The 559,643-nt window shown below is 39.4% G+C and overlaps 15 protein-coding genes, 1 long non-coding RNA gene, 1 other non-coding gene and 5 pseudogenes across 38 annotated transcripts in view; 11 read left to right on the forward strand and 11 right to left on the reverse strand.

Annotated features, from left to right (window-relative positions):
• The first annotated feature begins 12,678 nt into the window (after nucleotides 1-12,678).
• Has3 (hyaluronan synthase 3) lies at nucleotides 12,679-21,815 on the forward strand. Of its 2 annotated transcripts, none has more exons than XM_027933310.2 (4): nucleotides 12,679-12,754; nucleotides 16,362-16,997; nucleotides 19,985-20,086; nucleotides 20,884-21,815. In XM_027933310.2, exons 2-4 carry the CDS (start codon nucleotides 16,362-16,364, stop codon nucleotides 21,805-21,807), a joined length of 1,662 nt encoding a protein of 553 aa, XP_027789111.2. In that variant the 5' UTR covers nucleotides 12,679-12,754; the 3' UTR covers nucleotides 21,808-21,815. The 2 variants fall into 2 exon arrangements, with proteins under 2 accessions (XP_027789111.2, XP_027789112.2); XM_027933311.2 differs by lacking the exon at nucleotides 12,679-12,754 and adding an exon at nucleotides 14,036-14,094.
• Nucleotides 21,816-24,116: 2,301 nt separating this feature from the next.
• LOC114090927 (U4/U6.U5 tri-snRNP-associated protein 1 pseudogene) lies at nucleotides 24,117-25,018 on the reverse strand (annotated as a pseudogene).
• On the reverse strand, nucleotides 25,018-26,137 carry LOC139701334 (U4/U6.U5 tri-snRNP-associated protein 1-like; annotated as a pseudogene).
• Nucleotides 26,138-28,415: 2,278 nt separating this feature from the next.
• On the reverse strand, nucleotides 28,416-30,057 carry Derpc (DERPC proline and glycine rich nuclear protein). Its single transcript, XM_071605123.1, has one exon. The coding sequence runs from the start codon at nucleotides 30,055-30,057 to the stop codon at nucleotides 28,435-28,437; it is 1,623 nt and encodes a 540-aa protein (XP_071461224.1). The 3' UTR covers nucleotides 28,416-28,434.
• Chtf8 (chromosome transmission fidelity factor 8) lies at nucleotides 30,054-40,589 on the reverse strand. 2 transcript variants are annotated; one of them, XM_071605124.1, is made up of 5 exons: nucleotides 40,506-40,586; nucleotides 33,170-33,279; nucleotides 31,060-31,117; nucleotides 30,685-30,802; nucleotides 30,054-30,278 (listed from the first exon to the last, which is right to left on the reverse strand). In XM_071605124.1, exons 3-5 carry the CDS (start codon nucleotides 31,080-31,082, stop codon nucleotides 30,054-30,056), a joined length of 366 nt encoding a protein of 121 aa, XP_071461225.1. In that variant the 5' UTR covers nucleotides 31,083-31,117; nucleotides 33,170-33,279; nucleotides 40,506-40,586. The 2 variants fall into 2 exon arrangements, with proteins under 2 accessions (XP_071461225.1, XP_027789116.1); XM_027933315.3 differs by lacking the exon at nucleotides 33,170-33,279 and having other exon boundaries at nucleotides 40,506-40,589.
• Nucleotides 40,590-40,632: 43 nt separating this feature from the next.
• Nucleotides 40,633-68,732, forward strand: Utp4 (UTP4 small subunit processome component). Of its 3 annotated transcripts, XM_027933306.2 has the most exons (17): nucleotides 40,633-40,709; nucleotides 41,465-41,625; nucleotides 45,349-45,540; nucleotides 46,534-46,618; nucleotides 48,284-48,373; nucleotides 51,524-51,735; nucleotides 53,620-53,791; nucleotides 53,896-53,987; nucleotides 55,631-55,727; nucleotides 56,763-56,827; nucleotides 58,338-58,460; nucleotides 58,915-59,071; nucleotides 60,215-60,321; nucleotides 62,606-62,701; nucleotides 65,536-65,721; nucleotides 67,762-67,872; nucleotides 68,525-68,732. In XM_027933306.2, the coding sequence occupies exons 2-17, from the start codon at nucleotides 41,467-41,469 to the stop codon at nucleotides 68,639-68,641; spliced, it is 2,061 nt and encodes a 686-aa protein (XP_027789107.1). In that variant the 5' UTR covers nucleotides 40,633-40,709; nucleotides 41,465-41,466; the 3' UTR covers nucleotides 68,642-68,732. The 3 variants fall into 3 exon arrangements, with proteins under 3 accessions (XP_027789107.1, XP_027789110.1, XP_027789108.1); XM_027933309.2 differs by lacking the exon at nucleotides 65,536-65,721; XM_027933307.2 differs by lacking the exon at nucleotides 48,284-48,373.
• A 10,827-nt stretch (nucleotides 68,733-79,559) lies between these two features.
• On the forward strand, nucleotides 79,560-171,108 carry Sntb2 (syntrophin beta 2). Its single transcript, XM_027932930.3, has 7 exons — nucleotides 79,560-80,156; nucleotides 128,664-128,877; nucleotides 139,117-139,327; nucleotides 148,376-148,518; nucleotides 152,357-152,553; nucleotides 160,144-160,328; nucleotides 162,714-171,108. The coding sequence occupies exons 1-7, from the start codon at nucleotides 79,577-79,579 to the stop codon at nucleotides 162,804-162,806; spliced, it is 1,623 nt and encodes a 540-aa protein (XP_027788731.2). The 5' UTR covers nucleotides 79,560-79,576; the 3' UTR covers nucleotides 162,807-171,108.
• On the forward strand, nucleotides 92,465-92,571 carry LOC114090991 (U6 spliceosomal RNA). Its single transcript, XR_003582450.1, has one exon. It is a non-coding gene; the product is annotated as a U6 spliceosomal RNA (small nuclear RNA).
• A 3,435-nt stretch (nucleotides 171,109-174,543) lies between the features above and the next one.
• Vps4a (vacuolar protein sorting 4 homolog A) lies at nucleotides 174,544-186,527 on the forward strand. Of its 3 annotated transcripts, XM_027933085.2 has the most exons (12): nucleotides 174,544-174,730; nucleotides 178,185-178,296; nucleotides 178,395-178,542; nucleotides 179,855-179,916; nucleotides 180,023-180,142; nucleotides 180,726-180,882; nucleotides 181,439-181,587; nucleotides 181,985-182,066; nucleotides 182,324-182,543; nucleotides 184,951-185,091; nucleotides 185,767-185,890; nucleotides 186,314-186,527. In XM_027933085.2, exons 1-11 carry the CDS (start codon nucleotides 174,710-174,712, stop codon nucleotides 185,866-185,868), a joined length of 1,314 nt encoding a protein of 437 aa, XP_027788886.1. In that variant the 5' UTR covers nucleotides 174,544-174,709; the 3' UTR covers nucleotides 185,869-185,890; nucleotides 186,314-186,527. The 3 variants fall into 3 exon arrangements, with proteins under 3 accessions (XP_027788886.1, XP_027788885.1, XP_027788887.1); XM_027933084.2 differs by having other exon boundaries at nucleotides 185,767-186,527; XM_027933086.2 differs by having other exon boundaries at nucleotides 179,858-179,916; nucleotides 185,767-186,527.
• A 1,906-nt stretch (nucleotides 186,528-188,433) lies between these two features.
• Nucleotides 188,434-198,254, reverse strand: Cog8 (component of oligomeric golgi complex 8). 4 transcript variants are annotated; one of them, XM_034636115.2, is made up of 6 exons: nucleotides 197,840-198,254; nucleotides 196,233-196,440; nucleotides 194,467-195,294; nucleotides 193,009-193,177; nucleotides 191,662-191,838; nucleotides 188,434-189,694 (listed from the first exon to the last, which is right to left on the reverse strand). In XM_034636115.2, exons 1-6 carry the CDS (start codon nucleotides 198,232-198,234, stop codon nucleotides 189,537-189,539), a joined length of 1,935 nt encoding a protein of 644 aa, XP_034492006.1. In that variant the 5' UTR covers nucleotides 198,235-198,254; the 3' UTR covers nucleotides 188,434-189,536. The 4 variants fall into 4 exon arrangements, with proteins under 4 accessions (XP_034492006.1, XP_071460737.1, XP_034492005.1 ...); XM_027932931.3 differs by lacking the exon at nucleotides 188,434-189,694 and having other exon boundaries at nucleotides 191,438-191,838; XM_071604636.1 differs by lacking the exons at nucleotides 191,662-191,838; nucleotides 193,009-193,177.
• A 164-nt stretch (nucleotides 198,255-198,418) lies between these two features.
• On the forward strand, nucleotides 198,419-200,693 carry Nip7 (nucleolar pre-rRNA processing protein NIP7). The gene is made up of 5 exons (XM_027932935.3): nucleotides 198,419-198,553; nucleotides 198,671-198,757; nucleotides 198,853-198,991; nucleotides 199,974-200,114; nucleotides 200,331-200,693. The coding sequence occupies exons 1-5, from the start codon at nucleotides 198,498-198,500 to the stop codon at nucleotides 200,448-200,450; spliced, it is 543 nt and encodes a 180-aa protein (XP_027788736.1). The 5' UTR covers nucleotides 198,419-198,497; the 3' UTR covers nucleotides 200,451-200,693.
• A 1,014-nt stretch (nucleotides 200,694-201,707) lies between these two features.
• On the reverse strand, nucleotides 201,708-209,721 carry Tmed6 (transmembrane p24 trafficking protein 6). Its single transcript, XM_027932934.3, has 4 exons — nucleotides 209,130-209,721; nucleotides 207,030-207,156; nucleotides 205,508-205,656; nucleotides 201,708-202,176 (listed from the first exon to the last, which is right to left on the reverse strand). The coding sequence occupies exons 1-4, from the start codon at nucleotides 209,340-209,342 to the stop codon at nucleotides 201,943-201,945; spliced, it is 723 nt and encodes a 240-aa protein (XP_027788735.1). The 5' UTR covers nucleotides 209,343-209,721; the 3' UTR covers nucleotides 201,708-201,942.
• A 1,986-nt stretch (nucleotides 209,722-211,707) lies between these two features.
• Terf2 (telomeric repeat binding factor 2) lies at nucleotides 211,708-238,803 on the reverse strand. 2 transcript variants are annotated; one of them, XM_027933082.2, is made up of 10 exons: nucleotides 238,401-238,803; nucleotides 238,219-238,314; nucleotides 237,436-237,566; nucleotides 225,610-225,696; nucleotides 224,559-224,705; nucleotides 222,432-222,538; nucleotides 220,068-220,460; nucleotides 215,247-215,332; nucleotides 213,573-213,613; nucleotides 211,708-212,842 (listed from the first exon to the last, which is right to left on the reverse strand). In XM_027933082.2, exons 1-10 carry the CDS (start codon nucleotides 238,777-238,779, stop codon nucleotides 212,684-212,686), a joined length of 1,626 nt encoding a protein of 541 aa, XP_027788883.1. In that variant the 5' UTR covers nucleotides 238,780-238,803; the 3' UTR covers nucleotides 211,708-212,683. The 2 variants fall into 2 exon arrangements, with proteins under 2 accessions (XP_027788883.1, XP_027788882.1); XM_027933081.2 differs by having other exon boundaries at nucleotides 213,573-213,616; nucleotides 238,401-238,802.
• LOC139702721 (uncharacterized) lies at nucleotides 238,802-276,276 on the forward strand. The gene is made up of 4 exons (XR_011705299.1): nucleotides 238,802-238,986; nucleotides 248,112-248,168; nucleotides 272,840-272,897; nucleotides 276,180-276,276. It is a non-coding gene; the product is annotated as an uncharacterized lncRNA (long non-coding RNA).
• A 7,791-nt stretch (nucleotides 276,277-284,067) lies between these two features.
• Cyb5b (cytochrome b5 type B) lies at nucleotides 284,068-318,367 on the forward strand. The gene is made up of 5 exons (XM_027933080.2): nucleotides 284,068-284,345; nucleotides 301,630-301,758; nucleotides 302,738-302,767; nucleotides 310,746-310,774; nucleotides 314,764-318,367. The coding sequence occupies exons 1-5, from the start codon at nucleotides 284,184-284,186 to the stop codon at nucleotides 314,852-314,854; spliced, it is 441 nt and encodes a 146-aa protein (XP_027788881.1). The 5' UTR covers nucleotides 284,068-284,183; the 3' UTR covers nucleotides 314,855-318,367.
• Nucleotides 318,368-345,865: 27,498 nt separating this feature from the next.
• On the forward strand, nucleotides 345,866-501,919 carry Nfat5 (nuclear factor of activated T cells 5). 9 transcript variants are annotated; one of them, XM_071604761.1, is made up of 17 exons: nucleotides 345,866-345,986; nucleotides 348,328-348,447; nucleotides 372,303-372,417; nucleotides 391,866-392,047; nucleotides 442,918-443,043; nucleotides 456,927-457,485; nucleotides 462,498-462,690; nucleotides 465,626-465,816; nucleotides 468,192-468,364; nucleotides 471,723-471,857; nucleotides 471,976-472,028; nucleotides 479,212-479,344; nucleotides 484,237-484,317; nucleotides 488,823-488,971; nucleotides 489,658-492,154; nucleotides 493,038-493,281; nucleotides 494,070-501,919. In XM_071604761.1, exons 5-16 carry the CDS (start codon nucleotides 442,986-442,988, stop codon nucleotides 493,271-493,273), a joined length of 4,458 nt encoding a protein of 1,485 aa, XP_071460862.1. In that variant the 5' UTR covers nucleotides 345,866-345,986; nucleotides 348,328-348,447; nucleotides 372,303-372,417; nucleotides 391,866-392,047; nucleotides 442,918-442,985; the 3' UTR covers nucleotides 493,274-493,281; nucleotides 494,070-501,919. The 9 variants fall into 9 exon arrangements, with proteins under 9 accessions (XP_071460862.1, XP_071460861.1, XP_071460864.1 ...); XM_071604760.1 differs by lacking the exon at nucleotides 372,303-372,417; XM_071604763.1 differs by lacking the exons at nucleotides 348,328-348,447; nucleotides 372,303-372,417.
• On the reverse strand, nucleotides 368,447-368,963 carry LOC114090853 (cytochrome c, somatic pseudogene; annotated as a pseudogene).
• LOC114090854 (ADP-ribosylation factor-like protein 2-binding protein pseudogene) lies at nucleotides 369,866-370,273 on the forward strand (annotated as a pseudogene).
• On the reverse strand, nucleotides 426,535-427,259 carry LOC114090785 (large ribosomal subunit protein uL30 pseudogene; annotated as a pseudogene).
• A 5,510-nt stretch (nucleotides 501,920-507,429) lies between the features above and the next one.
• Nqo1 (NAD(P)H quinone dehydrogenase 1) lies at nucleotides 507,430-526,835 on the reverse strand. 3 transcript variants are annotated; one of them, XM_027933163.3, is made up of 6 exons: nucleotides 526,769-526,835; nucleotides 513,880-514,047; nucleotides 513,637-513,767; nucleotides 511,272-511,385; nucleotides 510,453-510,554; nucleotides 507,430-509,435 (listed from the first exon to the last, which is right to left on the reverse strand). In XM_027933163.3, the coding sequence occupies exons 1-6, from the start codon at nucleotides 526,794-526,796 to the stop codon at nucleotides 509,130-509,132; spliced, it is 849 nt and encodes a 282-aa protein (XP_027788964.2). In that variant the 5' UTR covers nucleotides 526,797-526,835; the 3' UTR covers nucleotides 507,430-509,129. The 3 variants fall into 3 exon arrangements, with proteins under 3 accessions (XP_027788964.2, XP_071460681.1, XP_071460680.1); XM_071604580.1 differs by lacking the exon at nucleotides 526,769-526,835 and adding an exon at nucleotides 522,192-522,308 and having other exon boundaries at nucleotides 513,880-514,044; XM_071604579.1 differs by lacking the exon at nucleotides 526,769-526,835 and adding an exon at nucleotides 522,192-522,308.
• Nucleotides 526,836-534,516: 7,681 nt separating this feature from the next.
• On the reverse strand, nucleotides 534,517-545,288 carry Nob1 (NIN1 (RPN12) binding protein 1 homolog). Its single transcript, XM_027933141.2, has 9 exons — nucleotides 545,204-545,288; nucleotides 544,946-545,078; nucleotides 543,201-543,331; nucleotides 541,609-541,680; nucleotides 541,291-541,416; nucleotides 541,015-541,194; nucleotides 540,072-540,169; nucleotides 537,906-538,050; nucleotides 534,517-535,239 (listed from the first exon to the last, which is right to left on the reverse strand). Exons 1-9 carry the CDS (start codon nucleotides 545,264-545,266, stop codon nucleotides 534,970-534,972), a joined length of 1,218 nt encoding a protein of 405 aa, XP_027788942.1. The 5' UTR covers nucleotides 545,267-545,288; the 3' UTR covers nucleotides 534,517-534,969.
• A 4,741-nt stretch (nucleotides 545,289-550,029) lies between these two features.
• Wwp2 (WW domain containing E3 ubiquitin protein ligase 2) overlaps nucleotides 550,030-559,643 on the forward strand; it is a 131,209-nt gene continuing 121,595 nt past the window's right edge. Inside the window, exon 1 of one of the 2 annotated variants that reach the window (XM_071604906.1) lies at nucleotides 550,030-550,112. The gene's annotated coding sequence lies outside the window, so the exon portion shown is untranslated. The remainder of the gene's footprint in view (nucleotides 550,113-559,643) is intronic. The other variant, XM_071604905.1, reaches the window with a different exon arrangement.

The following is a 559,643-nucleotide window of genomic DNA, read 5'->3' on the forward strand; positions in this document are numbered from 1 at the left end:
AGGTGAGGAGAGCAGAAGGGGCAAGGAGGTAAGGAAGGTGATGACTCTGAGCAAGGGGACAGGTGCAGAACTTTTCTACCTGAAGTCCCTTCAGCTTGTTTTTGGAAAGTGCTTTCAAGCCAAGGTTATAATTGCTATAAAAAAAAAAAATAGAAACTACAAGGCTGGGGCTGGGGCTGTAGCTCAGCAGTAGAGCGCTTGCCTAGCATGCGTGAGGCACTGGATTCGATCCTCAGCGCCACATAAAAATAAACAAATAAAAAAAGGCATTCTGTCTATCTACAACTACAAAAAAAATTTTTTAAATAGAAAATACATATTACTACACATAGCCACTCTTTTCTTCCCTTCAATCAAAAGCAGCCAGCCCCATCCCTCCTCACCCCTCTACAGCCCCAGCTTGGCTTCAGTTGCTCTGTGTTGTCCCAGTTCCTCTTCTTTGGCAGCAAAAAGAAAGAGGAAAGCAAGTGTGTGGATCTACTCTTGGTCCACCCACCCGTCCCGTTCTCTGTCTGAGTGGGTGACTGTATGAAGCATCACCTGCCACCTGCCTGTGACTCTCTAGCAGTTTGCCGCAGTGAAGGATGGCTGCCACCTGGGAGAGTTGATCAATTCATAGGAATAAGTTGGGAATGATCCATCTGACCTGTACAAAACCAGGTAGGCTTCTGCAGTTTGGATTTTTACAGAAATCCAAACTCTCAGCTGGGGAGAATAAGAAACAGCAGCTGAGTGCCAGGGTGGGTTGTGAAAGCTGGCCATTCTTCCCTGACCATGGTCTCCTTCCCAAATCTGTAACTCTAGCTCCCTCCCGCCAACAAAAACCTTAACCTCCAAGAGCTTCTCCAACAGCAGGTCTGCAGCCTCAGTCCTGCTGCAGTCACATGCAGCTGCTGCCTGAAATACAGAGCACCACTGGCTTCATGCGCCACTCTGCTTGGAATTGAATCTCCACTTGGGGGTTGGGAATTTGGGGTTCTTACAGTAATCGCTGCTGCCTCTTTGCTGGTCAGCTCAGGGCTGTACTGCGCACATGTGCTGGCAAGGGAAGAGGGAATGCAGACCCTCATACAGGCCCTGGGAGGGGCTTTGCTCACTTGGTATTGGAAAGATCATCCCTGTCTCTCCCACAGTTCTTCATAGTGACTTAGTAGGTTTGTGCTGCCTGAGGCCTCAGCTTTTGTGCTCCTTCTCCTGGTGAACCTCCATGGCCCCTCTTGAATACAAAGTAGCAATATCAGTTAGTCTGTGTTTCCTTTAGTTTGGAAATTCATTTCCTATCCAGAGCTTATCTGATGCTCACAACCATCTTGTTGAACAGAGAAGCAAATTATTGTTTTCCCCTTTTGGTGGGATTTGGCACCAAGTTGCCTGAGTCTTAGCCAGGCAAGGTAATGCATGCCTGTAATTCCAGTAACTCGGGAGGTTGATGCAGGAGGATCTCAAGTTCAAGACCAGCCTCAGCAACTTAAGTTGCTTAAGGTGAGACCTTAAGCAACTTAAGCAGACCCTGCCGCAAAATAAAAAATAAAAACATCTGAGAATGTAGCTCAATGGCAAAGCATCCCTGGGTTCATTTCATAGTATCAAAAAAAAAAAAAAGAAAGAAATTCCCTCAATTTCATCTCCACTCTTACCCCAGGATTATCACTAACAGACTGGTGGCATGATCCCTGCAGATCTTTATTAGTTACCATATTTTGCCATTATAAATAATGACATTTATATGTATATGTGTAAATATATGTATATATATTTTAGTCATCTATCTTGGAAATACTCCTCAGTACTTACAGATCCCTTCTTTTGCAGTGGTGGCATGTCTTCCATTGTTTGGGTGAACTGCAACTTGGTTAATTATTTGTCTATGGATGGTCAGTTGTTTCTAATTTCCAATGATTCTTGAACATAATTTTGCATAGGTAAGTGTTTCAATGCAATAAGGCCCAGGAGGTTGGAAAGCTGGATCAAACAGGCCTGAACATTTTAAATATTAGTACCAAAACATCCCCCAAAATGTCTGTGCTGATCTACATTCCCCCCCCCCTCCGCCAGCCTCAGCTGACATTGCTTTAATACCCACAAAATGCACTGGGGATGTAGCTCAGTGATAGAGTGTGTGCCTAGCATGTGTTAGGCCCTGGGTTCAAACCCTAGTTGGGTAACACACACACACACACACACACACACACTGAAATGTGAGCTCAGTCTCCAAAACAAAGTACTGACACATTCTCCAAATAATTCAGAATCAGGAAATTTCCAGAAACTGGAGTGTTCTGTGTACCCAAACCACCAACATGGGCACACTAGCATGTTTTACAAGTACATTTATCAGCAGCAGTCTGTCCCAGCTTTGGCTTACAAGTACGCACCCAGGGAGAAATCCTAAAACTCCATAGGTCTATTAAAAAGGGCTTTTTACCAGAACTAATACTCTGTTGTGAGTGTGTAGGATATGCCTTTTGGTGGGGTTTGGAGTGTTCCAGCAGAGTGACCATATTTCCTAAATTTTCAAGGACATAAGGTCTGATGGCCCCTCAGAGTATTGTATTTATCTTTTAAACCCCAGGAAGAACAGTGGTTGTGGCTCCTCATCCTTGTATGTAGTAATCCTGATTGTAGTTACCCCTGTAGAGAACTTAGTATGCACTTCAGTGCACTCAACACATATTAGCCCTCTTAATCCTCATGGATGGGCCTTCAAGATGGGTATTATGGTTTCACAGATGGGAAAACTGAGGCACGCAAAGATCTAATTACTTGTCCTGGATTACATAGCTAGTAAGAAGTAGCCGAACTAGTACTTGGACCCAAGCAGTCTGACTCCAAAAGCTGTGCTTTTAACCACTGGGCTTTGCTACTACCCAATAGATACTCTGTTTCCAAATTGCAAACATCTGTTCTTAGTGGAAGTGAGAATAAAGAAAGCAGTAATCTGCTTGTTTACATGGACCACCTATGTCAAGGTATGTTAACCCCCAATTCTCTCAAAATAGTGTTCTTAGGGGCTGGGGTTATAGCTCAGTGGTAGAGTGCTTGCCTCGCACATGTGAAGCACTGGGTTCAATCCTCAGCACCACATAAAAATAAATAAAAATATTGTGTCCATCTTTAAAAAAATCTTTAAAAAAAATAGTGTTCTTACATCAGACACTGAGTCAAATACATATTGTGTTTGACCTTATAGTTTGCCCAGAAACCAGGTTTATTAAAGTCCTTTCTGAAGGTCGTTGTTTTAGCCCTTTCATCTTTAGTTCTCAGATTTTATTTTCAGAATTACAATGAATTATTTTTCTTTACTTTTTATTTTTCTCCTTTTTTTTTTTTTCTTTTGGTGCTAAGCATCCAACCCAGGGTCTTGCACGTGCTAGGCAAGTCCTCCACCACAGAGCTAAATTCACAGCCTCACAATGCATCATTTTTAACTGTTATCCACTGAAATAGGTTCAAATCATATATACATTAATATCTCCCTTCTCTTACAATTTCTTTAGAGCAAAAAAAATATGCTAGATGAATGACCCTCCTTTTGGAGAAGGGAAAAGTAAGATCCAAAAAGGTGAGGCATGAGTTCAGCCGAGTAGAGAAACTTCTTCCTTCATTCTCTAGATCATGATATGAATCACTCTGCTGGATCCTGAGCTACTGTGGGGGCTGGTGGGAGTTATTTCAGAAGAGGGAAGTTTGCAGGGCAGCCATGAAGCATAGGAGTACTTCTCCATGGAAGACTAGGAAAGCAGCTGGGCCTCTAAGAGGTTTGTTAAATGATGTAAGATTTCATCTTCACTGTCTGCCATAAGAGCTGGAGCCAGCTTGGAACAGTGCAGCACAGGTAGCACCCAGTGCTAAGGAGAACAAAGCCACCTACTCTGTACTTCCGTAGTCTCTAGAACAAACCCCCCACCCAACCTTTATTTGACCACATACCACTTTCAAAACTTCAAAACGCATGGCTACTGTATGAATCCTAGAGCAAAGCCAGACTGAAAGTAGGCTTCTTCACTAGGAGAGGGAATGGCGATTTTTTCAGGAGCTGGGTGGGGTGAACCCACAGAAGGGTACTATTCAGAGATTTCAAAAAACGAGGCTCTAGCATCAGTCATATAGGTCACAGGAAAGTCTTCTCAGGGATTCTTTTTTATTTATTTATTTTTTAGTTCTCAGCAGACACAACATCTTTGTTTGTATGTGGTGCTGAGGATCGAACCCGGGCCGCACGCATGCCAGGCAAGCACGCTACCGCTTGAGCCACATCCCCAGCCCTTCTCAGGGATTCTGTTCCCCAGAATAAAGCTGCTCAGGTCCCCTATGAGCCTCTAGAGACTTTCCCCATTTTGGGTGGTGGAATGATCACCACAGTATAGAAGTTTACGATTTAGATGACAAAAGCTAATCCAAGGTGTTTTGGCAACTGTCCTCCCCTTGCCAAGGGCTGGCAGGGACACACACACACACACTCACACACTCACACCCACTGGTTCTCCTAGAAGACAGTAGGCACACCTTTGCCAGTGAAAAGGTTGTTGAGCTGGGGACTGGCCTTGCCCATCTGGTCCTGCTCTCCTCTGTGTTTCTCTCTGGCTTTCATTCCTAATTTCCAGTTCAAATCCACATCCTTTCTCTTTTTACTTTCTTTCTTCTGGCTTGATAGCTCATTTGTTCAGCGTTAAATTATTTTTTTGTGGTGGATGGGCGGTATGGGGCATTGAACCCAGGGATACTCAACCACTGAGCCACATCCCAAGCCCTATTTTGTATTTTATTTAGAGACAGGGTCTCATTGAGTTGCTTAGCACCTCGCTTTTGCTGAGGCTGGCTTTGAACTGGCAATCCTCCTGTCTCAGCCTCCCAAACTGCTGAGATTACAGGCATGTGTCACTGAGCTTGGCTACAGTATGAACTTTTTTTTTTTTTTAATTATAGTTAGACACAATATTTTAATTTATTTTTATGTGGTGCTGAGGATAGAACCCAGCACCCTGCACGGGCTAGGTGAGTGCTCCACCACTGAGCTACAACCCCAGCCTCCAGTGTTAAATTCTTAAAGTCAGTTAATTCAAACAGGTGCCTACATTAGGAGCAGCAGTGCCAGAGAAAAATAGGTAAAAACTCTTCTTCCACGCTCTAGGTCTCACCACCTGACTAGCTGGCTCTCTGCTGGCCTGTCTGTGCCAGAAATATACTTGCAAATCTCAGATAAGGAAAACCCTGGGGATGTGTTCTTAACACTGGATGCATAATAGAATTGCCTGGGGAAATGTAAAATATTCAAGCCTGGGGCCCACCCCCAGCAATTCCAAGCAAATTGATATGAGAGGGGTTCTAGGCATTTGGTGGTTTGTGTGGTTTTTGTTTTTTGTTTTAATATTTACTTTTTAGTTGTAGTTGAACACAATATCTTTTTATTTATTTATATGTGGTGCTAAGGATTGAACCCAATGCCTCGCACATGCTAGGTGAACGCTCTACTGCTGAGCTACAACCCCACCTGCATTTGATGTTTTTTAAAAAGCTTCCCAGGTTTTAAAAGTCTAATGCCACCATTAGCTAGACTGAGAATCACTGCATTGGCTTATGTGTGTTATCCTAGCTCCCCCAAATCTGCTAAAAATAGAACACATGTTGGGGTGAGGGTCCTCTCTGCACTTGGGTAACTGAGTGTGCATATGTGTACTTGTCATCATAGTGAATTATGTGCTTGTGTGGGTGTGGAAAGGCACGTGGGTACTTGCATGGGGTAGGTTTACAACACACATAAGCCAATGGAGTCTGTCCCTATCCTTAGTTCTTCTTTGATGTTTATATGGGTCTGGGGCTTTAGTTCAGAAGTAGGACCACTTTCCTAGCATGTTCCATGCCCAGGTCTAGTCCTAGCACTGAAAAAAAAAAATGCTTTTAAAGACAGTCCAGCTTAGTGATGAATGATGTCTTTAATCAAGAAAGAAAACAGAGCTGTGTACTGTGGCACAAGCCTGTAATCCCTGCAATTTGGGAGACAGAAGCAGAAGAATTGCAAGTTCAAAGCTAGCCTCAGCAACTTAGTGAGGCCTTCAGCAACTCAGCAAGAACCTGCCTCTAAATAAAATATTAAAAAGGGCTGGGGATGTGGCTCAGTGGTTAAGTACCCCTGGGGTTCAAACCCTGGTACCAGAAAAACATTTGCTTTAAAATTAAAAGTTCTGAAGGTCTGGGGATATAGCTCAGTTGTTAAGTTGTTTATTTAGTTTTTTTGTGGTGCTGGGTATCAAACCTAGTACCTCATGCATGCTAGGCAAAAGCTCTACCACTGAGCCACAATCCCAGCCCCCCTCCTTTTTAAGTTGTAGATGGACACAATACCTTTATTTTGTTTGTTTAGTTTTTTTGTGTGGTGCTGGGGATCCAATACAGTGCCTCAGTTGTTAAGTTGTTAATTGTTCCTTGGTTCAATCCTTGGAACCAAAAAAGAAAAAAGAAGAAGACAGAAAGCAAAAGTACCAGCACATTTAAGAACTGTGGTTGGGGTGCAGCATGGTGGTGCATACCCAGCAGCTTGGGAGGCTGAGGCAGGAGGATTACAAGCTCAAAGCCAGCTTCAGCAATTTAGCAAGACCCTAATCAATTTATCGAGATCTTGTCTCAAAATAAAAAATAAAAAGGGCTGGGGATATGGCTCCGTGGTTGAGCACCACTGGGTTCAATCCCCGGTACCAAAAACCAAACAAACAAAAACTGTGGTTGATATGAGCTGGTGTGGTGGTACGGGCCTATAATCCCATCAACTTGGGTTGCTCAGACAGGAGGATCAAAAGTTCAAAGCCAGTCTCAGCAATGTATTAAGGCCCTAAACAACTTAGTAAGACTTTACCTCAAAATAAAAAATAAAAAGGGCTGGGGATATAACTCAGTGTTAAAGTGCAACTGGGTTCAATTTCTAATACCAAAAAATTTATGACTGATGTCTTTTATAACAGGAGGCAAATGAAATTGGAACATTAGTTTAAGAGATTTGTTCCTCTTCTACTGATCTGGAAACTTGGGCTGTAGATTAGAATTGTGTTCCTCCAAGGTCTGGGGGAAATGTGTGTGCACTTGGGTAACTGAGTGTGCATATGTGTACTTGTCATCATAGTGAATTATGTGCTTGTGTGGGTGTGGAAAGGCATGTGGGTACTTGCATGGGGTAGGTTTACAACACCCAGAGGAAAGAGGTTCTTTGGGACTTCCTTGGGCTGGAGGCCACTACCTCTGACATCATCATTCTTGGAAATACTTTCTTTAGGGAAATTATCCTTTTAGAGTATTCATCAATCCTCTATTTAACATGCCCCTTCTCCCTTACCAAGGATCATGGTGGTCCTGAATGAGGAGGGCAGTGGGGGGCTGCAGGCAGCAGGGGTATGCCAGCCAAGCCATGTGCCTTTTTATAATCCATCCAAAGGTGCTGAAGGAGCTGGCAGAGCTCTGTGTGTGCCCTTTCCCCTACTAAATTCTCTTAAAAGATCAGTGTGAGGGATATCAATGAAGACAACCACCATCTCATATCCTGATCCTCCCAACTTCATTCACTGCTTTTGTCACAATTTGAGGTTGCCAACATTTTTCACACAAAACCATATGTCATGTAGGTTGCATCCCACCCAACCCCAGCTTGGAAGGAAATTTTGTAAACTCAGATTTGGACCATTTAAAATACATTATTATTACAAAAATATGCTTATTAATGGAAAATTCAGAGAATACAAGAAAAAAGCTAAAAAGAAAAAAAAAAAAAAACAATTGTCCAGCTACCAGATCTTAATATACTATCAAACCTAATAATATGCCAGGTATGGTGGTACACACCTGTAATCCCAGTGACTTGGGAGACTGGGGCTAGGTCACAAGTTTGAGGTCAGCCTTAGCAATGATTGAGGCCCTGTCTCAAAATAAAAAATAAAAAGGACTGGAGTTGTAACTCAGTGGTAAAGCACCCTGGGGTTCAATTCTCCATACCAAAAAGAAAAAAAATTTCCCAACAACTTAATAATATAATATTAAGCCTGATCTTTTGTATGTGTGTATGTGGGTGGGGGAACACTGAGATTGAACCTAGGGCCTTGAACATTCTAGGCAAGTGCCCTACCATCTAGCTGTATTCCAGCTTTAAAAAACAAAACTTTATTTTGAGACAGGGTATTCATAAATCGCCAAGACTGGACTTGAACTTGCAATCCTCCTCCTTTAGCCTCTGGAGTTGCTGAGATGACAGATATACACCATTGCACCAGGCCTAAACCTTAATATTTGGGGAGAACTTCTCTTCTGCCTTTTAATTCATGAGATTTTTTTTTTTCAATACTGGGGATCAAACCCAGGACCCTCATGCACACTAGGAAAGTGCTCTACCACTGAGTTCTGTTTTCAGTTCTAATTCACAGGATTTTAAAGAAAACAACAGAAATGTATATACAACTGTTAATATACAACAATTTTGTTCATTCATATCAACAATTTTGCATCCTGTATATTACTTAGCTATACATCATAAGTGTTTTGGCATATTCTTATATTTTCTTCATGAGCATAATTTTTAGTAACTCCAAAGTATTTCATCAGGAAGGTACATTGTGGTTGACAATTGCCTTCTGGATTTTTTTTTTTTCCACATTTACCTAGGGAAGAAGAGAAGGGGAAGATGGCTGAGAGTTTTTTCCTGTTTAGAATTCCAAGAAAAGCACCCTAAGTTTGTTTTTTGTTTGGAGCTACATCCCCAGCCCTTTTTATTTTGAGACAGATCTAAGTTGCTTAGGGCCTTGCTAAATTGCTGAGGCTGGCCTCAAACTTGCGCTCCTCTTACCTCAGCCTCTGGAATTGCTGGAATTACAGGGGTGTACCACCATTCCCAGCCCCAGGTCTGGTTTGATATTTGGTTATCAATCTGGTGTGCCTTCTAGTCTTGACCTTCAGGGCAGATTAAAGAGCCTGGCCCCTTAGTAGGGGCTGACCACTCCACTTCCACCCCCCCTTGATTTGAAATGATAAAGATTCTCTCATCAAAGGACAGAGGAGCTGAAGTTAAAATCTAACCACTATAACTGTAGCACAGATAAGTCCTCAAGATTGCTTCTTCAAACAGAGCACCTAGAAATGGGTACAGATTGCAGAGTACTTGTCAGTAAAAGGAGAAAGTAATGAAAGTAAAACTTTGTTCGTCAAAGCTGCTTTGCTGTAGTCAAGACACAATCTTTCCACTTTGAATTATGTATTAACTACTGTTGCAGAGAAAGCCCTTAGTCAGTGGAGGGAACATAAACTGCTACTATATGGAAGCCATGTTATGTATGTGGGATTTTTTTGTGTGTGTGTGTTTTGTTTTTTTTGTTTTTTTAATCAGGCTCTCTCTATATTGCCCAAGCTGGCTCTGAACTCCTGGGCTCAAAGGATCCTCCTGCCTTAGCCTCCCTAGTTACTCATATCACTTTGGAAGCCATTTTAAACCTATCTTCATTAGCTTTAAAAGGTTTTTATGGTGATCAGGATGAAACCTGGAGGGATTGTGGAAGCCTGGGTGGCTTGGCTGCTAGCTCTCATTCAGTTTTGCTTTGCTAGAAATTGTGGGCTGAATGCCAGGGAGAAGCACTGAAGCTTGAGGTCAGAGGGTGAGAGGAGTCCAAGGAACCACAATCCCTCCTCCCTCCCTCCCGCAAGTCCCTTACTAGGAGGCCAGCAGAGTGGAACTGTAGGCTTGAGGGAGTATCTGGTTACTGGCAATGTTACAAAATTCAAGCCCCTATGTGACACAAAGAGATGGAATGGCCGACTCCTAGTGCAAGGTATTTGAGTCGTGAGTTTGGATTTGAAAATTAGTTGAAAGGTGAAATATTTGTTTGTAGAGCTGTAGTTATCTCAGACCCTCCACAGCTTTGAGAAAGTCCCCTTCAGCTCTCCATGCTGCATAAACTTTCCTCTTGATTCTACTTCTGCATACCTTTCATTGTACACACACAGTGGTCGACACAGCCAGCCCTCATCATCACCTCCTGAAGGCAGCATCCACAAGTCTCATCAAAGCCCTTTCTCAGCTTTGGTTGGCTTATCTGCCTCTTAATTTCCTATGTATCTAGTCCTCACCCCAAAATATTATTGGCCCAGCCTGCCCCATACAGCACTTGTGACCTATCATTACTTTGCTCAGTCATAACCTACCCAATAAAATCCAAACTCCTTGTTTGGTCACTGTGCCCACAATCTGTCCTAGTATCCTCTTCCTCAGAGCAGCAAGAAGTCATTATTTGCCACAGTTGGAAGTCTTTGGTTTAAATTTCTTGTTTCATCCAGGCTCTGCTGTCCTTCAAATACACCTTGCCAGCTGGGTGTGGTGGCGCACACCTGTAATCCCAGTGATTTAGTTGGCTGAGGCAGGAGGATCACAAATTTGAGGCCAGCCTCAGCAAATTAGTGTGAGACCCATGAGCAACTTAGCAAGACCTTCTCTCAAAAAAATAAAAGGGGCTGGAATGTAGCTCGGTGATAAAGTGCCCCTCGGTTCAATGCCCAGTACCAAAAACAAACAAAAATGCACCTTGCCCATTCCTGTATCTATTCGTGTATATAAACTAGTCTTCCTATCTAGAATGTTTGTTTGTTTGTTTGTTTTGGTACTAGGGATTGAACTCGGGCACTCTCCTAGTGAGCTACATTACCAGTGTTTTTTATTTATTTTTAAATTTTGAGACAGTGTCTTGCTAAATTACCTAAACTGGCCTCACACTTGCAATCCTCCTTCTTGCCTCAGCCTCTTGAGTAGCTGGGACTACAAGTGTTCCCAGTTCAAGAATGTCCTTAACAGCTTCCCCAGTTTTCCACAGAACTCTGCCCAGCCCATTGCATCTCACAGAGATTTCTTACCTGAAATTCTCAACTTCTTCCAGTTGGATCCTCTTACCAATATTTAGACCTTGTATAGTGACTGTTTTTCTGTTTTCAACTTTATTTGTCTTCAAGATGAATAACCTTCTGGGTGGCAGGAACTAGCCTGAGAACTCTGGGTACTGAAGCACCCTTCTCTGCTCAGAGCAGGCCTTCAGCAATTTAGTTAAACGACTATGCAAGTACAGTATGAATCTTCTGTTGAATCAAGTAGGGAGGCTTGGCCTCTGGAACCAGTGTAAAAAGCCAATTGAACAACATCTGAATTCACATTTGTAAGTGGTGGGATATGGAATTTTTGCTGAGGCTGGCTTTGAACTCATGATCCTCCTGCCTCAGCCCCCAGAGCTGCTGGAATTACAGGTGTGCGCCACTGTGCCTAGAATTAAATTTGTTTTAATTAGTTATACATGACAGTAGAATGCACTATGATACATCATTACATAAACGGAGTATAATTTCTCATTTTCCTGTTTGTACATGATGAAGAATCCCACCTATTGTGTAGTTATAGATCTATATAGGGTAGTTTTTTTTTAATGTACCTGCTTAACCCATAAATAACTTTTTAGTGATCATTTCCCAAGCAGTGTGAAATGGTTTGATTTCCTACTGCAGAATGGGAGTGGGTCAAGGTCCTGGGGGCTTTGCCTGTGATGCTCAGCTCTATAGCCCAGAGTGAGGGTGAACAGATAAGTCCCTGCACTAAGACTTCTGGGAGGAGCAGCTTATAAACTGCAGCTCATGTTGCTATAAAGTTTTTGTAGTTAGGAAAGTGATGGAAATTATCGCAGTTGTGTTTGGAGGATATGCAAGTGCATTGTTTTTATGTCCTTCAAGTTTTTCTGAAATGTAAAAGCTCAGGGTCTTCAGCTGGTTCTAAATTTCTTTCCTCAGCTAATGCCCTCCTTTCCCCTATCCCCTCCCTTTCATCTCAAGTCTAGCCCCAGCTGGCATTGAGGTCAATTGGGAATTTAGGAGGTCATGAATGTCTGAAATAAAGGTGTAAAAAAGGGTAGGAGGAATTGTTTTGGCTTTAAGACACCGGAACCTGCAAGCTTCCTGCTAAACCATTTGCAGCTTTTACAAACAGCCTTAATGTCATCAGCGCCCCACTGTGGGATTCAAAGCTAAGCTGGTCACAATAGTTAACGCCTTCTTTGACCAACCTTTTTATATTTGATAACTATTCTCTTCCATCAGGAAGGTTCCGCTGCTTTGATTTTAACGAACAGCCCCTTGGCGTGTAGAAGTCCGGGGTAGAGGTGATTCATTCTGCTCCCCAGCTTTGAAGAGTGAGTAGGTTTTCAAGACCTAGAAAGAGGGGCTTGGAGGCGGGGACGGAGAGTAAGAATTCTGGAGGAACCTATGGGTTATCTCGAAAGTTAGCGACGCTTCAGGTTCAAAATTGGGCACAATGACCTCCTCCCCTGGGCATCTGGCCCCGAGGCAATAGCGGAGCAGCTCTGCCTTCCGCCACATTGAGGAAACCAGTTTCCAAGAGCGCGCTGAGGCTGTGCGTATCTGCGCGCCAGAGGATCTATGTCCACGCGGGACCCCACAAGCCGCCAAACGCAGGCCTGTGGATTCCATTCGACCCAGCCGGGAACGGGGTGCCCTCGGGGAACCCTCCTACTCTTGTCAACTTTCGCGGCCCCAGGGCCGGAGGAGGGCGCCTCTCTCGGCGAGGACGAGCTCGGTACTTAAGGCGGCTTGGCAGGGCCGGCACTCGTCAGTCGGAGCGCGCGGCGGCGGCAGCGGCGCACCGTGGAGGGAGGCGCGGCGACGATAGGAGCCGGAGGAGGGGCATGGAGCCGCCGCGGGCCTGCTGAGCACCAGAGCGCGGGCAGCCGGCGGCACGGTGAGCGCGGGCCGGCCACCTCGGAGGGCGGGCCGCGCGGGGCTGCGCTGAGGGCCCTGGGAACCGGGCTCTGGGGATCCCTTCTGCCGAGCCCCAGGGGACCGTGTCCACAGCTGGGTGGCCAGCTGGGGCCGTGGCAGCTCCAGGCTTCTCGGCGGCGATTCCTGCAGCCACTTCCCCACTGACCCCTCCTCCCTTTCTTCCTCCAGCTTCTCCTCCTCCAGCCGCTCCTCCCTTCTTCCCTTGCGGCTCCTGGTTTGTGAATGAATTAGGAGGCGGACGACCGTGCGGGGCACGAGGCTGGTTGGAGTACCCCTCCCCCATCCACGCCCTCCAGGGTCTTCACACCTGTGGGGACACCAATTCCCAGAGCTCTGGTTCCTGCGGGTCAGCCGGGCCACGGCTGCACGTCCGCCAGACTGAGCTTCCTTTCCTTTGCCGGCTCAGAGGGACCTGAGGGCGCCCAGGCGCAAGGCAAGGAGCCCCCATCTCGCGCACAAGTTTCCATTCCGCTGCATGAGGGCCCCGCAGCAGGGCGCACCTGTCAGCGGGAGAGACGCTGCAGACCAGGCAGTCCCTCAAAGTTTTTTTGGGGGGTAGAGAGGTAGGGAAGCGAGTGCCTTTGGCTGGAGGGTTTTCCTTCAGTAGTCGGCGGGACCGGTTTTGGGGAAAGCCCCAACCTTGTGCCCTTGAAACTGAGTGCGCGTTAGCCAGTTTGGGACTGGCTCCCGTGAACCCTTTCTGAGCGAAGGGTATGGGGGTGGGGTGGAGGTTGGCGATCCAGGCTGTAGGATCACTTCGCCTTCGCCGGCTTGGGGTGACTGCAGGGGCAGGGGACCTCAACCAGAGACCGCACCAGAGCCTGATTGTACATAGGGAATAGGCAGTAGGACCTTCTTGGGTCCTCCGAGAGGAGGGTACAGAGGTAGTGCCTCTAATTCCTGTGGGGGAGGGGTCCTGCCCGGGGAAATAAGGGACTGGCGACACCGGGGATGCCGCCTTTGTCTGCAGACACACTTTTGCCAAGGTAGCTGGAGCCCCGGGAAGATGAGCAGGTCTAGTCCGATTGTGATTCCTTGGGTTTTCCGTTCCTTCCCGGCTGGGTCGTGGGAAACCGGCACGTGGGTGTGGCCGGCGCCGCTTTCGCCAGTACGCGAAGCCCAGCCGGGTGAGAAGCTTGGCGAGTGCCTTCGCGGCCGCATTGACCTGGTAGGCATAGCCTCCGTCACTGCGCCGAGGCGGGGCGCCAGGGCCTGGCAGGTTGCTGGGTTGGGCCCGGCACCTCCTGCCCCTTCCCAGAGCTCAGACTGGCCGTGAGGCCCGCAGCGCCCCCTCATCTTGTAAGCTCCAGAAGGGGACACGGGGGGCGGGGTCGCCCCTGGGTGATGGGTGGGGGCCCAGGGGGCCCAGGGGGCTCTGGGCCTCGGGCGTGTGCAGGAAAGGAGGACTGGGAGGACTAGGAGTCCTGCAGAGGAAGCACACCGCCGGCCTGGCGGGGCAGAGAGGCCGAGCTTCCCGGAGAGGCGAGTCTGCCAACAGCTTTTTGATCCAAGATGCTGGAAGGCTGCTAGTGTCTTGAGTCTCTGGCTGATTTAGGCCGTGACTGCTTGCTCACTCCTCCTATGTAAGGTGTGTCCCCTGGCAGGAAGGTGTTTTTGTGTTGGGATGGAGGGCTCCGTTTCAGCGAGTCCTAGAGTTGGAACAAGCTTGAAAGTGAGATCATTGTCTGGATTCCCAGGGTGGAAATGGATTCTCTAGAAGGGGCAGGTGGTAAGAAGAGGACATGGGGAGAAGGCCTAGGTCAGAATGGAGGGCAGGAAGCAGTCCTTGTCAGCCTGTCCTTCCCACCTCTTCTTCATGCTGCTGTCCCCCACTGGGCTCCAGAGGAAGCCACAATCAGCCTTACCACTGGGCAGCACTGTAGGGCTGACATGTTTCCATTTTCAGGGAAATTATTTTCCTGAGACTTATGAAGCAAGAAACCATTAGAAACCCTATTGAGGGTGGGGGGAGATCAAGTCTTAGAGAACCTAGGCACAGCTCAGGCAGCCACGAGGTAGTAGAGCTTGTCTCAAGCCAAGTTACCACAGGATAGATGCTAGGAGCCCTGATTTGGCTGCAAATAGAAACTCAGCATCCTGGCATCATCTCCAGAAGTGGCCAGGCTGAGGGACGAACAAGGAGATTCCACCAGGGCACTAGGACCAAGCGGATGGGGCTCTCCAGCAGCCACCTCTCTCAGGCTGCTGCAGTGGTGGCTGCTGTTCCCTCTGGCGCTCCTCAGTGCTGGGCTTCCAGGAGGGCTGCCCACACCCCAGCTCTCATTTCCTCTTCTTTCCCTTGTTTGCTTTCCCTGCGGCTTTCCCTTTCTTTCCTGCCTCTCAAGTAAATGAGAAAAAGGTGAGAGAGCAGAACACTGGGAAGTTTCTCTTACTGATTTTGCCATGAGAAAGGGAAGCTGTTTGCATCCACCCCCCACCTCTTTTTGTTTCCTGCAGTTTCACCTCATCTTTTCCTCCCCCACTTTCTTCAAGGGCATTGTGCTGTGCTTTACCAATGAACAGTCTCCTAGAATGCAGTCACTCACCCTCTCCAGGGGTTGTAGCTCATAAGCCACTGGCTGCCACTCTTCCACTACTCTACCACGCTGTCTGCAGAGCTGTTCCCTTATGCTCAGGAATGCCTCAGGCTCACCCTACTTAAGCTTACCTATTAAGACTTTGGAGGCTGGGGGTGTGGCTCAGTGGTAGAGCACTTGTCTAGCAAATGTGAGGCACTCGGTTCAATCCTCAGCACCACTTAAAAATAAATAAATAAAATAAAGATATTGTATCCATCTACAACTAAAAAAAATTATAAAAAAAGACGACTTTGGATCAAGCAGATCCCATTCTGCCATCTGTGGGGTGTCACAAAATGCTGGCCTTTGGTTTGTCTGCTTTTTGGTGGTGGTGTGGTAACCAGGAGTTGAACCCAGGGGCACTGAGCCACATCCACAGCCCTTTTTATTTTTTATTTTATTTTATTTTTTTTAAATATATTTTTTTAAATTTTTTAGTTATCGGCGGACACAACATCTTTGTTTTGTATGTGGTGCTGAGGATTGAACCCGGGCCACACGCATGCCAGGCGAGCGCACTACCACTTGAGCCACATCCCCAGCCCCCACAGCACTTTTTAATATTTGATTTTGAGACAAACTCTCGCTAAGTTGCTTAGGACCTCACAAAGCTGCTGAGGCTGGCTTTGAACTCACAATCCTCCTGCCTCAGCCTCAAGAGCTGCTAGGATTACAAGCTTGGCCACCATGCCCAACTGGTTTGTCTGCTTTCTTTACACATGTCACCCATTCACCCCTTGAAGATCCTATGAGATTAGTACTGCAGCCCACACTTCATCAATGAAATAACTCAGAGGTTACATAGATAGCAGAGCTGGGATTTGAACCTACTAGTCTAGCTTCTGGGTCTTAGCCATGCTCAGTAAGTGGTAATTATGGTTTTATTAGCAGCCCATTTCCCTTGTTTGGAGCCAGACTCCGAGAATGCCTACCCTCCTATTGTTAAATACTGTCCTGCCTGACCCTATATCTCCTACCTTCTGCCAGATGCCGGTGCAGCTGACGACAGCCCTACGCGTGGTGGGCACCAGCCTGTTTGCCCTGGCGGTGCTGGGTGGCATCCTGGCAGCCTATGTGACAGGCTACCAATTCATCCACACAGAAAAGCACTACCTGTCCTTTGGCCTGTACGGCGCCATCCTGGGCCTGCACCTGCTCATCCAGAGCCTGTTTGCCTTCCTGGAGCATCGGCGCATGCGCAGGGCAGGGCGGCCAATAAAGTTGTCCTGCCAGCAGCGGCGTTCAGTGGCGCTCTGCATTGCAGCCTACCAGGAGGACCCTGACTACTTGCGCAAGTGCCTGCGTTCAGCCCAGCGTATTGCCTTTCCTGACCTCAAGGTAGTCATGGTGGTGGATGGCAATCGCCAGGAGGATGCTTACATGCTGGACATCTTCCATGAGGTGCTGGGTGGCACTGAACAAGCCGGCTTCTTTGTATGGCGCAGCAACTTCCATGAGGCGGGTGAGGGCGAGACTGAGGCCAGCCTGCAGGAGGGCATGGAGCGAGTGCGGGCAGTGGTACGGGCCAGCACCTTCTCATGCATCATGCAGAAGTGGGGAGGCAAGCGTGAGGTCATGTACACAGCCTTTAAGGCCCTTGGTGACTCCGTGGACTATATCCAGGTAAGGGTGACTCCTTAGGACTGTGTTGATGGACACATATTGGGCCAATGGGGCATGCTCTCCTTTCGGAGTTTTAGATCTAATTTAGGTCCAATGTGTGTGCATATCCCTCCTTTGAACTGAACAGGGCATAAAGGTTCTGAAGCTCTCCTGGGGTCAGACAGGACTGGATTAGAAGCTTGGTTCTGCCTCTCCTTGACTTTGGTCAGATATTTGAGTTGATATTCCAATAATAAGAGCAGAAAACTGTTACAACAGAATTTACCTTACAGTGGGCACTGCTGTGGGCACTTTAGACACATCAGCTATTTTAATCCTCACAATACTCCTAGTGATTAGTACTACTATTAACTCTGTTCATAGAAGGTGAAACAGAAGCATAGAAAGTAACTTAATTAATGTTACACTGCTAGTAAGGTGCAGAGTCAGGCAGCTATCTCAGGTCTGCTCTCAGTCCTCGGCAATACTCTCTCTTTGGCCACTGGCAATATAGGGGTGAGAAGAGCAAAAAAAAAAAATCTGGTTTGTTATGGGTCCAAAGTCCCACTCTTCCTACTGTCAAATCCATGTCTGTGAGGCAGGAGTGAAGGGACTCAGGGTGTGAGACATCTAGCACTTCATTTCTTAGCACCATTAACAGGGCTGGAACCCTGAGCAGACCCTGCCCAGCTTCTGGTCAAAGTGTGTCTCTGACACTAGCCTGGAAATTTTATTAGGTTGACGAGGTTGACAGAGCTTCAATTTTCAAATAACACAACCTAGAGAGAATTGAGAAGATTAAAACTCATATATTCAGTCCCATGCAGAAACTGAAATCCCAGAACCCCATGTTCTGGTCCAGAAGTTTTCATAGCATTCACACTACCTGTGCCTGTCTCTGCCCTTCTCTGCATCTGCTGTAGAGTTTTGCCCATAGTTTCATAAGTGCATAAAAGAATAGTAGCTATTCTTGCAGCCATCTGTGTGCTGTTCAGTCTTGATGACAGCATGGTGAAGTCTCTGATACTATTTACGTTTTCTATTCATGTACCTACCTAGAACTAGTGTGCACAATTTGTTTGGCACAATTTTTTTGAAGGGTATGTCCTTGTGTGAGTTGATACCTTTGTCTTTTTCGTCTTCCTAGACCCAAGGACCTTCCCAGCCATGAAGGGAGGGATGTAAGCCTAGAATGCTGTTTGATTCTGCAGTTCACCTGGGATTGGGGAACTTTTGTGAAAACTTCCTGGGAACTCAAAAGCTTAGAAAAAGCCCTGAGCCCTGACATATGCTCAAACCTTAGTAGCTTTGTCATTCACTCCCTTGAATTACAGGACCTGCCCCCCACCCCAAAGCTGCTCTGCCACATCGTTCCCTTTCCCAGTCATCTGTGCACTCTGGTGGATCTGCAAACATGCCCATACCTGAGACATGCCTTTTTCTTTATGGCCCTGGGGCCACTGCCTAAGGCAGCCCTGGGATAGAGCCAGGGAAGCTTGATGGATTTCAGCCTGCCCTCCAACAGTCCTATTGAGGGTGTGTGTCTTTCTCTCTGTGGGAGAGAACCTTGCCCCTGCCAGTGGGGAAAGCCAGGTGGCTCAGGACTCTTCCTTTCCTGCTCAGCTAAAACCACCTCCCTGGTATGAAAGAGATGGAGCAGCATGGAGAATCGGTTAGGGTGAGGACAGGAAGTAGCAATGAGACCAGCAGCACTGGTAGCTTGTCCTGTAGGCTGGAGAGGCTCTGATTCTGGCCAAAGGCTAGCTGGGACCTTCTGGGGACCAGGATGTAAGGATGTGTCTGGTAAGGAGGTGGGAAGGAGCACATGTGAGGAACCTAGCCTGGCACTGATGACTGTGCCTGGTTCCTCCTTAGCTTCTACTGTTATTTGCCTGTGGCCACCTTCTCTTTTGACACAAGAGAAAACTGGGAAAGTTTGAGGTGTCAGAGGCAGCTGTCTTCCTGAAGGCTGATGGGAACCTTTTTTAAGTTTTTTGGTGCTGGGGAGTGAACCCAGGACTTTACATATATAAGTATCTTCAATGAAAGGATTTTAGGCTGTGGAATAGGGTTGTTTCACTTGTGGATATTCTACTCTGAGAACTGTGACCATAGAGCTCAATTAGGAGTCCATAAACCAATTCCCCTGCTTAATGATTTATCTAGACTCTTGTACCAATTCAGTGTCTTTTTAGAAAACATAAGAAGTCAGCCATCAGGGTAAGTGTTCAGAGCCTAAGTTCAATTAATAGTAGGACCCTGCTGGGCCATGAGCCTTCTGACAAAAGGAGAGCCAGGGCCTGATTCGAGGCAGCAATTGTTGGCTTCCACAACCACTGAGTAAATACCAAACGAGCATTCTTTGGTCATACTGTGTCCCAATCAGCCTTGGCCAATGGAGTTTGTGATGAGGGAGCACAGAATGTCTGGGGCCATTTTGTGGTTTCATGGAGGGACTTATGGGTAGGTGGACCGATCCTCACCCCTGGGGCTTTAGGTTGTCCAAGAAGCCAGAGGCTGAAATAAAGACACTGATAACAACTACTCTATGAGATCACTTCAGCAGTAGCCTCTGATAGGAGCTACTTCTCAGTGTTCTGAGGAATGTCTGCTGTCCCTGATCTAGCCCACTGTGCCTGTTGTCTGACTTCAGTGGCTTGTTCCCCATTTCTGCCTAAGGACCCCATAGAAATATTTTGAGACCAGTTCTGTGGATTCTGGATCTGGAAGGGTAAAAGCTTACCCAGTGGTAAGCATTTTCCCCTTCCCAGACCAGTCTACTGTGGGTTTCTCTCTTCAGCTCAGAGGCTATCAAGCCTGGTATGTAAACTCACCTTTTCCTTAATTTCCTTTGTTTTTCTTCTCTCCCCTTTTATGGTCTAGATCTTTCTGCTGGAAGTAAATCATGTGGAAGGGGGTCATATCCCTCAGGCAGTGAGCAGCCTTGTGGAAGTGGGAGGGTATGTGTGTAGGCCTGAAGTCAAAATGGTCTGTGTACTCCCTTGTAGGTGTGTGACTCTGACACTGTGCTAGACCCAGCCTGTACCATTGAGATGCTTCGAGTCCTGGAGGAAGATCCCCAAGTAGGGGGAGTTGGTGGAGATGTCCAGGTAAGAAGTAACCAGGAATTTCTGGGTAGGAATCTAGACTCTTTCTGTTTCCTAATCCAACAGGATATACCTGGAAAATGGGTATTTTTTACTTGCTAGTATCTGGGGGGAGGTTCCCTTCTGGCAGTTTTCACTGGCAACAAAGGGCTCACCTAACTTGCTACCCAATTCCTTTCCTGCTCTTTTTCAATGTAAAGAGGGGAAATTACCAAATTATGGAGAGCCCATGCTGCAGGAAGGATTTTGAGGTCACAGATCCCACAGGGTATTTCCTTTTGGGCTGATGGGATAGCAAATAGCTCCCAAGTTAGGACCTCAGAAGCCCTTGCTTTTAAGGAACTTAAGTTGAAGAGCTCTGGTAAGCTTCAAAGGCTGATCATCTTCTAGAGGATACTGCAGGCAACATATCATGTCTTTCCAGAAGTTTTTCAACTATGTAAGGCGCAGAACAGGTGGCTGGGGTGGGGTTTTGCTTCTTTCTCAAGTCCTTTTCTGTCACCACCACATAATCTCTTCTGACACTGAAGGTGGCTTAGACTACTAGAGCAGCTTAGTTGGAAAAATCAATGCAGATGACACAGTGGGAAAGTGGAGTTGTTGCTGGGGAGAGTCAATAAGTATGGTTGCTCTTCTGAGCCTTGGGTTTCTTAGGTCTGATGGGACTAGAAATGGTGGCCAGAAATCTTAGCAATGGGCTACAGAACTCATGGTAGGAAGGCTTCATGATCTCTGGTACATGACTACTCTGGGGAGCATGTCCTTAGATGAGGAGGCCCAGCATATCTGTTCCCTTACAGATCCTCAACAAATATGACTCGTGGATCTCCTTCCTAAGCAGTGTGCGGTACTGGATGGCCTTCAATGTGGAGCGGGCCTGCCAGTCCTACTTTGGATGTGTGCAGTGTATCAGTGGGCCATTGGGCATGTACCGCAATAGCCTTCTCCAGCAATTCCTGGAGGACTGGTACCATCAGAAGTTCCTAGGCAGCAAATGCAGCTTTGGGGATGACCGGCACCTTACCAACCGAGTCCTGAGTCTTGGCTACCGGACTAAGTATACAGCACGCTCCAAGTGCCTCACAGAGACCCCCACCAAGTACCTCCGGTGGCTCAACCAGCAGACCCGCTGGAGCAAGTCTTATTTCCGGGAGTGGCTCTACAATTCTCTGTGGTTCCATAAGCACCACCTCTGGATGACCTACGAATCAGTGGTCACAGGTTTCTTTCCCTTCTTCCTCATTGCTACAGTAATACAGCTTTTCTACCGTGGCCGCATCTGGAACATTCTTCTCTTCCTGCTGACAGTCCAGCTGGTGGGAATTATCAAGGCTACTTATGCCTGCTTCCTTCGGGGCAATGCAGAGATGATCTTCATGTCTCTTTACTCCCTTCTTTATATGTCCAGCCTCCTGCCAGCCAAAATCTTTGCCATTGCTACCATCAACAAATCTGGCTGGGGCACTTCTGGCAGAAAAACCATTGTAGTGAACTTCATTGGCCTCATCCCTGTGTCCATCTGGGTAGCAGTTCTTCTGGGTGGGCTGGCCTACACAGCTTATTGCCAGGACTTGTTCAGTGAGACCGAGCTAGCCTTCCTTGTCTCTGGGGCCATCCTGTATGGCTGCTACTGGGTGGCCCTCCTAATGCTTTATCTGGCCATCATTGCCAGGCGATGTGGGAAGAAGCCAGAGCAGTATAGCTTGGCTTTTGCTGAGGTGTGACACAGTCCCCCAAGTAGAGTGGGAAAAGTGCAATGGGTACGGGGAGGGTAGGGGAATGAAAGAGAAAAGATGGGGTGGGAGGGAGGAGGGAGTGCTGTTTTAGCTTCTTAATGGTTCGAAGGACAAATCTGAAATGCAAAGAATGGTGACTATAATATGGCCTAGGCAGCTTTGCCCAGAGGAGGGTGACACGGATTTTTCAGGTTCAGGGGAAATCATGTTTTCTGGCTACCTGCTTCCTCCTGCACACAGGCAATAGCCTCTGGGAATTATTTTTTCTCCCCCTGGGATCCACAGGGAATTCAGAAGTGTGCTAAACCAAGTAATAAGTTCTATTCAGTGGCAACTTATGATGGGTAAGTGAACAACAGCCTATGGGATGGGATCCTCTTAGTCCTTCTTAATATATTACCAGAGGTGGTGGGAGAACTTCCACTGAGAGATCAGGGCAGGCAAGTTAGTGTCCCCTCCTTCCCCAACCCTCAACCAGTAAGAATGTGCCTGATATTCAAGGCCCAGAAGCTTGATCTTTGGGCATCAGAAAACAGGGTCCAGGAATGGTGCTTTATGAGATATAAACCATTCCACATCTCCACATCCCATGGATGAGCCAAGCCAGCACTGAACTGCTTTTAAAAGTGCATTATTAAAAAGGAAATGTTGCCAGGAGGAAAAGAGAGTGTTGGTGCTAAAGACCATGGGATTATATGGAAGCCTTGGGCTGAAGGTATTCCACATGGAAAACTGCTTAGACTTCTAGATGGACTTTAACCTTGCTATGATCTCTGCTGGGCAGATAAAAATGTTTTAGCCAACTACCAGGAAGATCAAACCCCTATGTGTTCAAAAGGAAGTGAGGTTTTGGGTATTTCAATCTGTACCCTCCTGAATTCCTCTCAGTTTCAGCTCTGATCTAAGGCTAGATGTTACATCCTCCTTACTTCACTTTCTTCAAAGGCACATTTTTTGGGGGGTATGAAATGAGTTACCTCTTCCATCCTCATTATCATGGGTAAGTTTCTTAAGATGGCACCTAGGGCTCTTATAGGACCCTGTGCATTAGGCATGACTGCTTTCTGCACATACTAGAAGAATATCGGAAGCCTCTGATCAAACTAGCTACCATCTTGGAACTGGATCAATTACTTGACAGCCTGTGAGCATGGATGACTTTCAAGTTACTGTTCTCGACAATCATCTCCAACAGAAAGCTATTCAGTGTTGTCAAAGTGAACCCTAACCCTTGAATTCAAGCTGGTCATCTTTGAGACTGTTCATTTCTTCAGCAGCTTCTCCGGGGAAATCTTACAGCCAGTTTATGGACTGTCACTACTGCAGTTGCTTGCTTTGGAACAGAAAGCAAACTAGGAGATGGAATTGGGTCCTATATACTAAGGTTCTTGCTTTCTCTCATACAGCCCCAGGACTGTTTTATTTCTCTGCCTTTGGGAGTGAGGGGAAGCAATTTTCTAGTGATTTGCAATAGACTGTGTTCAGCTTTTGGTTTTGTACCTGGGATTGACTAAGCCTTTGACTTAAGAGTTGTCTACTTGCTGTCTTTCTGAATGCCCTTTTCCAGGGAAGCCAGCTAACCTCTCAGAACAAACACTAAGGTAAAGTAGTTGAAGGGGCAATCCTCCAGTGTACCCAGGTGCTTTTGTACAAAGGAACAAAGTGTGCTCTGAACTATAGATGGGCAAACCCTGGTGCTTTCCTCCTCCTTCCATGAGCTCAAGGGTTTTCCAGGTGTAGCCAAGAGTTGCTATATAACACAGACCTCAAGTTTCTAATAAAACTGCTGGTTAATGTCAAGCCCAGGATTGATAACTGGGAAGCAGCAGGCATTTGCCAAAGGCATTCTAGGCTCTTCCGTGCTTCTGCTGGCCAAGAAGTAAACTATTTTGAGCATTACAATGGAGGAAATCCGGTCAGCCAACTGCAGAGCTCAGACTTCACTAAGGGCTTGTTTTTCTTCAGCTTTTACTTGAAGGTTAATGCAGGATGATGGACTCTGGATGGAAAACTCCTGACTGTCCTACCATCAGCTCTGCCTTGCACTGTGGTCACCTTTCCTCAGACCAGAAGAAGACAAGTATAGGTATCGTGCTCACAACGTTTGACCTCGACTGGTTTTTCTAAGTTATTTTGTACATTTTTCAGCAACAAAACCAAACTGGGTCTCCAGCTTTATCCCCGTTTCTTGCAAGGGAAGAGCCTTTATATTACTGAACACATTTTGTTTTTTCCTCATAGAGAAATGTAATCTTCTTTTGTATTATTTTCACAATAATTTGTAAACATATTTATTTTTACCTGCTTTTTAAATAAGGGAACTTCAAAGTTGGGAAGGGATTAGAAGGGATGCAGCTCCACTTGGTGATGGTGTTCATGTTTCTATTCTTGCTGATGTCACTAAGCCTAATGTATAGTATCTTCTGGGACTTCTGCTTTTCTTAAAGCCATGGTACCCAAGGGCATGTTGCTGGAGCTCTTCAGAAGCCACATCCTTGTTCAGCTTTTTCATCACCATTCCATCTTCATCTTGCTTGAATCCCTCCCATAGAAATGGTAGGACAGGTGCCAGAAAGCCTCCTTGGGTGTGTGTTTCCAGTCCATCTCATCCATGTGCCCAATCTTCACATCAGGCTTGTAGTCATCCTCTTTGAAGTCCTGCGTGAAGCCATGGTACTCCTCCCACCAGTTTTCCTTTTCTCTGGCCATTTTCTCCTCAGTACAGTATACCTTGAGGACAGGGACTTATTGGGGGCCTTCACCAGCATCACTTCTACACTGTTGTCTATAGCAACCTTTTATTCTGACACAGTGGCCAGACCTCTGTTCACAATAGAGGCCTGGTTCAGAATGGTGGTGGCTTCTCATCTAGATTGGCTGCTCTAGTCAATGTTCTAACTTTTGTGTCTGAATCAGAGCCACCATTGCTTCTAGTCTCATTCAGTCCTTGAGCTCCTTCTGATTGACAGCCAGACAATAGGTGGGTATCTCACCAAAGGTACGATAAAACTCCAAGGTGGCATTAAACAGGATGGTCCTATTCCGCTTGGGAATCCACTTTGTTTCTTCAATCTCTACCACCTTCTCACCACTCTCTTGGAGGTGATGTCCATTTCTCCATGAGGTGGTATCCAATGGAGGGGGCTGGGACACAGGCTCCTTATCCTCTGGGGCTACCTACTCTGCTGTGGGCACTCATTACCAACCCTGGCCCTGCAGTCTAGAACCAAAGTCTCCAGCATAAGTCTAGTCCCCCAAAAGATAGCAAGCTTATATTACCACCTCCTTTTCCTTGGCAGATTTTCTTCACCCTTGGCTTAGTTTTTTTTTTTTTTTTTTTTAGGTGTGAAGTATTCAGAGGCAAACCAGAGCCCTGCCAAGCCCAGACCTCTTCCAGTCAGTTCCCAAAGTTTGTTGACCATACAAGCCCTGGTCCAAATGGGACTGTAACCGCACCCCCTCCAGCTACTCACTGAACTTGGCCAGACCAGACCGAGGTTTTTGCTGTGCCAAGTCCATGTTCTCTTCTCTGCATGAGGGAAGCAGATAGACTGCTTCTTCTCTGCCTTCTGCTTATCTACCAGGTTCAAGTTCACTAGCACATCTTCCTCCTTCACTAACACACTTCTATCCTTAAGGGTAGACTACACCCATCCCCTCTTGAAAGGAATCAATGGCACACTCCACAGTGAGGCCCTGTGGGTCTGGTCAACTCTGCCTAAATTCCTCTTCCTCCAGAGTACTGACACCAGACTTGATCCATTTCTTCCAGCAACTCAGTCCTGTTCTCTGTTAAGTTCTTCTGCAGCTGTGACAGGTTGTGGTGTCAAGCCAGGATTCATCCTCCCTCAGTGTCTTTATCTTCTTCAACTGTGATTACCTGCTTTAGTACTGGGGATTGAACCCAGGGGTACTCTACCACTCGGCTACATCCCTAGCTTTTTTTAATTTTGAATTTTGTGACAGGGTCTCACTAAATTGCCTGGGCTGGTCTTGAACTTGCAAGTCTCCTGCCTCAGCCTTCTCAGCAGCTGGGATTACAGGCATGTACCATCATACACAGTTTTCCAACTTTTGATCCAGCAGATGCTTCTCCTTGGCAGCTACTTGCTTCTACAGCTCCTCTTGCTGTCACAAGGTCATGGGGTTGATGACATCGATTGCCACAGATTCCTTGGTGCCCACCTCTTTCTTGATGGAATTGACCTCCAAGGGTTTCAGCCCAAGCTTTGCCCAAGTTTATTGTTCTTCTTGATACTGACTGCTGAGGCACCTTCAGCACTAGTTTTACAGATGGCAGCAGCCTTGTAGCTATCATTGTGCTACTCCTGCTTCATATCCCTTTTTAAGGTCTTGGCCTGGCTGCTGTTCCTACTTGGGTGCTGCAGTGAGCCTGGCTTCTGCCCTGTGTCAGTTACTCTCACATTCACCCTCCCCCAATGCTGCTACCAGTCCCATACTGGGTGCCCACAGCCTCCAAGATCCTGCTGCATCTTTCACTCCTGGTGCTTCTTGACAACCCCATGGTGCTGCATCAGCCTGGAGCCTGGCCTCCAAAGCCTCGGACACAAAATGGGAACACTTCTGGGTCACATGACAGGTGCTGTCCTGTTTGTGGCTGGAAACCAAGAAGGGCTGCTTCTGTCAATTGCCTTGGAGCCTTTTTTTCCCCTTAATTTTTCAGGTCAAAAATTTTATACTGCACTTATTTGTCAAAATAAAGATTCATGTAATGTTGCTGTTAGCTTTCCATTTATGTGCTGAAACCCCTGACATAAATCAGCTTTAGATTTCATAAGTTTCAGACCATGGTTGCTTGGCTCCACTGTTTCTGGGGATGTGGTGAGGCAGAATAACATGGTGGGGGTCACGTGGGGAGTGGGTAAAGTTGTTCACCTCATGGCTGCTGGGAAGCAAAGAAATCCAAAGAAGGGGTCTGGACAAAATACACCCTTCAAAGGTTTACCCACAGTAATCTCCTTCCTTCAACTAGATCCCACCTCCTAAAGTTTCCACCACTTCCCAATAGCCAATTAAACTGTGAATCTGCTGGGCATGGTGGCCATGCCTTATAATCCCAGTGAATCAGGAGGCCGAGGCATGAGGGACTGCAAGTTCAAAGCCAGACTCAGCAATTTAGTGAGACTTTAAGCAACTTAGCACCCTTTCTCAAAAAAAAAAAAAAGAAGGGGGGAGGGAGAGCAAGGATGTGGTTCAGTGTCCCTGGGTTCAATCCCCATTCCCCCCACCCCCAATCCATCAGTAAACTAGTCCACTGATGAGGTTAGAGCTTTCATGATACAACCACATTATACCTCCAAACACTGCTGCACTGGGGAATAAGCTTTTAACACAAGAGCTTTTGAGGGACATTTCGTACCCAAACCATAAGAGTAAGGCTCCTTTAGCTACTTCCTCTTTGTACTTAATAAAATTGGCCCTTTATTCTAGCATCAAAAGGACTGAAGTTGAAACAGTTTAATCAGTGGAACTCGAAAGCAGGTAAGTTGTTATAGCTGACTTGACATGGGGAATATAGTTGGCCTATGTTGATAACTACACACCCACAAGGGCTTTTATTGTAGAGGTGAGGCAGGGTCTATGGTGAAATAACTGGCAAATGAGTGAGTGACCTAAAAACCAAAGATTCCTTACTCCTTGAGTGGAAGCATTTTAGGGGGCAGGTAACACAGGTAACAAGCTGAAATAATGAAAAACAGGTAACCTCTCTCTGTGGAACAGGTAACAAAATGGATTGATAGCAGAAGCCCTCTCATCCCATTTATTAGAGAAACAGTAAGAAAAGATACATTGTGGGAAAAACACCAACCATCCTTCACGTCAGGCTGAACGAAGCACAGTGATTTCTCCCCTTCATCCCCACCCCCACCCCAATTCCTATATTCCCACCCACATCAGTTTAAATCTTGAGGTTCTTTGATTGGGAGTACCAGTGGAGAGGGAGCTGGATAAGCAGAGGAGTCTTTAAATCCAGCTGTCTCTAAGTCCCAGGAGAAAGGAGCTGCAGGCCCAGCCACTCAAGCAGAAATTTATTTGGTGGGTCCGTGAAGTCGTTGTCCACCTCCCTGTGCTCTGTGTTCAAGCCCCCAAGGAAAGGTCTGGCAGTAGAAGATGACCAGGTCCAAGCTGCCCAGGTCAGAGCTACTGATGCATGGTTCATTCACCAATGCCACATCTCTAGAAAGCAGTGAGCTGATTCTCCAGTGGGGAGCAGGGGAATACACACGAATTGGGACCTGCAGGCCAATGTATCCCTGAGGAAAAGTCCACAAGAACAATTCAAGAAACTAGTAAGAAACAAGGGGCAGAAAGCTGTGGGACAAAAGCACAGCAGGTTTCTGGAAGGCCGGAGATTCTTTCTCTTGAGGCTAGGATCATTCCCTCCTGCCAAAGTCAAAGTGTCCCACAAATAACATTTCACTTTCAGTCAAAAAAAAAAAAAAAAAAGCAGAGGAAAAAATGGCTCATTTGAACTTGAGCCCCAGCTATGTTCTTCAGACAGTAGCTCCATATCAACCCTTTTACCTAAGAGATAGTCCCTAACCAAAACCACAGTGCCTGGAAAACAAGGTGGTCCTGGAGAGAAAGTGGTGTTTAAGGGGGTAACATTCCATTTGGGTACATTGCAGCCATTGGACCACCTGGTCTGGGGAAAGCAGCTGGGTTTGTGCCAGGGAGGCTCCCCACTCTAGGAAATGGGACCAAATTCTTACCTGCAGGGCCATTCATCCTTGGAAAGGAGGCTGGGTTTAGACCCAGGGTCCCAGTTGGCCTTGCAAAAGGGGCTGGGTTGATACCTACAGGGCCTGCTGGAGAAGAACCCAAGGGTCCAGCAGCTGACCTGGGGAAAGCAACTTGACCTGGGCCTAATGGACCAGTAGATCTTGGGAAGGCAGCTGGACTTGGACCCTGAAGGCCAGTGGCCCTTGGGAAGTTGGCTGGGTTGGGGCCAAGTGGCCCAGAGGCTCTTGGGAAAATTGTAGGACTTGAGCCCTGGAGGCCAGCAGACCTTTGGAAGGTACCTGGGTTGGAAGCCAATGTCCCAGAAGACTGAGAGAAGGCAGCTGGGTTCAGTCCTCCTGAACCTGTTCCCCTTGGAAAGGGACTGGCATTTACTCCCATTGGGCCACCTGGCCTTGAAAAATGAGCTGAATTAGGGCCTATAGGGCCAGGAGCCCTTGACATGGGAGATGGATTTGGCCCTGAGAGGCCAATTCCACGAGAGCTAGGACCCATGTTTGGGCCTACAGGGCCAGGCACTCTTGCCATGGTGGATGGGCTTGCACCCATGTTTCCAGAAGCCTGTGAGAAAGAAGCTGAATTTGCTCCTAAAAGACCTGCTGCTCTTAGAATGGGGGCAAGATCTAGGCCTTGAGGTCCAGCCATTCTTAAGTTAAGACTAGATCCTGTACCCAAAAGGCCACCTGTTCTGGTGTCTATATTTGGGCCTTGGCCTAGGCCTCCAGCCCTTGGGTTAGGACCAAGACCTGGACCCATGCCACTTGTTCGTGGGTTGGGCCCAAGGCTTGGGCCTGGAAACATACCTGACCTAGGGGCAGGATTTGTACCTAAAAACCCTGATCTCAGATTGGGACTTGGTCCAGGACCAAGGCTAACTGGCCTAGGATTGGGAGGACCATTCCCAGAAGGTATCAAGCCACCTGCTCTCAGGTTGGGTACAGATCCAGGGCCTAAGGAGCCACCACTTCTAGGGTCAGGACTTGCTCCCAGGAGACCACCTGCCCTTGGGTTAGACATAGGACCTGGGCCTGGGAAACCTCCTAACCTGGGGTTAGACATAGGCCCTGGGCCTGGGAGTGCCCCTGTTCTAGGGTTTAGAGTTGGTCCTGGTCCTGGGCCCAAGAGGCCACCGGGCCTTGGAAAAGAAACTGTGCCTGTGCCAGCAGGATTCATCCCTCTTGGAAAAGAAGCCATGCTTGGGTCACGAGCACCAGCAGGGAAAGGTGCTGGATTTGATGCCAATGGGCCTGATGAAGATGGAAAAGGAGATGGGTTCCTTGGAAATGGGGCCAGATTTCCACCAAGAGAACCAGTTGCCATAAGGAAAGGATCCGAGTTCACACCCAGTGGGTGGCCTGCGTTCAGAATAGGACCCCCCTGTGGTCCCAGGGAACCGTCGAGCCGTCCTCGAGGTGGCAGTGGAGCACGAGTCCAAGGAGTTGGCCGCTCTCTAGGGAAAATCCGGGGTTCTTTCATACTTTCTTGGGGATGTTGGTGATAATGGGCTTGGGGCGGGTTTTGAAAAGGATCTTGTTTTTGATGAGTGCCGTCACCAGGTACCGGGTGCCAGTCTCGTGGCTAAGCTCATCATAGTCCTGCTCCCCAGGAGCGTGTTTGACAAGGACCGCAAAAGGTTTCTCCAGATGGATGATTTTCCCATACAGGATATGATGTCCCACGATCAGCACAGGGATTCCCTTAGGCAGAACAAGAATGAGATGCCTGAGGTTCAGGGCAAGGCCATTCAACTCTGGTGCCTTTTAAAGCTGCTCTTGGCAGACAATGGCAGCACCTCTATTCCCTGGTTTGGCTCTACCACTGTTGATCAGCCACAATGGATGACCCACCCTTATCCCCTTTTTATTTCTTTCTAGCCCCATGTAGGAGAATTTCTACTTTCAGAAATGTTACCTTTCTAGAAAACCCAAAGCTAAATTTCCCTGTTACTGCAGAGGTGGGGGAAGAACAAGCAGATAGCTCTGCAGATTAGCTAGATCTTGAATAACAAACCTGAGGGCAGTCCTCACTTTGGATCCTGGGAGCACCACCTTGGTGTAGCTCGCTTTCCTGAGGCATTAGGCAGGGAAAGAAAAGCCCCCTCACCTCAGTGGTGTAATGTAGGTCTCCCAGGAGGTTTCCAGCTAATCCAGTGCTGTAGCGAGCCTCGATCTCCCCCTGTAGCTCCATCAGCACCCATTCTGCCAGGCCTCCAGCCCCCGCACTGCAAGCAAAGGGCTGGCGGTTACAATATTTTTGAGGGGTGAAGGATGAGTAGTGTCCTACACCACCATTCGAGGCCCAAAGAGATTCTGTTGAGCACAAGTTCTTGGGAAACTGGGCAGTGCTAGGCACTCAACTATAGATGTGAATGCAAACATCAATGCAAGATGCACCTGAGGACCCTGATTCTTCCAGAAAGACATGAAACCTATATAGCCCTAATTATTCAAGCTAAGTAAAACCTCAAAATGTACTCACCTGGAAATAACAATTTGCACCATGAGCTTTCCTTCTTTAAAAAGCAACTGAAAATAAACTGTAGAGAAAAACAGAAAAAAAAAATATTTAGGAAAAAAATGATAGCCAATGACAAAATGACAGCTCGTATTTACCACTTGTGTATTAGGTAGGCATTTCCTAATGCTTTAAACACATTACTCTGTTCCATACCAATGCCATAAAAGTTAAGTTTTCTTTTTCTGTACACAGACAAGGTTGCTGGAGATCATCAACAGCAACCTGTTGATATGGCTCAGTGGTAAAGGCACAAGGCCCTGAGTTCAATCTTAAACACACACACACACACACACATCACCGTCAACTACAGAATGGAAAAATAATAGGTATCACAATTGTGCTCAAGGTTGCAAAGCTACTAAGTCAAACAGAATATGAACCCAGGATACACACCACAGAGACCACTCTTGAATCTTGTTCACTTGCCTTTCTCAAGGATACTCTATTTTCTACTCTGCATGCCTCTAAAAAACTAAAGAATTGTTAGGTCTTAATTTTTTTCATTGGTGATGATATAAATGTCACATCTACCACTGGGTTACCTTTAATTTCTAGGTTGAGAGAGCCTTTCTTTAACTAAAAATAAAATCACAACTGGAAAAAGTCCTTCTGCCAAAACCAGTGAATGGTAAACTACTTTTTATCCCCCAATACTAGGTTTAGAACCCAGCGATGTTCTACCACTGAACTATATCCCCAAGCCTTTTTGAGACAGGGTCTTACTAAGTTGCCCGGGCTGAGCTTGAACTTATTATCCTCCCAAACTGCTGATATTACTGGCTACACACCACTGCATTTATGTTAGTAAGCTGACTTCTTTTATTTTTTGGTTGAGGGATTGAACTCAAGGGGGCTTAATTACTGAACCACATCCTCAGCCCTTTTTTACTTTTTTTTTTACAGACAGGGTCTCGCCAAGTTGCTGAGATTGGCTCTGAACTCATGACACTCCTGTCTCAGCCTCCCAAGCTGCTGGGATTACATGCATTTATACAGCACCCATGATGTTAAAGCTTTTTTTTTTTTTTTTTTTTAAAAAGTATATTTTTAGTTGTAGATGGACACAATACCTTTATTTTTCTCAAATTTACTGGTGCTGGGGATCAAACCCAGTGCCTCAAGTGTGCTAGGCAAGCACTCTACCACTGAGTTACAACCCCAGCCCTTGTTAAGCTGACCTCTGGTGTAACTTTTAACAAATGCTTTGGCCACCTTTCACTTAGATATAAAAATATTCCAACATTTATATACTTTCATTTTATACAATAGCACCACCTGGTGGCAAGTTGGGAGTACTCTACAAGATAAAGTTGGGACGGTTTTGCCTTAAGACAAATAGCTTCACTTGCACTTGTGAAGGGTTGAATTCACAGGGATTAAGGGGAAGAGGGACCAAAACTACAATCTCTAAATCTTTCAAATGTACATATGGAGTTTAGTGGAAGGTTATCAGTCCAGTGTTTATCAACTTGAGGGAAGTTAATAGGTTTAATTGCCCAAACTCAGTAAGCACCTGATTAAAATACTAAACAGGTTTATTAGTGTTTCTCTTCATTTTGGATCTCCAGAGAAAGGGATACTGCCAATAGTCTTTTTGTTTTGTTTTTCATGCCAGGGATTGAATCAGTGAGCCACATCCCCAGACTTTTTTGCATATATTGAGAGACAGGGTCTTGCTGAGCTGCTTAGGGCCTCACTAAATTGCTAAGGTTGGCTTTGAACTTGCAATCCCCCTGCCTCAGCCTCCAAAGCCACTGGGATTACAGGCATGTGCCACCACCCCCAGTAGTCCTTTTTAAAAAAAATATCTTTATTTTATTAATTTTCATGTGGTGCAAGCGCTCTACCACTGAGCTACAGCCCCAGCCCTTGCCAGTAGTCTTATGTGATGGGAGAACCCTTACTCTCAGAGCACCAAACGTACTGGAAACATTGAAGATGGTTAATTCACTAGACTTCAAACAGAAATAGCAACTAACATGTTTTGAATTTTCATTATGGACCAGACTCTGTGCGTATAGGTAGATAGTGTCACATTCAATAAGACAACTTTATGACATAAATCATATACCTAGGGGCTGGGGATATGGCTCAAGCGGTAGAGCGCTCGCCTGGCATGCATGCGGCCCGGGTTCGATCCTCAGCACCACATACAAACAAAGATGTTGTGTCCGCCAAAAACTAAAAAAAAAAAATATTAAAAAAAAATCATATACCTATTTTGCATATGAGGTTACTGAAGTACAACCAGTGAGAATGAAATCAAGCCATTAAGCATAAGCAAGTGCTTGTCAGAATTGTCAAATGTGACCTTCCGTAGCTGCACAGGAATGGTCCCACCAGAGAAAAAATGACACACCAGCTTGGAAGGACAAAGATCTTGATACCAATTAAGAGGTCCTATCATAACCATCAATGAAACCCAAAACTTTTAAAAATTATTTTATTTATTTATTTTGTACCAGGGATTGAACACAGGGGTGCTTTACAACTGAGCTACATCTCCAGCCCATTTTTTGAGACAGGGTCTCACCAAGTTGCTGAAGTTCATCTTAAACCCGTGATCAGCCTCTTGAGTCATTGGGATTCCAGGCTGGCTCCCAGCCCCTTTTATTTTATTTTTTATTTTTTTTATTTTTCCCAGCCCCTTTTAAAACTTCCTCCTGTCTCAGCATCCTAAGACCTGGAACTCAGGGCCTGTACCACAATGCCCAACTCTCAGATTTCTACATCTTTTTGGTATTAGGGATTGAAACCCAGTGGCGCTTATCAACTGAGCCATATCTCAAGCCTTTTTTATTTTGAGACGGGGTCTCACTAAGGCGCGTAGGGCCTTGTTAAAATGCCAAGGCTAATCTTGAACTTGCAATCCTTCTGCCTTGGCCTCCAGAGTCGCTGGGATTACAGGTGTGTGCCACCATGCCACATCCAACTCTCAGGTTTCTTGAAGACAAAAGTGTAATAATTCAAAATAAGGCCTAAATTCATATTCCAGCCTGTGAGCATGGATCTCTACAGTTTGATCACACACAAGTCATTTAATGACTATGGGCTAACAACTAGACTGACTCACTGAACTACTGTGATGACTAAATTTAACGCATATAAAACTGCTTTAAGGACCCCAAGTTCTACTAAAAAAAGCTATTATTTTTTAACAGAATGGAATAAGCAAATCAGCATTTTATCAAAATTTTAACTATAATCTAGAAAATGGTAGGTATATTAGCCATAAATCAAAAAAGGCTTGATTTGATAACAGATTTTGGAGGCTTCTTATGAATAAGCTCTTGATGACTGATCATGCTGTATATTTTCCTTGATAAGTTATAGTAAAATAAGGTGGCTAAAGAGAATCAACAAGGTATTCACATAGATAAATGTGTTGTGGGAAGCTCAGAGCAGGAGACAGAACCTATTTGCTATCAACCAAAATCAATTTTTACATCCTTTGGCCACAAGCTTGGAACTGGTATGTGTGGAGAGGTGGATACAAAAATATTTTAAGTATTTGTTCCCTGGGATAGGGTGGCAGTTGCATACCAATCTGTGAGGCTTCAATGAGTACTGAAGGAGAAAGCCCTGTCTATCAATACTGGCAGACAAGTAGCAATGCGCCTAAAAGAAATCAAGTTGACAAAAACTTGACTTATACTAGAACAGCTGGGATGCTTCTGATTTACACATAAATGAAATGCAAACCCAGCTGATAGTCTAGCCACACTTACATAATGTATGTATACACAAGGGAGTACTAACCCAATTATTAAGAAATGTAGGGGAAGGCATCCCTTTAATGAATTGAAAAATTCTATTTTAGTGCCTTAAAATACTCTACAACACCTGAATATTATTATTCCTTTTCTTGTGCCTTGGGACTTTCAGGCAATTGTCCTCATGGTCGGAGTAGGTTGGTATAGCTGCGTATTGAGGATACATATATTGGAGACAGCAGGGACTATAAATACATATTTTAGGGTACAGTTAATTTTAAAAGTGAGAGCTGGGCATGATGGTGAATACCTGTGATCTGAGCAACTCAAGAGGCTGATTGATAACAGAAGAATTGGCCAACATGCACAACTTAGTGAGATTATTATCTGACGTATACCCAGAGGAATAAGTAGTGGTGCTCCATTTGTGTACAATGTGTCAAAATGCATTCTACTGTCATGTGTTAACTAATTAGAACAAACAAACAAATAAATAAATAAGGCAGGGGGAAATAACTCAATGGTAAAGTGCCTCTTAGTTCAATCCCCAGGATGGGGTGGGAGGTAAGAGATGATATGAGAACATGCAGCTCAGTCTGTCCCCAGTCCCTTGAGAGTGGGCAACAAGCAAACAAACAGAAAACCAGTGGGGAAGAAGTATAATATAAATTGAACATCCCTTTATCCCCAAATCTGACAAGCTCCAAAATCCAAAACCTTTGTGTATGGTACCAGGGGTGCTCTACTGTAGGACTATATCCTCAGCCATTTTTAATTTTATTTTGAGATACAAGTCTCACTAAGCTATGGAGGATGGCCTCCAACTTGTATCCTCCTGTTTCAGTCTTCCCAGTCTCTGGGATTATAGGCATGTGCTACTATGCCAGCTAAAATATGAAACTTTTTGAGGACAATGCCAGTACTCAAAAAAAACTTCAAATTTCAGAGCCAAGCGCAATGGCACACAGCTGTCATCCCAGTAGCTCAGCAAGCTGAGGCTGGAGGATTTCAAATTCAAAGCCAGCCCCAGAAACTTAGTTAGTCCCAAAGCAACTTAGCAAGACTCTGTCTTAAAATAAAAAAGTAAAAAGGGTTGGGGATGTGGCTCCATGGTTAAGCACCACTGGTCAGAAAAAAAAGTTTCAAATTTCAGAGCATTTTGGGTTCATATTAGGTATTTTCAACTAATAAAAGTCTATGTAAACATTCCCAAACCTGAAAAACTCCAAAATTCGAAACACTCTGGTCTAAGAATTTTGGACAAGAAATACTTAAATGTGTACAAGTCAAATCCTATTAGTAATAACAAATACAATAAAATTACAATGAAAAATCTCTATGTAACAAATGGATTTCAAAGTCTTCAGTCTCAATGAGAAAACTAAAGCAATTTCTAGTTGTTTGGTTGAAGATTTGGCTTGTTTAGAAACTGCAGCTCTATCAAAAGCAACATTTGAAGGCAGTTTGAAGAACAGACTATGTATCCAATTGCAAAACTAAGAGTTAGTGGGAGAGCTTCCCCAGCAAGTCTCTTCAGAGGACAGTTCAATCCCAGATTTGACTACAACCAATATGTCTTTGGTTACAAACAATAATTCTAGTTTGATTAACTAACTGTAGAGTAGTTTGATTAAGTAACTGTAATGTAGCTTTTCAAAAAGATCATTCAAACTCATCAGATTTCAGTGGTTATCAGTCTCATAAGCCATAACTAGAGTCCAGTCCTGGAGAGATGGGAAGGTATAGAGAAAATTAAACTCTTTCCCCTGCAATAAATTATGTCCACTTACTCCCAATATCATAAGACGTAAAAGAGTTTTCTACTTAATTTTTCTAGGCTAATAAATCAAACTACACTATAGCAAATACATATGAACTAGGTTATGTTCAAAATTTTTAATATTCTTCAATACTAAAAATTTTATTCTACATTCTTAAAGTTAGCCAGATGACTATCTCTCTTAAAAAAAATACTTCATACATTTTAATTCCCCAGTTTAAGGAAAAAAAAAAAAAAGAGTCCCCTTTTTTGGGCTTCTAGAAATGTAAATTAACTAAATTTGCCCTACATCATCCCCAGTTCTTAAATTAGTGTGGAAGTAAAGCTTCTCTGTCCCTGAACAAATCAGAGCAACAAAGGAAACAGCATTCAAAGAACCAATCCAGACTCACAATGCGAACCCTAACCAAAACCCAAAAGCTTGAATCAGACCAATTTGGGAATGTCTTATTTGTACTTGGCTTCTTTCTAACTCTATTGGGAAGTAACTATTATCAAAAAATCTGATAAGTCAAAACACTACCATAGGGCTTATTGAGCAGTCCACGCAGAGTATTAAAAATACAAAAGACAGGGCTGGCACTGGAGCTCAGTGGTCCAGCGCTTACCTAGCAGGAGTGAGGCACTGGGTTCGATACTCAGCACCACATAAAAATAAATAAATAAAAGGCACTGTGTCTATTTACTATACACACACACACATACATACACAAAAGACAAAACTAAACTCATTTCACACACAGCAATTTTTCTGAACACTTAATGAATTCTCTCATTTTATCCTGACAACAACTCTATGGGATAGGAATGGTCTTGTCACTCCCTTTTACAGATGAGGAAACAGGTTTAAAAAGCTGAAGTTCAGGCAAATGGTCACACACCCATAAGTGGCAGAGTTAGAATGTGGCCTCTAACTCCTCTATTCACCCTTTCATGTGCTACTTCTATAGAAGATCTGGTTGCTTTACAATTATTAGCCTCATTTTCACAGCATCTCTTACAAAATAGCAAATAAGTAACTTTATAACCTGCCACAGAAGTAGCTAACACATCTATAGGATAGGCAGTTAAAAACAAGCTTAGCCAGGCAAGATAGCAAAAGTCTGTAATCCCAGCAGCTCTGAAGGCTGAGGCAGGAAGACCACCCAGTTCAAAGCTAGCCTCAGCAAAAGTGAGGCACTAAGCAACTTAATGAGACCCTCTCTAAATACAAAATAGGGCTGGGGATGTGACTCAGTGGTCAAGTGCCTCTGAGTTCAATCCCTGGTACCTAAAAAAACCAAAAAACAAGCTTGCTTTATCTTATCCAATATGTAGAGAAATTGATTTAATGCCACTTTCAGAATTCAAAACTTTGTCCTAAACCTCTGCTCATTAGTGTGAGGAAAAATATGGTAGAAGGACCTTCTATGCCATTGATTCATTTAACTTTTGACAAATCTCAATCATCTTATCCTTTGCTCTCTGAATAATTTAAGTATTTGTTAAAAGATTGCTAACATCTGACTTTTGAGAAAAAAACCTGATCAAAGATCCTCATAATGGTAATTGCTTCCAAAATAAAATTTGGCAGAAGTGTGTATCTAATTAAACATACAATTAGTAGAAAAATAAAGGGCTCTGACCCAATGATTTGACCTAAATACAAATAAATTTTCCCAGAGCCAAACATTTTATAGGTTCTCATTAGAACATTTCCAATCATTTTATGTTTATTTTTTTGGTGTGTAGGACTGAACCCAGGACCTTGAGCCTGGTAAGCATGTGCTCTACCAATTTTGAATATGTGACACAAAATGCATCTGCAAATTGCCAAGCCAAGCGCACTTATTGAGCTTTTGTCTGGTCCCAGGGTCTACGTTTTGTTTAGGGATACAATATACTTGTCAGATTAACCTGAATGCTATGCCACCTATCCTAAGACAATGGATAATTTAACCTTGTAAATTTCTCTACCAATAGATTGGGCATAAAACCACCTATCTCTAAAGTATGTTGTAAGAATAAAATAATGGATGTACATCTTTCAGCACAATGCCCAACACAAAAAGTAAGTCTTTAGGGTCAAGCTATTGATTACCAGAATGAACTTGGCATTTTCTTGGTATGTCTAATAGAATGTCCTCACACTACAATATGCAATTATGTTTTAATGTTTACAATGTTTTATAGGATGTTTACAAACATCCTATAAAAGCAGCAGGTTATCAGAATAAGATTGAATTTACATTATAAGAACAACTCATACACTGCAGCCAGGTTCAGACTGCTTTAGAAAGTAATTTTTTTGGAAAGTAATTTCTTTGAATACCATGATTATTTTTTCTATGTGCCTTTGCACCAAATGAACAACTGAAAAAGTTTTTACATACAACTGAATATAGATTACCTTTATTAGCAGTGTTATTGTGGTTTTGTGACTGAAGGGACTGGTCTTAGTTTCCAAGGGGATATTGTCTCTTGACAGGCTTATTATGTTACTAAGTCTAAAATCCTGTTTTTAAATGAGATGCTTGTTCCCTTCCAAAAAGGGACTATGGAGGATAGGTGGAACTGAATGCTTCCAAACTTTTCATTAGTGAAGAGTGTGTTCAAAAACATGTGCACATACTATGCATACACGTGGTACTTTGCCATCACATTTTAGGATTCCCATGTTGGAGGGAATCAATTACTGGTATTTGTAGACAATGGGTGAAAAAGATGGCTTCAGGCGATTTGAGTTACTCCAGTTTTCTCCATCTTCTGCTACTCTGCAGCCCCATGTCAACCTTTCCTCCTCTTATTGCCACAATACCCTATCTCTCCCCAACCCCCTTACTTTCTAGCCCATCATAGGGTTTTCCTCCTGATGGATTCTCCTCCCATTTCCCCCCACCTTTGCCACCCTTGGCCCCCTTCCACTCTTTCAACTAGAGCTACGAACATTTCCCTATTTCTAGTCCCGTCCACTTGTCCACTTTCTGGAACTCCTCAATCCGCTCTCCTCCTCCTTCTCCAACCCGCTCCCAACTACCCCAGACTTTTACAGATCTGCCAACATGTTTAACCCCTTCACTTTCCAGCCACTGAAACTATTCTTCCCTTCCAGTTCCTTAAACTGTCTTCCTCTACACACCCCATTGGAGTGGTCTTCCTTATCATTCACCCTCTACCCAAAGATTCCTTTTTAAACGACCTTCCTCTACCACCCTCATTATCCAAAATGTTCATGAAATTCTAAGCTTCTCCAGGACCCCACCCCACTCATCTCTCGGCTTCACTCCACCCACAAAAGAACCTGGAATTGCTCTCCAATCACCCTCCAATCTTCATCTCTTCCAACAGCCTCTCCAACCCACATGATTTAAAATGTCCCTTAGAACAAACCTCACAATTCTAGCACCCACCCCCCGCCCCGCAAAGTCGCTATTCCCGCTACTTTCTGGGTTCAGGTTCCATTCCGCTCCAGCAAGCCTCGCGATCTAGGCTCCCTCCCGACCCGGGGAAGAGCCCCTTCCCGCACATACCTCGAGGTCCAGGCCCGCGCCGCCCCCTTCTCCGTCCTCCGCCCGCGCTAGGCCACCCTTTCCGCTCTTCTCCCCCTCCGCCCCGCTAGTTCCCTTCCTTCCTTCCCTCCCTCCGCCTTCCGTCTCCCCACTGCTCCCTGCCCCCACATCTCTCGGCCCTCCCGCCCCCGGGCCAGGGTGGGTTCACCCCCACCCCTGTGCTGCCTCCCCGCTTCCCTCCCCTTGTCCTGCCGCCCCTCCCCCGCCCTGCCGCTCCCCGCCCCTCGGCTCGCCATTCTTCTCCCGGAGTCGCGCGCCCCGCCCGGCCCCGGCTCCCTAGCTTTCCGCTCCCTCGCGCCCTCGCCCCCGTCTCCGACTCGGGCTTCACTCCCCACAGCCTCCCGCGCCCCCCGCCCGCGGCCTGACCTGCAATGGCGGCCGCCGAGCGCGGCGCCGCGCGGCCAACGGGCGACAACCGAACCTCCCGCCGCCGTCGCCGCCGCCGCGAGCACTGCCTGCGCACTTCCGGCCTCGAGCCGGGAGCATTTCCGGGGCAGAGCTTGAGCGCGCGCGCACGTGGGGCTGGGGCGGAGAGAGGCGAGCTCTGGGGCAGGCGGTCGTCCGGCCGCGGTGAGTTGGGGAAGGGGCGTGGGAAGAAGGTGTGAGAACCGAGTCCCGAGGGGTGCTGCCCGCTGGGGGCCGACGCCCCGCAAAGCTAGCCAATTCCTTTGTCCAGAGGCGAGTGGTGACTACTTCGTAGACCCCGGGAGGAAAGGGAAGGGGTGGCGAAGACCTTGCGCGCTCTTCAGACTGACTCTCTTGGCGCGTCCAGTGAAGGCCGAATGCTCCGTGCTCTACTTTTGGGTTTCTAACCTTGAAGGTGGATGAGAGAGGGGCGGACCTGATCCGGTCCCTGCCCTGGTCCTGTAGTTGACGGCTAGGTACTAGACCAGACAGCCAGAGTAAATCACCGAGTTCTGTCGCTTCCTCCCGGTAAAGAGCTCTGGGTTTCCCCTTAGCTATCAGCCCCACGTCACTACCTTAGTTGGGTCTGTGATTTGCCAACTCAGCATTCAGTAGAATTGGGGAGAGGGGCTTACTAAAATTCAGATTTTTAAACATCCCTCTCTCCACCCTAAGAGGTTGGAATTCTGGAACTGTGAGCAGGGCCCTTTGGAGTTTATTTGCCAAAATCCTTATTCGAACTATACTGAGCTTTCTGGAGATTGATAAGATTCTTGCATGGGGCGTGAAAGCATCATTAGGTATTTAGGAATGAATTTCAGTGAGATTTAGTTGGAGCCTTTCATCAAAACAGTAACAATACGAAACTGAATACATGTGACACTTAATGTTAAACAATATACTCTTTTTCCCCTCCCTAGGAATGGGTGAATTTAAGGTCCATCGAGTACGTTTCTTTAATTACGTACCACCAGGGATCCGTTGTGTGGCTTACAATAACCAGTCAAACAGATTGGCTGTTTCACGAACAGATGGCACTGTGGAAATTTATAACTTGTCAGCAAACTACTTTCAAGAGAAAGTAAGTCATTTGGGAGTCTGATTTGGTGTTTCTGATGTTAATTTTCTTCTTAAGTTCAATTCTACAACTTGTCTTATATTTAAAGAAATCAAATTATTTCCTACGCCTTGTGGTAGTTGTTTAGAACTTCAGAATTTCTATAATAATCATGATATTTATTGTCTGATAGAGAAGCTCAGAGTTTTGACCTGTGTGATGTTGATTAGAAAGATTCTAACTAGGGCTGGGGTTGTGGCTCAGAGGTAGAGCCATTGCCTAGCATGTGCGAGGCACTGGGTTCAATCCTCAGCACCACATAAAAATAAAAAATAAAGATATTGTGTCCACCTATAACTACAAAATATTTTAAAAAATAAATCCTACCTAGATTATTGGCATATCACTGCTTATCCTTTGGACACAGCTTTATTGGATCTTTTGGCCACAACAAGAAGGGAAATTGTGTGGACCATTGTAACTTGATAAGAAAATATTTCCTGCTGGTGGTGTCAGTACCTGTTTCATTGTCAATTTAGAAGAAAGAAAACATTTAAATAAAAAACATATGTGTGTGTGTATATATATATATATATATATATATATATATATATATATATTTTGTTGGACACAATATCTTTATTTCATCTATTTATTTTTGTGTGGTGCTGAGGATCAAACCCAGGGCCTTGCATGTGCTAGGCAAGTGCTCTACTAGTGAGCCACAACCCCAGCCCTCAAAAACTCTTTGATGATAGGAAGTTTCTAAGTTTAGCTGTCTGAGAGAATGTGGATTTAAATGCTGTACTATATTTGGAAGTAAAGAATATTTAATTAGATAAAACATCCTTTGGATATATACTGAGATCTGTTAGGCAGCACTATTTTTTTTTAAGGATACCAACTACTGATTTTCTTCAGATGCAACATCTGATTCAATTCACAAGAGAACAGATGGGTAAATGAGTGGATTCAGTGTCCAGCAGCCTCTTTCCTGGAATTTAGACATCTGTAAATGTTTCTAAATGAATGAGTGGCAAGTACTGAGCATTAAGACATACATCAGAAACCTTTCTTTCCCAAAGCTCAGAGAAAAGTGGGAGAAAGATCAGTATATAGACAATTTCTGATTAATAAAATAAGTTGAAACATAATCTTATTATAATAACTAAAACTTTAGTGGAAAAGTACCTTACTCTGGGAGGTGGGTTAGGAAACCCCTGAGGAACTAATAGAAGTATAAAAATTGCCTCTCTTTGCCAACCACAGATAGGTTACTTTCTACTGTGTGAAAATGTGCTCTGTGCACATTTGTTGCATCCTTGATTTTTTCCATTTGTCATATATAACAAGTGTAATTATATGATTTGTGTATTTGTTTGGTGTCCTTCCCTGCTAAACTTCACATTTTGTAAGAATAGGAACCATGTTAGTAATGTTCATGACTTGTCCTATCATTTAGTAAATGACACTCAATTTCTTTTTAAAAATTCATTCAGAGCTGGGGTTGTGGCTCAGTGGTAGAGCGCTCACCTAGCACACGTGAGGCACTGGGTTAGATCCTCAGCACCACATAAAAATAAAAAAAGGTATTGTGTCCACCTACAACTAAAAAACAAATATTTTTTTTAATATTTATTTTTTAGTTTTCGGTGGACACAACATCTTTATTTTATTTTATTTTTTTATTTTTATATGGTGCAGAGGATCAAACCCAGTGCCCTGCACATGCCAGGCGAGTGCGCTACCGCTTGAGCCACATCCCCAGTCCCTGAAAAACAAATATTTAAAAAGAAATTCATTCAGTAAAATGGCATGCGCATGGCCCCGGTTCGATCCTCAGCACCACATACAAACAAAGATGTTGTGTCTGCCGAAAACTGAAAAAAAAAAATATAAAAAATTCTCTCTCTCTTAAAAAAAAAAAAATTAAGCTTAGGAGCTGGGGATATAACTCAGCTGGTAGAGAGCTTGCCTCACATACACGAGGCCCTGGGTTCAATCCCCAGCACCACCACCAAAAAAAAAAAAAAAATTAGCTGGGTGTGGTGGCAAATGTCTGTGATCCTATTGATGATCCTGTTGACTCAGGAGGCTGAAGCAGGAGAATTGCAAATTTGAGGTCAGCTTCCCTAACATGGGCCCTAAGAACTTAGCAAGACCCCAGACCCCATCTTTATATATATATATATATATATATATATATATATATTTTTTTTTTTTTTATTGTTAATGGACTTTTATTTTCACTTATTTGTATGTGGTGCTGAGAATTGAACCCAGTGCCTCACGCATGCTAGGCAAGTGCGCTACCACTGAGCCACAACCCCAACCCCAAGACCCCATCTTAAAATAAAAAGTACAAAGGACTAGAGATGTGGCTCAGTGGTTAGACTCTGCTGGGTTCAATCCCTAATACCCCCCTTCCCCCAATTTAAGCTTAATGTAACTTTTTTTTTTAACATTTATTTAGTTGTATATGAACACACGGTATCTTTATATATTTTATGTGGTGCTGAAGATTGAGCCCAGTACCTCATACATCTGAGGAGAGCACTTTACCTCTGAGCTACAGCCTTAGCACTTAATGTAACTTTTTTGTTTTATAAACATTCCAGACAAAATACACTGTACAACTGTACAGTGTTTCTTTGTATCCTTATTCTATACATTTAAAAAAAATTTTTTTAAACATTTCTTTGGGCTAGGGTTGTAGCTCAGTGGTAGAGTGCTCGCCTTGCATGTATGAGGCACTGGATTCAATCCTCAGTACCACATAAAAATAAAATGAAGATATTGTGTCCACTTAAAACTAAAAAATTAAAAAATAAAAAAACTGAGATATCTGGGCTGGGGTTGTGGCTCAGTGGTAGAGCACTTCCCTGGCATGTGTGAGGCACTGGGTTCGATCCTTAGCACCACATAAAAATAAAGGTATTGTGTTCACTTACAACTAAAAAAAATTTTTTTTAAAAGAAAGAAACTGAGATATATATTGTGTAGCATAGTTGTAACTGCCTATTGAAGAATAATTCAGAGAACCAAAAATCCCAAACAGGAAAACTGTTCATATGCATGCACATTACAGTAAGACCATCACCCAATCAAGATAGTTGCATTCTTTTTAGGAAATTAGATACATTGAGTACAATTGGATACCTCAAACCAAACTTGAATATATTTTATTCTGAATCCCAGGTAGCTTAACTATTGAGCTGCATCCCTAGCTCCTTTTCATATTTTATCTAGAGACAGAGTCTCACTGAGTTACTCCCTAAGTCGCTGAGGCTGGCTTTGAATTCAATGACCAGCCTGCCTCAGCTTCCTGAGCTGCTGAGATTATAGACGTGCACCGCCATGCCTGGCAAAAGAGTTTTATTGAACTAGTTCTAATTAAAAAAGAAGAAAGGGCTGGGGATGTGGCTCAAGCGTTAGCACGCTCGCCTGGCATGCGTGTGGCCCGGGTTCCATCCTCAGCACCACATACAAACAAAGATGTTCTGTCCGCCGGAAACTAAAAAATAAATATTAAAAAAAAGAAGAAGAATGAACGTTATACAGAGTAATTTTAAGTAACTACATTTGAACCTGAAAAAAAAGTCAAAATGCCTAATAGATGTGATCTTCTGATAGAACAAATCCCACGCTATTTATTTGTAAAGAAGTAATTTTCACCATGTTGCCTATACTCAATCAATACTGATGACTGATGCATTTATCACAGGTTAAGTTCTGGTGTTTGTGTAGTTTTTCCCAGGTCATGAGTCTCGAGCTACAGAAGCTCTGTGTTGGGCAGAAGGACAGCGACTCTTTAGTGCTGGACTCAATGGAGAAATCCTTGAGTATGACTTACAGGCATTAAATGTCAAGTATGCCTTGGATGCCTTTGGAGGACCTATTTGGAGTATGACTGCCAGCCCCAGTGGCTCTCAACTTTTGGTCAGTAAGCAACTATTGGTAATTCAAACTGAGATTTCTCTTGTTCCTATTCTTAACTTTCCTCCCCATGTTCATAAGGAGAGTAAAGTTATGTTATGGTACATAGTAACTGCAGTCTTAGCTGGGTCCTAGTAATACCGATTCCAATATTGGTATTTAATATTAAGGATGAAAATTCCGTTGTCATCTTGCCTTCTTTTTGCTGCTAGTTTAGACCTCATTTCATTGGTAATTAAATAAGAGGGCTAAGTCTTTTCAGTATTTCCCAAGCTATGATCATTTTGAACAGGGAGATGTAGAGACTAGTTTTTGTTTTGGTGTGCTGTGTTTTATGAAAAATTTTGGTTTAGAATACAGCATAGTAGGGGGCTGGGGTTGTGGCTCAGTGGTAGAGTGCTCGCCTAGCATGCATGAGGCACTGGGTTCGATCCTAAGCACCACATAAATGTAAAATAAAGATGTTGTGTTTACCTAAAACTAAAAAATAAATATTAAAAAAGTTTTGGGAGGTTTTTCAGCAAGTTAACCTGTGTGACTGTATTTCAATTGTGTTTCTCAAAAATTTTGAGCATAATTGCCATTAGAACAGGTGTTTGCAGGGATTTAATTTTCTGTGGTGTCTATGGTTTTTTAAAATTTGCATTAGTTTGTATATTAAGATGCCTCCATTTAGATTATAAGGTTAGTAGGTCTTTTATTTAGGCTAATGTTTTTAATATAGAGATATGCTATAAAATTCTACTTGTGTTGAATGTCACATGCAGGAATTGGGCCATTGATTAGAACACTTAATATCACCTGGCTTTCTGGCTAGGATATGAAGACTGTCAGGAATTTACTGTCAGTTTTTAGATACTAATATATTTTTCTTTCACAGTCTTTTTTCTTTCAGGGAAAGTTATAGTTTTGGGTATCTATGTATTTATGGGTGTGGGGGGGGTCTATAAAATTATGTTTATTTTCTCTCTGTTTTCTACCTCTTTTTCCTAATAGGTTGGCTGTGAAGATGGATCTGTGAAACTATTTCAAATCACCCCAGACAGCATCCAGTTTGAAAGAAATTTTGATCGGCAGAAAAGTAAGGGTTGTTTTTGGTGGGACAGTGAATAGCCTTAACAAGAAGTTATGTTTCTGTGCCACTGGGGATGGGATATTTTCCCATGGCTGCAGGTAATATTTTAGCTATATGCTAATTTTATCTCAGTACAGAGAATATACTAGAAACCATCCTGTTGTGTAGCATAGTGAAGTCATGATACAGAAAACCAAAAAATCCAAAACAGGAAAACTTAACACTTCTGTGGAAATCAATTTTTTAGCTGTCACTTATTTTTGTGCAGTTTTACCAAATATGCATAAAGTCTTAACTAAAATTTTATTATTATGAGTTGTGGTTCTCAATCCTAGTTGAATTGGATCAGCACTGACCTGAAGAGCAGAGATCAGGAAGCAGTTTTTGTAAAGGACTATGTAGTAAATGTTTTGGCTTTGGTGGCTATTCACTGTCTGTCAACTCTGTCACTACAGCTTAAGAGCAGCCTGTAGTTAATACTTAAATGAATGAGCATGGCTGCCCCTGGTGAAACTTTGTTTATAAAAACCAGCAGTAGGGTGTAGTTGCTTGTCCTCTTCTAGAGAATAGTAATTTTCGATGTATTCTGTGTCCATTAGTGATATTTATCCTCTGCTAATCAGATGTTTATTTTGTTTTTAGTATCTGTTAAGTGTCCTTTTTTAAATATCAAGGTGATACATGCTCTTAAGAAATAATACACATTTAGCCTAATATGAAATAGAAAATGAGCATCTCATTCCACTCTGAAGGCAACATTTTTGAAACTAATCATCTAGACATTTTTTTAATGTATTCATTTAAATAAGTGCACACAGAAGAGTTTTTGCACTTGTTTTTCTTCACTTGATAAATCACAGACATCCTTCTGTGTCAGCGATGTTAGTATGCATGGCTTTTTATTTTACAGTGTTCCATAGTTTATTTAACCAAATCCCATTGATGGATATTTTTACTTATTTATTTTTATTTTTTTTTACAACCAGTGCTGCAATGAAAATTTTTATATAGTCATGTGTTGATTAGCAATGGGGATGGGGGTTACATTTGGAGAAATGCATCATTAGATAATGTCATGAACATTATGGTATGTGCTTTACATGAACTAAGATGGCTCTGATGTCACTAGAAAATATTATTTTTAGTTGTAGATGGACATAATACCTTTATTTTATTTATTTATTTATTTATTTTATGTGGTGCTAAAGATTGAACCCAGTGCCTTCATGCATGCTAGGCAAGCACTCTACCACTGAGCTACACTCTCAGCCGGCAATATAATTTTATCTAATCTACCATTCTATATGCAGTCTGTTGATCAAAATGGCATTATGCAGCACGTGACGTAGACATATTTTTGAGCATTTATGCAAGTATTTCTTTTTGATCAATTCGTAGTACAGTTACTGGGCCCCCAAAATAAGCACTTCTAAATTTTGTTAGTTTATTACTACCTCAATAGATTGTATTAATTTACACTTCCATCATTCATTATTATTAAAGTATCAAATACTTCATTGTGAATCCCAGGCATTTTCTCATCTGTTGTCTGTTGGGAGTGTGATAGATGGGAGAGTGATGACTGTAGAACACTAGCCCTGGAGATCACTGTTATCTTTTGCTGTGTATTTATGTGTATGTCACTTTCTTTTTTATTGTACAAATCCCAAGGTCGCATCCTGAGTCTCAGCTGGCATCCCTCTGCTACCCACATTGCAGCTGGCTCCATAGACTACATTAGTGTATTTGATGTCAAATCAGGTGATTGTTTTTCTCAGTTCATTTGGGATGTGGGTTTTGTTTGTCAGGTTCACATGTCTGAGTTTCCAAAAGCGTAACTCCTTGTCATGCTTTCAGTGACCTTGGTGGCCTAACTTCTCATTAACCTGAGATGGCACCTGGCACGGTGGTAATCCCAGTGACTTGGGAGGCTGTGGCAGGAGGATCAAAAGTCTAAGGACAGCCTCAGCAACTTAGCAAGACCTCGTTTCAAAATAAAAACTAAGGACTGGGCATGTAGATCAGAGGTAAAGTGCCCCTGAGTTCAATCCCCATTACCAAAAAAAAAAGAAAAGCAACCCCCCCAAAACAAAAAATAAACAAGCAAAGTGAGATATCTACCAGGCATTTCACTCTTTTCTTGGATTATTATTGCTTTGCTGCTTAGCAGAATGCATTATTTTTTCATCATAAGAATTCACAGTAAAATTCATCCATAATGAATTCTACATTTAGTATAAATGATCAGTAGACTGCCTATTTACATATCCCAGTCTTTGGTAAAAATGGAATGTAAGGTCTTGGTTGCGTAGTTGGTGAGACATGAGATCAGAAAGGTAAAGATCCAGGATTTTTTTGTTCTTGGCCTGAAAAATTGGCTGATGGAATCTTAGTGATGACATTGACTTTACCTTGTTACATGGGCACATCTATACTCCCAAGATATGGAAGCAAAACATGTTTCCTTTTTCTTTTTCCTCAATGCTTAAGTTCAAAAAACATTTTTTAACAGTTATATGAGCGTGTAGTCAAAATATTCAAGACTTAATACAAAAAAGCAGGAGATCCCCTATGTCCTTTCTCTCATTCCTCAGAGGCAACCACTGAGACTCTTGGCTGATTCTTTTGGTGTTTATGCTGTACGTAACATGCTTACAATGCTATATTTTTGTTTTTGGAGTTTTAACCATTATTTACTGACTTCTACAACTGAGCCCTCTTTTTCCACCCTTTTAGATACCCACATTTTCTCCTTATCTCCCCATATGCTTATGATGTAACTTTGTTGAGATTAGTATTCAGTCAATGTGTTTGTAATTTTGACTGTATAGATACTACTCACATAGTAAACTACTTTTCCTTTCCTGTATACTTTTTTTGCATAATATTCTTCCTCTCTGGCATTAAGAGTTTATCCTTGAATTCTTTCAGTTGTGGACTGGGAGTGCAACTTACTGGTACAGTACTTACCTAGCACATATACTGGGTTCAATCCCCAGTACAAAAAAACCAAAAAAGTTTCAGATGGGGAAATTTAAGATCCAACACAGCTGGGATTTTTCTTTTCTGCTAATTTTATGGTTTTTTTTTTGAGGGGGGGCGGGTAGGGGGTATGGGGATTGAACTTGGGGGTGCTTTACCACTGAACTACATTACCAGCCTTTTTTAGAAAAAAATTTTGAAATGGTCTTGCTAAGTTGCCAAGGCTGGCCTTGAACTTGTGGTCTCAACCTCTTGAGTTGCTAGGATTGCAGGCATTTGCCACCTTCCCGGCTACTTTTGTGTTCTTGATTGTATCTATCTTGGACCTTTTGATTTATTCTCATCTGTCTTAGCCACCATGAGATCTGGAACTTGATTTTTCACAGATTTTTTTTTTTTTGTTCCTTTTGCTTCTCCATTGGAGAGGATTCCCTGTTTCCACGTTAGGAAATATGATGCCATTCTGAGAGCTGATCCTTTATACATACGAACACTTGAGGTTGGGTTGTTTGTTTTCTGGGAACACTCGACTACTGAGCCACATCCCCAGCCCTATTTTGTATTTTATTTAGAGACAGGGTCTCACTGAGTTGTTTAGCATCTTGCTATTGCTGAGGTTGGCTTTGAACTTGCGATTCTCCTCTCTCAGCCTCCTAAGCCACTGGGATTACAAGCGTGTGCCACTGCGCCCAACATTAGGTTGACTCTCTACCACTGGTTGCATTTCAGCCCTGAATATTCTTTTTTTGTAACATTCTCTTTTATTTTTACTACAAATGAATTCTTCTCTTTCTAAGGCTATTGATGATATTATTTGTCAAGCATTCTTTACACTGTTTCCTCATTTCATTTATTGTTGCTTCCATTAGTCCATTTGGCCACTGCCTTGCATATTAGAAGCTTTCTTGGGTTCCATTGTTCTCCACCACAACAGTGGGGCCTGCTGAGTGTTGGCTTCCCTAAAGGATGATCTGGCTGGGTTGTTGGGGGAACTTCTAAAATCAGGATCTTTAGATCTTTTCTCTTGGACCATTAATTATCCCCAGAAGGTTTTTTTGTTTGTTTGTTTGTGCTGGGGCTCAATCTAGGGCCTCATGCTTTCTGAACATGTGCTGTATGTACCACTGAGCTCTTCCCCCAAATGTGGTTTTTCCTTCTCCTGCCTAGTGAGTATAAGCTTGGCTGTTAAGCATTCTGTGGAGAACAAAACTGGTGTACTTGGCATTCAATTAGAAATTTTCATTAATGCTGTTTTTCAAACAATACTCCCCCTTTAGTTGTTCCCTATATCCCTCTTCAAAGAGTAAGTAACTCTCCAGACTTCTGCTGAGATGGAGTTTGGGCAGTTGCCTGGCTTCTCAGAATTCCACCAGCTTCTTAAATTTACTTTCAATTTATTGCTCCTTTGAGCATCTGCTTTCACCTCTGTGTTTAGAATGTCTAGAGTTCTCAATTTCTGAGAATTCTGTAGTAGAAATTAGATGGCTTCTTGGTTTTCCCATGGCTGAGTTGGGAAACTCAGTTGGGTCTTAGATTCAGGATTCTACTGAGTAAGTTACTATCCAGTCTGCTTTCTAGTTCCCCAAATTTTGTCAACATTGCCTTCTCTCCCTTTCCCATGTGTGGAGTTTTAGGAAAGAGCACAGTGTAATATGTGTGTGCAGTGGGCCAGATTGAAATGAATGTCCCATGTGTCTCTTTCCATTTCACCTCCCCAGAAGGGATTTGTGTTCTCTATCTTGCCCTCATTCTCCCTCCTCTCTCCCCTCTCCTCTTCAGGTAACCACTTTGAAGTTTCAAGGCTGGATTCACTATGGTTACTCTTTACTATGTTCAGGCAACTAACTTATATCATGCCTGCCACAAGTGGTTTTTGAAAACTGAAGGAGAAATGTGTTATATCCAAAGGTGTGCTTTTTTCTTTTTCAGGTAGCGCTGTTCGTAAGATGATCGTGGACAGGCAGTACATGGGTGTGTCTAAGCGGAAGTGTATTGTATGGGGTGTGGCCTTTTTGTCCGATGGCACAGTCATAAGTGTGGACTCTGCTGGGAAAGTGCAGTTCTGGGACTCAGCTACTGGGACACTTGTCAAGAGCCATCTCATCTCAAATGCTGATGTGCAGTCCATTGCTGTAGCAGACGTGAGTAGGGTCCCAGTTTTGAGTAATTAATGTGTAGATGGAAGGGCTGTGGTATGAGTCAGTGACACACCCCAAACACTCTTGCATTATCTGGATGTTGTACTAGAAGAAGATGAGGTTGGGAAAATGCACCTGAAAACCCATACCATTTCTATGGTATCTAATGCTAGAAAATATTCTCTAAAAGATCAGCACAAGGTTTTCTTTAGGCACCCCTCTTTCCTAATTAATCTAGTCTGCTTGTAGATGGGTACAAGCAGCCTAGAAGAATCTTGAGAAGTACTATTTTCCTTTTGTACAACTGCTCTCATGCTTCCTGTTTATTTTGGGGCATTAGAAAACTGTGTAGTGCTGGGCATGGTGGTGCATGCCTATAATCCCAGGGACTCCGGAGGCTGAGGCAGGATGATTGCAAGTTCAAGTCACTTTTCTATCCATTCTTAGTGTCTCTCTGCCATTAATGAAGAGCAACACTCAAAAAGTTTTGGATTCTGGAGCATTTGGGAATTTTGAATTCCAACCAGTAAAGTCTATGCAAATATTCCAAAGTATAAAAATTCTGAGATCTGAAACACTTGGTCCCAAGCATTTCAAATAAGGGCTATTCAGCTTTTATTTATTTTTAAAGCTGAGTAATTCCACTGTGTGTATATATATATACACCATATCAGTTTATTCATGTGTTAATGGCCATTTGGGTTATTTCAGTCATTTGCATTATTTCCTTCTTTTGGCTATTGTGAATGATACTGCTGTGAATGTTGATGTACAAGTATATTTATATGAATCTCTATTTTCAATTTTTTTGGTTAACAAAACCTTGTTACTATTCTTGGGTTTTTTTGTTTTTTTGGTGGTGCTGGGGATTGAACCCAGTACCTTTTACATGCAAGGCAAGCACTCTACCAATTGAGCTATATTCCCAGCAACCTTGTTAGTATTCTTGTTTAGGATTTTTGTTTGTGTTATGGGTTTGGGTTTTGGGGGTCTTTGTTATTTATTTCTTTACATGAATTTTAGAAACACCTTTTTCTAGTTTTAAATGAAAGTCTATTTTTATAGTACAATTGGTGTATTTATTGCATCATATATAACTTCTGTATTTTCTTTATGATGATGTCTTTATCATGTTAAACATTCCTATTAAAGAACGTGATATGGATTTCTTTGTTCAGGTATCTCTTTTGTGGTTTATAATTTAAATTTTCTTATAAAGGGCTACTGTATTTCTTGATTAGTTTATTCACTTATTTGTCTCTTGTAGTGAACCCAGTTTATATACAGTTATGTGTTACTTAATGACAGGGAAATGTTCTGAGAAATACATTGTTAGGTGATTTTGGTGTTGTGTGAACATAATAGAATATACTTACACAAACTGATAGTAAGTACAGCCTCTTATAGTGCACAACTAGTGTACGTAATTGTATGTGCTGTACTTTTACACAACTGGCAGTGCAGTAGATTTGTTTACACCAGCATCACCATGAACATGTAATGTTTCATGCTACAACATTTGATGGCTATAATTTCACTAGGTAATATGAAATTTTTAGCTCTTATTTTTAATTTTTATGTGAGCACCGTCCTTCCTGTGTGTAGCCTGTTGATTGAAACATGCAGTGTGTGACTGTAAAACTTAACAGTTGGAAGTGCTGATTGTTAATTTAGCCAATAGGGGGCGCATTGTCACCTACATATGACCTTGCTCCTCTAGTGGAATTGCTAGCTTGCAGAGGGAAAAAGCCCCCAGGAACCTCCCTGCTTTCTAATTCTGGGTATGAGTTTTCTCTAAGCTGCCTAGACAGAAAAATTTTATGGAATATTTTTCCATCTGGACCCTGTTTTGTTCACATGTACCTGCCTCATTATTTAATTTTTCAGCAAGAAGACAGTTTTGTGGTGGGCACAGCCGAGGGCACAATATTCCATTTTCAGCTGGTTTCTGTGACTTCCAATAGCAATGAGAAGCAGTGGGTGCGGACCAAACCATTCCAGCACCACACACATGACGTGCGTGCTGTGGCCCACAGCCCAACCGCACTGATATCTGGAGGTGGGTCTTGCTGTCTGTCAGGCTGCTGCTTTATTCTGCTCAGCTCTGGTCGTTTTCATACATAACTTCTCATTCTGTAATCTCCTTACCTCCCCCTTGCCCAGGCACTGACACCCACCTGGTTATTCGTCCTCTCATGGAGAAGGTGGAGGTGAAGAATTATGATGCTGCTCTCCGAAAAATCACATTTCCTCATGTAAGTATCATCCCACCCTCTGTTGGCCCCTCATCTTCCTGACCCTATGTCCTATAAGACTGAACACAGCTCATACTTGTGGGGTAAATTGTGGGATTTTGCTGTAGCTACCTTCTTCATTCTTCTATTTCTTATGCAAGCCTCCTGCAAAGACATTCTTTGAGACAATAGCATCACCCTGGTTCACTTTCTGGGAAAATAATTTTTTTTTCCCAAATAATTGTGGTTAATGATAATTCTTTTTGTTTTTGAGGGTGGACTCTATATTTTTGGATGAAAGGAGTAAAATCTAGGCTTCTAGAGTTTCTAGGTAAATAGTGCCATCTTCATAAGTCAGTAGTCCTCGACACCTGCTTCCACATTCCATTCATCACCAATTTCACTAAGTCTCCTCATTGTCATTTTATGTGTGTATATTTACATATACACAAACATGCATATATACATCTTTCTTGAGATACATTTGATATACAAAACTACATGTATTTAATGATTTGATGAGGTGGACATAGTCGTTATTATCTCTTTTTTTTTTTTAATATTTATTTTTTTAGTTTTCGGCGGACACAACATCTTTGTTTGTATGTGGTGCTGAGGATCGAACCCCGGCCGCAGGCATGCCTGGCGAGCACGCTACCGCTTGAGCCACATCCCCAGCCCCGTTATTATCTCTTGAATCAAGCTATTTCTTTGTCTGTGCTGCCATTGTTCTAGTTTGGATTAGTACGTTTTCTGATATGGATTCCTTTACAGTAGCTTCCTTAATGATCTCATTTCATTTCCATCTGGGTCATTCTAGCCTATTCTCCATTGATCTGTTTAAAAAGCAACTCTATTCATTGCTCCATGCTTCAAAGCATTTGGTTGTCCATACTGCCTACAGCAGAGAGACCTAATTCTTTAGTGTGGCATATTTACCTGTCTTGATCTTGGACTGGTCCTTCACTTTTCCTCACCTCTCCTTTCACATACTTGTACAACCCCCACCCCAAACAGTCTAACCATTCTGAAAAGTGTGTTTTTATTCCCTTGAATGCTCTTTGACCTTTGAACTATTTCATATAGTAGGTACAGCCTACTTAGAACATCTTGCCTTGCTTTCTTTGCCTGACTAATCTTTACCAGTAAACCTCATCTGGGCTCCTATTTTTTCCTCCACAAGGTTAGATTAGATATCTTTTCTACTTTTTTCCATTGCATGCTGTGCTCGGGCATGTTAAACTTTTTAGCATACTGTAGTGCAGTTGTTTATCATTGTGGTGTTGGGGGATTGAACCTCGGGGTGTCCTACTACTGTGCTACATCCCCAGCCTTTTTTCTATTTTGAGACAGGGTCTCCCTAAATGCTGTGGCTGGCCTCAAACTTCCTATCCTCCCGTTGTAGCTCCTAAGTAGCTGGAATTGCAGAGTTGTGCCACCATGTCTGGTTTAAAGAAGCTTTAAACCAGAAGCTTTTTGAGGGTAGTAATAGTTTTTAGTCATTGTCATGTTCTCAAATCCTAGGACAGGCCCTGTGTTAGTAGTTAACAAAATGTTTATCAAGTCAGTGGATTTCAAAATGTGCTAAAAAGTTGCTGCTGCGCCTGGTACTGAGACATCAAATGACCCTGGCCTATTTATAACTTTTCAATTCTTCGATACAGCGATGTCTCATTTCTTGTTCAAAAAAGAAGCAGCTTCTCCTCTTCCAGTTTGCTCATCACTTGGAACTTTGGCGACTGGGATCCACAGTGGCAACAGGTAAGAGGGAAGAAAGTTTTTTTTCCCCCTGTAAGAAAACCATAGAACTGGAGGTGTGACTTAGCGATAGATAGTGCTTGCCTATTTTGCCGGAGGACCCGGTTTGATCCCCAACTCTGCAAAAAAAAAAGAAAGATAACTGTAGAGAAAATACTAAAAATCAGAATTATAGTTGTTCTGCTTATGGAAAGAGTAAATTTTTCTGTGTTGATGGAAACTTACGGTTTTCCCTCCTGCAAGAACAAGCAACACAAATTATAGTGTAGAAATCTTGAGTAAGAGCTGGGTGCAGTGGTGCACACCTGTAATCCCAGCAATTCAAGAGGCTGAGGCAGAAAGATCGCAAGTTTAATGCCAGCCTCAGCAACATAGTGAGACCCTAACCAACTTAGCAAAACCTTGTCTCAAAGTAGAACATAAGGGGTTGGGGCTGTAGCTCAGTGGTAGAGTGCTTGCCTAGCACATGTGAGGCCCTGGGTTTGATCTTCAGCAAAATAAATAAAATAAAGGTATTGTGTCCAGCTACAACTACAAAAAAAATTAATAAAAGCACAAAGGGCTGGGGATGTGGCTTAGTGGTTAAGCATCCCTGGGTTCAATCCCTGATACAAAAAAAAAAAAATCTTGAATAGGATACTGGATCATCTCTTTCAACTTCTATATAGACATTGTCATTAGGTAAGGATTGTAGGGTCACAATTTGTCCTAGCTTGACTGAGATAGCAACAGTTTTAAAAAAAAAAAAAAATGGATAGGGACAGTCCTGTATTTGAGTACTTTTATTTAAAGTGGAGTCAAGTTGAGGCCACACAAACTCCTCTTCTACCCACCAGCATGCCACTGGGAGATAGAGATTCAGATGTTTGATGATGTATAATAGGGTAGAAGTAGTCACTGCTTTTCTTTCCATATATCCATAAAGCTGTGTGCCTCCAACTAGGAGAGTCCATTCTACCAAGAAATGACTTTTTAAGGAGAAAACACTGTACAGATAGTCTTCATTTGATAAGAAAAAGGCAAATTTTCTTATTTCAGGCAAGAATGGTGATACCCTTCCACTCTCTAAAAATGCAGATCATTTACTACATCTCAAGACAAAGGTAAGGAGGCCCTGTATATTTAGGCCCTAAAAATCCAGAATGTTTTTCCCATTCTGAATTTTGAGGGTTACTTGGTTCATGTCAAAAACGTCATAAATTCTAAAACTTATTTAAATGAAGGAAATCCGGAGCTGAATTTCTTGTAAGGATAAGTTGAACATTCAGTATTTATTAAATGAATGTATAAAAGAAATTGTGGGTACTGGAGTTATAGCTCAGTGGTAGAGCGCTTGCCTCATATGTGTGAGGCACTGGGTTTGATTCCTAGCACCACATGAACCACTGTGGTACTAGGTCCATCAACAACTAAAAATATATATATATTTTTTAAAAATTGTGTATTTTTGCTTCTCTTGATATTGTTATGAAAATAGCTAGATGGCACAAAGGATGTACAATGAAACATGATCCTCCACTCACCACACCCCCACTAGAGATCAGCACTGCCAATAACTTCTTATATATGCAGAAAATATTTCCACCTTTGGGCCTATATGTATCCTTTTTACATTAATAGGGCTGCACTCTACATATTTTTATATTTCTTTTTAAAAAATCTTGAATGACACAAATATTTGTATTAGTGTCTCATTATAAAGAATTTAAGGGGTGGGGATAGAGCTCAGTGACAAGAGTGCTTGCCCAGCATGCACCAAGTCCTGGGTTCAATCCCTAGCACCCCTAAAACAAACCAAAGAAAAACAAAGCAAGCAATATCAGTAGTTTATATTTTATACCACCTCTTTATTCTCCTTTTCTGAAATTATTGGTTAGTTTTGTAGCCTTTCTTCCATATCTTTCTCTCTCTCTCTCTCTCTCTCTTTCTCTCTCTCTCACACACACACACACACACACAGAAATTGTCAGGCATGGTGACACATGCCTGTCATTACAACTACTTGGGAGGCTAAGGCAAGAGGATTGCAAGTTCAATGCCAGCCTGGCCAACTTAGTGAGACTCTATCTCAGAAAATAAAAAGCTCAATAATAGAGTGCCCCTGGGTTCAGTCCCCACTACTGCAAGATAAAAAAGAAAGAAGGAAATCATCACTTTGTTTTCTAGATGGCACAAATAAAATTTAAAAATTTTTAAAAATTCTGTAAATGTTATATGGTACTTTTGTTCTTCTCCAAATATTTTTCATTTGTTCTTATAGATTTTAAAATTGGGGCGTAACAGGCAAAACAGAAAGTCAGTACTATCCCTCCAAGCTTTTCTGCATTAAATGCTTCCCTACTCAGGTTTCTCAAGTTGAGGTTTAGTGTGAGGCTACTTGTGAGTTAACGAAAGCAGCAAGGTAAGTGCAGTATGATAGACCTTTGTTCTTGGATTTGGAAATCAAAGTCACATCAGTTAGATTCTCTGCTTCTGAAATAAGAGTGACACAAATTTATGAGGATTATGTGTAGTCATTTGTGGAAATATCCAGAGGGCAAAAGCCTGAGGATTTATGTTACTGAATCTTGTCTTAAGTTTTGCACTCTCAGTCTTGCTTCCCACTGTTGTCAGGGCCCTGAGAACATTATTTGCAGCTGTATCTCCCCATGTGGAAGCTGGATAGCCTATTCCACAGTGTCTCGGGTTTTTCTCTATCGGCTGAATTATGAACATGACAACATAAACCTCAAAAGGGTAAGTGATACTTGAAATATGTGGTTGCATAAGAAGAAACTTCCTAGATGTGTGATTTCTGTATGAGGTGAAAATGAATTAGATGAGAATACTTGCTCAGTAAAAAGCTATTTGGAGACAGCTGTTACAAAATAGTCTTTTATTTTCATTTTGAATTGATTTATATTTTTGAGAGGGGTAGGAAAATGCTAAAGGTAGCAATAAAGTTTATGCTTTCCTGCTTAGTAGTTTCATATAGCTTAGTTGTTCCATTGCAGGAAATTCAGCATTTACTGTCATGATGAAAAGGGAGACACACAGTTACAGTAGGCATACTAGTGCTCTAGGCCCTTAGTTGATTGGCTTGCTTCGAGATGGGAAATGTTACTGATTTTTAAGCCTGGATGTGATTATTTTTGTTGGGCTGTTGATCTGCCTTCTTTCTCACTGGTATTTGCTGTTGGTTCTCCCAAAGGTTTCCAAAATGCCTGCATTCCTTCGCTCTGCGCTTCAGATTATGTTTTCTGAAGATTCAAAAAAGTTTTTTGTGGCATCAAATCAAGGGTCTCTCCACATCTTTCAACTGTTGGAAGGAAGCTTCAAGCACCTCCATTCTTTCCAGCCTCAGTCAGGTGGGAGTTTGTTAACTAGCCACGGGGGAGAGTTGTTAGAGTTTCAAATATAACTTTTTTTCCTCGTAGACCTCAGTGTTGGGTGTTCCTGCATGCTCTTCCCACCCAGCAAATACATTCACTCACGTGTTTGCAATTTAAAGTAGGAGGGGGTATCTGGCAGATGAAGATGCTGGATGAGATCTGAAATATTCTTCACACCTACTCTTTTTTCGCTGGATTTTTGATTTCCTTATTTGGGGCCAGAGAAGTTTCATCATGCTTCTTCAAGAGTTTTGTTAGCAGAGAAAGAAAAAAGTTAAAATCATCTTTAATCCCGATGCCCAGAAATAACTACCCTTAATTTTTTGGTGTTTTCCAATGTGTTTGAATGTAGGGATTTTGTGGACATGTTACATTTTGGTTGGTTGTTTGTAAAAAGTGAAGATATCCTTTTGTCTATAGTTTCATTACCTGTGTTCATTTTATGTTTATGACTATTTTTTTCATGCATGAGTATGCATGAGTGAGTGTGACTATTACTGAGTCAACTGTTGTAGCCTTAAATTTAGCATGCAGCTTAAAACTGATAATTGGATACTTCTCATGGGCTTTTCCCATCCCTTCACTTTTACCTGCTTCATTATCATGTAGTCTCCATCAGCCTGGGAAGTCAACTCTTTGAATTTTAACTCTCCCTGTTCATAAGCTGTTCCAGAAGCATACCAGTAGGGTTCAGATAAATTAAACTGATAGTATTTATAAAGTACCTATGATTTTTATAATAAAACTTGTTAGACTGACACTTTTAGCATGCTTTCTGTTATTGCCACCCATTCTTTAGCAGCTGGTATATGTCCTGTTATAAAGCTTTTTCATTGTTTGGGGCAGGGGGTTCATGTAGCACATATTTTGGCACAGAGACTGTCTTACTCAGATCTGAGCAAGTGATGTCTTTATTTTTATTTCTCTGGTCTCTTTACATGAGGATTGGCTAGTTAAAAACTAGTTAAAATTCAGGACTAATTTGCAATAACTCAATAGATTATCCTATCAGTGATTTAAAACTCTGTTGGTCTTGTTGGTTTCTGTCATCATCTCCAGGGCAAGGCTGGCTGTGGACATTGTAAATTCACAGACTTAATTGTTCTCTTGCCCTTACAGGGACAGTGGAGGCCATGTGTCTTTTGGCAGTCAGTCCAGATGGTAATTGGCTAGCAGCATCAGGAACTAGTGCTGGAGTCCATGTGTACAATGTAAAGCATCTAAAGGTAAGTGTAGGATTTCATAGCAGCAGTCTGGCGGGTTTTGTTGTTATTGTTTTGGGTTTTTTTGCAATACTGAGTATTGAACCCAAGTCTTCACACATGCTATGCAAGCACTGTACCGTATCCCTATATCCCTATCCCTTTTTAATTTAATTTTTTAAATGTATTTAAGTGGACACAATATCTCTCTTTTACATTTATGTGGTGCTGAGGATCGAACTCAGTGCCTCAAGCGTGCTAGGCAAGCACTTTACCACTGAGCCACAACCCCAGCCTCCTTTTTTATTTTTTGAAACAAGTCTTGCCAAATTTCCAAGGCTGGCCTCAAATTTGTAATCTTCCTACCTCAGCCTCCCAAATTGCTAGGATTACAAGCATGCACTACAATAGTCATCTTAGACTTTTTTTCTAACCAAAAATTTATCCTATTTTAGATTCTTGATTTACTTTGTTGAAATTCAGAAGCCATGCTCTGTTACATTAAAATCAGTCACTGGAAATGACAAAACTATTCATGCATAGAAATTTGAAAATCTGATATTCATGCCAGGTGAGGTGGCGTATACCTGTAATCCCAACAGCTCAGAGGCTGAGCCAGGAGGATCGCAAGTTCAAAGCCAGACTCAGCAAAAAGCAAGGTGCTAAGCAACTCAGTGTGACCCTGTCTCTAAATAAAATACAAAAAAAGAGCTGGGGATGTGGCTCAGAGATTGAGTGCCCCTGAATTCCATCCCCAGTACCAAAAACAAAACAAAAAACTGAGTCACGAATTATGACTTACCAAGTCCTCATCTTCCTCACAAAAATCAGATTAGAACTATTCAAAATTTACAGTAAGCATTAGAGTTTATAGACACCAAAATACATTTTCATAGATTTGTGTGTTACTGCATACAGAACTTAACCTTTATTATATGTTCCTGCCATGTACTAAAAATTTACCTTTGAGCTTCGCTTGCCATTTCAAAGAGTATTTATGGGTTAGGGAATAGCTCATTGGTAAACCACTTGCCTGATATGTGAAAGGCCCTGGATTCCATCCCCAGCATCAAAAATAAAAGAACCTTCTTTAGTGCATGTGTACTTTGCAATTGTACATAAATATCCTCCCTAGGCATTAATTTATTTTAAACCCAGTGTAGACTAGAGCTGTAGGTGTCCTGATCAGAGGCATATTTATGAGGAGTTCATTCAGACAAATTTACTCTGAGGGAAAAGCTGTACTCTTTTTTTGGTGGTACTGGGAATTGACCCCTGAAGCATTCTACCACTGAGCCACATCCATAGACCTTTTTATTTTTATTTTGAAAGAGGGTTTTCTAAATTGCTAAGGCTGACATTGAACTTGAGAGCTTCCTATCTCAGCCTCTCTAGTAGCTGGGATAAAAGGTGTGTACCACCACACCTGGTTGGAAAAGCTTGCCTCTTGAATTTTCTGCAGATGCTGTCAGTTTTCTAAATATAAGTCAAGGGGCTGAGGATATAGCTCAGTTGATAGAGTCTTGCCTCACATGCACAAGGCCCTGGGTTCAATCCCCAACACCACAAAAAAAAAAAAAAAAAAAAAAGAAGAAGAAGTCAAGCTGGGTGCAGTGGCACACACCTGTAATCCCAGCATCTTGGGAGGCTGAGACAGGAGGATCACGGGTTCAAAGCCAGCCTCAGCAAAAGCAAGACACTAAGCAACACAGTTGACTCTGTCTCTAAATAAAATACAAAATCTGCTGGGGACGTGGCTCTGTGAGCGAGTGCTGCCCGAGTTTAATCCCTGGTACCAAATTTTTTTTAAAAATGAAAGTCAGGTTTATTGACAGTGAAATGCCTGGAGTTTATGGAAACTTTTTAGAATTCTTTTGAGTTCCAAGGAGCAGTTTAAAATTTAAAAAAAAAAACTACTCGGGTTAGAGGTGTAGCTCAGTGATTGAGCACTTGTTTTGCATGTATAAGGGATTAATCCTAGCATCAAAAAAATAAAAATGAGCCAGGCACCATGGTGCACACCTATAATCCCAGCAGCTAGGGAGGTTGAGGCAGGAGGATTGAAAATTCAAAGCCAGTCTCATTAATTTAGCAAGGCCCTAGACAATTCAGTGAGACCCTGTTAGTAAAATAAAATGCAAAAGAAGGGCTGGGGTTGTGGTTAAGTGCCCCTGAGTTCAACCCCTAGTACCAATAAGTAAACGAAAACAAAAAAACACCAAAAAAAAAACTGACCTACACCATCTAGTCATTCTTGAGGGAAGGTACCTTAAAGAGTTGTTCTTTCTTTCTGTTATTTTTTTCCCAGCTTCACTGCACAGTGCCTGCTTATAATTTTCCAGTGACTGCTCTGGCCATTGCACCCATTAGTAACAACCTTGTCATCGCTCATTCTGACCAGCAGGTAAGAGAAAATTCAGTGCTTCTAATTCCATTCTACTAGATAGTAACATGGAAGCTGAGGTAAGGTTGAAGGATCTTTTCTCAGAAGGCACAGCATACAGTTATTTGTCCTGTGTGAAGAGAAGCTTCTGTGCGTGACCTGGACTCATCTTAGGCTACCAATACCTATTGTTTTGATGGGCACAGTTTGCATGGTGAAACAGATTCTAGAGCACAGAAACAGGAGGATGGAGGAATTTTTTTTTTTTTTTTTTTTTTTTTTTTTTTTAAGATGCTGATGGATCTTTATTTTATTCATTTATTTATATGTGGTGCTGAGAATTGAACCCAGTGCCTCGCACATGCAAGACAGCGCTCTACCACTGAGCCACAATCCCAGCCTGGGTGGAGGAATTTTGATGTGCTCATTCCACTCATTATTAATTTTAGACTAATAGATAACATGGGCTCAGGTCCTAAGCTGAATATGGGATGACAAGATTTTGAGAATTCATAGTGATTAAAGAATGTATAATCCACTTTTACCTGTGCAGGTGAGGAAATCAGGCATCATCAATATTCTGTCTCATCTGTAAAGTGGAGATGATAAGAAACATCATCATATATCCCCCTGACCTTAGAAAGATTAAATGTGATCTAGGGAGCATATTTGAGTAGACCTTTAGGCAAATGCTACTTAGTACTGTGATGAGAAGTTTTTACACTCAGACACACACACTGTGTCCAAAAACTGAAATCTCTCACTGAGTCCTTGACCGAAGGCTGAAGTTTAGTGAAGGTACAGCCTTGCTTTTGTCCACCTGACATCTTTTACTATCCATTGTTCCCTTAACTTTTTTCAGTTATTAAAACTGGTGGGAATTTTTTTTGTACCTGTTTGATTAGCAAGGATTACAGAGTTAATAAAATACAAAGTGTTATGAGCGAAGGAACCCTCTGATGCATTGCATAAATTAGTGTACCCCTTTGGAGGGCATTTTGGCAGTTTCTTCAGAATTTTTAAGTCCATATAGACTTTTACTCAGAAGTTCCACTTCTGAGCATTCTTCCTTTATGTGTTCAGTTATGCAAAAAAGACAAAGAATAAATTGCAGCCTTTTTTGGAATAGCCAAAGATTATAAGCAACCTAATGTCCATTTAAGCAGATGAGATAAGTAAATCATGATTAATCCATAAAGTGAGTGGATTATTACTGTTGATTGTGTTCTTCAAAAGGGCACAATTAACAGTTAAGTTTTGTATTTCAAAACAATTAGAAGAGCATAGAGAATCCCAACACATAGTAATGGTGTTCAAGGAAATGGAAATGCTAATTACTATGATTTGATTATTATATATTTTGCATATGTACTGAATTACAACACTGTAGTCCATAAATAAGTACAAATATTACATCTGTTAAAAACATGGAAAAAAGGGGGTCATGATCTGTGTAAGTATCGATAGGTACCAGTCTCCACAGTATAAGGGTAAATGAAAAAAGTATGGTACAGAACAATATTATTATATGCATGAAAAGTCTCTGAAAAGATGTGAGCAAGAAACTGAAGTCCAGCTGAGTGTGGTGAGACATGCCTGTAATCCAAGCACCTAGGGAGGCGGAGGCAGGAGAATTAAGATTTGAGACCAGCATCATCAATTTAGGCAGATCCTCTCTCATAAATAAAAAATTAAAAAGGATTGGGGATGCTCAGTAGTAGGAAGCCCCTGGGTTCAGTCCCCTACTACCTCTAAAAAAAAAAAAAAAGGAAGAAGAAGAAGAAGAAAAACAAATTGAAGGCTGTTCTTGTCTTCAGGAAGAGAAAGATCAAGATCCAAGGTTTGCCCCCACTGCCACTCCCCAACAAGATTAGAGGCAGCCACAGGTCACAAAGGCAGGGGAGCTTGGCTAATCAGACTCTTGCCCAAGAATTGGACAAAAAGACAAATTCTGGTCAAATAGTAGTTGGCTCTGAACTCCTTGGATATAGGAGTTCACTGGCTCCAAGGCAAATCTGAACTGGATGGGCCAAAGTTACAAGGGAGCAGGAGCCAGGAGCCAGCAGTAAGCCGAGAGAGTCAATGTAGAGAAAATAGAAGATCAGGAAGGAGAGCGGGGGTTGTCTGGCAACTTTCCAGTTCTTGTGTGTGTTGCATGTTGTATTTTTGTGACTGTTCTACCTGCTTATCAATAAAACTTCTTTCACTTAGGCAAAAAAAAAAAAAGATTGCAGGGTAGCTGGGTACTGAGACACACGCCTATAATGCCAGCAACTCAGAAGACTAAAGCAAGAGGATTGCAAGTTCAAAGCCAGTGTCGGCAACTTAGTGAGACCCTGTCTCAAAAAATAGTTAGGTGTGGTAGCACATGCCTGTAATCCCAGCAGTTTAGGAGGCTGATACAGGAGGATTGAGAGTTCAAAGCCACCCTCAGCAAAGCAAGGTGCTAAGCAACTCAGTGAGACCTTCTCTCTAAATAAAATACAAAATAGGGCTGGGGATGTGGCTCCGTGGTCAAGTGCCCCTGAATTCAATCCCTAGTACCCTAAAAAAATAAAAGGTCTGGGTATGTGGCTTGGTGGCGCAAGTAGTACAGCACCCTTGGGTTCAATCCCCCATATCAAAAAAAAAGTGTGTGGGGGAGATTGCAGGATAACTTCTTTTCTCTTATTCTGTAGTTTACCTTTACATTTAAAAACAAGTGGTAGGAAAGCATAAGACTAAATATGGTATAGTCAAGTATTGTTTAGATATTTTCTGTTCAGGAATCAGGGCTAAGACCCATAAAGGTTATGACCCTTTTGGATTTTTGTGGGTACTGAGCTACATTCCCTCTGAATCTTTACTTTCATCAGGTATTTGAGTACAGTATCCCAGAAAAACAGTACACAGAGTGGAGCCGGAATATCCAGAAACAGGGGTTTCACCATCTTTGGCTTCAAAGAGATACTCCCATCACACACATCAGTTTTCATCCCAAGAGACCAATGCACATCCTCCTCCATGATGCCTACATGTTCTGCATCATTGATAAGTCGTTGGTGAGTTCTGCACTATCCCCCCCTGAATGTTTTTCACTTAGGAATCTTTAAATTCTTAGAGACTAATGAGAGAAAGAATCAGAATTAAGTATCCTAGTATATTTTTTGGTGGAAAGCAGCTTTTGATATATTTCCTCATTTGCATTTCCACTGTTGGGAGGCTTTCAGGGAAGGGGTTAGCCTTTGTATGCTGGTGTTTGTTGATATGATTATTTCTCTACTTTGCCAGTAAGCACACAAACTTAAGTAGAAAAGTGATTGGGTTGGTATTCACAAGATCACTCTCATCAGGGAACACCATTGATTTGACGAACTTATTTCAACTCAAAATCCTAGGGTGGCTGAATAAAGTGGTTTCGTTAAATTAGATGTTTTGACCACTGTATCCCTTGGCTAAAGATCCTGTAGCAGGGAGGAGTTGGTCTTAAAGTCTTGAGAAAAGTTCAGTCAGAAAAAAGTCCTTTCTTCGTGACTATGATTCTTTGCAAGCTGCTGTTTGATTTACCCCAAATATACATGTCTTTTTTTTTTTAATTTTTTTATACCTTTATTTTATTTATTTTTATGTGGTGCTGAGGATCGAACCCAGTGCCTCACATATGCTAGGCAAGTGCTCTGCCACTGAGTTACAGCCCCAGCCCTTTATAAAATTTTGTAAAGATATTTTTTTAGTTGTAGATGGACACAGTCTTTATTTATTTATTTATTAGTTGTAGTTGGGCACAATACCTTTATTTTAATGTGGTGCTGAGGATTGAACCAGGGCCTGCATGTGCTAGGCGAGTGCTCTACTTACTGCAAAGCCACAGCCCCAGCCTACAATCTTTATTTTATTTTATTTATTTTTATGTGGTGCTGAGGATCGAACCCAGGGCCTCGCACATGTCAGGCAAGTGCTCTACCGCTAAGCCACAACCCTAGCCCCCAAATATACATGTCTTTACTGGGCAGAGGCTTTCTTTCCTAGGAGCATTATGAATTATGGCCATGCCAGCACTGCACTTTGGGCTTAGATTACAACCAACATTGGCTGTTTTGGTGTATCTACGAAGGTCGGGGTGGAAGGAGCATGGGGAAACAAGCAGATGGTTCTAAAGGAAGTGTGCATAGGGATGTGTCACTGAAATTCATCTCGTGGGCCGTGTCCTCTAGGTGTGGGAAGCAGAGCTGGCTGACAAGTGCCTTCTGCAAGATGAGTGATACAGGAAGGGCCCCTCCTACTCGCATGCTTCCCTGTAACTTGGTCCAGATGGCTTTTTCTCAAGCCTTGGTGATAAGTCCATCACTTCCTCAAGCTGGGAACAGTTATTTCCCAAGAAGTCAGAGATGGAAGTATCATTTGTTTCGCCAGAGGCCATTTCTTAAGGTGTCAGTGACATCACTGGTAGTGGTTTGTGTTGAGGTTTCACCTGGGGAGAACTTCAGTCAGTTAGCCAGTCTGTGATCTTGTTGGGGAAGAGTCTAGAAAGCACAAATCCTGTGTGGGCTGAGTTTCTGCACATGCTGATTTATTCCATTCTGACAAAGTGTTGCTGGTGAGATTAGCCAAAAGCCTTAGCTGGGTCCTTTGATCTCGTGGAGTACCAAGTGCTTTCTTGCCTCCTCCTGCCCTATTTATCTGAGGTATGACTGGAATAGTTCCACAACTGTCTTTCCAAAGTAAGGAAAATAGAGGTAAAATACAGAAGTAGTGAATAATCAACATGGTAATTGGAAGATGGTGTTGGCCTGAAAAACCACTACAGTCCTTTGGTCTGTGCAAGTTCAATAAAAGTAACATTTTAGGCAGGCATAGTGGTGCATGTGTGTAATCCCAGTGGCTTGGGAGGCTGAGAGAGGAGGATCACAAGTTCAAAGCCAGCCTTAGCAACGGTGAGGCGCTAAGCAACTCAATGAGACTCTGTCTCTAAATAAAAATACAAAATAGAGCTGGGGATGATGGCTCAGTGGTTGGGTGCCCCCGATTTCAATCCCCGGTACCCAAAATAAATAAATAAAAAATAAAAGTAACGTTTTAAATAGTGTCCTTTGTCTTTTTAGCCTCTTCCAAATGACAAGACCTTACTCTACAATCCACTTCCTCCCACAAATGAATCAGATGTCTTCCGGAGGCGCACAGCCCACGCCTTTAAAATTTCTAAAATATATAAGGTAAAATATCTTGTTGTATGTTGCATGGCTGACTTCTCTTGGTATTATCAAAATGTAATAAGCTCCACAATAAGAAGACAAGAACACCTTCACTTTATATGTAGAAATCCTGGTTTGGGAGGAACAGATGACCATTTGAGGTCCTCTGTCCCTATGTCTCGATTCCGTTGTTCTTGCCTCAGTAAATTAGAAGCATTTCTTTTTCATTGTTCTTAAGTTAGAGGCAGGTGTTCAATACTTATCTCAAATGATGTTGGTGCTCCGGTGGGGGTCTTTTAAGGGTGAAAGCTGGTTTTTCAACTTGACTTCCTGTTAGAGAATGTTCCTGACATGAATTTTAAGCAAATGCAAGTCACTGAATTAGTTGTGATTTCCTCTTTTTATGGCAAGTCTTTTCACTGTATATTAAACATATCCATTGAGCTTATGATGCTACAGCTACTTGAGCCAACTCAGAGTTTTTCCACAGTCAGATTTTTTTAATGGATGGATTCATTTAAAAGCTCACAACTTCCTGACTGTTTTGAGTGCAGGAAAAATTGTTAGACTTGGTTTCATCGAGCTTTGAATGAGGCTAACTTTTTAGTTCAAGTCTATTCAGAACTGGCCCTTGATTATAACTCCTGGTGGCCTTACTATCATCTCTCTGCAGCCCTTACTCTTCATGGATCTTTTGGATGAAAGGACACTTGTGGCAGTAGAACGGCCCCTGGATGACATCATCGCTCAGCTCCCACCACCAATCAAAAAGAAGAAATTTGGAACCTAGAACAGGGCACTGTCTGTGTCCTTCCTTGAACTGTCTACCCTGTTTCTTTACACAAATCATGATAATAAAACAAAGTTATTCTTTAGAACAAGTCATTATTAATGTTATCTTCTAAAACAATGGACAGTAATTTCCCTTCACTGGATAAAAGTGAGTGGAGATTTCCTGCAATGGGGATAATGTTCTGAGTAGCCACAACTCATCTAGATTTTCCAGTTTCCTGTTTGTTCTTTAGATCTCAGAAAAAAAGGTGATCTGTCCCTGTATTTCCTACCATGTGCCTGAATCTTCAGAGGGCTGAAGGTCACTTCCTGCCAATATGCAACCTATGCAAAGGCATGAGAAGGTGTCCCCTGGAGGGCAGGGGATTGTGGTTACATATTAAAGATAGCCTCACCACTAACAGCCATAATCAGCCTTAGGTTCAAGGAAGAATTTTAGCTGCAGCATCATGAGAGAACGATCCATTGAAAAATAAATGCATTTTTGCAGTCAGCTGTTAATTTTATTTAAAAGAAAAAAAATCAGCCATTACCCATCTTTTCACCTATCATATGTCAGTATCGAAAGCTAAGAAAACATTAGGGATTTTGTTGGAGAGTAGGAGGAGAGGTAGGGACCCAAGAAAAACCATATATGTCACCTTTTCTGTTCCTTTCTACCTGCTTTGACATTTTTATGATTGACTAGTTTCAGTGTGATCTTTAAGTTAGAACATGAGGAACTGCAGTTAACCTGAATGGAGGAAATAAATTTCCCATCTCAGTGGATGTATTCTGTTGTCTGCCTGTGGAAACCCAGTATGTATGGTTTTATTTTGGGGGATGGAGGGCTGAGATACAGGCACAAAAGTATGTGGGTTCTGATGGCATCATGAGTGAAGTGCTGGTAAAAAACATTTTTGCCAAGGTGAGCCACACCCTCCAATCTGGAAAGGGAAAATAAGTATGGGAATTTAAGGCAGATGTGTGGGAGGAGAATTAACAGAAGAGAGCCAAATAGCCTAATCATTTGTGACATAAAGGACAATATATCCCATTTGACAAGAGGGCACAGATAACAAGGTTTACAATAGTTGGCACTTTTCTGCCCCATCTGTTTAGGTTTTACAGTGATAGAAGTAATTTAAAGAAACAGCTGTAATTTCTTTGATCACTATGTAAAATAATTTCTTCTTGAATAAGTTTTCTTCTATAACACTGTTGCCAGTCTGTGTTAGAGTGGATTATTGATGACCTTTCCATGGTCAATCCCAGCCTTCCTAAAAAAAAATGTTATGAGTTGCTGGGTTATGGTGGCTCATGCCAATAATCTCAGCTACTCAGACAGCTGAGGCAGGAGGATCATAAGTTTGGGACAGCCTGGTTAACAGAGCTTTTAGTTTTATTTTTCAAAATAAAAAATTCTAAAATTAAAAAAAAAATTTTTTAGTTGTAGATGGACACAATACCTTTATTTATTTTTATGTACTTCTGAGGATCAAACCCAATACTTCTCCTGTGCTAGACAAGTGCTTTACCACTGAGCCACAACCCCAACCCCTCAAAATTTATCAAAATAAAAAAATAAAAGCTCTTGGGTACATATTAATGCAGTGATAGAGGGCTTGCCTACCATAAGTGAGGTCCTGAGTTCCATTCCCAGTACCACCAAAAAAAAAAAAAACCAGTTTCATGTGGTTGAAACCAAAGTCATTGGTTTACATTGAATGTGAAGAGAGGGAGGCTAAGATGCCTTAAATATTAACTTGCTTACTTTTCACTGTTTAAAAAGCTTTAAATCCAGGAAATTGTTATTAACTGGAGTCTAGTTTGCAATTTGACTTTTTTTTTTTTTTAGCGGTACTGGGGATCAAACCCAGAGCCTTACATATTCTAGGCAAGTACTCCACTACCGAGCTACACCCCCAGCCCACTTAGCCATATTTAAAAGCTCCTGGATTGTAGAGGATCTATTTCTGACAGGCCTCAGATCATTTGAGTGAAGAAGTAAAACTGAAAGTGGAAAGCATTTCTTTGCAAGGCTTCCAGCCTATGATTTGGACTTCCATAAATGGTATGGGAAGTAAAAAAGCATTGGGCCTTGAAATTGTCCTTAAGTAGAAAACTAGGTAAAATTAAGCAAAAATCAACTGGGGCAAGTTAGAGAAATTAGGAAGTATGAAAGACAAGCCAATGTTAAGTCAGAGGAACACTCAAGTACACATTTCCCACACATTGGGGAGTTATGTAAACTGGATGTTTTAAGTAGTTTCATCTTTGCTATTATGTTTGTTTTGGGCATTGCAGGGTGCTGTTCATACTTGGTTCTATTTGATTTGATATAAGACCAGTCTAGGAATGGTGTTTCTTCCAACTGGATTCAAATGCTTTAAAATTTTATTTTTACCATGTACTGGTTAGTAATCTGACTGGATAATTCAGCGTTACCCTGGAGGCATATACATATACAAATTAGACTGAGAAAAACTAAAATCTCAGAATAGTGAAAGAAAGTTAGAAGTCATCTTTTTTATTTTTGTTTGTTTTGTTGTGTTTTTTTTTTTAAGCTTTCTTTTGAGCATCAAAACTTTCTTCAAGCTGGGCACAGTTGCACATGTCTGTAGTCCCAGTGACTTGGGACACTGAAGCAGGAGGATTATAAATTCGAGGCCAACCTCAGCAACTTAGTGAGACCTGTCTCAATTTTTAAAAATAATTAAGAGCTGGGGACATGGCTTAGTGGTAGAATACCTCTGGGTTCAATCCCTAGTACAAAAAAAAACCAAAAAAACTCTAAGTGGAATTTTATTTTGAACTACAATCTATACTGTAGAGAAAAGTGGAGCTTTTCTAGTTGGAGGTAGGGGAAGCAGCTGCAGTTTGTATACTCACGGAAGAGGAAACCGTGATGAAATTGATTTTTTTCCTCCCTTATAATCATACAGTGATTTGTTAGAGACCATGGTAGTACTCTTAGGATTATTCTTTGACTGTCTTTAGTTGAAGGGACCAGGTCATAAATATGATGACTAGCAGGTGTGGTACACTAAGAATTTTCCATTTCAGAGAAATGCAGAGAAGGTGTTGAAGCATTTCTTTGTCTGCCTGAGCATTGATATAGTTCTAATATTATGTGAACAATCTTTTGTGTTAACCATATAGTGTTGTGACAGACAACTTGGTACGTTGTCTCCTAGTCCTCATTTGGGGTGTTTGGGAATAATTCATGGGTGTGAGAATGCTAGCTTAAACTGTGTCCATTTTCTTTGCCCTTTAGACTGGCTGTATTCTCATTGGCAGTGGTTGAAGGTACTCATTTCCTTACACCTTTCCAATGCATGGATAGACTAATTTGACTTCTCAAAGGCATGAAAATAGTATTTCATTTTATCTTGCATCTTCCAATTTTTTTAATTTTTTTTTTTTTTTTTTGTACCAGGGATTGAACTCAGAGCCACTTGACCACTGAGCCATATTCCCCAGCCCTATTGTATTTTATTTAGAGACAGGGCCTCACTAAGTTGCTTATCGCCTCACTTTTGCTGAAGCTGGCTTTGAACTTGTGGTCCTCCTGCCTCAGCCTCCAGAGCCACTGGGTTTACAGGTGTGTGCCACCATGCCCAGCTTGCATCTTCCTGTTGATTAATGAAGTTGCTCGCTTTTTTTGGCTGCCTGTTTGGTTGCATAAATTGCATGTTTATTGGGGCTGGGGTTGTGGCTCAGGTGGCTCAGTGGTAGAGCACTTGCCTAGCATGTGTGAGGCACTGGGTTCAATTCTCAGCACTTCGTATAAATAAAAAAAAATTTTTTTAAATTGCATATTTATAACCTTTTCCCTACGTTTTTTGGATTATTTATTTACTTATTTATTTGTGGTGCTGGGGATTAAACCCCGGGTTTTGTGCATGTGAGGCAAGCACTCTACCAACTGAGCTATACCCCCAGCCCCTTCTCTACTTTTTCTAATGTGCCTTTTGTAGTTCAAGGTATTTTATGATGTAGTGCCACACTGTAATAAACCTTCCATGATGATGGAAATATTGTATATCTGTCATGGATAATAAGAGCCACATGTGGCTATTGAACACTTGAAATGTGGCTATTATGACACAGGAATCAAATTTTTTATTTTAATAATTTAAATAGCCATATGTGGGGCTGGGATTCTGGCTCGGCAGTAGAGTGCTTGCCTAGCACCGGCGGGACCCGGGGTTCGATCCTCAGCACCACATAGAAATAAAGGCATTGTGTTGTGTCCATCTATACCTAAAAAATAAATTAAAAAAAAAATAGCCATATGTGCTAATGGCTTTTCGTATTGGACAGCAGAGATCTAGATATTTAGGCTTAGCTTTAAGTCAGTCTAGTGTCTTTAATTTTAGAACTTAAAATACATTTATTGTGTGCCCTCTATATGCTTTGCACCAACAACAGATGAAATATATAGTCTTAGCACTCAAGAATTTCACAGCATAGTTGAGAAACAAGTAGATCAATAATGTTGCATTAGAGACGAGCACAGGAAAAGGGCACTTCACCAGCAGAGTTAGTTCAGGTTGGAGATGGGAGGTGGTCCTTGAGCTAATCACTCGGAGTTGTGTGGTGAATAGCAAGGTGGGAGAAGAAAAAAATAATTCCTAGAGCATTCTCAGCACAGAAGGCACAAAACAAGACAGAGTATATCAGGATTGGTTTCTTCTGAGACCTCTGTCCTTTGCTTGTAGATAAGTCATCTTTTCCCTGATTTCACATGGTCTTCCCTTTGTGCATGTCTGTGCCCTAATCTCATAAAGATAATAGTATTGTTATATTGGATTAGAGGCCACCCTAATGACTTCATTTTAACTTAAAGACCCTATCTCCAAATATGGTCAGGGTTAGGGGTTAGGACTTCAACCTATGAATTCAGCAGTGGGAGGAGGCATAATTTAGCTCATAATTTTTCTGAAGAAGAAACTGTCCATGGAAAGGTTTCAGGAGCTTTGTATGTCCTCAAGGATGAATGCTGAATTGTGCTCAAATGTCAGTTGTTTATCTGAGGCATATCCATATCTTGCAGCTGATTCCCAAAGAGCTCCATCAACCCTCACAATAGTATTGCACAAACTGACTCCAGGAGGGAGTCAAAGCTGTGGCCTAAAGCCTAGAAATACCATACGTGTTAGTAAACATGACTTGGTGTTCAATGGTATGTGAAGAATGAGAATAGAAACTGACTGTAAGACTGTAGTTGTAGTTAGTTGTAGCCAGGAGCAGTGGCACAACCTGTAATCCCAGCTATTCTGGAGGCTGAGGCAGGAGGATCACAAGTTTGAAGCCAGCCTGGGCAACTTAGTGAGACCCTGTCTCAAAAGGAAGAGCTGGGGATGCTGCTCAGTGCTAACACTGAGTGCCCAGGCAAAGATGAAGCTCTGGGTTCAAATCTCCAGTACTACCACTACCGCCAAAAAAGAAAAGACACTGTAAAGTTGTGAGGCATTGAAAACTGTCACAACTGGTGATGAGGGAAAGTAGACTTTTATTTTTAGGCCTTATTTGAATTTCATGGCAAATTATGTAATTTCCATAATTGACAATAAAAAGCACTGGTGATTTTCCATAACTAAGTGTGGATTCCATGAAACTGAACTGGCTGGTATGTCCTTGCTAATATTTTCCTAAAAAGAAAGTCATAGCACTTCAACACTGCAACCAGCTGCTTCCCATTAGGAATGTGGTTAGCAGATGTGGGTTTTCATAGTCATAATGCATGAGATAGGTTTTTTTTGCGGGTTTCAGATGGATAGTGATTTATCTTGGCAGAATGGATTTTAAAATGTGCTTGCATCAGCTAAAGCATATATGCACCTTTCTTTTTATTGTGTGTTTGTACTGGAGAGGAAATACCAATGTGGGATATTTCTCCTGAAAGGCAACATAGTACTGTCCATTAAAAGAGATCATTGATTCACTGTTTTCTAACTAGGGAAGAGTTATGTGTGGATAATTTTTCAAAGTTGGATGTTGGATTGGTTATTTTATAAGTTTATTTTCAAATCCCTTTAGCCTCTTTCTTAGTAGTAATTGAGCAGCTCCTGCTTTTGTTGTCTGGCGTCAGGCAGCTTTTGTGGCAGTGACCTTCAGGCTTGCTAAAGGCTGCAATTTTGCCTGGAGCGCTCCTTCCTTATGAAATTACACAACACTCAAACCTTGGAAGCAGCCCCACATCCACTAATTCTTTTCTTTGACGGACTCTTGGCAATGTATGTTCCTTTTCAGCAAAAGTGTAGCTTTATACAAGACTTGTTTGTTACTGAAATAAATTTGGCCATTTGCCCTTTATACCTAGAATCAAATGGTATTATGGCAGACCCATTCCTAGATAAGTATAGAATCTCAGCTGGAGAGTTTCTACCAAAGGTTTTATTGTTTCTGGTCAAGGTCAACAGTTACTAACAATAGCAGCTGATACTTTTTTTATTATTTATTTTTTAGTTGTAGTTGAACATAATAACTTTATTTTACTTATTTTTACATGGTGCTGATGATTGCATGTGCTCTACCCTTGAGCCACAACCCCAGCACGAAGCTGGTACTTTTTAATGGGATTGGTGCCTTGTGATAGTACTATGCTGTTCAGCATGTTGACAACCCTCACAATCCCCTTAGAAGCAGAAGGTATCTGAATTTTTCTGAGAAGAAACTGAAGCCCATTACCTCAGCCCTTTGACCATTATATAGCTAATAAGTAGCCAAACTTATTTGAACCCACATTTTCTTTTTTAAGAATTTTTTTTTAGGGCTGGGGATGTGGCTCAAGCAGTAGCACACTCGCCTGGCATGTGTGTGGCCCGGGTTCAATCCTCAGCACCACATACAAAGATGTTGTGTCCGCCAATAACTAAAAAAAATAAATATTAAAAAATTCTCTCTCTTGGGCTGGGGATGTGGCTCAAGTGGTAGCGCGCTCGCCTGGCATGCGTGGCCCGGGTTTGATCCTCAGCACCACATACAAAGATGTTGTGTCCGCCGAGAACTGAAAAATAAATATTAAAAAACTCTCTCTAAAAAAAAAAAATTCTCTCTCTCACTCTCTTTAAAAAAGAAATTTTTTTAGTTGTCAGTGGACCTTTATTTTATTTATTTATACAAGGTATCGAACCCAGTGCTCTCACATGCTAGGCAAGCGCTCTACCATTGAGCTACAGCCCTAGCCCCTGAATCCACATTCTTAATTATTATGCTGTACCCTATTTTTACTATGTTGGAGAAGGAAAAATTATTGAACACTGTGTTTCAAGAGAACATAAAATCACAGCCTGAATCATAGAATTGTAGGATGAAATTATGGAACCCAGAGAGCTAATACAACCTATTTTAAAGGAGCAATGATGTCTGCCAGTTCTGAGAAATAGTAAGATAACAGCTTGAGCAGAGGGGAATAGATACTGATAAGTGACCGGAATGAAAGGTTATTAGGAATTATCTAAGCCACTTCCTTTTTAAGAGGTAGATAAAATATAACCTGCCTGTTCAAAGAATTATCTAAGCTTCTCTTGCTGTCCTTAGGAAACTGTGGAAACAGATGTGTACCCTTTTTATTTCAGATTGCATTATCCACAGTAAGTAGATTTCCATTGACTACTTGAGATTTCCTAGATGGTAATTTTTCACCCTGCAAGGAACCAATAACCTTCAGGGGAATTATTTGAAAAGATGTAGCACAGAAAGCACTGAATTTCAATCAATCATGTGTTTAATGAGTTCCTTCCTAGCAAGGCAATATTTCTGGAATAGTGGGGAGTAAAAATAAGTTGATGGGTGGTCTCTGCCCTCCTGTAGTTTATAATCTACTTGAGCAAACCAGCCAGGCATACAATTAAATTGTTCAAAGGGAAAATCCCAATGAATTGTGTAGTCAGGGAACATGTCTATTGCCAGGTGGGAAAGTGATTGAAGGTGGCAGAAGGCATCTGGAAGGAAAGACTCAAGTAGAACGTGGGAGACTGGGAGACGTCACTGGGAGACAAATGACTCATTAGCAGACCTAAAGGTGGTGATGAAAGAGAATGTTGAAAAGCTCATTTGGATTCTAATGAAGGCCCTATGTAAATACAATTTGATAGTTTGGGTTTTTTTGTTTTTTTTTTTTTTTTTTTTTGTACAAAGGATTAAGCCTAGGGTGCTTAACCACTTAGCCACATCCCCAGCCCCTTTTATTTTGAGACAGGATCTCACTAAGTTGCTTAGGGCCTCACTAGATAGATTGGGAATTTTTTTATGGATAGATTTTTAAATAACTTTTTAAAGGAAACACTCAAGTAATCCAAACACCAAACTCCTTTACCTTCTGTGCTCTCAGGGTTAAATATTTTATTATATAACTTATTATCTTATGTAAGTGCCCTTACTATTAATTAGATAGGAGGCTTCCTCCAACTCTATTGACAAAAAGTCCATGATACTCTTGGGAAGAATTTCCAGCACTTCCCTTTTGCTAATAAAGGTGTCCTTAACTGTCCAACCCCTGGGTGATGACATATGCAAAAGTGTTAAAAATAGTGTTCATACTCTAAGGAATCAGCTGCCAAATGCTCTCTAATAAGCAGAAAATCACAACTCAGGCCTCTGGGGCTCACGCCTCAGCTGGAGCAAAGCCATAAATGTCTGTGACTGCAGGTGCACTTGGGCACATTGGAACCTGCTAGTAGTTGGCTGCCTTCACTTGCAGTTGATTTAGGAGAGGACTGGAGGGTTGAGCTTTGGCTGACATTTGCTGCTTAGAAAATCTTGCTCCACTAATCACAATGAAAATTCTACAATAATGATTTTTTTGGTAAGATAACATCTCATTTTGAATTCTTTTATTTGAGTTCTAGATGCTTCCCAGCCTTTATTTTTATTGTTTTAACTTCTGGTACAGGAGGCTCTTTGGAAGTTTCTGTCTGTATATGAATGTGCTTTTATAGAGTGGTACATGGCTATGGTTTAAGAGCCTCAGTATGTACTTCCTGAGCAAGCAAATAAACAGTCCCCTTTGCAGGAATTGGTGCACACTCCATCTGCTTGCCCCTGTCCCTGTCCAAATAAAAGCATGGGGATTTTGCTGTTACTGGTAAAGAAAGGAAAGTTAGAGGTCATATTGACCTCATGATTTGCTGAGAGCTTGCCTCCTCAACAGTGTAATTTCTGAACCTCTGATTTTTGAGGTCTGATTTCTATAGTGAACAAAGCACTGGAACAAGGAGACTGGGAGAGTTAAGTTTGTCTGCTTCCTCAATGTGGACTTCAGGCCAGAATCTTTAACTCTCTGGTCCTCAGTTTCCTCAGCTCCTCTATCTCATGGAGCTGAAATGCGAGTAGATTACATACATCACTCATATTTTCAGACAGAAGTCTAGCAGGTTCTGCCATGTGTACAGTGGTGGCTTATGGCCTTTGGTCATGGGATTTCTCTGTGAATTGATTAAAAGTCACAGGTTCCAAAACATATCTTAGAGACCAATTTTGCATGCATTTTTTTGAGATGCTTATCTACATGTGCCCCAGCAAAGGTGATGATGGCCCTTAGGCTAAGAAAGTCATATCTATAGTCCATTTCAAACTCTTCAATATTTGATTACATGAAGCTTCTCATACTCGTCCCATCACTTCCACTTAACACTATACTTTATTCACACTAGAATTCTGACATCTTCCTAAGTAACCATCTGCAATGGTTAATTTTGTGTGTTAACTTGACTGAGCTAAGAGATGCTTAGATAACTAGTAAACTGTTATTTGGGTGTGTCTGTGAGGGTATTTCTAAATGAGGTTAACATTTGAATTGTAGACCAAATAAAGAAGATTGTCTTCACCAACTTGGGCAAGGAATCAGTGGAGGGCTGAAATAGAACCAAAAGGCAGAGAAGGGCCAATTCACTCTGCATGAGCTGGGACATCCCGCTTATACTCAGACCTGGGTGCTCCTAGTTCTCAGTCCTTGGGACTGGGACCAGAACTTACATCATAGACACCACCTTCCCCACCCACTTTTCAAGCCTTTGGTTTTAGACTTACATCATTGTCTTTGGTTCGTAGGCCTTTGGGTTTGGATTTGAAGTACACCAACCAATTTTCTTGAGGTTCAAACTTGCAGATGCCAGATTGTGAGATGTAGCCTTTGTAATCTTGTGGCCAATCCTTCATGATAACTCCATATATCTGTATATCCCATTGGTCTGTTCCTCTGGAAACCCTAAACCATTTTGCAAGTATCTTCGAGGCCTGCCTATTGTGGCTGCAGGGCTTATGGACACATGACCCCATGTCTTTATTTACATGTTACAAAGCAGGGTGAGAAAGTTTTGCATTCACACCTTCAAACCCTTGGAGCTTGAACTATTTCCTCCATTGTTACCTCTGTAAAGTTGACTCCAGGCCCATCCAAATGTTCTTTTAATTGTGCTCTGGGTAAGTTATCTACAGTCTCTTAACCACATAGTATCACACCTAGTTGGTTGGTTCTGTTTTTCTGTCCCAGAAGACCACAAGCCCTCAGCTGTGGTACATTTTATTTAGTTTATCTCCCAGGCCTCAAAAGGAGCGCCTGGGAGATAAACCGGCTGAGCGCTCAGTGCATATGGATTGAACTAGTCAATGCAAGAATAAACGTACCACCCAAGTCCTGCAAGCTTTCAGTGTGCTCCGTGCTGATTTTGCTTTTCGTGTCCAAAGAGCCCTTTTGGTAAAGGTCAGGAGTTTGGGGGTATGTGGGGAACAAACGGAGGGAGAAGGTGAGAACACCATCGCGCTGGGGATGTGAACGCGAGAGAGACCGGACAACTTCTTTACCTCCCGGAAGCTGCAGCACCGGCCTCTCCGCGTCCCTCCGGAAGGTGGGCGTGGCCCTCATGAATAGTGAATCGCCGCGGGGGAGGGGCTGGGCCCGCCCCCTCGGGCGGGAAGGGGGAAGCGCGGAGGCTGCCTGACTAGAATGAGGGTAGCTCCGGCAGCAGAGGCGGCGGGAGCGGGGCCGGCCATGGCGGTGTGGACACGGGCCACTAAAGCGGGGCTGGTGGAGCTGCTCCTGAGAGAGCGCTGGGTCCGAGTGGTGGCCGAGCTGAGCGGGGAGTGTCTGAGCTTGACGGGCGACGCCGCGGCGGCCGAGTCGGAGCCCACTCTGGGGCCGGCGGCGGCCGCCTTCAACGGCCTCCCGAACGGCGGCGGCGCCGGCGACTCGCTACCTGGGAGCCCGAGCCGCGGCCTGGGGCCCCCGAGCCCTCCGGCGCTGCCTCGGGGCCCCACGGGAGAGGCGGGCGCGTCGCCGCCAGTGCGCCGGGTGCGGGTGGTGAAGCAAGAGGCGGGCGGCCTGGGCATCAGCATCAAGGGCGGCCGCGAGAACCGGATGCCGATTCTCATCTCCAAGATCTTCCCGGGACTGGCGGCCGACCAGAGCCGGGCGCTGCAGCTGGGCGACGCCATCCTGTCGGTGAATGGCACGGACCTGCGCCAGGCCACCCACGACCAGGCCGTGCAGGCGCTGAAGCGCGCGGGCAAGGAGGTGCTGCTCGAGGGTGAGCGGGGCTGGGCGGGCGGGCGGTCGGGCGGCGGCGACGGCCTGGGCTCACCCGCGCGCACCTTATTTCTGCTACCCTTTGAGGGGCGAACCGGTTCCCTCCGCCCCTCACTGCAACCCCCCCCCCCCTTTCTGGGTCTCTGAGTATGGAAAAACTGATGCTCCTTGCAGGAAAAGTTGGGCAGCCCTAGCCTAAGTGTGGCTTGCTGCCCCCGAGGAACTCGACTGAGATTTAGCAAAGAGCAGCAGCTTGTGAAGCTCCCCCCTCTGTACGATAAGCTGACACTAAGAACTAGGAGGAGGCCGATCGGCTCCAGTTCTGTAGTTCTCCTTTTGCTTGCTAAGAAATGCCGGGTTGGCTCTTTTCTTCACTCCATTCTGGCTTCTCAGGCGGGCGGGTCTATTAAAAAGAAAGAAAGAAAGCGAGCCATCCACTCCGATGCCACCGGTATGCTTGGGTAAACCATCAAAGTGCTGGTTAATTTATGGGAATTTAACCCATCATTGGCTCTCAACAATAACTAAAGGAGATCATAGCACTTCATTGAAGCCAGAGAGCTGAAACAGCAAGTTTGTGTGGTTAATGAGCCTTGTTTAACAGTGGAGGCTCACGTGTTTGAAAGTTTACTGCCAACTAGAGTTTTGCCCCTTTTGCAAGAGACTGGTGCCAGCTTCCTACCGCTGACAGGCATGCTGCTTCAAGACTAGGAGACGTTTCATAAGAAACTTGAAATGGTACATCACAAGAAATGTTTGGATAGCCAAGATTATTCTTTACCTTAAAAGTATGTATATGATCTGTGTTCTGGATATTTTATTATGAATTTGTGGGATGAAGCAAAAATAAATCCCATCATCTGGGGCTGGGGATGTGGCTCTGGTACAGTCCTTGCCTAGCATGTTTGAGGCCCCTCAAAAAATAAAATTAAAAAATTAACTCTCCTCTCCTCACGGACTCATGCCTGTCATTGGTAATAGAGTAATGAAAAATGAAGAGTATGGAAAAAACTGATGATTCAAATATTTCACTGGTGATTCAAATATTCCAGAAGCATTTATTGTTGGCTTTGTAAAAGATAATATAAAAGAAGATGCTGTTCCTACTTGGTCTCTAGTTGGGGAAATGATAGAAAAAGTGCAAAATAAGTTAGAGGGAGGACTTTGATTTTTGTAGTGCAAAGTATGTATAAGTGCCAAGGGAATGCAAAGTTAGGAATTAAGTTGATGGAGATGGGCTTACCCAGTGTGGACTTTTTCAAAGAGCTGAATCTTGAGCCAGTTCTCCAAGGAAGTGATGGTTAAAATGGGCAGAGATGAGTCAAGATAAATTCCTGGCAGGGGAGGGAACTGCTGGGGGACAGGGTTGGGGAGGGAGCAGTCTTCTATAAACTGAGAAGCCAGAAGTCTAACTTGACAAAATATCCCCCCCCCCTTTTAATATAAATCTGCTTGTAAATAATTGGAAAATGTTAATTTGCAAAGAAATTATTTAATGTGCTTCAACTGTGAAATTTCAGTGTCCCAGCTTTACTATATCCTAGTCTACTTATATGTGGAGCTAGACATTGCTCAGAAAGTAGTGTTAATAAAAGGAGTAAAATAACAGATCGTGACTTAATTACAGATTGTGTAAAAAAAATTTCTACCCTAAAACATGTATCCTGAAATTGGTTTAGCTAAACACTTGTTATGAATTCTTCAAGCCAGAATACGAAATTTCTTACAACTCATATAGTATTAAATGGATAGACAGTTCAACCCTTCACATCCCATGTAAAAACAAACAAAACCTGGTTTTTGTTTAGATATAATTTGAACCTGGTATTCATACCAGTGAAATTAAAACTACGTAATAAATGCTTACTAGTATTCATTAGTCTAAAATAGGCCACATGTGCTTTTAGAAAGGTTTACAGATGACAGCATAATAGCATATTTATTGAATGCCTTTTTACCTACACATAGGTTCTATTTTCCTATTTTGTATAAGTCAAGCAGTTCATGTTCTTATAGGTGTGTTAAGTCAGTATGGTGGATTTATGATGTTGCATTTTTTAAGTGTAGGGTTATAAAAATAAAATTGCTCTCACAAAATCACAGAAAACAGTAATTTAATGACCCAAACTTTCAATGTTGAAAGATGTTGTTCTATTCAGGTAGACTACTTTTACAGGATAGAGTTTGGTGATGTACCTTGTAGTTCCAGCTATTCACAAGCCTAAGAGAGGCCAGTCTGGCAAACATAGTGAGATCCTGTTGCAAAAAAAAAAAAAATTAAGTGTATTCTTAGCCCTTGAAATTTTCACACTATATTGTCCTTTCATTCAATATTTGAAAACTTGAAAAAGTTGCCTTAATATAGTACAGTAGCACAGTGATGCTGTTTTTGTGGTGTGGGCAGGGAATTTCAAGCACATTCTTTCCACCCCCAAGTGAAGGAAAGCTAGTTTCTGGTTGCCTGAGGTTACTGAACCTAGCTAAAGGGTTCTTTTTTGTCTCAGGAATTTTTAGGGATTGTTTGTTCATTTATTCATCCATCAAACATTTATTTGACTCTTTCCTCTTATTCCTCCAAGGGGAAAGGATTAATAGTGATTTTGTTTTCTTATTTGCATCTTCTGTCCAAGGAAAGCATTCTAGCAAAGGAATGGTACAGTCAATTAGAGACAACATACTTGTCCACACATAAAGATTGATTAAAGGTAGAATACATTTTTGGTATTCCAAAAAGTTTATAATAAACTTTAAAAAAAAATACCATAATTTAATTAATTCATTTTTTTATATGGTGCTGAGGATTGAACTCAGTGCCTCACACATGCCAGGCAAGTGCTCTACCACTGAGCCACATCCTCAGCCCTATAATAAACTTTATTATTAGTTTACTGTGAGCCAGAAGCACTTGAGGACACTCAATTCCTGCCCTCAGTAAGTTAGGAGTTCAGAGAGAGGTGTAAAAGTTTGGGTAAACAGTATGACTGTGGCAGTGTAAGGGAATGCAGAGTGATGAAGGATGAAAACAGAACTCTTTTTTTTTTTTTTGTACCAGGGATTGAACCCAGAGGTGCTTAACCACTGAACCACATTCCCAGCCCTTTGTAAAATTTTATTTAGAGACAAAGTCTTGCTGAGGTGCTTAGGGCCTTGCTAAATTGCTGAGGCTGGCTTTGAACTTGAAATCCTTCTGCCTCAGCTTCCCAAGATGCTGGGATTACAGGTATGCCCTAGCACACCTGGAAAATCTGAACTTTTTTTTTTTTTTTTTAATAAAACAATTGCTCTTTATTTTTTATTTTTAGTTGTAGATGGACACATATCTTTGTTTTATTTATATTTTTGTTGGGGGGGGGGCATTATTGATGGGTTACAGAGAAATTCATAGACCTTTATTCATGAAGGAGAAGAGCTACATGAATCCAGGAAGGAAATTTCTAGCCTGAGTTTCTCCTCCTTGTCAATATTTGCATTTTGGGCCAGACTATTCTCTTATAGTGGCTTGTCCTTTGCAAATAGGATATTTAGTAGCAAATCAACTTTAATTATGAGCCAGAGCACTTCAACATACTTGATTCCTACCCTCAATAAGCTTTGAGTTGACAGAAGTAGAGCAAAGGGCTAAAGTACTGTTAAAGTTAGTAGTCTGGAGAGAGCCCAGCATAAAAAAGAGAGAAGTCTACATGGGTCCCTAAGGGGAATCAGAGATTGAGAATGCCCAGGAAAAGGTTGATGGAGAAGATGATGCTTAAATTGAGCCTTCCCTAAGAAGAGAGAGCTGTCTGTCACCAGTAAGACACTGAAGTACCAGATATTAAGAAGTTTTTCTGGTCAGGCACAGTGACACATACCTGCAATTCCAGTGACTGAGGAGGCTGAGGCAGGAAGAGCACAGTTTGAGGTCAGCTTAAGCAACTTAGCAAGACCCTGTCTCAAAAAATAAAAAGCTCAGTGGTAAAGCACCCCTGGGTTCAATTCTCAGTACCAAAAAATTAAATAAACAAACAAAAAGAAGTTATGCTGTCAGTAGCCCACTAAGAGTATGGTATAAGCAAGGACTTGTGGTCAGACTTGGGTTTGTTTCTGGTTAGTGGTTTGTAATTCCTAGTCAAATTACTTCATCTTGTTACACCTTTGTTTCCTCATCTGTAAAACCAGGGTGGTAATAATACCTTCCTCTAAGAGTTGTTATTCATTTGACAATTTATGTGTTCAGCGCTTTTATTAGGCCCTGGAAATACAGCATGAACAATAATAGCAAAATGACTGAAGAAGGCAGGACTTGGTCATGAAGGTATGCTGTGAATTAACAAATACACTGTAAACCAGGAGAGCAAGTTGTTAAAACCCAAGACTTCATTTTACCAGGAAAAAAATATATATATGTTAAGAATTGTTTCAGATGAATGAGTTAAGAATGAGTTTGAGTGTCTTGGATGTGACAACGTTTTCTAATTTTATGTTCCTGTTTTTCTTCTCTCTCTTGGATAGGGTAATGTTTTGTCCTTAAATTTTCTTTTAGTTTCCTTTTTATCTGATTTTTCCTCTTCCTTTACACTTAGTACTCAAAACCATAAGACTTGCTATTAAGTGTGTACTTGTAGTTGTAGCTAGTGACTATTAGCATTGATATAAAGGTATGCAGATTAGATAGCCTTTGTATTAATAATGCAGATTCTAGGCTCAATGGGGGTAACTCTATTCACCTGTCAGGTACTATATATTGAATTTGCTGATTCCTTTACACTAGATTAAGGTTTATCCAGAAAGCTTCTAGAATTTATTTATTTATTTATTTTTGAGAGAGAATTTTTTAATATTTATTTTTCAGTTTTCGGTGGTCACAACATCTTTATTTTATTTTTATGTGGTGCTGAGGATTGAACCCAGTGTCCTGTGCATGCTACGCAAGTGCGTTACCGCTTGAGCCACATCCCCAGGCTCTAGAATTTATATTTTTAAGGCTGTGAAATTAACTAAACTTGAATTAGGCTACACAATAAAAAGGTTCCAGGGAAGGTTAGGGAAGATGGTTTATTTAAAGTGTACAGTTTGTAAGGTTTGATATTTGAGAAAAAAATATTTTTGAAGCAATTCTCACTGGAATAGTGTTGAAAAATCACTTTTGATTGCCAGAATATTTTTCTAAAAATACTGTTATCAACTCTGCTGAAAAGAAAATGGTTAAATGTATGGATGAAATAGACTGGTATGAAATTTAACTTCAGAATTGAAAATAAATTTTTGTATCTAAAATATTTGAAATTTTGAGCGTCACATTTAATAAAGCCTTTTTTTGTGTCCCTGACTTATAACAAATGCCACTGACTTTTTTTTAATATTTATTTTTTAGTTGTAAGTGGACACAATATCTTTATTTCATTTTTATGTGGTGCTGAGGATCGAACCCAGTGCCTCAGGTGTGCTAGGTGAGCGTTCTACCACTGAGCCCCAGCCCCAGCCCTGCCATTGACATTTTTAGGCTCCTAAATTAAAGCCGGTTTGGATTCCCACACGGTTGATTTCTTTATTGCATATAAGAAAAATTGAGAGTACCCTAGGAAGAACATTTTACATTTTTTTTTAGGGAGAGGGAGTGCTGGAGATTTAACTCAGGACCTTGCACATGTACTGTACCACTGAGCTATAGCCCCAGCCCCTATATTTTCTTTGAGATTTTGCATGTTTATTCATTAGTTATTGCTTTTTAAAAAATATTTATTTTTTAGTTGTAGATGGACACAATACCTTTATTTATTTATTTTTATGTGGAGCTGAGGATCGAACCCAGGGCGTCGCATGTGCTAGGTGAGCACTCTACTACTGAGCCACAACCCTAGCCCATATTAGTTATCTCTTAAAGAACTACTGAGGTAAAAGGATGTTTGTTTTTCTGTACTTCTTTCTTTTTTTCTTTTTTTTTAATTAGCCTTACTTTGTTTCATTTGGATGATTAGGCGTGCTTATGTGAGAAGCTGCCATTGTGGCCTGATTATTTCTTAAAGAGAATCCCTTCCTTTTATGTTAAAATATGCTCTCCAAATTATCACCAAAATATGAGAAGTCAATTGATTCTAATACAGAGTGGTTACGAAAATTCGAAGAGCATTTTTAGGAATCATAACCAGGCTTTAATTTAGATCTCAACTGATTTTTCTTTTTTACTTTTTGTTGTTGTTGTTGTTCCTCAACTACTGAGCCACATCCCCAGCCCAATTTTGTATTTTAGTTAGAGACAGGATCTCACTGAGTTGCTTAGTGCCTTGCTTTGGCTGAGGCTGGCTTTGAACTCGCGATCTCAGCCTCCTGAGCTGCTGGGATTACAGGTGAGCACCGTGCCCGGCTTCTCTTGATTTTTTTTTTTTTTTAGGGGAGGGATTGTAATGTTTCCTTTGGACAAGAAGATATATCTTGCCTATCATTTTAAAAATTGTAAAGCCTACTGCTGGGTGTGATTACACACCTGGTAATCCCAGAGACTTAGGAGGCTGAGACAAGAAGATTGCAAGCAAATTCAAAGCCAGCCTCATCAATTAGCAAGGTCCTAAGCAATTTAGTGAGACCCTGTCTCTAAATAAAATATTTAGAGATGTGGCTCAGTAGTTGAGCACCCTTGGATTTAATCCCTGGTACCTCCCAAAAAGAAAGCCTCATCTTACCAATGAGGAATGAACAGCCAGAGATGTTAATTTAATTAAGATTACCTAATAAGCTGGGCACTGGGGCACACGCCTGTACTTCCATTGATTTGGAGGTTGAGACAGGAGGATCACAAGTTTGAAGTCAACTTAGCAAGATCTGGTCTCAAAATAAAAATAAAAATGACTGGGGATGTAATTCAGTGGTAAAGTGACCATGAGTTCAGTCTCCAGTACCCCCTCCCCCCAAAAAAAATTACATAATGAACTGGTGTAGAGCTTGGTCTAATACCTACTCCATTGCTTTCTGCCCTGTACAGTGCCACCCACATCTACAACCACACAGCCAGATGTGCTGTGAGATCAATGCAAAAGAAGGTAAAGACAGTTCTTGGCCTCAGAGAACTTAGAGTGAAACTGGGGAGAGAAGACTAGCACCTAGAGAATAATTGCTAAAATGTGTAGTACTCACTCTGTGGAGGTCTCTGAAGGAAATGATCAATTGAGGAATCAAAGAGTTGAGGAAGTTTTGACCTGAGGCTTGAGGGACAGACTGCTTTTTTCTAGATGGAAGTCAGTCCAAGCAAGTTTATGGGATAGCCTGAGCAAAAGTCAAAATTAGTATGACATATGATAAGGAAATGAAGTGATGGGCTAATTGGTATGGACTTAGGGGAAGAAAGTAAGGTTGGATAGATTGAAGCTAGATTAATACAAGACTTTGAAGGCCAGCCAGAATTTGGACCTTTTTCATTTGTCAGTCAGTATTAAGTATCAACTGCAAACAAGCTATTGTGGTAGATGCTGAGAATTTCAAATTGGGAGTAATCTCTGACTTTTAAGTGGTAAGAAACCAATTATAGCAGGTTGAAGTAAGTGCATTAATACAGGTGAGAACACATTGTCTGGGAAACAGAGGTAGATGTCCAATGAGAGAGCATGTTGAAAGTAAGAAAGTGATAAGTCACTGTTCAGAGAAGTAAAGCAGAGAAGGCAGGAAAGTGGGCAGAGGCCAGATCATCGAGTGCTATGCAGTGTTAAGCAGTGGTCTCTAATACAGTTTTTTTTTTTTAACGGATTTTTAAAATTTTATTTATTTATATGTGGTGCTGAGGATTGAACCCAGGGCCTCACACATGCCAGGCAAGTGCTCTACCACTGAGCCACAACTCCAGCCCCTCTGATACAGTTTATATACATTTTTTTGCAAGTTGACAAAAAGAAGAAACTGGACTTCATTAATATTTACTGCACTGGCTCTCTCAGCCTCATAGGTGGTACCATTACAAATTCAGTATAAAAGGTTTTGTTTCAAGGGAAGAGTGGATGTTTCACAAAACAGAAGAGCTGATAGTGATAATGTTAATAATTTGCCTGCTATTGTCGTATTGCAGTTCATAAGGATTACTTGACCCTACTTGAGTGGACTTAAGTTATTATCTGCTTTTTGCTCAGTTAATCTTCACAAAATGAATGTGTGGCTTACTGATTTACACACACCTAAATATACAAACATAGATTAAAGATAATTCTCACACTGCAAACAATAACAAAATGATAGAGCTGTCTTTTGCCCCCCTAATGAGAGCTCTTTAACACATTTTAAGGTAATTATATCTGTTGGGAAGTCAATCTGAAAAATGAAATTGTCAAGAAGACTATTTGAAATATAGATATATATGCATATTATGTCATTAATAATGAACTTCATTCTAAGAATATTTTGCACTTTGAGTCATACAGTACTAATGTTAAAATGGCTTAATCAGGGATATATTTGTGTACTTATTTCATCTCTCTCTTTCTTGATTTCTACATTTATATATGTTTTATAATATCTGTGCATTAATAGATATTTAATCATTGAAAATATACTCAAATTTTTACTGATGGCTTTACTGTCAAAAAGGTATAGGCCTACAGAGTGCTGCCAAAGTGCTTTAGATGAGAAAGTGTGAAAAGTGGACTGTGACTAATGGAGTATGGAGCTCAAGACATGAGATAAGGGAAAGCAGTTAGGATGCTATTGCAATGTCATGAGAGTGAGACTGGCTGGGATACTGTGAGGATGAAAAAATATTAAAGAGAAACAAGAAGTCTAAATGTTTGTGATCTTAAGGAGAAAAAGAAGTGGAGGGTAAGTCTTGGACTTCTGGCTTGGGAAACTGGATAATTATGAGACCAGAATGAACAGGAAGGAACTAGTTTGGGGTGAAGATAAGAGGTTTGGTTTTAGGCATGTTGAATTTGTGTTACTTGTGTGATATCGTGGTGGAAAAGGCCAGTAGCTGGTTGGAAGTATAATTCTGTAATTGAGAAAAATGTCAGAGAGCTATAGCGAAGATTTATGAGATGTCAGGATACAGGTGGCAAGTGAAGCCATGAAGTGTGAAGTCATAAGAGAATAATGCAGTTGAAAAAGAGAAGTAGGGCCAGGATGCAGTCCTGTAGAATCTCCACTTGTGGGTTTTTTTTTGTTTTGTTTTGTTTTGTTTTTTTGTTGTTGTTTTTCTTTTTAGTTACATGTGACAGTAGAATTTACTTTGATACATTTATACAAGCATGGAATATATCTTATTCTAATTAGGATCCCAGTCTTGTGGATGTATATGATGTTATTATTATTGTTTTTATTTTAAATTTTTATTAGTTATTGATCGACCTTTATTCATTTATTTGTTTATATGTGGTGCTGAGAATAGAACCCAGTGCCTTATGCTAGGCAAGCGTGCTACCACTGAGCCACAACCCCAGCCCCTGGATGTACATGATATTGAGATTCACTGTGGTGTATTCATATATGTACATAGGAAAGTTTTGTTAGATTCATTCCAGTTTCTTGTATTCCTATCCCTTCTCCCTTCCCTTTGTTCCCATTTGTCTAATCCATTGAACTTTTATTCCACACCCCTTATTGTAGGATAGCATCTACATATCAGAGAGAACATTTGACCTTTGGCAGAACCCTTACATTTAAAGCCAGATTAAAGGGAGAGGAATGTAGAAAGGTAAGGCCCAGGAGGTAGGAGGAAGTTTGGAAGAAACTGATACAGTGATGGTTTAGCAGGCAAGAGATAGTAAGTTGAGAACTAAATCCCAGCTACCTGGGAGGCTAAGGCAAGAAAATCTTGAGTTTGAGGCCAGTCTGTACAATATAGCCAGAATGTGTCTGAAGAAAAAACAAACAAAACAAAACCAGAATCTAGTTACAAAGTCCATTGGATATGATAATTAGAGAACTAAGATCCTTGGAGTCCTCATAAGTGCTGCTTCAGCAGGGTGCAAACAATGAGTAGAACATTCTTTTAAAAAACTCAGCAAATAGGGGTAGGGGGTGTACCTCAGTGGTAGAATGCTTGCTTAGCATGTGGGAAACTCTTGGTTCAATCCCCAGCACTGCTCAAAAATAAAAAAGCTCAGCAAAAAAGAAAAACAAAAGCAAAAGCCGGATCTATAGTTGGATAATGTATGGAAGGAAGGTTTACTTTTGTGGTTGTTTGTTTCGTATTCTGTTTTAAGTGGGAAAGAGTTGGGACATATTTATACAGCAAGGAGAAAAAGCCAACAGAGTGGGAGAGAGGTTGAAGAGATAGAGGGGTGGAGAACTGATGCAATCTGATTTTGAGCCAGGAAATGACATGATGGGAACAGAATTTTGGGTTGGCAGCAGTGTGTGCACTGGATGCAGAGCAAAGACAAAAGACCAAAGGTAGACAAAACTACAGCTGTTGTAGTGAACAGTGATCCAAACCAGAGGTGATAACCATTGGAGAGGGAGAGTGACTCCAGTAGGAACAGAGAGGAAGTTTTTTTGTTTGTTTTTGTTTTTGTTTTTCTAGTTCTTTTAGTTCATAAATGAACTGGAAAGAACAATGCCTTTAAGATGTTTCCTATCTTATTAAATTTGTCACACTAAACCATGTTGTGAAGGAATTATTCATTAAAAGGCTATTACTGGGCCTGGGGTTATAGCTCGGTGGTAGAGTACTTGCCCAGCACTTGTGAGGCACTGGGTTTGAGCCATAGCACTACATATAAATAAATAGTTATTTTGTCCATCTGTTACCTTTAACTCAATTCTATGATGATGAGTTATTTGGTCCTCATAGATAACAGCCAAACTTCTTTTTTTCTTTCTTTTTTTAAATATTTTTTAGTTATAGATGGACACAATACCTTTATCTTATTTATTTTTTGTATGTGATGCTGAGGATCAAACCCAGGGCCTCATATATGCCAGGCAAGCACTCTCCCACTGAGCCACAGTCCCAGCCCAGGAGCCAGCCTTTTTTCTTAAACCCTATGGCAAACAGGAAGATTTAATCCTAGAACAAAATGGGTGATTCTTGCTAAAGGATGCAGAGTCCACTGGAGACCTTTTCCTGCCTAGAGAGCCTCCTTCCAGGTCCCTATGTACCCAGAGATTTGAGACTTGTGGAAACAGTTCTGTAGCGACAGAGACATTGGTGTAGAAAATTGTCACTTGCCAAGCACAATGGCACACACCTGTAATCCCAGCAGCTCAGGAGGCTGAGACAGGAGAATCTCAAGTTCAAAGCCTGCCTCAACAATTTAGCAAGGTCCTAAGCAACTTAGTGAGACCCTGTGCCAGAATTAAGAATTTTTTAAAAAGCTGGGGATGTGGCTTAGTGGTTAAGTGCCCCTGGGTTCAATACCTGGTTACCTGTCTCTGGAGGTGAAGCGGGGGAAAGAAAACTGAGTCACTGTTTTAAAAGAATAAATGGCAGGATATGGTGGAAGATTGGATATAGAGAAAACTATGGGATTGCTATTCAGGACAATAAAAATATGATTACCAGTGGAAAAAAATGGAATAATTTGGAGGGTTACACTTAATCATTTAGCTTTGTTATAAAGCACTTAGGTAATGTAACTATATCTGCTGTCTGCAAAGTTTAAGAAGAAAGATTTTAGTTTATAAACACTTTAGTACATTTAATCACATGAAATGAGAGCATGGCCTTCTGTTAAAGAGTCTTTTTTTCTAGATTATAAAGAAAGGAGCTTTGAGTTTCTCTGGAGAAATGATGACCTATTCAGTTGAGTTTAATTTTTTTGCCTGGAGTAATAAATATAAATGCATTGATTCCTTCATAAAATATGTTTTTTATTTTGGTATAAAAATTTATGAAATAATTTTGTATAGGAACAAACTGACAGTGATTATGGTATCAGTAGACTTGCCTTTTAGAAAAATAAGAGTTACATAATTCGAACTTGGTTTCATTTTCAGTGTCCTAAGACATTACTAGAATGCTTTGACATATAACTAGTTATAGCTATCTGAGGTGCACAGTTTTTAAAATTATTATTTTGGATTTTCTGCAACATTTTCTTCCTATCATCTTTGGACTTTCTTATTTTTAAATTTATAATTTTAGAATGCTTTATGAAAAGTAATCTTTTTTTTGGGGGGGGGGGAGGTTACCAGGGATCAGGGGCACTTGACCACTGAGCCACATCCCTACCCCTATTTTGTATTTTATTAGAGACAGAGTCTCACTGAGTTGCTTAGTGCCTCCCTAAATTGCTGAACTGACTTTGAACTCTCAATCCTCCTGCCTCCGCCTCCCAAGCCACTGGGATTACAGGTGTCTGCCACTATGCCCAGCATGAAAAGTAATCTTTTTTTTTTCTTTAAATATTATTTTTAGTGCTCGCTTCGGCAGCACATATACTAAAATTGGAACGATACAGAGAAGATTAGTATGGCCTCTGTGCAAGGATGACACACAGATTCGTAAAGCATTCCATATATTTTTTAAAAAAACATGGCATATATACACAACGGAATATTACTCAGCAATAAAAGAGAATAAAATCATGGCATTTGCAGGTAAATGGATGGAGTTAGGAAAGATAATGCTAAGTGAAGTTAGCCATTCCCAAAAAACCAAATGCCAAATGTTTTCTTTGATATAAGGAGCTAATTTGATTCATAGTGGGATAGGGAGCGGGAGCATGGGAGGAATAGACGAACTCTAGATAGGACAGAGGGGTTGGAGGGAAAGGGTGGGGGTATGGGGTAATTAATGATGTTGGAATGTGATGATCACTATTATCCAAAGTACAGGTATGAAGACATGAATTGGTGTGAATATACTATGTATACAACCAGAGATATGAAAAATTGTGCTCATTATATGTGTAATTAAGGATTGTAATGCATTCCACTGTCATATATATTATTTTTAGTTTGATGGACACAGTACCTTTATTTATTTATTTATACGTGGTGCAAGGCAAGCGCTCTGCCACTGAGCCACAATCTCAGCCCATGAAAAGTAATCCTGATGGTTCAAAGGGAAGAGAATGTTGAGTGGTATATTTTTCAGTTTATCCATCATGTATATAAAATGTTACAGTTTATAAAATGGGAGCTTCAATTTTTCATTGAGTTAGATTACAAAAATGTATGGATTCGTTTATTTATAGTAAAAGGAGTTTATCAGCTTCCAAAAATTAAAGAAAAGAATATGCATGTGCTTTATTCAAGGCTCTTTGGGCTTCAAAACACAGATTCCTATTCAAAATTCATGGAGTTATTGTACTCCAAGTCTCAGGACTCCAGAAACGGCTAAGCAGCTGGGCCTCAGAAGTGTCAGAAACTAAGGGAGTGATGAGCCTCTGCACCCACCATTTACCCTCATCTTAGAGCTTATGTATCTTTTGCAGCAGTTTTGATGTTTCACTTTATGGCTTAAGTTTTAATTCTTTAAATTATGTAGAATTTATTTTATCATATGATATGCAGTAGAGATTTAGCTTTATTTATTTTTCCAAATAGATAACTGGTTGTCTCAGCATTATCTGTCAAATAATCCTTTTGCAAAATAACTCTCTAAGATTGATGGTGGCTGCCTGAAGTGCTATGTAAAGATTTGAAGCCATCTCTGGGTTTAGTTGGAATGAATGCTGTACTAAGTTATGTCTGCATTGGAGTGGGATACAATACACATGCTGCCTGTTACCCTAGGAATGACCTGTCCTTTCCTCATTAATTTGAAATATACCTTTTTTATACACTTATTTTTTTATATTCCTTAGGCTGATGCTTGATTTTCTACTGTATTCTACTTGAGTGTTTTGTAATATAGCACACTATATATTCTAGCTTTAATGCTTAATATCTGGTCATTGAAGTATATGATATCAGCCAATAAATTCTGAAAAATAATGAAACTTTTTTTTGTTGTTATAGATAGTTCTCCAGATAAATTTTAGGATAATTTAATCATTCTCAAATCCTTTGGGATTTTGGTTAAAATTATATTGAATCCATAATCAATTTGGAGAGCATGATATTGTTGTGATATCTCCTTTTCAGTCATTTCAATCAAAAGTTCTAGACCTGAGTCATCCATGTCACATCATATGGCCATCAGTTATTGAATGTTCTGATAGGCCAAGCATAGATCAGGAACTTACCTTGGATCTTGAGCCACATGAACTGAAAGTGGGTTTTCTCAAAGGGTAATGAAGCTGATGTTGCCAGAAGGAAAATGGATACTTGGCAGACATAAACAACAGGCATCCATTACATTATTTTAAAAACATTAGAAGATGACATGAGAGATTAAATAAGAGACCATATTAATTGAGAGATTTAGGAATCTTGTAGATAGCTGTAAAAGAAAAACAAGAATAAATTTGTTTGGGTTCAGGGTGCTATTGGAGCTTTTCAAAAACACTTGATGCCAAGTGAATAATAATTATTCTCACCACTTACAGTATTTTGAACATCACTTTTCTATGAATTCCTAGCAACTTTGCAAGTATTAATTATTATTTCATTTTTCTAGCTAGGATAATAAACATATATAGACCCCAGCTCAGGTCTTGAAATTAGAGATAAATTAGGATAGAGAAAAGTCTTTTTTTTTTTTTGTACAGAAATGCTTAACCACTGAGCCACATCCCTCTTTTTTATATTTTATTAGAGACAGGATCTTACTGAGTTGCTTAGGGCCTCGCTAAGTTGATGAAGCTGACTTTGAACTCGAACTCCTCCTACCTCAGCCTCCTGAGCTTTTGGGATTATAGACATGTGCCACTCTGCCTGGCTAGGATAGAGAAAAATCTTTACCAAAAAAGACATTTATAGGTTTTATTGTTGATTTGGAAAAGGGTCTCACAATGTTGCTGCGTTGCCAGGCTGGCCTGGAACTCATGGGTTTAAAGCGATTCTCCTGTGTCACCCTCCCAAGTAGCTTGGGACTATGAGCATGTGCCACCTCACCCAGCTCATAAAGTTTTTTTTTTAATTATTAATTAAGAATTATTTGGTTACAGAAGCCCTTAAGTTCATGTATTTATTTATTTACTTGTTTTGGGGATACTTAGGATTGAACCTAGAGGCACTTTACCACTGAGCTACATTTCCAGCCCTTTTTTATTTAGAGACAGGATCTTGCTAAGTTGTTTAGGGCCTTACCAAGTTGCTGAGGCTGATCTCAAGCTTGCAATCCTCCTTCTAAGCCTCTCAAGTCATTGGGATTACAGGCACATACCACTGTGCCCAGCTCCTTTAAATAAATTTAAACATAAATGGAATATATTTTCTCACATAACTTCTGAGACTAAGGCTGGATCTAGATTTAGGTACAGTGGACAGAAGTGGAATGCATTGCCTCATGTAACTCCTGAGACTGGGGATGGATCTAGATTTAGGTACAGTGGGATCAAAAGGCTCAAATTATCTTGGCCTGCAATAGTTCCTGTTGTGGAGAGTCTAATTCTTTATAGTCAGCTAAAATGGTACTGGCAATTCTAGAAATATATTGCCCTAACTTAATAGCACCTGTAAAGAAAAACTTTTTTTCTTCTAGCATCTACTTGCGTCTCAGGGAAGGACTCTGGTCAACTCTGTTTTGCTTACTCCTTGGGTCTATCTCTGTTACCTAGATGATGGAGATGTGGTTTAGGCTTGGATCACGAGCCCACTCCTGATGAGTGAATAGTGGCAGATGCACCAAACTGAAATGTAGAATGGGATCATTGCTAGCAAACTTATTTGTACTATAACAATGCAGACATTGAGCAATAGAATTTAAATAATTTTTGTATTTAAATTGTAAGTTATTTATCTATCTATTTATTTATTTGCAGTAGTGGGATTGAACCCAGAGGTATGTTTTACTTCTGTGTTATATCCTCAGCCCTTTTTATTTTTTTATTTTCAGATAGAATCTTGCTCAGGCTGGCCTTGAAGTTAGGATCCTCAACCTCCAGAATAGTTGGGATCACAGGTGTGTGCACTGCTGCACCTGGCTTAAATTGCAAATTAAAAAAAAAAATTGAAACAATGGAAATAGATAATAATGACCATTGTGATAGCTTACTTGGTTAAAGACTTTATATGCATTAAAACAACTTTTTTTTTAATCTCATTTTGAGCCAAATTCTAAATTGCCCATAATGACCTTGAATTTATTATCCTCCTAACTCAATCTCCTGAGTACCTAGGATTACTTAGTCATGGGCCAGTGCACACAATTCATTATCACAACTTTTTTGTTGTTGTTGTTGTTTATACCATCAATTGAATTCAGGGGCAGTCGACCTCTGAGCCACATCCCCAGCCCTATTTTGTATTTTATTTAGAGACAGGGTCTTACTGAATTGCTTGGCACCTTACAGTTGCTGAAGCTGGCTTTGAACTCTAGATCCTTCTGTCTCAGCCTTACGAGCTGCTAGGATTACAGGCATGCGCCACTGCATCTGGCTTCATTATCACAACTTTTAACAGATCCGTGAGTCAGGTAACATAATTCTTATTTTATTTTATTAGCTTTTGAGACAGGGTCTCACTGTGTTGCACAGGCTGGTCCCATATCCTGGGCTCAGGTGATTTTCCTGCCTTAGATTCTCAAGTAGCTGGGACTCTGGGTACATATTCCTACACTGGGCTTCATCCTCATTTTTATTTTTTTAATTTTTAGTTGTAAATAGACACAATGCCTTTATTTATTTATTTTTATGTGGTGCTGAGGATTGAACCTACTGCCTCACACATGCTAGGCAAGTGCTCTGCTACTGAGCCACAACCCCAGCCCTTCATCCTTATTTTAAATATGGAGAAATTGAAAAATTAGAAAGAAAGGGAGAGAGACATTAAATAATTTGCCTAAGGTCATAGCATTTGTAGGTGGTAGAGATAAGATTGCTCATCAGATTTCACAGTTTTTGGTATTATCCACTATAAGACTGCCTCTCTGGTGAATCAGTTTGGGTAAAAAAGCTAGCTCCTCTAAAGACTAACAGAATTTATTGTTACAATTGGCTTCATGTTCAGGAAAATTGTCCTGAATTTTTTGTTGTTGCATTTGCCTGGAGGTCATCCAATTAATATTCTCAGTCTTTGTCTCCTCTGGTTTTTCCTGTGAGACACAAAGCTGAAGGTGATTAATCAACACATACTGAATACCTATGAGCCCCTACATTTTAGCAGGCCTACCTCTGAGCTACATCTACAACCCTTTTAAATTTTTATTTATTTATTGTTTATGGTACTGGGTATTGAACTCAGGGGTACTCGACCACTGAGTCACATCCCCAGTCCTTTTTATATTTTATGTCAACACAGGGTCTCAATAAGTTGCTGAGGCTGGCTTTGAACTTTCGATCCTCCTGCCTTAGCCTCCCAAGTTGCTGGGATTACAGGTGCATGCTACCACTCCTGATTTTTTTTTGTTTTGTTTTGTTTTTTGAGACAGTCCCAAGTACTGGGATTATAGGTCTTTACTACCATTCCCAGACATAGTCCCTATTTTTAAGAAGTAACAAAATGATCTTATAAATACAAATAAACAGCACATAAAGAATTCAAATTATTCTGTACATTACAAGTGATAGATAAATGCAGAGAGAATTTATAATAAAGGATCGAGTGATGTTAGAAATGTATTTTGGGTCTGGTGAGAGAAGAGTGGTACATAGAATGGGTAAGAAGTGGAGAAGATGAAGGTATTCCACATGAAGGGAATGGCATGTCCAGAGGGCAATGATGGGAACATGAAAATAATATTTGAACTCCAGCAAACACATATATCAAACTGCCTATTAATTATTCTAGACATTTTTTGTTAAATTTTGCATTTTGGGCATATTTCTAATGTTATTTTAATTTTGGAAAATGCCAGAGGCAAGCTGGCTCCAGTGGCCCACTTCTGTAATCCCAACTGCTTAGGAGACTGAGGCAGGAGGATCCCAAGTTCAAGACCAGCCTCAGCAATATAGCAAGGCACTAAGTAACTGAGACACTGTCTCAAATTTCCAAAAACATGGCAGGGTAGAGGGAGTAGGGATGTAGCTCAATGGTAAAGCACCCTTGGGTTCAATCCTTAGTACCAAATGAATAAGTAAATAAAGCTAGGGGGGCTGGGGATGTAGCTCAGTGGTAGAATGTTCCTGAATTCAATCCTCAGTATTGGAGGTGGGGGTGGAATTAGCATTCTCCAAATGGAATTCACCTTTACAAATAAATACATGTTCAAATGATACAAAATGGCAGAGTACTTACTTAGCATGTGTGAGGCACTTTTTCTAAAATATTTTGTCTTAGGTTTCTCTTGGTTTCTCTGAGGGGAGGGTGAATTGCACCAATCTGTTGTGTTTACTTTGGAAAGGAAGATGAATTTTAATATTTGCTTGAACAGGGCTGGAGATGTGGCTCATGCGGTAGCGCGCTCGCCTGGCATGGTGCGGCCCGGGTTCGCTCCTCAGCACCATATACAAACAAAGATGTTGTGTCCGCCGAAAACTAAAAAATAAATATTAAAAAATTCTCTCTCTCTCTCCCTCTCTTCTGTCACTCTCTCTTTAAAAAAAAAAAAATTTGCTTCAACAAAATATAGAGAGGTAAAGCTGTTGCTGCAAATAATAAAAATTCTAGAGATTTAATTTACTGTTGAAATAACCATTATTGTGGACTCTCCTCATCCTTTCCACTAGTGAGGATGGTAGAGTTACTAGTACTGATTGTGTAGAATTCTGCTTCTTAAATGTTTTTAACTTGCTCTTGATTATACATGTCTTTTCTAAGACATCTTCCCAGTAATTTCTCCCCATTAGTAATAGTTTGTTCAACAAGTTTGTTCATACCCTGGGAGCTACAGTCAAGGCAAGAGCTAGGAAATCAATGGCCTGTTATGGTCCAGGAGACAGCAAAAGATCCAGAAACCCATAGGTGACCAAACTACAGCGATCAGAACAGGCCAAGATTGCCTATCTTCTTCTTTTTTTTTTTTTTAATCTTCACTATCTATTTTTTAATTTTCGGCAGACACAACATCTTTGTTTGTATGTGGTGCTGAGGATCGAACCTGGGCCGCACGCATGCCAGGCGAGCGCGCTACCGCCTGAGCCACATCCCCAGCCCGAGATTGCCTATCTTCTAAGGCAAATAAAAGGACTCTTGAGCAGATCAGACCCAAGGGAATCTCTGATGTCAGAAATGTAATATTCTTTAAGGCTCAATTTTTTTTTTAAGCCAAGTGATCATGAAAGTTATGAAAAATGTTTACATAAAATTCCTGGCATGAAATAGCTGTTCAAAAGTGTTAATTTTCCCTTCCCCCTTTCTATACTTAATACCTGGATGGAAATTTTCTTTAAGATGTCAGTCTTCCTGTCTAAAGAAACTGGTGATAGCTAGTTTAGGAATAGGTCAGTGCAGCAACATCAACTAATTCATCCCCATTGTGTATACCTGATATTTAGGTCATTTGTTTCTTAAAATTTCAGCTATTACTGAGTACCAATGATGTTTAGCATTTTCCTCCCCAACCTTTCTACTGTCCCTAAAGAACACATCAGATTTAATTGTGACCTAGGCAAACTTCATTACAGTTATTTACTGTGTGACTAAGTGCTACTATCTCTGCTGGCCCCATCTCTATTCTCTTTGCTCTACCTTTTCATTGCTCTTGACCTTCCCTACTTTTATGTAGAGGATTATGGAGAAAGCATACTCCATAACTGCATAGTCAGTTTGCATTATTTTAAACAAACACTCCTTCCTACTTCTTATGAGCTAAAAATGGAACATAGTATGATAGTTACTATTCAAACTAAATGTAGGTCATGAATTTTATGCATTATTGGAATTTCTGAAAATGGTGTTAACCTTTGGATTTTTGCCTTCTCTTTCCCGTTTAAAACTCTTTCCATAGTCTTTTCCCTTCCCTTTTTATTGCAATAAGAACCCATTATTTATTGAGAGCTTCTCCTTGATATGTTATAAGTGGAAGATTGGTGAGGATTTTCCTTTGCTTTAGAGTATGAGGAAGCAGAAGAAAATATCAGCATTGCTGCTCAGCTGCGGTTGATTTTGGAGGGTCACTAGGAGCACCAGGAATCTCCCACTAGGCAGGAGATTCATTGGGTTATATGCTGTCAGTTTTTCTTCCATATTTGGAATTTTATTGCCTCTCAAAAGAAAAACATGTTGAGACAGTAGTTTGTAAGAAGGCCAACTTTGCCACAGTCCCTTTTACCCATAGCACCTCAGGCCTTTCCTAGCATGGATTTAAAATTCTTTCAGTCACAAATTCTTTGCAGGGACAGATGATTCATTAATTTTGCTCTGTGGAAAGAAAAGATCTCCAATTAATGCCCATAACCAAAATTAATTGCTGTGGATTTAAGTTTTAGGAAACCTAAAACACATTTTAAAATGTTCAGTCTCAAATTGAGGGAAGATATTTTCAAATGATCTATTCAACAAATTTGGAACAGTGGCCTCTTCAGTAATCCATTCCAATTAAATGGTCTATGACCTAGGCAAGCATTTTTCTACTCTTCAGTTTACCACATCTTTCTTGGAATATTATGTTTCTATTTAATTCAAAATGCTAGTTTGACTTTTGGGTTGAATGCAGTTGTGAAGTGGAAATGGAAATTACTCATTCCAAGAAATTCTGTGATGTTACTGATGCCTCTGTAGTATTTGATGTTTACTTCCCTAAATTGTATTTTGAAGTGACTATGTCTACAGAGTAGATCCCTTTAATAAAAAGGGGAGTTCTCATGTGCATGATCCAGTTTGCTTCCCTAGAGTTCAAAAGAAGAAATCTTAAGTATTTTATCCTGGAAGAGAGATTGTTTCTGGAATTCATATTTAAAAGATATAGACTCCAGTTTTATCTTCTTCCTTCCCTGTCCTGTCCACTGATCCTTGTATGTATGTTCTGTCATCTTTTTTGGTGGGGTGACATAATGACTTTTTCTTTTATTTGAATAATGTCTTCTTTTGTTTCTTCTCCTGGCACCTAGCATTCCTAACCTTTTTTCATATTCACAAGTATGGTCCCTAGTGGCCTCCCAAAAAAGAACATTAAGGTTCAGGTAACATTAGACAGATTTGAAAGAGGAAGAGATGGGATAAGTAACTTTTCCTCAAATCAAACTAAAGTTTATAAAAATGCTTCTTTAAAATAAATTTAACCAGTGTGGATCTAGGATTGTGGCTCAGCGGTAGAGCACTCGCCTAGCTCAAGCAGGACCCAGGTTCGATCCTTAGTACCACATAAAAATAAAGGCACTGTGTTGTGTCCATCTACACCTAAAAAATAAATATATAAAAAAAGAAAAAAAATTTAACCAGTGTGTTATTTAAAATAACTCATTGTATTACCATGAATCCTTTTAATCCCACTCAAGTTCTATATACAACTATTTTTAATAAGAAGTGATGGAAAGAGCCTGTGCGATGACACAGGCCTGTAATCTCAGCAGCTGGGGAGGCTGTGGCAGAAGGATCACAAGTTCAAGGTCAGTCTCAGCATCTTAGCGAGGCCCTAAGCAACTTAGTGAGACCCAAGCTACTTATCTTTAAAAAGGGGAGGCAACAACAGTATCTCCTTCAAAGTTGGTGAGAGAACAAGTTCTAAAGCACTTCAGATAGGACCTATACACTCTAAATGATCAATAAACCTTAGCTATTATAAGCACTACCCCATCTTAAGAAGAGCTTCATTAATTCTTTTTAAATATGACAAATATTCTGTGTCTAAAGAAACTAAGATTCAATGAGAATGTCTCTAAAACCAACATTTCAAAAATTAAAATAAAAAGGGCTGGGGATGTAGCTCAGTGGTTAAGTGGCCCTGGGTTCAATCCCCTGTACCAAAAAAAGGGTTAGGATAGAGCACTTGCCTGCCATGCATTGAGACCCTGGGTTCAATTCCTACTACCACCAAATAATAATAATAATAATAATAATAATAATAATAATAATAATAATAGTGTAAGTATTCTTTGCTCTTGACTTCAGCTTTTTGTTTAGCAATCATTATTGCTAATCTCTAGTAAATATACTATTATTACCAATCATTAGCTAATCTATTATTGGTATAAGATATAGAAATTTCTGTGTGTAGGGGGTACTGAGGATTGAACTCATTGTCTTAGGCATGCTAAGCAAGTGCTCTACCTCTGATCTGCATTACCAGCCCTTTTTATTTATTTTTTTTTAAGAGAGAAAGAGAGAGAATTTTAATATTTTATTTTTTAGTTATCGGCAGACACAACATCTTTGTATGTGGTGCTGAGGATCGAACCCGGGCCGCACGCATGCCATGCCAGGCCAGCTTGAGCCACATCCCCAGCCCCGCCCTTTTTATTTTTATCTGAACTTTGTTTCCATTGTTTAAATAATTTTTGTCACCTACACTGATCAGTTTGGGCTCTACATTTAATGGCAACAGAATCAACTCTGGCCAGTTTGACAGTGTTTTGAGGTGAACTCTTTGTGGAATGAAAAATATTGGGAAAAAGGTCATTTACATTAGGGCTACACAGAAATTGATCATATCACACCCTAAGCAGAGCTGAGGTCAGTTTGGAATTTTCCTTAGTGATTGAAATGTTACTGGAAATCTAAAGAAACTTGACATTGGTGGCCTTTTTTAAAAATAAAACAAAGATAGAAACTTCAATATCTGTTGAGAACTGCAATATTTATTGTTTATACATTTTGGATGAAGGATCATTTGGAAGGAGAGGATGAAAAGAAGTAAAGTATCAGTGAAGAAGTTAAGCGTGTGTTTACCAAAGTGAAAAGGAATAAAAAGACTGTTTTTATTGGAGGACATGTTGGTTTTAGAGACATTCTCATTGAATCTTAGTTTCTTTAGACGCAAAATATTTGTCATATTTAAAGAGAATTAATGCAGTTCTTCTTAAGATGGGTAGTGCTTATAATAGCTAAGATTTATTGATCATTTAGAGTGTGATAGGTCCTGTTTCAGGGGCTTTACAACTTATTCTCTCACCAGTTCTGAAGGAGATACTGTTGTTGCCTCCCTTTTCTAAAGTAGCTTAAGACATTGAGATCTGTCCAAGATGTGATAGGCAGTCTGGCCCTAGAGCCTACTACCTTACCTACTATGCTAGTTTAGTATTCATCCCGAATGTTGTTAAGGTAGCCAAATAACTAGGAATATGTGCAACTTCAGAAGATAAAAAGACTAAAAGTTAGCAAGATAGCATATACAGGGCACAATTTTGGAGATAGCCCCCGCCCCCACACACACACATACACCTTGAAATTAACTCTGCTTTGGTAAGTTTGATGTTTGGACATTTTCATTTTTATTATCTAATTTTGATATTATTCCATTATGATTTTTGTGTGTGTAATGCTAGGTATTGAACTTAGACCCTTGCACATGCTAGGCAAACACTCTTCCACTGAGCTACAACCTAGCCCTATCTAATTTTTTTAAATAAACTTTTATCACAAGATAATTAAGTACTTTTTTAAATTAAAGAGTCTCCCATTCCCTAGACTTTTTTATAATGATACAGTATCTTTTAGATCATTTTATAGGATGAGAAAATACATTATTATATTGTAATGGATGTGTATACAGTATGGAATATTTTATAATGGTCATAATTGTAATACAGCATTCTGTTTTCATGCTGTTCAGTGATTTTTTTAGTATGTTTCACAGAGCCCTTTCATCTATTCTGTTACATACTACTTTATGTGCAAACATGAATATATTTACAATTCCTTTGTAATTAAAAAAAAGCAATAAGGATAAAATTATTTAATTTTAAAGCAATGAAATAAAAAGAAGAAATCTTGTAATTAATTGGATCCAGTCTTAAGGGTAATATTCTGGGACACTTTGGAGAGAAACAACTTCTGGTTTTTTTTTCTTTCAAGTATGTGCCCAACAGTGTGCGTGCGTGCATGCTTGTGTGTGTGTGTATGTGTGTGTACGTGTGCATGCATGCATGCATGTGATTTGTAGTACTGGTTATTGAATCCAGGGTCTTTTTTAATATATATATATATATATATTTTTAGTTGTAAATGGACACAATACCTTTAATTAATTAATTTTTTATGTGGTGCTGAGGATTGAACCCAGTGCCTCACACGTGCAAGCGCTCCACCACTGAGCCCAGGACTTTGAATTTTAATTCAGTCCCTGAATCCAGGACTTTGCACATGTTAGGCAAGTCCTGTACCACTGAACTACTTCCCCAGCCCTTTTTTTTTTTTTTTAAGAGAGAGAATTTTTTAATATTTATTTTTTAGTTTTCGGCGGACACAACACACTTTGTTTGTATGTGGTAACTGAGGATCGAACCCGGGCCGCACGCATGCCAGGCGAGGGCGCTACTGCTTGAGCCACATCCCTAGCCTCCCAGCCCTTTTTAATTTTATTTTTGAGACAGGATTTTACTTAGTTGCCCAAACTAACCTTAACTTGGCAGTGCTTCCTCAGCCTTTAGAGTAGCTGGGATTACAGGAGTGCAATAACATGCCCAGCTTTGTATGTATTTATTTTAAGATAGTTTTATTAACTGTTTCAAATATAAATATCTGTTCTAGTCAGTTTCCCATTGTTATAACAAAATATTTGAGATAAACAGTTCCTATGGAAGAAAGGTTTATGTTGGCTCATCATTTCAGATGTTTTATTCCACGTCAGTTACCCCTGTTATTTTTGGGCTTGTGGCAAGGTGGAGCCTTGTAGTGGGAAGCATGGGATAGAGCAAAGCCACTCACCTCATGGCTGCCAGAAACAAAAAGAGAGAAAGAAGAGGGGCCAGGGTCCAACAAGTCTTTCAAGGGCACTTTCCCAACGACTTAACTTCCTTCTATTAAGCCTCCCCTCCTAAAGCTTCTACCACATCCCAGTAACACTACAGGTTGAAGACCAAGCCTTCGGCGCATGGGTCTTTGGAGTACATTCAAGATCCAAACTGTAGCAGGACCCTAATGCTGTGTGTGTGTGTGTGTGTTAGTTACTGGGAATTGAACCCAGGGACGTGTGCATTCGAAGCAAGCACTCTACCAACTGAGCTATATCCCCAGCCCCATAATGCTTTTTAATTATTCTTTAGTTACTCTTAAACATGAATTTGAAATAATAATAATTTTAAAAAGGTTGAATTAAAAATGACTTCCAGTGTGGCTTCTGTTCTTTGTTTGTTTTACTTAGATTTGTAGGTTAAGGTTATGACCAAATTTGGGATAACCTGTGCAGGTATTTTTGAAATGAACAAAGAGTGCTTTTACTAGATGACATGTTACTACTTGAGGGCAGGAACATGTTTGCACATTTTATCCTAGTATCCTGCTCACAGGTTGTGATGTGTTTGATGGATGAGATCTGTTTTGCCCTTTCTTAAATAGCTAAATTCTTTAAAAATATACATTTGTTCATTATCTTTTAAAGTTTGTGGGGTCTGTGTTTTAGTGGTAATCTCAAACTTTACTTTGAGGGAAATGATCCTTTATAGTTTGGGGTGTACTTTTTTTTTTTTTTTTGGTAGTTGAACACAATACCTTTATTTTATTTATTTTTATGAGGTGTTGAGGATCAAACCCAGCGCTTGCACATGCTAGGCAAGCACTCCAGCACTGAGCCACAACCCCAGCCCCACTTCTTTGCTTTTATATACTTGTATTTGTATCTCTTTAAGGATAAATAGTCCCTAACAGCTAAGACCATCTTTCGTGATATCTGATAATCCTTAGCTGAATATCAGCAATCTTTCAAAATTAGAGCACTACTTTTCACTTTGAACCCTGCACTCTAGCCTTTCATAGTTACTTATATTATATTTCTCTGAATGTTTAATTTTCCTCCTTGCTTCTGAGTCTTTGTCTCTACATGCTGTAAGCCAAGCCAGACATGCTCATGCTCATGTTTACCTGGAGCACTTCTACTTGTCTTTTAGTGATCAGGGTCTCCTATGTGAAACTTTTCCTGGTTGACTCCACTCTATCTTCTCTCTCCAAAATTGAGCATTCTTTTTTTTTACCTTTTTACTTTGTCTAATTTTGTATATAGTTATATAATAGTGGTTATAATAGGTGTAATTATTCATTAATATAGTAGTGGTTACATGCATGATTTTTCTTTCCATCTTTGCTATTTTAATGGCAGAGTGACATAATAAATTTTTTTAACCATCCCTTAAGACCCGTTTCCTTATCTGCAAAATGGGAATAACAATGTATCTGTTTCATAAAGTTGTTGTGAGATTAAATGAAATTATGCTCATAAAACAAAGCATTTAACTTTGTTTTGGTATGTACTGAACATTAAATGAGTAGGGGAAGTGGAGATTGCATAATGCTATCCTCTATTTTGAAAACATGGGATGTGTCAGTTTTTGTACTTTGGGGTTTTTTTGTTGTTGTTTGCAATACTGGAGATTGAACTCCAGCCCTTGTGCATGGAGGCAAAGGCTCTGCCACTGAGTTACATCTTCAGCCCCCTTTTCTTTTTAAAGATTTTTTTGGTACTGGGAATTGAATCCAGAGGCACTTTACCACTGAGCCACATCCCTTGCACTTTTTTATTTGCAAGGACATACTTCCACGCATACATAGCTGCTCTATAGTATCATCTGAATATTATTTAACAAGAATATTTGTCATGGAATTTTAGAATTTGGGGTGTGTGTGTGTGTGTGTGTGTGTGTGTGTGTGTGTGTTGTATACATACCAGAGATTGAACCCAGGAGCGCTGAGCCACAGCCACAGCCGTTTTTTTCTTTTTTTTTTTTTTTTTCAATTTTATTTAGAGAGTCTCGATAAGTTGCTGAGGCTGACTTTGAACTTGCAATCTTCCTGCCTCAGGCTCCTGAGTTGCTGGGAATACAGGCATGTGCCAGTGCACCTGGCTTGAATTTGTTATCATCTTTTAGGAAATATGTATGCTTTGTAAAAAGCAAGAAATATTATAAATTTACCAATTCTAGAAAAAGATATTGGCCTTTCTTAACCTACAACTATTGTAATTTATTAGTGAACAATCTTTTACCACACTGATAATGAAAATGTAGATCTAACAAGCATTTAGGTAAATCAAATGAATAGTAATATATGGTTGTATATAATATTTGGAATAAAATATGAAAAGGGTGCCTAATTACCTTTTTTAAGTAACATGAAATAAGATCTATGTGGCTAACAATTTTTTTTCTATGTGTTAGTAGGGGTGGGGGTGTGTGGGGGGCTTACTAGGCGTTTGACCCAGGGGTACTCTACCACTAAGCTACACCCAAGTTCTTATTTATTTTTTGAGACAGGGTCTGGCTAAGCTGCTGAGACTGGCCTTGAACTTGCAGTCCTTCTGCCTCAGCCTCCTGAATCGTTGGGATTACAGGTGTGCACTACCAAAGCTGGCTAACACGTTTTATACTTGTTTGTAAATGTGCAATTTAAAAAGTATTTTTTCATTTATCATTCCTTGTAAGAGTGTTTTGAGGAGATTTTCTTTCAAGTACCAAATTTCAAAAGTTCCTGAGTTTGCTTAAGGCCCTGCCCGGATTCAAACCCTAGCACCAAAGGAAAAAAAAAAAAGTTTTATGTAGGGCTGGGGATGTGGCTCAAGCTGTAGCGTACTCGCCTGGCATGTGTGCGGCCTGGGTTTGATCCTCAGCACCACATACAATAAAAGATGTTGTGTCCGCCGAAAACTAAAAAAAAATTTAAAAAAATTAAAAAATTTAAAAAAAGTTTTATGTATATATTTATTTCCTAGGTATAGCATGAATTTTTCACAATTAATAAAATAGTATGATGATAATAATATCTACTTAACATGTAATAAAACGTGTTCTTTTTAAAATCGATGTCCTGATACTGATAATTGGTTTGAATTAATCCCTGTACACACTTTTTAGTCCCATTTAAGCATGTATCATAGTCACTAAAAGCAGCTTTTAAAAAACAGCCTTAGCCCAGTGTGGTGGCCATGCCAGTAATCCCAGCAACTCAGGAGGCTGAGACAGGAGTATCACAAATTCAAAGCCAGCTTTAGCAATGTAGTGAGAACTTGTCTCAAAATAAAAAAGTTTAAAAGGGCTATGGATGTAGCTCAGTGATAAAGTGCCCCTGGGTTAGATCTCCAATACCAAAAAATAAGATAAAACCCACTAATTGTACACATTTATTACATTGAAAAATTCTTCTTCATTCTCTCTATCTATCTATAGGGTCACACTGTCACTAAGTTACTTAGGCCTCACTAAATTGCTGAGGCTGGCTTTGAACTTGTTATCTTCCTGCCTCAGCCTCCTGAGTCACTGGGATTGCAGGTGTGTGCTATTGCACCTGGCTCAGTTTATATTTTTTAAACATTTATCATGTCCTAGGCACTCAGTTTGGTATTGGGAAAACAAATATGGCTGAAATATCCATCATGGTATGTGTATAGTATCTGTGTACTTTATATGAATTATCTAATTTAATTGACAAACCAGACTATCATCTAATCCCTCTGGTACAAATTAAGTAATTGAGATTTTGAAAATTAGATAATAAGGTAACTGGGCTAGTATGTAATTTAAAGAACCCAGCCCTGATATTAGAACTGGTGCTCATAATCAAAATGCTGAATTCCATATATGCTACAAGTAGAATATGGAGATAGAATCTTGGGAAGTAGAAAGAATATTCCATGTACAAGGAACACAGTGAGTTAAGGCCCAGTGACATAAGTAAAATTGCAATGACAGATCCAAGCTGCTGAAGCATGGAAGGAATGGCAAAAAAAAAAAAAAGAGGCTAAAAAGATTATTCAGAGTATTTTATGAGCCAGGCTATGGTGGTGTATGCCTGGGACTTTGGAAGCTGAGGCAGGATGATCACAAATTCAGAACCAGCCTTGGCAATTTAACGAACGCTCTAAGCAACTTAATGAGACCTATCTCAAAATAAATAAAAGGACTGGGGATGTGGCTCAGTGATAAACCAGCCATTTTCAATCCCCAGTACCAAAAAAAAAAAAAAAAAGCATGCCATATTAAGAAGTTTTGAACTTGTTTTAAATTTATTTTTTAGTTGTAGATGGACACGGTATCTTTATATATTTTTATGTGGTTCTGAGGATCGAACTCAGTGCCTCACATGTGTGAGGCAAGTACTCCACCACTGAGCTATAGACCCTGAACTTTTTTTTACCCTAGGCAAAACTAAAGGTTTTTAAGTGAGAGAATACTTAACAGAACTGTGCTTTAGAGGTTTAACTTATTGTAGTGTGAAAGATGGCTTAGGAAGGATGGTCAGGCAACTGGAAAGAGGTTTTTTATCTAGTTCCATTGGGAAGTAATACATGGCAGTAAAAATGGTGAATAGAGCAGACATTTTAAAGGAAGGTTTAATGACACTTGCTGATCTATTACCTGTGTATTCACATTTGAAGAGCTGATGTAGACAGAAGAGCTAAAGGTACTGTTGGGTTTCTAACTTTGGTAGCTGCTGAAACTATTAACCACCTTGAGTGATTTAGAAGTAAGAAGAAAGTATGGCAATGCCAGGTACAATGGCACACACCTGTAATCCCAGCAGCTTGGGAGGCTGAGACAGGATGATTGCAAGTTCAAAGCCAGTCTCAGCAACAGGGAGGCGCTAAGCAACTCAGAGACCCTGTCTCTAATAAAATACAAAATAGGGCTGGGGATTTGGCTTAGTGGTTGAGTGTCCCTGAGTTCAATCCCTGCTACCTTCCCCCCCCCCCAAAAAAGAAGAAAGTATGGTATGAGGGAGATGATTTGGGTTTGGGGTGTTGTATAAGGTAGGAATGCAAAAGAAAACCACAAATGGCCCTTTTTATTTTGAGACAGGGTCTCACTAAGTTGCTGAGGCTGGCCCCAAATTTACAAACAATCCTCCTGCTTCAGCCTCCTGAGTCATGGAGATTACAGGTGTACCACTGCACCCAGCCTAAATGCCATATTATGAATCACGTAACTATAGTTGGTTGATATTAAGAAGGGTTAAATTACTTAATGAAAATTAGGTCAGGGCCATCATGAGGGCACTGGGGAGTAGGGAGATGTTAGTTTAATGTCTGGATCACTGGAGAAGTCAACTCAGAATATTCTAATATGCCTCTGGAATTATAAGCAGTCTGCCCAAAGGCGGAACAGATAGTATTGCATGTGTGATAATTTATATTTAGTTGAGACTCTTAAGAGCATGTAATATCAATATAATAGTTATTATTACATAGATGATTATAAGTTGAGAGATTAAGAAATTAGCTTAAGGTCACATAGGAGTCAGTAATAGAGCAAGCTCAGGAGCAACTTTAGATCTCTGAGATAGCGAATATTTTCAGTTGTATTTTTAAAAATATTTTTTAGTTGTCAATGGACCTTTATTTTATTTCTTTATGTGAGGTGCTGAGAATCAAACCTAGTGCCACACACATGCTAGACAAGTGCTGTACCACTGAGCCACAACCCCAGCCCCTTAGTGGTATTTTAAAGGGTCTTCCCATGTGGTTGTACATTTCTCAGTTATTTAATAGTGTGTACCCAATAAAATCTTAGAAACCAGATTTTTTTTTTTCAATGCTGTGGATCAAACCCAGGACCTTGGTAGGTAAACATTCTACCATTGAACTACATCCCCAATCCCCAGATTTTTGTATTTCTAAGATGAAGATGCCCATAACTTATTTAAGCTTTTTGATGGCAAATATATACTCTTTTGCAAGAAAATCAAACATTTTCATGTCAGATTTTTTCGAGGATTCATGAGTCCCTGGATCCAATCCTTGGTATCACAAACAACAGCAGCAACAACAACTACAACAACAACAACAACACAAAAAAAAAAAACCCACAGAAGTGACATATCCTTCTTAGTGTATCTTGATGGAGGTTGACATTGATATGTTTTTGATTACTGTCAGGTTTCTCCACATAAAATACTGTTTTTCCCTTTAATTGATAAATATCTTGGGTGACATATGTTGAGACAAGGCAAAATCCTATTAGTTTTTAAACTTTTCAACCACTAATATTAAGCAATAATCAATGGATCTTGCCTGAAACACTTATTAGTATAGTGAGTTTTTGTTTGTTTGTTTCATTTGGTATGATATGGTGTGGTTTGGTAATGAGGATTGAACCCAGGGGCACTTAACCACTCAGCTACATTTTACATCAGTATGGAGTTGTAGATTTTAATTTTATCCTATGAATTATAATTCCATTCTTTATTTATTATTTATACTGGGGATGGAACCCAGGTATACTTTACCACTGAGCAACATCCACAGCTTTATTTATTTATAACATTATCAGTGAATAGTTACTTGATGTAAGTTGAGCAAAATATTATTCTATAGTTCAACATTCAATAGTTAATTTCTATTTATACTGGCAATTGAAGGCTCTGAGCTTCACCCTAGCCCTTCTAAACTTTTATTTTGAGGCAGGATCTCACTAAGTTGTCTAGGCTGATGGCAAGCTTGCCTTTGTCCCACCTCAACCTCCCAAATCACTGGTATTGCTGGAGTGCACCACTATGGGTGGCTCAATAGTTGGTTTCTATTATCTGTGTTCTCAGTTTTCTACAGCTGAATTCCTTAGTCATGTGTTATGTAACAGAAAGAAAGAACATGAACACATCTTTGTCTTTCTTCTCTTCCTCAACTCAGTTAATTCTGCCAATTTTGTCAGAAAATCCCTAATGAAAATAAGCAGTTACTAATAGTTCTTTTGTACAGTTTTAAAATTACAAAATGTTTAAAGATACGGAAACTTGGATGACATTCTTATTCCCTAGTGGTGACTCTGAGTGGATGTTCAGGATGGAGTGGCTGCTGACCCCTTGAACACAGCTATTGTGCTAGATTAATTTTGTGTTTCCGTCTATAGTTTATCACTCAGGGTGCTGATCTAAAACAAACCATCCGGTTTATCCAGCTAGTCCAGGGCACATCCACTTAGCAGCAAAAATATGGTTAATAATTTCCTTGCACTTCAACTGCTGAAGTTTTTTCTTTTGGTGAAAAAAAACATTATATTATTTTTATAAGTATTTTTCAGTTATTTCATTTTGTATAGCATTTTATTTATATCAAATTTGCCTTGTAATTTCTATTTTATTAGTTGACCTATTTTGGGGAGGTATGTATTTTTTTTCCTTCCTTAGCTAAACAAACTTGGAGACAAAATCTGTATATAAAACATTTTTAAAAATATTTATTTTTTAGAAGTAGTTGGGCACAATACCTTTATTTTATTTATTTATTTTTATGTGGTGCTGAAGATCGAACCCACCCAGGGCCTCGAACGTGCTAGACGAGCGCTCTACCGCTGAGCCACAATACCAGCCCCTATAAAACATTTTTAAATATCCCACATGCCTTGTGGGATAGCTCTTTGTTGTTGAAAAGAGAGAAATAGTTCTAAAAGTAAAAACTTTTTTCCTTTTATTTATCCTAGGAATAGATAAAAGCACATACCTTAAGTTTGTTAGGTAAAGACTTTCTTTACTTACAATGCTTACAATGTTTTAATCCATTTTTTCTCATAACTTTGCATTTAAAAAAATTTTAAGTTGCATATGGATACAGTGCCTTTATTTATTTTTATATTGTGCTGAGAATCGAACCCAGTATCTCACACATACTAGGAAAGTGATCTACCACTGAGCTACAACTCCAGCCCCATAACTTTGCATTTTTATATCACTGCAGGAACAAAAATCTCATCCATCAGCTATGTGTTGAAGATGATAGTTAATTAAAAAGAATTTTCTCCAATGGCAGATTTTTTTTTTTTTTTTTTTTTTTTTTGCGGGGGTGGGTGAACTCAGGGCCACTGAGCCACATCCCCAGCCCTATTTTGTATTTTATTTAGAGACAGGGTCTCACCGAGTTGCCTAGTACCTTGCTTTTGCTGAGGCTGACTTTGAACTCCTGTCTGATCCTCCTGTCTCAGCCTCCCCAGCCACTGGGATTACTGGCATGCACCACCACTCCTGGCTGCAGATTTGTTTTAATGGCAAATTAAGCTGAGTAGATTGCAACCAAGAAGATCTTACATATAGAGTGTATGGCAAGCAAGGTGCCATGGCACATGCCTGTAATCTCAACAATGTTGGGAGATTCAGGCAGGAGGATGTATAGCAGGTTCAAGGCCAACCTTGCATATTCTATTTGTTTGAGGAACCATTCCAAAGAAAAATGCTTTTTTAAATTCATTTAAGAAATATTTGACGATGTGAGAAAAAAAAAAAGAAGATTGGGTAGAGAGAAGTGATGGGAGGGGAGGGGAAGGGGGAAAGGACAGCAGAATAAAATAGACATTAGTATTGTTGTGTGTAAAAAAAAAAGAAAGAAAGAAATATTTACTTTACAAATAACCCACAACTACTTGAACGTATTACATAAGTAGATAAATAAGTGTGCCAAGGAAAAATTATGCAGTGAACAGTCCAAACCCCAAATTATTTTAATCTAGCTTTTTTTTTATATTTGTATATGTGAAAGCTAATACTTTTGTATCAAAGTAATAAATATGTAGGTTACAATTTGAGACCTAAAAAGTTTTTTTTTTTTTGCCAGTTTACATAAATTCATTAAAAAGGCCATAATTTAGGGAGGATGTATGGGGGCATAAAGATGGTGGAATGAGATGGACATCATTACCCTAGGTACATGTATGACCGCACGTATGGTGTGACGCCATATTGTGTACAACCATAAAAATGTAGAGTTGTGTTGCAATTGTGTACAATGAATCAAAATGAATTCTGCTGTCATATACCTAATTAAAAGAAATAATTTTTTTTAAAGGCTATAATTTTTGAATTCTGAAATTTTAATTTCTGGAGACAAATTTCAGAGCTAACTTGCTTTTTGTTTATTTGGACTTACTTCACTATAGCTTAGAGATTTAACTACTATTGTCATCCTCATAGTAGTTTGAAATCTTCAAAAAGAATCTTTCTTCTCCTTTTACTGACTTGGATAGGGTTTTGAAATAGACAGGGAACGATGGATAATAAACTGAATTGTAAACTCCAGGACCAACATAAACCACAATTGCTTTTTGAAATCACATCTTATAAGCACATATGTTGCTTCTGAGGACATGCTTCATTCCTTATTTTTCCTCCCTGGCACCTACCTAGAAGAAAAGAGCTAATAACTTAACAGAGGTAAATGATAAAGCAATAATTCTAAATTAAATAGGACTTGGGAAATGGTGGTACATTAGTAAATTTGATTCAAATTTACATTAGATATGAGATTCTGGTGATTGTCCTATAACTTCACAGAGTTAAAAGATAAGGCAATAATGCTGAATTAAATAGGACTTTGGAAATGCTGGTACATCAGTAAACATGATTCATATTTACGTTAGGTATGAGATTCTGGTGATTGTCCTATAATTGCTCACTTTTCTAATACCACAAATCACTCCTCAGCTCTTCAGACAAATAAATCAATAAATCAATTAAAATAAAATAACATTCATTCTTCCAGACTTGTAGTCCTTTACTCAACACAGGAGCTAACATTCTTCCATGTTTTACAAACTCTTCTAAGCATCTTTTAAAAATATGTAGCATTCTGGGTTGGGGATGTGGCTCAAGCGGTAGCGCGCTCACCTGGCATGCGTGCGGACCGGGTTCGATCCTCAGCACCACATGCAAACAGTTTTTGTATCCGCCGAAAACTAAATAAATATTAAAAAAAAAAATGCTCCAGTAGCTTTTAAAAAAAATATATATATATATATATGTAGCATTCCATTGTGTGTTTGCCACAATTTATTTAGGCATTCCCTAATTATTGGGTACTTAGTTTAAATAATTAGGCTATAATGAACAGCCTTTTCAAGGGAGAAATTACGGGTTAATGGAATATTAAAGATTCGTGATAAATATTGCCAAATTGCTTCTCAAAGGGATTTATCATTTTACACTCCCAGAAACATGTCCAGGTCAGCACTTTTGCCAACATGAAATAATTTTGCATAAAACAATCTTTGCTGAAAATTTCTATGTATGTCCCCCAAATCTTGATCTCCTACCTTTACAAATGTAGGATGTTATTATTTTTTTTCCTTCTGTATTTTCAGAAGTTTAATTATGTGAGAGAAAAGGATGAGGTCAACTGAGAGTGTTGTTGACTGTGTTCAGACTTCTGATAAGGGAAGAAACAAGTCCAGTGAATGGAGATACAGAGGAGGCTGTACATGATACATCTTGGTTCTGATGGGTGATTTATAACCTCTTTGCCAGTTTCAACTTTAAGAGGAAGAATGGGGCCATGTATGGTGGCATACTTTTGTAATCCCAGCAGCTCAGAAAGGTGAGACCAGGAGATCGAAAGTTCAAGGCCAGCCTCAGCAACTTAATGAATCACTAAAAAAAAAGGGGGGGGGGGCTGTAGATGTGGCTCCCTGGTAAAGTGACTATAAGTTAAATATACAGTACCAAAGTGGGCGGGGTGGGGGTGGGGAGGAGAAGCCAAAGAAAAAGAAAAGGAGAAGCAGAGGGGTGTCTTCACTATTCTTGTTCACTTCCTGCTGCCTGGGTTTAGAATTATCCTAAGTCTTTTTTTTTTTTTTTTTTTTTTGGTACCAGAGATTGAACTGAGGGGCACTCGACCACTAAGCCATCCCCCCCCCAGTCCTATTTTGTATTTTGTGTAGAGACAAGGTCTCTGTCACTGAGTTTCTTAGCACCTTCCTTTTGCTGAGTCTGACTTTGAACTCTTGATCCTCTGCCTCAGCCTCCCTAGGCGCTGGTATTATAGGCATGTGCCACTGTGCCTATCTAAGCAATAAATTTTAAATAGTATCTCAAAACCCATATGTGTACACCCATGTGTCTAAAAAAAAAAAAAAGCATGTATGACATCGTGTCCAAACTTTTCTCAGTAGCCTCTGCACAGAGAAAGGTAAAGTTTTTCTGAGACTTTAATCTTCATAAATAACCTTAAGGATATCTGTGAGAGTACCATTAATGGGACCTAGAAGAAAAAGAACTAGGGCTGGGGATGTGGCTCAAGCGGTAGCGCGCTCGCCTGGCATGCGTGGGGCCCGGGTTCATCTTCAGCACCACATACAAAACAAAGATGTTGTATCCGCCGATAACTAAAAAATAAATATTAAAAAAATTCTCTCTCTCTCTCTCTCCTCTCTCACTCTCTCTTTAAAAGAAAAAAGAAAAAGAACTAAAAGGAAAGGAAGAAAGGGGGCTGGAAGAAATAAATCAGAAAACTCGGGTACTAAAATGACAGCTTCAGGGCTGGGGATGTGGCTCAAGCGGTAGCGCGCTCGCCTGGCGTGCGTGCGGCCCGGGTTCAATCCTCAGCACCACATACAAACAAAGATGTTGTGTCCGCCGAAAACTAAAAAATAAATAAATATTAAAATTCTCTCTCTCTCTCTCTCTCTCTCTCTCTAAAAAAAAAAAATAAAAAAAAATGACAGCTTCAAACTGTTGTTTCTGCAGGGCTAATAACATAGTACTAGGAATTTTCTTCTCTGCTTTTAGGCCTATAATGAGGAAATGTCTCGTCTGACCAATATCAGAAGCACATCAGCTGCTGTGCTAAGTTTCTTCAAATAACGTAGAATTGTGAGTTTGAACCTGCTATGTACATTTTCTTCAACTTTGTTTAGAGTTGTATGGATGCAGTCCTATTGGATATATGAAATTATTGGCTTGCCCAATTAGATCTTAGTAAGTTCCTACTACTTTTGCGTTAGGATTAACAGATGGTGTAGAATTTGAGGTGTGCTTTGGAAAATGTGTAAGATTTGGACTCAAAGAAATAAGGAATAAGAGTAAGGACACACCTAGGAAAATTCAGAATATACCTTTCTACAAGTAATTCAGTGACTTGTGGTGGCTAGTACTTATCTTTGAAATTTTTTAGGGGTTTTCCTTTGCAAAGAGTTTAAGTAGTAAGAAGATAAGACAGAATTGACTGAAAAGATTAATTTACACTAAAAAGAGTTTGGACTGCATTTCCTGGGGTCGGGGGTAGGTACTGGAGATTAAATCTAGGGTTTCACACATGCTAGGCAAGTTCTATACCTCTGAGCTACACCCCTACCCCACTTTTTTTCTTTATTACATTATTTACTTATTCTAATACATACATGATGGCAGAATATGCAATTTGTTTCATATTACACATATAGAGCACAATTTTTTAAGTCACTGGTTTTACACAAAGTGTTTTTGCATCATTCGTGTCTTCATACATGTACTTAGGGTAATGATGTTTAACTCATTCTACTGTCATTCCTACCCTTTTGCCCCCTCCCTTGCCCTCCTTCCCTATCTAAAGTTTCTCCATTCCTTTCATGTTCCCATCACCATTATGAATCAGCACTGTCATATCAGAGAAAACATTTGGCCTTTGTTTTTTTGGGTTGTCTTACTTCACTTAGCATTATATTCTCCAACTTCTTCCATTTACTTTCAAATGCCATGATTTTATTCTTTTAATGCTGAGTAATGTTCCATTGTCTATATATACCAAAGTTTCCCTATCCATTCATCTACTGAAGGGCATCTGGGTTGGTTGTACAGTTTAGCTATTATGAATTGTGCTACTATATACATTGATATGGCTGTGTTCCTGTAGTATGCTTTTTTCAGTCCTTTGTGATTAAATGAGGAGTGGGATAGCTTGGTCAAATGGTGGTTCCATTTCAAATTTTCCAAGGAATCTCCATACTGCTTTCTAGATTGGCTACTCTAATTTGCAGTCCCACCAGCAATGTATGAGTGTGCCTTTTCCCCCACATCCTCGCCAACACTTATTGTTGTTTGTATTCTTGATAGCTGCCATTCTGACTACCCCTACCCCTTATTTGAGACAGGGTTTTGCTAAGTTGCTGAGGCTTCCCTAGGACTTGTGATCCTCCTGCTTCAGCATCCAAAGTAGCTGACGTAACAGGTATGCACCATCATGCCTGGTTTTTAATCAATAGAAAACCACAGAGGTTCTTTGAAATAGGGAGTGGCCTGGTATGTATTTGGGTTCAGGACAATCAACCTGGCAACCTTGTATAAAGGAATGAGAACAGGTAGGCAAGGAGATCAGCTAAGAGGCCATGAAAGACAGAGACAAATATTGTATGATTCCACCTCTATCAGGTAGTTAGAATAGTCAAATTGATAAAGACACAAAGTAGAATGGAGGTTGTCAAGAACTAGGTGGAAGAGAACCTGGAGTTACTGCTTACTAGGGCAGTTTCATTTTGGGAAAATGAAAAGTATGGAGATGGGTGGTGATGCTACTGAACTGACATGTGAAAAATAATGAAAATGGTAATTTTTAGTTTGTATATATTTTACCACAGTTACCAAAGGCCTACAGAAGAAAAGCCATTATAACAACCTGGATGATCCAGAGGCACAATGACAATGGAAATTGAGGGAAGTGAGTAGGTTAGAGAATAATTTCAGGGGTGGGAAGAGATAGTCTAGCACCTGATTAGATATGTTGCTAGGGAGAGGTTAACTGTACAACCAACCCAGATGCCCTTCAGTAGATGAATAGATAGGGAAACTTTGGTATATATATACAATGGAACATTACTCAGCATTAAAAGAATAATGCTGAGGTTCTGTAAGTTTCTGAGAAGCAGTTCCCAATCTTGAGTAAGCATGAAAATCAACCACCTGGACAACCTTTAATAAAATACAGATTACCTTATATTAAGCTTACCATACCACTCATTCAGATTCTTAGTGACTAGAAAGATGTTGATGCTAATGCTGGATAACTAAAACAGTTCACACAGGATGAGGGGATTAAGGATAATGAAGATTAATTCACATTTGGCTATGTTGAAAGGATTGGAAGAGCACCCAGTTAGAAGGAATTGGGGCCAAGGAGAGATAATGGTTCCAGAAATCTAGGACTGAAAGTTGCCAGAGACAAGAGGATAAAGTGAGAAGAAACTGCTAAAATCAGAACCTATACCCACATTGTGTAGAAGGGATAGAAGGAGAAAAGAAGCAATAAAAATTAAATGTCTGGGAAAGAGGAATAAAAAGCAATCTGTAGAATTGTACATTGTCATAGATATTGAAGTGATCAAGCATAAAGATTGAAGAATCTTTGGTTTGGGTAAGAAAACACTGGTGAGTACAGACAGATTCAGAAAGAGATTAAGTAGTGAAAGAAGAAATAGAAACATCAAACTTGACCTAGTTGGTTTTTTTGTTTGTTTGTTTATTTTGTTTTGTTTTTTTCTCAAGGAATGACAAAGAGAAGGAGGAGCCATGTCAGGGTTAGTCAGGTCAAGACAGGGCTTTCCCAGTTTGGGTAAACTTTGTAATATTTTAGACTAGTATTTCTATGGATTCCTTATCTCTTGTGAGATTGTGCCTCCCTACCTGTCTCTTCTGGCATTCCTTCTCTTCTTCCGAGCCTTCTAGCAGTAGAATGCCCTCTTTATGGTCCATGCTCATGTCCTTGGTGACTTTGCTGGAGTCTTCCATTTGCCTCTCTAGGTCAACTTCTCTACCTACCTGTTCTCTGCCCCAGGAGGCTGCCCTGAATTGATCATTTTGACAGGCTTTCCAGGTCTTCAGTTTTTGCTGCATTGGGCCAGTGTGGAGCCCCAGCAGGATACTGGGCAGAAAAATGGAGGTTAGAGTGGTGTTGGAGTAGTTATCCCTTCAACTCCTAATGTATCAAGTCACCTTAGTTTGGCTTAAGTGACTGAAGGTCCCTGCTTCTTTCAAGTGAGTCTCTACAGATCTTTCTTGTAGGTCTGGTGTAACTTCATCTCTTACTCCCTTCAGTTCTGGGTGTAGAAACAACCACTCTTGTTAATAGTCTTGTGGTACCATGCTTTTTTCCCCTTGTGGTTTCCCTGTACTCTGCCCCCACCTTTATAAATTGTCTTTTTATTAAACCTTATTCTCTGCGTTTCCTGTGGGGACCTTGAGAAAGACAATGATCTGATCTAGTTTCATATCTTTAAACATCAACCATTGCTAATAGTTCTCACATATATGTCTCTAGCCCAGACCTGTTTCCTGGACTGTAGAGTCATGTTTAGTGTATGTGAGACTTGATTATCTAATGTATATCTCAAGTTCCTGATCTTTCTCCTAAATCTGTCAGTAGCAACACTATCCTTTCATTTGTTCAGGACAAAAATCTTGAAATCGTCCTTGACTTCTTTTTGACACTCAACCCCCTTATCCAACCTGTTGAGACATCTAAGTAGATCTACCTGCAATAGAATCATAGAATCTGCTTAACTCTTTTTTTTTTTATTAGTTACACATGACAGTACAATGATCTTGACAATTCATATATTTGAATCAAACGGGGTATAATTTCTCATTTTTCTGATTGTACAGGTTGCAGAATCACATTGGTCATACAGTCACCTTTATACTTACAGCAATGATAATGTCTATTTTATTCTGCTGCCCTTCCTATCCCCCCTGCTTAACTCTTAGCACCTCCATTCCTGTCACCCTCCAACTCCTATCACCTCAACTCTGATAACCTCGCAACTGGTCTTCACTACTTCCTTGCCTTCTTTCACTGTTTTCAACACAGTAGTCACACAGAACACCTGCCAATGGCCTCCCATTTCAGAATAAAATCCAGAGGCTGGGCATCGTGACATACGCCTGTAATCCCAGCATTTGGGAGGCTGAGACAAGAGAATCAAAAAAGTTCAAGATCAGCCTCAGTGACTTAGGAAGGCCCTAAGCAACTTAGGGAGACCTGTACCAGGAATTGAACCCAGAGGTGCTTAACCACTTAGCCACATCCCCAGCCCCTTTTAATTTTTTATTTTGAGACAGAGTCCCAGTAGCTTACATCCTCCTGAGCTACTGAGATAACAGGCATGTACTACCATCCCCAGCTTAAAAATAAAAAAATTAAAATGGCTGGGGATGTAATTCAGTGATAAAGTGGTAAAGCATTCCTGGGTTAAATCCCCAGTACCAAAAAAAAAAAAAAAATTAAAAAAGAATAAAATTCAGAATTCTTACAATGACTTAAAAGGCCCTACTTACATTACGTTTGTGACTTTACTTTCTACTCTGACCCTCTTACTTACCCTGCTTCAGTCATACTGGTTTTCCTTACTACTTTAACACTGCAACTCTGGCTGGAATGCTTTTTTCTTCTTCTTCTTTTTTTTAAATATTTTTAGTTGTAGATGGACAATGCTTTTATTTTGTTTATTTAGTTTGATGTGGTGCTGGGGATCGAACCCAGGGCCTCACACATGCCAGGCAAGTGCTCTACCACTGAGCTACAACTCCAGCCTGGAATGCTTTTTCAAATATCCACTTCACCAACTCCTGCACCTCCTTCAAGACTTTGTTGAAAAGTCTTCTTAATTAGACTTACCCTAACCATGATATTTAAAATAGCAAACTGACCCTTTTCACTCCTGATTTACCCTTCCCTTACTTACTTTCTTTTTTCCCTAATACTTAACGTCTTGTAACATTACTATATAATTTATTTATTTTTAAAATTTTTGTAATTATCTGTGTTAGCTTGGCATCACTGTGACCAAAATACCCAACAAGAACAACTTAAAGGGCTGGGGATGTGACTCAAGCAGTAGCGCGCGCTCACTAGAGGGAAGAAGATTTATTTTGGCTCACAGTTTCAGAGGTTTAATCTGTGGTCGGCCAAGTCTTTTGCTCTGGGCCCAAGATAAAGCATAACATAATGGCGGAAGGGTGTGGTGGAAGAGCACTGTTCTATTCATGGAAGCCAGAAAGCAGAGGTAATGGAAAAAAGGGAAATAAAGGAGCCACAAGGAAGAAGAACCCTTCCAGGTCATGCCCCCATTGACCCACCTCCTCTAGCCATGCCCCACTTGCCTTCAGTTAACCAGTCAGTACATTCAAACTAGGATAGATTGATTAGGTTACAGTTCTTACAATCTAATTTGACCACCAAACATTCCTACATCAACACAGGAGCTTTTGGGGAATACTTCATATCCAAACCATAACATGATTAAACAGTAAAATTACCATTTTCCCCTTAAGGTATATAGTTCTGTGAATTTTATTTTGGGGGATACTAAGGATTAAACCCAGAGACACTTTACCATTGAGCTACACCCCTATCTCTCTTCATTTTTATTTTGATATAGGGTCTTACAAAGTTGTCCAGGCTCGCTTGAACTTGTGATCCTCCTGCTTCCACATTGCTGGGACTATAGGTATGCACACTGTGCTGGCTTCAGTTCTGTGCATTCTGACACATGTATAAATTCTTATATCCCTCATCACAATCATGACACAGGTCATTTTCATCACTTGGAAAAAACTGTGATGTTATACCTTTATAATTATATCTGCCCACCAGTCCTGGAAACCACTGATCTGTTCTTCCTCACATAGTTATATCTTTTCAGTAATGGAATCATGAATTATATAACCTTTTGACACTGGCTTCTTTCATTCAGCATAATACCTTTAAGATTCATCAAAGTTGCTGATGTATCATCAATAGTTCATTACTTTTCATTGCTGATAGTATTCTGTTTTAGAGCTCTAAGTTTATTCACTTACACATTGGAAGAAATATAGGTTGTTTCCAGTTTTGTAACTTATGAATAGAGCTGCTAAAAACATTTCTGTACAGGCTTTTGTTTGAACATGTTTTCATTTCTCTAGAATATCATTAACTTATTAATTGCATTATTGATTGGACTTTATATTTGTTTGGGCTTTGCAGGTTTTTTCCACTGGTGTGTCCTGAGTGCCTGAAGAGCTCATGGTACACAGTGGGAGTTCAATAAATTGGAGAATGTGTTATGTAACTTTATTTATTTTTTAACATTTTTTTAGTTGTAGATGGACACAATATTTCTTTCTTTCTTTCTTTTTTTCATATGGTGCTGAGGATCAAACACAGGGCCTCACACGTGCAAGGCAAGTGATCTCCCACTGAGCCACAACCCCAGCCCATGTTGTATAACTTTAAATTGAAGCATAGTAAAATTAGAGGCACTCGGAATCCTTTCAAGCTTCATATCACCAAGTCCTAGAATGCAGTCTGCTCAAAACCCAATTGGCTAAGAGACTTGAACTGAAAAAAACCTGCAAATTGAGAATGTAAAAGGCTTTTTACTGAAAGTAAAGTAATTCCTCCCTAATGTTTTTGGTGGCTATCTATCAGATTGCTGATTGGGGTGTGGGGAGCTTGGGATGAGATTGAGGAGAAAACTTCTTGGGAGAATACTTTAACAGTGATGTCAGCATAATTCATTCCTGTGTAGAATGCAAAGCCACATCTTCTGCCTTGAGGTAACCCAGAAACAAGCTTGCTTGCAAAAGCAAAAGGAGTAATGGCACCCCACATTGTTTGACCTGTCTAGTTTCACTTAAACTTAAAGTAAAGATCCTAACTGGGTTAAGAAAATAATAAGATCTGGGTGTGGTGATGCATGCCTGCAGAAGGCTGAGACAGGAGGATTGCGAATTCAAAGCCAGCCTCAGCAATGGTGAGGTGCTAAACAACTCAGTGAGACCCTGTCTCTAAATAAAAAAAAAAAAAAAATGGGCTGGGGTTGTAGCTCAGTGGTTGAGTGCCCCTGAGTTCAATTGCCAGTACCAAAAAAATAAAATAAAATTATAAAAACTAAAAAAAGGGCTGGGATGTGGCTCAGTGACTAAGTGCCCCTGGGTTCAATCTCTGGTCTCTGGTACCCCCCCCCCCCAAAAAAAAAAAAAAAGAAAGAAAGAAAGAAAAGAAAACAATAAGAGATAAAGATGAAAATGGGGCTGGGCTGGGGTTGTAGCTTAGTGGTAGAGCACTTTCCTCACACATATGAGGCACTTCGTTCAACCCTCAGCATCATATAAACATAAATAAAATAAAGGTATTCTGCTAAAAATATTAAAAGAAGAAAATAATGATTATATGAGGCTGGTTTTTATGAGGGTAGGTAATGTATACCTAAATGTGTATACTTAACCATAGCCTGGATCTACACTATGAAGGATTTTCAGGATAAACTTTAAAAAGCCACATAAACAGCATGCATTTTAAAATCAGATGCTGTCTAATGTCTCAGACATGGAACTCCTTGTAACCTTATTCATTAGAACTTGAATCAGTTGGATCAGGGAGCTCATCCAGTACATTAAAATTTTTGAAGGCCAAACAAGATTTCAGTTTATGGCAGCTTCCACACTTAAAGTTTAAAAGATTTCAGAATAAGTTTTCTTCATTTCTTAAATTTTTTTTAAATAAATAATATACCCAGCTGGGTACAGTGGCACATTCCTGTAATCCCAGCCACTTAGGAGACTGAGGCAGGAACCTCACAAGTTAAAAGCAGCCACAATAACTTAGCGAGGCCCTGTCTCAAAATATAAAACAGGCTGGGAATGTGGCTCAGTGGTTAAGTGCTCCTGGGTTCAATCACTGGTATAAATAAATAATGTAAACACAAAATTTCAAATATATAGGACTATACTTTTAAAATGTAATCCTATATTTATCTTTAAACACTTCACTATTTTGATAAAAGTGCTTCTTAGCATCTTTTCAAGTATGTGTACAGTACATGTATATTTTTGTCATTCTAACTAGGAGAGGTGACACTTTCAGGATGAGAGGAAGCCTTCCTCTTCTTCTTTTTCCTCTTCCCCTGCTTCTTCTTTCCCTTTTCTTCTTCCCTCTCCTCTCTCTACTCCTTCTCATCCTCCTTCCCTCTCCTTTTTTTAAATTTTATTTTTTCTGGTACTGGGGATTGAACTCAGGGCCACTTAACCACTTAGCCACATTCCCAACCCTTTTCTGTATTTTATTTAGAGACTGGGTCTCACCGAGTTTCTTAACACCCCACTAAGTTGCTGAGGCTGGTTTTGAACCTGAGATTCTCCTGTCTCAGCCTCCTGAGCTGCTGGGATTACAAGCATGCACCACTGCACCCAGCTCTTCCTTCTTTTTTTTTTTTCCTTCCCCCAGCCCCCATGTTCTGGGGATTAAACCCAGGACTTCACACATTGAGCTACATCTCCAACCCCTAAAGGTTCTTTTCTAATCACTGTAATACTCTAGAATAGACATTTAGAATGTATTTATTTTTCCCAGTTGATAGCCCAATAGTTGATATAGTGCCTTAAATGTTCAAAAAGCATTAGAAACCTTAGGAATTTCTGCCAAGTTCTTGTGATCTAATAATCCATTGTGTGACTCAGCAGTAGAGCGCTTGCCTAGCACGTGGGAGGCCCAGGGTTTGATCCTCAGCACCACTTAAAAAAAAATAAATAAGTAAACAAAATAATCTATTGAAAGCACAGGATTAAATTATGTATTGAAAAGCCCAAGTCAGCTGCTCAAGGGATATACTGGCTGCACCCCTGCTCAAGTCAGGGAAGGGAAAAGAAAGCCACCTACTAATTATTGAATATTTAGTGTGTGCCTAGAACTTTTGCTTATTAAGGGACCTCAGAACAGTCAAGTGAGGTCACATAGGTTTAAAGTAGACAAGTGTAGTTAGAATTTGAACCATGTCTAATTCCAAAGATGTCTCCATCACCACACAGTGTGGTAGAGCTGTTGACTGGTCATAAAAGACAAAGAAAAATAGGGAACAGTATTGTCAATATCATAAAATATAAAAAGCAAGATGGAAAACAATGAGCATATATTATATATTGCCACTGTGTGAAATATGTGTACATCATATAGAGATGCACAAATGTATGTCTTATTTTTACATATGCTTAGCATATCTAGCTAACACAGTGGTTGCCTTCAGAGGTGGGCTGAAGTTTTGAGTTTTGTTTTGTGAGCATGTATAGCTTGATCTTCCTTCATCCAAAGATCCAAAATCTGAAACATTCCAAAATCTGAAGCTTTTTGAGCTCAGACATGATACCACAGGAGAAAATTCCACCTTTTCATGTGACAATCAAAATGCAGGTATATTTAAACTGTTGTAAATAAAATTACCTTTAAGCTATGTATGTAATGTATATGAAACCTAAATTAATTTTGTGTTTAGATTTGAGTCTCATCCCCAAGATATTTTATTATGTATATGGAAATATTCCAAAATCAGAAACACTTCTGTTCCCAAGCATTTCTGATAAGGGATATTTAACCTATATTACCTATTCAAAAGAGAAACAGTTTTTAAGGATAGTTGTTAGGTAGGTTTTTAGAAACATCTAGTTATTTTTCATATATACTAATCTATTTAATAGTAAAGTTTCACAGGTTTATAACTTTTAATGCTACAAAATAATTAATACTAGGTATTTTGATATTGATAAGCATTGACAATGATCTATTTAGGTTTTCAGTAACTATGATGCTACTCTAATGATCTATCACATTGGAATTTGAAAGAAGTAGAATAATGATATAACATGTATTATATCAACAGAGGTAATGATGATAGATTTATTCACATTCAATTTTTTTTTCTTATGGTACTAGGGATTAAACCCAGGAATATTCTACCATAAAACCTCCAGCCTTTTTTTTTCTGTTTGTTGTTTTTTTTTTTTTTTTAATTAACTAGGGCAGTGGTTATAGCTGAGTGGTAGAGCACTTTCCTAGCATGAGTGAGGCACTGGGTTCTATTCTCAGCACTGCATATAAATAAAAAAAATTTTAATTAATTATTTTATTTCTTTGGTACTGGAGGTGGAACCTAGGGGTACTTTACCACTGAGCTACATCCTCAGTCCTTTTTATTTTGATTTTGAGGCAGGGTCTCACTAAGTTGCTGAGTCTAATGGATATTGCTAAGTCTGGCCTCAAACTTTGTAATCTTACTCTATCAGCCTTCCAAGTAGTTGGAATTTTTTTATTAGAGTTTTATAATTACACCCAGTAGTTGGGTTCAATCCTATAAACTTATACAAGCATGGAATTCGATTTCAGTTCATGACAACGTAGCTGGAATTTCAACTATTTTATTTTTTGGGGGTGGGGGCAGTACCAGGAATTGAACTCGGGGTACTCAACAGGCCACATACCCAGTCCTGTTGTGTATTTTATTTAGAGACAGGGTCTCACTGAGTTGCATAGCATCTCGTTGTTACTGAGGCTGGCTTTGAACTAGCGATCCTCCTGCCTCAGCCTCCTGAACTGCTGGGATTATAGGCTTGCACCACCATGCGCAGCCTCAACTGTTAAGGTTTTAGTGATCTTCAGTTTATCTACTTTTTAAAAACAAGAATACTGTGCCTCAAAAATGACATGTCAGGGCTGGAGTTGTGGCTCAGCGGTAGAGTGCTCGTCTAGCACATGCGAGGCCCTAGGTTCAATCCTCAGCACCACATAAAAATAAATAAATAAAATAAAGGTATTGTTTCCAACTACTTCCAAAAAATAAAAAATGTTTAAAAAAATTGACAGTCGTGTCTGAAATAAAAGAAGTATTTTATGAGTCCTAAAACTGAACTTAAAAAAGAAAAAAGTTTCCTATTGGAGCACGGTGGGGCACACCATTAATCCCAGTGACTCTGGAAGTTTGCAAGTTCAAGACCATCCTCAGCAATTTAGCAAGGCCCTATGTAATTTAAGTGAGACCCTGTCTCAAAAATAAAAAATAAAAGGACCGAGGATGTTGCTCAGTGGTTAAGTCCCTCTGGGTTCAGTTTCTGGTACCAAAAAAAGAAAAAAGTTTCCTATCTACTAAAAGCCATATTTTAATTTGGGGCTACTTTCATGGAAATAGGGTATTTTGAATAAGCAAGGTGATCAGTTGTATCTGCTTTGTGTTTATCTTGAATATATTTTATTTATACTTATTTTTTTGTAATTGTACACAATACCTTTATTTTATTTATTTATTTATATGTGGTGCTGAGGATCGAACCCAGGGCCTTGCATTGCACATGCGAGGCGAGTGCTCTACTGCTAAGCCATAACCCCAGCCCCTATATTTAATTTTTGTGTCTATTTTTTTCAGAACTGCAATGATTTGTTTGTTTTACATAATTGTTCCCCAGTAGACTGGGCATTCCTTCTAAGCAGAATCCATGCTTCCTTTCTTCTTAGATACTTCTTTGATGACTACCTAATTCCTGGCTCTTAGTAGATGATGTTGACTGAATTGAATTGAACTTGATATACTTAGATTAGTACAGAGAAGGGAGAGATATAATCTGTCTTTCAGATATTTGAAAGATTCTCATGTGGAAGAGAGATTAAATTTGTCTTATTTGGGCTTCAATAGATAGTGAACCAATGGGTGAAACATTGAGAAGTCTATAAATGTTAAGTCTAAAGCTACACGTTACTGTCATAGGAGGCACTGAATCTATCTCAAGGAGATTCATCGCTCTTGACCTTTGTTTTATACTTTGTTCTAGATATTGCCTATATGTGATATATCATCAAGGTTATTCCTATGATGATATTACTAACTTGCCATATAGTATTCTTTTTAGAGAAGAGAAAAACAGTGTGAGAACAGTAGTGAGGAAGGAATTATGCATAACTTTGGTTATACTCATCAACATGTGAACATCTATACTATGTCTTGGCAGAAAAAAAGTGTAATTTGGTTCTTATTTTTCATAGGAAATAAAAATACTAAAATTCTTCTTTGATTTTTGTTTATAGTAAAATTCATCCGAGAAGTAACACCATATATCAAGAAGCCATCCTTAGTATCAGATCTGCCATGGGAGGGTGCAGCTCCCCAGTCACCAAGCTTTAGTGGCAGTGAGGACTCTGGTTCTCCGAAACACCAGAACAGCACCAAGGACAGGAAGGTCATCCCTCTCAAAATGTGCTTTGCTGCTAGAAACCTAAGCATGCCGGATCTGGAAAACAGGTGAGCTGTACCTAACAAGAACATCAACATGGTACTTTCAGCTTTGCCAACTTAAGGACTTGCTAAAATACATACATGATTCTATTAACTAAATTATACAAAGGAAAGCTTCAATATGAGAGATTCATTTTTTGAAAAGACACACAAGAAACTGTTAATGGTGCTTACCCCTAGGCAATGAAATGGGAATAGAGGGTAGAAGGAAAGTTGGGACTTCTATTCATTTTATACTTTTCTGTAAGCTTATTGCTTTAAAAAACAAAACAAGCAAAAAAAAAAACTATGAACTTAAAAAAAAAAAAAAACTACAGTACTTTAGAATTGAAAAAACGGGTATTTTTTTGAGCCAGGCACATGGCACATACCTATAATTCCAGCAACTGAGGAGGCTGAGGCAAGAGGATTACAAGTTTAATGCCAGCATCAGCAACTTAGTGAGGGTCTAAGCAATTAGTGAAACCGTGCTAAAAATAAAAAGGGCTGGGGACTTAGCTCAGTGGTAAAGTGTTGCTGGGTTCAATGCTTAGTCAAAAAAAGATGGGAGTCTCATTGTATTGCTTAGACTGGCCTCAAACTCTTGGATTCAAGTGATATATTGCTTAGACAGGCCTCAAATTTATGGATTCAAGTGATCCTCTTGCCTTAGCTTCCCAAGATAGCTAGTACTACAGGTGTGTGTGCCACCATTCAGTTTAAAAAATAAAATAAAATAAGAAAAATTCTTATATTGTAGGTGGTGTTAAGAGTCAGAGATCTGCATTATATATTTGGCTGTCTCAGCTAGCACTCTTACCCTGGCAAGTTTACTTCTCTTGACCTCAGTTTCCTCTTTTACAAAATGAGAGAGTTGGATTGAATTTTTTTTTTCTAATGGTACTGGAAAATGAAACCAGTGATGCTTTACCACTTGAGGCACATCTCCAGCCCTTTTTACTTTTTACTTTGAAATAGGGCCTTGGTAAGTTGCTGAGACTGTCCTCAAACTTGCAATCTTCCTGCCTCAGCCTCCTGAGTTGCCTGGATTATAAGTGTGCACCACTGTGCCCAGCATATGACAATATTTTAACTTTATTTTTTATAGAAAAGAAAAACAGTAGAATTGTAAATAGTTTGGCACGAATTATGTACAACTACTAGAATGTGAATATCTATGCTATATGTCTTGGCAGAAAAAGTACGTAGAACTATTGACAGTGGCACCTCAGTTACAAAAGTTAAAATATTGGAATGAGGAATGTGGGCTTTGTAATTTTGACCAACCTATTTGTTTTGTCTATACCTTGACTTCCTCCTGTATAAAATCAAGATTATAGGAGGATTTAATGAAAAAAAGTTTGAAAAGTTGGCATAGTAAGACCCTTTTTAACAAATGGTTCTGGGAAAACTGGTTATCCATATGTAAAAGAATGAGACTAGATCTTATTTCTCACCATGCACAAAAGTCACCTAAAAATGGACCAAAGACCTAGGAATTAGACCAGAAAATATGCAACTCATAAAAGAAAATGTAGGGTCAACACTCCAACATATAGGCACAGGCAATGATTTCTCAATAGGACCCTGAAAGCTTAGGAAATAATATCAAGAATTAATAAATGGAATGGTATCAAATTAAAAAGCTTCTGCATGCAAAGGAAATAATTAAAAATATGAAGCCAGAACCTACAGATGGGAGAAAACTTTTGCTAGCTACTCTTCTGACAGAGGATTAATATCCAAAATTACATAAAGAACTCAGAAACTTAACAGTAAAGAAAAAAAAAAATCCAATTAATGACTGGGCAATAACTCAATTAATGAATGGTCACTTCTCAAAAGAAGAGATACAAATGGCCAACAAATATATGAAAAAATGTTCAATATCTTCAGCAACAGGAAAACGGAAATAAAAACTTCACTTTTTTAATCTCATTCCAATTAGAATGGCATTCATCAAGAAAGAAAACAATAATAAAGCTGGAGATGATATGGAGAAAAAAACACTTGTTAGTGGAATTGTAAATTAGTATAAATACTATGGAAATCAGCATAGAAATTCCTCAAAAAACTAGGAATGGAATCACCATATGACCTAGCTATACCACTCCTTGATATTTATTCTGAAGAATTAAAGTTAGCCTATTATAGTGATAGATGCATGCCCATGTTTATAGCAGCACAATTCAAAGTAGCCAAACACCAGCCTAGGTGTCCATCAGTGGATGAATGGATAAAGAAAATGTGGTATATACATACAATGGAGTTTATTCAGTCATAAAGATGTACAAAATTGTGTAATTTGTAGGAAAATGGATAGAACTTGAGAACATTATGTTAAGTGAAATAGCTGGGCTGGGAATATAGCTCATTTGGTAGAGTGCTTGCCTCACATGCACAAGGCCCTGGGTTCAATCCCCAGCACCACCAAAAAAAAAAAAAAAAAAAAAGTGTTAAGTGAAATAGCCAAATTCAGAAATTCAAAGGTCATGTTTTCTCTCATATGTGGAAGCTAAAGAGGAAAAGGGGAAGAATGGTTGGGGGCATCTCATGAAAATCAGAGGGATATCAGAAGAGTAGAGGAAAAGGACCAGAAAGAGGGAATTATGTTGGCCAAATTATATTGTTATATTGTGTTCATGTGTGACTATATAACAAAGAATCCCACCATTATATGTAATTATAATTTACCTATTTGAAACTGGAAAAATGAATAAGTATAAATAAGATAATGTCTATAAAATCACTTGTAGCTTTTTCGTCCTTAATTTTATCCAGCTCTGTCAAAGGAATTGTGAATTTATTTATCTTTCTTTTGTATTGATGGTCACTTGAGCTGTTTTCAGTTTGAAGATAGCTATTATAAACACATACTTTTGTGTGTGTGTGTGGTGGTAATTGTGATTGAACCCAGGGCCTCATGCATGCTAGGCAAGCACTCTACCACTGAGTTTCATCCCCAGCCTCCAACCCCCACCTTTTTAAAAAAATTTTGAGACAAGATGTTGCTAAATTGCTGGGGCTAGCCTCAAACTTATAATCCTCCTGCCTTAGCCTCCTGAGTAACTGGGATTACAGACATAAGCCACTACACCCAGCTATCATGAATGTATTTTTACAAGTCTTTTCGTGGGCATACATATTCATTTCATTTGAATAAATTCATAGGAGTGAAATCATGAAGTCCAAGAGTAAACATATGTTTGGTTTTATAAGAAACTGCCAGCCAGGTGGCTGAGACAGAAGGACCCAAGTTCAAAGCCAGCAGCAACAACCTAATAATAAAAAGGGCTAGGAATGTGACTCAGTGGTTAAGTGCCCCGGGGTTCTATCCCTGGTACAAAAAAAAAAAAAAAAAAACTCTTCAAACTCCCTTCCAAGTGGTTGTGCCATTTTATGTTCCCACCAATAACATATCAAAGTTCCCATTGGTTTCTTCCTTGCCAACTTGGTCTTTTTAATATCAACTATTCTGGAGGGTGTTTAGCGGGATTTGATGATTTGTTGTGGTTCATTCTTCATTGTTATGTAAAGGCTTCACTTCTAATCACAAAATTATTTTAGATTAGAGGGAAACTTTTTTTTTTTTTTAACTATTTTACTATTTTGATTTGGTTCTACTACATAGAGCTGAAGAAGTTCTGAAAGGGAAGAGGAAGTTTATTCCCTTTTCCCACTTTGAATTTTCACTACCTCACTAGATGCTTCTGATACTTTACAAGTGTTTCGTTCTGGAATCTGAAAGCTAAATAAGTAATGATGAAGTCCAGGGAGAGAACATGAGCTGGTTCCTTAGCAAACAGTACTGTAGACAGTGTGACATTTAGCAAAACCAAGATGTTCTTAAATGCTGCTTTTCAGAAATGGTTCACAATGTCTTGGTCATCTTCACACTGTCTATTTTCCATGTAAAAGGTAAATCTTGATTTTATGACATAAAGTTATGTAACTAAATTGAACACACAAATTATGTCAAAGACTGTATTGAACAGAAGAAATAAAGTATGCTGGACTTCAAGAATCCTATGCTTCTGTGTACCTAAACATTGATTTGATTTTTCTGATCAAAATGTAATTCCATTTCTCAGGAAATCCTTGGTGTTTTGAGTAGAGGCCAAAACTTCACAGTGTGGCTGTTTGCTCCTCTCTTCTCTGGGCCCAATTACTGACAGAGTGCCTCCACATTTTTTTTTTAAATATTTTTTAGTTGTTGATGGACCTTTATTTTATTTGTATGTGGTGCTGAGAATTGAACCCAGTGCCTCACGCATGCTAGGCAAGCACGTTACCACTGAGCCACAACCCCAGCCCCCCACATTTTTATTAGAGTTTACATTTGAATTTTTCTTTTATAAACAGCAGGAGACTTTAGGCATTACTCTGTCCCCATTGTTAGTTTTAGGGGCTTCTTCAAAGGCAGACTTTTCTGGATCCTAGCATCATCAATACTATTTTGGAGTTTTCTTCTTTGTTCTGATATAATTTCCCATTTCATAATGACTTTTCAAGAAACTACAAAAGTGGTCCTACCCTGGGAAATAAGTTACTACCTATTTTCATCTTTGAACCCTGGTTCTAATATTTACTCCTATTTAAACTTCTTTTTTTAAATATATAACAAATATTTATTGATATTAATGATTATTATTGTCATACTAATGAAGTATTTGTATTTAAATATTAATATCTATTTAACATTATTTTTAGATAAAATATTAATTCTTTTTAAAGTGAAACTTAACTGAAAATAACATACACTAAGCTTAAGCATAAAAGGTTGTTATAACTATAAGTCTTAAGGAATACAAAAAAGAATGAGTCAAATATTAAGAGACATTTGGTAATAATGAAAGAGACCACACAGAGTTGGGGTTGTGGTTCAGTAGTAGAGTGCTTGCCTAGCATGTGTGAGGCACTAGGTTAGATTCTCAGCACCACATATAAATAAATAAAGGTCCATCAGCAACTAATAAAAAAAAAAGGGACACACATCACGAAAATTTAATAATTATAAATGAATATGCACCTACTAATAGAACTTAAAAGTATATGATTGAAAACTATGGAAGGCAAGATCAACAACTATAGTTGAAGATGATAACACACCTTCATGTATAATGGGACTAAACTTGCTTAGTTTTAGAACTAAGCTTGCTTAGTTTTAGAACAGCTTTATTTTTCATTCTTATAGTTATTAATAATGAGGACCTGATACCAGGAGTTTTCAGAATTTAGAATTTCAAAGGAGACACATTTGAGAAATTATCCCAGGAACTGTATGAGGTAGAAAAACTTTTAGAAGGTAAACACTTTGTGCATAGGGAAGGATGAACTGATTTCTTTCTTTAGTGCTAAGTAGGTCGGTAGGAGTAGTATAGGAAATTTCTTGTCAGTGGTTTTGCCACTGAACTTTTATCATGTGTTTAAAGGATATTATGCTGATTACAGCATCAAAGCAACCAGGTGGAAATAGCCCTTTTAGAAAATTTTCAGCCTGATGATTTACTGTCTGAACTAATGACATTACTGTCTTTCCCATCCAGTTTGGTGGGATAAAGGTAGACTGAATCCTTTGCCAAGATGAGGGTAGGGTAGCCTCTGGCCATAGGGTATGGGGAGTGCTGACACAGACTTTCTTCTTTTTTTTTTTTTTTAATATTTTTTTTAGATGTTGATGGACCTTTATTTTACTCATTTATTTGTATGCGGTGCTGAGAATCGAACTCAGTACCTCTCACATTCTAGGAAAGCGCTCTACCACTGAGCCACAACCCCCAGCCCTGAAACAGACTTTCCACCAGCCACTTTATTTATTTTGTGGTACTAGGAATTGAACCCAGGGGTACTTTATTACTGAGCTGTCTCAGCCCTTTTCATTTATTTATTTATTTTGGCACTGGGGGTTGAACCAGGGGCACTTAACCAGTGAGCCATATCTCTAGCCCTTTTTTTATATTTTATTTTGAGACAGGATCTCACTGAGTTGCTTAGGGACTCGCTAAGTTGCTGAGACTGGCCTTGAATCACAATCCTCCTGCCTCAGCCTCCCAAGCCACTGGGATTACATCATGTGCCACCACGCCTAGCACCCTTTTTATTTTGAGATAGGGTCTCATTGAGTTGCTGAGGATACCCCTGAACTTTCAATCTTTCTGCCTCAGCTTCCCAAATCACTGAAATTACAGCTGTAGGCCACTGTGTCTGGCACATCCAGCCACTTTATATTAGCTGCATGCTTTATTCCCACTTTTGGAGGTAACTGGTGCCACTAAGTTCCCAGCCTTTTAGGGATTATGTAGCATGAATTGGCTGGGACTTGTCAGACTTTTCTGAAAAGTCATTTAACTCCCTTGTCTTTTTGCCAATTTCTAAAATTTTGCTATAGTTGTTCCTTTCCTGTTCTTCCTAAGCTTGTAGTATTATGCTTTTTAAAAATCCTCTTTAAGGGGCTGAGGTTGTGGCTCAGAGGTAGGGTGCTAACCTACCAAGTGTGAGGCACTGGGTTTGATCCTCAGCACCACATAAAAATAAGATAAAGATACTGTGTCCACCTATAACTAAAAAATAAATATTAAAAAAAATCCTCTTTAAGTATGGTGAAGACTTCTTACATTCAATACAAAAAGCACAATCCATAAAGTAAAAATTGACAAGTTGAACTTAAATAAAATTTAAGACATCTTCTCTGCAAAAGACATTGTAAGAGATTGAAAAAGCGAGCCACAGATTAGGAAAAAGTCTTTGCAAAATACTTATCAGATAAATGGGCTAGAATAGAATCTAAAATAAATAAAATTTGCAATTCAAAAATAAGAAAACAACTCAATAAAAGGGGAGTAACAGGCCAGGCAATGTGGTACATGCCTGCAATCCCAGCAACTCTGGAGGCTGAAGCATGAGGATCACAAGTTCAAGGGCAGCCTCAGCAATTTAGTGAGGCCCTTTAGTAAGCAACTTATTGAGACCCTGTTTCAAAATAAGAAATTAAAAGGGATGGGGATGTAGATCTGTATAAAGCACCCCTGGGTTCAGTATTCAGTACTAAATAATAATAATAATTCTAAAATAATGTAAAAAATAAAAATAAGTAACAGATCTAGCCAGGCATTGTGGCACATGCCTATATCCCCAGCTACTCAGGAGGCTGAAGCAGGAGGATAGCAACTTCAAGGTCAACCCAGGCAATATAGTGAGATGCTTTTTTCAGAAAGAACAGAAAATGAAGCCAGTTTTTCAAAGAGATGTCTGCATTCCCATGTTTATTGTAGCACTATTCACATTAGACAAGAAATAGATTTAACCTAGGTGTTCAATAACAGATGAATGGATAAAGAAAATGTGGTACATATACACAATGGAATATTATTCAGCCTTAAGAAAGAAGGAAACTGCACCACACCTGTAATCCCAGTGACTCTGGAGGGTGAAGCAGGAGGATCACAAGTTCAAAGCCAGCCTCAGCAATTTAGTGAGGCCCTAAGCAATTTAGCAAGATTGTGTCTCAAAAAATTTAAAAAGGGCTGAGAATGTAGCTTAGTGGTAAAGCACTCCTGAGTTTTAATCCACAGTACCAAAAAAAAAAAAAAAGAATGAAATTGATTGTAATTTGTGACACCATAGTTGGACCTGGATTTCATTATGTAAAGTAAAGTAAGCCAGGCACAGACAATGCATGATCTCATTAGTGTAATCTAAGAAAGTTGATCTCATAAAATTAGAGAGTCAAATAATGATTACCAGAAGCTGGAGAGGTAGGTAAACAGATACAAAGTTAGAGTTACATGGAGGAATAAGTTCTGGTGTTCTGTTGCACATAGAGTGACTGTAGTCAATAATGGATATGTCAAAATAGCTAGAGGAAAGGCTTTTGAAAGAAACAATAAATGGTTGAGGTGATGAATATGCTATTTACCATGATTGGATCATTATATAAGGTATGTGTATTGAAACATCACATCGTATCCTGTAAATTGGACTTTTGTGTGTGTGTGTATGTGTGTGATACTAGAGATTAAAACCAGGGATGCTCTACCACTGAGCTACATCTACAGCTCTTATTTAATTTTTTTATTTTGAGACAGGGTTTTGCTAAGTTGTTGAGGTTTGCCTTGAATTTGTGATCCTCCTGCCTCAGCCTCCTGAGTCTGTGAGATTATAGGCATGCACCACCATGCCCAGCCAAACAATTATTACATGTTGATTAAAAATAAAATTAAAATTGATTATAAGAGACTCAGGAGGCTGAGGCAGAAAGATCCCAAATTTGAAATGAAGCTTTGCAACTTAGTGAGACCCTGTCTCAAAATAAAAAATAAAATGAACTGGGGATATAGCTCATTGGTAAAGTGCACCTGGGTTCTATTTCCAGTACAAAAACAAACAAAAAATGTGATTAAAAGGTAATCCCCTTTTGCTGTTGTTTTTAATTGGATTTCAGGAAGGAGTAGAATAGTTAGTTGTACATGCTTCATTGCCATCTTATGTAGGAAGTTTTAGAAATACTTTTCACATTTATTTATTTGTTTATTTATTAATGTGGTGCTAAGGATTGAACCCAGTGCCACACACATGCTAGGCACGTGTTCTGCCACTAGCTACAACCCCACCCCACTTTTCTTTTTAAGATTAGTATAAGTCAAGCTGGGGCTGTTGCTCAGTGGTAGAATGCTTGCCTAGCATATGTGAGGCACTGAGTTTGATCCTCAACACCCCCCCCCCCACATAAAAATAAATAAATAAATAAATAAAGGTATTGTGTCCATCTACAACTAAAAAAAAAAAGATTGGTATAAGTAGGGCTGGGGTTGTGGCTCAGTGGTAGAGCACTTGCCTAGCACATGTGAGGCACTGGGTTCAATCCTCAGTACCACATAAAAACAAATAAATAAAATTAAGGTATTATATCCACCTACAACTAAAAAATATTTTTTAAAAAGATTAATATAAGTAGTAAAATATAAAATACCTTGCTTTTAGCTTATAGTCTAATGTTATCTAATAAACTAGCATTGTATTTTATGGATAACTACTTGTCATTAAGTAAATTTACCCTAAAATAAGCTTAGCTACTTTAATTACTATTTGAGCAGTTTTTCATAGTAATTATTAACTCAATACAATGATTAAAACAGAGATGACACTCCCCTTTAGTGCAGTGATCTATTATTATAGTATTATATGCTGTTTTGCTTTTATTTGTTTGTTTAGTTACTTATTTGACATGGTTGCTCTAAGACCAGTGTCTAGTACAGTATCTACCATATAGTAGGGGATCAATAAATGTTTATTTAAGAGAGGATAAACCAACCAGAGTTCAAATGAGAATGAATGTTTGCCATATAAAGTATAGCAGCTTAAAATATTTGGAATTGTGAAGGGGTTAAAAATTTGGCAAAAGAGAAATTCCAGCTTCAAGGCAGAAATCATAGTGTATATGTAAATTGCTTATCTTTGACAGGTGGTGCAGAATCTGATGACAGTGTTTCAAGGCAGCAAATAAAGATCTCTCCTTGGTCACTGGTAGTTTGTAAATTTCTAGCCTACCAGGGGCAACACTCCTAATAGCTTTCCATTTTTCCATTTTGAAAGGTGTATGTGTATTTACTATTAGAACACAGAACACATTAAAACAGTTTTTTAGTTAATTTCTAAAAGTTACTTTTGACATATAGATTGTTCTCAGTTAAAGCATTAACTATGCAGAATAGCTATAGTGTTTACAATCTCTTAAATATTTTTCTGCCAAGACTCAGTAGATGATTTAATCATATGATGTTACCCAGACACCAATATATAATTACAAATTTTCATGTTCTTCTGTTAATTTCTCTTTTTCTTTTTTCACATAGTGTTAGTGGTAATTTTATCTTGTTATTTGTCAATTGTTGCGTTTCTAGAAATACCTGGCAATACCTTATACCAGAATTATCTAAGTAATTTAAAATACCACATCTTTATTTACAAATGTACGTATGACATTCAACAAGCATGCTTTACATTTCTTAGACAAGAAGTGTTCTACTAAAGACCCTAATAGATTCCTTTGTCTTAGCTCCTTTACTATAACATACTACAGTAGATCCAATAGTCTTTCTGGTGATTGTCTTCCCATGTGTAGTTTTCTCTGAAATTGTACTCTAGGAAATTAAGAGAAAGTGTCTCTCTTTGAGGAATATATAAATAAATTTGGAGTTACGCATGGTAAACTGGTAGGTTTGATGACTTCTGACTTGACTCACATTTTTCTTTTCTATTTCTACACAGATTGATAGAGCTACATTCTCCTGATAGCAGGAACACGTTGATCCTCCGCTGCAAGGATACAGCCACAGCACACTCCTGGTTCATAGCTATCCACACCAACATAATGGCTCTCCTCCCACAGGTGTTGGCTGAGCTTAATGCCATGCTTGGTGCAACCAGTACTGCAGGAGGCAGCAAGGAAGTCAAGCACATTGCCTGGCTGGCAGAACAGGTAGGCTGGAGGAGGAAGAACAGAGTTCACTGGCCCCCATTCAGAGTCAGAATCATTGTCCCATTGCATATATCTGTAATATTTATCACGCAGTTAGGTCCTGGACATCTACCTTGAAAATCTTTTGTTTGAGTCAGGTATGTTGGTGCACATTTGTGCAATTTGGGAGGCTGAGGCAAGAGGATCACAAGTTTAAGGCCAACCTCAGGAATTTAATGAGACCTTGTCCCAAAATAAAAAGGAGCCTGGGGTAGTCGAGTATGGTGGTAAATGCCTGTGATCTCAGCAACTTGGGGTAGTTAGGCAAGGGGATTCTAAGTTCAAAGTCAGGTTCAACAATTTAGCAAGATCCTATCTCAAAATGAGAATAAAAAGGGCTGGGGATGTTGCTCAGTGATAAAGCACCCCTAGGTTCAATCATCAGTATCCAAAAAAAATAAAAGAAAAGAAAAAAGCACTGGGTGTGAGGAAGGTCTATGCTAGGAAAATAACTGAGTGGTAGAATGCCACTGGGTTCAATCCCCAGTACCACTAAAAAAAAAAAATCTTTTTTTGTCCACTCTTTTGTTTCTCCTCCCCTTTTTCCTTTCTACAATTTATCTATTTGTTGCTAATTATCACCTCTACTAGAAGAATTAACTGTAATGGTAATCCCCATCACAGTATAATTAAAAAGAGGTTCTTATTATCATCTCTGTCCTTACTGACACAGGGTAATTTTCATGATTTTAGTCTAGGGTGAGTGAACTTTTTCTGTAAAGGACCAGATAGCACACAACTATGTATTTGACTCTGCTGTCATAGCAGGAAAATAGTCATGAATAATATGAAAATAAAGGAGCAAGACTGTGTTTCTGTAAAAGTTTATTTAGAAATACAAGTGGTAGGGGAGGATTTGGCCTTGAGGTGAGTTTCTCCATCCTTTTTGTTGTGTACTAGCAGAGTTTCTAGGGGCAACAGGAATCTGACAGGGGCTTAGCTGGATGATTCCATCTTAAGAGGTCTTATGAAGTCAGGGTCAAGCCGTTAGCCAGGTGGCATTTATCTGCAGACTTGACTAAGAGTGGTAAGTTCACTTAAAAGATGATTCATTCTTTTGGCTACTGAAGCTTCAGTTTCTTCCTGAATGTTGGCAGATGTCCTTAGTTCCTTGCCATGTGAGCCTTTATGTAGAGCTATCTGAGGGACCTGGAAAACATGGCTACTGGTTTTTCACATAATGAGTTTTCTGAGAGAACAAGGCAGAAGCCATAGTGCTTTTTATGATGCAATCTCAGAAGTCACATACTGTAACTTCTGCTTTCTTCTTTTATTAGAAATTAATCACTAAGCTTGGCCTACAGTGAACTCAGGGTCTGTCTCTTAAAGGAAGAATAAGAAAGAATTTATGATCACACTTTAAAACTACCACAAAGTATATATGCATTTATAATTTTGATAAATATTACCAAGGTGTCTTCAATTGGGGTTGTAATAATTTAGTTTTCTACCGGGAATGTTTGAAAGTTGCCAGATTTTTAAGTTAATTTAATTGGGTTTATTCTAAAAAGGAAAAAAGTAGAGCCTCCAATTTATTACAACTGCTTTTTATATTTATGTGTATTTCCACAACTCACTTGGAAGATCTACTACAGGAGTATATACTTTTTCCCAAATCCTTATTGCTTCCAGGGAACTTAACCTAGTGATTTGTGTATGCTCAATAATTTTGTTTTCTTTGACTGCATACATATATACATTAAAAAAAAACCAGCAAATAAGTCATAATTCTTTTATTAAAATATTTTAAGATATTGTCTAAGAATACAAGTTCATAATTGGGAATAATGTTACGCAAAGAAGTTTCAACCATTCTAAAGATAGTAATGCTAATTCAAAGAACTGTTTCTAAAATATTCTTGATTTTTATTTTTATTTATTTATCTCCTTATTTTTATTTTATTTATATATGTATATATACATACAAGTATTGGGAATTGAACCCAATGACGTTTAACCACTGAGCTACATTTCCAACCCTTTTATTTGCCATTTTGTAACAGGGTCTCACTATGTTGCTTAGGGCCTTGCTAAGTTGTTGAGACTGGCTTTGAACTTGGGATCCTCCTGTATCAACGTCCAGAGTTGCTGGAATTACAGAAGTACACCACCACACCTGGCTTGATTTACATTTTTTGAAGTACTCAAATCAAATTTTATTCTCAGAATAAGTTGTTCAAACAAGACTGAATGCCATTTCTCAGAAGTAATGAGTTCACGTATCTAATAAACATTGAACTAGGTAAATACCAATCCTGTTCTACATGGGAAAATGATCAGAAAAAATCTGGATCATGTAATCTGTTTAATGTTGGCAAATACTTATTTTGTATTTCTTGAAAAGCTTGCATATAAATGAAATTTTTGCACTTAGAAAAGATAGACTGCTTGTCATGCATGCACAAGGCCCTGGGTTTAATCCCCAGCATCACACACACACACAAACAAAGAGTTATTTTAAACAGAGAAATTAGAAAGGATACTGGGCCTAGTGGCACACCCTGTAATCCCAGTGGCAAAGAAGGTGGAGGCAGGAGGATCCAGACTTCAAATCCAGCCCCAGTAATTTATCCAGGCCCTAAGTAATTTAGGAAGGGCCAGGCATGGTGGTGCATTCCCGTAATCCCACCAGCTTGGGAGGCTAAGACAGGAGGATCGCAAGTTCAAAGCCAGCCTCAGTGACAGTGAGGTGCTAAACAACTCAGTGAGACCCTCTCTCTAAATAGGGCTGGGGATATGGCTCAGTGGCCAAGTGCCTCTGAGTTCAATCCCTGGCCCCCTCCCCTCAATAAAATAAAATATAACAAGGGCTGAGAATGTGGCTCAGTGATTAAACATCCCTGGATTCAATCCCTAGGACCAAAAAGAAAGAAAGGATCATTTGTTTTAAATTATTTCTCCTTATCTTTTTTTACTCACATTTTCATACATTGTGTTTGCTTTAAACAGGGAATACCTATGCTATGCATATTTGATAACCAATAGAAAACCTGTTCTTATATACAGGGATTTCCATCTTTTTATTGACTGATTTTTTTTTTTTTTTTTTAGAGAGAGAGAGGGAGAGGGAGAGAGAATTTTTTATTTATTGTTTTAGTTTTCGGCGGACACAACATCTTTGTTTGTATGTGGTGCTGAGGATCGAACTCGGGCCGCATGCATGCCAGGCGAGCGCTCTACCGCTTGAGCCACATCCTCAACTCTTATTGACTGATTTTAAAAAAATTTTTTTAATATGTATTTTTTAGTTATAACTGGACACAACATCTTTATTTTATTTATTTGTTTTTAAGAGGTGCTGAGGATTGAACCCAGGGCCTCACATGTGCTAGATGAGCACTGTACTGCTAAGCTACAACCCCAGCCCTGACTTTGATTTTTATGTGACTGATATTTTACAATTCATTGGTTATATTCTTTTAAAAAATTGTTTGTGTTTACATAGCTTCATTGACAAATAATAATTATATATTTATGGAGTATCAAATATGATGTTTCAATATATGCATATATTGTGAAATAATCAAATCAGGCTAATTAACACATTCATTACTTCAGATATTTATAAATTCTTCATGGTGTAAACACTTAAAATCCTCTCTTAGCTATTTTTAAATATATAACTACTTTATTATTAACGATAGTTACTATGCTTTTTAATAGATCACTAGAATTTAATCCTTCTAACAAACTTTGTACCCCTTTACTAACATCTTACCTCCTTGCCCCATAGCCTCCGGTAACCACCATTCTAGTCTTTACTTCTAGTGAAATCAACTTTTTAAGATTCTGCATATAAGTGAGATTATACAATATTTGTCTCTGTGCCTGGTATATTTTTAGAGATCATGTCCTCCAGGTTTATCCATGTTGTTGCAAATGACAATTTCCTTCTTAGGGCTGAATAATATTCTATTGTGTATATGTACCATATTTTCTTTATTCATTCATCATTGATAGACACATAGGTTGATTCCGTGTCTTGGCTTTTATGAATAATATCGCAATACATGTGGGAGTGCAGACTGATTTCAAATCCTTGGGGTAAATACCCAGAAATGGTACTTCTATTTTTAGTTTTTTGTTGTAGTTTTTGTTTGTTTGTTTGTTGGGACTAGGGATTGAACCTAGGGGAACTTAACATCTTCAGCCCTTTTTATTTTTTTATTTTGAGATATGCTAATTAGCTGAGGCTGTCTTTGAACTCACGGTCCTCCTGCCTCAAGCCTCCTGAGCTGCTGGGATTACAGGTGTGCTCCACCATGTCTAGCTTACTTTTAGTTTTGAAGAACCTCCATGTTATTTTTCATAATGGCGATACTAATTTACATTCCCATCAATAGTGTATAAGGGTTCCCTTTTCTTCACTTCCTTGCCAGTGCTTACTTTCATCCTTTTGATAATACATAATTTAACAGATGTGATATGTCATCGTGGTTTTAATTTGCATTTCCCTGTTGCTTAGAGATGTTGAGCATTTTTTCACATATATTTGTCAACCATTTATATGTCTTGGTTTGAAAAATGGCTGGTCAAGTCTTTACCTTTGTGTGTATGTATATGGTGTAGGCGTTTGAACCCAGAACCTCATACATGCGAGGCAAATGTTCTACCGCTGAACTAAACCCCTAGCTTTGCCCATTTTTTTAATAAGAGTTATTTTGTTTTTAATGAGTAGTTTGAGTTTCTTGTATATTTATCTGATAAATGATTGGCAAATATTTTCTATCAATCTGTGTGTTATTTTTTTAATCTGTTGTTTAGTGTGCTGTGCAGAAGATTCTTTTTTTTTTTTTAAAAGAAAGAGTGAGAGAGAGAGAGAGAGAGAATTTTTTTTAATTTTTTTTTTTTTTAGTTTTTGGCGTACACAACATCTTTGTTTGTATATGGTGCTGAGGATCGAACCCGGGCCACACGCATGCCAGGCGAGCGTGCTACCGCTTGAGCCACATCCCCAGCCCCAACAGAAGATTCTTAATTTGATTCACTCCCATAGTTTTGCTTTTGTTGTCTGTTTTTGCAGTCTGATAATGTTCTTAAAAGAGAATTTTCTTTCAGTTCACCGAAGGGAAGTCATGTATTACCCATATAATTAGTTTTTTTTTTTTAAAGCACTTTGGTGGTTTGGTTTGGTTTGGTTTGGCTTGGTTTGGTTTGGGTTTGGGGTACTGGGGGTTGGTACCCAGGGCTTTAATTACTGAGCCACATCCCCAACCATTTTTATCTTTTATTTTGAGACATAGTCTTGCAAAGTTGCTTAGGGCATTGCTAAGTTCCTGAGACAGGTCTTGCACTTGTGATCCTCCTGCCTCAGACTCCAGAGTCACTGGGATTATAAGTGTGTACCACTGGCCCTAGCAGCACTTTGGTACTGATAAGAAAATCCAAGTCAATCAAAGAAAAGCTTTAACAGTTCCTCCTTTGTTCATGATAAATGGCAAATTGTACAAAGATTCAAATTAGGAACATATACACTAAATCAGGATTAGTGGAATGGTTTATTTTGTTTTTGTTCTGTTTTCTACTGTAATAAAGAACAAAAGTACATTCACCTTTCACAAAGAAATATTTATAGGATTAAGGGATTTAGAGAATGAATAATAGCTATTAGTATTTTTTATCTTTAGTGCAATCCATCTCTATTTATTAGAAAAATAAAATTTGGAAAAGATAGTTGTTCTGCCAAATGTATGTATGTTTGGGTGCTGAAACACAAACAAATCGAAACCCTAATATTAGTATCCCTTTTTGCTCTAGCCAAAACCTCACAGTAATGGAGGCTGCTTGTGCTGATACCACAACCCAAAAGACATACTATATATAATAGGCAGCATTTTTTACTCCATTGAAAACAAACAGTATCCTTAAAAGTTAAGGCACATAGTCGAACAGAATGATTAAAATTGAGATTTGAGGGCTGGGGTTGTGGTAGAGTGCTTGCCTAGCATGTGTGACGCACTGGGTTCGATTCTCAGCACCACACATAACTAAATAAAAGAAAGGTCCATCAACAACTAAAAAAATATTTTTTAAAAAATTGAGATTTCATTTTTCTCCAGTGGTGAATAGAAGAGGGAAAACATATTATCTATAATTTAAGGACTTAAAAGTGCTAAGGAATAAACAGTTTTAAAAAATTATTAGTTAAGCTTGATATTAGCATTTTTCCTTTAGATCTCAAAATACCTTTATTGGGAAAAAATAAATAAATTTGATTTAGGTTTTCCAAATGCAATACTCTGGTTTAGCCTTCAAAATCTCTTGTAACTTGGGGAAAAAGTGAATTCTTTTTTTTTTTTTTAAGAGAGAGAGAATGTTAATATTTATTTTTTTTTAGTTTTCAGCAGACACAACATCTTTGATTGTATGTGGTGCTGAGGATCGAACCTGGGCCACACGCATGCCAGGCGAGCGCGCTACCGCTTGAGCCACATCCCCAGCCCAAAAAAAGTGAATTCTTTTTAAATCTTTTTTTTAGTTGTCAATGGACCTTTATTTTTATTTATTTGTATGTGCAGTGCTGAGAATCGAACCCAATACCTCACACATGCTAGGCAAGAACTCTATCACTGAGCTACAACCCCAGCCCAGAAAAGTACATTTTAAAATCAGAGTGTTTCCAATAAAAAACTGTGGAAAGAGAAAAAAAAAAGCAGATTGTTAAGACTTTTAGAAGATAAATTTACGTTATTTTTCCCTATTAAAATATTGTTCATAGCTGTCTTGGAGACAACATTTAATAGTGAACATAACATAGAAATCCCTTTGAAGTGTTGATATCATGATCCAGTCTAAAAATGTAAGTATCTGCCAGCCATGGTAGCAAATGTCTATAATCCCAGTGGTTTGGGAGGCTGAGGCAAGAGGATCATGAGTTCAAAGCCAACCTCAGCAACTTAGCGAGGCCCTCAGCAACTCAATGAGACCGTTTCTCTATTTAGAGAAATACATACGTATACATATGTATACACATACATACACACACACACACACACACACACACACACATATATAAAGGGCTGGGGATATTGCTCAGTGATTAAGCACCTTTAGGTTCATTCCTAGTAGCAAAAAAACAAATTAAAGGGCATGGGGATGTAGCTCAGTGGTAATGTACTCCTGGGTTCAATACCGAATACCAAAACCAAAACAAAATCATAGAATCAAACCACTCAGGCCACTTGAGGATTATAAATATATCCTTAAGATGTTCTGCCAGGGACTGGGGCTATGGCTCAGTGGTAGCTCACTTGCCTAGCATGTGGGAGGCATTGGGTTTGATTCTCAGCACCACATAAAAATAAATAAAATAAAGGTCTATCAACAACTTAAAAAATTATTTGAAAAAAAAAAAAGATGTCCAGGTTACCTTCAGAAGTCATTTAGAAAAAGAAATTGAAAAGTGGCTCTGAAGACAACTCTTTAAGAGACAAGTGATTCATCAACTTGAAATCTCTTTGAAACAGGCAGTGATGGTGAGCTAAAGAATCCGTGTTAAAATACAGTTTAGTTAAGCAGTTCCTGATCAAAGGTCTCATCTGAGGAGGGCCAAAAGGGTTGATGGTGACAGGGCTTTTCTCTTTTTTGCGGGGCAAGGGTCCAGAGGGCGCACCTGCTAATGAGGATTGAACCCAGGGGTGCTTTACCATTGGGCTGCATCCCCAGCCCTTTTTATTTTTTATTTTGAGACAGAGTGTTGCTGAGTTCCTTTGGGCTTCACTAAATTGCTGAGGCTGACTTGGAACTTAATGCTGCCTACCTCAGCCTCCCAAATTGCTGGGATTACAGGCATATACCACTATGCTCAGCTAACAGGGCTTTTCTTGAACATAATCTTTTGCTTTTTTTTTTTCCCCCAGTAGATCCTTGACAATATACATACACAGTTGTTTTCCTATTCCTCCAGCCCCCCCCCCCACCACAGTACTGGGGATTGAACCTAGGGATGCTCTTCACTGAGCTATATTCCCAGCCCTTTTTATTTTTTGTTTTGAGAGTGTCTTCCTGAGGTAGGCCTTGAATTTGTGATCCTCCTACTTCTGTCTCCCAAGTCCCTGGGATTACAAGAATGTGCCACCACACCCATATTTTTCCTACATTTTTAGACCCTTACATAGATAACAAAGCTTTATACAGGCAAATGAAGTGGTACCACTTTGAAAAATATGCTTCTGAAAATATAATAAAGAACTCTTATATCAGTGTTTTCCAAAATACAACATAGTAGATCATGATCAGTATTTTTCGTATTGATTCCTTTTAGTTATACATGACAGTAGAATCCATTTTGATATAATTATGTAAGCATGAAACATATCTTATTCTAATTAGGATCCTATTCTTGTGGATATATACAATGGTGGAATTTATTGTGGTGTTTTCATATATGTACATTATCAGTATTTTTTAAAAAATAAAAGAAATTATTAGAGTTCATTGCACAAAATACAGTGTTATTTCAGAATATATTCCAAAATATATTGGAAAATAGAACATTTACTTATATTGTATGTGTGTATTGGATTGCAATGTAAAATTTATTTCTTACTGCATGTCTTAATCAAAAGCATTTCAAAATGTTGCTATTTAGATTATGTATACTTATTTAGAAGGAAGATTTTCTACCCTACTAGTGAAATAGGTAGCAGGAGTTTCTGTCCTGTGCTTAGATGTCATTCAAACATCAGATATACTGAAACTGTTATATTTTGAAAAAATTACTATGTCTTTAATTATAATTAATATCAATTATTATGGAATGGGGAAAACTATATCATATCACTAGATCGTCTGTAACTTGCTGCGGGGAGCTTTTTCAAATATATGTACCACCCACACTTCCCAGTGGAGAATCCTTACCAGTGGGAAGGAACCTGATAGATTGTTTTCTATATCTCAGGTCTGTTAGGAGAGGGAAACAAAATGGAGACCCACTGTGTTAGTACATCACTGAAGAAATTTTTACAAAGACATTATTAGATCTGATTCTAGATTTCACCATTGTAACAGGCAAAGCTAGATGGTGGGAGACAACAATGGAGACCTGTCCTCATGGCTGTGACTGAGAAGGACTTGCTGCTTTATGATTGCATGCCATGGACAAGAGATGCCTGGGCATCTCCATGCCATAGCTACCCTCTTGTTGCTACAAGGTAAGACTAAAGACCAAAAATAAATAAATAAAAGAAATTCTATTCTAAATCGATTAACAAATTTTAGTGTGTGTTCTTTTATCTTAGGTGCCTAAAATAGTATTTAAGTATGTGAGATAGTTGATGTAGACAAAAAAATTTATAACCTATTTATCATTTTGCATCTCCTAGCTCTGAATAAATTGTTCCTGTCACTTTTATTTTTCTTTGCATCTTTTAAATTGTTGAAGCAACTTCCTAACCACTCCCTTCAAAATTTGCTTAGTCACAGAGATAATAGGGTTTTTTCTTTATTTTATTGACTGAGTAGAAAACCACTGAAATTGTAGCAGCCTTTTGACTGGGTGATCAAATCATTTAAAACCAAATGTGGTATCATGGATAAACCACAAAATTTAGCCAAAATATTTTCACTTCTCTTTTTAATATAAGAACATATAATTTTGATTCCATCAAATAAACATTGTTTTGACCTAAAGCAACAGAATGTTTTCAGCATACCATACATGGGGAGTTGGAAGAAAATAGGAATAAAGAAATTTAGATTTGGTTGGGGTTTTTGTTTTGTTTTGTTTGCATTTTCTTTGTTGAATGAAAATGAACTTCTCTTATCTCTTTCCTCTCAAAAAAAAAAAAAAGAAATTTAGATTTGGAGGGCAGAATGTCTTAAAGTATATAACTGTAAAACAAGAAAACATTCGAATTCAATTTTACTTGGGTTTAAAAAAGAATCAGATGTTAAACTGGGGATGCAACTCAGTAGTAAAGTAAATTGTTTGCTTAGCCTTGTGGTGAGGCCCTGGGTTCAATCCCCAGCACTGCCAAGAAAAGAAGTGGGGGGGGAAAGAATCAGGTGTTGAAATAACTACACAAAGAGCCCCACAGAAAACTAATGTTGAAAGAGCAAAATGACAGAACTATCTGGTATAATATCCATAGGGAACAAAGGATTTCCTGCTTTGAACAGATAAAGATCCATGTAAGAAAGAGTATTCTTTGCATTAAAAGACTTGTACTTTATATAGAATCTCCTTCAACTTGCCAAATTCTTTTACATGTATTGTTCTTTTTATAAAAATATTCTCATGTAGCTTTCTAGGAGTATCCTCTGTAATTTAGAGCTGGAGCTCATAGATTGCAGAATAGATAAAGGATCTTTTGAGCCTCGGAATTAGAGGCATGCTTTTCTTAATTTCTTCAAGAAAGAAGAGACCTGCAGAAGATTGAATTTAACCATCAGTTTCTTTGCAGTTTATTTATGCAAACTAAATTATAATCTCATTGAAGCGAGGAACTATTACTTTGTCATTTTAGGACTTCCTAGGATGCTTTGTATATAAAAAGCTACCAATAAATCTAAGTTCTCCTGCTTAAATTGTAGTTATTATTTTACAGTTACTTTGGGAACATGACAGGAATCCTATAAAAATATATGGATATATTTCAGTAGTTATAATTAGAGCAATTAAGTTCATATTTTCCAGAGATTTAGAACTTGTGACTATGACTGTGTGGAAGAGTCCTGTATTCTAATTCTGATAAAACAAAGAGGGTAACTTTAGGCTTAACATGTTTTTTTCCCTTTTTTTGTGGTACCTGCGGCCTTGTACACATGCTAGGAAAGTGCTCTCCACTGAGCTATATCTCCAGCCTGAGTCACCCAGTAATTCCACTCTTACATTATATACCCAAGAGAAATGAAAACTTATGTCCACATAGAAAATTATACCCAATATTCATATCAGTATTATTCACAATAACCCCAAAATGGAAACACCCCAAATGTCTGTCAACTGATGATAAATGGTAGTTTATCCAAAAACTTTGTTGGATAAACAACATGTGAAAAAAAGTGATATATATGTAACAGAATATTGTTTTGTAATTTAAAAAGTTCTGATATATGCTAAAACATGGATGAACTTTGAAATATGAAGTACCACATATTATACCATTACATTTATATGAAATATTCAGAATATGCAAATCTATGAAGACAGCATATTAGTGGTTACAAGGGTTAAGGTGGCAATATGCATAAGATTTCTTTTGGGGATGATAAAAATTTGCTAAATTAGAATGTGGTGCTGCCATGGACTCCTGAGTCACTGGGATTATAAGTGTGCACCACTATACCAGGGAAAACTTTTTTATTTTTTTTTTTTTTAATTAAAATTTGAAGAAGTTTGGGCTGGGGTTGTGGCTCAGTGGTAGAGCACTCGCCTAGCATGTGCAAGGCCCTGGGTTTGATCCTCAGCACCAAATAAATAAATAAATAAATAAAATAAAGGTATTGTGTCCAACTACAACTAGAAAATAAATATTTTTTTAAAAAAGTGAAAGCATGTTGGGAAGTCAGAATAGTGGGCCCATTTTAAAAAGTATCAAAGAGGTTAAAGACAGGTATATGATGCAGGTGGAAAACTATATTGGTTTCATAAGTGCTGTGGATTTTGTAGTATTTTCCTATAAGCTTTCTTTGACTGGAACAGAAAAAGTGCTCAAAGAAAGTGAATATTTTACAGTGTAGGGGCTGGGGTTCTGGCTCAGCGGTAGAGTGCTTGCCTAGCATGTGCGAGGAGGCACTGGGTTCGATCCACAGCACCACATAAAAATAAATAAATAAAATAAAGGTATTGTGTCCAACTACAACTAAAAAAAATATTTTAAAAAATATTTTACAGTGTAGAAAATTGAGTTAGTGTGTGCACATGCTAGTATGGAGCAAAGACTGCTAAAATGCCTTTGCATGAGCTCATCTGGCCTCCCCCAAAGAGGGGCCTTTTGGCAATGTATCCTAACCAACTCTGCTCAATGAGAGTTCAGCAGCTGGTTTGAATTAGATTTCCTGCCCAAAATATTTCATAATCAAATCTGTGGGGAAAAAAATTCTCCTAAACTATTTTATAATTCTGACTTGGGATATCCAATCAAACTAAATATGTAGGATACCCTTGTCACCCACACCTGGCCCCAGAGAACACTTCTGACTCATACTGAAGTATGATCTGCTATTGTCTCAAGGAAAAGCACATGTATGATTGAGTAGTGAGCTGAACTTGATGTTTTCCTCATGGATCACCATTTTTTAATTGGGAAGACCTACTAACTGCCATACTATGGTTAGTCAGGCTTGGGTATTTGTCATACACTTATTCTAAAATGACCAAAATGAGACTGTCATGAAAAATAGTGATAATATTTGTTGCCAATGATAACATTCTAGCTTTCAAAAAAAATTAGAATTCTGGAATTACTTTGTATACTTCATATAAATAAAATGGTGTAGTATTTGTCTTTGTGACTCACTCATTTCATTTAACATAATGTCTTGAAGTTCATCCAGGTGACAGATTTCACTGAATAATATTTAAGCTGAATAATATTCCACTGTTTAGAATAGAGCATAGAATTTTTCTTTATTCATTCTTCTGTTTATACATAGTTCCTTTTGCAGGCACTAGGGATTGAACCCAGGGGTGCTTTACCACTGAGCCACATCCCCAGAACTTTTTATTTTAAAACTGGGTCTCACTAGGTTGCTTAGGGCCTTGCCTTGCTAAATTGCTGAGGCTGGCCTCCCACTTCACTAGGATTATAGGCGTGTGCCACTGTGGTGTTTTCTTTATGAAAGACGGTATCTTGTCTTCAGATGTCAATCATTAGGGGTCATTTTAGGAGAAAATGGAAATAGTGTCTACTATCTTGCTTTGAAATATACTTATTAGAAAACTGTTGCTGGCTTTTATAAATTTCTGTTTATCAATGAGCATAAATCCATGACATTCTTTCTATAATGCACTAATTAGTTTTGATCTCTGCTCCATTTTGGTCCTAGGTTGGTTCATTCTGGCTCTGGATGTCGATCACCTTCCCTTGGATCTGACCTTACATTTGCCACCAGGACAGGCTCTCGGCAGGGCATTGAGATGCATCTCTTCAGGGTGGAGACACATCGGGATCTTTCCACTTGGACCAGGATACTGGTACAGGGTTGCCATGCTGCTGCTGAACTGATCAAGGAAATCTCTTTAGGTAGAGATGCTGACTTTTTTGTTTTTTGTCTTTTAAAATTTTTTTTTTTACCAGTATTGAACCAAGAGTTGCTCTACCACTGAACTACATCCCCAGTATTTTTTATTTTTTATTTTGAGACAGAGACTCACTAAATTGCAGAGACTGGCCTGGAATTTTCAATTCTCCTGCCTCAGCCTCCAAGTCAGTGGGATTACTTACATATGCCACTATACCCAGTATGATACTGACACTTAACCACTGAGCCACATCCCCAGCCCTTTTTGTATTTTTATTTAGAGACAGGGTCTCACTGAGTTGCTTAGGTCCTCACTAAATTGCGGAGGCTGGCTTTGAACTCATGATCCTCCTGCCTCAGCCTCCTGGGCCTCTGGGATTTCAGAGGTACACCACTTCGCCCAGCAGGATACTGACATTTTGTTTCTAATAGTAACTAAATGGAACTGTTAGGCTTCATTTTAAAGTACAACTATTGTTATATGTGCCAAACTATATGATGTACTAAAATGTGGCAGTTAAAAATGGAGATGATTAGAAAGAAACCTGGTGTCTGTGTATCACAAGCAGTTTTTCGAGACCTGGCATATGGCTTTAAGCACATTCGTTACACCCTGTGTTCAAATGGCATTTTTATTGCCAATCATTTTAATCCACATTTGGTAGTTTAAGGACTCACTAAGTACTAGATGCATTGACTTTGTAGTTAAGAAGTTTGGAATCTAAGTTATCAATAAACACTCTTACTATGAGCATCTGGCAAACTCATGACTATAGAAAAAAAATAAAAGATTTGTCCAGGAATAGTGGCACATACCTATAATCCCAGTTACTCAGTAGGCTAAAACAGGAGGATTGCAAGTCTGAGGCCAAACTCAGCCATTCAGCAAGGCCCTAATCAACTTAGCAAGACCTTGTTTCAAAATAAAAAATAAAAGCCAGACACAGTGATGCGTGATAAGTCAGGAAGATCACAAGTTCAAAGACAGCCTCAGCAATTTAGCAAGGCTCTAAGCAACTTACTGAGACTACATCTCAACATTTAAAATAAAAAATAAATAAAGGGCTGAGGATGTGGCTCAGAGGTTCAGTGCCCTGAGTTTAATACTCAGTGCAAAAATAAAATTAAATAAAAAGAAATAGGGCTAGGGATTTCACTCATTGATAAAGCACCTCTGGGTTCAATCACCAATACCAAAATAATTAAACAAAAAAGACTCCATGGTAGAGTTCCCCTGTGTTCAATCTCTAGTACTGGCAATAATAATAATAAAGAACTTGGAATAGAAATTTCTCTTCAAAAGGTTGAAAGTATGTGCTTAACACTTACTCAAATTAAGCATTTAAAGAAAATAAAATTGTTGTCCCTTTCCATTGTAAAAGTGCCCTCTTGTGGCCATTCATTATCAGTCTCTATGAATTTGGGGTACTGTTTCATATATACTACTGTAACTGTATGCATACATATAAATGTCCCAGATTGCTTTTCATTTAACAAGAACTAGAGTCAATATGACTGGGGCTTGAACAGGTCTTTTCTGACTCTAAGACCAGTACTTTAAGCCCATGCATTTCCCTCTCATGATGATGTGTTCTTATGACCATATTAGATACCTAATGGACATACAGGGTCAGTCTTTCTCACTTCTTTAGATCAGCAAATATTTACTGAGTATAGAAGTAAAAATAAATAAGAACTGGGCACAGAGGCACACACCTATAATCCCAGCAACTTGGAAGCCTGAGTCAGGAGGATCCCAAGTTCAAGGCTAACTTTGGCAACTTAGAAAGACGCTTAAAAAAATAAAAAGGGCTATAGATGTAATCCAGTGGTAGAAGCCTCTAGATTTAGTCCATAATACCAGGAAGAAGAAAAAGGATTAGCATATTACTAACACCAAGTATTCGTGCTATGTATCAACATTCACCGTCCTTTGATTGTACCATAGAAATACCTAGAGAGCTTTTTAATAATATCAGTGACTAAGTTCTGCCTCCATATATTCTTATTTATTTCGCTAGGGCATTAAAAGTCTCTAGGACTAGGACTGGGAACCACAGCTCTAGATTTTAAATGAAAACCAATATGGCCGGACACAGTGGCACACAGGCCTGTAATATCAGCAACTCAGGGTCACGACTTGCTCAGGATCAAAGTTTGAGGCCAGGCTCAGCAACTTAACAAGACTGTATCTCAAAATTTAATAAATAAAAAGGGCTGGGGATGTAGATCAGTGGTAAAGTGCTCCTGGGTTCAATTCCCAGTACCAAAAGGAAAACCAATACATTTTCTTTGTTAATTAAAAATAAATGAAGGGTTGGGGTTGTGGCTCAGTAGTAGAGTGCCTGCCTGGCATGTGTCAGACACTGGATTCAATCCTCAGCACCACATAAAAATAAATAAAATAAAGATATTGTGTCCATCTACAACTAAAAAAATTGTTTAATTAAAAATAAATGAATATTTACAACTCTGAATATACGAAAAATTCCTGAGTTGTACACTTCAAAGGGTGAATTGGTTGTATGATATGTGAATTGTAGCTCAATAATACCATTATTTGGGAAATTAGTTTAATAACTTAAGTTTTCAATGTGAAGTCAGATTTTTGAAGTACAGATAGATTATATGTGCTTCAGGGAAATTCTCATTGAAGAGCTTTGTTTAAAATGATCTGTCTTGATTGCTCGTTTCACAATCTATTGAAGTTCGAGATTTTAGCCTCTTTCAGGGCTACATTTTTTTTTCCTCTCAGGCAACTGTGGAGCAAATTTTTGAGAGTTCCACGCACCTCCCAATGGACCCATTGCAAAAATTTAACCCAACCTTGACACAGGAGTCTTTCTGATATAAAAATTTTTTAAAAAATGTCTCAAAGATTCAGTGGACTCTCATACAGTCAGTTCAGAAATGCTAATAAAGCAACTTCATAACTTGACTGAATCCTCATGACAAATGCCCTTCCCTTCTGCCAGAAGATCCACCCCAATCACAGGACAGAAGTGAGAGGATCTTGTAGGAGGTCAGAAGTAGCTTTCCCTTTAGGCGTTAAGGAGTCCGACATTGTTATCTGCAGAAAAAACAAAAAGTGTGGCAAAATGGAGATATCTCCTAGGTGTAAGATTTTCCCAGCTTGAAAGAGAGCAACAGGGAGATAACAATCTCAGAGGAATTCAGAGTGAATTACAAAGCATACCTGCATTCAAATGTACCTGCAGTTATTATGTATATCATGGATGGGATCCTTCTGAGAATGCTACAATAGGGACTGATTATGACACAGAGTCAGTATAGGCATAAATTTTATCTTATTCTTCATGATGGTAATTTTAGGCATGCTTTTCTACGCTTGGACTGCATACCAGTGATTTTGAATAGCTTATGTATGAATTCTCTGATGTCTTTATTCTCTTTTTTTAAATATTTGTTTTTTAGTTGTAGTTGGACACAATACCTTTATTTTATTTATTTGTATGTGGTGTTGAGGATCAAACCCAGGACCTTGCATGTGCTAGGCAAGCACTCTACCGCTGAGCCACAACCCAAGCCAATGTCCTTATTCTTTTGCATCCCTTTCTACGTGTGTGTGTGTGTGTGTGTGTGTGTGTGTGTGTGTGTGTTGGGGATCTCTTCAATGCCTTAATGCCAATAACTTATAAGGAATCTATGCCATTAAGATGTACATAAATGATTTCAGTATACTTTAGTTTTACTTTTCTGTTTGACCCAAAGAAATATCAATAGATCTCAGGTTTTCCTGTGAATTTTAGAACTCTGAAATCCATGAAATAAAACTCAGGAACTGGAAGAGGTGTGAAGAGAATAATGGGTAGTTTGATTAGAGTGTAATAATTAGAGTAAATAAATTAGATTTTCTGGTTTTCAAAAATTTGAGTTGTTCTCTTACTCTCTTACTCTCCCTCTCTCTCTATCTTACTTTATTTCTCTTACTCTCCCCCTCTTTTTCCCTCTCTCTCCCCCTCTCTTCCTCTCTCTCTCCCTCCCTTCCCTTCCCTTCCCTTCCCTTCCCTTCCCTTCCCTTCCCTTCCCCTCCCTTCCCCTCCCCTCCCCTCCTCCTCCTCCTCCTCCTCCTCCTCTTCCTCCCTCCCTCCCTCCCCCCCTCCCCCCCCCTTCTCTTCAGTGACTGGCTGCTACACTCCTGCTAATAAAATCTCAGGTTAAAAAAAAAAAAATTTTTTTTGAGTTGCAAAAAAGGAAATTCTGATATGCTATTTTAATTTTCAGTAGCACATAAATGGGGGGAAATGATTGGTCTTGGATGAATGATTCCTGGTTCTCTGTGGTTCATCATTATTTTTTAAGATCTAGTTGAATTACACCTCTCTTTAAGCCTTTTCTAATTCCCCAGGTACTCTCTTCCCCTCTCTGTCCTTCCATAGCATTTTGTGTATCTCTCTTGTAGCACTTACATCATTGTACAATGCCCATGTTAACTTTCCTTTCTTGCTTGTCTGAACAGGAGCCACCTTTTACTCAGCTTTGTCTCCTAGCACCTAACAAACACAGTGCTACCTAATACAGAACACAAAAAAAAATTTTTTTCACTATTGTATGTTGGTTTTCATTACCAGTCTGTCTTCCCTTCTGCCCTGTGAGAGCAAGGAGTTGAAATATTAATTAATTAATGGCTGTGCAAATTAGTAAAGATATAATTCACAATTCCATTGGACTGTTAGTCTATACGTATATTTTCTAATTATTTTGAATCCAGGCTAATGAAGTTGCTTTCCTTATCTTCAATTCTGTTTACCAACATCATCCCAAATTGTACTCAACAAAAGGAACACAGAACTTACTGCTGAGTACTGTTTTGCTTACCTCCTTCCTTTGGTTATCTCAAAAGTAGTTTTTTACGTCCTTTAAACTTTAATATCTGATGTCCAGCAATTGTCCTCAACTGCTGCTATTGTTTGTCTTTTTATATTTTTGGTACTCTATTAAGAAAAATCAGTATTTTGAGTTTTTTACTGAGTTACCTATAAATAGGAATGGATGGTAAATTGAATTAAGACATCAGTATGATTATAATAAGCCAGTTGCAACAGCACAGTCCTTGGTTAATCAGCCTCAAATCATGACCCCCTACTTTAGCATGCAGATAGGTATTGAAGGTATTGTCTCATCATAGTGGGTGAAGGTGGGGAGTGTCAGGCACTAAATCACCATTGCCTCAACTGTTTGATCTACAATTTAGGAATAAATGGTTTAATTTTATGAGGCACAACATTTTTATGATCAGTCCATACTCTTCCTTCAAAAGTATCTGGTATCCACAATGAAACCCACTATTCTAGATCATTAGTATGCACCAATGAAAAAAGGTATCTGGTATCAATTATAAGGTTTTTTGGTTTTGGTACTGCGATTGAACTTAGGAGCACTCCACCACTGAGCCACATCCCCAGCCCTATTTTTGTATTTTATTTAAAGACAGGGTCTCACTGAGTTGCTTAGGGCCTCACTTTTTGCTGAGGCTGGCTTTGAACTCAGGATCCTCCTGTCTCAGCCTCTCCAGCCACCGGGATTACAGGCATGTGCCACCACACCAGGCTGAATTATAAGTTTTAAAACTAAAACCCAATATCTAGTCCTACACATATTCAATATAATATTTACTTCTCCTTTTCAAGGTTGGGATAATCATAAACAATATTTTAAAGTAACACACACATGCACACTCACATTTTCTTTCCTTCCTTCCTGATAAGAAACAATTCAAAATAGAACATGTAAGAAATCTCTTGTACAACAACCTTGTTGTGGAGTTAACAGATTGCCTTCCCTAACTGTAATCATCTGATCTGATTCCATGCCTACACTGAACTTTCTCCAGCCAGAAAGGCAAGGACTTGGGTGATCCTTTTTTTCTTTGAACTTTTTTTTTTTTTTTCTAAACTAAGACTGTTTCTCTGTTTTCTTTAGTCCTCCATACTCTAGAGTATCCTGTAGCTTTTGGGATGGTAATAGGACTATATCCTGATTGCCTTGAGTGATGTCTATCTCTTCCTCTAAACCCCTCATCCATTTATTTAGAGATTAATGCATTGGATTATTTCTCCAAGTGGTTAATTTTAAAGTCTATTGTCTAAACCTTTTGAGTTATTTGGAGTGGAACACCTTTAATATTTATCTTTTCTCCTTTCTCTCTTGAACACACCAGCTGCCTTCACTCGCTGAATGTTTTTGCATATCCAGTGAAAGAATATATTGGACTTGTATGATGACTTGCTTGTTAAAGAGCCATTCTTTCTAGTTAAAGTGATCAAACAAAGATCAATTCTGATCCTTAAATTTTTTTTTGGTTTATTTATTTATTTAGGTATAGGTGGACACAATACCTTTATTTTATTTTTATGTGGTGCTAAGGATCAAACCTAGTGCCCCACACATGCCAGGGGAGTGTTCTACCTCTGAGCCACAAACTCAGCCCCCCTTAAATGTTTTTAAGTTCAGTTTAAGCTGTGCTAATTCCCAAGTCTCAGAGAGTCTCTCATTTGTATCCCCCACACACTAGTAATCTTTTCTCAGTCTTTGACTAAATAGACTTAGGAGTCTTGATATAAGGTGTTTGCTAGTTTTGATGATCAAAGTTTTTTGTGTCCTGTCAATTTAGATGTAATCTTTGATTTTTATCTTTGAGAGGACAGCATGACTTTCACTGAGCATAGTCTTTCCTTTTGATAAACATTATCTCCTTCCCAAATACCTACTGAATCATGTTACTGCCCCTAAAAGGCATCTCTGCCTTTGCTCTTTTCTCTTTCTCACTTAGTTGAATCCTTCTTAATTCTCTCTGCCCATCCAGTTTTATCTATTCTATGGAGCCCATCTCTTTCAGGAAACCTTTCCTTGACTTTGGCCTTATTCAGTTTGGTGTTTACTCACATTCTCTATAGTCTGCCTTCCACATTAGGGATTTCAAGTCCATGTCTTTGTGTTTATGAAGTGTCTGAGAGTATGGATAGTGTATCTTTTGTTGTTGTTGTTTGTCCAAGGATTGAACCCAGGGGTTCTTTACCACTGAGTTGAATTTGTGGCTCTTTTTACTTTTTATTTTGATACAGAGTCTTGCTAAGTTTCTGAGGCTGGCCTTGAATTTGTGATTCTCCTGCCTCAGACCCCCAAGTCACTGGCATTACAGACATGCACCATAACGTCCACCTCTTACTTCCTCAGGACCACACATACCTACATAGTTTGCAAAAGCTTGCCATCTTTCATGAAAAGATTCTTAACCAGGTGCAGTGCTGTAATCTCAGAGACTCTAGAGACTGAGGCAGTGGGATCACAAGTTTACAAGTTTGAAGTCAGCATGGGCAACTTAGTAAGACCCTGTCTGAAAATTTTAAAAATGTCTAGGGATATATAGCCCAGTGGTAAAGCACCTCTGAGTTTAATCCTTAGTACCAAGAAGGGAAGGGAGGAGGAAGGAAGGAAAGAAAAGATTCTTTCTCCCTTTTGAAAATCCTTTTCCACTTGACAACTAAAGAAGAGACTGTGTATACACACACACACACACATATATATATATATATATATTTTTTTTTCTTCCTTTTTCTGGTCTTTGACAGGCTGCACATTAAATGGCCAAGAGGTAAGATTCACTGTCCACTATGAAAATGGGTTCACTATATCAAGGGAAAATGGAGGCTCCAGCACCATATTATACCGCTACCCATTTGAACGTCTGAAAATGTCTGCTGATGATGGCATCAGAAATCTCTATTTGGATTTTGGTGGTCCTGAGGGAGAACTGGTAAGAGTGTTGATGAAAAATATGTATATACTAATAGGTCTTCTCCTTCTTTCTCAATGCTTCTTGTATATAAAATTATGGCCTGACATTCCATTTGGAGCAGGAAATTATTCTTCAGTTTTCAAGATAGCATTGGGTTTGGGTTTTTTGTTTGTTTCTTTGTTTTTGGTACTAGAGATTTAACCCAGAGTGCTTTACCCCCAGCTCTTTTATTTTTTATTTTATTGTATTTTTTTATTTTTTTGGTACCAGGGTTTGAACCCAGGGGCACTTAACCACTAAACCACATCCCCAGCCCTTTTTTTATTTTTTATTTTGAGACAGGATCTTGCTAAGTTGCTGAGGCTGGTCTTAACTTGAGATCTTCCTGACTCAGACTCCTAAGTTGCTAGGATTACAAAGCTGGGTTTGGCTCTTTGTAGTTTTCTTTTCCCGTCAGAAAATCATTCTCTTTTTAAAAAGTTTTGTTTAAATGTGAAAAAGAAAAGAAACATCCGTTTTAAGAAAGAGGTCTTTGTCATGATACGTAATTCTATCCATTACTGTAATTGTCAGTTTGTTGGTATAAAAGCTAAGTAATACCTTTATTATTTGTATGTTTGTGGTGCTGGGTCAAACCCAGAACTTCATGCATGCTAGGTAAACATGAAGGTAAGTGCTCTACCACTGAGCTACATTCCTAGCCTAAGAATTGAGTAATAAAGTGGCTCAGTTGCTACAGAAGCCTGCTAATCAGGAAAAAAAGAAACTTCTCAGCCAGATGTGGTAGCGTGGTGCACACCTGTAATATCAGCCAGTCGCTAGGGAGGCTGAGGCAGGAGGATCGCGAGTTCAAAGCCAGCCTCAGCAAAAGCAAGGTGCCAAACAACTCAGCGAGACCCTCTCTCTAAATAGAATACAAAATAGGGTTGGGGATGTGCCTCTGTGGCCAAGTGCCCCTGAGTTCAATCCCTTGTACCCTGTCCCCCCCTCCCCTTAAAAAAAGAAGAAAGAAACTTCTTCACACAACTATCATCTTTCTGGATCTCTCTGTGCTTTAAAGGACAGGAAATCATGATTTCTCTTAAAGGGACTACTAGAAAGATATGTCAGGTATACTTCAGAAATCATAAATTTTGATAAAGTAGTAAAGTAATGCCTTTTTTGTCAATATTGAGCTAGTAGTGTAAGTCTTCTTATACACGAAATTTTATGTCCCCTGACACAGTCACGGTAGGTGGTGAGTTTGGAAACATTGAATCTGGAAATTTTAGAACTAAAAGAGATCTTAAAGATAATGTGCTTCTACTTCCAAATGAAAAACCATGGCTGGAAATCTTAAATGATGAACCCAAGACTATAACTCAGTGGAAGAGCATATGCTTACCACACACATGGCTATGGGTTTAATTCCCAGCATTTTTTTTAGGGGGGGGGGGTTATTGGGGATTGAACCCAGAGGCACTTTACTATTGAGCCATATCCCCAGCCCTTTTTTTTTTGAGAGAGAGAGAGAGAGAATTTTTTAATATTTATTTTTTAGTTATTGGAGGATACAACATCTTTGGTTTTTTTTGTATGTGGTGCTGAGGATCGAACCTGGGCCGCACTCATGCCAGGCGAGCGCGCTACTGCTTGAGCCACATCCCCAGCCCTCCCCAGCCCTTTTTATTTTTTATTTTGAGACAAGGTCTCACTAAGTTGCTAAGACTAGTCTTCAACCTGTGATCCTCCTATCCCAGCCTCCAGAGTCACTGGGATTATAGCCATGCTCCACTGTGCCCAGTCCCATTACTTTAAAAAAAAAAAAGTGGACATGTGGTTCAGGCCTATAATCCTAGCTACTCAATAAGCTGAAGAAGAAGAATTGCAAATTCAAGGCCAGCCTGGGAAATTTTAGCAATATCCTGCCTCAAAATAAAAAAGTTCCCAAGAGTTTCCATTAAAGTGGCACATTCTTTAAGTTTCTTTTATTTTGTGTGTGTGTGTGTGTGTTGTGTGTGCACACATGCTTGAACGTGCCAGATATCACTGAGCAATATCCTAGACCTTTTAAGTTCTTTTTAAAAACTAGAACATGACACGGAGGTTGTGCACACCTGTAATCCTAGCAACTCAGGAGGCTGAGGCAGAGGAGGATCACAAGTTTAAGGCTAGCCTTGACAATTTAGCAAGAACCTATTCTCAAAAATATTTTAAAAGGTCTAGGGATATAATTGGGTGGCAAAGAATCCCTGGGTTAATCTCCAGTGCCAGGGTCAGTGAATGGGTGGGGAGTAGAATGACAAGAATATCACATCTAAATTTGTTTATTCTTTTTCTATGAAAAAAGAATATATATATATTCTTTTTTAATAGAAATAATGATATATATGATATATGATAATTAATGTCCTTTCTCCATAGACGGTGGACCTGCACTCTTGTCCAAAGCCGATTGTTTTTGTGTTGCACACTTTCTTGTCGGCCAAAGTCACTCGCATGGGACTGCTTGTATGAGCAGCCAAAAGTCAGAAAAGAACCCTGACTGTCACAAGAAATATTTCCACCTAAAAAAAAAAAAAGAAGAAGAAGAAAAAAAAAAGCACAAAAAGAAAGCTCTTTGCTCTCTCCTCCAGCACAGTGCCTTCCCAAGGACCTGCAAATCACTGCGGAACCATAACTGGGTTTAAAGAAGAGCCTACTTTGGTCAGAAATTCAAGGACTCTAATAAGCTCCAAAATGAAGCTATTGACATCTCATTTTATAATTTGGTTTATAAGTAATCAGGTTTATTTTTCCTGTTAAAAATGGGTGGCTCTTTTCTTTTTTGGACATAATCAAACAACCAAGAGCTGCAGGTGTGTGTGTGTGTGTGTGTGTGTTGTGTGTGCGTGTGTTTTTTCTTCCTGTAAAATTTGTTTTAGGCTTAACCTTGGTGTCTCACTTAGGATGGTTATCCCTTCCCAGGTGCTAGTGTACAGTTATTGCTTCCTAGTCATTCCAGATGGTGGATGCTTTATTGTAGTGTATTATCAAAGCCTACTCTTTCAACCTTAAGAAGTCTCTGAGTTGTATCACCAAAGGGTTCTTTCATCTGTGCTGGCTCTTGCTACATCCCATCTGCCCATCACTACTCACCTTATCACCAGCTTTGCCACTCATAAGTGCTACCTTTAGGACTCAGAACTTGCAAATTTGACTGGCCTTGCCTTGTACTCCTTTTCTGGTGGTGACCAAGTTGAAAAGCAAGTTTGGATACCACTTATTTGGAAGAAAAGTTTTTGCTTGTTTTATTTTTTTCTGATTTTATATTTGGTAGGAGCCAGGGGATGTTATAAGATTTATTTTAAAAGAAAAATCCTCATTTTAAGCTAAGCCATCTTTTATCACTTACCACATGTGCCTTTGGTTAGGGTTAGTGGAACTTTATGAGTCACTATTTAAATAATTGGATATCACTGCCACTCTGGATGTATTATTTTTCCTAGTTTAATGACGTAGTCTTTGAGGTGGACTTTCTTAATGGCATCTTTTCTGGTGAAAGATTTGTTTGAGGAAAATAAATCCAGAAGAACTAGCTTGTTTAAAGAGTAAGCTTTGTTGGTGAAGCCAGTTCTTTAGCACAGCATCATGTCAAGTTGCTTTGGATTGTGTGAGACCATACAGGATTCTGGCCCTCTTTTGTGGCAGCAGAGTGCTATAACACATCCTGTGTAGAGGGCAGGGTGATGAGACAATGGCACAGTTACTTTCATTTTATTGAGTGTTGTCAGGTGTCATCATTAGGACAGAGTAGCTGTAGGACCACTGATTTTTATGGGTCTGAGGAATCATATTCAGCTTACTTTCCCTAATTTTGAAGGGAGTATATATCTCTGAAAACATTTTTAAGTAGTATAATATCTATATAAAATGTCAAGATTAGAACAGTCCCTGAATCTGGAAGAAAAGGAAACTTTGACTTAGATATGCTCTGTGGTCTCTGAACAATGGTCCAGGAATAGTTCTCATTTTCTAGATTTATCCAGAGTGCCACATAGGAATGTGAGCACTATAGAGGGTGAAGGAGGGTGGTACTCCAAATGGGTGGGAAGAAAAAGGAAAGAAAACACAACTTTTCATGCAAAACTTGAGCTGTTTTGTTTGAATGCATACTGACCAATAAGTGGGCCACATGAGAGCAGACATTCTAGCAGATGCTGTAACCCCACTGTCCTCCCTCTGCCCATATAAATAGTTCCTTCTTACCCTATGCTGTGAGATTAACAGTATTTAGAGCTTATGGAGAGATACTTATCCTACCCCCAGCTTCAAGTAGGTGTTGAAGCTCCAAAAATGATTGATCTGATCCACTTAAAACTGGAAATGAAAATTTTGACAAGAATATCTTTCAGGAGTGCCCCCCAACACATACCCTGGTACCAGGGATTGCATCTAGGAACATTCTACCACTGAGCTACATCCCCAGCCCTTTTTATTTTGATTTAGGATCTTGCTAAGTTGCTCAGGCTGGACTCGAATTTGTGATCCTCTTGCCTCAGCCTCTGGAATAACAGGGGTTATAGGCATGTGCCACTGTAGTCAGCCCAAAAGCTTTTTGTTTTGAAAATTCAGAAACCTGTGATGGTTCCATCTGAGATATATATGTAATTGACAGGGGGAAAATGTTTTGAAGGTCCATCTCTGATTTCTGGAAGCAAAAGTTCAACAAATAATAAGCTCAGGTAAGAGCTTGGATATTCATGTTATGGTGAGAAGTTGAATGACACATTCACAGATGTCAATAGCAAAACCATCTGGTTGAAGTTTTTGTGTTGATGTGAAAGTCTAAGCCACAGAGATCCGCAGGAAATTTTTGAGCCACCCTGCTCATTACTAATATCAACAAGATCTGTAAAATAGGTGTGGTTAAACATTATAACAAAGCTTTTGGGCAGGAGAGAAAGAGAGGGCATTGTGCATTTCAGCTCGTTTTGCTCAAGTTTAAACTGCCACACAGGACCAGGCGCAGTAGCACACATCTGTAATCCCAGTGACTTGGGAGGCTAAGGCAAGAGGATCTTGAGTTGAAGTCCAGCCTCAGCAACTTGATGAGATCCTTCTCAAAATTAAAATAATAATAATAATAATAATATCAATGACTGGGGATGTAGCTCGGTGATAAAACACCGCTGGGTTCAATCTCTAGTAATGGAAGGGGGGGAAATTTTATATATATATATAAATATATATATAGACACACACAAAAACCTGTCATAGCATTGAGGCTCACAGAGTTTTTAATAATCATTTCAGTTTTATATAAAATGAAAATATATTTTGTCCACTAACAAGCCCCAAGAGCAAGAGCCCTTAGCTGCTTGTTTTACATTTTGACAGCTTTCTTGTCATAGTCAATAGAGGTTGTTTCCATTAAGTGTGTTGTGGGAATTTCAAATCATAAATGAAGTGCTTTTTATGATGAAACACCTTGATATATATGAATTTTGTATTTAGATGCCAAAATATGGCAAGTTATTTTCAAATATCTAAAAATGGGCATTTTTATATTCCACCTCTTTATAGAACCATTAAAAATTTCATCTTTTTCATTGTGAATTCAGAAAATTATTGAGGATGTTGAGGGCTCTCGTGTAGAATAGAAAGGAAACTGCAGAGTGATGTGGCCCCCAAGACTTGGGACTTAGGCATCTTCTCCACATTCCACACAGATGACTATACACAGCCAGTTTGTGTATAAAAAGTCTTCCTCCTCTTTCCCTGAAACTTCTTTCTTTCCATAAAAAGAAAGGGAACAAAATCAATAAAATAAAGTCTCCATTTTTCTCTTTAAAAACATTAAGTCCTTTCCTGAAGTGATTAAACAGACCTTACCTGGAAATTAGTATCTAATATTTTATATGAAGTGATGCAAAATGTGAATTTATAAAGTATTTTTTAGATAGTTGTGACTGTAAACTCACCTACCTAGTAGAGTTTCAAATTAAATATTGGGACATGGGTAGGCAATCAAAAACATTATTTAAATTTCATTCACCTGTATGTTTAGTAATTTTTAGACTAGGAAAAGTCTGATAGTGTGTGTGTTTATCACCTGCAATTCTCATAAACTGTGTTACTGAAAATTATTTATGGCAAGAGAGACTGAATTATTTCTTACTTTTTTGTAAGTTAAAAAAAAAAAAAAAACTATTCAACAGATGGCTAGCATTGTTACTGATTGCTTTCCTAACTTATCCTCCTAAGAGGAATGGTAACAAAGCTTTTCTTCATCTGATCAAATGTATTTAGCTGATAAACCAAAACTTATTCTTTAAATGAAAAATTTAGGCTGTGTGGAATCTGGACAAGATTATGTTTCTACCAGAAACAAGTTTCACTGTAAATGATTTTTGATGGACAAATGTGTGAGAAAAGTTTTTGATGGATTTTTTTTTAATTTTGTGAGAAACTGAAGGTCTTCTTGTTTAATTTATATGCATATGGATATATTTTCAAAACCATGGAAGAATCTGTCCATGTTTTTTAATGCAAATTACCCACAAAGCTGCTATGCAAATTATACTAAAAGCCCTACCTACTTAAATAGTTAAACCTTTTTGAAACTTTCAGGGAAGACCGTAGACTCAAGCACTTTTTTGTATCTTATCTTGGACACATACTTTAAACTATGTTCTTTTTTTCACTGGTTGTAAGCTATTGATTGTACATAATATTTAAACTATCCAAATATCCAGCATACATTTCCATGTGGCTGCCATCTGCTATAGATGCCATGGATGAAATGGCTGGTTAGATAACCAAAGTTATTTTTTTTTTCCATACCTAATGAAGAAGTAAAATGCCAGATCTCTCTGTTCTCAAAGCAAATTGCTTGGCTCAGATCTTAATATCTGTGTAATAAAAAGAGACATTTAAATTTGGGATTCTGCATAAAAGTCAAGTTCAGTTTGACCAAAGTCACATTCATTATTTTTATGTATCTCTATCAGGTATAATATTACTGGTGTCAGGTGGTATTATATTGTATATTGAAATCCCAGTTAAATTTTGGTTGTTATTGTGTCTTTTCTCCCTGCCTCTGCTGCACTAAAAAGGAGAGAAATCTGTCATCTACCACCATTCTCTTTGTGCCCTTTATTTTAATTGTTTCAATCTAGAATAATTTTGTCTTTTCACATATTGTCTTTAAAAGCTGATAGCAATAGTCTGCCCTCCCTCCTGTTCCTTTATCATTTCTTGTGTTGGGTACATACACATTTATAAATTTGTGATGACAGTTTTAAAATCATTATGCTTTATATCAGGATTCTGTGTTTTAGGTTAGTATAGTTATTCCTATGTTTTTTTTTTTTTTTTTGGTTGTTTTTTTTTTTAATTTTTTAGGTTTCGGCGGACACAACATCTTTATTTGTATGTGGTGCTGAGGATCGAACCCGGGCTGCACGCATGCCAGGCGAGCGTGCTACCGCTTGAGCCACATCCCCAGCCCTGTTCCTATGTTTTAATTATGTTGAGTGGAATTTATTTTACTGCTTTAGGTGACTAACCCTTTTTTAAAAAAAAGAACAGAAACATCTGGTAGATCAGTGATATAAATTTGTTCTATTAAAGGATAGAATTTCAAGTTAAGAATAAGGTACAATAAATAGACACATAGAGCACATCTGTTTTCTTGTCTCTTTGACACTGGCTAAATTGCCAATTAGAAAAATGTTTGTTAGGTATTATCTTGCAAGATTTTTTGTGTGTGTGGGGATTGGACTCAAGGGCACTATGAACACTGTACTACATCCCAGTCCCTTTTTTTGTTTGTTGGCTTTGAAACAGGGTCTTGCTAAGTTGCTGAGGCTGCCCTTGTACTTGTGATCCTTTTGCCTCAGCCTTCTTAGTTGCTAGGATTACAGGCATGCACAACCATACCCAGCTAGATATTAACTGACAAGAATTTTTCAACAAGGTTGTTGTTGTTGTTTTGGTGCTGGGGGTTGAACTCAGTGACTTGAGCATGTTAAGCATAAGCTCTGCCACTGAACTTTACCTTTAGCCCTTCTTTTACTTCAATATATAAACTTGAGCATATCTCTTGCCACCTATATTCTTCTTTCCCACTTCAGGTGACTAAACCAGAGCATATTCTAGTTTTAGATGTGAATTAATATCCAAATATAATGCATAAGTATACCTTTTGCAAATTATTGCATGCTATCCAATGACCATTTGACTATATTCAACAGAAGTCTACCATATGAACTTTAATCCTTGAATTGCAATCTAATTGAATTGAAATTGAATAGATTGGTTATTGAGACCCTGTCTCAAAATAAAATTTTAAAAAGGGCTGGAGATGTAGCTCAGTAGTAAAGCACCCATAAGTTCCATGTCCAGTACCAAAAAAATAAATAAAATAGATTGGTTGAAACTAAAAAATGTAACATAGAAATGATACTTACATATTTTAAGACTAGGAATTTTAAGACTAGGTTAAATTCCAAATTCTGAGTCCTCCAAGTTCCTTTCTCAGTTTTGCAGTAGTCTCGTCTCCATAGCCATTGATACAACACTGTTTTTGAGGCTCTTTTTATTTTTTAAGTTTGAGACAGGGTTTCAAAGAGTTGTTTAGGGCCTCGATAATTTTTTGAAGCTGGCCTCAAACTTGTGATCCTCCTGCTTCAGTTTCCCAAGTTGCTGGGATTATAGGCATGCACTTTCACACCCAGCTTGAGTCCCTCTTTATCCCAGTCATTCTATACACACACACACACACACCCTTGGAATGATTATTCTGTCACTTCTTTCAGAGTGATAGAAGACTCTTACATATACACAAAAGGTTCTTTGGGAACTTGGAGAGTTTGAAACTGAATAATAATGACATATTCATATATTCTTTTACCTGACAAGTATTTATTAATGTACAGTTCTGTACCAACCATTTTGAAGAGTCCAAAAGAAACTTCCTCCCTTCAAATAGTATATAATCCATTATTTCTCAGTCACCTCATTACCATCGCTTTATCAATCAGTGGCTAAGTGATTAACCACTTCATATTTTTACCACAATAGATCCACTGCTCTGCTTATCTGGAAGACATTTGAAGGGATGTTCTGGCTTTGACCCATACCAACACAAAAGGATCCTAGCATATTAAAGTAGATTGGTCTTCATGCTTAATTTTATAAAATTAGACTTTAGTTTGGGAGAGAGAATAGTGTACAGTATCCCTAATAAAAATAAGCCCTATTGCTGAAAGCGGATCAATGGGAAAGGTTTAACTGTAAACTGCACAACTAATTGTGTATTTCTTCAACTTTTATTTTTAAATTTTGCTGACCCATTTATTTCCACATTTAAATCATTTCAGCATCTCATTTGCTAAAAAGTTCCACACATATGATATATGGAGTGTTTCTCCATTATTAATCCATTGAATTAAAGAAATTTAAAGCTTAACAGAAGGAAATAAAAGAAGTTGATTGATTTTCCATAATTTTCATAGAGTAACAGTACCTTTCTATCCATAAGCTCAGCTTTTAAGGCAATATATCCTTACTTGTGCCCAGAAAGTACCTGAGCTATCTGTGAGAGAATGTCCTAGGGACTCTTTCCCTTTGGTTCTGAAGTGTCCTGGAGTTGTACACAAAAATTAGGTCATGCCTTCTGAGTCTCAGTCTTGTCTTTAAACCTGCGCTTTGAAAATCAGGTGCTTATGACTGTTTTATTGAAACTAGCCCATAAGTATTGTGTAAATGTCTGTTCCTCTTAGGTTGGAAGAACTTCTGTCTCAGTCCTGTTAGAGTGGGTGTCAGTTATCTTTTCACCTTTGTGAATTCATAGAATTTGAAGAAGAGGAAATTAAATTTAAACTAAGTTTCAATTTTGCATAATCACCAGGCTCCATGATCTCACCTGTAGCAATCTGTCCTGATCATAAGAACTAGTTTCAGAATTTTTTTTAATACAGGATGTCAGTGTTACGTTTACAGTTTGTTGGATGAGTTCATCATTAGAAGACCTTTATGCCCAAAGAATGTTTCCTTTTTGGTACCAGATCTGAGGTCTTTTAGAAGATAATGTGGGAGCCATGGTGTGGTGATGCATGCCTGTAATCCCAGAAACTCTGGAGGCTGAGCTAGGAGGACTTCAAGTTCAAGGCCAGCCTCAGCAACTTAGCAAGTCCCTGAGTAAATTAGTGGCACCCTTTCTCAAAATAAAAAATAAAAAAAGACTGGGGATGTAGCTCAGTGGTAAAGTGCCCTGGGTTCAATCCCCAGTTAAAAAAATAATAATAATAATAATAATGTGGGAAAGCACTACCTATTAAGGCTTATTTTGGTTAATCTCTGCAAATTCTGATAATATCCACTTGTATGTATTCTTTCCCACACTACTTTCATTTTTGATAAATGCAAAGACTTAGAAAGCTAGAATAATACTTAAACAGATAATTAGAAGTATGTGATTCTGTTTTTTTCTTCTTTTTAGAATACCATACTTAAGACTTCTACTTTATAAGTCTTGTTTAAAATCTAACTCTTGAATCTTCTGTCTACCAAATTAAAAAAAAAATGGCATAAAACAGGGCAGTATTTGTGTTCTTAATTAAAAAAAAAAAAAGAGCTTTATGTATACTCTATATAGATGCATAGACAACACTTGCCCTTGAGTTGCACATCAACATATAGCATTGTATATTACAATGAAAATTTGTAACTTAAGGGTATTATATATATATATATATATATATATATATATATATATACATATATACCTTTATAATCTTTATACTGTAAATAAAAAATTACTTTTAGACTTGTATTTTACTTGTATTTTTTTTTTCATTTTTAAAAATCAGTTTAAAACTCACAGGAAAATTTCAAAACCAGTACAACTTTTCAATCCCCTTCACCCAAATTTCCCAGTTAACATTTTTCATACTTGTTCCATTCCTATCTTATCTTTTCCTTACATGATACTTTCTTTTTTCTACATTTTATTTTTATGCAGTGCTGAGGGTCAAACCCAGTTCCTCACTTGTGCAAAGCAAATGCTTTCCCACTGAACTAAAGCCCAGCCCATATGACACTCTTACCATTCTTAAATTGTGTAGTGTGTATTTCCAAAATTCAAGGAGCCCTCCCTGCTACTATCCAGCCCTCCTAATCAAGAAATCAACATTGATACTACACTACCACCAACTCCATAGACCCCGTTCAGATAATGCCAATCACAGGAACAATTCCTCTCCCTTTACTTTCAGTCCAGGATTCTATCCAGTACCACATGCTGCTTTTTGGTTGTCATGTCTCATCAGTATCTTCAGTCTGGAACGGTTCCTCAGTTTTTTTTCTGAATTCTCAAGTGCCTGAGCATCTGAAAGAACATAGATCTTTTATTCTGCAGACTGACCCTCCGCCTGGCTCATCTAATATTACCTATCAGATCAGGTCCTGCGTATTTGGAGGAACCATGAAAGTGAGACCATGTTCTCCCCAGAGTCTCATCTACTGCTCATTTTGATGTGCACATTGTCCTAGGTTTGACCAGTGGGGAGCCCCTTGAAACCTTTTGTCCTTTTGATATGTCCCTGTTATTTTTTTAACTTTTGGCACAACAAAGATTCGTTTTGTATTTTCCACTTGGCCATTCTTCAGTGGGGCCCTGAGGCTTTCCTAATGTATGGTGATAAAAAGAAACCAAGATCTGGGTGCTTGGTATGCTTGTTACTACAGAGTAAGGAAAATGTGCAAGGTTGTGTATACAAATATACCTATATCATCTATTTCTAGATCATATTTAGAACCCATGGGTTCACACTGACATTTCTGATTTTTCTCAGTGTAACTAATAACCCAACCACCAAGGCCACTGCTTTCCACTCCCTTTTTTCTCCCTTCTCTCCACCCACTTCCTCATCCATCACCCTCATCTTGCTTACATACCACTGTCTGCCTTCTCAGCTGCATTAGGTACTGTTGTCCCCTCTCTTTATCAATACTTTCTCCAGTTTTTTTTTTAATCTCTTTTTTTATTAGTTGTTCAAAACATTACAAAGCTCTTGACATATCATATTTCATACATTTGATTCAAGCAGATTATGAACTCCCATTTTTACCCCGTATACATATTGCAGATTCACATCTGTTCCACATCCACTTTTTTACATACTTTCTTTTTTTACATACTTTATCCACTGTTGAGAGCCACTGGCATTTTGCCAGAAGTAATGGTTGAGAGGTGAGGCATTAAGATGATGCTGGATTGAAACAGGCTGTGTATTCAATTGTATATAGACCCCTGCTGTCCCCCTCAGGCGCCCGCTACTTTGGAGTTCTCCCCGGGATTCTTGGGGAGTTCGGGTTGGTTGGTGAAGTTCCGGTGGAGGGAGTTTGGGGTGTGTGTGATGTGCCTGGAAGGGCCGCGTGGGTGGCGTTAGCGCGAGTTCGGAAATAAAGTTTGTTCCTGCTTGAGTGGCTCCTGATTTGTGCCCAGCCGGACTGCCGCACTCCACCCCTTGAGACATTCCTCCCTGACTTTCAAGACACTCCTCTGGCTGTCCTAGCTCCAGCTCTTTCTGAGCTGCTTTTGCAGGCTTGTGGTCTCAAGTCTTGGTCAACAAACCTTAAAGCTCTCTGTTCTAGGCTTTCCTCATTATACTCCTTAGAAGCTCCCACAGCTTCCATTCCCACCTATGCTCAGATAACTCCAGATGTGAGGTCTCACCCCTCATCCAGGGATCTTTCAAAGGCACCTCAAACTCACGATCTTCCTCACTTCCTGACACCCAAATCTGTATTGTCCATTATTCCCCAACTCAGTAGCATCGGCAGTCCAGGTGCTGAAGCCAGAAGTCATCTTTTCCTCTCCTGCCCCTCCTCATACCCCATATCCAACTCACTTCCAAAACCTGTCATTCTGTTTGCTTCTCTCTATAGCCCTCCACATGCCCCTCCCTCCTTCTCTTCTGTACTACAACAATTTCACACTGCAATAGCCATCCCATTCCTGCAATCTGTTTTCTATAACAGGGCTAAAATGGAAAAAAAGGGTTGGGCATGGTGGCACTCACCTGTAATCCCAGTGACTCAGGAGGCTGAGGTAAGAGGATCCTGAGTTCAAAGCCAGCCTCAGCAATTTAGTGAGGGCCTAAGCAACTCAGCAAGATCCCGTCTCTAAACAAAATATTATAAAAGAGCTGGGGATGTGATTAAGTGGTAAAGGCCCCCTGGGTATCAAAAATAAATAAATAAATAAATAAATAAATAATAAAATGGGGAAAAAAACCCAAAAGCACAAAAACAAAGATACAATCCAAAATCTTTACCACAGCCAATGTCCTTGCCCTGGTTCACCTCCCCAAGAACTGTTCATGGTACACCTTGACTCTCCCCTCTACCTATCAGTATCTTCCAGTTTCTCATGGAGCCTTTGCACAGGCTGTTTTACCAGCCTAGAATGTATTTTCCTTTATCCCTCAAACTTCCACTTAAGTTGGACCCTTCCCTGAGCCCTATTTTGAGTAAAATACCTGTTAGAGTTCACATAATACATGTGCCTTTACACATCAGCCTCAACACGCTTATTACCTTCTGATAAACTACCTTTCTCAGACTGCAGACTCCCCTAGAACTGTTGTGATCATTGCTGTAGCCCTAGATACTAGCAAAGAACTCCGCACACAGTAGTTCCCTACTAAATAATAAACAAACGTAAGCGAACGATCTGCGGTGTTGAATGAAGTTCACCTAGGTAAAGCCCCAGAATCGGAGATTAAAGAAAATCATCTTCCGATGGAGAAAAGTAGGATTAGTACTTTAAAAGACAATAGAACCACTTTAGACAATCACTGGGATGATAACAGTTATCAGAAACCGAGCCTCCAAAAGGTGTGTGGCTGTCTGTACATAGCTAGGTCATACATTTCCCCTAAGTCAGACAGGGTAGGTATTAATTACCATGCCCTATTAAACATAGGAAACATCAGTTCTGGTAAATTACTTTTACTGTGAGAATAAAAGTGTCCTACTGGTGCTATTTTTGGAAAGGGGTCGCGGATTTCCGGGTTCTACCCCGGCCCCGCCCCTCATCCAGGTCTCGCCAGGCCCACCCCCTTACTCTCTTGCCCCGCCCCGGCTCTCGTCACGCCCCTGCCCGAGCCCTGCAGCCGGTCCAACGCGGGAGCTGTGCCTGCAGTGCCGGCCGTGGCCGCTTGGAGGCAGCCGCGCGGCTCTGGCCCGACCGCTCTGGGCCGCAAGGCTCGCTAGCCCTCCGACTAGGCTCCGGCTGAGAGCGACCGCCCTCCTTGCGCCCAGCGCCGACCCGCCCGGCTCCCCGCGCCGAACCCAGCACCTCGGCTCCCCGGGGTCGGACCGAGGTCGCAAGCAGCGCCGCGGGGTGTGGGGCGGACCCAGGAGATGAAATGACAACGTCAACCCTCCAGGTACCTCGGCGCGGCCCGGCCGGCTGCGGAGGCCGAAGGCGGTACGGCGGGGCCTGCGGGCCTTGGAGCCGGCAGGCGGGCGACCACCTCCGAGCCCCGGCCTCGCTGTCCAGCCTGACCACCGCGGCCAGTCTCCGCCGTTTCTCTTTTCACGCGCTGGGAGCAGAGGGAGGTCTCCACATCCCAGTCCCCGGCCCTTGCCCTGCTGGCGGAGCCGGGAGGCCACTACTTGCAGCCGGCGCCCCAAACCGCCGCTGTACAACTGCTCTTGGGCCCCGGAGCGCCTCCTTGGCAAGCTCGGCCCGTCCCTTCTGGTCGTTCAGGGAGCGATGCTCACTCCCTTCTGCCCTAGGCCCTGACAGCTCCTCGGCCCTCTGCGAACAAGCCACGTTCCTTTCCATGTTGCGACCCCCTCTTCTCACCCAGAGACCCTTCATTCGTTTTCTGGATCTTACAAGGTGGTGCTGGGTCGCGCCTCTTGGATGAATAATGGGCCCATCCTCCTGGTGCTGTCAGAAAACACAAACACATGCTCAGGCCTTAGACCAGGTGTGAATCCGGCTCTGCCACGCACTAGCATGTGACCTTGGGCTATGCTTTTGATCTTGGAATCTCTGATTTGCACATCTGTAAAATGGGGCAGTGTAGCATCGGGTTGTTGTGAGATGCCTCTAGGTTTAATAATTCAAGTAAAGCATTTTTACTGTAGGTTTGGTACATTGTAAGTGCTCAGTAAGCAATGGCAGAAAAACACTTGGGAGAATCAGACAAGACTTAATGGAAATAGGGGCATTTGGCCAGAGCATCAAAGGATAAGTAGCATTCAGATAGTTGGTGGTGGAGGAGGGATGGTTACCCTAGGTGGAGAGATGGGCATGGAATAAATTGGGGTACTGGGCTAGGAATTAGATGGAGTCCAAAGCCAGAACCCACCATTGACCAACAGAAACTCAAGAGGTTGCTACAGGGATCTATATAACTCATCTCAAATGCAATACAGTTTACTCATCTAAAGATATCACCCAACATTTCTAGTAAAATCACAGTTGTGCAACCATCACCCCTCACTTTTTAGAACATTTTCATCACTCCAGAAAGAATCCCCATGCCTTCTGCCCCTCTCAAGCAACTATTAATCCACTCTCTTTCTCTATAGATTTGCCAACTCTGGGCATTTTATCTAAATGGAATCATACAACATGTGGCTGTCTTCTTTGGCTTAACATAATGTCATAGGCTTTTACATTTTTTAAATTGCTGGAAAAAAAATAATTTGATGACATATGAAAATAATTTGAAATTCAAATTTCAGAGCCTATAAATAAAGTTTTATTGGAACACATCCCAGTTCATTCGTTTACATATTATCATGGCTGCTTTTATGCCACAAAGGCAGAGTTGAGTAGTTGAGTAGGGATTGTATGGCTGGCAAATTCTAAATATTTGCTCTTTGATTCTTTACAGAAAAAGTTTTCCTGCTCTTCTGTTAGCACACCTTTGTCACTTTTCTCCTTCATTCTCATTCTTTGCCATACCTGTTACTAGAGATGTGGCAGGACTGGCAGCTTTGTCACCTTACCCTCCTGTTATGCAAAGCTGTTTTTCATTAAAACTACATCCTGAATGTGAAAAACAGTATTGGTTGCCTGAGAAATCTAATGCACTTCAGTGCATTAATAAGAATGTCTACAAGGACATCTGGGATGAGTGCCCTCCCATATGGAGCAGAGCATATCTTGAGCTTTTTCAGAGCCCCCACTTCAAAAGGACAGACCCAAGCAAGGAGTAGTACAGAGTGAAAAAACATACTAGGAACTGAGGTGTTTGTTCTGGAGAAGCCACCAGGACAGGAATATTGTTTCCATGCCTTATCTAAAGGAGAATAGACAGGTAGAATTTGTGTGTTGGCTGATTGTGCATAAAGGCTCAGGACTCCTAGGCATCCTCTGTAAGTAGGCAGAGGAAGGAACAAAGCCAACATTCTTCACTTTTCATGTCTTTTCAGTCTAGTAAGGACCCTCTACATCCTCCTACTGGCCCATCTCATCTTGCTTCTCTCAGCCAAAAAGAAAAGTCAGTTTTCTTAAGCTATCTGAAGTTGACACCTGGAAAGGGATGTCTGGCCTGTTTTACCTGTCAGTCTTGTAGAGCTCTCTTTGTGCCTTTCTTTCAGAGACTTCTTACTGAAGTAGTTTTCTGACTACAACCCTGCCAGAATTGGTCAAGGATTATTGTTTGCTGTGGCTGGAACTAGGTCTGCAGTGGAATCTGCCTGCCTAACTACTAGAGCTGTACCAGATAAAGATTTCTGGTCAGGCTTGTGGGTTGGGGAAGCTGTGGTTTCTAAAACTGGATGTGTAGGTGCTTCCAGTTTCCAGTTCAGCCAATCCAGGGATGTGCAAGACTTAGATGACTCCCAAAGACATTGCTCACAGAGATCTTAGAAGTTCCAAAGGAGAGTTTCCCTCAACTAGCAGCACATGTCATCTCTGGGGTAAGCAAGCATTTTCCTTCCTGAAGCTACTGGTATTATAATGTAGCCATGTGGCCAAGCATCCCCTCCCCAGTGTCATCCTCAAACAGTTCAAGAAAACTGTCTTCTCTTTTCAGCTGAGGGAAGCAAGCTGAGGTGGGCCAGTAGAAGGATGTAGAGGTGTCCATAAGCCCTTCTCTTGGTTTAGTGAAAGACTTTGCTCCCTGGCTGGATCTTTTGAACCCCAAGGCCCAGTGCAGTGTCTGACCTCCTTGTTGAGTAACACAGCAACCAATTGCTTCTAGTGTTTCCCCTCACTTAGTCTGTTTTTAGTTTGTTGGGTTTTTTTTTTTTTTTGGGGGGGGGGGTGAGTACTGGGGATTGAACTAGGGGCACTCGACCACTGAGCCACCTTCCCAGCCCTATTTTGTATTTTATTTAGAGACAGGGTCTCACTGAGTTGCTTAGTGCCTCTCCATTGCTGAGGCTGAGGCTGGCTTTGAACTCGCGATTCTCCTGCCTCAGCCTCCCAAGCTGCTGGGATTACAGGTGTGCACCACCATGCCCTGGCTTAGTCTGGTTTTCTTTCTTGAAACCCAAGCCCCAGCTATTAGGTCAGCTTTTCACTTGCTGCGCTCCAGAGAACTGGACAAGATATTATTTTGAATTACCATGAACTCCCTGTGAAGAGGGACATTGTTTTGTTGTTGTTGTTTTGGCAGTACCAGAGATCACACCCAGGAGCTCCCGCATGCTAGGCAAGCAAGCACTCCACCACTGTTACATCTCCAGCCAAGACCCGATTTGTCTTTTCTTCCTTTAAGGACTAAGTTGATGTGAGAAAAACAGGGCAATATAATGGACTGCAATCAATAAATCCACAGATCTGGCACTATCTCTCCTCATATCTCATTCTGCTGCTTGTGACCCCAGGGGCTTTCTGGATCTCCTGGGAAACAGCTATTTGCCTTGTTTTTCCAGAAAGCCATTGATCTGGTGACAAAAGCCACAGAAGAGGATAAAGCCAAGAACTACGAGGAGGCACTCAGGCTCTACCAGCATGCTGTGGAGTACTTCCTCCACGCTATCAAGTGTGAGTCACATCAGGGCGCGCTCTAGCGTCAGAGCTCCTTGAGTGCAGGTTAGGCACACAAAGCTCATGGGGGCCATTCTCTGCTTCCCCTTTTGCAGATGAGGCACACAGTGACAAGGCCAAGGAGAGCATTCGAGCCAAGTGCGTGCAGTACCTAGACCGGGCAGAGAAGCTGAAGGATTATTTACGAAACAAAGAGAAACACGGCAAGAAGCCAGTCAAAGAGAATCAAAGTGAGGGCAAGGGGTGAGTGTGCTGGAGCGCACTGCTGGCCCTGGTGGAACGGAGCCCCCATGTGCATGTGCCTTCTTCATGTGTCACTGTTATTCTTGGTGCTAATGCTGCCTTGGACTGCATTGGCATCCTTCTCATGGGGATTTCCACTCATAATAATAATGCCAACAGCTGCTTTCATTAAGACTTTGCAGAATACTATCTGTTATGTTATTGGATCTGTATAGAAAAGTCATACAGAGATAAGGGGCATGGCATGGGGTGATGAGCCTTGGCCTTTGCAGCTCAACTCTCAGGATAGAACCCTGGCTTTTCCACTGTCTTGCCATGTGATCTTAACTTCTATGCCTCTAGTCTCATTTCATAAGGGGAAAATGATAGAACTCTGCTTCTAGTATTGCCATAGGAGCAGAGGAGATGATATGGGTAAAGCCTTAGATGGGAGTTTGGTGCATAGTAAGCTGCTATTATCACAGAGAACCATTATCTTCATCTGACAGGTCAAGCAGCAAAAAATGGAGAGGCTGAGATTAGCTAAGGTCACTGAGCTAGAACATGATTAGAATCTGGACCCCCCATCCAAGGCCTCTGTTTCTCCTCTCACAGCGAGTGGTCTCTCTGTGGCCTCTCATCTCATGTCTGGGGTTCACCTACCATGGTAATGCCAGTCAGCTGAGCACAAATGCAGTGGTGTCTGGAGTCAGGCGAGGGCCCTTGGGGCTACAGAGTCATGGGGTAGGAAATAGGTGACTGTGTCAGCTACCTCATCAGAAGTGAGATGCTCTCCTGGGCAGAGAGTCCATGCCTGTGGTCTGGTTCCCCAGAACCAGAAGCATACCAAAGAAGAACCAGGAGGCTAAGGGTCTCCAAAAGGGATAGAAGAGTTGTAAATGACAGATAAATGATAGGATAGGAGCTGGCTCTTGGGATGAAAGCATATTCATCTTTTGATTTAAACTTTACCTCCTTTCTGTCCTTGGAACTGTTTTGGTTTCACTGCCATGACCAAGGTCCAAGTCCATAGGAAAGGGACCTGAAAGCTACATTGGCTTGACTGACTGCTCTTTAAATTTAACCAAAGCACATTTCCCTTACCAACCCTCAGGAGAGGCCAGATATCTCTATCCTTATTCCCTTAATGAAGAAATGAGGATGGGTTATTGGAGTGTTTCTTGTAGGACAGCCTGTGGCCCTGGTGTTTCAAGGTCCCTTACTGGTGTTGAGGAAGAGGCATTCCTTACCCACAGCACTGTGGCCTCACTCTGAGGGTCTCCCTGCTCCCAGGGTAAAGAGCCAGCTTGTGATCTTCTGTTTCCTTTCCTAGCAGTGATAGTGACAGTGAAGGGGATAATCCAGAGAAAAAGAAATTGCAAGAACAACTGATGGGTAAGAGGCCTGAAGCCTTGTGGCAATGGGAGGGAATGTGGTGTGGGTCTGCTGTTGGCTTGGCTCATGCTCATAGGCTAGACTCTGGTTCTGCTTCCCTGTGCAGGTGCTGTTGTGATGGAGAAGCCCAACATACGATGGAATGACGTGGCTGGGCTGGAGGGGGCCAAGGAGGCTCTCAAAGAAGCTGTCATTTTGCCAATTAAATTCCCACACTTGTTCACAGGTAAAGAGTTGAGCCACCTGAAGCTTGGGTGTAAAAATATCAGGCTTCTGAGGGAGCCAGCGTGGGGCTTCCCCTCTGAAATGTCCTGGAACAGATGGTATCTGCTTCCTTAGCCCAAGAGGACCAGGCCTGGACTTGCCATGTGCTCTATAAGGAGAAGCCCCAAGGCCTGCTCACCAGTTATCTACTGTGGCATCAAAAACAACCATGTGACTAAAACTTTAGTTGACCCATTTTAGTAGGTAGTCAGAGTCAGGAACCAGTGCCAGCCAGTGTCATTTGGCAAGAACAATGAGGATCATTAACAAGAGCTAGAGCATTGGGGGGTATAGCTCAGTGATAGAGCATAAGCATGGGCGAGGCCCTGGTTCAATCCCTAGCCTCACAAAAAACAAAAACAGAAAACAAGGGCTAGGCTTCCAGTAGGTGCTTAATTCCTTAGACACCTTTGTTCCTGGAATCATTTGTTTTCTAGGACCTTCTTACTGACAGTGTCTAAAGGCCCTCTGTTCTTTTTGTTTGTTTGTCTGTTCTGTTCCCATTCCCCAATCAGGAGGCTTACTTCAGTTATTCTCTATTGCAGGCAAGCGTACCCCTTGGCGAGGGATACTGCTTTTTGGACCCCCTGGCACAGGGAAATCCTATCTGGCCAAGGCTGTGGCAACAGAGGCCAACAACTCTACCTTCTTCTCTGTGTCCTCCTCAGATTTGATGTCTAAGTGGTTGGGGGAGAGTGAGAAGTAAGTCAGCCATCGGGCTGCACTCTCCTGGCAGCCCTGGCAGCTGTGCTGGTCCAGCTTCTCTGCCCCTTGGAGTCACCTCCCGGAGGAGCTGCTGTTTAATATTCAGGGAGAATAGCCAGGAGAGTGAAATCTTGCCCACTTATTGGTTGGGACACCATCCTGTAGGTAACTAGAAGAGAACTTGGAAGCAATGAAGGACTCAAGAAGCAAAGGGAATGGAACTAACCATGATGAGTATAGCTGACCATCCCCTGTCAGAGGATTTAGCTTATTCCCCACACTGATTCCTATTTTGCAGATGATGAAACTGAGGCTTAGGGCAAGAGAAATGACTTGTCCTAAATTCAGAGCTAATGCTTGGGCCCCAGGGTCTGAAGCTGGTGTTGAGGCATGTTCTTCTTTGGTGCACTACTGCCAAAGAATTTGTCACCACCATTCTCCCTGACATCAATTTTCAGTCTCCTCACAGGAAAGGCAGGAGAAGTGGCAACTGGAACCCTGGGTGGGCATGTCCGGGAGCATCCAGATCCTAACCCCTTTTTTACCCTTACAGGCTAGTCAAGAATCTCTTTGAGCTAGCCAGGCAACACAAGCCCTCCATCATCTTCATCGATGAGGTGGATTCTCTCTGTGGGTCCCGGAATGAAAATGAGAGTGAGGCTGCCCGAAGGATCAAAACAGAGTTCTTGGTCCAAATGCAGGGTGCGTACCAGTCTGGTTGCCCCTGGGTCATCACTCCACCTAAAATCAGTTCAGGACTCCAGATTTAGCTGTAGCTGGGTGATTGTCCTTGGAGTGGAGGAAAAGTGCTCCTTGGCATCATATCCTCAGTCCTCAAATGAGTTTTCACCATAGAGAAGCTGTTGAGACCTATGCCACCCCACTACTCTGCCCTTCCTGTGGCAGATGGTGCTTTAGGTCTCTTAATTGCAGCAAAGCCAGATCAGAGTGCTTTAGTTTCAACTGGGACCCTGCCAGTGGTGGCACAGGGATGGCTTCAGGTGATGATTCACAAAGCCCCTGAGATCTGTCCCAATGGTTCTGACTGACCCTTGCAGGTGTCTTCATAGTCCACATCTCTGTCTCCCTTTCTCCACAGGGGTGGGGAATAACAATGATGGGACTCTGGTTCTTGGTGCCACAAACATCCCCTGGGTGTTGGATTCAGCTATTAGAAGGAGGTGAGTCTCCCACAGGACAGGCTTGGGGCTAACATCTTCCTCAGGCCAATGGTAGCCTATACGCGTGCCCTTATCTTATTCTCCGGTGTCCTCCCTGGTCTGATTGGAGCAGAGCCCTTATGAAGCCAGCTTCTTGTGGGCTATGGTGCCAGCATTGCTGGCCTAAAAGTGCATCTCTTTTGCTGTCCATGCTGTGCCTTCTTCTGACTCCATTCTGTGATCAGCTTTCATTTCTTGCTCTGTACTTGGCTCTTTAGGTTTGAAAAGCGCATTTATATCCCACTGCCAGAAGAAGCTGCCCGTGCCCAGATGTTCCGATTGCATCTTGGGAGCACTCCACACAACCTCACAGATGCCAACATCCATGAGCTGGCCCGGAAGACAGAAGGCTACTCAGGTGCAGACATCAGCATCATTGTGAGGGACTCCCTTATGCAGCCCGTCAGGAAAGTGCAGTCAGCAACACACTTCAAGAAGGTGAGTGGTGGCTGGGTAACTCAGGAAGCCAAGGCAGGGGGATTGCAAGTTTGAGGCCAGAACTGGCAACTTAGTGAGACCCTGTCTCAAAGAATAAAAAGGATTGGGAATGTAGCTCAGAGGTAGAGCATCCCTGGGTTCAATCCCCAGTACCACACACACACACACACAAAATCAGAAGGTGAGTGGCCAGCAATGGCTTAGGCAGTATCTCCAAGGGGTATCTGTTTTTTTCCCTGCTCCCTGGCTGCTCAGAGGACACACTTTCAATTTCTTGGAGAACTAAGGGAAAGAGTTGGGTGTGCCCACTAGTTCCAGGAGTCAGGACTACACCTGCCCTCCCATCTCTGAAGCCCTTGCCTAAGCATGTCTGTCTCTTGATTGTGAGGAGCCAAAAGATGGGCCACTGTTTCCACAGCTCTGCAGCCTCCCCAAGATGCACTGTGTTGTGTGAGAGTAGATGCCAAGTAAATGCTTGACAGTTACTAATTATAAAGAGGACCCATGCTCTCCTTCAACAGATCTTTGTTGAGTGTCTGCTGTGGGTCCTGTGTGCCTGACGGTCCTAGGTGCTGAGAAGTCATTAGTGATCATAACAGATGAAACTCCCTTCTCTCTAGTAGCCTTCATTCATGTGGGGGTAGACCTTAATAAACAAGATAAAAGTCAGTTCCTTAACAGGTAATGAGGAAGAGCTAAGCAGGGTAAGGTAGACCAGGAGTACCAGAGGTTTAGGATGCAGGCAGGTTGCACTATTAAAGGCCAGGCAACAGGTGGGTGACATTTGAATCAAGAATTGAAGGTGAGGGAAAGAGCCTTAGGATATTTGAGGGGATGTTTTGCTAGGGCATATACTTAAGTGGGAAAAAACATTTTTTATGTATTTTTTTAAAATTTATATATGACAGCAGAATGCATTACAATTCTTATTACGTATATAGAGCACAATTTTTCATATTTCTGGTTGTATACATAGTATATTCACACCAATTCATACACGTACTTTGGATAGTAATGATCATCACATTCCACCATCGTTAATTACCTCATGCCCCCTCCCTTCTCCTCCAACCCCTCTGCCCTATCTAGAGTTCGTCTATTCCTCCCATGCTCCTGCTCCCTATCTCACTATGAATCAGCCTCCTTATATCAAAGAAAACATTTGGCATTGGGTTTTTTGGGATTGGCTATCTTCACTTAGCATTATGGAAAAAAAACAAACATTTTTATTGCTACTGCATTTTTGATGAAATTTAGTGGCACTAATAAGGAAGGTGAGACGTTTGGGGCTATTATTTGAGAATCTGGAGGTCAGTGGCTGGCAGAGCATGCTGTCATCAGGACTCTGAAATCAGACTGAGCCACTTTGACCACTCAGTACAGGAGCTTTTTTGTTTGTTTACAGTGCTGATGATTGAACCCAGAGACGCTTTCCACTGAGCTACATTCTCAGCCATTTTGTGTGTATATGTGTGTGTGTGTGTGTGTATGTGCGCCAAAGATTGAACCCAAGGGTACTTAACCACTGAGCCACATCCCCAGCCCTTTTTTATATTTTTATTTAGAGAGAGGGTCTCACTGAGTTGCTAAGGGCCTCGCTAAGTTGCTGAGGCTGAGTTTGAACTTGCAATCCTCCTGCCTCAGCCTCCCAAGCCACTGTGATTACAGGCATGTGCCATCATAACCAGCTAGCCCTTTTTTGGAGGGTGTGGGGGGGTACTGGGGATTGAATGCAGGGGCACTTAACCACTGAGCTACATCTCCAGCCCTATTTTATATTTTATTTAGAGACAGGGTCTCACTGATTTGCTTAGTGCCTCACTTTTTCTGAGGCTGGCTTTGAACTCGTGATCCTCCTGTCTCAGCCTCCTGAGTCACTGGGATTACAAGCTTTTGCCACCATGTTCGGCCCAGTTAGCCCTTTATATTCTTTGATTTTGAGATAGGGTTTCACTAAGTTGCCCAGGCTGACTTAGAACTTGAGATCTTCCTGCCTCAGCCTCCTGAGTAGCTGGAATTACAGGCATGTGGCCACTGTACCCTGCTAGCCTAGGAGTTTTTGTTTGGTTTGGTACCAGAGATTGAACCCAGAGGTGCTTAACCATTTAGCCACATCCCCAGCACTTTTTATTTTGAGACAGGGTGTCACTAAGATGCTTACTAAATTGCTGAGACTGGCTTTGAACTCAATCCTCTTGCCTCAGACTCCCAAGTTATGGGATTACAGGCATACCCCACCATGACCAGCCAGCCCAGGAATTCTGAAGGAGAATTCTTGTGATCCTGATGACCTAGAAAACCATCCATTCCCTTTCTTTAGGACATCTTTAGAAATCTGAGGTGTTCTACTGTCCCTTAACAGTGAAGAACAGCTATACCAGCCTGTCAAACTCCTGCTTGGTTTCAGGTCTGTGGTCCTTCCCGCACCAATCCTAGCATTGTGATTGATGACCTCCTGACCCCATGCTCTCCAGGGGACCCAGGGGCCATAGAGATGACTTGGATGGATGTTCCTAGTGACAAACTCTTAGAGCCTGTGGTTTGCATGGTAAGTAAACAGCTGGGAGAGGGGACTCTATAGAACCCAGAAAATTAGGGGCCTGGGTCCAAGAAGAAAAATGAACTTCTTTCCTTCCATAGCCTGAGCTATCATGGCTCCTCTGAAACGGTGATCTTTGTAGCTTTGGGTTGCTGAGGATCTTGCTGTGACTCAAGGGGAGCAGAGGCTATATATCCTACTAAAGTATATAAAGTATATATAAAGTTTATATACTTTAGTAGAAAGAGTAAAGTTTAGATAATGTAACTGTCATTCCAGAGGTTTGGCTTAATTGGTCCAGAAGAAACCAGAAAAAGTATGTCAGCAAGGTTTCATTTAATGCAGTGGCAGAGGCAGAGGCAGCCTCTCACCCAGGTAGTGTGGCCCTATCCATCTCCTAGTCTTGCCAGTCGCAGTGCTCATTCTATCCTAGTGTGATGGGCAAAAAATTAAAAAATGGGAGTTATGATAGGATGGAGCCTTGATTCATTCAGATTAGACCTCTGGAAATGATATGTGCTGCCTCACTATGCTGCCTGTCACAGGCTGATTCTAGTTTAGCAACTGTAGGGAGTTCTGCACTGGGCAATGACCTTGCTACCCTAGATGGCATAGCTGTGCAAGGAGGGAGGCCTAGCATCTGGAGCCTGGCTGCTTCTCAGCAGTATGCTCTTGTCTTTACAGTCGGACATGCTCCGGTCTTTGGCCACCACCCGGCCCACAGTGAATGCAGATGACCTCCTGAAAGTGAAGAAATTCTCAGAGGACTTTGGACAGGAGAGTTAAAAGCTTCTTCACATGGGTGAAGGTGAAGGTGGGAGGTTGATTGGGGCACATCTACGGTACTCCCTACACTGGTGGCCAGACAGGGCTCCAGGGCTCGTCCTAAAGTCACCACAGTGTCTCCTCTGCTGTCTGGCCGCCAGCCAGGGAGCAGGAAGAAAAGGGCCTCCACAGCAGATGACGCTCCGCTACAGTCTGGCACACAGTGGATACTGGTTCTTCCTAGTTCTCTCTTCTGGATGCTGACCAGTTCCTTTTCCTGCCCCTCCATGTCTTTTTTATTTTTGTTTCCCTAAATTAATGCTGCTTTGATTTGTCTTGTTTATAAAGATAAAATCCCCTGGAAGTGTCAAGGAGTGGGAGTAGCCAGGCCCCAGTTACTTTTATAGCCAAGTTTGGCTGAGAACAGACTGATGAAGAGTAAGAAAAGCCATTCCCACCCTCCTAGGTTTGCATCCAGAGCCCTGTGTCTTCCTTGCAAGAGGAGGAGATGGTTTCTGTGAGCACAAAGCTGTTTTGATCAGGAGAGAAGGCAGGTGCATCTTCACTGCTGCCTCCCCACCCCCCCAGGCCCACCCTCCCGAGTGTAAGAACACTGAACCCAGCCACTGCCCTGGGTCCCTGTCCTGGAGATGGTCTAATAAATCCTTTTCCCTTCTTGAGCCACTGGAGTGGTCTCATCTTTGACTTGTCTGGGGCTACCTGAAGGCCACTTTTGCTTCCAATAACATGCTCTCATTTTCTTTGCTTCTTCCTCTCCTCTCCTCAGCAGAGTAGGAAGCAAGCAGGAATGCTGGCCACCTTCTACAGTTCTCAGGTCTGCTCTCCAGTAAGGTGGCTCAGAAGATTGGCTGGGGGTATTTAAGGGACCTGGTCAGCTCTTCTTATTGTCCAGTGTCCAGATCACAGACTGCAAAGTGGGAGGCCTTTGTGTCAGACATAACCTGCAGCTGTTTGGTTTGGTCTGCTGCCAACATTTAAAAATCAAAAATTGACATAAAAATGTAGATTTTTCTGGGTGGTGACACATACCTGTAATACCAGTGACTTGAACTCCTGAGGCCAGAGGATCCCAAGTTCAAGGCCAGTTTTAGCAATGTAGTGAGGTCCTGACTCAAAAATAAAAGGGCTGGGGATGTAGCTCAGTGGTAAAGCACCCATGTGTTCAATCACTAGTACCAAAAAAAAAAAAAAAAAAAAAGGCAGATTTCTGGCTCTGGAGGTAAAACTAGGCCTACATCCCTGGGCAGGGGCTGCCCTGTTTAAAAGGAGTTCCCTTTCCCCACTCATTTATGTTGCCCACCAGGCAGCCAGTGGACTTGGTGACCCCTGAAGTAGACACCAAGGTTCCAAAGCTGGCAGTCCCAGAAATGCTGTGTGATATGGAGCAGACACAGCACTTTCAGCTTCACCCTGACAACCACATGGAAAAGGCCTATCAGGAAACAGACTGTGAAGGGATGGTCTAGCCATTCTTCCCTCTAAAACTGGTATTATTCATCTATATTTTATTTTATTGGGACTGAATGCAGGCCCTCAAGCATACTAAGCACATTCTCTACCAGTGAGCTATATCCCCAGCCTTAATTCTCTTCTTAAAACCTGTGTGGGAGCAGGCATGATGGCACATGCCTATAATCCCAACAACTTGGGAGGCTGAGGCAGGAGGATCACAAGTTGGGGACCAGCCTCAGCAACTTAGTGAGGCCCTGTCTCAAAATAAAAAAATAAAACAGGCTGGGGATGTGGCACCCCTGGGTTCAATCCCTGATACCCAAAAAGAAAAAAAAAAAAAGTTCAAGATTCTAACTGGTACATGTGTGTGGTTTTTGTGGCCAATACCTATCTTGGTGAGAGAAGTTTTCTTTATTGGAAATGCAAGGATTTGTTGATACTGACCATCACAAAGGTATCACCAAAGGGCTGTGACCCTCAGACTATAAGGAAGCATTGTAGTCTAACCGTGGGGCAGTGCTTGGTGGTGATTCTTCTCCAGTTTCACTGCATCTTCAGCCTGTCAGCCTGCTCCAAAGTTAGAGAAAACTATAAGCAAGAGTGGGTTTTTCCTGGGCTTGTCTAAATAATTTACTGGACTCCCTACCACTAAGCTACATGCCCAGCCCTTTTTAGTTTTTGAGATTGTCTCACTAAGTTGTCCAGGCTGGCCTCCAACTTGTGATTTTCTTACCTCCGCCTCCTAACTAGCTAAAATTACAGGCATGTACCTCCGTGCATGTTATTGTGTTTTTGCAGTACTGGGGATTAAACCCAGGACCTCCCACATGCTAGACAAGTGCTCTGACCTGCCATTGACTACACCCCCAGTCCTCATTTGTGTACACTGATTTTGAGGATTTTGTTTTACAAGAACATCTGTTTCAGAGGCTAAGGGTGTAGTTCAGTGGTAGAGCCTGTGCACAGCCTCCAGCAATACAAATAAAAACAAACAAAAAAACTTGAATACCTCAAACCTCAACATAAAAATGAGGTTAGACAATTTACCTAATACTTTTGGAATTCCTTCACCTCTTGACAAAACTCAACAGTTTCGTAAAAATTAAACACTGGTAGTATGATGCTAATTTATTTTTTTCAAAATAAGCATGGTAAACAGCTAAGTACCAATTCTGCTTTCCATTACTAATTATGACAGGAAGGGGCTCACTCCTTATCAGTTGTCATTCCCACCTCCAGCCCTGTTCCATGGCCTCCACCCAACCAATGAGCCAAGTACCCGCTGTTCAACAGATCTTAGCAGCAAACTTTTCCCTAACTTTGTTAAAGGTGGCAGGTAAAAGACCTGAGCTGGGTACAGTGGTGCACGCCTATAATCCCACTTACTTCAGAGGTTGAGGCAAGAAGACTGGGAGTTTGAGCCCAGCTTGAGCAAGGCAACAAGATGCCATCTTAAAAAAAGAGAGAAAGAAAGGTGGAGACCTAAACTATCTGAACCTGTTAAAATGTGTGGATACGTATTTACATTAATAATGTCATTAAACACTTTCTTGAATTGGGACCACTCTGTCCTGTGTTTTACTTTTATAAGCAACTGGTATCCAAGGCAAACAAGGACTCTCCAAGTCAGACACATACAAGCCCTTTGTAAAAAGAACTCAGAGAAACTCAGAAAAATGCTTTATCTGCATTTTTTTAACTTTTTGTTTTATAGGTGTAGATGGACAGAATGCCTTTATTAGTTTATTTTTATGCGGTGCTGAGGGTTGAACCCAGTGCCTCACGAATACTAGGCAAGTGCTCTGCCACTGAGTTACAGCCTCAGCCCCCTTACCTGCATTTTAAAACACAGCTTTCTAATATTTGGGAACTGTGTTACTATGAAATCTTGGCTTTGGAAGTAGGTTATACAGGTCTTATGATATCACTGTTGAGAATGGTTATGTACTTGCCCCTCTTCTCTCCATACAAAAATGTCAGGAAACATCCATTTCAGGGGGATTATGTTTCTCAAATTGTAGCAATATTTTGTCCAAACCTGACTTGAATAAACATTTCTAAGATTCTCCTCTAACTCAGTTCAATATGCTCTGGAAGTCCACTGTTTTCTTTCATATCAGGACCAATACCAAGTTGAAGGCAAATAAGATATTCCCAGCTCAAATTCAGGTATTTGCATTTAGTCTTTCCAGATCCTCAGCCCCAGCAGGAAAGCTTCAGTCGTTCACCTCCATCCAGTGGATGTTTGTAAATGTCCTGCTGTCCATTTTGTCAATGAACAGGCAGCCTTGCAAGTGGTCCATCTCATGCTGGATGATGCGGGCTGTCCACCCTCTTGCCTGCCACTCCACCTGTTCTCCTCTTGGATCCATTCCTGTAAAGAAAGTTACATGCTGATCCAGGTGAGGTGAGGACATGCTTAACTGCATCATTCTCAACCTCCTTGTGCTGTTCCCTGCCCCCTGCCCTGTTTGCTCCTGTTTACAAGAGGCAACATAAGTAAGCAAATATAGACAGCAACCCCTACCCATCCTAGAGAAGATGCCTCAATTCTGCCCATTCCCAAGTATACCTAGTTCCCCCTCTAATAATAAGGTTGTGGGGCTCAATATGAGGCAGACAATGAGACATTCTTTCGCTAAGATGCCCTCCTTTCTTCTCACTTGTCAAGTGTTGCTTCCTATCAAAGGTATGTTAGCCTGGTACAGTAGAAAATAAAGAGACACCTTCTGACCCTCTTGGCCGAAGTGATTTGCTCAAGAATAACAGTCATCCCAACCCCTTCAGAGAACCATTCTACAAAACATCTATGGTATGACAGAGGCGGATGGTTTACTGCCCTGGGCTTGGCAACGCTGGGTTCCACTTCTCCAAACCCATTTTGACAGATACAGTGGGGCAGGAGAGAGGGAGAGGGAACGAATGTGGGGTGTGGGCAAGGAGGGAGAGAGAGAAGCAGGGGAGGAGACAGGAAAAGAGAATTAAATCCAGGCTGGACGAGCAACTAACTGCGGAATTAGGGCACCTCCCAACCCGTGTCCCGAGGGAGCCCTGACCTGACAGGAGCCTCCTTCCCCACCAGTCCGTCACTCCCGAGTCCCTTGCGCTCCCGGGTCCTGCTTTGCTCCCAAGGGAGGCTCTGCAGACGAACTATAAACAAGTCTGCACACTCCCTGGAGCTTCGCAGAGACCGTTCCGTGGGCTCCGGTGCCGCCGCCTCCACTGTCAGGGCGAGAGCGCAAAGTTACCCAGCCGCCCCGGCCCGGCCGCCCGCACCTGAGATCTGCACAGCCTGGAAGCGGGGAACGCAGGCCAGGAAGCCGGCGACGCTCTCGCAGCCCTCGGGAAAGGTGACAACACTGCTATCCAGCACCCGCAGACGAGGGTTCACGAGCACGCGCAACGGAAAAGGCTCCATCTGGCGGAGCGCGCGCAGGCGCGGCGCGCAGGCGCGGAAGAGCGCCTCGGGGAACTCCAGGGCCAGCACCTGCAGCGGCACCCCCAGCTGCGGCGCGCTCAGGCCTACGCATCGCCGGCGCCGCATCACCTGCACCAGCCGCTCCACCAGCCGCTGCAGCTCCGGGGTCTCCAGTTGCGCCGGCTCCACCCGGGCCGCTACCGCCCGCAGCACCGGGTCCCCGATCTGGCAAACGTGCAAGTACGGCGGCTGCGGCGCTCCTAACAACAGACGTCTCACGTAGTGCCAGTAGGAGCGCTGGCGCGCCGGGCCCTCCAGGCCGTCCACGGCCGCTGTGGAGCTGCAGGTCCGGGTGCCACCCGCTCCAGCCCCGCACAGCCGGCCGGTCCCTGGGCAGCCACGCGCCCGCAGCGTTCCTAACAGCGGGAGCGTGTTCAACAGCCGACCCATGGCGCGCACCAGCAGGAACCCGCTCCCCCGGCCGTTTCCTCCGCCCCGCTGCCGCCAGGGACGCCGGGAAGTGTAGTTGCCGCGTACCTTGGGAGAGACCATCAGTGAGAGGACCAGCAGCCAGGTCGTGACTATCGTCCAGCTTTATTGTTAAATTCCACCCACGTACAGGAGTGACTGGGAAGTACCCTCTTTGTCCCCGTGAACAACCTCGCAGCCCGTCCCTGGCGACGCAGCCCTGACCGACAGCGACTCTATGCCCCGAGTTGCTGGAACTTCTGATCCCACGCACCACAAGCTGCTTCCCATCCTGGGCGACTTCATCCTGGGCGACTTGAACACCGGCTAAGACCCCGTATTAGGCGCCTCGGCCAGCAACGCACCCCCCTCCCTCAGCTTCCCCTGCGGCGACTCCACTGTCTCCATCTCCTCTGGCCCACCAGAGTGGCACGCTGCAGCAGCAGACCCCAGAATCGGCTCCTCAGCAGGAGGCTGCGGTGCAGAATCTGTGAGCTTGGATGCTAGCTCCTTGTCATCTAGAGAGAAGACCACCTCTCTCTTAGGCAGGATAAAGGCGAGAGGCTCCTGGATAAGGATGATGTCCACATGCCCAAGGTTTCCATACTTGGAAAGCTGAGTGGGTGGAATGCCTGCCCCAGATGGTAGGGAAAGGGAAATGGAAAAAAACGTTATTAATAAAATCAAATACAGAAGTCACAGGGAAAAAAAATACTAAAGAGTAAGAAACACACACCAATTACTTTTTTTTTTTTTTTTTCCCCCTTTTTGGTACCAGAGATTGAACCCAGAGCTGCTTTACCACTGAACTACATTGCAGCCCTTTTGTATTCAGAGACAAGTTCTTCTAAGTTGCTGGGGCTGGCTTTGGACTTGATCCTCCTGCCTCAATCTCCTGAATCTCTGGAATTAGAGGGATGGGACATTAAGCCTGGCTCAAAATTACATATTTCAATACAGCAAAGACCATCTTTGTGATGTGGGACAAGAAACTATACTGTAAAGCAAGACCACAATGGTAATTTGGAATAGCTTAGGGAACAGTGGATGGAGCCAGAGCAAAAAGATTACTTAGCACAGATTCCTGGGACAGACCCAGGAATTAGGGCAAAGATGGAGGGCAGCCACTCTTAGCCAGTGTGATCACTAACTTACTACCCTTTGGGGAGTTGTGCCTCCCTCACCCCCAGCTCCACCAGGATGAGGATGAAAGCAAGTGAGGAGAAAGCAAACTGGGGAAAAAAATATTTTTAAAATCCCTCCTCTCTGGGGCTGGCCACATAATGCTTGCCTAGGATGCTTGAGACCCTGGGTTCAGTCTCCAGAACGACCCTCAAAAAAATCGTAAATAATAATAAAAACCCTTCTCTAATGCTGGGTGTGGTGTTTACACCTATAATTCCTCAGCAACTTGGTGAAATCCTATTTCAAGAATGGGCTGGGGCATAGCTTGGTGGTAGAATACGCCTGGGTTCAATCCCCAGTACCACAGAAACAAAGCAAAAAACCCTCCTCTGGGGCTGAGGATGTAGCTCAATGGTAGAGGACTTGAGGGCAAACAGAAGGACTCAGGTTTGATCTCTAACACTACAAAAATAAACTGGGACAGAAATAAACAGAATACAGGTTGCCTGGGGCTAAGGATATGATTGAGGAGGAACTAAAAGTCAGCACAAATTATCTTTTTTGAGGTGTTGGAGATGTTATAAAATTGTATGGCGTGACTATTGTACATATTTGTATATTTACTAAAAAACAAATTACATACCTGTAAAAGTTTTTTAAAAAATCCTTTCTCTTACCTAAAGTCTGTGCTAGCTGAGCTGGTGGGAAAAGGACTTGAAGACAACGATTTAAATAAGGAACAAGGTCTTCCAGGAAGACAGTGCAAAATTGAACGAAGAGCTCTTGTTCTCCACTGCTGAAGGCAGCCTCTTCTGCGCGATGGAAGGCCAGGATTATTTTAGTTACCTAAAAGACAAGAATACCATCAATCACTGGCACAGTGCATGAAATGGAGCACAAATGTGCAGCCTTCAGGTTTTCTTTCTTTCTTTTTCTTCTTTTTTGTGGTGCTGAGGATTGAACCCAGCGCCTTGTGCATGCGAGGCAAGCACTCTAAAAACTGAGCTGTATCCCCAGCTCAACCTTCAGGTTTTCATTGCAAACAATACTATCTTGTTTAAACTCAGAACTGTGGCCAGTCTTTGCAATTGTCATCTTCCTAATGTATTTCTTACCCAACTTGTTTCATTACTGGTGTAGTTTCCAGTTCTAGTGGAAGAGTCATGAAATTATACAGAGAATACATGGTTTTTGATATCCTTGGGGGCTGGACCAGGTCTGTGATGGATCCAAGAAAATGAAGCAGTTGACTTTGAATTAATCAAAAGGGAGATTATCCTGGATGAGTATGACTTAATCAAATGAACTTTTTTTTTAAAATTTGTTCTTTTCAGTTATACACGAGAGATGAACCTTTTAAAACAATATACCTAAAAGAAGAGACTAAAGTAGGAGAGATGCTCTCCTGCTGGCCTTAAAAAAAACAGCCATAGTCAGGAGTGGTAGCACATTCCTGTAATCCCAGCAGTTTAGAAAGCTGAAGCAGGAGGATCATGAATTCAAAGCCAGCCTCAGCAACTTGGTGAGCCCCTGAGCAATATTTTATTTAGACCCTGCCTCTAAATAAAATATAAAAAAGGGCTGGGGATGTGGCTCAGTGGCTAAGTGCCCCTGGGTTCAATCCATGGTACCAAAAAAAAAAGGAAGAAACATCTACGCTATGAGCTGTCTGTCTGTGGAGGGGACAGCCCTCCACATAGTTGAGGATCTCAGTCAAAAAACTTTTGTTAACTGTCAGGAATGAAAACTGCCAACCTGAATGAGCCTGAAAGGAAGTCCTGAGCTACCACAGCCTAGACAGCTTAACTACAACTTGGTGAGACCCTGAACAGGACCCAGGGATACTACGACTGGCAATAATAGACATACTATTATAAGCTGCTAAATTTGTGGAAATTTGTTATATAGCAGTAGAAAACTAATATATTGCTGAATCATGATCTCAGGTGAACCACTTCATGAATGGTGATGGTTCCAGTTCCCACAAAGCAGAAGCTTCTCAACTAGAAAAACTTTCAAAACTACACAACCTCTCCAAGGACACCACTTTCATATGAAACTGGTTTATCACAAAAGTCAGGCCATCTGTTACCAAAGGCAGCCCAGGATAGGAGAAAACCAATGAATGTGCTCACCTTAACAAGGGCATCCTCCAAGGTACCAGTGACATCCTGTGCCAGGGCCACAGGGCAGCAGAGACGCAGGTCATTGAAGGCAACCAGAATATTGTTGAGGAAGCATGCAAGGGGAGGGAAGTCTAAAAGTACCATTGGTGGCTGCAGTGTCCCTGGTTGAGTGGCTGGCACAGCAGCAGGAATGTTACTGCTGCCCAGGATGGCTGGAGCTGAGATGAGGGTATAGGAATTCATCTCATCCTGGAATTTTTCCACTGCTTCCTGAATTGCTTTCTGGAAAGTATTGATGGCCACCCGCTGGAAAACAGGAGCCAACTGACCCCGGAAATCAGCCCCCACCCGGCTGAATGACAGCCCAAAGTACATACACTGGCCCAGCAGAGAGTCCAAGCGGCCTCCTATCCCCCGGTAAAGGTCAGTCTCCAGCACCTGCAGGAACTGTGAAACTTTCTGCAGCACCCATCCATGAAAGATGGCACCCTCATTCACAGTGTGCTCCCCCATGGCAGTTGGCAACAGTGGGTCCTCGTCTGAGAAAATGGCACGGTACTGTGTGATGATATCAAAGAGGTGGACTCGGCAGGCTTCAATAGTTTTTGTGATATGGAAATAGGGATCATCATTAGGGATTGTAGTCAGGATGGAACGGAGCCAAGCATCTCGGGCCTGAAGAAACTTTACTCTTAACTCAGCTTCAGTGAAGATGTCCATGCGCCGTAGGTAGCCAATGACACGGAGGCAGGCAGGGAGCTGGATGTTGGTCCTCAGTTGCTGAATTAGTTGGCTCAGCATCAGCTGCATGGACTGGCGCACTTCGTTCACAATGCCCTGACAAAACAAGGAATGAGTAACAACATACAGAGACACTCTCTGGAACCCACTCCACTAACCCTGAACATTTCAGACAAACTTCCCATGGTTTTCCTGATATACAAAATGTATTTCTAAAGCTGATACTGGCAGGACAGATTTACAAAAATAGATCTGGTTGCATAATTCCCTTGCTTGCATTTTTTTTTTTTTTTTAGATACTGGGGTTGAACCTAGGGGTGCTTTACCACTGAGCTGCATTGCTAGTTCTTTTATTTTTTGAGACAGGTTCTCACTAAGTTGCTGAGGCTAGCCTTAAACTTGTGATCTTCCTGTCTCAGCCACCAGAGTGGCTGGCTGGTCCTTAGTTTATTTTCTTTGGACATTTACCACTATCTGAAATAATCATATTATTTGTCAATTATCAGACCTCCACTAGAATGTAAGCTTCATGAGAGCCATGGCCTTGACTACTTTGATCAACCACAGTCCTGGCACCTAGATCAGTGCTTGGCACCTGATTCAAACATGTATCTTTGAAGGAATCAATTAATGAATGTTTTCTACTCAAGCTTGCCTGCCTGACAGAAACTGATGTGAAACATGAAAAGGTTTTTATCTAACAGTTCAGTCACAACCACATTAATGATCATAAGATCAGTTTAGCCACTTGTGATGGCCCTCTCCTATAATCCCAATCACTTAGGAGGCAAAGGCAGGAGGACTGCCAAGTTCAAGGCCATCCTCAACAACTTAACAAGACCCTCAGCAACTGAATGAGACCCTGTCTCAAAATAAAAAATAAAAAGGGCTGGGAATGTAGGGACATAGTTCAGTGGTGAAGTACTCCTGGGTTCAATCCCCAGTCCTAAAAGAATAAAAAAAGAAGGTCTGAGGGCAATCCCCAGTACTAGGGAGGAAAAATTCAGCTTGAATACTCTGGGCAAGCAGGCTACCTGGATGACAGGAATGGAGGAGTATTTCCTTTCCAATCGCCGTACATAGGCTGCAAGCTCCAGGGCCTCTTCATAGTAGCTGTTCCGGACACAGGTATCCATAAGCTGAGGGATCTCCAGAATTTCCAGGATTTCTGTGTGCCGGTTTAGAGTCAGGGTGTTCATCCGTCGGTTGGAGCTGATCTCCTCAGCTTCCTTCACAAAGTTCCTACAAACAGGATGATGTTAGTCCCTTAATACTCTGCCCCCAAACCTTAGCTGATTACCAAGCACTGACTGTAAACTGGGCACTGGGTTAGATGGCTTACCTGATTTAATCCTTACAACCAAACCTACAAAGTAAATAAATGTACTTGAGGGAATTTTTAATCTCAGGGGAAGCAACTTGTCCAAGATCACACAACTAATAAATGATAGATATGAATCAGCTGCCATGGACTGGCAGACAGAGGATTAGACTGTTCCAGATCCCATAAAGGGGAACTAAGTAGCTATAGCAAGGGACTTAGGCTCTCCGGAAGTGTTTCTTCATTGGTAATTTTTTTTTTTTTTAACCCAGGGTTGCTTAGCCACTAAATCACATTCCTATTTCTTTTCTTGCTAAGTCCTCAGGGCCTCAATAAGTTGCTAAGGTTGGTCTTCAATTTGCAATCCTCCTGCCTCAGCCTCCCAAGTAACTGGGAATAATAGGCATGTACCACTGTGCTTCACCATTAATACAATCTACCTCAAAATGATGCCAGAATTAAGTGAGATGATGCATGTGAAGCACTTAACACAGACCTGATGCAATGTAAATGTGGCAGAGTAAAAGAGACAAATATTCCTTTAAAACTATTATTTTCATAATAAAGCACTAACTAGCCTACAAGACACAATCTTACCCCAAATTCCCTCAGGTTTCACTCTCCTATGCTACTGTTCAACTTTAATTCCCACTACATTCTACTTTGTTATTTCTCTGTAATAACTGCAGAGACTTGCTTTATGAAGTCCCTTCTCTATTTGGGGGCGTGGAGGATACAAAAGCTATTGTCAAATATCCAAAGGATCAAAAGTAAAATTAAACTTGAATCATAAAAGGCTGGACTACAACTTAGAAAAACTGGACTGTGACCCAAGGAAGTACAATATGGCTCAAAAACGAAATTTTGATTGTCTTTGATGCCCCCAAATGGGAGGATTTTCTAGTCAGCCTTCTATCCCTGGAAGTTTTGACACAGATGGCATCCTATCTGAGCTGTTGTCATACTTACATAAGTGTGCACATATATTAAGTTGGCATTTATTGTATTCTATGCCAGACCCAATGATAAATGCTTTGCATGGATTCTTTTCGTTTAGTACAGAAGTCCTACAAGGACTGCATTCCAATCACGACTTGAAAACTTAGTTGCTGTGTTAATGAACAAGTCCCTAACCTACGTCTCCACTTCCTTATTCGTAAAATAGTAATCTACCTCGAAGTCTATCGTGAGGTTTAAATGGATTAATAATGTGTTCAGAGGAGAGCCTGGCACATAGTATGCGCAACGTGTTAGTTATCTCTGTCATCCTAAATGTCAGCTATCATAATTAGAGACTCCTTTAGGGCCGGGCGGCTGCACCTGCAGTTCTGCTGGAAGCTGGGCAAGCGATCGAGCAGGCGGCCAAGCGACTCCTCCACGTCGCCGAAGAGGCGGTGGATACGCTCAGTGCACTCCGCGCCACGGATAAAGGTCTTGTAGTTGGCGAAGGCCAAGTCGCGCGTCTGTTGCAGCAGCTGTGCCCGCTCCTCGGCCAGGCGCTCGGGCTCGCGCCGCAGCCTCTCCAACCCTGAACCGCTCAGTTCCCGGAGGTAGCGGCCCACATCGGGCCGCTCCCGCCACTGAGCCTCGGGGAAGCGGTCCCGGAAGAGCGATGCCAGGAGTCCTTCATCCTCCACCTCTCCCAGAGCTGCTGCCGCTGCCGCTGCCGTAGCCGAGGCCGTGGATGAAGATGGGAGAGTCACTGCAGCCGCCATCTTCTCCTCAGCTGCGTCACTTCCCCTCCAAACCGGTGAGGGCGCTGAGCGCCTAGGGCCGGAAGCAACAGGGTCACATTTCCTGTCTCTATGGTTTCTTCGCTGGAGGATTTTCTTTCCTCGGCGGTCCTCCACGTTAGGGGGCACTAGTGCAGGACGGGGCTAGAGAGGCAGGCTTTGGGGTTGCCAGGGAGCCGCCGGAACCCGACTTCCGTTCCTGGCAGCGGAGGCACGAGGATCCGGTGTTTCAACCCAGCGGGAAAATGCGGCCTTTAACTGAGGAGGAGACCCGTGTAATGTTTGAGAAGATAGCCAAATAGTAGGAGCACGTGGGGCGGACGAGGGAGTGTGTGCGCGGTGGACCCTGGGTGGAGTGGGGACGCGGTACGGGGTGAATCCGTTCGGGCGCGGCCTCCAGTCCTCTTTTTACCCTCAGCATCGGGGAGAATCTTCAGCTGCTGGTCGACAGGCCCGATGGCACCTACTGTTTCAGGCTGCACAACGACCGGGTGTACTACGTGAGGTGAGGCGTTGCTGGGCGGGCAGTGTGGATACAGTGGAGGCTTGCGTCCCCTCAGCCTCCCTAACTCGAAACCTTCCTCCTGCTTATCCCATTAGTGAGAAGATTTTGAAACTGGCCGCCAATATCTCCGGGGACAAGCTAGTATCGCTGGGGACCTGCTTTGGAAAATTCACTAAGACCCACAAGTTCCGTTTGCACATTACAGCTCTGGATTACCTTGCACCCTATGCCAAGGTTTGTGGGATGCTTTCCATTTCGTCACTGGGAAGGAGATCAAAGATAAGGGGCACTTTAGAATGGTGACACGCTATAATCCCAGCAACTCGGGAAGCTGAACCAGTAGGATCCCTGTTTCGAGGCAGCCTCTGCAATTTAGTGAGATCCTGTCTCAAAACAAAAGAAAAAAAAAAAAAAGCAAGAGCTCAAAGCACTCCGGGGTTCAGTCCCCGGTACCAAAAAAAAAAAAAGAAAAGAAAAGAAAGAACGCAAATCATTGGACAGCTGTTTTCCTGTGGAGTACCTGAGAGTACCTGGCCCAATGCCAGCACAAGGAGACTTTTTAAAGTCTTGCTGCGTGGCCATGCAGCTGCATAGTATAGTAATCTCCAGCAAAGTAGAAAAGTCTGTGCAGATCCAGTTGAAGATCAGAAACCAGATAAATGGCTGTGATGAGGAGGGTACTGGGATTCAGAAAAAGAACTGTTAAACTGTCCATGGGAAAAATTGCTTGTAGAGTTGAGAAAACTTTTTGGCAGTTCTGTTCAGTGGATGAACAATTTGAGGGGAAAAAATGCACCTACCCCTTCCCCAAAATTCTTTTTTTTTTAAATATTTATTTTTTAGGTGTAGATGGACACAACACAATGCCTTTATTTTTATGTGGTGCTGAGGATCGAACCTGGTCCCGCTCGTGCTAGGCCAGCGTTCTACCGCTGAGCCACAATCCCAGCCCCCAAAATTGTTTTTAGAAATAATCACAGGGGCTGGAGTTGTGGCTCAGTGGTAGAGCGCTTGCCTAGCACGTAGGAAGCCCTGGGTTCCATCCTCAGCACCACATAAAAATAAAAGATATTGTGTCCAACTACAACTAAAAAGCAAAATATTTTTAAAAAAGAAAAAGAAATAATCACAAAACAGCAGCTGACTTATTCACAGGGATATAACTATTACTGTTTTTTTTTTTTTTTTTCTCTCGCATTTTAATTCTATCTTACAGTATAAAGTATGGATAAAGCCTGGAGCAGAGCAGTCCTTCCTCTATGGAAACCATGTGTTGAAATCTGGTCTGGGTCGAATTACTGAAAACACTTCTCAGTACCAGGGAGTGGTGGTATACTCCATGGCAGACATCCCTTTGGTAAGTAAAGATGGTAGCTATTACAAAAACCAAGTGTCTTTTTATTCAAGAAGGATGTATTTTCAATTTGTGCTCCTGAGAAACTAATTTCTAAGCACTTTTTGAATTCCTCTAGGACAAGAATTGTGTTTTTTTCTCATTTTTATTATTTTCAGCCCTCAACATGGGCTTATTGAATGACTTGAGTGAATTAGTGTCTCTTCTTTTGAATCCCAGGGTTTTGGGGTAGCAGCAAAGTCTACACAAGACTGCAGAAAAGTAGACCCCATGGCGATTGTGGTATTTCATCAAGCAGACATTGGGGAATATGTACGGCATGAAGAGACATTGACTTAAAATGAAGTCATCGCAAGAACTTAACATCTGTGTGGAAGGGCCTAGCTTTGTTTCCTGTGTCTATGCAGACGCCACCATCATGTTGAATTTTGTCAGCACTGTGACCTCTACAGGGACTTCTTAGTTTAATATTCTCATTATCACTGACAGGTGCAGGCTGATTCTTACTATACAGAAGTGACTCAAAAGTGGGGTTTTAGATCATTTGTATTTGTAACTAAATAGAATACTTTTATATTTGAATCAGGGGGCTTCTTGTTCTGAGTAATAGCTTCTAAATTATTGGAACTGAGGACAAGAATATAGTATTATTGTTATCTGTGATAACACTGTTTTCCGGACTCATGGTAAGAACACAATGGATTTTCTTTGTTATTTATTAATTCACAAAAGATATTGCTATATAATAGTTGACCATGTCTGAGGTTTTAGGTATGAATTTGGCTAAAATAATAAGTGCAATTTAGTCAGCTGCTATTCTATACAGTAAGTGCTATATGGTATGGAAGAAAAACTTGGATTCAAATCCTACTTCTGCCACTTGTCAGCTATACAGCTATGAATAAGTTGTTGAGCTTCCGTAAGCTTCATTTCCTTCTGTTAAAAAAAAAAAAACTACTTTAGCCATCAGTCTAAGAATGCTTTTTAGGATTAGGAATCATGATTATAAAGCATAAGGCACAGTGCGTGGCAAATAATGGGGGTTGGAGAAAATGGTAGAGGAGTTATTTTTATATTATATATTTCTTTTACTAAGTAAGCATGTGGTCTTATGAGTATAATTTGATTATATTTTTACTTTTTTTCTTTTTTATCTTCTTTTTCTTGGATGGGATGATCCCAGTTTATAATTTTGTTCATTTCTTTGATTTTATAAAACATTTCTCTTATCAGCCTGACTAGACTAGACAAAAAAGCACTAATTACAAACCCTGAAATAATTTAGCTCCTTCATCCTCATACTTCCCCAAAATCTCTTGTAGAATTAAAATATTTTATAAAGGAGAACATTTCAGAGCCAGAAGTTTTAAAAACCACGTGTACTGTAAAACAAAACAATTTCTTAAATGAATATAAAACTTTTAATTCCAAAGGAAACATCTCTAAAAATAAAATACTTTAAACTACAAAAAGCACTCTACCAACTCCTGTTAATATCTGCAAGCAAATTTGCTTTTGTCCCGTTGTTTTCTACTCTTCTCCCTTCCAGGGTTTTCTGTTAACCTCTAAGTAGAATCACTGAAGGCTAATGGACTGTTTTATGATGAAAAGTTTTTTAATCTTGGCATTTAATTCATATTTTAGAAATAGTTAAACTCTGAACATTTGCACTTTTATTATTTTATTGCCATTTTGCTTTTGTTGATAAGGGTAATAGATTAAAATATTAAATTGATTTTTTTCCCCCAATAATTTTATAAAGGTGATTTGACTAAAGTTTTGAAAAAGCTGCTGCCCCAGTGAAAAAAAAAGCCAGGATGCTGTAGTCAGCTTAGCATTTTGGCTTCTTTGTGTCAGTAGTTGTTGGAACACTGAAGAGACGCTTCAAGAAATAGAGCTGCAAAATCCCAGAAAGAACAATAACAAGGCTCTGAACTGCTGACCACCAGTTCACATAGGTGTAGTTTGACTGGACAAGGAAAAAGTCAGCCATTTTCCTCATTCGTGCCAAGGTGTAGAATCGCCACATGTGGAAGACATTGTTGTGCACCTTTCGTGTACTCTCCTATAGGAGGAAAAAATAAAGAAAGGGATCCATTCCCCACCTATCCTCATGAGTGCTCAGCAGCACTAACCTATCTTAAAGTCAAGTAATTTCCTTATGATTTTAAAATATAGTATTTATTTGGCTATGCTGGGGCTCAAACCAGCACATTCTAGGCAAACGCTGTACTGCTAAGCTAAAACTCCAGCTCTATAAAACTATTATGGTTGATAAATGCTAATTTTGAAACTGGGTGTGGTGGCACACTCTTGTAATCCCAGTCACTTGGGAGGTTGGGACTAGAGAATCAATGATCACAAGTTTAAATTAAAGGCAACCAAGTGAGACTCTGACTCAAAAAGGGAGGGTGGTGCAGGGTAAAATTATGACTCCAGTAGAGTGGCCCTAGGTTCAATTCCTAGTACCAAAAAGAAAGTTTTGCTGTATATGAAAAGTGGACTATACAACAGTGTGGTAGAGTGCCTTTATTTTTTTTTTATTATTATTATTTTTTAATATTGTGGGAACTGGGGGTGTGGGTTGGTGGTATAGTGCTTGCCTGGCATGCGCAAGGACCTAGGTTCAATCCCCAACACACATACACACACAAACAAATATTGTGCAGTGCTGGGGTTAAAACCCAGGGCCTTATATGTAGTAGACAAATGCTCTGCCACTGAGCTACACCCCAACCAAAAAAATTTTTTTTTGTTTTGTTTTTTCAATGATGAAATGGCTTCAGTGCTTTAAGTAGAAAGCTCTTTCCAGAAGATCTCTAGATTTAAGCATGTATTAAGCCTTTCATTACACTTTTGGTAATTTCTTCTGCCTGCAGACTCTGAGGGACAGACAGTAAATATTTTGGGTTTTACTGACCATCTCATCTCTTACAACTACAAATTCTGCCACTGCAGCACAAAAGCAGTCCATAGATACTTGTATTTGTCAAATAAGCATGACTTCAAATAAAACATCCATTTACAATAGTGTTCAGTCCCCAGTACCACAAAAATAAATAAAAATAAAACTTTCACTTACAAAACTAAGCTTTTGTGCACCAAGGAGACTATCAGGAAAGAAAAACTGGGCACTGTGGCACATGCCTATAATCCTGACTACTTGGAAGGCTGAGGTGGGAGGATCACAAGTTTGTGGCCAGCCTGAGCAGCTTAGCTTAGTGAGCCCTGTCTCAAAATTTAAGAAAGGGCTGGGTTGCAACTCAGTGGTAGGTCACAAGACTAGTGTGCACAAGACCCTGGATTCAGTCTCCAGAACAACAAGGAAAACAAAGAATGAAAATGAAAATCCCACAGAATGGGAGAAAATATCTGCAAATCATGTATCTGATATGGACTCCTGTCCAGGTTATGTAAGTAAAACTTACAACTCTACAATACAAACACAACAAGCTGGGCATAGTGGCACATGCCTATTATTCCAGTGACTTAGGAAGCTTGACAAAGGAGGATCTCAAGTTTGAGGCCAGCCTTGCCAATTTAGCAAGATCTTATTTCAAAATAAAAAGGACGTGGAGGTGTGACTTAGTGATAGAATGCACCTAGGTTCAATCCCCAGTACCACAAAAAATAAAAAGAATTACTGGCAGGAGTGGAGGTGCTAGAATTGTGAATACTTGGCAAGTTTTCTACAACTGAATCAAACCCCCCAACTCAAAAATCCAATTTTAACATGGGCAAAGGAAGCTGAGCATGGTAGTGCACACCTGTAATTCCAGCAGCTCAGGAGGCTTAGGCAAGAGGATCGAGTTCAAACCCAGCCTCAGCAATTTAGCAAGGTCTCAAACAACTCGATGAGATCCTGTTTCTAATAAAATATAATAAAGGGAATCCCTGGTACCAAAAATAAATAAATAAGAGCAAAGTATTTTTAAAGAAGATATGTAGCCAAGTATGTGTAATCCCAGCAACTCAGGAAGCTGAAAAAAGTGGATCACAAATTCAAAGTCAGCCTAGGCAATTTAATGAAACCCTGTCAAAGTCAGGCCCAGTAGTGCACTCTTGCACTCCCAGCGATTTGGGAGACTGAGGCAGTAGGGTCACAATTTTAAGGCCTGCCTTGGTAACTTAGTCCCTAAGCAACTTGGCAAGAACCTCTCAAAACATAAGAAGGCTGGGGATATACCTCAGTGGTAAAGCATTTCTGGATTCAATCCCTAATACCAAACATACACATGGTCAATAAACGCTTGAAAATATATGTAACATTAATTATTAGAGAAGGTAACTCAAACCACAAGATACCACTTCATACCTACAGTATGACTATAAAATAAGTGTCAGGATGTGTCAAAATCACTTTCATACACAGCTAGTGGGAACATTTCGGTTACAATGTAACCCAACAGTTCTACTTTCAGGTAGACAAGGTAGAAACAATGCTTGGAGGCACATATTCATGGCAACGTTGTGGTAGCCAAAGGGTGGAAACAACTCAACTGCTAAGTGGATAATAAAATGTATGTTCACACAAGAGAATATTATTCAGCCATAAAAAGGAATAAAGTGCTAATATGTGCCACATGGATAAACCTTGAAAACATGATGAGTGGAAGAAACCAGTCACAAAGGGTCCCATGTATGATTCCATGTATGTGAAATTTACAGGATAGGGTAAATCTATAGAAACAATGGAATAGTGGTTGCCAGAGCTGAGGAGATTATGGGGGAATGGAGAGTGACTAACGGGTACAATTTCTTTGGGGGGTGATGAAATTATTCTGGATTAGATGCTAGAGATGGTTGTACAATCTTGTGAATATACTAAAATCTAGTGAAATGTATATGGATTATTTCTCAGTTTGTGTGTGTATATACATACATACAGGTAGTAGGCCCTATTTGGTTTGTGAGTCTTAGTTTGGAAGCCCGTGGAATAAATTAGACTGGGGTTGTGGCTCAGTGGTGGAGCACTTGCCTCACATGTGTGAGACACTGGGTTCAATCCTCAGCACCACATAAAAATAAATAAATAAAATAAGGGTATTGTGTCCATCTACAACTAAAAAAATATATTTTTAAAAAGAGTCCAGGGGCTGGGGATGTGGCTCAAGCGGTAGCGCGCTCGCCTGGCATGCGTGCGGCCCAGGGTTCGATCCTCAGCACCACATACAAACAAAGATGTTGTGTCTGCCGAGAACTAAAAAAGAAATAAATATTTAAAAAAATTCATTCTCTCTCTCTCTCTCTCTTAAAAAAAAAATAAAATAATCTAAGTCTTAAAAATCTGTTAAAAGGATTCAGATCCTCTTGCCTGTTTGGTTTCCACTCTTTAATCCTTCCTCCAAATTTAAAATCAGTTCCCATGGATGTCTCTCTCTCACAGAAAACATTACCTGAATTGCATCCAGGGTATCATTCAGTTGTTTTCTTTGAATCTGTTTGTGGTCCATCTCTGGCCCTTCATAGAAGACTCCAAAGTTGACGTACACTTGCACAGAACCAAAGTGATTTTGCTGATTTTTTAGACAGAGCTGATAATAACCTGTAGGAATTCCTAGATTGTTACCAAGTCTTTGGTCTCCCACCCTATCTTAAGGTTTTCCTGGAGATACCTGTTCCCCTTTTTAAATTGCTACTGCATCACATTCATTTTACTTAGGAAGTACCCAATCCCATTTTTTTACATGGAGGACACTGCTCTAGTCTTACTAAATATTACCAATAATTATATTTTACTGAATATCAGTAACTTCAGTTCTATACTGGATAGATAACAATGTTTTCCCTTTCTCCTAACCTGTAATTCCCATCTTTTTAAGATAACCCTGCTTGACTGTTGAAATTAAAGATTATGGTGTTTGCCTGTTTCTTGTATTCCATTAAAGCTGGGACACCACCTTGAACTTCAAACTAGGGAAAAAAAAATTGATGCTTTGTGAATGAAAAACACTACTCTATTGGAGTGTTGCCTGCCCCGTGGTCTGTTCAATGACTGATGGGGTTTCTATTAGAGTTCTTTTGAACTGGGTCACCTCTGTGTGCATCATGGGTCAGGGTAAAATTATAAAAGCATGGCAATTTTGAAAGGCAAAATGTTTGGGAGGCACTATTGGCATGTAGGGGGCAAAGATGCTAAACATCCTTCAGTACAGAATGAGTATCCTACACATGTGGTACACAGTGATGCCTCTGTTGGGAAAATCTGTCTTTGTTTTTTAGTACACTTGATTAGTTACTAAGATTGCCTGGTGTTGTCCAAAGTGGAATAAGCTTGATCTGGCTGTAGGAACTTTCTGGCTGGAGAAGTGCTTTGCTGTGGAGTGTGGATATCTCACATGACCATGCATTTTCTTTTTTTCTGAATCTGCTTTTAAATGACTGAAATATTCTGATAACTGGAAAGAAATGTGTCCCCATGATAAATTTGTTAAATGGAAATCTGTATTGTAATTTGTTTCTTACTTTCTAATAATTTGATCATTTAGAGAAATGAGAAAATTGAGCTTCCACTGAGTACAGTGGCAGGCACCTGTAATCCAGCTACTTAGGAGATTGAGGCAGGAAGATCTAAGTTACAAGCCAGCCTGGGCAATTTATGGCTGAGAGTGTTGTTCAGTGGTAGAGTACTTGCCTAGCATGAAAGGCCCTGGGTTCAATCCCTAGTACAGGGGTTGGGGGTAGATATTGAGCTTCATACCCAGTGGTTATAATGTTCACCTTGAGACCCTGCTCCCAAATTGCCATTGGAATGCCAGTGGACAGTCTTAGATGTCAGAGGTCTCCAAGAAACTGGTTTTGGTGGTGATGGCTAAATTTTCTTCCTACCATTTTACCATCTCTATGTACTTCCTCATTATTTCCTCACTTTCATAGAAACCTCTGATTACTATAATAGCTGTGGGGATGAAAACAGACCTGTTTCTTGGACAAAAAAATTAATCTGGCCCCGAACATCCTGGGAGGTGCCTATGAGGAAATCCTGTGGAGTATGTGCAGTGGCAGCAACATGCCGGTCATGTGACATCCCGAGTATTCGCTGAACCTGCCAAGACATTAAGGAGGGAAGAAAGACCCTGCTACATCACCAAGAAGCCAGCTAGGTGGTAAAATTGACATCCCATAATTATCATCACAGTGGTTCTCAGTCTGGCATGGTACTGGCCACCCAGTCCCCCTTCTGGTGAATTTGGAATTGAGCTTTTTGGTTGTCATAGTAATGGTGTTGTGAGGAGCCACTTCTGAACAATCTACAATGTCAGACATGTTTCCAGCCACACAGCTGGGATGGAGCAGTTGATATGTACAATTCTGCCTGAAGAGTTCTTGGCTGAACTTGCTTGATTGTTGAGCTCCCTGGTGGTATCCCAGATTTGGGCATTTGCTGCTTGGCAGCCCATGCCTACAGTGGGCACTCCATGGACACCTGTCCCCAAACTGGATCTTGATAAGTCCAAGCTATAGTAGCTATTGTTCTGATATAAATTCAAAGATAAGAAAAAGCTCTGAAAAGTTAACTTAATTTTTAGTTACAGTGGGGTAAGAGCAACATTATCTATTACTATATTAAAAAGTTAACAGCTTTCTAAGATAAAGAACAAAGGAAAGGAACAGCCTCTCCAGGCACAGTGTTGCACACCTGAGATCCGAGCTATTCAGGTGAGGCAGGAGAATCCAAAGATTGGCCCAACCTGGGCAACTGAGCAAGACCCTGTCTCAAAATAACAAAAGTTAGGGGCTTGGCTTAGTGGTAGGGGGCCTCTGAGTTCAATCTCCAGTATGGGATAAAAAAATAAGATCCTCCAAGTTGTTCCTGCTTGTAATCTCAGTGATTATGGAGGCCAAGGCAGGAGGATTGCAAGTTCAAGGTCACCTCAGCAATTTCACGGCCCCTGAGCAACTTAGAAGAACCTGTCTCAGAATTAAAAAAAAAAAAAAAAAAAAAAAAAAAAAAATATATATATATATATTTTAAGGGCTGAGATATGACTCAGTGGTTAAGCACCCCAGGGTTCAATCCCCACCATCATCCAGTAAGTAAGTAAATAAATAAATAAATAAATAAAGGAAGGAAGGAAGGAAGAAAAGAAAGGCTGGGGATATAACTCAGTGGTAGATCACCACTGGGTTCAATCCCAGAGGAAGGAAGAAATGAGGGAGGGAGGTGGGAAGGAAAGAAGAAAAGAACAGCCTCTAACTTTAATACTGACTGTTCATTATCCTTGAACAATGTGGTGTAAGATCACAATATGGGCAAAAGTACTTGTAAAGAAGGAACTTGAACACATTTACCTTGCTAAAAGAAATAGATTGAGCCAGCGATTCTCCAATCTGCCAGAATTTCCTCTAAAGGCTTCTAGTATAGCAGATGTGGCTCCCCCAACCCCATTCAGTAGAGCAGCTTTCTTTTAAACTTCTGGGTCAGTCTGCAAGTTTCATGTGTTTTCATCCAGCTTTGTACTATATTCATGTTTTATTGATTTTTACATGCTGGGGACTCTGTATCTACTTTTTAAAAAAAAAAATTTTTATTGTAGATGGACACAATACCTTTATTTTATTTATTTTTATGTGGTGCTGAGGATCGAACCCACGGCCTCCCACGTGCTAGGTGAGTGCTCTACCACTGAGGCCTCCCACGTGCTAGGTGAGTGCTCTACCACTGAGCCACAACCCTAGCCCTCCTATATCAATTTTTAAAAATATATTTTAAAATGTATCCTTACTCCTCTCATCCCCAAATCCAAATCAATGCAATGGTTGCCTCTCCAGGAATTTGTCCCATGGCTTTGAGCACACTTCTGCGGCCCCAGTTTGAGAAGCCAAGCCATATGTTTGAGCTACCATTGGCAATTATTCTCCAGCTCTCACCAAGAGTTTCCCTCTAACTGCAGGTCTATTTCATCAACAGGTGGGGATCACAGCATAATAGACAGCTAGAATTTGGTTTGATCTAAACCTGACTCATTTTACAAAAGGAAAAAATAGTTCCCAGTATGGCCAGAGAAACCCAAGTACCTCATAACTGAAATAGAAGTATCCAGTCTGGTGGGCAAATTGCCAAAAGCATTCTGTGCTTCCTGGAGGGATCATAATGGCAAAGTCATGTCGATCAGCTCTGTGGAAGAGCGATTGGTCCCCAGAGCCTCTTAAGGGTTCTGTCTTCTGGCTCCTAGCAGATATCACTAGATTCAGAATCAGTAGCCAAGCCCCAAGGAGTAAAGGGGACATGCTGCTTTCTGTAGACTCCTGCAGGTGAACTGCTTGAAGCCCTGTGGATCCAAGTAGTTCTGATAACCACTGGGCTAATCATTAACCTAGGTTACATTTCAGCCAATTTTAGGGCTAAAATAAATATGCTGTGATAGAACTACCATAGAACTCCCATGTTTGGCTCATGGAAGAGTTTTTTCTTTTGCCTCAAAAATTAAGTGGTTTAACACACCTACTCCATGGTGATAGAATCTACTACTTCATCGGATTTTTACCCATTCCTTAGGCTATCATGTTTCAGTTCTTGCTTCTTGGGGATGAAATATTGGATAAAATTCATTTACAACCATCTAAATATACTGAAAAGGGTTGGCTGGAGTTTTGTTTTTTTTTTTTTTTTTTTTGGTTTTTGTTCTTAATTCATGACATGTTACCAGGTGATACCTCTTGCTCCTATAAAATATCTGGAGCAATGCGTTTCAATAGTTTTCTACCTAGAACTACAGTTTAGAGCAAAGCATAACATGTGTGAGCAAAAGTTTAAATGGATGAATAGAGTGACAAAGGCAGCAGCCAGTCCCCTCTACTTGATAGTCCTCTTCCTTAACTTCAACTTGACACATTCATCTAAAGCTATCCAAACCCCATTTAATGATGACACTGTTCAAATCCTCTGACTTTGTTTCATCTCTTATTCATAACCTTTTCAGCACTGGACAGGAGATTTAAAAAAAAAAAAAAAAAAAAGCCATCCAAAATCCACTTCAAGACTATTGTCCAAATGCTCAATCTTTCTTTTATTGATGACTTCAAATATCCACTGACTTCATGGCAGGCACTGAGCTAAGAAATTTACCTGCATCTTACTTGAGGTACTGTGATCTATCGTCTTAGAGATGAGGACATGACATTCAGATTTGAGTGGCTGGCTCAGTCAACAAATAGAGCTGGCAGGGCTGGGACCTTGATGGGGGCTCATGCTCTTAACCTCCAGGACAGTGTTTTTCAGACTGTCAGTTTCTATATTCTAATGTCTAAACTTTTTTTTTTCAGTCAGTCTCAAAAAAACAAAAACTGCATTAACACCTTCTAACGAAGAACTGTGTCAGAAGTCATCACAACTAATGACTCCAAGCTTTACAACTAATAAGCAAAGAAAAGACCTCATAAGTGTGGTTCAGTTCCAGCCACAATCAGATGGCATCCCAGCACTAGGGAGGCACAGTGGTTCTGCAGTGGACTTGCTGAAGTCAAGGCAGGAGAGCCTGGGGCCACGTCAGTAACAGTGGCATAGGTACCCAAGCCCTGCTGCCACCATAGTACTTACACCACTCATGTCAGGAGCAGCAACTGGCTTCAGCTAAATAATCATCAGTTCGTGAAGTTTTATACTTCTAAAGAAGCCATAAGCAGAGTCCTACGTTGGTACACATTTCAATAACAACATAATAAAAATAACACTAAAGTTATATGAAAAAAAAGGTTAACGGAACTATACATTTCTTATAGTATTTGGTTTTGTTTTTTGTGACACTGGTATTAAACCCGGCAGTGCTCTGCCACTGAGCCACATCACTTGCCCTGTGTAAGACAGGATCTAAGTTGCCCAGGCTCATCTTGAACTTGTGATCCTCCTGCCTCAGCCTCCTGAGGAGTGGAATCACAGGTATGTACCACAGTGCCTGGCTTCATTTTCCAAGTTTGACACACACTGATTAAGATACTTTGCTTCCCTGAATGCATCACCATTAAATGATGGGGGAGTGGAGTCGGGGGAGGAAAGCTTTCTGGACTCTAATCCAATTTGGAGAGAGACTACAACTCACTATAACCAGAAGGCAGCTAGGCCAAGAGGAGCTTAAATTTTCACCTTTTCCCTGCCTTCATTTGGGTTTAGCTGGTAGTAAAACAGATCAAACCCCAGAACACACAGTAAAAGATAATAAAGCTATGCAAAGTTTCTAACTTGTAACTAAATGATAAATTTAAAAATTTTAGCATATCTTGAAGCTTTGCCTTTCACTCAAAATAAAGTAAGGGGGAATTCTTCTGTCCCCCAAAAAGCATGTTACATAAGAAAATGGACAAATTAAGAGGAAACTTCCACATTGTCTGACATGGCTTCCAAGGATTAGAACATCCAGTACAGTTAGACAACAGCTTTTTTTTTTTCATGGTACTAGGGATTAAACTCAGTGGTTGGCCTTGAACTTGTAATCCTCCTGCCTCAGTCTTCCAAGTAGCTGGGTTTACAGACATGCACCACTGTGCCTGGCTAACTTCAGTTTCTTGATCAATGTATGTAGTTCTGCAAAGTTTGTTCACAATTTCACTACCTCCATCTGTGAAAACATGCTGTGCTGCAATTAAACAACTACTTAAATTTGAGAGAAGCAAGACTTTAATGAAGAATGCTACAAGTATGGACAATAATTAGTTCTCATATTTTAAAAAAAGATTACAGAAAACTCTTTCTGAAAGTTTTTGCTAAAAAGACAATCTTTAAGGATGTCAGAGAGAGACAGCAAGCACGACACAGTACAAAAGGAGAAGGGAATGTTGAATTCCAGTGCAAGACACTAACACAGCACAATTAGGGAATAGGCAGAAGCAACCGGTTCACAAAGAATGGAATTAGGTATTTATATTCAATCAGGATTTTTTTTAAGCTTTTGAAGTCCAGCATAAGGAACGAAACTGAAAAGGGAGGTGGGACTTAGAGGGCTAAGCTTATCTACAATCACCATTTTACCAAGAAAACACACTGGTTCAACCACATGAGAAGTGGCGGATAAACCTGCCAATGTAGCACATATTAAAAGCAAATGCCAAGGCAGTCAGATCTATGGTTGATTTCACAGGTGGCTAAACAGTTTTTAAAATGATTCCACAAGGACTGATCTCTCATCAACCTGGGCTCAAAATCAATGGAGTTCCTTTGCATTTGCATCAGAAGGCCAAAACAACAAGTTCACTCCAGATGATGCTCCTGTTGCTGGATTTAACAGGTCATGAAATCATAAGTGACTCCAACAGACTCCACCATTTCCTAGAAGAAGATTCTACAGATTACTGGGGATTTAAATTTAAGCAAACCACTAAAGAAGGGAAACACTAATGGTATTGTGGCACTGTACAAGCTGTGCCTGTCACCTCTGCCAAGGACACAAGGTAGGCTTGGCTTTGCTTCTTAGTTCTTAGCTCCATGATCTTCAAAAGTAATGAAATGGACCTGGGACCTCCCCCATATTGAAGAAGGTTGCCCACAATTCTCATCCCAGCCCAGCTTCTGAAAGAAACAGCAGGGATTATTATTAGGAACCATGCTCCTGTGAATTCTGGGAAAATGAAAGCCTGCTTCAGTTCATGCCAAGTTTTTTCATGGTCCGCCAGCGATCCTTAATCATCACAGCTGTTCGGTTAACAAACGGATAATTTTTAGAAATGGCAGCCCAGTTTCCTTCCCCGTATTTATGTACTCCAGCCTTGACCCATTCACTTTCTTCCACAGTCCACTTCTGCAAAAGAAAACCAAGAGTTATCAAAGCCTGTCTCTATTCACATGTTCTCCAAAATAGTAATGAGGTAAATTCAAGAATCACAGGAGAGAGCTGGGGGTGTAGATCAATGGCAGATGCTTGCCTAGCATGTAGGATCTTGGTTGATCCAGAGAGAATAATCTGAACCTAAAAGGAGGGTTTTGTTTTTTTTTTTTTTTCTCTCCCTTTTGGTACCAGTGATTGAATTCAGGGGCACTTAATCATTGAGCCACTTCCCCAGCCCTTATTTTGAGACAGAGTCTCCCTGAGTTGTTTAGGGTCTTGCTAAGTTGCTAAGATGGCTTTAAACTTGTGATCCTCCTGCCTCAGCTTCCCCAGCCACTGGGATCACAGGTGTGTACCACTGGGCCCAGTTATGTTCTTAAAACATGGTAAAGATAGTAAATGAACGCTACAGATTGGACATTTGGTAAATTTCCTGCCATCTCGTTCTCGACTAATAATCATTTCTGTTTTCCAAACTTCAAAAATGTATGTGATCCAGAAAGTATGTCAGACTCTCCAAATTATTTTTCTAGAGAGTAACTATTGTCCATTGGCAATCCTTCTTTGAATTATCTCAAAAAAAAAAAAAAAAAAAAAAAAAAAAAACTTTTACCAGAGGCATGGGTAGTTGAGGCCTATAAGAAGGGGAATTATTTTACCTCTTTTCTAATCACGAAATTTGTATCAGAGAATTTTAAATTACCTGCTTTTTTGTTATACCGGTTGCACTATCTTCCTCTGGTACTGCTGGAAAACATTAAAAGTAGACTCAAGTTAGAGTTCACCTTTCTCTGCACAAACCACAAGAAGAAAACAAGTGTCCCCATAGGGAACACTTGATTCAAATTTCACAAACATTGAGAAAGAAAGGACACCACTAAATGATAATTTATTCTTGTCCTTTGCAAACATTAGTAATTTCAGCCCATGAGAATCTGTTACAAATCAAGTGCTTTACAAACAGTCTTCCAATAAATGTTGGTTAATGATGGAGTTCAGCCTTTTTAAATTAAGACTATCATTGTTTAAAATTATTGAGGGAAAATCATACATAATACCTTAATGTATCATATATACATATATAATTTTCTAGTTTATAACCCTTTGCTAACCGCTGCTTTGAAATAACAGTTTTACTATTTTATGCCCAAATTTTCAAGTCCTTGATCCTCCCATGAAAAAGAGGTCAGACATCAAAAAAAAAAAAATGCACCAAGATGATTTTTTTTTAAAGGTCAGAGAGCGATAGGAGGGTATAAAAGTATAAACCACAGGACATTTCAGGCAATGGGAGGCCAAAGAAAAGCTTCAAGAAGAGACAATTCTGTATGAACATGAAACTTGCCAGAGTGAGTGCTTTAGCAGATGTCACTATCCTAAATAACAGAGGTAAACAAAAGGATACTTACAGGACAGACTATGTATAAGGGAAAAAAACCTTCATAATTATAAAGTATACAACAGTGGAAGCAGATTTCTAAAACTGACAAATTTGCATTGGGAATGGGTATTTTCTAGAACTTTTATATTCTGTTGTTTTTAGACATTTAATGTCATTCTTACTGTTTTTCTGTTACTTCCTCCATTCTCCATGTGGGTGTTTTTTGAGTTTTGTTTTTTTTTTTTTTTGGTATGTGTGAGTGTGTTTTGGGGGGGGTACCAGAGATTGTACTCAGGAGCACTTGACCACTGAGCCACATCCCCAGCCCTATTTGTATTTTATTTAGAGACAAGATCTCACTGAGTTGTTGGCTTTGAATTCACAATCCTCCTACCTCCTACCTCAGCCTCCCAAGCCACTGGGATTATAGGCTTGTGTCACTGTGCGCAGCCTCCATGTGGTCTTGATCTTACCAATTACATTTCCATCAATCAAGGTATTTATAAGGACAAAATCTTTGGGACTGGCAAATGATTATTGTTGCTATGTTAAGAAAGTCTTTAGAAAACCCTAAATGAAGATTTAGCACTCATGTATCTCCATCAGAATCTAAAATATGTGGTGGGAGAGATTCGAATGCAAATGCTATTAATTTGGGTATTAATTAGGGAAAAGTAAAGCCTATTACCATATATTATACATACACACACACACACACACACAATCACAGATAAGAGTTTTTTGTTTTTTTTTTTTTATTTTACTTAAAAAAGAATGCAGCAATGACCTTTATACTGTCTTTATTAAATACCCTAGGGTTCATTAAAATGGTCTCCATTGTTTAATAGGAAAGGATATAAAACTAACTCTTCATGAAATCAAATGAGGTCAGGAACTTACTAACTTTTTCTAGTTTGGAGACAGCAACTTCTGGAACATGAATGATGAGAATCATAGCAAATATTAAGGAGGGACCACAGGGAATTTGTAGCTTACCCTGAACTTGAAATAGTTCATCTTCTTCCACCCAAGTCTCTTTTTCTTCAACTCCATTGGAGCTGTTCCACTTGCGTTTAGATACTCTGAGGGGAGATCAATGAGGACAAGGTATGAAATATTCATCCCAATCACCCCACGTTCTCACCCCACGTTCTCATCTTGGCTCACTCGTGGCACTCATTTAGGGTTCACCTATATACAACTCCCGAATGCACTGTCCCTTCCCCTGGACTGGCCAGGCATCTCAACATAAACATCCCTCATGCTGCAAGAGCATCCCTCTAACTCAGCACCAAGTATTTCAGCATCCCCTCAATTTCTGTTCTCTTCCTTGGTGTTTTGTTTTGTTTTAATATTTTTTAGTTGTTGATGGACCTTTATTTTTATTTATTTGTATGTGGTGCGAGAATCGAACCCAGTGCGTCATGCATGCTAGGCAAGCGCGTTACCACTGAGCTACAACCCCAGCCCCAAGGTTGGTTGGTTTTGATTGTCTTCAAGGTCCCTATTCTTCAAAGTAGAAGCTGCAAACTCTTTCCTCTCCTTCATGGATATGCTCTTTTCTTAACTTCAAACTGACTTCCTGTCCCTCTCCTTTCCTCTAATTCAAGCCCAAGGTGCCTCATGCCAGCATTAAACTAGCCTCTTCCCCTTAAAAAATTGTCTTAAAATTACTACATCCCTCTCCAGTACATGATGGCTTTTCTGTCTAACCAGCAACGCCTAAATGCCTATATAGTCTGCTGGCCCTAGACAGTTTCCTATCAAAGGTCCCCCAATACCTGCCCTACAGCAGAGCCAGGCTGCTCTGCTGCTTCTCCTACCAGCTCTGCACCTGCCTGCCTCTCCATAGTCTGTTCTCTCTGCCTAGGAGTCCTTTGCCTGCCCAGTAAACTCAGCCATCTTTCAATGACACCTCTTCCTCTATCTACTGACCCTAACTCAGACCAAAAGGCCCCATTTCTCTGCCCCACAGAAGTGTTTCCACTTTATAAAAAATTATTTCATAATGTGCTTCTAACCACAAGCTACTTGAAAGTCAGCCTTAATTTATCTACCACAAACACTTGCACAGTAACACACCCCCTAACATGGGCTAGAGATACACTAGTTAAGTCAATATTGGGATTATCCAAGCCAAAAAGGAATTATATCCTCAAAATTTAGAGTGATAAGCAAACAATCCTTCCTATAAACACAAAATTAGTACTGTGTGTAACCACAAAAGACCACAGCTAAAAAAAACCCAAACCCAAATTACCAAATGAAAATTGCAGTTTTTCTCTTCTAATCAACTTTAACTGTGCTTATCTGATTAGTAGTATAATTGCTCTGGGAACAAAATACAGCACAAAGCTGACCTCAGAATATGTTCTTAATGTGTTCTACAAAACAAACATGGGGAGTGTCTGAATTGTTTTGAAGAGAATGTATGTAGATAAAAATGACCTACAGATGTTAACACAGATAGTAGAGACAATTTGTCTCCTCTCTGGGAAAAAAAAAACCTGATTTTTAATGTTTATTAAAAATCTGTTTTGTATCCAGCACAGTGGTACATTATAATCCCAACAACTGAGGAGGCTGAGGCAGGAAGATTGCAAATTTGATTGCAGCCTCAGCAACTTAGGGACACTCTGTCTCAAAAAAAAAAAAAAATATAAAAGGGCTGGGGATGTGACTCAGTACCAAAAATTTTATATATATATATATGTATATATATATACATACATATATATATATATATATATATATATATTTTTTTTTTTTTTTTTTTGCAGGTGAGTAGCAAATGAAAGTAATTTGGCTAATAAATGCAGGCTTGAAACACCCTGAGTTCCATAAGTTAAGAAATTACTTAACCAAGTGGCTGATAAAATGGTAGATTTTATCCCCCATAGTATTATTTGAGAATTACTTGCTTCAGATAAAGTGAAGTTTCATGAGGTTTTTCCGTCTCAGAACATTACTGTATTATTTACTACTTATAAGTTAAAGTCAGAAGGTTACATTTTAAGCTTTCCTGTCACAGTGCTGGCATAAAACTGATTCCCTCCTGGCCCATCATTTCCCCAGTTGTCCCCTCTTCCTGCAGTCACTTTAACAATCTCCCCTTCCTCTGGACTCTCAGCATTACCACCCACATGAATGTTTCAGGACTCATTGTAGAGGCTTCAAGACTCTTGCAGAAGATGACATCATGCTGCCTCTGCTTACTTCTCTTGCTGTGGGAGCCGAGATTAGGGTTCTACTGTTAATGGCTGTGTGGTCCTGAGCAACTGGGGCCACTTTATGCTCCTCATTGCTAAGTTTTGTACTTGGGTTCTAGGCTGAGAATGCTATGTTATAAAACAAAAAACAAACTAAGGGAGAAGGTGTGGCCCATGATACCTGCCTCATTTATTTGGCTAATACCTAATCAGCACTGGCTACCTGAAGTGCTGTGGAAGATATAAAAAGCTAGGAGTCATGACCTTGCACTCTAGGTGATCTCCCAGCCCTGCCTCTTCACCCTGATGCTTCCTCAGCATTCCCTGCTCCTTGGCAGTTGTCTCCAGCCTCTCTCCCTACTCTGTGCCTGTTCAAAAGCCCTCAGTGGTGTCCCTTCAGGCCTGCAAATTAGTTAAGTTAAAGTCTATCTGGGACATGGTTATAGAAGTATATATATTACAGAGCATTCTCTTGCCTTTTCTAATTCAGCAGTCAGAAGCCTGGGAATTTTTTTGTTTTGCAGTTCTGGGAACTAAACCCAGGAGTACTCTACCACTGAGCTACATCACCAGCCCTTTTGATTTTTTGAGACAGGGTCCACTAAGTTGCTTAGGCTGACTTGAACTTGTAATCTTCCTGCCTCAGCATTCCAAGTAGGTGGAAATACAGGTGTGTACCACCACATTCAGCAGAATAAGTACTTTAAAAATATTTTAAAAGTCTTTGCAACTTGAAGCTCAGTATGAGAAACTGCCTTACAGACCAAGATCTGGCCCATCTGCCCATCCAACTTTCTTCCTCCCTTCTCTCCCAATCACTGCACTATCTTATCAGTTACTACACAGACCACTCTGAAGCATGCCACGCTTTCTGGGCCTGGAAGTCTTTCCTAGAACCCTCTCCTTTTCAGTGTGCTTGATGACCTCCTACTCGAGTCTTCCAGGCCAGCTCAATGCTCCTCTGCAAGATTTGCTCCACAAGACTTTGCTGAGCAGGCTCATCAATCCTTCCCCAGATCTCCCAGGGCACCTCACACATTCTTTAGAGCAAAGATCACTGGATCCCTTTTTTATAAAGGGCCAGCTGATATTTTCAGCTTTGCCATCTCCATTGTGACTACCTAACTCAGGGTCAGAGTCAACTCATGGACAATCCATGACTGATGGGTATGGCTATGTTCCTTAGAACTTTATTTGCAAACACCAGTGGCAGGTGACTCCAACTGTGCTAACCCCTGCTTTAGGTACCCACCATACTTCATTCACATGCTCTTGACATATGAAATAAATGGGTATGTCTGAAACCTTCACAAATCTTCCCATTTACAAACACTGCAATCCTGCACTTCCTCCAGTTTCTTCATCTGTTCCTGGGGGCAATACCTACACTGTATAGGACTTCTGTGAGGAATAAATGAGAACAATGTATGTAGAGCTCTCCTCAGCTATGCCCATTTGCTAGCCACTGACTCACATCCAAATCCAAATAATTTGTGCCTGAGGAGAAATCACTTATTAGATGCTTAGCCCTTTGGGGAAGCTCACAATAAAGCCAGAGCATGGGTCCTCAAACAAGATAGAACAGGGGTGAAGATCGCAATGTGGATCAGCAAAGTGGATCTCTTATAGCAGGAGCGATCAGGGAAGAGTTCATAGAGGAGGCAATTTTGAGAGGCAACTTGGTATATGTGACATACAGGCTTTTGTGTCAAGATCAATCTGGCTTAAAAAACCCAAATCCTAGTTTTCCCACTTTCAGCTCTGATTTCAGGTGAGATCCCAACTTTTCTAAACTTTTTTCATCTATGCAGTAGGACTAATATAGCATCTCAGAGTAAGGATTGTAGATTCAGTAAGATAATACATTAAAGTACTTGGCCCCAGAAAGCCCTTAATCCACAGTAGCTTCCCTTCCCTTTGAAGACGGATGAGATTGTAACAAGCAATGATGGAAAAATGATATTCCACTGTGGGGAATGATAGGAAACAAAAGTATAGTAGTAGAAATAGACAATGTTCCAGAGACAGCAAGCAGACTAGTTTACCTGGAGAGTGGATCCACAAAGGGCAGCAAAACTCAAAAGCCATATTGGGTTGGGAGTCATGATGGGGAGCAATATTAAAATGTTATAACCACTGCCCCACAGTACCTAGCAGGATGTGGAAGATTAATAAGTATTTACTGAATATGCCAAGTTTAAAATGTTCATAAAAGTTGCAAAACTGTAAGTATTCATTAAGTCTCTTTTAAGAATAACATGGCCCAATCCAAACAAATTTCTTTAACAAACAAGACTAATATTTAGTAGTCAAGGCACTTAGATGTTTGCTAAAAACAAAAGCAGTGATGGGGAGGAGGCTCAGAAACCCTCCATCTATCCTCCCTCATGCCCTAGTACAATGCTGGGCTGCCTACATATGGGCCTTCAGAACTGGCAGGAACTGCTACATCGTCACGCCCTTTTCCCAAGTCACATTCTAGCAGTCTGAGCAAGCCTTGGTGGTGAATAACTTCACCACTGAAAGTTACTTCATTCATGGAAGTAATACCAGGCCCAACCAGGACCGCCAACCAGCCCCAAAACTCCTACAAAGAAGGTCTTCATACTTGGGATTCTTGTCCCCAGGGCGGGGCTGGTTGAGAGCGGTGGGCTTAGGTGGAGATGCTGGAATGATCTCCTGGGAGGAGCTGAAGCCTGTGCTGGGCTCAGTACTCTGGCTGTCCTCCTCCAAAACCAATCTGCTTATAGTCATGCGCTTGTTCTTAGGCTGCAGTTCTGAGCCACCTTCACCCTCAACAGGAGTTGAGCTTTCATTTTCATCTTTTTTGGGTCTCTTGTTTTTGAGGGTTGGTGATGATGGGGACGCTTGATTAGGAAGTACCAGATCTTTCTGGTCCAGTTTTGAGAAGGCTGCCTCTGAATCCTGTGCACCTGACAGAGCCTTGAAAGCTGCCTTCAGAGTCATAATTCCAAAGGTGGTTGGAGTATTCCGTAGCTGTCTGTGAATAAAGTAAATAAACAAAGATCAATTTCACCATTTTTGGTGCTCAAACAGGCACAACTTTTTCTTGAGTGTAAGGCTTCAAATCAGACAGAGGACTGCTTAAGTTAAGGACTCAACAGTTAAAAAATGGGGTAGTGGCTGGCTTCACACACACTTTATTTATAAACTGAGCTTTCTCTCCTGTAAGAGCTCCGAATACTGCCTATGTACCACAAGTCCAGGAGGGCAATCCACTGTAATCGAACAATCTCACCTTGAAATCTCAATTCTTCTTCCAGCTGTTCCAGTCCAACCCTCGTATGAGAGATAACTGATTGGTCTCTACACACATTTAAGAACCAGATCTTGAGAACTGTTAGAGAACATGTACTATGCTATCTTGGAACAGTGAGAGACTTGCCTTTTATAAAAAATTCATCTATCATTTAGAATACCTTGTGTGATTAAAGCAAAAACTGTCAGGAAAGGGGCAAACTGGCAGCCTACAGGTAAGAAGGGGTTTTTTCCACCTTAAAATGGAGTGTCAGCCAGAGGCAGTTGTAGTGGTGCATGCCTATAATCCCAGCAACTTGGGAGGCTAAGAAGTTAGAACTGGGGCTGAGGTTGTAGTTCAGTGGTAGAGCGCTTGCCTAGCACACATGAGGCCCTGGGTTTGATCCCCAGCACCACATAAAAATAAATAAAATAAAGGCATTGTGTCCAACTACAACTAAAAAATAAATATTAAAAAAAGAAGTTAGAATTGCCGGGGCTGGGGATACAGCTCAGTTGGTAGAGTGCTTGCCTTGCATGCACAAGGCCCTGGGTTCAATCCTCACCACCACCACAAAAAAAAAAAAAAAAAAAAGAAGAAGAAGAAGTTAGAATTGCCAAGTTTAAGCCGGCCTCCTCAATTTGGTGAGACCTCATTTCACAATAAAATATATGGGCTGGGGATGTAGCTTAGTGGCTGAGCACTCCTGGGTTCAATCCCCAGTATGAAATAAAAAATAAAATGAACTATCAACATTCAACAATTGGGAAATCTCGAAAGAAAAAATGGACCTCTTACACAAATTTTGAACCACTGAAGTGTGGGCATGCTTGGACATTTCTATGGGGCACCAATCACCAGATGGTAAAAAGCACATCCTTTCTCCTTCCCAGTCCCATGCCCTGGACTGTATTATGTCTGGATCCACTTTGCTATGTCCTTATTAGGCTGCTATGGTGTGGATATGACTTTATGTCTCCCAGGATTCATGTGGAAATTAACCCATTTTGACAATATAAGAGGGTAAAAACTTAATCAGACTATGAGGTTTAGAGGTAGAGCCTTTCAGAAGTGAGTAGAATTAGACAAGGCCATCAGGGTACAGTCCCTGTGTCTGAATACTGATGGTTTTCTAAGAGGAGGGAAAGAGACTAGAGGACATACACACAAATTCAAGCTCCTTGTTTCTTGCTTTGTGATGACCTACACTACTTTAGTACTTTAGAGTAAAAAGGCCATCATGATGGGGGTCCTCAAACTTCCAAAACCCTGAGCCAAATAAATGTCCCCCCCAACCTTTATATAAAAAGTTATCCAGCCTCTGGTATTTTGTTACAGCAACACAAAATGGACTAATACATAGGCTGGAAGAGAGATATCTAATGTGCCCCCCATTCAATTTGAGATTTTGACTCACACATCTGAATACTGCTTTTTTAATACATTAAGGAAATAAGTATTCACAGGATATGGGCATGGCAAAGAGAGAGAGAAAAGTGGAGACAGAACTTTGAGGAAGAGCCAATCAGGAACATCTGTCATGAATCCCAGACATCCCTTCTTTGATATTCATATTTTTCTCCACAGTGTATGCTTTATCTTCCAGAGTACCATGTACAAGTAATCCAATGACATGTTAGTAGGTCAAATAACCAAGAGGAACTGATCCTATTCAATGTTTTCCCCAAGACCACAAAAAGGCAGTCCGCTCACCTTGCAGGCTCTCTGAGTGGCTTTTCCACAGGCTCTGGTGCTGGCTGTTTATCTTCCTTCATTGTACCCGAGGCAGCAGACTCAGATTTCAAAGCCTTTTTGGCCATCTGAAAAAGGAAGGATGTCATCAGGAAAAGGAAGCCACAGAATTCCATTAGTCTCCTTTCACCAAGAACATCCTCAATATGCAAACTTACAAATCCAATCCAGACATAAACTGAAGGAAGACATAAAACAGAGTGGACCAATGAGAATCATGTCAAACTGCTTTCTTTTTTCCTTCATCAAAAAAGTTACATTTCCACAAATGGCTCATAGTTATCTACCCTAAAGGAAAATTCAAGTCAAGTTGTGCTGTCCCTCTTGACACTGAAAGAAGTCTTTAATCTTTCAGACACCAAATAATTTTACTCTACATTTCTTCTCCTATCCTTCCAATCTCAGCCCTATTCTATTTGACTCCCAAGTAAGTATACCTTTAGGATCATATAAAAAAGCCAAACATCTTTTTTCAAATGCCATATAATAATGTTTATATGGCTGGTTTTTAATACATGTATAAAATTTATTGTATTTCCACATATATATTTTGCCTTGTTGACAACTTTGAAAAGCCTTATTCTGCCAAGCACAGTGGAACACCCGGTAATCCCAGCAGCTCAAGAGTCTGAGGCCAGAAAATTGCAAATTTAACACCAGCCTCCACAACTCAGCAAGGCCCTAATCAGCTTAGACCCTGTCTCAAAATGAATAAGAAGGGCTGTGGATATGGTTCAGTAGTTAAGCGCCCCTGGGTTCCATCCCTAGTACCAAAAAAAAAAAAAACCCTCCTTATACTACACATGAAGCCACAAGCACACCATTCTTGCTCTAACTCTCACTGTTCGTCTGTCTCCCTCAAATTAAGCCTTATACATGTCCAGTAAGTTCAATATCATTCAGATTCAGATATAGATATCTGTAATGTGTGGTATCTTAAGAGCTGAGATTTCTAGCCTCACACACAGTGATAGGATTTTTTTCCAGTTACTTGGAATGCAAAGGATTAGAACACAACTAGGCCAGGGTCTAGTATACTGACACTTACTCACTGAATATCCCAAACTAACTGCTTTACAAATAATTTGATAATTGCCAAAAGATTGCTAGCATTGATCACTGACACTATCTTAACATGGGCCTGACAGACCTACTGTTACAGGATTGGATATTTTCAAAATTCTGAAAATCCTGGGGTTTTGTTTTTTAAAAGCTTCTCATCCTGTGTTCCTTCATTATGGTCCATCATAGGACAGCCTGGATTCCAGTTCTTCCCAGTGCTGTCTGAGCCTCACTGCTTCAATTTTTTATGCTTATCTTTTTGATCCAATTAAAAGATCACCTTCATTTGGCCCCTTTTGACCATATCAAATTTCCAATCACACCTTTCTCCATGCCTTCTTCCTGTTAAGAAATCCATCAAGCCACATGGACCAAATCACACTTTTCCCCCAGAATTTTGCTCAAATTTCATTCATCTCCTGTGGGAACCACAGTAGAATGTAAGTAAATGTTCTACTTTAACCACAACAGAATAACTGGATGTAAAGGAGGTAAAAATGGGAGGTGAGGGAGACCAGTTATGTTCCATTTGCCTGTCAGTATCTCTGCTATACATATTTTTTTCAAATATGTTTTTAGTTGTTCATAGACCTTTGTTTTATTTATTTATATGCAGTGCTGAGAATCAAATCCAGTGCCTCACACATGCCAGGCAAGTGTGCTACACCTGAGCCCCAGCCACAGCCCCCTCTGCTGTATATTTTTAAGGCAATTATTTAACGGAGATAATACACGTAATTCAAAGTCTTTTTCACACATTTTCATTTCTTTTTCTTTTTTTGGTGGCACTGGAAATTGAATCCAGGGGCAACCTATCACTGAGCTGTATCTCCAGCCTTTTTATTTTTAATTTTGAGGTGGAGTCTCACTAAGTCAGGCCTCAAATTTTGAATCCTCCTGCCTCAGCCTCCTGAGCTGCTAGAATTACAGGTGTGTGACACTGCACACAGCTCACTTTTAATTTTCTAATTCCCTGTACATCCTCAAGGGCACATCACTAGGAAGAAAGGAGAGGTCAAGGCACACCGTGAGGAGGTAGGGCTCTGTGTCGTCCAGGTGGCTCTCCAGAAAGCGCAGCATCTTCTGCTGGAAGGTCTCATAAGAGAAGTTCTGGATAACAGGATGGGCCAAGTTCTTTTCTCGAATAATGTTCAGGAGATCATTTCTGAGCTTCTACACAAAGGACAGTGTTATGGAACATGAGAAAGGAAAAGAACATCAGTAAAAATTCAATGATGAGTTGCATCATTGTCAATGAAAATCACTTGTATGCATATAGTAAGAGAAGTCCAGCACAAAGGACTAGTCAATAAATCATGGCTCAGCCACAATGAATTACTATGCAGCTATAAAACAAAGAATAAAAGAGCTCCTATGTGCTACCACAGAACTCCAAGATTTATTAAGTGAAAAAAAGCAAATTAAAAAGTGTTCAATATCAGCACATAAAATATGTTGTCACATGTGGATGGGAACAGGCAAAATGGGTACATGTGTACGACTGTACACACAAATGTGCTTGCAGATGCAAATCTGTGAAAGGATAAAACTGAGGGGAACAGACGGGAAAGGGTCAGAAATGAGGGAATTTCACTAAACATTTTGTTATGACTTTTGAATTTTATATTATGTATACATTACCTTTTCAAAAAATAAAATTTAAATCTCTAAAGGAAAAAAAAGTAAGAGCAGAGGACCAAAAGAGTTTTTGACACCAGAAGACAGGTGTTAAGTTCTCTGCAACACAGAATCTCCTCAAATCTACAGGATTAGCACTTAGGTAAACAAAGTTAGAACATTACAAAGCTCGTCAGCCTAATAAATGTTCTGTCACAAACCAGCTAGAAATGAGACAAGTAAATGGCTTATGTAAATTTGTCTAATGAAAATTAAATTTTGAAAAGCCAATCTCAGATACTGAATTGAATCTGAGTGGTTTGGATATAAAAGACAACATGCTATAGACACTTCATATTTAAAGGTGATAATATACCTGACAAAGAGCCCTTTCCCTATTGTTCCATAAAAAGCAATAAGATGGATATAAATCATGGGAGGAAAAATATATGAAATTTACCTGAGTTGTTGGGTCCTTGGACATATGTTTTTTCAAAATTTTTGAAGCCTTTTCAAATTCTTTGTTTTTGATACAAATAATGACAGCCTACAAAAGGAGGAAAAACTTTTTTTTTTTACTTTTGTAATGAAAGATGTTATCAGAATATCAAATATCAAAATAAACTGTACTAAAAGTAAAGCTGAGCCTTACCTACCCAAGAACTTTTTCACATCATATCAAATTCCTATACTTAAAAACCAAGAGTAATTGTTTAAGGGTTATGAACTACTGTAAGCTGTCTCTTTCAGCTTATAAGATAGTAGCTTTTCAACATTACAATGGATTGTTTTTTAAATTGCTGATAGAGCAGCATGGGATCCCCTGGATTACAGACCATTTAACCAATGTGAATAGGGCCTCCTAAGGAAAGACAAAACAGACAGGAGTCATTCTAGATTCCTCCAATCCACAAAACAATTGCTTCTGTTACTTTTGGTTGCAAGAGCTTAGAAGTAATGGGTGGATGGGAAGGAAGCATCTACCATGTAGGGGAGTGGAGGGGGACAAGTGGCTTGCTGACCATAGGGTTTGCTGAGACAGGGTTCACAAGTTGGAGGATCATATTCAGTTACATCCTGGAAAGGCCTGAGGCCAGTTCTGTAGGAGAATAAAAAAACAAGGCTTTTACACCATAACTATTAGCAAGCAGCTTTAGTTAAAGTGTTCAGGGAATTATTGAAACCAAGAAACCCAGCTCATCCACAAGTGGTAAATAAAAAGGACAAAGTTCCAGGTAGAACGAGAAGTTTTCTTCAGCCACAGAGAAAAAGAAGAGCCTTCATAAAGAAAGCCCAAAAGAATATATGTAGAGGGAAAATAACAATGATTGAAAATAAAAATTTTTTTTTTAGTTGTAGATGGACACGATACCTTTAATTTATATATATATTTTTAATGTGGTGCTGAGGATTAAACCCAGTGCCTCACGTGTACAACCACTGAGTTACAACCCCAGCCCCTAAAAATGAAATTTTAATTTATGTGAACACAAAAAAATTTAAAAAAAAAAAAAACAGAAAATGAAGGGCATTTGGAGTTATTTAATAGGATAAAATAGTCACTTTAAACCCTTAAAGAGAGCATATAGAAACAGATATTTTGAAAAGATCACATTAAAAAAAGAAGCAAAATTTTTCTACAGATTTTTTCATCATGTGTGTATGTGGTACCAGGGCTTGAATCTGGGGGCATGCTACCAATGAGGTACATTCTCAGCCCTGTTTATTTTGAGACAGAGTCTTGCTAAATTGCCCAGACTGGCCTCAAACTTGCTATCCTCCTGCTTCAGCCTCCCCAATTGCTGGGATTACAGGTGTGCACCACCACACCAGGCTTCCACAAATATTTTCAATCTTTATGAAGAAGAATGTACAGAAAGATACAGAATAAGAGGAGGAAGACTAACAAGGGAATTCATTAAGTACCAATCTCTGGTGATTTCATCCTCAACACGCTAAACATAGCCATCCAAGAATCTGGTGTCAAATGCTCTTAAATAAGCAGGCACAATCATAAATTCGTGCTACCTAGAAAAGCTACAAAATAAATTTCTTCTTTTAATCAGATAACCATGTCCACTTACACATAATTTTCAGCAGAAAACCTATACTAAGATTATCCTTACTTTCTTGAAGTACAAGCTTTTACGTTTTATAAATCCTAAAAGTCCTATTACGTTTGTTAATTTAACTTGCACATAGCAAAATCAACAATCAACCTGTTTTATACCGAGAGTTCTGATTTTTTTTTTTTGGTACCAGGGATTGAACCTAGGGGTTTTTAACTGCAGGTAACTAAATCATTCAGGGTCACCCCAGATGAATTTGGGTTCACACAAAATAATTACACAGACAGAAAATATCTTTCTCTTAGGGTCCGATGATGGCTCTCGACTTTAGGAGTCCATTGGAAAGAGAAAAAGTCACCTGAATTTTTTATTTTTATATAGGGGGCACACAAGGGGAGGTTGGATGGAACTTTCTATCCAAAAAAAGTAAGGGGCAATATTACAAAGGAATAAGAAGGCAGCCCACTCCATTGGGTAATGCCCACTCCTAAAGCTTTGCCCCTCTGCTAAGATGGGAATCCACCTGCTTCCCTGACAGGCATGTGCCACCACACTCTGCACAGTTCTGAATATTAACATAACACACTCTCATAACCACCACTGAGATCCATAGAAAGCCTCCTACACAGCTCCTCTGTAGTCACATCCTGTCCTCTTCTCTAACTGCTGATCTTTTTGCTGTTTTGATGCCATATAAGTGGAATCAGATGGTAGTACCACTATCAGGTTAAACTGGCTCCTCCCACTCTAATGCCTTTGAGGTCCATCTATGTGGTTGTACTATCCAGGTTCACTTTTTTCTTGTTGGTAAGTATTCCATATGGACACACTGTCACTTATCCATCCACTGAAAGACCTTTGGGTTGTTTACAATCTTTGGTCTTCACGCATAGAGATGCTAATATTCATGTATAGGTTTTGATGTAAGCCTAACTTTTATATTCTGAGGTAAATATCCATGGGTGGGATTGCTGGGTCATTATGGAAAGTATATAAGAAATGACTAAACTATTATGGTATAGAGTAGCTAAACCATTCTGCAGTTCTATCATCAATATATGGGAGTTCCAATTGTTCCATATACTCACAGCACTTCTTTCAGATTGACAAAAACAATATGTATCTATCATGTGCAACATGTTTTGAAATATAGCATTTTTATTGTTATTTTTAAAGTTCAGGAATACTAATTGGTATTGTGGTTTCAATCTGTATTTCCTTAATGACTAAATGAGGTCGAACATCTTTTCATGTGCCTTTTTCACATCTATATTCTTTTTGTTAAGGCTTTTGAACATTAAAAATGTAGTATTATATAGGCTTATTTTCTATTAAAAACAATTCCAGCAGCTCGGGAGGCTGAGGCAGGAGGATCATGAGTTCAAAGCCAGCCTCATCAAAAAAGTGAGGCACTAAGCAATTCAGTGAGATCCTGTCTCTAAGTAAAATACAAAATAGGCCTGGGGATGTGGCTCATTGGTTAAGTGCCTGAGTTCAATCCCTGGTACTCCCTCCAAATTAAACAAAAAAAAAAAAAAGTTTTTACCCCAAAGCAAAAGCTTTAAATATTGATGAAGTCCAAGTATCCATTTTTCCTCTTGTAGATTATGTTTTTGTTGTCATATCTAAGAACTTTTTGCCTAACCATGACATGGAAAATTTTCTTCTATAAGTTTTACATTTGGCTTATGATCTGTTTTTTGGTTAATTTTAGTATAACATGTGCTTAAGTTCACAGTTCATTTTTGCATATCAACTTTCCACTGTTTCAACACCACTTGTTGGAAAAAACTATCCTTTTTCCATCGAAGTGCCTTCACATCCTTGTCAAAAAATAAGTCATATTTGTGTGGGTCTGTTTCTGAACTCTCCCTTCTGGTCCACTTATTTAGAGACATAAATAAAACACAGACATAGCATCTCTATGCTCATGAGTACTGTAACTTTCTTTTCTTTGCCCTGACTGGTTTATAGTTATTCTTAAAATTAAGTATTATGAATCCTCCAATTTTTTTCCTTTATAAAATTCTTTTGGTTACTTTAGTTCCTTTGACTTTTCACATACTTCTGGGAATCAGCTAGTCTATATAAAAAGTCCTGCTAAAATTATGATATGAATATTTACAAATCAAATGGAGAAAACTGAATAACAAGTCTTCCATTAGTCATTTAAATAAGTCTTCACTTTATTCATCATTTTTTTTGTATTTTCCACATCCAAAATACTTTGTTTTGCTAGGCTTATATCAAAGTTTTTACTTTTTTCCTTTTTGGCAGCTGTTATAAATGGCATTATTTCAGTATTTCTATTTTAAATTGTTCACTGCTAGTATATAAAAATATTACCAATTTTGTTAACTTGTAACACTGACAAACTAATTATAGTTAGGTATATTCCATGGAGCTTTCTACTTGGTCAAGTCAGTTGCAGAAGGGACAATTTTATTCCTTTTTTCCAGTCTGTATGCCTTCTTTTTTTTTGTTGCTTTATTTCATCACACAGGCCTTCCAGTATGATGTTGAATACGAGTGATGAGAATGGACATCCTTGCCTTCTTTCAGTTTTTTTTTTTTAATATGTTTTAGTTGTAGATGGACATAATACCTTTATTTATTTATCTTTATGTGGTGCTGAGGATCGACCCCAGGCCCTCACACATGCTAGGCGAGCGCTCCACCACTGAGCCACAACCCAAGCCCCTTCTTTCAGATCTTAGCATTCTGTTTTTCACCATTAAGTACATTAGTTGTGGGATTTTTTTTGTAGATATTTTTTTTTTTTTTTTTTGAGGCTGGCTTTGAGCTCGAGATCCTCCACCTCAGCCCCCTGAGCTGCTGGGATTATAGGCGTGCACCACAGCACCCAGCTGCTGAAATGTCTTTATCTGGAATTAACAGAGTATTCTGGGAGCTGGGGTTGTGGCTCAGCGGTAGAGCACTCAACTCACACATGCGAGACCCTGGGTTCGATCCTCAGCCCACATACAAAAATAAACAAGTGAAATAAAGGTATTGTGTCAACTAAAAAATAAATATTTTTTAAAAAAATAGAGTATTCTCTCAAATGCTTTTTTTTCACAAACTGATAGGATCATATGAAATTTTTTTTCTTTAGACAATATGGTGGATTATACTGATTGGTTTTCAAATTCTGAACCAGACTTGCATTCATTTTAGTTTCCCCACTTTGTCACACACTAACAACATCTGTATCCAGGGCCAAGCTGCAGGTTAGAGACGGTAAAAGTGATGGAATCTATTCCAAGTTCTAGGAAATCAAAATTCCTCTAGTAAGAGAAAATATTGTCCTCCCTCAGCTTTAAGTGCCTGCCCTGCTGCCAATGTCACTACTAGACACTGTAGATGCCAGGATAGCATTACCTGGGGGCCAGACTGGAGAAGAGAAAACAGAAAAAAACAAAAATGGCTGGGTGTGGTGGTGCATGACTGACTATAATCCCAGCTGAATAGGAGATTGAAGCAGGAGGATTAAAGTTCAAGGCCTGCCTGGAAAATTTAGCAAGATCCTATCTCAAAATAAAATAGAGATAAGGATGTAGCTCAGAGATACAGTACTTGCCTAGCACATATGAGGCTGTAGTTCAATCCACTGTATCACAAACAAAAAGGAAAAAAAGTGGATTTCTTCCACCATCATTGACCCTTAGAAGTGTCACTCCTTCTACTCAAACTAGAAAGAGAGGTCATCTCTTGGAGTTCTTTCTATTCACATCTGGAGTGCATTTCTAGGGTTCAGACTGCATGAGTCCATCCCAATTGATACACAGGGGCAGAATGTTAAACTACACAACACTGATTTGGTGAAACTTCAAATTTGGTCTTTTTTCCCCCCAGCTATCCACTACCATTTACATTTCAGAATCCTCAGAGATGCTCCATGTATTCTTTTCAAAATCTATAGTAGCATTATGAGGGAGAAATAGAAGAGAGTGAATGTATTTCCTCTACCTTCCCCAGAACTGAAACACAGGTCTTCCTATATTTAATTTGTAAAACAAGAGAGGAAATGCGAATGCTTTCAAAAGTGAAATTAAGCTGGGTGTAGTGGTGACACCTGAAATCCCAGCTATTTGGGAGGCTGAGGCAGAAGGATCACAAGTTTGAGGTAGCTTGGGCAACTTAGCAAGACCCTGTCTCAAAATAAAAAATAAAAAGCCCTATCAGTGGTCTCTGACAAACTGAAACAAAAAGGATATTACAAGCAATTTTCAAAATAAGTGAGAAAGAAATGTTGGGGGGAAAAATGCCAAAAAGCATATAATAGGACTAAACTCATAGGACTAAAGAAACAATATAAAGCACATACTAAAAAAAAAATGAGGTGGATCTGGGAAGTAATAATGTTTAAAAGGCCTTGATAATGCTTTTGTTTCAAAAAATAGTTCTAATAAGCCAAGTGTAAACTGGGCACTGTGGCGCACATGTGTAATCCCAGAGGCTCAGGAGCCTGAGCCAGGAGGACCATGAGTTCAAAGCTAGCTTCAGCAACTTAGCAAGGCCCTGACCAACTCAGAGAGACCATATCTCTAAATAAAATATAAAGAAGGGCTGGGATGTGGCTCAGTGGTTAAGCACCTATGGGTTGTATACCTGGTACCAAAAAAAGAAGCCAAGTGTGGTGGCACATGCATATAATCCCAGCAATTCAGGAGGCTAAGGCTGGAGGATCATAAATTCAAGGATAGCCACAGCAACTTCAAACAAACAAACAAATAGAATAAATAAGAAAGTAGTCTGATGTGTTTGATGTACCAGCACTACAAACGGAATAAGGCCCTGAAAGAATCAAGATCCTGCTACCAAAGGTGCAAGGGAAAAATGTTAGACAACAAAAAAGCAACAAATAAGAGAAACAAATAAATTTATGAAGCAATAAATAAATGAAAAATCTTTCCTAAGAAAATATGCCATAAATGTTGTACTCCCTGGTTCTCAAAAAAATCTGAGCAATCTCTCTTTATTATGAAGAGAAAAATCAATGTAGTCTCAATATAATTCACAGCTTTCAGAAGCACATCTCAAACTTTCTGGTCTCACGATTCCCTTCTACTATTCTTAAATGTTTATGAGGATCCCAAAGAGCTTTTGGGGATTATATCTGTTGATATTCACCATATGAAAAATGTAAAACAGAAAATTTTAAAATATTTATTAATTCATTAAAAAAATTATAGGTTAACATAAATAAATAACATATTTGTGAAGAATTAATGAACTTTTTTAGAAGTTTTACGAAAAGGATGGTATTATTTAAATTTTTGCAAGTCTTTAATATCTGATTTAATGGAAGATGGCTGGATTCTCATAACTGCAGCTATATTCAATCTGTTGTTAATTTGATTTAGTAGATTAAATAACCTGTCTTTACACAGAAATAAACTTGGAAAGAGCATTCTAATTGCTTTTATCTATAACACTGAAATCCATCAGTTTATCCAGTACTTTAAATGGATCTCTCATCCATGAATGGTTTGTAACACCAAGCACCATTGCTTGGAAAACAGTAGTTCACTGAGTTATGTAGATCTTCCAAATGTTGACACATTCATTAAAAACATTTTTAAAATCACAGTCACAGTTGTTAATATCAATAATCTTCAGAAAAGCCTAAGTCTTTGGAAGGTATCAATCATGTTAATACAAGCTTTCTAATTTTCATTTGGAGCTTGCATTTTCTCACTGGGAACAAACACTGTCAACTATTTTTTGAGTGACAGGTTCACTTTCTCTGGAAAAAGAGCACCTAGTTCTACATGCAACTCAAACACTCACACAAGTGCTTTTCCTGAAGACAATCATCATGTTTTGGTAGCAACAGAAAAATTGCAAATAGACTCCCTGTTTTGCCACACAAAATACCAAAAAGATGTTTACTCATGGGTCTAGATTTAATAAAATTGTAGAATTTTTACTGCTAGAGCAAAAACATTCTTACTGAAACTGGTGATTTGGTACTGGGGATTGAACCTAAGGGCACTTTACCACTGAGCTCGGATCCCAACCCTTTTTTAAAATTTCAAGACTGGGTGTGGAGGTACACGCCTATAATCCCAACTAAGCAATGGTAAGGCTCTTAGCACCTCAGTGAGACCCTGTCTCTAAATAAAATACAAAATAGGGCTGGGGATGTGAATCAGTGGTCAAGTGCCCCTGAGTTCAATCCTCAGTAACAACAACAACAAAAAAAAAACCACCGTGTCAAATATCATCTTTATCCCCTATTGCAATTAAATGATTTTTTTTTAAAATTTCAAGACAGGGTCTTGTTAAATTGCTGAGGCTAGCCTTAAATCTGCAATCCTTCTGCCTTAGCCTCCCAAACTCCACTGTGCCCAGTGAAACTGGTAGTTTTTTAAAAACTTCATTTGGCAGTAAAGAATACAACACTTACTAATATAATTTACCACTGCCTTGAGCATGCTAAGGAACCAGTAATTTTACCTTTCACGTTTTGGCACTATCATTACAACTGTCAATGCTTGAAAGTCAAATAACATCTTGGTTTTGTTATGAAAACAAGTTTGACCTCATGGGCCCTCTGGAAAGGCCTCAGAGACTTCAGAGATCCCAGACATGCACTGAGAAGTTAACTTACTTGATAAACTTTTAAAAAATTACTGTGACACTTTACAAAGCTTAAATGCATCAAAAAAAAAAAAACACCTCACTGATATTTAGCTTATCCTAAAGATGAGCATTAACAGATTCTAGACTAAATGAGAAACTTCTAAAAAAGTAAACTGAAAAGACAAATGATACAGTATCATTAAGTAACTAGGGGATCAAGGCAATTGTGGTTTCAGCTTCTAAAACAGTCCCTAGTGATCACCACCTCCTGCATAGTCCCATTAACACCCTGTACCAGAGTTGGTTTGGTCTGTGTGAATCCTGCAAATAACCATGTGTATAAGCATGGAAGCAGATCCCCGAGCCCCAACTCTTTTTTTTTTTAACCTGTAAATAGACACAATACCTTTATTTTATTATTTATTTTTATGTGGTACTGAGGATGGAATCCAGTACGTCACACATTCTAGGAAAGCGCTTTACCACTGACCTACAACCCAACCCCCTACCCCAGCTGAGTCTTGAAATGACTGCAACTCTCACCATCACATTAGGCAGCAGCTGACTGTTTTAAGTGAGTTTAAATTTTGCTGATAGACTGTCCTAATGAAGCTCCAAAACAGTAGACTTATGAACTTAAATAATAAAATTGTATAACTACACACACACACACACACACACACACACACACACACGCCCTCCTCTAGAAGAGGGGTCAGATGGCAAATCTGTAATCCTTGTATTCTACAGAAATTACATGAGTTACTCTGAACTGGTACCATTTCTTCCCATTCAAAAAAAAAAAAGCTTACCTGTTTTGAAAGGAGGGATGGATTTCTCCTTTCTTGCTAATTGTTGAGGGAGCCATTGAGATGATGATGATTAAGATTAGCTGTGTATTCAATTGTATATAGACCCCTGCTGTCCTCCTCGCTTGCCCGCTACTTTGGAGTTCTCTACTTTGGAGTTCTCGCGGGGATTCCTGGGGAGTTGGCCGTTGGTTGGGGAAGTTCCGGGTGTGTGGTATTGCTGGAAGGGCCGCATGGGTGGTGTTCGCAGACTTCGGAAATAAAGTTTGTTCCTGCTTGAGTGGCTCCTGATTTGTGCCCAGCCAGACTGTGGCAGCTAATGACTTTTCTGGCATCTTCCCACAATACAAACCTGACTAAACCATACAAAAAACCCCATTCTTGGAATTACTCCTCCTTGGAAGTGAGTATTATATAAGCATTCTTCTCAAGATGAAAAGTAGTTCCTACCTAAGGTCCTTAACTGAATAAAATATCTGCACCCCATGTATACTGGTTGTTTTTTTAAAACAGGGTATCAGTATCTTCCTTGCAAAGGAAAGTTTTCTTCCTTTACCCACATCAACCTCTGGAATCCCATCCCTATTATTTTTTTTTTTTGGCGGGGGGGTGGTTACCAGGGATTGAACTCAGGGCCACTTGACCACTGAGCCACATCCCCAGCTAGGACAAAGCAGAGTTTTCATCTTAAGCTCTTTATTTATAGACAGGGTCTCACTGAGTTGCTTAGTGCTTCACTTTTGCTGAGGCTGACCTTGAAGCAATCCTCCTGCCTCAGCCTCCCAAGCCACTGGGCGCCTCGGATTACCACTGCACCCGAAGGATCCTATCCTTTTATGTATGGAGTGCTTTTTTCTTCCAGTTTCCATACTTTTCTCAACCAAGGCAATACTTCAATCCCCATCTCTGCATTTTCTTGTCTCCAATTTTGGTTAATGGAGAAGAAAAATCTTTCTGACTGGTTCCCTCAGCCATTTCTATGTTTTTCAATACGAATAAGTTCTATTACTTGTAGTTACCTGAAGCATAACACACAGATAGTTCCAACTTTCCAGATACTCCATTTCTTGATTTCAAGAAAATTGCCCTTGCCAGCCTTCTAGCATTCATTCTTCTATCATTCCTGTTTTTCTAGCTGGCTTATTACCCCAGAAGCTCTAACTCCTTATCTGTTCAAAGAGAATTTTCTCCATACCTCTCTTTTTTTCAGACAACTGCAAGAAAGAGCTCACAGTCAGTCCCTCATTTCAAAGACCCAGCTATTCCCCTTGGTTATTTATTTTTGTGGTACTGGAGACTGTTTTAACAGTCTCAGGGTACCAGTATCTTCCTTGCAAAGGAAGGTTTTTCTCCCTCTACTCCATATCCACCTTGGGGATACCATCCTCTTTTTTTTTTTTTTTTCTTTTTTTCAAGGGGAGTGGTACCAGGGCTACTTGACCACTAAGCCACATCCCTTTAAAATTTTGCAGTACCGAGGGCCAGTTAGATAAGCACTCTACTACTGAGTTATAACCCTAGTCATCTTTTTTTTTTTTTTTCATTTTATTTTGAGACAGGGTGTTGCTAAATTATCCAGGCTGACCTTCAACTTGTGATCCTCCTGCCTTAGCCTCCTCAGTCACTGGGATTACAGGCATGCACCAAGGTCCTGGCCTCCCCTTGGTTTATTATAAACAAGAGTGACCAAATTCTAGATCAGATATACTTGTGACCCTTTCACAGCCTCCTGAATGGTACAATAACCTCCAAAATGTCAGTCTTCAATGCCAACCCACTTCCTAGGTATTGTGGTTTGCCGCAGTCTGGCTGGGCACAAATAACTGAGCCGCCACGAGGCACTTGTAGGTTCAAACAGGAACTACTTTATTGCCCGAACTCCACTGGCATTCCACATGCACTCCCCGGGAACTCTCTCTGCCCTCAACGGGGCTCCGGAAGAACTCCAGGCACCATCCCACTCGGCTGTGGCTCTCAACAGTGGTTCCCCTTGCCAGGGCCACAGTGAAGACCACCAAATCACAAAAGCAGGATAAATTTCAAATCTGGGTGGGAAAGGGTACATCTAAAGAGATAACTGATAGACCCAACCTGATCTTTTCTTAAAATTGGGCATCTCCCCACAAAACCATGAAAAGATAATTTCGGCTTTACTATAAATTACTGCAAATTCTGAACCTGCTTGGAATGCCTGTCCGTGCCTTGAACTCACCCATGCCTGGCTCTCTGACCAGATAGCAGCCCTCTCTGAAATTTAGTGACACCTCATAAATATTGGCCTTCCTTGGCCAGATAACGACCCTCTCTGAGGCTCTAATGGTCCTCATAGATTCTGATGTTGGGGCCAGCAAAAACTGTAAACTACCATTAGTGTGATGCTTGTCAGAGTTCTGTTATCTGTAACCCCCCTTTGTGTAACTTTCTGGGCTATAAAGCTGGGCTTCAGAAAAGCTGGGGTGCTGTCTTGTTCCCGCCGTTTGGGGAGGGAGAGGCAGCCCGGCCGGTCGAAATAATAAGCTTGCTTTAATTTGATTTTAATTGGAGTCAGTGGTCTTTTCTTGCATCCTGGTCTAACAATAACATCTATGTTCATCCTCTATCCCACCCAGAAAAGATTAAGAGTTGTGTCCTCAAAGACCCCTGATTTTTGTCTTTAAAAAAAAAAAGAAAGAGGGCTGGGGATGTGGCTCAAGTGGTAGCTCGCATGCGCGTGTGGCCCGGGTTCGATCCTCAGCACCACATACAAAGATGTTGTGTCCGCCAAAACCAAAAAAATAAACATTAAAAAAAATTTTAAAAAAAGAAGAGTTAGAGCCTTACAGCCTCCTTGACCAGTTTTCTACTGGATTCGATCATTGCTTCTGTCAGTGTAAATTCCGTTTTAATCATTTCCAGCACATTGATAGCTGATTCCAATGGTGTGAGCTCAGCTTCCATATCAAAGGAACAGTCTAGGACAAAGCAGAGTTTTCACTTTAAGCTCTGTTCTAAGAGTGGAAATTATGTCCAAAAAATATACACATTTATGGCAAAGGATCATGCAAATATATGAAGACTTTCGTTTTTGTTGCTGACATACTTGCCACAGGCTTTTGTATAAGGGCAAATTCAAATCAATGAGTTTAAAGTGACATCATTTAATATTTCTCAAGATGGCTAAATTATTTTTTAACATATTCATTTGCCTCTCAAATTCAGGATAACACATCCTCCTCAGATGTAAGTGGCCAGAAACTGAACACAGTTTGCTAAACAGCTACCAATTTCAATTCAGGAAAAAAAAAAAATGTGCTCATACTTTGAAAAATTCTCTAACATGGGGAAAATATGTCCGTATTAATATAACTCACTATCGACAATAAATAAAGTTGTATTAACAATTAACAGGTGGGAGAAACACACACACACACACACAAAAGCAACCAAAAGAACCTTAATTGGAGAAATCTAGAGCCAGAGAATACACCCATTGTAGAATGAAAAAGATCACCGTGATGGAAACAGCAGTGCACCTTAACCCGGAATCCTTCAGTTTCCGAATATAAGTTTGAAAACAAAACCCTACGTAAGCAAGCCCAGAGAAGAACACAAATATAGCCATACCTAAATTTTCCCCTTCTTCAATGCGTGACAGACACTGCATAACCCGAAGCAACCGGGACACCGTATGCTCCTTCCCCAAGGGCCTGACAAGCAAAGCTGAGAAAGAAGACATCGTTGGCTTGACGACCCCTACCCGCTACCCAGCGCTCACAGACCCCTCCTTCCCCCGGCCAGGCCCTCACCCTGCATGATGTCCCGGATCTGCCTGAAGTCCCCGTACCGGCTACCCCGAAAGGCCCGCAGCGCCTCGTGGAAGTAGAACTTGAGCACCCAGCGATTCACCGCCTCCTCCAGCCGTGCCTCCCCCGCGCCCCGCTCCGCCGCGCCCCCCAGCCCCGGCTCGTGGCGCCCTCGCCGAGCCCGCCCGCTACTGCGAGACGCCCGTCGGCCCGCAGCCCGCCCGCTGCCGTCGTTGCTCCCGCCTCCTCCCGCCATCCCGTCCGATCGCCGTGCGCCCTCCCCGCCTTCTCGGCTGGGCCGCTTCCTCGGCTGTGACGCCGATGGGTCACGCACTACGCCCGGGCCGGAAGCGGGACCGGCAGTCCCGGCTCCAGCGGCCATGATACGGACGGTGTTTCAAGCCGCCCGAGGGCTTCTGGGAGGGAAAGGACCGGGGGCCCCAGCCCCCCTTCCGGCCCCCGTAGTTCCCGAAGTACCCGCCGCAATGCCTGCTGGGGCTTGAAGTCCGCACCACCGAAACCTGGGAGCTCCTCTCCAAACTTAAGAATTCGATGCTGGAGACGTGGGACTCAGTAAAGATACTGAAAAGTAAGTACTTGCAGACTAATCACTTTGAAAAGTGTGCAAATGAACATAACAGATGAAAGTTTAATAAACAAATTTACATTTTAGCAAATAATTTATAAAGCCTATGTAAGCCCAAGCAAGGTCAAGAAATAGAACCTCAAAAACCATTAGACATATAATTTTCAAAATTCACAAAATAGCACATTTTGTGGCGGACCAAACATTAAAAATAAGCAAGTTCAGCTGGGAGCTATGGCTCATCCCAGCGGTTGGGGAGGTTGAGGCGGGAGGATAGGGAGTTAAAAGCCAGCCTCAGCAATTTAGTGAGGCCCTCAGCAACTTAAGACCTTGCCTCTAAATGAAATATAAAAAGAGCTGAGGATGTGTCTCAGTGGTTGAGTGCCTCTAGGTTCAATCCCCAATACCAAAAAATAAAAAACTAAAAAATAAAAATAAAATAAGCAAGTTCAAAACAAGCCTCAGCTATTTAGCAAGGCCCTAAGCAACTTAGCAAGACCCTGTCTCAGAAAATAAAAGGGCTGGGGATGTGACTCTGTGGTAAAGTGCCCCTGGGTTCAATCTAGTACATACATACATACATGCGTACATAAATACATGCATGAATACATACATAAATAAATAAAATAAGCAAAAGAATCACCCACAATCCCACATGAAACGAAAGTTGACATTTAGGCTTCTAGACTTCCAATGTCTTCTGCCATTCCAGGTAGTTAAGATTGAATCAGAGGTCCTCTACCACTAGTCCTTCTGTTTTTTGTTTGGAGAAAGGATGCTGCTAAATTGTAGAGGCTGGCCTCCAACTTGCAATTCTGCTTCAGCCTCCTGAGTCACCGGGATTACAAGCATGTGCCATTGAGCCTGGTACTAATGCCTATTTATGTGTGTGTGTGTGTGTGTGTGTGTTTGAAAAATGGGATGGTACTACACATATTCTTTCATGCCTTCATTTTTATTAAACATTCAATGAACATCTTTCCATGTCATTTTTCTACAGTATCTTTGACAGCTACATAGCACCCCAGTGTATGGATGAAGGAAAGTTGTTTTGTTTAGGCTACTTAAAAGTTTTGTAGAACATTTAGCCAGCAGTGGTGGCACACCTGTAATCCCAGCAGCTGGGGAGGCTGAGATTGCAAGTTCAAAGCCTGCCTCAGCAATTTAGCATGGCCCTAAACAACTTTGTGAGACCCTGTCTCAAAATAAAAAGTTTTTTAAAGAGCTGGGGTTGTGGTTCAGCGGTGGAGTGCTCTCCTCACACGTGCAAGACCCTGGTTCGATCCTCAGCACCACATAAAAATAAATGAATAAAATAAACGTATTGTGTCTAACTACAACTAAAAATGAATTTTAAAAAAAAAACTTTTTTAAAAGTGCTGGGATGTGGCTCAGTGATTAAGCACTTCTCTTTCAATCCCCAGTACAAAAAAAGAATGAATGAATGAATTGAATTAATGAAAATACCTGGGCACAGTGACCCACACCTATAATTCCAACGACTTGGAAAGCTGAGACAGGAGGTTGAGGTACAAACATGGCAAATTCGAGACCAGCCTCAGCAACTTAGTGACCCTGTCTCAAAATTAAAAATTTAAAGCGGTAGGGATGTGGGTTCAGTGGTAGAGCTACCCTGGGTTCAATCTCCAGTACCAAAATAAATAAATAATGAAAACAAATCTCATAGAGAATGCATTGGCTAGACAATGTACCTTAACCTAATAGCAAGTTCCAATTTTTTGTGTTTGCTGGGGATCAACCCAGCACCCCACCCCATACTCACCCCACACATGCTAAACATAGTGTACTGCCATTAAGCTACATCCCCAGATGCATTCCAAAATTATTCGTCTAGGGCTGGGGATGTGGCTCAAGCGGTAGCGCGCTCCCCTGGCATGCGTGCAGCCTGGGTTCGATTCTCAGCACCACATACAAACAAAGATGTTGTATCCACGCAAAACTAAAATAAATAAATAAAAATTCTCTCTCTCTCTCTCTCTCTAAAAAAATATTCATCTAGTTGCTCAATTTAGAATGGAAGAAGGCCTCTATAGAAAGTGAAGTCTAGGGCTGGGGTTGTGGCTCAGCGGTAGAGCTCTTGCCTTGCACGTATAAGACTTTGGGTTCCATCTTCAGCACCACATAAAAATAAATAAAGGTATTTTTAAAAAGAAGAAGAAGAAGAAGAAGAATAGGGGGAAAAAACAAAAGTAAAGTCTACTTAAAATCCAAAGGGTACCTTTATCAAAGCAGCTTCTCAAAAGAAATGGCATTCATCACAACAGACATCCTCTGCGATGCAAAACCTCTCAAGGATAGAGAGTGGTGGCAGTGTTAGGGAGACAACTTTGGAGAGCAGCTCCAAGTCTAACAGTAGGTGGCTCTGTTGTAGGATGAGTTCTTGGTCCTTAAATGGTAACTGACAGATTATGGCCTGCCATGGTGTAAATTCTCAAAGTGTCTGTCAAAATCTTGAGTTGCATGTGTGCTATGGTTTGGATCTGAAATGTTCCCCAAAAGCCCACGTGTTGAAGGGACAGTTCCAGCCCAATACTATTGGAAGTGGTGAGATCTGTAAGAGGTAGGGCCTCGTGGGTCACTGGGGATATGGACTTGCATGGAGTGTGGAACCTCTCCCTTTTCTCTTCTTTTCAATCTTTCCTGTTACATCTGTGAGGTAAACAACTCCAGTATGACCACATGCTTCTGCCATGATGTGTTGTCTTTCCACAGGCCCGAAAGCAATGACACCAATTGATCATAAATACAAACCTCCAAAGCTGTGAGCCAAAATCATTTTTTTCTCTTTATAAGTTGATTATCTCAGATACCTGTTTCAGTAAAAGAAATCTGACTAACAAAATAAAGCCCATAACAATGAAATTGAGGCTGGTAAGTCACATATGGGGTCTGATGAGGTATATGGTCATATTCTGAAGGGGATAGGGAGTTCACTCCAGTTTCTTACATATGGGATCTGTTAGGGATGCACATCTGGAGCGTACAGGAGAATACACTCCGCTTTTAAATCACAGCACAACCTATTATTCATATCTGAACAGTTGAAGTGTTTGGAGTCATTTTGAAGCTGCATAGTTTAGTCCAGTCATGGTGGCACATGCCTGTGATCCTACTGATTTGGGAGGCTAAGGCAGGAGGATAGCAAGTTCCAGGCCAGTCACAGCAATTTAGCAAGTCCCTCAGAGACTTACTGAGACCCTGTCTTAACATAAAAAGTAAAAAGGGCTGTGGATTTGGTTCAGTGGTAAAGCCTGGAAGTGCATGGCCCACAAATGACAGAGGCAGGAGACAGGAAGCAGACCTCCTGTCAGCAAGCTTTCCTTTATTCTATAAGCAAAGTCAATTATGAGGCACGGGAGGGCTCATTTTCTAGGTATAGGAAATGGCCCTCGGGTTGCAGAAGGAGTCTGGGTTTTATAGTTTACGATGAGGGCAAAGTAATCGTTGGAGACTGCAGATGTGCTGTTTGGACAGTCAGGGACCTAGCTGAGAAGGTTCAAATTTTAACTCAAGAGGGCAGTTGTAAAAAGTTTGAAAATGAGTGTCACTAGGAAAAGCTCATAACTCCTTGTTCACTGCTTATCTTCCTTCCTCCAGGACCCATTGTTACCCAGAGCTTCACTATTTGCTTTTCTCCTTCCAGGATTCATCTGCAATGAGAAAGGGTAAAAGTTATTTGCCTCCTTCTTCAGGACCCATTGGGGTTGGGAAGGGGCAAATGTTTGCTTTTGGTCGAGATGCTGGGGATGAACCTGGGAAGGGATGAAAGTTTGCTCTTTCTCTGAGGGTCCATTATTACTGGGAAGGGATGTATTGGGAGAGGTTTAATGTTTGGCTAATTTCCCCTCCCTCCTCCCAGTCACACCACCCCCATCCCCTGCCTTTTTCCCAGGGAGATGTCTTTTAGGAATATTATTTTCCAACAACCTTCAAAGCCCCTCTGCATTCAATCCCTAGTCCAAAGAAGAAGAAGGAGAAGGAGAAACATAATACATACATAATAAATTGACATGGAACACAGACCAGAACAAGTCACTCTCTCCCCGTTTGAACATTCCTTAACATGATTTTTTTTGGGGGGTGGGCGGTGGGGCACTAAACCACAGGGCCACATCCCCAGCCCTTTAACATGACTTTTGAAGAATGAGGAAATCATCTGTTTGCCAGCCTCCTTTTGTGTTCATGTGCTGTGTGTGGTTGTGTGTGTGCACACATGCACGCTTGCCTATGACTTCTCTGATTTCCTTTCGCCTTCTATTTAATCAGCCTGGAGCTTTGTCTTCTTTGTTCTGGCCTAAGTTATTCTTGTCCTTCAAATTGCATTTATAAGACATTTCACATTTTCATACTTTCTAGATTAGGTTAAATCCACCATGCTGCTCCCTTCATAGCACCCCATCTTTTATCTTTCTTGAATATCTTCAGTTATCTCCTTGGGGGGCAGGGACCCTGTACAGTGAACAACACCTAGTCCAGGATCTAACACATTTTTTTCTTTCTTTCTTTCTTTTTTTTTTTTTTTTTTTTGGTACCAAGGATTAAACCCAGGGGCACTTAACTACTGAGCCACATCTCCAGCCCTTTTTAGAGACAGGGTCTCACTGAGTTGTTTATGGTCTCACTTTTGCTGAAGCTGGCTTTGAACTCACCATCCTCCTGCCTCAGCCTCCCCACTGCTGGGATTGTGCATGCAGGAAAAGCACTCTACCGATTGAGGTACATCTCCAGCCCCTCAAGCATCAAATTTAGCTGGATGAAAGAAGATTTTTGTGGAAGGCAAAAATCTACACTTTTTTTTTTTTACTGGGGATATAAAGTGGGGGGCTTTACCACTGAGCTACATCTCCTGCCCTCTTTATTTTTTATTTTGAGCGGGGTCTCACTAAGTTTCTGAGGGTCTTAGCTAAGTGGCTGAGGCTGGCTTTGAACTTGCAATCCTTCCAGGATATCTAGTTGGGGTCTAGGTCCTTGGTGTCCTATAACATAGAATTGAGCAAGACACACACAAGTAACAGGCAGAGTACAGATTTGTTGAAGGTGAAGGTAGAAGTAGCACTCAGTCAGGTAGAGCAGAGTGGATTCAGCAAGAGAGTCTCAAACCCTGATGTCTGGAAGTAGTGTCTTATGTGCTGAGCTCTGGGCAGTTTTTTTCCTATATGAAGACACCCCCCCATTTGCCACCATTGGAAATAGTGTCTTATGTTTTATATGTATGTTATAATTGTAAGACTGGAAGACGCCACACCACATGACACAGATCACCAAAGAGGTTTCCGCTTTATTACAAAAGGCTGTGTGTTTATATAGGTCTAAGGAGAGGTCACAGGGCTGAGGTAGATAACAGGTCACCTGTTTATTGGCAAGCTCTTCCATATGTCAGTTCCGGAGCCCAAGAAGTTAATTCTAATTGGGGCTAAGGCTTCCCACCAGCAGGGTTTGAACATTGGCGCTGGCGGGAACGTTTTGCGCCAGTGAAAGAAACAAAGAGGAGAAAGAGGGTCGTTAGATGCCATGCTGGGGTTTTTCTCTGGGGTGCTGCTGCCGTTATATGTTTTCCCAACATTCCTCCCTTTTTGTTTTCTTAGGAATTGGGGCATCGTTGGTCAGATCTGGCTGCTTCCAGCTGTGCAGGGGCGGCATAGGGCCTAGAAGGGGAAGTGGAGGAATGTTCCGGGGGCCAGGTCTGGGGATATCATGGCAACCAGAAATAAAACCCAGTGGCTATAGACAGCTACTTTCATAGGGGTGAAGTCTATGAAAGTTCCCTGAAACCACAAGTCGTCGATGGAGTCGAACCAGTCCTGGATGGAGGAAATAGTTGGTATCAGCCACTGGTCCTGTAACAGAGACTCTAGGAAATATTGGAAGCGTTGCCTTGACATGGCGTCACCAGCACCTGAAGAAAATCAGAGCAAACAAAAGAAGGATGAAGATAAAAATTAAAGCAAATGTCAGTTTTTGGCAGAAGTTCCATGTCAGGGGACTGACAGAGAAGAGGCCAAGGGCCATGAGGAGGCTTAAAAGGACAAAAAGGGTCAAGAATCCAGGATGGCAGATTAAGAGGTTCTCCGGGCTCGTTGTCTCCCACTGTCCGATGTCCGTTGCATTCCATCATGCCTGGTAGTGAGCTTCAGCAATGAGTGAACTGTTCTCTTGAAGATGTTGGGGGCTCATCGGTCATCAAAGGCTGGTAGTACCTAAGCAGAGGCTGGTTGAAAGTTTGGTTAGAGATCTTCCATAATTGGCCCTGTAGGAAGCGAAGCAGACAGGGCAGGAACAGACACATCAGGAAAAGAAGACATATGGGCCCTAAAAGAGGCAACAGCCACTATTGAAGTGGGCTAAAAAGAAGGTGGCAAATGGATTTTGGTTTGGTAGATTTTTCAAAGAGGTAGCCAAGTCGGTGAGCTTGACTACATTAGTTTCCACAAGGCCTGATTCATTGATGTAGTAACAGCATTCTTCCTCAAGAAAAGACAGGTTCCACCTTTTTCGCCTGTGAGTAAGTCTATAGCTCGTCAATTTTGAAGAGTAACTTGAGCCAAGGATGTGACCTGCCTTTGTAAGGATGCTAGAGATTCTGCCGTAGAAGTGAGCGCTTGTTCAAGTTTAGAACTTAAGTCCTGTACAGCCCATAAGGAGTGTCCTAGAGCTCCACCAGAAATTCCAGCTCCCGCTGCAGATACAGTCAGTGAGAGACCCACCAGTATTGGAAGGGAAGCAGCCTGCTTATTCCTCGCTGGGGGAGACAAGAGGGCCTGCACTTCAGCTGGGGTATAGAGAGTCAATTGTGGGACAAGTGTCACCAGTATACATGGGGTAGAGGTGTTGGTGAATAAGATAGTGATGTGAGAACCATTACACCAGAAGAATGAGACACGTGGTGCATAGAGGGTGAAGTTAAAGGTGATGTTAGAGTGGCAAAACTTTGACTGGGAGACACCCAAGCCCAGGAGGCGGCGCTGGGGAATCACAGTATGGTTAGACTCCTCGGGCTCCCATAATGGAGCGTCGGGTGAAAGGGTTTGGAGAGAACGGCGGGCAGATGGAGTGGAGAAATTTGAGAGGTCAGAAGCCTAGAAGTTCAAGGGAACTGCTGCAAGCAAAGGTCGAGTCATAGGAGTCAGAGAGGCGCATAAGTAGCAATCAGTTGGTGTGATGGTGGGGAGGGTTAGATTTAAGAAGGTTACAGTTTCAGTAAGTAGTCGTAGCCATGAATACTGTGGTGGACTCCTGACATTAGGCTCATATGGATCCTGTATGGAGTCTAACAACTACTGTTTGGAATGCTTTAAGAGGAGGACGATGATGTCCCCTGGAAAATGGTGATGACTGTGAAAATACCACTTAGAAGAGTGGGAGTCATGGTGGAGTATGGGCAGTTATACGAGACAGGCGAAGCTTTAGAGGATAGTTAGGATGTGGAGAGCAGGAGTAAAGGGGAGGTCTAGGAGGTGACTCTTGAGGCTCCTCTGGGGTAATCTTGTTATCAGCAGGTGGGGTGGCCTCCTGGTGATATGGCTTCAACAGGATTCCTCAGTTTGATCTGCTATGAAGCATAGCATTGCTGAACATAAGTGTGATGAGGTGGCTCAGTTGAATCCAGTAACATTAAGGGCCCGATTACAGCTAGTGAAAGGCCAATCGCCTTGGCCCATAGACTGAGAGCGGATGGTGCCATCCTGTTGCAATGTTGCTTGGACGTAGAAGCGCCATCTGTGGGTTGGGATAGAAGCTTGAGAGAGATTAATGATTAGTAATAGGAGAGGGTTGGCAAGAAACTTTGAGTTTGGTGGGCCCCAGCATGGTGGAAATATGACTGTATGGGGTCCTGTCTGGCAAGGTTTCAATGACTGAGAATGTAGCTCTCGAAGTAAAACTGCATCACCCGGTTGAAGAGGGTCCGATTTAATTCCCGATTGTGCTGGAACAGAAGTAACAGATGGTGCAGGAAGACACCAGTGTGCATGTTCTCTTAGGAGTTTGTATAGAAGCATGAGATAGGGCAGGTGGGACACAAGGGGAGGAGGAGTGACAGGAAAGTTTTAGTTGATTAAGAAAGGCATCTATAGAACAGCTCAAAGGGGCTAAGGCCTGAGGGGGCTCTAGGGGTTGCCCGAATTTTGGTGAGGGCCAATGGCAAAAGATTGGGCCAGGACAGTCTGAGTTCAAGCAAGTTTAGTGAGATGATCCTTGAGAATGCCATTAGGCCTCTCAACTTTACCCAAGGATTGGGGTCAGTGGGGGATGTGGAGCCTCCAAGTGCTGTTAAGGCCTTTGGAAACTAGTTAAACAATCCGAGAAGTGAAGGCTGGACCGTTGTCTGACTGGATGGAGGGAGGAAGTTCAAACCTAGGAATGATCTGCTCAATGAGGATTGAAGCGAAAGTGTCAGCAGTTTTCCTGGAGGTAGGGAAGGCTTCTATCCAACAGTAAGAGAGTGCTATCCCCAAATTACAAACAGTTAAATCCTGTGTCAAGGCCTGACCAAAGTGGTAGGGACTGTCCCTGAAGCCTTGGGGTAGGCCTGTCCATGTCAGCTGTTGAAACCTAAAGAATGTAAGGTCTTCCCATGTGAAGGCAAAGAGGTAATAAGAGTCAGGATGCAGAGGCACTGTAAAGACATTAGCTTTAAGATCCAGGACAGTAAAGTGAATGGTCAAAGGGGTATATGAGAAAGAAAAGCATGAGGGCTGGAAACCGAGTGGCTGGGAATAACTGCCTCATTAATTAGGCGGAGTTCCTGGACTAAGTGATAGGCTCCTGAGGGTTTGCATACCAGAAATATAGGAGTATTACAGGGGGAGTCTGTGGAGAGCCATTCTCACGCGTGACTGGGTGACTCCCGGTTTGGGCCTGAGGCTTCTGGCTGTGTCGGAATTTTCCCGGCCCTTTCCTGATGAGAGAACCCATCCGTGTGGGGATGTGACTGACCACTGACCCCGGGGGCCCAATCACTGACCCTGACCTTGGAGTGCGGCCCCCCATCAACCTTCATTGGATGGAATTATCCCCTGAATTTCTTGTTCCCCAATAAAAGGCTACTCCCTGGCGTGCTCTCTCTCTCTCTCTCCTGCTAGCCCTGAGTAATCCTTACTGCCCTACAGGTGGTTCGAGGTTGGAGCCAGAGAGGGGAGCCGTCTCAGACCTGGTCATAGAAAAAGGTAACTGAGTCTGTGTGTTTTATTTCGATCTCTGCTAGCTAACTTTTATGCCAAGAACCTCATTAATGAAACCAATGCGCAGGCCGCATGGTGGAGGAGTCAGTAAGGATTGGGAGTCCCTGGGCCAGCAACCGGTGTATAATGGGCTTAAATCCCTCCCTATGGGTTTTGGAGATAGGAAATTGGGAACACAAGGAAGTTTAGTTTGGTGTTTCAGCTGGGTATGGACTGGCTTGTGGTGGGAGGCAATAACCAGCATGGAGATGTCTCAGACCTAGGGATCAGGGGGCAATGGCACAGAAGGTACTGTCAGGTCATTAGAGAGGGTAAGAGTTAAAGGCCAAAGGACATGGGTGGTAGTATTCTTGGGGTGTAATTGGAGGGTGGCTCCTAATAATTGGAGAACATCTCTGCCTAGGAGAGGAACTGACAGGATGGAATGACCAGAATAGTGAGTGAATTGGTGTCCCTCCAGGACACAGGCCAGCTTTACCGTCCTGTTTGGGGAGAAGGGTTTGTTATCAATCCTCATAACTGAGACCTGGGAAGGAAACAGAGGCCTAGAATGGGCAGACAAGACAGAATAGGTAGCCCCTGTGTCCACAATGAAGGTTATGGACTTACCTGCTGCCTGGAGCATTACCCTGGGCTCAGAGAGGGCTGAGGGGGTCTTTGAATCTGTGCTTCTTCAGTCTTCTGCAAACCTCAAAAGTTCAGGAGAGGGGACTGCCTGACTGGTCATACCCCCTGCATAGAGGTGCCAAGGAAGGGCCAGCCAGGGGCAGTCAATCTTCCAATGTCCTGTCTGCTTACAGGTGGGGCATGGCCTGGAAGGAGGCTGTGGGTTTGGGCATTGGCAAGCCCAGTGACCTTCGCATCCATATTTGAGGCAACCCTCTGGTGGAGAGGAATGCTGGTTCCCCTCTGAAACTTTTGCTGGAGATGTAGGCCTCAGGGCTGCTGTCAAGACCTGAGTTTGGGGTGTTACCCTCTTTTCTGCAATGGAGCCTGCTTTAAAAGCCATTTTCACCAGATCTCAGATAGGGGTCTGATAGTCCTCCTCAGCTCATTTGAGCTTTTTCTAATATCATGAGCCTATTGCAACCCTGTAGCCCTGATGGGACACTCAAGATCTAGCTTAATGTATTTGGTTAGGGCCTCTGTAAGGCAGTTGAGAAATAAGGATGGATTTTCATCAGGGTTCTGGGTAATGTCCTTCAGTTTATCAAAGTTAACTACCTTATTAGAAACTGCTTGCATTCAGTCCCAGTTAGGTTCAGTTATGGGATGTGCACTCAGACTATCCCTTCAGCACCAGCTACTTCCCTGAGAGAACAAAGGAACTGTGAGTTATCTGATAAGAGGGATCAGTGAGGCACTGACAGGTGTGGGGGGGAGGACTTATCAGTAGAAGAAGTGAGCAGAGTGGGGGGAGGGGGAGAGGCTCGGAGGGATCCGGAGATCCCACCCATTGCAGCCAGGTGGGACCCATCCTGCCTGCCTATTGGAACCTGGCGGCAAAGGGAGACACGAGTCAGGGGCTCGCGAAAGCTGCTGTGGCGCAATGAAGGCGAAGGACAGCAGCTCGCCCGCCGGCTGAGGTGGGATCCCGAGGCCTCTCCAAGCCGCCGAGGGCACACTACCGGCCCGTTTCACCCGCCGCACTGGGAACGTGGAGCAGTGGAGCAGGCAGACTAGAAGCGGGCAGACAGAGCCATGGGCGGGAGGGGGGGGGGGCGCCGGCAGCCAGGAAGAAAAGGGAGGGGAGGGGGATGTCTCCAAGGAAGAGGAGGGGAAGTGCACAGGTGGGGCGGGGCGGCCACAACAGGGAGAGGGAGGGGACGGGCGCGGAGGAAGAGGAGAGGGGAGTGCGCAGGCAGGGCACCGAGGGGAAGGTTGGGAACAGAGAGCAGAAAGCAGGACGGGGAGGCCTGGGAACTCTTTCTACCCTTTCAGGCGCCGGCAATAGTTAAAAGGTCCCGGAGGAAATTTGGATCTAATGAGCCTTCTGGAGGCCAATGATTGTCATTATCTAGCGGATATGTGGGCCAATCTTGGGTACAGAATCTGATAAGAATTTTGGGCTTGAGGTCCGGGGAGAGAGAGAGAGAGTAGCCAAATTCTTAAGGAGACACTTGAGTGGTGAGGCTTCCGGTATAGGCGAGGAGGCATCCGTGGTTAAAGAGTGGAGGAAGGGACAGAAAAGGGAGAAAAAGAATTAACCCAGGCTGTAGAAGCTTCCTGGAAGCGTAGAGCAGATGGAGGATCACCTGGGCGTCCCCGAAGTGACCAGTCCACTGCGAGTAGGCACAGAGGGCTCAGCTCGGCCTTCACCGACAAAGTGCAGTCTGTGTGACCCTGTAAGGTCCAGGCCACGAGCCACCTGACGTCAGGAAAATTTTTCCACCGGAACAAGAGAATCAAGGAAGGAAAAACAGAGCCCCAGCAGAACGCAGCGCCGGGCCAGAAGTTCAGCTCCAGGCTGAACACAGCTCTGGCGCTGGAGGAAGAGACCAGGGAGCCTCTCTCGTGTAAACCCAGAAGCCTCACGCCCCAAAGGGAAGCAGGTCACCAGAGGGTCCACTGCGACCAGTGAAGGTCTTAGTGGAGTGCATTCCCTCCTCCCTACTGGGCATCAGGAGAGTGCCGGCTCCAGCTGCTAACCTGAAGGGAGTTGGCCAGCTGGGGAGGGGGGAACCTTACCTAGACCCGATCAGTGGTGAGTGCAGGGAGCCCGCGCCCAAAAAGACAGACAAGGGCGAAATGTGTCGTTGGTGATGGCGGTGGCAGAGACAGGGCTTGGTTTGTCGAGCACACCGTCTCCCGGGTTTCGTCACCACTGTAAGACTGGAAGACGCCACACCACATGACACAGATCACCAAAGAAGTTTCCGCTTTATTACAAAAGGCTGTGTGTTTATATAGGTCTAAGGAGAGGTCGCAGGGCTGAGGTAGATAACAGGTCGCCCGTTTATTGGCAAGCTCTCCATATGTCAGTTCCGGAGCCCAAGAAGTTAATTCTAATTGGGGCTAAGGCTTCCCACCAGCAGGGTTTGAACATTGGCGCCCATGGGAATGTTTCATGCCAGTGAAAGAAACAAAGAGGAGAAAGAGGGTCCTTAGACGCCATGCTGGGGTTTTTCTCTGGGATGCTGCTGCCGTTATATGTTTTCCCAACAATAATTCACAATAAAGAAACCACCTAGGGCTGGGGTTGTGGCTCAGCAATTGAGCGCTCACCTCGAATGTTCGAGACCTGGGTTGGATCCTCAACACCACATAAAAATGAATAAGATAAATAAAGGTATTGTGTCCAACTACAACTAAAAAATAAATATTAAAATAAACAAAGAAACCACCTAAAAATGTGTGTCTCCCCCTTGCACGTTTTAAAGTTGACATCTGAAGTTTTCATTTTACCATTTTGTTTTTTCTTTAAACTTGAACAAGAGTGTTCAAAGCAGACTTGTTCCAATTGTCCCAATCTGGCAACAACCCAAAAGTCTAGCAACGAGAGAATGGATTTAAAAAAATTGTGGATTTTCATACTCAGCTATAAAAAGGAACAAAGTGGATGAATCTCCAAAACACTGTTTTTTTTACATTTTAGTTTTCGGCAGACACAACATCTTTGTTTGTATGTGGTGCTGAGGATTGAACCCGGGCCGCACCCATGCCAGGGGAGCATGCTACCTCTTGAGCCACATTCTCAGCCCCTTCAAAACATTGTTATACAAAAAGAACCAGATGCAGAGTAGTTTGTGTATGGTTTTGTTTATCTGAATCCTTGTCCTTGTATTTTGTTAATATCAAACAGCTCTGGATTTAAAATATGATTTAGGGCTGGGAATGTAGCTCAGTAGTAGAGCATGTGCTTAGCATGCTTGAGGTCCTGGGTTCAGAAACCAAGAACCAAGCAATTAAAAAAAAAATTCAGGTCTGATTCAGACATGTACTTTTTATATCCTGGGCAAGTCACCTAACCTCCTGAAGCCTCAATTTATTCAACTGTAAAACTGACACAATAATAAATAAGAATAGATAGTCAATTGTGAGGCAATCCCAGTAATCAGGTGCAATTAATATCTCCTTCCTACATAAAGATCACACTGTGAGAATAAGGCTAGAAACACTAATAGGCCCCATCAGGTCCTCTTTCAAATGTAAAGACCATAAGGCTTACTGGTGGGTGCCAACATTCCAGTCAAATTCTTTTGTGAGGAGTGGGAATAGAAGGCAGGGCTAAACCCTGATGAAAGTGACAAAAAGGATTCAAATTCAAAGGCTAAGATAACAGTAGCTGGGAGTGGTGGCTCATGCCTATAATCCCAGCCATGGAGATTCTGGGACAGGAGGATGGTGAGTTCAAACCAGCCTTGGCAAAAGCGAGGCCCTAAGCCACTCAGTGAGACTCTGTGTCTAAATAAAATTCAAAATAGGGCTGGGGATGGGGCTCAGTGGTCGAGTGCCCCTGAGTTCAATCCCTGGTACCAAAACAAACAACAAAAAAACTCCTTTTGTGCTCTGCAATTCTTTCCTTCTTTATAAGTTAGATAGCCATATGCATGTGTACCTCTTATTAGAGATACCTAATTTTTCTAAATTATTTAATGGGGTAGGCAGGTTTTTAAAAAAGAATGCGAAGGCCACTCTACTAAACAAATTGTGGGTCTAGTCATTTTCACTTCTCAGCATTGTTGGGGGGATCAAATGGGATCTCACAGTAAAAGGAGCTCTAAGTTCTGACATAGGAAGCCTCAGGGAGCATCAGGAGTATATCTTTTTTCCTTTTGTGGTTATATTTTAAGTGCCATGGAGTACATGGAAACAACACCCACTTGGAGCAGGAACTGCCAGGGAAAGAGCCCAGAGGACGTGACATTTGGGTGGGTCGTGAGTGACGGTGAAATCTGTCATCTCTTTTTATGGCTGCAATCTGTCTGCTGTCTCTGGCATGTTTCCCACCTGGATTTCATCTGCATTGTATTTTATCTGATTTAGAAGGGCCCAGAGGGAAAACTCTAGGCCTTACCCCGACATGAGCATGCAGGGACCCCTTGTATCAGGTACCAAGTAGTGGTTGGTGATGGCTCCATATTTGCTAGACAGATGTATGTCACCAAGGGCAGGGTTGGGCCTTTTAAGAATTTCTGCCACTGTAGTGCTACAGGATTCCTGAGTTTCACCCACACATGGCTCTCTTCCCAAGCCCTAGCCAGCGGCCAACACGTATACCAACAAACTCACCCACTTGCCCAGCACCACCACCCCTGAAAGTGGCGAAATGCACACCACACCCCTCAGGACAATCTTGTCTCTGGGAGACAGACATAGGGTCTTGCATTTAGTAGACACTTGATAAGCATTGATAAGCATCTGGTGAATAATAAATGAATAACTACATTGGGATTAGGATATAGGAGTGAAAAAACAGCCTCTACCTCAGAGCAAAGCTTGTCCAAGGAAGGGACATGACATTTGTCCTTGAAAAGACCCACAGAGCACTCCTAGGCACATTCCCACCCTGATAAGTTGTTTATCTACAAATAACAGGAGAGATCTGCTGCGCCAGGTGTCCCTGACTCAGTCAGGCTAGGTGGGGACCCATAGCAACCCCCTAGCAGCCACCAATCAGCATGAGACAGGAAAATACCTGGGATGCCAGATGACCCTCCCAGTAGTTTATGGTGGTTGATAACGTGTTGAGAAACCATGTAGTTCAGCACGAACACCCCTCTTGGCTTAAACCAATCAGTTCAAATGAATCCCCCTCTTGTAGTAACCGATCACCCCTACCCAACTTGTTCCCACCAGTGAATGTGCTAATCATGTTTTAGAGTTGTTATTTGATTTTCCCGCGGTGTGTGATGATTTGCTAAGAGATGCTATGATGTATGTGAAGTCCCTGCCTTCTCCAAAGAATGTATAAAACTGCTGCAAACCCTGGGCTCGGGGCCTCTCAGCGTCACCAGTTGCTGTGTGGTGGAGGACCGAGCTAGCTCGCAATAAACACCTCTTTGCTGCTTACATCGATCTTGGTCTCTAGTGGTCTTTTGGGGGTCCCGAATTCAAGCATATCAGGAGCTGCTGTTTAGAAAGAAATGAGTAGATTATGTGCCTGTTCCCAATCCTGAATGTGGATCAGAATCACTGGTGGAGCTGTTCAATATTCAGATTCTAGACTCCTACTCCTTGTCCACCTGCTGAACCCTAATGAAGAGGGAGATACACAGAAAGGAACTACATATTTTATTTTATTTGGGGGGATGCTGGAGATTGAACACAATAGGGCATTCTACCCCTAAGCTATATCCCCAGCCCTTTTATTTTGAGACCGGGTCTCAAACTTGGGATCTCCTTGCTTCAGACTCCCCAGTAGCTGGGATATCAGGTGGGTTCCACTGCACCCAGCAGATTCTGGTTTTGATGGCCCATCAGTTATGGGAATGATAGAACTGCTAAATATCTGGATTCATTTTTCATTTAAAGTGCCAATTTGGGCTGTGGTTGTGGCTCAGTGGTAGAGCACTTGCCTAGCATGTGTGAGGCACTGGGTTCGATCCTTAGCACCAAATAAAAATAAATAAATAAGTAGTTAAAGAAAACAAGAACAAAGTGCCAATTTGGCAATATCTATCAAAATTCAATATTTTTGAACCTATACTTTCTACTGACCTTATCCTATACCAAAAACATTAGGTGTAAGGATATTTAGGGAAGCATTTTTTGTTCATTTGTTTGCTTGTTTCTTTGGTACCAGGGATTGAACTCAGGGATGCTTAACCACTGAACCACATCCCCAACCCTTTTATTTTTTTCTTTTGAGACTGGGTCTTGTTAAGTTGCGCAGGGCCTTACTAAATTGCTGAGGCTGGCTTTGAACTTGCAATCCTCTTACTCAGCTTCCTGAGCTGCTAGGATTACAGGTGTGCACCACCTCACCCAGCTATGGAAGCATTTTTTTTTTTTTTGGTGGGAGTGGTTATGGGGATTGAACTCTGGGGCACTCAACCATTGAATCACACCACCAGCCCTTTTTTGTATTTTATTTAGAGACGGAGTCTCACTGAGTTGCTTAGTGCCTTGCATTTGCTGAGCCTGGCTTTCAACTCCTGATCCTCCTGTCTCAGCCTCCTGAGCCACAGGAATTACATCACGTGCCCAGCAAGGGAAGCATTTTTGAGCAGAAATATTTGAAACTAGGAAAATGTGTCATTCATTAGACACATTCTATTGAGCATTATTCCAATTACTGGATAATAAAATTCCTACTTTTATAGGGATTTACTTTTTTTTTAAGTTGTACACACTATACCTTTATTTTGTTTGTTTGTTTATTTGTTTATTTTTTAATGTGGTGCTGGGGATCAAACCCAGTGCCTCACACATGCTAGACAAGTACTCCACCTCTGAACCCCAGTCCCAGCCCCTAGAGATTTACTTTTTTTTTTTTTTTTTTAATTTTTCAGTTCTTGGCAAACACAACATCTTTGTTTGTATGTGGTGCTGAGGATCGAACCCGGGCCGCACGCATGCCAGGCGAGCGCGCTACCACTTGAGCCACATCCCCAGCCCTAGAGATTTACTTTTAATTCCATCAAAGGAAGATGGAATGAATAATTTATAATAACACTGGCAATGAATATTATGCCTTCATCAAAATGAATAAAGTTTGTCAATAGATACTGCTCTGAAAAAATATTCAGTTTTTTTTAACTTTGGAAGCTTTTGTATGAGTTAAATTGAATTACAAAAGCAAGAAGTTATAAAACTATGTGCAATATTGTCTTATTTGTATACAAAAGTTAACACACAAAAAAAGTTTACACACACACCTATATATATACTTATACATTAATAGAAAAATTGTGAACGTTCAAAAATTTTTAGTGACAACTAGCACTGGAAAATAGAATTGATGGGAGAGAGATTTTGCTTTTCTCTTTACACCCTTTCATGCTGTTTAAAATTTTAACCTAAAGAATAATTGCTGTTCTAATTTTTAAACTATTAACAAATATCCCATATAACCTTGAGATCCTGTGAGGTTTTAAATTTCCAGCAGGGGGCAGCAGTGACTCTCAAATATCTCTGAAGTCAATGCTAAACTGAGGATTAGGGTCCACAGGTTTCCAATTCAAGGTTGAAAATACTGTAGTCCTTGGATCATTGGATCACAAGGAACAAAAAGCAATAACTACAGAAATTTTTGAATACTGTAGGAATTGTAACAAAAACATTTTCTGTATGATTCTTTTACTAACATTCTGAGTCTAAACTGCCTTTTCCTCTATGCAGAGTGGTGTGTATGTGTGTGTGTGTGGGGGGGATGTTTGTTTTAGTTAACTGGGTATTGAATCCAGGGCCACTTTACCACTGAGCTACATCACAGCCCTTTTTATTTTCTATTTGGGGACAAGGTCTGGCTAAGTTGCCCATGCTGGCCTGAATTTGGCAATCCCCCTGCCTCAGCCTCCATGTTTGCTGGAATTACAGGCTTTGCCACTACACCTAGCTTGAAGCTTGGTTTTGTAATATGATAAATTCAGAAGGTTTAATAAAGTAGTCTTAAAAGTTCTCTTTCCATCTCTGAAATACTAAGGCTTTACAAATCAAAATCAGCATCAGGAAGAAACAAGCCCCAGTGCCCTCTGAAATTAATTGGTTTTATCAAAGAATCTGCTTTACAACCCTTAGCAGATCAGAATGAATTATTACCAGTTTATCTTTAGTGTAGATCAAAGAATACTTTTGGGGGGATGGGGGGTGGGGGTATGCGTTGGTATTTATTCAACTCACTGATGGAGGAAAAGTACTCTCCCACTCTATAAATGTTTAGCATGTGTATAAAGGTCGTAGGTCTGGTGTTCAGAAATTACATACAGGCTTACGAAAGAATCTTCCCCAGGCTAGCCAAATTAAACAGCAGGCAGTTGTAGAGAAATAAACACAAGTTAACTTTTAACCACAAGTATCTGTTCTTACTGCTCAACAGGAGGGGCTGGAGAGGGTGAGAGGGCTCTGGCTACTCTAGCAAGAAGCTGGGCTCTTTGAAAATCTCACCCTCAATCCACCTTTAGAAAACATACAGTATATATTGTAAACATCTGAATCATAAACTTTTACAGTTTTTCCTCATGCTCTCGTAGCAGCGCTCTTTCCACAGATACCCTTTAAATTCTTAAAACTATTAACATTTGTCCAAGGTTGTATTGCCAATAAGTGGCTGAGGCAGGATTCAAAACCATACCTGGCTCCAAGACCCTTGCACATGACCCTGATACTACAAGAAAAGAGCAGATTCATTTCATCCACTTGTTTTCCTCAAGCTGTGAGTATCTATTGTGAGAAGTAGTTGATTGTATATATATAAAATAAATGGTTATTGTGTCACAATCCTGCCTCTAGCTCACATATATTGAGCACTTGCTAAACTATGTCAGGTGTGCTGGGGGTGAAAGTGTCAAAAGATGAATTAGACTGGATCATGCATGTGCTTAAGACACAGTTTTTGAGGTTGAGTCAGGAGGATTGCAAGTTTTAGACCAGCCTGAGCAAATCAGCGAAGCTCTAAGCAAATGAGCGGAAACTTTATCTCAAAATAATAAAATAGAAATAAAAAAGGATTTGGGTTGTGGCTCAGTGGTTAAGTGCCCCTGCGTTCAATACCTACCAAAAAAAAAAAAAAAAAAAACCCACATTTTTGAAGGAATGAGGAGCCAACAAATAAACAAATATAACATGATAGCATGTGAAAAATAATAAAGAAACATAGGTAAGGGTGAATAGACAGGGCAGCATTACTGGAAGGTTAAATCCCTGGTCTGTGGAGTCCCCATTTCTTAGCTATAGGACCTCCAGTCCTCAGTTTCCTCGTCTGTAAAATGGGAATACTAATAATCTCTACTAAAGGTAATTACTATCCAGGTGCAGTGGTGCCCGCCTGTAATTCCAAGAACTCAGGAAGCTGAGGCAACCAGAACTCAACTTTGAAGCCAGAGGGATGTAACTCAGTGGTAAAGTACCCCTGGGTTCAATCTCCAGTACCCAAAACAGAGTAAAACAAGACAAAACAAACCCAAATTTTAGTTAATAATATTGTTTTACAAAGCTTAGACAAAATAAGAATCATTCATACAACCACATTTCTGGAATATGACCACCCCTATTATTACTTCAAATTATTCTGAAGTCTCCCATCACCAAAAGACACACTTCCTTAAGATTTATTTCTCCTCAGATAGAGTTGTTTTTTGTTTGGTTTGGTAGTGCGGATTAAACTCAGGAATGCTTCACCACTGAGGCACATCCACAGTCCATTTTTAATTTTTTATTTTGAAACAGGGCCTTACTAAGTTGCCGAGGGCCTAAGTTGCTGAAGCTGGCTTTGAATTTGCAATCCTCCTGCCTCAGCCTTCAGAGCCCCTGGGATTACAGGTGTGCAGCACCATACCCGGCTTATCTTTTGATTCTACTGTAATGTCTCCAGAAAAGAATGATGCTACAAGGGAGTCCAATTCCCACATTCCAGAATCTTGGATTAGGTCCCAGGGAAGGAGAACTGAGACCAGGAATGGAGGTCAGGATGGGAAATCAAGACAGGTATGAGAATCACATGGATAATTTGTTCGAAAATGTCCAGGGCCTTCTGTCTGAGATAGTCACGCTGCTCCAAATTGAATTTCATTATGTACTGCACTGACATTTTCAAAAAAATAATCACAATAAGGGCTTTCACATGATCTCCTTCTGAAACCAATTCCCTTCCCCACCAGTTTGTTTATTGTTTTTTCCCAAACACTGACTCACCTCTTACATCTTTAGTCAAGGGCATTGCTTTGCAATGCTACAGTGGCTGCCCATTTCAGCTTCTGAGTCTTGGCAGGAGGGTGTGTGAATTCTTTCATCTGAAACCCTTTGCCCTCTCACAGCCATACATGAACTAATACTGTGCCTCTCTTCCTTAGCCTACTGAAAACGCCTCTCCCAGAAGCCTTCCCTGATGAGTTTTTTACTTTTGCCTTGTGTTCTGTATCACAGATGCAATAAGGTTGTGGGAATGCAACCAGGGGTGTCCAGAGGTCTTGTGTATTAAGTTCTGGCTCTTCCCACTAGGGGCAGCATGGCTTTATGGAATAGGCAGGGACTCTGGAATTTCTTTGGCAGGAATACTTGCAAGTTCTCAAATTCATTCTGGCTGTCCTTTGTCACCTTGGAACTGATGCTTATTTTTATGGGCTGTTGTCTTCCACCCCAACTCCTCTAGGCAGCTGTCCCTTGTCTTTACTTCTTTCTTTAAAGGCACCCTCTTTTAATCCTCTAAAGCCCTACTAACACTACCCCATGCACCCCAACTTTTACTGTTGTGTCCTCATCTGTTCGTTGGGGATAATTATAGTCTCTTCCTCACTGGATTCTTGTAAGAATGAAATGAGATCAGGCATGTTCACAGGACTCAGCACCTGGCAAGTTATGGCAGTCGCTTTGGATTGACTTGCTCAAAACCCTTTCTAACCCCATTTCTGTCTTGCTTCCTGAGCTATAGAAGCTGGAAAACTAAATACTAGACTTCTCAAACACTCTTGGAGCTACTGTTCTGTATGTGATTTAGTTCCACTTGTGTGAGACATTAGAACTATGAGTTATATGGCGAGAGAGGCAGAATGTGAAGCATCCATTTTACTGGTGCTAATCAGGCAGAGATCATGTGATTCTGGAGTCAACAGCTATGATGGAAGCTTAGAAATTTTGAAGCTTTCAACTTATGATGGGTTATTTAGGATGTAAATCCATGGTAAGTTGAGGAGCATCTGTAATTGATAATCTAGACTTAATTAAAATTAAAGATTTAGGTGGCACATGCCTGTCATCCCAGCAGCTCAGGAAGCTGCAGCAAGAGGATTGCAAGTTCAAAGCCAGCCTCAGTAATTTAGTAAGACATTGTCAGCATGACCTTAGGCCTGAGCCTAAACAACTCCATTTTAAAACTCCAGTTTGAAACCTGCAGTCTCACCAGGTAGGCCTAATGGAGCCCTCCAGTAGGCCCTCAGGCGTAAACAAGTCACTTCTCCCCACCCTGCTAAACTCAGAGTGAAGTCTCTGAAAGGTGCCAGATAAGAGAGAAAGGCAAAAAGATCAGGGTGGAGACCAGACCAGATGTTTTAACCCCAGGGTAAATGAGAGACCTGGTGGCAGCTGATAGGGATTGAAAGGGAGGTCAAAAGCCCCAAAATTTGGGCTGGGGATGTGGCTCAAGCGGTAGCGTGCTTGCCTGGCATGCGTGCGGCCCGGGTTCGATCCTCAGCACCACATACAAACAAAGATGTTGTGTCTGCCGAAAACTAAAAAATAAACATTAAAAAATTCTCTCTCTCTCCCCCTCCCTCTCCTCTCTCTTTAAAAAAAAAAATTTTGATATAAATATTGGAGCAAATGAACATTCAGCCAGCCGACACTGATACACACAAGCCTGAGAGCCTGATGAGGGCCTGGACTGACATCCCAACTCTTTTCGTCTGCCTAAACATCTGCGTTGTTCTCACTGCTCTCAAACTCTTATAGCTACATCTTGACCCTGGTGAGAGCCACAACTTCTCCCTCTGACCTCTCCTTGACCAGCTGTCAGCTCCACCCCAGGAGAAGCCTGCCTTGGTTCCTGATCTGAGTGTGCATCTGCTGGACTTAAAGACTAAGGCTTGAGACTTTTTATCTGACACTTGAAGTTAGCATGCAGAGGGACTGTCTGTTATAAGCCTGTCATGATTAAGTGTTTGCAGTACTTAGAGTTAATCTAGAATTGTTTGCTGTGAATGAATTAATCTAGAATTGTTTGTTGTGAATTGATTATGTCAATTGCAGTGCAGAACATCAAGGATGTCATTTCCTTGATTAAGAACCTATGGAGTGGTCTGGGGGTTTGGCTCAATGGTAGAGCGTTTTCCTAGCATGTATGAGGCCCTGGGTTCAATCCTCAGCACCACATAAAGATAAGTAAAGGTATTGTGTCCACCTATAACTAAAAAAACAAACAAACAAACAAACAAAAACCTATAGAGTGAAATTGCATTAAGTGATTTGAGTGAATAAAATATTAAAAAGGGCAGAAGCACATGGACATTCTTTATCTCTCCCCTCACTGCAGATGTCACATCTTTTGTCCATTGTGATAGGCCTTAAGAAACTTAGTGAGACCCTGTCTCAAAACAAAAAATAAAAAAGGTTGAGGAGGGCTAGGGATGTAGCTCAGTGGTAAAGCGCTTGCCTACCATGTATGAGGCACTGGGTTCGATCCTCAGCACAGCATAAAAATAAATAAAATAAAAGTCCATCAACAACTGAAAAAAAAAAGTTGGGGATATAGCTCAGTGACCAATCACCCCTGGAATCAATCCCTGATGCCAAAATAATAATAATAATAGTAATAATAATAAGGGCTGGGGATGTGGCTCAGTGAAAGTGCACTTGCCCAGCGTGTGTGAGGCACTGGGTTTGATTCTCAGCACCAAATAAAAATAAATGAAGTAAAAGTCTGTCAACAACTAAAAAATAAATAAGTAATAATAATAATTATAATTGATAAAAAAAAAAAGTGAAATTAAAGACTTAGGCTCTGTGAAGAGAACAAGAAGATAAGCCATAAACTGGGAAGAAGTATATGCAAAACACATATCTGATAAAGAACTTTTATTCAAAATATACAAGTAAATTTTTTGGGGGTACTGAGGATTGAACCCAGGGATGCTTCACCAGTGAGCCACATCCCCAGCCCCACAAATAACTTTTAACACTCAACAGTAAGAAACTTACAATCTGGTTTTTATTTAAAAAAAAAAAAAAAGGGCAAAAAACCTGAACAGACACCTTAACAAAGAAGATATGCAGATGGCAAATAAATATATAGAGAAAATGTTCTACATTATGTTATTAGGGAAATGCAAATTAAAACAACAGTATCGCCATACACTTGTTAGAATGGCCCAAATCCTGAATACTGATAACATGAAATGCTGGTGAGGATGTGGAGCAACTAGAACTCGATTCTTTGCTGATAGGAATACAAAATGGTATAGTCACTTTGCTACAGTTTGACTGTTTATTTATTAAAACTAAGCATACTTGAGAGAGGCATGATGGTACATGCCTCTCATCCTATTGATTCAGGAGACTAAGGCAGGAGGACTGCAAGTTCAAGGCCAGCCTGGGCAATTTAGGGAGGCACAGTCTCAAAATAATAATTTAAGAAAAGACCTGGGATGTGGCTCCTGGGTTCAATCACCAGTACCTAAACATTCTCTTACTATATAATTTAATGATCACTCACCATGATATTTACCCAAAGGAGTTGAAAACTGATTTTCACACAAAAGTCAGCATATGAACATTTATAGCAAGCAGGTTTGTTCAGAATTGTGAAAACTTTGAAACAACCAAGATGTCCTTTAGAAGGTAAGTAAATACATAAACTGTGGCACTTCAGATAATAGAATATTATTCAGCTCTAAACAGAAATGAACTATCAAACCATGAAAACAACTGGGTGTGGTGGCCACATCCCTGTAATCCTAGCTACTCTGGAGTCTGAGGCAGGAGGATCTCAAGTTCAAGGCTAGCCTCAGCAGATTAGTGAGACTGTCTCAAAATAAAAAAAAGAAACTGGGAAAAAAAAAATGGAGAAACTTTAAATGCATATTACTAAGTGAAAGAAGCCAATCTGAAAAGACTACATACTGAATAATTTTATGGTACATGTGGTACCTTAATATTCCCCTCCACTGCAGTGCTCTAACTACTAACACCACCATCCCATGTTCTCCAGCATCTACTATGGTATCTTCCTCTGTCAGGTGGGAATAATTAGAGTCTCTTCCTCTCTGAATTCTTTTAAGAATGAAAGGATGGGCTGGGGATGTGGCTCAAGCCAGTAGCGTGCTCGCCTGGCATGCTTGCGGCCCGGGTTCGATCCTCAGCACCACATACAAACAAAGATGTTGTATCCGCTGAAAACTAAGAAATAAATATTAAAAAAAAAAAAAGAATGAAAGGAGTTCAGGATGGCTTCTTTTTGTTTGGTTGGTTGGTTTTTGGTACTGGGAATTAACCCAGGGGTGCTTTATCATTGAGCTACATCTCTAACCCTTTTTATTTTTTATTTTGAGATAGGATCTAACTAAGTTGCTTAGGGCCTTGCTAAGATGCTGAGGCTGGTCTTGAATTTGCCATCCTCCTGTCTCAGCCTCCCAGAGTTGCTGGGATTACAAGTGTATGCCACCCTGCCCAGTTTGATTTTTTTTTTTTAATGTATATATGTATGTGTGTACATATGTATGCATTTTTAAAGTGTAGGTGATTGAACTCAGGGCTTTGTGCATGCTGGACATGTACTTTACCACTAAGCTATACTCTCAACCTCATAATTGGTTTTTACAAACCAGTATGATCAAACTGCAGCATAATACTATGTGGTAATCTCCTTGAGGTTGGTCATAACTCAACAGAAACAAAGAACTCAACTTCTGGGGATGATTAGATGATTTGCCAGGAATCATCTAATACTCAAGCCTTGTCCATGGACCAGTGTATTCAAGGAGCCTGGCATGAACAGGTAACTGGCTGGGTTAGTAGATGGAGAGAGTAGTAAGGAGATGTCTCCATTTATAGCTCCTGACTCAGACAGCCCAAGGGGGAGGGGGGTGAATTCTTTTGCAAGCTGAACATTCCAGAAACAGCTAAAAAACCAAGTTGAATAACAATGCAGGCGCACACCACAGGGAAGGAGCACAAAGAATGCAGATTTTAGAGTTGGAAAGACCTGAGTTTAAATTCCTGCCTGGGTGTCCTTGATTAAGGTATTTAATATTTCTGAGCCTCAAATCCTTCATCTGTAAAATGCTAATACGAGTCTTTACTGGGAGTAGGTTGTGTGGGATATGATATAAGGTTTGTAAGGCATCTAGCATATCTGGCGTATAGTAGGTGCCCTGTATATTATGACTTTTTTGTCATTCCTATCAATAATTAACTAGGCTAAAGCCTGGCCAGGTGGTGCATACCTGTAATCCCAGCACGTTGGGAGGCTGAGGCAGGAGGATCATGGGTTCAAAGCCAGCCTCAGCAACATCGAGGTACTAAGCAACTCAGTGAGACCCTGTCTCTAAATAAAATACAAAATAGGTCAGGGGATGTGGCTCAGTGGCCCAGTTCCCCTGAGTTCAATCCTCAGTACCCGCCCCCCCAAATTAACTAGGCTAAAATGCGCATGCGCTCTCTCTCTCTCTCTCTCTCTCTCTCTCTCTCTCTCTCTCTCTATATATATATATATATATATATATATATATATTTCTTTTTTTTTTTTTTTTTAGTTTTTTTGGTACCAAGGATTGAACCCAGGATGCTTAACCACTAAGCCACATCTCTAGCCCTGTTAAATATTTTATTTAGAGACAGAATCTAGCTGAGTTGGTTGCTTAGGGCCTCACTTTTACTGAAGCTGGCTTTGAACTCCTACCTCAGCCTCCTGAGCTGCTGGGATTACAAGTATGCACCACTGTGCCTGGCCTTTATTTTTGATGATGAATACAACGAAAATTTATATGACATTTGATAAATTTTAAAGAATAAATAGAAATACAATCATTTATCAGATCCAAGGGGTATTGGTTTCAGGAACCCCCTTGATACCAAAATATAAGAAAATAATAAGATTTTTAAGAAGAGTAATTTATTGTGGATTAAGATGAATAATTATGGAGTGCTAGGTATATAGTGCACTTGGTAGAGTGCTTGCCTCACATGCACAAGGCCCTGGGTTCAATCCCCAGCACCACCAAAAAAAAAAAAGAAAGAAAGAAAAAGATGAATAGTTATATAAAATTGTTACTCAAAGCCAACCCCCCCCCCACCACCACCACCATTTTGGTGACCATAGGCCACAAGGACACAGTTACCATGAAACCATCATCCAACAACTCTGGGACTCAGACATTGACAAAGAGAGCACATTTCAGTCAGGTTTCTCTTTTATATACCACTTTCATATCACATGAATAAATCCAAATAATCAGTCATAAAGATTTTACAGACCTTCCTTCCTGTATAACCAAACAAATGAACAATGCAAGGGAAGCTGGGAAAAAAGAGAAGGTGTCCAGGTTCCGTTTCATGTGATCTTTTTATTATGGCCCTTATCACCACTCTTCCCCCACACAGATGTTCCCCATAAATGAGCTTGGCTCTGTGAGATTCATACCAGAATGGGATGGTCCAAAGTGGTTTGAAGAGAGGAACTCCCGCTTCCTGAAATGATTCTCTCCTGATATGAATGCAAATTTAGGAAGGAGCTGTCTAAGCCTTTTATAAAAACATATGTGCCCAAGACTGATTTGATTTCCTTCTGTCCTTTTGGTGCCTCTTTTACTTACTAGAGTGATGCTGTGGCTTTGGTTCATGACTTCAGTGAGTGACAGCTGGAAGTCAGCCCTTTCCTCCTGTCCTGATTCAAAAACAGTGGGGCGTTTCCCATAATTCGAGGCCCAGGTGCTTGGAAATACTGCCAACTACTTCTTCCAGCTTAAAAAAAAAAAAAAACTGTAATTGTATTCACTAATTCTGGATTTGGTCATGCATTCACATATCTCAAAAAAATCAGAAGATGTAAAAAGCGTAAAGTGAAATTTGTGTTATCTGTGGCCCGGCTTCCCTGTTTCCTTCTCCAGTTCTACCAGTTTCTACAATATTTCTCTAAAATAGAAATGTTATACATACTTAAAAAAACAAATTTATGTTTTCTTCTCTTTTATTCTTCTGTTTTACATTAATGATAGTACACTATACAAATGTATTTTTCATTTAAAAATTTTAAGAAATTTAGGGATGTGGCTCAGTGCTAGAGCACTTGCCTAGCTTGTACAAGACCCTGGGTTCAATCCCCAGCACCACAAACACACAAACAACAACAACCACAAAATACCAATGATAAAAATTTTTTTAAAATTTAACAGATACATAAAAACATAGAAATTATTCTATTTATGGGGTACTATATAAGGTTCTGATTCATTTATACATTATGTAGTGTAGTGTTATTTTAAATTTTTTTTCTCTCTCACCCCTGCCACTAGAATGGAGGCCACATAAGGAAAGAGATTTTATTTTGTACAATGTATCCTCAGCACATAGAATGGTGCCTGGAACATAGCAATTGCTCAATAAGTATATGTTGAGTAATTAGATGAAAATATTCAATTCTGCATCTTGCTTTTTTCACTCTGATCATCTCATTTCAAAACATAAGGAACTTTCTAACAGTGGGGCATTCTTCATGACTGTGAAATGTTCCATTGGATTCATTATGATTTATCTAATCAGATCCTTATGATAGATATAATTTGTTTCTAATCCTTGGCTCTCACAAATAATGCATTCACATCCTTGCCCAAACATCATGTCACACATATGTGAATATATCTATTTGCAAGATAAACTTCTCAATGCAGAATAATGAGTCAATCAGTAAAGTGCATGTGGTCAACTTCTTTTAATCAAAAGCACCTTGCCATGTCTAAATAGCATTTTTGATCAAGGTTTGTGGCAGCTGACTATAGCCCTCTCTGGGGAAATCTGTCATTAATGAAATTGTTCTGGTTTGGCCTGAATTTACTACTTTACTTATTCTTGCTTTTTTTTTTTTTTGTACTGAAGATTGAATCCAGAGGCATATCCCCAGCCCTTTTCTGTTTTTTATTTTGAAACAGTTCCTCACTAGTTGCTTAGGGCCTTGCCAAATTGCTGAGGCTGGCTTTGAATTTGCAGTACTCCTGCTTCAGCCTCCTGGGATTACAGGCCTGGGCCACCATGCCTGGCTCCTGCTAAACTTAACAGAAAAGTTCTACATAGGGTGAAACTGGTGGAACAACAGAGATGAATCTCAAAATCATGATGAAGGAAGAAAGAAGCTAGACACAATAGAAAGCACTCTGCACTGTGTGATGCTATTTATATGTTGTCAAGTCAAGAACAGACAAGATGCATCTAGGTGATAGAAATCAGAACAGTGGTTGCCTGGGGCTGGACACCATTGACCCTAAAAGGGTACTGGGGGACTTTCTGAGGAGCTGGGAAAGTTCAGTGTGGATTTGGGTGGTGATTACATGACTATACTTGACAAAACCCATTGATCTGAACTCTAAAATGTTGACATTTTATGTAAATATACCTCATTTAAAAACCATAAAAAACTGAGTTGTATGGTCCTAATTAAGTTGTGTTGCTGCCTGTAAATGGCAGTCATAATGGCAGTTATATGGCCTTTTTTCAGTTCCCCCCAGCACACTGTGCTTTTTCTTACCTAACAGCTTTTCATGTGCTGTTTCCACTGCTTGGAACATTCTTTCCTCCCTTTTACCAGCACACAATTGTACCCATTCTCACACATAAACACACACACAACTCACACATAAACTATCTTTTTTTTTTTTTTTTTTAGTACTTGGGATTGAACTCAGGAGCACTCGACCACTGAGCCACATCCCCAGCCCTATTTTGTATTTTATTTAGAGACAGGGTCTCACTGAGTTGCTTAGTGCCTTGACTTGCTGAGGCTGGCTTTGAACTTGAAATCCTCCACCTCAGCCCCCTGAGTGGCTGGGATTACAGGCATGTGCCACCAAGCCCCCGGCTATAAATAATCTTTTTATAATCCCCCACCCCCACCCCAAGGTACTGGGGTTGAACCCACAGGCACTGTACCACTGAAGTATATCCTCAGCACTTTTTATTTTTTATTTTGAAACAGGGTTTTGCTAAATTGTCAATTGTGATCCTCCTGCCTCAACCTCCTGAGTAGCTGGGATTACAGGCATGCACCACTATACCCTGAATCTTTTTATAGTTCACTTTGTGTCAAAATACATAATACTAGAGAAACAGCTGGAATGATACACATACTATTATAACCTGTGTGAATGACTTTGCAAAACTCAGGCATCAGAAACTACACATTTCTCAATTCTGGATACTTGAATGTAACTCTGTCTACCTTCTAGGTGGAGGTGGGAGATATAATCCCAATAATTTTTTTGCATACTGCTCCCTTGGCCTCCTGAGATTTGAGAAGTATCTGGAGTTTAGAAAATTCAGGAAAATTGGAGAAGGGCCTTGGTTCATCCAGTGGCAACTGAGATGTTCGTGATTCTGTGTAGACGACTTAAAGGTAGAAGGCCCAGTTTTAGTGTCAAAGGCCAACCATTAGAACCTCTTGGATTGTCCTGAGACCTAGGAAATACTTAATGCTCAGTGCTTCTGATGCCTCCAGTCACCCCCACCCTGCTGTCTGCTGGGGTTCTGTATGGGACTGAAGTGGGGGGCCTCTGTCACTCTGCCACTTGCCTTCCCTTCTCTCTCCCAGTTGGATTTGAACTTTAAAAAACCCTTCTATGGAAAACAGGCAGCAGCTGGGGCAGGGGGTGAGAGGGATTTGGGGAGCCCTGGTAAGTTCCAAGGTTGAATTCAACAATAAATAACCAGTAAGAAAACCAGAGAAGAGGACTGGAAGGGAAAGGTGAAAGAAGTAGCTTTTTTTCCCCAAGCTTCTAAGAGAGTTTTGCAAACAATTGAAGTAATTAAAAGTTCTCAGAAGTAGCCGCTATTGCCCTTTTCACCGAGGGAATGTGGGCCAAGCATGATATATTAAGAGAGGGAGCTGCTCTATTGAAGTTAAAAATAATCTTCTGTCACATGGCTAATTTGTTGGAATGCAGCAATAAAGGGCTGTGGGCAGAGGGAGAGCTGGAAGCAGCTGGGGAGTTTGCAGGCAGAGTGTATGCCCTGGGGACTGTGTACACAAGGAGAGAAAAACAGTGTCACAGCTGACTTAGAGCACCTTATCAGAAAACCCACAAAAAGGCAGGAAGAAGTGAAAGCAGGTTCAAGTTCAGAGCCGTGACCTTTGGGTTTATCACACAGTGAAGGGACGGGTCAGAACTTGTCACCTGTGCTCACGGGATGCTGATTCACTCAGCAAGGAAGAAGGCTTTCCAATTCCTCTGCCTTTGAATCCATTTCAAAAAAGTACATAACCCCAAGGAGATTTTTTATCCTGAATCCATGGGAAAACCAATGTATAGGGTCTTGGGTGGAGGGGAGGAACCCTCAAGAATACAAATCCTAGTTGGGGCACTGGAGATCTTTAAACTTTTGGAATTAAGTTAGAGTTGAAAGGGAGTGGGAAAAGTGATTTTGTATAATCCCTGCATTTTCCACTTGAGGCAACAGGCTGAGGGGATGACTTGCTCAAGGTTACTCAATTAGCACGTGACAGAGATAGAGTCAAACCTGTCTTAAATTAGAGAGGAAGGACAAGGTGGTTAGGAAGACATGGTTCAGATGGCCCTGGTGTCAAATCCTGACTCCAGCAACTGGAAGATCCTTTGGCAAGTTCCTAACCCATCTCAGTTTTACCATCTGTAACATGGTTGTAAGCATAGTACCCATCACCTAGAATTGCTATAATGCATGTAAAATGCTTAGTACAACATCTAGCTCAAAGGAAATGCTTAATAAAAGGTTAGGCTGGGTGGGGGTGGCACATGCTTGCAATCCCAGAGGCTCAGAAGGCTGAGGCAGGAGGGCCACAAATTTAAAGCCAGCTTCAGCAATTTAGCAAGGTCCTAAGCGACTTAGCATGGACATTGTCTCAAAATAAAAAAGATCTAGGGATGTGGCTCAGCAGTTAAGCACCCCAAGTTCAATAAGGATACCAAAAGAAAAAAAAAAGGCATTATTATCACACAGATTCTCCTACATATTTTGCATCAAACTTCTTTTTTTAAAATTAAAAAAAAAATTTTTAGTTGTAGATGGACACAATACCTTTATTTCATTTATTTATTTATTTTTTATGTGGTGCAGAGGATCGAACCCAGGGCCTGGCATGTGCTAGGCGAGCGCTCTACCACTGAGCCACAATCCCAGCCCCTTGCATCAAATTTCTAGTTTTTTTTAATAGTATCTTTATCTTATTTAATATTTTTATGTGGTGCTGAAGATCGAACCCAGGGCCTCACAAATGCAAGATAAGTGCTCTACCACTGAGCTACAACTCCAGCCCATCTAGCACTTTTTTTTTAAGTGTATGGTGTTTCTCCAAGTGACATGTATCACTTTTTTTTTTTTTAAGTTGTAGATGGACACGATGCGTTTATTTTGTTTACTTATTTATATGTGGGTGCTGAGGACTGAATCAGTGCCTCACAGGCAAGTGCTCTGCCACTGAGCCACCCGCCCCCCCACCAGCCCCTTCCTAGTGCTTTTATTTGGGTTAACTTGCCCAAACATCATCCTCTTTGGTTTGGGTGGGATTCTCTTTCTCCTCTTCCCATTGCAACTCTCATCTACCACATCTAAAGAAAAAGAGGATAGTCGAACTTAATCTCTCCATCCTCAGGTAAATAAACTCTTTCTCTAGCATTTCCTGCATTCGAACGCATCCTGTGATTTGTCTTTTCTTAAGCCGTACATCCTCCAAGCTATATTTTCATTATGGTTTCCAAATTGTGGACAAGCTGAAAGAGGGTGGATGTGAAGAGTCAAGTATTGCTGCTACAAATGCAGCAACCAAATCTGTTAGAATATTCTAGAATACTTGACCAGTTTTTCAACTTATAATGGGCACCACTGAGAGAAGGGACTCATAAGATCCAGGGGAGGTTTGTGGCAGTCTGAGCACTCCTTGGAGAGGGAGGCCAAGTTCTGTGTGTGAGTATGCACTGTAGAGAACAGAACCCCACCTCACACTAACTTGAGCTGGGAGTTTAAAAGAAGAAAAGGCGAATTTAGTGGCTCTTGTAACCAAGACACCAGATTTCGTTTGTGACTAGATGCAAGTGTTCAATAATGTCCTTAAGGCACCTTTCTGCTTTGTTGGGCTCCATTCTTCAGACTGAATCTTTCCACTTGGCAGATACAGCTCCAGCCTTCTTTCTTTTCCACTTTAGTATTCTTAAAGCAGTAGTCTTCCCTAACTGCCCCCACCTTGCTTAACTCCCTTGTTGATTTCCTTAAATCATGCCTGATTCCTGAAACAAAAGGGCCAAATAAAGGAGCTTCTCTGATTGGGTAGATCGGATCACACGGCCCATCCTGTCACCAAAGGGAGGCAGAACATACTGATTTTGTAGGATTAGGTAGTAGGCAGCCCTACTGCCTTCACACAGAATGGAGTAAGAACAATTTCTCAGAAGCTGGGGCTCCTAAAAGGGAAAGGCCAACCGGCAATTATTTCCATAACACAGTGCCTAGGTGCATTTTTCTGAGATAGTGGTTTATTTTTATTTATTTTTATTTTTTCAAGATGTTTTCAGTTGTTGATGGACCTTTATTTATTTATTTATGTGTGGTGCTGAGGATGGAACTCAGTGCCTCACACATGCCAGGCAAGTGCTCTACCACTGAGCCACAACCTCAGCCCTTGAGATAGTGACTGTTTATAACTTGCTTCACAGTCTTATAATGTTCTATGATCCAAGAAACAGTACGGACTTTTGGAGAGGAAAATGCTTCCTCCTACTCCAGATAGCTCCTTCACTGTGGAGGGTCATGAACCAATGTAACCCAGGCTGTTCTTCACCCTTTTATCCTGCACATAGGAGAAGGAGGGTATTAAGAAAAATTGGGCATGAACCACTCGGTGTCTTCCTCTTTCTGGGCTTCTAGGATCAAAATGCTGGGAGGGGGCTTAATGGTAGAGTGCTAGCCTGGCATGCGTGAGGTCCTGGGTCATCCCCAACTTTGGTGGGGTGGAGGTGAGGAATGCTGGGAAGGAGCATGCTCTGTCATTGCCTGGGGCAGGTGAAAAATTTTGGTGAAATAAGCAGGGAGCTGGGGATGTGGCTCAGTGGTTAAGATCCCCTTGGTTCAATCCCTGGTACCAAAACTCCCCAATAAACAGGAAGCTTGTTTAGCACACACACTCAGCCAACTCATGGGTTAGCTTAACCACTGAGTCACATCCCCAGCCCTTTATATATTTTATTTTGAGAAGGGTCTTCCTAAACTGCTTAGAGCCCCTCGAAGTTGCTGAGGCTGGCTTTAGAACTCATGATCCTCCTGCCTCAGTCTCCCAAGCCTCTGGAATTATGGGCGTGCATCACTAATGCCCAGCTCCAACCTATAGCCTTTATTGGAAGATAATTCATCTTCTGGCTTTCTTTTCTCCCTCAATTAGTTTAGAGCTGGGAAGGGAGAAGGCTTGCTATTAATTGAATCCCTATAGTCAACAAGAAGTTGGGCACATTGGTGCATCCTTCTAAACCCAGCAACTCCGGAGGCTGAGGCAGGAGGATTACAAATTCAAGGGCAGCTTCAGCAATTTTAAAGATGGACACAATATCTTTATTTTATTTATCTTTACGTGGTGCTGAGGATCGAACCCAGTGCCTCACGTGTATGAGGCAAGCGCTCTACTGCTGAGCTATAACCCCAGCCCCAGCTTCAGCAATTTTTGTGAGACCCTAAGCAAATTTGTGAACCCTGTCTCAAAATAAAAAATTAAAAGGACTGGGGACGTAGCTCAATGGTAAAGCACCCCTAGGTTCCATTCCCAGTACCAAAAAAGAAAAAATCCTCAAGAACCACCAACCCACAGATTCACCCTCTTATTCTCCCCCTTTCTTATTAAGGTCACAAGAGCAAGGAGCAATTCCTAGGGAACTCACAGGAACAGTGGAGTGCTCAGAGGTAAGTTGCAATAAAGGCACGGAAGCTAGATTTACTTATATCAGCAGGAGAGACAAACTGTTTTATTTCATATGGTTGGGGGCAGGCAGGAACAACACAGAGTGATTCAACAGTGGCCTGGGATACAGCTCAGTGGTAGAGCTGCTTGCCTCGCAGAGGCGACACTAAATTTCATTCCCAGGACCAGGAGGTAGGAAAACAAAAAACAAAACACACACACACAAAAAAAATTAGACTTCAGCAGAGCCATGTGGAGGGTGTGGCATCCCTGGTATTTTTCCATAGCCTCATGTGACCAGGATCATAGTCACATTTGTCCCCCACCTCTCTCCTCCCACTTTCATCCTCTGTGCCCACCTCTTGGAAAATAAATTGTTTCACTTCCACAGAGATGTGCAGGAGATTGGGACACACAAACCAATTTAAATTAAAATACATTTTATTATTATTTTAAATTACAAGAGGAATGTATGATCTTTGAAAAAACTAAAAAGATATAGAAAAACATAAAGGTAAAAGGTAAAATTAACTACGACTCTCAACTCTGAACTATCTTTTAGCATTTTGACTTATTACTGTCTAAACTTTTTCTTTCTTTCTTCCTTTCTTCCCTTCCTCCCTTCCTTCCCTTCTTTCCCTCCCTCCCTCCCTTCCTTCCTTCCTTTCTTTCTTTCGTGATTGAACCCAGGGACATTTTACCACAGACCTACATCCCCAGCCCTTTAAAAACTTTTAGACAACCTGGGCCATGGTGGTGCACGTCTGTAATCCCAGCAGCTCAGGAGGCTAAGGCAGGAACATCATGAGTTCAAAGCCAGCCTCAGCAATAGTGAGGCTCTAGGCAACTCAGTGAGACCCTGTCTCTAAATAAAATACAAAATAGGGCTGGGGATGTGGCTCAGTGGTCGTGTACTCTGAGTTCGATCCACAAAAAATTTTTAGACAAGGCCTCACTAATTTGTCCATGTTGACCTCAAACTTATGATCCTTCTGCCTCCGCCTCCTGAGTTGCTGAGATTCCAGGAATGTGCCACCATACCTGGGCTCATTATTCCTGTAAAAATTTTATACAAGTAATTCAAATAATATAGAAGTGCATAGTGTAGAAGATAAAAATAGTAAATATTCTGTTGTTTCTCTTAATATTGTGATGTATATATACTATTAAATGCTTTTTTGATTTTACCACTTCCCTTTCTCCTGGCCTCAGTTGAAAGTAATGATGCTTGTTAAACAAGGTCTGGTATGATAGCACCCATTTTACAGATGAAGAACTGAGGCTGTCAGACTTGCCCATAGACATACCTGCCTCCTGCTTATGTGGCCAGGGTCTTTGGGGACAAGAACAATTTCCTTACTTGATAGGCAGCTTCGGTACGAAAAGTTGGGAAGAGACAAGATTTCCACTAGTCAGGGCCATTGACCTTCCTTCTCTACCAGAAATACCCTCACATCTATTCTTTCTTATGTTAGCCCATTCAGTTCCAAGAATTTGATTCTGGGAACATGTGGATGCAAATGACCAAAGAGTCAAGGGAAAGTTCTTTATCAGCAGAAGAACTATTTTATTCAATGTGTTTCCTTACATGAGTTGGGACAATAAGGGGAAAGAATGAGAAGAAATAAAAGGCCAGTTATTTAGACCACTTTCAATGAATCACCCTCCAATGTCATTACCCATCTCTAGTCTGAAAAACCCTGAGTTTTTTCATGCCAAGAAAAACAGAGGGCAGGAAGAAACAAATTATGACCTTGTTTGTGTTTTGCGTCTTAACTATTTGATTTATAGGACTTGATTCAGTGATTATGGATGAAAGAAAATATTTCAGTGTCCCAAACCTAACCTGAACTTAACCGGGGGTAGGTCTCACGTCCACAGCTCAGAGTTAGCACAAAATTAAAATGCTCTGGAAATAAAGCAGTAGGGCTGCCTGTAGGCATTTTCAACCCAGTAGCAAGGTCAAATTCTTTTCCCACACTCCAATATCAAAAAACTCTCTTTAGAAATTTCATCCTTTCCCCTCATTCCAGAAGTTGGGCATTTATTTACTCAATAGATGGTTATTAAGTACCTACTGTGTGCCAAGCACAATATCACACACTGAGGATACAATAGTGAACACAGAGATCAGTTGACACATATGTCAGAAAATATCATGTAGCCATGAATTCTATGGAGTGAAAGAAAATAGAATGATGCGTTAGAGAGGTGGCCACTAGGACTCAGTGGTGGAGCTCTTGCCTAGCATGTATGAGGCACTGGGTTCAATTCTCAGTACCGCATATAAATAAATAAAGGTTCATCAACAACTAATAAAATATTAAATTTTTTTTTTTTTAAAAAAAGAGAGAGGTGGCCACTAGGACGAGGTACTAGCCAAAGCCTCATTTAGGTGCTGGCATTTAAATCTAGATTAGAATAAGACCAATACATGAAGTTAGGGTTGAGGAGACCATCCAGGCAGAGGGAATATCCTCTAAGACAGTCAGGTGCATGCGTATAGAAATTAACTCATCTCAATTCAAGAAAATTCTTGGCCATTAAGATTATTTTTCAGAACTTTATCTGAGTAGAAGATTGGTCAAATCCTTTCTGACTTTAAACCATAGAAACAGATATTTACCCTCAAACATAAGAAGATACATACAAATTATAACTATAATGAGAAGTCACTCCAGATATAGTGGTGTATGACTGTAATCCTAGCCATTCAGGAGGCTGAGGAAGGAGGAGCCAAAGATTGCGACCAGCCTCAGAAATTTAGGGAGGCCCTAAGCAGCTTATCGTGACCTGATCTCAAAATAAAAACACAAAAAGAACTAGGGATATAGCTCCAGTGGTAAAGTACTCCTGGGTTTAATTCCTAGTACCAAAAACCAACCAACCAACCAACAAAAAACCCTGCAATGTGATACAAATGTGATTGGCATACTTTGAAAGCTTTAATAATACCTATATGTTGGGTTGGGTAAACTGGCACTCAAATGCATTGCCAGTGAGAAATAAATTTATGCAATTGCTAACATTACAAATGCATATGCCTTTGACCTAGAAGTCCCATTCTTCTTGTGTGTGTGTGATTATGTAAGATCAAGTTCATTAATTACAGTAATCTCTGAAATTGCAAAACACTGGAAGCAATCCAAATCTCTATCAGCATAAAACTAGTTAAACTGTGTCACATTCATATCAAACTGTAAAATTGTGGAAAACTATGCAACTGTCAAAAAAGAACAAGGAGGTTCTCTCTGCATTAATGTCTAAACTTTTTTATTTTTCAGTGCAGGGGATCAAACCCAGGATCTTGGGCATGTGAGACAAGCACTGATATCTGAACATTCCTAAGATATGTCCTTAAGTTAAAAAAAAGCAAGATGCAGAACTGTAAGTTGTTTGTTATCTTTTATATTAAATAGAAATACTAACTTGCATTTGCAAAAACAAACTCAGGAAAGATATATACACAATTAATAAAATTGATTATCTGGGTGGGTGAGTGAAAGGGATGGAAACTGGGTAGAAAAGTTGGGTAAGATATTTTCCTTTTAAGTTTCATTGTTTTCTTTTTTACTTTAGAATCAAGTGAGAATATTATGGATTCAAAAATTTTTAAATTTGATTCCTCTCCTACTACCACTTAAGTGACTTATTACTTAATTCATAACCACCTCACTTCTTCAGCTACACCACAAGAAGTTCCTACTTGAATCAATGTAGATCATGGTAATAAAGAGTACATTAGTTCAGCTAAATGTTTTCTTTTTTTTTTGGTACTGGGGATTAATCCCAGGGGTGCTCTATCAATGAGCCACATCCCCAGTCTCCTTCAGCTGGGTTGCTGAGGCTGGCCTGGAACTTTTTTTTTCCCCCAATTCCCAGTACCCTGCGCCCCCCCCCCCCCAAAAAAAAAAAAAGATATTTAAATAAAGCTGGTTTTTATTTTTGTGGGGGTTCCTGGGGGTTGAATTTAGAGGCACTTAACCACTGAGCCACATCCTCAGCCTTATTTTGTATTTTATTTAGAGACAGGGTCTAAGTTGCTTAGTACCTCCCTGTTGCTGAGGCTGGCTTTGAACTCATGATCCTCCTGCCTCAGCCTCCTGAGTCTAGCTGCTGGGCACCACTGCACCTGGCTAAAGCTGATTTTAAAATATACTAAGAACTCAATGACATAGTATACATGGGTAAAGCTCTGAGTTCAACCCCCCAGTACTACCCACCCCACCCCTGCAAAACAATAAAAATCTCCACTAAAGGTAGGTTTATTAAATCACTAAGAAGCTTTGTGTGCTTTGCTACTGATCCTTAACAGACTAGATAATGCCATGGAGCAAAGGCAATAGGAATATACAGAGGGCAAAACCAGCCTAAAGAAAACTGTGTTTATGGAAATATGTTTTTTTCAGAGTGGGCTTTACCCAAAAGGCTACAATAGAAACAATGAGAGCCATCTAGTCTGTGTATGAGATTATCTTTAACGAAAAGAATCTTTTCCACTATAAAGAGTTTTATGAGGGCTGGGGATATGGCTCAAGTGGTAACACACTCGCCTGGCATGCGTGGGGCGCTGGGTTTGATCCTCAGCACCACATACAAATAAAATAAAGATGTTGTGTCCACCAAAAACTAAAAAATAAATATTTAAAAAAAGAGTTTTATTATTTCAAAGTTTTTTTTCTTTTTTTTTTTTTGCATCTGTTTTCTCATTGGCACCACACCTCAGAGGTATTGCAAGTTTTTGTTTTCTGTTTGTTTTTTTGTTGTGTTGGGGATTGAACCCAGAGCCTTGGGCACCCATGGCCTAAACACTCTACCTTTGAGTGACACCCCAGCCCTCTTTTTATGCTTTTTAGTCACTCCCTTCTTCTCTTCATGACCTTTCCCTAACTACTAATTCAAACTTCTTTTTTGGGGGGCAGGTACCAGGGATTGAACTCAGGGGCACTCTTAAATTACCACCAGCAGCATATGAGTGTTCCAATTTTTCTGAATATCTTTCAACACTTGTTATTGTCTTTTTGATTATAACCATCCTTGTGGGGCTGGGATTGTGGGGCCTTGTGTTCGATCCTGTGAGCACCACATATAAGTAAAATAAACATTAAAAAAAATAACCATCCTTGTGAGTGTGAAGTGAAAAAAAATATTTTGTGTGGTACTGGTTATTGACCCTAGGGCCTCGTGTGTGCTATGCAAGTACTCTATCACCGAGCCACACCCTTTTTGCTTTCTTTTTGTCTTTATTTTGGGGGGGTACTGGGGATTGAACTCAGGGGTACTCCACCACTGAGCCACAACCCCAGCCCTATTTTGTATCATGATCCTCCTGCCTCAGTACATTTTGTATTTTATTTTATTTAGAGAGAGGGTCTCACTGAGTTGCTTGGCATCTTGCTTTTTGCTGAGGCTTGCTTTGAACTCTTAATCCTCCTGCCTCAGCCTCCCCAGCCACTGGGATGACAGGAGTGGGAGCCTAGCCTTTTGTTTTAAGACAGGGTCTGGCTAGCTAAATTGCCCAGGTTGGCCTTGAACTTGTAATCATCCAGCTTTAGCCTTCCAAGTCTCTAGGATTACAGTTGTGTGCCACCATGCAAAGAGAAATTGTTATGTGAATAAAGCAATATAAACAAAGTATGTATAATAAGCTATGTATAATAAGTTTTGTATAAAAAGGGAGGAGATATGGGTGATAAATAAGAAACTAGTAGTTACATTTTGGAAACTGGAGAGAGCTGTTTACACACATATTTATAAACACATACATTTACTTTTCAAAACATGGATGTATTTACTATCTGTTAAAAATAAGCTAAGGCAGATCTGATGGTGCACAATCCTACCTATTCAGGAGGCAGAGGCAGGAGGATCCAGAATTCAAGGCCAGTCTGGGCAATTGAGCCAGATCCTGTCTCAAAATAAAATTTAAAAAGGGCTGGGATTGTAGCTCAGTCGTAGAGCTCTACCTGGCATTTGCAATATTCTGGGTTTGATCCCCAATGCCACATGTATCATCATCGTCATCATCATCAAAATAATAATAATTATTATTATTATTCAACAAACACTGCAAAGAGGAAGAATCAATGTTCTAAAGCCAGGCAGCCAATGCAGGAATGAAACCATCTTTGTCAATGGCTGTCCTCATAGTAGTTTCTTTCATTTCTAAAAATTGGGCTGGGCTGGGGGCAGGAGGCTATTGGGCCCCATTGGCATAGGACTCAACAGGAGGGTCTTGGGGGAAACTCGAGAAGAGTCCATTTCCTATGGTGTTTCACCCCAAAAGAGGCTGGAGAGGTCTGGTTGACTGTGGTTGGGTACCAATTAGCATGCTGGCAACCAAACCCTCCCTGAGGCTATATCCTGGAGATTTAGTTTCCTAGTTTTATACCAACTTTCTGATACCTCCAGGATACTGGCTGATTCAGTCTGACCCTGGCAAGGGAAAGAGAATAATGCACAGCTTGATGCTGGTCTTTTTTTTTTTTTTTAAGAAAGGAAGAGACTAGGTTGCCAGGGGATAATACCTTGAGAAGGGCAAGAACAAATTTGAGAGTCATGTCATTGTATTTCATTACTGGTACAAGAAAGGAGAATGCCTCTTCCCCCAACATAAAAGAGTATGAGAACACTCAGTAGGTGTGCTTGATGTCTGCAAAAAAATGGACAGAATCCTTGCTTCTTGCTCTGTTCACAAGGAGCATGCACAGGGTTCATCTCAACAGTTCCCTGTTCTAATTCCACTATTTACACAAAAGCAGTATAATCATCTACAAGGTAAATAAGGATTCCCCTGGAGCAGTGTCTCTCACACACATGAATTATAGAGTACACACTTGGACAGCTTCAGGAGAGAACTATCTAATATGTAAAATAAGCAATGTAAAGTGGGGTATGGTGGCATAGGCCAGCAATCCCAGCTACTTGGAACACTGAGGCAGGAGGATCCCAAGTTTGAGGCCAGCCTTGGCAATTCACCAACACCGTCAGCCACTTAGCGAGACCCTGTCTCAAACTAAATAATTAAAAAGGCTGGAGATGTAGTTTAGTGGTAAAGTGCCCCTGGGTTCAATCCCCAGGACCAGGGTGGAAGTGGGGGTGAATGAAGCAGCAATGTTAAATATGTTTAAAATTGTTTAAATGTAAATGCCATCTTCCTCGGAATTTTCCTTAAGAACAAGGTCTCATTTTCAGCATCTAGAAATTACACCCCAAAGTAGTTAGCATTTACTGAGGACTCTGTGGAAAGCACTGAGCTAAGAGTTCTGTTTAAGTGACCCAGTGCTTAGCTGAAGCTACTCAGTACATATTTTTCAAAAAGTTTGGAAAAAATACCATCAAGCCGGGCATGGTGGCACATGCCTGTAATCCCAGTGGCTTGGGAGACTGAGGCAGGAGGATCTGGAGTTCAAAGCCAACCTCAGCAAAAGTGAGGAGTTAAGCAACTCAGTGAGACCCTATCTCTAAATCAAATACAAAAAATAGGGCTGGGGATGTGGCTAAGAGTTCAAGTGCCCCAGGGGTCAATCCCTGGTATACCAAAAAAAAAAAAAACAAAAAAACCCCAAAACTATTGAAGAAATTTTTTCTTTGATAGTTTTCTCTTCCATGCAAGAAGAAAAAACTATAAATATTCTTTGTGAATATAGTGCAATGATCCTTTGAAAATATTAGCAAATTGAATCCTACAATTTATAAAAAAAACTAATGTCATAACCAAGTGAGGTTTACCTCAGGAATGCAAAGATGATTAAGTTTTTGAAAACCAATCCTTGTAAGCTACTGTCTTAACACAGTAAAGGAAAAAAAAAATCACATCAGTCCAATTGATGGACAAAATATGTCTGACAGGATTCAACACCTTTTCCTGATAAAAACAAAACAAAAATAAAACAAACTCAGGAAACCAGGAGGATAGGGGAACTTCCTCAAGTCAGGATATCTACTGACAAATCATAATTCATTCTGAAAGACTGAATACTTTCCTCCCCAAGATCAGGAACAAAACAGGGATGCTCATCTTGCCATTTCTTTTTTCTTTTTATATTAACATTTAAAATTTTTTTCAGAAGAATGCATTTCGTTTCATCGTACACAAACAGAGCAAAACTTTTCATTTCTCTGGTTGTTCTTGATCTCCTTGCCATTTCTATTCTATATTGTACTGGAGTCCTAAACAGTGCAATAAGGTGAGGAAAACAGAGGCATTCAGATTGGAAAGGGGAAAGTAAAGTGTCTCTGTTAGCATAGCATGATTGTTATATAGATAATCTTAAGAAATCTACAAAACAACTACTAGAACTGTAAGTGAACTTAGCAAGGTCATAAACTAAGTCATAAACTATTAAGTCAGTGTACAAAATCAATTATGCTTCTCTTTAGTGGTGGCAAATATTTGAAAAATGAAATCATTTCACTTGTAGTATAAAAAACAAAATATTTAGAAATAAAAAGATATGGAAAAACTTTGTTGAAAATGACAATTTTTTTAAAAAACTGGAATAAATGGAGTACTGTCATATTTATGGGTTCCCAGTTCCTGGGGAAACACCAACCACTGCTCTTGCCAGTTAGAAATCTCTTCCCACTATAAATGCATCCCTTCATTTGCTTTTGCTGTATTCAAATATATTTCTTCAACTTCTCCCTTTACCCAAGAGATTCTCTCAATCTATTCTTTCATTGTCTGTCAATATTGTTTTCTTTCTGTGCTGAGGATTAACCCAGGGGTGCTCTACCACTGAGCTACATCCCAGTCCTTTAAAAAATTATTTATTTTTACCATTTAAATTTTTTTGTGTGTGTGCTTCTGAGGATTGAACTCACATCTTTATGCAGGTTAGTCAAGTGCTCTACAACTGAGCTACATTCCCAGCCTTATTTTTTATTTTTTGAGACAGGGTCTCACTAAGTGCCCAGGCTGGCTTCAAACCTGAGATCCTCTGCCTCAACCTCCTGAGTCACTGGGATTACAGGCACATGCCACTGTGCATGGCCATCTGTCTTTAAAAACGCAACAGGGTCAGGCCAGGCATGGTGGTACATGCCTTTGATCCCAGCAAGGCTGAGGCAAGAGGATCACAAATTTAAAGTCAGCCTCAGCAACTAAGCAAGGCCATAAGCAAATTAGCGAGACCCTGTTTCAAAATAAATGGACAACTAGGGCTGGGGGTATAGCTCAGTTGTTAGAGTGCTTGCCTCGCATGCATAAGGCCCTGGGTTCAATCCCCAGCAACACACACACACAAATAAATAAATAAATGGAAAACTAAAGTTAAACCTTTGTTCTTGGAAAAATAAAAATAAAAAATAATAAAAATTAAGCAGGGCTGGGGACCTGGCTCAGTAGTTAAGTGCTCTGGGTTCAATTCCCAGGACCAAAACAAACACAGACACACACACACACACAAAACTGAACTCACTTTCCACAGATAAACTGCATAAGAATTACCTGAAATTCTTATTAAAAATGTTAATTTCTGGGCTGGGGATATAGCTCAGTTTGTAGAATGTGCCTGGCATGCACAAGGCACTGGGTTTAATCCCCAGCACTGGGAAAAAAAAAAAAAAAAACACTGTTGATTTCTGGTTTTATACTTAGACCTTTTGGGACCAGAGTTTCTGGAAATGGGGCAGGGAATCTGCATTTTTAACATAGCCTTCTCACAAGCCTCATGCACTGGGGTTTAGTGTGAATTCATCATTTAACCAACATGTTTTGAGAGCTGTCCCATTGCGTTTGGTGTAAGTCTCTATTCTAGGAATTATATACACGTATGTGTAATGTTTTTGTTTCTTTTGGAGAGCTTGTTTCTTATATTACCTTTCTATTGCCAGAGCCTATCACAGGACTTGTGATGCAGTAAATCTTCCTGAAATGATGTTGATATTTGAATCTAGAGTTTGTAGAAGATCCTAAGAACCATATGGGATTGCTCACATAGTTTCAGTCTAATAAGGGATGTAATATATTGGAAAGTTAAAATTTACAGATAGTCTGTTTCCTAAAATAGTATATGCTTAGATACTAAAAGGGGATGGACTCAATGGAGCTCAGAACAGCAAGAGTGTTTTGTGAAAAAGGACAGGTAAGTAGGCATTGGGAGGAAGAGGATATCTTAACTGGGTGGTTATGGGATGGGATATCCAATGGATATGGGAACAAAACCAGTAGGTTTAGGGATTGGGGATGTGGCTCAAGTGGTAGCGCGCTCGCCTGGCATGCGTGTGGCCCAGGTTCGATCCTCAGCACCACATACAAAGATGTTGTGTCCGCCGATAAAAAAAAAAAAAAAAAAAACCAAAAAAAAAAAAAAAAAAAAAACAGTAGGTTTAGGAGTCAGTGGCTGATGCCCTAGTTATAAAGGGAATGGTAGAAAATATTTATAAAGGAGGTCGTGAATGTATTGTGGAGAGTCCTAATTTACATTAGGCTGTGAGTGATCCGAAGAAAATGACATTTTAGGATGATCAAGCTGTCAGTTACAATAGCAGTTAAAAATAAGTAGCTTACGACACTACATATAACCAAACTTGGAATTCCAAAATGAGAGAACCTCAGGGACAGTTGAGGTGAACTGTATTTTAGATCAGGTAGAAACTAAAATTCGTAGACAGGTGCTGATCACCAAAGAATTCGCTTAGCTGTCAGATACTTACTAGTGGTAGGAACTTAGGAGGCTCCATATTCTGCCCCCAATCGCTGTCCTAAGGCCTCAGGCCAGTCGCCCTACCCTTCTAATGACGGCTGTCATTTATGTAGCAATAAATGTGCTGAGCGCTTTACGGACGCCCTCTCATTTAATTTGCCAAACTCCTCTGTAAGGTAGAGGTTATCCTGCTCATTTACTGGCAAGGAGACTGTGCCGAGGTTCGCCACATCAACAGCCTGGACGCAGCAAAGATGTAAACCCAGAGCTGAAGAAGGGCTGAGCAAGAAGTGGGGAAGACGAGCTTCGTGTGACTCAGAGGGATCCCGGGGAAAGGCAAGGGAAGCGGGGCTCAGGAAACACGGCTCTCCTTCAGGACTCCGCAGAACCGCGGGCCGAGTGAAAGAGCCTCTCCCGAGCTTACACCTATCAACAGGCCTCCGTTAGGCGCCGTTCCAAAGTCACGACGCGTCTGATTGGTAAGAGCGGAAGGGCTGGCGACTTCTGATTGGCTGGTGGGATCTCGAACCAGGCCTTCACCCGGTTACGGAAGCTGACGAGGGCCCAGCGCGGGCTCTACCTCAAGGAAGTTAGCTGCAGAAACCCAGATTGCCGCGGAAAGGAGGTGTCTCGGGTTCAATGGCGACTGAAGAAGCTAGCGGCAGCGATGGGAAAGGGCAGGACGGCGAGAGCTCCGTTACCTATTATCGGTTGGAGGAGGTGACAAAACGCAACTCCTCGAAGGAACTATGGCTGGTGATCCACGGGCGAGTTTACGATATCACCCGCTTCCTCAATGAGGTGGGGCCCGGGAGGTGGGAGGCCCCTGGGAGCTGCTGGGGTGAGGGGTGAAAAGGCTACGCGTAATGTGCGTAGGAAGGAAATGAGGCCTGGCTGAGGGCGATAAGGTGTGTGAAAAGGGCCGCGACACTAATACGGAAGCGGGGGAAAGGGGAGGGGGGGTCTTAGATCTGCATGCGTTTCCACCAGCTCCAAATTCTCACGCCTTACATAATGTCACGTGATACTTATGTATTGACCCTTGCTGTGTACTGTATTAAACTCTAAGCCATCGTTATGTCCATTTTACACAGAGGGAAACTGAGGCTCAGAGATGCTGGGGACTCCCAAGGTCACATCCTTAATGGCCTAGATCCATTTGAACCCAGGTCTGAAATGCTCCGTACCTGTGCTCTTTCCAGTATGCGTTTTGAAGTAATACCGTTTAGGGAGAAATATTTACTTCTTGAGAAGAAGCTGAGTTTTTTTTTAATTCATAGATTAAGCTGCTGGGACGGACACACACACACACACACACACACACAAACCTTGAGTTGACCTTGAGGCAAGAAGGTGGTGAGAACCTTTTTTTTTTTTTTTTTTTTTGGCCATTGCCTTAGACTTTGTCCCGTAAATCTTCCAACTGTTGTATTGGATCTTATTATACAATCTCTCTTTGAGATCATTGTTTAATGGTTTGTGGCTTTTTTATTTAAAGAAATAGGTCAGACTTTTTCATTTACTTTAACTTTACTGAGATTTAAATTACATATAATAAGTGTGTCCATTTAAAATGTACAGTTTGATGAGTTTTGACACATGTATTTGTTCACGTAATTACAATTTCAGTTAAGAATTAGAGCATTTTCATTACCAGAAAAAAGTTCTCTTGCTCCTTTACAGTTATTCTCCTCAACCCCAGCTAACCACTGTTACGCAGCCAGCAAAGATTAGTTTGTAGCCAGTGAGGGAGGAGAACACCTGTAATCCCAGTTACTTGAGAGGCTGACACAGGAGGATCACAAGTTTGAGGCCAGCCTGGGCAATTTAGCCAAAGGCTGTCTTAACATAAGGGTTGGGGATATAACTCAATGGTAAAGCACCCCTGGCTTCAATCTCCAGCTGCCAGAAAAAAGAAAAAGAAGATTAGTTTGAGGCTGGCTTTGATGTGAGAGTGTGTAATTTTATATGTATTTGTATAATTTTATTTTGAGTAATAGATTTATAATGCATTTATATCTTGTGATTAATTTCTTGTATTACAATCTTATTCTGAGAAAAAAGTTCAGTTCTGTTCTCTTTCTGAGGCAAATATACTAGTAGAATTTTTTTTTCTATTAATTTGGGGGCTACAGGAGAAATTGTTAATTTTTAATTAATAATTTTGTAAGAGGATGTTATTTGTTTTTGTTTTTTAATATCTTTATTTTATTTATTTATTTATTTATTTTATGTGGTGCTCAGGTTCAAACCCAGTGCCTCATGCATGCAAGGCAAGCACTCAACGACTGAGCTGCAACCCCCGCCCAAGAGGATGTTATTTGAATAAGTCTACCTAGTGCATAAGCTAAACTCAAGAATTTAGTAACTTCTTGCATTTGTATTGTATACAGTTGTATTTCCCCCAGTACCAGGGATTGAACCCAGGGCCTTGTGCATGCTAGGAAAGCATTCTGCCACTAAATTACATCTCCAGTCCTTGTTTTTTTTTTTTTTTTTTAATATTCTCAGAACAGCTAGTTGAGAGTGACTTAGATAGGAGTGATCTTTATTTTAACAGGGGTACCAGAAACAGATTCAGGAATTATGGTTGTATAATTGATCCATGACAATCCAGCTTAAATAGATCCCTTGATTTCTCTTTTCTATGTAGTATTCAAATTTTAGCATTAGGTATGTCTTCCAGCATTTGCCTAATAAGTTTTATGTTAAAACAGTTCATAATGGGGGCCTGGGGTCATGGCTCAGCGGTAGAGCACTTGCCTCGCATGTGCAAGGCCCTGGGTTTGATCCTCAGCATCACATAAAAATAAATAAAAGTTATTGTGTACAACTACAAAAAAAAGTAAATATTAAAAAAAAAAATAAACAGTTCATAATGGGTAGGTAGTCATGTTTTTCATTTGTGGTTTCGTTTTCCCAGAATTTCTCCTTGATTGATTTAGAATAGACAGTGAATTTGGAAGGAACACTTAGTGCTTGTAGATAACATTAATCTCAAGTAGTGGTTTCAAACTTGTTACAGTACTTTGCTGATGTAGCTAGCTAGAATGTATGGTATGCAAGGCTTCTGTTGATGCTGGGTTACAGGTCTTTGCTGGCAGTTGGCTATTCTTACTCGTTCTGTAGTCTTTCCCTGTTTTGTTCCTGTCAAGCTCATTCATTCATTCATTCATTCATTCACTTAATCAAATATTTTTTAAATGTTTTTTTAGTTGTTAATGGACCTTTTGTATTTACTTATTTATATTTAATGTGGTACTGAGGATTGAACCCAGTGCGCCTCACATGCTAGGTAAATTCTGCACCACTGAGCCACAACCCAAGCCCCACTTAAACAAATATTAAGCCTTTATTTTGTGCCAGATACCATTCTAGATACTGAGGTTACAGTAGTAAATAAACATGCCCTTATAGAGATTAGTCTGTAGGATGCAGACATTAGGAGGAAGGGTTAATAACCAGAATATATACTATGTTAGATAGTGGTAAGTGCTAAGAGGAAAAATATTTAGGGAAGAAGACTATTGAATGTGTGTGTGTGTGTATGTGGTGAGGAGAGATGGCTTTATGGAGATGACTAGAGTAAAGGCCAAGGAAAGGTAAGGGAGTTATCTACAGGAAGAGCATTCTTGGTAGAGGAAGCAAATCCAAAGGCCTTGAAGTGGTAGTGTGTCTGGTGTGTTTGAGGAATCAGGGAGGCCATAGTGGTTGGTTAGTAGCACATGAGGTCAAAATGATTAGGGAATGGTGGATCATGTACAGCTTTGCAGGTTTTAGGAAGACTGGCTTTTCTTTTGAAAGCAGAAATCATTGGAGCAGAAGCATGACATGATGTGATTTAATGGTTTAATAGGCTCATTCTAACATCACTGTTGAGAAAACAATGAAGGAAAGCAAGGGCAGAATTGAGGAGCACAGTTAGGAAGCTGTTGTAATTAAGGCAAGGAATGGTAGCTTGGACTAGAACTGTGGTCGTGGGGGTAGTGAGAAGTATCAGATTTTGGATGTGTTGGGATGGTAAAGCCAACAGGATTTAATGATGAACTGGATTTGAGAAAAGAAAAAGGAGTCAAGGATGACTTCAAGGTTTTTGGTCTGCTGATCTAGAAGAATAGGGTTGCTATTAAATGAGAAGGGAAAGACCTAACATTGGTTTTCATTCTTTTTACAATTCGAAGTCACTTCCATGCTTCCTTAGACAGAGGTTTATGATCCTAATATCCTACATCTATAGATTGCCATTTTTTAAAGTGAATAGCTGTGATTAGATTATGATACTACTAGAGTTTGTGATAATTTAGAATTGGTAATATAGTTAAATTATCTTTCTCATAGCCAGGCACAGGAGGCTGAAACAGGAGCATCTTGAGTGCGAAGCTAGCCTCAGCAAAAGTGAAGAATTAAGCAATTCAGCAAGTCCCTGTCTCAAAATAAAATACACTCAGTGGTTGAGTGGCCCCTGGGTTCAATCCCCGGTACCAAAAAAAATAAGAGAAAGATACTCATATTTGTGTACATGAATTTAAGTCATGTTAGGTTTAATTATAGATGTACAAAAAGGGTAATATCAAATTTTTTACCAAGCTTGGGTCAGGTTTTGGGAATTAGGATTACTGTGGGAAAATATGAAGCTTATTTTTTTTTTTTGGTACCAGGGATTGAACCCAGGGGCATTCAACCACTGAGCCACATCCCAGCCCTATTATGTATTTTATTTTGAGATGGGCTCTTGCTGAGTTGCTTTATTTTATTGAAATCATGAATAAAGATAGTATACATCATTGTCTTTCCACTATTTAGTAGTTTAGGGGAAAAAAATCACATAAATATGGAATTGGATCCTGAGTGTAATGAAAAATCCCTGAAGTATTTTTAAATGAGGGGTGACATTGAAACATTATTTATTTATTTATTTTTAGTATTTATTTTTTAGTTGTAGTTGGACACACTACCTTTATTTTATTTATTTAATTTTTTGTGGTGCTAAGGATCAAACCCAAGGCCTTGTACATGCTAGGTGAGCCCTCTGCCACTGAGCCTCAACCTCAGTCCCTGAAACATTATTTTTTGAGTAGATTATTTTTGCTGAAGAGTTGAGAATTAAAGGGAAAAGTATTACAGAGGAAAGAAAGTAAAATTCTTTCAATCTCAAGAATTTATTTGAATCGTATGTCCTCCTTGCATATACCTATATGTAAAAATATGTATAGATACATACATAAAGATCATGTATTCTCTTTTGTGGCATTGGAGATTGAACCCAGGGGCACTTTACCACTGAGCTATATCCCAGCTCTTTTTACTTTTTTTTTTTTAGAGAGAGAGAGAGAATTATATTTATTTTTTAGTTTTCGGCGGACACAACATCTTTGTTTGTATGTGGTGCTGAGGATTGAACCCGGGCTGCACGCATGCTAGGCGAGCGCGCTACCACTTGAGCCACATCCCCAGCCCTCTTTTTACTTTTTTAAGACAGGATTTCACTATGTTGCTTAGGCTGGTCTCAAACTCTTAGGCTCAAATGATCCTCTTGCCGCAGCCTTTTAAGTATCTGAGACCAGCAGTTAGTCTCTTTTCACATGAAAGGTATACACACTGATTTGTGCTTTGATTTTTTTCACGTAATTATGTTTCAGGGAATTTTTCATATCAGTACCTGGAATTTTCCTTCATTACAGCTAGATAGAATTTATTGTATGGATTATAATTTATTTAGACAGTTTCCTATTGCTAAACATTGTGGTTTATCATTATTTTGCAATCTGCGGTCTCCTCTCAAATCAATTTTACTGAAATCTAATGTGCTGACAATAAAAATGTACAGATTTTGAATATAAAGTTAATTTGTTTTCACAAATGTCACCTATGTAAGCACCATAAGGATATAGAACATTTCTAACACTTTTCTTCTCATACAATCACTGATTTGATTTCTAACATGTAGAATAGGATATATATTTCTAACGTCTTTCATCTGCTTTTTTTTCCCCCCATGTTTCGGTAATTTGGTCCTTTTTATTGCTTTTTATTTCATTATACTAATATACCAAAATTTGCTGGGCCTGGTGGCGCATGCCTTTAATCCCAGCTGCTTGGGAGGTTGAGGCAGGAGGATCATGAGTTCAAAGCCAGCCTCAGCAAAGGTGAGGTGCAAAGCAATTCAGTGAGACCCTGTCTCTAAATAAAGTAGAAAATAGGGCTGGGAATGTGGCTCAATGGTCGAGTGCCCCTGACTTCAATCCCCAGTACACAAACAAATTAAAAAATCACTAATATATCAAAATTTGTTGATCCATTCACCTGTGGATTAACATTTGGATAGTTTCCAGTTTGATATGAAGTTTCGTGTACAAATCTTTGTGTGGACATGTTTCCATGAATACTTAGTAATAAAACTAACAGGAGTGAGATTAAGTCTGTTTAACTTTTTAAGTTTTTTTAACTTTTTTGAGTTTTTCCTCAAAGAGTTTACATCACTTACACTTCCACCAGCAGTGCATGAATTTCCTAGTTTCTCCACATCTTTTTTTAAAATATATTTTTTTAAAATATTAAATTAGTTGTAGATGGACACGATATCTTTATTTATTTATTTTTATGTTGTGCTGAGGATCGAACCCAGGGCTTCACATGTGCAAGGCAAGTGCTCTACCACTGAGCTACAACCCCAGCCCTCCATATGTTAATTGATATATATAAAATTATGGTTTTAACTTTCATTTCCCTGATGACTAATGATGTTCAGAATCTTTTCATGGGCTATTTATATATGTCTTTTTGTGAGGTGTGTGTTCAGTCTTGCCCGTTCTTTTTATTAGGGTTCATCGTTGCCTTATTATTGATCTGAAAGTGTTTTTTTCCCCCCTAAGAGCTGGATGCTAGCTTTGTGGCCCAAATCCTGGTACAGTTTCTTCCTTTTCTTCTTCTTTTTTTAATATATCTTTTTTAGTTGTCAATGGATCTTTATTTTACTTACATGTGGTGCTGAGAATTGAACCCAGGGCCTCATACATCCTAGGCAAGCACTCCATAAACTCTGAGTACTCTCTTTAGTTTTATTAACAATACAGTTGGTCCAGCTTTGAAAGGCTGAAGCAGAAGGATTGCAAGTTCAAGGCTAGTGTGGGTAACTTAGCAAGACCCTGTCTCAAAATAAAAAATTTAAAAGGGCCAGGGATGTAGCTCATTGGTAGAATACTTACCTAGCGTGCACAAGACTCAAGTTCCCTAGCACTGAAGAAAGAAAAAGAATATAGTTGTTTACTAGGTACGGTAGCAAGTGCCTTTACTCCCAGCTACTCAGGAGGCTAAGGCATGAATTACCGAGTTTGAGAACAGCCTGAGCAACCTAGTGAGGCTATCTCAAAAAACAAAAGAAAAGAAGAATATAGTTGTAGATGAGGTAGTAGTGAGTCTTCATTTAAATATCTCAATTTTCAAGTATGAGAAGCAGTGTATTCTGATTTTAAAACACTGACATCAGCATTTTCTAATTCATCAGCATTAGTATTGTTGCATGTATCTACATATTTTATGATTAGAAGTTGAGCTTTTCACTTTGAACTGGCATCATTGACCTTCCTGAGAACAAGGTGAATAAGTCTTTTTTTTTTTTTTTTTTTGGTATTATATCACAATCTTGAAAGTGTATTAAGAACTTTAAATGGTGGAGGTCACCTATAGGGCAAATATTGAGTAATATGAAAATTCCTGGGTGTGTGTTTCAAACCTTCCCTTTGGCTTGCTGTTGAACTGAATATGTTATTACACAATCTGTCCCTCCCAATGGAGCATTATTGTTTTCTTCACATAAGCCAGTAATGGGAAGGTTTTCCCCTATTCTGAAGTTGGCATTCTTTGTTGAATCAACATCTAAAAGGAGTGGGGACTGAATTATAAAGGATTTATTTATGCAGTGCTGGGAATCAAATCCAGGGCCTTGTGCATGCAAGGCAAGCACTCTACCATTTTAGCTATATCTCCAGTCCCATCCCTTGATCTCTTTGACGCGTTTGCCACTGTTTCATAATGGTTTGCCATGGGCTTATTTTTTTTTTTGTTTTAAGCAATACATTTTTTTTTTAGATAACTCTTATACCATGAAATTCATTCTTTTGGGGGGGTACCGGGGACTGAACTCAGGGGCAATCAGCCACTGAGCCACATCCCCAGCCCTATTTTGTATTTTATTTAGAGACAGGGTCTCACTGAGTTGCTTAGCGCCTCACTTTTGCTGAGACTGTCTTTGAACTCTTGATCCTCTTGCCTTAGCCTCCAAACCATTGGGACCGCCACCGTGCCAGCTAGTACTTCCTTCTTTTACTGCCAAAAAAAACCCCAAAACAACTCTGTTGTATGGATATCTATCTTTTATGTATCCAGGAGTCAGTAAACATTTGGGTTCTTTTCACTTTGGGCTTTAGGCTTTAATGAATAATGCTGTTAGGGACGTTCATATACAATGTGTGTGTGTGTGTGTGTGTGTGTGTGTGTGTTTGGTACAAGGGATTGAACCAAGGGGTGCTTAACCACTGAACCACATCCCTAGCCCTTTTAACTTTTTATTTTGAGACAGGGTGTTACTAAGTTGCTTAGGGCCATACTAATTTTTTGAGGCTGGCTTTGCACTTAGAATCCTCTTACCTCAGCCTCCTGATCTGCTGGAATTACAGGTGTGCTCCATTGTGCCCAGGTGGATATATTTTCAGTTCTCTTGAATATAGATCTAGGAGTAGAAATTCTGGGTCACATGGTAATTCTATGTTTAATTGTTTGAGGAACTGGCAAACTTTTTCATAGCAACCGCACCATTTTGCATTCCTACCAGCAATATTAGGGTTCCATTTTTTTTGTATTCTTGCCAACACCTTATTGTCTAATTAGACTACTGTAGTGGGTGTAAAGTAAAATCTCATTATAGTTTTGATTTATATTTGCCTAAATTATAATGAGTTTGAGCATATTCTCATGTGCTTTGTATACCTTCTTTAGAAAATTGTCAGTTCATATTATACACCCATTAAAAAATTGGGTTATTTTGTTTATGTTAAATTTTAAGATTTAAAGATTTTAAGATTTTTTTTTTTTTTTCAATGTTGCTGGGGATTGAACCCTGCCAGGGCCTTGGGCATGCGAGGCAAGCACTCTAAAGACTGGGCTATATCCTTTTTATTTTTTATTTTAAGACGGAATCTCGTTAAGTTGCTTGAGGCCTCACTAAATTGCTGAAGCTGATATTGAACTTGCAATTCTCCTATCTCAGCCTCCTAAATCTCTGGGATTACAGGTATGCACTACTGTGCCTGGCAAATTTTAAGAGTTCTTTATTCTAGATACAAGTGCAACTGTTTTCTCTCTTTCTGTGAATTATCTTTTCACTTTCTTAAGGGTATTCTTTGAAGTACAAAAGTGTTAAATTTTGATGAAGTCCAGTTTATCTGTTTTTTCTTTTGTTTGTGCATTTGGTGTCTTGAAGAAAACATTGCCTAACCCAATGTCATGACAATTTACTCCTATTTATTCTTGTAAGCAAGACTACATTTATTGACACTTACAGAACAGAACTTGTTGGACCAAACCTGTTGATAAACAGGTCTCCAAAATCAAACCTTGGAATATATACTCTTATCTCTCTTGGGGCCTGTTCTTGGAATCAGTTTAATGAGTGGAACTCCTTGTGCATTATCCTAGTTTCTTTCTTATCTGACCAGTTGTTGGTACATTTTTTTTTTTTTTTAAAGAGAGAAAGAGAGAGAGAATTTCAGTATTTTATTTTTTAGTTATTCGCGGACACAACATCTTTGTTTGTATGTGGTGCTGAGGATCGAACCCGGGCCGCACGCATGCCAGGCAAGCACGCTACTACTTGAGCCACATCCCCAGCCCCGGTACATTTTAAATTTTGATAAACTGCATTAAATTTATTGCAGCATATTTCTATGTATTAATGGTTTACAAGTATGTTTTTTTTTTTTTACAAGTATGTTTTTTTTTTTTTTTTTTTTACAAGTATGTTTTTTTAAGACCTGCAGGCTGTTAGCCTCTATAACTTAGTTCCTGCTATTATTCAAAACTGAGCCTGACAGAAATTAAACTCTTCTTCCTCCAAAACCTACTGCTATGTGTCTGCTCTGGTATTACTTAATTTAACATTTAGTCTTATTTCTTTTATGTATGTCAGTTGTTTTCTAGTTGACTTTTAAAGATTGTTCAGCACTTTAATCACATCTAGTTGATTGTGTGCACTGGGCTTCCATCCAAAATTTTGCTTGAAGAAAGTGTTCTGTAGCTAAAAAAAAAAATTTGAAAAACTAAAAAAAAAAAAACCAAACTTCTGCCTTGTGTCCAGTCAGTAAACAAACCCAGGTGTTTCCTCTTTTCAAAGGTCAATTGCATGGTTTGTAAGAAATATTTTAAAAAACTAACAGAAAAATGCACAAGACCTACAAGCACATTCAGTGAATTTTCACTAAGTCAACATATTTTTGAAACCACTATTCAAGTTGAGAAAAAGCAATGATAGTGCACTGGAAATGCTTCTTCCCAACAGGTGGTCCTCTGCTTTCCCCAAAGTAAATGCTATTTTGACTTCTAACTTCAAATGCCTTTTTTGCATAATATACTCCTATATGTAATAGATTCCTTTTCTGTATATATGTCTGTGAATGTGTAGTTATTATTTTGAATTGTGTTACCAATACCTATTACTTTACCATTCAAAATAAGAATTAGAACCTTAGCAATAACCTGAATCTAATCAAATGTCTTTTACCCATTATTTTCTCCTACCTTCCCCCACACTCGCCCCATGAAAACAATCACTCCTAATTCCATGTTCATTATTTCTTTCCTTTATCTAGTTTTATGGTGTATTTATATGTTCCTTTTTTTTTTTAAAACCTAGGAGCACTTAACCACTGAACCATAACCCCAGCTTCATTTAAAAAATATATATATATATATCTTTTTTATTTGCAGACAGGGTCTCACTGAGTTGCTTAGAGCCTTGCTAAGTTGCTGAGGCTGGCTTTGAACTCATGATCCTCATGCCTGAGTGTCTTGAGCCGCTGGGATTATAGGCATGTGTCACTGCTCCCAGCTTGTGTATATTCTTAAAAATATGTATTTATAAATATCCACATATTTCTATTTTTATTTATATTTTACTTAAAAATGACATTCTGATTTAAAAATATGTAGCATAAAGTCTACATCTTAAACAATTGTACATGTATGGTTCAATAAAGTACATAGCTATGCAGTGAATCTCAAAACTTTTGCATCTTGCACAATTTAGTCTATACCATTAATAAGTCTCTCTTTCCCCTCGCCCCCAGTACTTGGCAATCACCATTCTATTTCCTGTTTCTATGATTTTTGATAACTTTATTATTTATTTATTTATTTGGTATCAGGAATTGAACCCGGGGAACTTAACTACTAAGCCACACCCCCAGCCCTTTTTTACATTTTATTTAGAGACATGGTCTCAATGAGTTGTGTAGGGCCTCATTAAATTGCTAAGGCTGTCTTTGAACTTTCGATTCTCCTGCTTCAGCCTCCTAAGCTACTGGGATCACCACCATGCCCGGCATTTGACAACTTTAGATTCTATATAAGTGGAATTATCCTATTTGTTATTTTGTGATTGCATTATTTCACTTAGCATAATGTCCTTGAGATTCATCTTTTGTTATAGCATGTGACAGGATTTCCTTTTTTAAAAAAAAATATAATTAAAAAAATTGTTTTAAGTTGAACATGGACACAGTACCTTTGTTTTACTTGTTTATTTATTTTATGTGGTACTGAGGATTGAACCCAGTGCTTCACATGTGCAAGGCAAGCACTGTACCACTGAGCCACATCCTTAGCCACAAAGATTTCATTTTTTAAAGATACATAGTATTTGATAGTATATACACCAAATTTATTTATTTATTTTGTTTTTGGACATTTGAATTGCTTCCACCTTTTGGCTCTTGGGATTATTGCTGTGATTGAGACCCTACGTTTAACTCTTTTGGGATATATATGCTGAATTAGCATTGCTGCATCATATGGTAATTCTATTTTGTGTGTGTTCATGTGTTTACATGCACGTGTGTGGTACTGGGGATTGAATCCAGGACCTTGAGTACGCTAGGCAAACTATTATACTGTGTATAATATTTTGGAACTTATTTTTTTTAAACTAGTATCATACTGTGTATAATATTTAGAACTCTGCCACTGAGCTACATTCCTACCCCTTTTTATTTTCTATTTTTTTTTTTAATTTTTTTTTAGAGAATTTTAATATTTTTTTTAGTTTTCAGCGGACACAACATCTTTGTTTGTATGTGGTGCTGAGGATCGAACCCAGGCTGCAGGCATGGCAGGCGAGTGCGCTACCCACTTGAGCTACATCCCCAGCCCTTTTTACTTTTTTTTTAAGAACAGATTCTCACTAAGTTGCTCAGGTTGGCCTTGAACTTGACATCCTGCCTTAGCCTCTTGAATAGCTGGGATTATAGGTCTCAGCCACTATGCCTGGCTTGGTAATTCTACTTGGAATTTTTTGAGGAACCACCATATCATTTTTTTAAAATACTTTTAACAATATTTTTTTAGATGTTGATGGATCTTTATTTATTCATTTATTTGTATGCGGTGCTGAGAACCAAACCTAGTGACTCGCACATGCTAGGCAAGCGCTCTACCCCTGAGCCACAACCCCAGCCCATATCATTTTCTATACTTGTTATACCATTTTGCAGTCCTGAGCAAACAGTTCTAGTTTCTCCATATTCTCTTCCTTTTCTTTCTTTCTTTTTTTAATAGTAGCTTGTTTACTGTTTTTATATCTTTAGAGAAATGATTATTCAGGTTCTTTGCCCATTTTTAAAATTAGGTTATTCTAATTTGTATTGGGTTTTGATAGTTCTTTATATAAATCTTATCAGATGTATGATTTACAATATTATCTTCCATTCCACAGGGTGTTTTTTTTTTACTTTGCTGAATGTGTTCTTTTATGCATAAAAGTTTTAAAGTTTCATGTAGTCCCATTTGTTTTTTCTTCTGTTAGTTGTGCTTTTGTTTTATAGTTTTGGGTCTAACGTTTAGATCTTTAGTCTACTTTGAGTTAATTTCGTGTATCATAGAAGTTAGGGATTCATTTTCTTTCTTTTACATGTAAATGTACAATTTCCACATAACTATGTATTAAAGATACTGTCCTTTTTCTTTTCTTTTTTTAGAGAGAATTTTTTTTAGTATTTTTCAGTTTTCAGTGGACACAACATCTTTATTTTTACAAGGTGTTGAGGATCGAACCCAGCGCCCCATGCATGCCAGGCGAGTGTGTTACCGCTTGAGCCACATCCCCAGCCTAATACTGTCCTTTTTCTATTGCATGGTCTTAGCACAGTTGTTACAGATTATTGATCATACACTCAAGAGTAGTTGTGTTTTGTTTTTTTTTTTTTTTTAGTAGTATCGTACTGTGAATAATATTTTGGAACTTATTTTGTTTAATTCTGTATTCCTGAGATTAACCATAAGATGTCATTCAATGGAAGGAAGTACCAGAATACACCTAATGTGAATAGTTCTATTCTTTGCTGCAGCATAGTCTTAAAACAGAGGGTCAGTGGAAATAAAGCTTTGTCACAAAAGCCTAAGAATGTTATATTTATACATGTATCAATAAGAATCACAGGCAGGACATTTGTTATATCTCTTTTCATTGTGTCCTTAGGCATCACACCATCATAAGAGAGGATAGCATTGTTTTCCTTTTAAGTTTTTGTAAAAGCCATCCTCTGGGTGGTTGAAATAATATTTTCAAGGCAAGAAACACTGGGAATATAGCTTCTGTTTTCCATTGTAGATTCTGCTTCAGATTAGCACCTGATATCAGATGCTTGCTCCTAGGTGAGCTTCTTGTCATTTTGCCACAAGATAGACACATAAGAGCAGGTCATGCCTGGGCAGAAGGTGATGATAATTGTGAGCAGGACTATCCAGAGGCTAATGCTGGAGTAGAACAGCTGCTCCACCAGTCATCTTCTCTTAGAGCTGGCCTAGTCAGGGTTGCAGTGATTCTTCTACCTGGGGTACATCTTCAGTTCACCTCAAGGTATTCTCATTCCCCTCAGCCGGGGCATCATCTTGACTTTGAATTTGCCCTGATCTCTGGTGTAGTTTCAGGCCTAGTACACTGCCTCCAGCTGAGTTGCCAGTGGCACACTGCAGCCTTGTTGTCATTTGATTTTAGATAATAATATCTGAAGATGATTATGTTCTAAAATAGAAATCAACAGTTCTGGCACTTTTTGCTTTTCTAAACCATCAATATTGAGGTCACATTTTAGAGTAAGAATTACTAAACTGTGTTTGTTTGTTTGTGGACCACTCTGACTCCAACCTCTTGACTCGGTGAAAAAATGTGGATTATAAAACAGCATGTAGTATATGGATTCACTTTTGTAAAAATACAAAACCGTTTCTTTATCACTACCTAATATGTAAAATAGTAAGGACTCAATAAAAACTGTATAAAAAGAATGCACAAGAGGGGCTGGAGTTGTGGCTCAGTGGTAAAGTACTTGCCTCGCACGCACAAGGCCCTGGGTTCAATCCTCAGCACCACATAAAAATTAATAAGAAAAGATATTGTGTTCTTCTACAACTAAAAAATATTTTAAAAAAGAAACATGAATCCTACCAAAAAAAAAAAAAGAATGCACAAGAAAAACAATGAAAAAGTTTTTGTTTTATGTACCAAATTATCTACTTTTAAAAAATGTTGCTCTTTATTTATTTATTTGTAAGTGATGATTAGTAGAAATGTAGATACTTTATAGAAGGAGCTGTGTAGGAAGTCATAAATTCTGTTATTCCCTGAAATAGCTCAAGCCACTTAGAAATTTTGTTATTCTTTTCCTATGAAAGGCAACATAATTGTTGGTTTGTGTCATGAGGGAATAGTATCTTGCACAGTTCAGACACACACAGAGCAATTGGGATGTAATTCCAAAACTAATGGCTTAGTTTCATTTTAAGATGAAACAGAGTTGATAGGTTTCAGATATAATAACAAGTGAATGGTGGCTATCTTACTCTTGCTTTCTTTCAAATAGCATGCTTAAATACCCTTGGGTGGAGATATTTTAAGGGACCAAAATAGAGGTTGTTCTTGTCCTTAGTAAGCTTGTGAATTAAGGTTTGGGAGGTTACTTTCAGAGTTCTGTCCCCCAACCCCTATACTGGAGATTTTACCCAAGAGTGCTTCGCACTGAGCTATATCCCCAGACCTTTGTTTGTTGTTTGTTTTGGGGACAGTGTCTTGCTGAATTGCCTGGGCTAGTCTCAACCTTGTGATCCTCTTGCCTCAGCCTCCTGCATAGCTGGGATTAGGTCCATGAGCCAGTTTACCCAGCACTTTTAGAGTTCATATACTTATGTTAAATTAATCGTTACATTATTGTTGTTTAACTAGTTATTATTTAAAAAGTAACTAATTAAAAAGAATTACTTCAACCAGGCACAGTAGCTCCTGTAATCCCAGCTGTTTAGGAGGCTGAGGCAGAGGATCACAGGTTTGAGACCAACATCAGAAATTAGTGAGACTCTAAGCCATTTTGTGAGACCCTGTCTCAAGATAAAACTAAAAAGGGCTGGGGTTATACCTCAGTGGTAAAGCAGCCTTGGGTTCAATTCCTGGGAATGCCCCACCACCACCAAAGAGAATCACTTCATATTTCAGAAATATAATTTTGGATTTGTTTTATTGAGTAATGTAAATTTTGAATTGGCCAATTAGAAGTCAATGTATTGAGTATTTAAGTTAGACTCTACTAAATATAATTTTAAAAACAAGTAAATTTTTTATGAGTAGATAATATTTTACTTGGTAAAACAATTTCAAGGTATATATAGTGAAAAAATCTTCCTTCCACTTGTCTCCTAGCCACCAGGTTCTCTTCAATGTTTCCAGGGATATTGTGTACAATTATAAGCATCTATGTATCTACTCTATATAGTCATAAGTAATAGTGTAATATCCTCTTGTACCTTGCTTTCCTCAAGTACAGAATATTTTATTTCTGTATCTAAGTAAGTAATCAGACTAATTGTTGAATTAGCAGCCACATATGGTGGTAACATGCCTTTTATACCAGTGACTTGGGAGGCTGAGGCAGGAGTATCACAAGTTCCAGGCCCATCTTAGCAACTTAAGAAGACCCTGTCTCAAAAAATAGGTAGGTAGGTAGATAGATAGGACTAGGGGTATAACTCAGGGTTAATGTACCCCTGGGTTCAATTCCCAGTACCAGAAAACACACATACACACACACACACACATAAACACTTGTTGAAATAGGCACTCTTAAAAAATTTCCATGTTACAAATAAGGCTACTAAGACATTTAAAAAATAATTTTTATATATTTTTAGTTATACATGATGGTAGAGTGTGTTTTTTTTTTTTTTTTAAGTTATGGGTGGCTATAATACCTTTACTTATTTATTTATGGGGGAGAGAGTACTAGGGATTAAACTCAGGGGCACTCAACCACTGATCACATCCCCAGCCCTATTTTGTATTTTATTTAGAGACAGGGTCTCACTGAGTTGCTTAGTACCTTGCTTTTTACTGAGGCTGGCTTTGAACTTGAGATCCTCCTGCCTCAGACTCCTAAGCCACTGGGATTACAAGCATGTGCCATGCCCAGTTTATTTATTTATTTTTATATGGTGCTAAGGATTGAACCTCACACAGGCTAGGCAAGCGCTCTACCACTGAACTACAATTCCAGCCCAGTAGCATGTGTTTTGACATATTATACATACATGGAGTATAACTTCTTGTTGTACATGATGTGGAGTTACAGTGGTTTTGTATTCATATATGAATATAGAAAAGTAATGTCTGGTTGATTCTACTGTCTTTCTTATTCCCACCCCACCCCAGATATCTCAAATTTCTGAATAACTTGTCTGTGTTCACATAGCTTATATTTATAGAATTTACTTCATCTGTGCTATTTACTTTTTTTTTAATTAATATTTTTTAGTTGTCAATGGACCTTTATTTATTTATATGTGATGATGAGACTCAAACCCAGTGCTTCATACATGCTAGGCAAGTGCTCTACCACTGAGCCAAAATCCCAGCCCCCTCTTTACTTTTTACTTAGAAAAAATTGTAAATTTAAAATTGAAGACTGCAATAAAGAATTTTGTATACCCTAGAGTCCCTCCCCATTTGGTTTTCTACAGTAGTCTCAATACTATTGGCAAAAGGAACCAGTCTGTCCAGTCATATGGTGCATGCCTATAATCTCAGCTACTCAGAGCCTGAGGCAGGAGGATAACAAATTTGATGCCAGCCTGGGCAACTTATTGAGACTCTGTCTCAAAATAAAAAATAAAAAGGGCTATTGTATAACTCAGTGGTAGAGTGAGTTATATAATCAATAATCATTTCTTCAGTCTTTTCTTGACTTTCATGACTTCAGTGTTTTGTTTTGTTTAATATCTTTTTTTTTTTTTAGGTTTTTTTTTTTTTTTTAGAGAGAGAGAATTTTTTATATTTATTTTTTAGTTATCGGCGGACACAACATCTTTGTTTGTATGTGGTGCTGAGGATCGAACCCGGGCCGCACGCATGCCAGGCGAGCATGCTACCGCTTGAGCCACATCCCCAGCCATGTTTAATATCTTTATCTATTTATTTCTGTGTGTTGCTGAGGATCGAACCCAGTGCCTCACACATGTGAGGCAGGTGCTATACCACTGAGCTACAGCCCCAGCCAGACCTCAGTGTTTTTGAAAATCACAGGCCACGCTGTAGGTTATTGGTCAGTTTGCACTTGTCTTATCTTTCCTAACAATAATACCCATATTATGCAGTTTGGGCCAGAATTTGATAGAAATTATGCTGCTTTCTTCTCATTGCATCTTTATAGGCACACAATGTCAATTTGTTCCATTACTCCCATTTAAGGGAGAGAAGGGGAAGGAGGACAGGAAAGAAACTTATGGGTTTTCTTTTCAGACACTCCTCTGTTCAGTAAATATCTTTTTCTTGTAGCATCCTGGTGGAGAAGAGGTTTTGCTAGAACAAGCTGGTACAGATTCAACTGAAAGCTTTGAAGATGTAGGCCATTCCTCTGATGCCAGAGAAATGCTAAAGCAGTACTACATCGGTGACGTCCATCCGGTAAGAACTATTAGAGGGCTAGAAGCACTTGTGCAGAGAAAGTGACGCAACAGCCATAGAACTGCATGAGAGAAAGAATTATTAAAATTATTAAAATAGAAATTCATTTAACCATTCATTAGGCTGACTTTTCTCCATTATCATCCTGCCTTAGAGTGCAGCTAATAGTAACATCTGCACTTAAAATAGGTGTGGTTGTTTTTACAAGTCCCTAGCTAAAAAGGTAACTAACTATAGACTTTTTTATTGAACCCAGAAAAGCTTAACAACCAAGTAATATCCCTGCCCTTTTTTATATTTTATTTAGAGACAGGGTCTCAGTGAATTGCTTAGGACCTCATTAGGTTGCTCAGGCTGGCTTTAAACTTACCTCCTGCCTCAGCCTTCCAAGCCACTGGGATTACAGACATACACCACTAGGTTCGTCATCTATGGACTTTTAAGCCTTCCAGACATAACTATTCTAACAGGAGACCCTGATATGCTAAGGGTGGGGTGCCATTCCTTTTTTTCAGACCTGTAGGTCTCCTAGAGAATTCTCTGCCCGACAAATGTAGTCTCATGTTTCAAGGTTAGAAACAAGCACATAGGGCTGGGGTTGTGGCTCAGTGGTAGAGCGCTTGCCTAGCACATGCGAGGCCCTGGGTTCTATCCTCAGCACCACATAAAAATAAATAAAGTAAAGATATTGGGCCCAGCTAAAAAAAAATAAATATTTAAAAAAAAAAAAAGATAAAAGAAACAAGCACATAGTAAGAGTTCATTTGGATATTTCTTTTCTTTTTTTTTTTTTTTGGTACCAGGAATTGAACTCAGGGGGGCTTAATCATTGAGCTACATTCCCCCAGCCTTTTTAGACAGGTTCATGCTAAGTTGCTTAGGGCCTTGCTAATTTGCTGAGCCTGGCTTTGAACTTGAGGTTCTTCTGCCTCAGTACATTTGGATATTTCTTAAAACATTGTTTTCCTCTTTTTAACAGAGTGACCTTAAACCTGAAGGTGGTAACAAGGTAAGATGTCATCCGATTTGTCTTTTGTATTTCAAGTGTTTGTAGTTCTATTTATTCAAATAGAATTGTTTTGTTTTGGTTTTTTTACGTGTTTGTTTTCCCAAGCAAAAATTCTATTTTTCAGGAATTTGGATTCAGTAACTCTCAGGAAAAATGAATAGCTGGGTCTTACATAGTAGGAAACAGTTTGCTAATGCTTCTGTATGCTTTCTTCTTTTTTTTTTAAAATTGCAACTCCAAAGTATGCCATGTATGGTTTTGAAAGAAATTAGTTTATGGATTCAGTTATAGAAAAGTACTTTACCCATGCCTCATTTAGAACAGGTGTAAATACTTGCTTCTGTCTGAAAAAGAATTTTCTTTTTCAAGTTATTTTATCTTTCAAGTTATTGAAAGAGACCTCTCTGTTCCTATTTCCCAAGTTTTTATTTTATTTTTTTATTTATTTTTTTTTAAAGAGAGAGAATTTTGATATTTATTTTTTAGTTTTTGACGGACACAACATCTTTGTTTGTATGTGGTGCTGAGGATCGAACCCAGGCCACACGCATGCCAGGCGAGCGCGCTACCGCTTGAGCCACATCCTCAGCCCTTATTTTTGTTTTAATATTTATTTTTTAGTTGTAGTTGGACACAATACCTTTATTTTATTTATTTTTATGTGGTGCTGAGGATCGAACCCAGGACCTCACACGTACTAGGTAAGTTGCTCTACCACTGAGCCACAACCCCAGCCCCCCCAATTTTTATTTTAAAACATTTTATTTTGTAGCCTCAAATAGACTCACCCCCTTTCCAGTTATTTACTGATTTTAGCAAAAACAAGATTAAATACTTGCATATTTGAAAACCTTAATGTGCTCTGCATGACATTCTAGGAAGAAAATATGAAAGCATTTTCTGCTTCCCACAAGCTGAGTACTTCCAACTCCCGTATTCTCTTATATTTCCCTTGACTCCTGTCCTTTAGGTAATTGTTAGTCCACCCTGTGATTTAAAGGGACAGCATTGTAGATGCTACTTAGAACATTATGGGCACCACACAACCTCCCCTTGTCCTCTTTCTACCTTCTTATACCATTCCTCACCGAACCATAATTACCGAATGAGATTGACACAGCAATTAACTTTGTCCTAGACATAAGAATTTTTTCAATTGAAGAGATTGCTTACTTGGCAGTTGCCATCTGTTGCCTTGCAATCCAGAACATTTATATAAATTAATTCCTCTGTCTTGCTATACTATAGTACTCTGAACTATTGAGTTGTTTATGAAAGGGGAATTCATAATATTGGGAATTCAACTCAGAGTCTCTCACATGCCATATCCTCAGCTCTATTTTTTTTTGGCAATACTGGGGATTGCATCCAGGAATGCTCTACTCATGAGTTATATCCCCAATCTTTTTTATTTTTTAATTTTGAGATAGGGTGTCACTAAATTTCCCAGGTTGGTTTTGAACTTGCAATCTTTCTACCTCAGCCTCTGGAGTAGCTGGGATTACAGACATGTGCCACTGAACCTAGCTCTTCAAACACATTTTAAGCACTGGTGGTGTGTGTGTTGTCCCCTCCTCACACATGCACTACCATTCTTGAATCTTCACATGTGGTATTAAGGTAAAATTTGAACTAAGAGTGAGCTTAATTATTATATTGAATGTATCCAGAAAATTTAGAGGTCAGTATTTGATCCAAGGAATACTCCCATTTTTATAAGAGATACACCTCTATCTAAGAGCCATAACCCATTTCTGCACAAGCAATGAGGCACCCTTTATATTAAGGTAGCAGGAAAATATTTTTGCAATTACTATGTCTAGAAGTCTGTAAATTGCTTCTTGTTGCTGTTTTTCTTTCTTTGGTAGTATAGTTAGGACCATTCTCAGAATGGAGAGCAGTGTTCCACATATTCTGTTTCTTGTAGTACCTAAATTGGATTCCCATGGAATGAACATGAAAATACACATAAAACATGTATTTCTTGAGTTTCCACTACTGCTGGTTCAAGAGCTTTGGACATGGGGTTTGGTAATTTGCATTTTAAGTAACCCAGATGATAAGTAAGCAAGCACCAAACATTTTGCTAAATGATAAGCCTATCATTTCTTATGAAAACCTAAGAAATTTTTTGGGCTGGGGATGTGGCTCAAGCGGTAGCGCGCTCGCCTGGCGTGCGTGCGGCCCGGGTTCGATCCTCAGCACCACATACAAACAAAGATGTTGTGTCCGCCGAAAAACTAAAAAATAAATATTAAAATTCTCAAAAAAAAAAGAAAGAAAACCTAAGAAATTTTAATTCTCTTCGTGGAAAGCATTGTCTGCTTTCTGCAGGTCAAAGAACTAATTAGAGATTTGTTAGCTGAATTATAACTGTTTTAAGTACAGGAAAAGAAACCATTTCAGCTCACTTAAATTCTGTAATAAAAGAAGTCTCCAAATGTACATTAGCTCCTTCCTGGGTTAAAGTATGACTAACGGCCCGGTTGGCAAGCCTATTTTCCCCATGTGACTTGTACCCAAGGGACATGTCTCTACTAAGTAGAGTCAGGCTATTGTGTGTTTCCAGCCACAGTGCCTCATTTTTGATCAGGCAAAGGAAGCCTTTTGGAAACTTTTCAAGGCCACCTACATAGACTTTCAAAGAGTCTTCCAACCTGATTTCAGTTCCAAGAAGAAATTCCTGATCCTTCAGATTTCTTTCTTACAGAGGTTTAAATAGAAACATTGGTGTCTAGGATGTACGTATCTCTCTTCTTCATTTTTCTATCTCTGGTTTAAACATTCACGAAGAAATGGAAATGAAGTTGATATTATTAATTACTTTCCTTTTTCTTCATTCAGGGGTGAACCTCTGTGAGGAAGTGATTTTTCTTTAAGCCTACTAAGAGGAATTTTCAGCCTTATAGGCTTCTGTTTCTGTATGTCCTCTTTGTAACACACTCTTTCCTTAGGAAAAAGAAAATACCCAAAATGTTGCTATTGCAGAGGATAAATCAGGAATCATTTCCTTGTTTGTTTTTTTTTTTTTAAAGAAACTACCTTTCTTTTTTTTTTTTTTTAAAGGAACAGAATTAAGGCAGATTGGGTTTTTTTTTGTTGTTGTTTTGTTTTGTTTTTTAAGAGAGAGAGAGAGAGAGAGAGAGAATTTTTATTTTTTAGTTTTCGGCGGACACAACATCTTTGTATGTGGTGCTGAGGATCGAATCCGGGCCACACGCGTGCCAGGTGAGCGCGCTACCACTTGAGCCACATCCCCAGCCCCCAAGAAACTACCTTTCTTTTGCTTTTACTACAACACAGTCAATGGCCACCATTGTTTTATTGTTAGATAATAATTCCTGAGTTGAAAGCCCTGAAATATAAAATTTTAAAAGCTTAGAAACTCATAGATCTTGAAACAAGTCTTTCTTCCTTACGTCAAAGATAACTTACAAGAGTTAAGAACTGTTTTGTCTTTGAATATCTTCCTTGCTGGATTAACTCCCATGCTGAGAAGTGTCAATCTTCTCCTTGCATTTGACTTAACGTTTTTTTTCTGGTCTACTTTTCATTATGGAAGCTCACCTTCAAAACAAATTTAGGGGGTTTTTGGCTCAGTGGTACAGCACTCGCCTAGCAAGAGTGAGGCCGTGGGTTCTATCCACATAAAATCTCCACATAAAAATAAATAAATGAAAATAAAGGTATTGTGTCCACCTACAACTAAAAAAATATTTAAAAGAAAAAATTAGTGCCAGGCATGGTGGTACATGACTGTAATACCAGTGGCTCAGGAGGCTGAGGCAGGAGGATCACGAGCTCAGAGCCAGCCTCAGCAACTCAGTGAGGCCCTAAGCAATTCAGCGAGTCCCTGTCTCTAAATAAAATATAAAAAGAGCTGGAGATGTGGCTCAGTCATTAAGAGCTTCTGAGTTCAATTCCCAGTAATAAAATAATTAATTAATTAAAGATAGTAAATATCAATCTATAATTATGTTTAAAGGCAAATATAGTTTTTCCCTCCTCATGCTGATTTTTCTTGCAAATACAGTTTTCTGTCATATAATGTACAATACATATATAACATTTTACCTCCTCTTTTATGAAAGAAATATTTAAAATATACGTCATTTATAATTATGAATGTAGTTAGTTGATTACTATATTAGTTCATTTTCTGTTATAATAACAAGATACCTGAGATTGGATACTTTATAAAAAGAAGAGATTTATTTAGCTTATAAGTCTGGATGTTCAGTGTGATGGCATCAGAATCAGCTTAATTGTGGTGAAGTCCTCTTGGTAGAAGTGTAAGGGGAGGGGAGGGGATAGTAAAAGAAAGAGATGGAGAGAGTGAGATCATATGGTAAGGCAGAAAGTGAGAGAGGTAGATTAGGACCCTCATGAGAACTCCATTGATCTCTTCCAAGGGTATGCCCCCAGTGACCTACAGATCTTCCATTAGGACCTCTACATTATAATTATAATTGGCTCATTCTTTCCTGAGTTTATGTCCTGATGAGAAGGTACACCACATTCCTTAAGTGTGTGTGTGTGTGCTCCTCTCTAATGTTTTCTCATACACAGAATTTCCTCTGCTGACACCATGGGATTACTAGATGTGACATTTCTTTGTCATTTTCTTAACTATGTCAGATTGGATCAGTACTTGAGGTGCAAGACCTCTTAGAAGAGTGTTTGGGAAAACAATCCTTTATAGAGCTGGTGGGAGAGGGAGAACTCAACACATGATAATGCTCCTTCAATCTCCTGGACATGAGAGAATGGTATTTCCTTTCTTTGCTCTTGTAGCCATACATGGTGGCACTTGCCTGTAATCTCAGCTACTTGGGAGAGTGAGGCAGGAGATTAGGAAGTTCCAGAACAGCTTCAGCAACTTAGCGAGACCCTGTTTCAAAATTAAAAACCAAAGGGCTGGGCATGTTGCTCAGTGATAGAGTGCCTAACATGCACAAAGCCCTCGGTTCAATCCCCATTACTGCAAAAAAGTTCACATAGATTTTGTTACAATACCTTTGGCTCAGAAAATTGTGTCCAAGGGGTGGGGATATAGCTCAGTTGGTAGAGTGCTTACCTCACACCAATCCCTAGCACCACAAAAAAAGAAAATTGTGTGAAAATAATTAAATATGATGTTAGGATTGAAATTCTTCTAATATGAGCCTTTTATTTTCCAATGAGAAAAATGTTTTAGCATTGACCTGAAAGATACTTAGCCATAATTTCAGTTATGAGCAGCTCTATGCAGTTACTCAGGTATTATGAAATATTTCCTTTTAACCTACAAAGCCCATCTTTGGTATTTATTTGTATATTAATTTACTTATTTAATTATTTTATGTGGTGATTAAAACCTAATGAATCTTGGGGCTGGGGTTGTGGCTCAGTGGTAGAGCATTTGCCTAGTACATGTGAGGCACCGGGTTTGATCTCCAGCACCATGTAAAAAAACTAAATAAACAAAAGTATTGTGTCCATCTACAACTGAAAATATTAAGGGGAAAAAAAAAACCCAATGAACCTTGAACTTTAGGACCCAGTTTCATCTATTTATTTATTTATTTTAAAAATTTTTAGTTGCCAATTGACCTTTATTTATTTATTTATATGTGGTGTTGAGAATTGAACCAGTGTCTCACACATGCCAGGCAAGCACTCCACCAACTAAGCCACAATCCCAGCTCTCCAGTTTTAAACTGTTAATTTCTATTAATTTTGAGCTAAAATCATAGAACACTTAAGCAATCTTGTTGTTTGCAAATGCATTCCAAATCTTTGGAAACTAAAGAAACATGTATATTAATTACCTGGTTGAGCTTATGCTAGAACTTTGGGTTTGATCTGCTCTCTTGTAATAATGTCATAATACTGCATTTCTTTCTTTAACAGTTGATTAAAAGTGGGACCACTGTAGTTTGGAATTTACTTGGCTGTCAATGTTCTAAAAGAAATAGTTGCTTGTTTCTCTTCTCTTTTCTCCAAAGTGTTGGGCAGCTTGGCCTTTTTTGCCTTCAGAGATGAATTAATGTTAAAACAGGAGCACTTTGGGGTATTTAATTCAATAAACACCATATATGTTTTTAGTTATTTTAGTTATTTACCATATGTGTTATGGTCTTGGTTCTCTTTTTTTCTTCTTGCTTATTGTGTTATTTAAGGTTCATACTAGTTAGCACACATACGGGGCTTTTGGTTGTAAAAGAGGCTAAAAGTGTTGACATACAGAGAATCCATTTATATGAACTATATATGACTTTATGTAATTATAGATTCTACATTTACGTTATACTACTACAGCCTCCCAAACTATAAGATAGTAATATTTTCAAAGATTGACCTGTAATGTGTTTTTTTCATATCTTTTATGGGTGCATTATAATTATACATAATGGTGAGATTTGTGTTACATGTTTTAATTAGCCCAGTCCATGTTATACTAACAGAAATGTCCCAGATAATAAAAATCATCAAGTTCTCAAAGAAGTTTGGTATGTATATATTAGTATGGTTTTTCTAAAGCCTTTTATTGGAAGTTTTATTTGCCTATAGGCTAATTTCTTTCAGATTTGGGGCATATGTTTATTTGCATAACATTATTTTGTATACAAGAAATTAATACTCACTTCATGGACTGCTTTAAAGTATATCTTGTCCAGTATGTATGATTCCTGGAAATTCTTGGAGATTATTGAAAATCGTGATTAAGCAGATTTAATATACTATATACATGCCCTGCATACTTCTACATATTTTCTTAATTATTTTTTTTTTAAGAGAGAGAAAATTTTTTAATATTTATTTTTTAGTGTTCAGTGGACATAACATCTTTTTGTTGTTGTTGTTGTTGTTGGACACAACATCTTTATTTTTTTATTTTTGTGGTGCTGAAGATCAAACCCAGCGCCCCGCTCATGCCAGGCGATCGCGCTTCCGCTTGAGCCACATCCCCAGCCCCACTTCTACATATTTTCAAAGATGTTACTTTGAGCAATAGCAACCTACGCTAATAGGTTTTTGTCCTCTGGCAATAGGTTAGCAGGACTTTATACTAATATAGCTAATTAATGGAATTATTTATTTCACATGATATTTAAATGGAGTAAAAATAATTTTAATAACAATTTTATTGATGATTCACATACCATATAATTCATCTATTTAAAATGTACGAGTCAATGGTTCTGAGTATATTCACAGAAGTGTGCAACCATAATCACAATTTTAGAACAAACTCATTATGTAAACCCTCTGCTCATTAGCAGTCATTTTCCAGTCTGCCCCCTTATTCTTCCTTTCCCACCCTAGCTGTAGGCAATCACTAATCTATTTTTTGCTTCTATTGATTGTTCTGTTCTGGATATTTTTATGTAAGCAGGCTTAAATATGTGGTCATATATGTCTGGCTTCTTAGCTTGACAATTCATCCATATCACGTATATTAGTTTAATTGCTAAAGTTTGTTTTAAAGATTATTTTGGTATTTTTCTTCCTTTGAACTGCTGTCTCTTTTACTGTGAAATAAACCCTAAGGTCTTTAGTCATATTATTATGATTTCAAAGAGTAAACCAGTTCATTTCTGTAAACCACAAGCAATCATCTGCCTGATCTTAGAGCACTTCACAGTTTATATGTTCTTACCATGTTTTTAGAGAATGTGATCTTAGCTACAGCCAGTGGCAAGCCCAGCTGAACCAGGCCTGTCATTGTAACTAAAAAAATTATTATGTTTCAATATAAGTGTGTATCATTAGCAATTTTTTTTTACTTCTAAAAATGTTTCATTAGTGATTATTCACTGGAGAGTATGAAATAAAATTCATGGTCCTTCTATTGCTTAAGGTTTCATAACATCAAAATGCATGAAAGATAAAGTTGTTATTAGCTACAGAATTTATATAAATATTCAAAAGAAGACTCAACATGTTGTATTAATCTTTTTTCTTTTTGTTATTTTTGAATATGTGTCTTCTTAAGGATCCTTCGAAAAATGATACATGCAAAAGGTTGGTATCCCATTAAAAGACTTCCTTATATATAATGTCTGACAAGAGATTATTTCATGAATATTCATGTATAACACACTTAAGAGTGCAGTTTGTCTGGGAGTAGTGGTGTACACCTGAGGATCTTAGCAAGATCCTGTCTGGAAAAAAAAAAAAAAAAAAAAAAAGGCTTGGGGCATAGCTCAGTGGTAAAGCACCTCTGGGTTCTGTCCTCAGTACCAGAACAAAATAAGACTAGTCTGGGCAAACACAAAATAAGAGTACAATATGACAGCTAGTTCATTTTTGGTCAAAAGTCATTACAAGTTTAGTAGTTCTTTGACAGCAATAAAATTAATTTTTACAGTTTCAAGCATTTTCAATAATCTAAAAGATTCACACCTTGAGTAATTTTTAAATCTTATGATGACATAAAGATGGAGTCATAGTTATTAAGAGGCCAGTATGCAAGGGCAAGTACCTATGAAGTCAGGTCCTGAATGTGTGCAGTTCATCCTAGCTTGTGACTTCCACTTCACACTTAAGTTTCAGTCAACCCTCACAGGTGCTATAATTATATTTTAAACAGGAAAAGATTTATTAGAGTCATATTTAGGAATTTGGGTTTTCTCAGAAGTTTGCTTACAGTATATACCTTGCAGTATTTTTAGTAAAAGGGTATTATTAGCTCTGAAATGTGTAAATTACCATCCCATAAATGTCTCTACTTGAGATGACTGTGGAATCCTTGGCTTGTAAAGAATCATAGAGATGATATAATACCGTCTGCTCTGTCTTTTGGAGATCTCAAGGGATTTTAGGCAGAAAATGTCTTTTTTCTTCTATAAAATACCAATTCTTTTATTTGAAGTAAAAGGCATCATATAAAAATACATATTATTGGTAAATTCAGTTTCCTCAAAACTAAAGACTTTGATTCAGCCAAGTGCTACATAAAGATTTTGAAAATAGCTGGGCATGATGGCACAGCCTGTAATCCCAGCTATTGAGAAGCTGAAGCTGTAGAATCCAAGTTTGAGGCCAGCCTAGGCAACTTAGTTAGACCCTATCTCAAAATTTAAAAGAGGGTGATTAGGGCTGGGGATGTATATAGCTCAGTGGTAGAGCTTGGGTTCATTGCCCAGTACCACAAAAATTTGAAAATATAGGGATATAAACTTGTAGTTGATTTATGCTATACATAAAACTGATTAAGAATTATTAATAGAATACATAAAGACTTCTTGCAAATGAAGTTTTTTAAAATTAATAGAATATGAGAAAAAGATTTATGATTTTACAGAAGAAGAAACACAAATATAAGCATATGGAAAAAATTTAATGTCATTTATCACCAAAGACATACAAATTAAAATCATAGGTATAGCTGGACATGGTGGTGCATGCCTTAATCCCAGTGACCCCAGAGGCTTAGGCAGGAGGATCACAAGTTTAGGACAGCCTCAGCAAGACCCCTAGCAACATAGTGAAACCCTGTCTCAAAAAGTAAAAAGGTTTGGTGATATAGCTCAGTGATAAAGTGCCCCCGAGTTTAATCCTTAGTACCAAAAAAGAAAAAGAATTATAGGTAGCCAGGCATGGTGTTATAGGATAATCTCAGCGGATTGGGAGGTTGAGGCAGGAGGCTCAAAGCCAGCCTCAGCAACTTAGCGAGGCCTTAAGCAACTCAGTGAGACCCTGTCTCTAAATAAAATACAAGGGGCTAGGGCTGTAGCTCAGTGGTAAAGTGCTTGCCTCGTATGTGTAGGGCACTGGGTTCGATCCCCAGCACCACATAAAAATAAAGATACTGTGTGTTCATCTACAACAAAATAAATATTTTTTAAAAAATAAATAAATAAAATACAAAATGGACTGAGGGTGTGGCTCAGTGGTTAAGTGCCCCTGGATTCAATCCCCGGTACCAAAAAATAAAATCACAGATATATTTCACACCTACTAGCTTGTTAAAAATATAAAATTCTGAAAATTAGTAGACTTGGTTAGAAGTGAATCACTAAGTCTTTTAAGCACTCTTATGGCAATGTAAACATGTACAATCACTTTGGAAAACAATTTGACATTATCTAGTAAGTATGAATAACTTTTAACCCAGCAATTCCATTTCTAAGTATATATTCAATAAAAATTTGTGCACAAGCTGGATATGGTGGCACTTACTGATAGTTCCAGCTATTTGGGAGGCTGAGGCAGGGGTGGGTCACTTGTGACCAGAAGTTCAAGACTAGCCTGGGCAACATAGCAAGACTATATCTTAAAAAGAAAGAAAGAAAAAAAAAAAAGAAACATGTGACAAGTATACCAGGAAACACATTAAAAAAATGATCATAGCAGCATTATTCAAGGTATTCAAACACTGGAAACAATTCACATAATCATGCTTTAATAAAATGAATGAATAAATTTATATGTATCTATACAGTAGAATACTACAAAGAAAAAAATAAGTGTATCATAACTACATTCAGTAATTACATGCAATAACCTGGATGAATATCTAAAGAAGAAAATTCTATCTTATGGCATGAAGTTATTGTTGAATCTAGATCTCCTTTAGTGCAGTATAAATGCATTTCCCCTGCTTCTCTTCTCAGTAGCTATTAAGTAATGGGAAGATTTTATTAGAATTGGTAGTCAACCATTCTGTCTTTTGTACTGAAGAGTTTTACTTCAGAGTTTACTCAAGGTTCCTACCTTTGGACATAGTCTTTCATGGTTGCTCTTCAAAAAGTCTGAATTCATTTCTCTTACGGGGACATTAACAGCCACATTGCTATTACACATGCCATCTTGATTGTTTTTTTAAAAGGCCAACATTCTAAACATGTTCAAGAGTAGCTTTTTGCTATTCTTCAGTGTACAAAGTGCTAGGCATGCTTAGACAAAGAGAATCATTTTGCCATGAACCTTACTGGTTTTATTGACTTGGAAACCTTTTAATACCAAGTCTGGATATGTCATAAGTTGAGGGGGCAGCCAGGTCATTTGGATCATGGAAGAATTACATCTTAAAATTAGAAATGCTGGTAAATTCTATTAAAAGAATTAAAGAGAATTATTACTGTTCCAAAACTCCTCTAAGAGAAGTCTTCTGTAGTACTTCTTAATCCAAGGGTCATTTGTTTACCTCTTTAGAACTATCAATGATGTTCTGTATGCATGTATGTCCTTTAGTTTTATAGTGTTAATTTAAGGAATTTTTTTTTTTTTTTGAGGTACTAGAATTTGAACCCAGAGGTAGTCTACACTGAGCTGCATCTCCAGCTGTTTTTATTTTTTATTTTGAGACAGGGTCTGACTAAATTGACCAGCCTAGACTCAAACTTGTAATACTCCTGCGTCAGCTTCCTACACCACTAAGATTATAGGTATGTGCCATCACACTTGGCCATGAGGATTAAGTTTTTAAAATACATAAGAATACTGTTTACAATTAGATAGTGTCACCTCTAGATTTATAATGGGATAGATATATAAATACCTATATATTTATGAAATGTATCTTATTCTTTTTTCCTAAATATTTATAAATATTAATTTAGGCTGGAGGTGTAGGTCAATGGTAGAGCACTTGTCTAGCATACATGAGGCCCTCAGTTCTATCCCCAACATCACCACCAAAAAAATTTACTGACTATATGGAAAACAAAAGCACAAAGAAAAATTTACACTATCCATAGTCCTATAACCCAGAAATAATCACTCTGTCTTTATAGAAATATCTAGAAATATATGCAAATATATGTATTTTTTTAATGTCATACTTTAGTTCTGTTTTTAGCCTCTTTAAAAAAAACTTGCTTTTTTAGTATTATCACTTCAAATATTTTAGAGTTTTTCTAGCTACTGTGTGATAAAAGCAGTTATATTTCTCAAAGTAAATCAAAGGCTCTTGCCTACATAAATATTAAAATGTGAAAGCTGAAAGATAGTGAATGATTGGTATAAAATATTCAAAACTTCATTGCTTTTTTTTTTCCTATTTCTAGTTGCTGGGCATATTGGATTTTCCCTGTCATAGGCGCTATTCTCGTAGGTTTCCTGTATCGTTGCTACATGGCGGAAAGTAAATCCTCCTGAGGAGACCGTGTTGAAGTATGGGAAACACATCCACTTGGGAGTAAAAATTGGAGACTTGCTGTGAGGGCTATATTGGTGCCCTCTCGCTTAAATCCTGCCGGTTGTATTCTTCCCCCTTGGAGCCAAGACAGTTGACCAGACATCCACCTCCAGTCTGGGACCAGTGTCCTTCATCTCTGAGAGCCTTACTCCCAAACTACCTGCTCACTGTCCTGTGTCTTTGCCATGTTTCTTCTCTTCATTTATTTCCACAGTATCCTTACATTTCAAACATTTGTGTTAATGATTGTCATTCATATGTCATAGTGACATTATTCTTTGGAAAAAATGCTTGCTTTCCAGTAATTTGAATGCACATTATACATTCTTACCAAGGCAGCACTCTAATTTTGAAGGTTTTTCTTTTCCCATATTTCTTTCAAGTAAATATTTTTTAAAATTCTGATTTAATTCTATTATCACAAGGAGTTTATTCATGAAGTTAGGTACACATCTATTAAAACACACTGCCAAATGATCTTGTTCCTTTTTATATTTGTTAAAAGCAGAAAGAACTATGTGGTTATCTCCCTTCCAGGCTAATATAAGCTGATAGCTCCTCCCACTCCCAGCCCCTTTTCATTCCAAGGGATGCTGAACAAAGATGTGCCTCCCTTTGATTTCTTGTGGGTGAGAAAAGCCAAAGGAAGGGAGGGATGAATTGAGGTAACAGAACCCTGGCAAATTCACAGTAATCTTTTGAAAACACTACTTTAAGATAGGAGTTTAGAAATGGCACCAAATCTTCTCTTTGATTTGGCACTAATTTCTAACCATCTTTCTCTTTTTCTACCTTTATTTTATTGGTAAAATATAAGTGTATAATTATGTCTGTAGAGCCTACCAGGGATTCTTGCTGCTGTTTTGTTTATTGATTAGCAATTTTTGGTTCCCAGTTTTACACAAGTAAGAGATTTCAGTTTGATCTTTTGTTCGTCCAAGTAAAGTAACTTCCATATAAAATGTCATTTGAAAGTGGGAGATCATGACAAAAGGCAGTTTTCCATTTCATCTGTATTTTACCTCCATGGCTCCAACTTGTGGTTTTGTGCTTTCCATTAAGATTAAAGAATTGGCAGTTTTTTCCCCTTCTTTGGATGTGTGTTTCATTGAAAAGTAGGTTATTATTTAGAATTATTTACTATTTCTTATTGGGCCAGGTATTCCTCTGGCATTTTTTACTCCTCTTTCCCCCTACTGCCCTCACCACAAGGAAGCACCTAAATAGATAGTATACTGGCTGTTTTGTGTCAGTAGCTATGGTGATTTTTCTCTCTATTCTTTGAGGATTATTAGTCTGCTTCTGGGCCATTGTCATTTCCAGCAAGGAGCAGCTGGTTCAAGAAGGACTATAGATGCTGCTCAGTATCTTCTCCCTCCCTTCCAGTTTGCCTGGTACTTGAGGAGACAGGAAACTGACCAGTAAACCAAGTCTGCTCATACAAACTATTTAAGAAAAAGTTCAACCCAGATTTTATATCCTGTGACTTAGCAGTTGAATGAATTCAGAATTCATCAAAATAATATTAATCTTTTTCTTGCATACTTGGATATGATATTTTGGAGTTATTTCTGGCTGACTTTTTTATATATCTGATATGGGTATAATCAAACTTTTATCTTTAGAAAATATTTGTATTATAAGATGCTACTTTAAGAAAATGTATTAAATATTTGGCTATTATGTAACAAGTAGTATGATTTGATGCACCTCCATTTAAAGACAAGAAAGGGTTGTCTTAAATAAGGATTGGTATGTAATTGCTATAATAATTAAGTTGCATGATTACTTGGAGTGGATTGGGGTAGAGGTAAAGAACAAAGGAGTATTGAGGACCTGGAAATGGAATGCTCAAAGCTAATGCTAAGCTAGAAGATAACTTGGATCAATTGTAAAGTATTTTGGCAGTATCTAAAATTGAGTGAAAATCACCTGGCTTACAAGAAATGCTAGAAGAACTATAGTCTTATGTAAAATAGGTGTTTTTGATATTTCTAGGGGAAACACCAGACAATGTTTTTCTATTTCATATTGATTTTTTTCCCCCATTTATATGTGGACTTACTTTTTTACTAAGAGCCAGAGGGAAAAGATTTTCAGACTTTGTCTCTATTGTCCTTGAAATCCATGTAGAACCCAGGGCTTCTTTTGAAGTACTGCTAATACTATGTCACTTTGTATTATAAAAAACAATTTTAAAGTCCATTTACTGTATAATTTTGCTGTCTTCATAAGCAACCAGGTGAAAAGTAGCTCTTGAGTGAGTTTGCAAAAGTTTTTCTAAAGTATAAATTATACAGCACAATAGCCAAAGTCACCCAAAAGGACTTTGGTTTAAGAACTAGATTTGAATTTTCTACACAATCTTGGTGTTAGTAGCTCATGGAATCCCCTTTGAGAGCAAATGGAGCTAGTCCCTGTTGGCTGACAGTATCCCCCTGGGCCTGGGGTGTTCCTCTGTTAGTGTTTTTTCCTGAGGAGGGCCAGCTGCTGCTGCACACTGTACTGTATACATAATGGCTGGTGAATGCAAGGAGGAAATGATACAAATTTTGTACTACAAAAATATAGGATGTTAGGGCCCATTCTCCAAAATTTCTCAGCCCCTGACTCTTGGGAGTTGGTTTTCACTTCCAGATGACTTCTGTCCATAAAGGTAAGAAGGCAATGGGGGACAAAGTGTATATTGTATTTAAATCTGCTCGTGTGGCAGCTTAAGCATAAGTAGAAATCCATTGGAACCTATCATTTGAGCCTGTAGGGTTATTTAAGCAGTTTTCATAAATCTTATATTGTGAAATAAGAACACTGTTGGGTTTATATTCATTTAGTTCTGATGGGGTATAATGGAAAAATGATTTATAGGCCAGTTGTATCATTCCTTATAGAATCTCATACTTAAAATATCAAGTGAAATCTACATGGTTAAATTTCATTTTAAGAGATTGAAATGCAGAGCATTAATGTTCTTTACCTTCCACCCCAAGAGAAATGGATTTAGACATGTCTTGTCTCAACAAGAAATCGATTTTTTTTTAAACCATCTTGTTTGTTGACAGCTATCACAAAAATATTGGCTTAGTCTCATTTGGCTGCTGTGCTCGAAAAAGTCCTGTTTAGAATTTGTGGGGTGCTCAAGGACAGAGATTTCACCAAAGCAGAGGGAGATTTATCAAATTACCTACCCTGTATCCAACATCTTACTTACAAGTTTGAGTAGCTGCTCCTTGCCCACGCCTGTCACCTATGTTTGCTGTTTGGGCAAAACATTATTTTGGTTATTTAACTTTCTTTTTACTTCACTCTGGACTGTGAATGAGTAACATTAACATTCCTTTTGTGTATTCAATAATGGAATTTGTTTACCTATTTTATTTCAGCATATTTTGAACAAAGATCTCTGTCTCTGCTGGAATGTGCACACAGTGAATGGTTGTTAGAATTACACACAATAAAGATACTGTTTTCCTTTTCTTGCCCTGTCTACAGTTATTTTTAAAATTTTTATTCCTCCCTTTTTTTTTTTTTTTTTAAGTAGAAGTATTGGTTCTGTAGTCCTCAGGTGCTCTGGATGAAAGTAATTTAGAAGCAGGAAATTACCTGTATCTGTTAATCCTGTGTTTAGTGAAACTTGGTGGGAGTTCTCTGGTTCTTCAGTATTGCTGCTGCTTCTCTTTGCTGGAAGTGAGCTGCTCATATGATAATCTGAAGACACAAAAATCAAGGCTTTTGCCATGTAATGGATGTGAACCAGTAGACCGTTTGGGCTTCTATTTCTACTGAAATCATCTGCTAAAGAGAAGCCAATATAAGGTAATAATGTTTTATTATCTGCAATGCCAGGCTTCAAATGATTGTTTTTTTTTTAATAAACTGATGGAGAAAATTAAACATGGAAATTGAAGTTCTGGTGACTATGTTAATAAAATAAGGGAAATAAACCATTTTTATAATTGCCTTTAAAACATACTGATAGCCTTATAACATTACTAACATTATATCAGATTACTGATAAAAGATTGTTCATTAGGGCTTGGTTATTTCACTACCACAGGAATTGAGGATTAGTAACAGGAAAGGATAGCCCCATTATAACCAGCATTTGAATCTAATGTTTAATCTTTGATACTAATAAGAATTCATTATCACAGCACTCTTCCTGATGCTGAATATTTGGTAAGGGCTCAACAGATCCCGATTGACTGATGAAAACTTGAGGTAGAAGATTGTGATTCCAATTATGAAAATTTGAGGTAAGGAATGTCTATATAATTTATTTCAATCTGATAATTAATAGCATGAATTAACAATTAGCTAAATAATGTCTATACTTTATATTCAAAGCTCACTCAATCACATATATACCAGCATTTTAAAATTTAATTCTGGGGCTGGGGTTGTGGCTCAGGGACTATTTTTCTCGCCTAGCACGTGCAAGTCCCTGGGTTTGATCCTCAGCACCACATAAAAATAAATAAGTAAAATAAAGGTATTGTGTCCAACTACAATTGAAAAATAAATATTTTTTTAAAAAAAACTTAATTATCTTGTGAAGTACTAAGGAGAGAAAGGTTGCTTTTCAGCTGAAATACTAGAATGCAGTTGTAATACTGTCATTTATGTGACACCTACTGTGTGCCATACAGTGTCTTTGTTAATATGTAAACATTTCTGACTCTTACTTTTACCATATCCTTGCAAAATAGAGGTATCCAAATTTTATTGGCGCCTCAGGGAGATACTTCACTTGCCTGAGGCCACAGAACAGTTAGTAGGACCAAGGTACTGATAATAATAGAGATAACTGGTTTTGAAATGAATCCCAGCCCCTTGGAAAACACCCACCACCACCCTCACCACCCCTGCCTTGAAAATGTTGTGGTAAGGGTCTTTCTTTTCCAAGAGTACCTAAGCTCTTGGAAGGCAGAAAGTCCATTTAAAGTCAGCATCTTTGGAAAATAGAAACATTCCTCATCCACAGATTACTTCCTGCCTTAGAGTAAGATACAGAAACTATTTAAGCTAACAGAAGTAAGAGATATGACTTGTTATGAATGAACAGTGAATGAGTACCTAGTGGCACACAAGGGTAGCATATACAACTGGCCCTAGTGAGGGACTAGGACTGGCAACCAGAAGACCAGCATAACTTTCCAGTCCAAACTCATAATGGGAATTGATTACTATAAGAGTGTAGTTGGCCAAATAGTATCGGTGTCTTCTTTGGGTCCCAATTCGTTCCTCAGGCTTGAGTTGGAGCGGATTGTAGGGAAATCAGTTACCCAAAACAGAAGCTATCATCACCTACTTGGTGTGTATGTATATATTTAAGTACCTTCATTAACTGACTTCAGAGAGGAGGGGCTTGTATGCCCCTCTGGATGCCCAAGTTATGTTGACCAAGAAGGAAGGCTAAGTGGATTCAGTTTAGTTTATTGTGTAATCTCCTTGGAACATTTAAAAATAATATTCAGCCCTGCCACAGATCAACCAAAACATTGTTTCAGTCTGAGGTTCAGTGGTAGAGTGTTTGCCTCACATATGTGAGGCAATGGATTCGAGTCTCAGCATTGCATATAAATAAATAATTAAAATAAAGGTCCACCGACAACTAAAAAAATTTTTTAAAAAAGCATTGTTTCAGGGGAATGTGAGGTTTGACAGTTACTGCCCTGAAAAAAGACTAACCTAGAATTCTGTGTGCAAACTACAAGTCAAGGTTTAGGGTAGAATTAAGTCACCTTGAACATGTGAGGTATCAAGAAATTTCCTCCTGTATCCTTTCTTAGCTTCTGAGGGATATACCCACAAAAAATGAAGAAGTTAAATAAATATTTAGAAGTTTTTATAGGGTATAAGCTGAGAAAGAAGAAGATACATTATGTTGGAAATGGGAGAAGTGAAATAAATTCCCACTGTGAGTGGTCAAGTAGAAGCCCAAGAGAACGGAACATGAACAGCCAAGGTGAATATAAGAAGAGAGCTTTCCAGGAGAGACAGCCCAAGGTGCTTGGGGCGGGGGGCAACTGATAGATTGTCATGTGTGTTTTTTGCCCCATGAATGATACATTATAGAAAGATGTGAAAAAAAGTAATTTATATACTCCAATAAAACATATACAAGAAAGGAAATGGGATAATAGGACTGTACTTAACAATAACCCTAATGTAAATACTTAATGAAAATTATTTGACTATCTTAGGAGGATGAACAAAGGAGAAGCCTGCATAGCATAACAATCTCAGCAAGCTCAATAAAACGTCTAAAATGGAAAATTCAAGGAATAGAACAAACATGTCCTTTAGATGCATGGCAATAAATACCAGGAGAAAAGGCTAAAAGAGCTAAGAAAGTATTTTTCTATGAATCAGGCATTGGGAAGAGAAGGACAGGGCAAGGGACTATTTTTCTTAGAAGCTCTTGAGCCTTACTAGGTCAGTAAGTGCACTCCTCCTTCCTTGAGTTCTCTTCCAATATTGAAATTGATAGGAAGAGATCAAAATGCTGTCTTTGTTATGGAGCAGGTGAGCCTTCCTACATCTCAAAATAAAAAAAAGGGCTGAGAATGTTGCTCAGTGGTTAAGTCCCTCTGGGCTCAACTCCTGATACTAAAAAAAAAAAAAAAGTTCATATTTAAATAATATTCGCTAGATGCTTTATGGGTATTACCTCATTCGATCCTTGTAACAATTCTATAAAACACAAGTACCTTTATCATCCCCAATTTACAGAAAGGGAAACTGAGTCATAAAAAGTTATGAAACTTGTCCAGTGTTACAATGTGAATAAGTAATGAGTCAGAATCTGCACCCAGGCTGTCTGGCTTTAGCAATCTTCCATTAGCCACTTAAAATGCTGCCTCATTTGTGTTAAAGGCTTTTATATGCATTATGATACATTTAATGCCCAGCCAAGCCAAAGAGGCAGATGCTATTATATCCCCATTTTAGAGAATATGTCCAAATCTGTGACTCTGCTATCTGCTTCTCATTAAGAAAAATATTCTTCGACAATAGAATTATTTTGGATAAGTATTACTGGTGAATTTTTATGAATTGAAATGAGTAAGAATTTATATTCAAGATATACTTTTCCCTAGGTAAGACTAGAATTGGATATAAGTAAGTTTGTTGGTTTGATAGTTGAATTAAAAAAAAAAAAATTCTTACAAACACAGAAAATTGAAAAAGGAAAAAAAGGTCAGCAGTTGTCCCAGCACCCAAAGCAGTGGGAATTGCTTTAACACTTTTATCTATTTTATTCTAGGGCTTTTTCTATGCATTACTGTTTTCATGGTGTAAATACAATTTCGTATTATGTTCTTTTCACTTAATATCACATCAGCATATTTTCTTCTTATATTTGTGTGTGTTACTGGGGCTGAACACAGGGTATCACAAATGCTAGGCAAGCACTCTTAACACTGAGCTATAACCCCAGCCCCCTGCCTTTTTTTTTTTTTGGTACTGTGGTTCAAACCTAGGGGTTCTTTACCACTAAGCTACAACCCCAGCTCTTTTTCATTTATGTTTTTATTTATGTATGTATATATTTTGTGGTGCTAGGGATTGAACCCAGGACCTTGTGGATACCAGGCAAGCACTCTACCAACTAAGCTATATCCCTTGCCCTTATTTTTTATTTTAAGACAGGATCTTGCTAGGTTGGTTAGGGCTGGCTAAATAGGTTGGTTAGGGCTAGCTTTGAACTTGCAATGCTCCTGCCTCAGCCTCTTGAGTCACTGGGATTACAGGTGTGTGCTACCACAAGGGACTTTCCAGGCTATTCTTTATTCACAAACTGCCTACTTTTTAATATCCATGATGTGATTCAGTGTGCTATTTGCCAGAAAAATGTTAATAAAAGAAAAACATGACAGTACATTTCTAAAAAAATTTGCATTTCTGATTTTAAAATGTAATTTTATAGGAAGGGCAGCAGAATAGAATAGACATTATGATTGATGTATGTACATTCCATGTATGTATTATATGTCAAAATACATTCTGCTATCATGTATGACTAAAAAAAATAAAAATAAATTGTATGGTAAAAAAATAAATAAATAAAATGTAATTTTAATCAGTACGAGATACATATATAGTTCAAAAAGTTAAATAGTGCTACAGGTCTTCTGCTAGGGGAGATTAGTTCTTTCCCACTTTTTAAACTTCTAAGTGGAAGCTTTGCTGGGCTCTTGCCCTTGGAGAAATGAGTTCTAGATAAAGGAACTAGCTGTGCTCAGCTGATGCCTGTGTCTCCTTATTGTTCCTCTATACTAGAAGTTGAGTGGGGAATGGGCCTGACCACAGGAGGTCAGTTTTCCAGCCCTGTAAGTGACTAGTGGTAAATCTTCCCTGTTCATTTGTGGAATGTAAGAAAGCTCTCTCTAGCTAATATACTCTCATTTGGCCACTTCTGCGGTCTTCTATGCCCACCTTGTTCTTTCCCCTATTAGTTCCCTTGATAGTTCTTTTCCATGAGCCAATATCCAACACCCACTCCCACCCTTTCCCTGCTATCAGATGAATTCTGGTTTCAGTTTATTGGCCTGTGTTCTTTGAGCACTTTATTGGGCCTGAGCTTGGTTGGCAGTAGAGCTACATTGATATTTATTAGTAATGTCTGCCACAGGCATGAAGAGAATGGCAAGAGATGGGCAACATATATGCCAGGTCAACTTAGCTAAATTGTATTCCAGCCCAAGTCTCACTGTCTCCATGTCAACTTCTGACCCTGTCATACCATATTCATTGTTTGGCACCTGAATAGTTTGTGTGCTGGTTTTCACAACTAGACTGGAGTTTCTTTGACAGCAGCTATTGGGCAGAGATTCTGTGTCACCTCACTGTGCCCAGTACAGTTCCTTACACATGTTCAGAATCTATTGGGTTTCAGCAACATAACTGAAAAAACGTGCCCTCTGCTGGTATGGTTGAAAAGAGCACATCTGTTGAATTTCTATAACCTTGATCTGACCTTTATAGAACAAATTAATAGAGGCTTCTTATTGTTTTGTTTTTTTTTTTAACCAGAATTGAACCCAGGGGGGCTTAACCACTGAGTCACAATGCCAGCCCTTTTTGTATTTTATTTAGAGAAAAAGTCTTGCTGAGTTGTTGAGGCTGGCCTCAGCTTCTGGAGCCCCTGAGATTATAGGCATGCACCACCACCCAGCTCCTATTGGGTCTTTTTTTTTTTTTGCAGGGGGAGAGAATACTGGGAATTGAACTCAGGGGCACTTGACTTCTAAGCCACATCCCCAGCCCTATTTTGTATTTTATTTAGAGACAAGGACTCACTGAGTTGCTTAGCACCTCACTTGTGATAAGGCTGTCTTTGAACTTGTGATAGTCCTGCCTCAGCCTCCCAAATCGCTGGGATTACAGGCGTGTACCACTGTGCCCAGCTTCCTGTTGGATCTTTACATCACAAAATATTTCATTTTCAAGAAGGCCTAAGCTAGTGGACTTGGTGGGCCAGGCCTGTGATCCCATTATCTCTGGCCTCCAGAGATAATTATGGCAAGTTGAGGGTCAGCCTCAGCAATTTAATGAAACCCTGTCTGAAAAAAAAAAAAAAAATAGAGCTGGGGGTGTAGATCTGTGGTAGAGGACCTCAGGCTGTCTTCAGTACTGAAAAAAAAAAGAAAGATTTGCCCTAAGGATATACTAAAACATGTTCCATGCTTAGCATAAGTGGTAAGACACTATCCCAAAAAGTTAAAAATATACATAAGTTTATGACTCAGCACCCAAACTGGCAATTCAGAGAAGATCATTATTCAGAGGAGAGAGAGGGCACAAACTGTTGTGTTTATTTTGTCATGGTCAATTTATTCTTTCCTCACAGAGTTACTTAATGTATACCTCTAACCTTGAATCTTCAACAGTATGTTCAGCCACATTCTGTACTGTTTTATGACCCTTTTCACCATTTAACAATACAGGGCATGTTTATAAATAGAAGCAGACATTTCCCATTTATTATGTGACTCTCCATATGGAGCTTCAGAATGGACTTCTCAATGTCCCATCCCAGCCCAGGTGACAAATCTAAGACAGTCAGAACAATCCCATCTGCCTAGTCTGATGGGTTGTACATGTGGCCTAGTTCTCCCCATTGAGATGGGAGGGGACATCTGGGAGAAGTTTCCAAAGAAAGAGCCACCAAAAAAGAACTGCTCTGGCTATCCTCTTGCCAGCCCAAGAATGAAGCAAATACCAAGGACAGCCACGTTGAGAAATGGGTCTTTGTTGACTCAAGCTGCTCATTCAATTCATCCTGAAGCTCTCACTACAGCAAGACTTGCATTTATGTGGAGATCATAAATTCTCCTGTTGTTGAAGCCATTTGGGTTGAGGTTTCTATTACTTGCAGCTGGAAGCATCCTCACTCATAAACTATTAAGAGAAATGACTCACGGGGAAACAATCCTCTGAGCTTCTGATTAACTCTGGCCTCCAGAGATAATTATCTGGGCCATCAGATATATAAAAATATGGAGGTCATAAGAATTAAAATTATAGTGGTTACTTTTAGGAAGGGGTGGGGATAGTGACTGGGAGGGTGCCTGAGGGGGCTTTTGGAATGCTAGTAATTTCTCAGTCTGGGTGGTAGGTACATGAATGTGTTTACTTTGGGATAAATTCACTGGGCTGTACACTTTGTATACTTTTCTGCCTATAAGTTATAATTCAACTTTTAAATTTTTACATTTAAAAAATATAACCAGACCTCAAACAAACTGTTTTTATCATGACAGGAAGGATTTGGATGGCATATAATGGTCATTTTTTTAAATTAGGCATCCAAATGAAGCTGTGGGGATACATTTTAATAATTCCCAGAAGTTCACTGAATAGCTTTCCTGTCACTAGTGTGCAGGAATGTAGTGTCCTCTCTTTATCTCACAAACCCTTCCCCTTTTGGTTTAAGTGGAAGTGCCTTCGACCCTCACACATAAAGAACTCTATCGTTTTTAAAATGTCACAATACTAAAAAAAAAAACAGAAACAAACCCTAACAGCCCTCTGTACATGGAGGGCTTTGTCCAAAAGCAATCTAAAAGAGATGAACTTTAGTTATGGGAAGGTCGATTTGGAAGAAAGTAACCAGAGCTTCATGCAACCTAGGTCATTGAGACCTCCTGTTAATGGATGGAGAGATGTAATACATTTTGTCAGTGGATGGTAAAAGAAAAGTATATGGGTTTCTTAGTTCTCAATGGATTTTTATTTTATTTATATGTGATGCTGAGAATAGAATCCATTTCCTTACACATGCTAGGCAAACACTCTACTACTGAGCTACATGCCCGGCTCAAGTATATGAATTTTTTTTTTTTTTTTTTGGTACTGGGGATTGAACCCAGGGCTTTGTGCATGCAAGGCAAGCACTCTACCAACTGGGCTATATCCCCAGCCCCTTCAAGTATATGAATTTTGAGGACCAAATAATCTGGAGATAGTCTTGGCCCCTCAAGGAAGCCCAGCCAAGGGATATTACCACAAGTCATTGCTCAAAGAGCAGACTCAGATGCACAAAGGTAAGAACCTAGAATATCAGTTCTCATGAGGGAGAGGACTTAAGGGGAGATCTCATCCTGAAACCAAATTGGGAATATGGTTGGTTGGTGTCCAGACCCATGGAATCTCATGCTTTAGCAGCTTCAAGTCCTATCCTGTCGAGAAGGCACATAGACCCACAGAACTGGAAGCTCATTAGGACCTGCATACATAATATATTTGTGGTCCATCTCATTCTTCAAAGTTCTTTCACATTTATATCATCATTACAACCTTGTGAGGTAAGTTAGCTATTTTCATAAGAGAGACAGTGACTAAGAAAACAGACTAGAGTCAAACCAACCTGGGTTTGACTTCTTGTCCTGGAGTGGTATTGCACAATTTACTTAGCCTGTTTTAGTGATTCTAAACCCCAGAGGATGTTTAGTAACATCTGGAGACTTTTTCTATCCTTTTAGTGCTGTGGATTGAACCCACAGCTTTATGCATGCTGAGCACATTCTCTACCATTGAGTTACATACCTCTAGCCCCCTGGAAAAATTTTTGACTGACAACCAGAGGGATGTCATTGTCATTTATTGGGTTCAGGCAAGGGCTACTGCTAAACATACCATGACAGGCCTCCACGATAAATAATTATTTAGCCCAAAATGTCCCCAGGGCTGTTGTTGAGAAACCCTGGGCCCTATCTCATTCTCAGTCTTCATCTGTATAGCCAGCATGTCAACATTACCTTATTGGGTTATTATATAGATCACGTTAAATAACAGTTGGTGTTGCATTGTCCAGCTCTTTCTTACTCTCCTGTTTTAGGGAATTGGTCTCTTAAGATTGACAGAATTAGAGTTCTGTGGGCTGAGTGCCAACCAACATATTCTCCAATAGTTTCATGGTGTATGTCCCATATTGCATAATGGGATTCTGCCTGTTTGCCACAGTTGATGAGATCAGAGGGGGACACTAGACCCAAACTAGAGCAATAAGAATCTTGTCCCTGATGAACCAAGTAATTCCAGGCCCAGTGTGACTGGTGTCTTGAATGGAAAATATACAAACCTGGGTGTTGTGGCCATTTTCTTACATATTAACTGGATGCAAAGACATTTATAATAAGAGAGGAGAACACAGCAGTTATGGACAGAAAATCAGAAATAAAAGATGGAATCCCCAGGGTCCATTCTCTGTTGCACCCTGCCCCTATGTAGCCCCTTAATCCTTATAACACTTTTTGCTTAATCTGGCTTCTTGTGTTTCTTGTATCTAGGAGACAAAGAATGACTATAGAAATTATATGTAGAAGCTCTTAGCGTGGTGTGTACGGCCTGAATAAGTGTCAGTTGTTATTGTTATGCCCATTGTAGAGATAAAGTTGAAACAAGGGTTAGATTTGTTCTGTATCACACAGCTCTGTAGTGGTAAACCTGATCTGGAATCCAGGCCTCTTGACTCCTTGGCCCGAGTTTTGTTCTGTCCTGTGAAATGTAAAATAAAACTTTCAAAATAGAGCATATATAGATAAGTACATATATACAGTTACAATTAATTCAAAACAAACCCAACACATCCATTACTCAGGATGAGAACTAGAAAATTGTTGACATCCTGGAAGACCTTCCTGTGTCCCTCCCTGACATGTATTTACCTCGCACAGGCAGAGGTAACCAAATATCCTGGGTTTTTTTTGTTGTTGTTGTTGCTGTTATAATAACTTTTAATAGTTTTTCCACCTACATAGGTAACCTTAACCACATGATTCAATTTTCCTTGTTTTGGAATTTCATTTAAATGATATTATAGTGTATGTATTCTTTTTTGTTTCTTTCAACACAATGTTTGAGAGGTTCATCCACACTCTTATGTGTTGTTATAATTCATTTATTTTCTTTGATGTGCAGTTCACAATGTATTTGTCCAATCTATTGTTAACAGAGTTATTTACAATTCTGGGCCAACAATACTGCTCTGACCATTTTTGTCTCCATAGTCTGGTGCATATGTGTAAAATATCTCCTAATGTATACCTGAGAGTAGATTCTCAGTGTTTTAGACTTCCTTTGTTCCATATCCTCATCAGTTTGGGTTCTTTTCCATATATGTCAATACTTGGGACCACAGGATAAAGAAAGTACTGTGTACTGCTGTGAGATACACAGAAATTTAAAGCACATTATCCTTCCTCCAAAAGTTAATACGTAGATTGACCATGTGACCTAGCAATTCCACTCCTAGGTATATGCCAAGAGAATTGAAAAAACTTGTACATCAATGTTCATAGCAGCATTGTTCATAATAGCCCAAATGTAGAATGCAGCATATCCATATATTACTCGGCCATAAAAAGAAATGAAACCCTGATACATACTACTGCATGAGTGAGTTTAGAAAACATGATGCTAAGTGAAAGAAGTCCATCACAGAAAGCCATTTATAATATGATTGCACGTATATGAAATGTCCATTTTAGACAAATTTATAGAGACAGAAAGTTGACTAGTGATTGCCAGGGGCTGGGGAAAGGGAGAAATTGGGAGTAACTGCTACCAGGTATGGGAGTTTCTTTTTATGTGTGTGTGATGCTGGAGATAGAACCCAAGGCCTCATATACGCTACACAAGTGCTCCACCACTGAGCTACATGCCCAGCCCTGGAGGGTTCCTTATTGAGGTGATGAAAATGTTCTAAAATTAATAACTTATAAGTTTGTGAATATACTAAAACACACCAAATTGTATTCTTTAGAAGGATGGATTTTATGTGAATTGTATCTTTCTTAATTAATTAATTTATTTTAATTAGGTATATATGACAGCAGAATTCATTTTGATTCATTGTACACAACTGCAGCACAACTTTACATTTCTATAGTTTGTACACGATATAGCGTCACACCGTACATACATGTACCTAGGGTTATGATGTCCATCTTATTCCATCAACTTTCCTGCCCCGTGAATTATGTCTTAATAAATAAAAACACAGCATCCTTATCATTCATTCATTTATTCAAAACACATGTAGTAAGTACCTAAGACATGCCCGACACTCCCCAGCTCGTTTTTGGGGACCACAGAGGTCAATGCGTTTGCCACTTAAACTGATCCTGACAGCTAACATGACACACTTTCAAAAGGAGTCATTGAAGAGAGTGTAGTGAAGTGACCATTTGCGGAAGCAAGGGCAGGGTGAGGACAGATCTGGTTGAAGGTGTGGTAAAGCAGTTCAGGCTTAATGGTAGATAGATGACCTCCATTGCTGCCCTGGACCTGAAAGTTACTGTCGTGAGCTGTCACAGAGGGTCGCAGACAGGAGCTGTGGAGGGACAGGGTCACATGACTTTGTTGTCCTCCAATTCTGTCTCCTTGTGCCTCCCATTAGAACACATAAAGTCAGGCACCTGGCATGGTCCCCATCAGTTGGCCTGAGACACAGAGAGACCGGGGAGAAGGCTGCAGAGTGAATCTGGAGATTCAAGAGGAGTGTATTAGGTACTCCTCTCCTCGTGGACCTCACATCTTGAGTGGGGAGGCAGAAGAATAAAAATCAATAATTACAGAATCTGATAGATAAACAGACTGACCCAAACGAGAGCATGTTGGTAGGTGGGTGGATGGGGGCACTTTGGATCTTGCGCCTGGGAAGGTCTTTCTAAGGAGGAGGTGCTGTTTGACCTGGGAGGCAAAGAATGGGCCCCAGGGCGTTGAATATGCCATTTGTGGAGATAGGGAACTTGCAGGAGGGACAGTTTGGGAGGAGGAAACCAAGAATCCCCTCTGGGGCATATTAAGAAGAGAGCATATGCATACACAAAAGAGGGACTGAGTGAGTCTCCAGGCTCCTGGCAGAGGTTGAGCCCAGAGGCTGGCTGTGGGCCGACACCCAGGGCCTGCCTTGGAAGCCAGGACGTGTGAGGACTGCGCCCTCCCTGGAGGTTATACGGAGTGCTGGCGCAGCATGCTGGCTCCGGCTGCCTGTGCGCTCACAGGGCTCCTTCCAGTGCTTATTGGGATCTCTGCCATGTCCCAGGTCCTCCCCTTACAAAGGCAAGAAGGACCAGGGGAAGGGAGTATCCTAAACACCAAATGGGACACAGCCTTGAATAAGCAGGAGCTCCAATCTGATAGCTGAGGTGTCCCCAGGGAGAGTTGTGGGCTTGCCAACCATGAAAGGTCCCAAATCTACTTAGAATAGTACCAAGCCCCATGAGTAATACTGTGCTGCTTACAGCACCAACAGAGGAAAGCAGCCCAAACCCTGGCTGGAGCCACGTGACAAAAGCAAGAGAGGACTCTGGGTCCTCAGCTGACACATGGTTTCTCCCTTGATGGTCTTTGGGGCACCTCTGTCGCAGCAAAACCAGAACCCACCATTGGGAATGCTTCTAATCGGCACATCTTGGCACATGGTGGTATTTTCTTCCATAGAGGTCTCTCCCCTCTGGCTCCTTGCCCAGCCAGTTGCCCACAGACTGGAAAACAAAGGATCATTGCCTTCCCTGGAGACCTGGGCTTAAGGGATGGGTCTTGGGCAAGCTGGGCGGATGCTCTGTTGATTTTTTTTCCAAGTGCAGAGAATGTGACAGCCAATTCCTGTTGGAAATGGCTTTGTTTTCTTTGGAGCATGAAACACTTTTCCTTTCTTGTGATTGTTTGAGTTCAGGTCATGTTTAGGATGATGATTCGATAGCCTAATTACATGCCTGCCAGAACTGTGGTTCTTAACCTTTTGGGGAACAGATCCTGTTGCAACCCTGATAAAAACAAAACTTGAAAAACTATGGGTTCTTCTCCCTAAAACACATATACACTAAATTAAACATTTTTTGTCAGCCCTACCAGGTTAAGATCCCTTGAGCTAAGGAAAAGTTCTTCCTATTCCTCCTCATGTTCTGCACCAGCTTTCTCTTCAATCTGGATCTAAAAATCTACCTTGTTAGCTTTCACAGCATTTCTTGCCTGGCTCCTGCCTAAATTAATCCCATGTGTCCAGTCTGCTGAGGAGAAGGTCCTTCTAGCTTTGGACTGCCTCTGTTTGAAGGCTTCAGTCCAGCAACACTCCAATTTTTCAGGCAGCAGAATACTCCAGTGGGATTTATAAAGCCTTTGTCTCATCCATGCCTTTTTATTACAGAGGGGTCCAGGCCACAGGAGTCTTAGGCGATTCAAGAAGTGGCACCGTTTTGGATGAGGCTCTAGGGAGACAGGCGTTGTCTGGTTTTGTTAAATTCCAGAAGCAACTCACTTTGCCAAAAATGCCAAAAATAAAAGGACTGTCTAGACACTTACATATTCGAAGTTCTAATATGAAGAGAGACCTTACCCTGACATCACTGATTTATGTGTCCATGGTGAGACGAAGGGATTCAATTATTTAACAAATAAGGACTGTGTGCTCGCCATGTGCAGGCCCCTGGGATAAATGGTGATAAGACACATTAAGTATACGAAAAATTTAGGTAGTGACAAATGCAAGGATGAAAATAACATGATCAGTGGTTATGGTGGTAGGGACATGATCAAAGATATCTCAATGGGATAGAAGCTAAAACCTGAATGCATTAGCACCCCTGCCCTACCACCTTATCCGCTACCTTTGGTTTCACTTTCTGTAGTTTCAGTTAGCGGTCAACAGCAGTCTGAAAATATTAAATGGAAAATTCCAGAAATGAACAATTCACAAGTTTTTAATTGTGCAGAAATCTGAGTAGCATGATGAAATTAAATGCTGTCCTACTCTCTCCCACCCAGAATATGAATCATCCCTTTGCCTATTGTATCCACACTGTATATGCTACCCACCCATTATTCACTTGTGAGGTATTTGGAGAGATCACATTTACACAACCTTTTTAAAATTTTTTGTTTTGTAAGTTGGGCATTGTGGCGCATGCCTGTAAACCAAGTGCTTTCGGAGGCTGATGCAGGAAAATCGCAGATTCAAAGCCAGCCTCAGCAAAAGGGAGGCACTAAGCAACTCAGTGAGACCCTGTCTCTAAATAAAATACAAAATTGGGATGGGGATGTGGCTCAGTAGTCGAGTGCCCCTGAGTTCAATCCCCAGTACCCCTCCAAAAAATATCTGTAATTGTAGATGGACAGAATGCCTTTATTTTATTGTATTTTTATGTGGTGCTAAGGATCAAAACCAGTGCCTCACACATGCTAGGCAAGCACTCTGCCACTGAACTATAGCCCCAGCCCTTACACAACTTTTAATATAGCATATTGTTATAATTGTTCTATTATTGTTGTTAATCTCTTACTGTAGTAAACTTATAAATTAAACTTATCATAGATATATATGTATAGGAAAATACATATAAGGGTTCAGTGCTACCTAAGGTTTCAGGCATCCACTGGGGGTCTTGGGATATACCCCTGGTGGATAAAAGGATAGTACAGAATTGAAAAGGGAGCATTCATTTGAAGGAGGAGAGCTTCAGTTAGTGGGAACAGGTGCTGCAAAGACCCTGATGCTGGAACAAGTTGGCCTGCTTGAGGAGCCCAAAAACACAAGTGGCTGGCATAGGGAGTTATAGGGGAATAGGAAGTGAGTAAAGAGGTGGGTGGGGCTAGGCCATTTGGGGAATTCATAGGTTGGGAAAGGAATGGGGATTTTATTGCAAGTGTGCAGACTATGGAGAGTATCGAGCAGGGCACTATTTGCATGTTTAGAACCGGTCTCTGTGTAGAGGAGCATATTGGAGAGAACAAGAATAGAAGAAGGGACCTGTGAGAAGCTGATGAGTAGCCTGAGTGAGCAGGGCTGTGGTGCCTTGGTCCTCTTCGGCGACAGTACAAATAGAGAGATGTGGACTGTTTTCCAAGTGAACACACCTGGTACAGACAAATCCCTTCTCCCTATACATACATAATTTGTTACAAATGCATGGTGATTAAGACCCTTAGAAATTTTCACATCATACATTTTACAAAGATCAAAGTTACCATGCTCTTCCCTGTCCAAAGTTTCCAGTATCAACCCTCCTAGGAAAATGAAAATAACACGAATCCTGTCAGATGCAGTAGTGCACGCCTTGTAATCCCAACAGCTCAGGAGGCTGAGGCAGGAGGATCACAAGTTCAAAGCCAGCCTCAGCCACCTAGTGAGGCCCTAAGCAACTCAGCAAAGACTCTGTCTCTAATAAAATATAAAAAGGGGCTGGGCATGTGGCATGGTGCTTAAGTGCCCCTGGGTTCAATTCCTGATCCCCCACCCCACCCCCCCACCCCTGCCAATAAATAAATAAATAAATAAATCTTTCCTAAGAGCAAGTTGCTTGGATGATCTTTTCTCTGCACTCTGTCAATCTTTTGGCAGGAAGGAAGAGAGACAGAATAGATAGGTGTTAAATGCCAGCCGCATACTTTGATCTCATCTAATCTCACAATAACCTACAAGACTAAGGTTATTAGCCTTGCCTTGTTTGTTTTGGTTTTTATTTATTTATTTATTTTTCTAGATGAGGAAACTATTCAGAGAAGTTAGGTAAGTTGCCCAAGGTCACATAGTTAGCAAGTGACAGAGCTGAGATCCAATCCTACATCTGTCTGATTCTAATTTTTCTCTGCAATATTTCTGGGTGGTAGGACAACTTCAGCACGTTGAGAAGGTCCTAATAACACAGAGGCTTCCTGGATTTTAGCTACACCTTGAATGAAAACTGGTCTCCTTTGGGACTGCAAGGGCTTGTTCACATCAGGGGGTGTGCAGTTTTTAAAGTTCTTCCCCAATGGTCAAGATTTATATGCCAAGGAATCTAATGAAGAAAGAGGGAGTTTGGATCCTGAGATAAACAAGCTCATTATCTAGCAACAAATCAACTAGGGTTAAAACTATTAAGGCTGACAGAAAGGTAGAGCCAATGGCATCTCTCTGGATTTTTTTGAAATGAGAAATTTATGGTGGCTACCAGTGTATCATGGAGGAGCACCCAGGATTCAAGGACCTCATGACAAAGAAATCCTGTCCCTGCTCCTCTGGAGCCAGCAGGAGGACTTTAGACAGTGCCAGTGTCTCTAGAAAGACCCCAGGGCCCACAGCACAGGACTGTGTGTTACCTCATGCTCCTTCAGATCCCAGTACTCCCCCCACCCCCAGTGCTAGGGATGGAACTCTTACATACTGGCAAGTGCTCTGTCACTGAACTACAACCCAGCTCCTGGTCTCAGGACTTTTGAGAACAACTCAGAAAAGACTAGGCCTCATAGGTTCAACCCGGCCTGATTGTCCAGGACTGTCAGGAAAAGGCTGGGACGGCATTCCTGGAGAAGGCATGTCAGAAAAGCCAGATGGTGACATATATCAATGGACTGCTCACAATGGCTACAGAGCATACATCACTGTGCCCCTCTGGTGCTTGTAGCTCTCTGGTGGGTGCCTGTGCCCACTGCAAGCTCCTTGGAGGGAGGACTGTGTTTTGCTAATATTATTTTTTCCCTCTTACTTCCAGTATTTTTCTGTGTGTGAATGAATTAGCTTAGAGTGACTGACAAATCCTATGTCTTCCACAATTTGACTCTTCAAAAGGAATCATAAGCCCATAATGAGGAAACAGGTATTCTGAAGAGTATATTTTGGAACCAGATAGATCTAGTTTCCAGGTCTGACAGGGTGGAGAAAATGGGGCATGTTGTAAATTATGGCTATAAGGAGAAAATGAGATTATGCATTAGCATAGGACCTGGCACAAGGCAGCCCTCAGAAGGAGTGAATAACATTTCTACAGTCACCATGAATGGCTTGTGTGATATTTTGTGTCTCAACAGGGAATTTCGGTATTTTATTATTTTATTTTGCTACCTTATCTCTTTATCTATTTATTTATTTTTGTTTATTTATTTATTTTGCAGTACTGGGGATTGAACCCAGGGTCTTGAATAGCTAGGCAAGCACTCTACCACTGAGCTATATCCCTTGCCTTTTTTCTATTTTGAGACTGAGTTTGCTAAATTGACCAGGTTGTCCTCGAACTTGGAATCCTCCAATCTTATCCTCCTGAGTCACTGAGATTATAGACATGCACCACCATGCCCAGCTGTATATATCTTTAAATGTAACTGAAACACAACTTTCATGAAATAATATGCATGATAAAATCTGACATTTTCTATTCTGGTCAATTTTGTTGAAAAACATACTGAAGGGCACAGGAAAACTTTTTTAGGTGACAGTTTCCTATTTTGATTGGAGTGGTGGTGGGAGGTATTTGTGAAAAATAAACATACATTATTACATATAAAGTAGATCTCAATATTTTTTAATCCTCTAATTTTTATTGCAATATAATTTATATCCTATACAATTCACCCCATTTAGAGTATACAACTCAGTGGGGTTTTTTTCAGTATATTTACAGAGTAACCAATTAATCCATTATCTAATTCCAAAGTATTTTCATCACTCCAAAAAGAAACTCCATATCCACTAATAGTCACTCCCGTGTTCCCATCCCAGGCCCCTGACAATCACTTATCCCTTTCTATCTTCAAGGATTTCCTGGTTCCAGTCCAATAGGGTCAGGAGAGATGACTTTGAGACTAGACCAGGCACTGAACCTCCCAGTGAGAGGACACACCTACCTACCATCTGTACAAAGCCCTGAGCTGGAGTTTCTCTATTTGGACCAAGTGTTGGGTGGTGAATTCCAAGAGCATCAGAGACACCTGTAAGTGACTCATACCCTATGTCCCCACTTCCTTTCTAGACCCACCCAGGCCCACTCAGTCCTGTGGAAATGTTCTTTACCTCACTCCCCTGTGGAAGATAAGAGCACTCAGGCACCCAGTGAAGGAGTGGGGAACAGACTCTCCAAGGTCAACAAGGCATACCCATCTCAGAAATGCAAAGAAGGTAGGGAAGGTGTAGGAATGTGTTCAGCAAGGTGGAGGCTGGAAGAAGGTTTGGAACTGACATTAGACAGAGGACTCAGTATAGGTGTTGCTGTCGGCTACATGGAAGAAGGAGAGAAGGACCTATCATGACTTTAGGGGACTGGTGTCCACATCCCTACCTCCCTCCTAACTCAGGCTCCACCTGGTACTTTGGAAATGCTCCTTACTTCTCCCACTCTGCCTTGGAAAGGTGCGGACATCGAGGGCCCTGCGGGAGGGGGAAGGCAAGAAGAAAGTGCCTCCACAAAGTTGATGAGGCAAGCCCAACCCAGAAACCTCCATATCTGGCTTTTAGGAGGTGGCAACTGGCAGCATGGGTGGGGCTGAACTAGTCCAATGGTGCCAGCTCAGCGATCATTTGGAAATGGGAGGTTTCGAAGGAGATGTGGAAGTGTTATCAAGAGATGCCTGGAGAGTAAGAGAAAAAACTCTTGGGATTTTTGCATGGTAGCACACACCTATACTTCCAGCGATTTGGGAGGCGGAGGCAGAGGCTTTGGCAACTGAGCAAGAGCAGAAAGGGCTGGGGATGTAAAGCAAACCCTGAGTTCAATCCTTAGTACTGGGCCGGGAGAAGAAGCTCTCTTTTCCCAGCTTTTACCACCAGGAAGAGAGGGAGGATTCTGGTGGTAGAGAAGGAACGAATGCACAACAAGATAAAATGCCTGAGAGATGTTGGTACTGGAAAAAAGTACACCGTGGAGCATAAGTGCCTGCAATCCTATCTATATAATAAAGATACGTGTAATTATCAGAACAGACCCAAGCCTGGAAGGATTCTCACCAATCTGCCAAATGTAACCTAAAAGGAAAAGAACTTCACAGTTTACTCTTAGTCTTTTTTAATTTTTTAAATTGTTTTTTAGTTGTAGATGAACACAATACCTTTATTTTATGTATTTTTCTTTTTATGTGGTGTTGAGGATCAAACCCAGTGCCTCCCACGCGCTAGGCAAGCGCTCTACCACTGAGCCACAACCCCAGCCCTTAAATATTTTTTTAATATTTATTTTTTAGATGTAGTTGGACACAGTACCTTTATTTTATTTATTTATTTTTATGTGGTGCTGAGGATCGAGCCCAGGGCCTCGCATGTGCTACGTGAGCGCTCTACCGCTGAGCCACAACCCCAGCCCCTTAGATTTGTTTTTAAAGAACTGTATACTTTTTGTGTAGTTAATAAAGCAAGATATAGCCAGGTGTGGTAGCAAATACCTGTAATTCCAACAACTAAGGAGCTTGAGGCAGGAGAATCGCAAGTTTGAGGCCAGCCTCAGCAAAATAGCAAGGCCCTAAACAACTTAGTGAGACCCTGTTTCAAAATAAAAAAAAGAACTGGTACATGACTCAGTGGTAAAGTGCCCATGGATTTAATCCCCATTTAAAGAAAAAACAAGGGGCTGGGATTGTGGCTCAGTAGTAGAGCGCTTGCCTAGCACGTGTCAGGCACTGGATTGGATTCTCAGCACCACATACAAATAAATAAATAAAATAAAAATTTCATCAACAACTAATAAAAATATTTTTAAAAAATAAATAAAAATTAAAAAACAAAAAAACAAGATAATTCTAAAAATATCTTTAATCTAGCTGTGCACTATGTCGCATACCTGTAATCTCAGCAACTCAGGAAGCTGAGGCACGAGGATGCAAGTTCAAAGCCAGCCTTAGCAATTTAGCGAGGTCCTAAGCAATTAACTGAGACCCTGTCTCAAAATAAAAAGGGCTGGGGGAATGTTAAAAAAAAAATCTTTATTTTTAAATATTTATTTATTTGTTTGTTTGATTGTTTTGGTATTGGGGATTGAACCCAGGGGTGCTCACCCATTGAGCCACACACCCCAGCCCTATTAAAAAATTTTTTAAAAATTTTTAGCTGTAGGTGGACACAATACCTTTGTTTTATTTTTATGTGATATTGAGGATCAAACCCAGTGCCTCATGCTAGGTGAGCATTCTACCTCTGAGCCACAAAGCCAGCTCCAAAATTATTTTTTATTTTGAGACAGGGTCTCACTAAGTTGCTTAAGACAACCCGAAGTTGCTGTGGCTAGCTTTGAATTTACAATCTTCCTGCCTCAGCCTCCAGAGCCACTGGGATTATAGGTATATGTCACCATGCTGGCTAAACTATTTTTAGATGGGTAATACATTCACATAGAATATCTCTTTCCCATTCTTGTCCTCATGACATAGCTAAATAATATTCCTAATTTCTTAGGTATCCTTCTAGAATTGCTTTATGCATCTGTAAGGAAATTTATATAGAATTTTATTTTGTAAATAGGGATCTTTGCTATATTGCCCAGGCTGGTCTTGAACTTTGAGCTCAAGGCATTCTCCCTACTTCAGCCTCTCCAGGGCTAGGATTGAAGATGTACCCAGCTGTAGAGAGATTCTTAATACATCTCCATTGAGCACTAGCTCTAGGAAGAAAATCACAATTCAAACCCAATGACCCGGCATAAGGGCCCTGAAGAATTCCCATAAGCAAATATATCTACAGGGTGACTAAAGGGAGTAACCTTTAGTCACCCTATAGATAACCTTTCAATGTTGTTGGGTTTTTTTTTTTTTTTTAGTATTTTTTTCACATCTTTATTTTTTTATGTATTTTTATGTGGTGCTGAGGATCATACCCAGTGCCTAACACCTGCAAGGCAAGTGCTCTACCACTGAGCTATAGCCCAGTCCCTCGATTTTTTTTTTTAAACATGAAATATGTGCATATAAATATATACCAGCTGTATATTTATGTATGTCTTAAATGTATATTTATTAAATTGTAGATAAAATATACTTATTTTTACATATATGTGTTTATACATTATATAATTTATATATGCTCATTATAAAGGAGTCAAGAAATAAAACAGAAATCAAATCACCCCAAATTTCTCCACCTCAAAATAATGATAATTAACATTAATTAAATATTATTCCAGGGCTGGGGATGTGGCTCAAGCGGTAGCGCACTTGCCTGGCATGCGTGAGGACTGGGTTCGATCCTCAGCACCACATACAAACAAAGATGTGTCCGCCGAAAACTAAAAAACAAAATAAATATTAAAAAATTCTCTCTCTCTCTCTCTCTCTTTAAAAAAAAAAAATATTATTCTGGACCAGTGCTGTCCAATAGAACTTTCTGAGGAAATGGAAATGTCCTCTCTGCTGTCAATTAGTAGCTATATATGCTTACTGAGCACTTGAAATGTGGCTACTGAAATTGAGGGACTGAATTTTTATTTTTTAAATTAACTTAAACTTGGGCTGGGGTTGATAGAGCAGTGATAGAGCACTCGCCTAGCAAGTGCGAGGCTCTGGGTTTGATCCTCAGCACCACATAAAAATAAATAAAATAAAGGTATTGAAAAAAAATAACTTAAACTTAAATATACATAGCTATGTGCAGCTAACCCCTGCTAAAATGAACAGCACAGTTCTCAACCCTTTCCCGTTGTGGATGTGTGGTGAAAGAATATAAAGAAAGGCCAGGGGATGTGGGTCATTTTGGCAATGCCTCCCCAAATCCTCATAGGTGTGATTATTAGATTATTAGTTAACATAGGATTGTAATTTTAGAAATTATCCTGAAGAAATGGTTATGAAGTTGCTCAAAATCTGCCTCTGGTTCCTAGGGTTGTGGCTCAGCGGTAAAGGGTTCACCTAGCACGTGTGAGGCCCTGGGTTCCATCCTCAGCTCTGCATTAAAATAAAGGTATAAAAGAAAAATCTGGCTCTAAAAGTATTTATTACCATAAAAAACTAGAACATTGGAGGAAAATATTTACCAACATGGGAATATGTTCACAACTGTCTATTAAATGAAAGGCAGGTTACAAAATCAGTATGATTTTATTAAAACAGAAATCCCTTGGGGCTGGGGATGTGGCTCAAGCGGTAGCGTGCTCGCCTGGCATGCGTGCGGCCCGGGTTCGATCCTCAGCACCACATACAAACAAAGATGTTGAGTCTGCCGAAAACTAAAAAATAATTTTTTTTTTTTTAAGAGAGAGAATTTTTTTTTTAATATTTATTTTTCAGTTAATAAGAGTTAGCATCCAGCTGTGAACTTATCGGTGATTTTTCTATTTCCCTCTGCATCTCGATCTGTACTTTCTAACATTCTATGGTGAACACATATACCTTTGTAATAAGAAAAAAAAAAACATATTAAAAAAAGAAGGATCCTTGTTGTATCATAACACTTCAGAGCTAGAAGGAACTTCAGAAACAAAGGCACACATGGCTAGTTAGTGGCAGAAACCCAATTTTTCTAACTACACACAAACATCTTCTAGAGCCAAGGAGAAAATATTGCTGGATTGGCTCCTATTCTGGATCACCCCTGGCCAGGACAAGCCCTCTCAGTGTAGCAATTCAGAAGTGCATTTGGGGAGGAAAAAACAAAGGGTATTAAGAATAATTGTCAACAAGATACAAAACATCATAAAAAATTTCCCTGACGAACCACAGACATCATAATCTTTGCTATAACTGGGCTTCCTCCCCCCAGAGGCCCCCAGTTGGGATGCCAGCAGGGACACCCTCCAGGACTCCCTGTCCAGCCAGTGTGTGGGAGAGAAGTCTCTGTCCCTTGCAGGAGGAAGCCTACTGGTTGTCCCTACATTTTGGCTCTTCTTCAAAGTCCGTCCTCTTTCAACATTCTTAACTGAATCCTTAAGTGCCTACCTCAGATGTCCTTTCATTTTATTCAGCCTTTGCCTTTGGCATTCGTGCTCAACTTTGGAAGTAGCTGCACTTTATTATATGAGATGACTCTTGCCACCTCACAGCTCTGTGGCTCTGTTCATTTATCAAAAAAAAAATTTTTCAGGATCTAAGCACCAATAGACACACAAATGCTCAAAAAGATATTTATCCCAGAGAAATGAAAACAAATGACCACAAAAAAAAAAAAAAACTTGCATAAGAATATTCACAGCAACTTTATTTATAATAGTGCAAACTGGTAACAACTCACAGATCTATCCAAAGAGAAAAGAGAAACAAACTGTGGCCTATGCATCCATATTGCCCACCAGGAAAGAGAGAGGACAAACCACAGCATGGACAAAGAATAGCATGGAAAATGGAAAATGCATCATACTCAATGAAAGAAGCTAGGAACAAAGAAGGAGGGCAACTCTTTTTTATTTCATTTATTTGAAGTCTTGGAAGAGGTTTGTGTTGTTCTTGTTTTATTTGTTTGTTTTGGTACTGGGGATTGAACCCAGGGGCACTTAACCATTGAGCCACATCCCCAGCCTGGTTTTGTTTGTTTGTTTTGTTTTGTTTCGTTTTTGAGACAGGTTCTTGCTAAATTGCTGAGACTGGTCTTGAATTTGCAATCCTTCTACCTCAGCCTTCCAAGTCACTGGGATTACAGATGACCACGCCTAACCTTTTAGAACAGATTTTAAAAATATATATCAGAGTGGGGCATGGTGGCACAGGCCTTTAATCCCAGCGACTCGGGAGGCTGAGGCAGGAGGATTGCAAGTTGAAAGTCAGCCTTAGCAACTTAGAGAGGCCCTGAACAACTTAGCAAGACCCTGTGCCAGAGTAAAAAATAAATAGGGCTGGGGGATGTGCCTTTGTGGTTATGCACCCAGGGGTTCAATCCCTGATACCAAAAATAAAAATGAAAAATAAATTTAAAAATTCTGAATAGTGGTTGTCTCTGGATAGAGTGGAGGTCCTAGCTAAAATAGGAGGAAGACAGTGGAAGATAACAATATAGATGGCAATGTTCCGCATCGTGAAAGGGACATTGACACAACTATATCTGATGTGTTCAAATTGTGTATGTGGGGGGTGGGTGTGGCTCAGTAGTAGAGCTCATGCTTAGCATGTGTGAGTCAGGTGTGGTGGTGCATGCCTGTAATCCCAGCAACTCAGGAGGCCAAGGCAGGAGGATCTCAAGTTTGAGGCCAGCCCCTGCAACTCAGCAAGTCTCTGTCTCAAAACAAAAAATAAAAGGGATGGGCATGTAGCTCAGCAGTATAGCACTTGTCTACCTACCATGTGTAAAAATAAATAAATAAATAAAAGTTTAAAAAAATCAGATAATTATTTGTTGACTACAATGTAGATGAATTGGAACCCTTGTGCCCTGTTGGTGAGGATATAATAAAATATTATAGCTACTATGAAAAAACAGTATGGTGGTTTCTCAAAAAATTGAACACAGAATTACAATATGATTCAGTAATGTCACTTTTGTGTACTTTATATTTTATATTTTGTGTACATTATACCCAAAAGAAGTGAAAGCAGAGGTATCTGTATATCCTTGTTCATAAAAGTATTAACAATAGCCAAAAAGTGGTCTGATGCAGAGATGCACACCTGAATCTCTGGGATTCAGGAGGCTGAGGCAGGAGGATCACAAGTTCAAGGCCAGCCTCAGCAATTTAGCAAGACTCTCAGCAACTTAGTAAGACCATCTCAAAATAAGAAATAAAAAGGATTGCTACTGGATTCAATCCCCAGTACCATCCCCCAGATAAATAAACAATGACAGCAACAACAAATCAATCGCCAAAAAGTGGAAGCAACACAAGTGTCCATGGACAGATGAATGGATGGGCAAACTGTGATGTATGCATATAAGAAAATTTTATTCTAGCTAAAAAGGAAGGAAATTCTGGCACATATTGCAACACAGATGACCTTTGAGGTCCTTGTGCTAAATGCAATAAAGTTGTCACAAAAAGACAGATATCATATGATTCCTCTGATATGAGGTATCTTATAGTCAAATTCATAGAAACGGAAGGTAGTCTGGGGTTATCAGGGTCTGGGGTAGGGGAGAATGGGCAGTTGTTTGACGGCTGGAGTGTTTCCTTTTGTAAGATGAGACCCTTCTGGAAGGGGTCTCTGCACAGCAATGTGAATATACTTAACATGGAACTCATGCCCAGAGCCACTCCTGTGGGTTCAAACACTGATTCCACCACTACCTGGCTGTCGTCCTTCATGGGGTGATGTCAACCCTTGTGGAGTCTTCCCCTGTAAAGTGGGATCATCCTGGGACCTTCCTCATGGGGACACTGAGGATGAACTGAGATATTCCATACAAAATACTCCACTTACCCCTAGCCGCTGGTTGTAGATGTTGCTACTCTTATAATAAGAGTTAGAAGTAAAGGTGGATCATTCAGTGGTTCAAGGGTGTCTTTCAGAGGCAGACAGCCTGAATGCAAACCCTGGTTCCTGCAGTGTCTTTTTATAAAATCTCGGACAATTCACTTGAACGCTCCGGAGCCTCAGTTTATTTAGCTACAAAATGCCCATCATCAGAGGGCGGTGTGTACTCAAAGCCTGGCACAGTGCGGGCACACGGTAAGCCTTGGCCAGTGGAAGCTGAATGGGGAAAGAAGTTTCCCGGCGGAGTCCAGAGGGGGAGCAAATACAACTCCTGGGCATTGGAGGAGGCCACAGAGAAGGGCCTGCTGTGGCTTCTGGGCTGAGTTCCACTCATGGGCCTGCTTGCTGCACAGCCCTGCAAGGTCCAGTGTGACCTCCTCCCCCTTCCCGCAAGGTCCTCCCAGGTCCCCAGTGTTGGAACAGAGCCTCTGTCTGCTGTTCTCCCACTGTTCTGTCTGATTAGGCCCTTATCTCGGCAGCTCTGCCCCGCTTGGCTGCCTGTCATATTCAATTTCATTCCAGGGCACTCATCCCACTCTGGACCCAGTGTCCCTGAGAATGAGGTTCTGGGGACCCAGGGCCTGGTCTCCATCATCCTGCGTTCCCACAATCCTGAGCAGTATGTCTGGAACACAGCCGTTTCTCCGGATGAGGAGGCTAAAGAGAATAAAATTAATGAGAAACTAGCTTCCGGGCCTTGATGTAGTTGGATTTCAAGGCACTAAGAAACACCCACATGCCTCCCCCTTCAAAAATACCTTCTCCCTTAGGACTCTCTTTTGCCCCAAATTCTATGATTAAAGCTTCATTTCTTTGGCTGAAGCCAAATAGGGACCTTGTATCTGATAAAAATGCAGCATTCTGTCTCAGACAGAGTCCTAGCAGGAAACAGAAGGCACATTCAAAAGTGCTTAACTGAAAAAACAAATTAAAAAAAGAAAGAAATGAGTGAAAGGGATATTTACAGTGAAGTGGGCAGGATAAACGGAACCAGCAAGGTGGGTGAGGCACCCTGGGCCTTGCCACAGCAGGAAGCTGTCAGTTCCCCAGGGCGGGGGGGGGGGGGGGGGGTGGAAGGGAGCACTGACGTGGAGCTGAGAGGGGCCGCCTTAAGGGGACTGGGGCCCCAGAGGTTTAGCTACTGCCCAGTGATACAGATTGAAGCAGGCATGAAGGCATGAATATCTCCTCGCTGTTCTCCTCAGTTTCCCAGGAGGCCCCCCACTAGCCACACCCAACCAAAAGCCAGAGGGCAAAGGGACCTGGGTAATGCAGTCAGTCCCCAGGGGTCAGACTCCCAGGGGCACAGAAGACTAGAAAATGGATCTGGGCCAGGGCATGGTGGCACATATCTGTAATCCCAGTGACCTGGGAGGCTGAGTCAAGAGGACAACAAGCTCAAGGCCAGCCTCAGCAATGTAGTGAGGCTCTAAGCAATTTAGTAAGTCCGTGTCTCAAAATAAAAAGCAAAAAAGGCCTGAGGTTGTAGCTCAGTGGTAAAGTGCCCTTGGGTGAAAACCTTAGTACCAAAATAAGAAAAAAGAAAAAGAAAATGGACCTGGATTGATGGTAGGAGAGGGAAAATAATAAGCCTTCAGAAGTGGCATATTTTATTACAACTCAGTGTAAATAAAGACATCAGGCTGGGCAGTGGCGCATACCTGTAATCCCAGCGGCTCAGGAGGCTGAGACAGGAGGATCACAAATTCAAAGACAGCCTCAGCAAAAAACGAGGTGCTAAGCAACTCAGTGAGACTCTGTCTCTAAATAAAATACAAAATAGGGCTGGGGATGTGGCTCAGAGGTTGAGTGCCTCTAAATTCAATCCCCAGTATAAAAAAAAAAGATATCAGATCCTTAAAGAAGAAGAAGAGGAAAAGGAAATTGGAGACCATTATATGAGGAAAGAAGGCCACTGACTGAGGGAAAAGTGCCTCTCCTCTTACTCCTTCTCCAAATAAAGGACCTTGCATGGTCCCAGTAAGGGTTCTGGAATTTCCACATGGAAGGATCTAAGGACAGAACTATGGACCAACAGGGAAACCACAATTGTGTAGTAAACACTGGGACTTGACTTAGATTTGAGTAGCTGGGAGTTGGGTACTGATGAAGACTGTGGGGACACTAGGTTTCTCCCCAATCTCAACATATTTTCCCTCCTTCTCCCACCTACCTCAGCTTTATTACTCGCTAGGCCAATGACTTTGGGCATGTTACTGGCCTCTTGGCTACAGTCTGGGTCTGGAATGTCCCCCACAGACCCACATGTTAAAGCTTGGTCCTCAGCTTGAGGCCACTGGAAGGTGGGCCTTTAAGAGGTGGGGCCTAGTGGGAGGTCTTAAGTCACTGAGGGTGTGGCCTTAAGGGGATTGTGGGAAACTGGGCTTCTTCTCCCCCTCTGCTTCCTGGTGTCATGATGTAAGCTGGCTGTTCCAATATGGCTCCCTGTCATGATCTGCTGCTCTGCCACAGGCCCAAAGCAATAGGGCCAATTGATCATGGCCTGGAACCTCCAAAACTGTGAGTCAAAGTAAACTTTTCCTTTTTTTAAGTTGATCATGTCATATATTTTGTTACAGTAATGAAAAGCTGACTCGCACATTCTCTGTGCCTCAGTTTCCTCATCTGTCAAGTGAGCACCACGGTCATAGGGTTATTAGAGGGATTACGAGTTACTGTCTATAAAGTGCTGAGGACAGAACTTGGTAAGCACTAAGAAAGCATTTGCTATGGAAAATTTGCTATGTGCTGGGGCCTGTGATTTATTTGCCTAATCTCAGGTAATCAGGAAGGCCTGTGAATGGTAAACAGCAGGAGGCTGATCTTCCCCCCACTTGCTTGAGAGCCAGCAGAGAAAGTTCTTTGTCCCCAGGAGGAGGCTGTCTGGGCTATAGGCCATCAGAATCAGTAACCACTTTCATGAGAACTAGAAAGATCTCTCTCCCCAGGCGCTCTGTGATTGATTCTCTTGTTGGGGAATCTCCCTGACCTCCTCCTCTTTGAAGCCCCAGGGCTGAGTGCCCTCTGCGCTTCCTCTCACTACTAATTGGAAGTCAGTGGGTTGGCTCTGGCAGGCAGATGGTGATACCCAGGCTGGGCTGGCATTGAAACTATTTTATAGAGTTCATAGTGAGTTCTGAAGGCTGAAGGGCCAGTGTGTTTAACTCAGGCATTCTCTGGTACTTGATCAGAGCATCTGTTTCTTATGTCAGCGGGGCTCTCACCTGCCCCTTCCCTCTCCAGTGGAGAAAGGGACCCTGACATCTGAGACTGAGTAGCATCTTGGGGAGGTTTCTCTCTGGGCCAGGTCAGAGTAAATAAGTGAAGTCTGAGATGTTCTTGGAGATATTGGGAATTTTGCCCCCTGGTTTCCTGGCCAGGCTGCCTCTGACCTGAAAGGGGTGGGGGAAGTTTCATCTTCTGGCCCAGGCCGCAATTCAGTGGAAGGAAGAAATCAATCTTGCAGAGAAAGCTCAAGTGAGTGGTATTATTTCCCAGCCTGGGGCCACATAGAGGGAAACCATTAAAGTGTTCCCAGTCCCAAGGGAAGGGTTAGAATGTGTTGAGACTGTCACTTTCAAGGGCTGACTCTGGGGTTCCAAGGTCAATGAAAGATTTTGGTATTTCTGGGGTCCCTGACATCTACACACTCAGACACTTGTCACCTCCAGCACCAAGACAGTGGCAGCGCATTCATGCAGGTGACAACTGACCATCTGACTTCCATTTACCTTTCACATTTTGTCTTGTCCTTGACGGAAGAGCTTCAAGAGGGTCTTTTTTCTTTTCTCTTGAACTTCTTATTTTGACACAATTTAAAATTTACAGAAAAACTGCAAATATAGTGTAAGAACTCCAGTATGCCCTTCACTGAGATCCTATTATTGTTGTTGTTGTTATTATTATTATTATTTAGTACCAGGGATTGAACCCAGGGGTGCTTAACCACTGAGCTACATCCCCAGCCCTTTTTATTTTTTATTTTTGAGACAAGGTCTTGCTGAGTTGCTTAGGCCCTTGCTAAGTTGCTGAGGCTGATTTTGAACTCAGGAATCTCCTGCCTCAGCCTCCCAAGCTGCTAGGATTACAGGTGTGCACCACCATGCCCAGCCCTCATTCATTATTAACCTTTGATGCATCTGTTCTCTCCCTCTGTCTACACATGCACACACACACACATACGTAAGTGTTTGCATATAGTCATCTCTCAGTATTCACGGGGGATTGGTTCTAGGATCCCCTAAAGATATCAAAATCCATAAGGGCTCAATTCCCTTGCATAAGTGGCATAGTATTTGCATAAAACCTACACATATCTTCCTATATATTTTAAATCATCTATTTTCGTGCCTAACAACATATTTCATACCATATACAATTGTTAGACTGTATTATACTGTATTGTTTTGGGGAAATGACACAGAAAGTAGTCTGTGCATGTTCAGTATAGATGAAAGTTTTTCTAATATTTTCATCTATGGTTGGTTGAATCCAAAGATATGAATCCCACAGAGATAGAGGGCCAACTCATTGTAGGCTTTTTTCCTGAACAATTTGAAGGTTAAGTTTTAGAAACATTTGTCCCTTTTTAATTTCATGTGTATTTCTTGCAAAAAATATGCTTCACTATATAAATACAATATAATAAAATTCAGAAAAAGTTAAAATTGCTCTAATATTATTATCTAATCTATAATTCATGTTCTAGTTCCACCAATTTCCACTAATGTACTTTATAGTTATTTTTCTTCCCAGTCCAGGGGCTAATCCAGGATAAGCTTTACATTTTGTTGCCAGGCGCCTTTAGTCTTCTTTAATCTAGAATTATTCTTCAACCTTTCTTTGTCTTTCATGTCCTCAGGAATTTTCTAAATGAAAATAAATCTAAAAGCATTCTTGTGACTGTGACTTCTCTGAATGCCAACTCAAAGAAAAAGAAAGAAATCCTGTTCGGTTCCTTGCCTTTGAAGCCTCAGGACAGGTGGGTCTGACAACAATCTATTTTGGTCACGCCTGGGCATTTTTGGCTTATCCATCTACAGTAGTCTCAAATGATCCTGGGATTTGCTCTTGGGTACACAGTAGATACCTAGTAAGTACTTGCTGATTTTTCAGGGTAGAAGGTGGATTTAAATACTGTATTAAATAACCCAAACAACATTCCAGAAAGGTTCTGATGTTATAGATAGAGAGACAAAGGGTTGATCTTACAGAGGTGAATGCCAGGGTGCATTACTCCAATGGTGGCATTCCAGCTTGGAGTTCTTGATCTAATTCCTAATAACATAGTACGTTCAAGATCCTTCTCCTTAAATTATCCAGCTGAAGGTAGAAGCTCTACTGCAGGTTGTTTTATGCAAGAAGAGGAAACAAATTCCAGTGCTGTCAGGATCCTATAAACTTTGACATGTACTTTTTTTGTCATATAAACTTGCTCATCTCAGGAACAACAGATTAGAACTTTGAAATCAACCTATTTGTAAGATAGTCTCCAAGATGGGTTCCTAATGATCCTCTCCTCTCCTGGTATCTACTCCTTTGTCTAGTCCCCTACCACATGAATTTGCGTTGATGTACGTTAACAATACAATATGGTGACAGTGACAGTGTGTGACTTCTGAGGCTTAGTCTTAAAAGATATGCAGCATCTGTCTTGATCTCTGGGATATCTTGTTTGGAGGAAGCCAGGTACATTGAGGACACTCAAGCCTCTCTGTGGAGAAGCCCATGTGGAGAAGAACTGAGTCCCTCAACCAGTAGCCAGCACCAACTTGCCAGTTAAGTGAGTGGGCCACTTTATAATTATTATGTTTTGGTACCAGGGGTTGAACACAGGGGTGCTTAACTACTGAGCCACATCCTCAGCCCTTTTTATTTTATTTTAATTTTTCAACATTTTTTTAGTTGTTGATGAACCTCTATTTTATTTATTTATATGCAGTGCTGAGAATCAAACCCAGCCCCTCACACATGCTAGGCAAGCGCTCTATCCCTGAGCTACAACCCCAGACCCCTTTTTATTTTTTATTTTGAGACAGGGTCTCATTAAGTTGCTCAGGGCCTCGCTAAGTTGTTGAGGCCAGCTTCAAACATGCAATCTTCCTGCCTCAGCCTCCTGAATAACTGGATTACAGGCATGTGCCACCACGCCCGACTGAGTGAGACTCTTTAGAAATGGATCCTCCACCTGTAACATAGGCTGCTTAGGAGACTGAGGCAAGATTACAAGTTTGAGACCAGCCTAAGCAATTTAGTGAAATCCTGTCTCAGAGTAAAATAGACAGTGCTGTGGATATAGTTCAATGGTAGAACACTTGCCTAGCATGTATTGGGCCCTGAATCTCCAGCACAAAAAAAAAAAAAAATCCTCCATTTGCAGCTGAGTCTTTTCTTTTGACCACTGCCACCATGACCAGCATCTGTCTGCAACATTATGAGAGACCTGAAGTTGCTCTCAAATTCTTTACTCACAGAAACTGTAAGAGATATAATTATTGTTATCTTAAGTCACAAAGTTTTGGGATACTTTTCTATGCAGCAATAGATAATGATACATTATTCTGTTGAAAGTGTAAAGGAGCAAATGACTCAGCCATTCTACTCCTACCAAGAGAAATAAAAACATTTCTGCACACAAAAATTTGTATACATGCATTCATAGTAGGATTGTTCACAATAACCAAAGTGTAAAACCAAGCTGATCATTCAGCTGATGAAAGAATAAACAAAATGTGCATATACACAGAATGGAATGTTATTCAGTCATAAAATGTAATAAAGTTCTGCTGGGCATCATGGCACACACCTGTAATCCCAGTGACCTGACAGGCTGAGGCAGGAGGATTGTAAGTTCAAGACCAGCTTCAGAGACTGTGTGAGGCCCTAAGTAACTTGGTAAGACCCTGTCTCAAAATAAAAAATAAAAGGGCTAGGGATGTAGCTCAGTGATTAAAGCATCCCTGGGTTCAATCCCCAGTACAATCCCCCAAAATCAATATAAGAAACTAAGAATACGGTTGAGAAATCCAAAAATTTTAGTATATTTTGCAATGTTTTTTGGAATGCACATTGATGCATTCATTATGTAGCCAAAGCTTGAGATGGGTGAAATATTTGAATCTCAGATCTGATATTTTATGGCAGAGGATGATCAGAATGTATGCCATTTATGAAATATGTATTCCCCTTCATTCAATCCTGTTGCATGGAATAGTAGTAGAAGTGATGGATTAACCCAGAACCCTAGATTGAGGATGCAAGTTATGATATGTATTACCAATATCAATTTGATCAAGTCACTAAATGTCCTTGGATCTCACTTTTTTTTTCTGCGAAATGGGACTACAATTTACCTTAAATGCCATGTTATTTTATATTTTTGAAGGCTGGGGTATATCTTCGTGGAAAGTATGTACTTATTATGTGTAAGGTTCTATATCCCTGGCCCTTTTTTGTTGTTGTTGTTTGGTTTTTATTTTAATTTGAGATAGGGTCTTGCTAAGTTGCCCAGGCTGGCCTCAAACTTGTGAACCTCCCACCTTAGCCTCCCCAGTGGCATGTTTAAACTGACTAAACTATACCCAGTTTAGTCTCTCATAGTGAAATGAAGAAATTTAAGATCACTTTAACTGATGAATTTTTACTCTGGAATCCAGAAACCTGTTAGAATTCCTATTTATAAAACTGCTTGGGGCTGGGTTGCGGCTCAGTGGTAGAGTGCTTGTATAGCATGTGTGAGGCACTGGGTTCAATTCTCAGCACCACATAAAAATAAATAAAGGTCTACCAACAACTAATAAAATATTTAAAAACAAAAAACTGCTAAGTGAACTGTGCCAAGAATTCACCCAAAACCCTTACTCGTCTGCTTTTGGTGTAAGTAAGCAAGCCTTTCATGTATGAAAAAAATGCTATCATTGAGCCAATGTGGTGTTGCATGCCTGTAATCCCAGTGGCTCAGGAGGCTGAGGCAGGAGTATTGCAAGTTCAAAGCTAGCCTTAGCAACTTAGTGAGTCCCTGACTTAAAATAAAAAATTAAAAGGGCTGGGGATGGGGCTGGGATTGTGGCTCAGCGGTAGAGCGCTCGCCTAGCACGTGTGCAGCCCTGAGTTCGATCCTCAGCATCACATAAAAATAAATAAAGATATTGTGAAATAAAAACTAAAAAATAAATATAAAAAAGGGGGGGCTGGGGATGTGGCTCAGTGGTTAAGCACCCCTGAGTTCAATCCCTGGTACAAAAAAAAAAAAAAAAAAAAGAAGAAGAAGAAGAAGAAAGAAAAAGATATCCTTAAAGTATGCTAGAGGGATTTCTTTTTGGTGGGGATGGTGGTATAGCAGGAAGGATTTTAAAGAGCTCCATACTGATGGCCCTAAAGTGTAAAACATAAGGAAGCACCAAAAATCTCAATAATCAAGATCATGGCATTTGTATATGATGTTTTTTAAAAATAAAATAAAAGCAAAAATATCCATAATGAAGCCAGATCTTGTGGTGCACACCTGTAGGCTCAGCTACTTGGGAGGTTGAGACAGGAGAATCACTTGGGCCCAGGAGTTCAAGACCAGCGTGGGCAACATAGGGAGAACCCATCTCTTTAAAATAAAAAACCCCCCAAACCCCACAATGAACAAGTAAGTATTAACACTTTAAGAAAAGGCAGGATCCAATAGGACTGGAAGTAGGGGTAGCAAATGATGAGAACTGTGTGGATATGGTCAGGCAGGCTGACTTATTTGAAAGTATTGTGTACATCATGTTTTTTTCACATTAACTTTGTTTTTATTAATTTTGCACTATCATGATTTATTTTGATTGCTGAGATTTTGTTTTGTTTTTTGGTACTGGGGATTGAACTCAGGGGCATTTAACCACTGAGTTAAGTTAACCATTTAACCATGTTCCCAGTTGCTTTTCTAAAATATTTTATTTAGAAACAGGGTCTTGCTAAGTTTCTTAGGGCCTCATTAAGTTGCTGAGGCTGACTTTGAACTTGGGATCCTCCTGTCTCAGCCTTCTGAGACTCTGGGATTACAGGCATGTGCCATCACACCTGGCTGCTGAGGGGTTTTTAATTTTTCCACTTTATTATTTGTTCTTTTTAGATATACACGACAGTACACATACTGTATGACATACATACATGGAGGATAACTTATTCTAATTAGGATCCTACTCTTGTGGTACACAATGTGGAGTGTCACTGGTCCCACCAACAATGTATGAATGTACCTTTTCCCCCACATCCTTGTCAACATTTATTGTTACTTGTATTTTTCATAATTGCCATTGTGACTGGAGTGAGATGAAATCTCAGTGTAGTTTTAATTTGCATTTCTCTAATTGCTAGAGATGTTGAACACTTTTTCATATATTTGTTGACTGCTGAGTTTTTTGACACCACTTTAAATTTTGCACTTGAGGGAAATAACTCACTTGACTTACTCTAGTCCTGGCCCTGTAGATATGCATGGGCTCTTCCTATGTAAAACTAGGAGTAGCTTCTATATCATCCATAGCAAGCATGCCCATCTCTGGTGAGATCCATGTGTTTTCAGGAAAACTTCTTTTCCCAAGGCATCACTGATGGTGAGAGAAGGCTTCTGTCAGCTCTCTGTTTTGATATGTTTACCTGTTTATGAGGCACACAGGCAGTGTTTGGCTCACAAGCTACTTTTCTAGATGTTATCATGGAGTCAGTGAGACCCCATAAGCCCAAACAGGAGGGAAGATCTTACCAAGGCTTCACATTTCTTGGCTGAAAAGCAAGATATCTAAGAGTCCTGATGGAGGATCAAAGGCCTGAAGGTGCACACTGAGCACTCAGTAAGACCCATCAAATTGAAGTGGGTATTTCTTTTTCTACCTGCCACCTCAGCACCATTAACAAGGCTCTTGTGTAGAATGGACTTTTCTTGAAGGTTTTGGGAAATGGAGAAGGACACTGCAGCATAATCCAGGGCAGGAAACCATTTAAAATTAATACAGGACATTCTGGGATAAACAAAAACTAAGATAATTTATCACTTGCAGACTTATACTATTATGAAAGCTTTTTAGGGTGAAAAGAAATGATAACAGAAACTTGAATCTTCAGGATAAATGAAGAGTACCAGAAATAATAAGTATAAAAGTAAATATAAAAATTATTTTCCCCTCATTTTGTTAAAGTTTATTAAAATTTATTTTGTTAAAATTTTATAAATGTTTAGCACGGGGCATGGTGGTGTACACCTGTAATCCCAGGGACTTGGGAGCTGAGGCTGGGGATGTGGTTCAGTGGTTAAGCACCCGTGGGTTCAATCTCTGTTACTTGAAAAAAAATTAAAAAGGCTGAAGATGGAGGTGTAGCTCAGTGGTAGAACACCCCTGGGTTCAATCCCCAGTTACCCCTGCCTAGAAAACCCCCAAAACTCTATGAATGTTTAAAGCAAAAATTTTAATGGTGAAGTTTATAGTTTATATATATGCGTAACTCATAACATATTTTAAGAGGCATGATTATTTTGGGGGGATACCAGGGTTTGAACTCAGGGGCACTCAACCACTAAGCCGCATCCCCAGACCTATTTTGTATTTTATTTAGGGACAGGGTCTCACTGAGTTGCTTAGCACCTCACTTTTGCTGAGGCTGGCTTTGAACTTGCAATCTTCCTGCCTCAGCCTTCTAAGCCTCTGAGATTATAGGCATAGTCTATAAATTCTATATAGACTATGAAATATTAACATATGTGTCTACAATGTTTACTTAAAAATGCAAAGAAGGGGCTAGGGATATAGCTCAGTTGGTAGAGTGCTTGCCTTGCATGTACAAGGCCCTGGGTTCAATCCCCAGCACCACCAAAAAAAAAATGCAAAGAAGTATAAATATGGTATTACTGTATACCTACCAGAATAGCTTAAATTTAATGTTGACAAAGATGTTTTGAACAATTTTAATTCTTCTGTATTGTTGGTGGCAGTGTACGTACAACCACATTGAATTAAAAGTCTGAAAGTTTGTATGAAACTTAATAAATACTTATGACCCAGCAATTTCAGTTCCAGGTTATTTACCCAAGATAAATGAAAGTATGCATCCACAAAAGACTAATTTTTCTTCATATCCTAGATGTCAGTTAATAGGACGATGGATAAACAAATTATGGTATAGTCATATGATGGAATACTACTCAGCATTTTAAAAGAACAAAGTAGTTATTTGTGTAACACCATGAAGGAATTTCAAAAACATGCTTAGTGAAAGGAGGCTTTGACAAAAGAGAATATAATGTAAGACTGCATTAATATGAAATTCTAAACCTGGCAAAATTAGCCTATAGTGAAAAAAATGGGAACTTACTTGTGGGAGAAACTGGGTAGGCACATGAAGGAACTTTCTGGATGATACTAATGACACGTTTTGATGGATATAAATTACAAAGGTCCATGCTTTCTTCAACACAGTACAGTTAATATTACATGCATTGCATTTTGAATAAATGCTCCTTCAAACAAAACTCCATAAATACATACATATGTGTAAGTGTACATATGTCGTACTAGGGATTGAACCCAAGGTGTTTAACCATTGAGACACATTCCTAGTGTTCTTTTTTTTTTTTTTTTGGATCAGGGATTTAACCATTTAAGCTAGGAGCACGTAATTGCTAAGCTACATCCTCAGTCCTTGAGACGGTCTTGCTAAATTGCTTAGGGCCTCAATAAGTTGCTGAGGCTAGCCTCGAACTTGCAATCCTTCTGCCTCAGTCTCCTAAGTCACTGGAATTACTGGCGTGTATCATCATACCCAGCCAAAAATAAATATTGAACTTTGTTAATGTTTGGGGATAAAGTATACTGCTGTGTACAATTTACTTCAAAATTCATTAAAAATTTTTTGTTGTTGTTGTTGTAGATGGACACAATACCCTTATTTGTTTATTTTTATGTGATGCTGACGATCAAACCCAGTGCCTCACACATGTAGGCAAGTGCTCTACCACTGAGCTACAGTCCCAGCCCTCAAAATGCATTTTTAGAAAGATGGACTGGCTTAGCGCAGTGACTAAGCAACTCAGTGAGATCCTATCTCTAAATAAAAATACAAAAATATGGCTGGGGATGTGGCTCAGTGGTCCAGTGCCTCTGAGTTCAATCCTCAGTACCCTTTCCTCCCAAAAGATGGACAGATGGTGGGTAAAGGATAGATTAAGCGATATAGCAAATATAATAAAATGTTAATTTAGAATACAAGTGGTTCATAAATAGATGTCCGCTGTACAATTATTTCAACTTTTCTATGTTTGAATATTTAAAAAATAAACTATTGAGGAGAGAGAATTAAACATCAGATATATCCAAATATGTTTCCAGCAGTATCGTTTGTAATGATCTGAGATGGAAACAACATATATATTCATCATGAGCATAAGAAATAAGTAGATTGTGGCATAATCATATAATGGGAGAGTGTACAGCAATAAGAATGAAAGATATACGACTATAAACAGGCAAAACTAGTCTATGCTGTTCAAAATCAGGATAGTGATGGCCCTCAGGCAGAGTCACAACTGGAAGAGAAGATTCCTAGGGGGGTTCCTGATGTGTTTGCTAATGTTCTGTAGCTTGATGTGAGTGCTGTTGTGTGGGTGTGTTCAGTGTGTGAAAATTCATCTAGTGGTATACACTATTTCACTTCAATAAAAAGTTTTCAAAAATTAATATTAGACCTCACTCCTCTTAAAACAGGTTCCTCAGCCCTGCCCCACCCCTGGGAATCCTTCGCCAGCCATCTTGCTCCCTTCTCTGTTCTCCTGGTTCCCAGGCTCTGACACGCCTGTCTCCCTCACCTGCCAGAGGAAAACTCAGTGCAGAGGAATTTAGTTCTCAACCTCTATCCTAGTCTAGACTGCAGGAGGATCCAACTAGAAAAGGCTCATTAATGACCTAAACCGAGGAACCATGCAGCCCCAAGATACATTCCTTTGCTTCCTTACAACAACAACAAAAGGCTGTAGGCAGTTTTTAAAGGCAGAATTTATTTTCCTTTTGCATAGGTGCCTGCCTTTTCCCCTTCTACCACCCTCTGATTATCCCTTCTGCCTCAGCTCAGAGCCAAGGTCCAAGGTTCTCCTGGTTGGTGAGTCCACCTTCAGATTCCACCCAAACTGGGGAATCTGCAGGGTGGAGAGTGATTGGGAGAAAGAGTGGGAGGGATGTGGGGAGAGAGGAGTAGAGTATAGAATTCTGGGACATAATCCCTGCCCTTCTCAAACTTGCAATTTGTTGAGACATTTAGGCCAATATACATCTGAACTAAGCAAAAGAATTATTTAATTAAGCGTTTTTTTTTTTCCTAAGGGCTCAAATTTCATTACTCTTGTTACTGGGTCAATCAGAAGCACTGGATTCAATTGATCTTCCCCTCTTCCTTGAAATGTTCCTCTGGGTTTCTTTCTTCTTATCAGTTCCCTCTTGCTTCTCTCTTGCTGCTTCCTCTTTATCTCTCTCCTTTTCTCTCCCCCACCTTCTCTCATACTGGGGATTAAACCCAGGAGGTACTTTACCACTGAGCTACATCCCCAGCCCTTTTTATTTTGATTCAGGGTCTCTCTAAATTGCTGAGGCTGATCTCAACTTGTGATCCTCCTGCCTCAGCTTCCTGAGTTGCTGGGATTAGGGGCCTGTGCCACTAAGCCAGGTCCTGCCTTATATCTTTGATTTCAACATGTTTTTGTGATCCAGGGAGTGGTTCTTAGATACTCTTCTTAAACTACTTTTATTCTTTTGATGGTTTCACTCAATTTTGTGGCTTAAAATATATCATCATGCCCAGCACGGCAGTGCACACCTGTAATCCAAGTTACTTGGGAGACTGAAGCAGATGGATCACAAGTTCGAGATCAGCCACAGCAATTTAGACTATCTTAAAATAAAAACTAGAAAGGGCTGATGATATAACTCAGTGGTAGAGAGTTCCTAGATTTGATTCCCAGTATTTCTCCCTGCCACCAAAAAAAAAAAAAAAAAGAAAAGAAAAGAAAAAAAAAATATATAAAGCTCTATATAGCATCACTTCTCACTTAGATTACCCACAGTTCCCTCCTATCCCCTTTCAGCCTGTCCCCAACAAAACAGCCAGAGGGCTACTATTAAGATGCAAGTCTGCTCAAAATCCAGCTCTAGCCCCTTCTCTCTGAAGAAATGCCAGCATTCTCACAACAGTCTCCAAGCTTGGAGGCTGGCCTCCCTTTCTGATCTCCCAATTGATTCTACTCCAGCCACACTGGCCTCCTCCTTGTCATTTCTTGAACACACCACACACACTCCTGCTTCCATGCCTTTGTGGCTGCCCTTCCCCCTTCAATGTAACTCACTTTTATCTCAAGTCTGGTATGACCTTCTAGTGAGTCTGCCCAGGCCACCCTGTCTAAAAAGTGTGCCTTTTCTTTCACATTTCCTATCGTTTCTCTGCCCTCTCTCTTAAGCACTATTACCCTCTAAGATATATTTTTTAAAAAGATGGACACAATATCTTTATTTATTTTTTATTTTTAAAAATATTTTATTAGTCATTGATGGGCTTTTATTTATTTATATGTGGTGCTGAAAATTGAACCCAGTGCCTCACACATGCTAGGCAAGCGCTCTACCACTGAGCCACAACCCCAGCCCTCTAAGATACACACGTATACATTTGTGTGTGTGTATGGTGCTGGGGATTGAACCCATGGCCTTGTGCATGCAAGGCAAGCACTCTACCAACTGAGCTATATTCCCAGCCCTCTAAGATATTTTTATATACTTATGTTCTTCAAGGTGTCTCACCCTCTACTAGAATATAAAATCCATAAGGTTAAGAACTTGTGGGTTAGGCCAGGTGCAGTGGCGCTTGCCTGTAATCTCAGTGGTTTGGGAGGCGGAGGCAGAAGGATCATGAGTTCAAAGCCAGCCTCAACAATTCAGCGAAGCGCTAAGCAATTCAGTGGGACCCTTTCTCTAATAAAATACAAAATAGGGCTGGGGATATGGCTCAGTGGTTGAGTGCCCCTGAGTTCAATCCCTGGTACAAAAAAGCAAACAAAAAGTTTTTTCCCTGCTATGTGTCCTACAATGGTGCCTGGGTGTATACGGGTTCTCAATATTTATCAATGAATAAATGGTTATTTCAGAATGGCCTGCTGACAAAGAGGAAGTACATCAAATAAGGGAGGGCTCAGAATGGGTTGCAGATATCTGGGACAAGATGGAATTTCTTTCAGTGTTTAGAGAATGAGGAGTCCTTGGAAAGGTGAGAAGAGAGACCCATTTACATAGTGATTAAGAGCTTGGGCTTTGGAGTCCAGAGCTCCCTCAGCCATTTGCCAGCTATGGATGAAAAATATATATCTGAAAAATAGAAACAATCATAGCACCTACCTCATAGGATTTTTTGTTTTCTTGCTTGCTTTTAAGAATCCACTGAAAAACATATAAAGTATGTCTAAGCAAGGGCCAGTACCTAGGAGGCCTTTGCTCAAGAAGTGGTAGTACCCAGGCTGAAGCAGGAGGATCGCAAGTTCAAAGCCAGCAGTTTAGCAAGAGGCACTTAGTTGAGCAACTGTCTCAAAATAAAAAGGGCTGGGAAATGGTTCAGTGGTTAAGCATCCCTGGTTTCAATCCCTGGAACCCCACCCCCCAAAAAGTGGTAATAGGGGCTGGGGATGTGGCTCAAGCGGTAGTGTACTCGCCTGGCATGCGTGCAGCCTGGGTTCAATCCTCAGTACCACATACAAACAAAGATGTTGTGTCTGCTGATAACTAAAAAATAAATATTAAAATTCTCTCTCTCTCTCTCTCTCTAAAAAAAAAATTAAAAAAAAAAAAAAAGTGGTAATAGTTATCACTTAGGATACCCAAGTGAAAACTTCCTCTTGAAGGCACGGTGGTGCCTCTCAAACAGGGGACAGAGAGAAGGAGCTAGTTTATCCAGGGGCAGTGACCCCAGGAAGTTGGCTTCAGTCCCAGAGTCCTAAAGAGAGAAGGAGCTAGTTTAGATGGAAGAGGCACAGCCATACAAGAGCTTCTGTCTCAGAACTGTAAGATTCTGGACTCAGCCATCTGGGTTGAACCCAATTCCCATCCTGCATTAGTGAAGACAGTCTTGCTTATAAGAGAAAAGGGCCTGTGTAGTGGGGGCTTTGCCTGTAATCCCAGCAACTCAGGAGGCTGAGACAGGGGGATTGTAAATTTGAGGGGAGCCTGGGCAATTTAGGAAAACACTGTCTCAAAATAAAAGATCCGGGAAGGTAGCTCAGAAACAGAATGCTCCTGAGTTTGATCCCCAGTACCAAAAAAGAAAAAAGATAGAAAAAAAAGGGGGAGTCAGAATTAGAAATAAACATGGCATGAGGCCTCTTCTGGGGACCTAGTACTCACAGCCGTCTGTCACTGATGCAAAGAGAAAAGAGAAATGATTCACTTCGATCCTACCATCAACCTCAGGATCTTGGCTAAGTGCAGGTTGAGGGTTGGTTGGAGATTATTTTTTCCCCTTCTTTAGTTGAAAGAGTAACTTTGTGTTTCCAAAAGGCACTTTCTTTGTGCAGAGAGATTCTGTGGTGAGGTTTTGCTGGGTCAGTCTGGAATGAACCACCTTTGCTTATATGTCTGCGGAGAGAATGAAATTTCGACCCCTATTTTTTCCCTCCCACCCAGTAAAGACACAGAGCTGAAAGCTGTCTTTCAGAAGGGCTGGAGACAAGGGAGTTGACACATAGGTAAAAGGACGCTGTACTGGAGGCTGCCAGAAAAGTGGCTTCTTGTTTGTTAGCATGGGTTTGTGGTGAGGAGGTCTGCAAAGCCCTCCCCAGAGCACCCGGGAATAAACAGAACAAATAAAACCTCTATTTGTTCATCTCTACCCTGGATTTAGATGGTGCCTTATGGCCAGGGTTATTGGGATCAGCTAAACCCAGGAGAATGTTTATTCCTGGGATGGCGAAGACAGACAAATAACTCCCTGTCCTTCCACTTTCCAGGCCAGGAGGGACAGGAGGCATTTCCAATCAAGCAGGCAGGCAGCAAAGAGTAATTTTTAAGTGCCTACTGTGTCCTCAGTGCTGAGCCACACAAATATAAATTCTTTAATTTATATTTTTCAAATTGTTTTCTGGCTCTAGCCCTCAAGACACATAAAATCCATTTGGTAAGAGATGGCTTGGTGGGCAAAATAAACTCAAGAGAAACTTAATAAATGGTGGTGTGAGGTCCTAAGAATTAATCTTACAAGAGGTAAGAGAAGAAGCAGATGAGTGGGGGTTATGCATGGGTTGTGGGGCTCTGGAGAAGCTTCAAGGAGAAGGTTTAGGAGACTGTAAGCAGAATGTGTATCTATTTTGTTCTCCACGGGAGCCCAGCACTTAGCATAATGCCTGACATAGAGTGGGCACTTGGTAAATATTTGAGGAGTGAATGGGGAAGGAGGTGGCTCATATTAGAAGGATAAATAGGTGAAGAAGGGGGAGGAGGGCATTCCAACATGAGGAAAGGCCCAAAGAAATGAGATGGATCTCTCTCGGTGAGACTGGTTTAACCACAGCAAAGGGTGTGTAGTGAGGAGTCGTGGGAAATGAGGTTAGATATGGGGCCAGATGGGGGAAGACTGGAAAGCCAGGCAGAGAAATTTAGAGAAGGGAAACATCCTTCATCAAGTTTTTGTATCTTTTTTTTTTTTGGTCTTGGGGACTGACCCAAAGCCTCATGCTTAGCACATGGTCTACCACAGAGCTACAGTCCTGCCTTTATTAAGCTTTAATAGAGCACAGACCATGTGCTAGGCAGAGGGGCAAGGGACAGTTGTGGGGACAGAAAGATGAGTAAAAAGGTATCACCAGCTGTTGGGGATAGGAAAAAATGATATCTGCCCTTTATAATTACTGTGATAATAGTGGCATGGACAAAATATTTAGATATTTGAGTCATAGTTTGTCTTGTTGCAAGAAACTGAGGTCATGTCAAATTTACTCAAATGAATTGGGAGGTTTATTGAAAGGTCCACAAGTCACCCAAGTCCAGGATTTGGGACCCCACCTGATAATTGGTCATCACTCTCCTATTTTCCTCCTTTCCTCTCTCACAGCAATGCCTCACCGATGGTGTCTTATCTCTGCTTCTTTCTCTTCGTAGACTTCATTCTCCGTCTTCCCTCTCTTATTAGGATTATGCCTGATGTAAGCTTCACACCTCAGCATTAGGATACCCTCCTCCTCTAGGCCAGCCATCCTTACTCACTCTCTTACCTTTTAGGTTAGAATCTCAAGCAAAAAGAAGTTGATTGGATGAGTAGCTCTGGGTCAGGTGATAAGTCATGTGACAAATCAGCTGTGGTCAGGAGGCAAGTCATGTGACAAAACATGGCTGCCCAAGCCTATCAAGAATTTTGGATAAAGGGTCATTCTAAAGAAATGGTGTGGAGCCCTAGAAAAAATAGACAAGCTGAATTTCTCCAGGTGGAGAAATTAAACACTTGGGTGGGGGTAGGGCATGGAGAAGGGCTTCATTTGGGCCCGACTCTCGGGCAGGGACTGGAGGGGAGTGACTTTCCAATTGTTGATTCAAGCAACATAGAGCTATTAGACTGGCTGAGGCCCATAGAGCAAAGTTTTAGAACTTTGAAGGGACCCAGACCATCAAGCTTTTGCCTAATCCCAAACAGGATGGTTTAGATATAAAGATTTATTTTTTTATGTAGCCTATTTTTTTTATTTTTTAAGGAGAGAATCTGCTTCTCATTTATTGCTAAAATCCCAGGCCCACATAGTCAGGGTAGAATCTCACTACACATTTTTTCAATTGAATTGAATTCTAAAACCCAGACAATCAACAAGCACAGTGCTTTTGGTATTCTGTTAGGAACAGAGTCTGAACCAGGAACATAAAACAAAACAAAAAAAAAAAATCAAAACGTGATTATTCTGATTACTGATGCAGGGTTTGGGTCACTGGAGACAGACTTGGTTGGAAGTAAAAATGCAGTAGAAGGGGAGTCAGAGCCAAGTGGGCTGGTGGAGGGCTAGATAAACAATGCTGTGCCCAGTGTCTCCCTGGGTAGATCAAAGCCAACTTCCCCAGGACAACAGGCAGCCAGCATGACAGGAATCTTGGGGATCTCTCACCTAGTTACCCCACCCACACTCACAGATGGAAAGCTGCACTATTTGTGGTCATACTTTTGTACCCTGCTAGCACACAGGCATTTTTGACAAATCCTTTATAGGCTAATGTATAATTGTCTTAGATGGTCAATTGTGATAAGACTAAACCTATGATTTCTGGCCAGACTGCTTGGGTTCACAGCCCAGGTCTGCCACTTGGACAGGTGTCTCAACTACTTAACTACTTCATGTCTTTGTTTCTGCGTTTGTAAAACTCCCTGATGGGAGGATTGGGGGCGGTGTGTGTGTGTGTGTGTGTGTGTGTAAAGATTAATGAGATAATATGCATGTATACATATGCATTTAATATGCTAAGCAATTAAAACAGTGCCTGGAACATAGTGAGCTATTGTGATTACTATAATTGGTACCAAAAACAGGCTGCAAAGATGAGCTTCCCAACCTGGAAATCATTAAAACCCACAAAGAGCAAGCAACCTGATGGTGGCACTGTGCCAGGCCCTCCTTTTTTCTTCCAGGAACAGGCCCCCGATTGGCCCATGAGCAGGAATAGAAACCAAGTCAAGCCAATTGGAATTCTTTCCTAGAATTTTTTCCAGTAGGTGGAAAAGAGAATACTCTGTATTCCTCTCCATTTCTCCCCTTTTGTGTTTCACACAGTAAGGATGTGAGCTCAGAAGGGCCTTTGCTGTTTCTTCCTGTACTCAGAGAAGCTAGCCTGAGAGAAGGAAGTTGATTTATAGAGCTCTGACTTCAAGACCAGAGTCTCTGAATCCATTTGACCCAGGGTTCCAGATATCCACTCCCACTGGCCTTCAATTTGATTACAGAAGTCATTAAATCAGATTCCCCTTCTCTTTCTCTCTCCCTCCCTCTCTCTGCTTAAACTTCTGAAAATTCACTTTCTGTTACTTGTAACTGGAATTTGTGCTTTGAGAGTCAATTCAGAAGGAAATCATTTGGGTTTGGGTTTGTTGTTGTTTGTTTTTTATAAACAATGACAATATTTTAGTTTTATGGCAAACAAGGTAGAGTCTAACTGTTCATATTATTTTAGGTTTTTTTTTTTTTTTTTTTGCTACTGGGGATTGAATCCAGGATGCTTAACCATTGAGCCACATCCCTCAGCTCTTTTCATATTTATTTTGAGACATGATCTCACTAGGTTGTTGATGCTGGCTTCGACCTTGTGATCCTTTTGCCTCAGCCTTCTGAGCTGCTGGGATTACAGGTGTGTACCACTGTGCCTGGCTACTTTAGTTTTTTTGATTTTTTTTTTTCCTTTGGTACCAGGCATTGAACCCAGGAGAGCTTAACCACTGAGCCACATCTGCCACTCTTTTTGTATTTTATTTAGTGACAGGGTCTCACTGAGTTGCTTAGGGCCTCACTAAATTGCTGAGGCTGGCTTTGAACTCATGATCCTCCTGCCTCAGCCTCCTGAGCTGCTGCATGTGCCATTATGCCTGGTGCTACTTTGATTTTTTTTTTTTTAAATGAAGAATACCAGTAAGAGAATTGATAGTGCTTCATAGCCACTAAAATGTTCCTATCTTGGACTATTTGAAAAGGAGCAACCTAAGAGCAGTTTTTAAATATTTTTTTCCTGGGATTGAACTCAGGGCTTTATGCATGCTAAGTAAGCACTTTACCACTGAGCTAAATCCCAGTCCCCCTAAGAACAGCTTTTAAAAGTTTCATCTCTTAGGACAGGGAATGTAGCTTAGTGGCAGAGCACTCACCTAGCATGCATGAAGCCCTGGTTTTATCCTCAGCATCAAAAAAACAAAACAAAACAAAAAAAATCTCTTCACAGATTAGAGTGTGTTTATATCAAGGATTGCAAACTCCAGTGCTTCATAGGTCAGGCAGGCAATTCAAGGACTGAAGTGGACAGGTAGGTTGTAAGAGGGCGTGATAGGGACTATGACAAAGTGTCAAGTGTTTGATTCATTAAGAGAAACTGCTACCACTCAGCTCTAGCTCTTTGATACCAGTTGCTCATGTGAGCACAGAGTTGCTGGGTTCTTCAATTTTCAAGAAATTCTAAGCCAGGCCTGGCAGTGCTTGCCTATAATCCCAGCTACTCAGAATCCTGAGGCAGAAGGATAGCAAGTTCAAGGCCAGCCTCAGGAATTTAGCAAGACCCTATCTCAAAATAAAAACAAAAAGGGACTGGAGATGTTGCTCAGTAATAAAGCACCCTGGAGTCAATCCCCATTACAAAAAAAAAAAAAAAAAAAATGGACATTTAGAATGTGTAATGCAATATGTTCTGAATTTTGAACAACTCAGAATGAGTTGTCACTTTGTGTGTAGGTCAGGTGGAATGCACGTGAGATCTCTGGCTTATACCATGGTCTTGTTTCATTCCAGTGAGACACTTAAGCAAGATAAACACGCTCCGCAGGTCAGCATCCCCACAACCTAAGGAGACAGGAACTATTGTTCCCACTTCATAGAGACCCATACACTCCTATGATGGGTATGAGGTAGAGAATCCATTTATTCCATGACCAAATTCAACATTCTCTCAGCTCCCTTTATGTGACTTGCCTTGTGTGATCAATAAGATTCAGACCTTTCCCAGATGCTTCCAGCAGCTTCTCCCTGACTGTAAATCTCATCTCAGCTTGGGGATGGCAGATCTCTGGGTAGCCAAGGGACTGGCTTTCTCCTTAATCCTTCCTATTTCAACTGAAAGAAAGGCTACTTTTTTGTTCATTTTTGGTGCTGGGGCTTGAACCTAGGGCCTTCTGCATGCTGGGCAAGTTGCTCTACACTGAGCTATCTACACCTAACCCAAGAAAGGCTATGTTTACCATTACATCGTACACAGTGTCTTTGAATCTGGTCCACTTTCTTGAATATGGAAACTGAAGGCACAGAGTCAGGAGACGACTTCCTTGTACACATAGCACATGATGGTAGTCTGACCTCCAGGGTCTTATTTGCCAGCGTAGTACCTGTCTCTTCTGTTCAGGAAGTTGAAGGGGCCAAAATTTGCTGCAAGTCTCCTGGGGGCCTTCCACAAACTCTCAAGGGAAGGACGGGAGTCCTAGGTCCGTGTCTTTTCCATGCTCTCACCCTGTCAATCCAGGCATGCCAGGCGGGTACTTAGAATTGCCAGGTTGTCACTGCACATGGGGAAGGCTCACAAATAAGTTCCCTCTGCTTGCAGCTGGCCAGGTGTTGGTGGCTCTGTGGGTGGATTGCAGGGAGAGGCAGGACCACCCCTTGTAAAGTTGTTCTCTGATGAGATGATACATGTTAAGTGAACTATAAACTTTCAAGAGTACATTCCATACCCACTGATAAACACCAGGAATCATTCCCTTTGGGAAAGTTGGTAGTCTCGAGGCAGTAGAGCATACTGTCAGTCTACAGGGGCCCCCGCTAGGGTTTCCTCCTAGCACAAGTCAGAATTCTTGTAAGGGAGCCAAAATTAGAAAAAAAAGGTGAGGTTTGTGTTTTATTAATCCCTTCAGCCTTTATTCTGTAGTTGCCTTTGGCCCCTTTGAACATAATGGCAAGAAATCTGCATTATGTTTTAGTTCCTAGCAGGAGGGGTTTGTTTTCAGATCTGAGTTCGAATTCTATCTCTCCAGCTTATCTGCTAAGTGATGTGGAAAGAAGGCCATGACCAGATTTCCCCGCTTGGAAGGAGGCTGGCAGACCAGGAAAGAAGGCTATTGTAGAGATTAAAAAATTAGATAGAATCAGGGTGCAGAGGTACACACCTGTGATCATATCCACTTGGGAGGCTGAGGCAGGAGGATCATAAGTTTGAGACTAGGCTGGGTAGCTTGGGGCAACCCTGTCCCCCCCCCGCCCCCCCCGCCCCCCCCCAAAAAAAAAACAAAACGAGGATGTGGCTCAGTGGTAAAGTGCCACAATCCAGATTTAATCCCCAGTACCATAAACAAACAAACAAATAAATAAATAAATAAAACCCAACCAAACAACAGAGCAATTCCACTCCTATGTATTCACCCCAAAGAAATTAATGTGTCTGCACAAAAACCTCTATGTGAATATGTGAATTCTTAGAGCCTCAAACTGTGAACAACAGAAACATTCTTCAACTGATTTATGAAAAGCAAGTTGTGATACATCCATTTAATGGAATATAACTCACCAGTAAAAAGGAACAGACTAGTGACAAACACAACATACATAACAACAGGGATGAATCTCAAATGCATCATGCTAAGTAAGTGGAAAAAAAAAGTCAGACCCCCCCAAATTGCATTTTGTATGATAAAATTTTTATGAAATCCTGGAAAAGGCAAAGATGTAAGGACAGAGAAGAATGTGTCAAGAGGTTAGGGGCTGTTGGTGGCAGTGGAGAATGATCCAAGGAGCCTGAAAAAAACTGTGGGGAGGTGGACTATTCTGTATCTCAATGGTGGTAGTGGCTGCATGACTATATGCATTTGTCTAAACTCACTGAACTGTTCCTAAAAAGGGTGAATTTGACTGTAGTTGTATTTCATCAAGTTGGACTTTTTTTTTAAAAAAGGAAAAGGGCCTACCTGGTGCCCCCAGGAAGAAAATACCCATACACTCCTTTTCACTAAAGTTCTTACTCTAGCCTGGTTACTTTTATACAATCTGCAATTTTTGTATAAAAAGAAGGGTGTGTGTGTGTGTGTGTGTGTGTGTGTGTGTGTGTTTGCATTTATTTGTATATGTATGAAGAAACTGCAAAGATGCACAGAAATTAATAACAGAGACTGGGGGTAAGGTAGGAACTAGGTAGAAAAAGGACTTGGTCAAAGATATTTTTCTTTTCTTTCTTTTTTTTTAGCCCAGGAGTGCTTTACTACTGAGTCACATCTCCAACCCTTTTTTATTTTCTGTTTTGAGACAGGGTCTTGCTGAGTTGTTTAGAGCCTTACTAAGTTGCTAAGGCTGACCTGTAACTTGTGATCCTCCTTCCTCAGCCTCCCAAGGTGCTGGGATCATAGGCGTAAGACGTGTGCCTAGTGATATTTTCCAATTGTGTGTGTGTGTGTGTGATTTTTGAACCATGTGAATGTGTTACCTCTAAAAACATTGAATTACCAAGAAATTCAAAAAAATGGAGAATGCTTAATCCCTAGGCATGACTCTTGGCTGGTGGAATCTGTGAGGGGGTGGCATTCTTGTGGCAGCTACATCACATGAGCATCTGCTTACTGGCCCTTGCCCCACCCACCCCCTCCAAAAACTCAAGATAAGACTGGACTACCAAGTAGATAGATGAGGGTAGCTCATGATGTGGTTCAGAAGGGGTCAGAACTAGAGTTTTGTTTTTTCCCTAAACATTCCGAGCTCCCAATGGCAGAAATTCCTTTTAGTCTTTGTTTTTTTTTTTTTAAGTGTTAAATATTCTTTATTTAATATCATACGTAAACCACACTAAAAATGCCTTTCCATGAGGAAAGAACAGCATTTTAGATACAGGGAATTCTAATTAAATTGGCATGGTCAACAAAAATATAAAGTAGACACTGCTTCCTTATCTTCAACCTTTAATAGGCTAATGAACACAAATTGAAACAAATGTGAATCATGCATGGTTCTGAGAGAATGAAGGGATTTCCCCCATATTTTAAACATATTCACATAATCAGTTCTATAAAATTAAATATAAAGCCAGTTTTCAGATGTCATTCACCATTTTTGTGAAATACTGAACATTACTAATTAAGTCCAACCATAACTTTAAAAAGGGGAAACAGTGATAGAATTTACTGAAGTGGGAATATAACCAAAATATTAATTTAACTACAAGTAAGTTTTTCTTAAATCAGGATTGTCCAACAAAAATAATTTTGTCAGTCATTCAATATCTGATTTCTGGTGTATCACATCAATTAAATTATGGTGCACATAAAAAAGCCAAGAGACATTTCTGTTTGGTAATAAATAAGGCAGTAGCTATTACTCATTAGTGGCTTTTTTGAGGTAAGCTATTAGGTCTGCCCTTTCTCCCTTCTTCTTAATGCCAGCGAAGATCATTTTTGTTCCAGGGATGTACTTTTTGGGATTCTCCAAATACTCCATCAGTGTATCCTCTCCCCAGGTGATGCCTTTGTTCTTGTTGGCATCTGTATAAGAGAATCCAGCAGCCTGACCTGTCTTCCGCCCAAACAGTCCGTGGAGATTTGGCCCAGTCTTGGGCTTGCCTCCCTTTTCCACTGTGTGGCATTGGGCACACTTCTGAACAAAAATCTTCTTGCCTTTCTCAACATCACCCATTTTTAATTCGTTCTTTCGTGGCTAGCGCAAAGAAGCAAAGAAGAATCCCGATCAGAAGCCGGACGTCCCACTCTCTAGCCCAAGGACACGCCGGTCTGCGCTTATGTACCGGTGTCAGTGCAACCGCCTAATCTTTTTTTTTTTAACTTTATTTTATTTTTTTAGTTGTAGTTGGACACAATGCCTTTATTTTATTTATTTACTTTTTTTTTAATGTGGTACTGAGGATTGAACCCAGTGCCTTGCACATGCTCAGTGAGCGTTCTACCGCTGAGCCACAACCCCAGGGCCCTCCTTTTAGTCTTTTGCCCCACAACTGGAATAGAACTCTTCTTGAAGGAGTAAGGGTGGACCTAATTTCATATTGCAGTGTCTGATATCAGACTTTTTTTTTTAAGTGCTGGGAATTAAACCCAGGGTTTCATATATGCTAGGCTCTATCTCAGTCCCAGATATCACTCTTAAACTCTTTCCCAGAGACATGTTTTGTTAAGAGAGCAAGCAGACCATATGAGGGCCCTGGATGAATGAACTATATAGGGTGATGGAAACTTGGAAGACAACAGTTAATTAGTTCCCCATCTTGTCCAGGGCAGACCTAGATTAGAACTCTGTGGAAAGCAGAGCAGTGGAGTCCAGCCACATTTTGGAACTCAGGCTTAGGAGTCAGGCCTGAATTTGAATCTCACCTAAGCCTCTTCCTGGTGGAGAGCCCTCAGCCAAGTATTTAACCTCTTAGTTTCTTCCTCTGTCAAACAGGACTGCCAATAATGCCTATGTTGACACTTGGACCTGAGGCAGCAGAGTGGTCTGGCTGGATGAGGAGGCCCGGCTGGTGTGGAGGTGCTGAGATGGCCAGGCAGTGAGGTCTCCCAGATGCCCTTGATGCATGTGGGATTCAGGCTGGGCCTGGGGTGCAGGGGATGGGGCACATGGCAATGGCCACACTAGAGAGAGTTTAATGCTGTCCTTCTCCTCTGCATCTGATGCACAATTTCATGCTGTGGTTGGACATTTAGAAGACATTGTCATGAATGATAAATTCCACTTATTGCAAAGAAATTTCATGAAAAAGTACTATCAGAAATTTGAAGACATAGAAGAGAATAAACTCGTCTACACACCCATTTTTAATGAATGTATTACTCTGGTGGAAAAATATACTGAAGAACAGCTGCTGGAATGGATCCTTGGATTTAACATGGTGCCTTTCACAACTACATTATAGCATCATAAAGATGAAGTGACTGGTGACATATTTGACATGCTACTCACATTTGCAAATTTTCTGGCTTTTTAAGAAATGTTTCTGGATTACAGAGCAGGAATGAAAGTCTGGGGACTGGAGTTAAGCAGTGTTTTAGTGATGACTTGGCTATATAAATTATCTACATCAGCTTCCCAAAACAGTCTGCGGCACTAGGTCCCATTCTCCAAGCAATGAATGGAATCATTCTGGATGTCCCTAGTCCAATAGACTCCAAGAGACTTTAGCTAATTATGACCAAAAGGAGCACCTCTTGGAAAGATTCTGTTCTGAAGCCCTGTGACCCTTCTGGACCCATTTATCCTAAAATGCCATCTTGTATTACTATTCCTTCCTTCCTCAACTAGTCACTTCTCAGGTGCTTGAGTCATACTCCTTTGGATCAGGCCCAGGTAGCCATTCCACCTGGGGGCCCTTCCCCAGTACATGTTGGTATGTATAACCACTACCACGAAGCCTCTTCTTCCCAGCAGTCTTTGCGTGAGTCCTTTGTGCACTCACCACTCTTTTTTATAGGGATCAGAGTTTCAGTCCTTTGCCCTCAATGGGGTTTTTGTTTGGGAGTATTTATCTAGGGAGTTACTGGAGCCAGCTGCCTGTCCTAAGATTTCTGTATCTCCTCTGATCACAGCTTGTGTTGGCTGTAGGGATCAACCGAGAAAGATGTCCTTTACCTAAAAGATATGTGTGAAAATCAACTCCCAGCCTTAACATATGCAGTCCTTGTAACACTGTCTTCTTTTGGTCCTGATAGAGTTCCACTGTTCTAGAAGTCTCTTTCAAGGATTATTTTTTTTAAAAATTATGGATGAAAACTCAGGCTAATTTAGTGGATATGATTTTGAAACTTCCATGATTATCTACCTAAAGATCCAAGTATTATATCCAGTGTGTTTTTTAGTCCTTAGTGCTATGAAGGCAAAAATGCTTTTCACATTGATGCACCTGTTTTACTGGCACCCATGAATGTCTGTCGAGTGCTCGAAATAGGCTGAAGCTACCCTGCTGTCATAGCACATCAGATGTGTGGTCACACGTTTGCTTAAGACCCTTTCTGTGTAAGCCAGTTGGTTGGATTTTCTGTTGGGGTAGGGAGGAACTCTACAATTTCTTCTTCTTGTCAGAATCTCTCCTACCAAAATGGTGTTCACTGCTCTAGCTCAGCATGAGTAGGAGGCAGTAGACAGTTTTACTGGTCCTCTGTCAGCTTTAGTTCAGTATAATATTTTGTAGACTGCTACCAGAAAACTTGTATGTCACATTTCTAGAAAGAAGAAAAAAGCAGTTCAATTCCCAATGTGTACTTTTGATTTTATTTTTTTAATAGTAAAAATAAGAACCTGTACTGACTTTTCACTTAGCTATTCTGGTTTTAAAGGTTGAGTTATACCTTATAAGCTATGCGTTTTTCTGTACTAACATGTCATTTATTACTTTCACAGCATGAGTACAATTTGAGGTGATTTGCAAGAAAAAAGATCAATAATGCCATATTGACTGGGTTGACCTGAGGTTTGAAAGGAGAGCCCGTGATACCACGGGCAGCTCCGTGAATGACCATTTTAGTGCTCGGCCCCCAGAAGCCCTTCTCAGCCAGATCTGCTTTAACCACCTCAAGGCTGCATGTGTGGTTCAGGGGAAAAGGGTGACAAAGAGTAGCAGCCACATGGAACAATACCAAAAATGAAAGCAGGGCGGGGGCTGACTCACTGGGTGACTCACTTCCTTGCCCAGGGATGTTCTGAGCATCCACGACTGCTTCTCACACTCTTCACACCCTTGGTTCCCCTTTTGTGGGGAAGACCCAAGAAAGATGCCCCTGTCCCCACGGGGAGAGGGATCAGGGTATGGGACCTTCCTCTTTACACCCAGGCCCTAAGGAGAGTTTGGCTAGCTGGAATATCACTTTTTAATTCCCAAAATAACAGTTCCTATACAATATAATCATTTGAAGAAAGAACAATTGTAGCCCTGGGGATAGAAGAGATTCTAGCCTCCTTCTCCCTTTTCCAGATTATCACAGGGATATCTGCATCCCGTCGAACATTTGGAGAGCCCAGAAAATTGCCAATAAGCTGAAAAAGTCACCCATAATCTTATCATTTAGATTCAATCCCAGTGATAGGCTTGGTATTTTTCCACTCAATTTTTTTTTTCTAATCTGCATTTTTTTTTCATTTTACAGCCAATTTTATATTATCTATATCAAACTGTTCAAAAGAAGTATGTAAACGACAGATGTGAGCCACATATGTAAATTAAAATGTTTCAGTAGCCTCATTAAAGAAAAATTAAAACAAGTAAGTAAAATTAACTTCAATAATATATTTTATTTAATCCAACATATCCATAATATTGTCATTTTATCATATAACCAATATTAAAATATATATATATACATATATATATATATATATATATATATATGTATTTTTTGTGGTCCTGGGAATTGAACCCAGGGCCTTGTGCATGCAAGGCAAGCACTCTACCAACTGAGCTATATCCCCAGCCCAATATGAAAATATTAATGAGATTTTTTTTTCATGTTTGCACATCTCAAATGTGGAACTAGCCACTTTCCAGGTGCTCAGTAGCAACAGAGGGCTGGTGGCTACTGAAGTGGACAGCATAGGTCTGTACAATTTGTATCCTGCTTTCATTTTTGCTTAAATTACATCCTAAGTATTTCCTCATATATTAAGTATCTATTGAAGAAGATAATTTTTGGGGGGGGGATACCAGGGATTGAACCCAGAGGAGCTTAACCCCTGAGATATACCCTCATCTCCTTTTTTATTTTTTATTTGGACACAGGGCCTCCCTTAGATGCCCAGGCTAGCCTCAAACTTGTAATCCTCCTGCCTCAGCTCCCCAAGTCACTGAGATTACAATGTGTGCCAATGTGCCCAGTTAAAAGGATAATTTTGAAGCATCGCAATATATTTCCTAATACCAAAGGCAATCTATTTGATTTTTATTGTGTTTTGTGTTTCTCCCTGCTGAAGGACAATATGGGCTAGCCATTTTATGTGACTACTTCTAGACTATTTTCTCAGCAGATATTCATATTAAACAAAAATTGGATGCATATAATATGCACTTATTTTCAACTACTCAGATATAATATGCACTTATTTTTAACTTCTCAGAGTCACATTTGAGCCTCTGCAGAGCCACACCTGATCATACACCTGTTCTCTTTTCAGTGATAGAAAGAGTAGCATTTCCATCCCTGTTTCTCAAAAATGGAAGATGAGGCTCTAGAAAAGTGATTCTGATCCTTGCAAAGTTGGGATTCAACCCAGGTCTTCTGATTTTTGTCTTCAGAGCCTTTCATTTTCACCATATGGCCTCCTTTCTGGAGGGAGGAGGGCAGGGGATCCAAGACATGCCAAAGAAGCAATTTACAAATTAACTTTTGGAATAGGAGTCTCAGTAAATTGGAACTTTCTCTACCCATAGTTTTGCCTAACAACTTCCATAATCACCCAGGTAAATCTTTTCTCCCTGAACCCACATCGCCCCTGGGATGCTGTCTTCTGTTGTGGAACATTCTTTTCCTTTCAGGTTTCCCTTTCTCTGTAACTTCCAAGAAAGAATCCTGATAGTCTCTCTAAGTCAGGGTTTTTCACCCTTAGCACTATGATATTTGAGCCAGATAATTCTTTGTTTTTCTGTATTGTAAGATGTTTATCAGCATTCCTGACTTCTACCTAGTGGATGCCAGTAGCACTCACCCCACAGAAGAATGAGTTTTAGGGCTAGGCATGTGTCAGTGGTAGAGCGCTTTCTTGGCAGTGTGAGGCTCTGGGTTTCAGCCCCAGTACTCAAAAACAAAAAAACAAAAGAGTGAATTTTAGAGTGCTGAATTTTGTGTCTGGAAATTCCTCTGATTCAGAAAACAAGTCTTCAACATTAAATAAACTAATCAAACTGCATTCAGTGCAACTCAAGTTGGCATCCATCTTTGTGAATATAACTGGAGCAGCGGTTTGGTGGATAGTGGCTCTGTAAACACCTGCCTGCTATTCTACATTTTGAAGCTTCAATTTCCTTATGCATTAAAAGGGAGCAATAATAGTAACCAGCTTCGAAGAATTTTTTTTTAAAGGATTGAGATAATCCATGCAAAATCCCTGGCACATGTTGTAAACAATAAAAAAATTAAATAATACAGTAAAATGCTAATGGAAGGATCTAGGTGGTATACATGTGAGTATCTCCTAGACAAGTCTTTTAATTTGTCTGTTTTAAATTTTTCATAATAAAGTATTGGAAAGGAAAACATAAGTGTTTTCTTAGTCAATATCGTGATTATTCACTAAAGAGAGAAAGGGGCAAATATTAGAGAAATTTAGGTTCAAAGTAAACACATACCACACTTGAAATGTGGAATCTGTACCTTGGACATCACTTTGAATTTATTTAGATCCCCTTTGAGTGTAGAAAAGTGTGACCAGAACTTGTGTGAATGTTGGAAGGGATGGTTGTTGGGCTTTGTTTTACCATCTGGTCTCAGAATATAAACCACAGTGTGGGGAATAGCATATGCTGCGAAAGCGATTTATTTATTTATTTTTTAACTTAGGAGATTAAAATGTATAGTTTGTTTGCAAAATTACTTTGAAACATTTGGAACAAACACCTGCTTTGGAATCAAATTCAAAGGATTGGGGTTGGAATCCTTTCTCAGCTGAGTTTGGAATTTGACTTTTGGACAAGACACCTCTATTCTCTGGGCTCAGTTTCTTTCACTATAAAGCGGGGGCGGGGTGGGGTGGGGTGGGAAGGAGGGTAAGAGTGGTGCAAAGGTTCAGGGAGAGCACGTGGGTGCTTGGCATGAGCAGGGACTAATGATACAGGGGCTGGTTTCCTCCCTTTTAAAGGATAACACCATTTGTTTTGCCAGGGAATTATTCATAGTGCCACTCTGCTAATGGACCCAAAGGTGGATTTTCTGTTGGGAAGGTCACACAGGGCTTAATATCCTGAACTGCCCATGGGCCAATGGTGAAAAACTCAGCATACTGTTGTTCCAATTTCCTCCTATTCAGAGCCCCTGCAAGTGGTGACTGGCTTTATGATTCACTGAGATCCCTCCCAGAAATTTCACTTTGACCTTAAATGTGTGAAAATTCCATTCCTGGCAAGTGGAGCACATTGCTTTGAGAGAGAAAACTGAATGTATTTTGTTTGGAATCCTCAGCCCTGAAGACCCAAAAAGTGGGCCCATCAGGATGGGCTTGTTGTAACACATTATGAAATTCCACACCCCTATGTTTCCTGATATTTACAGAAAACAACCCCCTGGCTTCCCATTCTTCACCAATGGCAACATGAAACATGTCCAAAATCATACTCGTTACTTTCTATAACAATCCTGGTCATGGCCAGCAGTGCCTTCATGGCCAGCAGGGATAGAGGGAAGGAGGAGGGCTGTGCTAGTCTGTGGGTGCCATCCAGAGGTCCCTGTCCTCCAGGCAGATGCAATGCAGTCCTTTCCTGAGTGCATGACTTGGGGGCCTACAAGGCAGGCTCCCACTTGCCTACTCACTGAGACTTATTGGGCCCTGGGAAGAGCATGGATTTGACTTAACCTCAGTTAAGGCCAAGCCTCAGTTTCCTCATTTGATTGTAGTGTCAACTTCATATGATTGTTTGAAGGGTGAAATTAGAATTTGTGTGTGTATGTGTATTTAAATAAACATGAAAGAACATACCTAGAAAGAGATACACACTGAGTTATTAAATGTGCTTAGAATTTAAAAGCAGAATCACAAGGCAGAAAGGAAAGGCTTCAATTCTTTTTGTTGTTTTATTAAACACTTATGTGTTGTTTGAGCTTGTTTGGATAGAACTTTTTTCTTTTTTAAATTTTTTTTAGTTGTAGATGGACACAATACCTTTATTTTATTATAAATAAATAAAATAAAGGTATTGTGTCCATCATGTGGTGCTGAGGATCAAACCTAGTGCCTCATACTTGTGAGGCAAGTGCTCTGCCACTGAGCCACATTCCCAGCCCCTTGATATACCTTTGTTACCATTTTTTAAAATTAGTGGCTTTACCCAGAACAGTGGTACACACCTGTAATCCCAGAAACTGAGGCAAAAGGATCACAAATTCAAGGCCAGCCTCAGCAATTTAGTAAGACCTTGTCTCAAAATGAAAAATAAAAAGACCTAAGAATGTAGTTCAGTGGTAAAGTTCTCCTATTAAATCCCCAGTAAACAAACAAACAAAAAACACTAAGAAACCAATATTCATGCATTACTACTCTTCAGTTCACTTCTACCCAGGAGACCGAGGCAGGAGGATTGCAAGATCAAGCCTGGCCTAAGCAACTTAATGAAACCCTGTCTCAAAGTAAAAAATTAGAAGGGCCAGGGGTTGTAGCTTAGTGGTCAAATGTCTCTGAGTTCAATATTCAGTACCATTAAAAAAAAAAAAAAAAGAAAGAAATTTCATTAGGATTTCACTGTTGTTGTTTTTTTTCACTAATGTCTTTTTTTCTGTTCTAGTATCTCACATTGCACTGCATAAATGCATTTTATGTACATATAAATACATATATACACATGAGTATGTTTATTATATATAAATTAATATATTATAAGGTCCTTTGTTTCCAAATGCAGGGGAAAGAGGAGATCAAGAAGTTTCAGGAGGTCTGGGGATGTAGCTTAGTTGGTAGAGTGCTTGCCTTGCATGCACAAAGCCCTGGGTTCAAAAAAAAAAAAAAAAAAGAAGTAGTTTCAGGGCCGTGAGGAGAACTGTAAGTTCAAAGTAAGCCCCAGCAATGGCAAGGTGCTAAGCAACTTGATGAGATCCTGTCTCTAAATAAAACACAAAAATAGGGCTGGGGATGTGGCTCAGTGGTTGAGTGCCCCTCAGTTCATTCCCTGGTACCAAAAAAAAAAAAAACTTGGGAAGCTGAGGCAGGAGGATCATAAGTTCAAGGTCAACCTTGGCAACTTAGCAAGACCCTGTCTTGAAATAAAAAATAGAAAGGACTGGGGATGTGGCTCAGTGGTAAAACACCCCGGGTTTCAATCCCCAGTACTAAAAGAGAGAGAGAGGAAAAAAAAAAAAAGTAGTTCCAGAATGACTCTGCCATAAATAGCTTCATATCTGAGCCAACTATGTCCTTTCTCTGGACCTTCATCTCTTTGTCTGTAAAAGAAGTAGTAAGGCAACAGGTCAGAAAGCTCCCCCTCTCATAGTCTAGGCCCACTGTTTTTCAGGGGAGAAAAAAAATGAGAAAGTTAATAGTAGGATGCAAAAATGTTTTTAAAACATAATTCTCAATATATTAAAAGAGATGCCATAGATCCAATGAATCCCTTTTGGTCTCATTAAGGAAAGGAACAGGGAACAATCTGATCACATCTTCCAACTGGGGATGCCTGACTACCTACATAGCCACTGGGGATAGAGGCACCTGGGAATCTAACAGGTCTTTTCCATTTCTATGAGGATTTATTTTTGTTAAATAGGCTTGGAGGGAGGCAGCAGAAATTTTGTCCAAATTCTTTTGAGAAATAAGGTAAATCCTGATTTTCATTTTCCTCTTTTTTTTTTTTTTTTTTCAAGGCTGAGGACTGAACTCAGGGCCTTACAAGTGCTAGGCAAGCACTCTGCCACTGAACTAAAGCCCCAACCCCTCCTCTATTATTTATGATGCCCAGATCTGTGGTCAGGATCACAGGTTTGTGAGCTGACTTCCATTTTTTACTAGCTGGTTTTGTCTTAAGTTTATGGCAGCTTGCCCAAGCTGTGCCAGTTGAGTGCAATTTAGATAGTAAGGCCTGAAATGAATAATTGTGCATCAAAAACCAGCCTACGAAGTGGGGAGGCTGGGGGTGTGGCTTCAATTGTAGAGCTTGAATTTAGCATGCTGGAGGTCCTCAGTTCATTTCCCAAAATGCAAAACAAAAACAACTCCAATCTAATTTTGTTCTCCCAGGGAATTTTTATTTTTTAGTTGTCAGTGGACCTTTATTTTATTTATTTATTTATATAAGGTGCTGAGAATTGAACCCAGTGTTCATACATGCTAGGAAAGTGCTCTACCACTGAGCTACAGCCCCAGCCCCCTCCTAGGGGAAATTGACATCTGATTTTCTTTCCCCCGGATTATTGGCATAGACTTGTTATTCAGAATTGTGTCTGTGGCAGGCAAGTTGTCCAAGTTTGGCCAAAAGAGGAGGTAATATTGTCTCATCCTCAGGGCGCATCCTCATCTACCACTTAAAAAATTAGGTCAGGCCCCTGGTAAGTACTTTCAAAGTGTCCTTACATCTCCTTTACGGTGGTTAGCACATTTGCCATCCTTTAATAATTTGCTATAATTTTATTAATGTCTTTTCCTCTGGTTCTCACTGGGGACAGTTCTGTCCCTTAGAGGACATTTTGCAATGTCCAAAGACATTTTTGGTTGTCATAACAAGGGGTGGGTACTATTGGTATTTAATAAGAGACCAGGGATGCTGTAAAACATCCTATGGTGCACAGAATAGTTCCTCACAATAATTATTCATTCCAAAAGTCCACAATTTTGAGAAATCCTGCTGTGGATTATATTCTATGAGGATAGGGTCCATGAATGTTTCATTCATCATTGATCCCAGGTCTCACACAAAGTCTGCCACAAAAAAGGCATTTGGTGCTTGGTTGAGGACAGGTACCTGCCTATTCTGTCATCAGGGACTGGATGGCATCAGATTGAACTACTTTCCAAAGGTGAACCAGGGCTTAATGTACAATAAATAAATGATTCAGAATAAATGAAACATTTGTATGAATGAATGAATTAATCTGTCCATTCATTTACCCTTCCATCCATGACCTAAATGGACCCTCATGGAGGAATTACTCAATAGTGGTCTTTGGACAACACTCTTAGTTTCACCAAAACTATCCAGCAAGGTTATTTTATGAATTTGGCACATATTTTTTTCTAGACCAGTATTGTTCCATAGATCCACCAGAAATTATGAAATGTTGTGTATCTATGCAGTTCAGTCCAGCAGCCACAAGTCCCATGTGGCTACTGAATATTTAAATGTGGCTAATATGACTATTTTACTTAATTTAAATTTAAATAGCTACATGTGGCTAGTAGCTACTGTATTAGACAGAGGTTTAGACCTTTCAGAAGGTTTTTGCATTAAATATCGTATTGTATATCACATATTATACTCATGTAAAAATAGTACTGTATGAGTTTTTATATAAATATAAATATATACTTTCACTGATTGTGCAAATTGGCTTTTTTACTAATTGGTTTTGGCATTTGTCCACGTAGATGTAGCTCAATCCTTTTATCTAGTACATAGTCTTTTCAATATGACTACTTTATATTTTATCAGCCATTCTTCTACGAATGGATATTATGGTTGTTTCAATTTTATTTTTATTTTCCTGCTACAAACAGGAAAATGCTTCAGTGAACATCTTTGTATGTCTCTTTGGGTTTTTCCTCAGTATCTCATAAGAGTGGAATTGCTGGGGTTAGGGGCATAGCTCAGTTGGTAGAATGCTTGTTTCACAAGCCCAAGGCCCTGGGTTCAATCCAGCATCAAAATAAATAAATAAATAGGAAGAGTAGAGTGGAATTGCTGGGTCATAATATTCACATAAGTTTAATTTCATAGTTCCTGCCCAAATTGTGCCCTATTTTTTTCACCTATAAAGTCAGAGAGATTCAGTGATTTCTAAGGTTTCTTTCCCTAGTATTAAAATTCAATCCTTCTGGAACAATAGAGGTGAGAGGCAGAATTTAAGCTCTTGGCAGTGTTCTAGTCTATACTGTGCTCAGTCAGATGCAGCGGAAACAGATAACGTCCAGGGTCATGAGTTCCCAGTTGTTCCCTCTCTGGGTCCCTGGGAAGAGAAAACTTCATAGAACACCAGATCACATTTTCTTTTAATCCTCTAAGTAATGAAGTGGATAAAAGTTTTTGGCAGTGGAAAACTCCGATTATTCAATTACGTTAAAATAAATCTGTCACTAGACATGGAAACCCAAGCTTCTGTTGTTCAGAGAGATACAAAAGTAAAAAGGTTTCCACATGATGCACAATTTTTTTTAACTTCCCCATGTGACTGTGATTTAGAGTCATTTTACCAACTCACACCTGCTGTTACCCAACTGTTAATATCAATGCAATGAATGATTAAACAAATTGTGAGAAGAACCCTAGCTAATTCCGTTTAATATCTCATTTCTACTAATTTTGAATGTGTCAATTGTCTTTGGGCAGTAACCACAATTCAATAGTTAAGAATGTGCACACGTGCAGACAAATATATGTTCTGTTCCTTAAAGAATAAATGACATCTTGTTTATGACTCATGTCCACATGATCCAAACTCATGAGAAGGCTTAAACACATTTGTCTGGGGAGGGGCTATTGTGGGACAATATGGGCTTTCCTATTACCTATTTCATTATAGATATTTGGTACAGGGCAGTGCATTAGTAAGAATGCTTATAAAAGTGCATAAAATGGTTCAGTGTTGATTGTTCACTGACATCAACTGCCTCCTGATATTAGGATTAAATTTGCTAAAAATAAAACTTTAAAACAAAATGATTTGGTGGTTTCCCTCACATTATAGATTTCCTTATTACACAAACTGGAAATTATAGAAAAGCAGAAGGAAGGATGGAGAGATGATTGCTATGACTATTTTGGTGTAGTTCCTTCCTATTTTTTCCTGTAGAAATTCTTTCATATTTTAAGACATTTAAAAAATACAGAAAAGTACAAAAAAAAATCCAAATTTCCACCATCTAGAATTTTGTTATATTTACTACCAGTCTTTCTTTTTTCTTTTCTTTCTCTCTTCTCTCTCTCTCTCTCTCTCCCTCTCCCTCTCCCTCTCCCTCTCCCGCCCCCCCCCCCCCCCCTCTCTCTCTACCAGGGATTAAATCCAGTGGTGCTTAGCCACTGAGCCACATCCCCAGACCTTTTATTTTTTTTATTTATTTTTTTTTTTTTGAGACAGGGTCTCACCAAAGTGCTTAGGAAATGTGGCTTAGGCTGGCTGTTGAATTTGAGATCCTCCTACCTCAGCCCCCTGAGTTGCTGGGTTTACAGGTGTGTACCACCATACCTGGTTTCTTTTATTTTTTTTTTCCTTTAAAAAAAATTGCAGATAAAGACTGACTTAGTCACTGCCCCCTTCCAGGTTGATGAAAATTATAAACACACACACACACACATACACACACACACACATTTATACACAGTCATTCATGTATGTGTGTATATGTACATAAACCTAAATGAAGAAATACATTTATAGTTAGCCCTCCATTTCTGTGGATTCCTTAGCCATTCAACCAACCACAGATCAAAATGTAATTAGAGTCTGGGATACATACCTGTAATCTCAGTGACTCTGGAGAATGAGGGAGAAGGATAGAAAGAACAAGGCCATCCTGAACAACTAAGAGAGACCCTGTGTCAACATTTAAAAAATAAATGAAAAGAACTGGGGATGTAGCTCACAGGTAAAACACCCTGGGTTCAATCCCCAGTACCCCCCGCCCCGCCTCAAAAAAAAAAAAAAAAAAAACAGTCAGGCTTACAGTGGTTGTGTCTGTACTGAATATGTACAGACTTTTTTCCTTGTCACTATTTGCTAAGCAACATGGTATAACAACTATTTACAAAGCACTTTAATTGTATTGCATTTAAAGTATTCTGTATTATAAGCAATCTGGAGATGATTAAAAGTACACAGGAGAATATTTATGTAAGATAAGATATATAGGAAGGTGTGTGTAGGTGATATGCAAACACCTTTTTTCATATTAGAGATACGAGCATTCTCAGATTTTGGGTTCCATATGGAAGTAGAGGGACCGATCCTAGAACCAATCCTTTGCAAACACTGAAAATTAACTATGTGTGAGTTTTGTTTCTTTGTTTTGTTTTTTGTTTTCCTTTTTTTATGATGGCGATGGGGATTAAATCTACCAGTGATAGCGTACCTGCCTAGCATGCAAGGCAAGTATTCTACCACTGATCTGTACCCTCAGTCCTTGTGACTATATTTTATATAAAACTATATGTAGATCAGCAGATTGGTGCACGACAGTAGTTCCAGCAACTCGGGATTGCATAAATTTGAGGCATGAAGATCATAAATTTGAAGCCAGTCTTAGCAATTTAGTGAGGACCTAAGCAACTAGTGAGACCCTATTTCAAAATAAAAAATAAAAAGGGCTGTAGCTGGGCTGGGGATGTGGCTCAAGTGGTAGCGCGTGAGCATGCGGCCCGGGTTCGATCCTCAACACCACATACAAAGATGTTGTGTCCGCCGATAACTGAAAAATAAATATTAAAAAATTCTCTCTCTCTTTAAAAAAAAAAAAAGGGCTGTAGCTGTAGCTCAGTGGTAAAGTGCCCCTGGGTTCAATCCCCAGCATACAAAAATGTATTTTTTGGTAGTAGTCTTTTAAGTGGGCTTTAAAAAACATTTACCCTTATTTATAGCTTTTGTTTATATGTACAATGATATGTAGTGATGTTTAGATTTAAGTATATTGATACCACACCAGTTGTTTTGTTTTGTATTTTAATATTCCTTATAAGGAATGAGAATTCTAAACTGGAGACGAAAATAGAACCTCAGTTCCTTCATCTGTAAAATGAGAATAGTGCAGCTGCTGGGTAGGCTGAGGTATGAGGATCACAAGTTCAAGGCCAACCTGGGAAATTTAGCCTAGTTTCCAGATTAAAAAATAGAAAAGACTAGGGATGTAGCTCGGTGGTAGAATGCGCTTGCCTAGCATGTGCAAAGCCCTGGACTCAATCCCCACATAGCTTTGAGTACCCTGCATATCCTTGGTCCTGTAATAGAAGTTTTCTTCAGTTATTTTAGAGGCAATTATTCATTCCCATGTTAGAATAACTTTGTGATCTCTGATCAGATCTCCTAAAACGTTTAACTCTCGATTGAGTTATCCCACAATGTGGCATAATTAAAGCCTGACTTTAATGTCTGATGAGGTATTTCAAATGTCCTATACAGTTCTGACAGAAGACACCATAAACCAAGGTAAGGATAGGCCATGGATAGGGAGGAGGTATTTGTAACACATATAAGGAACAATTGATTTGTATCCAAGATATGTAAAAAACTCCAACAATTCAATAAGAAAAAAGATAAGCAAAATGAGCAAAGGAAACAAATAGAAGTAGAAACTTAATGGTTGATAAACATCTAAAAAGACATCCAAACTTTCTAGTAAACAAAAAATGCGAATTCAAACAATTTTATATATAAACAATTATGTATGTGTGTGTGTATAAAAAAACAAACGGAGGATGACACACACCAACTTCAGAATAGTGGTTACTGGCCAGGCAAGGTGGCATGTGCCTGTGATCCCAGTGGCTCAGAGGCTGAGGCAGGAGGATCACAAATTCAGTCAGCCTCAGAAACTCAGCAAGGCCCTAAGCAACTCAGAGAGACTTTGTTTCTAAATAAAATACTAAAAAAAAAAAAGGCTAAGGATGTGGCTCAGTGGTTAAGTGCTCCTGGGTTCAATCACTGGTATCAAAAAAAAAAGTGATTACCGTGAGGAGGGAGAATGGAAAAGAGGATAGGGAATTGGATTTCAGTATTATGTATAATGTGATTTCTTTCTAAAAACACGAAAAAATACAGGTGATGTTGGCATCTGTTAAATGTGGGTGGTGGAAAAATGGCATCTATTTTCTGAATATTTGAAATAGTTCCTCTTTTAAAGTTAACAAAGTGAAAGAAAAATCTTCACCTTGAGCTGACTGATATGAATATACAGCTTTGTAAGACATCATTTCATAAAACACTTTCTTTTATCTCAGGTATTATGTTTGTTTCATTTCACGCATTGGTTTTGTGCTTTGATCAACAGACTCATTTGGAAGAGTTTATCCATTGTACAGAGCAGAGATGCTGCTTAAGGGGCTTAATTGACCGCAAGGCCTAGAGAGCAAGTATTTGGGCTTTACTTGTCATTGTTACGTTCTTCCTTTAAATAAAAAACTGAGTATCAATTTAGATTAACTTGATGAGTCTCTACAGATATCAGGCATGACTCAATAAAGTTGCAAGTAACAGGGGCTGGGGATGTGGCTCAAGCAGTAGCGCGCTCGCCTGGCATGCGTGCGGCCTGGGTTTGATCCTTAGCACCACATACAAACAAAGATGTTGTGTCTGCCGAAAACTAAAAAAAAAAAAAAAGTTGCAAGTAACAGAAAAATCATCTCCAACAGGCTTAAGATGGGATTTTATTTGGACATGTTACCAAAGAGTTATGGATTGCCAAAAAGAAAAGAAAAGATCAAGTTTCAGATACCAAAGTGTCCAGGGTTTCAAATGATATCTCGTCCCACTTTCCAGTTTTTCAATATTACAAATAATGTTGCAATAAACATATCCTCTTTTACAAATGAGAATTTCTCAAGCCAAGAAGTGGAATTGCCAGGTCAAAAATATAGACATTTCTGTGGGTGCAGTGACCCATGCCTGTAATTCTAGCAACTCAGGTGGCAGAGATAGGAGGAGATTCGCAAGTTTACAAATTCAAGGCCAACCTGGGTGATTTATCAAGACACTGTCTCAAAAATAAAAAGGGTTGGGGACATAGCTTAGGGTAGAATGCCACTGGGTTTAATCCCCAGTACAAAAAAAAAAAAAAAAAAAATCAAATTTCTAACCAAAGCATTGTTTTATTATGTCTAATTAATACTTCCACTAGAAAAAAAAAAAAAAAACTTCTAATAGCACCAGCAATGTATGGAAGTTCTCATTTTCTCTTTCTTTATTCTTTCATACTTAGGACTTTTTTTTTTGGGCACTGGGGATTGAACTCAGGGGCACTTGGTCACTGAGCCACATCCCCAGCCCTATTTTGTATTTTATTTAGAGATAGGGTCTCACTGAGCTGCTTAGCACCTTGCCATTGCTGAGGCTGGCTTTGAACTCATGATCCTCCTGCCTCAGCCTCCCAAGCCACTGGAATTACAGGCATGTGCCACCATGCCCGGCTCATTCTTAAAACTTCAAGACCCAATTTTTTTTTCTACTCTTCAGCCAGTGTGACCAAGGTCAACATCAAGTCATAAATCACATTGCTAGTATGTATAATAAAATGGGACTTCACCTCCCTCGGCTTCCTCCCCAAAATCTGTTTTCCCATTCTAAATACAAGAAAAAACATCAATCAGCTAGGTGCTATGATACTCCATAATCACAGTGCCTCAAGAGGCTGAGGCAGGAGAATAGCAAGTTCAAGGTCAGCCTCAGCAACTTAGTGAGACACTGTCTCAAAAATGAAAAACTAAAAGAACTGGGGATGTAGCTCAGTGGGAAAGCACTGTTGGGTTCAATGCCCAGCACCAAAACCAAAGAACTGTCCTTATTCTAATGTCATATAGATACTTAGTTTTCTTTTAACATTTTTTATGTGTTGCTTTGTACCTTTAAAATTTTCTCTTAGGGGCTAGGGATGTGGCTCAAGCGGTAGCAGGCTCGCCTGGCATGCGTGCGGTGCGGGTTCGATCCTCAGCACCACATACAAACAACGATGTTGTGTCCGCCGAAAACTAAAAGAAAATTTAAAAAATTTTTTTTCTCTTATATTTAGGATTGTATTCATGCTGTCAAACTTTTGTGATGAAAGTAAAGGCTGAATTTTTTCAACACTTCATTAACTATAATAACAACTACTGGCAACATCTGTGTTATAGATAGTATTTCACTCTACAAAGCATTTTCCCACAATTCAGCTCATTTTTTCATAAGGAAAAAAAATACTGTAATTAAACCCATTTCGTAAAGGGGGAGACTAAGGTTTCAGAGTGGCAAAGAAATTTATGCAATTAATAAGTGTCAGAGTAGAGACTCAAATCAAAATATTTTTTCCCCCACACTGTTGGTTTTTGAGCTCTATCAAATTGGATCTTGCCAGCCTTATTCCAGTTTAGAATGTCATACTTCCTCAATGATGAACTTTTCTCTGATGTGTTTTTCTTAAACAGATGCCTTGTACTGGTCTGTACTGCAGCTGCAATAGGATGTTATCTGAGTTAGCATGAAGTTATATGTTCTGTAATTTTAAGTTTTCTATCAGCATTTCTGCAGTGTTGTGCAGAGAGCTCAGATTTCCAGGTGTTATGCTACAGAATATATATTAAACCACTGCATTAGGTTATGCTGAGTAAGCCCTAGAACCTGCAAGCCAAACACATTTTAAGTCCCCAAATAAGGATGAAGGCTACTGTGGGCTTGTTCTACTCTTTTCTATTTTATGCGAAATGTGTATCATTTCTCCTTAGTGGTCATCAGAGTAAATCTTACTGAGGAATGTATCCAAAAGGAATAATTTTTGCAAGGCCCTAAGCTACAAGGATTTCATCTCAATGATACTTACAAAATTTTTTTTTTTTTTTTTTGTCCTGGGGATGGAACCCAGGGGTGTTTTATCAATGAGCTACATCTATAGCTCCCCCTTTTAAAAATTATTTTTTAATTGTTCTTTCTAGATATATATGACAGTACAGTGTATTTTGACATCTTATACAAACATGGAGTATAACTTATTCTAATTAGGATACCATTTTTGCAGTTGTATATGTTGTGGAGTTTCACCTGGTTGTGTCAAAAATTATTTTTTATATTGAGACAGGGTCTCGCTAACTTGCTGAGCGTGGCCTTGAACTTGCAATCCTCCTGCCTCAGCCACTCATGTTGTTGGGATTACAGATGTGTGTTACCACTCTGGGTTCCCAGCCTAACTTTTTTTTTTTTTTTTCTAACTTTTTAATATATATTTTCACAGCTATATTTTTTAGTTTTTACAATGAATGCTTATTGTTTTTTCAGTGTTTACACATAACTGACATAACTTATTAATATATATATATTTGTAGATGGACACAATACCCTTATTTTGTTTATTTATTTTTATGTGGTGCTAGGATTGAACCCAGGGCCTTGCATGTGCAAGGCAAGTGCTCTACTGCTGAGCCACAACCCCAGCTCCATAACTTATTTTTTATTTAAAAAAAGAAAGAAACCCTGCTAAACATGTTACCTGCTGCTTTCTGTCACCTTAGTAAACGAAGAAGAAATGGCTGTGTCCATAATTTAATTTAGAAAGAAGAATTTACTGAAGGTAAAACTTTAATTTGCAAACATGGGAAGGGGCCCAGGTGAAACAATTATGAGAAGGGAGGTGGTCAGAGCGGACTCTTGGCCTCCTGGAAGGCCTGAATATATCAGGGTGGAGAGGATTTGAAGGTAGAAAATAAAAGGCTTTTAAAGCTGGCTGCCTAGGATACAAATTGCCTTGGTAATGACTCTGAGAGGCAGTCAGTTAACAAGCATGCATTGAGGACAGAGTTCTAAGGAGAAAAAAGAAATAGAAACTCAGATTTTAATTATTCATTCATTCATTCATTTCTCAAACATTATTGATTGCTCACTACGAATTCAGCATTATGCTAAGTGTTGGGCATTGCTCTTGAGAAGTTTACAATTTAGTTGGAGAGCTAAAACACAAAGATATGAAATCCTTTGAGAGGGCTAGGGATATGGCTCAGTGATAAAGCACTTGCCTAGCATGCACAGGCCCTGGGTTCAATCACAGCCAAAAAAAAAAAAAAAAAAAAAGAAAGAAAGAAATAATTTGAGAAAGAGTTGAAATTACAAGGAAAAGCCAGGTAAATTAGTTCACTTAAAGAAGGAATCAACAGCCCAGTATGGTGTGCACTCCTGTAATCCCAGTGATTTGGGAGGCTGAGGCAGGAGGATCATAAGTTCAAAACCAGCCTCGGCAATTTATTGAGCCCTTGTCTCAAAAAATAAAAAGGGCTGGGGATGTGGCTCAGTGGTTAAGTACCCCTGGGTTCAATCCCCAAAACAACAACAACAACAAAAAAAACCAATGAAGGAATCAATCAATATCTGTGATTTATAAAAATAAGTTTCCTGAAGATAGGAATTTTAAAGTTTCAGAAAAAAGATAATAAATGTGAAGAGTTTCTAACTATAGTAGCATATCTCACATGTAACTATGGTCATTTCATGTATGAGATATACCTCTACTTTTAAAAACATGCCCTCCTTTCTAAAAAATCTTTAGCTCTTTTCCATAAAGGAATGATCAGGAGAACTGGGGATATGGCTCAGTGATAAAATACTTGCCTAGCATGCCTGAGGACCTGGGTTCAATCCCCAATTCCAAAAAAAAAAATAGGTACAACAAAACAAAAGAAGACCAGAATCTAGAATTGTAGAATTCCAAAGAAGGAGTTTACCTTTACCTTTGCTATTATGTAGTATTTTGGTAGAAAATATCATTGTTTACCGTATCCATTCTCTCCACTTCCTTACCAACTGATTGATTTCCATTTTTGTTGAGAGTTTCAATGTGCCTACATATAAAATCCTACATATGCTGGATACAGTGACTCAGGAAGCTGAGGCAGGAGATCACAAGTTCCAGGCCAGTCTCACGAAGGCAACTTAGTGGACCTTGTCTCAAAAACAAAGAAACAAAAAAATATAGCTCAGTGCTACAGCACCTTCAGTTCAACCTGCAGTACCAAAAAATAAAAAATAAATAAATAAGTAAAATAAAACACACATTTTCTAGCTTTCCTTTTTAGATAAAGTAAACATGTGACACAGTCCTGTCCAATGAAATGTAAATCAAAGCCACTGTGTGTGTCTTCCAGGGAATGGAATTGTTTCTTTTGCCCTTTGCCTTTCCTTTCTCTTCCCTAGAATGCCAACATGATGCCCAGAGGTGACAGTCACCTAAGTATGAGCACATGGCTACTTTTAAAAGTTTGAAGAAGAGAAAGCTTATGTACCTGATGGCATCATGGGCTGTGAGGCCAGCCTTGGATGGCCTCACTCCAGAGTTCTTAAGTGAGAAAAATAAAACCTCCAAGCCACCCGTGTTTGTCACTAGCAGCCAAACACCATCCCTGCCTGATAAATAATCTAACCTACTAATTTCACAGAGAAGAGACAGAGGCCCAAGAAAGTTACATAAAGTTGGACAAATCCTATCAAGATAAGAGTTTCTTATCCCCAATGACAGAAAACAGAATCCTAAACCTCTTAAGCAGAAATGAGGAATTTATCAATTGATTACCTGAAGTCAGGTGTGGCTACCTCTGGAAACTCCAGTGACTTTTCTTTCCTTTTTCAGATTCTGGCCTTTCTCTCTTCCCTTTTCTTTGTTCTGCTTTGTGGGGATTAGTCCACTGCACACAAGCTCTTTACTCTTTGTGGCAAGGTGGTGCCAGTAGCTCCAGTCTTACTCTACCCGGGATTAAGTCCAGAGGGAAAGCAAAAACTCCCTGGTGGAAAGTCACACGACTCTGGAGAAGTGGAAATGTCTGCTGGGCATTGTGAAAATGCTCAGTAGGTGTTAAAAATAAAAACTCAGCACCCTGGGATCCAAGGAGGTTCACTTTCTTTTTATCAAATTGCCTCCAATAAACTTAAATAGGTATATGTGGCATCCACGATAAACATCAGATATTTCTTTGGATCACATGAGCAGTTATATATTCCTTTGGAAGCTTTTAATCATTGAGGCATGTGAGTACAACAGAGAAAAAAACAAATCTATCCAGAAGAAATTAGAATTCACTGGACAGCCATGACAAAAGATGGCCCCCAACACTGAAGATCAAGTCTGACTGGGGGGTTCAGGGTAGACTGGATATACTCAGTGATACAGGCTACATCTTCCCTTTTGCTCCTAGAAGGAAACCTATTAGATCAACCATAGAATTTTTCTCTCATGTTTCTCTCTTATTTGTTGATTCTTTTTTCTTTTGGTGCAGGGAATTGAACTCAGGTCCTTAGGCACTAAGGCTGAATGATTTTTTGAATGTTTCTTTTTGAATTTTCCTCTTTTTTATATTTATCTTGCACCAAAAAGGCCCTAAAAAGTATGAAGAGCAGATGATCTACTTGTTCCTTATGACTTTGGTTCCTTATGAGCTCAGAGTACCTTCAGCTTGTTCTGTACCTGATTTTTAAATGCGTTGGTCCTTGGTCCAGGCCTTGCAGAGTAAACTTTAGACTCATTATTACCCAAGTTTTCCATGAGTGGAAGGTTTGCAAATTGATCCTCTTCAAAGACATGATAGATGCTTTTTATTTCAACTAACTTTTTTTTTTCTTTCTTTCTCAGGAGAATTTTTGGCTGTTAGGATTTGTGAACTTCTTCCACATTTAGTTATTGTGAAAGTCAGCATTAGCTAGGTGCAGTGGTGCACAACTGTAATCCCAGCCACTCGGAAGGCTGAGGCAGGAGAATTACAAGTACAAGACCAATTTCAGCAATTTAGCAAGGCCCTAAAGATTTAGCAAGATCCTATCTCAAAATAAAACATAAAAAAAGGCCTGGGGTTGTGGTTCAGTGGTTAAGAGCCCCTGGGTCAATCCTCAGTACCAAACAACAATAACAAAAAACAGAGAGAGAAGAAAGTCAGCATGTAGTGGTTTAAATATTAATGTTTAAGTATGTTTAGATGAAAACTAGGAATTCACGCTCATGCAGGCTTGTTTCTTATCAATTACTCTTTCACTGAGTGTCAGCAGGTTAAGTTTACTTGGATTACCTGCAGGTAAAGAATAAGTCTAAGATCACTGCTTTTCTGGTTAGAGTCCGCCATTCCAGATAACAACTATAAAGGCTAAAGTCTCTTGGGTGACTCATGTGTAGTGGTGTTTGCTTCTCTGTTAAGTAATTTTTTGGTGGGTTAAGCTATTTGACTCCAACAATGAAGGGCCTGTTGGTGGATGTTTCAAAATCATCTGCCATTCCTGTCTCAGTCATCTTTCTATCCCTTACTCTCAACATATGAGCAGTTACTGTTGTTTTTTTTTTAAATTCTACTTCCATATATATGTAAGTATGTATGTGTGTGTACACACACACATACACACACACACACACACACACATATGGAAATGCTGTGGAAATCCAACAGAGAAAACAATATTGCTTAAAAGAGTTCAGGATAAATTTACAGAGGAAGTGATATCTGAGCTGGACTCTGAAGGTAGTAGGATTTTTGCAGTGGAGAAACTGAATAAATGAGTAAATAAATATTCTAAGTCTCATAATATATATACATATATTTTATATTTTTCTCTTTAGGTCATAATTGGCTTTAGGCAGTTCTCTGTATCCAGGTTCAAAGCTGCCATGTTATGCCTCACACTGCTGCACTGGAACTTTCTGGTGCTTTTTGGTCTGGTCATTGCCTTCTTCAAAAAATTTCAACCACTCCCCAATGCCTATAGGATAAAGAACCAAATTCTTTCTCCCCTGCCCATTTCTTTTTTTTTTTTTTTTAAATAGTGGGGATAAAACCTAGGGTCTCATCCATGCTAGGCAAACGCTCTACCAGGAATTACATCCACAGCCCCTCTCCGTTCTATTCTTACCTTTCTTCTCTTCTTCCATTCTAGTAATCTGTGTACCCACTGTCAAATTCCTATTAAAACATCAATTAGAGAGTTTATTTCATTCTGTGTGGGTGCTAAAGTTATGTGTGCACAATTATAAGCTATTTAAGGCAAGAATTGGACTTCATTATTTTTACTTGTAGTGTTGGGGATTAACCCAGGGCCTCATGAATGCTAGGCAAGTGTTTTTACCACTGAGCTATACCCCAGCCCTCTGTTTTATTTATTTTACCTTTCCAGGTACTGCACAACCAAGTGCTCATGATGTATCAAAGAGAGACCCATGGACTGTTAATTCCCTGTGATGATTACTATGCCACAGCTTGAACAAAATGATGTGTGAATCCAACAGAAAACAATATGGCGTAGAAGAGTTCAGGATGAATTCATAGAGGAAGTGATATCTGAGCTGAACTCCGAAGGTAAAGTAGAATTTTTGCAGGTGGAGAAACTGAATAAATGAGTAAATGAATATTCTAAGTCTCATTCATATTTTATAATTAGATTCTAAAATCTGTTGGCAAATCTCTGGTATGTCTGTTCTCATGTTTAGGGCAGTCCACATTCCCCCCCACCCTCCACACCTACATTCAGCTGAAACAAATACATAGCAGGTAGAGTATGGTATATCTAAAGCCAATCTAGTTTATCCAATAACTTTAATTTAGATCTTTGGGGCTTAATTGCGGATGACTAATTCAACTCTTTTATCATTGCATCTTTAACCTGAGTATTTAGCCACTATCCTCTGCAAATGTGAAACAAAGACACTTGATTTCTTTGACTATCCACTGAAGTTCAATGAAGCCCAGGTATTTCTTGGAATATTTGCATCAACACATCTTAGCTGTGATACATCACATTGTAAACAAGAGTGTGTCAGGACTTTGCCCTGCAACTTCTAGCTTCTTTCAACCCCTGTAGGAAATTTCTGTTGGAACAGACATAGCAGCTGTAGGGGATAGTAGGAGGAAAAGAATGAATGTGGTCTGTGAGATGGCATTCCTTCTTCATCTCCTATTAAGAAAGCAAATGAATAATTTATCTGTAGATACCTGTACAGATTTCTAGCCTAGCACCTATCATAGTGCATTTGCTTTTTTATAGGGCAACTTCCCTGCCCTTGCCCAGGCCACTGTTTACTTCTTACATGGTCTTTGTAAAATCTTTGTATTTTAAAATTTCCACAGACATTTGTTTATGGAATGAGAGCAGAATAAATTTGCTTCATATAGAGAAATGGTTTTTCATCTTTTTTTCTGGGATTTTTCTTTCAGAAAGCTTATGATGGCTAAACTTTTAACCTTTGTTTGTTCCCTTTGTTTCCCAAAGAAAGAGATGCATGTAGGTACAAGCTTGCAAAAATTTGCATACCAGTTTAGGAAGATCACAAATACCTTGAAGCAAATCCCTGGATCTCTGGGTTTTAAACTCCCTGAATTGGGATGTAGTTGTAGCTCAGTGAAAGAGTGCTTGCCTACCACGTGTAAAGTCCTGAGTTTGATCCCCAGCACTGCAAACAAACAACAAACAAACAAACAAACAAAAACTCTCCCTGAATTAAGAGAGAATATAATAATAAATTTAAAAAAGCTTTAGTAATTCATGCTCCCATCAACCCTCCCCACCAGATGGTACTAGGATTGAATTCAGGAGTGCTGTACCACTGAGCTAGTCCTTTTTATTTTGAAACAGGGTCTTCCTGAGATGCCCAGGCTGGCTTTGAATTTGGTAATTCTCCTGCCTCAGACTTCTGAGTCACTAGGATTACAAGTTTATGCCTGCGTGCCAGGCTACTAGTTCATATTCTTGTTTAAAATAATAACACAGTTGAAGTGAAGCTACTAGCTAGAATTCCATAATACTAAGATTAGAAGTGCAAAAGCATCTTAGTAAATGTAATGTGGTGGTTCAGGGCCAGTATGAATAAGGACTTGCTTGCAGTTTGCATATGTTTAACTTGCCTGGTATTGGGGTGATTTGGAGACATTACCTTCTTTCCTTTCTTGGCTTAATAGACTCAGGGGTTTCTATTTTCTTATTAAAATTTCTCCTCCCTAATCCATCCTTTGCATTTCTCCAGCATTTACCTCCTTTCTCACTCCTCACTAAGTCTTTCAGATTCAAGTTGATTTTACTGCACCTTAGGATTTGTAATCACTCTAGATCTTGAGAGACTTAAACTGATCTCTAATGATTTCAGAAGCAAACTCTGACTCAAATCAATTCATAAAATACAGAAGTACTTCATCAAGTGAATTAGATGCTTGATTATAAGATTTAGGCACTTTGGAAGGTGAAAAGAGTGAGGATATACTAAATTTAATGGCAAATAGTAGAGAAACTAATTTTACCTTCAGAAACCTTTGCCAGAGCATGATCTCAGGGTAAAAAGTATCACATAAACATAACCAAATAAGAATCGGATAAAAATTTTAGCACAAATGAAGTCACTGCCACTTCCCACCACTATCAATTCTCTATTAAGGAGCACTCCCAAGGTGGGGCAAAAATAATTTGCAGTATAAACTTTTTTTAGTCTATTATTTGAATCACACTGGAAATTTTCCTTCCAGATTGTGTTTGTTTAGCAGGTTCCTTACAATATATGTGTGACTAAAATTATTTTAACAGCCTTCATTGTATTATAATGACAAAGATTCTGTAGATCTTGTGACAACACATTACTTTGTTCTGTATGAGTTAATTCCTTTTCAAGTGGTTGATATTTGAACCTCTTTCATTTAGAGTAGATCCAGCTACACAATTCTCAAAGTGCCTAAACAGATCCAGGAGGGGTTAACACTACCAATACAAACACACTACAAATACAAAAAGTGAGACTTTATTGCATAATCCACACAATCTTGTAGCTGAATCTGGGTTCTTGTGAAATTGTAATCAAGTGACTAGGGAATGCGATACCTGATTCGGAAGTAATATAAAGGAATTCTACAAACTACTAAATCTGCTGTATGTTTTGTTCTATGATCCTATTGTAATTTTCAATGAGAGGAAATTTCCAATTTTTACATAAAGTCACGTCAGTATTTTATGAAGAATTGTGGATGATGGGGTGGTTTTTAAAATATTTTCACACTACTTCAAATACCAACTAACAGGGAACACAACTAAGATACAAATGACCACAAAGGGAAATGTCATTAGAACTAGAAGGACATATAGTTTACTAGAGAAATAGTGATCAGATAGTTATTTTTGATAACCTTGATTATCATGCAGGTCACACTGTTTTTTGATCAGGGACCCTTTTAGCTAATCAGGGGAAATCTGATTAACATAAAAACAAAGCAGAAGAGAAAAAAAAAAGAAGTCACAAGAGGGCAAAGTACAGAAGGGAAGAGTCCTTGCTAATTCTTGACCTGTTAATTAGGGTCAGAACAATGTGGGATTTTTTATACTCTGAGTTTGTTGAGGAATTACACAGAAATATGCTTAGTGATTCACCAAGCTTTCTTAGTACTGAGGCTCTGCCTGGTGCATTGCAATTTCCTCTTGTCAAATCATGTAGTGACTAATGGAGCCTGGAGGTCTCTAACAGGTGTTTACTCAAACTCAAAAGATATGGGATTTCAATAGGCCTTGGCTTGTTAGGCAATGTGAGATTTGGGTCTTCCCCTCTCAAATGGCTCTTCCCAGCTATGAAGGGACTTCCCTTGGGACTTGTTACAGCAGCCTACAGTGGCCTGTTCTGCTTTGCCATCTTCGGGTGGCTCTGAAAAGCTTTCTTACCTTTTGACAGGAGGAAAATGTTCACAGTGTTGATTTTTCTGCTATACAGAATTTTGTGAAGATAATTTGACAAACTGAATCAGATTTTCAGATGGAAAGATAGGTAGGCTCTGATGACACAAGTTTAAATTCTAGATGTGCAGGTAGAGCTTAGTAAAGGGCCCACCCCAGAGGCAACTGGACTGGGGCGTCATTTGCTGAGACCTTTTACCCCCAGCCCCAGCACTCCAAGTTCAGATGAAGTGCCCAAATTTATGGTTGAGAGAGGCTGTAAATTACATACATGTACATAATACAAGACTGATTTTTAAGATTTATAAGATCTTTAAGATAAAATGACAGAAACAAAACCAACTCAAATAGCTCAAAATCCTTACCCATGCGGTTGTTGGCATCAATATTCCACACAAGATTAAATTTCTTTCTCAAGATGCACACCCTGAGCTCCAATTGATATTTTAATAACTTGATTAAAAATCTCCCAGAAGTCTATTAAGAGTCAGGAAACAGTCTGCGGTGTAGGTGAGGATTTTTGTTTTTGCAATGGAAACTTTTGGCCCCCATGAACAGAATAGCAAAAACTCATTTACGTGTGCGTGTGCTCTTCCTCCGTCCTAGTCTAGTCCAAAACTCAAAAATGAAAACCTGTATAGAAGAGTAGCGTTTTAGGTTTGCTTTTTTTTTTTTTTCCCTCTAGAACAACCAGGTGGATTCACAAGATCCAATTTTTAAATTGTCTTATTTCCCACTCTGAGTAAATTTCAGATACTCTAGCGCAATCAGATTTTTTTTTTTTTCAATCAGATTTTTTAAAGTAATAAATTACAGTCTCCAAAGTCGGTGTGTGTGTGGGGAGGGAGGGAAGAAGACACTTTAATTAAAAACAAGGGACTTGTTTTTAGGACCTGGTGTTTTTAGGATACGGTCTACCATTTCCTAATTAAGAAATGAGTTTGACAGTCGTTTGGCCAGCTTATTGTAGACACTGCTATGAAAACCCCAAAGAGCTGGTCGCTGTCCAAACGACGAAACTCCATTTGCCTGCGAAACTCTGGCCTCGGCCGCCGCGAGTCGCTGGGTTCTTCCCTTCCCATGCAGGCTGCTCCGGATCGGTGTCCTCCTGCGCACACCGCGGCGCAGAGCAGGCCGCCTCAGGCTCGCCGCCACCAGGTCGGAGCAAATACCTTTTCCCTCCTCGGGGCCCCAGCGTGTGACGCCTCCCCACCTCCCTCCCTCCCTCCCTCCCTGCCGGCGGGGCCCTTTCCCCGGCTCGGGATCAGCCGCCCGGGCAGCTGCGGCAGGAAGCGAAGCCCTTGTTGATGCTGTTCCGTGACGAGCCTCCCCGCCCTCCGGCTGCAGCCCGGCTCTTCCCAGCTCTCGGGAGCCCCCCTCCGCGCCTGCGCAGTGCCCCACGGGGGGCGGGGCTCAGATTCCTGTCAGCGGCGGCGGCGGTGGCGGCGACCGTCAGTTTTCGCTGAGGAGAAGCACGAAACGGACCCGTTGGCTCTCCCCCCTTCCCCTTCCCCGCCCTGAACTCTCTCCTGGCTCGCCGGGAATCAGCCCCTGTGGAGTTTCCCTCCACCCCGACGCCGTTTCGTTGGTCCTTGGCTCGGTGGAAGTCACTGCCCTCGAGGAGGAGGCAGCAGCAGCCGCCCTCGCCTCGCCGCCCCCGGTTCGGTGCCCGCGGTCTCGGAGAGGAGGTGCCGCCGCCACCGCCGCTCCCCCCCTCCCGCTGCCCTCGGGCCGGGCTGGGTCGAGCTGCGATGCCCTCGGACTTCATCTCATTGCTCAGCGCGGACCTAGACCTGGAATCGCCCAAGTCCCTTTACTCGCGAGGTGAGTCAGGCTGGGGGGGTGGGGCGTGGGGGCGGGGAGAGCCGGCGCCCGGGAGCCCAGGGGGTCCCCGTCGGGGCGGGGGCGGCGAAGCCGGGACCCCGCTAGCCTGTCGGGCTGCGGTGGGGGAGCGGTGCAGGGGAAGGCTGGTGGTGGAGGGGCAGGCGGAGGAGCGGCGGCCCCTCCCCCGCGGAGCCGCGGGCCGCCCGGGGCCCGATTCCGTCGGCCCCCGGTGTCTGCGGCACCGTTGGCTCTGAGCGTCCGGCGGCAGGTCGGGCTCGGCCACCCTCTGCGAGGAGCTCGCGCCGGCCTCCCCCGCTCGGGGATCACCCCGGACTGGGCCCCACGCTGGGGCCGCGGCGATCCGCGCGCCACGGCTCTTCTTACCCGGACCCTCCTCCCGGGCAAAGTTGCCCCCCAGCGGGCGGCGTGGCCGGAGGCCGGTTCTGGGGGCAGGGTCACCATTTTACCCCCCTTCGGCTTGTTTGTGCGCCGTCTTTCTGCCCCCCTCTCCCTCTGGCCTAGTCCACTCCCTCCCCTTGTCGGGACGGCCCCCCTCGGCCAGGCGTTCTTCCTTTCCTCGTCATCTTCGCTGGAAAGGGCCCGAATTTTCTTTTCCCACCTCCGTGGCATTCTAATTACTTACTTCTCCCTCTCTTTTCAAAAATAGGGGTGCTCTCTCTGGGTTAGTTTTATTCCTCTCCTCTCTCTGGAGTATCAGGCTGAGGCACGGACGCTGTCCTTTGAGAATTTTCTATTCTTTGCTGTTCAAGGGCTTCTTGCAGGGAGGGGACAGTGGACAGAGATTCCCACTTAAAAACTCTTTTTGGCTAAGGCCTGCAGGGGATTCCCAGCATCTCAAATATTAATACTTGAGCTGATTTCTATTGGCATTAAATTCCTATACTGGACACCATAAGAATGTGTCAGAACAGGTTCCCTATGCAAGGGGCATCAAACCAAAATACTCCCACTGCACTCATCACTCTTTAAACCACTGGGACGAGGCGAAAGACATAACTGGATTGTTAACTGTTCATCTCATTATGTTAAAAAAATATGCCAGGTGAACCCTTTTCCTGAGAAATTCAGCGTTTCGCTTGTTTTTGGTTCTGTGCATCCATCCACTGATTCCATCCCCTCCAAAACAAACTAACAAAACAGGGGCTTCAACTTCACATTAATGTATTTAAGTTGTTTAAGTGAATGACAGTAAGGTGGTCTACTCTGAAAGATACTGGACTTTATGGACTGGCTATTGAGTTTGTGTACAGAATCCTACTTAGTTACTGTAACCATTGCTTCGATGACTTTAGTTGGCGGTCACCAACCATCCTGTGGATATTTTTCGGACAATGTTACTTGAAGTAGTTAAGAAATATTGTAGTTTTGAGTGCCAGGAGGAAGACAATATCAAGAGATGAATCTTAGAGAAGGACTAATGTGGTACACTTGGATGCTAAAAATAGTCAAGACACTAACACCATTTGGGCAGTAATCGTCAGATAATTTTCCATGAAACAAATACTTTATTAAAATCTAAGTTTAGTTTAGAGATCAATGTAGAGGCAATTAAGCATTCCTCTTGTAGGGAGTATATATACAAGTATGGGCCTTAGATCTCAAAAATATAAGATAGTTATATAAGAGATGTATGTTATCCTTGGCATTTTTTTTTCTCATCCAGCATAAAAAGTACTTAATGCTTTTTGTGTTTTTCAGATTCTCTGAAGTTACACTCATCACAGAATTTTCATAGAGTTGGACTATTGGAAGGTCAGCAAAGTGCCATTTTAAAGCCTATTGTGTTAGTATGCAAAGACTTTCTCTCAAATGGAATTTAAATGGGAAAGTGTGAAACTTTGCAAACTCACACAATGTAGTTTTCTCCTAAATAGCCTGATCCTTCTTTTAGAGCAGCTAAGTGTTTTCAGTGTATTTTGTTGCTATGTTGAAATGCTTTTTGGCTGTTGTGTTTGCTTTGAGAAGACTTGAAAAAAAAAATCATTTTAAATTATGTGTTGGGTGCTACTATAGATTTCCAGATCTTTATTCTTTTTTTACATACAAACCAAATGTGAAAAGGCTGAAACATTAAGGTGAGTTAATAACTAGAAGAGTGACACAAAACACATACTTAGTTTGGAAATTCCAAACTTAGAACTTTTGTATGCTGAATATTTCAAACATTTATTTACTAAAACATTGATGTTTTTGTAATTTTACATTATATTTAAGGATAAGAAAAGCTGTGTAATAGAGATGATGATTAAGTTATGCTTAGAAAAAAGGCTTTAGAAAGTCCTGGAAATGTTTATGGAATCTGTAGGATAAACAGCAACAATTTAGAAAACTTCATTTTGTGTTGTTTTTAGCATTTTAAGACATCAAATATTCTTTGTGTTTTTAAATAGATTTTATAGATTTCCCATTTATCATCTTTGAATCTTGTAATCCTGGATTTGGACAGCAAGGATGTTAATTTTCCTATTATGGAAATGAGAAACAGGGTCTGGGGGCTGTAGCTTGCCTAGCATGCATGAGGCACTGGGTTTGATCCTCAGCACCACGTTAAAAAAAATAAATAAATAAACAAATAAGATAAAGGCCTTCTACAACTACAAAAAAAAAAAAGAAAAGAAAAAGAGAGAGAAACAGGTTGAAATTAAGATACTTGGGGGGAAAAATCCCACAGTAGCCGAAACAATGCTCTGTGTGTTTTATTTAGTGCTTGTTATCCATGCCAAGGTGCCACTAGGAAATATAAGTATGTATACACACACAAACACACTATACATAAATATATACAAATACATATACAACCAGTGACTTTAGGGCCCGCTTGAAGAAGGCCCTCAGTATTTAAGTCTGATTTGAGTGTAGGTTTTCCCCTTGATTAAGAGTAGTCTGGGGGCTGGGGATGTGGCTCAAGTGGTAGCGCGCTCGCCTGGCATGCGTGCGGCCTGGGTTCGATCCTCAGCACCACATTCAAACAAAGATGTTGTATCCGCCAAGAACTAAAATAAATAAATAAATATTTAAAAAAAAAAAGAGTAGTCTGATATAGTGAGGGGAAAGTGGATATTGTAATTGAGTTTAACTTTGAATACCAGTTTAGCAATTTGTTAACTCTGTGACCTGGGATAAGTGATTTTACCTGTTTAAACTTTAATATTCTTTCTATTAAGATAGATACCTCTTTAGTTTAGTGAGCTAGTGTGTATTAAAGTGCCTTGTGGGGCTGGGCTTGTGGATCCGTGGTAGAGCGCTCGCTTAGCATGTGCGAGACCCTGGGTTCGATCCTCAGCACCACATAAAAATAAAGAAAGAAAAGATATTGTGTCCAACTAAAAAAATAAAATAAAAAATATTTTTTAAAAAGTGCCTTGTATCAAATATTTTTGAAACTCTAATCTGAAGAAAGAAATTTTTAGAAGTGTCTCTTAAAGAAGCAGATTTCTGTTGTGGAGTCATAGTTGTGTGTAACATCTCATTTATTTCCTGGGCAACAAATCAGTGTTATAATCATAGAGGTTATTAGGCAGCAGAGAGATATATGGAAGAAAAAGTGTTTATTATTTGAGGCTGGGATTGTGGCTCAGTGGTAGAGTACTTGCCTAGCACATTTGAGGCATTGGGTTCAATCCTCAGCACCATATAAAATAAATAAACAAAATTATTAAAAAAAAGTGTTAATTATTAAAACATTTTTAATGAGTTGCTGGAAATACATACAAGCTTAATATGTGTTTACATATTTTTGCCTCTTTGTTGATTTTTCATTTTGGTTTAGTGGCTAGTCAACAATTTAAGACCATCCTTTTACAGATTATATAAAAATGCAAAACATGCAAGTATCAGATATATTATGTCCTATTTGAATTTTTACCTGAGATGATATAAGAAAGTTGTTTGCTTGTTTAATGAAGAATTTAATCTGTACTACCTCATTGCTATTTTTTAACCTTTAATTTGGGCTTAAAAGATACATAAAAGTAAAGAAAATAGACATGAACTCCCACATACTCATTGCTGATATTTTTTATTTTTCTCCCATACTGGGAATTGAACCCAGGGGCGCTTACCCACTGAGCCACATCCCCAGCCCTTTTCATTTTTGTTTTGAGACAGAGTCTCCCTAAATTGCTTAGGATCTCACAAAGTTGCTGAGGCTGGCTTTGAACTTGTGATCCTCCTATCTCAGCTTCCTGAGTTGCTTGAATTGCAGGCAGCTGCCACTGTGTGGGACTTCATTTAATCTTTATACTTTAATTTTCTCATCTTTAAATGGGGGCAATAATAGTATCATCATCCTAGGTTGTTATGAAAATTATACTAGGGGAGTTCATGTAAAATATTTAATTTAGTATATAGTAGATGCTCAGTAAATGTTAGCTAACTTAAAAAATCATTAAGCAACAAACATCAATAGAGTGCTTACCATGTGCCAAGAACTTTACATATATTAACTAATTGAATTCTTATAAAAGTTTCAAATGATTATTAGAAACTATCCTCCTATAGAGATGAGGAAATGAAGACATAGAGAAGTTCAGTAATTTACCTGGAGTCGCATAGTTAGTAAGTTAAAAAGCCATGTTTCTGACTTAAGTCTTTTCCCTTTACAGTCTGTGTTCTTAACTACTGTACTGTACAAATCCTTGTGTTATGTAATATCAAGTATTGTCTAGTAATATTTATGCAGACTTTACATCAGTAGTCTATATTTCTTTCTAGTAATTAAAAACACGCTCAGAGTGAGGAATTTAAGTAATTGATATAAAATATGTTCATTTTCTTTATAGAACACACGTTTTCCAAATTTAAGTTCTTTTAGGAAAACAAGTTAGAAAATCTATAATTGAGTATTATTAAGCTTTAGAAATAGATATAAATATCTACCATTTGGAGAAAAAAATACCAACAATAGCATATATCTCATATAATATAACTAACATGTGTTTTTAAGAGCTGGTCCTTCTTGCTACCATCTTTTTATTTAATATGGTGACTACCTAACTGGCAAAAGGGGTCTAGTTAATTAATGCAATAATAATATATGGCCATTAAAACAATGTTACTAATGATCTCAGAATTAACATGTAACCCTCTTAATAAAATAAAAATGGTGCTGTTACAATTATATTAAAAACAATTTGTATTTTTAAAGCAGAATATCCTGGACAAAAGTATACACTATAGATTTTATTTTTTGCGGGGGAGGGAGGGACCAGGGATTGAACTCAGGGGCAGTCAGTCACTGAGCTACATCCCCAGCCCTATTTTGCATTTTATTTAGAGACAGGGTCTTACTTAGTTGCTTAGTGCTTCGCTGGTGCTGAGGCTGGCTTTGAACTGGCGATTCTCCTGGCCTGAGCCTCCTGAGCTGCTGGGATTACAGGTGTGTGCTACTGAGCCCAGCTATTTTCCTTATCTTAAAAGAACATAGCTTGTGTATTTATATATTTTTAAATAAAATGGTTTGCACTTAGATTCAGAGTTGAACCTCTGAATCTAGGCATCTCCTTTGAAGTGCCTAGAAAAAAATTCAGCTACAGAGAAGTTATCATTTCTTATTCTGTACCGCAAAATACCCATTTTGCTTTACTTTGTTTGCCATACAAAAAAAAATCAACAACTAGGAAATGAAATGAAACTAAACGAAAACAAACAAATAGATTAAGAGGTTATTCTAGAAATATAGAGGTGTAAGATAATAAGATAGAAAATCAAAGAACAGGAAAAATAACTGTAAGCAAATTGAAGAAAATAGAGAAAAACAATAGAAAAAAAATTTAAATGCTTTTTTTCTTCTCTTTTGCAGTACTGTGGATGGAACCCAAGGCCTTGGGCATGCTAGGCAAGCACTCTACCACTGAACTATGCCCTAAACCCCTTTAAATGCTTTTAAAAGTCTAAGGGATAGGGCTGGGGTTGTGGCTCAGTCGTAGAGCACTTGCTGTACACATGAGGCACTGGGTTCAATTCTCAGCACCACATATAAGTAAATACATAAATAAAAATAAAGGCCCATTGACAACTAAAAAAATATTTGAAAAGAAAGCCCAAGGGATAACATTATGGATTCAAGAAGGGATTAAAGAATTGGTTAACATTATGGATTAAGAATTGGTTAAGTAAAAGTTCAGTGGCAGTCTGATATAATCTTGGCATGATTTAAATGTTTAAGACTGAGATTTTTAAGAGATGATATAATGACTTAGGAGAAAACAACTATTTTTTTCCAACTATTGCCAATCTGTTTGATTATCATGTATGTAGAATTATAGACAACTGAAAACCCTAGAAATATAGCAATGTTTTGTTGGCTTTATGGAATTCTACCTCCCTCACTCCAGTATTGTGAGTAGGACCCAGGGCCTCCTGCATGCTAGGCAAGTGCTGTACCACTGAGTTATATCCCCAGTCATGACTTCATGGAGTATTTCTTAATTTGCCATCAAACATGTTTTATTTCTCTTGCAAGGACCCATGTTAAAGTAGTTAGACCATAAAACACCTACATGATGATACATATGAAGATATCTTATGAGAGCTAGATTTATCAAAAATATTTAACATTAAGCTGGGCCTGTGGTGCACGCCTGTAATCCCAGCAGCTTGGGAGGCTGAGGCAGGAGGATTGCGAATTCAAAGCCAGCCTCAACAATGGTGAGGCACTAAGCAACTCAGTGAGACCCTGTTTCTAAATAATATACAAAAATAGGGCTAGGGATGTGGCTCAAGGTAGCGCGCTCGCCTGGCATGTGCGGGGCGCTGGGTTCGATCCTCAACACCACATAAAATAAATAAATAAAGAAAGAAAGAAAGATGGATGTTGTGTCCACTGAAAACTAAAAAATAAATATTAAAAAATTCTCTCTCCCTATCTCTTTTTAAAAAAAAAAAATAGGGCTGGGGATTAGTGGTTGAGTGCCTGAGTTCAATCCCTGGTACCTCCCTCCCCCGCCAAAAAAAATAAGTTCAATTATTTTCTTGTTTAGTATTTATTATCTGAATGGATCCATATTTGTAAACTAAGAATATAATTATAGAAACAAGTTCATAACATGAAAAATCATTCCTAGTTCACCCCAGCTTTTTGCCAATAAAATCCATATCTCTGATTTCCCGTCATCTGTTTTTTTAATGACTTTCTTTTCTTTTCTTTCTTTCTTTTCTCTTTCTCTCTTTCTTCCTTTCTCTTTCTCTCTTTCTTTCTCTTTCTCTTTCTCTCTCTCTTTCTTTTCTTTTCTTTCTTATCACCCCAGTGCCTCACATGTAATAGGTGAGCACTCTACCACTGAACCACAACCCCAGCTCCCTATCATCTGTATTTTAAAAATTTTTATTTTCAGTTGTCAATGTACCTTTTTAAAATTTATATGTGGTGCTGAAAATTGAACCCAGTGGTCTCTCACATGCTAGGCAAGCGCTGTACCACTGATCTACAACCCCAGCCCTATCATCTGTTTTTGTATCTGTCTAAATTCTGCTTCGTTTTTTTTTTTTTAAGTACTAGGGATTGAACCCTGGGCTTTGTACATGCTAGGCAAATGCTCTGCTCTTGAGCCATATACCCAGCACTTGATTTCTTTATTTTCATTTAATACCAGAATTTGTTTGCTTATTAAAATAAATGGATATAAACCTGTGTTCTAATTATGTGGTTCATGGTCTGATCTTAATTTATTATTTTTTGGTATTGGAGTTTGAACCCAGTGTTGTTTAACCACTTAGCTACATCCCCAGCCCATTTTTTATTTTGAGACAGTGTCTTGTTAAGTCCTTAGGACCTCATTGCTGAGGTTGACCTTGAATTTGCAGTCCTTCTGCCTCAGCCTCTTAAGTCTCTAGGATTACAGGGGTGTGCTACTATGCCAGGCTTGAGTCATTCTTTTTTTTCCCTGGTTCTGGGGATTGAATCCAGAGGTGCTCCACTATTTTTCTTTAATATTTTTTTTAGTTGTAGTTGGACACATACCTTTAATTAATTAATTAATATTTTTTAAAATTTATTTTTTAGTTTTAGGTGGACACAATATCTTTATTTTTATGTGGTGTGCTGAGAATCGAACCCAGTGTCTCATGCATGCTAGAGGAGCATGCTACCACTTGAGCCACATCCCCATCCCTATTTATTTTTTATGTAGTGCTGAGGATTGAACCCAGCTTCTTGCCTGTGCCAGGTGAGTACTCTACCCCTGAGCCACAATCCCAGCCCAAGGAGTGCTCTACTATTGAAGTTACTTCTCCAGTCTTTTTAATTTTAAGACAGGGTCTCAGTTGCCCAGGCTCCTTGAATTTTTAGTCCTCCTGCTTCAGCCTCCTGAGTAGCTGATTCACTCTTGACTCTTCTGTGTAATTGTAGTAGTCCCCTAACTTGAAAGTGGTAATGCAGAAAAACATTTCCTATTGTGATCAATATTACATATAAAAATGGCCATTTTTTTATTAGAAAAGTAGATTCATTAGGTTATATTTTCTATTGGAAATAGCAGGTACTTATAAAAAAAAAAAAAAAAAAAGATCATGTGGGTACAATGGTGCATATCTGTAATCCCAAAGTCTGGGGAGGCTGAGGCAAGAGGCTCTGGAGTTCAAAGCCAGCCTTAGCAATTTAGTGAGGCCCTAAGTAACTCAGTGAGAATTTGTCTCTAAATAAAATACAAAGAAAAGGGCTGGGGATGTGGCTCAGAGATTAAGTGCCCCTGAGTTCAGTCCCCTCCAAATAAGTAAATTAAATGAAATAAAAAGATTTAAATTATATAAGAGATCAGTTAGACCTGATTATTTAGTGGACACAGGATAGTTCTGTTAATATTAATAAGGTAAAAGACATTTTTCAATAGAAATGTTGCTTACTATATTATTTTCTTGTTATTGGCTACCAATTTATTCCAAGTTACATTAAAGAGATTCATATGTTTTTTATTTGTTGTTGTGTTAATGGAAATTAAGTTTAAAAAAATAACAAGGTGTATAAGATGCTAATTATAAATGTTGTTGAATGAAAAGGTAGAAATTTTCTTCATGAATTATCCATAGATAATGGGTTTAGCTTTGAAATATAAATAAATCCTGATGCTGTGATAAAACTATATTTCTAATGATTTGAACTGAAGATATGTTACATGAGTGAGATTCCAGTTTTATTTTATTTAGTTATTTTTAATCTTAATAACTATTTTATTTTTTATGGTACTTGGGATTGCTCCCATGGGCAATCTACCCCATTCAATTAAAAAAAAAAAAAATATATATATATATATATATATTTAAGTTGTAGATGGATACAATATCTTTATTTTATTTAAATGTGGTAATGAGGATTGGACCTAGTGCTTCACACATGCTATGTAAGTTCTCTACCACTGAGGTATAACCCCAGCCTCCCCATCCATTTTTATTTGTTATTTTGAGACCTGGAACCTGCTATCTTTCTGACTCAATCTCTGCAGTCACTGGGATTACAGGTGTGCACTGCTGCACCTGGTTGATTCTTACTAACTTTTTGTTTTATTTTATTTTTAGTACTGGGGATCGAACCCAGCAGCTTAACCACTGTGTCATATCCCCTGCCCTTTTTTATTTTTTATTTTTATTTTTAGACAGGGTTTTGCTAAATTGCATACGGCTTTGCTAAATTACTGAGGCTGGCTTTGAACTTGCGGTCCTCCTGCCTCAGCCTCCTGAGCCACTGGGATTACAGGCATGTACCACTGTGCCTGACCCTTACTAACTTTTTAAAAAATGGATACTTTTCTCTTCTGTTTATTTTTTGTGGTGCTGAAGATCAAGCCCAGGACCTCCCATATGTTAGGCAACCACTGTACCACTGAGTTATGCCCACAGCCTTTTTTCCTTCTTTTTTCCTGTAGTACTGGGGATTAACCCATGGTCTTATGGATGCTAGACAACACACTCTATGTGCACTGTACCATTGAGTTACATTCCCAGCCTATAAGATAAATAGGTTGATGGTTATTATTGCTTTCCAGCCATAAATGTCTAACATTTATTTCCTTTTCAAAAAACATTGTGATTAGTACTTTACTAAATTTGGTAATTCGTTTTGAAAATATGACTAGTTTTTAACAGTGAAATAAGTAGTTGATTATATTTATAAAATTAGTTTTAATTTAAAAAATCTACTTAAGCAATATTTTTAAAATTCTTTTTCATTTTTTATAGTACTGGGGATGGAAGCCAGGGCATTGCACTTGTGAGGCAAGTGCTCTCCCACTGAACTACTTATTAAATTTTTTATTTTGATACTGGTTCTTGTTAGATTTCTCAGGCTGTCTCCAACTTGTTATCCTCCTGCCTCAGCCTGTGAGAAGCTGAGATTACAAGTGTGTGTCACCATGCCTTGCTAAAGCAAACTGAGGTACAGAGGAATTTGATTGAGTTTTCATTAATTTTCCAAGATTACATAGCTAGTGGACCAGGATGGAATTTGAACCTCAACTTTTATTTTTTTGTACCAGGGGATTGAACCTGGGGTTCTTAACCACTTTTTTTTGTTGTTGTTGTTTTGTTTTGTTTTTAGATAGTCTCACCTGAGTTGTTTAGGGCCTCACTAAGTTGTTGAGATTGGCTTTGAACTTTTGATCCTCTTGGCTCAGCCTCCCAATCCACTGGAATTACAGTTGTGTGCCACTGTGCCCAGTTTGAACCTCAACAGTTTTACCCTAGAGTTATGATCTTGTATGGATTTGTGTAGCACAAACATTTGATAATGGGTGTTTGTATTTTGGACCCTAAAGATTACACTACTGTTTAGATGGTATAAAAAGAATATTTTGTATAGGATTCTTCAGATAAGCAGTTTCCTTAAAGTAATGAAAAGTCACACAATAGAAATCAGTAAAAATATGATGATGACCCCTTTGGAGGAAAATTTTAAACATTCACAATCAACAAATCATTTTTTTCTTTGATAGTTTTTAAGATTTAGCTGAAGCAGATGGCTGGTTGAAATTCATTCTTGGCTGATAGTGGGATTCAGGTAAAACATAGAAGCAGGGTTAAGTGGAAGCCACCACTTAAGGAGAATTTAGAAATGGAGATGGTTGTGACTCTTGATTTCTTTGGCAGTACTTTTATGGAAGTTATTGATTCTTATTTCTGCTGGCTATTTCAGAGATTAATTTGAGAAGAGATGATCAATAGGAGAAACTACTAATAGGAGCATTAGGAGTTAGTTCTGTTTCATGCTATGGTTGATTTTCGTTTTTGGAACTTTCTGAAAGTTCTGTGTTAGGAATTTGAAGTTTTGGGTTCTAATTCTAGTTTTACCCTGTGACCCTATGGGAAATCACAAAAGCAGTCCTTTAGAGATGTTATCAGTGCTTACTTAATTAAGACTTAAGGGGAATACAATTGAAATAAAGTTGAAGGGGTTTGAAAACTATAAAATACAATATGAATAGTTTTATTTCCCATGGAGTTTTATTAATTTACTTTGGTTCTCCTTTCCCTTTTTCTTTAAATCTACCCTTTCCATCTTTTGGTTCGTTTTTGCATGACACTGTACATTTTGTTGGTTCTACTCAATAGTATTCTTGTGTCTTCTTCTTCAATGTACAGAAGTACATTGATTTTAAATGTTCCTTGAGTTTTTATTTTTATTTTTTTGGACTAGGGATTGAACCCAGGGATGCTTAACCATTGACACACATCCTACCTATTTTTTATTTGGAGACAGGGTCTCACTGAGTTGCTTAGGGCCTTGCTGAGTTGCTGAGGCTGGCTGAGAACTTGTCATCCTTCTTCAGCTTCCCAGTTGCTGGAATTCAGGAGTGTGTCACCATGCTTGGTGTTCTGCGAGGTTTTTTTTTTTTTTTTTTTTTTAATAAATAAATAAATTTTACAGTAGAATGCATTTTGACATATAGTACACAAATGGAGCACAACTTCTCATTACTCTGGCTGTACATGTTTCAGAGTCACTCCACTAGTGTAATCACACATGTATATAGGGTAGTAACGTCTGTCTCTTTCTATTGGCCTTCCCAACCCCACAACCCTACCCCTCCCCTGACTCCCCTCTACACAAAATTCTTTCATTCTTCCTTGTCCTCCTACCCCACTATGGATCAGCATCCGCTTATCAGAGAAAACTATCAGCTTTTAGTTTTTTGGGACTGGCTTATTTCACTTAGCATCATATTCTCTAGTTCCATCCATTTATCTGTAAATGCCATAATTTCATTCTTTAATATTCCATTGTGTATATGTACCACATTTTCTTGATGCATTTCTCTATTGAAGGGCATCTAGGTTGGTTCCATAGTTTAGCTATTGTGAATTGAACTGCTGTAAACATTAATGTGGCTATGTCACTGTAGCATGCTGATTTTAAGTCCTTTGGGTATAAACTAAGTAGTGGAATAGCTGGTTCAAATGGAGGATCTATTAAAAGTTTTCTGAGGTATCTCCATACTGTTTTCCATAGGGGTTGCTTCTGTGAGTTTTTAACAAGTGTGTGTTTGTACAATCAACATAATCAAGGTATAGAACAGTAAAACTACTTATTCTTTTGTAGTTAATCCTGCTCACTCCAACCCCAGAGAACTACTGATGGGCTTTTCTTTATCGTAGATTAATTTTGCCTTTTTTTAGAATTACAGAGATGAATTTTAAGTTTTGTTCTTTTACCACCATAGCCTTCTAAAAGGTAACATTGTATTTTAAAAATGGGCATAAAAGTAATACATTTTTTGTTCTTTCATATATTTTTTCTTTTTTTGGTGCCAGGGATTTAACCCTGGGGGTGCTTTACCACTAAGCTACATCCCCAGCCCTTTTTATTTTTAATTTTGAGACAGGATCTCATTAAGTTGCTTAGGGCCTCACTAATTTTGAGTCTGATCTTGAACTCAGGATTGTCCTGCCTGAGCCAGACTGAGTTACTGGAATTACAGTCATGCACAACCCTGCCCAGCTCTTTTTTTCTTTTTTATCCCCAGTACTGTGGATTGAACTGAACATAACTCTACCACTGGACCTACATCCCTAGCCCATTTTTTAAAAATTTATTTTGAGACAAAATCTTGTTAGATTGCATATCTGCCCTCGAATTTGTGGTCCTCCTGCCTCAACCTCCTGAGTGGGCTGGGATTTCAGGTATGCACCACCTCAACCATCTCAAATTTTTTTTAAAGCATGTTTTAGTTATACATGGACACAATATCTTTATTTTGTTTATTTATTTTTATGTGGTGCTGAGGATCGAACCCAGTGCCTCACACATGCGAGGCAAGTGCTCTACTGCTGAGCCACAGTCCCAGCCCCAGATATTTTTTTATTATTATTAATTTTGGTACTTTTTTGAGGATTAAATCCAGGATTACTTTACTGCTGAGCTACACCTCCAGCCCCCTGTTTTTAGTTGTTTTTGAGGTAGGGTCTCACTTAGTTCCTTGGGCCCTTGTTAAGTTGCTGATGATGATCTTGAACTTGGGGTCCTCCTGCCTCAGTTTCTTGTTGCTGGGATTATAGGCTTACTATCCTGTGCCTGGCCCAACTCATATCATTCTTATGTTACTCTGTAAGTAGCAAAGTATAGATTTATGAGGGATTTATTTATTGATTGATTGATTGTCATGCTTGGGATTGAATCCAGCACCTCATGCTTACTAGGCAAGCACTGTACCACTGACCTATATTCCTAGCCCTTTCCAGAAATTTTTATTTTGAGATAGGGTTTTGCTAAGTGCCCAGGTCAACCTCAAACTTGAAATCCTGCCTCATCTACCAAGTAGCTGGGATTATAGGTGTGTGCCACTATGCCTGGTTAAAATTTCTTTTTTTAAAAAGTTTTACATTTGGGCTGGGGTTGTGGCTCAGTGGTAGAGCTCTCGCCCAGTATGCACGAAGCACTGGGTTCAATCCTCAGCACCACATAAATGTAAAATAAAGATATTGTGTCCACCTAAAACTAAAAAATAAATATTAAAAAAAATTTTACATTTTATCTGGCACAGTGGTTGACCCTTGTGATTCCAGATAATTGGGAGGCTGAAGCAAAGGATTGCAAATTTGAGGCCAGCCTCAGACACCGGGTAAACTCTGAGCAAGTTAGAGTATGTTTCAAAAAACAAAAACAAACAGAAAAACAGGCTGGGGATATAGCTCAATGGTAAAGTGCCCTGTTCAATCTCTAGAACCCCCAAAATTTAAATTTTATTTATTTTTATTATTTTTTTATGGTACTGAGGATTGAATTCCAGGGAATTATATCACTGAGCCTTATCCTAGCCCTTTTAACTTTTTCTTTTCTTTTTTTCTTGGTTCTGGGAATTGAATCTGGCGTGCTTAACCACTGTGTCATATCCCCAGCCCTTTTAATTTTTTATTTTGATACAGGGTCTCACTAAGCTGCCCAGGCTAGCCTCAAAGTTGCCATCTTGAATTGCTGAGATTACAGGCCTGCACCACTGTACTCAGCTAGAAAAATATTACATTTGTCTTTAAAACTCTTTCAATACAGGGAGATCATATTCATATAACTTTTTTTTTTTTTTTAAAGAGAGAGAGAGAGAGAGAATTTTTTTTAACATTTATTTTTTAGTTTTCGGCGGGCACAACATCTTTGCTTGTATGTGGTGCTGGGGATCGAACCCGGGTCGCACGCATGCCAGGCGAGCGCGCTACCGCTTGAGCCACATCCCCAGCCCCCCCCCCTTTTTTTTTTTTGGTACCGGGGATTGAACTCAGGGGCACTTGACCACTGAGCCACATCCCTATTTTGTATTTTATTTAGAGACAGGTTCTCCCTGAGTTGCTCAGTGCCTCGACTTGCTGAGGCTGGCTTTGAACTCGAGATCCTCCTGTCTCAGCTTCCTGAGCCGCTGGGATTACAGGCATGTGCCACGATGCCTGGCTTCATATAACTTTTATCTTAGCATATTGTCATAATTATTATTTTATTAATTATTAATATATATTGTAAATTACACTTTATTATATACTTATGTATAGGAAAAGATGTAGTAAAATCAGAGTTTTTAAAAAATATATATTTATTTTAGTTATAAATGGACCTTTGTTTTTTACTTATTTGTATGTGGTGCTGAGACTCGAACCCAGGGCCTCACACATGCTAAGCAAGTTCTTTACCACTGAGCCACAACCCCATCCCCAAATCAGAGTTTTGTATTATGTGTGGTTTCAGGTATCCTCTGGGGGTCTCAGAATATATCCCACATGGATAAGGGTTAGCAGTGTATACATCTGTTCAGGAAAAGAAGTCCAAATCATAAGATAATTGTAAAGTATTAAAATCAGCCATAGGTGTAATTAAACCATAAAAAATACCTAGTGTAGTCCAGTTTTTATATTGAAAATATAATGGACATGGTTTTAGTCAACTATTCATCACTGTGACTAAAACATCTCTCAAAAACAACTTAAAGGGAGGAAAACCTTTCTTTCTTTTTTTTTTTAATTTTAGATCACGGTTTCAGAGGTTGAGCCCATGGTTGACCAACTCTGGGTAGAACATCATGGGTGGAAAGGCTGTGGCAGAAGAAAGCAGTTCAGTACATGGCAACCAGGGAGCAGAGAGAACTCTGCTCTTTAGGGACAAAATATAAACCCCCAGGTCACGCCCCCGCCCCCCACCTACTTTCTCCAGCCACACCCTACCTGCTTTCATTTACCACATAGCCCATGTCAGTGGATTAATCCAATGATTAGGCCAGTGTTCTCATAATCTAATTATTTCACCTCCAAACATTCTTTCATGGTCTCACATATGAGCTTTTGAGGGACACTGCATATCTAAACCGTAACAGATGTTAAGATTCTCAAAGCAGGGAATGTACCCTATTTATTTATTTATTTGGCACCAGGGATTGAACTCAGGGGGCACTTGGCTACTGAGCCACATCCCTAGCCCTACTTTGTATTTTATTTAGAGGCAGAATCTCACTGAGTTGCTTAGCGCCTCACTTTTTGCTGAGACTGGCTTTGAAATTGCAGTCCTCCTGTCTGAGCCTCCTGAGCCTCTGGGAGCCTCTGGGATCCTCACTGTGTGAGCCACAGTACCCGTACTCTATGTTCTTAGAGAAGGAATGGAGGGTATTGGAAGTCTGAGTGGATTGTACGGTAGTTGTACACAACCATGTAGCCAATCTTAAGTTGGGCTAATAACTGCATTAAATTGACTACAGATGAAGAATTAGGCCTTTAAAGAATTGGAACTATTTAATCTGTAAAGATAGTTTATATAAATAAGATGAAAATTGAGGATTTGTTTACTAAACTCAGAATACTCAAATCAGAAAGTTGTCTTGAAGCTTGAAAGAGGTAGCTTTAGGGCAAAATGTGTAACTATGTAATTTAATGAGAAAAAGTTCTCTTAGGCAATATTATATCTCCATTCAAGAGTGAAAAAAGAAAATCTAGAATGATTAAATTAATGGAACCATCAGGGATAGTTGACGAAGCTAGAAATGTGACCTTAAATTTTATGGCATAGAAGATGATTCCTCTTGCTTTTATCAAAAAATATAATTTTTATCGGCAGGATTTGTATTTTTCTCTTTGTGTTTGGGAGGATTAATTTTTGGAACAAGTCTCATTATTAATGGTTATTAAAGGGTTTTGGAAAGTCTGTGCTCCACACAACAAAATGTAACCAGCTTATATAATGTGATGTTAGAACTGGAGATAGTGTTTTGTTTTTTTTTTTTTAATCCAACTTTAGCTCTATATAATCTGGCTTTTTGAAGTCTTTTACCTGGTGTGCTTTCTCTGGGATTTCAGTAGAGTGAAGTGATGTGGGTGTGTGAGGATCACTCCTATGAACCTACCCCACAACAACTATTAAGTGAATCTTATAATTAAAAAAAAAAAATTTATTTTTATTTATTTTGAGATGGGGTCTTGCTGTGTTTGGTGCTCAGTCTGATTTTGAACTTGTGAGCTCAAGTGATTCTCCTACCTCAGCCTCCCAAGTAGCTGGGACTACAGACTTGTTCCACTACTCCTGGCTGAATCTTGTAACTTTCTTTTTCTTTTCTTTCTTTCTTTTTTTTTTTTTTTTTGGTGTTAGGGATTGAATTTGGACACTCAACCACTGAGCCACATCCCCCGCCCTATTTTGTTTCAGTTTCACTGAGTTGCTTAGTGCCTCACCATTGCTGAGTCTGGCTTTGGACTCATGATCTTTCTGCCTCAGCATCCTGAACCCTTAGGATTACAGGCGTGTGCCACCTTGTTCAGCGAATCTTGTAACCTTTTTTTTTTTTTTTTAATATTTTTTTTAGTTGTAGATAAACACAATATCTTTATTTATTTTTATGTGGTGTTGAGATTCGAACCCAGTGCCTCATGTGTGCAAGGCAAGTGACCTACCACTGAGCTACAACTCTAGACCTGAATCTTGTAACTTTTTAACTATAATATTTCCAGGAGCAAATGTCACCTTTAAAAATATGCCAATGGGAAATAAGATTTAATAATGTTATTTATAGATTGGTTTAAAAAAATGTATATATCTTCCATGTGCAAAAAATACTGCATATAAATTATTTTGCCCTTCATTTTCTTCAGGGTTCCGGGAGCAAAGTAGCATCTAAAACACTGATTTGAGACAACCTACTTGTATTATTGATTTCATTAGTATAATACTAATACTTTTGGAATAATTGTATTAAAAGTGAAGAATATTTTTTGTTTGTTTTTTTTTTTTTTTTTTAGTTGTCAATAGACCTTTATTTATTTTTATGTGGTGCTGAGGATTGAACCTAGTACCTCACACATGCTGAGCAAGCGCTCTACCACTGTGCTACAACCTCAGCCCAGTTTTATTTTTTTGGTACAAGGGATTGAACTCAGGGGCACTCAACCACTGAGCCACATCCCCAGCCCTACTTTGTATTTTTTATTTAGAGACAAGGTTTCACTGGGTTGCTTAGCACCTCACCTTTGCTGAGGCTGACTTTGAACTCTCGATCCTCCAGCCTCAGCTTCTCGAGCTGCTGGGATTACAGGCATGTGCAGCTGTGGTCAGCGAATATTTTTAAGACTTATTTTTTTCTGCTAGAAATTAGTCTTTTAGTCATAAGATTCTTAAGTCCAGAAGAAAAATTTTTTTTTAGTTATTTCAGTCTTGTGATTAATATTCATGAACATTTGAATTAATCCTTTTCTATTAAAAAAAAAAACACAAATTTTTGTAGTTGTAGATGAACAGCTTGCCTTTATTTTGTTCATTTTTATTTGACACTAAGGCTGGAACCCAGTGCCTCACCCATGCTAGGCAAGCACTCTGCCACTGAGCTACAGTCCCAGCCTTCTTTTTTATTTTTTAATTTTAATTTTTCTGTGGTGCTGAGGATTGAACCCATGCCCTCATATATGTTAGCCCAGCAATTGATCCCTTTAAAATAAAATGTCAGTTATATGAGGAAGCATTTAGGTGACTGGCTGTAAACAGAATATTAGTGGGGTCTGACTACTTCATTTTATTGGTTAGAACACTATTTTTATATACTTAATAATAGCAAAATACTACGTATGCTAGTAAACATTTTTTAAAAATATTTATTTTTTAGTTGTAGTCGGACACAGTACCTTTATTTTATTTATTTATTTTTCTGTGGTGCTAAGGATTGAACCCAGGGCCTCGCATGTGTTAGAGGAGTGCTCTACCACTGAGCCACAACCCCAGCCCAACATTTTTTAATCTATATTTAAAGACATTTATATTTATTTGTTTATTTATTTTAAAATATATATATTTTTAGTTGTAGTTGGACACAATACCTTTATTTTATTTCTTTTTATGTGGTGCTAAGGATCCAACCCAACACCTTGCACATGCTAGGCAAGCGCTTTACCACTGAGTAACCCCTCAAGTATTATCTTTTAAAAAAAATAACAATTTCATATTTTGCTTATTCTTTTAATTAGCTATTAAGATTGACTATTTTTTCAGGTAGAGATTGAACTGTTTATCTATTAAAATGTGTCTATTTTTATCTTATAGCCAATTTTCTATTTAAGTATTCATTTTCCCTCTAATGATTTGTTAAAACTTTTTTGGATTTGATGGGGTAAAAGTAGTACCTTATTAAATTAATTAATTAATTAATTTTTGGTACTGGGGATTGAATTCAGGGACACTTTACTGCTCAGCTACATCCCTAGCTCTTTTATATTTTATTTTGAGATGGGCTTTCACTAAATTGTTTAGGGCCTCCCTAAATTACTGAGACTGACCTTGAACTTGGGGCCCTCTTCACTCTGCCTCCCAAATAGCTGGGACTATAGGCTTAGGTAACTTTAAAATTTAAAGGACATCAATTTTTGTGAAATTTACGGTTTTCATCTTTTTTAATTTTGGGGGGAGGGTACTGGGGATTGAACTCAGGGATGCTCGACCACTGAGCCACACCCTCAGCCCTATTTTGTATTTTATTTAGAGACAGGGTCTCAATGAGTTGCTTAGCATCTCGCCTTTGCTGAGGCTGACTTCAAACTCACAATCCTCCTGCCTCAGCCTTTGGAGCCACTGGGATTACAGGCGTGCGCTATGGTGCCTGGCTGGTTTTCATGTTTTAACACACCCCCCTCAGTCTCTTCTTTAAAATATAGTCTAGTTAAAAGATGAATATTATTACTATTATAATATATGTTGATATTTCAGTGTAGAACTCTTAAGAGGTAAGGGTATGTTTTTTGCAGGCAAATAACATTTAATTAATGTATTATAACATCTGGAAATCTTTGGCTTTTAAAATATAAACGTTTAATCTATTGGAATTTTGCTTGTGTCTTTTCTAGGGTATGCATCCTTAACAGAAATGAATTTTCTTTTAGTTGTTGGTTTCATTGGTAGTGGTAAACTACCTTTGTGAGTCTCATTGTTATGAGCTTGCTGTTTTGTTTTGTCTCTTCAGTAGTGATGTGTCATAATTCCAATATAGTGGGTGAGTTGTTAGTGAAGATTCACCTAAAGCTAAGTAATTGTGCTAATTTTAAGTATTGTATTATTCAGTTTTTGATTGATTGATTTTTTTAATTTTTGGTATCAGGAATTGAACCCAGGGACACTTAACCACTGAGCCACATACATCCCAGCCCTTTTTTTTATTTTTAGTTTTTTATTTTGAGATAGGATCTCACTAAGTTGCTGAGGCTGGCTTTGATCTTTTGATCCTCCTCTAGCCTCCCGAGTTGCTGGGATTACATGCGTGTGCCATTGCACTGAGCTTGATTTCTTTTTTCTTTTCTTTTCTTTTTTTTTTTTTTTTTCATTTTTTTGTATTATTTTTTAATTTGTTTTAATTAGTTACACCTTGACATATCATACATTTGAATCAAAATATTTACTTTTTAGTTTTAGGTGGACACAATATCTTCATTTTATTTTTATGTGGTACTGAATATGGAACTGAGTACCTTATGCATGCTAGGTGAGCACTCTACCTCTGAGCCACAACCTCAGCCCTTTGATTTCTTTAAAAAAATTTTTTTAGAGTACTTTCTCTATGGAATGGAATAATTTTCTTTTGGAATATAATAAGGTTTATGCTTGGGAACTTGACATTATGCAAAAAGATGTGGATATAAGAATGGATTCACACCTGTCCCTGTCTGAGCAATTTAAGAATTTAATCCTATTTATTTATTTTTTTGTGTTGACAATTGAACCTAGTGGTGCTTTGCCACTGAACTACATCCCCAGACCTTTTTGTTGTTTGGACAGAATCCCACTAAGTTGCTTAGGGCCTTGTTAAATTTCTGAGGCTGGTTTTGAACTTAAGATCCTCCTGCCTAAGTCTCCTGAGCTGCTGGGAATACAGGTGTGTTCCAATGTGGCTGGCTATAATTATTAAAAAAAAAAAAAAAAAAAAAAAATATATATATATATATATATATATATATAAAATAAAAATAAAAAATATATATTATAAAAAAATATATTAGTAGGTAGACACAATATCTTTATTTTATTTATTTATATATGGTGCTGGGGATCAAACCTAGGGCCTCACATATGCTAGGTGAGTGATCTACTGTTGAACCACAACCCCAGCCCCTGGCTTTTAATCATTTTAAAATTCAACATTAATAGCTATTTATTTTGTGAAGAAACAAGCAAATTTCAGGTTTAAGTACATATTTCTTTCTAGTTACGTTAGTGGCAAATATGAATAAATTAGCTTTATGTATCTGATTTTTTTTTTTTTTTTTTAAATATAGGGAATTGAACCCAGGGACACTTTATTTAACATTGAGCTATAGCATCCCCAACCTTTTGTATTTTGAGACAGGCCCTTACTCAGCTGCTTAGGGTCTCCCTGAGTTGCCGAGACTGGACTTGAACTTGTGATCCTTCTGTCTCAGCCTCCTGAGTTGCTGGGATTACTGGTATGCACCACTGTGCCTGGCTATTCTGATGTGTTTTGAACATATCATATATGTACAAATCCTTGGTAAATATGAATACATGAATTAATAAAAAAATCTTAATCAGAATTTTTATTTCAACTTGTCACCTTTTAAAAACGGGACTGAGTTCTCTTATTTTTTGGTATATACTGCATTCAAATATTAGGAGATGCTGGGCATGGGTGGCACATGTCTGTAATCCTAGCAATTGGGAGGCTGAGACAGGAGGCTCATGAGTTCAAAGCCAGCCTCAACAGATTAGCAAGGTACTTAGCAGCTCAGTGAGACCCTGTTTCTAAATAAAATACAGAAAAGGGCTGGGGATGTGGCTTAGTAGTTAAGCTCCCATAGGTTCAGTCCCTGGTACCAAAAAAAAAAAAAAATCTAAGGAGGAAGCTGAAATAACATGGTGTTTACCAAACGAAGAACTTTAATTCAAATCTCTGATATTGCAGCACAGCTACATTTTTAATAAAATAATTTTGAGAATACAAGTAAGAGTATCATGATCCTAAATTTGTTTGGTGTGTAGAATTTGGAGATGAAGAGCAAGCCAACTAAATTGAAAGAGGAAAGATGAAGGTGTAGTTCAGTGTTAGAGTACTTTGTATGCAAGTCTCTGTGTTTGATTCTAACACCACACTGAGAGAAAAGAGAAAAAAACCACCAAAATAACTTAAGGGGCATTGAGAGAAGGGTAGATTAAAGAGAAGCCAATGAAGGAAGAAAAGAAACAGAAGATAGTGGAAGAGGAATTTCCTGAAAGTTGTTCTAGTAGGGTGTGTCAGAAGGTGGAAATAAATCAATTAGGAATTTCTTGCTAACACCACAATTTGAATGGAGTTTATGAACAGAAGTCAAGTAGTAGTTGATTAGTAAATGAATAGAGAAAGTGGAGGATGGTTGTGAAGAGAACCAAAGGGTAGAAGCTAGGAAATAATGAAAATATGAATCTTTTTTTTTAAGTTGTAGTTGGATACAATACCTTTATTTCACTTATTTTTATGTGGTGCTGAGGATCAAACCCAAGGTCTCGCACATACAGGCAAGCGCTCTACCGCTGAGCCGTAACCCCAGACCGAAAATATGAATCTTTTGTGGTGTGAAGTTGAAGATAAAGGTCAGGAATAGTTTTGGAGCCTAAGGAAAAGGGAATCTAGTATCCAGAGTTTCTTCTTTCCTTGGATCCAAAGGCACCAAGGTAAGGAAAGGAAGTATGGTAAATTCATGACCTCTAGGTTGTTTTCTCTGTTAAGAAATAAACTGTCACTTGCCAAGAATGATCAATGTGGAGGAGTGGCTTGGAGAGACTTATTGCTAGGTACAGTGACAGGAATACTTTTTTTGTAATCCCAGTGACTTTGGAGGCCTAAGCTGGAAGATCACAAGTTCAAGGCCAGCCTCAGCAATTTAGCAAGTCCCTTGGCAATTTAGTAAGATCCTGCCTCAAAATCAAAAAAATGAAAAAAACTGGGGATATAGATCCAGGGTGAAGTACCCCTGGATTTAATCCCTAGTATCAACAACAACAACAATAAAACACTCCTGAGGTGATTGGAGGAAGATCATGAATCCATGGGACTATTAGTCTGCATGTTTTGGTTTTCTCCTTTAAAACCTAGAACTAGGAACGTGGAGTGCTTATTCCTGAACTATACCCCCTACTCTTTTTACTTTTATTTTTTAAATTTGAGACAAGATTGCCCCTAAGTTGCAGAGGTTAGTGGCGAACTTGAAATCCTTCTGCCTCAGCTTTCTTAGTTGCTGGGTTACAGGCATGTACTACCACTCCCAATGTATCATCACTCTCAGCTTGTCTTCTATTTCTAAATCTCTTTAGTTCTTACATATTCCAGTGAATACTTCAAACTTGACATCTTTTAGCTTTAATCTTGTTCTTGTTTGTTATTAGATAAAACCATACCCAAATCATTTTATAATCTATAGTATTGTGATTAAGTATATAAGTTTTGGAATCAGCAGTTCTGGATTCCAATCCTTGCTCTGCTGCTTTCTTTAGTAATATGAATCTCAACTTCAACTTTTCAGTTTATTAAATAAACAACATTTAAAACATAAGATACTTATTTTTCCATCAAGAGAATTTTTATAACTAAGATAAATTAGTTATTTAAAAATTTTTTCTTAGCTTATTAAAATCCTTTAAGGTTCAGTTAGGGAAAATAGAGGAAGCTTGGTTATTATCTTTAGTTTAATTTTTATAAATGACACTATATTATAAATCATGTATTTAGAGAATAATAATAGAAGAAAATGTCTTGTGATTGAATGTTATATTTTTTTAAAAGGAAGATATGAAAGTGTGATGAGGGAGAATGTAGCTCAGTGGTAGAGTGTGTGCTTAGAATGAACAAAAGAGGTTCTGAGTTTCATCCTTAGCACCAAAACAAAACTGTGATGCTAGTTAATTATTATTATTTTAAAAAAGCAATAGGAAATAGACTAAGATGTTATTTTAAAAAAATATTTATTTTTTAGTTGTAGTTGGACACAATACCTTTCTTTCACTTATTTATTTTTATGTGGTGCTTAGGATTGAATCCAGGATCTCGCACGTGCGAGGCGAGTGCTCTACTGCTGAGCTACCACCCCAGCCCCCCCAAGACTAAAATGTTATATTGGTATTGTCTTACAACATTTATATTTATTATATTAGCTATAATATACTTAATTATAGTATATTAATAATGAACATTTATTCAATTAATAATGAATATTTGTTTAATTCTTTATAAGAGTCAGTGGATTCTTGGATTGTTGCATTTAGTCCAGCTTGTCCAATTTTATTATTGTATTTAATCCTGTGGAGCTGGGATTCAAATGGACAGTTGGTACTTACACCCATACCTCCCCGCCCCCTATTATGATAAATTAATAACTTTGCTGAGATAATGTGAATTTAAAGAATCTAGCATTGCATTTGGTACTCAGGAGGTAGTCAGAGATTTTCTTTCCTTGTGGAAGAGATCCCATTGAATTTGTTGGCATATTTTACCTGGTAGTCACATAAGGAATTAACAAAGCTTTTTTAAATTGCATTCAAATTCACATAAATTCTCATAACCGAAACATCTTAAAATGTACATTGGTGTGTAGCCAAAAAGAAAAACCCTATATCCATTGAACAGCTCCTCCTCATCCCCTCTTTCTCCTGTTCCTGGCTCCGGGGAATCCACCAGTCTGTCTTCTTTGTCTATGTATTTACCTATTTTGGGTTTATCTATTATATTTCATAAAAATGAAATTATACAATATGTGACTTTTGTGTCTGGCTTCTTTTTTTTTTTTAATATTTATTTCTTAGTTTTTAGCGGACACAACATCTTTGTATGTGGTGCTGAGGATCGAACCCGGGACGCACGCATGCCAGGCAAGCGCGCTACCTCTTGAGCCACATCCCCAGCCCTGTGTCTGGCTTCTTTTATTCAGAAAATTAAAATTTTTTATGTTCTATCTATTTATTTTTTTTTGGTGGTGCTGGAGATCAATTCCAGGTTTCACACATGCTAGGCAGATACTCTTATGACTGAGCTATGCTTCATGCTGTGATAAGGTTTTGAGGTTTATCCACCTTTTATTCCTTTTTATGGGTGTGTGGAGAGCAGCCTGTGCCTAGCCCTGAGTTATTCCATTTTATAAAGCAGCAGTTTACCATGAAGTCATTCCATTTTGAGTATAAGTGCTTAGGAAGAATGACTTGATAACTCGTCTTAGCAAATAAATCAAATGTTCATATAGAACTCACAGAAAACAAAAATCAAACAAAAATCCCAGCTGCACAGCACAATCATAAAATACAAACTGATAAATAAATTCATTGTGCTAATAAAAATTGCCACCTTTGGCCAGGCTTAGTGGTGCATGCCTGTAATTCCAGCAGCTCTGGACATTGAGGCAGGAAGATTGCAAGTTCAAATCCAGTCTCAACAATTTAGCAAGGCCCTAAGCAACTTAGCGAGACCCTGTCTCAAAATAAAAAAAATAAATAAATAAAGGCTGGAGATATGTATGGCTCAGAGGTTAAGCTGCTGGGTTCAATCCCTGCTACTAAGAAAAAAAAAAAAAAGATTGGTGTGGAATAAAGTAATGTGGGATTGCCGTGGTCAGGATACCAAGTGAGCCATGAGTACTTAATGAATTTTAAAGACAATGAAATTGTAGCTTGTGTATTTATTTTTACCCAATAAATTCGGGCATTGGTGAAAGACACAAACATGGCTGATCTGTATTAACTCACAACAGGGTGAATACTATTCCATTTTGTTTGGTTACCCTGATTTATTTATCCATTCATCCATTGATGAACTTTTGGGTTGTTTCTGCCTTTTGGCTGTTGTGAATAGCACCACTGTTCACATGCTTTGAATATGCATGTACATGTATTTGAGTCCCAAATTTTAATTCTTTTAAGTATGGCAAAGAAATTATCTTTTACTGATTTAATGCTCTTTATGAATCTGATAAGTTCTATGAAAGTTCTTTTTTTTTTAATTGGATGTACAGCATCCTTATTTTATCATTTTTTTAAAATTGGATGTACAGCATCCTTATTTTATCATTTAGAAGATATTGTAGGCAGTTTCTTTCTTCTTTTTTTTTTTTTTTTTTTCATTTGTAGATAGACACAATACCCTTACTTTATTTATTCATTTTTATCTGGTGCTGAGGATCGAACCCAGTGCCTCCCACATGCTAGGCAAGCTCTACCACTGAGCCACAACCCCACCCCCGTAGGCAGTTTCTTTTTCATTAAATTTGCTTCTGGGGAGAATTCAAGAAAGTTCAAACTACTTGCTATTCTAGTCTTTTAACTTTTACGAAGTTTCTTCGGGAAAGATTCATCTTTTGTCTTCCTTTCTTCCCACTTCATAAACAGATTACAACTGTGCAACCCTAGTGTAGAGATTGAAAACTCCAGTGTCTACACTACAGATAGTGTAAGGCCAATCATTGCAATGATCTAAAAGGTACTTTCTATAATTGAAGAATACACTATAAGGGAACAGCTCCAGCTTTTCTTGTGGGAATATAGGGTTAATATTGCCAGATCTTATGATTTGTCAAGAGAAGCAAAAGTCTGTATTTTTATGTAAAATATGTTAATTCAATGTTTGGAATTAATTAAAAATGTTTTAAAACATTCTGAAGGCCAGACTGAACCCACCTATAGTCAAGATAGGTCCTGAAGGAAGTATAAGATGAGTAGAAAGGAAAGCTGTGTATTTTGAATTAATACTAAAGTCATCTTGAAATGGACATGAGCTAGTTATCTGCCCTTGGAATAACACGAAATAATGCCCATGCAGTATCTCCATATCACCTCCTCATTGCATACCCTTTTCAGGGAATCCATTATAGCTTTCATTTATGTTATTAGAGCTCCAGTTAATATAATAGTTTTAGATGTGTTGTACACGTTATTGGTAGTGCTCACAACTCTACAAGATCGGTGTTACCTCTTTTTTTTTTTTTTTTTAATAAATGAGACAGGGCTGGGGTTGTGGCTCAGTGGTAGAATGCTTGCTTAGCATGTGTGAGGCACTGGGTTCGATTCTCAGCACCACATATAAATAAATGAATAAAATAAAGGTCTATCAGTGTCTAAAAATATTAAATATAATAAATGAGACAACAAAGTCTTCCTGTATTAAGTAATTTGCCCAAGATCACACAAAAAATGTGATTGAGCTATTGTGATTATGATTGAAAGCCCAGTTCTGACTACCTTTGCTCTTTCCTTATGACATGCTACGTACCTCTTATTTATTTTGAGCAGTATTGGTATATAGTAGTGTTCCACTTATCAGGAGAGGTTAAATTCTAAGATTCACATTGGATGCCTGAAACCATGAATAGTGTCAATACATATGTTTTCTCCTACATGTACCTACCAATGATAAAGTTTGGGTGTGGTGATGCATGCTTATAATCCCAGCTACTCAGGAAGCTAAATAGGAAAGATAAAAACTTTGAGGCCAGTTTAGGTAACTTAGTGAGACTCCATCTTGAAAAATAAAGGGCTGGGGATATAGCTCAGTGGTAGAGTGCTGCTGGGTTTTGTCCCTAGTACTGGGGGAAAAAAGTTTTATTTAGAAATTAGAAATATGCTGTAATAAAATCAATGTTATCTCTAGTCTTGCCCTTTGGGCCCATTATTAAGTAAAATGAGGGTTACTTGAATAAAAGACTGTGATTAGTAGATTTGCTGGACAAGGGGATGATTTACATTCCTGGAGATGGACAGGGTGAGATTTCTTCATACTACTCAGTATGGTACACAATTTAAAACATAGGAATTGTTTATTTCTAGAACTTGACATTTAATATTTTTGGGCCATGGTTGGCCATTTCTGACCAAAACCTGAGAGGTCTAAAATTTTTCAAAAATTTTGCAACAAGGTCTCACTAAATTGCCCAGGCTGACCTTGAACTTGCAATCCTGCTTGCTGCTTCAAGCTCCTGAGTAGCTGGAATTACAAGTTTGTATGTCTGTGATTTGTCAAGAGAAGCCAAGCTATGATTATCAAGTTGAAGTCCACTTACTTCCATTTGGACTTAAACCATTTGCCTTCATCACTCCTTTGCTACTTCTTTGACAAAAATATCAAGAAGTACATTTTGCCATATCAAGTACATGTATTCTTTCAAGTTCTTCCTTTTTTGATCTAAATAAGGCATTTTCACCTTTTTTTTTTTTTTTTTTTTGCTACCAGGGATTGAACTCAGGGGTACTCAACTACTGAGCCACATCCCCAGTTCTATTTTGTATTTTATTTTGAGACAGGGTCTCATTGACTTGCTAAGTGCCTTACCATTGCTGAGTCTGGCTTTGAACTCATGATCCTCCTGTCTCAGCCTCTTGAGACATTGGGATTACAGGCATTCACCACTTTGCTCAGCTTAACTCTGTACTCTTAAAGCTCCTCTAATTTTCCCCTAGCTTATTTCCTCAGGCTTCTTGCTGGGTTTCTGTTCTCTGGGCTGCTCAAAATAACCACACAAGTCACATGGATAGTCTACCTTCAAGACAGATTCCAGCCAGGTGTAGTGGTGCATGCCTGTAATCTCAGTAGTTTGGGAGGCTAAAGCAGGAGGATCACAAGTTCAAGGCTAGCCTCAACAATTTAGTGAGGCTCTAAGCAACTTAGCATGACCTTGTCTCAAAATAAAATATAAAAAAAAGGGCTGGGGATGTGGCTCAGTGTGGCTCTTTGGGGTTGCTGTGAGGGCTCCTCTGACCTTAAGGGTCTGCAGGAAGAGAGAGAGAGAGCACGTGCGGACCCCTTTTATTGAGGAGAAGCTATTCAGATGAGGCAAGGGGTCAGGTTTCAGGGGGCTGAGTCTATCTTCATGATGTCCACTGACAGCAGGTTGACTGTCATCTAGATAGGCCACACCCAAGGGCACAGTAAGAGAAGGGGACACACACAAGGCACTTCCATGGAAGATTCTATCCTAAACAGGGAAAGGGGTAATATTATGAAGGAACAGGTAAGCAAAGCTCCACCCATGGGGCTGTAGGAAGACACATCCAGGCAGGAAGACACAAGTCACTTGAACCCTAGAAGAGCAGGGCAGTCTAGCAGCAGGGTGCTGCCCAGCAAGGGAGTTAACTCAGTCACTTGTGAGGTTGGTCTCCCACAGCTTCTTTTCCCATTTTGCCTCTTTTTTTAAATTTTCCTTTTCTTTATATGGTCTCTCAGCAACCTTATGTCCTTCTACAGTGTCTGTTTTCTTTCTTCTTCCTCCCCCCCTCCGTCTTATCTTTTCTCCTCTACTTAAAAACCCAGGGTCTCACATGTGCTAGTTAAGTGTTCTACCTCTGAGCTGTATTCCTAGCTGCCCCCCCTTTTATTAACTGACCAGATTACAAAATACCATGATAGATACCTTAGTTCATCCTTTTAATAAGACTGTTGATCTGGTTTTCCTTGTTGCCAGCATCTACACTTTCTACAAAATGGATGGTCTTTTTCTTCATTCCACCTGTTAGAGAAGATAATTTGAAGGACCACAGGAAGTTATTTGCCACTTTGAAGCATTTCCCAACAGTGTAGATCCTCTATGCTGATGATGTCATATTTACTAAGAGATTGAGCAATCAAAGCGTTGTCTGTCAAGGCAATTCATTTCTTATTGATTTTGCCATATCCATGCTTGTAGTTCATTCATTGACTTTAGGTCTGGGTACCCCTGTATAGTATATGGTTCCATGATCCTTAGCATGTTAATTGAATCCTTGTTGAGGTTAATGAAGTTGCCATTGAAGATCTGGCAAAGGCGAAAAAGTTTTAATACCTTTTGAACCTTTGGGCTTACACCATTAATCCCTCTGATACTGATGACAAATGCCAACTTAGTTTCTGCAGGTACATAGAAGTTGCCAGATTTTCTTGCCATTCCAGCCCATTTGAATCTCTGTTTTGTTCATCTTCCTATATTGTTTGTGGTAATTCTTGGCTTTTTCATAGATATGCTTCCTCTGCCTTTCAAAGCATCTTTTGGGCAGACTTTTCCTCAGGGGCTTTACCTTTAGCTCTGTGTAATTCCTTCACTTTTTCTTAAGGTTTCTGGCACAGCAGGAACCTTCTTTTTCTTCTCTTTGGCACCCTCCATGGTTCCAGCCAGAAAAAAAGAACCCCCTCTACCTTTTTGGGATAAGGTCTCACCAAGTTGCCCCTGGTGACCTTAAATTTGTAATCCTACTGAGTAGCTGGAATTATCAGCATGCACCACTGCATCCTGCTCCATAGTATCTATTTGCTCATTCATACACTCATCAATTGAGTGCCTGTTTGTGTCAAGCACTGTGCTGTTTGCTGAGGAAACTGTGAATGAGACTGACTTATCCATTGTCCTTGTGATATGTATAATCTAATAGGCAGTTACTGAAAAATATGTGATAAATATTCTGGTAAGATAAATACATAGGAGGAATATCTAAGATTGAAGTGATCAGGAAAAGCTGGTTAGAAAGGTTTGAGTTGAAAGGGGCTGTAGGAAGGTCAGTGTTTCAGGCAAAAACAATGGCATTTATAGAGAAATACAGGTGAAGAAATGAAAATCATTGTATCTCAATGACAATGTGTAGGAAAGATGAGAATGGAGACGGAGAGATAAGTCTGCAGAGCCATAAAATAGGCACTCATATATTCATTCAATAAATGTTTAATTAGTATTTTTATGTTATTTTATATCATGCTAACATAACTATAAAGTTTAATAGCCTAGTCTTCACTGTTGCTGCTATGAACTATCAAACTAGGCTTTAGAAAGTTTCTGAGTCTGTATTTGTTTATTGCTATTGATTGCTGTATGATAGGTTGTGCTGACTTTATTGTATCTTACCCAAAAGTTACCTTTTCGAAGAATCTTTTATTGATTACTCAAGACCTTTCCCTCCTGTCTCTGGTCTTTAATTATAATTATTGTCAGTGGTGTGTGTATATACTTATTTCAACTACATTTTCAGGTCTTTGAGGATAGAAACGACTGTATCTTTTTCTTGTGGTGTTGGGGATTGAACCCAGGGCCTTATGTATGCTCAGCAAGTGCTGTATTACTGAGCTACATCTCCACCCCACTAATGTCTTTAATTTGCTTTAAATCCTTTTGCCTGGAGTATAAAGGATATGTGTACAGAGTAATTTTGTAGCTTGCCAAGATGTACTGTTTTGTGGCTGGCTTAAGCCAGTATTTTTTACATAGGTCACATCAATATTCTTGAATATTAAGTTAAATAACCTAATAATTCTTCAAATTTATTAAAGGCTGTCAAGTGGAACATGTTAATACGAATACTTTATTTACTCTGAGCAAAGAAAAGAACATATTGATATGGGTTAAAATTACAACAGAATGATTTCTGCTGTAAACTAAGATTAGAGACTAGATTTTGCCTTCCTGCCTGAAATGTGAAACATTGAAAAAAGCACCCCCCAAAAAAAATAAATATGAGATGGGGGGTGGGGATTAACATTAGACTCAAAACACTCTGGTCTTGCCTAAGAAGGCATAAAGGCTGTTTTTGTCAGCCATGTCATCATCGTGACCAAAATACCTGACAAGAACAATTGGAGGAGGAAAAGTTTATTTGGGGGCTTAGAGTTTTAGAGGTGTCAGTCCATAGATGGCCAACTCTATTGCTCTGGGCCAAAGGTAAGGCAGAGCATCATGGAAGAAGGGTATGATGGAGGAAAGCAGCTCAGAACATGACAATAAGGAAGCAGAAAGAGCCTGCTCCCCAAACCACCGACAAAATATAAACCCCATGGGAATGCCCCCATGACCCACCTCCTCCAACCACACCCTACCTGCCTGTGGTTACCACCCAGTTAATCCCTACTAGTGAATTAATGCACTGGTCAGGTTAAGGCTCTAATAACCCTATCACTTCACTTTTGAACTTTCTTTCATTGTCTCATATATGAGCTTTTGGGAGACACCTCATAATCTAAACTATAACAAAGGCAAAACCTGAAAGGATCAAACTGTTTTCCCTATAACTTAACAATATCACACAAAGCTTAAGAATATTTATAGCAGTATTAAAATAATCAGCATAGAATAAGATAAAATTCTCAATATCTGCTATCAAATCCCAAATCACTAATCATAGAAAGAGGCATAAAATTGTAGCATTTGGAGAAAAATCATTAAATTGAGGCAGATACAGAAAGGTTTTGTGGCTTTTTTTTTTGGTCTGCAACAGTATTTTGCATGATTCCTTTTATGTAAAACTCAAAAAACAAAATTGTATGCTGATAGAAGTCAGAAGATTGGTTACCCCTTCCAGGGAGTGATGGTCTTTCAAGAAGCATGAGGGAGAATTCTTAATCAGCCAGCTGATGGTTATGTGTGTATTCACTTTAAAAAATTTTGTTCAAGACTTAAGATTTTTATACTTTACTATTGTATATGTTATATTTTAGTAAAAAATTAAAACTTTTAGAAGTTGATTCTAAAATTGACATAAAATCAGTAATAATTATCTATATTCCTGTATACTTTATAATCAAAACACTTTTCATATGTCAATATTATTCATATGAAAGTACTTTATAAGTACTGTCATTTATTTTTAAAATAATTTTATATTTTTTAGAACTTTTTTCTATTTACAGATTGCATTGTAACACAGAGGATTATACAAGTTAACCTCTCATTTGCTATAGTAAAATGACATTTAAAAAATATTTGTAAGAATCCTAAAAAGTCTTGTTCATCAATATAGTAACATCTAGTTAACATAGCACTAACAGTTTTTTTTTGGTAAGAAAGTGTTAAGCTTTCATAGAACAAATACTAATTGTATCAGAGAATGACCAGGACTAATTGTACCAGAGAATGACCAGGAGGGGATGCAAAGGAATAACATGTTGTCAGTGGGTTAGTTTTACTCATTAAGAATCTTTGGTCTTTGCCCAACAGAGATAATTAATAGATAATTTCTCTCAGACTCAAGATAACAAGATCTATGTTAGTTTCTTTAGGTATTTAGTAAACATGTATGAAATCTTAAATATCAGTCTAAAATCATCTACCACCATGTGATATAGTTGTCATTTTGGTCAGGAAAGATGCATAACGTTGATTTTCTTTCTTTCTTTTTTTTTTTTTTTTGATATGTTATTGTAATTGTTTTTTCCTCAAGGTTTTAAAAATTGAGATAATCTGTGGAATAAGGTGGTTTATCCCTGTTGCTATTCTCTTCTAGTCTTCAGAAAAAAATTAGTATCAGTACTTTTTTTTTTTTTTTTTTTGTACCAGAGATTGAACTTAACCACTGAGCCACATCCCCAGCCTTTTTTTTTTTTTTAAATTGAGACAGGGCCTCACTACATTGGTGAGGCTGGCTTTGAAATTGTGATCCTCCTACTACAGCCTCAATATCAGTTCTTTATTAAAGAGGTAGTAAACTAAGGTCAGTCTATTTTCATTCTGAGGTTGAATTTCATAATTTAAACTAATGACTCAGCCAGAATCACCTGTAGAGCTTTATAAAAATACTCGTTCTATGGTCCTGTTTCCTGTAAATCATCCCAAGTGTCTGGGATTACAGGCATGAGCCATCATACATGACAATTAGACTGCTTTTTCAAGACAAAGCCAATAATATACATAAAAGAATTAGAATGTTAATTCTACTTGTTTCTTTTCATTTGCAGTATTATGTATGCTCATATATATGTGATTAGTTTAAAAAAGGATTTATTTAAGATAGTTATAAAACAGATCTCTATTCAGTATTGATGTTGTAAACATTTAGTGAAATTGTATTTTAAGTGTGTACTATAAAGTTTTTAAGATAAATGTAGATATTTTTCTGCTGCTTATGTTTCAGAAATGCTCATTTTATTAATAATGCATTTAAATGTGAGTTTAGTAAAGTTAGAAAAGAAACTGGAGTCTCCCTCTCTCTTTAGCATGTTTTTTAGACCATCTGGCTGCTATAACAAAAAAAACCTTCGACTGGGTAATTTGTAAATAATACACATTTATTGCAAATAGTTCTGGGTGCTAGGGAGTCCAAGATCATGAAACCAGCAAATTTGGTGTCTGGTAAGGGCTTGTTCTCTTCTAAGATGGAACCTTCTTGTATCCTCACATGCTGGTAGGGGTAAATGTTTTTTCCTTACATTCTGGAAGAAGCAAGGCAGCTTCTTTCAATCTTCTTCTTGTTGTTATTGTTTTTTGGGGGGATACTGGTAAACCAGAGGTGTTTACCACTGAGCTACATTTATGTTTTTTGTTTTGAGCCAGGGTCTTATGAAGTTACTGAAGCTGGCCTTGATCCTCCTGTCTTAACCGCCTGAGTTGCTGGGATTACAGGCATGTGACACTGCGCCCAGGTCATTCAGTCTCTTTTTTTAATAAGGACATTAACCCATTCATGGTAGCAGATCCCTCATGAGTTATTTCCTAAATGTCCTCCCATCTTAATGCTGACACGTTGGGTTTTAAGTTCCAGCATGAATTTTGGAAGTACATTAGCATTCAGACCACAGCTGCAGGCAAATAAGCAATCATAATAATTTAAACCCATTAGAATGAAATGTTCACTGAATCAGATTTTTTTGGTCTATTTTGATGTATTCCCAGAACCTAGGACACTGCTTTGTGTACATCAGTTAAATATTTGTTGAATGAATGAGTACATGAATAAATAAATGAGAATATTTAATGAATGTACTTCATTCTATAGTAGGTAGTATTTCTTCACTTCTGATATAATCATGTTTTACCTCACTTTTATTGGCAGTATTTCTGAAATACTATGAAAAGTATAATTTTCCTGAAGTCTGTTTCACAACTGAGTACATTAAGAATTTTTTTTTGGTAATTGGACACAACACCTTTATTTGATTTATTTATTTGTTTGTTTGTTTTTATGTGGTGCTAAGGATTGAACCCAGCGCCTCAGATGTGTTAGGCAAGTGCTCTACCACTGATCTACAACCCCAGCCCCTATGTTAAGAATTAGTAGTTTCTTTATTATCTGAATGAGATTTAAGAATAAGTTTTCTTAGATCTAAGTTTTTTTTGTGTGTGTGTACATAATATAGACAGCTGGGCGTGGTGGCACACACTTATAATCCCAGCCACTCTGGAAGCTGAGGCAGGAAAGTTGTGCTGCAGTTTAGCGAGACCCTTTCAAAATATAAAAAGGGTTGAGGGACATAGCTCTGTGGTAGACCATCCCTGGGTTCAATTCCCAAGACCATATTAAAACAAAACAAACAAACAAGCAAACAAAAAACCAAATAACAATCAGTAACTTTATAAAGAAATTAATCTAGTTCCAAGACAGATTTAGTATAAAAACAAAAGTAAAGGGAAAAAACAAAACAACAACAAACCCAAAACAAAGTAAAAGCAGGGTATATAATGAGCAGCATCAATCGCTAGAACTTTCTTCTATTTATTACTTGATCTTTCTCCTATTTATGTATCACTTGGATGCCCCATAGACATCTCAAATTCATCATTTAAAACTGAATTCACCCGGCTTGGGTTGTGGCCTAGCACGTTCAAGGTCCTGGGTTCAATCCTCAGCACCACATAAAAATAAATAAATAAAATAAAGGTATTGTATTGTGTCCAAATACAACTAAAAAATAAATATTTTTAAAAATACTGAATTCACTGTCTTTCCTGATGTACTCTTCCTCTTGTATTCTCTATCATGGGAAATGGCTTCACCTTCTGTCAATTTTCCTGAGGTGGAATTCTTATGACTTACTTAGAATTCGTTTTTTTTTTCTTTCGTTTTGCTCTCCAACCAGTCATCCAGTTCAATTTGCCTATTTCCTAAACATCTTTATATTCTGTCACTGTTCTTATTACCACTACCTTGGTTCAGAAATTTGTTATTTGTTGTTATAAAAACCTTACTGATTTGCATCTCTATGACTATTGTGCATATTTATTTATATAAATCTGAGCTTATTAGTTCTTTGCTTAACATCCTCAGGCTCCATATGCATTGTGGAATAAAATTTTTATATTCTTAGCATCATACTCAAGGTGTTTCATAACATGGCCTCTCCCTACTTTTAGTAGGTTAATCTCCTTTTCCTCCTCATAATTCCCATGTTATAGGGAGTTAACTGAATTACTTGAAAAACTGAAATAGCTGAAATACAAATACTCTTCTTGTTTAGGTTTGTTTTTATAACTTCTCTCTTTTCTGAAATCTTTCTGCTAAATAACTATTTTGGTGTTCATAATTGACCTAAGGTATCACATCATATGTGGAGTTCTGTTTGATTCTCTACAGATAATTTTAAATGTTCCCTCTTCTGTATTTATTTAATATCCTGTACTTCCCTCCCTTTCCATATTTTAAAACATTTGTTCTAATTAATTAGTTCCACATTTTTTATTGGTGCATTATAGTTGTACATGATGGGATTTTTTCATTACATATTCCTACATGCACACACTCTAACAATATAATTCGGCCAATATCACTCTCCAATACTTGCCCCTGCCCCACTTCCTATACTGATATCTCTTTGATTTTTACTAGATCCCACCACATCTCTTTTTTCCCTTTTGTCTCTCTACCTTCCACATTTAAAACATGATTCCTGACCTTCTGAGTCTGGTTTATTTTGTTTAACATGATGGTCTCAAGTTCCATCCATTTTCCTACAAATGATACAATTTGGTTCATTTTCATGGCTGAATAAGACTCCATTGTGGGGACTGGGGTTGTGGCTCAGTGGTAGAGCACTTGCCTAGCATGCGTGAGGCGTTAGGTTCGATCCTCAGCACCACATTAAAAAAACAAAACAAAACAAAAAACCTAAATAAACAAAGGTAGTGTGTCTATCTACAACTAAAACAAACAAATACCTCCATTGTGTATATAAACCACATTTTCTTTTATCTATTCATCCGTTGTTGAACACCTAGGTTCCATAGTTTGGCTATTGTGAATTATGCTGCTGTAAACATGGGTAAACACAAGTATTAGTATGATGACTTTATGTTTTTTAGTTGTTGCTAGACCTTTATTTTATTTATTTATACACAATGCTGCGAATCGAACCCAGTGCCTCACACATGCCAGGCAAGTGCGCTACCGCTGAGCTTCAGCCCCAGCCCCATGACTTTAATTATTTAGGATAAATACTGAGGAATGGTGTAGCTGAGTCATATGGTGGTTCCATGCCTAGTCTTTTGAAGAACTTCCACACTGATTTCCATAGTAGTTGTACTAATTTATAGTTCCACCAACAGTAATGTTTCTTTTTTTTCCACATCCCCTCCAGATTTATTGTTGTTTATATTATTTATTTATTTATTTATTGGTAGTGTTGGGAATTGAACCCAGGACCTTATGCCTGCTAGACAAGCACTCAACCAACTGAGTTATGTCTCCAACCCTGTTGTTTTTATTCTTGATGACTGCCAGTCTGACTGGTATGAGATGAAATTTCACTGTAGTTTTGATTTGCATTTCCCTAATTGCTAATGGTGTTGAATATTTTTCATATATTTTTGGCCATTTGTATTTCCTCTTTTGAGAAATGTCTGTTTAATTAATTTGCCCATTTATTAATTGGGTTATTTGGTTTTTTGGTGTTAAGTTTTTTAAGTTATTTATATATTCTAGATATTAATCCTCTGTCCAAAGAGTACCTAGCAGAGATTCTCTCCCATTCTGTAGGTTCTCTCTTCACATTTCTAATTGTTTCTTTTGCTGTTTTCCAAGTTTTTTTAATTTGATGCCATTTCCTTTCTTAACTTTTGGCATTATTTCCTGAGCTTTAGGTGTCCCATCTTGTACTTGAAACTCATTATGCATTATTTAAAACTTGCTTGATTTTATTTTCTCTAGTCTGTGGTTGTCACTGTTGTCGTCTTTTTTTTTTTTTTTTTGGTACCTGGGATTGAACCCAGGGTGCTTAAACACTGAGACACATTACCCCCTTTTTATTTTGAGACAGGGTCTCAATAAGTTACTTAAGGTCTAACTTAGTTGCTAAGACTGGCATTGAACGTGTGATTCTCCTGCCTCAGCCTCCGGAGTTGCTGGAATTACAGGCATGTGCCACCATGTTCAGCTTATTTTTTATTTTGTGGTCTTCTTAAGAGTGATTTTATTTTAAATTTATGTCCCCAGTTCAGTGTAAGAGCTAGTTTAATTGGATGCTTAATTGCTGTTTTGTCAGGTTGAAAGTAATAGTGAAAATGAAATGGCATGGCCTGAAATATTGAGCCTATGAATGTGGCAAATAAGATGTCAAATAAATAAATATGACCAAGTGATAACTCATGGTATATTTTGTAACTAATATTCTGCTACCTTTCCCTATCAAAATATGTGGTTATGGCAAAAGAAAGAGAAGGAACAGTATGGATTCTTTTTTCTTTTTTAATTTTTTGTTACTGGGAATTTAACCCAGAAGAGCTCTACCACTGAACTATGTTCCTAGCCATTTTTATTTTTTGTTTTGAGCAAGATCTTGCTTAGTTGCTGAGTGTCTTGATAAGTTATTGAAGCTGGCCTCGAGCTTGTGATCCCAGTCTATTGCTGAGATTTCATGTATGAGTCACCATGCCCAGCTAAATTTTTAAAAATATTTTCATTATTGTTGATGGACCTTTATTTTATTTATTTATATGCGGTGCTGAGAAAAACCCAGTGCCTCATACATGCTAGGCAAAAGCTCTACCCCTGAGCCACAACCCCAGGAGACAGTGTCTTCCTGAGTTGCCCAGAATTACTTCAAACTTGTAATCCTCCTGCTTCAGCCTCCTGAGTAGATGGTGTGTCGGCAGTGGTTTGAATTTTTGTTCTCCCAGAATTCATGAGTTCTGAATCCCCCATGTCATTTATTGATGATATTTGTAGATGGGACATGTTTTAGATACCTTTTCGGTCACATTAACCAAAAGGCCTGATAAGAACAATTTTAGATGAGGAAAAGTTTATTTGGGGCTCATGGTTTCAGAAGTCTCAGTCCATAGATGGCTGACTCCATTAGTTCTGGGTTCAAGGTAAGATAGAACATTATGGCAAAAGGGTGGGGTAAAGAAAAGCAGCTCAGGACATGACAATCAATAAGCAGAGAGTGCCCACTCACCAGGGATAAAATATATACTCCAAAGGGAAGCCACCAATGACCTACTCCTCTACCCACATTGTATTTGTCTATAGTTATCACCCAGTTAATCCTTTCAGAATGGATTAATGCACTGATTTGGTTAAGTCTCTCCTAGCTCAATCATTTCACCTGTAAACTTTGTTGTGTTGTCTCACATGAGCTTTTGGGGGACACCTCGTATCTAAACTTTAACAGAACCTTTAGAGGTGATTGGGTCATGAGGGTTCTCTTCTCTTAAATAGATTAATGTATTTTGGTGGGAATGATTTTGTTAAAAAAGCAGCTATCCCTGGGAGTCTTGCTCTGGTTTGCTTATCCATCTTTGGGACTCTGCAAGGAGTTCTCACCAAGAGGAAGCCCTTTACAAGATATGGCCCCTTGACTTTGAATTTCCTAGCATTTTGAAGAGTAAGAAATAAATTTCTTCTCTTTTTATCTCACTGATGTATTCTATTAAGTCAACAGAAAATGAACTAAAACAATGATTTTGATACTTTTTAAGATTATAATCCTTTTGTTTTTATAGAAAGTCTGAGTTGGACAGACTTCCTCCTGATTACATTCAAATTATGCATCTTTGGCAGAAAATCACAGAGATGTTGTATTTTTATGTTATTGTATCGAGTGGTGTATGATTTTGATTTGTCATTACTGATGATACCTACTTTGATTAGTCTTCACTACTTTAAAGAATCCCTTTTTCTCCTTCGCAATTAATAAATATTTAGTGGAGTTACACTGTGAAACTATATGAATATCTTGTTTCTCATTGAACTTTTTAACTTATTGTTTTATTTCAACATGAACGTCTATATTTTCAGTAGATTAAATGTTACTATTATTACTTATTTACACGCTTATTTTGTCCTGTGTGTTCAGTTTGAGCCCTTTCAAGCAGAAGTGTCCTATGACATGACCCCATGATTCTTTGAGTACTTCCTTACCTTTTGTAAAACAAATTCTCTAAGGCTCCTTGGACTTTCCCTGTCTTAGTCCTTATATCTATTTTTCTAAGAACCTCTTATTTCTTTTAGTGGAGAATAGTACTTAGAAATAAAAATTTTGTATGAATATACTTTTGGGTTGCTGCTGCTCCCTTTCAGAGAACAGAGCTATGGAATATATGTTTACATAAATTACATGTACATTTATGTCTATATTTTTCTGTCTATATGGGTTGACTATCCTTTATTTGAAATGCTTAGGACCAGAAGTATTTTAAATTTTTTTCTCCCCCCAGATTTTGGAATATTTACATTGACTTTACTGATTGGGACTCCTTAACCAAAATTCAAAATATTTCAAAATCCAAAACTTTTTTGAACTTCATGTTTGCACTTGGAAAGTTTCAAGTTTCAGAGCATTTTGAATTTTTTGATTAGTGATGCTCAGCCTACATATACATACCTGTATACTATCATGAGTTCACACTAACACCCCAGGTGCAACTCAGTTATCTTAGGGTTCCTTCTTCCTGGAATAAGTGAACAGAAATTCCGCCCCCCCTTTTTTTCTGTGGTTCTGGGGATTGAACCCACTGTTGCTTTACCGCTGAGCTACATTCCTAGACTTTTTTATTTTTGAGACTGGGTCTCACTGGCCTTAAACTTTCATCTTTCTGCCTCAGCTTCTCAAGTTGCTGGGATTACAGGCATGATCCATCGGGCCTAGCCAAACATCTTATATACTGCTTTTTTCCTTATATATATTTTTAAATATATATGTAAGCCCTCTGTATAGGGCTGAGGTTGTGGCTCAGTGGTAGAGGGCTCACCTAGCACAGCGAGGCCCTGGGTTCAATTCTCAGCACCACATAAAAATAAATAAATAAAATAAAGGTATTGTGTCCAATTATGACTTAAAAAAAAAATCACTGTATAGATGTGAACCAGCAGCATTAGTGGTATACAATTTAACAAAAATTGTCCTATTTAAGCTTTGTAGCAGCTCTCTGAGGCTGTGCCCTGTTCATGAATAGTTCTACTTCTATTGTATTTTTTAAACAGTATATATTTTAGTAAAAAGTGAGAGGAAGTGTGGGTGTTTCAGGGGTTCACATCTTCCTGGAACAAGAAATAACAGAATAAAGCAGCAGAGAATGGCATGTAGGTGGTCACAGTATGCCCAACTGAAAAAAAAAGCTTAACTATTAATTTATCAATTTTTTCTTTCTCTCTTACTATCCTGTGCCCTCAGGATAGAATTTCTGTATACTTTGAACATGATGTATTATAGTGAAATTCGTCCACTCCCTCATTGCTCGTGTTGAAGAATAAAGACTGAATTGATTCAGAAATAATTGGTGACATAAATGAATCAATTAGAGTTTACAGAATGACCAAACAAACAAGCCAGCCATGTCAACCCATTTTTATATTGTTGCCTTTCCACCCTTTCCACTTGGGAAGAATTAATTTGTTCTTAATATTTGAGAATGGTGGTTTCATTTCCTTCATTCCTCCTTCCAGTTGCCCTATGCTCAGCACTGTTGCACCAATATAAGACAAATTCTTTTTTTTTAAAGTTGTTGATGGACCTTTATTTTATTCATTTATTTAAATTTGGTGCTGAGAATCGAACCCAGTGCTTCAAACATGCTAGGCACTGAAACTTGACCCCAGCCCTAAGACAAATTCTTGATATTCTGAATCTGTACCCTTTTCTGCTTAATTTCTTTTCTCAAACCCTATATTAATAATTTATATTAATGGAGTTACTATATTCCATTAAATGTATTTTTGCCATGTTAATACTTAAGTAATGTACTTACATTAGAATTTTGGTCAACTTAAATTCATAGTGAACCATAGATGAGTTGTTTAAACATTATTAGACAAATTATTACCAACATTAATAGAAAAAAACATGTAAGAAAACAACCAGCTCAATTGTTAGGCTAATGAAAGACTTCCCGTAGAAAACAAAATTAAAAGAACTTCTAGATTTAACAAATGGCAGGGGAAAATGAACACATATAAGTGCTGTGCAATTTTTTTTTTTTTTTTTTTTTTTTTTGGTACTAGGGATTTAACCTCAGGGGTGCTTCACCATTGAGCTGTATCCCCAGTCTTTTTTTTTTTTTTTTAATATTTTTTTAGTTGTTGATGGACCTTTATTTTATTTATTTATATGCAGTGCTGAGAATGAAATCCAGTGCCTCACACATGCTAAATAAGTGCTCTATCACTGAGCTACAACCTCAGTCCTTTTTATTTTTAATTTTGAGATAGGGTCCTTTTTATTTTTAATTTTGAGATAGGGTCTTGATAAATTGCCCAGGCTGGACTTGAATATTCGATTCTTCTGTCTCAGCTTCCCGAGTTACTGGGATTACAGACATGCACCACTGTGTCCAGCTGCTGTGAACTTTTTGATCAGCCATTATATATATATATATATATATATATATATATATATATATATATATATATATATATATATATATATAAATACTTTTTAAAATATACCTTTATTTTATTTATTTATTTTCATGGGCCTTGCACGTGCTAGGCGAGTACTCTACCACTGAGCCACAACCTCAGCCCCATTGATCAGCTATATAATCTTCATTAAATTTTACCTTATTCCGTTAGGGGTATGTACTTTAGTTAATCATTATTTGTGATGAATTATGAAATATACAATATATCCTTCTTAAACCTCTGTCATTTCCAGGTTTGAAATCCTTGTTCAAGTTGTTAGTATAATAACCAACCTCCCTCAGGTTGAACTTTTACTTTTTGAGTGCTGTTTGTTAAAACTCATCTATTTTATTAAGTTGACACTTCTTCATCTTGTTTAAAAACTTTTTGAGATTTTTATCACTTAATTTAGTATAATTCTGCCTACAACATTTTCTTTGCCCTCAGTAGAATAGCCTTAAAGGACATATTGGTTTGTAATCTGGCCTTTTTCACAATTTTGCTTTTTACAAATGTTCATGAAGTTTATCAGAAACTGCTTGCTCTTAGGTAATTCTCATTTGTGCTTTCTCTCCCTTTTTGTTAAAATAGCCAGCTTTATTGATTCATGCTTTACATATAAAAGTTTACCCATATAGGGCTGGGGTTATGGCTCAGTGGTAGAGGGCTTGCCTAGCACCTATGAGGCACTGGGTTTGATCCTCAGCACCACATAAAAACTTATAAATAAAATAAAGGTATTGTGTCCATCTGTAACTAAAAAATTTTTTTTTTAAAAATTTACCCATTTAAAGGAATACACTTAGTAGTTGTTAGTGTATTTGCAGAGTAATCTAATTTGGAACATTTTTATCACTCCAGAAAGAAATCTTATTTTTTCGCCCTCCATGTCCCCCCACTGATTTTACTACTGACTTTTGTAAAAGAAATCTTTTCTCAGAAGCTGTCTTTCCATTATGGATTTCCCATTCTGTTTCTAAATATTTTGTTTTTTATAAACCTTCATTGTTCCCTTATCTTTCTAAACTAATTTAAAAGATAAAATAGCAAAAAATAGATATTGTGATGTAACATGAAATGACTAGTGCTTACTTAAGACTGTCATTTTCATAGAATTAAAGAACCTGTATTCTTTTGTTCAGGAGTTCTTTTCATTAACTAGTAGAGATTATTTGAATTTAGGACCACAAGACAATAAATAGTGTTTACAGCATAATTTATATTTCTTTAATATTTTGGTATCGATGGAAGAAGATTTAAAAGAAATTTCCATAGCCAGGTGTGATGGCACATGCCTGTTATCCCAGCTACTTTGAAGGCTGAGGCAGGAGGATTACAAATTCAAGGCTAACCTCAGCAATTTAACAAGACCTTGTCTCAAGATAAAAATAAAAAGGGCTGCGGATGTGGTTAAGTGATTAAGTGTCCCTGGGTTCAGTCCCCAGAGACATGGGGATAAACCCAGTGGTACTCTGAGGAAATTCCATAGCCAGGTGTGATAGCACTGAGCTATATCTACTGCCTTTTTTACTTTGAGACAGAGTCTCTCTAAATAGCCCAGGCTGGCTTTAAATTTGTAATCCTCCTGCCTCAACCTCCCTAGTATTTGGGATTATATCTATACTATACCATGCCTGGCATATCTAAAGAACTTTTTGTTTTCAAGGAGTAAGAAAGACAACTATATTAAAATGAATATTTGTTGATAATGTCATTTAATTAGATTCTATCTCCCCTTCTCCTGTATTATTTGAAAGCTAGAAATAATTTCCTTAAGGTGTTTAGCAACATATAATAAGCTGAAAAGTTGCAACCAGGCATGTTATATTCAGTCAGACAGATGCTGAATATCTAGATGCTGTGAAGATGAACATTTCAAGTGTTAGGTAATAGGGTTTTTTAAGTTTATTCTCTACTGTAAATGAAAATCATTTAACTATGTAACTTCTATTTTAGCTTCCCTTCTTGACTTTTTTCCTTATCCCTATCCATATCAAAGTTAGGGTACATCCTTTAGTGTTTATCTGTGATGACCAAAGTATTTATGAATTTAGTAATCAGTTAACTAAAAGTGTTATCAAGGATAAGCTGTCTAGTAATGCTAACTTTTTTTTGTCACTCATGTAGATAATAATCTTTAATTATGGAGTGTTAGGTTTCTTGGAATATTGGGCCTTTGTGCCTTAGTTCTTTTGAAAATAGGCATATGCTTCTAACTGCTCTTTCAAAAGTTCCTTCCAACTTTGATTTTAGTACCTTTAGACAATATCTTAAAAATTATTTCCACATAACAACATATAAAAAGCTGAAAAATATATAATGATAATCAGAAAACAAATTTTTTAAGCGAGAGAGAGAGAAAGAGAGAATTTTTTAATATTTATTTTTTAGGTTTCGGTGGACACAACATCTTTATTTTTTATTTTTTTTTTAATGTGGTGCCGAGGATTGAACCCAGTGCCCCGTGCATGCCAGGCGAGCACGCTACCACTTGAGCCACATCCCCAGCCCCAAGAAAACAATTTTAAAGTAGCAGATACAAATTTTATGGACAATTAAATTATTATCAAATACTTTCTATAGATAGAGTACTCTTTAATCAGGGATACAAAAATAATCATAATCTTAAATAGGTATTTATAAGCTCCCTGATTTAAAAGCATTGCATACCTGTGCCTTTCCAGAGTCAGAGATGCCTCAGAAAATAGGAAGTATTTCCTTGGGCATGACATTCCTTTTTTATTTTTTTTCAGACATGAAAAATGAATTATGATGGTGTTGGATTAAAATACTGTTTGCGAATGGGTGTTGAGTAAAAGATCCAGACTAATGGACTAATTAGAAAAGCCAATTTAAAACTGATATATGCTATATTCCATCTTATATGTAAAGAATAGCAAGTTACACTTGTACTATTACAAAGGAATAATTGGACAATCTTAGGTTGTTTAACATATTTTCTCTGTCTAGTTTTAATTACTTTAAAAATTTAATAACTTTCTAGAGATTCTCTTGAACCCAAGGAATAAAGCCAGAAAGTCAGAAAGCAGAATGAATGGAAAATTATACTAAAAGAAAAAAAAATGCTAATAATTCTTTATAGAGATATGATATGGTATTGTTTTTTTGTGAATAACATTCTTGTGAGAGAAATAATATTCATTTCATGCGCATGTAATTAGGTTGTTAAATGACTCTTTAAAACTGTCTTTCTCCTTTCATTTCTCTCCACAGAATCTGTCTATGATCTTCTCCCAAAGGAGTTACAGTTACCTCCATCTAGTGAAACATCTGTAGCATCAATGAGTCAGACAAGTGGTGGTGAGGCAGGCTCGCCTCCTCCAGCTGTAGTTGCTGCTGGTATGCATTTCATTTTACTTTCTTAAAAGACACCTAGGATATTATCTGGCCAACATGAACAGTGCTGGCAAAGTTCATATCAAAAAGAGTGTGATTTGAGGGTTTGTTTTAGGAGGTTTTAAAGTGTATACCTTTAAACTTAAATTTTTTCAATATAATTTTCTTAATGTAATTATTATTTTAGAAAATAATAAGTACCATCTTCTAAAATGGATCTTATTTTCAAATATGGGAACTAGCTTAAAATTTTTGTTGGCTTCACATAAATAGATTAAATACTAAGCTATGGATAGAAAATTATATTTGAATTTCTATTTAACCTTTTTTTGTGTGTGTGATACTGGGGATTGAACCCAGAGTTGCTCTACCACTGTGCTGGTGTTCCCAGCCCTTTTTACTTTTTATTTTGAGATGGTGTCTCACTAAATTGTTGAGGATCTTGCTAAATTGCTGAGTCTGATCTTAAACTTGTGGTCCTCATAACTCAGCTTCCCAAGTCACTGAGAAAATAGGTTTGGGCCACCTTACTCAGCTGTCTTTTTAACAATTATTTTTAAACACCTGCTTAAAGAGAAAAATATTTTATAGATTCTGAAAACGGACTCAAGCCTCTCAAGTCCCTTTTTTGTTCACATTACTTTAATCTTTCTCTACATTAAAAAATATATGTGGTTTTTCTATTTTAAATTCATCTAAAATTATCAAAGATTTGAATATAAATATAATATTTATGTAAAGACATTTCTTCTATCAATGAAAGCTTATAGAAAGTAATGTTTGAAATTGTTCAAGTTTTATTTTTACTCAGCTCTCAAATCATACACTTTATAACTATGTAAGATTGGTTCCAAATTTTATTTTGAATTGCAATAAAAGATTGACAGATAAGCAACTAGAAAAAAAGTCTTAATTAATGATAAATTAGTATGAATGCTTTCCATAATATTAGCTTGCCCAACTAATTTTAAGTTGGGATTTTATACATTGCTAAGTATATATGAAAAATGAAAAAAATTATATAATCTGAAGTTCTGGAAAAAAATTATATAATCTGAAGTTTTATCTGTCCTTCTAATTAGAGGTTTCTTACCTAATAGGTATGATACCTCTTATCTTAAGTCCATCGGACCATTGTTTTCAGTTAATTCTTTTTGTTTCAAAAATAGAACAGTGAAGTGGAAGGTAGTGGTTTAAATGTTTCCCAAACTGTATAGTGCAGTATGACACCTTCCTGATTGAGGGCAGGAAAACTTTAAATATGATAAAGAAACTTATCAGCCCTGCTCACTGTTCATGTGTTGCCAGACATTTTCTAACAGTTTCTGTGGATTTAATTGTGAATTTGTTAACTTTTTAGTAATCAAATTGAGAAAATGACCTGGTTCACATTATATCCACTGGGTTATAAAATGGCTCTAAATATTTTTGATGAGTTTAAATCTAGTTTTAAAAATTACATCAAATTATAAAATGTGAAATAATATATTTCTATAAAGTATTTCACTTTAAATCCACATGTAGAAATTGACTAACTGATTTCTTTTGTATTTTTTGAGATTGTTTTTTAAAGACATGTTGAATCTGTATAGAACTAAAAGTCTGTTTCTTCTGTGCTTTTTAACATCTGTTTATAGTAGATCCAGTTCCTTTTAAAAACTGAAAAAATGTTAGCTAGGTTTGGGAAAAGAACAACTCTTCTTTTTAAATAATACCAAACTAAATTTCAAAAATTCCTATATGTAAATATTACAAGTTCTTAATTTTAAGTCACTAATGAAATATTACCCTCACCCCCAATATAGCTGAGAAAATTATCTTCAGATAAAGTTAGATTGAAATTTTGAGTTGAAAAATCATGAAAATAAGAGATTTGAGCAAAGGAAGTATTCCGAAGTAATAAATTCTTATCATCTTGAAATTATTGACATAATAAAGATGATGAAGAGAGTATAGAGGTCACCTTGGTAGTTTTATTTTATTCATACAAAGCTTTGGTGATCTATAAAACTATCATTTGTAATATTTTATTAAATATAATTTAATTTTAGTAACCAATATAGTTTATTCTGGTATTCTAATGTCATATTGGTAGAATGATTTCTGTATTTTATACTGTTAGAGATTAAAGGGGTTTAAATTACAAAATAATTATTATAGGGAAATCTGTTATATAAATCATTAGAGTCACATTTTTATTTGACATATTAATGCCCTTGGTGATATAAAAAAGAGAGATTTGAAGTATATTACCAAGTTATTTAATGTTTTCCTGGCCAAAAGATTAGATGTCTAGGGAAATGCACATTAATTTAAATTTCTGTGAATTTAAAAAACAATGTAGCTTTTGCTGTTTAAATATGAAATGCATAAAAATGATGACTCTTATATAGTTAATTCTTCAGAATTTTGAAGGAGCCGGATTGGCTGCTATCAGGTATGAGGGCCTGGTGGGAACAGACTTCTAGTTCTGCCATAAAGGTTTGTGTTTCACGAGTTTTAAATCAATTTAAATTTTAAAATATGGAGGCTGGGCATATGGGTGTTCATGGACATTCTTTGTTATTTAATTATTGCAAACATGTTTCTCAGATTCACCAATGTAGATTTTTTTCCCCCTGCACATATTTCTGAGTGCATGAATAAATATGCTGCTAATCCACAATCCAGAATACTGAGTAACGGAGTGTCTCTCAACTTTTTTTTTGCTTCTATACTATTTACATCTTTACATGCTCTCAACAATAACATCTTTTTGATCCTGTGAATCCCAGGGGAAATTTCTTTCCTTTCAGTGGAGCTAAGTTTCAGAATAGGGAAGATGTAGCCATCAGTCCAAAATTTGTTTGCCTCCCCTTTATCTCCTGTAAAGGTAGTAGAGAGTTAAGGTTCAGTATATTAGTGAATAAAAACTTTAGAACTAAAACGTTTTTTTTTGAACACTATTGTAGATTCTTGGTAGTTAAAACTGGGGCCATTTTTCTTAAATAAGAAGCATATCCAAATGAATTGATGTATTTTGGGTTTGTTTTTTTTTTGAGGGGGTGGGCAATATAAGGAGCTGACCAAGAGAAAAAGGCATTATTGAGAATCCTATTGTGATATGGATTAAGAAGAACTAAAATTGAGGTAATATTTAGGAGAATTGAAACAGTTATGTACCAGAATTTGTGGTTTTGAAATGAGGTGTGGCAGGTTTTTGTTAACAAAACAAAACAGCTTTATTAAGATAGAATTCACATGCCATACAATTAAGTATTACTTTTAATGTATTGTCTTTCAAGTTTTTATCCTTGGGTTTACTTAATTTATTTGTAATAGGAATTCTTTCACAGAAGTCAACAGTAACTGTTAGTTCATTTTAAGAAATTTTAAGAAATCAAATTATTTCTATCCCAGACTGTCTTCATTTGGGTATATCATACTATATGTACAAGTTTATAACAAAATATGATATTGTGTTAAAGTGACTTTCACATCTTTAAAAAATTTTTTATTCAAATTTTTGAGCTAAGTAATGAATTAAATAAACTATAGTTTTATGATTCAGAGAATATTCATAACTAGTTTATAATTTTTTATTTTCATAAATTTGGTGTTTTATTTCCAAAATTATATATTATTGCTCTTTTTAGAAGTATACTTCCAAACAGTTTTTAAGATGTATGGTGTACCCAGTCAAAGCATGTATAATAGAAATCTGTGTTGAATATCTCTAATAATTGGATCACTGTAGGTTTTTAAGGCTAAAATTTAAGTTTATAACTTTACACAAAGTGATCCATATAATAAACTTCTTTTAAAGAGCTTTGAATTCTGTGCCATGGCAATTATTAAATCTCAAGTGTATAATCTGTGTTTTCTATGTTGAAAGAACCTAATTGAGTGCCGTTTACACTGTAAAAGAGAATACTTGACAATTAAATTAATGTCTGGTAACCAAAGAACAGCCATCTTTCATTTTAGACCTCTCAATCATTTAAATTAACCTCAAAGGAGTTTCTAAATCATCCATAACAACAAAAACATACAAAAATTGGGGTGAAGAAAATGTTATTATTTTCGAGTTTCCATTTTGTTATTGGAATTGTGCTAGATAATTTGCATATCATTGTATATAATCATATCTAGCCAAAGGTACACCTCTTCTTTATTGCTGAGGTCTTATTTCTTGAGGGAATTTAACATTGTGTGCTATCATTTGGTTTAGGGGAACATAATATCCTAGATGAAGAAGTCTGTAGGATTATGTTGAAAAAGCCATGCCTTTTTCTTAGAAGTGTTAGAACTTGAAAATTGGAAATATGATTTTTTGAAGAATATTGTTTTTAAAAAACTAATTAATAGCAACAGAATTATATATCCTGTTGAATTTATTATAACTTATTTCCTTGTACTAGAAAGTACTTAATGCTGTGTGATTTGAATTTCATTCTTGAATTGACTATATTTGAAGAATAAATTTGCCTGCTGGGTTAATATATTTCAGAATTTTCACCACTTATGTTATTTGTAAATAAAGCCATTAATAAGAAAGATAATTAATTATTGATGTTGTAAGCTAAAATGTTGTGAGTTGATGTCATATGGACACTCTTACTTTGCCTAGAAAATTGGACCACTTAAGAAGGAAATGAGATCCTAGTTACAGATATGTTTCATAAGTAGATTCAAAAATCTGTATTCTGCCTTGATCTTAATATTCTGAAATTCCATAGTAAATGTAAATATACATACTTACATGTAAAAATAGCTTGTGTGTATATACAGATTTATTAGAATGAAAAGTATAAGCAAACTTGGAGCCATAACCATTAGTTTAGAAACAGCTGCTTATTCAGGTGGCTATCCACATTATAATTGTTATTATTAGAAAGTAATCTTGATTGTTATTGCTGTGTTCTCTAAATATTTCCCTTTTATTGTCCTTTTAATTTTTAACATCAACTGTTTTTTTCTCCTCTCTGTGTTGGAGGTGGAACCCATGGCCTTGTACTTGCTATGCAATTTCAGGTCTTCTACTGATAAGTTACATTCCTAGTCCTTCTTATTTTGTTTTGAGATAGGGGCTCACTAAGTTTTCTGGGCTGGCCTCAAGCTTGTGATCCTTTTAACTGAAGATTCCCAAGTTGCTGGGATTATAGGTGTGTGCCACCATGCCTGACTGTTTAGCAGTAATTTTTATAAATAATTGTTATTTATTCAGTTTCTGATTAAAGAACACACATTTATATGTTACCTGAGTTTGTAGAACAGTGTTTTATTTTAATTAGTTAATATGTGTGTGTGTGTGTGTGTGTGTGTGTGTACACACTTTTTTTTTGCCTGGGATTGAACCCAGGGCCTTACACATGCTTGGCAAGAATTCTGTCACTGAGCTATACCCCAGCACTTAGAAATGCATTTGAAAACTGGTCAGATTCTTAACCATTTATAAGACAAATATTTACATAAAATAGATGCTTTTTATGTGCTTTGTACAATTGCACTTAAGAAGTTAACACACTAGGGTGGGGATGTAGTTCAGTGTCAGTGGTAGAGGACTTGCCTAGAATGTGCAAGGCCCTGGGTGCTCGATGCCCAGTACTGGAAAAGAAGAAAAAATTAATGCACAGAAGTGAGCTAATTTTTTATCTCACCAATAACATAATATAAGCAAAGACATTGACATAATTCATATAACAAAAGAGCTTTACTTGTTTATTTGATATGTTTTCTTTTTAACAAATGATACCATTTAGCTGGGCATGGTGGTGCATGGCTGTAATCTCAGCTTCTTGGGAGGCTGAGGCAGGAGGATATCAAGTTTGAAGCCAGCCTCAGCAACTTAGTGAGACCCTACCTCAAAATTAAATAGAAAGGGCTGGGGATGTAGCTCATTGATAAGTAACCCTGGGTTCGTGCCTTAGTACCACTAAGGGGGAAAAAAAATGCTGGGAAAGTAGCTCAGTGGTAGAGCACTTGCCTAGCATATGCCAGACCCTGAATTTAATCTCTAATACTTAAAAAAACAAAAACTAGATTTATAAATGCCATTATTTTTACTATGTAAGGGTTGTTTTTTTTTTTTTTTTTTTTTTTGTATAGAGTCAATAGAAACCCTTGTATATAAAAAGAACATTGATAGAGGATGATAAGTCATAGGAAGGACACACAGTTTCTGAAGGAAGATAATTCTAAAGTTGGCTGTCTAATTTTTTACTTACACCTGGGTCATTGGCAGTATAATAAATGTATTTGCCAATTAGTGTAATTTCTTTCTTCTTCTTCTTTTTTTGAAGTTATTTGAGGTAGAGAGTTACTTCTGGTATTTAGTCTCTTGACCAACTATTGACCAGCAGTGCTCCCAGTCACTGGATAATAGAAAACATCTTTCTGTTTCAATAGGAAAGAGCTTGAAAAGGACTAAAAATCAAATTATTGGGCTGGGAATGTAGCTGCAGCTAGAGCACTTGCCTAGTATGTGTGAGGCTCTGGGTTCCATCTCCAGTGCTACAAAAAAACAAATAACATGCAATTTAATGTATACCTAGTACATGTTTTACACTGTGCTTAAATTCTTTTGTGTGGTGGCACAACAGATTCATTTAAAACATTTCCCTAAATGTCAGAAAAAAACAATTTTATTTTCCAGGAATCATTCTTTAATTAATATCTATGTATATATTGCATTCTGGCAATTACAGTCATGGACTGGGAATATGGCTTATATGCAGAATGCTTGCCTAGCATGTGTGAAGCCCTGGGTTCTATTCTTAGCACTAGGAAACCCCCCCCCCCCAAAAAGGAAAAAAAAAAACTTACAGTCATGCATCACTTAACAGTGGGGATAAGTTTTGGGAAATGCATCATAAGGCAGTTTCATCATTGTGCAAACATTAGCATATATTTAACACATACTAAGACAGCTATGTCATTGGATGATGTAATGTATTTGGACCACCATTGACTATTCAGTCTTTTGTTAATTGAAAATTCATGTTATACGGTACATGACTACATTATGAGAGTTTATACTAAAAACCAGAAAAATAATTATTTTAGAGCATTAGAACCCTGTATTACAGTTTGATGGACTGGGAAATAAAAAGATGGTCTCCAGTAAATCATTAGCAAACTATTCAGCTTCAATAGTAGTGTAATTGTTCTTTAAACTAGAGCTTTTGGATCAGACGTTTTATGCATAGTGGCATATCTAATTTAAAATTACAAATTGGTAACTTTTTTGATGGAAGGAAAAGGAATTATGTGGGAATCAGTACGCCTAAGAAAGGAAAAGATTCTTTTGCTGCTAAAATACAGTATCTCTTACAGCTTGAGTGTATTATTCAGAACATCTTCTTTCTCTAAGAGAGTTTGGGTACAAGCATAGCCTAAAAAACACATGAAAGAGAGAGAGAGAGAGCATTCTGACTTATGGATTAGATTGCATTTATAAACAGAAGAACAAATTGGTGAATATGAGTTAACAAAAAATTTGGGTAGGAAATTTTCCCATATGCATTTATTTGGATATTAATGATTTAGTTTTTTAAAGTTTTTTTAAAAACATTGCTTATTGTAGCATGTAAACTTATGTTGGGTGGGAAAAGTATAAATGGGAAATTGAAATTGCTTTAAACATGTAAATTAAATGATCAATCCTACAGTTTTTTTTGTTAATTAATCTGGATTGCTTATTTTATATGCTGGGATGCTAGTTGTTTTTTCTATTAATACACTTAACTTGCATTCTAGCTTCGCCATTCAGAGACAGGCATCGTGTGGTGGGTTGTGTGACAGTGTCTGTCAATAGTGAAGACAAATAGTGCCAGAGACACTTAACCCATCCAATCTCACCCAGGGTATAGGTCGGTCTCGTTTTCAGACTTCTTCATAAGTCTTTTCTTCTTTCTTTCTTCCTTCCTTTTTTTGTTTTTGTTTTTGTTTCATTTATTTTTTTTGTTTGTTTCTAAATAGTGGATTGATACTGATTGAAACTAAACCTTTTTGTAAAGTTTTGAACTTTACATTAATATTATAATAAGAAGAAAAAAAGTAGAAAATGAAGGTTGGCATGTAAGGTGTTGACAAAGCAGGTTTGCAGCCACTTTGTGTGTTCTAGATATTTTAATCTCTTGACAAGATGAATGTTGGCCTTATAATTTTTTTTCTCTGAATATCTTTCTTCTTTAATCTGAAAATATGTCCTTATATCTGGTGACTTTTATCAGACAAGATGTTTAGATTTGAAGTCATTATTACCAGTAAGAAAAATATAATCCTTACGAAGAATAACTGATTCAACAATGTGTTTTATATCAGAAATTGTTTCCAAATATCCTGTATTGGGTTTTTGTGAATAGTCGATAGTTTACTCCTTCTCCGTTCCACTATTGGTTCACCTAACACACTTAAAAAATTTTATGGCTTTTATTTTAATGTTTTCTTTTTTTTTAGAACACTCAGTTGATTTCACACAGATGTTGAAAAGTTATAAAATATACGTGCATAATTATTTTTAAATGCTAGAGAACAGCTTTGATTTTGGAAGCTTAGTTAAATGTCATTTTTTTCATATATTTTAAATGAATGAAAGGTATTTACTTCTTTTGAGAACTTTAAAAAATGTTTCTAATTTCAGAGCTTTCTGTAAAAAGTATGGTTAGTCCTATATAAAATATAATCTCATTGCATTTTAAGCACTAAAATATTGTGGTAAAGTAACTTATAGTTGACACATCTAGAACTAATAGTTGTTAATTTTTAAATATAGTTTAAGCAAGGGATATATAAAATATATATAGGTTCCTATATGTGATACCATTTAAAATATTTTATCTTTCTCATCAAATTAATTAATAATATTTGCAAATCCTGGGATATCCATGTAGTCCATGTAGATATAATCTGTATATCCCCCTCCAGCTACTTTCAATATTCAGAGTAAACCTTAGTGATTCCATCAGTTTATCTCCATCCCTGGAACCCTTCCTTCCTTGGTGCTAGGAATAGAACCTGGGGCCTCATACATGCTGGGAAAGCACTTTACCATTGAGCTACACTGCATAGTGTAGCTCTACCACTTCTGAAAAGAAGCTATGTTTTTAATTCAAGTTCACCATTATTACTAGGATTTGATGTGATAATTGGCTACTGCTAATATTGAAATTGTTAGACTTAAATATAGGATACTGTAGGTATAATGCTTCCCTTCCCTTTTAAATTTAAGCATTAATCTATTCTTCTGAGATTATAAATTTTTATTAGTAAATTATAGATTAATCTGTCAGTATTCCTTTTGGTTCATTATCTTCTGGGGTTGCAGAAAATGCTGTGGAAAAATAAAATTATTCTATGTAAATTATTTCAAAGATAATTATTTCTCAAAAGAAATTATTTTTCAAAAGAAAAAAGTAAACATTCACATGCTACTTAAATAAGAGAATAATTTTAAGAAAAACGTCAAGAAAAACTCTTAGGTTTGTAAAGGATTGGCAAATGAAACAAATGAAATTATGAAGTTATGAAGCAGAAATACACTGTAATTATTCTGCTCAATGAGGAAATAAAAACAATTATTAAAACATTTTATGTTGGAATTATATTTTTAATATGCATCAATTAAATGTAGACTCCACATTCTTAACAAAATATAAAGACCAGCACCAAAAAGGTGAAAGGGGAAGAAGTAATTAGATTTTTGTTTATAGGAACTTATAAATAAAGAATATATAGATGGGGCAGGATTATATTAGCTTTTAGTTCCATAGAATGCCAGTAAGCTGGTTCTTGCTATTTTATTTAGTAATATAATTAGTGAAAGCTCTTTATAGATAGATAGCTTTTGTTTGTTTGTGGGTTGTTTTTTTTTTTTTTTTTGCTATTGGTGACTGAAGCCAGTGACACTCTACCACTGAGCTACATCCCTAGCCCTTTTTACTTTTTATTTTGAGACAAAGGCTCACTAAGTTGCTGAGGCTGGCAATATTTTAAGTAAATTTACAATTATTATTTAGAAATCTAAAATGTTCTTGACATCATTCTGTAACTTTTCCATTTATTCATTTATATATTAATTTAGTAAATACTGGGATTGAACCCAGGGGTGCTTTACACTATTTTATTTTTTAATTTTTGAGACAGGGTCTCTCTAAATTGCTGAGATTGGCCTTGAAAAACTTTTTTTTTTTTTTTTTTTTGTATTGGGTATTGAACTCTGGAGAGCTTAACCACTGAGCCATGTCCCCAGTCCTTTTTTATGTTTTACTTAGAGACAGGATCTTGCTTAGTTGCTGAGGACCTTGCTAAGTTGCTGATCCTCCTGCCTCAGACTCCAGAGCTGCCAGGGTTACAGTAAAGCAGGCACCACTGCATCCTACTATATTTATATTTTAAATAGGATAGAATTAAAGATATTTTTATTCATGGTAAATTTATGGGTTAATATACAAGTAGGTAATTTGGCTTATATGTAGTTTGAAAGAAGAAAATTATTGGAGCACTCTGTAGAAATAGCAATTGCCTTTAAACTCTTAGTCTTTTTACTATATCAGATAATGCTGTTGTAATATTATGTGCTTGAAGGGCTTTGACTAGTAAATCTTTTTTTCTTCAATTTACATTTATTTGTCAATTTAACTTAATAATTATATATATAAAAATAAAATTTTGGCTTCTGACTGTAGATCAATATTCTAATGATTCCCTCCTTGAGTTCAATTAATTTGCTATAGTGGCTCACAGAACTTGTGCATACACTTGTGTTTCTGGTTTATTATAAAGGATATTTTAAAGGACATAAATGAGTAGCAGATGAAGAAATACATAGGGTAAGGTTTGGAAGAGTATTGAGCTAAAAAATAAAAAGCTTTGGCCCTTGTGGAGTTTAGGTGCGCCTCTCCTGGTTCAAGGATGTATTCTTCACCTTCCTGGAAGCCCCTGGAGCAGTCTTTTTAGATTTTTATGGAAGTTTTATTATGTAGATGTGATTAGGTAATTGACTATTCATGAAAACTTCAGTCCCCTCTCCTCACTGGTGACGGGAAAATGAAATTGTTGAGTTCTTCCGCCACCCTACAAGCGTTTGGTGGGTTCTCTAGGCAGCTGTCCCCTCTGCCCCAATCCTGTGTTTATCTAGAAACTTTGAAAAAAATCACCTTATTAATAAAAACTCAGGAGTGGCAGAATGGGGAGCTTGGTATAAATAACATAGCACTACCTTTCATTTTTATCACTCTCAAACAAAAGACTGTAACTTTAACCTAAGGTACTTTTTATTATTCTACCACTTAGGAAATTACAGGAATTATAGGAGCCATAAGTCAGGAACTATGGATGAAAACACACACACACACACACACACACACACACACACACATACACACATAAAATATCACAGCCACATAACTTGCTTTTGAATTCATTGTTTTTCGCATATGCTTTCCACTTGTGGTCAGGGATCCTGTGATGTTCATATTCTGCCCTCTAATGTGCATGACACGTTAAAAAAGAATGGGTGGGGTAAAGCCATTTTATAGAAATGCAGGTTCACCACATTCATGCTGCATGCTTTGTGTCTTCTGCAAATACTGCATGCTGCCTACTTGTATTTTTCTGAGCATTAAGAATATAGGCCATACACACACAAAAAATAATTTTTGCCAATAGTTGGAACAGATGGAGCAATGTTAGACATAATTTTTCTATTTTTTTTCCTAAAATGAGTTTTGTAGTATTTTTCAAAAAGCAATGGAAAAAAAACTTTATATTTAAACCCAAAGTGGCTACAAATCAGCTCCTAAACTGTCACTGACATTAGCATCTAGATTTTGTAGTTTTTACAAATCTTAAAATATTTATTTACTAAGAAAACATTGCATTAATGCATGATACAAAATTGACAAATTTTTCTTTAAATTGGAATGCAGTTTAAAAGTGACTGAATTTTCTAATTTCAGCTACTGCATTTGACAAGGATACAAACAGGAAAATGGAACTGGTATCGTCTAGTTACTTAGGTTTTTTGGCGCAATTGTAGTTGGGTAAAGTATTTCAATGTGGAATTATAGATCACATTATGTGGCCAATATTAATTACTGAGCACTTCAGTCTTGACAACAATGAAAAATTCTGGGTGGTTGTACTTCTTTCAAATAATTTAAGTGTTTTTGATACATATTTTCTTTCTCTTTTTTTGGTGGGGGAAGTATTACTGAGGAATGAACCCAGGGGTGCTCTACCACTGAGATACATCCTTAGTCCTTTTTATTTTATTTTTTAATTTTGAGACAGGGTCTCATTAAGTTGCCCGCACTGGCATCGATCCTCCTACCTCTCAAGTAGCTGGAATTGCAAGGGTGTACTACCATGCTTGGCTTGAAACATGTTTTCAATAAAAAAAGAGATTTTGAAGGAAAAAAATGGATCTTTGACTTTTGAGTATCTAAATATTGGCATTCTTACATTTTACTCTTTATAATTGATATGAATATTATAATTTCATTAATGATACATCACAGTTTTGAATTTTAAAGTATACTTTAAAACTGTGACATTGATGACTATGGATACAAATTAATTTTAGATTTAAACATATTTAAGTTGTCCATCACATGACCTATTTTTATTTTTGAGGTGCACAGTTATAAACCTTTCCATATCTTGTACAAGATAATTTGGTATTTGTAAAATTTTACCAGTAACACCTGCCAACCTAACAATATTAGTGTGACTCTAAGGTTATGTTTTTTAAAAGCTACAGTTGTAATATCTTTTCAGTATGACTGCCAGTTGTCTCACAGTCTGAAAATATCTACTAAATCACCTTTTTTGCTAGGTGAATTGATAAACAGTTTAATTAAAAAAAACTTTTTTATAGGAATTAATTCTGATGTTCTCCAGAGATTTTTATACTTTACCCTTTTTTGTTAAGACTTCAGCCAATTGTTCATTTTTATTAGGAATTTTTTTAATAGTTCCAAATAAGCAGGACCGTTAAAGGGAAGGGGTAAGGAAATGGACAGTGTTAACCAATTTTTGAGCACATAATCAAGTACTTTGTACAAGAAATCCATCTACTAATCAGCCCTTACTATGCTTTTCATGCATCTTAAGTGATGGATCTCTGTCTTTTAGAGTTCATGGTTTTGAACTGTCACTTCCATCTTCTGTAGACTCTCAATGGTTAACTGATTTTTCTTATACAACCTGGCATGTTCCAAATCAAACCTTTTTCACTTTATTTTTCTAGATTTTACATCCAGTGATGGTACCAGTTCCATTTTGTCTCCAATTCAGTTGATTATATATTTTTTCTATTTATTTTTCATTTTATAATTGATATCTGGAATAATCAGCAGCTCTTCTCATTTATTTTCTCATATTTTTATTCCAGGATTTGCCTCTGAAGCAGGGAGTGTCTGCATTAAAAATGACCTGTAGTTCTCTGCTTCATAGGTTAGAAACTTATTTTAATATTTTGTGGCTAAGCACAGTCCCACTTTTCAAATTCTATAATGAATTATTTAATTGGCATTGAATGTGGACCACAAACATATATTTCATGTTGGGGTTTTCTTTATTACCTTAACTGATTAAAATTCAACAGAACAACCAGCTGAGGCAATAAAAAATTTTATTCTTGCTTTACAGCTTAAAACATTAAATTAGATTTAAAAATTTTATCAATTATAACACAAGTAAAATAATGCTATTTGGACATTTAAAAAAATTCATTTCTTAGGCTTTGTATTGCTTGAAGCATTTATATTCTAAAATGTTACCAAATTCCAATCATTCATTTTGGGGAAAAACAATCAGTTCACAAATCACATATTCAATGGGACTGCTAGCCAGCATAGGTGAAAACATGTATAGTATATTTACTCTTGAATTATACACTGCAGATGCTTCTTCAGCTCCCTCCTCTTCCTCCATGGGCGGTGCTTGCAGCTCCTTTACCACCTCTTCCAGCCCTACCATTTATTCTACCTCAGTCACCGACAGCAAGGCTATGCAAGTGGAGAGCTGCTCCTCAGCCGTGGGGGTAAGTAACAGAGGGGTAAGTGAAAAGCAGTTAACCAGTAACACAGTTCAGCAGCATCCATCAACCCCGAAGAGGCACACAGTTTTGTACATCTCACCACCACCCGAGGACTTGCTGGATAACAGTCGGATGTCCTGCCAGGATGAGGGGTGTGGATTGGAATCTGAGCAGAGCTGCAGTATGTGGATGGAGGATTCCCCCTCCAACTTCAGTAACATGAGCACCAGTTCCTACAATGATAACACTGAGGTACCTCGTAAATCACGAAAACGAAATCCAAAGCAGAGGCCGGGGGTCAAACGACGAGATTGTGAAGAATCTAATATGGATATATTTGATGCCGACAGTGCCAAAGCACCTCACTATGTGCTTTCTCAGCTTACCACGGACAACAAAGGCAACTCAAAAGCTGGAAATGGGTTGGTATTCACATTTTTTAAAGTTCTATCACCATTATGCAAAACAAAAAAATAAATCATTCCCAACTTAATTGTTCAGCTCAAGTTTGCATATAAAGCAGAGGTGCTAATTTTATCATTGAAATACATGAAAATTTTAACTTAAACTTATCAAGTTTTACTAGAGAAAAAATAAAATAATAGTATAGCCTTAGGTATATTAGTATGAGGATAGGTAGTAGAAAATACCAATAATCTGTTTTGAAATAACTTCTAAATTTCAAATGAATTTGTATTTTAAAAGAATTTTAAAATATTTTTACTTATTGACATAAGTAGCAATGTAATGACTCTAACTAAACCAACACAAAAACATTCTCCAAAAGATAATTTGTGTTCTCTTTGAGATTGTATCTTCATGTGGTTCACTCCATTACATTTTTGAGAGATTTAGATTTTATCTTTTTTCCCCCTTTTTTACTTGATGAAAATTAGAAAAAACTAAATTGATGATTTGATTCTAGTCATTGAGGTTCATATGTTTAAAATTTTTTTTCTTGGATACGTTATGTCAATTCAGGATTATTTTTTATTTTTTTTTTTAAGAAAATCACTACTACTTTTTCTGTGATTCTGGATAACTTATTAGAAGATACTGTAACAGGATCATGGTACACATTCTGAGTTTTTGTTCATTCATGCCAGTTCATACTACTCACTAAATAAATATGTTTCAATAGCTACGTTACAGGGTACTCACTGCTATAATACAGACTAGTATGGCTTATTTTAAACTTTTTTTTTTAGTACTTTAATTTATAAAATTTAGCTGCTAGATTTTTAAAATTAAATTTTCCTACAATTTATTCAACATAGTTTAGTAAAATTTAACTCATTGGATTTTAAGAATTACATTTTTGGGAGGCAGAGACATGATTATGATCCTTTCATTGACCCATAATCCCTTACAATTTCAGTTTGTCACAAATAGCTGCCCAGAAACATTAGATTGGTTTCCTACATGATGATATCATTGATCTCATATTAAAAATCTGTTTGACTATTACAGAGAATATTCTTGATATGTTTAGACTTTTCCTTAAATATTCCCTTTGTACATTTAAAAAGTAATATCCATCATTTAAGCAAGAATTAATATATTGATTTCTTTTACACTTTTTAAATTTAATATTCCTACGGAGTGATATAGTTTAATAAAAGTGCTTTTCCATTTTAGAAAAAGTATAGTTTAGGGAATTTCCTAAAAGAAACAAGGTGTATCGTTTCCTAAAATGTTGCCATTTAACAGATTCAAGAATTTCAGAACATAATAACTGTAGAAATATTACATAGAGAATAAGGCACTAAAACAATGAATATCACAGGTCATTTAAGTAAATGTGACTAGTAGCACAGATCTAAAAGGTTCATTAAAATCATTAAATATATGTACATATATTTATTTGGGCTTCAATGGAGAAGGTCTCATAAAGTTCCAGTGAGAGATTTTCATATTTATACTAGAAGAGATGTTAAAATTCCACATTAAGAGAAAATAAAAATTTGACTTAGGGATAGTCAACATAGTGATTTGCAGTTGCTAATTAAAGAGAACTTGACCTACATCTTTTTTGCTTCTGCTTTTGTATGATAGATATATCTTAGAAATGATTTGAGGTTACCCAGGGAAAGTGTAATGACATTGGTCAAGACAAAATCTTTCATGAAATAATTCATGGAGCAGAAACTCCATCAAGCAGAAGAAGAAATGTCCAGCTTCTTAGGTAATGGAAAATTATTTGACACTAGCATATGGAAATGATGAAGAAGTTTAAAATTTGAATTTATAAGAACTATAGGAGGAAAGGATGAAGCCATATATAAAATGTATGGAAAAATGGGCCTTGAAAACAATTTTTCAGAGCATCCCAAGCTGGTAACCCATATTCTTCAATAACGAAAAAGATGTTAAAAACATGAAATTTTAAAATGTTTTGAGAGGTAAATTATATAGCCTTAGAATTAATGTGCTATAATTTGCAATTCATATAATGCTAAGTATTTAAAAAATGTACTTTGAACTACATTGTAACTTATTGACCTTCAAGATAGAAATCTTGATAAAAATGGAAATACCATTTTTTATAACTAAAATGTTAAGAGTTTGTAAAAACAAACTTATTAAAAAGCTCTTCAGTATTTAAATATTGCTAGCCATATCATGCTGAAATTCAACTAAATGTTTTGAGAATCAGTAGTCCATCTCTTCTAACTATTCCTGAGAAGTTTAAGATATGATGCCATGTATTATGAAACCTATTTTAGGCATTTTACAGTGGAAATTATTTTTTGTGTCAAAGATAACAAAAAAAGATTGTCTGGCACAAGAGAAAAAGAATGTCATTTTAAGACTCCTGAATAGAATATGCAACAATAGTTAGAACAGTGGATTTTCTTTTTTTAGTTGTTATTTTGAAGTAAAATATCAACCTAGAGTGTAGTCCAAGAATCGTAGTGCTCTTCTAGTATGGGAGAGGCCCTAGATGCAATCCCCAGAATCACCAAATTTTATATAACTATTGCTACTTTCTTATTTTTGCTTAAGCCACTATGCCTTAAAAAAAAAAAAAAAAGTCAAGAATCAGTTAATGTTTTCATTACGTGTCTATAGGTTTAAATATGCATATTTTTTGTTTAAACTTAAGAGAATAAAAACAAGTTTTGAGAAAAACTGTCATTTCAGAAATTGCTTAATTCAATGTGCTTACATTTTTTTCCCCTTTTATGGTACTGGGGATGGAACCTAGAGCCTCACACATGCTAGCCAAGGGCTATACAACTAACCACCCAAACAACCTACTAGGGATTGAACTCGAGGACACTCTAAGCACTGTGCTACAACCTTAGCACTTTTTATTTTTATTTGAGACATTGTCTTGCTAAATTTTTGAAGCTGACCTCAAACTTGATCTTCTTGCCTCAGCCTCCAGAGTAGCAGGGATTACAAGCATGCACCACTATGAGTGCCTGCTATTTGTCTTCAAGCCTTATTATATATATTTTGTTAACTCACTCAACAGTCTGCATCCCAAATAAGGTATTTTGTTTTTCTAGACTAGTAACACTTATTTCCATTTATTTATCCTTACATTTCAAACTTGACTAGCTTAAGTAAACATAAAATCCTATACTGGACAAATTAATTAACGTCATACTCATTTTCTTTATATTTCCAACTAAAATTTTCCCTTTTTTATTATAGAATTGCTAGATATAAATTACAAATATTTGAAAATACAAGAAATTAGTCAATAATCTAGTAAATTAGCTTTATTATTCTTTAGTCCCTCTGTGTGTATATGTGGGGGATGTTTTACGTATTTTAATAAATGAATTTTTTTATTTAATAGTAAGATGAATATAAAACAGTATTATTATAGGATTTCATTTGCAAGGAATTTTATACTATTCAGACCAAATGTTTGAATTTCTATCCAGAATGATGAAAAGAAAAGCAGGGTTTATTGCCCATTGTTCCAGCTTCAACTTGATCCTCTTGTTCATAGAATGTATTCTTCCAGGGCCTTTTAAAATGACTTACACAGGTAATCTTCAAGTTCATTATGTCAAACTTACATGAATGGCATTCCTTGTCCAGTTAGGATCCTCTGCTTTCCTTTCTTTGTGCATTTCTTCTTCCTATTTGCCTTTATCAACAAACATTTGTTCAGTTCCTGAACCTGACAATTAAGCACAGCACTTGCCCTGAGAACTCTTCCTTTTACTGCATTTCTTACTGCATTTCTATGTCAGTTCCATTGCTGCTTTCTTCATTCTTCTGCCCATTTCCTAGCCAAGGGGCTTGTCAACCCTGTCCTCATTTCTATTGAGGGTACTGCCTTTCTTTCCTTTGTTCTCAATGATTGAGACAACAACTTGGTACGCCCTCTGGGTAGACATTAAAAGAGTTTTAAGGATGTTTAGTTCTTCTGTGTTTGAAGTCCTAATATTCCTCCTGGGATCTGGTTACTTTTGGAGGAGATGTTGTCCTCTGTGTCTTCTGGTTTCTGAACTTTCAATGCGAGTCAAAAAGTATTATACACCCTGACTATTTAAAAATATACATGGATAATTTTAATTGCATTTTATGTTGCTCAAAAGAAAAAAAAATCTAACAGTATTGTTTTCTTCTTATTTTCATTACATATTGCAGTGATTTAGCAACTTTACAGATTATATATGCTAGCCTAACCACTATTTGGAATATTTTTTTAACATAGTTACACATAACAAATGCATTATTAACAAAAATTTTTTAAAGCACAATTTATGAAGTTAGATTGTTGATGCTATAAAGCCCAGATTATAACATTTTTTATTGAGAGCTTTAATCATTTTAAGTAAATAAAAATACTCTGAAAAACCATACTTCTAGGAAATACTATTTAGAGCAAAGTAATTTCCCATTAAAAATTTAATCACTGATTTTTTAAATTCTAATTTTATCATTTTGACTTACTGAGAAAGAGATTCAAAAGAATATGCTATATATACTGTCATTGTTGTTTTGGGCTCTGTATGTGTGTTGGAGGTTTGGTTTAGTTTTGTCTTTTGCTGCTCCTGATTATTTTTCTTTTTTCCCCCCTTTGGAAGTTTGATAAGAGAGTAATAATAGTTACTTTTAACTGTATGTAGGAACTCACATATATGTATAATTTTTAAAATTTTTATTTTGACTGAAGTGTGTAAGTATAGATCATAGTTTATTGTATGCAGTCTTCCTCCTTCTTCCAGCTGGTCACATGCATTCTTTCTTTTTCTTGTCCAATTTTCTTTTTTACATCACAGTTAAATTTTGTTGAAAAATTTTTGAAGATACTTTAGTTATGTAATGTACCTTCTTTTAGGCTGTACTTTGTCAGTAAGCTAAGCAGTTGTTTTAAGTGTTATTGCCTGTTCTGTTTCTTCCTTTATCTTAGTTTTATAGAAAACCGTTTTTGATATGTTCTTCATGTTGTGCTTCGATTTCTCAGAACATTGGACAACCAAAAAGGAACTGGAGTAAAGAAGAGCCCTATGTTGTGTGGACAGTATCCAGTTAAAAGTGAGGGAAAGGAGCTGAAGATAGTTGTGCAGCCTGAGACCCAGCACCGAGCTCGGTACCTGACTGAGGGAAGTCGTGGCTCAGTAAAAGATAGAACACAGCAAGGCTTTCCTACAGTAAAGGTGTTTATTTTATTTAGTAATGTATGAAGAATTTTCTCCAGTTTTACCATTTTTTTTGTTTTTAACCCCAGCAAAAGCTGTCTAAAACAGAAGATTAGAATTATTATCTATATATATAATTGAAAACAGAGTAGAAGCTAATTGGACCTTAAACCAAATATCACATTGATACCATTTGAGTGTTAGTCTGAATGAAAGGTGAGACTATGTTCTCAAAAGTAAAATATCTATAAATCATGAATTATCTTTCTCTTAAAATTTACACTGGATTTAAATTCATCCCAAATTTTATATTAAAGCAGAAATTCTAAAGTGAATGCAAAGTTATACTGGGTATTATTAAAGACTTGGAAAATAAGACTTTTGAGATGGCTAAAGTAATCAGAACTATTCAACCTAGAAGAGTTGGTTATATGTAACAAGTCTTAATTTAAAAAATAGGTTGTAAATTAAATATTAATAATTTTTCAGCTGGGCATGGTGGCGCAAGCCCATAATCTCTGGCTCCAGAGTCCTTGGCAGGAGGATTGTGAGTTCAAAGCCAGCCTCAACAAAAGTGAGGTGCTAAGCAACTCAATGAGATCCTGTCTCTAAATAAAATACAAAAATAGGGCTGGGTATATGGCTTAGTGGTTGAGTGTCCTTGAGTTAAATCCCTAGTACCAAAAAAAAAAAAAAAAAAAAAAAAATATATATATATATATATATATATATATATTTTTTTTTTTTTTTTTTTTTTTTTATTTATTTATTTTTTTTTCAGAACTCAGATTAAAAGTAAAAAAAGGTTTAACTTCAGCATCTGGGTTGTGTGTTGGTTTTTGTTTTTGTTTTTGTTTTGGTACTGGGAATTGGAGCACTCAACCACTCAGCCACATCCCCAGCCCTATTTTGTATTTTATTCAGAGACAGGGTCTCACTGAGTTGGTTAGCACTTCGCTTTTGCTGAGGCTGGCCTTGAACTTGCCATCCTCCTGCCTCAGCCTCTGGAGCCACTGGGATTACAGGCCTGACTGGGATATCTTGATATAAAGAATAGTTCTAGCTGGGCACTGTGGTGCCTGCCTGTAATCCCAGTGCTTTGGGAGACTGAGACAAGAAAATAACAAGTTTGAGTGAGACCCTGTCTCAAAATTAAAAAAAAAAAAAAAAGAAGAAGAAGAAGAAAGAGAAGGTTGGGTGGAAGTAGCTCAGTGGTAAATTGCCCCAGGCTCAAAACTCCTACAGTGTCACAACAACAAAAAAAAAAAAAATAGAGAAAGAAGAAAGTCTCTTTGAACATAAAATAAGCAAAAAATAAATAGGTGGGGGAGATGAGGGATGTTTTAACAATTGTCCCTACCCCTTGCAAAATACTGAGGGGAAATTTGGCTAGTTACATGAAAAGTCTTATTAAACACCATTTGTATGAACATGTTAGGTGAACTCTACTTCAAGATTAGAGTAGAATTGGGTTACCTTTCATTTTATGCTTGAAAGAAATTATGGTTGATACTCAGAATTGGGAAATTTGCCTGTGACCATTTTATAAGGTTGATTAATAGTCACATGTACAATATCATCTTTACTTAATCTTGGCTCCTCCCTAATTCATCCCTCAGTCCTCAAACCAAGGACAAGTAACAAGCAAATGATAAATTTGAGTTATTCATTGGATAAATATTTGTGTGGTCAAACAGTTCAGCAGTTCAATAGTTTGGTCAATGGTTTTAAAAACCTGTTTGCCTTGACTTTTAAGTTATGATTTTCTAAGTACTTAGCTAGTTAGATGTTAGTCCTGTTGTCTATGATAGAGAATGAATAGACTGACCTTAAAAGTTTATTTATTTATTCATTCAACAAATATTACATCCCTTTACATGTTAGCACTTACTATCAATTTGAGTACTTTATTATTTGATTGATTATTTGCTTCATATGACTATAATTTCACAAATATACAACTATACTGGGACAGAAAAAATGTACAAGTTTTTTAAAGCACTTTAGTGTATGTAATACAAATTACTTTGTGATTTTCTGTGTTCTATATCATCAGCTTTAGTGTTTAACTAAAAGCCTTATCAAGAATTGAGATTGGAAATATTTGCTCTCAAATGATTTTAAATATTTATTCTGATTTTAAATATTTATTATAATTTATGAAAGCTTTTTCTAGAGACCTGTAATGATCCATGAATTCTAGATTGAAATAGCTAGTTTTTCTGAACGTGTTTTGTCCCAGAATTTCATGATGATGTGTGTGTGTGTGTATGTGTGTGTGTGTGTGTGTGCATGCACATATGCATGCGTGTATATGTATACCTCGTCTTTGAAAATGGGCTTCATTTCCATATTATTTATTCAGCTGCACTTGAAACACTTTTTTTTCTTTTACGGCTTTAGTAAAATTTTAGTACATATACTCATTTGATAATGAAAATGATGCCACTAACATAATACACTTTTCTAATTTTTTAGTTGTAGATAGATACAGAAACCTTATTTTATTTATTTTTATGTGGTGCTGAGGATCAAACCCAGTACCTCACATGGTCTAGGCAAGTGCTATACCACTGAGCTACAAAGCCAGCCCCATAATACAGTTTTCTATGAATGATGGTGGTATGTCCTGAGTAACTATATGCTATCAAAAGGAGTGTGTGTTCATTTTCATCTGCTGGTACAAGTAAGTTTCAAAAGATAATTTAGGTCTTCTACCATCTAAATTTTTTAATTAAAATGTGGTTATTGTGAATTAAAACTACAGTTTTCTGCAGAAACTTAGCCAACTCTCCATTATAAAAATATTTGACCTCTGTTTTTCTTGAGGATTTAAATTATTTCTTTAATCCAGTTACAAATACAGAATTTGGGCTTAAATATTATATTTTATAATTACCTTACATGAAATGTTAATTAGTATTGTTTCTGCTATATGTTATTCTGGTTCCAGCTGGAAGGCCATAATGAACCAGTAGTGTTGCAGGTGTTTGTGGGCAATGACTCTGGCCGAGTGAAACCACATGGATTTTATCAGGCCTGCAGAGTAACTGGACGAAATACAACTCCCTGCAAAGAAGTGGACATTGAAGGCACCACTGTTATAGAAGTTGGCCTTGATCCTAGCAACAACATGACACTTGCGTAAGTACTTAATAAGAATGTTTTCAGGGCTGGGGATATAGCTCAGTTGATAGAGTGCTTGCCTTGCATGCACAAGGTTCTGGGTTCAATCCCTGGCACCACAAAAAAATAAAAATAAAAAAAATAAGAATGTTTTCAGGGCTGGGGTTGTAGCTCAGTGGTAGAGCGCTTGTCTAGCATGAGTGAGGCAGTGGGTTCGATTCTCAGCACCACATATAAATAAGTAAAATAAAGGTCCATCAACAACTTAAAAAAAAGTATTCATTGTATGTTACACTTTCATTTTAGGGCAAAGTTTTAGTTTCTAGTGTATAAAAGAAGATTTCAAGTATTTTCTTGAAATATTTTAAATATTATAAATTGCTTTAGTTAACTTTTATGTTGCTGTGTCCAAAATATCCAATAAGAACAACTTAGAGAAGAGAATGTTTCTTTGGGGCTCACAGTTTCAGAGGTTTCAGTCTATAGATGGCTGACTCTATTGCTCTGGACTAACAGCAGTTGCATTGCTTTCAGGCAGCACACCATGGGGAAGAGCCCAGCAGAGGAAAGCTGCTTAACTCATGGTGGGATCAGGAAACAGAAAAAGAGAGAGTACACATGAGTGCACACACTTGTGAAAGAATGAGCTAAGAAATACAGGGAAAAGAATGCACCCTTTCAGGGTACCTCCTGAATGACCCACTTCCTCCAACCACACCCTTTTGGCCTACAGTTACCATGCAGCCAGCCCTTTCAAACTAGGATGGACTGATTAGGTTATAGTTCTTATGATCTAATCATGTCATCTTTGAGTGTTGTTGCATTAATAAGAGCTTTTAGGAGACACTTCATATTCAAGCCATAATACAAATTTTAAAAATTACTACAGAATGGTAATGAGTTAAATTTAATTCTGTTGCTATTTGCTGAGAAATTGCTGTAGTGAAAGCTAGGGAAATGAAAACCAAGTAAAATATTGGATTTTTAGAAAATTACAGATATTTACTTATTAACACTTATAATATTGGGGTTGAGGTTATGGCTCAGCGTTAGAGCGCTCGCCTTACATGTGCAAGGCCCTGGGTTCAATCCTCAGTACCACATAAAAATGAATAAGGTCATTTAAAAAAAAGACTTATAATATTAAAATTGAAAATAAAAATCATAAACAATTCAATTTGCCTTTCTAAATTCTGCTCTTAATGTTTGCTTTAGAAACAGTTCAACATAAACCATGCGTTGTCTTGACCCATTTTGATGTGAAAAACATATTGCTGGTCTAAATTCATCTTTTATTTTTATTTTCCTTTATTTAAAAAAAATTAAATCCTAAGGTCATGCATTTTTTTGTCTTGTGCATTTTCACTGCCTGAAAAATATTTGAAGAATTAAAGATTTACATTTTTATTTTTTTCTTAAGCTTTTTGTAAAAGATCCTTAGTCCTAAAATTGAACCATGCCACTAGCAAATATATTGATTTGGGGCAAACCTGGGTTGTAATTATTTGTAAAAGATAGCTGTTACAGATTTTTCTCTACTTGGTTTTCAGTTTCCTCTTTTTTTTTTTAGTTGTAGATGGACAAATGCCTTTATTTTGCTTATTTTTATGTGGTGGTGAGGATTGAACCTACTGCCTCATACTTGCTAGGCAAGCTTTCCACCACTTGCCTTTTGAAAGCTGCTTTGAATAGATTGATGAAAGGTTAGTTATTGAGAAATATTAAGATTTGCTTTTTTGACTGGTAGCTTTTGAAAGTTGTAAAAGTGAATGTATTTAGTAAAGGAAGAAAGTAAGAGAGGTACTGATTATAAAAAAAGGGACTGGAGATGCTGCTTAGTGGTAGAGCAAGTGTTGAACATGTGTGAGACCACGGTTTTGATTCCTAGCACCACCAAAAAGAAAACATTCATTGTAAGAAAATAGGAACACAGAATAATAAAAAGCTAAAAAAAAAGAGAAAAAATGGAAAAGAAAAAGAAATAGGCTCTTATAAGCCACTGATTACTTCAGTTTAGATTTTAAAATAGTGATTTTCATCTCTACTATTTTTCCATTATTATAAACAAAATATTGAGAAGATTAGGAACTATGAATGTTCAGAATTTATACTTCTGTGTTTTTTGAGTTTGGAACTATATTACATGTTCAGAGAATTTATAGATAAATACTCTTAAAAAAACTTGGGGCTGGGATTGTGGCTCAGAGGTAGAACTTGCGCGCCTCACGCATGCGAGACCCTGGGTTCGATCCTCTGTACCACATAAAAATAAATAAAACAAAGGTATTGTATCCAACTACAACTAAAAAATATTTAAAAGAAAACTTGTTTGATTAAGAATGTTGTACTATGTTATAACAAAATGTCAATTAATATATTTTTTTCTGTGTTAGTGTGGACTGTGTAGGAATTTTGAAGTTGAGGAATGCTGATGTTGAAGCCAGAATAGGAATTGCTGGTTCCAAGAAAAAAAGCACTCGTGCCAGATTGGTTTTTCGAGTTAATATCACAAGGAAAGATGGCTCTACTTTGACATTGCAAACACCCTCTTCTCCGATTTTGTGTAGTAAGTAAGAAAATATGGAGCTGTTAAATTTTAGATGTTTCATATACTCCATCTTGTGGTCATGTAAATTTGAAATTTTAAAAGCTGTAGTCAAGGGTTGGAACAGTAGCATGCACCTGCAGTCCCAGCTACTTGGGAGCCTAAGGCAGGATGATCACTTGAGCCCCAAAAGATCCTCATATAAACATATTTCATGAAAGGATCTGATTTTCTTTTTTTTTTTTTGGAGGGATTGAAAAAAATCTATTAAGATTGGAACAAAAAGATACGCATGAAAAAGTCATAAGATTTAAGGTTAGAGAGCTAAACAAGCTCTCTTTCATAAAGACAATTGAATGTTGAGCTAAAGAATTTGAATTTTATCCTAACTACTTTAGGAAGCTTGAGGTTTGAAATTAGGCAGTGTGGGTAGGGTGCATATCGGGGGAAGAGGAAGGATAAATAATTAATACAGTGTTACAAAAGACTCAAAAGATCTTTATATTTTAAAAAAATATTTGTTCCATTATGTTTCTGGCTTATATTTATTTGCATGAATATAACCTTTGGGGGCAGGTTTGAGCAGTTGGAATAGAGGGGGAGGTGAAAAGGAAATAGGCTACTAAGCAAGATTGGAATTGGAATGAGAGATAGAAGGAATCAGGGAGATGAAAGTAGAAAAGGAAGAGGGGCTCAAGGTAATGAAGGTAGAAGGGAGGAGAGGAGAAACATACTTGGTGTTATATCTAGAGATTTTGATTGGAAAGAAGGACAAATGCCGGGATTTATGCTATGCATTGTGACCTTAAAAAATATTCCAGCGGGGGCTGGGGATGTGGCTCAAGCGGTAGCGCACTCGCCTGGCATGCGTGCGGCCCGGGTTTGATCCTCAGCACCACGTACAAACAATGATGCTGTGTCCGCCCATAACTGAAAAATAAATATTAAAAAAATTAAAAAAAAATATTCCAGCTTTGGGGCTGGAGTTGTAGCTCAGTGGTAGAGCGCATGCCTTGCACATGTGAGGCACTGGGTTCGATTCTCAGCACCATATATGAATAAATAAATAAAGGTTCATCAACAACTGAAAAAAAATGGACCTCTTTAAAAAAAAAAAATCCAGCTTTGAAGCTGGGTGGCTTATAGTCCTGTAATCCTGTCCATTTGGGAGGCTAAGGTTAGGAAGATTGCAATTTGTGAAGCTAACTTTAGAAATTTAGCAAGATTCTCAGCAACTTAGTGAGACCCCATCTCAAAATAAAAAAGGACTCAGGATGTGGTCAGTGGTAAAATCTCCAGTGGGTTCAATCTCTAGTACACCCCCCACACCCAATCTCTAGTACACCCCCTCACACATAACCAATTAAATGCCTAAATGCCAATATCCTACTGATAAATTATATGATTTGAAAGTATATTTCTTATTATGTTATAATAAATCAATACAAAATGCCTTCTATATTCTATGGTAACCAATTTCGTGCTTTGAATTAGTTTAACGATAGCCATGGAGGGCTGTGGATATAGCTCAATGGTATAGTGCTTACCAAGCATGTTGTGAGAGGTCCTGGGTTAAATCCTTACTACTTGGAGGTAAATAAAAATTACCCTTAGATTCTTGTACATAGGTTTTCTTAATAACATCTTTAGAATTCTGCAGACAGGGCTGGGGTTGTGGTTCAGTGGTAGAGCGCTCTCCTAGCACGTGTGAGGCCCTGGGTGCAATTCTCAGCACCACATATAAATAAATAAAATAAGCATATTGTGTCCATCTATAACTAAAAAATAAATATTAAAAAAAAAAGAATTCTGCAGACAATATAGTCATGTTTTTAAGCCGGGCATGGTGGCACATGCCTATAAGCCCAGTGGTTTGGGAAGCTGAGGCAGAGGATCGCGAGTTCAAAGCCAGGCTCAGCAACAGCAAGGCACTAAGCAACTCAGACCCTGTCTCTAAATAAAATACAAGATAGGGCTAGGATATGGCTCATTGATCCAGTGCCCCTGAGTTCAATCCACAGTAGTCCCCCCCCCCTAAAAAATTACTTTTAAGTAAATTGATTAGTTAATTTTTTATTTGATAGGATATAGAATTGCCAGGATACCTCTATTAACCCATTTCAGTTTTCTCTTGGATTTGGCACATTACTTCAATTCACATTTCATTATCCACACAAGTCATATGACTAAGCTTGATGTGAGTGGGACAAGAATTATAGCCTTCCTACAAAGAAGGGCCTGGGGAGCAGTAAACATTTGTACAATAACACAACTTTGCGCATTGTGTTATTATAAAAATAAAATTAACTATTAATAAAATATGTAAATATCTTAAAAGAACTGAAGTTGAATTTTCCAAAGATAGTGAAAAGTCTCATTAATTTATAAATTAACAAGTTAGACAAGCAATATTTGTTTGACTTTGGAACACATGTGTTGTAAAGATTTGCTAAAACAGCAAGTAATGTAATCTGTGACAGTGTGATTTTTTTCAATCAGGTTCTGATAACCTGAAGTTTCTTGAGTACTTGAAACTTATTTGTATCTATTGGTTGGACAGCTAGTCCTTAATGGGTGTCAGTAAGGATACCTTTGGATATTTATAGAGCATATCACAGTATGAAAAGCTTAGAGATATCCTTTTGTTTAGCTCTGCTTAACTCCATATTTCCCCTCTCAACTTCTCACACTTTCTTAGGGAAATCCTGGCCTAAAGAAGTTTGTTAGGCTAATTGCAATTTTCTTATTATCTCTAGCTCCTCAGTACTTGTCTTTGTTAATTTTAGTAGTGTTTATTTCATCTTTGTAGTTGAAAAACAAGTGCATCATTTTTTTCATCTCAAGATTCCTGGTTCGGAAAACCATCCTGGTAGAATGATTGATCCAAAAGTGGGCTTAATCTGTTTTTAGGTTTTCGTTTGGTTTGAGGTCTCTGGGTCCTGTGCCTAGATCTTTTAATATACTCTCAGTACCACCCACATAACTCTTGTTACTCAGGGATTCTATAATGTAATGGTATAGTACAGCTGACATTTAAAGGTTAAGACTGGGACAAGCTTATAATTTTTAAAAAATATTATTAAGACAAAAACATCATTAGGTTTATCATTCATGAAATGAGAAAACAAAGATGATATATAATAAATGAAAACCTCATCTTAGGCACTTATTTAGCTCTGTAATATCTTCCAATTGTTGTTAGAAATTTATATATTTTCTAATTTTTTTTCTCTGTCCTCTGTAAGTTGTAGAGTAAAGGACATTAAATTCAGGGTGAACAAAGAAAACTTGTAGAACTCAATATATAATTGCATGTTGATTTTAGGTAAGAAGTAAATGTTGATGGTTCTTTTCATGGAATGTTTATGTATACCCACAGCTCAACCAGCAGGAGTGCCAGAGATCTTAAAAAAAAGCTTACATAGCTGTTCAGTGAAAGGAGAGGAAGAAGTGTTTTTAATTGGCAAGAACTTTCTGAAAGGAACTAAAGTTATTTTCCAAGAAAATGTTTCTGGTAAGTAGGCAAATTAGTAGATTGTTAGATTTTTCACTTTGTTATAAAGATACAATCTTAGCTACAGAGTAAAACAGTTGTTCAAAAATTAGTAAGTCACTGTTTTTATTTCAACCAGATGAAAACTCTTGGAAATCAGAAGCTGAAATCGACATGGAATTGTTTCATCAGGTATAATTTAAGCCTTTTTATAAGTTTTACTCTGAGCTATTCAGTTTTGTTCTGAAAATAATTTCTGAACAGATTAAATTTCATCATTATATGGGATTGATGTGACTCAAAATTTTTTTTCTTGAGTTTCCTTAACTGAAATAGAATTATTCCTCTGATGCCAGACATGACTAGTTCTCTCTTTTCAAAATTTAAGAGCATTAGCAAAGGTTGCCATTGTTAATAAATAAAGCATTTCTTTCCTGGAATGTATTTTCTTTAAGGATTTGGATTATCTTACCCTACAGTACAGTTAAATCACAGGAAAACCAATATTTATTAAGTACCTGTTTATGTGTCAGGTGCTTTATATTTGTTAAAGTTATTTCCTTAAATTTGGACACAGTCATCACAATCTTTGGGGGGCTGAGGTTGTGGCTCAGTGGTAGAGCACTTGCCTAGCACCTGTGAGGCACTGGGTTCAATCAATCCTTAGCACCATGTAAAAATGAATAAATCTACAACTAAAAAAAATTTTTTTAAAAAGTCTTTGAGGGGGATAGAATTCGTATATGTAGGACCTTTCCATGCATTGCTCTCTAAAATTATTTATTATTTATTTCCTCATTAGAGGAAAAACAGCTAGAAAACAAGTACAGAAACCTAAGAATTAATAAGTAGAGCAAATAGTATCAAATTCATAGAAATTGAAACTAACAGAAGAAATGGTTAAATCTATGAGCAAGTTAGTTAGATGGCTCATGCAGAAGAATAGTGTGTATAGGTACAGATTGGGGACAGAGGGGAAGGGACAAGCTAATTAGTGTAAAATACCCAAAGCTTAAAATTTAGTATAGAGCTGATAGCAATAGAGAAGAGAACATGGAAGCAAGCAGAGATGTGGAAGAGACAGGAATTGGAGACTATAGCCAGTTTATCCAAAAACTTTGTAATTTCTTTGTGGTTTTTAAATATTGTTTTATTCCTTTGTGTATTAAAAAAAAAAAAAACTAATAAAAATATAAAACATTTTAAATTTAATATATTGCCAAACTCAAGACTAAGGGAATAGCCAAGGCTACTCTCACTTCACACATCAGCCAAAAAGTTTAGAAGTCTCCAGGTCACTGTCCCTTTGGATACCTAGCTTAAAATTTAGGTTTTCCCACTTTCTCCTCAGATTGAATAATTTGTTAAAATTTATAGAACTCTAGAAATTGCATGTGATTATAAATTTGTTACAACAAAGGGATACTAATCAGAACCAACTGAAGGGAGACACAGAGGGCAAGAGGGAGCTAAAAGCCAAGCTTCTGTTATCTTTATGGAAGTATTCCTCTCAGTTCATCGGTGAGTGACAACTTGCAGAGAACTGCCAAACCAGGGAGGCTCACCCAAGCTTTTAGTGTCCAGAGTTTTTATTTGGACTTGATTGTATATTGCCTGTGCCCTGACCTATAGTTTCCAGTTCCATCAGAGGTCAGAACTGATACAGCATGTTTCAGAGAGCCCATCATAAGTCACAGTTGTTAGTTTGTCCAGTGGCCAAAGCCCTAAAGATACTCCTATCAAATTGTAGGATCCTAGAGATCACCTCCCAATAACCAAGGACAAAAAACAGATCTTTCTTTGAGTAAAGTTAATTCTTTATTACAGAGTATTACAAGAACTGGAGCTTCCTACATAACCAGACAAATGCCATGTGGAAAGCTTTCCTTTAGCTTTATACTACTTGCAAAAGTAGAACTTAAGTCATTCCTTTGTCCCATATGCTACTGCACAGTATCTCCTAGGGTTCTTTACCACTCTTAACTGAAGTTCTAGTACCTGTTTTGTAATGAACAATTTGTGTTATTTAAGAAAGACAAGTCAGGGTTGGGGATGTGGCTCAAGCGGTAGCCTGGCAGGCGCTGGGTTCAATCCTCAGCACCACATAAAAATAAAATAAAGATATTGTGTCCACCGAAAACTAAAAAAAATAAATAAATATTAAAAAATTCTCTCTCTCTCTCTCAAAAAAAAAAAAAGTCACTTTTGTGCCTCAGCTGTCTAATCTATAAGATAAACTCTTGCACAAGATTGAGCTCTAACCCTGACATTTTTATGATTTCTTATATTCCTTGATCAGACCATCCCTATTCCCTGTAAACCAGCAGTAGCTTCCTTGAGAGTACTCCTGAAGATTAGGGGGCAATATTGTGTGGCCTTTCTGTGATCCTCATAATACTAGCCGATTAATGGACAATCATGAGCCAAAGGCGGTGACATCCGTTTTTAATCCCAGCTACTTAGGAGGCTGAGGCAGGAGGTTCTCAAGTTGGAGATCAGCCTGGGTAACTTAGTGAGACCCTGTGTCAAAATAAAAAGGACTGGGGATGTAGCTCACTGTGCCCTGACCTGTAGTTTCCAGTTCCATCAGAGGTCAGAACTGATATGGCATGTTTCAGAGAGCTTATCATAAGTCACAATTGTTAGTTTGTCCAGTGGCCAAAGCCTTAAAGAAACTCCTATCAAATTGAATCCAGTACCCCTGGATTCAGTCCCCAGTACTGACTGGGGTAGAGGGGAAGATACTCTTGAAAAACTTCTCCATTCATTTTATTCCTGTTGAATGAAAAGAGGACTCTGGTCTAAGGTCTCTTTGTTCTGAGGACTCTTCAAATCCTAATTTCAGTCATGTTTTTATATACCTAGAATTTTAATCCTAACTGAAAATTAACTTATCCCTGGAATATTTTGTATGCTGTGACTATGTTCTTGTTTTGATTTGTTTTATTTTTGTGATACTGGGGATTGAACCTAGTGGCCATCTACCTAAGCAACATTTCTACCTCCTTCCCCCGCCAGTTTTTTTTTTTAAACAGTCTTGCTGAATTGCCCAGTCTGGGTTCATACTCAGAATCCCCCTGCTTTTAGCCTCCTGAATGGCTGGGATTATAGGCTTGTGACACTTTGCTTTAACAAATTGATTAGGTAAATGTAAATTCCCAGGGCTGGGTTGTGGCTTAGTGGTATAGCACTCGCCTTGCACGTGCAAGACCCTGGGTTCAATTCTCAGCACCACATAAAAATGAATAAGTGAAATAAAAATATTATGTCCAACTGCAACTAAAAAATAAATATTAAAAAAATGTAACTCCCCTTATTTGTAATGCTCTATTATAATTATTCCTATGATACAGATTTATAAATAAGAGACAAGTTCTAGAGAATGAAAGACTTATAAATGCTACATAATATTAATAAACATTGGTATTATATCATAAAATAGTCCCAACAAATTTTTAAATTATTTTTTATTTTTTATTTTTAGTTATACATGACAGTAGAATGTATTTTGACATATCATACATACATGGAGTATAACTTTCCATTTTTGTGGTTGTACGTGATGTGGTGTTACAGTGGTCATGTATTCATATATGAATATAGGAAAATTAAGTCCAGTCATTCTACTGTCTTTCTCATTCCCATCTCCCCTCCCGGCCCCCAATAAATTTTAATCTTAATTTGCTATTTAATGTAGAACTTTATATTAACAGGTCATTATTTCTCCCTACCTTCCTTTCCTTCCTGGTCCTTCCCTTCTCACTCTTTTCTCTTCTTTCCTTCCTAACAGGGCATTTAGGTCAGATACAATAGATTTAAAGAAAAATAATCATAGAAGTAAGACATGTGATAGAATGCAAAGGAATTATGTACTTATTTGGTGGCTAAATGTAGGAGGTCTGAGATTTTTGCAAGCAAGTATGTAAACAACAAACTATAATATGATCTGTCATTATCAGATTTTCTTTTTTGGTGTCAGGGATTGAACCCAGGATTGTTTAACCATGAGCCACATCCCCAGCCCTTTTGTTTTTATATGTTTTTAGAGACAGGATCTGGCTAAGTTGCTTAGGGCCTCACTAAGTTGCTGAGGCTGGCTTTGAACTCGAGATATTCCTGTTTCAGCCTCCTGAGCTGCTGGGCTCAATGCCCGGGACAAAAAATAAATAAATAAATAAGAGATGGGTGCAGCAGCACTCACCTGTAATCCAAGTGACTGGAGATGCTGAGGCTGGAGGATGGCAAGTTCAAAGCCAACCTCATCAAAAGCGAGGCACTAAGCAACTCAGTAAGAGTCTGTCTCTAAATAAAATACAAAATAGGGCTGAGGATGTGGCTCAGTGGTCAAGTGACCCTGAGTTCAATCCCAGATACCCAGAAGACTAAAATAAATAAGAAATTCTTGAAAGAAATGCTAGAAGAAGATTCTCAGGGGAATTCATAAGAAAACTAGTCTAAACGAAGACTTGCATGTTTAGAAGATAGGTATTTCAAATTGGCTCTAATAGAAATCTTGCAAAGTGTCTTTCTTCCAATCCAATTACATATATCCCCAGCTGTGAAATGAATTTGGCAATGATAAATTATTTCACAGAAAAGTGAAAAATATATAGCCCCGTTGCTTGTATACCTCAAAAAATATTTTCTGTAAGTGGGAAAAATAGTTATTTTGAATCCAAGCAGATTTTTATTAAGATACTGAAATTCAAACATTTCCCTCTTTTTCCCCAGAGAATGTTATACTTGCTATAAAATCTCCCATACCTTTGGATATTTTGTATATATTGTATTCTTAGCTCAGTGGTAGTTAATTGCACCTAATTTAAGAAAGCAGTGTTAAAAAACAACTTTTGATTACTGTTCACAATTTACCTTGTTTTATTTCAAATGGATTGTAGAGTTTCTAGATTCAGATTGAGGAAGTATGAAGAATTAGTGTCGAGAGGTTCATTTGAGGGGGCAAAAAATTCATTTGGTTTTAAAAGTTTCAAATTAGGTTTGCTTAAACATGCTCTCTGAAACAAGTAGGGTAGAAGTATTTTGATAAAATATGCATCTGAATTTTAAATACTAATCCCATTATTAATTACTAAGAAACAGTTTTTTTATTCAGAAGGATAATTTGAAATATAGTTTGCCATATAATTTAGATGTGGAAGAGTGCTTGGCAAGTCAACCACTCAGTTATTTTGTAAATCTAGGTGGGCTGCTTCTTTGATGTGATTGTAGTATCTAAGTAGACTTCTGTTTCTTATAAGTCGAATCATTACTGGAATATTTTTGATGACCAAATATTCATTCAGATCCTCCTCCCCAAATAGTTGAGGATGCATACACATTTACACTACATGTTTTTCAACCTGATTTAAAAAACGTGTGGTTTCTTTCAGGATGGCTAAATTATGAGGTATTCTATTAGAAAGGGAGCTTGCTCTTTCTTTCATTTGTTCTTTCTGATTCCTTTTAATGTTAGTTTATTTTAGAGAGTATTTTTAAGATACAAATTAAGTGCTCAGAAATTGAAACTTGACCTCATTTGTCCTTTTTTCTTTTATGTGTGTGGAGGGGTAGGTACTGGGTTGAACCCAGGGATGCTTTACCACTGAACTACATTTCAGCCCTCTTTTATTTTGATTCGAGACAAGATCTGGCTAAGTTGCCAAGTCTAGCCTAGAACTTTTGATCCTTCAGCCTCAGGCTCCCAAGTCCCTGAGATTATAGATGTGCCCCTGTGCCTGGCTGTCCCATATTCTAATGAACATCAGCTATATTCTAACTGAAATAAACATGCCTGTAATCCCAGCAGCTCAGGAGACTGAGGCAAGAGGATCACAAGTTCAAAGTTAGCCTTAGCAACAGCAAAGTGCTAAGCAACTGAGTGAGACCCTATCTCTAAAAAAAAAAAAAAAAAAAGCCTAGGGATATGGCTTTCCATATCCCTAGGCTTTTTATTTTTTCCTGTGGTTGAGTTCCCCTGAGTTCAATCCCTGCTACCTTCCCACCCCCCAAAAAAAGAAATGTCAAATTTACCACACCCTCAGCTATTGGCTTTGGCCTCTTCCATGTCAGATCATAAGTAAAAGCATAATCACTACCTTCCTAGTGTTACTTCCCATTACTATAATTTACTAGGGAAAAAGAGAAAAAGTTCAAATGTGGTTCATATTATCTTCCAAGAAACCCCCTTGAGTAAATGCTGATGAAACACACATGAACTTTTCTTTTTCTTTTTCAATTTCTTTTTGAGGTTGTAGATGGATAGCATGCCTTTATTTTATTTGTTTATTTTTATGTGATGCTGAGGATCGAACCCAGTGCCTCACACATGCTAGGCAAGTGTTCTGCCACTGAGCTACAGCCCCAGCCCTGCCCTTTTCTTATAAAGATGTATATATTCTAACTAAAAGTATCTTATTTACTGAAGTTTGAATAAACTGAACCATTTAATTTTAAATGAGTAGGTGGTAGGGAGGAATGAACTGCATTATGAAGTACATCTCATTGAGGTTATACAGAACACATGATAACTGACTTTGCATTTCATGGACATACTTTTTTCCTCATAATTTGCTCTAATGTTCAATTGAGTATATTTTGAATATGGTGCCATTTTTAAAAATTTTTATTTTTAAGTGTAGATGGACACAAAACAATGCCTTTATTTTTTTTATGTGGTGCTGAGGATCGAACCCGGGTCCCGCCCATGCTAGGCGAGCACTCTACCACTAAGCCACAATCCCAGCCCGGTGCCATTCTTAACAGAGGAGATACATTGAAGTATCTGAGCAGTCTGGAACCTCATGGAGCTTACTTACATTTATTGGAGAGAGACCAAAAGTGGAGTGGGCAGGGGATTAGGGTAATTTCAAGTGTCAATAAGTGCTGATATGGAAATAAATAATTAACTGACCAGGTTCGGAAGGGGTTCTGCTTTAAACAGGATAGTCAAAGGAAGATTTCACTTAAGAGGTGACATTTATATCAAATTTGAAAATCTGTGAAGAACTTGCCATTTGAGGAGGTGAAGGAAGAATATTACAGTTGATGAGAACAGCAATTGGAAGATAAAACTGAGTTTAGTATGTTAAAAGAATGGACTGAGAAAGTCAGTTTGTAGTAAGGCAGGGGGGAAGTGGGAGTGAGATGAAGTTGACAGAGCAGGGACCTTGAAAGCCATTGTAAAACATTTTGATTTCTACCTTAAGGATATCTTCAACTAATGACCTAGTAGTACCTATCAACCTGAGGTTAAAAATACATTTTTTTTCCTAATCAGACTTTTAAAACTTTAAAGCTAATAGGAAATATATTTAGTCTTCTAAATTTAAATATTGTTGTTTTTTTTTTCTGACTATTGTATTTTTCTTTAAATTAGAACCATCTTATTGTGAAGGTTCCCCCATATCATGACCAACATATAACTTTGCCTGTATCGGTGGGGATATATGTAGTGACCAATGCTGGAAGATCCCATGATGTTCAGCCATTCACCTACACTCCAGATCCAGGTATGTCAAAAAGAAAAATTCTGAATAAAAATGAATAATTAATTTCTAGCTCTTTAAAAAGATAAGAAGACCAGCCAAGAAAAGAGAAAAAGTTGTTCTCTGTGACAAATTAATGTGAATTTATTTTGGAGATGGCTTTATTTCCTAAAAAGATAGCCATCGAATACAACTTCTGTGTTAGCAGGATCATTTTTACCTTTTATAATAATAAAAGCCAGGAATGCTCTGAGATCAGATTCTCCTGAGCCACTTTACAGGTCACTACTTAATAAGGATGACCATTTATTGGTATTTCTTATATGCGGGAAGGTAAGTGACAGTTTTGGGAAAGTACTTAATAGTTTAAGTTGGCTAGTTATAGGGTTTCTGTTTGTTTGTTTGTTTGTTTGTGCCTTGCTGAGGATTGATCTTAGAGTCTTCTGCATACTAAGCACATGCTCTACCACTGAGGTATACACTCCAACCTTCTTATGGTGTTTTTTTTTTTTTTTTTTCTCTTACCTAGTCTTTTTTGTTTTGTTTTGGTACTGGGGTTTAAACCTGATGCTTTACCACTGAGCTACATTCCCAGTCTTTTTTTTTTTTTTTTTTTTGAGACAGAATCTTACTAAGTTGCTTAGGGCCTTGCTAAGTTGCTAAAGCTGGCCTCAAACTTGTGATCCTTTGGTGTCAACCTCCCAAATCCCCAGGATACTGGTGTGCACCACTGTGCCCAGCTTAAGGTGCATTTTTGAGAGAGGTGAGAAATATGCTTGGAGTAATATGTGATAAAGTCAAAAAGTTTCAGAGACTGGTGGTGAATATTTTAAATATGATTTTAAGTATTTAGGCAAAATAAGATGGTTTAGAAAGAAATCAGTGACAAAAATAATTAAAATGTTAAAAGTTTGATGGTTTTTTGCTAAAAATTATCTTGTAAGTTGTTTGCCTGCATTAATTTAGTTGCCTGAAGAAGACAAAAGCCTTCTGCTAGAAGTAAGGAAAATATTTTAGAAATGGAAACTCTTCCTGTGTTCCATTGACTGAGGCTTGGTTTCTACCATGGCTACTATTGATTCAGTTTATTCCAGTGTCAGACATACTTAATAATTATCAGCCCCCCGTATCTGTAGTTTATTAATATGTTTCCCCAAAATAGTTCAGGACTCAGTAAGATAGAAGAAGTTGAAGAAAAGTGATTTGGAAAGAAAGCCCTGGCATCAAAAAATAAGGGAAACAAATCTAGGTGCAGGGGTGCATATACCTACTTGGGAGCTAAGACAGAAGGATTGCTTGAATCTAGGAATTCAAGGCCAGCCTGGGCAACACAGTGAGATTCCCATCTCAAAAAAAGAAAAAGAAAAATGAGGGAAATGGAAGCTAATAGAGTTATAATTAGTCTTGGTAATTAATTCATCTAATTCCCTATTTTTAATTATGTCTGAATTTTGCAGTATTGGTTATTTACAGTGAGTTTGCTACAAAGGCATGCCACAGTGTATAGCACTAATGAAACTCCCCTTGCTATTTTTCTCAGAACTAAAGGTCATAAGTAAAAACTTTGAACCAAAAAGGCATGGTTTGGAAATAATATTTTGGCTTCAACCAAAATAAGAGGAGAAAGAAGATTGCTTTATAGTAAGAGTCCAAATATTTTTGTTTTTGTTTTCTCAGAAGGCCTAAAAATCCAAAACATGTGATTTAAAATTAATATAGTTAAGGTACTTCGGTAACTGCTAGTTATGAAATACTGATATGTAATATTTTACAGAAGAATGCACAAATATGAGGGAAAAGATGACATAATTAACATTAGGATCTGTTTCCTGATGAGCTTCTACATCAGTTATGGGGAAAGAAAAAGGCTGTGTGTGCCAAAGAATAAATAGTATTAATGGTTTTTGCTATCCTGAAAACACTGAAATCTGGTTGTTGTCATTTATTGTTTTTTTTTTTTAAGAGAGTAAGAGAGAAAAAGAATTTTTAATATTTATTTTTTAGTTTTTCGTGGACACAACACCTTTATTTTATTTTTATGTGGTGCTGAGGATTGAACCCAGCGCCCTGCGCATGCCAGGTGAGCGTGCTACCACTTGAGCCACATCCCCGGCCCCGATTTATTGGTTTTATATTTATTAGTTAGAAAAAACTTCAAGACTTTGAAGTATTGAGTATCACCTTCAAGAATCCTGATTTTGGTGCTGGGGATATAGCTCAGTTGGTAGAGTGCTTGCCTCCCATGTACAATGCCTTGGTTCAATCCCCAGCACCACCAAAAAAAAAAAAAAAGAATCCTCATTTCTTAGTGATGAGTGCTGACTATTAGGAATTTTTCTTTGATAGATTTCCAAATAAGCTTTTATGTCTTCTGCTTTAAAAAATGCTCTAATGGCCTGTATTTGGCCATACTTAGGTAATCATTACCATATGTTTGTTCTTTAAAATTTATACCCTTTGAGGGATAGGGGTTGTGGCTCAGTGGTAGAGCACTTGCCTAGCATACCTGACGCACTGGGTTCAGTCCCTGGCACCACATAAAAATAAACAAATAAAATAAAGGTGTTGTGTTCATCTACGACTAAAAATAAATTTTTTAAAAAAATTTATACCCTTTGAGTATCTTACACATCACAGATAGCAGTCACACTTAGAAAATCTTATTCAATACATGATACACAAACATTGTAATGAGATCTAATGCCTCCGTTTCTACCTTTATGATACAATTTAAAAATTTTTCATAATTTCATTAACCCTAGCTCAGTGGTAGAGTACTTGCCTAGCTCATTTATATATATATATATATATATAAATAAAAACTGGGATTGAATCCAGAGTGCTTTATTACTGAACTACATCCCCAACCCTCTATTTTTATTGTTTATTTTGAGACAGAGCCTTTCTAAATTACTAAGGCTGGCTTCAAACTTTCAATCCTCTTGCCTCAGCCCCTGCTGAATTGCTGGGATTAGAGGTGTGTGCCTCTGTACCCAGCTCATTTTTCTGCTGCCCTAAAAACAAATTACTAATAACTTAATTTAAAAGTAGAAATTTTTAAGTTTTTCCAGTTTTTAAATCTTTAATTATCAAAATAATTTAATTATTAAAATTAGTGTCACACAGAGAAATTGTAGTATTTCTTTTTGAGTGCCTAAAAGTGCTCAGTTACACTTTGTTACACTTACTATGCAGCATACTAAGATAAATTATTAAATTCCATTTTTTAGATGTGTGCAATTTTGTCTCCTTATCCTTTAACTATCATTTCACATTGTCATGTCAAGAATATGCATTAGCAGGGCTGGGGATGTGGCTCAAGCGGTAGGGCGCTCTCCTGGCATGCGTGCAACCCGGGTTCGATCCTCAGCACCACATACAAACAAAGATGTTGTGTCCGCCAAAAAATAAAATTAAATAAATAAATGTTTAAAAAAAAAAAGAATATGCATTAGCTGGGCATGGTGGTACACACTTGTAATCTCAGCAACTTGGGAGGCTGAGGCAGGAGAATCACAATTAGTGAGGCCCTAAGCAACTTAAGCAACTTAAATGATTTTGTCTCAAAATAAAAAGGGCTGTGGATGCACCTCAGTGGTATAACACCCCTGAGTTCAATCCTTATTAGCAAAAAAAAACTAAAATACCTTAAAAGTTAACTGACTCAAATCTTATTTATTTTGGATTTAGTGAATAAAATATATTTGAATAAAATTAATATATGGTTATTTGAAGCAAGAACCTATTTATTAGGGGCTGGGCATATGGCTCAGTTGGTAGAGATGCTTGCCTCACATGCACAAGGCCCCTGGGTTCAATCCCTAGCACTACAAAAAAAAAAAAAGAAGAAGAAGAACATATTTATTTAGTTTTCTCATTTAGAACTGATTTCTGTTCTAAGGCTTATTAAATTTAAAGTTGTGATAGTAGATTAATTGATATGACTAAGAATTGTAACCCAGCAGCTCTTCATTAATATTAGCGAATTTTTTTTTTTTTGTCGGAAGTGTTACAAAAAAGAATAATCATAATATTGTGGATTTAGTTTGTTCAGTTGTTTTAATCAAACTTAAATATTGACTAATGTTTTTTAAATAAGTTTTTTTTTTTTTTAATTCTATTTGTTACTAGCAATTGAACCCAGGGGTGCTTAACCACAAAACCACATCCCCAACTCTTCTTTATTTTTGTTTTTTTTGTATGTATTTTTTTAGTTATAGATGGACAACAATACCTTTATTTTATATTTTATGTGGTGCTGAGGATCAAACCCAGTGCCTCATGTGTGCCGGTGGAACACTCTATCACTGAGTGCCAGCCCCAGCCCCCTTTTGAATTTTTTTAGTGACAGGATCTTACTAAGTTTGTTAGGGCCTCACTAGGTTACTGAGGCTAGCTTTGAACTTGCAGTCCTCATCCCTCATTCTGCTTTTTAATATTTATTTTTTTAATTATAGATGGACACAGTATCTTTATTTCATTTTTATATGGGGCTGAGTATGGAACCCAGTGCCTCACACATGTGAGGAGAGCGCTCTCCCTCTGAGCCACAATCCCAGTCCCTGGAAAATAAGTATTTTTAATAAATAATTTATTTAGGTAAATGGTTGGGGTTTTTTTCCTTGTTAATATTCTAATATTATTTAGTAAGTTTGAAATGTCTATTATTTTTTATTTTGAGACAGGATCTTGCTAAATTGCTCAGACTGGCCTTAAACTTGCAATTCTTTTGTCTCAACTTCCTGAGTTGCTTCCACTCCAAGAAGTGTTCTTAAAAATTGCTGTTTTGATAAGTGATCATATGCTGTCCTCACTAGGATGCTCTGTGAGAAAATATTCCAATTAAAGAATTCTAAGATACACATTTGTTAAGCTGAATATACTTTAAATACATGAACTTCTTTTTTTAATTGCAGCAGCTGGTGCTTTGAATGTAAATGTGAAGAAAGAAATATCTAGTCCAGCAAGACCTTGCTCTTTTGAAGAGGCCATGAAAGGTACCAAGTTGATTCTTTTCAAAAATTATAATAGGTGATCTTATCTGTTTTATCTAGAAAACTTTAATATTTGTTTTCTCTTATGTATTTATAAAATTTAGCAGGGTATCATCCACATTATAAAATAAATGTTTGATTTTATTAAATGCAGAGACTTGTTTATCAACTTGATATTGTCCTTTTTTCAGCATATAAACCTAACTTTTTAACAAATAGATGTTGGTGCTGGGTGCAGTAGCACATGCCTGTAATCACAGTGGCTCCGGAGGCTGAGATAGAAGGATTGCAAGTTTAAAGCCAGCCTCAGCAACTTAGCAAAGTCCTCTGCAACCTGTCTCAAATAAAAAATAAAAAAGGGCTGGGGATGTAGCTCAGTGACAAAATGTCCCTGCATTCAATCCCCAGTATGTAAATAAATAAATTAATAATAAAATAAATAAATAAGAATATAAAAGGACTAGGGATGTAGCTCATGGAAGTACCCTTGGGTTCAATCTCCTGAACCAATAAATAGATAGATAGATAAATAAATGGTCTTTGATTCTCAAGGAGCATGATTTACTCAAATCAATTTTATAAAATACGGTAAATTTTTTTATTCTCGGAAGTAAAGTTTAGTATTCATATATGTAATGGTTCAGTATAAATTATAATTAATTTGATTATTATTTAATTTAATTGATGGTAAACATTTTCCAGAGTATTTTAATGGGGAATTATTGCCTACACAATTAACTGCCAGGATTATCAAATTCAGCTGAAGAAAAATTCACAAATCTATAAACATCTTTAGCTAACATTTATTGAACATATATTAAGTTGTAGGCAATATGCCAAGCTCTTTATAGGTATTATTTAACCTTCTAAACTCTATGAGATTGGTAACTTATTGTTTCTATTTCATAAGTAAAGAATCCAAAGCTCTAGAGAGGTTAAATAATTTACCCATGGTCACTTAGCTAGGACTAAAAAAATATTGATTGAACTTCAGTGTGTAAATACATCTGAGCGAAAATCGTTCAAATTGTGTTTATTTTGAATAGTAAAATTAATTAATTAGTAAAGAATATCAGGGACCTTATGGCCTATCCATTGTAAACTTTTGGGATCTAGTCTTTTCTCTAAAAATTCCTTGTGATGCTTTCATGGCTGGGTGGAACATAACTAATCCAATGTAGAATTTCTTATACAAGATTAAGAATTGAGGGCTGGGGTTGTGGCTCAATGGTAGAGCGCTCGCCTAGCATGTGTGAGGCCCTGGGTTCAATCCTCAGCACTACGTAAAAATAAATAAATAAAGATTAAGAATTGAAGGTTAAAAAGGTATGTTTAATTTTTAGTAATAAATGAATTAATCCTTTGATCAAAATCTTACTAGCCAAAAAGAACAAGAAACAGACATAGGGCTGGGGATGTGGCTCAGTGGTATAAAGTTTGCTTGGCATGAATGAGGCCCTGGTTTAGATCCTCAGCACTGCAAGCAAAACAAAACAGACTTATACCCATTAGTATTTTTCACAATTCAGACTTTTTGTTTGTTTTTTAGTACGAGGGATTGAACTTTGTGGCAATACCACTGAGCTCCATCCATCCTCTAGCCTTTTTATTTTTTTATTTTGAGAAGTTGCTTGGGAGCCTCACTAAATTGCTGAAGCTGGCCTGGAACTTAAGATCCTTCTGCTTCAGCCTCTGAGTTGCTGGGAATTGTAGGCATGTACCACTGCACGCAGAATAATTTAAACTTTCTTATTTTGAAAATTACCATATCAGTTGAGGTAGGATAAACAAATAATTTTATGAGGATTTATATAATTTAATTGAATATTAAACTGTCTAATCAGTTTAAACTTTAAATTTGTCATCTTAAATGCTGTGATATTAAATAGAGATTCTTGATTTTTAAAAAGCCATCATTTTCAGAAAGGAATTATTTTCCACAGATAGCTTATTTTGGTGATTCCTTGAAATCATAGCTTTAGTACTTTAGAAAGTTTTCTATATCTATATGGGTTCAGGTATATTGAATATAAACAAATAGATTGCTTAAACACTCTTATGCCTATTTAGGACCTAGAGATAAATAAAATATTTCTGTGCATTCTTTTTAGCTTTGTAGGGAGTGGTTAATTGGATGAATGTGAAAAATATTTGAGAGTATTATTTTTCTCTACCTGGATGTAATAGTATGGCAAGATTAGGGAGTTTTGAGGAACCATAGAGATATCTAGTTCAGCCTCACTTTATAGGCAGTAAACCAAAGCTTAGAGAGGTTAAGTGATTTGCTCAAGATCACACAGCTAGGGCTGGGTTATAGTTTGTTTGGTAGAATGCTTGCCTCACATGCACAAGGCCCTGGGTTCAATCCTCAGCACCACAGGGGAAAAAAAAAAGATCACACAGCTAGTAAATGACAGAGGTAGAAACGTCAATTTCCCCTCAAAAGTCTCTCTCTTATTTCCTCTTTTATAAATTTCAAGTCTTTTTATTTATTTATTTATTTTGGGTGCTAGGGATTGAATTATTTGGCATGGGTAAAAGAGAAAACTGGTTTTTTTTTTTTTTGGTTCTTTTGTTTGTTTTTGTGGTACTTATAATTAAATCCAGAGACTCTTTACCACTGAGATATATCTCCAGTCCTTTTTATTTTTTATTTTGAAACAGGGCCTTCCTACATTTCAGAGATTAGCCTCTAACTTACAGATCACATGCTAGCATCAGTGATCAGTCTGTCTGTCTGCAGGAATGGCAACAGCAGAACCCAGGAGCCAATGCATCCCCTTTTCCACACCAGACAACAGTAAGACCCTCTGTCTGCACTTGGGGTGCTAGCAAGCCCAGGGTTTTCTTTTCTTTTTTTAATATTTATCTTTTAGTTATAGGTGGACACAATATCATTATTTTATTTTTATGTGGTGCTGAGGATCGAACCCAGTGCCTAACACATGCTAGATGAGCACTCTGTGTCTGAGCCACAACCCCAGCCCCCAGGGTTTTCTTATCCTTACCCAAATAGCAGAAAGATCTAGGCCAAGCATCTCTCAAACTTCCATCCAGTGACAGAATGAAACCCAGAGGCAAAAAGTGAACCAGGCCTGGAGTCTCCCAAGCCTTTACCAAATGGCAAAAGACAAGCCTATATGCTTGCTTCTCTACTCCCAGAAGCACAAGCAGTGATAGAATGGGAAACCTGGGAAGCCTATTGGCACTAGGAGATCAGAGAAAATACCAGGAAAAATGCCTTCTGTTATTACAGTCCCACATCTCTCACTCCCATTAAAGACATCAGGTAGCCCAGGGAAGCACCTTTCATTCATTAGGCAATACCAGCAGCAAGAATGCAGCTGGAGGGAGGCAGGGGTGGATAGGAAAGACACAGTAGAATGGATTGGACATAACTCTCTCGTAAATTCACATATGAAAACACAACCAGTGTACTCCACATCATGTACAACCACAAGAATGGGAAGTTACACTCTATGTATGTGTAATGTCAAAATACACTCTACTGTTATGTTTAAAAAAAAAAAAAGAATTTTATTTTTTTTAAGTACATATCTTTTTTATTGATTTTATTATTTTTTTAAAATACAGACAATAGTGGAATGCTTACAATCCTTATTACACATATAGAGCACCATTTTTCGTATCTCTGTATATAAAGAATTTTAGTTAGGTCAAGAAGAGCCAGAATAATACAACAGACCAAAATAAGACTTAGAAAACAATTGTCATTGAAACTACAGTACACTTAAGTAGAGACAACCTACACAGGTTAAATAAGTAACTACCTACTAAAATAGACTTAAGTAGAACCAAGAGTCTCCTAACATAATGTCCAAAATGGCCAGGAAACAAAAAATTTAAAGTCATACTCTGAACCAGGAAAATTATAACTTGAATGAAAAAAGAAAATCAGCTGATATCAATACTATCACAAATCAGATGTTGGACTGGGGCAGTGGCACACACCTTTAATTCCAATGACTTGGTAAGCTGAGGCAGAAGGATTGCTTGAGGCCAGCCTCAGCAACTTAATGAAAACCTGTCTCAAAATAAAAAAAATGAAAGGAACTAAGGATGTAGCCTAGTGGTAAAGCTCCCTTGAGTTCAATCTTCAATATGACAACAACAACAACAAAAAAATGAACTCAGTACTGGGGTTGTAGCTCAGTAGTAGAAGCAATTGCTTAGCATGTGTGAGGCACTAGGTTCAATCCTCAGCACCATGTAAAAAAATAAATAAATAAATAAATAGCTGGACGCAGTGGCGCACGCCCGTAATCCCAGCAGCTCCAGAGGCTGAGGCAGGAGGATCAAAGTTCAAAGCCAGCCCCAGCAAAGGCGCTAAGCAATTCAGTGAGACCCTGTCTCTAAATAAAATACAAAACAGGTATGGGGATATGGCTTAGTGGCCCAGTGTCCCTGAGTTCAATCCCTGGTACCCACCTCCACCCCCGCCCACTCGTGCAAAAGAAAGTAAACTCTCATTTTTCTCTTGGGTGCAGCAATGAAAACTACTGGATGTAATTTAGATAAGGTAAATATTCTACCCAATGCCCTCATCACTCCACTCATTTCGAGCAGTATGATTAAGAGTGAAGATGTTACTCCAATGGAAGTAACAGCAGAAAAAAGATCTTCCCCTATTTTTAAGGTAAGTTATATTGACCAGTGCTCCAAATCTGAACCTTATAAAAACTGCTGTATTTATTTTTTTTTCTATTTCTTTCATATTTGTTTTGCATTACATATGATTAATAAAAATAACTAATTTTAAGCATTTTCACAATTAGGAACATTTATGTTAATCTGTTTCCAGTCTCTTCTCATCACTCTCCATTCCTTTTATTTTTCTTAATATTTATTTTTTAATTGTAATTGGACACAATACCTTTATTTAATTTATTTTTATGTGGTGCTGAGGATTGAACCCTGGGCCTTGCACGTGCTGGGCAAGCGCTCTACCGCTGAGCCACAACCCCAGCACTCCCCTTTCCTTTTTCACTTGTTTTTTCCTACTATAATGTCACTGAAGATCCACAGAATTGAGGCATTTTGAAGTCTGCCCTTTGTGAACCATAGAATTAATGTTCCCTTGTTATCCTTTATTTGTCTGAGCATATCAACAGCTAATTATTATTCTACTTCTTTGACTGTCTTTATTTATAGTACTTTAAAATCATACCCCATGTTATCGTGGAGAGTCCATTGTTTTATACCTGTTTTATAAATGGTAATTCAGAAAATTGGTCCTACTTACATTTTTAGAATAGTAATTATTTTTAAGTATTATATGCTTGTTTAATGTATATATAAACATTTGGGATTTTTATTTTTTAGACTACGAAGACAGTTGGATCAACTCAGCAAACTTTAGAAAACATCTCTAATATAGCAGGAAATGGGTCCTTTTCATCACCATCATCTTCTCACTTACCCTCTGAAAATGAAAAGCAGCAGCTTCAACCCAAGGCATACAACCCAGAGAGCCTGACAACTATCCAAACACAGGACATCTCACAGCCTGGGACCTTTCCAGCAGTTTCTGCAACTAGTCAGTTGCCCAGCAGTGATGCACTACTACAGCAGGCTACGCAATTTCAAACAAGAGAAACTCAGTCTAGAGAAGTATTACAGTCAGATGGTACAGTAGTTAATTTGTCACAACTCACTGAGGGGTCACAGCAACAGCAGCAGTCACCACTGCAAGAACAAGCACAGACTTTACAGCAGCAGATTTCATCAAATATTTTTCCATCACCAAATAGTGTGAGTCAGCTACAGAATACTATTCAGCAGTTGCAAGCAGGAAGTTTTACAGGAAGTACTACTAGTGGCAGCAGTGGAAGTGTTGACTTGGTCCAACAAGTTTTAGAGGCACAACAACAGTTATCTTCAGTTTTATTTTCAGCTCCAGATGGTAATGAGAATGTTCAAGAACAACTTAGTGCAGACATTTTTCAACAAGTCAGTCAAATTCAAAATAGTGTAAGCCCTGGCATGTTTTCCTCAACTGAGTCCGCAGTCCACAGCAGACCAGATAATTTAATACCTGGAAGAGCTGAAAGTGTTCATCCACAGACTGAAAACACATTGTCAAATCAACAACAGCAACAGCAGCAACAACAAGTGATGGAATCATCAGCTGCAATGGTTATGGAGATGCAGCAGAGCATTTGCCAGGCAGCTGCCCAAATTCAGTCAGAGTTATTCCCTTCAACAGCTTCAGCAAATGGAAACCTTCAACAGTCACCAGTTTACCAGCAGCCTTCTCATATGATGAGTGCACTACCTACCAATGAGGACATGCAAATGCAATGTGAATTGTTTTCTTCTCCTCCTGCAGTTTCTGGAAATGAAACATCTACAACCACCACACAGCAGGTTGCAACCCCTGGCACTACCATGTTTCAGACATCAAGTTCAGGAGATGGTGAAGAAACTGGAGCACAAACAAAACAGATTCAGAACAGTGTCTTTCAGACCATGGTCCAAATGCAACATAGCGGGGACAATCAACCTCAAGTTAACCTTTTTTCATCAACAAAAAGTATGATGAGTGTTCAGAATAGTAGTACCCAGCAACAAGGTAATGGTTTATTCCAGCAAGGGAATGAGATGATGTCACTTCAGTCTGGGAATTTTCTGCAGCAGTCTTCTCATTCACAGGCTCAACTTTTTCATCCTCAGAATCCTATTGCTGATGCTCAAAACCTTTCCCAGGAAACTCAAGGTTCTATTTTTCATAGTCCAAATCCTATTGTCCACAGTCAAACTTCTACAACTTCCTCTGAACAAATGCAGTCTCCAATGTTTCACTCTCAGAGTACCATCGCTGTGTTACAGGGTTCTTCAGTTGCACAAGACCAGCAGTCACCCAACATATTTCTTTCCCAAAGTTCTATGAATAATCTTCAGTCTAACACAGTATCCCAAGAAGAGCAGATTTCATTTTTTGCAGCACAGAACTCAATTTCTCCACTTCAGTCAACGTCAAACACTGAACAGCAAGCTGCTTTCCAACAGCAGGCTTCAATATCACATATCCAGACCCCTATGCTATCCCAAGAACAGGCACAACCTTCCCAGCAAGGTTTATTTCAGCCTCAGGTGTCCTTGGGCTCCCTTCCACCTAATCCAATGCCTCAAAATCAACAAGGAGCAATTTTCCAGTCACAACACTCAATAGTTGCCATGCAGAATAACTCTTCATCCCAGGAGCAGCAGCAGCAACAGCAGCAGCAGCAGCAGCAACAGCAGCAGCAACAGCAGCAGAGCATTTTATTCAGTAATCAGAATACTATGGCTACGATAGCATCTCAAAAGCAACCACCACCAAACATGATATTCAGCCCAAATCAAAATCCAATGGCTAGTCAAGAGCAACAGAGCCAGTCAATTTTTCACCAACAAAGTAATATGGCCCCAATGAATCAAGAACAGCAACCCATGCAATTTCAGAATCAGCCCACAGTTTCCTCACTTCAGAACCCAGGTCCTAATCAATCTGAGTCATCACAGACTTCCTTATTCCATAGCTCTCCTCAGATTCAGTTGGTACAAGGGTCACCTAGTTCTCAAGAGCAGCAAGTAACACTCTTCCTCTCTCCAGCATCCATGTCTGCTCTGCAGACCAGTATAAACCAACAAGAAATGCAGCAGTCTCCTCTTTATTCCCCTCAGAACAACATGCCTGGAATCCAAGGAGCCACATCTTCACCTCAGTCACAAGCTACTTTATTTCACAATACTGCAGGAGGTACAATGAACCAACTACAAAATTCTCCTGGCTCATCTCAGCAGACTTCAGGAATGTTCCTGTTTGGCATTCAGAATAGTAAGAAACTTTTCTACTTTTTTATTATTCAATTGAAATGGTCAAATGATTATTAGTATTAGAAGGAAGCAAAATGCAGTCGTTTTAAAAGCATAGATTATATTTAGAATTCTACCAATTAGCTTGGCACAATGGTGCATGCCTGTAATCCCAACAACTCTAGAAGCTGAAGTAGGAGAATTGCAAGTTCAAGGCCAGCCCTGGCAACTTAGCAAGACTCTATCTCAAAATAATAAAAAGAAGAGAGCTATAACTCTGATATATCTGATAAAGTTCCCCTGGCGGGGCTGGGGTTGTGGCTCAGCGGTAGAGCAATCGTCTAGCACATGTGAGGCTCTGGGATCGATCCACGTAACAATAAATAAAATAAAGGCATTGTGTCCGACTACAACTAAAAAAAAATATTTTTAAAAAAATGCCCCTGGGTTTCATCCTCAGTACTGGGGTAAAAAACAAAATTCTACCAATTAAAGATAGTGAGATTGTGGACAAATTTTATGGGCCTTAATTTCCACATCCAAAACAGTGATAATATTACTTGCTTGACAAGGGTATTGAGAGAATTAAATGTGGTAACATATTAAAATGTACGTTTGACATTTCAAGTTATAACCTTGAAAGGAAAATACAGTAAGAATGATGAATAATATCTCAGTCAAGCCAGATAGAGTGGGACCCACCTGCAATCTAGCTTTTATATTGCAGAGAGGAAACCTAAGAAAAATTCCAGTACCATTCTGCGAAAACCTTTTTCTTAGATTGTTAGGTGCCTCATTTTTAGTAATATACTGGGTGAACACAGTAATGAATTTCTCTTAACTAATAAATATTTTCTCATGAACCTTAACTAATCAGGTAGCTTCCGTTTTTAATGTTTCTGCAGACTGTAGTCAGCTTTTAACCTCTGGACCAGCTACATTGCCAGATCAGTTGATGGCCATAAGTCAGCCAGGCCAACCACAAAACGAGGGACAGTCACCTGTGACAACACTTCTTTCTCAGCAAATGCCAGAGAGTTCTCCGCTGGCATCTTCTATGAACACCAACCAGAACATCGAAAAGATTGATTTGCTTGTTTCATTACAAAACCAAGGGAACAACTTGACTGGCTCCTTTTAACTGGATATGTAAGTATTGTATGTTGGCATCTTACTGAAAAATATTGATTAATAACTTATTTTCTCAACAGATTTGATTTAAGTAATAGCACTGCTTAGACTTGAAATCTTTTTTTAAATATGACTTTTCCAAGATAGTACTTTTTTTTTTGTACTAGGTATTGAACCCAGCACTAAACGACAATCCTCAGTACCCCCACACACACCCCTTTTTTTTGAGATAGGGTCTCACCAAGTTGCTTAGGACCTTGCTAAGTTACTGAGGCTGGCTTTGAACTCGTGATCTTCCTGCTTCAGCCTTCCAAGCTCTATGATTCCAGGTGTGCACCTTCTGTGCCTGGCTGATGGCACTTTTTTTATATGGCCCCAATGAATCAAGAACAGCAACCCATGCAATTTGAATGGTAGTTTATGGTTATATTGTTAATATTGAGCATTCCTTTTATCTCTAGGTTTCTTTACCTTGGGATGACAGAATATCTAATGAATGAAAATTGTATTTCCCTTTTATTATATATTGAATATGGTCATGTCTCATTTCTCCTTTCTTCAAAAAATATTAAGAGCTGGGGATATAGCTCAGTTGGTAGAATGCTTTCCTCACATGCACAGGCCCTGGGTTCAATCTGCAGCACTGAAAAAAAAACCAAAAACTGAGTTACAGATGTTTGTTGAAGAACAAATATGATAAAGATTCATTTATAATACTGTAATTCACTTTGGAATCATTCCCAGTGACACTTTATAAATGTTTTCCTTTGCTAGTGAGGTAATAAAACTTTTTTTTTCTTTTTTAGAAATTCCATGAAGAATACCGTGATTCCAAGATGTCCTGCAAACTTGTAGTTTTATGAAGATTACTAAAACAAAACAATATGAAAAATTGTACTTGAGTAAATGGATAGATTTTACTCTGACTGCAAAAGAGCACACCTGTGCTACCTGTTGCAGTGATTAGCCATCAATGTTAACATCTTATTTTTTATTCCTGATAACAATGATGACTGAGAATCTATTTGAGTTTCCAGCTGACAGAATTGTTATTTTCCTAGTTGTAATTTCTCTTAAAAGAGTACAATTTAAATTCAAGACTGGACCACTCAGTTATTATTGCTATTAGGAAATAATAATTGTCATGTTTACTTTTATTCTTCATTATTTTCTTTCCTGCATTATTTTAGTCAAGTAATGGCTTATAAAAAAGTAAAATTCAATAATAATAAAGGCTGTGATTTTTTTCACTATGAAAAGCACAGCTGTTGGCCAAAGTGAAGAAATCTTTTTCAGTTTTTATGGAGAAACTGAAGGGGTAACATTCTGACAAGTGATCTGTAATAAAAATTCTACAGACTTGATTAAATGCAAAGGCAGATAACACACAAAAATGGAGACAGCTGGAATGCTATTGATTTTATTTTTCAAAGAGTTGTTAGTTCTCTGTGTTTTCACTAAGGGGTTTAGCCATAACTGTATAGAAAAATCATTATTTTGCTCTGTGACAAATGAAGGGGGTAATACATGGTAAATTATATTCTAATATCCTCCTACAGTAGTTTAAACTGACAGAGTCATCTGAGTCTGTTTCTTCTTAATCTAGTCTTTGGCTGGTATTTCCTTTTTATATGCATCTGTATTATTTTCCACCTCATTTTTCACTTTATTTTAGATAACTGTTAATACACTACTGGCTTTGTGACCCTGTAGCAACTTAAAGGAAAAGGCCATTTTGATTCAGGGTGACCTAGCAATCCTGCAGCACAGGGCAAGGAGTCCTCTTTTAGGAATTATTGGAAGTTGATTCCTGAGAAAACAATGTATTTTTTTTTTCCATGAACGGTGCTGTTCTGAAGTCTTTAAAATTTTCCTTCTAATAGAAAACAGAATAAATTTTCATTTACAAAAAAAAAAGGCAAACTAAAATTTCTTGAAACGTTACTTCTCCCTGAGCTGCAGTGAGTATAATTCACTTGTCACCTCAGTGCTTTATAGTTTGAAATGGTCACTTACCTGATGGTTCCCACAAGCCTTAGGCTTTACAGGGTCATATCATTGACTTAAAATGAAGAATTAACTCGTGTTACATCTATAAAGAGCAAAATAACACACTCCAGAACTTGCAGTTGTAGCATTAGTTACACAGTTTTGGGTGTTCTTGCCACCCATGGGATGCCTGCTTCTACCATCTGTGTCTGGACACGTGCTTATGTCTCTTCTTCCTTTTGGCTTGTGGAAAGCTGTCAATGCAGTGTAAGGCCAACGTGTGTGTGGCTTCTGTGTGTTGATATCCTTGTCCTTTTCTTTTAAGTGTAAAAAAAAAAATAGCCTGTTAATTGTTGTTAAAGGCTACTTTTCTGTTCTTTTTCTATCCTATATATTTAGTTGAACTGTGGAATCATGGTGTTTGGTTTTGTTTATACAGCCAAATATAACCCCTTTTCATGATGGTCTTCTTTTGTTCTTTGAATGTGCTCTTCTAATTTGTTTTTTTCTCTTATTGTCATATATTCTTTCTTCCACCCCAAACCCTTTCTTTCTTTCTTTCTCTTCTCTCTCTGATTGAGAGGCATTGAATTACGTTTTCAGTAGTACAGGCTTCTTGCCGATATGAAGGGAACTTTTCAGAAAGAGACCTACTCTGGGTCATTTAATTTTGAATACAGTTTTCAATCGTTCAAGTTTTGGATGGTTTATATCTAATGTGTGTTTCATTTTTTTGGAAAGCTATATTTTGTATTTAGGAAATGGTATACTATTTTGCTATTTGTACTGAGTGAGTACATTGGCATAAATATAGAAATTTATATATATACATATATATAAACTATTCTTTTTTTGCCACACATTTTTGTGGTAAATTTGTGAGTTTGTCTGATGTTCTACCACAACGTGGCGTCTGATAACAGTGAGGGGGGGTGGGTTTGTTATGTCTTTATTGAGATATTTAAGTACCTTTTGAAACAAATGACCTGTTCATCTGTAGCCATTCCATCAGGCAGTTCCTTGATGTTATTAGTGGGCTAAAGGCAGCTAGCTTATTGTGTGTTTGCTGGATCTCAGCAAAATGTTAAAGAGTAAGGAAACATATTGAGGCAGTTGTATCAAATGGTGTTTCATAAGAATGAGCCATTCAGTCTTTGCTCACTATATATTTAATATTTTATTATTGTTGTTATTGTTATTATTAATTGGCTTTCTGTATTCTATGCCTTTTATTTATAAAAACACTAAAAAAATTATGTTTGTAATTTTAATAACATTTTCCCCATCTTGTAATATCCAGAGCTACTTTATAAATTCTCTGAACCAAAAGTATTTTCCTCAATATATCTCTTTTCCCCAGGTCCCTATCAGGAGTAAATCACCAAATATAGTTCAGGTTGTGAGAAGGATCAACCACACAATCCAGTGCTTGTTTTAAAATGTAAAACTCTAACCCTAGAGAATAATGTCAGAGAAAACAAACCCAGAGGTATTAAAAGAATAAATAGAAAAATAGTAGTAGTAGAAATTTTTTAAAAATGTTTACTTCTCAATATTGTGAATTTTTTTCTGATATCATATAGGAGACTAAGGAAGTCTATTTGTTCATCAAGTTCCCATTAGAATGTTGTTAATACTGTACCATGGCTAAAGTAGTGGCAAGAAGACTGGCTTGTGTGGTGACTTCAGTCTGTTCTGTGGTTTAGCAAGGGGTTTTATTCTTATGCTGATTGGCAATGCCAAGTCACTGGGACCAATTTTCTGTTTTGTAATATCTAAGTTTAGAACAGAACATAAACCTGAACTGTAGTGGTTTGATTGGATGAAGGCAGAAACCCCAATTTTTATTCTCATAAATCTTGTGGTTATTTATACAAGGGCTGTGCTATGCTACCATATTCTTAATCAATAATGATAGTTTTGTTTTGTTTTGTTTTTTACATTGTTAAATGTTCCTTACCCCGAAAGGTCAATGTTAAGTACAACATTCTGAATATATGATTTGGTTACAAAGAGTATTTGTCTTTATTGAAGAGTTAGCTCAGTGGTTGATATGTGTGCTAATTACTGTTTCCAAATTACTGTTACAAATTAGAGCTACACATGAGGGAGACTCAGTAAGCCAGCTAAGACCTTGGAAACAACAATTTATTAAATTTATTTATGGCAGAAGGACCTAAATAAACTGTGAACCACATTTTATTTCTTTGTATTGGTACATTGAATTGTTCTTGCTTTTAGCAATTCACATAAATGCTTGGAGCTTATCTCTCTCTCTCTCTCTCTCTCTCTCTCTCTCTCTCTGTGTGTGTGTGTTTGTATGTGTATTTAATTCCTTATTACCATTCCATTATTTATCCAAACCAATGGGAAAAAATAGTTAATAGTTATACTTTGCTTCTGAGCTTTATCATTATTACCTTTGTGATTAGAGTATCATGTTATTTAGTCAGTGCAAGTCTATTGTCTCCGTAGAACAGGTTTTTAAAGGGCTTTGTTTATTATAGAGGGATCATCCTTCTCTCCTTCCATCCTTTCTTCCTTTCTTTTCTTTTCTTTTTTGTAATAACATATGTGCTATATAGTCTACAGTTTCATTACAGTGTATTTCTTACCCATCAGAACCTTGGCTAATCAACCTTGGAAAAAATACTGTCAAAGGAAATGAGGAAGAAATTGTATCTGTGTCCCTCCAGAACTATTATAATTATTCTTTTTTATTTTTTCAGCCATTATAAATGGTTTGTTTTGGAAAACTGAAATCTGTTAGATGCATCAACATATAAGTTCAGAATAAAAGATTTAATAATTAAATTCTTAAATTCAGCATTGTTATAAATATTTACTAGGAGTGATCTGTGAAATTTTTATTTTTCTGGTGAAAATTTCTGTTGTGATATCTACTTCCTAGTTGAAAATTACATGAGACCTGTTACCCTTATTTTGTATCTTGAACATAGGTTTCATCCTAATGGCCATCTTATCTGTAGGCTTTTGGTTATTTGGAAGAACTCAGTAAAAGCAAGTGTGTGTAATTCAGCAGATACATTAGAAACTAACTCAGAGCTGAGATTGTAACCCAGTGGTAGCAGGTAAGAGACCCTGGATTTGATCCCCAGCATCACCAAAAAAAGAAAAAGAACTCAGAGTATATACCCTAGTAAGAGGAATAGTAGACTCTCATAACATATTCAGAAGAGGTTTTCCCTTCTGTCTGTTTGTGACATTAGAGCTAAATTGATTATAATGTTCATAACACAGTATATATCAAAGTAATATGTATCATTCATGAGTTGTCTCAGTACTCCAGTTATTTTTTTTAATCTCTTTATTTCATGCCATTCTAAACCTTGTTTATTGATAAAATTATGTTTTTACTTACTATTACAGGATATTTTTACATTAATATTTTATATCTAGATTAAATGTTTATGGAAAAGTGCCTTTTTACCTTAAGAGTGCCCCCTTTTTATAATAGTATTTTTCCTTTGCCACAACCATGTAAAAACCTGACTTTAATAGGTCCCAACTTTCACTTTTTCCATTTAGCCATTCTTTCCTCCATTTTTTGACCACCATAGAAAACAACTTCATAAATTCCTTTGGCTTAAGAATAGCAGAAAAGATGGCATTACTAGAATCGATCTTTTAGGGAGAGTAAATGAAAGATGACAGAATTATACTCTTTAGGCTTATATAAATTAACTGTAGCACCCCTGGGTCCGTCCAATCCCCAGTAACAACAACAAATATATATATATATATATATCTTCATTCTTCATATCAATCAACTGATAATAGTTCTTATCAGAAAACTAATGAAATTTTGTATATAGTTAATTTTCAAGAAGGAACTATTTAAACATCTTTTCCTATCTTAATTAGATGATGAAATAAAATCACTAAAACAGAGGTTGGGTAATGTCAATTTTCTTAACTAAGCAGCAAAGAAGTTTACTTCTTGCCCATTAGAACCTCAGTTATTTGCTTAAGTAAATTAATGTCAGAAGAAATTATATATTGAGTTCCTTCAGACCTAAGATGATAATTTCCTTCCTACAAGATACACTTGGAGTGTCCTGGTTTTGTTAATTTTACTTCTGTTTCAGCTCCTTACCATGGGGTGGTGCTTGAAGAAAGGGCCACAAGCAACAGGTCAGGACAGAAGTACCTCTGGAGTAGAGCTGCTTTCCCCATGCAGGTAATTTTGTGACTGTTAGTGGCACTGAAGACTGCAAACCTTTATGCAGTATTCTTAATGCCCTATTGACATAATGCACTTTAATCATTCCAAAGAAGCCAAGAATGCTACACAGTAATGATTCCTTCTTTATGAATACATCTTGAACTATTTAGAATACTCTGTCCCTTTTTATTTTGGATAGCTGACTTGGTATGTGGATATTTTCTAAATTGACTTTATAGTAGGTTTTAAGATTTTGAAATGTAACTATAGGGAGAAATTACTACACTTTAGCACATCATTTTAACCTATATATTTGAGAGTTAATTAAAACTAAAACTAACCCCCTTCCTGTATATTTTGTGTCATGTATATAGGAACATTTTAGTGTATAGTTTTCTATAAGTATAGTTTATGTAAACCAGTGGTTCTCAAAATATAGTCCTCAGCCCACCAGCTAGCATCAGTATCAGCTGGAAGCTAGTTATCCCAGACATACTGAATCAGGAATTCTGGAATGAAGCCCAGCAGTCTGTAACAAGCTTGCCTAATGATTCTGATGCACACTGAAATTTGAGAATCAGTGGAAAAAACGATATCTAGTGAGAGCAAGAAAGTTTATTTTCCCACTAATAAAGTTATACATTATTATTATTTATGTAAATTTAGCCTAACATGATTACCTGTAATCATTTATTGGCAATGATAATTCTTAGTTGCCTATAAAATACACATTTTATGTACATATGCAATTAGTGTAGTAATTGATAATTCAGTTAACTTAGTTTGGCATTTTCCTACCACTTACCACAAAGTTTACATTAAATGACTGATTTAAATATATATAGGTGCGGTGTTCTATGTTTCTTTTTAATTGTTGACATTTAAGTAGCTAAAATAATTGATGGGTGCTAAAGTCTTCTGTTTATCCATAAAATGGGTACATTGTGGGCAGTGTAATACAAACTTTATTTTCATTGCCTCTTACTTTTACCAGCAGACCACAATTTTTCTCTGGCTAGACCAACTCTCAGAACAAAATTATCATTCCTTGTTATTATATTTGTATCTGAGATAGTAAGTAAGATGGCTGGCCAGATCAACATAGCACCTTATGTAACTTGTAATAAGTAAAACTTCTTTAAAAGTAGCTTGCTTGGTATAAGAATATTACATTAAAGATATAGCTATTCTAGAAGCTTATGCTTCAGTAAGAGTTATTTACTAAGATAAATATTAAATAAGATAACACATTGTATAATTTGGGCATTTCTCCCTTCCCAGTTGTATGAATCATGTTAAATATAAACTAACCACAAGATAAATAGATTTATTCATTTTTATTTCCTTGTGTAATTCAGTACCTCCATAATTACTCTAAACTCACTGTTTACAAATCACCAATTAATTAATTCCTGAAACAAAAATTAACTTTTCAGTATAAAACTAAATGTATATTCACTTCTAAAATTCGCCACTGCTGTCTTTCCATAACAGTAGCAGTGGAAATGAAGTGGCTTACTCTATACATGGTGCTGGCAAATACATAGGCAAACTGTTGGGAGATGCTCTAGTTACATTCCTCCTTTTTTATTCCTCACCTTATTGCATAATGTATTCCTGTACCCAAAGCATTCTACCACAATTCTGTTCAACCCCAATTTGTGATACATCCTTTAAAAATTCTATTTAACCATATCATCCCACTTGCTCACTCACATCAGTTCACACACATACACACACACACACACACACACACACACACACAACCCACGCATAAGTCATTGCCTGGTTTTAGGGACTGCTTGTTGCTGCTTCTTACTTTAGCTAATGAACCTCAGGACAACACACACATGCACGCACGCACACACACAGATCTCAGATATTTGAAGGTGGATTTGGAATCATATTTCTGTGTCCAATAAAGAACTGTCCTGCACTGAAATCATTGTGACCTTACTGATTATAAACCAATTCAAATGAACTTGAGCTAATTTCTTTTGATCTAATGAATGTATCTGCTCACCTCATTTCCTTACATCTAATGATAAGCTCCAAGTGGTTGCTACTTTTTGCACAACTTTTACTGAGTTTCATTCACTTCTTAGTCTCTTAATAAATGTACTACAAATATTTCAATAATTTGTTCTGAAGTGGTTTAGCTACCATTCTGCCATTAAAATTTTTAATTGTATTTGCTTGAGCACACTGATCAACCACTGAACTGCCTTCTTCCATTGTCCTGCAATGATATAAAGGTTACATTTTTGTGTATATGGCTTTCATAGTTGGGATTTCAGAGCACTGACACCAGATATTTTCAGTTTGTTCTCTGGGGGAATTTCATTTGCATCTGCGTTTTTAGCTATCTGTGATAACTTGTTAAATATTAAAAAGATATTTTGCTTCTATTGGAACATTTGTATACTCGCAACTATATTTCTGTAAACAGCTGCAGTCAAAAATAAAAAATGAAAGTTTTCATTTTGCAGTGGGTAACATTCTTTTTTTTCCTCATAATTATGTGTGTGCGCGTGAATGTCAATTTTGAGAACATGAATATGTGGTTGAAATTATTAAATCATTAGGAAAGGTATATGAGAAATAGAAATCTTCTTGAGTAGTTATTTTGTGCCTATCATACATTTTGCTAGGCAGAGTACAAATGACAGTATGACAGAATTTTTATGTTTGTTTTTCTTAGTTTAAATGTTTTATATTTAGTTTGTCTGGTACTGAAAATTGAACCCAAGGGTTCCTTTATCATTGAGCTATATCCCCAGTCCTTGTATTTTTTTATTTGTAGACAGGGTGTCCCTAAATTGTTTAGGCTGGTCTTGGACTTGTGATCCTCTTGCCTCAGCCTCCTGAATAGCTGGGATTATAGGCATAAGCCACATGCCCAGCTAAATGTTTTATGTTTAATAAAGCAGTACATACACATGAAGGTACTGTTGATGAAAACCAAGTTTCCCTACTCTTCAGTCCCATACCCAGAGGTAATCCCTTTTTATTCTTTTGGTAGTTATTTCCGTATATATAAATTATTGTTTACCAGAGTGTGATACATATTGCTACTAGTTGTACTCAAGGATTTCAGCCAGGCCCAGTGGCACACCTGTAATCATAGTGGGAAGCTGAGACATGTGGAAAGATATGAAATATAGAAATTTTCTTGAATAGTTACTTTGTGCCCACCTGAAGACTCAGTCTCAAAATACAAAGGAGTAGGGATGTAGTTCAGTCATAGAACAACCCTGGGTTCAATCCCTAGTACCAAAAAATAGAAACAAGTCAATGAGCTTTGGGGGCTGGAGTTGTATGTAGCTCAGTGGTAGAGCACTTACCTAGCATGTGTGAGGCACGGGGTTTGATCCTCAGCACCACATAAAAATAAAGGTATTGTGTCCATCTACAACTTAAAAATAATAATAATAATTTTTTAAAAAAAAACATTTATGTTGGCTGGGGTTGTGGCTCAGTAGTAGAGTGCCCATCTAACATGCATGAGGCACTGGGTTTGATCCTCAGCACCACATAAAAATAAAATAAAATGCTGGGCGTGGTGGCATATGCCTGTAATCCCAGTGGATCCTGAGGCTGAGTCAGGAGGATTTTTTCAAGTTCAAAGCAAGTCTCAGAAAAGGCAGGTGCTGGGGCTGGAGATGTGGCTCAAGTGGTAGCGTGCTCACCTGGCATGTGTGAGGCACTGGGTTTGATCCTCAGCACCACATAAAAATAAAGATATTGTGTCCACCTAAAAAACTAAACAAATAAAAGAAAAGGCAGGCGCTAAGCAACTCAGTGAGACCCTATCTCTAAATAAAGTACAAAATAGGGCTAGGGATCGGCTCAGTAGTCGAGTGCCCCTGAGTTCATTCCCAGTACAAAAAAAAAAAAAAATATGTCCACCTAAACCTAAAAAAAACTAAAAAAAAAAAAAAAAAAAAAACGGGGCTGGGGATGTGGCTCAAGTGGTAGCACGCTCGCCTGGCATGCGTGTGGCCCGGGTTCGATCCTCAGCACCACATACAAACAAAGATGTTGTGTCCACTGGAAAAAAATAAAAAATAAATATTAAAATTCCCTCTAAAAAAAAAATTTATGTGTAATAATGGGCTGAGTATGTAGCTCTGAGGTAGAGTACTTAGCATGTGTGGGGCCCTGGGATCTATCCCTATCACTGAAAAGAATACCTACCAGATTATAAGAAAAACTTTATTTGTACTATAGAGGATACATGTATATCATGAACATAGTATGTAAAAAAGCTTAAGCTAGGTGCATACTTATAATTGCCTCAGGAGGCTGAGGCAGGATTGCAAATTCAAGGTCAGCCTGGGTAACTTAACAAGACCTTTCTAAAAATAAAATTTTGTTTAAAAGGAACTGACTGGTGAGGGCTGGGGTTGTGGCTCAACGGTAGAATACGTGACTAGCACATGCAGGAGCCCTGGATTCGATACTCAGCACCATAGATAGATTAGATAGATAGATAGATAGATAGAGGTATTGTGTCCAACTACAACTAAAAAATATTTGAAATAAAGGAGCTGGGGATTTAGCTTAGTATATATATAGAATACCTGCCTAACCTGTGCAGGGCCCTGGGTTCAATCCCCAACACTGCAAATAAACAAAACAAGCTTAAGAGATACTGCTTTAGACATTATGCTTATATCTTTTCAAATATAGATAATTTTATTACATTCAAATGTATACATCTAATTGAGTTGCCATTTAGGAGGCCATATGTGTATTTCAAAAATGTTGCCCTTTGGGGCTGGGGATATAGCTTAGTTGGTAGAGTGCTTGCCTCTAAGGCATAAAGCCCTGGGTTCAATCCCTAGCACCATACACACATACAAAAAAAAAAAAAAAAGAAAGTAAAAAGTTGCCTAAGTAAGTTTTATTTTTTTTTTTTTAAATAAGGTTTTTCTTTTTGTTTTTTTAAAGAGAGAAAGTATGTATTTTTTGGTTTTCAGCGGACACAACGTCTTTGTTTGTATGTGGTGCTGAGGATCGAACCCGGGCCACACGCATGCCAGGCAAGCGCGCTACCACTTGAGCCACATCCCCAGCCCCCTAAGTAAGTTTTATGTCAGTATTTATTGACTTCCAACAATATTAAAAAAGGAGTAATAATGAAATTTGATAAATACAAATATAAAATTATACTTTGATCCAAAAAATAGCATATGTGGGCAGAACACTGATCCAAAGATGGGATTATAAGGGATCGTGGCTGCCAAAAATGCTTATGCAATTTCTTGTTACACAATTTAAGCGCTGTGTCCAAAATAAGAAAGGTAATTTTCCAGTTGTTTTATTGGTGCATTATAATTATACCAGACAGTGAGATTCATTATGCAGTGTTCATACATGTACATAACAATTTGATCAGTCTCATTCCCCAGTATCTTCCCTTTCTCTCTCTTCCCTCCCTTGATCCACTTGCTGTATTCTACTGACCTCCCTTCCATTATTATTATTTTAATTAATGCATTGTGATTGTGTATATATTACATGTCTAAATAAGGATTCATTGTGGTATATTTGTACATCAATATAACATAATTTGATAGATTGTGTTCCCCAGTACTTCTTCATCCTCTTCCCCCATCTCCTTCACCTAACTGTTCAGTTTTAATCCACAAGGTGCTAAGAATCCTCCTCTGTCATCTTGTAAGATTCTCAGCAGCCACAGAAGCTTACAAAAGAAGTACTGATTGGTACTCTTGTGCTGTAATTCATGACACCATCATCTCTGCTTCTGCTGATGCATTCTAGTATGTAAAAACACGAGCTCTTGAGTTTACCCAACTATATGTTGAACCTTGTTTCCCAGTTCTTGAGTTTACCTACTTGTAGGTTGAGCCTGTGTTCCCACACCCTACTGTGTAACCTCCATTCCTCAATTTCCTTTTTTATAAAGTGGAAACAGTGGAAAGCCCTCCTCATAGGGTTGGTTCAAGAGTTAAGCAAGTTAATCCATGTTGAATTACTCTTATAAGTCTTACCTTGAATTAGTATCACTAGTCCTAATCGCTCTTTGCACTAAATACTATATAGTTTTGCTTTATACAAGCAAAGAATATCTTTTGAAAGATATTCTTTGAAGTATCTTCAGCATCAAAACTTTCTGTTTTCCCATTGGCATGTAAATTTGCTGTCTCGTCTTTTTAAAAACCAAATAAATAATTTTATTTGATCATATATCCCCTTCCATTATCAAATTCTGTAACCCCAACCTTTGAAATATATCTACTGCTCAACACAACTATTGCTATAACCCTAGTCCAGAGCATTTGTTGCCCAGATTATTGCAACAACAACTCAGCAAGTCTCCTTGATTCTATCCTTGCTTTTCCATTTAATGCCTCACTTACTAATCAGAATTACCCTTTTAAACAAAAGTCAGATCTGTTACCCTCTGCTCAAAACCCTCATGGACTTCCTATCCTTGTTTTTAAATTGCTTGTAAGGGTCTATGTGCTCTTGACCTCAGCTATTGGCTGACCTGCCAATTTCCCCCTTTCTCTGTCTCAAACAGGACTCTGGCCAGGCTTGGTGGTGCACACTTATTATTCCAAAGGCTTGGGACAGCCTTTGGAAGACGGGAGGATCGTGAGTTTAAAGCTAGCCTCAGCAAAATGTGAGGCTTGCTAAGCAATTCAGTGAGACCCTGTCTCTAAATAAAATACAAAATAGGGCTGGGGACATGGATCAGTCATTGTATCCCTAAGTTAAATCCCCATTACCCCAAAACAAAAAACAAACAAAACATGACTCTGCAGGCTCCTGCCTCCAGGGTTTACACTGGTCATCCATCCTGCCTGGATGGCACTTCACATAGCTATTGTTTCACTTCTCATTCTCACTTTATCAAGTCTTTACTCAAGTGTGGTCTTATGGGAAAGGTTTGTATTTATTTATTCATTCATGTTTTTTGGTGCTGGGGATTGAACCCATGGGTGCTTAGCCACTGAGCCACATCCCCAGCCTCTTTTTTTTTTTTTTTTTTTTTAATTTTGAGACAAGTTCTTGCTAAGTTACATAGGGCCTTGCTAAATTGCTGATGCTGCCTTTGAATTTATGATCTTCCTGGGATCATAAATAAAGCTGTGCCTGGCTTTGGAAAAGTTTTTTTTTTTTTTTGATTGTCCTATATAAAATAAAACTCCCTTTATCCCTCTATCCCATCCCTATGCCCTCTTTTACTTCTGAGCATTTTTCACCACCTGATACATTTGTTAAATACCTTTCTTCACAAGAATGCAATTCCAGAGGACAAGCACTTAATTCACTGCTTAGTCCCTAGTGCCTAAAAGAGTGATGAGCCTGTTGGTTGAACAAATCAAAATAGATAACTTACCCTAAGGCATTTGTTTATAGCCTGTTTTTCCTTTATTTCTTTTTTTCAGTTGTGTTTGGTACCCGGGATTGAAATCAGGGCACTTAACCACTGAAACACATCCCCAGTGCTTTTTTTTTTTTTAATTTTTAATTTTGAAACAGTCCAAGTTAATTAGGGCCTCGATAAGTTGCTGAGGCTGCTTTGAACTTGTGGTCCTCCTGCCTCACCTTCCCAAGCCACTGGGATTTCAGGCATATGCTACCATTCTTGATTTGTTGGTTTTCGAGATAGGCTTGCCCAAGCTGGCCTAGAAATTTCAATTATCCTGCGTCAGCCTTCCAAGTTACCTGGGATCACAGGCGTATGCCCAATAATTCTACTTGATATCTACCCCCACTCTTTTGGCTCTTTTCAATGTCTTTGAAATTTCCTGAGAGGATCAGAATAGGTTGTTCCATGGCCTTTCAGTGTGAAGCATCCCTGCTGTAATTTCTTGTTGAACCCTCTCACATCCCATCTTCCAGTACATTTCATGTTGGCCTGGATGTCTCTAATATTATCTTCACTGGTACCAGTAAGTATGTTTTGTTAAAAAAAAAAAAAAAAAGTCTCTTTTGTAAAAATGAATTTTATTGATTTAATTTAGAACGTTCAGAAATTTACACAAAATTGCAGTGATGAGGAAAGCAACGGAAAACAATTTCACACTAAAACACCTAGCCATCTGGCATTGTGGATGTTGTTGAGGAGCAGACATCCAGTGGTAGTCTGCATCTGGTGAAGGAATTTCTCCTGATCCGTCCCCATGACATCATTTCCTTACCAGTTCAGCCCTTATTTCCTGTTCTCAGGCCACCTGCTTTTGCATCATTTCTCTTTATTTTTCTTGCAGTGCACCACAAGAGGGCAGCCTTTTATCATATTTGACTTTGAGTTGTGCCAACAATAGGAAGAGATGCATTTCAATAATTTAAATGGGAAATTTATTATATCTAAATCGGGGGCTGGGAACATAGTTTGGTAGAACACTTGCTGCTTAACATGCATATGGCCCTGGGTTCGATCCCCAACATCAAAAAATAAATAAATTCTACACCAAAATTATTCATCAAAGTTAATAACTCTAGGCCTACAACTCTAGCCCAAAAGTCATGGATAAAAACATCTTTAGTAGGTGTGGGGGTACATTTTCTTGTAATCCCAGCTACTGAGGAAGCTGAAGCAGGATAATTGCAAGTTCAAGGCCAACCTCAGCAATTTGTCTCTAAATAAAAAAAAAAAAGGACTGGGTAGGACTCCGGTTACAGTTCAGTGGTGGAGCATTTACTTAGCATGTGTGAGGCACTGGGTCTGATCCTCAGCACCACATAAAAATAAATAAAATAAAGGTATTGTGTCAATCTACAACTAAAAAGAAAATTTTAAAAAAAGAGGGGGTGGCCGGGATGTAGCTCAGTGGTAAGCATCCCTGGGTTCAATCCCCAGTGCCAAGACAAAACAAAACAAAAAATATCCTTCAAAAGAAAGTCATAATTTTAGCAATGACACAGAAAATAACCTTTTGGAAGTCTAAAAGATCAGAAATAAAATTTTGGTCTTTTTTTGTTTCGTTTTCGTTTTTGTGGAAGGCTACTGTTAACTATTGAAGGTACTATTTCCTTTTTTAAATTCACTCAGAGTAGGTGTAGGTTGTGAAAATGCTGATTTCTGCAAACACTGAATTAGAAGATTGATGTAAAGAAGAGACTTTTATTAACTACTCATTTCAACGAATCTGTGTACTATATATAAACAGAAGCTGAAGGAAGAGTAATACATGAGGTGCATTAGTCACTGTGAAGTAACTGAAACCAATATGTATCATAAACAAGCTAATGCTAACTAGTAAGCAAGTTCAGTTCCTTAGGCTACAGGGATTCAGTCACTTGTTTCTCTAAGCAATTCCCTTCTGCCATAAACCACAGAGAGGTAATTAAAAGAAAGTTATCTTTAGAGAATTGGATGTTATCTAGCCATTTAGCCCTTTAAAAGGGAATTAAATTGTGTATATGACCTTAAAGAATATTTTCTAGTATCTACCATCTATCTATACTTTTCTCTCTACATTCCAAGTGGCTTCTGGCACCTAATCATATTTTGGTTATATGTCATGATAACAACCATTAAGAATCAGTTGCATATAATAGAAAAATGATCCAAAAATATATAAATGCAGTCTATTTCTTCTCCTTTTCATTCTTTGTGAGGAAAAAAAGAAAAAAATCTAAATCTTAAAAACTAAAGCAATCCATGAAACTAAAAGAAAAAAAAATCCTAGAAATCAAGTCTTATTGAATCTTATTTTCTGGCTTTGATCTGGTTGTCAGTTGGAATGGACTTGCCCAGGTGATGGCCCACAGAAAGGCCAAATTTCTTGTTTTTCTGCTCATCTTGAACCTCTTTTTTCAATAAAAATCCTGTCTGGAAGTCCAGGTCAAAGAGGCTGCTTGGAGCAAAATACAGTGGTGTTTCATCCCAAATGTTCTCCAGGCGTTTCTTCCATCCTTCCAGGACCTGAGTTCGGGCATCTTGTGGAAGGTGCCCAATGCTATATGTCAGTTGTGGTTCTAAGACTTGGAAGCCACAAAAATGCAGAGTACCACTCTGGGGAAACATGAAACACAGAGGTAAGTAACAGACCAATTCTATGCAGTTTGTACAGTAAAAACAAAAAACAAAAACACCAAACTTTGGTCTGGGCTTCCCAGTGAGACTTCAGTAAGGAGGTCAGAGGTGCCCTGGAGAATTATAATTATATTCTCACCTTCTTCCCTCCCTACCTAGGTGTTACCTATCTGAGCCTAAACACCTATGCTCTTTAAAAGAATAAAACCTTGAAAGTGTGCCAACCTGGATCCTCTGCCAAAAGTGCCGGAAATTCTATTACATTAGAGAGAGTTTCAGCTTCTTGGCTGCTGACTCTTGCCGATGTGCATTTCTCCACCTCTCCACAAACAAGATGGGTAGTAATAAATTATTTTCCAGGTGGTCACTTCACTTGCTCTCCTCTCCACCCCTTTTCTTGGAATAGATTACCTTGAGAATCCAGTGATACCAAAAAGCCACCTCAGGCTTCAGTTTTATTTATCTCTAAAACAGGCTAGACTGAATCATTTCTTAAATTGTCCTAGGCTCTCTTAGTTTGTGAGACTGTAGGAGAAACTTGGAGAAGGCCAGGAAGATTAGAGAGAGATGTGAGTCATCCAGAGAGAACCAGGATTCTGGGCTCAGCCCATGTGCACTAGTTCTTGGTTAGGAGAGAATGATGTTTGATCATGTGTGTACAAGCTATAAACGCAGGTGCCTGGAAAGTCAGGTAAGTTCCTAAAGGGAACTGCCAGCAGTTCTCAATCACTGCCATGCTTTTTTCTTTCTTTTCTTTCTTTCTTTTTTTTTTTTTAAGATGGGTCTCACTGTATTGTCTACCTGGTCTTGAACTTGAGATCCTCCTGCTTGGGCCTCCTGAATAGCTGGATGACAGGCATACACCATGACATACGGCTGTTACTACACTTTTATCTCCATACCTCATATCTATCTTCAGCTACTATCTGGAGGCTTTGGAACCCATGGAAAGCTCCATTAATGAATTCCCCTGAAGGTTCATTGAGAACAAAGTACCTGAATTGGCCAGAGAATGATGTTCATGTCCCCGTGGACACCATGAAGGGAGTACATGGAGCCACTACCACCAGTGGTGATGGAAAGGATGGCCTTCTTATTCTGTGAAAAAAAGAAAACAAGCTCATCACCCCTCCTCTGTTTGGTCACAGTAAATGAATGAGACAGCCCTAGGGAAGGGGCCACACGGGCCCACCCTGTTCATGGTGTGTACTCTTTCATACTTTGGCTCCTCTGACCCTCCCAGCATGACTCTGTAGAAGATCCAGCCTAGATGGTCTACAGACAGATAACCAGGGCAAGCCAAGGGTTTCCCCCACCTGCATGTGACCATAGGTTAAAGCTGTCAATAGTCACCAAAATCTGTGTTGGCTGCCTCAGTGGAGTTATTTGTTGTTTTTAATCTGTCTCCCTACAGTGCTGGGCATGGATTAGGATAAGATCTTTCACATAAAAATATCAAAATATTTCTTGTGCAGTATTTGGGTCTCCAAAAGAAGACAAACATTATTTATTCATTTTTGCAGTACTGGGGATTGCACCCACAGCCTCACACATGCTAGGCAAGTAGCTCTACCACTGAGTCACTTCCCTAGACACCCCCCTAATTTTGGTTTTATTTAATCCCCTAAACTCTTTTTTTCTGGAATATTTTAAAACAAATTCCAAACATCATATCATTTCATCATAAAAGCCTAGTCATGCATTTCTCCCAAAGGACCTAGAGCCTGACCTTAGCGTCTGGTTGTACTAAGTTTTGCCTCAGGATAGAATCCACCCAGAATCCAGCTATTAGAAAACTCAGAACCGTTCACCTACCCGGAAAGGCCCCTTGTCATACATGGCAGCATATGTGTAGGCAAACTCTCCTACCAACACTCGCTCAAACCAGCCTTTCAGTATGGCAGGGACTCCAAACCACTGCAGTGGAAACTGGAAACAGAAGACATTAAAGAGGTCAAACCAGGTTCCACACAGAAGAAGTCTCAGAGCGCTGGCTTTTATCATTCCCTCTGGAGGAGTTAGCACATTTAAGAAAAGAGAAAATTGGCAGGGTTCAGTGGTGTGTGCTTTTAGGTCAGGAGGCTAATGTGGGAGGACTGCTTGAGCTAGGGAGTTAGAGGCCAGCCTGGACAACACAGTGAGACCCCTGTCATAAAACAAATAAATACTTAAAAATAAATACATATGGTAGCAGGAAACTCATAGAATAACAAGAAAATTATTGTCCTTGCTCAGCCAACTTGGCATTATGGTTTCTGCTTAAAAATGTAAATATTGGCTGGATCTGAATAAAGCCATATGCAAATAAGATTCATTTTTGTGAAATCACACTTGGCAGCAAACTCTAAATAGCAAGGATTTCAGACAAGATTTGTTTCAATGTGTGATGCCTAAATCAGTATTTCCCCAAGAATTTACACTAATAGGTGTAGTACCAAAAATATGACTATTCCTTGTGCACATCTACATAAAATCCTATCATTTAGAATAAATAAAACCACTAAAATGCAAACAAATGGTCAGTGTAAGATTTATCAGGAAATTCCCATGAGAAAATCTTGTCTTTTTTTTTTTTTTAAATCAGGGATTGAACCACTGAGCCACATCCCTGGCCCTTTTTATTTTATTACAGGCATGCACTACCATGCCCAACTAAGTTATCATATATTTAAATCATGAATCAGAAGAAATACTTAGGGCTGGGGTTGTGGCTCATGTGCAAGGCCCTGGGTTTGATCCTCACCACCACATAAATAAAGTAAGGGTATTGTGTCGGAACTACAACTAAAAAATAATTTTTTTAAAGGAGAAATACTTATATATTCCTTACTCTGCTTTTGTCAGGGCAAGAGGTCAGATAAGCCAGGCAGTGTGGTGGTGCACATCTGAAATCCCAGTAACTCAGGCTGAGGCAGGAGAATTACAAGTTCAAAGCCAGTCTCAGCAACTTAGTTATACCCTCTCTCAAAATAAAAAAGAAAAGGGCTGAGGGTGTATCCTAGTGGCAAAGTGCCCCTGGGTTTAATCCCCAGTACCTTAAAAAGAAAAAGACTGCTAGCCGGGCGCAGTGGCACACACCTGTAATCCCAGCAGCTTGGGAGGCTGAGACAGGAGGATTGTGAGTTCAAAGCCAGCCTCAGCAAAAAGTGAGGCTTGCTGTCTCTAAATAAAATACAAAATAGGGCTGGGGTGTGGCTTAGTGGTTGAGTGCCCCTGAGTTCAATCCTCAGTGCCCCCCCGCCAAAAAAAAAGACTGCCATAGTATACTGATTTTGCCAGAATAAGACTTTACCTGATATCTTTCATAAAACTGTTATAATAAATACACAAATCTGCAGTATTTACATTACCCTCAGTGCTGTTTGGTAGTTTGGACTCTAAGGTTTGGTTGTTTCACAGTGACTGAATCACTGTGAAAACTAAGCCAGTACCACCTTCCTTGTGAGGTTTCCAGAGCCAGGTACTCTCCATACTCAGTATCAAAGGGCAGGTAGGAATTGGTAACAGCAAAGTCATTGAAATGGAGTCTGGCTTACAGGGAAGATACTGACAGGATGGACACACCCACCATCCAGTGTTGTCTGCTAAACAATGAGATGGCTTTGGGGAGAAGAAAAGCCACAGTGTGCTGCAGGATCGCATCCAGCAGGGCCAGAGCTGGGACACTGTACCAGCAGAGAAGTCACCGGGCAACCTGTTTGGGATTCTCATGAAGAGATGGGAGAATTGCAAATTTTGGGAGAGTCCATCAGGAACCACTAAATGAAGGGAAGATTAGGTATATTGGAGAAAACAAATGGAAGGCTTATCTGTTGTTCTCACATTCCCAAGTGCAAAGAGCAATACAGCCAGGTTCACAGTATCTGTGGATCTGTGTTATATAGCACCTATAAAGCAATCACCTTTATTCACAGAGAATGCAGCAAAGTGGGGTAAGTGACTGTTCGATTTTCCACAGCTAATTAAGTGACAGGTCTAGGAAAAGACAAAAGTGTCACTACCCATGGTAGGCAAGTGTTCTAGCTCCAGCCCTTTTTATTTTGTTTCGATGGGGGTCTCACTGAGTTCCCCACACTGGACTCAAACTTGGATTCTCCTACCTCAGCCTCCTGAGTAGCTGGGATTACAGATGTGCACTGCTGTGCCCAACTATGCTTCTGATGTCCTGTCCCTACTATACCTGAAATATCACAAGGTCAGCAGCTTCCAGTTTCTTTTGTTCAGCCACAATATCTGGGCTCAGGCAGCCTTCTTTATACGCTAGACAAGATTCGACAGTATACTGGAATTTCTCGGGGTCCTTAAGTTTACCTGCCAAGAGGAACAAGAGAGGCTGAGGCCAGAGGGGCCAAGGCTGGTCCAGGGAGTCCACAGGCAAATGGTTTCATAAAGAACTAATTAAAGGGGGAGGGGTAGCTCCTACCTGTGATGTCCTTTCTGGAAATGATGGGATTGAAGTTCATGGCATAGAGGTCGGACTCGGCCACCTCCCATCCATTCCTTTTTAGAACCTCTGAAGCAGCCTCTTTCATGGCGTAGTTGAAGGATGTCCTCTCGGAGTGGGCCAGTACAATCAGGGCTCTTCTGACTACTTAAGACACACACACAAGACATTACTGGGTAAGTATCCCTTATCTGAAATGCTTGTTTCGGATTTCAGAGTTTTTCAGGTTTTGGAATATTTGCTTAGACTTTATTAGTTGGACACCCTTCCCCCAAATTAGAAATCCAGAAGGCTCCAAAACCCAAGGCTTTTTGAACATCATGTTGGCCCTCAAAAACAAAGTTTCAGATTTTGGAGCATTTCTGTTTTCAGATTTTAATTAGATATGCTCCACCTGTACCAACCAGCAAAGCCTGAACTGTAGGGGAGCAGAGGACCATAAAGGAAGAGGTCATTACGTTATTACTCTCCATCTCAGTCTGAGATGGAGAGTAATTTATGAAAGAGGTTTATTCAGCTCACAGTTCTAGAGGCTGGGAGGCTGAGGGGCTGCATCTATTGCAGGCCTTCTTGCTGGCAGGAACTCTCTACAGAGTCCTAAAATGGTGCAGGGCAATGCATGACAAGACAGAGCCAAACTGGCTTTTATAGTGGACATATAGTAATCCATTAATCCACTGATTCATTAGTCCATGAGTGGCTTAATCTACTGGTGAGGACAGATGCCTCATGACCCAACCACCTGGCCAAAGTTCCACCTGGTCCCACCACTTAACACCTTATGATGAGGATTAAATTTCAATATGAGTCTTGGTGAGAACATTCAAATCACAGTACCATCCCCTGCGGCCAGAAATAAAAGTAGCAGCAAATGGGGCGAGGGGTGTAGCTCAGGATAGTGTGTGTGTATCCCATGTCTGGGACCCGAGTTCAATTCCCAGAAGAAAAAAATAAAACATCAACAATAACAACAACAGGGCTGGGGTTGTGGTGCAGCAGAAGAGCACTTGCCTAGCAAGTTCGAGGCCCTGGATTCGATCCTCAGCACCACATAAAAATACATAAAATAAAGGTATTGTGTCCAACTACAACTAAAAAATAAATAAACAAAAAATTACTAAAGGAGGCATTTTGATTCAGTGAGAAATCAGCAGCTGATTTAATAAATAAATAAATGATATTGGTGTATTTAGTTAGCCACTTGCATGAAAATAAAATGGTTCCCCCTAAAACTAATGTAGATGTTAGAAGTCCGTAGAGTGGTTACCCTTGTCAGCAGGCAGTGATAGAAGGGCACAGTGGGAATTCCAGGGTGCTGGTGACATTTTTTTTTTTTTGGTATTGGGGTTGAACTCAGGGGCACTCCACCACTGAGCCACATCCCCAGACCTATTCTGTATTTTATTTAGAGACAGGGTCTCACTGAGTTGCTTAGCCCCTTGCTTTTGCTGAGACTGACTTTGAATTCGCCATCCTCCTGTCAGCCTCCCGAGCCACTGGGATTACAGGCATGTGCCACCTCACCTGGCTTCTATTTCTTGATCTAGGTGCTGAATAAGTGAAAAATTCACTTAGTATTTGTCTACTTTTTTGTGTGGGGGGGGGAGCAGAACTAGGGCCTTTTTTTGCTAAATAAGCTCTCTAACACTGAACCACATCCCCTTCCCCAATAAAATAGTTTTGTTTTCAGTTACCCCATAAACTTACGGCATTCGGCAATAATTTCAGGTGGACTGAAGTGCTAAATGTTTTTTTTTAATTTGTTTGTTTATTTGTTTGTTTGTTTTTGGTACCAGGGATTGAATACAGGATTGCTTAACTAATAAATAAATAAACAAACAAACAATAACAACAAAAAACAATGACTAAAGGAGGCATTTTGATTCAGTGAGAAATCAGCAGCTGATTTAATAATAAATCTGAGCCACATACCCAGTGGCCTCCCCGCCTTGCACCACTCCCCCCTCCCCAGCTTTTTAAAAAAATTTTTGGAGACAGGGTCTCTCTAAGTTGCTTGGGGATTCACTAAGTTGTTGAGGCTGGCTTTGGAGTTGCAATCCTCCTGCCTCACTCAGCTTCCTGTGTTGCTGGGATCACAGGCATATGCCATTGTGCCCAGCTTGGAGCTCTAAATGTTTTTAAATAAAACTGTTAAAATAGTGGAGAAGGAAAGGGAGAATTTGTATAACTTCAGAGCACAGAATATTTTTAAAGAAAGACTAGAAATTCAGAAGCCATGAAGGAAAAGTTTGACAGGGAAAGCCTCATAAAAATAAAAAATTGGGTTAGCAGAAGGTACCAGAAACAAAGTCAATAGGAGAAAACAGCAATTCTTATCTCAAGGAGTTAAACTCCCAAAGACTAAACAAAAAAAAGAGAGATGATGCTAGAGAAAAGTGGGTCAAGGATATGAACAGCCATTCACAGAGGAAATGCAAATGGCAATAAACAAATGAAAAGCTGCTCTGTCTGGCCTGCCAAGAAAAGCCAATCAAAATGAGATATATTTACCCAAGAGACTGGCAAAAAAAAAAAAAAAGAAGAAGAAGAAGAAGAAAAAAGAAGAAGAAGAAATTAAGACAAATAAGATTGAGGGCTATTAAGATTGTAGGAAAACTAGCACATTCCTGGTGAGAAAATGAGTTACCTCAACCTTTTGGAAAAATAATCAGGCTGAATCTAGCTCACCAAGGATGTATGTATACTACACCATTGTTTTCATTGGCAAAAACTGGATATAACCTGGATGTCTATAAGGGGGACATTTGAATAAACTGTGGCTATATCTATATTACAGAATATTTTGCTGGTAATGAGAAATCCAGGGCACGGTGGCACACACCTGTAATCCCAGTGGCTGGGGAGGCTGAGGCAGGAGGACTGCAAGTTCAAAGCCAGCCTCAGCAACTTAGCAAGGCCCTAAGCAACTCAGCAAGACCCTGTTTCTAAATAAAAAATTTAAAAGGCTGGAGATGTGCTTCAGTGGTTGAGCCCCACTGTGTTCCATCCCCAGTACAAAAAAAAAAAAAAAAAAAGAGAGAGAGAGGCATTGGGGGTGCAACTCAGTGGTAGAGTGCTTGCCTAGTATGCGCAAGACCCTGGGTTCAATCCCCATGTACCACTAAAAAGGAAGAAAAAAAAGGAACGCAGAAAGATATCCAGAATACAGTATTAACATAAAAAATCAAGTTAATGTGAATCTTTTATTTAAAAGAAAAAGAGAAGGGAGGAAAACCACTCATGTATGTGGATTTGTAGTATGTTGGTAAGAGGGGAAGTTGTCAGTTATCACAACTTGCCATGGTTAGAATGGTCTCCTCCAAAATTCAGGTGTTGCCAATGTTGGAATTTTAAGAGGTGGGGCCTCTAAGAGGTGTTGAGCCAAGAGGGCTCCTTCCTGTCCATGGGACTAGCCTTGGTAAAGGAGATTTCAGGCAGCTGCTTGGTCAGCTCGCTCTTCTACTGCTTTCCACCATGTGAGGACACAACATTGCTCTCTTCTGGAAGGATGTGACAACTAAACCTGACTACACCTTGACCTTGGACTTCCCAGCCTCCAGAACTGTGAGAAATAAATTTCTGATTTTTTTTTTTTTTATAAGTTAGCCAGTCTCAGGTATTCTGTTCTGGCTGCAGAAAATGGACCAAGGACACAACCATATGAGGTAGACAGAATTAGTATCCCCATGTTATGGATGAGAAAATAATCAAGTTACTCAAGTTTAGGGCTGGGTACGAAGCTTTGAGGTAGAGTGCTTGCCTATTATGCATGAGGCCCTGTGTTCCATCCCCAGAAGATAAAAGAAAAAAATTAAGTTTATAAAGTAAATGGGGTAAACTTGGATTAGCTTAAAAGATAAAAACATATTGGGCTGGGGTTGTGGCTCTGTGGTAGAGCGCTTGCAATGCACATGTGAGGCACTGGGTTTGATCCTCAGTACCACATAAAATTAAATAAATTAATTAATTAAATAAAGGTATTGTGTCCATCTACAATTAAAAATATTTTTTAAAAATAAATAAAAATATAGCTGGGCGTGGTGGTGCATGCCTGTTATCCCAGCAGCTCGGAGGGCTGAGGCAGGAGGATTGCAAGTTCAAAGCCAGCCTCAACAAAGACAAGGCGCTAAGCAATTCAGTGAGACCCTGTCTCTAATAAAATATAAGAAAGGACTGGGGATGTGGCTGAGAGGTTGAGTGCCCCTGAGTTCAATCCCTGGTACCAAAAATAATAAATAAATAAAAATAGAAATCTAAACACAAGTAGTACCAATGTGTGGGGCATCAGGAGAATACCAAAGAAAGGAATGTTATTACCACAATTGCTCTGAATAACCTGGGCCACTACTTCATGCCCTACTGATTCATACAAGTGGTAACTTTAGATGGAACTAGGCGAGAAAGCATCTGCAACTCGTTATACTGCTTGAAAAACTAGAAATAACTAAATAACTAGAAAGGAATTTTTAAGCTTTCAGTTTTATTCCTGCTTTAATTGTTAACCACACCTGGCATGGGAGGCACCTCCCAGGTTAAGTTCAGTAAAGACTTCGGGGCCCAGGTGCCAAACATGAAGATTTCCAAGCTTGGTCCTGAGATTTCAGACTGTTTAGGATTCAGTGGAATATGCATTTAGCAATTTTTTTAATGCTATAGAAGTGATTTATCTGTTTTGGACAGCCTGGGAAAAGGAACCTCTGAGAATGTCTCAACAAATTCCGACCCCCTGTCTTCATGGATTTAACATTACTGGGAGAAATGGGATCACATTAAGCTAAAACCTGCATTTTCTTTTTGATTTACCTTTGCATTCATCTTATCAATGCTTACTAAACATTGCTTTGTCAGCTTTTATTCTGTTGACTTCTTACTGACATTAAGCATTTCCTGAGTAGGAAAACAAAGTTGCTTCACAAAAAATAATCAAGTCAAGATATCCATCTCTTACTCTTCCTAGGAGCTCGCCACCTAAGAGCTACAGGCATGCCTGCAACCTTAAAAAATTTCAAAGAGTAAGGCAAGTACCAGGTACAGTGACACATGCCTGTAGTCCCAGCACTCAGGAAGCTGCAGGAGCATCTCTTGAACCCAGGCGTTCAAGGCCAGCCTGGGCAACATAGCAAAACACCATCTCAAAACCAACCAACTGACAAAGTAAGTCAAGAAACAAATTGGAATAAATAAATCCTACAAAAGTACAGTCCTTGGAATACATAGATTCCCCAAAGAAATTCCATAGAAAAGGGGTCAATGGTTCTGAATAGGTAACTAAGGGACCATTAATTTGTAATTAACACAATCATCAGAGGTAAAGAGTAAATCAGGATATAACTAATTAGAACAAATAAAAATAAAGAGTAAAACAGGAGATTTACTATGTGCTTTCCCACTGAGTCCCCACATTCCAAGCACCTAGCACATCCTTATTATTAAGCTCTGTCCTTACACTACAAAATCTTGGTCTCTATGAAATATATACTGGTTCATCCTGACTTCTCCATGGGCCATGAAAACCCTTGTTCCTTCTCCTCTACCTGTCTTTTATTTCCACCCTAAGCCAATACCAGTCAACTTTTCTTTCTGCCCCTGAAATGATAATGTTCTCACAAACCAATCTCTCTGCCTCTCCTTACTTAATTATTGTGCACCTGCTAAGCACTAGGCATGTTACAGACAGCTGGGATACAACAGTATTCCAAATAGATGGAAATCCTTCTCTTCATAGAGCTTAAATTCTGGTGGCAAAAGTTATCTGGACTGTCCCCGTGGGAGCTGAACTCTGTTATCATCTATTTCTCTAACATTCCTGCTGGTACACTTTCTTGACCCTCAAGCCAATCTGAAATCTAGAGCTTTTTCTAATCTTCTAAGTCCAATTATATTCTCAAACTGCATGGTTTCCTTAATGATCAACACAACAGAACTTGTTTGTTTTTGTTTTTGGGTACCAGGGATTTAACTCAGGGGCACTCAAACACTGAGCCACATCCCCTGCCCTATTTTGTATTTTATTTAGAGTCAGGGTCTCACTGAGTTGCTTAGCACCTCGCTTTTGCTGAGGCTGGCTTTGAACTCGTGATCCTCCTGCCTCAGCCTCCAGAGCTGCTGGGATTATAGGCGTGTGCTATTGTGCCTGGACAACACAACAGAACTTAATAGCAAGAAAAGTGGCAGAGAAGGAACGAGATTGTAGTTAATTATTTGAATGGAGAGGATTGTTGCCAGTGACAGATTCATTACCCACATTTTTTTTTTTTTGCAGGAAGAATAAGCAATTTTTAAAAACCTACTAGAAATGTAATAAGGCCAAGTCCTCAAATCAGCTTTGGGCATTTTGCACCTGCTCTCCCTCATTTGACTCCTGGAGAGAATGTGGGTGTGAATCTGATAACTCGTTTCAAACAAATGCTCTGTATACTTGGTCAACTTCAAGATTTAGTTTGCTGGGTAGAGCTAAAACCAGTTATACAAGATCCAAATCTTCCCATTTCCCTTCCCCCTCTTTTTGTGGTTGTTACACATATAGAACATACTATAGGACTGAAAAATCAGAAAATAGTTCTTGCTCTATTTGGAGGAGGGGGTGTCTGGGTCTTAGGGCAGCTGAAGAATGAAGTACAGTACAGCCTCCTAATCCATGGTTTTACTTTCTGTGCTTGCAGTTACTCTTGGTCAACTGAGGTCCAAAAGTGTTAAATGGAAAATTCCAGAAATAAATAGCATAGGTTTTAAGTAACTTTTATTAGAGCATATTGTTCTATTTTTTTAATAGTTATTGCTCTGAGCCAGGCATGGTGGCAAACGCCTATGATCCCAACTGCTCCAGAGGCTGAGGCAGAGATTTCGTGCAAATTCAAAGCCAGCCTCAGCAAAAGCAAGGCACTAAGGAACTTAGTGAGACCCTGTCTCTAAATAAAATTCAAAATAGGACTGGGGATGTGGCTCAGTGGTTGAGTGCCGATGAGTTCAATCCTTGGTACAAAAAAAAAAAAAATAGTTATTGCTGTGTTCTTTTATGGTACCTACTTTATAAAATAAACCTTTTCATAGGTATAGAGGTATAGGAAAAATAAAAAACAGTATACACAGGGTTCTGTGCTGTCTGTGGTTTCAAGCATCTCTGGGAGTCTTGAATGTTCCCACAAATCGGAGGAGGGCTACTATAGAGAGAAACATTGACTAACACTTATGCTGGAAGTCTTATCAGCCTTTAAAAGCCCTGCCCTGCTGACCCTCCCAGCAATGCAAGGTGTGGCTTCCAACCAGTAGTTCAGCCCTTTTTGTAGAAATTCTCACAACTGTAGATTATCAACTGCACTGACAATCTCCTCCCCACTAACTTTTAGCAAGGTGAGATTCAGTGAATTCATGTGTCTTTAGAGGCAGCATTGGATTCAGAGAAAGAAATTATAAAAAGGTGGAGTACTGCTCCACTTGAGGAAATGCTTTCTAAATAAATCCTAGTGCTGTCCATTCTCTGAACGAGGTCCTCTAGCAGTCATTGGAGGTGTCACAGCTGGTCAAGGATGCATTAGAGGCCAGTCAGCCTACCAGACAGAATTGTGGTGACCTCCAAGGACCCCCAGTGATTGCAAGATAGGGAAACTAACACTAAGATGGACCCAATACCAAATCAGTTTTGCCCAGTCCAAGAGTCATATTGGAAAGTGTCTCTGGGGCCTTGAGCCAGGAGTTGGGTCTGGTTTCTGTCAAACCAAAGGCAGCCAGGCAGCTGCTTTCCTAGCTCCAGTCCCCCAGTTGCTAGATTTCCCTCCAGAAACTAGGCATCCAAACTTTTTAAAATAAAATAGCTCCCCCCCGGCCCCCCCCCCCGCCCCCGCCACCACGGGCTTGCTAAATTACCCAGGCTGGCTTCAAACTTGTGATCCTGATGCTTTAGGCTCCATAGTACCTGGGATTACAGGGGCACACCATCATGCCTGGCACCTATTTGTATTGTAAATGTCAACAACTTATTCCACCAGGTCGAACGAGGGTGGGCATTGGGCCAGATTTGGCCTCTGATGGGCAGTTTCCGACTTATGCATTGACTGGAATTTTTGCTACTAGTCTCAGAAGTGAAAGTGGGCTGAAGGATGATCCAAGAGTCTGGGGTAGTAACAGAAGCTCCCCTTTTACCAAACTGGTCAAGGTGCGTCCCGGGACTCTAATCTCTTCTAATTTCTTCTCTTGGTTTGAGTCAAGGAACAAAACTCAAACCCAAACCCCTGCATCCTCCTTCAGAGGAACTGTGATAATAGACAGATGTTCTCCTAGTGGGCTGCACTCACCCTCCATAGCTCCCACAGTGCTAGCAGTCCCGAGTGCTGATTGGCTGGGATGCTGGTTGCTAGGGCGACCTCTGGGGCGGGGCAAAGAAGTCCAAAGGCTGTGTGAGCTCCGACTTGGGAGATATTCCAAGTGCTGGGCACCAAGAGCACTCGCTGGTTTATATCCCGTCTGGCCCAGCCCAGGATGACCAGTGAGGGCGGGGCCAGACAACTGCACCCCGAGGCCCTGGGCCAGGACTCCAGGTCTGAGATACAGCAAGTTATGGGAATCTGGAGTCCAATAGCGTCCCCTGGATGTGGAAGTCAAGAAGGTTCCCCTTGGGGCCAAGGGAGTCTGAAGGATCTGGGTGGGTGTGGGAGGCAGGTTCATCCACACCACATTCTAGGACCCCTGAGGATGCAAAAAGGAAAATTTCCCATGGAGGTCCTGCCTCTGTTAGATGTTTGGGTCTGGACACTCCCAGTCACAGAAAAAGACCCTTGGCACCCAAAGGGGTAAACAAAAAATTACACGAGGCTGACTGTGATCCTTTTGTCTCAGATTCTGCTGAGTCACCATGACTCCGGACTTGAGAGGGCTGAGAGCAGCAGGGACACTTGCTCCCATGGAAATGAGTGAGCTTCTTTGACCAGGTTCAGCTTTTGCACCGATGGGGCAAAGGGGCATAGAGGGGCATAGAATGCACTTCCCTGCGCCTCACGGCTAGGGGAATGAACCAGTTTTGCCTCCCTAGAGCTAGGTTGGGCTAGGCGGGTGAGGGAGATAGCAGCTATGGGAAAGGATCGCGGAGGCAGATGAAAGTTTAATGGCTTCACACATAGCTTTACTGAGGATTTGAAACCGAAGAGCAAAAGTTAAAAATCTTTGTAAGTAAAATTTACAGTAAAGTCATCCTATAGGATAGAGAGGAGACATACAGGATACTGCCCTGAATGTACATGATACAGGGTCTAGAAAAAAGAAATTAAACTTGAAAGTGATAATTCTGAAGAATTATGGAGGGAAGGTAGTGGAGAGTACACAGGGCCCTCACCAGTGGTGTCAATTTTGAGGTGGTCCTGGAAAGCTTTGTCTTCAAGATAAATACTACTTGAATACACTGTTTCTGAAAATCAAAATCAAAATAAATACCAAAATACAAATCGTGAAGAACAAAATATTAAAATGGTAAAGACAGGATTAGTGACAGTGTTGTAGGGACAAATGAGGCAAGGCACTGAAGATAGCAGGAAACCGTTTTATTTGGCTGCAGTCAGGTTCAGAGGGCCTAGCTTTTGCTGTAATCAATTAATCCCCTGAACCCCGAGTTCAGGGAGTTTCAGAATTTTATACCCAGCATGTAAGGGGAGGGGCTCAGAGGTTCACAATCTGCAGAAGTTCACATAAAAGCAGCTTTTTCTTTCACTGTTCTGGGCAAGTTAACTCTTCAAGGACAACACCTGAGAAGGGGAGAGCTTCTTCTCCCCTTTCTCTCCCCCCCCCCCCGCCAGCTGTTACCATGGAGCCCATTTGTAACTTATCTTAAAAATATAGACATCTCTGTGAAGCCCAGCTCAAGGCCAGAGGCCTTGTTTGCACATATCTTCAAAGTACTATACTGGATATGTTTGTGAAAAACTAGTAAGGGGTGTCTAGCACCTGGAGTGCTGGTATCTTCTAGGCCAGTGGCAAAGTAAACAGGGCGACATGAAAATAGGAAGTTTATCTACATTGGACTCTTTTGCTGACAGTTCTAAAATCGGCCATGGTGAAGAGGGCTTTTCTGTGGAGAAAGGGGGTGCCACTTCAACAGTACCAAGCCATACTGAGCTTGATGATAACTCAGCTGGCTTTAATTATTTATTTATTTATTTATTTATTTATTTTTTAAAGAGAGAGTGGGAGAGAGAGAGAGAGAGAGAGAGAGAGAGAGAGAGAGAGAGAATTTTTTAATTTTTATTTTTTAGTTCTCGGCGGACACAACATCTTTGTTTGTATGTGGTGCTGAGGATCGAACCCGGGCCGCAAGCACGCCAGGCGAGCACGCTACCGCTTGAGCCACATCCCCAGCCCCTGGCTTTATTTAACATGTTGTAATTTTGTTTACCTTAAACTTTTTTCTTCTTTGGTCTTTTTTTTTTTTTTTTTTTTTTTAGTACTTCAGTAAAATTATCTCGATCATTGAGTTTTTCTGGTGTCTCCTTAAATTTTGTGCCTGATGGGTGGAGCTATAGCTCAGTTGGTAGAGTGCTTGCTTGCCTTGAATGAACACCTGGGTTCAATCCCCAGGACCACAAAAAAAAAAAAAAAATTATGCCCAAGGCAGCATTATCTTACTCCTTACTCTATTTCTCTATAATACAAAGTAAATTGATACTATCTAAAGTTAATAAATGGGGGCTGGGGATGTGGCTCAAGTGGTAGTGTGCTGCCTGGCATGCGCACGGCGCTGGGTTCAATCCTCAGCACCACATACAAACAAAGATGTTGTGTCCGCCGAAAACTAAACAATAAATATTAAAAAACCAAAATAAAATAAAAATAAAGTTAATAAATGAAGAATTAGAGGCAAAAGCACATCATTAGAATGTAGCAATCTCCAGAATCATTAAACACCACATTTTCAAGTGTAAGAGTGAAAAATGATAGAGATGCCTATGTATGCATTTAAGAGTTAAAACTATAGTTGGGCTGTGGCACTCACCTATAATCCCAGTAACTCGGGAGGCTGAGGCAGGAGGATTGCAAGTTTGGGGTCAGGGCAACTTAGTGAGGCCCTAAGCAAGACCCGGTCTCAAAAAATAAAAAGGGCCTGGTGTGGTGGTGCACACCCGTAATCCCAGCAGCTCAGGAGGATCACAAAGTTCAAAGCCAGCCTCAGCAAAAGTGAGGCGCTATGCAACTTAGTGAGACCCTATTTCTAAATAAAATACAAAATAGGTCTGGGGATGTGGCTCAGTGATAGAGTGCCTCTGAGTTCAATCCCCGGTAGCTGCACACCCCCCCAATAAATAAAATAAAAAGGGCTAGGGATATGGTTACGTGACCCTAGGTTTAATCACTAGTACCAAAAAATACAAATATAAAATACAAAAGGCCTGGGAGTGTAGCTCAGTGATAAATCCATTCTGGGTTTAATCACTAGTTACCCCCACCACCCCCCCAAAAAAGTGAAAATCATTCTCTAAGGGGCATGGAAGTTCAGTACAGAGGAAGAACTGGTCAGCAGGAGCTTCCTAAGGGACTTGAGATTTCAGCTAGACCACTTTAAAGGTATCTACTTCAAAATAGTATAAAAGGACATGTTAAAAAGATCTGGGCAGTATATTTGACCTTTGACTCTTAAGTACTTTCTTTTTCCTCTTCTTGGGAAGGTGTCTTGAAGCACCGAAAATGATTTAGTGTTTGACATCTGTCACAGGCTTTCCTACCATACAGCCTCCAACAAAACTCGGGTGTCCAGAAACCCTGGTGATAGAATTGTTTACCTTTTGTTTACCTTTATATCAATAAGGTGGGGAAAGCACCCAACCTTCGAGTGGTATGTGCTGGGCAGACTTCGAGGGAATCCTTGTGATACCTAACGTTCTTATGAGATTGTCTAAAATGAGAAAACACATCAGCGGGACTGTGGTGTTCCCATGTGTGCTAAGTATGCCCGTGACTGTCATCAAGCATGCCTTCCTCACCAAGGAGCTGAAAATTACTGTGAAGGTATTGAAAGCACAGGAGTTAGAAAGCTAAACTAAAAAAAAGAAGCTTCTTTGAGTAATGAAAGGTCAAAAGGCAAAAAATAAAAATAAATGAAAAGGTCTTGTTAGCGTTGTCCAATAGAATGGTCATACTGTGCTGCCCAAATAATGTGGCTTCAAGTTACAAGTGGCTATTGAGCTGGGGTGGGGGCTCATGGACTGAGGGGTTGGCAGTGTTGGCTATTTTGTCCCCCTTCTCTCTTCTCTACCACTCTGCCCTGCCTACTATGTGTGTGCCCCTGGAGGCTGACTGCAGATGGCATTGCTTGAGCTTCCTTGTTCTCTGGCTTCCAGATGCGTAGCCTATGGGCTGTATCTGCAAAAGTTCAGGGGGCAAGAGAAGATTCTGCCACCTCTGCGCCCTGCCATCCTCAGAAGAGTCGCTCATATGGACAGCCCTTCCTGTGACTCCGACTCCCTGGGCCTCCAGTCACTGTGGTCCTCCCCTTTGTTTCTTCAGGCCAGTGTGAGGTCCTGGCTTCCACTGCTCCTGGTCCTTGGGTGCCTCGCTGTTAAGGCCCTATTCTAAAATCCCTAATAAAACTCTGGGTCTTTTTGAAGCAAAGGCAAAGGATTTATTCTGGCCAGGACTGAGGAAGCAGAAAGGAGACAGTTCTGCAGCCCAAGACACTGAACTTGAAAATAGAAAAACCACAAAGGACGGGGGTGAGAGAGGCAAGTGCCATCATAAATCACATTTCTCAGAATTCGCACCTCTTATACCTACTCAGGAAGTAAGCTAGTACCAGCTCCACAGTTTTTCTATGCAAGTGGCCTCTTACAGGAAGGGGGCCAACTTGGCACAGGGTGAGATGTCTGAACAGGATGAGGTCAGCCTCACTTACCTTTCAAATCAGCCTGGAACATCACCATCTCAATTTGGTTTCCTTGACTTTGTCCACACTCTTTTGAGTGTGCCACCTGCTTCCTGTCACACCATGACTGCTGTAAAGCCTTGAAAGACATTACCATTTCTTAGAAAGTGCTGACTGAGGTGCACCTGGGACAGCATCCTGAGAAAGACCCTTTAGATTCAGACCAAGGAGGCAGAGCAACTGCGTGTTACAGAGAGTGTGGGTGAGCACGAGGAGACAGGTGGACAGCTCTTACCAGAGGTATGTCTGTCAAGCAAAGATCAGAGAGACTGCAGTAGCTAGAAGGCCGTGGGTGTCAGAGGAGGGCGTGGGGCATGCTTGTCTGTGGTGAGTGGGTAGCGACATGCTTCAGGGCTTTTGCAGTGCGTGGGGTGTTGCCGGTGAAGATGCTGAGTCCTGAGATGAACTCCAGAGCACAAATGCAGCAACTGGGTTATTCTGGAGGAGGAATCTTCTTTTTGAGAGGAGGGCTTGTCCCGAATGCTGGGATGTTGAAGATTTGATGGGAGAACAAGGAGTTCCTAGACTGATGACTGTTTGGCCTGTGCCAACAAAAGTCAGGTCACTGGCTGAGAGTGAATGAGAGGTGGTGGCAATGAGTTCTGCAGGCTGCGTAGGTTAAGAGCACAGTCTGTCCCAAAACCGCTCTTGCTTTGGGTACAGCCATGAATTGGGGGATCCCTAATGCTGGGGATCAAACCCAGACCCTATTGTGTGCTAGACAAGTGCTCTACCACAGAGCTGTGCTCCCAGCCCTGAGAGGTACTTGTGCAAGAGTGGTATTTGATTGCATGTAAATTATTCACCAATAAAGTCACTTCTTAAAAAGGAGAGTGGTTGCATTGGTGAATGATATTACAGGGCTGACTGACATCGGCCATATCAGAATGTGGAATATTCCACAGGATAACAACCTGGTTTAACCAATAATTCAATGCTATGAGAAAAGTGAGGAGGGGTATGTATTAGGAAGTGTTCTCCAGAGGAAACAGAACCAACAGACATATGTAAATACAGAAAGACATTTACCATGAGGGTTGGCTCCCATGATTATGGAAACTAAGAAGTTCCATGTTCTGCTGTCTGCAGGCTGGACACCCAGGAGTGCCAGGGTGTGTAGCTCCACCCAAACCCAAAGAGCTGAGACCCAGAGGAGCCAGTGGTGTTTGCCCTTCCCAGTGTAAAGGCCGTAGAATCAGGAACACTAATGTCTAAGGGTGAGAGAAGATGAATGTACCAGCTCAAGCAGAGGGAACAAATTACCTTTCCTCTGCCTTGTTCTATTCAGGCCATTACTGGATTGGATGATGCCCACCCACATGGGCAAGAACCATCTTTACTCAGTCTACTGATTAAAATGCTAATCTCATCAGTTGTGGTGGCACATGCCTATAATTCCAGCTATTTAGGAAGCTGAGGCAGGAGGATCACAAGTTTGAAGCCAACCTCAGCAATTTAGCAAGACCCTGATTCAAAATAAATAGAAAGGGCTGGGGATGTGGCTCAGTGGCAGAGCACACCTGAGTTTCTATCCCAGTATCAATCAATAAATAAATATAAAAAATGTAAACAAATAAATAAAATACTAATCTTTTCCAGAAACTCCCCCTAATATATGTCAGCATAACTTGGCTAAAGGATCCCAGATAGGGCTGGGGATGTGGCTCAAGTGGTAGCGCGCTTGCCTGGCATGCATGCGGCCCGGGTTCGATCCTCAGCACCACATACAAACAAAGATGTTGTGTCCGCCAATAACTAAAAAAATAAATATTAAAATTCTCTCTCTCTCTCTCTCTCTCTCTCTTTAAAAAAAAAAAAAAAAAAAAAGGATCCCAGATAGTTGATGGTGATGTAGGAACAGATGAGGCAAGACACGGAAGGCAGCAGGAAGCATATGTATTGTTGGTTATGGTTACCACCAGATTGAGAGGGAATGGCTTTCACCGTAAATAATTATTCCCCCTGAACCCCAAGTTCAGGCAGTTTCAGAACTTTATACCCAGTGTATAGTGGGAGGGGCTCAGAAGTTCACAATCTGCAGAAGTTCACACAAAAGCAGCTTTTTCTTTCACTTTTCTGGGCAAGTTAATGCTTCAGAGAAGAGGAGAGCTTCTTCTCCCCTTTCACAGAGCCTAATTAATAACATATTATCTTTAAAATGTAAACATCTCTGTGAAGCTCCTGCCTAAGGCCAGAGGTCTTGTTAAAGGATCTTATTTGCATTTATAGACACACTTCCAGTTTGAAAACTTTTACAAAATATTATGTAATTGTTACTATATTAGATAGTCCATAAATGTTTATGAAAAATTAGTAAAAAGGTGTTCAGCACCTGGAGTACTGATCTCTTTCAGGCCCAAGTCCAAGTAAGACAGAGTAACAGGAAATAGGAAGTTTAACTACATTGAACTCTCTCATATTCTTTTGCTGATAGTCCTAAGATCAATTTTGGTGAAGATTTCTGGAGACAATTAAGATTTTCTGGGGCTGGGGATGTGGCTTAAGAGGTAGCGCACTCGCCTGGCATGTGTGCGGCCCGGGTTCGATCCTCAGCACCACATACAAACAAAGATATTGTGTCTGCCAAAAACTAAAAAAAAATAAATATCAAAAATTCTCTCTCTCTCTCCCCCTCTTTCTCACCTCACTCTTTAAAAAAAAAAAAAAAAAGATTGTCTGTGGAGGAGGGGATGCCACTACAGTGAAAGATAAAATTAAATGTCAGTTAATTGTGTTCATGAGATAAAACAAGCAAATGTATTGTTTGGATCTTGATGCAAACAAAAAATTGTAAAAATACATCTTGGGAAAATTAAGGAATGACTATTATATGATCTTCAGAAATTACTATTCATTAGTTAGGTTGATAGTGGTGTGGTGATTAATTTACTATAGTTTGGACTGGGGATTGAATCCAGGGGTGCTCTACCACAGAGCCACATCCCCAGTCCCATTTTTTTTTTGGGGGGGGGGGTATTTTATTTAGAGACAGTCTCATTGAGTACATGGTGATTCATTATCCTTTTTTTTTTGTACTGGGGATTGAACCCAGGGGTGCTTTACCACTGAGCTACACCTGCAGCCCTTTTTATTTTTATTATTTTTATTTTTTAAAGAGAGAGAGAATTTTTTAATATTTATTTTTTTTTTAGTTTTTGGCGGACACAACATCTTTGTTTGTATGTGGTGCTGAGGATCGAACCCGGGCCGCACGCATGCCAGGCAAGCACGCTACCACTTGAGCCACATCCCCAGCCCCAGCCCTTTTTATTTTGAAACAGGGTCTCGTTAAGTTGCTGAAGCTAGACTCCAATTTGTACTCCTCCTGCCTCAGATACTTGAGTTGCTGGACATGAGCCACTGTACCCTGCTGCCCTTTTTTTTTTTGATAAGGAGTCTCACAAAGTTGCCCAGGTACTGGCCTTGAACTTGTGATCCTCCTGCCTCAACCCAACTAACTAGGATTATAGGCACATGCTACTACACACAGCTTCATTATCCTATTCTTAATTATATAGCCATTTGAAAGTTTACATTATAAAAAATTTCCAGCCACATGTGGTGGCACATGCCTGTAATCCCAGGGGCTGGGGGTAGGGGCTGGGGGGCTGGAGGTGGCGGGGAGTGGGGGACAGGAGGCATGTGAGTTCAAAGCCAGCCTCAGCAAAAGAGAGGTGCTAAGCAACTCAGTGGGACCCTGTCTCTAAATAAAATACAGAATAGGGCTGGGGATAAGGCTCAGTGGGAGAGTGCCTGAGTTCAATCCCCAGTACTTTAAAAAAAAAAAAAAAAAGGGTTAGGGATGTGGCTCAGTGGTTAAGTGCCCCAGGGTTCAATCTGTTACCAAAAAAAAAAAAAAAAAAACAAAACCCCCAAAATTTACAGAAAGACATTGGATTACTTGATGCTTTCAAATAAAATTTTACTTTGGAATAATTAAATATTTACAGAAAAGTTGTAGTACTCACATTTTACATACCTGTAAAACATATCAAATCTAAGGAATGAACTAACCTTCAAATTTGGGTTTTACTCTGTCCTCGTTTTCTCATCTGTACAAGGAGAATTTAGACTTTGATTTAAAAAAAATTTGTATTTTAGTTTTTTTAGAGTCTGACAGATTCTGTAATTTCTTTTTTTCTTTTCTTTTTTTTTTAAAGATAGAGTGAGAGAGAGAGAGAGAGAATTTTTTTTTTATATCTTTACTTTTTTATCTTTTATGTGGTGCTGAGGATCGAACCCAGTGCCTCATGCATGCTAGGCGAGTACTCTACCACTGAGCCACAACCCCAGCCCAGAGAGAGAATTTTTTAATATTTATTTTTTAGTTTTCGGCAGACACAACATCTTTGTTTGTATGTGGTGCTGAGGATCGAACCCGGGCCACGCATGCCAAGAGAGCGCGCTACCGCTTGAATCACATCCCCAGCCCATCTTTTTTTCTTTTTCTTTTCTTTTTTTTTAATTGTGTATGGACTCAATGCCTTTGTTTTTATGTAGTGCTAGGATCAAACCCAATGCCTCACACTTACGAGGCAAGTGTTCTCCATTGACCCACAACTCCTGTCCCATGATTTTGTGTTTAATCATTAATTTTTATTACTGAAATAATCCATGAGCACATCTTTTAAAAATATTTTTGTTTGAATACTTAAAGAGAATTTTATGTATTTATTTGGTGCTGGGGATTGAACCTGAGGTGCTTTCCCACTGAGCCACATCCCTAGTCCTTTTTATTTTTGAGACCATTTCTTGCTAAGTTGCTGAGGTTGGCCTTGAACTTGTGATCCTCCTGTCTCAGCCTGCAGAGCTGCTGGGATTGCAGGCTGTACTGCTGTGCCTGGCTTCTTTCTTCTTTTCCTTCTTTCCTCTTCCCCTTCTCCTCCTCCTTCCTCTTCTTTCTCCCCTTCCTTTTTTTTTTTAATGGAATATATTCTCCAATAGTTTCTAAGAAAGAATAAATGGAAAGTAAATTTTCTTACACATTGCATATCTACCTGCCTGCCTGTGTAGAATTCTAGGCTGAAAATTGTCCCTTAGGACTTTGAATGCCCTGATATATGCTCTCCAGGTTTTGGGGTCGTTGAGGAGAATTTTTCATTATCTGCTTCCTGATCATTTGGATCTGACCCACTTTTTCTCTCTCTAAACATCTGAGATCTATTTATTCCTAATGTTATAACTTCCAACTTTCTCTTATGGATTTGTTTTTGGTGTGATAGCTAAGATATCATTGCCTAATCCAAAGCCATGAAAATTTAAACAAGTGGGTTTTTTAAAGAATTTTCCTCTTTGAGGTAAATTTTATGTATGAGATTGGGTAGGGAATAAACCCCCATTTTATAGATAAGGAAACTGAGGCACTAAGTGGTTATGTGACTGCCCATGGTCATATAGATCTTCAATGGAATAGTCTAGAACGTGAACTCAAGCCACTGGGCTTCACAGTCAGCTCCCATCCCGTGCTGAGTTAGAGCCCTTAGTCTGGCTTCAGGTAAACTACTAATGCTCTTCTCTTTTTAATATTTTTAAGCTGTAGATGGACATAATACCTCTATTTATTTTTATGTGGTGCCGAGGATTCAGCTCAGTGTTCACATGTGCTAGGCAAGCACTCTACCACTGATCCACAACCCCAGCCCCTAATGCTCTTCTCTTTGGCCCTGGTTGCTTAGTCTGTAAAAAAAAATGTGGGGTTGGGGCCATACTGTCTTCCCACCTTAATTTGTTGTCAGTACAAGTTCATGATTCCCCTGGTCTTTTCTGAAGCAGGCTTTAGTCCCATGAGGATACAGTGTCCTCAAGGTCCCTTCCCATACCCCCAGGGAATAGGCCAGGCCCCTGGAGCTGTGAAGCTTTGTTGATTGTCTTCATTATCTGGAAATACAGCAGAAGTAGGAGAGAATCCTCAGGAGTCGCCCCATCTGCCTCCTGATGGAAGAATACAAACAGCCTCATTAGGCACCTGTTCATACACAGTGTCCACACGCACAGCTGCTTTTTCTGCACAAGTAGTCCCCAAAGCTCCCTTGCTTTTCTCTGAGCTGTGAATGATGGACTTTGTACATTAGCTCAAGAGCCATTCTTGGGCCTGTCTGGGGACCTGGGTATCTGTTGTCCTCAGTGGTTCCTGTGGATACCAGTTATCCCTGGAGTAAAAAGGTTCTGTGTTAGGGGAGGAAAGTTTCCTCTACTGTAAACCCTGTTCTTTTCTGTCTTCCTGTCTCCCAGCACCGTCACTGCCTGACAGGACATATGCCATTATGTTGGACTTCCTGTGTTTGTGTCTTGCAGGAATTTTGTCATGTTACGTATTGCCTGAATTAGGTCACCCTCTATTTGGTTAATAACATTGGTTAAATTGAACTCTTTTGAAATGACATTCATTTGCTGTGCTGGCATTTTGTCCGATGTAGCACATCTGGATAGACTACACAGTATAGAAGGGACTCCAATGTTCATGCTTGGTCCTCTTCATCCCCACAAGTAGCTCTTCAGCTTTTATACAAAAACAAAAAAATGAGGGAACTCATTTTCTCCTGGCTGGTCTACGTCATGCATTCAGTTCCACACACAGATATTCAAATCACTTCAGATCCAGGCACCAACCTCCATGAGGGATGTATAAAGCCAAGCCACACCTAGTCCCCAATACTGGAAGCAACAGTCAGTAAATGTGCACCAGCCTCCCTTGCCATCTTGGCTCAAATAATTAGTCTCATTACTATCTTAATTATACGAGAGTCTCTTGTGTAAAAATCTACCTCCAAATACATATGTACACAAACTGTGTGATCATCCAACTTCTCCACTGTAGATTTCTTCCCATCTGTAGGCGCTGGGGTGTCAGTATCTAATAATTTGGGGACTATTATTCTAGACATCCCAGAGTTGGTTCATTTTTCTTGGTGCCGGGGCTTGGACACAGGGCCTTTTGTACATGCCAGGCAAAAACTCGATTAATGAGCTATACCAATTCCCTTTTTTTTTTTTGGTTCTGGGGGATTCAATCCATGGGTGCTATACTCCCAGACCTTAATTTATTTTTTATTTAAATTCTGAAACAAGATCTCACTAAGTTTCTGAGGCTGGCCTTGAACTTGTGATCAAGTAAAGGCTGTAAACTGTCTTATAAATTAAAGGGGCTATTGTAAAGTACTTAATGTAGACACTGTAATATGCTTATATGCTTGAACATGTAGCTTTCTACAGTGAAGTACCAGGCAACTGAAAAGAAAAAAACTCCTGATCTCTGAACTGACATTGATTTTCAGCACTGAGTATTTATTTTGGGGTACATCAGGGATTGAACTCAGGGGCATTCACCACTGAGCCACATCCCTAGCCCTACTTTGTATTTTATTTAGAGACAGGGTCTCACTGAGTTGCTTAGTGCCTTGCTTTTGCTGAGGATGGTTTTCAACTGTCGATATTTTCAGCCTCCCAACCCTCTGGGATTACAGGCATGTGCCACCACGCCTAGCCTAAGTATTTATTAAATAATAAATTTACCAATATTAAATATCTTGAGTTTGATAAGTGAGAGATACTTAGGTAAAAGACCATCCTTTTCCTAAGAGACAAAGGCTGAAAGAGAGCGAGTGGGACAAGATGTTAAAGAAGTGTGAATCGGGTGAAAGGCTGTGGAGTTCACGATACCAAACTTTTCTGAATGACTAAAATTTTTCAAAATAGAGGTTAAAAAAAAAAATCAGGGCTCAGTTTTCCTATGCAATATTTATTATAATTTTTGGCAGAAAGATAAATCTAGACTCTTAATCCTTGCACATACAGCTTGTTAAGCCTTCACATTCCCTAAGATGCAAGAACCTGGTTCACTGCATAGAAGCTTGCAACCATGTTTATTAGAAAAATATTAACATTTGGAAATTCCTTCCGTTGAAGGTTTAAAATTTGCTCCAGGGCATCACTCTTTCTGTTCTCCTCAAATTTCCATTGACAAAGCAGAAGTTCCAGCTCTGGATGCTCCAAGACAAAGGGTGGCTCAGTCCCGCCACAAACCCCACACAACACTGGGAGTCATGCAGCAGCACCGCGAAGCTCGGCCTGTCATTTCCACCCAGATGGTTCTAGGAACAACACAGTTGGGGGAATGAGACAGCAGAACTCCTTAGTGACTGTGATCGAGTCTGCCTGCAAAAGCTCACACTTCACCTTTTCTTCACAAACTTCTTTCTAGAGGCATTGGGATTTAATCGTCTTCGCCCAGCTCCCAAAGTGCTGTCCCGGAGCTGCAGGGTAGCTGAGCGGCTGGAGATGTCATTCTCTGCAAAGGGAGAGACCCCTGCTATGTAGTCAGGGGCAAACACATCGGTCTTCTGCCTGGCCTTGCGGGAGAGTCGCAGCTGAGGGAAGCGCTGATCCTCAGTCAGGTGGGGGTTGATGGCATATTTGCCCCCTTTGGGCATGGGAAGTGAGTACTGCAAGAAAGAGGAGGGAAGGCTGTCAAAAGAGGGAGCCAGTCACATGTTTATAGACTCTGTGTACCACTCTCACAATAGGAAGTGTGCATGAGCAGCTCTGAAATGGCAGTGTGTGTTCTAGGGCCACGCAAATAACTTAAGAGTGATGGGAAATGGTTCTAACGGGTATCATTCTGAACATGGTTGGGCAGGGCTAGGATGCACTCTGTGATGTGGGGTTGACATTGAATGTACCCAGGCCCAGATCTTTGCTGCTAAAAATCATTCTCTGTAAAAAGGAGCAGAGCCGGGCTGGAGTTGTGACTCAGTGGTAGAGCACTCGCCTAGCGAACTTACGAGGGCTTGGCTTCGATCCTCAGCACCACATAAAAAATAAACAAATAAAATAAAGATGTTTAAAAAAAAAAAAAAAAAAAGGAGCAGAGCCCCTGAAAGAAATGGCTGACTCTAGGTTAGGGCAGGAGAGCCTGGGAACAATTTCCTATACCAGAAAGTGAGAACCTGTTCAAAGAATAATTGGGACATGTCAAAAGGACACAGAAGGCAGCTTGAAGGGGCTCTCGGTGATCAAACATGAAACAATTTGAGCCTCAAAATGATGACTATAGTAGGATCACAGCCAGTAGATTAAAGTATAAATTCACAGGACCATACTCATAAATGGAATAGAAGTATAAGTTCCTCTTTATGAGTAAAACACTAATAATAAACAGAAGAGTTGATGGAATTAGAAAATCACCATTTGGGACTGGGGCTGTGGCTCAGTGGTAGAGCGCTCGCCTAGCAGGTGTGAGGCATTGGGTTTGATCGTAAAAATAAATAAATTATACGTATTATGTCCATCTACAACTAAAAAAAGAAAGAAGGGGGATAGGAAGGACAGCAGAATAAAATAGCACTACTATTGCTGTATGTATATACGTAATTGTAAGGCCAATGTGATTCAGCAATCTGTACACTCAGAAAAAGGAGTAATTATACCCCATTTGATTCAAATATATGTCAAGATCACTGTACTGTCATGTTTAACTAATTAAAACAAATTTAAAAAAAAAAAAGAAAATCACCATTTGGCAATCATCACTGAAATAAATGATTTAGGCACCTTTAACTAGAGTATGTTCCCACAGATAAATTATTAATTATAAATAATTTTCTTTTTGATAGTGGAGATTAAACCAAGGATTGTTTTACCACTGAGCTGAGTTCCCAATTCTTTATATATTTTTTTTATTGTGACGCAGGGTTTCATTAAGTTGCTGAGGGTCTCACTGAGTTACTGAAGCTGGCCTTAAACTTTGTGATCCTCCTGTCTTAGCCTCTTGTGCCACTAGGATTACATGTGTATGCCACTGTAATTAAAAATAATTTTACAATGTATCTATTAGAAACTACCTTAACCAAGTGATCAGAGTTAATATCACCAGTAACTATGCAACTAATGTACCCTCTGCTATAATGCACGAGAACACAATATTATCACTTTGTGGGTATTCCTGACCAACATGCATATAACCTGAAATGATGAGTAATATCAGACAAATCTGAGAGAGGGGAATGTGAAGGTCATGAAGGATGAAAGATTTGAGATATCACTCCAGTTTAAAAGGGACTCAAATGTGAGGAGTCATGGTAACACCTTAACTCCAGCTATTCCAGAGGCTGAGGCAGGAGGATCATAGGTTTCAGGCCAGTTTGGGCAACTTAATGCAACCGTGTCACAAACTAAAAATAAAAGAAGGGCTGAGGTTGTAGCTCAGTGGTAGAACACCCCCAGGTTTAATACTCATACTGTATTTTTTTTTTTTGGTGGTGGTGCTGGGGATTTGAACCCAGGGCCTTGTGCATGTGAGGCAAGCACTCTACCAACTCAGCTCTATCCCCAGCCCTCCATACTGCAAATTTAAAGTTGCAAAATAGTGCAGAGAATTAATACTCTCCCTTCACCTGGATGTCTGTGTTGATCTTTAACTATATCTGCTCTATCATCCTCTTTCTAAATATATATACACATGTCTATTTTTTTCTGAACTACTAGAGTGTATACACGTAATGATCTTTTGCCCTTAAAACAAAGACTGATTTTATATACTGTGTTACAGTACAGTTATCAAAAATGTATATTTCTGTGTTCAGCTTTTCAACTTACCTATAAATCTAAAATTACCTCAAAAACAAAGTTAAAATATTCTCCTCAGGTACTATTGGCACATTTGCTGCTTGGGGGACACTGGTGTCAAGGTCACCTGACCTTGTGTTTCCCATCTCTTCATTCACCTCTCCAGATTTCCTTGCAACAAATCTGAGGCTGCTGTGTCCAGCCCTGGCCTCTCTTCCATGCAGGGCCTTCACTGTTCCCTTCCTTGCTGCTTTATGGGGCTTCTGCAGATTGTGCCCATCCCCCAACTCTTGTACCAGCCTCCTCTGTATCCCAGAGGCCCTCCAACATGTGGCCCCTCAGCACTCAGTGCAGAGTTACTAGCTACTTCTCATTAGATTGCAAACTCCTCAAGAAACGCATGAGGCTGGCGCACACTGCCTATTGGATACCCACGCCACAGGCTTTTAAGCCTGTATCTCCTGGACATGGCTGGACCAGCTTTTCTTCTGTCCTCTGGTCATTCTGATTCTGGTGTTAGTGGCATGAGGAACACGTGACTCACCCGGAGGCCTCGAGGATTCAGCACCTTGGGGTTGCGGGAGAAGTGCATGTGCAGGGTGCCGTCGTCACTGACCGTCACAGACACTTTCTTCAGCGTCTTGTTCCCACAATGTGCACAGAACTCTCGGCTCATATCAGACGTTGTCCTGGGAGACCCAAAAGGACATGTTGTGTACTGGCAGCACAGGTAGCAAACTCAACCCATAGCACAAGGCGAGTTCATGCCTTTTAAATGGAGAAAAAGCTGAACCACATTATTCTTGTCTTTATAAAAACAAAGGCCGCTGATCTCCTGAATGAAGATATAAGTGAAAAGCTGCTGTCTTCCTCAGAGGGGAAAGGCAAATGCCACATGGAGCAAGTCACTATGAAAACCAGCAGGATGCTGTTATATTAATAACGAACTTTTACTAAACGTTGCCAGGTTCTATTTTCCAAGTTTAACGTCAAAATAATCCTGTAAGGTCCATACTATCTCAATTTCACAGAAAGGGAAACTGAAGCAAGCTAAGGCACCCTGCTGAAGGTCACATCACATGGCTAGTAACCAGGCAGTCTGGCTGTAAAATGACAGCTCTCGACATCGTTGTCCTTTCTCCAAGTGCATATTATCTACCTTGTCCCCAAATGCCAGTTTGGGCGTTAACTCAGGAGGTGGCAAGAATTTCTTCTTAATGCATCGCAGAGGAAACACTGTGTAACCCGGCATGTTGATGAGTGTGGGTGCAGAAGGCAGACCCGAGGCCTGGCCTCCTCCTCTCCGCTCAAGCTCCTGAGGAGGACCTTGGACAGTAAAACTGCTATTGTCAAGGGCTAGGCAGGAGCCTGCATCTGTCTCTCAGGGCTCCCCACGAACTCCTAATGGTCTGATGAGCGCTGTGTGAACTGGCTGGAGAAGCCAATTCCCTCATCTGCAGTCTCCTGAGTGAACTCAATGCCTCTACACAGATGCTGGAACTAATTATTCCACGTAAGAAACCATCTAGTCATTGTACTAATCTCACAAATATGCAGAATACTGCCCAAGCATTTTTAAGAACGAGCATTAAATATGGGAATAAGGGCTTTTGTACAAAGGACAATGGGGGAAATTGGGATCTTATGAAGCAAGCAGCTTTACTCTGAAAAGTATGGTTCATTTAGGTACGAGGAGACAGAAAAATTAAAGGAAGGTTCAGAAAAAGCATGGGCTGATGAAGTCCCTGACAGAACTGCATAGGATGGTGGTGAGCTGGACCCCTGGGCCATCAGGGAAGGGTTATTTTTAAGCCTCAGGGAAACAAAGTCACACCAGGTTACTCCCCAGTGCGGCAGCTTTGGGGGCCCAGTGAGAGACACCTTGACAGGCCTCTGCAACATACAATCTGTAAAATGACCAGTTCCAGCCACACATGTGGGATGGCTAGAAGCTAGCCCAGGCTAAGTCCCTTCTACTCCAACCAGAACCCTGCCCACAGAATACTAGTCCCACCACAGGAAGACAATTGGAGCCTGGAGAGAAATGCAGAGAAAGGAACAGTCAATAAACTACAGTTCACCCGGAGGGAGCACTTCCTATGTGCCAAATACCCTGCCAAATTCTTTAAATGATCTACCTTCCTAGTTCCTCACAACCCTTTCAATTTTATTTAAGAGGAATCTGAAGCAGAGAAGGGAAGCAACTTTTGAAAATCACACAGGTAATAGAAGGGATCTGGATGTGAACACACATACTCTGGGTTCCTCCATCTAATAGAAAAATTTCAGGTATAGAAGCAAACAGAAGAGCAAAATGACCTCCAAGTACCTCTCACAACTTTATCAACTACCAACTGATGGCTCATCTCACTTCATCTCTACTCCTACCCACTCCTTCCACTTGTGTATTATTTCAGAGCAAATCCTAGACAGTCCACCCACAAATGTTTCAGTACATATCTCTAGAGAATCAATGTTCTTTGTTCTGGAACCCACATCCTTAATGCTAATATCACTGAAGATAAGGTGGGAGGTCACTGGCAACCTGTCCCAGGGATTCACTGGTGGAAGTGGAACGCAGGCCACATAGGAATGATGAAGTGGAAGGAAAAGACCTATAACACAGGGTTCTCTTTCAGGAAGTCTGTATTAGGGGTAGGAAGAGAGTATTCAACAGAGGGGCCCTGGCCCCAGATTATCAGCTACCTACTTGAAACAGCCATGACAGCGCAAAATGTAGCTCCGAGCCTCCCGGATCAGCATGCCATTCACCGCCAGCACATGCAGCCCCATCTGCAGCAGGACATTCTGCAACCAACAAGTTAAAGAATAATGAAAATAAGTTTTAACAATGGCTTTGTAACTAGTTAAGTGAACTCTGCATACACTGATTTGGCTTGTGATCTGTGGCTTTTGTTAAGGGAAGTGAGCTTGGCATGCCTTGATACAGAGAGGAGGACCCAGGTTTCTCTCTAGCTGCAACCACTGGAGCCTGTGCTCACCATTAGCAATCCTCTCAAGAGAGACGTTTATTTTGTCAGGGGAAAATATTCTCCCTGTTATCGTTACATACCTAAGCCCAGAACTACACACACTGAAAGGAAAGCATCAACTGACTGTGAATCTTGGTTTTTTTTTTTGTTAATGTATTTAAATTTAAATATATTTTTTAGTTGCAAATGGACACAATACCTGTATTTATCTTTTTATGTGGTGCTGAGGATCAAACCAAGGGCTTCACATGTACTAGGCAAGCAATCTACCACTAAGCCACAACCCTAGCACCCTATGAAACTTAAATATTAAAAATTCAACATACTGAGACTGGGGTTGTGGCTCAGCTATACAGCGCTCATCTACCATGTGCAAGGCCCTAGGTTCGATCCTCAGCACCACATAAAAATAAAAAAAATAAATAAAGGTATTGTGTCCAACTACAACTAAAAAATAAATATTAAAAAAATTTAACACACTACACAAATTTTATTACTATATGATATGATTGTGTGGCCTCTAAGCAAAATTTGCAATTACCAAAGAGCACAGGTGAAGTTTCTAGAACCAGGAAAATTAGCAGGACACAAAAGCAGCTCTGTATACATCACCAATCTCCACAGGATCACTGCTGGTGACAGGCCCACCATCCTACCCACCTGCATGGCGAAGTCTGTAGTCACACAGCCAACCCGCACATCCTTCGGGACATCGCACTGTTCTAGCTCTTGATGGATCTGCTTGATGTTGCTGGGGGTTATCCACCCACCCCCGTCATCACTATCTTCATCTTTCCTTTCTTCAACTCCCTCCTCCTCATCTTCCTCCTCTCTGTCAATCTGAAACATCAATAGAATTCACAAACTGCCAGCCCACAGGAACGGTGAGGAGAATTTGCATTGTTACTAGAAAGAGATTTTAAGTCAGGGCCTTACCAGCAGCTCCTGTAGTTCACGTTCAATATTAGGCAGAGGGTTCTTCCAGAACAAGAAGGAACTGAATTCTAGGTTCTCAGGCTCATCAGCTGGGTGTCTATCTGTCTTTTCTTGTGGGGGTTTAGGCTGAGATTTTAAAAAAATAATAAAAGTAAAAATGGAGTTATAGGTGACTGCATGACATACAAGTCAGACTACACAGAGCTGGACAAACTATGCTGTTGGCCCAGGTAATTCTGATTTGCTATAAACAGACTGTGGCGCTGGGACATGTGGCAGCAAAAAGCCTGATGAATGGGGGCTCATCTAAGGAATTACCTTGGAGGGCAGATGAAAACCGGAAATGTGCAGAGGAGTTTCTGGATGCTGAATTGAGGAGCTCACTTTAACCTTAAAATAAATAAATAAATAAATAAAAGTAATTAGAGCTGGGTGTGGTGGCGCATGCTTGTAATCCCGTGGCTCAGGAAGCTGAGGCAGGAGGATCACAAGTTCAAAGCCAGCCTCAGCAACTCAGCGAGACCATATCTCTTAATAAAATATGAAAAAGAGCTGGGGATGTGATCAGTGATTAAGTGTCTCTGGGTTCAATCCCTCATGCATGTGTACCCCCTGCCCCAAAGAGGTAACCAGAAAAACCCACTATTATTTTCCCCTGGTTATAAATATCAAAGATATCTAACATTAGCCAGGTGTGGTGGCACAGGCCTGTAATCCCAACAACTTGGGAGGCTTAAGTGGGAAGATTGCAAGTTTGAGGCTAGCCTTGGAAACTTAGTGAGACCCTATCCCAAAATTAAGCTAAAATAGGGCTGGAGACATAGCTCTGTGTTAAAAAGCATCTCTGGGTTCAATGTTCAGTAACAAAAAGGGAAAACATTAAAAAAAAAAAGGGGGGGGGGATAACAATATTCAGTGATCTTAACACCACTAAAATGAGTACTTCAGAACTTTTTTTTTTTGCATCACTGGGGACCTCACCCAAGATCTTGAGCATGCTAGGCAAGTGTTCTACCCATTGAATTACATAACCAGTCCTTTTAAAAATTTATTTTGAGACAGGGTCTGTGAACTTGTGATCCTCTTTCCTCAGCCTCCCAAATACGGGTGTGTGCAACCAAGCCTGGACACTTGTTTTTTAACCATTATACACAGACCTGTAACAAACATGATTACCTGTACAATTTGGTTAAAATAGTTAACATAAGTGGCTTAGAGTGGAATTGCTTGGTTAAAGGATATGCTTTTGATATGGAACATGTAATTCTTTGCCAAATGCTGTGGAAAAGGATGACTTTTAGAAATCATAGTTGGGGTTGGGAATGCAGCTCAATGGTAGAATGCTTGCATAGCACAGCATGGATAAGGCCCTGGGTTCAATCCCCAGCTTGAAAAAATATATTAAAAAAAATAAACCAGAGGTTGACAGTTACCAACCAGCTACACTGTGTTCAGAAAATCAAAGTCAGAGTTTATATAAAACCACTAAAATATTCCCTTCACCATCATCCTGCCAAAATGTTGTGGAAACACAAAAGTATGTATTCTAGGACTTTAGACTCTGGATTGGAGAACTCTAAACCTGCTAAAAACAAGCGAGGACAGTTATGAATAGGTACAAATGTGCGCCACCAAAGTCTTAACAACAGGAGATCAAGCAATTCTTTGTCAACACTATTAGAATTAGATTATTACTGTTCATTATTTGGTTTCCCCAATCCTCTGGCCTGGAAAGAGGTAATGGGACCCAAGCACAAATATGCCATCACTCTCTTCAACCTAACCAACCTCAACAGAATCCACAGTTTTGAAGGTAGGAAGGATTGAAAGAAATGGCAAGTACACGGTGCTCCTTCTTTTTTACTTCCAGAAAGAATTCAGTGATAAAACCCCCAACCCTCCTGATTTACCTTTTCTGGTTCTTGTTTTAGATGAGACACCCCAACAAATTCTGCTTCCAACTGGTAAGTGAGTGCCAGCACTTGGATATCTGTGGCAGAGAGGCTGGGATAGTCTCCAGTTTTCTTTGAAAATTCAGTCACTGTAAACAAGAAACTGACATTAGTTAAGGGTGAAAAACAATACAACCTTGGGTAACCAAAACAAGTATGAGAAAAATCACTATCACATAAAAATGCCAACACTTTCATCCATTTTCTAACTTATTTCTAATTATGACTAAAAAATTTGTATTCTTTACCAAGAGTTAGGCCAAATAGGTTTACTATAACATACTTATCAAGCGCAGATGAAGGAACAGAAGAAAGTTAATAGAAACTCATTGAAAACCAGCATAATATTTGACCATGATTAGAGTTCCTTACTGAAGCTTTGGTATTACCATTATTTTTGTGATAATGAGGATTCAACCCAGGGGTGCTCTAACCACTTTATTTTTTTGAAATAGGGTCTACATTGTTGAGGCTGGCCTTGAAACTTGTGATCCTCCTGCCTCAGCCTCTCAAGTCACTAGGATTATAGGCACACACTGCTGTGCCCAGCCTGAAGGTTTGGCATTATGTAAGCCCTCTTCTCCCCTACCTCTAAAATTCTTTGATTCTAAGTATAACAATCTACATTTAAAAAATGGACAGTCATATTTCAAAAAGGAGTAGAAAGCTGATTTAACCATATGTATAGTCTGATGAAACAAAAATATTTAAAAACAGCCAGTTTTTTGAAAAAATAATTACAATATGCACAATACATAGTAAATGCCAGCTATTACTACTGTATATACTGTATATACTAACAAAACACAATAAAATATTCTGGTAACAGATGCCTTTTGCTACAACAACACAAAGAACAAGTACACTGATAACATTTTCTAAAAAAGATAAATAGCAACTACAATTTATTGTCCACTTACTATGTACTAGATACCAAGTTGAAAGCTTTACATGTTAATTTCATTCTCAACCAGATCCTACTAAGTACTATTAGTACTTTCTCAGAAAGATTAAGTACTTTGCAAAGATCCCACAGCTAGTAATCTGGGGGAAATCAAACTAGCAGAGAAGCAGTTTGAGCAGCCTCCCAACCGCTAAAATACTTCCAACCACAGACAACCTTTCTTGAATATCACTGCTTATTAAGCCAAGGGATAACTAGTTTTTAAAAAAAATCTAACGCAAGGCTTAGCAATATTCCTTTCTCTGGGCTGAAGCTGACCTCCTTAACAGCTATCACCCTAAGGAAATGGACAAGACTGAGAGATCTGTATTCTTTGATTTATTTAATTTTTGCGTGGAGATGGAACTCAAGGCCTTACCCATGCTAGGCAAGCCATCTGCCATCTTCTACTTAGAATCCAAATTAGTTTAATGCATTCTTACAAAGTGCTGGACACGGTGCCAAGTGACAAATTACTCATTTAACGTCCACAGCAACCTGGTTGGAAGGTGCTATTATTCGCGTTTTACAGTTGAGGCCCACAGTCTGAGTGATACACCCGACAGCACAGAGCTAGGCAGTGGTAAGCCCGGCTGAGTTCGGGCCTGGGAAGCCTCTCTCACAAGGGTCTAGAACGTGCTGTCGCCAAGTCAAATACTCTGACAAAGCAACCAGATCCGCACGCAACTCGCACCCAAGCAAGTCGCCTGTGGACTCTGGGCCCCGGCTTCGAGGACGATGCTGAGGCAGAGGCACTCACCCAGCCGCACATACTCCGGGAAGGGCTGTTTGAACCGCAGCTCGTAGGGCAGGACGGCGAGCCGCCGGCGCGTGGCCTTGTCCCGAATCTCGCTGACCACCTCCCGGATGGTGTAGATGTTCTTCCCGATGTCCTGCGGGGAAACCAGCCCAGCTCAGCTCACGCTCGCCCGCTCCAAGTCCCGCCCCTCCCGATCCCATGCGCTCCCTCAGGGGTTGCCAGCTGAGATTCCACTCTTCGGGGCTGGAGCTCCCGTACCTGCAAGGCAGCGTCCCGCAGGAAAGCCCCAGCATCCGCCACAACGTGCTCCACCGGCGCCATGTTGCTGGGGCGGGCACGCAACGCGCTTGCGCCCGCCCCTGCCCCTACATCGCAATCCAGGCCTCGGGAACCGGGAGGTGCGGCCGCGATTTAACAGCGCCCCCTGGCGACCACGCCCACGTCACCGGACTCAGTGTTCCCTTTGCTCGTAAGCAGCGACTCTCCAACCCAGCTAGGGAGGTGCGGGGCAGTGTTCAATCTTGGGATTTGAGGGAAGGGACAACTAAGGAAATCTGCTTCAACATCCACTCCTCAGTACTTTTTAACTTTTTTTTTTTTTTTTTTTTGGTACCAGGGATTGAAACCAGATATGCTTAACCCCTGAGCCACAACTCCATACCTTTTTATTTTGAGACAGGGTCTCAGTAAGTTGCTCAGGGACTTGCTAAATTGCTGAGGCCAGCCTTAAACTAGCAATCCTCCTTCCTCAGCCTCCCCAGTCTCTGGGATTACAGATGTAAGCCACTGTGCCTAGCAGTAACTTTCTTAAAATTTCAAGTAAATATATACAGATATATATTCAAGTACATATATACAGATATATAAAATTTAGTCAATACAGACCACCTAATTTAATTGTAACGATCCTATGAGATAGGTACTATCTTCAGGTAAGTAATAGTTACTTAAGACCAAGAGGCCCAGATAACTTACCTAGGAAGTGGTGGTAACCAAGTAATCCTCAAACTGACTTGGTGATACATTCTTATCCATTATGCTATATGGCCAGTGTTTATGTACTCCCACTTCATTTTGAGCAACTCAGGTTCAGGGTCTATGTTTTATTTATCTTAGTATCCTCATCCCACTTCCCTAAGCAAAGCACAGAATTTGTTAGAAAATAGTTTCTTACTGAATTGAATGGAAGGGATAATAGTTTCCACATTTCCTTTCAAATTAGAGAGTCCATAATTATGAGAACTAGCCTAATACATGCTAGCAATTTTAGCAGAATGTTGACTTGAGTCTGTATATTCTATCTTTATCCAAAATCTATTCATCAGGTTTCCACTCCAATTTTATATCTTACCTGTGATTTATCTGACCTCAGAAGTCCTTTGGTGCCCTGATAGTATTCATCAGCAGCTACCCACATCCCTTTTCCTTCCTTTAACTTTTTCTGTATCCATCTTTCTTAGCCCTCAAGTCAGTGTGTCTGTCTGTCTCTCTCTCTCTCTTTTGTATTAGGGATTGAACTCGGGGGTATTCAACCACTGAGCAACATCCCCAGCCCTATCTTGTATTTTATTTAGAGATAGGGTCTCACTGAGTTGTTCAGTGCTTCACCCTTACTGAGACTGGCTTTGAACTTGGCGATCCTCCTGCTTCAGCTTCCTGAGCTGCTGGGATTACAGGCCTGCGCCACCATGCCCAGCTCAAGTCTCTTCAACCTCTAGAGCCTACCTGTGCTACCTACCTATCCTAAAATAGTGCAGCTAAAGGCGATTTCCAGTTTTCTAGTATATCCTGCTGTTTTGTTTTTTATTTTTCAGCTTTCCCAGATTATCTGCAGGATCTGAAATTACTGAGCACCTCCTTTCTCTGGATTGTCTTGCTTTGCCTGGTTTGGGTGATTCTCTGTGATCCTGGTTTCTCTGCCTCATGGATGGCTTTTCACCCTCTTTCATTGACTCTTTTTGTCTTACAACCATGGTACCCTCCATAGAACCATCTTAGCATTTTTGTTTATCCACCTCTGCATTTGTTTCAGCAATACTATCTATCTCCAAGACTTCAATAATCACATTTGAGGATCTCTTTTCCCAAATCATCTCCTCCTCCTCCTTCTTTTCTCTCCGCCCCCGCCCCCGCCCCCTGCAGTACTGGAGATTGAAGCCAGGAGCACTCTACCACTGAGCTCTATCCCCAGCCCTTTTTCTTTTATTTTTGAGACAAGATCTTGCTAAGTTGCCCAGACTGTGCTCAAAATTACAATCCTCCTGCTTCAGCTTCTCCAGTTGTTGGAAATACAAACTGTGCATCAAGGTGCCTGGTAAACTCCTCCCAAATTCTTTGTCCAATCCCTGTCTTATTTCCCAGCCCTCTTTTCCATGAAACTTCCATCTGAAAACTTCTGGCATCTTCACTCAGGAGGAAAGTTTAAACTGATATAATTATCTGTTCCCCTCAAACTTTTTACAATTGCTAGAGTCCCTATTTATTATCATTATTATTAAAGGCATTACCAACCAAAGCATTCAAGTTAAGAATCTCTGAGTCATCCTCATCTCCACCCTCACTCTCAACCAGTACTCATTTCTCTCAGAACACTGTGTTGACGCCACTCTGAAATGTTTGTGGTATCTGGATCCCTTCCACATCCATTACCATTACTCTAATCGAGTTTTTATCTTTTTCCCAGAAAATAAAATTCCTTCAACACTACTATTGCAGTCTCTAATTTCTCCTTTCCCAGTTGATCATCCACATTGACCTAAAAGTGGAGGAAAGATGTGGGAACTTGACTCCCTACTGAAGGAGAGTTATTGAAATTTGCAGGTTATCACTTTAAATGCTAACGAATGATCTAGGTTTGTGATTCTCAAACTTGAGCATCAGAATCACCTGGAGAGCTTATGAGAACAGATTACTGGCCCCCATCCTCCGTTTTGGATTTAGTAGGTCTTGGCAGGACTTGAGAATTTGCAATTCCCTTAAGTTTCAGGGGATGCTGATGCTACTGACCTGGGGGCCATAACTGGAGAGCTACCTTTTTTCTCCCTTTTGGTGCTGGGGCTTGAACGCAGGGTCTTGTGAATGCTAGGCAAGTGCTCCACCACAAAGCTATATTCTCAACTGAGAGGCCATGTTTTGAGATCTACTGATTTAGATGAATAATCTGAGAAATTTCAGATTTGAGCTATTTCCTAGTAAACACTAAGAATACTTAATATAAAGGATTTCTTGGCACTTAGAAACTTCTGTAGTACTTTTTTGTAGCATTTTAATCCCTTTTCTGTTTCCCTTTAACATTTTACAAGCCCCGGAAAGCCTTGGCATTTCCATTTATTCAACAAACATGTACTGAAAGCTAATACCATGATAGATAAGCTTATATAACAGCCATGAGCAAATGGATAATTTGTGCAATGTCTAGGGGCACCTTCAGAGTTTTTGAGTTTGAAATTGGATCTTGAAGCACTACCAGGGTAAAAGCACTACTGAGGTGTGAATGTTCAGGGAATTAAGGGTAGTACCTCTGGGTAGCACAGGGTATCTGGGGGAGAATTTCTCAGAGGGTGAGCCCCTGGGACAAAAATTGTTTTTTTTTTTTTCCACCAGGGATTGAACCCAGGGGTGCATAACCACTAAGCCACATCCCTAGACCTTTTTAAAAAACTTATATTTTGAGATGGGGTCTAAGTTGATGAGGTTGGCTTCAAACTTGAGACCCTCCTGCCTTAGCCTCCCAAATGCTGGGATTACAAGCATGTGCCACAACGCCCAGCACCCTGGGACAATTTTTGAAGTTTGTGGCTTTTTAGAAGGCAAAGGACTCTCAAAACACCACTCCCAAAATTATGATCACTTAAAAAAAGTTTGCTTAGGGCTGGGGATGTGGCTCAAGTGGTAATGCACTCTCCTGGCATGCGCGGGGCGCTGGGTTCCATTCTCAGCACCACATAAAAATAAAAAAAATAAAGATGTTGTGTCCACTGAAAACTGGAAAAAAAAAGTTATTTGCTTAACAAATAACTAAGATCCATCCAAACTTGAAGACCCAAAAGTAATGAAATAATTAGTACATAGTCCTTAAGACTAATCAGATGGTTAATATTAAAATTTTAATTTTTTTTTTTTTTTTTGCAACACTGGGGATCAAACCCAGGGCCTTGAATGTGCTAGGCAAGTGTCCTACCACAAAGCTAGATCCCCAGAGCCTCCCTCCCCTCCATTTTAAATTTTATTTTGAAACAGGGTCCAAGTTGCCTGACTGGCCTGGAACTTTGGATTCTTCTGCCTCGGCCTTTCAAACAGCTGGGATCCCAGCATGGAAGACCACACTTGGAGATTAGTATTGATTTTAATCAGCGTGACTAAAGGTGAGAAATTGAGCCCATACAACTCATCAATGTTGAGGGTCCAGATCATCAGTAAAGAATGTTGATTCAAAATGTTTTACTAATTCATACAGATCTATGTACTCTGTAAAGGGAATGGGGTTGGTTTGGTGTGGCAGGTTATTTTATGGACCCAGCCAAGTGTTTTGAAGTTTTTAAATTTTTGTTGCAAGAACTGATGTGTCACAAAGTCCTGGACTTTTGTTTTTAGAGCCTAGGACAAAGCTTGACACATGGTAGGTGAAAAGTTGCCAGAACTAGCAAATGCAAATAAGAGATAATTAAATTTGATTTTCAGATAATCAGCAAATACTTTCTTTTGTATAAATATGTCCCTTGCAGTACTTGGGACATGTTTTACATTCTTGTTTATATGAAATCAAACTAAGTACGTCCTGTATTTTATCTGGCAACCCTACTAAGGAGCTCAAGTGATGTCTTAACTGGAAGGTCTTCTCTCACCTGGAACACGGGGTTAATAATTGTACCCGCCCCCATAGGGCTGACAGAAAAACTAAATAAAGCCCATGGCACTCAATTTACATGATTGCTCGGGGATCACCCATCGAGCGCAACACCTTTCCGCTGGCGAACACTCGGGCGATAAGAAGGCGGCCTTGGGGGTCACAGGTTCCTGGGCCCAGCCTAGGTTGCCCGCACCTGCGAGCCCGGCCAGCCTCTTCCGGGTCAGGTGACCGCGCGCGGCCACGTGACCCGGCCCGAGTGCGGGCGGTGGAAGGCGGAAGTGGGAGCGGAGTTGGGCGCCGCTTCTGTGGCCGCGGCAGGTAGCGAGCGCGGGCGCGGGGGGCGCGGTGGCGGGCGGGCGGCGCGAGGCGGGCCGGGGGCGGCGGGCGGCGCGGGGTGGGCCGGGGGCGGCGCGGCCCGGGCGCCGGGGGGCGGCGGCTTCCTGTGGGAGGGGCCTGGCGCGGCGGTTCCGGCCTCCGAGGAGGGGTGTCCCGACTCCCGCCGGAGCGGGGTGGGCGCGCCGCCGGCCGTGCGGGGGCAGCGCCGGAGCGGGCGCCGGGGTGGCCGCTCTTGTAGTGGAGAGCGAGGGCTTCCGGAAGGGGAGAGGAGCGATCTTAGTGGAGGGATCGGCACCCAGGAAGGGGCGACTTGGGACCGAGCAGGGAGGGGGTGCCTGGGAGTGGGCGTACGGAAGGGAGCGACCGGGAGAAGTCGAGAAGAAGATGTGGCCTGACCCTCCTCTGAGAGTGTCTGTCTTCCTTCCTCTTCGGAAATGATTGCTACCCGCGACTTTGATTTCGGTCCCATTCAGTTTTTAAACTTCAGGAGGGATCACAGCATCTTGATCATCTTCCTTTCGTCACACCCACTTAGTCCTGCTGGTGTAGGGTTTTTACTTCTTGGAAAACTAGCCCTTCGGATCATATTTCTTTGAAAGATTTTCCCCTGATCTGGTCATCTTGGAGGCTAAAAACTAAAAAGGTGTGGGCACTTCGCTCTAGTCATAAAAAGGCTTTTAACCTACAATATTGACCGCGACCTACGCAAGTGTTAGCTCAGCAACATAGAGGTTGTTGGAATCTTGGACGGAGAAGTGTCAACCTATACTGCTTTAAGACTTTTCCGCTTTCTTAGGCTTAAATTATTCAGCTTTTCTTACCATGTGACTGCTTATCTTGACAAACTGTAACTAGATAGGGTGACTGAAAGGTCTGCGTTGTGTTCTTTAGAATTGTGACCTGGATCATGGTTTTGAGGCTAAATAGCTGTGTTGAATTGTTCCTTCTCCTTTCCATTCGTGTTTGCTAAAATTTGCAGAAACGAAATGACTTTAACGAATGCTTTATAACTGCAGTGAGTGTTCAAACTGAACTCGCGCAGGAGCCAGAGTCGTTTTGGGTTACAAGTAGGGGGAAAGAAGTATTTTGCTAGTGTATTAGGAGTTAAGGTTTTTTTGAGTTTTGACAAACATTTAAAAAGTTAATATTTGTGGCAGCCCCTAAGAGTTAGGTTGGTGAAATGGTTATTTCCATTTCACAAGGAACAAATAGACCTAAGAGAACTCACTTGATTTTTTTTTTTTTTAAACAATTAATTGCTTTATTGGTTACTAGTCTTTCTTCCTGCTAGACTGCATATCCTTCAAGGGCAGGGTTTCATTATTTTATTTGGCTTCCTTGGCTACTGCTCTGGTGCTTGGTATGTTGTGGGCACCTGGTCAATGTTAGGTGAATAAAGAGTTTTTAAATCATACAGCTGTAAGTGGTGAATAGGAATTCCAACTCAAATCTTTTGTTCTTTCAGCACACAAGCTTGCCATTTTCTGTGTTATTGGACCATGTGAAAATGATAAGGGTGAGAAAAAGGCATGGATTGACTTGTCTCTCACTTTTCCATTTGCAAAGAGCTTATACTAACATCTCATTTAATCTTCATGATCTTGTGAAGGTTGGTATTGCCTTTATTCTAGAGATGAGGAAACAGGCTTATTGGAATCCTTTGTTTAGATTCCAGAGCTAGTAAGTGAGCAGGGACTCAATCCCAAGTCTTTTCAATTTATAGGAACAAGAGAAAAAGTTTTATTTTTGAATATTTTTCAAGTTAAAAAGTATGATATTTTATGGAAAAATTAGTGTTGGTCACTAAAAAAATTTTAAATGTGTCTGAAGTTTAGAAAATCCTTTATTGAACTTTCTTAGTCCTTTTTGTGCTGCTATAAAAATCCCGTAGACTTGGTAGTTAATAAACAATGGAACCTTATTTGGCTCACAGTTCTGGAGGCTGGGAAGTCTGAGTTCAAGATTGCAGGGGCTGCATCTGATGAGGGCCTTCTTGCTTTGTCATCCCATGGCAGAAGGCATCACAAGGCAAAAGAACATGTGTGTAGGGGAAACGGAACGTGTGTCCAACAGACTTTTTTTAAAAAAAATTTTTAGTTATTGACAGACCTTTATTTTATTCACTTATTTATATGCGGTGCTGAGAATCGAACCCAGTGCGTCACACATGCAAGGCAAAATGCTATACCACTGAGCCACAATCCCAGCCCCTGCAACTGACTTTTATAAGAGACACACTTTCAAGTTGACATAATCCACTCATAACCTAGTTAGCTCTTAAAGATCCCATCTTTCAAAACCGTTGCACTGGGATTAGGTTTCTAACGCATGAACTTTGGGGACACATTCAAATCATTGCATACACCATAGTTGCCTCTTCCTGGGAAAATATTGTTTCATTCAGTAATAACATAAGCCTCTGTCCTCCTATGCCAGACATTATTCTAAAGTTGAACTCAACTGTCCAGTATGGTGTCCACTGGCCACATGAAGCTGTTGAGCAAGAGATATGCTGTGAGTGTAGAGTACACACCAGATTTTGAAGACTTGGCAAGAAAAATGAAAATGTCTCTGATATTTTTTATAGTGCAGTAAAATAATCGTATAAATATATGGTGATATACAAATACACTATAAATGATAACATTTTGGATTAGATTAAGTATAATATGTTTAATTTCGCCTGTTTCTTTTTAATTTTTAAAATGTGTTTCATAGAAAATTTATGTGGCTCCTTTTTTATTTCTATTGCACAGTGTTCTACTAAATACTGGGAATATAGCAGTACACAAGAAAGGCAAACGTCTCTGCCCTTTTGGATTTTTTTTTTTTTTTTTTTTGGTACTGGGAATTGAACCAAGGGACACTTTACTACTAAGCTACATCTCTGGCCCTTTTTATTTTTTATGTTGAGATAGGCTCTCATTAAGTTGCTTAGGGCTTTGCTAAGTTGCTGAGACTGACCTTGATCGTTTGATCCTCCTATCTCAGGCTCCTGAATTGCTGGGACTATAGGTGTGTGCCACTATGCCCGGCTGTGTGTATCTTAAATTGTAGTGGGGAAGGACTCAATAAGAGAAATAACTAAGTAAAATGTTTATTATATTGTAATAAAGCAGAGAAAAGGGATGTGGAATGTTGGGTGGGGTTGCAATTAAATTTTTTTTTTTTTTTTTTGGTACCAGGAATTGAACTCAGGGGCACTTGACCACTGAGCCACATCTCCAACCCTATTTTGTATTTTATTTAGAGACAGGGTCTCACTGAGTTGCTTAGCACCTAGCTGTTGCTGAGGCTGGCTTTGAACTCACAGTCCTCCTGCCTCAGCCTCCTGAGCTTCTGGAATTACAGGCATGTGCCACCGTGCCTGGTGGAGATGTAATTTTAATTTTTTTTTGGTAGTTGTGAATGGACAACATGCCTTTATTTTATTTGTTTTTATTTTTATGTGGTGCTAAGGATCGAACTCAGTACCCCACACATGCTAGGTGAGCACTCTGCCACTGAGCTACAGCCCCAGTTCCTGGAATTGTAATTTTAAATAGGGTTCTTAGAAAAGTTTCTTTGAAGCCAGGTGCCAGTGGTGCATGCTGGTGTAATCCCAGCGACTTGGGAGGCTGAGGCAGGAGGATTGCATGTTCAAAGCCAGCTTCAGCAATTTAGCTCTGCCTTAAGCCACTTAGTGAGACCCTGTCTCAAAATAATAATAATAATAATAATAATAATAATAATAATAATAATAATAATAAAAGGGCCAGGATGACATGCAAATTCATGGAGTGATCCACATTTTTAATAAATTATAACAAACTGTTAAAAAGAATCAGGCTCAGTGGTTAAGTGCCCCTGGGTTCACTCCCAGGTACCCCCCCCCCAAAAAAAAAAATCTGAGGTGACAGTTGAGTAAAGATCTGAAGCATGTAAAGGAAGGGGCCATGTGACTGAATGGGGGCAGAGTGGCCCAGGCAAAGGGATGGGCAAGTTAAAAAGCTGGGAGGAAGGAGCTCACCTGGCGTGTTTTGAGCCAGCCAGGAGGCTAGTGTGGCTGGAGAGGAGTGGTTGAGCGAGGAATGAATGGGATCAGATCAGAGTGGTATTGGGTGTGGGATAAAAGGTGGGCAATTCTTAGAAGGCCTTGTAGGCCATGAGAAGGTTGTTGCTTTGCCCTTGGGAAGTGGTGGGTTCATTGGAGGGTTTCTTTTTTTGGGGGTGGGGTGGGGTACCAGGGATTGAACTCAGGGGCACTCAATGAGCCACATCGTCAGCCCTATTTTATATTTTTTAATTTGGAGACAGGGTCTCACTGAGTTGCTTAGCACTTTGCTTTTGCTGAGGTTGGCTTTGAACTCTGGTTCCTCTGACCTCAGCCTCCCGAGCTGCTGGGATTACAGGTGTGCACCACTGCACCTGTCTCCACGGGAGGGTTCTGAGGAGTGGAGTGGACACAATTCATCCTGCCTTTTCCCAGACCCACTCAGATTGCTATGTGAAGTAATGGGAGCCAGAATAGAAACAAGAAGAAAGTGAGGAGGACACCGTCACACTCCCAGTAACAGATGCCTCCTGGATGTGTTTTGAAGCACAGCAAAGGATTTGTGGATGAATTGACTTGATTTAGAGTATTAGAGGAAGAGAGGAGCTGGAGCTAACTCCAAGGTCTTTGGCATGAGCAGTTGGAAGAATGGAGTTGTCATTATGGCGGTGGAAGCCTGTAGGAGGAGTGGGTGGGGGCTCAGTTTTGTTCTTGCTGATTGTAAAATGCATAATGGAAATTCAAGTGAAGATACTGTGGGCAATTAGAGGTAGAAGTCTAGCAGTGATAGGCCTGGGCTAGAGATGTACATGTGGGGCAGTTCTATGGATGGTTTGGAAGTAAGGTGGATGAGGTCACTCAAGAAGAGTGCATTTTGCTAGAAATAAATCTCAGTTGATACTCTTATACTAGGAGGCTTTTTAAATACAGCAAAACATTGTACTATGTTTCTAGAAACTTGGGTTTCTCTCCTTTTCACTTCTCATTTAAAGACCCTTTTGAAAACCACAAGCTAATGGGTTCTTTTTTCTTAAGGAAGCTGTTCTTCCAACAGGGCATCTCTGTAGTGCCACTGAAATCAATTCAGTTGCCAATTTCTGGTGGGTTGGCAACCAATTTAGAGACCTCTGGGGAGGGTGAGAAGGAGACACAGCCAGGCAGCAGGGATAATGGGTTGTTAATGTTTAAAATATTGGTTTCACTGAATAGGTATTGAACATAGCTTTTTGTCACATACCCCACCATTTTATAGATTTAACACAAATAGAACCAACCCTAGGTGAAGTGATCTGTGTGAGGTCATGTAGCCAAGAAATAGAAGAGCTGGGATTTGAATCTTGAACTTGTGAGTTCGGAGCTGATGTTTCCATGAATAAGACAGTTGGTAGCAGATGTCTGAACATCATCTCCCATTGGGATCAAATCTGTGAGCTACTTTTGAGTGACTTTGAGTCACTTAGAACTATTATGGGTTCTGGAATTTCTGAGAGGTGGGAACAAAAGGGAAGATTGTGTTTCCCTTAGATTTCAATTAGAATCTTTTTCAGAAGGCTGCAAGTTCCCTGTTTTTTTTTTTTTAATTTTTTATTGTTGGTTGTTCAAAACATTACAAATTTCTTGATATATCATATTTCACACTTTGATTCAAGTGGGTTATGAACTCCCATTTTTAACCCATATACAGATTGCAGAATCACATCAGTTACACATCCATTGATTTACATATTGCCATACTAGTGTCTGTTGTGTTCTGCTGCCTTTCCTATCCTCTACTATCCCCCCTCCCCTCCCCTCCCCTCCCCTCTTCTCTCTCTACCCCCTCTACTGTCATTCATTTCTCCCCCTTGTATTATTTTTCCCTTTCCCCTCACTTCCTCTTGTATGTACTTTTGTATAACCCTGAGGGTCTCCTTCCATTTCCATGCAATTTCCCTTCTCTCTCCCTTTCCCTCCCACCTCTCATCCCTGTTTAATGTTAATCTTCTTCTCCTGCTCTTCGTCCCTACTCTGTTCTTAGTTACTCTCCTTATATCAAAGAAGACATTTGGCATTTGTTTTTTAGGGATTGGCTAGCTTCACTTAGCATAATCTGCTCTAATGCCATCCATTTCCCTGTGAATTCTATGATTTTGTCATTTTTTAATGCAGAGTAATACTCCATTATGTATAAATGCCACATTTTTTTTATCCATTCGTCTATTGAAGGGCATCTAGGTTGGTTCCACAGTCTTGCTATTGTGAATTGTGCTGCTATGAACATTGATGTAGCAGTGTCCCTGTAGCATGCTCTTTCCAGGTCCTTAGGGAATAGACCGAGAAGGGGAATAGCTGGGTCAAATGGTGGCTCCATTCCCAGCTTTCCAAGAAATCTCCATACTGCTTTCCAAATTGGCTGCACCAATTTGCAGTCCCACCAGCAATGTACAAGTGTACCCTTTTCCCCACATCCTCGCCAGCACTTGTTGCTGTTTGACTTCATAATGGCTGCCAATCTTACTGGAGTGAGATGGTATCTTAGGGTGGTTTTGATTTGCATTTCTCTGACTGCTAGAGATGGTGAGCATTTTTTCATGTACTTGTTGATTAATTGTATGTCCTCCTCTGAGAAGTGTCTGTTCAGGTCCTTGGCCCATTTGTTGATTGGGTTATTTGTTATCTTATTGTCTAATTTTTTGAGTTCTTTGTATACTCTGGATATTAGGGCTCTATCTGAAGTGTGAGGAGTAAAGATTTGTTCCCAGGATGTAGGCTCCCTATTTACCTCTCTTATTGTTTCTTTTGCTGAGAAAAAACTTTTTAGTTTGCAAGTTCCCTGTTCTTGTCCCCAATCCCCCTAGCTTATAAAGAGTCAGTGATTTAAGAGGTAATAACTACTGGGAAAATACCAAGGACCAAGACAGGGAAATCCTGACCTGAGGCCAGTTGTCTCCCTCAAGTCACCTGTGCCTTTTGCTTCTTGTTTTGTTATGAGATTGGTTTTCCTATCTCTTTTATTTTATTTATTTATTTTTTTAAATATTTATTTTTTTAGTTGTAGTTGGACACAATACCTTTATTTTATTTATTTATTGTTATATGGTGCTGAGGATCGAACCCAGGGCCTCGCATGCACTAGGCGAGTGCTCTACCGCTGAGCCACAACCCCATTCCCATCTCTTTTATTTTTAGTTTGTACTTTCATTGTGCTTCAAATGCTATTCCTCCCCATCCTCCCCCACCTCTATTTTTCTGTGCTTTGTCTTTGTTCTGGTGTTATTTGGCAAAGTTCACTTCTGTTTGATTATTTTTCAATATGGGCCTTTGGAGAATGGACAGTAATTCAATCCTGGACAGAGGAAAGAGGCCAAGAAAGAAGCCCTAGTATTGGAAAGACCTGGAAAAGCATGAGAGTATAAAGGAAAGGAGAGACTTTTGGATAAATCCTTCTATTGCAAATCTTTCAAGAAGTGGAGGCAGGGTTGATCTATAGTTAGAAATAAGCTCTGCCTTTTTCTGCAGCTGGTTAATTAGAAGGAAAATCTTGGTGCTATTGGGTAGTTTTTGCTTTTTCCTGGTTCATTTTTCTGCTCGGTTCTTTGCATCTCAAGATCAGTGTTTACTGTTTTTTTTTTTTTGTTTGTTTTTTAATTCAAAGCTGGGTCAAGAGTTTAGCAATTGAGGTTGAGTTGCTGTATTCTCAGAGTCTAGAATTTTGATCTCAAGAATAGTAGTGTGTGGATGGTATTTCAAGAATACTTCCTAAGAGCTGCCTCTTTACTTGAACACATTTAATTGGCACAGTAATCTTATGAACTAAGTATTCTTTTTTCCCCCAGGTCTGAGGACCAAACTCAGGGCATTGCGTGTTAGGCAAGCGTTCTGCAACTGAGCTAAATCCCCAACCCTGAACTAAGTATTCTTACAGATTCACTTTTCAGTTGAGGAAACTAAAATTTAGAGAGAGTAAATAATTGTATCATTCAATGGCTTCTGCATGGTTAAGCCTGTTTAAGAGATTGGTATGAAAGTTTCTTGCTTTAAGAATGGAAAAGCACGATGCTGAGAGTGTGGCTCGGTGGTAGAGCATTTGCCTAGGATGGGGAAGGCCCGGGGTTCAATCCCCAGCACCAAAAATAAGATCAACCCATTCTTACAGTCCAAATGTTCATCAGCTAATGAATGGATATGCAAAACGTATATCCATGCAGCTGAATATTATTCAGCCACAAAAAGGAATGACGTTCTGATATATGCTGCAACAAGAATGAACCCCCAAAACATGCAAAGTGAAAGAAACCAGTCCAAAAAGACCACATATGTGTTACATGATTCCGTTTATATGAAATGTCTGGAATAGGCAAATCTAGAAAACAGACAAATGGTTTCCAGGGTCTGAGGACAGGGAAAAGTAGGGAGCGACTGCTGATGGTGTAGACTTTCTTTTGGGGTGATGATAGTATAACTCTAAAATAAAGTAAAACCCACTGAATCATATGCTTTAAAAAATGAATGTATTGCATCTGAATTATATTTCAATAATAAAGAATGGAGCAAGCTTTGTGCAGTGGTGCATGCCTGTAATTCCAGTGACTCGGGAGGCTGAGGCAGGAAGATTACAAGTTTCAGGCCAGCATCAGCCGTTTAATGAGACTCTTAGCAATTAAGTGAGACCCTGTCTCAAAATAAAAAGGCCTGGGAGTGGGGTGGGGGGATGTAGCTCAGTGGAAAATGGCCCTGGGTTCAAACCCCAGTACCCACACAAAACAAACAAACAAAACCCAGAATGAAGTAGTCTTATTTCAAATGTGCCCTCTGTGTTCTGTGGAGGCCCAGTCAAGATTCTAGTGAAGAGACTGGGGTGTGGCTCAGTGGTAGAGTGCTTGCCTAGCATGCACAAGATTCTGACTTCCATCCCCAGTACTGCCAAAAAAAAAAGATTTAGTGCAACACCAGCAGCCTCTGCCCTTCTGGGTTCTGTGACACCACAACACGTGTCGTTTTCCTTCCTCTATTGTTTCCAGTAAATACATTAAAAGTTTTTTCTCCTTGCTCTTTTGACCTTAGATATTTCAAGTTTTTTGACCAAGAACAACTGTGATAGGTCTCTGTTGTCTTTCTGGATGTCTGTGGAAACTGAGCAAGTAGGTGGACCTTGAAGTGCTTCTTTGTGCTAATGAGAAAGACTGTTCTTTTTGCCCCCTACCCCCTTAAAGGAGTTTCTTATTTAAAAGTTGAGGTGTAAGGCCACTATTTGTTCCCTTCAGCTGATTAGCCCTGGGCTGTATTTTGGATCTGGACTGTGCTCCAAAGCCCATGTGCCCAAGACTTGGTCCTCAGCTTGGTGCTCTTGGGAGGTGCTAAAACCTTTAACAGCTGGGGCCTTGTAGGAGGTTTTGTGGTCAACTGAGGGTGTGCCCTTGAAGGGGATGGTAGGACCCATCCCATCTTCCTCTCATTTGTGTCTAGCCCATGAGGTGAGGGGCTTTGTTCCACCAAGAGCT

The sequence above is a fragment of the Marmota flaviventris genome, chromosome 18 (assembly GCF_047511675.1).
Source record: "Marmota flaviventris isolate mMarFla1 chromosome 18, mMarFla1.hap1, whole genome shotgun sequence".
NCBI lineage: Eukaryota > Metazoa > Chordata > Mammalia > Rodentia > Sciuridae > Marmota > Marmota flaviventris.

Excerpts from the sequence above, each read along its gene's own strand:
- Has3 (XM_027933310.2), top strand. The coding sequence starts at position 16,362 with ATGCCGGTGCAGCTGACGACAGCCCTACGCGTGGTGGGCACCAGCCTG. Across the intron at positions 16,998-19,984 it reads ACTCCGTGGACTATATCCAG|GTGTGTGACTCTGACACTGT; the intron begins GTAAGGGTGACT and ends ACTCCCTTGTAG. Across the intron at positions 20,087-20,883 it reads GAGTTGGTGGAGATGTCCAG|ATCCTCAACAAATATGACTC; the intron begins GTAAGAAGTAAC and ends GTTCCCTTACAG.
- Derpc (XM_071605123.1), bottom strand. The coding sequence starts at position 30,057 with ATGAAAGAACCCCGGATTTTCCCTAGAGAGCGGCCAACTCCTTGGACT.
- Chtf8 (XM_027933315.3), bottom strand. The coding sequence starts at position 31,082 with ATGGTGCAAATTGTTATTTCCAG. Across the intron at positions 30,803-31,059 it reads GTGCAAATTGTTATTTCCAG|TGCGGGGGCTGGAGGCCTGG; the intron begins GTGAGTACATTT and ends CTTTGCTTGCAG. Across the intron at positions 30,279-30,684 it reads ACCTACATTACACCACTGAG|GGAATCCCTGTGCTGATCGT; the intron begins GTGAGGGGGCTT and ends GTTCTGCCTAAG.
- Utp4 (XM_027933306.2), top strand. The coding sequence starts at position 41,467 with ATGGGTGAATTTAAGGTCCATCGAGTACGTTTCTTTAATTACGTACCA. Across the intron at positions 48,374-51,523 it reads TGTATTTGATGTCAAATCAG|GTAGCGCTGTTCGTAAGATG; the intron begins GTGATTGTTTTT and ends TTTCTTTTTCAG. Across the intron at positions 59,072-60,214 it reads TTCTTTCCAGCCTCAGTCAG|GGACAGTGGAGGCCATGTGT; the intron begins GTGGGAGTTTGT and ends TTGCCCTTACAG.
- Sntb2 (XM_027932930.3), top strand. The coding sequence starts at position 79,577 with ATGAGGGTAGCTCCGGCAGCAGAGGCGGCGGGAGCGGGGCCGGCCATG. Across the intron at positions 80,157-128,663 it reads CAAGGAGGTGCTGCTCGAGG|TAAAATTCATCCGAGAAGTA; the intron begins GTGAGCGGGGCT and ends TTTTGTTTATAG. Across the intron at positions 148,519-152,356 it reads TACCCTCTTGTTGCTACAAG|GTTGGTTCATTCTGGCTCTG; the intron begins GTAAGACTAAAG and ends TTTTGGTCCTAG.
- Vps4a (XM_027933084.2), top strand. The coding sequence starts at position 174,710 with ATGACAACGTCAACCCTCCAG. Across the intron at positions 178,297-178,394 it reads CTTCCTCCACGCTATCAAGT|ATGAGGCACACAGTGACAAG; the intron begins GTGAGTCACATC and ends CCCCTTTTGCAG. Across the intron at positions 179,917-180,022 it reads ATTGCAAGAACAACTGATGG|GTGCTGTTGTGATGGAGAAG; the intron begins GTAAGAGGCCTG and ends TTCCCTGTGCAG.
- Cog8 (XM_034636115.2), bottom strand. The coding sequence starts at position 198,234 with ATGGCGGCTGCAGTGACTCTCCCATCTTCATCCACGGCCTCGGCTACG. Across the intron at positions 193,178-194,466 it reads TGGAGGATGCCCTTGTTAAG|GTAACTAAAATAATCCTGGC; the intron begins GTGAGCACATTC and ends CTTGTCTTTTAG. Across the intron at positions 189,695-191,661 it reads GCCTCCTGCTGAGGAGCCGA|GAATGGATCCAAGAGGAGAA; the intron begins TTCTGGGGTCTG and ends CTTTCTTTACAG.
- Nip7 (XM_027932935.3), top strand. The coding sequence starts at position 198,498 with ATGCGGCCTTTAACTGAGGAGGAGACCCGTGTAATGTTTGAGAAGATA. Across the intron at positions 198,554-198,670 it reads TTTGAGAAGATAGCCAAATA|CATCGGGGAGAATCTTCAGC; the intron begins GTAGGAGCACGT and ends TTTTACCCTCAG. Across the intron at positions 198,758-198,852 it reads GACCGGGTGTACTACGTGAG|TGAGAAGATTTTGAAACTGG; the intron begins GTGAGGCGTTGC and ends TTATCCCATTAG.
- Tmed6 (XM_027932934.3), bottom strand. The coding sequence starts at position 209,342 with ATGTCCCCTTTACTCCTTGGGGCTTGGCTACTGATTCTGAATCTAGTG. Across the intron at positions 207,157-209,129 it reads ACTTCTATTTCAGTTATGAG|GTTCAGCGAATACTCGGGAT; the intron begins GTACTTGGGTTT and ends ATGTCTTGGCAG. Across the intron at positions 202,177-205,507 it reads ATACCCTGGATGCAATTCAG|GAGAGTACACGAAAGGTGCA; the intron begins GTAATGTTTTCT and ends TTCCTCCTATAG.
- Terf2 (XM_027933081.2), bottom strand. The coding sequence starts at position 238,779 with ATGGCCGCTGGAGCCGGGACTGCCGGTCCCGCTTCCGGCCCGGGCGTA. Across the intron at positions 224,706-225,609 it reads CCAAGGACCCAACAACTCAG|AAGCTCAGAAATGATCTCCT; the intron begins GTAAATTTCATA and ends TCCTTTGTGTAG. Across the intron at positions 222,539-224,558 it reads CAGAGCCCTACCTCCTCACG|ATGGCCAAAAAGGCTTTGAA; the intron begins GTGTGCCTTGAC and ends TTCCTTTTTCAG.
- Cyb5b (XM_027933080.2), top strand. The coding sequence starts at position 284,184 with ATGGCGACTGAAGAAGCTAGCGGCAGCGATGGGAAAGGGCAGGACGGC. Across the intron at positions 302,768-310,745 it reads AACCTGAAGGTGGTAACAAG|GATCCTTCGAAAAATGATAC; the intron begins GTAAGATGTCAT and ends TGTCTTCTTAAG. Across the intron at positions 310,775-314,763 it reads AAAAATGATACATGCAAAAG|TTGCTGGGCATATTGGATTT; the intron begins GTTGGTATCCCA and ends TCCTATTTCTAG.
- Nfat5 (XM_027933039.2), top strand. The coding sequence starts at position 397,142 with ATGCCCTCGGACTTCATCTCATTGCTCAGCGCGGACCTAGACCTGGAA. Across the intron at positions 443,044-456,926 it reads TCCAGCTGTAGTTGCTGCTG|ATGCTTCTTCAGCTCCCTCC; the intron begins GTATGCATTTCA and ends TATACACTGCAG. Across the intron at positions 457,486-462,497 it reads AACTCAAAAGCTGGAAATGG|AACATTGGACAACCAAAAAG; the intron begins GTTGGTATTCAC and ends TCGATTTCTCAG.
- Nqo1 (XM_027933163.3), bottom strand. The coding sequence starts at position 526,796 with ATGGTGATGTTCCAGGCTGATTTGAAAG. Across the intron at positions 514,048-526,768 it reads GTTCCAGGCTGATTTGAAAG|TAGTCAGAAGAGCCCTGATT; the intron begins GTAAGTGAGGCT and ends GTGTGTCTTAAG. Across the intron at positions 510,555-511,271 it reads ATGACAAGGGGCCTTTCCGG|AATAAGAAGGCCATCCTTTC; the intron begins GTAGGTGAACGG and ends TTTTTTTCACAG.
- Nob1 (XM_027933141.2), bottom strand. The coding sequence starts at position 545,266 with ATGGCGCCGGTGGAGCACGTTGTGGCGGATGCTGGGGCTTTCCTGCGG. Across the intron at positions 545,079-545,203 it reads TGCGGGACGCTGCCTTGCAG|GACATCGGGAAGAACATCTA; the intron begins GTACGGGAGCTC and ends GTTTCCCCGCAG. Across the intron at positions 540,170-541,014 it reads CTACAGACTTCGCCATGCAG|AATGTCCTGCTGCAGATGGG; the intron begins GTGGGTAGGATG and ends TGTTGGTTGCAG.